The sequence below is a fragment of the Peromyscus maniculatus genome, chromosome 1, assembly GCF_049852395.1.
Source record: "Peromyscus maniculatus bairdii isolate BWxNUB_F1_BW_parent chromosome 1, HU_Pman_BW_mat_3.1, whole genome shotgun sequence".
NCBI classification, from domain to species: domain Eukaryota; kingdom Metazoa; phylum Chordata; class Mammalia; order Rodentia; family Cricetidae; genus Peromyscus; species Peromyscus maniculatus.
In genome coordinates this window covers 55,544,936-56,072,067 of record NC_134852.1, presented here as the reverse complement: position 1 = coordinate 56,072,067, position 527,132 = coordinate 55,544,936, and the positions used below count along the sequence as shown (strand labels likewise).

The following is a 527,132-nucleotide window of genomic DNA, read 5'->3' as shown; positions in this document are numbered from 1 at the left end:
TGAAGCTTGGCCAGTTGACTAACTCGGTTTAGGATGGAAAAGATGCCAAGTGTGACCATGTGAGTAGAGATGGTAAGAAGGACCACCCACTGGGCTCTCCACTTCTCTGTGCAGATCAACATGGGACTGGTTCTGAACTAAAAGTGATACCTTGCTAGATCGTGTCCTTTTCACAACTTTACAGATCTAAGGAAGAAACATATTTACTCTACTTTAAAGAGGAAAATAGCTTCAAACCTTAGTATTGGGGAGAATCTATTGCTTTTATGGTTCTAAAAAGTTCACATGTGATAATAGTGTTAATATTATATTCTATGTCTCGTGTTTGAATGCACACTTCTGCTATAAAAATTAAGAAAAATAACAAATGCATGGGAGTTGCCAAGACCACAAAATGTACCATAGAAACTTTGAACTCAGAAGGTTAGACTGATATCATGTATCATTCTTCTTGAAACAACTGACCCTCTCACTGTGTGGTAGGAGGACTTCACTATCCGTGTTTCCTGTGGTCCCTCCATTGTATTTCTGTTGACAGTGTTTTCTTAGGCTCAGCTTTCCTCACTCTAATCTTCTTCCTCATCTTTAACTCTCACCAATAATGTGCTTTTTTCCAGCCAAGGATTGCACCCCTGCCAATTTGTTTCCTGTATTTACAGAGAGAAATTTTTTTCTGTGATAATGGAGACATTATACATCTGCACTTTGAAAGAGCCACAATTCTAATTTTATTCGTATGTGATTATTTGTTTAAACCATATTGTAAATTGCACATGGAGAGAAAAGTCTTTTGCCTCTGTAGAATATTCTTCTTGTTTTTATACTCAAAACTGCATTTAGTCCCATGTTTTCCAATCAGTTTCTTTGTCTAAATATATTTCCTTATCACACAGGGAGGTGAAATATATCAGTTAAATAGATTGGATTCATTATAGTCTTTTCTATTATAATGTTTAGATCATAATTGTCAGTCTAACATATATCATGCAGTCAAGATTTGCAAAATGACAAGATTTAGAAATTCTTGAAATGTGTACTAGCATCTACAGACTCCATGAACATTCACATTTTCCTGCTATTACAAAACCCAGCCTATAAAGAACCTATAATGCAAATCCTCTGAGAAATAAAGTTGACTTATATTTTTTTTCAATAATCACTCTAAACTTTGTTTTCCTCAGGGAACACTTTTGCTCAAAATACTTGTGCAAAGGCATGAACAGAATCTTGACTCATAATGACATGTGAGTTAGGACCAGAGGCTGGTCAGCCTGCTGAGGGATCATCTTGTGGAACCAATGTGTCTAGTCTTTGTACCAGCTATGGACAGAGTTAGAACCCAGAACATCCTAACCCTTACCTCTTGGAGTGACATCCAGTTTCCCACTGTAGCCTCATTCTCAATGTCTTCCTTGATGAATGCAGAGAAACATATGGAGATTGAATCACAGACTGAAAAATTAACAAGTCAATATTTGCCCATGATGGGTCCCTTATCAAGATGTGTTTGTTACTGTCTTTACTCTAACAAAATCTGACCAAAGAGACTTAGAAAGGAAGCATTTATTTTGCCTTATAGGTACAATGAGGGTGCAGTCCATCATGGTAGGAAAGTCTTGACAGGAACAGGAAGAAGCTAGTTAGTCACAATACATGTAGAGTGAGCATGTGGGAGAGATGAATCCTGGCACTCAGTTTTCTTTGTCTTTTTCATTTATTTCTGTACTTCCGTCAATAGGATGCTCCTCCCAATAGTTAATGTGAGTCTTGTCACATCAAGAAGCCCAATCTAGAAAAGTCCCATAGATGTGCCCAGTTTTTCTTCCCCTAGCTGATTCTAGATCCTGTCAAATTAGCCATGACTGTGACTGCTGGCTTTGCCATATGTGGTAATGAGCCCTGCATGCTGAGGCCCACCTGAAATGGCAGTGCTGCATAGAGTTAGCTAGTCTTTAAAGAACATTTTTACCCGTTCAGCTTTGTCCTTTTCCAGGGGTGCTAATCACGAGTGTGGCTCCAAATTGGTTCCTCAGCCTAAAACATTTTTTTATTATTTCTAATCATGGTTCTAGTTTCTTCTTATATTGATGGAGAAATTGCCTGTCTTTTCCCCAGTGCTTTGAATCTTCTTGTAGAGTATATAACCATGCAACCATTCTGAATATTATCTTGGGGTCTTCTTGGACATCCTGTAGAAACAAAAATAGTCCATGGGCAAAAAAAAAGAGCTTCAAAGCAGCTGCATAAAGGGATAGGAGAGCCAGTGCTACCATCTACAGCAAATTCCTTCACTTGAACACTGGGTACATGTGGTTTTATTCTATTTTAATTATCATTCTTTAATCTTTCTGAAGGACATTTGCAGTAGCATGCAAGGTTATTCATGTATATCTCTTGTTAAAGAGAATTTGAGCCCTGCTTTCATAAAGCTTGAATTCCACAATATGGATCTCCTGTAGAAAAAAATATGTAGAGTTATCTAAATGAGGCATCTAACCCATGATTTTTTATTAGTTGCAGAGCTGTTTAACATTCCTCTCCACCAGTAAAAATAAACCGCACAAATTTCATGATCACCACTAATTGTTCTTCTATAGGACTCAAGTTCAGGGCCCAGTACCCATGTAAGGTAGCTCATGAGCACCAGTTCCAGGGAATCCAATGCCCTCTTCTGTCATCCATGGGCACCTGCATACACATTGCATACACATACACACAAATAAAAATAGATTATTTTAAAAGAGGATTCTTAACCACAATAACAAAACCCTGGCAGTTGGCTTCACATGGTCTGTGTATCATTTTCTGTAGAATGGAATTGTTAGTATAAGAGGTGTGGAAAGGGGAGATCCATGGAATTTACATTTGTCCTGAAATGGTGATTAGACTTCATGTATAATAAATGACTATAAAAGTTTTGCATTTTATCACATATGATATGTGATGGAAACATCTGATACACAATAGGGATTCAGTTTAAGAAACAAGGTGTAAATGGAACTAAGATTAATGCAGTGCACAATTCTGACAGTGGGGGTTCTTCCTTCATGGATATGAACAGGTGAGCTGCATCCCCATTACTGATACAATGCTGTATGTGGTAACTAGCTCCTAAAGGACCAGAAAAAATGTTGGGAAACCTGGATATGGATGATGTTAGAAACCTGGTGTGGATTTGACATGCCTCTTTTTAGTATAATCTTCAACACAACATTTATCCTCATGTTCATATCTATTTCAACAACACATTAATTCTGAGTAATGTTGTTCCATGAATATATTAGATTCCAGAATGAGAAAACACTAGATCATGCAAGCAGTTTTCCAATTTTAACACCAGGTCAGTTTTTAGAAATTGTTATTCAGTGATGCTTAACAAGCACTCCCACTGAGCTGAGCACACCAATTAGTTTCTGAACCTTTTCAGTATTTTACTGAAGTTCTATACCAGAATGAAAAGATTGATTTATTACCAATTTTTCAATAAACAACTCACAAACAATAAAATGAGAATATAATTGAAGAAATTTAACTAAGATTAAGAAGCTGCCAGGTGGGCTGGAGAGAAGGCTCAGAGGTTAAGAGCACTGGCTGCTCTTCCAGAGGTCCTAAGTTCAATCTCCAGCAACCACATGATGGTTCACAACCATCTACAATGATACCTTGTGTCCTCTTTTGGTGTGCAAGCATACATGCAGGCAAAATACTGTATACATAATAAATAAAAAAATCTTTAAAAAACTCACTAGAAGCTCTCTCTATTTTAGACACTAACTTGAAGCTTGCACATATCCCATTGACTAGGATATTGTTATCTACTCAAAAGGATGGTCTAGTAGGGATAAGAAGATATGTCATTTAAAGACAAAAATGGTAACAATGTAAGTATGATGCTGTGGGCTTAGAAATGTTGAAGTGTGGTTTAATCTCTAGAGCAGGAAAGGGTCTATAATATAGAGGGAAGACTATGAGCTGGGTATAAGAAAGTGTTTAATTTCAATGAGTTTACAGAGGACACAATTAAGCTTATATCCCAGAACAGGCTAGATCAAAGCTGAGATCACTTTTCTCAGATTCTTTATTTTTAATGCTGATATAGCTGAAAGTCCAATGAGCTATGAACCTCATCCAAAATCTTATTAGCATGCTGAGAGAGATTGTGAATCCTTACCCAATCCTGTTCATGGATTAATAAACTTTGCATTGCATAATTTTACACCCCTGAGTGTGAGGGAGGAATGCTTATGTTTGTGGCATTCCTTCCTTTTTATTAACTATTTAAAACTCTACATTTATTCTTTTTCTGTTCTCCCCCACTCCGTGTAATCCTGTCAAGAAATGGAAACTCCTTTATTTTTAATAAAAGTTACCATGGGAAGAAACACAAGGTTAATTCTACCCAAGCTAGAGAGAAAGGGCATTTTGTGTGGATGCATTTGGTAAAGTTTTTATTTCTGATGGGAAGATAAATACAATGGATCAAATCAAGTTCAACAAAAGAAAGATGGCAGAACCATAAAAACACACAAGTAAAGGTGTGTTGCAAATGTTTGGATTATACAATTTGAGTTTTCTAGGAAAGTTAAAGGTCTATGGGAAAGATACTCAGAACAGGCATTTGGAGCCCCTGTGTCTGAAGATGAAGCCACTCTCCACAGGTATAATTTACTTCTCTTCAGGGCATCTCCTAACTGTTCCTGAGACCCTCTAGTAATGGTGCAGCCACTCAGACAATCCAATTTATACTCCATAAAGTTAATTGATTGTAGATGTTAGTAACATTAAGAAAACACCTTCACAGAAACATGTACATTTTTGTTTAACTGTTCACCATTTGGCTTACAAAATGGCCCCCACATGTTACAGAAGTCATGCTGATGCAAATTCTCTTGAGCTGTGGGAGGTCAGCTGTCATCCTGCAACCATTGGTTTGATTAAAAAATGGCATAATGAAGATCTAGGGAATAAATATAGGAAGAATTTGTACCTTTGGGGACAGGGTTCAGTCACTGACACATTAATCCTCATCTACTTTATGGGTGTATTTGCATGTTTCTGTGCCCATGAGTGTACTGTATGCGTGCTTGACCAGAGGCAGGAGACTAACCTCAGCTCTTGTTCTTCAGGAACTACAAAAGCACTCAAAAGTATTTGAGTGAGGGTCTCTAAATAGCTGGAGTTCACTAAATTGGCTAGAATGGTCTCCCGAATGAGACACTGTGATCTGTCTGTCCCTGTCTACCAGTGCTGAGTTTAAAATCTTTTACCTTCATGCCTGGCTATTGTTTTTTTAATGTAGGCTCTGGTTGACTGAACTCAGGGTCTCATACTTATCAGAAAAGTTCTTCTCTATAATCCCAGATTCTCTAACCCCTTTTATAGAATAAAAATAATTTCTTTAGTCAAGAGACCCTGGTGCTATTAAAACCTGGTGCTTCATGCAGTGAACAGAGTTCACTTACAACCCATTCTAGGTCACCCAGCACAAGCAATTATAAAAAGTTTTAAACTAGAAACACTTGTAAAATTACTATGATTTCACATTTATTTTTTACCCATGAACATTGCTAAGAGCTATAGCAGGAGAGAAATTGGCATATGTATCATTTAAAAATTTGACTCAACAAAGTACTCTTGTCATAATTGGCTTGATATTAGGAAACAGCATACTTTCCAGCACATTATTCCATTAGTGTTCATTGATTTGAGGTCTCTCATTAAATACAAAACTCTGCCTTGGGAACATCTTAATTAGCTAAGTCCAAAGCACTACTAACAGTATGTGGGCAAAACTTGACATTTAAATGCAGAAGTTGGATCTACAGATGAGAGAAAGGAAGATGTAGTGTTTGTCCTTCTGGGTATGTGTTACCTCACTCAATGACTGTTTGCAGCTCCACCCATTTACCTGCAAATTTTTCATTTTAATTTTCCCTTGTAGCTAAATAAAATTATATTGTGTATATGAATTATGTTTTTATTACTCATTCACCAAATAATGGGCATTTAGGCTACCTCCATTTCCTACATATTGTTAATAGAGCAGCAATGAACATGGATGAGTGTTGCATGAATTTTAAAATGGTCTTTTAATAAAGAACCCCAAACCAGATATTGGGGTACATGCTGAAAGATCAGAGAGACAAAGGAACAAGCCACTGTCACATCTTACCTCTAGGACTCCCTCAGCCTGAAAAGCCTTCAGTTCCTGTCTCTCACCCCTTATATACCTTTTTCTGGCCAGCCATCACTTTTTCTAGTGCTGGGATTAATGGTGGGTATGCTTCCCAAATATTGGGATTAACAATGTGTGCCACCACTGCCTGACTCTGTTTCTCTCCTAGGCTGAGTCAATCTCATGTAGCCCAGGGTGGATTTGAATTCACAGAGATCCAGACAGATCTCTGCCTCCTGAGTGCTAGGATTATAGGCATGTACCATCACTGCCTAACCTCTGTTCTTAATCTAGTGGATTGTTCTGTTCTCTGATTTTAGGCAAATTTATTAGGGTACACAATATAATATCACAGATGAGTAGGTATCTCTACAGTAGGATCGAGTCCCATAAACAGTATATGAAGGTTCTTATTTCCCACATCCTTGTCAGGATTTGTTGTCATTTGTTTTCTTAATCTTAGCTATTCTGATGAGGGTAAATGAAATCCCCAAATATTTTCATTTCTATTGTCTAAGGATATTGACATGGATTGCACTACACCTATAAGTTTCTTTTGATCGGGTGGCCAATTTCACAGTATTTCACTCTACCAATCTATTAGCATGGAGAATTCTTTCAATTTTCAGTATTCCTCTATTTCTTTCTTCAGAGAATTGAAGTTTTCATTGTAGAAGTCTACATTTACTTCATTTAGTTTGTTCTAGTGTTTTTGTTGGTTTAAGACTATTGTGAATGGAAATGTTACTCTGATTTCATTTATCCCATGTTTGTTTTTGGTATATTGAAGAGCTATTGATTTTTGTATGTTAATTTTATATTCAGCCACTTAGCTAAAAATGTGGATCAGTCTTCGATGTTTTATGGCAGAGTTTTGGAATTTCTTATAGACCTCAATTTTAATAGCATCCTCTAGACCAAAGAAGCATGATCCTCTTCTTCCCTGCTTGTCCTTTGTTTCTGTGCACTCTAACAAGAAAAGGAAAACAACAGAACCAAGATCTGGCTTGAATTACAGTGTGGTAAATCAATGAGCTTGCTGGAAATTACAAGCCTGTCTCTGTCTCCTGAGTGCTAGGATTAAAGATATGTGTATCACCATGTTCAATTAAATTCCAACGATTTAATCACAATAGCTATCATTCTAATTTATGTTTATCTGATTTCATTTATCCCATGTTTGTTTTAACATTTAGAATACATTAATTTCTATTATTCTTATATACATAAGAACAGTCATTATTCCAGTGGGTTCATTTTTCTATGTTGTATTTACACTGAAAACATACATTAGTTGAAATTCCCATAAACATATCTGTATTTCAGCCATCAGCCAATAATTTTAGGAGAAAAATAAAATTAATAGTGCTAACACAATTATTTATTTAGTTTTATTTTCTGTGTCAGTCAAGCTGCTGCCTGAATCTACCTGTCTTGCTACGATGTATGAACAGACAAAGTTGTGAGAACTAAGGTCCTGAACCACATGTTGTCAAAGGTAACGCTGTTCCTTTCACTATATCTCATCTTGGATGATCGCTTAGATGAAATCACCACACATCAACCAAAATCATTTAGATTTATGTTTTAAAGTGCAGGTTTACAGGACATCAGCTTCCCAATACTGACTCTATTGTACTATTATTTTATCATGTGGTTTGTGGGGATTATCATTCAATTGAGATGGGATTTATCTACACGTGTGCAGAAGGACACCAGTGTCTATCACTGAGGGATTCTCCAGTGTTTCTATAGATGTTTTCTTGGTTTGCTTGTTTGTTTGTTTTCTCTTTGCTTTTCCTTGATGGGCAGAGTCTACTTCTTGGCAACAGAGAATGATTTGTTTGTTCATTATTTATTTTATTCTTATTTACATTGTGAATTACTGAGCTAAGTGTCAAAGCAAATAAAATATCTCAAGTAGCAAATTATTCGGGGAGTAAAACTAGCATCCAAAAATAACAGAACGTGATAGATAAAATACATATAATAAAAATAGTAGGTGCTTTGGAACCAGAGGGGAAGCCAGTGGGCTGTGTTTGAGATGGCCTGATTCCAGACAGCAGAGCCCAACTTGCTCTTCTGCTGCATGTACAGGGGAGGCCAAAAGCCAACATTTGCTTCATAAGTCCACATTCATGTTCCAAAAATAATTTATTTCTTAGGCACTGTAACAAGTCTCTGATTACTGAGGTCTGGTAGATGAAAGCCAAGTCATCACTGGATAGTGTTCTTAAATAATTTAGCAGATCCTTATCTGACCAATCAAGTTGTGAGCAGCACCTTTCCTCTGATGAGGAAACCAATGAGTCCCTGGTAGCTGGTATAGGGTGGAGTTTCCACAGCAGAGCACATGGTAGGAGACTTCACAGAGAAGGAGATTCAGATAACTAAGCATGGTTATCCTGAGCTGCCAAGTGATAAATGGCCCATGAAGGTGTGAATTCACAGCCTGGAACACTCCCATCTAGTAAAGCAATGCCTATGACCTGACTGTGCCATGTGCCAGGCAGTACTTAGCTCTCAGAGACTCTATTGAAAACCAACAGCAACAACAGACCTCCAAAATGCAGAAAATAAGGAACAGAACGACAGCTTTGGATTTTAGTGGTAAGACTAGGTTGTAAAGGCACCTCTAGTGATGACATGCACTGCTCAGCTTCAAACTTTTAAAGAAGCAGAAATATTGAGAGAAATGTTGAAAGGACTGGGGCAGTCTCTAAACCAATTTAGAAATCACAGGTGACAGAACCTATCCTGATTTATTATGATATCAGGTTTTCTTTGATACCCAAATGAGAGAAAGCTATTAGTCTAACACTGTCAACTAATATTCTATATAAACTTAGATGCAAACACTCTTTCTAAGGGAATCCAGTTATATTTAAATTCAATGGTGTGTTGGGAGTCCCTGCTGGTCAGAGGTTGCAATCTACCATGGCCTGGCAGTTTTCTCCAAGATCAGCCACATGAAGGACTGACTATCTCCCCAGTAAGGCTGCCTGCTCTCTACCTATCCTTATCTGGAGGATATCTGTAGACCCGGATGCCTGATTTATCTCATGGATTACCCTTGACATGTTCTCTGCAAACATTTTTTCCACTGCTGACCACATGGTAATTAAGTAACATGCTCTAACTACTTTTATAGGGTTGTGCTGCCATTAACCCAGCATTATGATAGATAGGATTGTGCCACTTAATGCAAATTGGGGTTTGTTCCCAGGCTTCTCAATATTATATATTTCCTATACTCTGGAATAAAGTTGTGTTGTCTCACTGAAGTCATCTTCTGAAGGGCTATCACAGCTGTCTAAATCTTGTTTCCTGCTTCTTCTCCCTCTACCCTCATGGATACATGGCCAATGATCCCAAGCAAGGAGACCCACAACAGTACATCATGACTAGGGACATTTTATTCAGAGAAAACCAGGTTGAGAGCTGGAGGTGGTGGCCTTTAATCTCAGCACTCAGGAGGCAGAGGCAGGCGGATCTCTGTGAGTTCGAGGCCATCCTGTTCTACAGAGTGAGTTCTAGGAAAGGTGCAAAGCTACACAGAGAAACTGTGTCTCGAAAAACAAAACAAAACAAAACAAACAAACAAACAAAAACCAAGGTTGATTTAACTGATAAAAATCATTATTTCACTATGAGTTTAAACAAGATCTTCCTCATGTGTGCATGCTCATCTAGACATCAGTATTGTACATAATTGAGAAACAATGACTGTGACTATTAAATGAGCAAAGGATCTAAAAATGTAGCTTTCCTGGACTTAGGATGAGCCCATGTTCAGTGACTGGTATTACTAGAGAAAAGAAGAAAAGACGAAAGCGACTTAAACACAGAGATGTACATGGAACATCATCAGTTGTGTCCACACTTCATACACTTCACAAAGCAGTTCATACAGAAGTGTTCTGCACTTGAAAAAGGGGTGCAGACAGGATGGCTTCTATAAGCCTGGTAACACCAGGAACTTCCAGGAGTTAGAGTCTCCCCTCAAATGACTAGAAGGATATATCCCCCTAAATACACTGACTTCAGAACTCCAGACTGCAGGAAAGTGCTCTGATAACACATTGACTTCAGACCTCGGGCTTCCAGATCTACAGGAAAATAAAATGTTTTTGTGTTAAGACACTTGATTGTCCTGGGTACTGCATCAGCTACAAGAACACAATAGAAAACAAAACAATCATTGAAATACATTCAGAAGATTAACAAATGGATCACACATCTACAATAAAAAACACCCAGAAAATAAGAAAACATAAATTTCTCAATATATGATTAGTATCTTTAAACAAACAAAAACCCTAATAGCTTCTATGATATGTATTACTGAAAATAGAAAATGTTCCCCCAATTTCATGGAAATTGTTATACATTTTTTTCAGTGTATCCCATTGCATGCATTAATTTTGAAGAATTAAAATGATTTCCTTACATATTTAACATTTTCTCTGTTAATGTAAAATTGAAATAATCTAGATAGCATACATATCTAAGTGAAGTTATATATTTATTCTAATAAAATCATTTAATTCTTATGAATTCGCAATACAAAAACCATTACACATTTTAAGGAAGCCAGTCAAACACCCACTTCCAAACTCTACACATATCAGTTAAATTCCTTAGGGTTGGAATGGCCATTCTGAAGTCATGGAGCTTCACTTAGGGATTTATACTTTTACAATCAACTATAGTTTTATTCATTCTTTATTTTTATGGTTCTTGTTATTCCAATATTAAAAAAGTTCTATTCGCTTATTCAAAAAAAAAACAGAACAAAAAACTATGGTGGATTTGAAATTAGAAGAATAATAACTTTGTAACCTCTTTCACAACTCATCTTTCATTTGGCCAACATTATTAATATTTGAGATAAGTGAATTTATTTATGTCACAAAAGCACTGCATTACATGCTTTACCATTATTTTGAGGTATCTCCTGTAGCTCCAGGAAGCATTTAAAAACATTTGCATACAGGTTTTCATACTGCTATCACAGGCTTTTTCATTTTATAGATACCCTTAGCAACTCAACATGCACAATATAAAATATTTACACAACATTACTTGTGAGGTACTATATTAAAGTAATTAGCAAGGGGTATTTAACAGCTCTAAAGATTAGCAATTGACAGGACTTTGGAAACTAGTGAGGCACAGACTATAATTACTGTTAGGAATAGGAAATAGTTATGGTCCCTTTGAAGAACAATTTTATAACACATACTAACAGCTATAAGAACTTTTATGGCCTTAGGGCTATGAAATCTAAGCAGAACTATACAGTCTAGAGAAATTATTATGCATATACTTTTATTCTTTCACAAAAAAGGAAATCAGTTATATAATATTATACTGTTTTTTATACTAGAAATAACCTATAGAGAAACTGTAGGTCCCATGTTCTTGTTTACTGATGCATATGATGGTTTTTAAATGCTCAAATATTATATAGTTATAAAATATCAAAACTCTATGGACTCTGTTAATGATCAGAAAAGAATGATGAAGTAATTTGTGAATGGGTATATTAGTAATACTATGAATGCTTTGACTTTAAGGAGGAAGATGAGGGTGGGTTAGGGAGCAATATAAAAAAGTTCACCTACCATGTGCAAGATCATGGGTTCATTCCTGGGTACCTTGTGTAATATGAAAGAGTCCAACAGTTTAGAGCCATTCTTGAACATTTCCAGATTCATGGGCAGAAGACCTTGCAGAATGTGCATTGGAGTAGTCCCTTCTTTAAAATCATGTGCAATCACTTATGGATTCATTAAAATAACAGGAATAACCACAGACTCTTGATACATAAATAAGGGTATAGGTGCTATTATTGATCAACAATATGATACAAGAAGAGGAATGCTTTGTGCTTTAAAAATAAAGAAGTCAGAAGATGATTCTCTCTGCCATTCTAGGGCTTCTGTCAGTAGCCTCCATTTCTTATGCTCCACACCTCAAAAGTTTTATACATGAGGTTTGCCTAAAATATTTTTCTCCATATGGGGAAGTTTTATGGTTAGTGCAAAATGGACAATGGCCCACTGAGTCCTCTGCACAAAAGGTTGAACTTTTAGCTATTATTTTTGTTTTTACTCCGTTAAAAGGACTCCTCTTTAATCTTTACATGGACTCTCAACATGTGGTTAGGTTGTTCCCTCATATTGAAACTGCACCCTTACCCGCTGAAGGTACTACTATTTTTACTTTACTACATAAATTAAGAAACCAAGTTTGTAAAAGAAATCCTCATTTCTTTGTGGGTCATGTCAGAGACCATTCCACCTTGCATGGACCTATTCATGATGGCAATCATATCTCTGATCTTCACACCAAGTAACTTGTTCTTAGGGCTATAGAAATAGCTAAGGCAAGCCATAATCTGCACCATCAAAATGACTCAGCTTTAAGATATCAGTTTAAATTATCTGTAATTAGAGTTTGTGATACTTGTCCTGCTCATCTTTATAGCCTCCCTCTGGAAGTAATTCCTAGGAAGCTAATGCCACAACGACTTTTGGCAAATGGATGCCACCCGTTTTCCTTCATTTGGAAAGATGTCTTCTGTACATGGGTGTGTTGACACTTATTCTCATATCATTGTTGTTTCTGCCCACGTGGGAGAAAGACCTATAAAGACATTAAAGAACATTTTTTTTTTTAGCTTTTCATACCTTGACGTGCCAAGAGCATTAAAGACAGAAAATGCTCCTGCTTATCCATCAAAAACCTTCAAATCTTTTTGCAATACTTCTCACTCTCCTACACCACAGACATTCCTTATAACCCCCAGGGTTAGGCCATTGTAGAAAAGTCCCATCAAACATTAAAAATTCAAATTATAAAATTACAAGAAGGGGAATTCAAATACAGCTCTCACCATCATCTTTTGCAACATGCCATGTTAGTGATTAATCACTTAAATATTGATGTTAAAGGTCAAACTCTGATGCTTTGTCACTGGGGCTCAGAAAATGAAACAAACAAACAAACAACAGGAACAACAACAACAAAAACAAAAACATTGGTTAAGTGGGAAGATCTATTGACAAGAAGAGGGTATGCTTGTGTTTTCCCACAGGATGCTCATTCACCCATTTGGGTTCCAGACCTCTTCATGGTAAACTTCCCCCAGCCAACATTTTAACCTTCCCGGTTCCGGCTTCTGCCACCCTTTTATGAAGAAGCCTCTCTACAAAATAGTACACTGCACACAGCTACTCAGCTGCCCAGCCAGCATGATCCCTCTGTATTACAGCTTGTTCCATAACTCCTACGTCTCAATCTGAGAGGTCGAATTCCTAGGAACCGTCACTCTGCATGGCCTCCAACCTGGGGCCAACTAGAAAATGTCGCTGACCGTGCTCGGGGTATGGTACGACAACAAGCACTTCCTCCACCAGCAGACAGCCTTTTCATCGCTATGCTTGCGATCATCGCTGCTCAGGTACTGTTTTTCCTCTAATGTCTGGCTGCCGATCCTTACTGGGCATTACGTTCCTGACCCTCCTTTTCTTCATCCAACTACATGGGACTTTCAAAAGATAAAAGTTGTTACTAACAATACTAAGCTTATGAGAGGAGAAGGCAGTGTCTTTATTTTGCAAAAAAACTTTCATAATATTTCTTATTATAGATATGCTGATACAGTCCCTTTATGCTTTTCAACAAAGAATGATTACATCCCCCGAAGGCTGCTTTTCACTGCCACCACGAACTCTGGTGGCTGCCTCCCCACGCCCCCCTAAGGGTCGTGATCTTTGGAATCTAACCTTTAACTCTGTGGGAAATAAGATCTCAGATTCACCTCCCACAGATTCACCACCCTGTAAAGATTCAAAAATATTAGAAACCATGTGGGATCATGTAAGCGGGACTTCTGGGTTTACTCCCTGGTTCTTCTGTGGATTTCCCAAAAAGGATATTTATTTCTCACCACAAAAGACAAATTTAAAAATATTTGAATAGTCCTTTTCCAGTCCAGTTTATAATTGTAGATTCTATTTGAACCATAACAAAAATATTTTTAATTGGAATGATTCTTTTATACCTAAATCTATAATCATTGATAAATGGTATTCATCTGGTTGGTCTGCTCCTGTGTTCCTTGCTGGAGGAACTAATAATAATCTTTATTGATTATTGGCAGCAACCAACTTTGTTCTCTTAAAGAGTCCTACCTATAAAGATCCAGAGGTTTATGGTGTACATGCCTGTGTTCTTACTCCTTTTGCTCTTCTGAAAGAGGGCCCTTTGGTAGGATTAATATCACTTTTGCACCTGAGGGTGTTCCTGTTGTTTCTTGTGAAAAATGTATTATTACTAATTGTATTGTTGCACCCAAAAGTCCAATGTCCCCCAAAGACCACCAAGAGACCAATCTGAATGCAAAGTCAGAGTCTTTAATTTGAGAGTTTAAACTTGGGCCCCTTGTCCATCTGTCAGAGCAGTGGAGTGAGGGGGACCCCAAGAAGTAACAGGATAGGATTTTTATAGTGGTTACGGATGGGGGTCTAGGAGAATTCTGACTCTATATAGTTACAAGCTCAGGATTATTGCTTACTTCAGGTTAGAGACTCTTGGTGGGAACTGATTGGAGAGTTGCAGCTGCAAGGAAATTTACATATCCTCTAGTAGTTAATGTCATCACATCTATATCACCAGCAGACCCATTTCCTCTGATAGACATCCCATTTTTACTGCAGGAAACTCATTCCCCCTGACAGTTATGGTATACAATTTATAACATCAGAAAACATCCCACGGGACATACCTGGTGCTTTATTTAGTATGCCAGTTATACTTTATCATATCTTTATGTTATGGCAGGAAATGTCTGGAACTCATTTTTGTGTAGCTCCTAATTGTCTGGGTCTAGGGGCAAAGGGACAGCACATCCTCTGCTTTTTAGAATAATTTGTCCAAGGGCCTCCTGCCCCCTGTCTGACCCTTCTCTAAGATGGCTGCAACCCTGTCATCCTCTCAGTATAAATTCTTATCATCCCAATACTTATATTGTAGCCAGACAGCCTTCATATGTACTTTTGTTAGTTAATCTTAGCTATTAATGATCTTAGTGTTCATGGCATAGAACAACTCACTAACGCTCTTAGTAGGCCTAAACAATTTATTGCTGTTTTAATTTTGGGCATCACTGCACTCATTAGTATTACAGGAGCTGTTGCTGCATCTTCTTTAGTACAACAGGAACATGGTGCTGACCATGTTAGTCAACTATCTAAAAACATATCTCTGTGTTATTTATTAAGCAGTGCTGTTTACTGAGAAGCCATGAGGCATAAAAACAAAACAAAACAAAACCCTGAGATCCAGGATAGGCACCAAAACTACACAGAGAAACCCTGTCTCAAAAAACAAAACAAAGAAACAAAAACAAAAACAAAACAAAACCCACTATAAGAGCTTATTAAGGGAAGGGAAGAGGAAAGGTGTGTATAGGCCTATGGAATGACCATGCAGGAAGAGACAGAAGGAATAAGTGGAAGCCACTTTTATAGGTCCCCCCTCCCCGACGCCCCACACGTGCATATGGGATTATGTAGCTACTCCATACATGTGCATAGATTATGTGATTGTGCAGCACATGGATTGCATAGGTCACAAGGCCCTAGGATGACTAAGCATCTTCCCTGGCTACTGGACAGCGCATGTGCAGTCATGTAGCTGGGGGAGTAGCTAAGAATTCCAGCACTTAGTTACACAGGGACAGATAGATAAAAAGCTTGAAGATAGGGTTAATGCTCTGGAGGAAGCAGTCTTGTTCACAGGAAATCAAATTCAAAACATCAAGGTTAGACTTCCCACCTCTTGCCCTTCATATTTTAAATAGACTTGTGTTACTCCTCTTCCCTATAACGCCTCAGGAATTACAGGGCTTCAAGTCCAGGCTCGTCTTTGGGGCGTACAGAATAATTCTGATTTCTTCATGGATTTACAGCCCGTATGTTGTCAAATGATTGCAATTAGTCAGGCTAAGTTACAATCTCTCTCAGCTTCTCTGGTGGTGGAAAGATTTATAAATTCCTTAAATTCCTTTATGACAGGAGAAACCTTCTGATCATTTATTATCAATCTGGGCATTATCCTAGCCCTTGTGCTCATTCTTGTCTTCCTCCTCTCAGTTATCCTCCAAAGACTGACAAGCTCTATTAGATCTCTTCAATGGGATTCTCAGACTTCTAAATTAAAGAGTAAAAAGGGGGAGATGGCATGGACAGCATGGCGAACATTGCTGCTTGACAAAGTTCCAGCATTTCAATATTGCAGACCACACTTTTCCAGCATCTTTTACTTTTATTTTTAATGATTCTCACTATTAATGCCTTTCCTTTTAAGAAATTTTGTGGGGACTTTTGTAAAGGATAAAAATGTGTACAATGTTAGCTCCTCTAAATTAAATAATTCTTCAGAAAAAAATTCTTGCCACAGCAAAACTAAGAATTCTGTTGTGCCTTCCTAATTACACCAAGAACAGGAATGTTTCAGATTTACTAGACACACCTGATCCCAAGGATGAAGTGCCTACAGTTCAGATCCAGAGCCTGAGTCCATTAAAGGCAAAAGTTCATTTTATAAATACAGAATGGTACAGTATAATGAGAAAATAAGCCTGAAACCCCCTGCTGAAGCAAATCTCCAGCATGCTTCCATTCCCTACCTCTGTGAAATCAGATTTCATCTCTACCTCAGTGAAGTCACAAACATCTGAAGGCAATCCCCCATCTCTGTGAAGTCAGAGACTTCTTCCATTCCCACCTCTGTGAAGTTACAGACCTCTGCTTTCAATTGTCATCTCTGTGAAGTCATAGACATCTCTTTTATCCCCATCTCTATGAAGATGTAGATCTCAACTTTGATTTCCCATCTCTGTGATATCATAAACTTCTGCTTCCATTCCCATAATTCTCTGAAGTCATAGACTTCTGCTTCCATTCCCACATTTCCCTGAAGTCATAGACTTCTGCTACACTCCCCTACCTCCCCCAATCTCTGTGAAATCATTAATTTCTGCTTCCAAATCCCATCTTTGTGAAGTCATAGACTTCTTCCATCGCCACCTCTATGAAGTCACAGACATCTGCTTCCATCCTCCATTTCTGTCAAATCATAGACCTCTGTTCCATCCTAATCTGTGTGAAGTCATAGGCCTCTTCACCCATCCCTCATCTCTGGGAAGTCACAGACACTTGCCTTCATCCCCCATCTCTGTTTCCATCTGCTTCATTTTCAGCTTTAGGGTAAAAAAAAATGCAGAAAATTGCTTTTTGGTGAGACATTCACTCTGTTTTGTAGACATTATCTCACCAATAGATGTTTCAGCAGGTGAAAAAGTCCAGGGAACAATTTATTCCTATCTTTAAAGGGTAAGGAGGTTAAATGACTCATTTATGGAACTGAAAGCAGAGCTTCAGCATCCACAACAGGCTCTGTGCATAAGAGCATCAGCCAAATGTCTTCCAGAAAGACAGTGAGCTAAAGGCTATTGAAATTTTGTCAGACATGAGTTTTCAGAGACGTCATTTATTGTAAAGTAAGAACTTGGAGATGAAGGGCACTGAAGATAGTTTATTCAAGGTACACAACATGTGCTTTCCTTTGAGACATGATTCTGTAACAAGAAACTAAAACTGACTATCAACTTTCAGTTTCAGGGGATTGTCCATACAGGCATGTATAGAAGTGTTTCTTGTGTTTAGCATGATTTATAATAGGCATTTCACAGGCCAGTCTGTGAAAATGGATTGGGACAAGTCAGAGGTATTTTGTGATGGTTTCATAAAGCCCAAAGGTGTCGCCTTTGTTCAAAAGGAATTGACTTTTGAGTCTTTGATCCTGCTTCTGTGAGTAGTGTATAAAAACCAAAAAAATCCATTCCAAGTGAAGTAATCCTTTGTGGGGAAATCACTTCATCCTTGTCAAAGGATAACTTCATCTTTTCTCCAAGTATTCTAATTATTTTCCCCTGTATTTATTAGTTTGTATGTAGGTCTATGTGTTTTTGTATGTCGATGGCATGCGTGTGGTGGCAGAAGAAAAGTGAGGAGAGTAAGCTTTTTCCTTCCACAGTGGGGGATGGAGGGATCAATGGAAGTCACTGGGCTTGGCAACAGGAACCTTGGAATGCTAAGATATCCCAAAGCCTCATCAAAGAATAGTTTATACCTTGTCTCTAGAATCTAGTCATCTGATTTTATTATATTTTGATGGTTAATTGTTGACCTATTCTTCTCCGAGTACAGATGGCATTCCAACTTGTGCTCAGTTCCCCATGATCACCCAGTGTCCTAGGTGAGCTCCCTTACTCCCTGCTAGCTCTCTTGGGCACACACTCTTTTGTCTACACTAGCTCCCTTCCCCCACCAGGCAAAGGCTGTCTTGACATTTGCTTTCTCTTCTGTCTTCCATGGTTTTCAAGAGACAGTCACAATAGTTATTCCCTCAGCACATGTGTATTTTCCTGTCTCTAGAAAGTGCCTTTTTAATCTGTTTTTCACATTTCTACAAACCTACCTTCCTCTTTGGCTTTATTCATCTTATGTGAAATTGTCATTATTTGACACAATGTACATAAATTTAATTTGTTTCATTCATTGTCTGTCTCCCCCCTGTATCATGTCCCTTATTCAATTCCCTGAATATTCAATACAGGTTGAGGCATCATTAAGTGAGTGAAGGTAAACTGCTTTTACTATTAGTAGAATTACTGAAAAATTAAAAAAATACTGATCAGAATTTAGCAACTTATCTTCATGGAAAACTCCCATTATCTTATAAGCCCATAGAACATCTTTCATGTGTTTCATCCATAAGCCAAACTATGTGAAGCTATCTATAACTGATTCACTTTGAAGTATGAAAAGTTTGGTTTAACCTCAGTGCAAAAGTGATCACAGGAAGAAAAATGGACAACTATCTAGAAAATATTTCATGGATAAAAACATTATTTTGTGACTTAGTGTGTGCTGAGTTTTTCCACATGTGAATGTCTGATATTTCAGAGTATGGTTTCCTAATTATGAAATTAAAATCAAAAGTGGGTTTATCCTATCTTCCAGTTAACCAAAACCTCAGTGACACAGCCATGCTTGGCAGATGCAGGCTGAGACCTGGCTCATGGACCTCTCAGCACATCATCCTAGGTTCATCTGTACGTTTAGATAGTTCTGGAAAGAGAACAACTAACATTTTTTTTTGTTTGTTTCCTAGAGAAAAAAAATACCAAATTTACTAATAGTTTTAAAATATTGTGTTGGTTCATCTTTTTTGTTAACATCTCCACACAGATCTTTTCAGTAATCTTCTAGGAAAATTTAACTCTTACATATTATTAAAACTAAATTCCACAATTTTTTAAGGAGTAAAGTGAAGAAAACTAGACAGAAAAACAAACTTTCAGTGTTACCCCTGACTTGATAATAGCACACTTTAAAATGTGGTAAATTTAAACTTACTAAACTCTCTGGTATGTGTTTTCTCACTAAGCACTTGGTTCTCTTTATCTTATTCAGTTGACATCACTCATTATCCTGCCTGTGACAGTCACACACTGATGATGCTTAAGGACACAGAGTGAGATCGCCTGCTCATATAATCACTGGTGAAGATTTTTAAGGCTTCAGTGTTACTTCAAACTTCTGTTTCTTATTTTATTTTTGCTATCCAGCCCACCTCCATCTGCCACAACCTTCTCTGTTCTGGCCTCTAGACTGTCATGAATCCTTGCTCCAGATTCTGTCCCTGGGGATGTTTTCTAAGTTCTGCATATTCTGAGGAGCATATCTCACTGCCTGCTGTAGATGTCCAATGAGTTAGCTCCAGTCACCTTGAATATCAGTTGACACCATAATGTCTGCCATAGTTTAGAATCCATTTCCTGTTTCTCCTTTCTGAAGACAGTTTTATCCCTAGTATACGGTGTCCAGTCAGAATTTAATGGCACATGCACCTGTGGGAGGGGATAGGCTTCTAATTAAGACTCATAGAATGTTTGAATTGCAATATCTTTTTTTTTTTTTTTTTTTTTTTTTGGTTTTTCAAGACAGGGTTTCTCTATATAACTTTGGCGCCTTTCCTGAAACTCCCTCTGTAGCCCAGGCTGGCCTCAAACTCAAGAGATCCGCCTTCCTCTGCCTACCAAGTGCTGTGATAAACGGCGTGTGTCACCACTGCCTGGCGAACTGCAATATCTTAAGGCCACTCTTCAGCTCTGTTTTTATTGAATTAATGGGATTATTTCTGACATTTTCAGGATGCTGGCTTCCATGAATCCGTGTGTTAGTTGACAACTTTCATTTATCTCAATGGCTGTGCTAATAGTTCTCAGAAGAGGAGGAAGTACGAACTCCCACCTGACCGTGCACCTCCAGCTCAGGGGAGACTTAATAAAAACCTGAGCTATGCCTTGGCTGGTTCAGTGTTTCCTCTACTCATCAGTGTGACTTGGCCCCTCCATTTGTATCACACATGTCTCCTGAGACACAGTGGTCCAGGGACCTTTTCTGACCTCTCCACACACTCAGTCTGGTTGATACATTCATCTAAAATTAGTTGTTCAAACAATGGAGGAAAATGCTCTTACTAGATGCAGAAATGACACTATTAATGAGAGCCTACTGTGTGTACTAAGGGATGCACACAGATGTTGTTCCTTTAATCCTTCTAAGAGAGCAAAAGTAAAAATTTCAGCCTATTTTAGATGAAGAACTGGGTTCAGGGGAATTTGAAGTAATTGGACTCTAAAGTGATCATATGTAAGGACTGTATGCAGAACACCAGGTCCCAGTACAGCTCGCCTGGAGGGATTTCACTATTTATTCTCTCCTCTTATAACAAAATTTATTGGTGCATTTTTCCTTTGTTCTTTTTATTAGCATATATTATATTGACTATACAAAGCAATGTTTTCACTATGACATGTGCCTATCTACAGAATGTTCACATTGTTCACACTGACCCTAATTGACCTCTTGATCCCCCAGGCACTTCTGTCTGTCCTCTTCCTCTTCTTCATCTTCCTCATTTTCTTTCTCTTTCCAGAAATGGACTTTTCTACTTTCACAAATTTTAAGAAGAAATCTATATTAAGTATATGAACAAAATCTGGATTATTTGTCTTTTATAAAACATACAGTTTTTATACACAGGCTTTCAGGATTATTTCAGCTATAAGAGAATTGAACATCCCTTACATGTTAGTTCAAATTAAGGAGGATATCTCTCAGAGACCATCGTCACAGGAAAGCTTCTTTAGGCTAAGCTCGTCCCCCATGTCTCATGGACAGCAAGGTGGGGACATGAAGGAGGATCATGCAGACATCCTCAGGCACATCTCCAGGATGTGCCCACATCGTCAGTGTTTTGCAGAAAGGAAAAACCTTTGACAACCCTCACAGGTTTAATTTTTTCCTTTGTGATTAGTTTTGATTTGTTTTTCATGTGAAATTTACCATTTTAAAAAATGTCTGTGTCATAAAAGTTAATGATTACTTTTTTTTCAGCATAAATCATACTTTATTCCATAATACCTTTTAATCATTATTCTGATGTTCTAAACTAAGTCAGGTTTATAATACATATCTTGTTTTATAATAAGCCTTTGTAAGCCTCAGAGCACATTTCAGCCATGTAATAAAAGAGATGTTGCTGTGTGGAAGTCATTTTTTCCTAGCATTAATAAGCTGCATCTTCTCTAAGTAGCAGTCCTGAATAACAAATGCCTCCCAACTTATCTATAATGAGCTTCTGTTATAAATTCCTCATTCTTACTTTTAGAAATCATGTGTCAGTCTCTAGGAGGCTCACAGCTGCCTCATTTGAGAGGAGCTGGCTGGTTCACCTTTCCTGACAGTCATTTACACTGCCTAGCAGCAATCAGCCCATTATCAGAGTTATTGATGCTTTGGGTTTTTTTCAAGGTCAACAGCAACGTCACATGATTCAGGATGGGATGTAGCTTCATGATTTCCATCCATGCCACAGTTTGTGACTTCCAAATGATGTGACAATAACAAGTTTCTCGTGTTATTTTAAGTGATTGTAATTTGTCATAATGGTGAGTATCATTTACCAAGCACATACTATGTGCTGAATGGAATCTTTATCACATTAACAAACTAATGATCGTCACAAGCCATGTGATTGCACTAGGGTCAGGTTCAAGTCACATCCGCGGACAAAAGGAAGCACAGGACAATGAGCTGAGCTGCCCAGGGCTGCATTTCCCTCTGGAATGTATTTAGGGGCCTACACAGAGAGTAGTTCTGCCCTAAATCCCAGGGCCAAGCAATGGAAATCTCCCTTTGAGTTGTGAGCTAATGGTGTCAAAGAGACTCACAAAACACCAACTATTACTGCAGCTGTTTGTTCCCTCCCAGAACTTGACATTAAGACCCTGCTGCTGAGGACAGCATGCACTCTGGACACAAACACAGAGGAATTGAACTTGAAGTGACATGTGTCACACTTTGATTCATGCTTTAACATATATTAGGGTGCAGTGAAGATGGCATGCGTATAAAAAAGTGGAGATGAGCCTAGGTTGCATCAGATGAATTTGTGTAGGGCTGTATAACCCGAGTGCTTTATTGCATAACAACAAGGGTTTCTTCCCTCTGCAACTTTCCGACATCTTTCAAATCTGAAGCCTGAAAGAAGAAAGAAAGAAAGAAAGAAAGAAAGAAAGAAAGAAAGAAAGGAAGGAAGGAAGGAAGGAAGGAAGGAAGGAAGGAAGGAAGGAAGGAAGGAAGAAAGAAAGAAAGAAAGAAAGAAAGAAAGAAAGAAAGAAAGAAAGAAAGAAAGAAAGGAAGAAAGAAAGAAAGAAGGAAAGAGAGAAAGAAAGGAAGGAATAAAGAATGAAGGAAGGAAGGATGAAGGAAAAGAAAAGAAAGAAAAGGACAGTAGGGTATATTTTAGCTTATAGTTCTAGAAGGTATACAGTTAATCATGGCAGGGAAGGAATGGTGGCAGGAACATAAGGCTGTCTGGTGGTCAGGAAGCAGAGTGATCACATTTCATCCATATACAGGAAGTAAAGGGTGAGAATAGGAACTGGGGTCAAGTCAGGTTCTTTGATCTAGAGCTCACCTTTTGCAGGTTCCTTTCCCCCTCCCCTTTTGTTAAAAATAGATTCTTTTATCATACAATATTTCCTGATTACAGTCCCCCCTCTCTCTACTGTTCCCACTTCCTCTCTACCTCCCCTCCCCTCTGGATCCACTCCCTTTCTGTTTCTCATTAGAAAAGAACAGGATTCTAAGAGATAGCAACCAAACATAACAAAATAAAATATAACAAGAAAAAACAAAAGCCATCACACTGAGTTTAGATGAGGCAAACCAACAGAAGGAAAAGAGCCCCAAGGGAAGACACAAGAATCAGAAATCAACTTGTTCACACACCCAGGAGTCCCATAGAAATACTGAACAAAACCCATAATATATAGACAGAGGTCCTGGTACAGTGTCAGCCTTATAACTGCTGCTTCAGTCTTTGAGTTCGTATGAGCCTTGCTCTGTTGATTTAGTTGGTTTTGCTGTCCTGGTGTCCTCCATCCCCTCTGGCTTTTGCATACATTGCCTCCTCTTCTGCGGGGTTCCCTGAACTCTGAGGGGAAGGACTTCATGGAGACATGCAGTTTAGACATATGTGTTCCAAGGACTCTCTCTCTATGTAATGTCTGGCTATGGGTCTCTGTCGTTGTTTCCATCTGCCATAAGGGAAATCTTTCTGATAAGGGCAGAATAAGCCACATAACTATTCATATAGCAAAATATCATTATAAGTCATTTTATTGTTATGTTTTTTTTTTAAGACCAGTAGTGTTTGGTTTTACCCTAGGTTTCTTAGTCGATGGTTTTTGGTCATCCGAATTGTATCCTGTATAGGTACCATCTCATTGAATGGGCCTTAAATCAAATCGGGCATGATACCATTTTTGAGCAGTCTACTTAAAGGTAAAATGCTCCCACACAAATTCAAACAAAATGGTCTCCAAAGGCTCAGTGTGTCTGCGGATCCCTGTATCCAAATTAAACACTCAATAACACATTGTAGACTCAACCCTAATCTGAATCACTTTCATTCTTGAGGAGAGGTTCATGTAACAGCTGTACTGAGACAGGAACATGGAGACACAGCTCCTACATACTTCTGTTTGTTGTGCTCATATTTAGACATATTTATGTCTGCTGGCAGAAAACACAGAGATGGAAAAGATAGAATTTCTGTGGAAAGTTTGTTAAAATTTCTGCTCCAGACAAATTGAGCTCCTTGGAGGAACTATTAGATTAACTAGCAGCTGTATGTTCCTGGCCTTTCTCCAGCCTGGTTTAATGACATTGTTACCAGGCAATAGCATGCCAGAGTCAAATCCTCTTGTCAAATCTTTCCATTTTGGGAAGTAATACAAATCCGTTTCTCTGTTGAGATCATTTTTGTTTGCCCCTAAGTTAACAGAGATAACTATTTTCTAGAACTCAACCCACTTACCATTTTAATAGCCCATCAGTGTCACCGTGAGCAGCCATGAGGATTGATGGGGTGGCATTTCTGAGCCACAGTAAGCTTGTAAAATGAGAAGATTTGTATAAATGAAAGCCAGTAATTCTAACACTGCAAAGGTTCCCATTTGGATTTCCATTTGTGCTCACAGAATGATCCTGCAGGCCTTGCAAAACTCCCATAGCATTGTCTTTTCCTACCTTACTACAATATGCACAGTAGCAATTTGAAACCACAAAGCATCTCAGGGAAACTATGTCAACACCTGAAACAGAGACTTATACATGAACCCTAAAGTGGTAGGTAAGCCATGGCTGTATATGATGCTAGTGAGATGTATGCTTCTATAGGAACATGAAACTAAGAAGTGAAAATACAGTGGCCATTTGCCTGTCAACCTGATTGCGTTGAGAAATACTTGGGAAATTGGTGAGGTACACTGGGTGTTCTTGGGAGGGCTCTGCATATAGATGGTAAATTCAGATGTACTCTGAATGTGGTCAGTGCCATTCAACAGCTTGAGCTCAGATGGACCAAAAGAGGAATAGGAGGAGCCCACTAGCTCGTATCTTCTTCCTGCTGCCATGAGGAGAGATATTCCCTTTCACCACAGGCCTAAGGACAATGATCCAGGCAGCCATGCACCAAATAAATCTTTCTCCATTTAAATGATTTCCTTCATGTACTTGTGAAAGCAACAAAATTGTGAGCTGTACATGGACACTGGATAGGACACACAGCTGCACATTGGGGACATTTTGTTTAGGATCCACATGCCTCATCCCACCAAGCACTACTGAAAATCTTTGTCAATTTTGAACTTAAAGTGTCATATTTCATATGAACTAAAATAAACTGCACAGAGCTGATTTTTCTTCTCATAAATAATACAATATAAACAATATAATATATCATTGACTCTCTATTTGGTGTTTTAATTCCAAGAACCCCTACAAATACCACAACCTAAAGTTGTTTATGGTGTAGAATTTGCATATGTCTTATATACTTCATCCTATAGGCTTTCATTCATTTCTGTTGATATTGAAACCTAATCAATGAACCCGTTTGCAAATGCAGTATTGCTTAGGGCATAAGAACAAGAAAAATAATCTGCAAATGTTTAGCCTCTCTTATTTTAGATATTTTCAATTCATTATTGGCATGTCTCATGGATATAAAACACATGTACACACAGAGCTAAATGTATTCCCAGATAAACTTTAAAATACATTTTTTATGAGTTTTAAGGTTTTTCTCATAAGGAGAGAGTAATGAGTTACATAGATTGAAGTGTGTCTTTCCCAAATCCATGAATCTCTGACTCCAGTGGAATTGCATTGGTAAGAAAGTAATCAGGAATTAGTTAGGGTAAACTGAGGTCAGAAGGGTGGAGCCTTGTTCTCATGAGGCTAATATTGAATTTTTCTCTGCCTCTACTATTTAAAGGCAAAAGTAGAAGTAGGTAATTGCATTCCAGCCAGGAAGGGAGTTCTCATAATAAATAAAACTCTACCAGAATCATAGCATGCAGTTTCCATCCTTTTATATTAAAATTAATTGACTCTGCCAGGCACATCAGTGTGAAGCTTTATTCTTAGAAACGCTGGAGAAGCAGAAACAGTGAGATAACTTAAACACAGGGGATCCAGACTAGTTTGGGAAACAATGTAAGGCAGGCTCAACGAAACCAACTTGTGTAAATCCAAGTTATTGGAACTGTGATCTGTGAGATGTTCTTCATGTGTACTTAAAGTAGTTTCATTTACCTTCATAGCTACAGACAAAACATACCACAGAAAGAGAATACACAGGGGACCCTGAGCAAAACATAAACATCAGAAAACATAATGCAGATGGAGGACTGGTAAACAGTGGATTAAAGGGCTAGGTGTTTTCCTGTGTTTCCAGTTAGTATTTATCAAATGAGTCCCATGCAGAGTATGACAGCTTTGGTTAAGTCACTTCTCCAATGTTGCCATAGTTACCACTGGTGCAATAATTTCTGATGTCTTTGCAGATGGAAAAAACACTGCACAGATTGGAAGAATTGAACTGATTATATATATCTTTAGGTTTTTAAAATAGTCTTCTTGACTAAAGGAAGCTCTGGAAGTCTGGAAGTCTCTGTAGGATCATACTGTCCTCTCTAAAGCTTCTCTGATAAGTGCACCTGCCAGTGATGTTTGGCTCCTGAACTAGTGATGTCTTCAAGCCAACATTAATGGCAATTTTAAATACATGCCATAGCATAGGTTTCTCAAGTATTTGAAATATACTTAGTAAAGACAACTGTTTTAATACAATGATCAAACGCTGAAGGTTTTGCTAGGGCATTCAGCATTAGCCAAGTCTTACAGACCACAGCAACCCACTAGGTAACTTGAGGGATCAAGCCAAATAATTGTTTGACAGAAGCAAAGAAAACTGAGAGTCAGAAAAAGCATATTAGGAAGTAGAACTTTTGGCTTTAAAGTCTTCAATCCCAGTTGTCTCCTATGAAGTCCTTAAACAAAGGGGGACTGTAGACAAATTTTTAAATGGTCTTATTAAAAAAAAAACATGGAGACAGATATAGGAGTGAAAACCTGACCCAGAGATCAGTGGAATAGGAACAGCCACATGCTAACCTCACCTCACCAACTCCACAGCTTCCAAAGGCGAGACTTCCTGTCTACCCACGCCTCTCTCTGTCCAACTACATCACTTCTTCTTCCTGCCCATCTTTGTCACTTCCTGTCTGTTTGTACAGACCTCCAGACCCCCATGGTTAACTAGTATTGGAATTTAAGGTATGTACCACTACACCTGGCTCTGTTCCCTAGTGTGGCCTTGAACTCACAGAGATCCAGACAGATAGATCCCTGCCTGCCAAGTCATAGGATTAAAGATGTGTGCTACCATTGCCTGGCTTCTATATAGTGGCTGACTTTTTCCTCAGATCTCCAGGCAATTTTTATTTTATTGGGAGACACAGTATATTGGGGGACACAATACATCACCATACATCAGCTTGATTTCTCTATATTCAGTGAGAGATATATGTGTTGTCTTCAGCAATAAATCCTTGCTGTAGTTTGTGGAGCGAAACCTGCAGCCTTGGCAACAGCTTGTGTTGTTTGGGGGCTTCCATGGGACCCCTAGGGCCAACAACTCAATTAGATGCAACTCAATCTTGGTGCTGGAAGATTTATTTGGTAATAAGAAAAGGCTGTAGGGGTTCTATCCTCCCCATTATTTAGTGATTTCATTTATCTAACCTACATATACATATACATATACATATACATATACATATACATATACATATACATATACATATACGTGTGTGTGTGTGTGTGTGTGTGTGTGTGTGTGTGTGTGTGTGTATTTATATATAAGCTTATACTGTATTAGGTTTCCATACTACCCCTCAACTGGTCCTTAATTTTAGCTGTGTCTTCCTGTATTCCCTCCTCAGTTACTTCTCTCCCCCTCCAGACTTTATCTTCCCATTCTAGCATCCCATCCATCTATATCTATATATTCTATTTTCATTTCCTAACATGATCTCTCTGTAACCCCCCCAAAACACACATGCACACAGTCCCTTACTCTATGCTTAATCTCAATGGCTTTACAGATTGTAGCTTGGTTATCAGTGACTTAACAGAAAATATCCACATAGAAGTGAATAAAACCATACTTGTATTTCCGAGTCTGAATTACCTCACTTACAATCATTTCTTTTTCTAGTTCCACCTGCTTACCTATGAATTTCATGATTTCATTTTTTAAACAACTGAGTAATATTCCATCCTCTAAATGCACCACATTTTCTTTATCCATTCTTCTGTCGAGGGAAATCTATGTTGTTTCCAATTTCTGGCTATTATGACTAGAGCAGCAATTAACTTGAACCACCACATTGATATCCATTGTGGCTGTAAGGCTTGTATACTCTTACCAGCAAATAAGGAGTGCTCCTCTTGCTTTAAATCCTCCCCAGCATGAGCTGTCACTTCTTCTGTTGATCTTAGCCATTCTGACAGGTTAATCGGACAGGTAAAGATGAAATCACAAAGTAGTTTTGATCACCATTTCATTGGTGGCTAAAAATGTAGCGCATTTCATTAAGTGTTTCTCAGCCAATTGAGATTCATCTATTGAGAATTTTCCCCATTAAAAAAAATTATTTACTTTACATCCTGGCTGCAGTTTACCCTCTCTCCTCTCCTCCCAGTCCTCCCCCCTACCCCTCTACTCCCACCCCCAAATTCACTTCTCCCCTGTTTCTGTTCAGAGAAGGGCAAGTCTCTCATGAATATCAACAAAATATGGCATATCAAGTTGCAGTAAGACTAAGCACCTTCACATGTATTAAGGCTGGGAGAGACTACCCAGTATGAGGAGTAGGGTTCCAAAAGCCAGTAAAAGAGTCAGTACTCTACCTCATTCTAGAATTCATATATCCTGTAAATGCCTTTATTAATTTTAAAATTCAAATTTTAAAATTGTTTTAACAAATAAAACAAATCTTAATCCCAAAGAGACACATTTGGAGATCTGTTAGTGATGATAAAGTGAGAGAAATAATTTCTTTTTCCGCTGGTCTTCGGCTTATATGTCCTGTTTCATTTGTTGCATCCTGTGAGATACTCATCTCACAGGTTAAGAAATAGGAGGACACTTTAGAACAGATACACAATTTTAGAATTATTGACTCCTTCTCTAAACCCAGAAAAATATACAGAACCTAGTGTTTCCTGCATGAATGAACAGTGATAACTTGTGAGAATTAGAGCAGAAAAGATCGCAGTGTGGAGACAAGAGTTGCCCCTGCGGCCTTTCGTAATTGCAAGTCTCACCTGTCATCAATGGGTTTCTTCTACAGCACAAGATTGTTGTCAGAGTTCAGAGAACACGTGACTGTGGGTGCCCATCTTCAAGTGGGTATCTGTAACACAACACACACTGAGGCTCTGAGAGCCCAGGTATATCTTGGACTCTGTAGAATATATGGTGTAAAATTACTTATCGAGGAAGAAGTGAATTTGAAAATGGAGTGTTTTGAGAAGGGGACATTGTGGGGACACAAGAAGAGTTGCAAGGAAGAGAAAATTCATTGGCCTAATGTATAAAAATCCTCAAAAAAATTTAAAAAAGTGCACACTGTGGTGAATGTGTGCTAACTCCTGCTGTGGCCAGCCATCTCTTTTAATATCTGTCGTTGGCAGGGTAACAAAGCTCAGCAGGAAGAGCGTCTTGACACACAAGCCTAATGATCTTTGCTTGATCCTCAGAACTCAAGGTGGAAGAAGAGACCCCACCAAGTTGTCCTTCAGTTTCCACACATGTGCCACCCCCACACACATCATCCACACAGAACAATAATAAATAAAATATTATTTAAATTTGATACCTTTCTCAATCATACTTTCTGAATTTTGCATTATAATTGATACTTTTAAAAAATGTATCTGTAAAACACAGTAACAGTAACCATCAGTGGCCACAAAGGAGCATTTCTGATGTCTCTGCTGTATCAAATGGCGTAAAAATATCTTAAAAAAATTTTTTGGGGCGTGAAAAATACTCATTTTATAAAGAATAAACAGATGGAAATTCACTTAATTTAATTGAAGAGAATTTTTAGACTTAATTATGTGATTCTTGTGAACAAGAGGGTAGATATTTGCAGTTAGTATAAGAAAAGGTATATTTTATTATGCTGAAGGTCATCACATAAATTTCTAACTAGCGTCCTGAGCCTCCCTTCCCAAGGCTGCTCACCTGTGTGACGTATCTTAGTTGAAGGTCAGGTCCGGCCTCTAACAGTGTCTTTGAGGGCCAGGATCCTGGGGGAGACTCTACAGATGCAGGGCAGATCAAGGTGGGATCTCTCCAGATGTGCAGAGCAGAGCGTTGTATGTTGCTTATACATTTTTCAGGGCATCATGGGGTTCTGGGCCTGTGTCTGGTTATCTTGAATGAGTGATGTTGCTGGGTTCTGGTTATCAGGTACAGACTTGGGTATACTAGAGTTCCTGACTAAGCTATTTTTACTTGTCCAAAAGGCATTTTTTTTACTATGCTCACTACAATGATATTATTTAATTTTATTTTATGAGAAAATACTTATTATTCATCATATATCAGAACAATATTTTACTATTTCCCATGTTAAATAAGAATTATGTACTTTAAAATAAAATGTGAAATAATGTTTCCATATCAAAAAATACCTTATAAAGTTCCCTGAGAGTGAGGTGTACACATCATGATTTTCTTTTTTCCTTTTTTCTCCTCCTCCTTTTCCATTATTTTGTATGTCCCTGTGTGTGTGTGTGCGCGTGCACACGCACATGTGCTGAGTAATTAACAGAACACTGATGTAAGTGAGGCTTTGTTTCATTTTCAAGGACAAGGCCCACATACAGCACTAAGCAGTTGAGTGAGTAATGGTGACAAATGCTGGAGACTAGTCACATGACACTTTATGCTCCACCTGATAACTTTCAGTAAGACAGAGACATCCTGGAAAACTGTACAATGTCAGATAAATTATAGCGCTAATGTAAATTTCCCTAACTTTTATAAAAATATTTTTTTATTCCAAGGATTCAGCACTTTTAAAGTCTGATCCATAAAAGATTAAACTAAATAATAAAACCCACAGAATACGACAGTTATCTCTATGGCTATTGATCCTAAAAAATATTGGATTAGAATAATATTCTAAAGGTTGGAGAGACAGTGATTAAGGTTAAGATAAAGGTTTTGAAATATTTTTAGCTATTTTTCTCATAGGTGAAAGAAAAAGAGAGACAGAGATACACACAGAGAGAAAGAGAGCCAGAGAGGGAGAGAGGAGGCAGAGTTAAGACAGAGAATGAGAATGAGATGTGAAGTGACATTTGAATTAACCAAATTGAAGTAATATGAAATGAAAGAAAACAAGATCAGAAATTGAGTATTACTGATGATTTTTTACTCTTATTTTAGAAAAAAAAATCAGTGATGCTTCAAAAAGATATATAGATGGACCCGGCAGACCTAAGGCAGAGTCCATTCTAGTGTCATGTCTTCTGTGTCCGGGACCCATTGAGCATCACCAAAAGTAGGTAATCTTTGTGCATGGTTACCTCAAAGCAAGGAAACAGATATAAAGGAAAAACAAGGGGGCAGACAAAGAAGAGGGACGAGATAATCACGCCCTGGACGTGCACAGGGTGAAGAATCATTGAAAGCTCATGTCGGAGAAGGAACTCGCCTCATTAAACTCACACTCTAAAGCTGTCCTAGCTTCCCATGCAGCTGTGCTACACTTGCTGAGGAGGCAAAGATGTCAGATGCTTTAAAAATCTTTTAAAAACCATCACCCCAGGACTCCCTTTCACCAAGCAAGATATAAAACACTTGACTTATGCCTTGCAAACCTGACTCACATCCAACTGGTGTCTTCAGAGCCCAACTTACTCCATAAGAGAAGAAATAGATGGCCAATACAACACCAGTGTTTGAAGCTGGACAGGGAATGCCAGTGGTGGAAGCAGTTTGCAGTCCATTGCTGTTTTGCCTGCAGCATTCCTGGGGTCAGAGTTTCCAACGGTGCTTGGTGGATATTAACAGAAAAGTCCTCTTTCAAGGGCATTGGTTATGAGCATCTGTTTTGAAAAGGAAAAAATGACTGGGGGCCACAAAACCTGCACAGCACATTCATAATGCACATATATATTAACTCATGTTATTCTCCAACAAAAACGGAAATTAGAGTTAGGAGACTATTAGTGTCAACTCTGTCTACCTGACTGAAGCTCATATGCTCCTTACATATATCCCACTGTTTAGAAGTAGAACTTGTACCTTAGACAGTAAGAACCCACTTCAACACTCCAAGCACATGTAATTATATACTCTTCTAAAATAATGTAATCAGAAGCCTTCAGATGCACTCATTCATACAGGAAATTATTCTATTTTTTGAACTGTTAAAGAGGTGGCTATGGTTCTGCACTCTGAATTTTTTTTTTAATTAGAGGGTAAAGAATTTTGACTTTTCTATATTCCATGTTTATAAATGGTGGTGAGAACATCCATATATATATATATATATATATATATATATATATATATACACACATGTACTATTGGCTTGATAAACTGCAGGTGATAAATGATGCTGAGAGCATATGTATGTGTATATGTACATGTATATATGTGTACTGTGCTGTGGGATGGTCTGTATGTCAAATGCTCTGATTGGTCAATAAATAAAACACTGATTGGCCAGTGGCCAGGCAGGAAGTATAGGTGGGACTAACACAGAGGAGAATTGAGAGAACAGGAATGTGGGAAGAGATACTGCGAGCCGCTGCCATGACAAGCAGCATGTGAAGATGCCGGTAAGCCACGAGCCACGTGGCAAGATATAGATTTATAGAAATGGATTAATTTAAGCTATAAGAACAGTTGGCAAGAATCCTGCCAAGGCCATGCAGTTTGTAAGCAATATAAGTCTCTGTGTTTACTTGGTTGGGTCTGAGCGGCTATGAGACTGGTGGGTGACAAAGATTTGTCCTGACTGTGGGCCAGGCAGGAAAACTCTAGCTACAGTACTGTTGGGTTGATAAGCTGCAGTGATGGGCTCCCATTACACATTCCACCTCTGTCCATAGCATGGTGTGATGTCTAGTCACATGACTGTGCCCTGTGGATCCCCAGCAAACAAAATTGAAACAGAGCTTGCGTAGTGCTTTCAGGTTGGGGTTTACTCCCTTGGAAAGTGTCTGGAATTTAAGAAATCCATGCAGGATTGACCTTGAGTCAAGGAATCTCTGTTAGACAGCACCTACATGAGAGTGAGAGCACTCTGGGTGTTCCCTCATCATACTCTTAGAAACTACAGCTGCAGCTGGACCTGGAACACTGAGAGCAGAGTTACACACTCAGAGAAATGCATGATGGTTCCTTAAACCGTTACATTTCATGGTGGTTTATTGCATGACATGAGTTATTACTCAAATGTGTTGTTTGACTTTTAAAAACAACCTTGTGACTTGTCTTAGTCAGCAACAGTGAACCAGCTTCCCTACAGTCAGAGCCAATAGCCTGACCAATCTTTGTCAGCATGCACATAACATTCTTAATAGATAAATGCCACAAAACCAATAAACTCTCTTCTGTGCATTTATGCAAAAGCTGTATTAGTTTGCTCCCCATAACAAATTGTAGCCCTTGAAAACGGATTTAAAAAAGACTTCTTACAATAAATTGAATAATTTAAATGATAATACATCAAAATTTAATAATAGCTATTTTCAGTTCAAATGCAGAACATCTAAGTGAAAATAGAGCTTTGATGTCTCCCTTCATCAGGTTGATTCTGAGGCAATCCACCTATGGACTCAGTCTGTCTGCCTGTCTATCTGTCTTTCCATCTATCTATCATCTATCTGTCTACTTCTCTCTGTGCCCCCCATCCCTCCCTCAAACTCACACTTGCAGATCTCTTGCAGATTCTATATCACTTATTTGAAGTCATCATTATCTGCTGTGCCTAAAAATTGTAAAGATTTATAGTAAAACCAAGAATAAATTTTATCTGTTGTTGATCTTTTCTAAGCACTATGTTCTTTTCTTGTTTGTCTTTGTTTGCTATTGACATTCCCCTCCCCTCTACTCCACTTCCTTCCCCTCCACTCCTCTCTCCTCCCCTCAACTCTACTCCCCTCCACTCCCCTTTACTCTACTCCCCTCTCCTCCACTCCGCTCTCCTCCCTTCCACTCCACTCCCCCATCTCTTCTCTTCCCTTCCCTCCCTCCCCTCCTCCTTCCCTCCCTTCTCCTCTCTCTTTCCCCCTCTCCCCCTCCTCTTTTTCTGTTTTAGAGACCGACCGGCTTTCCTGTAGTTCAGGCTGGCCTCCAACTCACTATCTATGCAGCCCAAGCTGAGTTTGAACTCCTGGTCCTCCTACCTCCACCTGAACGAATGTCAGTTCGTTTGAGCAGGCTTGGCACACAGGAGAGTTAAAGACAGGATAATGCTATCTTCTCAGTTTGCCTCCTGCACATCTTAGGAAGAAGTAGTTGTAGGGCCCAGATTGAGGTAGGGTACAAAGTGTGAATATATTTAGTCACAGCTCCATCATCACACCAGGTTATATTCACAGTCTTGTACTGGTCTTTTAAATTAAATTTATTTTTAATTTTGTAGATGTGTACTGCAATTACATAATTTACACCTTCATCTCTTTCTTCCAACACTCTCATGTCATCTTCTACCCCAATCCCATGCTCAATCTCAAATGCACTGCCTCTTTTTCCTATACACACACACACACACACACACACACACACACACACACACACACACACACACAAATGAATATATAAATATACCCTGCTGGGTCCACTTAATGTTTCTGTCATAAATGTGTGTGTGTGTGTGTGTGTGTGTGTGTGTGTACAGATACAGACACAGATACAAAATCAATATATCAATATCTCTATCTCTATCCATCTATGTATGTATGTATGTATGTATGTATCTATCTATCTATCTATCTATCTATCTATCTATCTATCTATAAATATGTGTTAGATAACCAATTAGGATGCTCATGCCTGGGGTAGACAGACTAATTCTTCTCTCAGTAGCCATTTACTATCTGTATGATTTCATCTAAAAGTGAGATTCTAAGTGACTTTTAGTTCTGTTAAATTGACATTAAAATTAACCAAAATAACCACCTATCCAAAAACTATTAGAGCTCTCTTTAATGTCCCATAATTCCTTCTGCTCAAATTTAGTGCAAGTAGTTTACAATGCCATCAAACTTGATTTGAGACTTTCAAGACCCCTTCTTTTTTCCTTATAAAATATTTTTTAAAATTTATTCTTCGCTTACATTACATCTTGAATGCAGTTTCTCCCACCCACTTCCCTTCTCCCCCATACCCATCCCTCCTCTGTTTCCCTTCAAAAAGAGCAGGCTACCCAGGGATATCAACTGAACACAGCATAACAAGTTACAGTAAGATTAAGCACAAGCCCGCATATCAAGGCTGGAAGAGGCAACCCAGTAGGAGGAAAAGGGTCCCAAGAACAGGTAAAGGAGTCAGAGACATTCCCACTCCCACTGTTAGGAGTCCCACAGGAACACCAAGCTATACAACTGTAACATATATGCAGAGGACCTAGCTCAGACCCATGCAGGCTCAGTGATTGACACTTCAGTCTCTGTGAGCCCCTATAAGCCCTGCTTAGTTGATTCTGCCTGCCATGGCCTCCTGCTGTCCTTGGCCCCTCTGGCTCCTATAATCCTTACTCCCCCTCTTCTGAGGGCCTCCTCAAGCTCTGCCTACTGTGGGTCTGTGCATCTGCTCCCATCAGTTGCTAGAGGAAGCCTCTCTGATGATGATTGGGCTAGGCCATGGATCTGTGAGTACAGCAGAATATCATTAGGAATCACTTCATTGACTTTTCTTTTTTTCTGGGGGGTGAGGTGGGCAGGCAGTTGTGTTTGGTTCTGGTTCCTGGCCACCCAGGCAATGTCAGGCATGGGCTCTCTCTCATGGTGTGGGCCTCAAGCTGGAGCAGTCATTGGTTGGTCACTCCTACTAGTTCTATGCAACAATTACCCTGGTACATCAAGGTTTCAAAATGAAGTGTGCATATCTAATGGCCAATTTAAACTATTAGAGGGATTTTTACTTTTCACTCAATCTGTAAGAAAAGTTTGTTATGTGTTGTATGATGAACCCTGAAACAAAAGGAAAGGTAGAGCATAGCCACTCATTAAGAAGACACAGCTGGGCACTAAAATGATGCAGCCATACACTAATAGGATTGCTGTCAGTAATATAATCTTCCACAGTTACATGCCTTGGAGCTTTGGGAAATATGGAAGGGTATTTGCTCCATGCACACAGCTCATTCTGCAGTGGGCAATATTGAATGTCACTGCATCCTCAACAGCCGAAGGAGATAGCAAGGGAAAACAAAATACCAGTTTTTAAAATCCTAAAAACAAAATACGTTTGTTGTAATAGAACAATTAAAAAATTAAGTTAATTAAAAGAGAGCCTACAAAGTAAGCTTTATGAAGTTAAGAATCACAGTGTTTTGCCTCTCAGATACCTAACACATTGCTTACACACAGTCAGTGCAATATTTTATATCATAATTCTGATAATTATTATATGAGAGACTATGATGTTTGCTCACCTATGTGGTGGTCAATTAAATAGAACTACTTTCTATTTCTATGCATGCATTTTTTGCATGTGTTTGTGTGTGGGTGTACAGATGTGTATGTTTGTTGGCATGTGTGTGGCACATATGTGTCTGTGCAAGTATATGGGTGCAAATGCTTATGGGAGCCTAGGTTTGATGTCAGCAGTCTTCCTTAGTCATTCATCACCTCATCCACTGAGGTGTAGTCCCCCTGAAGCCAGCGCTCACAGATGTGGGTTCCTCAAAGTAGCCATTCTGCTCTGTTGGTCTTCTGTGTTGCTTGACCTTCACACTGGAATTTTAAGAGGGATTTTTGTCCTTTGACTTTAATTGATTCTAGCATCCAGGCTCCAGTCCTTGCATGATAAGAGCTTTATTTACTGAGCTACTCCCCTACCTCCCAGTCTGCACATCTTTATTAATGGAATTATTCATACCTACTTTTATACAAAACCTACTGTGTCTGAAAAACATATATACTAATGTGAAACATTCTAAAACCTTATTATATACCATATGGTTTAAAGAAAGCACTGTTTCTCATGTAACTTAGTTACATTGACTTATGAGTTATGCTGGTGCTCTTGGATATAAAGCTAGTATCTTGCTATATTCATTGAGGATGCATCCAAATCATCAGTTAGAAATGAGACACACCTGACAAACATCTACAGACAGTGGGATAGCTCCTAGAATATAATGGGGATTGGGAGAGAAAGCTTGTATACAAAGTGTACAATATTATCATAGAAGAAAAACAAGTTGGCACAGAACCCTACATTTATGCACCAAGGCTAAGATTTAATAGACAGTGACTATGAGATTATTGTCTGAGGATGTAAGCTTATTGTTCGGTAGTTGTAGTGACAAGCTCCTCCACTCTCAGCATATGGAAGCAGAGGAAGTACTTCATTGAACATTCCTGGCCACCATAGTGTATGGAGTGTCAGCCTTGCTATACTGTGAGAACTTGTCTCAAAACTAACAGACAAAAAAGAAAAAGAAAGAAAGAAAGAAGAAGAAAGGAAGAATGAGAGAAGGAATGAAGAATGAAGGAAGGAAGGAAAGAAGGAAGGAAGGAAAGAATGAAGGAAGGAAGGAAGAAAGGAAGGAAGGCAGAAAGGAAGGAGGGAAGGAAGGGAGGAAAGGAAAGGAAAAAAGAAGTTCCAGGCACAATCTCTTTTTCTCACATATGAAAATTATAGAAAAGTGTGCTTAAGTAATATTAAGTAGACACTAATATTTTCATATCAGAGAGTCTATGGTCAAGGAAAAGAAAATAATAAACACATTTTACTATTTATGAATTTATTTATTTATTTATATTACATTCTGGCTGCAGTTTCTCCTTCCATCTCTCCACCAGCCCCTACCCCAGCCCCTCTGTTCCCACCCCCAATCCACCTCTCCTCCATTTCTGTTTAGGAAAGGGTAGGTCTCCCATGAGTATCAACAAAATATGGCAAATCAAGTTGCAGTAGTACTAAACACCTCCTCTTGTATTAAGAGTGAGCAAGGTGACCCAGTATGAGCAGTAAGATCTCAAAAGCCAGTAAAAGAGTCAGAGAGGGCCACTGCTCCCATTATTAGGAGTCCCATAAGAAGACCAATGTATATAATGTTAATATATGCAGTGTGCCTAGATCAGACCCATGCAGGCTCCCTGGTTGTCAGTTCAGTCTCTGTGAGCCCCTATGAGCCCAGGTTAGTTGATTCTGTGAGTTTTATTGTGGTGTCCTTGACCCCTCTGGCTCCTACAGTCCTTTCTTCCCTCTTCTGCAGCATTCCCTGAGCTCTAGCTAATGTTTAGCTGTGGATCTGTATCTGTTTCCATCAACTGCTCAATGAAGCCTCTCTGATGACAACTGGGCTAGGCACCAATCTATGAGTATGGCAGAAAATCACTAGATATCATTACATTGACATTTTTCCCTTTAGTCATGTTTGCTTCTATTCTAGGTCTCTGGGTCATCCAGCCTCTGAGTTCCAATGTTCCAGGTGGTCTCAGGGGTGGACTTACTCTCCAGGCATGGGTTTAAGGATAGACCAGACATTGGTTGGCCACTCCATCAATTTCTAGGCCACCCGTACCTCAGCACATCCATAGGCAGGATAGACTGTAGGTTGAAGGTTATGTGACTGGGTTGGTTTCCCACTCCCTTCACTTGAAGTCTTGCCTGGTCACAGGAGATGGCCAGTTCAGGCTATCTGCTATTTCTAGGAGTCATGGTTGGGGCTATCCTTGTAGATTCCTGGAAGATTCCGTTGTGTCAGGTTTTTATTCTGACCCTGAAATGCCCCCCCCATTTCTAGTAGTCTCTTTCAATACTCTTCCCCTTCCTCTCTGCCCCTCCCCACCTGATCACTCATATTCTCATTCCCACCCACCTGCAGTCTACTCACAAAATCCCACAGAGATGCAGATGTCACCCCTTAAACCCTCCTTGTTACCTAGTCTCTGTGTCTGTAGATTGTGGCATATTTATCCTTTATTTTATAGCTAATATCCACTTATGAGTAAGTACATACCTTATTTGTCTTTCTTGATCTGGGTTACCTCACTCAGGATGATCTTTTCTAGTTCATCCATTATAAGGAAAATTCATTTTCCTTTTTAAAGTATTCTCTTTCTCCCTTTTCTGAAGTAGCAAATAGCTCCACAATTTAAAGGCAGAAATCTTAGGTTCTGTTGTTAGAGGTCACAATGGGATCACTGGGATGTGCAAAGAGCTTGGGTCCTGAGCCCTGGGTGTGCACCCTGATGGTTGTGGCATTCAGGTATAAGAGGTTCATTGTCCTTAGCACTAGGACTCAGACTTTTAAAACTAATTCCTATATCAAGTGTCTGGACAACACTTTTGAAAATGTTTAGAAGTGAAGTTAACTTAATGGTCCAGTGACCATATGGAATCTACACACTCCCTGGTACACAATGGCTTACCGTGAGTCTTCTCTTACTTTGTTATTATTGTCTGTATTATTTCTCCAAAGAAGATAGGAACTGAAAGAGGAAAGGAAGGAGGGAGGGGAATCTGTAATCAGGCTGGGGAAAATTAATTAATCAATTAATAAAAGGAAAAAGAAAAAAGAACATCCATGAAGTGTCTAAGGTAATAAAACACACAGAGGAACAACATGCTTCTTTTCTGTCTCCAAAGTCCAATTCTCTTGTTTCTTTTCTATTTATCCAGCTTCTCCTTTGCATTTGATATGAGTTTGGCAGTCAATCCTCCATGCATCCATTTCACTCTGCTCTGATGCCTTCAGTACAACCGCACTGTAATAAGGTCCAATCAGAATTCCAAACTTACACAGGGAATCTGGGATTCACAAGAAGAGATTCTATCCATCGGTAAATTTAGTAAGTTAGTATCTTGTGGGAGTTGACTATTTCCCCAAAGCAAGCCTGTGTGATAGTGAAGCCAAAGGTGACAAATCAGACTGGACACCGGGACTGTTCTCAGAGAGCCAAGAGGAACAAACAACATTAAAAATCATCAAATGCATTTTAACATTCAACTGCTACAATACGAAAAACTTAAAAAAAATAGTAGTTCAACCAAAGACCAGAGCGAAAAGGATATCTGATTTGACGTGGATGGCACTTTTATAGTTAATGTTTTATGCACATAGAGATCCAAACTTTCATTAAATCATCTGTGAGTAATCCTTACTAAAACTATACAGAACAGTACATATTAAAATGTGTGTTTATTTTTCTTTTACTTCAGTTCTCCTCTTCATAATATATAACTTCTTTCTCTGGTACTTCAGGTTGAATCATCTACTTTATTTATTTATTTATTTATTTATTTATTATTTATTTATTTATTTATTTATTTATTAACTGAGCTGATTTCATTATTCAGCTTAGGTATTTTAAAAACAAATTTCATTAGTAATTTGTATTGTCTCAAATTACCCCATTAAGTAAAACTATTTTGTCTCACAGGCAAGATGTCATTTTGTCTCATTGAAGCTGTCAACAGTCATGGCATACAAGGTTGCATTTTCCTTTTATTTTGAGTTTTCTTATTTTTTTATGATTCTTAATTTGTATTCTATACAAGCTTTGACTGGTTATTAATTCTATGCTTTTATTTGAGGATTTCCTTGTGTTTGTTTCTTCATATTGTCTCAGTTGTCATAGTCTATATTTCAGTTGTGGAAAATACACTCATAATTTCTGTGTTGAGTACAAAAAAGGGAAATATGTCATTTTACAGGTGTCCTGGTTATTAGTGATTTATTTATTTTTTCTTGCTGGGTGGATGGACAATCAAAGCCTGGCCCCAAGCTATTATTGACACTAGAAATACAGCTTCCATGTCAGAGGGAATAATAGAACATAAGTGACTATGCCCTGGCAACACAGATTCATGTTATTCTAATTACCATGTTCTGATGTGGTAAAAGCTTCATGACACTTTTTATAATACCAGGGCAAAGGCAATCATAAACCAAGAAACATTCCAGATATATTGGTGGAACCATCAGTTAACCAATTTACAGCAAAAGGAAAATTTCTGGTATCAGTCTTAGCTGGTATCTGATTATATTCTTAGCTTCTGGGTTGCAGGGAGGCAGCAGAGAGTTTGTAAACTCTGGAAGAGTGTCTTTGAAGGGCAAGGATTTTAGGTCATTCACAGAGGTAGTCCATTAATAACTATTTAGGGGAGACTAAAACAGTCCATGATAATTTGGTTCTGGACCTGAAGTAGTCCCTCTCCACAATCATTGAGCTGATCAGCATTGTGGTAAGTTTAGTGTAGGTGTGGCTTCTTTTTTCTGAAAATTCCAGTTCATACTTTGCATCTTTGCTTTATAATTTTGTGTAAATCATTTCCTCACACAACAAAAGAAAGGTAAATTTTAATGTTGTTTAAAAGGATTTTGCAAGCTTCTCATTTCAAATGCTTCAAAACACACAGAAATTTGGAATCCCTGCACTAAGATATCATGGAAGTCTGTCTTTTGTCTAAATTAATTTATGTTATGTCTCTTTGTGGAACCACTGTTGAGATATGTAAACATAGAATACTAAGGGTCCATGAACCAAGTCTGGTCATCTGCCACAGAGTACAGTGGTCTGTGTACATGTGATGATGCAAAAAAGAAACTGAATCATAATCTCCTGCTGTACTGACAAGGACATGAAACAAGGACAGGGCATAAAGTTCCCTGCATGTGACTATGCAGCTCAGCTATATTGGGCTATATCCCACACTAGCATCTGTCTGCAGACAGTTGAAGGCATCCCACAGATCAAAGACAAGATCATGTCAAAACCACAGCTGGTGTTACAGCATCTCAATGAAGTTTCACCTATCTTCACACCTCAGCATTTATAAGATTTCTCTCCAAATTGACAGTCACTTGACAATGAGGCCAAATCATTCAAGTGGAAAATTTCTTAGATTTAATATTCAATACTGGTCCAGAAGGATTAAGATGACAAAGAATGTTGTATTTTTAGTATTTTCCAGTATCAACTTTTTCCTGACATGCCATTCAAAAACTTTAAGAAGACTGAAGTCATTTTTATTTTTATAATATATCCAAACATGGGTTCATTATTAAAATGTGTGTTGTCATAGAGCTCATATGTTTCCTCTTACGAGGCTATGAATTCCTTGTTTTAGTGAATGACAGAAATGTATAGTACATTTAAATGATGTGAATGTTATCTAAGATAATTAATTCCCTATTTATAATCCTATAGAAGAATATTGAATATTCTAATATAACAATAAGGAATATAAACCTGCTAGGACTGTATTTATATCTCTGATGGACGAGCTGTAGGTTTTTCTTAGACATATGAATTTCTATTCAGATCTATACTTAAAAGATACAATTTCTTGTCTCTTCAGAAAACCATAAATAATATTTATTCTGTAGAAAAGTGAAGGTTGTTAACATACCCTGAAGGTTCTAGATGTTTCACTAGAGAGTGTGAAACAAGTACTGCCTGAAATAGCCTATTGGCTAAGTGAATGATTCCCAGATAACCGAGGTTACAGTGAGAATTATTTCAATTAAATTTAGGAAGTCTGAACAGAATGTCAATGAGTGATCTTCAGCACACAGGAATGCTTCACATCAGGGATTCCTAAGTCAGAGTCCTGTGTAAATATCAGGAGACCTGTAAATTTGTATATAACTTCTTTGTTTCAGTAACCTAAATATTTAGTTTTCTCCACAAAGACGCATATAGCAAATGCTGTGACTGAATTACAGTTCTTGGGATTTAGTTCTCAATATAGATCAGAGAAATTTTCCCTTAAAATGTGATGTTTTTGAAGTTTTCTCTAAAGATCTTTTACATGTTAGCAACTTGAAATAACAATAGTGAATATATCTGGTTTATATCTTATTTAAACTGTTTGATGATGAGCTTATCTCAAAAGTTTTAATTTTGTATTTTATGTTGCTTTTTTCTCTGAGAAGAATCATTAGGCTTCATCAAACTGAGAAGAGTGATCTACTTACTGCACAGCACATACTTAAGATGTGTTGTTCTCAAATGTTCTCAAAACTGTCCCTTTGGTCACTCATCACACTGGCAGGCCCTGTCTCCTTGACTTCCAGTGTATGGCTCAATACAGTCTTCTTTTAGGCTCTCTTCTATTGCTTTGGAGCTTTCCCATATATCAGAATACTATGTCAGTCCTGTGCGAGGTTAAGGTTGGAGCTAGTGTCAGTCTGTGTCAGCTGCAGGGACCTGATTTATTAGGAGCCTTGAGCACTGAAGCATTTTAGTATCTTGTCCTGAAAATAGCTATACTTAAAATGTATGTTTATATAAATAAAGAAGATTATGATATTGATAAATGTTATTTCATGTGGGTTTAATAATATAATCAATTATACTGTCCTACTTTACAGGATAAAATTTAAATTTTTTTCAAATAATCATATGATGTTTTAAATATTGCATTTTATTGACAAAAACATGGTAACAAGCTCCTGTTTCTTTCAACTCACTGAGAAAGCTAAGCAACAGTAGACCAGAGAGGTGACTCTGTATTTAAAAACACATCCTGCCCTTGATCCATGTGTTTTTAAATACACATAGACAGCTCCTAACTGTCTATAACTTCAGCTGCCAGGGAATCCTATGCCTGTGGCCTCCTCAAGTACCTGTATATACACATTAACACACACACACACACACACACACACACACACACACACACATACACACACACAAACACACCCTGAAAATTTAAAGAAAAGAAACCAAGAATGCACTTTCCTTAACACATTTACTAAAATTTTTATTGAGTACCTGCTCTGAAAAAAAATCCCTTTTTAGGGTCAAGACATATAGCAGAAAATTAGGCACACAGTGCTTCAGGGAGGAGATGGAATGTATGGACAAGGAAGCATTTTAAAATACAGATAGGTAAAGATGATTGGTTGTAGAAGGTGTCGTTCCAAAAGAAACCTAAATGATTTGCACACTTGACATAGCTGGAGAAATTTTTTGTAGAGCCGAATTTACATTAAATATCTTGAGTTTGGCTATTGCCTCTTTGTATAATATAGTTCTTTTTTTTTTTTTTTTTTTTTTTTTTTGGTTTTTCCGAGACAGGGTTTCTCTGCGTAGCTTTGCGCCTTTCCTGGAGCTCACTTGGTAGCCCAGGCTGGCCTCGAACTCACAGAGATCCGCCTGCCTCTGCCTCCCGAGTGCTGGGATTAAAGGCGTGCGCCACCACCGCCCGGCACAATATAGTTCTTATACAACAAGAGAAAAATGTTTCTAGGTACCTAAATAAATGCATACATCGTCAGAGAACTGCTGAAAGGCTTAGGCGGTTATCTGGAGGGAGTGGAAGTAATGTCAGAAGAGTGAAGGAGCCCGAGCTCATATTAAACTCATCAAACTGCACTCAGGGTGAAATGGAGTTATATAGCATTGGTTAATTTAGGAGATTCTAATGCAAAACAAGTTAAATAATGACACGTGAATTCATTAGGTTTTAAAATTGCTGATATTCCAATTTCATTTTTAATGACACAGAAACTGATTTGAAAGTATTGGTTATTTTTTTTAATTGAAGCTCATTGTTCTGTGAGAAGATAGTACCACAAATTTCTGTAATGACACAAGAATTACTATTTTTTTCTACAACAAAGAAAATATGCCCTTGAAATGCCCTTTAGGTGTGATGTGGTTTAATGAACATACATGATTGTCTATTCTCCACAGGCTAAGTAAACTGAACATGGTGACTCAGGCCTGCAAAGCACACACCTTGCTGGAGGTTGAGAATGAAGGTGGGAATCCAAACAGCTTGGAGGTCATTTGACATCCTGAACCTTGGTGGTTTGGGACAGATTAGTTTAAAGATGAATGATACAGTTTGAGATGTTTGACATCATAGTCTGGGGCATGGGTAAATGCTTCATGATATATTTGAAGGATGCTCAAACCAGAAACATTTGTGGAGACATGATTCTCAAACTTCCTCTAAACGAAGAGCATTCTATGTCAAAAAAAAAAATGAGTAGTTTATACATCAGCTCCGGAACAGAATGACATTTTTATCAGTGTTTAGATTTCTGACCCATGCTACCTGAGGACTGAAGGCTTAAAAAATGTCTCACTTCTTTTCAGTGGAAGTGATTCTTGCAGCTATTATATCTGACAGGAAGAGTAACTCTGAGACTACTAGCTTTAGAACTTCAGACAATGCTTGACAAAAATACTGAGCAGCATCTTCAGCTAGCTTTTGCTCACAGGTTCTGATGCCAATGCTGCTGTAATTGCATTATGATGGGCAAATTCCTTATAGTGAGCTCGAGACCCTGCCTCAAGGAAGACTGCACCACTCTCCCTGCACACAACATCCACAGCCCTCCTTGAAGTGTGTCATCCTGTCCACACAACACAGCATTGCAGCATGTGTTGTCGTCAATACACCATAGGTTTGAATGTTGAATAGCAGATTCAAGATATCCAAGGGGCCAGAACTAGGAGACAGAAAAGTACCCTAGAGAAGAAGACAAATGCTCTGGTCATCCTTTATTAGAATTACCAGGATAGTTTATAAAGTCACAATCAGCATCAGAGTGCAGACCTGAAAATTCTTTACAATTCTTTTTTTTTTTTTAAGAATTATTTATTACATATACAGTGTTCTGCCTGCATGTATCCTTGCAGTCCCGATGAGGGCACCAGATGTCATTACAGATGGTTGTGAGCCACCATGTAATTGCAGGGAATTGAACTCAGGACCTCTGGAACAGCAGCCACTGCTCTTAACCCCTGAGCCATCTCTCCAGCACCTCTTTACAATTCTTGTGTCCTCAACTCTGACACTTCCTTGAAAGTTTTCTTAATTATTTGAACTAAGAAGTAGGCAATTTTTGCTGCTTAGCCCAATTGTCATCAGAGATGGTTTCACCCAGCAACGGATGGAAACAGATGCAGAGACTCACAGACAAACATTAGGCAGACCTCAGGAAATCCTTTGGAAAAAAGGGAGGAAAGATTGTGGGAGCCAGAGGAGTCAAGGACACCACAAGAAAACCCACAGAATCAACTAATATGGGCTCACAGGGGCTCACAGAGACTGAACCACCAACCAGGTAGCTTGCATGGGACTGACCTAGGCCCTGCATATATGTCAGACTTGTCTAGCTTGGTCTTCTTGTGTGACTCCTAACAGCAGGAGCAGGGGCTGTCTCTAACTATGTTACTTGCTTTTGGAACTCTTTCCTCCTACAGGGTTGCCATGTCTATCTTTAATAGGACAGGGAGCATAATGCTGCCTGGGGGACCAGCCTCTAGGAAGCACACAAGGCACGAAGGGAAAATCCACAGTGTTGGCCTGTACTGGACTTTTCTATCTGAGGGAGTTAGGAAAAAGGCACTCACCCATTCTCTTGATAGTTCTCTTCTTTATTCATCAACCTCTTCTGATGGATTGACTGTGCTGGATTTGGCTGCCTTTACTTTGGGTGAACAGCCATACAAAAGTGTATTTACAGATTGTTGCATGAAGAATTTCCTCATACCAAGGTCCCTAACCTTAATTTACATGCCTTACTGAAGGGGACCATCACTTGCTCCCTTGACTCTAATCCTTCATTCAGCATTGTGTGCTGGGATTAAGGGCATGCGCTGCTGCTGCTGCCGCCGCCGACGCCGCCGCCGCCGCTGCCGCCGCCGCCACGCTCTTGCTATGGCTCTAATAGCTCTAACCCCTGGGCAACTTTATTTATTAACATACAATGAAAATCACATTTCAGTACAAATAAAATAACACCATAATAAGCTAATATTATCAACTGGACAGTACAGATTAGGGAGGAAGTCATCTTCATGATAATTCACAGGTAATTGGATGTTTCCATAAGATAAACACATTGTCTTTCAGGCAGTGGAGAATTTCCCCACACCCAATTCAACTATGCCAGATATCAGAGAGAGATAGCACCAGTAAACATGTAAAGGCACAGCAGAAGCAAAAGACATTCTGGGGTCTGTGGTCTCAGGGACCTTGCCTACCCAAGAATTATCCACCAGGGGGTTGCCTCCTGGTAGACCAACACCCTGAACCTCAATTGTCACCTGCTGTCCCCACCCCACCCGACCCCCGACATGGCTACTGGCAGAGTTGCCTAGTCTTACTGCAAATTGATATACCATGGTTGGCTGGTATACATGGGAAGCCTGCTCTTTTCTGGAGAAAGGAGGAGGAGTGTATGGGGGTGGGTGGGAGAGGGGAGGTTGGGAAGATAAAATGGGAGTAGAGGAGAGAGGGAGGGGAAACTGATCAGGCTGGAAAAAAATTAATTAATTAAAAGGTAAGCAATTTGGTCAGTTACATAAGGGGAAAATAAAATAATTAGACTTTGTTTACTATGAAAGTGTCTTTTAAACGAAAGAATTATGTATTTATTGAGCATTCAACATCAGAAAGTACCAAGTCAATGAATTGGCTATTGTCTATGACTTTATCATTTACCTTGAGTATTTATTCTTTCTCAATGTCATTTGGTAGATCTCAATACCATTGTTTTAGATGCACTGGGAAATCTAGTTGACCTGGTCACAGTGAAAAGCAACTAGTGGTAGACTAGCATGCTTTGTTGTTAATTTACATGTTGTATTATGAGTAGGATCTCTCATCTCCCATCAAACCAGTAATTTTTCTACAGTTGAAAGCCTACATCTGTTTGATGTAATTTGTGTTTCTCCACACACTTCTATGTACACATAATAAATAACTATTGAAGATAAAGTACTGGATTACCTAGGGCTGTAAGTCTTCAAGAGATGACTCACATTCTATATTACAAAGGCTTCTCTTCCCCTTTCCATTTAATTTTGGTCTTGAGTAACTATTCCACCTTTGACTGGTACAAAGCAATTCTCCGTTAATGATAATTTATTTTCAGGGATTCTTATTTGTTTTCTTTTTTTAATTTTATGCTATTTCTGTGGAATGATGGGGATCAGGTTTTATTTGAATATTTTATTAAACATAAACTCAGTTGCTACTATCTTGTCAAGAAAAAAAATAAGCCAATTTCTTGTAGTTGATTTTTTTCCCCTCAAATCATCAAACTGTACCTTGTGAGTCTGAAGTGGTGGCTCAGTGGTTAAAAGCAAGTATTTCTGTTTCAGAGGATTCAAATTTGGTTCCCAGAACCCAGGTCAGGGGGCTCATAATTGCTTGTAACTGCAGTTCCAAGGTGTGTGATATCCTTTTCTTTACTTCGCCTGTGTAAAATTTTATATATGTGTATAAACTACCACTTCATTCCCCCATATATATATGAACTAAAATATTGAGTTAAATTAAGAATATGTACCTTGCTATTTATAAATAAAATTTATATAATCCCAGCATTGAAAGAGAATCAACATTGGACTCCAAAGGGCATCATATTTTAAATATCTTATTTTGTATCATAATTTAAAATCTGGCAATGTGAACTTAAGAGGGTACTTAAGTATTCATGGTGCTTACATTTTGTCATCTGTAAAAATTGTCTTTACATCATGAAATTGAGCTAAGGACAAATGTGATGCCACACAAAACACTGCTGCTATTAACCTCTTGCCAGAATAAGGGGGTATGAAGTCCCCTGGGAATTAAAATTAAATCTGCCCAAGGCTTTCTAACCAATGGAAAATAAGTCTCAAAAACAAACGAAGGAAATTTGGTGCAGATCTAGTAAGGAACTAAAGATTCAGGGAAGGCAGTCTTGGCTCTAATCCCAATGTTTGTTCATTCTTCCTTTTCCAAAGTCCCAGCTACATGGGTCCAATTCTGCTTACATTAATGTGTCATGCTTCAACTCTGTTAATGCAACACTAGCTACCAAGAAGCTTCCAGGCACTGTGGAAAATAATGATGTGCATTTCCAGTATAGCATGTGCCTACCTATTTACCAGTTCCAGAATGGAAAAAAAGAGAATATCTTTTCAAAGAAAAAGGGAGTGAGTCACAGTGAACTGGGTATAAAGTACACTGAAGACAAGGGCCCTGTCAGGTCACCCTGCATTTCTCCTCAGCTTTGCATTAAAAAGGAAAAATATGAAAATTACTGAATGGTTGGAAAGCTAATTAACTCATTTTTTTTACAAAAGCCTTTTTATCACATTACTTTTTGTATAATTCTAAAAGTTGAACTGGCAAGATTTCAGCAACTCGTTTCTTTAAAATGCAGATTGGCCCTGCATCCTTTAGACCGTGGACACTGAAAATAGGCCATGGCACCTGCCGTGCAGACAGGAGAGCAGCTCTAGCTCTGGAGAGGTCTGACTGTTGCTGTGTTTGAGTGTTTCCACACATGCTGACTTCCAAAACCAAAAGAAGCAATTTGTTCATTGAGTGCCATTGGCAAAGTGCCCGGTAATTGGTCTTTCTGTTTTTAAAAACATAACTTTTGTGTGGGCACATGTGCCACATGTGCATGTAGATATCAGAGGACAACTAAGTGAAGTCAATTCTCCTTCCACCTTTAAGTGGATTCCAGAGTTTGAACTTGGATGCTCAGGAATGTATGTTGAGTGTCTTTATCCCAGTGAGACATATAAGCTGGCCCTAGTGGCTTTTTTAAAATTTATTAGTATATTCCTTAAAGTAGCATTACTGAAAATTTATAACATGTGTGGAGCAGCTACCCACCAACCCCTAGACTTTTCTTGAGTGAAAGTAGCAGGAAATATTAGATAGAGGGATTTAGATTGTGGAGATAAACAGATAGAACATACAGAATAGCCTCAAGAGGGCCTGGAACTTATTCCAATGGGCCCTGACTGTCTGCCCTTGGGTATTTATAGAAACACCAAGGGGTGGAGCAAAAGACCTACCCCCAGCACAGCCAAGTGCAGACCATCTCAGATACCTGCACTCAGGCCCATGGTCCAATCATCCCCTCTATGCAGACCTGCTGGGTAAAGTGACTAGGAACCTGAAAATGGGCTCCCATAAACATGCCTAAGTCATTCACTTTGAATTCCATTATGTATAAATTTGTCATTGGTTCGTGAATATTCCTGAGATATTAAGTAATAATTAAATATGAATTTCTAGAATGATGTACAAAAATAAAGCTGAATTTAGTTTGAACATGTGTTCAGTGCAAATTTCCATTTTCCTATCTTATGTCTTCAATCTTTAAGAAAGCAGGATTTGTACATTGAATTTCTATATTTTGGACTTTTGAATTGTGAATAAAACAATGGATCAGCAATTCTGCAAAACAGAACTGCACAGATTAAAAACAGCAAAAAAGCAATCACATTCATCTTCTTCTGCTTCATTAATTACCTCACTTGCAGTAACTTCTTCATAATTTTGAACATCAGATACAATACACATTTTAGTCTGTGTATTGTATGATGAAATCTGTGGCAGGGGTCTTAAATAATATAAATTTATTTCTGTTGTTCCTAGTACCTGGGAAAAGCAAGATTAATTCAGTATGCAGAGGGACCTGATCTGTGCTACAAGCTGGCACTTTGAGCCTAAACCCACTGTGCCAGAGGAAGAAGGGCTGTCTTTATATGGAAGGCAGGAAGAAAAGCTTAGATGCTGTGTGAGCTATTTTCTATAAAACATTCATTGTGTCCTAAAAACTTCACTTCCTAATATGACCACATCCTTAAAATTTGGCTTATGAATTTTGAAATGGATACAAACTTTAATCTTTAAATCTTTGAATATATATATATATATTTCAGATTTTTAATGACTGTTGAAGATGTTTTCTTTTTTCCATTGTACACTTTTGGCTTCTTTGTCAAAAATCATATGTTCATAGGTGTGCAGATTAATGTCAGCATCTTCAGTTCGATTCCATTGGTCTGTGAAGAATAGTGTTGGTAATTTGATGGGGATTGCATTGAATCTGTAGATTGCTTTTGGTAAGATTGGCGTTTTTACTATGTTAATGCTGCCTATCTATGAGCATGGGAGATCTTTCCATATTCTGACATCTTCTTCAATTTCTTTTTTCAGGGACTTAAAATTCTTGTCATATAGGTCCTCCACTTGCTTAGTTAGTGTTACCCCAAAGTATTTAATATCATTTGTGTTTATTGGAAAGGGTGATGTATCTCTGATTTCCTTCTCAGACTGTATGTCAATTGTATATAGGAGGGCTACTGATTTTTTTGAATTGATCTTGTATCTTGCTATGTTGGTGAAGGTGTTTATAAGCTGTATCAGTTCCTTGGTTAAATCTCTGGGGTCACTCAAGTATACTATCATGCCATCTACAAATAGGGAAAGCTTGAATTCTTACTTTCCAACTTGTATCCCCTTAATCTCCTTATGTTGTCTTACTGCTCTGGCTAGAACTTCAAGTACTATATTGAATAAGTATGGGGAGAGAGGACAGCCTTGCCTTGTTCCTGATTTTAGTGGAATTGCTTTGAGTTTCTCTCCATTTAATATGATGTTGGCTGTTGACTTGCTGTAAATAGCCTTTATTATGTTTAGGTATTTTCCCTGTATTCCTGATCTCTCCAAGACCTTTATCATGAAGGGATGTTGGATTTTGTCAAATGCCTTTTCTGCATCTAGTGAGATGATCATGTGTTTTTTTCTTTGTGTTTGTTTATATGTTGTATTACATTGACGGACTTTCGTATTTTGAACCACCCTTGCATCCCTGGGATGAAGCCTACTTGATCATGGTGGATAATTGTTTTGATGTGTTCTTGGAGTCTGTTTGCCAGTATTTTATTGAGTATTTTTGCATCAATGTTCATGAGGGAGATTGGTCTGTAGTTCTCTTTCTTTGTTGTATCCTTGTTAGGTTTAGGAATCAGGGTAATTGTAGCCTCATAGAAGGAGTTTGGTAATGTTCCTTCTGTTTCTATTGTATGGAACAATTTAAAGAATATTGGTATTAACTCTTCTTTGAAGATCTGGTAGAATTTTGTGCTGAAACTGTCTGGTGCTGTGCTTTTTTTTTTGTGGTTGGGAGATTTTTAATGACTGATTCTATTTCCTTAGAGGTTATTTGACTATTTAAATAGTTTATCTGGTCTTGATTTAACTTAGATATGTGGTACCTATCCAGAAAATTATCCATTTCTTTTAGCTTTTCCAGTTTTGTGGAGTAGAGGTTTTTGAAGTATGACCTGATGATTCTGTGGATTTCTTCAATGTCTGTTGTTATGTCCCCCTTTTCATTTCTAATTTTGTTAATTTTGATGCTCTCTCTCTGTCTTTCGGTTAGTTTGGATAAGAACTTGCCTATCTTGTTTATTTTCTCAAAGAAACAACTCTTTGTTTCATTAATTTTTTGTATTGTTCTCTTTGTTTCTATTTTATTGATTTCAGTTCTCAATTTGATAATTTCCTGGCGTCTATTCTTCCTGGGAGACTTTGCTTCTTCTTGTTCTAGAGCTTTTAAGTATGCTGTTAAGTCACTAGTGTGAGATTTCTCCAACATCTATATATGGGCCTTTAGTACTGTGAATTTCCCTCTTAGCACTGCTTTCATAGTGTCCCATAAGTTTGGGTATGTGGTGTCTTCATTTTTGTTTATGTCTAGGAAGTCTTAATTTCTTTCTTTATTTCTTCCTTAACCCATTGGTGATTTAGTTGAGCATTATTCAGTTTCCATGAGATTATAGGTTTTCTGTAGTTTTTGTTGTTGTTGAAATCTACCTTTAAACCATGGTAGTCTGATAGAATGCAGGAGGTTATTCCAATTTTTTTGTATCTATTGCGATTTGCTTTGTGGCCAAGTATGTGGTAGATTTTAGAGAAGGTTCCATGGGGTCTTTTTTGTTAGGATGGAATGTTCTGTAGATATTAAGTCCATTTGAGTCATAACATCAATTAAGTTCTTTATTTCTCTGTTAAGTTTTGATTTGGAGGTTTTATATGTGGTTTAAGCTTTAATAATGTTTCTTTTGCATATGTGGGTGCCCTTGTGTTTGGGGCATAAATGTTCAGATTTGAAACTTCATCTTGGTGGATCTTTCCTGTGATGAGGATGTAATGCCCTTCTTGATCTCTTTTGATTGATTTTAGATTAAGGTATATTTTGCTGGATATTAGGATGGCTACACCCACTTGCTTCTTAAGACCATTTGATTGGAAAGTCTTTTCCCAGCCTTTTATTCTTAGGTAGTGTCTGACTTTGAATTTTAGATGTGTTTCTTTTATGCAGCAGAAAGATGGGTCCTGCTTTCATATCCATTTTGTAAGCCTGTATCTTTTTATAAGTGAATTAAGGCCATTGATATTAATGGATATTATTGACCAGTGATTGTTCATTCCTGTTATTTTTTGGTGATAGTGTGTGTGTGTACTTCTCTTCTTTGGGGTTTACTGCTGTGGCTTTATCTATTGCCTGTGTTTTCGAGGGTGTGTCTGACTTCCTTAGGTTGGAATTTTCCTTCTAGTGCTTTCTGTAGGGCTGGGTTTGTGGATCAGTATTGTTTAAATCTGGCTTTGCCTTGGAATGTCTTGTTCACTCCATCTATGATGATTGAACGTTTTGCTGGGTATATTAGTCTAGGCTGGCATCCATGGTCTCTTAGTGTCTGCATTACATCAGTCTAGGTCCTTCTGGCTTTCAAAGTCTCCATTGAGAAATCGGGTGTTATCCTGATGGGTTTGCCTTTATAGGTCACTTGGCCTTTTTCCTTTGCTGCTCTTAATATTCTTTCTTTATTCTGTACGTTTAGTTGTTTAATTATTATGGGACAAGAGGACAGTTTTGGGGGGTCTAATCTGTTTGGTATTCTAAAGGCTTCTTGTATCTTCATAGGCATTTTCTTCTTTCAGTTGGGAAAGTTTTCTTCTATGATCTTGTTGAATATATTTTCTGTGCCTTTGAGTTGGTGTTCTTCTCCTTCCTCTATCCTTATTATTTGTAAGTTTGGTCTTTTCATGGTGTCCCAAATATCTTGGACATTTTGGGTCATGACTTTGTTTGCTTTAGTGTTTTCTTTGACTGATGAATCTATTTCTTCTACCATATCTTCAGCGCCAGAGATCCTCTCTTCCATCTCTTGCATTCTGTTGGTTATACTTGCATCTGAAGTTCCCGATCATTTACTCAGATTTTCTATTTCCAGCATTCCCTCTGTTTGTGTTCTTCATTTTTTTCTATTTCCCTTTTCAGGTCTGGGACTGTTTCCTTCATCTGTTTCATTGCTTTTTTTCATGATTTTTTTCAGGGATTTATTGTTTTCTTCTGCTTTATTTGTCCCTTCCTCTAGTTTTTTTATAGAGTTCTTCCCATTTTTTGTTTGTCTTTTCCTCGATTTCATTTTTGATTTCTTCTATATAAGCCTCTACCCTTTTTATGATGTTATTCATAAGGTTGCTTTCTTCTGCTTCTTCCATTTTGTGATGTTCAGGTCTAGCTGTTGGAGGAGGGCTAGGTTCTGGTGATGCTGTATTGCTCTTTATTTTGTTGTATGTACTTCTGCCTTGATGTCTGCCCATCTCCTTGTGGATTAGTTCATGGTCTTTTCAGTGCTCTTGGTCCAGACAGAGCTGACAGATTCAGGAAGCCTCCCTTCATTCCAGATGGAAGCTCTGGGCCAGATGGGAGCTGGGGACTGGTCTCTTAAGTCTCAGGAAGTGGCTGGGGTCTCAGGAGGATGAGTGTGAGGGCAGGGCATGGAGATTATAGGGTCTGCCTGGGGTTTTGGCAAAGGTGAACCTTCCCTCAGGGCCCACCTGATGGCCAGAACCTGGGGCCAAGTTGGTCAAGTCTTTCCCCGAATGGCTGATGCTCAGGGATGGGACCTAGGGGCAGGCCTCTCTGGGTATGAACCCAGGCACTCATATCTTGTCCAGATGGGAGCTCTGGGGCAGCATCAGAGCTGGAAGCTGGTCTCTGAGTCTCAGAAAGTGGCTGGAGTCTCAGGCAGTTGGGTGTGGTGGCAGAGCATGGAGTTTGCAGGGTCTGCTGGGGGTCTTGGAGAAGGGGAACCTTCCCAGTGTGTGTGTGTGGGTCCCTACCTGGTGGCCAGAACCTGGGGCCAAGTTGGGCAGGTCTTCCCCGGAGTGGCTGGTGCCCAGGGATGGGACCTAGGGGCAGGCCTCTCTGGGTATCTATTTATTTTTTTATTTGCATATTTTTTGTCTCTGTGTACATTTGCACACCAGAAGAGTGTGTCTGATCCCATGGGACTATAGTTACACAAGGTTGTGAGCTTCCATATGGACACTGGGGATTGAATTTATGATCTCTAGAAAAGCAGACAGTGCTCTTAAGCACTGAGACATCTCTCTAGTGTCCTAAAACAAATTTTTAACATTTTTTTGAGCCCCAGGTTCTATGTGGGTTACTAATGTCAAACTTGGATTATTACCCTGATAAATGCTACAAAGGACATCATAGGCCATATTTAAAAATAGAAGGCAGCTCCTCTCATTCTTAACCTCCACTGGAAAAGAACAGATACAGTTTTTGTAGAAAGTTAGCATCCAGTTTAAAAAGAGCCATAGTAACGACATACTGCTCCCAGTGATACTTGCAGCGGGTAGAAGTGTGAGCAGTCATTTCAGCACCAGAGCAATCAGCTCTGGGATAAAACACTTGCTTAAGAACAGCAGAAAATGGGTAGCATGGCCTGTCTGCCATCACGTCTTAAAACACATTCAAGTGGAGTTAAAAGGACTGAAAACTGCACTTTCTCCATCAAATGTTTCTTTAGTTCCTGGAAGACTTGTCTCAAGTAGAATCTCTGTTACATAGTGGTCAAAATAGTCATGAGAGTACCAGTTGATGCAATTTCTAGGTTTTGTGAACAGCATGGTCAATCTCATAACTCCTAACCTTATTCCTTCTGCCCAGTTATTTGCAAATACATGACAAGGGTGGAAAGTCTCTAGCAACACGTCAGCAATGACCAGGAGCTATAACTAGAGAGATACAAATGGCTTTCAGTTTTTCAAAAACAGTAAATGGACTAGAAGTCTTGATGCTAACTACATATATGCTTCACTTTGTGATGGCTGATGAGGTGAGAGGCCTGATTCAAAGCATAATTAGGTATGGGAAAAAACATGGGAAAATAGGAAAATTCTATTTCATGAACTCTATACATTTTGTTACAAGGTGGTAATTTTTTTTTAAGCAAGAGGAAATTGGCTTTTCTTATCTTATCTCAAGATTCATAATCTTCCATCAGTTGGTGTTTTAAAAACACATGATACACTGTTTTGTAGATAGATATTTATTTTTTCAAAGTCACATAATCACTGTTTAGAAGAAAATTGGTTGTGTACATTTTAGTTTAGATGGAGTTGATTAACTTTGCCACATTGTGTTGTACTAATATTTCCCTAAACAATCTGTTCTCTGGGAATCCCAGATACATAGGTTCTCATAGATTTAAATTAAATGTGCACTGGGGTCTTGGGGACTTTGGGATGTTTTTCTTGTTTAATATGTATACAAAGAAAAACTCAGTAAGTCACATTGGTAGATAAAAATGACAAAGTAAGTCACTATGTCTCAAGGTTCATTATGCATTTTGTGCACACAGATACTATGAACTTTTTCCTGAATTTAAGGAATGTGGAGATTTTATTATTTTAAATATTTTAAACAATATTCAATTTTTAAAAGTAGACAGGGTAAGGGAAACTGCAATCATCCAGGCAAGATGCATTCAGGTAAACGTTACTGAAGAATTGAAGTGTCCTTGAGATGAAGAAATATTTTAAGACATTAATAATGAAAACATAATTCATTTTTTCCAAAGCTGAGTTCCCACCTTTTATTAAGTGCTCCCAAAGGTAAACAACAACTCTCTTTGGCATGAATGGACATTTTTGCTCTATTGTGATAGCCTGCATGGAGGTAGCAATGTCCACATTTTTTCTCCTAACACAATTCATTCAGGCTGTCTCACAGGTAGCTCCCATGATATCTTGTGCCCAAATCTTTGTTGAGGGGACACATAACCACATCCCTAGATATGATTGAATTAGCAATTAACATTAGCACTATTCATACCCAGATACTGTCCAAACCATGTTTGGGTTAAAACAATGAAAAAAATCAATGTGAACATTCTAGCTCACTTTAGTTATGTTGGCTTTAAGACTGGCTGTTCTAATTTTTTTCAGTTAGCTTTGTCGGAATTGTACCAAGTTTGTTTACCAAGTTAGAAAAATTTCAATTGAGTGATTTTTATTTTTGCTTAGATGCAGCAGCCAGCCTTAAACTGACTCAAGCCATGATAATGATTTTGCTGCTTCATGTTGGAGGATGAAAGACACACAGTTTCTCATCTCATGTTATTGAATACCAATACATCATGTAATCATAAGTTTGTGTGAACAGAGCAAAAAATCAAACCTTTTCAAATTCTACTCACAGAGTACAATCTTCCTCTATAAACACTAGTTTTATTAAGATTAAGTCATGCTGAGTTTGTAGAATAGTCAAGCCCTTATGTATTTTTAAAATATCCCTTTGCATGGTGCATACTGTCTGACTTGATCACATTTGTATTTTATTTTATTTTATTTTATTTTATTTCTTCTCTTTTGGAAAAGATGTCACTTTTCCTTCAGTTTGAAAAGGCAGCTGGTGGCAGTGTGTTATGAGCACCATCAACATGTTGTAGAACATTTATTTTCCTCTAAATTTACCATCAATATGTTTTAGAACAAATCTGTGAGAATTTATTTTGGAAATAGTTAAGACATAATCATCAAGTAGAATTCTTTTGAATGAGAGTGGGACCTCTAGGAAACAGAAGAGAAGAGATTTTTATATAAGAGCTTGATATTTTCTCATAAATCATATGAAAACATTCTATGCAATTTATAGTTATTTATTTTTTGAGCATATGAGTGTTTTGTCTGCATGTATATTTGTGTACCACATCTGTGTCTGGTTCCAGTAGAGGCCAGAAAAAGGTATTGAATTCCCTGGAACTGGAGTTATATGTTATAGGCCACCATATGACCAGGTCCTTTGTAAGAGCAGAAAGTATTCTTTGCCTCTCAGCCATCTATCTAGCCTCTCTTATAAATTATAAACACCTTATCTCAAATTTACCCCTGTTTGGCTTATGCTTAGAATTGACCAAATGCTATTTATACAAAACTGTGTGATTCAAGTGTAAGATAGTCCTTGTTGCTTTCATAAAATGTTCTTTCTTTGGAAAAAGCAAAGATCAAATCCACCAGCTTCAGGACCAAATCAAGTCTTATTTGTTCATCTACCTCATCTTTGGATGGAGTTCAGAGGAGTTGAAAGTTGAAAGAGGGTAGACACTGATCAGTGAGACCATTAGATATTCACCTATATTTCACTGTGATGGGACTCATGGAGATCCACTTAGTTCAAAGAATGAGACTTGGGTACTGCTTTAGGAATATCGGTCCAGGGCAGCCTTACAGCCAGCCAGTGGGGAGCTCAATAATGTGGTCATTCCAGAATTCTGTGGACTATGTCAGCACCCAGCACCTATTACAGATGTGCTGTCATCCACCAGATAGAAGCCAAGCCTGGATCCCTACAGTAAGGTGGTTAGCCAGACTATCTGAAATAACCATGGAACTCCACATTCAATGAGAGATTCTGCCTCAGTAAATCGAGTGGAGAGCTCAGGAGGAATATATGCAACATCAATATCTGGTCTCTACATGCCCACATGTGCATGCACTCATACTCATGAGAACACACATACACACAGGCATGCAAACCAAACATACGCACACTCACATACACAACTTCACTAGTTTACAAAATTGTTTAAATTCACAAATTGAAAGTAAATGCAAACTCTTATGTTAGTGATGGTGTCACCAGGCAGATTGACATCCAACGAACAGGCTGGCAACCCAACGACTGTCTCTATTTATATTCTATATCTTCAAATGACTTTCATACTATCAGAGGCAATCCTCATATTGACATGGTGTTGTAGAATGTATGGGAACTCATAATTTGCATACACTCTTGAGTTGAGGTGTTCTGACTCTGTATCACCAGTAACTAAGGAGGCCGTGATTATTTTATCACTGCATAATTGAGGAACTGGGGACCTGGGAGGTGAAATGTATTCTGACAGGTAAAATGGAAAGTTCTGAGAAATATATATGAAATAAGAATTTGAAATGAGGGGCATATTCATAAGTACTCCCATTCCCTTCTTAATAATTACACACTGTCAGGAAATTACCTCCCACAGGATCGTTAAGACATATGAATTATATCCTCCATCTCATCTCCAAAGCTTATTTTCAATATAACATTTTAACACAGAGTTGAAGAAGTTTAGAATTTAGTGTGGGATTTAGTCACTAAAATCTGTTCACAGTGACATTTTGACCCCAGGATTCACACAATACTTTTGAGGATAAGAGAAGACAGGATAAGGGTTGAAACTGACACCAACAAAAGAATGTAACTGAAATAATGCTGCACTTCAGTAAGCTTTTAAACAAAGGTTTATATTGTCTTTTTAAAAGTGACCACTTCCATTAAATTCATTAGGGAATTCTGGAGAATTACACAGATATAGACATGACCTTGCAACCTCCAGTAACCAGTCCTGTGTGCTACACACATACAAGAGAACACTGTGCAAAATATTACAGTTGAGGTTAGAGAAAGATGCATTTGAAGATAAATCAAAAATGAAGATATTGTGGTTGTGCTTTTTAATAAGGCATATTCAGGAAACATCCTGGGAAACTTGCTACCTGTATACATTATTATAGAATAGAAATGAACTTACACCTATCCACTCATACACACACAAAGGAGTGGAGATTAAAAGTCTAATAAGATAATTGGTTTAATAAATTTTGATAAAGTAATTATATTTAAAAATCTGGATACATCATAGTACAATTGGTTTAAACTACATTAGTCATAAAATAGAGGCCAATGGTACAGTTTACCAACCGGAAGAATAAACTTTCTCCTTAGCTTATAGATCACAGTTCAATGTATGTATCCACATGCCAAAGGTAAAATGAGATCATGTTGGACAAACTGAAAGATGGGTACAGTGTATGAACAAGAGAAGCACTGGAGGGACCGTGGCAGAAAGTGAAGTAGAAACTGCCCTAAATAGTAAACCAGCTGAGCATACATTATCATTATGTAGAACTTTACATCACAGTAAGAGAGAAAATCCCTTGTTCTTGTTGATCCATGCAACACTCATAGAACAACACACAGAAGTGTCTGGTGAAATATTTAAATACTGGCTATTGCAATGAGGTAGATAGATTAATAGAAAGCATAAAAACTTGGAACTAGAAAGTTAATTCAATGGTTGCAGAGGACCACCCCTGTCCAGTTCCCAGTACTGGAAACTCACAACTTTCTGTAACTCCAGTTCTTGGGGAGTAACACCCTGTCTTTGACTCCTCAGGCACTGTGTGCACATGCACATACCCACAAACAGACACTGAGACAGAAGGCAAACAGACAGACAGACAGACATACACACACACAAATCTAAAGATTTATTAAAACTTATTAAAAAATGGGCCCCTGGTGGAGCACTGGGAGTCTAATTAGTGAGTAAGAAGAGGGTTTATATGAGAGAGAATTGTTGAAGCCAAGGTTGGATAAAGCACCGGGACAAATAACCAAATGAATGGAAGCACAGGATCTATGAACCAAAGGCTGAGGGGCCCCCAAATGGATCAGGCCCCCTGAACGGGTGAGACAGTCATTTGGCTTGATCTGTTTGGGAGGCAGCTGTGCATTGGTGCCAGGTCCTGGGCTCGTTGCATGAGTTGGCTGTTTGAATCCTGGGACTTATGCAGGGACACTTGGCTCGGTCTGGGAGGGGGGAATGGACCTGCCTGGACAGAGTCTACCAGGTCAACCCCGGTCCTCGGGGGAGACCTTGATCTGGAGGAGGTAGGAATGGGGGGGTGGGCTGGGGGGAGGGGTGGGCGAGAGGGGGAGAACAGGGGAATCTGTGGCTATTATGTTGAACTGAATGGTGTTGTAAAATAATAATAATAAAAAAAAGGCCTGCAAAAAAAATGTGAAACCACACATGAGAAATCCAATAAATAATAACATCAAAAGTAATAAGATATCTCTTGTTACATTGCTTCTTTATCTGGATTATTCCAAAATGGATTTAAGTGATTTATGGAGCCCTCAGTTTCTCCTTCTGCTTGATTTTGTGAAACTTGTGCTCAGGTTTCTTGTAAATCGTTGGCTGACATGTGCTCTTCTTGTAGTCACTTAAATAAGTTCATTGTATCCTCCACAATCAAGGCTTGTTTCTGGTGCTTATGTACCTTCTTGACATTTCTCAACACCTCCAAATTTGGCTCAAAACCCTTCTCCTATGAAGCAAAAAAAATGCACTCAGTAAAAGTGTGTTCATCACATAATGAGGGAATCTACCTCCCTTTGTGATGTCCTGAAATAATTTTCATTGTAAAGGCAATAAATGATCTAATCCAATTGGATACAGAAGGGGAAATGTGCTTTTTGGCTTCATATCAAATATTATTTTTTTGCCAGAAAACCTGGCCAATACCAGAGCCCATGTAGCTTTCACTAGATATGTGCTTTTGTCAATGGAAGCAACCTGTCTAATGTCTTACCTCTTTTGTCATTGTTTACTACTGAGTTTCTCAAGCCTGCTGGTGTTTAAGTGTATTTGAAGCCATTCTGTAACAATGCAGAACTCTTCATGGTTTTCATATAATAGGAGAACAAACTCGGGGGAGTTGGTTTCTTTTAAAACAGCAGTCAGTCTTTACAGGATACAGATTAAAGTCCATTTTAATCAGACAAAAATGAAAAGCACACCTTGTTCCTATTGTACTTCACTGGTAGGTAAGTTCAGAATGGATTGTAAACACTTCTGAAAGCCCCTTTTCCTCTCCCTCTCCTAGAGAAATAGACACACAGACACAGACAGACAGACAGACATGGGGCGGGGAGAAAGATTAACATTTTACTCATGATTTCATCATTCACCAGGTAATAACTAAAACATTTGCTAGGACATTTTGCTTACACTTTCTCTGTAAAAACACAGAATGACATCCAGACAAAATTGCCTGCACACTATTGTGGGTAAAGAGACTGTACTCCAATGGACACTCATTAGAATAAGTTCAGCCATCATGTCTTGTAGATGTAACAGTCTTATTAAATAAGAAGCACAGAGCCAAACACAGAGTTAAAAACAGTAGCTAAGAGCTGAGACTTAAAACCGCCTTCTTACCCTTCACTGCGGCTGCTGTCCTTCCTTTGAGAAAGAAACCTACTTCCTGTGTATCTGTCTTTTTATTGACTTTCTGTTTTGCCTTCTCATTGGTTATAAACCCAACCACATGACCTCCTCATCACTGCCTGTCTATACAGACCTGAAAGTCTTCTATGGTTGGTATTGAGATTAAAGGCATATGTCTCTATGCTGGTGGTGTCCTTGAACACACAGAGATCTACCTGTCATGTAATCAGGATTAAGGGCGTGTGCTACCACTGCCAGACTTCTGCTATGGATTATTATTAGCTCTGACCCCCAGGTAACTTTATTTATTAACATACAAATAAAATCACATTTCAGCACAAATAAAATATCACCATATGTCTGTCTGTGTAGGCAATATCATTTGATACATCTTTAAAGCTCAATGCACACTATGCCAAAGTTGACAGCATTCATTAAAACACAGCTTTGAACATATTTTTTCCTGTCTCTAAAATGAACAATTGCATTTTGACACAGTCTATTGGTTATAGTGATTATCATAAATATATGACTAAAAAAAAAAAAAACTCCCAAATGTCAACTGTAGATATGTTTCACAGGCATTACCAATAGCTAAGTGGACAGTTATTCTTTTAAAAATTTAACACTAAGAGTTTTATGGTATCATGCATTGTCAATATACACTGCTGTCAAACAGATTAACATAATTCTGGAGTAATCTCCTAGGGTTAATGAAGAGGAATGCTACTTGATGGTGGATGGACACACAGTATGGCCAGCACAGTCGAGTGCATTCACCAGGAGCTCTTTGTTTATCTGTCAAGCACTCACCAGGGACATTGCAGAACACTAACAATTTTCTAGAATGACCCTTAATGAATTCTGGCAGATGTTTGTTTTTAATTAAACGCTATCACACTCTGGACAGCAGATGCCCAGATGTCTTTAGGGATTACATGGGACAGGAATACATTTTACAATTATTCTGTTACTTTTATTACAGGTGATGTAGCTTCCCTCAGAGCACAGCATGCTCTGTTGATGCTGCTACATCTGACCTCAGTATTCTCAACAGCTGTCAACACTTATATCATGTTCTAAAAATGGAAACAGATCCTGAAAACTTAAGTGATCTGGAACAGCAGCTACTCTTGAGCTACTATGCTTCTTATTAAATTAATGAAAGGGATCAATTAAACAGATGGCAGAGAAGAGATCCTTGCACTTTATTGGATTGAGTTCTATTTTACAATATCCTCTAATTTCAACTCCCTTGAAACAAGAAGATTGAGAGCTCAGTTAGCTCTTGTCCAAGTTCTTGAAAAGCTGAAGGCACAGCCAGACTGAACCAGGGAGTCCCAGGGATCCTTCCTGTTTCCTTTTGAAGACTCATCTCTACCACCAGGAATCACTTGTGGCTTTATTAACAGAGGACTCTGAAGGTAAATTAAAAATCAGATACCTGTGTTTATGATGATATGCAAAGTTGGAGATAATTGAAATTACAGATAGGCAAGTGTTTGATTTACACTGTTTAGTCTACAAAGGCAGCTTGCTTTGGGCATTCTAAGGGCATGTGTGATACCTCTACCATAGTGCATCACAGTCTCCATCCTGAGACTAGAACAGGGTCTTCTTTCCACATCAGATTTGAAGACCTGAATCCCTCAACCTATTTTTTCAAAGGACAAGTGATTAGATAGACACATACCTCTGTGTCTATAAAATTAGAATCTAGACACAGGGTGTCCTCGTTTTGTTTCAGAAGCATATTAGGGGAAGAAATGTGTTTATCTGCCTTACAAGTCCTGATCACAGTCTATCATCAGGAGAAATCAAGGCAGGAACTCAGCAGGAGCAGAGGCAGTTGCCATGATGGAACACTGCTTCCTGGCTTGCTCTCCAAGGCTTTCTGAGCTTGCTGTTATATAGCACGCGGCACCACCTGTCCAGGGATGGTACCACCCACAGTAGGCTGGCTCCTTCCATATTGATCCTTAATCAAGAATATGCTAAGCAGACATGCCCAAGGCACAATCTGATGGAAGTAATTCCTTAATTGAGATTCTCTTTTGTCAGGTATATCTAGGTTCTGGTCAAGTTGACAAAGACGAACCACTACACGGAATTTCTGTTATGGCAGTTCATATAAATCTTCTCCTATAAACCCTGGAGAAGGCTTGCAATCAAAGGTGCAGGACTGTAAGCATTGCTATTCTTCACACCTTTATTGAGAGGGCCCACGGGCAAAGCGAGAGACAATCCACCCATCATTAAAGACATAGATTGTCCTTTTACTTCTATCATATAAATTACTGAGAAAAAAATGATGGAGAAACATGAAAACTTACACACAGCCCCTTACTCTGCAATCAGTCAAAATCTGATCTGCAGATTAGTAATCTTTCACATGTCAGAAAACAAATATTTTTTCCTGAAATAAGTTAGACACACCATTTTCAAATATAATGTCAAATACAACACCAGCAAAATATGAAAAGTTATACCACTTCCAACATTTTGTGGAAAAATATGAATTAGCTAAACTTTCTGTGCTGTTATTATTTACAAGAAATGGAGTAAAATGTTAGGATTTTGTAAAGTAGTTTTTTCCATATACAACTAAGAAAAAATAAACTGAGCTGATAAAAATGGAAACTTAATCTTGGTTCTAATTTTTACCTCTGCAAAATACAAAGCTACAACTTCATAATAAAATGTCAGGTTCATCTTTCAGTCAGTTTAAGCTCACGTTATTGATGGTGCATTTCTTTCCACCTGCACTTTCATTTTAACTACCACTGAAAGTGAAATGAGAAAAATATCCCAATGAAAATCATGCAGACTGCCAGCCCCAGTCACATCTGCATAAACCTACAGGAAATGTATGTTCACACCCTAAAACACGTGAAATGTGGTGTTTTAAATTTTAGCAGGAATCTTGATGAATTTTATATATTCTATAGGTGTCAGAGATACCTGATGTGCTTTTACCAAATTAACACACAGAGAAATGTGAAATTCTGGCTTTAAGTCCGTAGAAATCACCTGTTCAGCGTGAACAGAGGTGAAGGTGGGAAGTGAGGATGTTTTCTATCTCTGACCTTGCATGCAGTGTGGATGGTTGTCTCCCATCTCTGAATATGGCTGTTCATCAACAGGGCAGATGAAGAAATGCTCTGTTTGATGGCAGTGGCTCCAGGGAGTGCTTAGAGAGAAAATATATACACACTTATATGCAAATATATTTACATGAAAAAATATAGCAGATGGCCAGGGCCACTAACACCCTCTTTTGTGTCCTGACATTGGTAACTACATCTTATTCTTTGAGGATATCAATGTCTAATGACAAAACCCAAATATATTTGAAATTTTTAAAAAGTAGCTTCTTCATGGTATAAAATGATTAGAGACATTGAAATAAAATCTAATGTCAGTTTACCAATAAAAATATTAGATTTTTTTCTATTATTTCTGTCCCTCTAGAATAAAGGAAAAAGCAAATCAAAGATTTGTGCAACCAACAGTTTCTGTCACAGAATTTCATCTGCATCAGGTAGCTCAAGAGTGAAAGATACTAAAATAGCCTGAAGTGTTGACATGTATTTTAATTGGGTTCTGTGCGATCATTTGACATATGATTCCCAAGTGAAAACCTAAGCAAACTGAGGTTTCCATTTACATCTCTTACCTTTTTATATAGGGCAGTTGCAGAGTTTAAAAACTTACCAATGCATTATTATAAAGCAAGAACTTAACACGTACTGCAGAAAGGAATTCATCTGTCCTTATTTGCAAAGCACAGTATCTTCCTAATGTAAACCATTCTGGAAATGCAACTTGTTAGAAAATAATATGAAATTATGAAATTAAAATTAGACAGGTCATTAAGAGCTGCATGTCGTTCCAAGGATGTACAATGCTGAATAATGCATTATTTATTTAGCATATCTGCACTCCCTAAGAACCAAGCAAATTGTTGAGCTCTATCTAATTAAATCAACTGAGGAGGTTCAGCAATACTCTACTGTATACTTAGATTAAGCGACTGTCTCATTGAATTAAATAGAATGCATCTATCCCAGATACTTTCTCAGCCAACTTGTTTGAAACACCATCTTGTGTGGAAGGAAAACGAATCTCCCTTGGATAGGCATCAGCAAAGCATTATGGTCTTGCCTTAACTAGCTGATCCATAACACCAACCATAAGTTGTGCTGGACTGTAACAAAACCTGATGCAAGTTTTCGCTCATTGAGCTGACCACCCTTGCACAGCTAGATAGAAGGGCTGTATGAATTGTGCTTCCACACATTAAGAAGTATTCAAGCATCAACATCAGCAGACATGTTATTTCTTACATTATACAAATAGAATAAGATTGAAAGGAATTGGCCTGTCGTGATCCCTTTAACTACTGTAAATATACATCTGCTCAAAAAGTATTATACAAATATGTGAAAATATTTATTTATTAGATCACCAATAGTTTCCTGATTATTATCAAATATCCTGGGAGACAAATGCCACTTGCTTCAGGTCATTTCTGAGAACGTTTAGTATGAACAGAGTAAATGTGAACTTGTAGCTGTAATTTAGAATCTGTTAAGATATACAGAGTTGCTGACTAAAAGAAAAGTGCTGGCAGCTACATAGAGGGCACAGCAGTTAGGAGCTCTTGCTGCTTTTTCAGAGGTCTAGGGTTCAATTCCCGGCACCTGTGTAGCACAGCTCACAACCATCCGCATCTCCAGCTCTTTTCTGGCCTCTATGGGCACTGCTCTCTCTCTCTCTCTCTCTCTCTCTCTCTCTCTCTCTCTCTCTCTCTCTCTCTCTCTCTCTCTCTCTCACACACACACACACACACACACACACACACACACCATTCACATTAATAATTACTAAAGTAATTTTTAAAGAACAAAATTGTACTTTAATGCTAGAGATGAGTAAAGAGGATGACAGGGCACTTCTCTCTCTCTCTTTCTCTCTCTCTCTCTCTCTCTCTCTCTCTCTCTCACACACACACACACACACACACACACCATTCACATAAATAAGTACTAAAGTAATTTTTAAAGAACAAAATTGTACTTTAATGCTAGAGATGAGTAAAGAGGATGACAGGGTTATAATTTCAACACATTTGAAATACCCATCATTGTTTAATGGCATCTTTTAAAAGTGAAACATTAATAAGTGTTTTCTTCATTTTTGAGGAAATCACTGTATGTTGATTTTCTAGCTGCCATACCCCTAAGAGACAAGTAATTTTCCTTTGAGTCTGTTGTCTTCAGTTGGGATATAGGCAGCTAACTTAATTCCAGGTGGTTACTACTTGATCTTTATCATATTTAATAATATATCATGAATTTCATATTAAACAGCTAGAAGGGATCAACACCCATCATTATATATATTTTCAGGAATAGGTGATAGTTATGCAAAGTGATCAAATGAGGAACCTGTATTTGGAAATATTATTTAATTTACAAAATTAAACCTTTTCTTGGGTTATTGTACAAAAATCTGTTTCCATGTTCCCAAATTACAAGGCAGGAAGGAATCAGTCAGCATTGTGGTCTTAGATGTTATTCCTTACCCAAAATACACCTTCTGCTACACCGGTGTTGTGCATCTCACCTATTTTTCACATTCCACAATGGTTTTTGGCAGTTATACTGCAGTTCAGTCAAGTAAAGTAAGCAAGCATGTCGTCAAAACATTCATCAAGTTTCCACTAGGATGGTAAACTAAAATGGAGAGGCTCCTCATCTGTTGTTACAACTGAGCACATGAATAAAGCTTTCTCTATAATCATCCTGTCTGTTGATAGACATGTTTGACGTCCATCAGCCTCACAGAAGGTTGCTCACCGTGTCACTTTCTGTGGGCTCTGTTGTCTGTCTAAGCTTTTCATGTGACCAAGGCTAGACAAATAGCAATGCTCTGGGTTTATGGTCTATAAACTTAGGTTTAAATCCAAACTCTTCTCTTCTTTATGTGTATTCCATATAGGTTTCAGTGGCCTCAAAAGCTGTTCTCCCATTTATATAATTATACAGCTGATTTGTCTATGCTAGTGAGCTGTTCAAAAAGTGTTGTATTTTTTAGCCCCTGTTTGTGAACAAGCCTGCTTAGGTTTTAGATTGCCAGCTATTGATGCTCTATGAGAAGTGTGGGAAAGGGATTTAAGAATGTATATTAATATTGGAAAGTAACTCTGGAGGCAAAACTCCTGGGATCTAGCTTTTTCTTGTATTCTGCAAAGGGAAGGGAACTAGAAGCTGTAATCACAGTGACTATTAAGGAATGTTTACAGAGCACCTCTCAATATAGACTCATAGAAACATCAAAGTCCAAAATCCTCGTTTCACCAGGATGTCACTCTCTGAACCCTGAAATTCTTACTTCCAAATTTTACTTCATGGGTTGAAAACAGAATCACTATTTTAATTACCATGTATTTGGCTCATTCTTTTCAATGGACACCATTAATAATTAATAATAACACACTAATCTAACCCTCCTGGACACAATATTGAATACAATCAGTAGGTAATCTGAAAATCAAGAAAAATAATCTCCATCCACAGAAAGAGTCCATCAATAATTGCTTTAATAAGTGAGGGAATCAAATAATAAAAGGAGATTGAGGATGCAGATGAGTGTTTCCAGGGAATTCAATAGAAATGAACCAAACTGATACTGTTCTACTACTCAGAGGGCCAAGTTTCAAATCTATTCTTTTTCCCTGTGCCCACTATGAAGTGAGATTATACCTGATAAATAACCAAGGCAACCGGCTAACATCACGATAAGGTATGTAAAATTACAAAAGTTCACATCACAGTCCTTGCCTTTGGCCTATTTCATTGTTATTCTGGACAAGCATTGGTTACCTGAACTTTGGGTAGAATTAGTGCAGCTGCTTTGTGAGCACAGATGAGTGTGCGCAGAGGATGCACTGCTTCTAGAGTCTGCTTTGCCAAAACCTGTTCCACATTTTAACACTTGAAATGTCCATGACTGAGCAGGCTTATTTTAACACTTGAGATGTCCATGAGTGAGCAGGCTTATTTTAACACTTGAGATGTCCATGAGTGAGCAGGCCTTCTTAGGTTGGATTGCTAGGAATGTTGCTTTACACAGAGATAGGGGTCTTCTTTCTATAAAGGCAGAATCAATCAGTGATGATAAAATAATAAAAAGGTTTTATTTATAGCTGGCATTCATTTCCTTTCCATGGATGTTTGGCTTTAGGGTCAGCTCCACAGAATCCTGTGAGGCACATAGCTGTGTCCACCATAGCATCTGGCATAGCCTCCACTAACATAAGGTACTTCCTAATATCAGGCCAAATATATCACAGAAACATGATTTGAGTCACTTCCTGCCTCAGAACCTTGCTAACGTGACTTCTCTGTAGTAATATCTTAAAATTGTAATCCAAGATGTTTCTTAGAAATTGAACAATTGTTTTGACTGAATCAATTCACTTGGAGAAAAAACATAGGCATTGCAAGAATTTCAAGAAGCAAGTGAGAAATGTCTTGGCTTGTTTAACTCCAAAGGATTGTTAAGAAAAATATAATTTTTGTTTTGTGATTCTAGGACAACAGAGGCAGAATAAACCAAGGAAGGCATTGCTACAAACATTAACTAATTCCAAAGATAACCCTTGTTTTAAGGGAAATGGAAGCCAATTTTTTTGAACTGTGCTCTGTCATTTTATAGACAGTAGAATTTGTGAAGAATGATATCACATAGGGTGTTTAGCTGAGTAAGTTTCTAAGTATGGGACGTCCACCGTCTTCTGTCCATCACTTCACAGTGAAGCATCACCTTCTTAGAGTCATCTAATGTGGATTACATTCTCAGCTCTCCTCTGACACTCTGGCCTTAACAGTCATACAATGGACTAGACTCAGCTTTCCTGGGTCTTTGTAGAATTTGGACATCCCTAACTCCATAGTATTTAAGTTAGTTCCTTATAAGCAAACCTTGATATATGATTGTATGCATGTCTATATGCATCTGTTTGGAAGTGTGGTACTTGCATGTCTTAGTTCATTCAGGCTATAAGAAATTACCATAGTCAATGACACTCAAAAGCAAAATGAACTTACTTCCCACCACCCTGGAGAGACGGTTACTCATCAAGGTGCTGGCAGATTTGGTGTTTGGTGACATCCTCTGTCCTGTGTCATAGAGGACTGCTTTTTACCTGTGTTCTTGTGTCAAAATGGAGAGGGAGAGTTCTGGCTTCTCTTTTGTAGACACCATTGATGTGAAATATGTATAACACTCCTGAATCTCTGAAGACAATATATATCGTCTTTAAAATCAGGGAAATACTACAGCAGGAAGGGTTTTAACATTTACCTGGGCCCCCTTGTCCTCAGTGTCCTCATGGCATCAGGCCTTCCCTACATGGAAAAATCAGACCTCACCTCCATCTCGATTCATTTAGTAGCATAGTAGAAAGCAGAATATGCCACACTGAACCATGATACAAGAGAAAATATGGCAAGGCACCTAAAGTATGCCAGGTGTCCCTAGTGATTATTTGAAAGAGAAAACAGCAGCAACAAGAACAACAACAACTCAGAGACATTTTCTCTGGCTTACCTTTATCTTCCCAATTGCATGTCCTACAGGAAGGGCACAATTCCCTGAAATTTGCCCTGGAGTTTCATCTTTCAGAAAAAAGAACTTATCAAAGGTGCAGGGAAGAGGGTCCATTCATCCACAATCTGTCTTCTGTCCTGCAACATCCATTCCCTTTTTGCTCTGGGATTAAGAAGACATACAAACTCACAAATCTTCAGACTTTGTGGGCATTGAACCCTTTTCCTATGGTCCACTGGTGCTTTTGATATTGAATCTAACTTGTGTGTATGTGCTTTTTCCTGACAAGTCTGTTGCCAGTGTATTTCTTCGATTAGCCTACAAAACTCAGAAGGGGAAGCAATGTTCTCTCACCAACAATTGCACTTTTGCCCCCAAGATGGCCTGTATATTCAACATCTTTTATTACCTAACCCCTGTTTAAGGTGCCACATCAGCAGCTCATAAGCTACTATTCGGGGCATGATAAAATGTGCTTAGAATTACCACAGCAGACAGGGCTTGAATTTACACTGTGACACAGCAAGGCCATTGTTTGCAGACAGCATTCTCTATAATGAGCTCACGGCTTCTAATTTTTGACTCTCAGATCACAACACAAGGGGTTATATTTCTGAGAAGTATTTTTTTATCTTACTGTTTCTAGGCATAATACAAGAAGCTTAATAAATTTTGAATTTCATGTAAATAATGAGATCTATTCAAGTACACAATATCACAATATGACACAATGGCAGCAATGTATACCATATGAAATTTTTAAATCTGAATGTTCAAGTGTAAGTGTGTAGCTGGAGTTTTTTTTTTTTTTTTTTTTTTTTTTTTTTTTTTTTGGTGGAGACTTGAGCTGTTGGACGCCAATTTTAGCTGGAGATTTTTGGTCCTGCCTGGTCCACCGTCAGGACAAATCTCTCTCACCCGCCAGTCCCACAGCTGCTCAGACCCAACCAAGTAAACATACAGAGACTTATATTGCTTATAAACTGTATGGCTATGGCAGGCTTCTTGTTAACAGTTTTTATATCTTAAATTAACTGATTTTTATTAATCTATACTTTGCCACACAGCTCGTAGCTTACTGGTACCTTACATCTTTCTTGTCATGGTGGCACCTGGCAGTGTCTCTGTCTCAGCCTTCCAGTTCCTAGAATTCTCTTCTCTGCTTGTCCCACCTATACTTCCTGCCTGGCTACTGGCCAATCAGAATTTTATTTATACAGAGCGATTCCACAGCATAAGTGGCTAGCTATCATATATTTTCTTTTGTTAAAACAGGATCTCATCCCCTTCTACATTATCATTATTGGGATCTGCCATCTCTGTAAGGCATATGTCCATCTCCAGTGTGCCAGCCCACAGTAATTGTAATAGCATACACAAGCCCCATGTAAGCTCAAGTAATACTAACTAAGTGCACATTAAGTCCCATGCCTAGCTGAGTATTTCAATTGATAGCTGCTGGGAGAGAGACGAAGTTCTTTAAGATTGTTGTTCTTGGTAAATTGACCACACTTCAGTGAAGGCTGCATCAAGAGGAATATGCAGGCAATTCGAACTGGACTTGATTTGTGAGGGGTAAAAGTAGTTACAATGTTCACTGAGGAATAAATGAGAGTTGGTTCTGGAAGAATTTCGGGGAGTGCTGAATGTAACCAAAACACATTGGACAAAATTCTCCAAGAACTTAAAAGAAAAATATTTAACAATAAATTGCCTATGAGTAAATACATTATAAAAAATATATGTGACTACTTGTGTATGCTGTTACAATTACTGTTAGTTCATATATACAGGTTCCTTGAGTCTGGATGGTAATGTTCTTGTGTATTCATCCATCATCACTGGCTCACAGAGTCTTTCTGCTTGTTTCTTTCACAGTGATCATTGAAATTTGGGCTATAGATGTCCCATTTATGGACTTAGCATTCTACAAATTCTTATGCTCTGAACCTTTGACCATTGTGGGTCTTTGTGTTAAACACCAAAGCAAAGTGAAGCCTTTCTGATGAGAATTGAGACATGCATTAACCTGCCAGTCAATAGCAGTCAGTTTAAAACTATCTCCATTTATCAGAATAGTAGTAGTAAATCTTTCACTAGGGCCTATGATCTGTCTATTCTCAGGTTGGTGACCCAACATTGCTGCCAAATATGAGTTTTATCTTGTGAAGTGTTATATAAATGCAATCATAAGTGGTTGGTTGCTCCCATGATGTTTTTGCCACTATACATCAATGAGCATGTCTTGCAAAGCTGGTAATTGTACTTTACAGGGTTAAGAGGTGGGTAAGATAAGAGACTACTTTTCGCAATTTTTAGTATGCATATCATCTTCAGCACTATGAAAGCTACTCAGCAGGAATGAGGCTTGTAAATCAGCATCAGCTTGAATCTGGAGTATTGGTAATAGATTTAATATTGCAAGCTGATGGGGCTCACTGGCAACATCTCCTAAGATGCAACCCACTCCTGGAACTGGGCATTTTTAATTGTTAGGCTTTGGTGTCTAGTAAGGCACTGTCACCCATTACAGGATAACTCCATTTTAACTCTATCTATCTATCTATATCTATCTATCTATCTATCTATCTATCTATCTATTTATCTATTTCTTCATATATATATGTAGTATATACAGTAGTAAGTAGGCTTCCATGTGTGAATACCTTCCATGTGAAAGGTATTCAGTGTTATTTATATCCTCCTATATTCCTTCCTGTACTCTGTCATATGTGGTCATATGTGTTTGTCCTTAATCAAAGTACTAGGATTTTGTTCTCATCAACATAAATAGTTCAAATTTGAGCTAAAGGGCTAATACCCCAGTTATCAAAATTTTTCTTGATACTTTTTCCTGCTTCTCAGAATAATGTCAAGTATGTTTAATCAATTAATGGTCATATTTTCAACATATTTGTAGCAATTTTCTAAATTGTTTGCCTTCTCTAAGAAAATACAAATATATATATACATACATACATACAAAATACATTCTGAAAGAAGAGATGGGGAAGGCAAGGGAGGATAGTAGCTCAAATAATATCCAAGTTTAAGTTCTCCAGGTTCCCAAGTACACAGAGCAGACTGTTCATGCTGGGAAGCCTAGTTGCAAATAGGAGTTAAGTACTAGACACAGAGCACTGAAGAGGATTTATCACCTGATCAGTGTGCTTAAATCAAGTCTCTAATGTTGCTGAAGCATTAAATACCAGAAGTCTAGGTAGAGGAAAGGGGATTGCTACAAGTAATCTCTATAATTTTAGTTAGCTCTTTCATAATTTTAAATAAATGAAAGTTAAAACAAAAATAAAAGGTTACAATGTGACATGTGATCATATTGAGTGAATAAATGCTAACATGGTCTTTTAGAATTTTACTAATATTTTATATTATTCATATCACCCAACTTGACATAATATTTAATAAAAATATTTGCTATTACCATATTTTCCTTGATCATCCAACTGATATTTGTTTTGTTTGGGCTTAATGTTTTATATGTTGAGTGTACTTGCCTTTTGCAGAGAAGTATGGAAGACTTTTTTACTTTAGTCTTATTGCTCTAATCCATTTGTCATACTTTAAGTTGCTACTCGACTCTCTACAATTTAATCTCAGATATTTTCTAGTGAACAAATTCAGACTGTTTCAACTGCCTAGGCTATCTTAATCCTTTAGCCACTGGGACATCTTGTACAATACTAGTATGGGCTTTGGATGTATAGACTGCCTTAACACTGTCCATTTGATTTTCAGTGCTGTAGATTGTACACATACTTTACTCCTTGTAGAAAACAATCTGCCATTGAGCTACATCCATCACCCTTTGTATTTTTGTTTGTTTTGGGGAACTTTAGCAGTTCTTAACAACCATTTGCTCACTCATTCTTGTACCTATTTCAATTCCAAGCCCAGTACATTTTTGACAGTCATAAAATGAAGATATATCAGAAATCATGTCAATAAAATAGTGGCATGATATATTTGCCAGGTTTTACAAAGAAACACAACAATGGAGTATGTGAAGAAAGAGCCATAAAGGAAATCACTCAGTGAAGGAAGCAGCTGGCACACTGCTGGCAACTGGCTAGAAAACCAGAGAAGCCATTAGTGTCTTTTAAGAGACAGGAAGACAGTAGCGACATCTGAGTACATAATTACACAGGGAGAAGAGCTTGGGCAGTCATTCTAGAGGCCCATATTTGAGACAGAGGCTATAGCTAAGTCATTTGAGTGCTTTCCTAGCATGGAGAATCCATGGGTTCCATCCCCAGTGCTACATAGACCTAATGTGTTAGTACATGCCTATAATATCAGAACTCAGGCAGTGGAAGCAGGAAGATCAGGAGTTGAAAGTTATTGTCAGCTGCATAACCAGAGGCTGTCCTGGGATACATGAGACCATGTTTCCAAATAAACCAAGTAAGAATGTAAGAACCTCTAGTTTCCAGGCTCCCACAGGTCCCAGACCTCAGCCAGGGGGGAAAGTGTATGACAAACTAGCATAGAACCTACGTGAGAACTTTCCCTCCCTCCTGCTAGTCTCTACAATTCCATTTCACCCTCTCTTTAGACATATCCTTCCAATGTCAGCACCATTTCTATAGCAAAGCTACCCACTGAATTTGCTGACTAAACCCTTTTTCTCTTTCTGTAAACTCATTCCATTCTGTTAAGTTTTTAACCTCTGATACAATATCTGAAGCACGTATCCCTGAACAAGTGCATTTCTAACCTTACTCTTCACTCCTGTTTGACTGGTGTCTTGGAACTCGTGCGTGCTAGACTCTACCAACTGAGCTACAACCCAAGCCTCAACCTAAAGAGCTTGAGCAAGACTGGTCAGAATTATACTGTGGCTCACTGTCCAGGTTTATCTCTTCTCTAGTTTTCTGGGTCAGGGCAGCCAGGCAGCCTCTGTCTCTGTCTGTGTGGGCCTCTCTCTTCTCCCTTCCTCCTCTCCTTTTCTTCCCTTCCCCCTCTCTCTCCCTCAGACAATTGTCATGGAAATATATTAAATAGCACAGTCACAGTCGCTGGATTAGGAACAAAGGAAGCCCTCACACACCAATGCCTTTGTTGATCCTGAACTGCCCCCTTCACACAGACCATTGTGTCACCAAGCCAGTAACTCTGTGGTGGAGAGGGCTGGAACTCACACATGTCATTATTATTATTATTATTATTATTACTTTACTTGTTTTCATTCCTTCGCTTTTACATCTGCTGTTTCAATCTGGCTACTTAGCAGCACCAGTTTGGCTGACACTGAAATGGTAATTTAGAACACAGTTTTTAAATGGGAAGAGCACACTGCTCACCATTGGTTAAAGGAATGACAAAGACAGTAGCTTGAAGCTGGCTTGGATGGAAGATCTGGCTCACACAGAAGTAATTACATCTGCTTTAAAAAAAGAACATTTCTTGAACATAAATGCCATTTTCTTGATACTTGAATGAGTTTCTTTAATCTAATATTTTATTTTAACGTGAGAATTTAACAACTTTTGGGAGATAAAAATCCCATTTTGTGTTAGGAACAATGTGCAATAATTGTACAAGTTGATGGGGTTCTTTCAATCCATACACAGTGTGTGCTGACCAGAAATACACTTCTATTAATAGAACTTTGCGTTTATAAAACAAAGACCTCTTCCTCTCTACCTCCCTCCTCTTTTCTCTTTCTTGTTCTTTTCCCTCTCCCTCTCTCTCTCCCCCTCCCTCACCTTTATTTTCTGTTTGTTAGTGATAAAATTCATCTATGTGTTTCTCCTATATCAAGTAGAATTCCTAACTACTGATCTGGTTACACATTCATCTCTCTGGTCCGAATCTGGTAGCACATTTACTTCACTGCAGCAGAGGATTGACCAGGTCACAGGCAGTTGTGTTTCCTGTATAAGAAAGGCAGCTGCATTCATGAATGTGTACTGTAGCAGTGACACTGAGTATGAAAAGAGACACGTCCTTTACATTTGTGGCAGCATTTTCCCATAATTTCCTACACTTGTGTGTTTTCCTGTCCCAGTTTTGGGGCATGAAAATGAGTGAAGCTAAAATGCTGAGATTTCCTGCTAGAGAGCATGCATACAACTAGGAAAATGTGAAACTGATGTTACTTCACAACAGAATGACTTCAGTATCCAAATTCTTTCTCAGTGCATGCTGCAAACTCAGGGTCATTAGCTTTGCAGAGTAAAAAAGATAGGCCTCTCTGCAGGAGTCCCACTTGGTCCATGGCTACACCTTCCCTTCACAGCATCCCAAAGAGCAGAGGGTTCCAAAAAACACGAGAGGTGTCAAGAGGAATGGTTGGATTGACACTGTCAGGCTTGAGTCCAGGCTTGTCACTCTGTTTACACAGAGGGAAATAATTTCTGTTTCATTTCCTGAAGATCAGACTGCTGACTCTACATAATGGTCCATGGTAATTCTCCATTGAAAATCCAAAGAGAAACAGTAACACACACAAGCACACACACACACACACACACACACACACACACACACACACACACACACACACACATTGGAGAAATATCAGTGGGTAGGTTGTCAGCAAGTTTCTGAATTAATAATATTATGGTATAGACTACTGCTGTGGGATGTTCTGTATGTCAAATGTGTTGCTCTGATTGGTTAATAATTAAAACAGTGATTGGCCAATAGCCAGGAAGGAAGTATAGGTGGGACAAGCAGAGAAAAGAATTCTGGGAGGTGGAAGGCTGAGGCAGAGAGACACTGCCAGCTGCCGCCATGACAAGCGGGACGTAAGGTACCTGTAAGCCACGAGCCACGTGGCAACTTATAGACTAATAGATATGGGTTAATTTAAGACAGAAGAACTAGATAACAAGAAGCCTGCTGTGGCCATACAGTTTGTAAGCAATATAAGTCTCTGTGTGTTTGCTTGGTTAGGTTTGAGTGGCTGTGGGACTGGCAGGTGAGAGAGATTTGTCCTGACTGTGGGCCAGGCAGGACTGGAGAAAAACTCTAGCAACAGACTACATAGGTGGAAACGGAGTCTGCAGGTGGATTTCAGATGAGCAGGGACAGAGGCTACGTATGCATAGTCAATTTAAAACAGAGAGGGTCTACCGTTTGTGGACAATATGCAGAAAGAAATCTTCACAAGTTCACATAAAGAGCCAATTTCAGCACAGTTTACTATACATTATGGTAGGGTCATAGTATAAACATTGATTAACTTGAAAGGTTTACATATTGAATGCAGCATAGCACACAGAGAGAAGCCAGGAGCAGAGACAGAGAGAAGACACGACTTGAAAAAGTCTTGCTTATTGATGGATACTTTGCCAAGCTCCAGCAGAGGTTGTCAAGCCTGACAAGAGCCCAGTGGTTTTGCTGAGCTAAGAACAAAGAACAAGTTTCTATGAAAGTCAAGGAGACAAGAGATTTCAGTGACAATACCACACAGAAGGGAGCAGTATGGGAAGACACACAGAGGCCACTGGGGCTCTCCCTATTCACAGAGCTGAGGAATGATGTGGGCGTTAGTGGAGAAAGCTGCCTAAGTCCAAGAAAGATCCTGGTGAACCCTGTCAACATTCAAGTAAATGTATCAGTGCATAAATGACTTCTGGTCCCTTGCTGAGAAAAAGACTCACAATTCATGAAGCCTTACACAGAGGTTTCCGGAGGCCACTGATCAGTGTAGTGGAAAAATTAGTCTTAAACTAGTGGTTCCTTTTATCACATTTAAATGTCAGCCTCCGAGAGATTAAACTATCAATTGAAAAATAACTGTTGTTTTTTATCAAATATTCAAGAACATTTAGAGAGAGAAAAAATTCAGCATCAAAGAACATAAAATTTATGGTTGCTTTTGGCAGACAATTACTGTCTGCTTGCAAAGAAATAAGGAGAGAAAGATTTAATAAACAGAAACAAACTGAGAAAAGGCACAGACGGATGATGGATTTAATTAATGATGCCACATAATTATTATTACTAAACACAGAGATACATTTGTCCAGTGTATTGTTTAAGAAGGCCGATGAGAACCTGGGCATGCTGATTAAAGAATACAGGAAATACCTCAAATAGTCTAACTCAAACTTCTAGAGATGGAAAAACTAGCATTATCTGAAATAGAAAAGAAGATGAGATGGACAAAGTGTCAGCTTTTCTTTAGAAGAGGGTATCATGAGAGGTCTTCCAAGATCTAACAAGGTAACTGATGGAATTTGCTGGAAGCCTGTGACACAAAGGTCTCCATCCTCACCATGCAGTCTCAGCATAGGTACACTGCCACATTTTTTCCTTTGACTAGTCCATTATAAGATTAATTTTTAATTTGTCTGTATACACATGGGTATAGATAACTCTGTTAGGTGAACAAGGAGGTCAGGAGGGATTGTTTGGACCCTTGGAGCAGGAGGTACTGCTGTTGTAACACACCAGACATGGGTGTTGGGAACCAAATTCAAATCCCCTGGAAGAGCAGTTCATGTTCTTAATCACTGATCCATTGCTCAACCCCCTTTTTTTAACATGATAGAATAAATAAATTTTAATCACTATTTAATACTTTTCTTCAGTTAAAATATGTACTCAGTTTCAGGTTCTCTGGTGTAAATATAAATTATTGTTTTCTACAAACGCACATACACAAACATACAGTTTGAGGTTATTATATTTAAGTAGTATTGTGGTTATCATATGCCTAAAAATAATTTGACTGAATATTAAGTGATTGGAATAATGACTTTAAATCAATTATATCAGTTTTAATTCATTTAGAGTTAATTGCATCTATGTAGTAAAATTTCATTATTCAATGCATTAAAGTAAAACATTATTTACCACTAAAAATAAACCATATTTTCACTTAAATAGGGCCTTCCCATAAATCAGCACTCCTTTTTTGTTTTTTAACCCATCAAGTCCAATTTGTACTGCCCATATATTCTTGGCTGTGTGGACTTCCTTCCACTGGAGCAGATGACCCACCAGAGGCTGCAATTGTGAAGAAAACTGACTCCCTCTTTCAGCAGCTATCAGTTGCCAATAATTCCCCAGCCAGAGGTGGAGCATATTGTAAGAGCCAAAGGCCTTGTATGGCTATAAGTAAACAGTGTTTTCCGGACACATCATGGAAGTTGCACATATTTACTCACAGTGATTTTAACAGCATGCACCAGACCTGTGCAAGCTCATGCCAAACAAAACCCCACCATGGAGGGCGTTAAACTCAAAATAGTATTTCCTAATATTGTCATTATAGAAATATTTCATGAAAAATCAAACTTTTTTTTGCAATTTTTCCCTCTTCAGTCAGGAAGATTGACAGATACAATTGCATATTTAATATAATCAGAAATAATTTTAACTTTGATTCTGCCTCCAGAAAATTAAGAAAACATACATTCCAAATTAAAATAATCATGCATATCAAAAAGTTTTGCTTTATTGGACCATTGGTTCCACTTTTTCCTTTGTATGTTGTAGTGAAAGCTTGTGTTCTGATGAAATTAATATCTTGGAAAAATTAATATTTTCAATACTATAAAATAGAAGTAGGATGGAAAGATGGCACAGCAGTTAATATCACTTATAGCTCTCTAAGTGGACCTTAGGTTTTGATCATCAAAACACAAATTCCAGGTTCAGGGAATCTGACACACTCTTCTGGCCTCAGCAGGTACCTATCTACACATGACATACACAAACACATACTATCTATAGGAACTAATGTTTTAACAAATGATAGGAGTGATTTTTCATATGCTTTCTGTAAGCCAGTTGTGATGGCAAATGCCAGGAATCACAACACTCATGAGACTGAGACAGGAGGATTGGTGTGAGTTGAGGCCATGTTGGACAACATAGTAAGTACAAGCCAGCCTGGGTTACATAATGAGATGTTGTGTGGAGGGACACACACGCACACATACATACAGACACACAGAAACACACACATACAGAGAGAGAGAGAGAGAGAGAGAGAGAGGAGTGGGGAGAGAGGAAAAAGGAGAGGTTGGGGGGGGGGTACAGAGAGAAACACAGAGGTCAGCATGTGGGAGTTTGTTCTCTCCCAGCATGTGGGTCCTGTGGACCAAACTAAGGTCATCAGTCTTGGCAACAGATGGATTTACCTGCTGGGTCATCATTGAGTGTTTATATGAAAATAACTCAATACATATGGAAGCTCTAAAAATGTATTTTACAAAGTTGTTTCTAAATTTAATCAAGCTGTCTGAAAACATAGTTCAAATTAAGCAAATTGGTATTTTAATTTTTTTCAGTGCTCTCAAGATTATTAAGGACAATTTTGTATGTGACACAAGAAAGTATTTTTTAAATCAATATATCCAGTATCTATCAACATATCCATATCCTTTTGTTCATTCACTACAAATGTCATTTGTTCCAAAATAATATTTGCATTAAGGACAAATTAAAACAAAGAAATAAAAATCCTTAAATTCCTCTATGGAGAATGAGCGTGGTTTTAAAAGTAGAGAACAGTGAGATGTCTTTGTGGTGACTCATATCTATCCTCATCTCTGTCAGCTCACTAGTCTATATAGTTCCTTCAGACCTGGCACTGATTTATGTTAATGCAGGAAATGACATCACCATGATCGCTCTTTAGACTGGTAGGACTTTTGGACATTTTCTCTAGTAGAGATCAGTGTTCACCAGAAGCATCATATAACAATTTTAGACTCTGAAAAATGGATGCTTCCTGTTTGGCAAAGAAAATGTAAAGACTGTTTTTTTCTCCCCAAGGTCATTTTAACATTCTGAAGTTTCTTTTAAAAGAATGTTAAATCCTAATGTTCTTCATTAAATGAAGATAAATGTTTGTAGTGCATGGGAACATCTGCAGATCTTAACTGTGTTGCACAAACTCAAGAAGAGAAGGACTAGCACACACAAGGTGACATATCCACGGGTGTATAATGGGTTTTTCTCCATTAATGATGCTGACTGAACCCAAGTCAGACAAGATTTCTTGGGAGCAATGGTCCAGGTTTAAATAAATAAATAAATAAATAAATAAATAAATAAATAAATAAATAAATAAATAAATAAATAGAACTGAAGAGAAAAAATTAACCAGGAGATGTTTCCCAGTATGATTATTACATGGATGAGAGAAACACAGTAGGGCGAGCTGAACCCTGACTACAGGTCAGAATGGTGTGGAGGACTGCTAATGTAAAAGCTGAAGATCTAGAAGGAAAAAGAAAGAAGGAGTGAGGAGAACATAGGAGAGAACATTGCTTCTTAGACAGAGCCACCCAGAGTATGATCAAGAGACTCAGAAAACCCTACTGTGAGCCTCCACCACACTCTCCCAGTTTAGTATAACAAGAAAGTTATACTAAAAGTATAACCAGCTAGTTTAGTTAAACCAGAAAGACATTGTATTTTAGAAGTGTTATGTGTTCTGGTATCTAAGACAGGATAGGAACTGAATGTCATCACTTAATACAGATAATTTGTCTTTTTCAAAAAATACGTTTTAAGTATTCATAGCTCTAGAAAATGATCCCCGATGGATATAGTGAATGCTGTATTTTCCTCCTGAGGAAGCCATGCCTAATCTGCAAACTGCTTCTTATTCCAGATGCATAAGGCTTGGTCATAGACACACAGTACTTCATTGGAAGAAGCAAACACACTGGGTGATGTGAAGCAGATGTCTGTTCTGTTTGCTCTGAGACCTCAGAGAGTATAAGGTACGTCTATGCCTTCCTCCATTTCATACTAGCTTTGGAAGAAAACTTGATCCAAGCATTAAATTGCTGTTTTAATCTGTTACAAGATAGAAATGAAAACAATCATATTAAGTATCATGTGCCTTAGGTGAACTTTAATTGCTTCCATTATATTTTAAAATGTGAAAAGTGATTATTTCAACTGATCAAGAAGACAGGTAAAAAGAAAAAGAAAACTACATTCCTAAGAACATCTTGTTATCAAAAGGGACCTTAAGTGATATGTTTGTGTCTCCTGAATATAGGAATAAGTCTTCAAGGCAAGGCTCTGAGAACACTGCAGAATCTATGGGGGAGTGACTAGTGCCCATACATACATGTGAAGCAATGTGCCACAGCCTTACTGTATGATTATAACTGGGGTTAGGAACTCAAATCCCCCTGAGATTATTTCAAAGAGGTTAAATTTGAACAGTTTCTAAAATCTGATTTATTTCTTTGAGAATAAATGTAGACTGAAGTACAAAAAGAAAGAAGAATGGCGCACAACAACGCAGGATTTCCTAGTAATGCAAAACAAGGCCGTGGTGTGGCTGCTTACCATCAAATGTCCCAGGACTAGACTCAGAGATCACTTCTAAAAAATAGCTACAGGTTTCAGCTTGAGCCAAAATTCCCTATTGCTGGCAGAAGTCCATTATTTTCCAAACTTACTAAAAATACAACAATCTGCAGGAGGAGTGGGACCCTCGCTAAAAGAAATCAGGTAGAACATAGTTACACAGAGGAATCTTCAGGTGCACAGCCTCTTCTCGCTCAGACCCATTGGAGAAACCCCCAGGTTGCTTTCTATTGAACTTCCTGACTCATCCATTTGTGAGTTAAGTTCTGGCTGCCAGTAATGACAGTTTGGGAAATGTAGGCTCTCTATGCTGCACAAACAGCCACCTGACCCTGTAGATAAGATGGTGCATGCAATGGCTAGGATATCTGTAACCACAGTTGACACTTGTCATTAAGAAACAGTATTGCCAGTTCCGGCTGTCTCCCGATCATTGCCAGCAGTCTATTGTGTGGGTATCTTTGTGGATTTCTGTGGGCCTCTCTAGCACTTTGTTTCTTCCTTTTCTCATGTGGTCTTCATTTACCATGGTCTCCTATTCCTTGTTCTCCCTCTCTGTTCTGGATCCAGCTGGGATGTCCTGCTCCCACAGGCTCTCTTTCCCTCGACCCTCGCCCTTCATTACTACCACTCATGTCCAGGTTGTTCAGGTAGATCTCAGCCATTTCTTCGTCATTGGGCGATCTCTGTGTCTTTCTTGGTGTCCTGTTTTCTAGATAGCCTTCCTGGTGATGTGAGTAGCAGTCCAGTCATCCTTGTTCCACATCTATTATCCTCTGGTGATGGGATGGCCAAACACCCTAATAGAACATGAAAATAAGTCACATTTACCATATGGACATAAACGACAGAAGAGAAAGCAATCTCTAACAGTCACTTTGAATGACCATCAGTGAGCTGAGCTGAAACTGGCATAGAACAAAAGAATCCAATTTACTGTTACTCAGTAAATCGTCTACAAGAATTCTTTTTAATAAGTAACCCTGTGTGTTATTCATTGCATTAGCCATGGTGAATAAGATTTACAATCAAACAATGCACCAAATGCCTAAGATATTTAGACTGACCATCCTCTATTTCTTCACTGAAAATAAAGTAATTATTTTAAAAGCTATCAATTAAGAAATGTGGATACAATTTCCTCTTTGCTCTGTTTCTGTTTGATAAATATCACAATCCTTATAACAATGTATGTGGTGCACATATCTCTTTTTATAAAGAAGCATAATGTCACAGGAGAATCAAGAGTGTGCTTTGGTTCAAGGTTACAATACTAACAAGTTCAATGTGTAAATATTCCGCTCATGTATATAAAATAAGTTTATGCTCAGTTGAGTTCTTATTCTTCAGTATTTATTACATATTAACACCAGTACAAATTCACTGATAATATACTTGTGACTTAAGGCACATTTTCACTTATGAGTAACTCCATAGCATCTTTTGAATCTCATTTATACCTTCAAGTAAGAAATATAAGGTGACACAAAGTTATTCCTGTAGAGCTACCATTTCAAGGCTGTAGAACACATCACAAAAGACAGATCCAAGCCATAAGCTAACACCCCATAATCAAACCAGCTGCAGAGAGCTCTGCAGGAACCCTTGCTACACATCAAAAGAGGGGGAAGGAAAGGGGGAAGGAAGAAAGAGGGAGGAAAAGAGAGAGAAGGGAGATTTCACTCAACCACAACATATACCATGGTAATCCCATTAGAGGGTAATGGAGCTGAAAACTTCCTAAATTTGACTGAAGTCTTTGTGGTACAGATAGAGAACCATGTGTTATGTTTGTGGTTGTGTTTGCTATGCATGCAAATCTGCTGTGGTCCAGATCTTATAAGTTAGGTATACTACACAGTCCTTGACAATAATAATAAGCAACAATGTTACTTGTGTGGGTCACTGGAAACACCAAAGCCAGCAGAATAATGATCCATATGAGGCAAGAAAGAAATCCTGTTCAACATAACTCAGTTGCCAGTGTTGGCTTAAATTTCAGGAGTCTGACACTGGGCAGTTTAAATTTTAGGCATTAAAGTACAGTACAATTTTGGAAAAAAAGTTTCTTGGTAACAATTTTCTCAATCCCATGTGCACAATAAAGCTTAAGACATGATGACATCAAAACTCTTTTTGCAAAGTACTTGTGACCTCTTCCATACAAATGGCTTCTAGCCTTTAATCCCAGCACCCGGGAGGCAGAGCTAGGTGGATCTTTGTGAGTTCGAGGCCAGCCTGGGCTACCAAGTGAGCTCCAGGAGATGTGCAAAGCTACACAGAGAAACCCTGTCTCGAAAAACCAAAAAAAAAAAAAAAAAAAAAAAAAAAAAAAAAAAAAAAAGAATGGCTTCTATAGCTTAAGGGCCCAGAGGATGATCTGGTGTAGTCTTATGATTGTGTAGGTCACTAAACTACAAAGCACATGTGACTGTTTCCCTAAGTATAGGTTCTATTGACTGAGGAAAAAAAAGCTCAAGAAAAAGGTCTAGAGAGGGAAGAATCTGGGGTAAACATAATAGTCTGGGGGATTTGAGTGTGGCATGGCCACTCAGATAGCACAGATCACCTGGCAATTAACAATATCCACTCTCAGCCTTCTGCATGGAAAACAGATATATAGCTCCTCTATTGAGAGGATAACTCTGAATATTTAAAATCCTGGGTTTTCTAGTACAAACAGTTACTCATGTGCTCTGTATGAATTATTACATTATTAGCTTTTAGTCTTTCTTTAGTTATGATGTTTACTGTAATAATTATAGGTTTATGTGAGGGTCATATGAGCACCAGCCTTATGGATCCTGTCTATAGACTGAAATTTTCACTTGTATTTGGTTTAATTTTATATTATTTCATTTCCTTTATATCTAGAAGCAATTTGTGACAGGATATATATCATATAGTCATGTAAATATATATTTGGTGTTTGGCACGTTGTACCATACAGAACTAAACAGAAAATCTCTATAATGTTTCCACAGTAATCATCTTACATTTAATTTCCTAGGTAATATTCATTATTAAGTGGTAATCACTTGTGTATATAACCTGAGTGTGCAAGCATTTTGTTGAGAATTGAAGAGAACAAGTGAGAAAGAAAGAGAAGCTCCTCTAAATCAAACTGAACCAAAAATAATCATTTTCAGTGTCAGAAATATGCTTCTAGTGTCATTGAAAGAAATGGCAGAATAATATTGTAAAGGAAATTGCTCTTATTAAACATAGTTATACTTTCCTCAGTAAAAAGAAAACTTTAAAAAAGTTATATTGATATTATACAAGATATATAAAAAATGGAAATGGATATTTTTTGTGTGATGCCAACACAGAGGGTTTGATTAGACTATACAACTGAGATTCTATGGATGGTGGCAGGTTGAGAGGCCAATCTCACCAAAAATTGACAATATTAATTTTGTATTGTTTTCCAAACAGTTCAAAATTGTTTCTTTCAGTTATAAGTTTTACTATATCATTTTTTTCATGTATTTTGGTCCTAGTTTTCAAATTCCAGCATTTATTCTAAAAGATGATTTCTATTCTCACACAAGACATGTGGATGCTAATTGGGGTATATAGAGACATGCTTTGTATTTGATTAAAAATGAATAATCTTTTATGCTGAATTTCATTGTGAGATACATTTATACCTCACTACTGCAAATCCTCAGAGGAGAATTCCAATCTTTACAACAGTTCCTTGAGTGAAGTTTGTGGTGCTATTTACTGCTTAGCACTGTCTTCAGAAAAAAGAGAAATAGATACTACTTAATACGAAATTTACTTATTTCATGCACTATAATTTAAATATTACTTGGTGCCAATGTGTATGCAAAGTATGGTAGGAGAGATTTTTATTTCTGACCTATCTTGATGCAAATGCCTTATTGTGTACGTAATTTATATCAAATCAAGGAAGAATACAAATCAAAGTTTGTATTTTCTTGCATTATAGTGATGCTGTGTGTGGTTAATTTGAGTCTGGGAGGCAAATGTTGATAAAACACTTTAAGAATTTACTGCTAGCTGCTTTCAAAGATGGCATGTGTGAATATAGTATGTAACTTAACTAGATTATACATGTACATAAAGTTTAAAATTGAATAAATTTATATTTGCAGAAAGTTAACACAGCATATATTAATAATTAACTTTAAAATGAGAATTGATAAGTAACTACTTTTCCTAATTTGTATACAAAGAAGAGTTATGTACCTTATTGTTAATTTCAAACATTAAATTCTGAATTGTTCAATAAGTTGTATGCATTAAATGTTCCCAAAGAACATCAGTGTAAGATTCTAAAGCCATGAATCTATAATCAGTTTCAAAATAATCAGCTTCCTGGCAGGTGCAATCCTGATGTCATTCTCTCAAAGATAAAAGTGACTCATAAGGAATTCAAAGGTGATTGTATTGGGGTTTAGTCTGTGAAGGTACCTATCCTAGTAATAATCTCTTTTCAAATTTGGCTGTCCGACTATTGAAATAGTAGAATCAAGAAATTGGGATTTCCCTCAACCCTCTAATGGAAACTGAGGGACTATTTCTGGACCTCTTTGTCCCACTTCCCAATGAGGCTCCAGTGGATTAATTTCCTTTTTCAGTGTTTCACTGCTAACTTGGCCTCTTCTTGTCTTATGGAAGAAGGGTGGCTGAGCCCGGCTCATTAGGGTGGTCAGATCCTAGGTACTGACAGGAATGGATCTGGTAACAGCTGCTGGGAGGAAGGACATGGAAGAAGAGGGGGGATTTCCATTTCAGAAATGACTTTCATTGATTGAAGTAAAAATGATGGTCTGTGGAGTACACGATGAGGGATTCTGGAATACAGAGAGGTGGGTCAGGAGCCAAGGGCCTTTCCTCCTGCTAGCTTTTTATTAAGAAAGCCAAAATTGCCATCTTTCTATGGTGACATGGGGCTAGAGTGTAAAATCTGAACTTTGTTCTTGCAGGAAGACCAAGGAAGAATATTAACCTCAGTGCTATTTGCTTTAACCTTGCAGTCAGCAGGAGTTGCTCTGGGGGCTGGGGAGCACAGGATATATATATGGTATTTATTGTCTTCCATTTACCATTTAGTTTTATGTTCAGAGAGGAAAAATGACAGCCTTGACTGCATTTTGACTACTTTTCTGTCCTGCAGGTTTGGATCAGGAAGGCACAGCTCATTGTGTTTGCTGCCATTAGTTTACCCATTCCTGTTTGCAGCCAGTATAAAACTGATGCATTTTAACCTTGTGGTCTTGTTGATACTGAAATGCTACTCTAGGTTTAATTTTATCTATCCATGGAGGCCAGCTTGAAAACAAGTTATGAACATGGTAAAGATTTTTTATTACTTTGCTTAGAAATGGTCTCTGTGATGGGTTGAATGAAAATAGGCCCCTTAAGCTCATAGGAAGTGTCACTACTAAAAGGTGTATCCTTATTGGAGTAGGTGTGGCCTTGTTGAAGGAAATGTGTCACTGGAGGTACACTTTGAGGTTTCACATGCTATAGCTAGACCCAGTGTCTCTATTCCTGCTTCCTGCTGATCCAGATATAGAGCTCTCAGCTACCTCTTCAGGACCATGTCTCCCTGCATGCTGCCATGTCCTGTAATGCTGATAATGAATTAAACCTCTGAACTGTAATACAGCTCCAGTTTTCCTTTATAAGAGTTTGTATGTTTACGGTGTTTCTTATCATGGCAATAGAAACCCTAAGACAGAGTTGCTACCAGAGACTGGGGTATTGTTGAATAGGCCTGACCATGGTATTATTTGGAGGAATGTGAACTTTGGGACTTTGAATTAGGAAAGCAGATGAATGCTTTAAGTGGGACTAAATGAGTCACACTAGTAGGGTCATGGAAGACAGTAGTGCTGGGGTGAGTTGAACTGTGAGACCTGGTTCAAGAGGTCTCAGGGGAGGAGAATATTAATTTGTGGCCTAGACATAATTATTGTGATATTTTGGTGAAGAATGTGACTACTTTCTGCTCTTGTTAAAAAAATCTGCCTGAGGCTAAATTGAAGAGCTATGGATTAAAAGCTTTGTCAGAGGAGATTTCAAGACAGCCTAGTATTGAATGTCTTGCTTGGTTGTTAGTGGCCACGCTTATACAGATCTATAATGAAAAAGAGCAAGCTAAGCAAGGAAAAATACAAAATGTACAGTATGAGGAAAAAAGGAGCACCAGGAAGTATAAACAGATTAAAAAAAAAACCTTATGCTACATCGAGTAAACGGAGTAGTTATTTCAGAGAAAGATCCCAGCTAACTAAGCTTCCAACTTGTGAAAATAAATTTAAGACAAGGTTAGGGAAAGGCATGGTGGTACAGACCTTTAATCCCAGCACTCAGAATTCAGAGGCAGCAGATCTCAGAGTTTGAGGCCAGCCTCATCTACTGAATGAGTTCCAGAGCAGCTAGGCTTAGACAATAAAGGAAAGCATTGAAAACAGAAAGCTGGTGTGCTTGAATTAAGGGATTGTGTTCCAGCCCTATCAAGCAGCAGAACTTAGCAGTTTTGGTCATGTGATTCTGGCTTTAGAGTCCAGGATAGAGGAAAGGGGTTATAGGACCTCTGTCCATGCATAAGGAAAGCAACTGAGGATATGAGTCAAGGGTGTTCTGGATGGAGGCCTAGAAAGGTCATTGTATGAAGCTGTGGAGTTGATGCCTGCATTGTCTTGGAGACCCCAAGACGTTGGGGATGCCAGAGCTGTGGGATAGCTCCCTAGGAAACCTGATAACATGAAGTAGAACCAGCCCAAGAGAAAGAGATGCCTGTTGCAGTTGACAAAACTGAAAGGAGTTGGAGATCATAAGAGAGTTTTGACATCAGACATGGAGATGCAGAGTTTGGAGTTTGCCCAACTTGCTTTTGTCCAGCATTTCCTTGTTATGCTTCCTGTCCTCTCTTTTGGAATGATAATATATATAATCTGTGTCATTATATGTTAGAAGTATGTGATCTGTCTTTTTCATTTTGATTTTTACAAGGGATTACAGTTAGGAAATTACATGAGTCTCGGGAGAGACTTTGAACTTTGGACTTTTAAACAGAGCTGATACTATTATAGACTGTGGGACTTTCAAAGTTGTACTAAATGCGTTTTGCATTATGATATGCTTACATGCCTATGTGGGGCAGGATATGGAATATGGTGGTTTGAATGAAAATGGCCCCCATGAGATCATAGGCAGTGGCACTATTAGGAGGTGTGGCCATGTTGGAGGAAGTGTAGTAATGAGGGTGTGCTTTAAGGTTTCAGATGTTCAAGCTACACCCAGTGTCACTGTCTCTTTTTCTCTTTGTCTGTCTCTGTCTCTCTGCTGACTGCCAATCCAGATGTAGAGTTCTCAGCTCCTTCTCCAGCACCATGTCTGCCTGCATGTTGTCATACTTCCCACCATACTGATAATGGACTAAACATCTGAACTGTAAGTAAGTCCCCAATTAAGTGTTTTCCTTGATAAGAGTTCCCATGGTCATGGTGTCTCTTCACAGCAATAGAAACTCTAGGGAAGTCTGTTTATAATGTTATTATATCTTATTTGCATACTTACCAAGTTATTACAGAAGAGAAGTCATTTAATTTTTTCTCAGGAGTAGACATGTTGATTTTCATGTTTCAAATGGTACCTAGGATGTGAGTAGCTACAGAGGGCCAGAATATTTTTAGTACCCTTCTTTTCTGCCTAGAATTCCATGAAAGGGTAGCAGTGATCACAATATTGTAGCATCAGGAGCTCACAGAGTTTGAGGTGTTTGGGGTGGTTAACATGAAAGTAGAAGTATTCTCTTTGGCACCTCCACAGTGACTGTTTCCTTGGTTGGGCAACTATCTAAGGGAGAGTGATGCATTTTGAGTTCTCTACTTTTCAGAAACTTTATCAAGCTTTGGATTTTGTGACAAGTAGCCAGAGGCCTAGACTATTTGGACAACAATGAGAATTTTTATTTCTATTTATAAAGAAGAAAGATCCAGTGATTTAAAAACTATTGCATTCTCTGTGAATCTGAATGTCAGATCACTGATACAACTAGGGTGCTCTTCATTCCATTCATGGAGTATGGAAGTGTTTTGAATAATTACTTTCTTTAAACAGCTGATACATAATTAGTACCATTCAAGACTCATATATTCCCAGTGATAGTGCTTTATAAAAGATTAGTCTGTGGAATGGAAATTGTAAGTGACATCCTCAGTGCTATGATGTTCAGTTTGGAATGTCTTGAATCTAGGTGCAAGTTACTCACAAATCAGGCTCATTTTTAAACACTGTGTTTTACATTACTGCTAAGTATTTTTTCATTGGGTGCTTGGTCAGGTTACCTGCAGAATGAGATCCTGGAGAGGCTCAGAAAACAAAGCTACAATGCTCACACTATTAAGATGCAGGAGTAATATAAATACCTACAATGCCTCATGAGGAAGATTATGTCAAGTGGTTGTATTAATTGTCAATCACAGACTAAATTTCCTGGACAAACGTCCTCAATGTGGGAAGGAGTTGGTCCAATAACAATTTGAAGGCATGATGGTATATGTTAGTCCACAATGGTAAGAGCTCAGGGCAACAGCTTATTACATGTTGGTGGGTCAGGAAGCAGGTACAGAATCAGAGTGTTCTGCCCCATAACCATGAGGTCCAGGTGAAGATCTCATGTTCCAAAATTTTAAAAGTTTCCACAAACAGTGCCACCAGTTGGAGAGTAGATATTAAAACACAAGAGCCTGCAGTCATGATTTTATATTCACAACACAACTGTGGCCAGCTGCAAGAAGACAGCAATCTCAAAAGGACACTTTAGAGCAGTGTTTTGAGATTTCAATTAGAGAGAAAAAAGAGAGCAGAGTGAATAGTATAGGAAGAGCTGGTTGAATAACTTCCCATGGCTCTATACTCTAGGGATTGTCCCTCATTTAAAGGAATCTGGCCCTTGGAGATCAAAGCTGAAGAACATGCCTTCCAGTGAGTTATCTGCCTGTCAGTGGTGTCTTCCTGGATGAGCTCTTGGCAGTCTCTCCAGCCTAGAGGCACACAGTGTCTTCTAATGGAGAAATGTGCTTTTCATTTAGCTTGTGCCATTTTTATAACCAAAGTATCATTATATATAAGGAATTTCACTCACTCATATGTGATGTGAATATTGATCAAATGTGTATATGCAGGACTTCCAATCAGCTCTCAGCCTTTATTCATCTTCAAGGCAAAAATACAATCAGCTTCCTGCTGCCTTAACTCTTCCCTCACTAATGTTTTCAATGTATATAAAACTATTGGCTTATTTACCTATTTCCCAACATGGATCCATGGTACAGAATCTAGTCACAATGATACAAATGGAGAAGGCAGAGTTTTTTCACCTTCTTAAGCAGAACACACACATACATACAGAGCATGTACACACACACACACACACACACACACACACACACACACACACACTTCCTTCTCCTTATTAATCTTGTTACAAATTTTCTTCCTCAACTATGTCTGAAATTTCTGTCATGAGAGAACTGTTTCCTGCAGAGAATATTTGTGGAGATTGTAGCCACTTAGCAGGGAACATGAGGACAGATATATTAAGCTAATACATTTTTAAAAACTGTGGAGTGAATGGGCCATCAGTTTTCCAAGAGCCTGTGCAGAGTGACAGGATTAGTCCTGACAGCCGTGAGCATCCTTGCTGGATGGGAGGCTCAGAAACCCACTGTGCCTTCAGGACTTAGTCACAGTTGCTGTTTAGGGCAGTCTACACCTGTTTCCAAAGGGTGTACATTATTATGGTCCTTATTATCTCCAGTAGACCCACAGCAGGCTGCCTGCCAAGCATTGGAGTCATAATTTACATGTGCTTTAGACAGCTCTTTATCACGTAACTTCTGAGTTAAAGAAGAAGAGATTTTATAGTAGTTCTGACATTCATTGGATTGCTGAGTTTAATGGAGTAGGTAACAAAAATTTTTTGTCTTGTTTTTAGAAACTTTGTTTTAGATTAATCTTTTTAGTCTCTTACCACTAGGGCTTTTTGCATTGTTTGGTTTTGCAAAGAACTTGCTTGCCAAATGACTTATCATTGAAATAGACCATCTGAAATTGATCTCTATTTAAGACCTCTATGTGAAGTCTCATTGCTTTGTGTTCTTATAGTGGCTCTAAATAGATTAAGACCTTAAACTCACACAGGGGCAATGTGGAAAGAGATGGATAGAGGAACCTCTACTATATATACACAATATAAGTATAAATTTGATGAAGTTGCTGTGTTTTCTATCAATGAGGCAATGAAAGTTCACAACATATTTCATTTATGTCATGAAGTAGTTTAAAGAAATAGTTTAAAATCACTCCCCATATGAGTAACAAGTGGTTTATGAATGGTTATTGTCTCTGTTGTCTTTCTTTCTGTGCCTCTGTCTGGCTCTGTTTCTTTCTCTCCTCTTCCTCTTTTGTTTCTGTTTAGTTTGACATTTCATATACATACATACATACATACATATGAATATGTATATATCCTTTGTCCTCTAACTCTGCCTTGGAGAGCCAGCCTCTAAGGTAGCACTCTTGGCTCCAAGAAAAATACAGAGTGTTGGTGAAGCTGTGACTTTTCTATCTGAGGGTGAGGGAAAAATAACACTCACACATTCTCTTGATGGTTCCTTTATTCTCCTTCGTTCTCTCTTTCTCATTGTTTATATATCCCAACGAAATCTTTCAGGCAATATACGAGCCATAAAAAGGTTACATTCCATAGGTAAAGGCATGAGTTAAAGCAGTCATTCCAAAAACTCTCATGCAATATATCTAAGCAGCCTTTCATGTGTAAGCAAGGAGCATATTTTCTCAGCCAAACCTTTTACTGACAGACTGTAAATTTTAGTTATAAAGAAGGAATCAATTACTTTATTATCTATCTTGAGAGGAAATATTATAAGGACTTATAAAGGAATCGTAAACCTAAATTGCTGAAGAACCCAAGGAAATGAGAAAATTGCATACTTGCAACCTATCTGAGTATATAGCTACTTTCCCCCCTGCATTCTTTCAAGTAGGGACATTAAAGCAACTCATGACCATGTAAACATTTTACACTAAAACTCTACAATCAGAAATCATAAATTCTAAATTCTCTTTAAATCCTAGAGTTGACTTTTGAGTACTGAGTTTCAGAAAAATGATGGTAGGGATGTCATAGATTCTCTAGTTCATGTTTGGGTACCTTATATCTTTTAGTATAAGCTCAGTTGGCACTTTCAACAATGCTTTAAATCTCAAAATATCTTTTCTGTTTGGTGTGTAGCTACTGACTATCAAAGAAAAACCTATAGCCCTGTTTTGGGGGCTATAGAGTCAAATTATTTTCTGTAACCCTTACTAGGCAGAATTATTTGCACAAACTGAGGTCAGGAATGGATATAAAGAATTAATCATTTGCCAGCTAGCAATAATTGTGGCGTTTTGTATTTATGACATAGCTAAGCAGCTCAGTTTGCCCTTGTGGAATAAAGATTGATTTTCTGGGAATGTTTATCTTAAAGACCATTAGCAAGTCCTCTGGTCTAATCTCAAGCTATTTTGAAGCTTAGTTCTACCTAATGGTGCAAAAGAAACCTGTGCCTGGCTTCTGGACTCAAATGTTTTCCTGAATCATAAATCTAAGCTGTGATATAGAGCAGCTCCTTAGTTGGCCTAGCTATAAAACATATCCTAGTATTTATTTTTGTTCACCAAAACTTTGTATCAATTAGACAATGAAGCTGAAGTAGGAATCATCTTCATGACAATCCACAGATAAAAATGCCCAGAATATTGGAATGTATTCATGAGATAAACACACTATAATACAGGCAGTAGGGAACACTCCAGATCCATATACATCATATCGGATACCAGGTAAAGATTGTAACAGCAAACATGTGAAGGTATCACATGTTCTGGACTCTGTAGTCTTGTGGCCTTGCTTAACAAGGTAAATAGACATCAGAGAGCTTTTCTTCTTGTGAACTGACACCTAGAACCTTAATTGCCACTTTCTGTTCCTGTGACAGGGCTATTAGCACTTCCCTAAATTCTGTCAAGGAGAAGAAGGTCAGGAAAGGGCAGTTGTGACTCACAGTAAACATGTATTTCAGTCTACAGTTTCTGCCAGTGTGTGATCCATCACTAACAACCAAGTCTAGTTTAATTTCTCAGAGGAATTCTGGAAGTCTTTTGAGGTTTGAATTCCTGAAATACCTTGGAAGCAGAGATTTGGGAGACTATGGAGAGACAAGATGACAGTTTCAATCAGCCATACCTACTTAGTCCTCTGTGCGCAGTTTCCCTTGCCCACTGAGGACACAACATTCACATACCTGCTGTTTGTGGTGAGCAGCTTGTCGATGGTCAGTATCTCACTTCAGTAACTGTTGAAATGCAGTGAGCAGAGCTTAGCCCCAGAGAATTCTGCTTTATCATGCATTCTGATACTCACCACATAGGCTTTAAATATTTTCTCCAATCTTTAGCAAGTTCACTCAACTTCCTTCTTGTAGAATTTAAAGACATAATCAATACATGTCACTTTCAGACACAAATATTAATGACTTCAAGAGTTTTGGGAAATGCCACACAAACCCAGGGTTATGTGAATTTTCCATTAATAAAATATCAATATTTTCAGAATGTATAAACAATATCAACTTCCTAACTTTGTAAAGCAATTTTAAGTATTACTGTATGCATAGTACTTCTAAATATTAAATTACTTATATATAAGTGAAACATAATTTCCCTTGATTTTTTGGCATGCTATGATGAAAGTCTTCAAACACTTCAAAACCTACAGAATATGGCATTTAATGCATTTAATAACCTGAGACTTTTAATGACAATGAGACATATCTGCTCCTGGCAGCACCAATTTACCAAGAAAACGATGGGCATAGAGAACCTCCATATAGAGTTTTCTTTCTTTATGGCAAAAGTTAACCACTTAGCAAGGAAACTTCCCTTTCCTCAATACCTGACTGAATGCTGTCCAAACTGGACCAGCAAGACACAAAAGAAAACGACTGCTGAACTTTGTCAAGACAACGTAGGACAGTCTTTTAAAATTCCCAGCTTCTCAGGAATGTCTATCAGATATCTTAGACCTGTAGTCCAAAGATAGATGCCCCAACATTACCAAGGAACTTTGTACAGGCAGCCAGATATCCCTGTTATTAGGTGATGAATCTTTGATGAATATAAAGACTAAGTAGTTAAATGTATAGTTTTCTTTAGTTATGGTAAAAGGTAAACTAGATACAAAACTTTAGACACATGAAGATAAGATAAATAATAAAGTATTTTCTCTAACTTTGCCAAATACAAATGGACTGGATATTGTAACTGCAATTCTTACTTGATAACTGTTTTTGTTGTATGTAATTTTACAATGTTAAAATTAAAACCTTTTAATTAGGCAAAAAGGAGGAAATGCTGTGTAATAATCCCTTTCTACACTGTGAAGATGTGTTGCCCTCATTGTTAATAAAGAGCTAACTGGAAAATAGCTATGCAGGAAGAGGTTAGACAGGAGAGGAAAACTGAGAGGATTCTGGGAAGAAGAAGGGCAGAGTCACATGACATGTATATCCAGATGCAGAGGAAGAAGATGAATATGCCATGCAGAAAAAAGGTACTAACACATGGTAGAGCATAGATAAAAATAGGGGTTATTATAAGTTGAAAGAGCTAGTTAGTAACAAGCCTAAGTTATTGGCTGAATATTTATAACTAATAGTAAGTCTCTGTGTGGTTATTTGAAAGTGGTCTGACAGGATGAGAAAATATGCCTACATTTTTCCTTGGCATTCAGAGCACCAACTGAAACTTAAAAGTGACATTGATGAAGACCAAATTAACATGTAATAAGCCTTGAATAAACTAATGGGTTCAATACTTTGTTGGTTTCTTCTTTTTCCACATGTTACAGGGGATGGAGTCCAGTCTTCAAGCATGGACTTTAAGCACACACTCTGCCCCTGAGTCCATTCTAGTCTTTCTTCCTTTATCCTCTCAATAGCTTCTAAAGTACACACTATTAGTATCCCCAGATATCAGGTAAAAGGTGCAGGATGGTCAGCACCCTCAGAGACAGTATATGGCCATTTTGCAAATATGAGAAACTTAATTCCACTGCCCCCTGCTTCCTACATACATGGTTATTATGGATTTCTAGGAAGGGGAGTGATGAGGCTGAATTTCCATGTGGATCAGAAAGGAAGATAAACCTTATCAATTCTATGTCCTAGGTGGGAATATGGCCTCAATTTCTTTTATATAGCTATTTATGCAGAGTAGAGCTAAATCCTGTTTATGGGGAAGGAATACTCTCTGGGGGCAGAACAATACTTTATTTAATCCAAAAGGTGTCAGAGTGAAAATTCCAATTCTGAAATGAGAAAAGGAAGAATCACAGTCATCAGATATCTCCCAAGTCTCCTTCCTCTCTCTATTCTTCATCTTTCTCTCATCTTTTCTCCCTTCTTTGCCTTTCCTTTCCTCCTCTCCTCTGCTTTCCATCTTATTGCTCTCTCACTCTATCTCTTCTCCCATCCTCTCCTCCTGTCTCTCCCCTTCTCTATGCATCCCTTCCTCCCTTATAGGACATATGGACCTCTTCCTCCCATTCTTAGCCATTACTGCTATCATTGTCTGCTGTGGGACGGTCTGTATGTCAAATTGCTCTGATTGGTCAATAAATAAAACACTGGTTGGCCAGTGGCCAGGCAGGAAGTAGGTGGGACAAGGAGAGAGGAGAATTCTGGGAAGCGGAAGGCTGAGGCAGAGAGACACTGCAGCCGCCGCCATGATCAGCAGCATGTGAAGACGCCGGTAAGCCACCAGCCACGTGGCAAGGTATAGATTTATGGAAATGGATTAATTTAAGATATAAGAACAGTTAGCAAGAAGCCTGCCACGGCCATACAGTTTGTAAGCAATATAAGTCTCTGTGTTTGCTTGGTTGGGTCTGAGCGGCTGTGGGACTGGCGGGGGACAGAGATTTGTCCTGACTGTGGGCAAGGCAGGAAAACTCTAGCTACAATTGTCCTCCCCTTAGATCTTGTCTTTTCTTTTCATAGTACCAATCACCTTCCCTTGTCCTCTCTTTCTTCTCTTCCTCTCATCCTCTTCCTCCTCCTCCTTCATCTCCTTCTTCTTACCCTTGTATATGTACCTTCCTCTCTCTCTGTCTCACTCTCTCTGGATATCTTTCTTGAACATTAACCTAATGTCACAAAGGAACCCAATAGTAGAAATGAGAAAGAAGAAGAATCAAGAATAAAACAGATCTGTTCTGATCAATCATTGTGAGTACCAAGTAGGGGATGTGCTAAAACCAGGGTTCACTAATTCCAGTGGAACAATGTCCAGGGTACAAAAATTGTTACAAAACAAGGCAGGATATTTCATTGTTTTTCCAACACTAGCTCTGCTGAGAAATTCAAAATAATATGACATTGGGAATGAAAAGTTATGACACTCATATGCAATGTCTGGTGTAGAATTTCTTCAATATCTGGCTCTTGAGGATTTGTTTTAGGAACCAGCTATGGTGTCAGCACATCTTTTAAGAGAAGATGGTGTTCATTAGAATGTGCACCTAAAAGGAAGGCTTTTATAGCAATCAGTTAAGACAGTCTGAGGATATTATTTACCTTTTAAAGTATCCTGAGCCATAGAGCATTTTGCTCTTGTACCTTTCATACCTGAACCCTTTATACTTACTCTTTATATTTAGGGGAATACACCACTGCAATTGCTTCTAGCAGCATCTTCTGGTAGCAAAAATGTGTGTGTAAATCCACACTTAACAAGAAGGCTGTCTGGGTTGGATGGGTCTGAGAAGACAAAAGAAGCCAAGAATTCCCAGTGAGCTCCATGCCTGATCCACCAGGGAAGGCAGTCCCAAGAAGCTTCATGAACTGGCTCCCACCATGATTTCCCAAATCATGCCAGGAAAACACTCCAGTCTGCTAGGGGGAAAAGGAAAAAGGGACAATTTCTTTTGTCCTTCTGATCCATAAATGTCCAAATAAGCTGAAGTTCTCTCAATCACTTCTTAGCTGGTCCCTCACTGAGGACAGCTCCTTTTATTCACCCATGCCTAGTTATACTTGATATCGAAATAGCAACCATTCCAAGTTTTGTCCTTCAGCTTCTAACTTTTCTCTGCTTCCCTTCTGCCAACAGCAGACTCGGATTCCATCTTCACCAAGAATTCCTACTTCAAACATCAGTTCAACAGTCACTCTGGGCCTTCAGCTCCATGCCTTCAATCCTGCCTCTGAGATCTCCCTATGTGATCTCTCCATATGTGAAGAGGAAATCCTTCTGCCCTTCAGATGTTGTACTGTACACACTACTGTCACATTATCTTACCCCTCTTTCCTTCCCTTCCCTCCACTCTTTCACTGACTCACTAGGTGTAAACACACAACAGATAGCTGTATGTCAGAGTGGGGGCAGAAGCTTGCAGATGTCAAGGGAAGCAAGTCAGATATAAAATTCATGTATCTATGCATTGCATTTCAAGACACATGCAGTGCTGAAGTACTGATACGATGGAGGGGGGCACACTTGGGAGATTAATTCTATAGAAACCAAAGAAGAGATGGTTAGAGCAAGAGGGGGATCAATCTCAGAGAAAGGAATTTGGAAAGCAGGACCAAGCACTTGGCAATTTCCTGTTACCTTCTCTAAGTGCACATAGATGTCTCCTTAAGGAGATATCTGTCCATGTATGTGCACTAGCAAGAAAGTTATATATTTTTTTTTCCTTAGGCACCAGATATTTTATTTAATCCACCTTCCTTTGTTAACATTCTAAACACTATAGACCAAATGAATCTCTTTGTGACCCAGGCTTGTGATAGGAACCATCAATTACAAATAGTGATAGATCTTCGCCTATTGGTTTTTTCTGACCCTTTCAATCTCCAGCTGTCATTTGTCCTTTCTTAATCTATTCTCACCCCTGTGAAATAGGGACCAAAAGTACCAACCTCAGTATCGAGATTGAAGAGGCGGCCCAATGGTGAATAAGCCAAGCTCTGAGGAACCTTCCAACTCCACTGGTTCCTGCCCTTTGGTAGAGCTCCTTCTCAGGTCCCAGGCCCAGAAACCAGGCACATGGATCTAAAGACCACGTGAGGGCTTAGATGGTAAAGTCCAGGGGCTTGTGACCACCACTAGCCACAGCCTCAGGACTTCCAAGACTCGGGAGCTCATGTCCCCTGTGGGTGGCTCCCAGGTACCTCTATCTTGACCGGAGACTCTCATGTCCCCCTCACCACACCCGGAACGGTATGAAGGACACAACAGGGTCCAAAGACAGAGTGACCAGCCCCAGCGGGACGAACACCGGTGAAGCAACAGCAGAGTTGGTGACGTTTGCTCTTGGGAAAGAGAGGGAGGGCCTGGAACAAGGATGGCAGCTGGAAGGCGAAGGGCAGTCCCGGCTCTCAGTAGCGGTAGTGATCAGGCTTGAAGGGGCCGTCAACGGGCATGCCCAGATACTGGGCCTGCTTCTCTGTCAGCCTGGTGAGCTTCACATTCAGCTTGCCCAGGTGGGCTTCGGCCACTGCCTCGTCCAGCTTCTTAGGCAAGAAGTGAACCCCGACGGGGTATTTATCTGGGTGGGTCCACAGCTCGATCTGTGCCATCACCTGGTTCGTGAAGGAGTTGCTCATCACGAAGCTGGGATGGCCCATGGCACAGCCCAGGTTGACCAGCCGGCCTTCAGCCAGCAGGATGATGCGGCGCCCATTCTTCAGCCTGTAGCGGTCCACCTGGGGCTTGATGTTCACCTTCTCCACAGCATTCTCATTGAGCCACTTCACATCGATCTCCACGTCGAAGTGTCCAATGTTACACACAACGGCGTCGTCCTTCATCTGTTCAAAGTGCCGGCCAAGGATGATGTCGACACAGCCTGTGGTGGTGACGAAGATGTTGCCCTCCTTACAGGCCTCGTCCATGGTGGTCACCTCATAGCCCTCCATGGCAGCTTGCAGTGCATTGATGGGGTCAATCTCGGTGATGATGACTCGGGCCCCAAAGCCCCTCAGGGCCTGGGCACAGCCCTTGCCCACGTCACCATAGCCTGCTACCACCGCCACCTTGCCCGCAATCATCACATCTGTGGCCCGTTTGATGCCATCTATGAGGGACTCCCGGCAGCCATAGAGGTTGTCGAACTTGCTCTTGGTGACGGAATCGTTGACATTGATGGCAGGCACCTTCAGTATCCCATTGGCCATCATCTTGTAGAGGTTGTGGACCCCGGTCGTGGTCTCCTCAGAGATGCCTCGGATGCCTGACAGAAGCTGTGGGTATTTGGTGTGGATGAGGTTGGTTAGGTCACCTCCATCGTCCAGGATCATGTTGAGGGGCCCGTCTTTGAAGTACAGCGTCTGCTCGATGCACCACAGGTATTCCTCATCTGTCTCGCCCTTCCAGGCGTACACTGGAATGCCGGCCTTGGCAATGGCAGCCGCTGCGTGGTCCTGAGTAGAGAAGATGTTGCAGCTGGACCAGCGCACCTCAGCACCCAGGGCCACGAGAGTCTCAATGAGGACAGCAGTCTCCACAGTCATGTGCAGGCAGCCGGCAATCCGAGCACCCCTGCCCCGCGCCGTCCGGCCCCCTTCATTGAGTTCATCAGTCCTAGCGGAAGCGCCGCCAGCATGTCTGATAAACTGCCCTACAAAGTCGCGGACATTGGACTGGCGGCCTGGGGACGGAAGGCCCTGGACATAGCTGAGAATGAGATGCCAGGTTTGATGCGCATGCGGGAGCTGTATTCGGCGTCCAAGCCACTGAAAGTTATATTTTGAAATGTCAAGCATTTGTAAAACTAAAGGAAATTGAAGAAAAAAACTAAAATCAAAAAAACAAAATTCAAGTAAACAAAACCATGCTTAAACCACTTCCCAGTTCCTGTACATGTCAGAATTTTGTTAATCAAGTTCTGCAAAGAGCAGCCTTGTCTCTCTCTGTTCCCCTAGGATCTAAGGTCTGGATGTAAGCCTCAATATGACAGTCCTAACAGACTTCACAATAGCCATAAACTTCATTAGATAACTTCTGTTCAAGCCACAGTCTTCTCTCGTAGCACAGATTGTTGCCAAAGTCACCATCCAGCAGGTCCACATTCCTGAAGGCTAGGCTTCCAGGACTGTGCCAGTACACCCACCTTTCCATTGTAGATGTAACCAACTGTCTTATTAAATAAGAAACACAGAACCAATGTAAAAGAGAAAGCCAAGAGGTCAGAGCTCAGAGCTAAAACCTTACCCTTCCTCCTGCGGTGGTCCTACCTCTTCGAAAGAGACCTACTTCTTGTGTGTTTGTTTTTATTATAGTCTTTCTATTCTGCCTTCTCATTGGTTGTAAACCCAAACACGTGACTGCCTCGTCACTGCCTGTAAGTACAGCTCTCCAGGTCTTAAAGGCGTGCGTCTCCAATGCTGGCTGTATCCTTAAACACACAGAGATCTACCTGGCTCTGTCTACCAAGTGCTGGGATTAAAGGCATGTGCCACTACCTCCATGCTCTTGTTATGGCTCTAATAGCTCTGACCCCCGGGCAACTTTATTTATTAACATACAATTAAAATTACATTTCAGTACAAATAAAATACCACCATATTCCATGGCTTCTTTAAACCTTGCAGTCTCTTCCCACCAAGGTCTAAAATTCATTAGCCAACATCCTCCAATGAGCTCCAGCTCCAGCATGAAATCTGAATCCTATTCCTGCCAGAACCTGTCCTTGGGTCACATCTTGAATTCATTTCCCTGCTTTCCCTGTTGTGTGCCTTCTGTGAACCCCATAACCATTTCTCCTATAGCCTTGTGTCTGTCATCCCTCACTATGTTTCTTCTCTCCTCATTACATCTCTTCCTCAGTTCTCATTACTCCCCATTTACCAGATTTTCAAGTCCAGCTCCATGCAGAAGCCTTCCAGATCCCTCTCCTGCCTTCACCTGGCTTCCCAGAACCTCCTTCTAACTGCCAGCAAAGGTTCCAAGATGTGGTATCTCACACTGCTTTCAATTACACAAGGTAGGACTGAACCCCACTTCCAAAATCAGTCTTCCTCTAGATACACTACTAATGCTTATGAGAGGGTCACTGCCATCCCCTTGAGCCCAACTCCAAGCCTGCCCTGTCACAGACTTGACAACCTCTATTCCTCAGCCGCTGGATCTCTGAAATGCCACATTTCTATGCACATGGTCATCACCTTCTCATCATCATTGGAAGTGAGCAGCTCTCAAACATTAACTGACTTCCCCCATTGCACCTAGCCTTACAACTCCTTCATTTTACATTCTGGAGTCTGGTTTGGTCACCTCATCATTCTGCCCAAAATAACCTGAAGAGTTATACATTTATTCAAATCACCACTATTCTTACTGCCCACACTGGACAATTGGAAGCATGGCTCTGAATGGTCATTTCAATACAAATCTGCCATCCTTTTCTGATACCAACCACAAATCCCAAAAAAACATGACACGGACTGATGCAAGACCCCTCCTCCAGGAACTCTCTTTTGGCACCTCTTTACAAGTCATCAAAAGTCACCTCAAGTGGGACCCCTCTTCCTCTGAAACCCACAGTGCCCTGTATTTTCCTCCTGAAGAATAGAATGCACTATGCCTCATGGGAATTGGTGCTCATTTTCTGTGTCATCACCCCTTAGCGTCCAGGCACTGAGGGCCAAATTTCTATCTGCCATGGTATATTATTGTTAGACAATCAATAAGAATTTATGCAAGTGAAGCATGAAGACACAGGAGACTGCCTCATACATCAGTACTTCCCAATTGTGAGTACAAAAGTACTTGCCATCTCTCAAAACCTAGAAATAACCAACTGATTGTGGCTTATACCTGTGCCATTCCAAGAAAAGATGCTTGTTCTGTGAGTTTCACGCCTTGGAAATTAGAGAATTATTCAGAAGAACTCTTGTAAGGAAAGAAATGTATATCCTTGAAGATCACCACAAGCTTGTCCAAATACTTGCAAACCTTTCATGATGGAGCTCTTTAGGTGTGCACAAAGCAAGAGCTTTTTCCTAAAGACAAATATGCAGTTATTAGAATAAACTCTTTTGACTTAGTTAAAATAATTTTAGGTACATAGTCTCTACACTATGTTCTCATACATTCTAGGGAAGCATCCATTCTCCACTCACTCACAAGAATTGGAACTTTGAAGAATTACTTTGAGTAAGAGATAAAATTAGAAGAGCTGGAAATACACCAGAAAATGTGCCTTTGACTCAAGGCTGGAACACTGGTGATTGCTTGTGCTCAGAGACAGATGATCTGGAAAGGATTGACTCTGTACAGAGAAAGAAATAGAAGTGTGTCACAGGGAGATCAGTTTGCTTACATGAATCCAACCTAAGGTGAGAAGCCCCAGCTCTTCTTGAATAAAAAGGAGTTCCTCATCGTTCTCAGCGTAACAATTATCAGGCTCTCCATTCTGCACAGGGATTATAATATGAGTGACATGATATTCTTCCCTTACCTGACAAGAGAAAACAACTTGTTACAATTCTCTGGCACTGTCAATCCCACTCTCTCACAGCACAAGTAAGTGAAGACCCCACCCCAGTGAATGACTCTCATCCTTCTCCCTCACCTCAGTGTTTCTCCACTTTTACTGCCCCAGTGCTTTGCTGTGCCGGAGACAACATATGAAAAGCCTGACGTGTTGCCAGTGGAATCTGTGCTGGAGATACCAGAGAATGAAGACATCAATCCCTCTGGGCCTGCCCCACCAGATATTCTACTAAGCCTGCCTTCTGTGGGCCAGCGAGAAAACAACCCTTGTTTTCACCCATCCAGCTGTTACTGGTTCTTATAATCCTCCTCCTCTACTTGCTCTCTATGGTTTTCTTTCTCTCACCTTCGGTGGTTTCCATGAAATTAGAAATGATACTGAAATTGTGTCAATGGCAGGAGTTAAAGCTCTTTTACAGGTCATGGGAGAAACCCAGAAGGCTGGTGGAGAAAACTGTAGATGGAGTGACATATAGATAGGATAAAAGACAAGAGTTGTCCAGAACTAGTTAGAAGACAACTTGGTGAATTATAGAGAGATGAAGAAGGACTTAAGCTGACAGGAAACTGGCAGTCTGGTACTTGAAACCATTGCTTGTACTTCTGTGCTTTCTGAGAAACTGCAAGTAGATGGCCTCTGGGGTGATTACCTCAGATGGTCTGATAATTATTAATCTGCAAAAGAATAAGCTGGTATGCTTTGGCTTTCTTCCTTGGAACTTCTATGTGCAATCAAAGGGCACGGGGTACACTTTGCTGATTTACAAAAAGAACTTTTGAAACTATCGTGGAGAACTCAATCACCTGTTGACTTTTCTCACCCCCTATTTCCTTGTATTATTACAATAAAAGACTGGGGTTGAGTCAGATCAGGAAAAGGAAGAGAAAACGCACATCTCCAGATCTCACAAGACTTGTCAGCTTGACCAACTCCTGTGTTCCAGTTTTTTCTTGTGCCTGCCAGACATTCCTGCCCTTTGAGACCCTCGAAACTGCTGAGGCTGGTCCCCGGCATTGCTGGGTACTCTATGAAGGCAGAGATGATAAGATGAACCTGATATGATGTCCCTCTTAGCACATCCTGGCCTAGGTTCTTCCCTGCAGCAGCCAGTAGGTCTGCTCTGGGGTCTTGAGGTATTTAATTTATTATTCCAAGGCTTAGCACAGAATACGTGGTCAGACCAGGCCACAGAAGGAATTGAGTCCTCCTCCTTTTAGAATTAGTCAATATGCCTGTCTCCATGTCTCATACCTGACATTCTGCTTGCCAGCCTGCCTGCTTTTACTTCAATATCTCACTCTGTACATGAGCCAGGTTTGAACTTGTAGGAAGCCTCCAGTCCCAGTTTGACAATGACTGGGGTTACAGGCATTAGCCACCACTAGAGTGAAAATTTCTAATTATAGCATTGAAGCAAATTGTTCAATTCAAGGGACTTTGAAAAGCAACCAAATGCAAACTCATCAAATTCAAGGTGGCCAGGCCTTGCCATCCATGGTTCCTTCTGTGGAGTGATATGTATGGACACAGCTCCTAGATATGTTTTCTTGGAGTCATGGAAAGCAAAGGGGGAAGAAACAATCTGACATCAAGAAGGAGTTTTCATATCTTTACCAGGGTACCACATAAGACTCCACATGTTTCTAGTCCTGTCTTGGTATTGTTCTTCCTTGCAGAATGGAGGAACTGATCCCATAAATCCTTTGGAAGGACCACAGGGCAGAGGCCTTAGGAGTTCTGAACTGCAATGGAAAAGAGAGAGAAGTCTGAGGTTACAGGGCCTGGTGTCCCTGAGCAGAACTCAGCCTGGCAGCCTAGAGGAAAAACATGAAGTCATCAGCATTCCCTCCAGCAGCACATTCCTCACTTTCAGGACCCATGATGGAACCACACAGCAGGCAGGGATTTTCTTCTCCAAACTCTGGCCACAGGTGAATGGGAGCTGTGAGAGTGGACTTTACCAGCTTGAGTGGATGGAACAACATATTTCTAGGTGTGACTATGAGTTGGTTGTAAACAAAAATGTCCATGTGAGTTCACAGACTCAGTGGGCAAAGTCCCCTCTCAACTCAGGTAGGTAACATGAAGGCACATGGGAGATAAACAGGACAAACAGGCAGAGAAAAATGTAAACTTCCTCCGCTATGTCTCTCTGGATATAAACAAATCTTCTTTATCTGTGGTACATATGTCCAGGTCTGCTGGCTTCTAGACTCTCAAGTCTGGACTTAGGTTTCCCTGGGTTTGAGACTAAGTCTCTAAAAAGTAGCTCCATTGGTCTGTGCCTTCCAGACATAGACTGACTCAAATTATTAATATTCCAGAGCTTCCATATTGTAGAAAGACTGTTGTGATCATGTTCAGCCATGTAGACCACTGTATTCAAGAGCTCTGAGACCAAGAGAAACCCTATCAAATTTTAATAGGTTGTATACAGGATAGAAATGTACAGAGACTTATCTCAAGATCATAATACCACAGCTTGTCTCCAATAGGGCATGTTGTAAGGATTGGTAAGATCCTTGAGACCCCAGAATTGCCGGGCAATCCATATTAACATACCACCTGGAGAAGCTGCAGCCCAAGACTCGAACTGTGAGTGAAGATGGTACAGAAATCTGTCCTGGGCAGATTTCTTGACTTATCTTGAACCAGTAAGCCCTTTCCTAATTATTTCTCCAAGCCCAATAGGAACTGAACAGCATCCTCCTGCTCCTTCATTATATTATTTGGATGTGTAGATTGCTGAGTTCAGAAGGCTCAAGGCTGGCAAAGGCTGATTCTCTTACTTATATCTGGAAATGTGTAAATTGCTGACTGCACAGGGTCATGGCTGGGAAAGGCCAATTCTCTCACCTGTGCCTACTTGAGACAGAGCACTGCAATTTGGCTTGCAGCTCCTCCTCATTCAAGAAGAGATTTTGACTCTTGCAAGGCAAGACAAGAATCAACCAATGCTTTAGAAACATCAGAAAAGCCAGGCCTTGTGATGTACACTTGGAATTTCAGTATTTACTTGCTGAGATGGCAGGATCTCAAGTCTATTCAGGCTGTAAAAGTAGATGTTACAAATGAAACAAACAACATAAACCAAATGAGATGAGATACTTGAGAACTTTTTTTCAGAAATATTTGTGTATTTTCCCTTTAAAATCCTTTATGTATGAACAGTGAGTGTGTTTGCACATGTCCATGATCTGTATTTATTTTTCAGAATGTACACGCTGCTGTGTGAGCAAGGATGCACAGGTGCTTCAGCACATCTGCAGATGTGACCTGACTGCCTGGAGTGCTGATCTTCCCTGGCCCCTTTGGTCCAACAGAATCTCTTCTGTGCTTCTGTGTCTGCCCAGCTAGCTGTGCTGTGAGAAACCAGGTCTTCTCCTGTCTCCCTGTCCCACCTCACCTGAAGAGAACCTTGAATGTAGAGGTGGCCAACACACCCCATTGTCACATGCTTTCTGGAGATTCCATCTCAGGTTCTGACCCTGTCACTGCCAGTGCTTCACCCAAAGAGTCATCATCTCCCAGGCCCTAATTGAGGATTTCCTGTGAGAGTCTACCAAATGCTGAAAACATAATCTCATGCACCCAGAATTCTGTTGCCCTCACATCTCTCCATTATGTCTTAGATTATCTGAGAGCCGATTTTCATAAAGTAACAATGCACATCACATTCCTTACGATGGGAGGTGATTCAGTATTTTCTTAATGTGATTCTTCAAATCTCTACAGAGCTCAGAAAAGATGAGGATCTGAATTCAAACAAGTTTTGAGGAAACTTGTCTGGGTAAACTAAGTTAAAGGTTATTTTGACAATACAGATGGCAGGAAGGAACGAGACAACATTCATCAATGAGGTTCTGTTACCACAGCAACGTGGATCCGTGGAAGCAAACGGCCGAGGACGTGGACAAGGGGAAGGAACATTCTCTGTGTGGCTCAGTGCTCTAGACCTCAGACACCTGTGCACCAGCACCGCCTTACTTTACTGGAGAGCTGCAGTCTCAGTTTTGTGTGGCTGACCCAGAGGCAATGGGAAACACTTATACACAAGTCATTTCCAAGTCATGGACCTGTGGTGACTCACCTGGGCTTCTCTTCATTTTAGTCTCCCCACAGTGAGTGTCTGCTGAAGTGATGGGTGTTATCTTCTCAAAGGCTTCCTGTGGGCCACACACCACTGGTTGTTTCACAGGTGTGCTTCCTCCTGAAGGTTCTTCAGCCTTTGTAGATGTTGATGTCAGCCTGGGGTTCACCTCTCCACAATACACAAGTGTATGCAGAAGAGAGATGAATTTGGGCAAGTCTGGGGAGTTTTGTCCGAGATTTCTTCTATCCTTCTAGAATGCCTTGTTTCTTGCCTCTTCATCTTTTCTTTTCTTCTACAGAAAGAGAAACAGATTTAGGCTAATTCTTCAAATCCCAGAAGAAAAAGCTTTACCAGAAAAGAGATGAACAATGTGTAAGTCTGTTTAGGTATGACATCTCAGCATAAGGTCCATGTTTACGTTCATAACACTGGTGCTATTGAAAACAGCCACTTAGTCAGTTCCTATATAGCCATCTTCAGTAACCACTAAGACTCAATATTCTCAGCACCATACTGCACTTTGCATGTGTGTGTGTGCGCATGCATGCATGTGTGCGTGCGTGTGTGCACGTGCGTGCGTGTGTGCACGTGCGTGCGTGCGTGCGTGCATGAGCGCGCACATTGGCTTGTCTGGATAAAGTGCACGTGTGTTCAAGTGAGTGTGGAGCCTATCCATTGCATCACAGACTAGTGAGCTCCAGTCTTACACTATGTTGCTGACTCAGATGCAATGTGGACCACTTACGTACAAGTCTTTGCCAAGTCATGGACCTGTGGTAACTCATCTGGGCTTCTCACCATCTTAGTTTCCCTACAATGGGTGTCTGCTGATGATGTGGTGGAGGTTATCTCCTCAAAGGCTTCTTGTGGTCCACACACCACTAGTGGTTTAATAGATGTGCTTCCTCCTGAACATTCTTTAGCCTTTTTCAATGCCAATGTCAGGTTGGGTCCCACCTCTCCACTCCTGTCTTTATCACTGCCACCCACTAGCCTGTTTAAAAGGAAGCACCATTTTCCAAATGCTTTGGAGTTTTAGAGGATATTTCTTATATCCTCCCTGAAGGGCTTGTTCTTTGCCCCTTCCTCTTCTGTCTTATTCTACAGAAAGAGAACCGGATTCAGGCTAATACTTAAAATCTCATAAGAAAAAGCCTTGTCAGCAAAGAGATGAACAAAGCGTAGTTCTGTTCCCGTCTGACATCTTAGCATTGCATTCATGCTCACCTTCATAACCCTGGTACTATAGAAAACAAGGACCACCCCCTTACTCAGTTGCTGTATAGCTGTCTTCCATATGAACTAAATCTCAGTCTTCTTTACATGTGTGTGTGTGTGTGTGTGTGTGTGTGTGTGTGTGTGTGTGTGTGTGTTTGTGTGTGTGTTGGCTTGTATGGGTGCAAGAGCATGTGTGCTTAAGTGAGTGTAGAGCCTGTTCATTGGATCATAGACTCACTGAAACAGCACAACACAGTCCCAGGACATAGGTTGACCAGGTAACACACAATCTTCTGGCCTCCATGCTCACACACTGACTTGATATGCCAGGTAGCCTTCATGCTCCTTGGTATATATACTGCTTTAGGTGTTTGCTCTTCAGGTTCTCAGCTCTTTTGTAAGCCATATTTACAGTCTGCAGTACAAAACCCCAGAATAGGGAATTATAATAATTCTAATGTCAGAAAAGAGTGAAAGAAAACAAGTGGGGAGAGGCAGCAGTATCTCATGCATGACTTGAACCCCACCCCCTGACATCCCTCTACTCTGTACTGCTATGCTGAGGCTACATCAGTTCCCATCTTACCCAGGATTATGATCTGTGGCTTTTCTCTAAGTAGCTCCCTGCTTCTCTGAAGATATTAGGTCAGCCACATAGACAATGAAGACACACCCTGCAGATTTTGGAGCTTTTTTCAGGGGCAAGAGAGTTTCGATATTCTGGGAGATTTCTGAGGTTCTTCACAAGGGGTCTAAAGGAGTAGAGCAGAGTGACTAAGATGTACAGAAAAGTTCCAAATGTCTAATTGAGGTCCTGAGGAAATTTGATCTCTGCATGCAGGGTCTCAGGAATTCCTGTAGTGAGAAGAGGCACACCCTGAAATCCCACAACCCTTTTCCTCCCAGTATTCCGAGAAAGAGAGAAAGACCCTCACTCTTCTATCAGCTGGTACATTCAGCAAACATCAGCTATCCAGAAGTATAGCTAAGCTAACATGGTGCATGATTGTCAACCCAGCACTTATGAGGCAGCAGATAGAGTTTGTGGATCCACAGAAACTTGAGAAAATGGACCATCCTCCTGAACTTCAAAACAGGAAACAGACAGTGGTCTCTCTCTTCCATTCCCAATAACCATATGGATCTTTGCTCATACAGCACCTTAGTGTATTGTTTCACAACATCACCTCAGAGAGCATTAACTAATGACAGGAGAAACTGAGGATGCTCAGAGCTAGAGGAGCTATGCTGTGGAAACTTAGAGAGATGCTGTACCCAGGAAGGCTACAAACCTGCTTCAACCCCTCACATCAGGCCAAGAATCAGGAAAGATTCACAATTGTATCAGAAACTTTTCTTGAGTGGAGGATGTGATCAGAAACTGAGCGTGACAAACTGATGTCTGGGAGAACACATGAGTGCCCGAGTAAGAGTAATTACTCTTTGGAAGGGAGAGGAAATGAGGGGGATATTTACTATGATCTCAGGAGACTGCCTTCATAGTGTAGAATACCAACAGTGGAAAACAAACAAACAAACAAAAACCCCATGTTCTAGGCATTATACAACTTGGGAAATGTAAACTGTGGTACCTGGGCTCATCTCTAAACCTGAGCTTTCTATTCCTCTATGAAACAGGAAGGTGATGTACCTAACCAGCACACACAGTCTTCTGAAGATCAATGGAGGCATGCCCAGAGAACTCCTCTCCAGTGCCTGAGCTACTTTGAGTCACATGCATACATCTCCTTAGGTTCTGCTGAACCAAACTCAGGGCTAGGTATGACTGGTGGGACATTTACCATCATTTTCTTCCTCAAACACACAATGTTCTTGTCATTGAGACTATAGGAGCCATTCCCTGGGGACAGCTCTGCAATCTTATTCTGCTGACCCAAGTATGGTGAACAGCCCAGGGACTGTATTGAGCAACTCCAATTGCAGATGGTCCATAGTCCTCTGGTAACTGTGTAGCTACAGGAAAGGCTAACCTCTTTTCTATACCAACCAACAGACTACAGGATGAAGGGAAGTGGTGTCTGTGTTCTGACACCAACAGCTATACACCTACAACTGGCTGCCTGGGCAGAGATAGTGCAGTTAAAACATCAAGGCAGACACATCCTGTTTACCCTGCCAACTCTTTTGTCTAAAAGCTGGGCCCTGTGGGCACATGCTCAAGAACTCTCCTACTCATGAAATCTCTTATTTGTGATACCACCACCATTTTTCCTCATGTTTTTGAATAGTAAGGAAAAGCACATGTGTGAGCTGCCAGAAGTCTGATTAAAAGATGACTTTGTCAAGTTCCATAAGGTCAACAAGGGTGAGAATCATGAAGAAAAGGACAGGATGAGTGAGGAATCAGTGATGGAAAAGGAGATGGAAAGTGCAGGTTGTCTCTTTAAAATTTTGTAGCTGGAGTTTCTCTCCAGGCCCTGCCAAGCCCCGGCAGTTCAACAGCCCACTTATAAAATAAACACACGGATGCATATATTGCTTACAAACTGTATGACGGTGGCAGGCTTCTTGTTAACTGTTCTTATTTCTTAAATTAACCCATTTCTAGTAATCTGTGAGTTGTCACGTGGCTTGTGACTTACTGGTACCTTACATCTTGCTTGTCGTGGCGGTGGCTGGCAGCTCTCTCTCCCTGCTTTCCTGTTCCCTCAATTCTCCTCTCCGTTAGTCCCACCCATACTTCCTGTCTGGCTACTGGCCAATCAGTATTTTATTTATACAGAGCGATATCCACAGCACTTCCCCTTTTCTTCTTTTTTCAAAAAGGGAGGTTTTAACTTTAACATAGTAAAATTACAAATAACAAAACAATTATCAAGAAATAGAGTTATTCTAATATTAAAAAAGATATCGTATCTATCTTGTATTTGTGAGTTTAAGGTTTTATATCTAATTATTTTTTATCATAACTAAGGAAAATGAACAAGGGAATCGATGGCTGATATGTAAAATTAAATTAAATTATAAAATAAAAAATATGATATATCATAAATGCTTCTGTGAGTCTTCGTTCTTGCAAGGCTGCTTCCATTTTTACCACATTATTCTCCAGTTTGATTTAAGATTCCCAGGAAAGTTTGTTAGTGATGTCAATATTCTGCCCAAGGAGCTTAAAAACAAACTGCTCTTGGGTTGGGGGAATTACATCATTATGTCTGTAGATGGCATTACTGTTTTAAGACAGAAAAGAGAAAATGGGGAACATCAAACCCATGTCCTGCTATCCTGTTATGCTGTCATCCTGCCTTTCCAGCAGTCTAGAACATTGTGTGTATTTGTGTGTGTGTGTGTGTGTGTGTGTGTGTGTGTGTGTGTGAGAGAGAGAGAGAGAGAGAGAGAGAGAAAGAGATCTTTCCCTAAAGAAATCAGAGCAAACAAAACACCATATTGATGATTCAGCTCAACAAATTTAGTGAATAAACCCAGCTTAGCATCCACTTACTATGGTAGTTACATGGCAGAGTAGAGAATAGGAGATGTGTGACCCCTGAAAACCCTGTGAAGTAGCTCTTAGGTAACATTTAACTTAAGGAACAGACCTGACACTTTGAGATTAGCATTAGAAGACTCTACACAGCTATGAGTGGTTTTGCACACATCAGAGGGTTGTGAATAAGCATAAACCCAGCAGTTACCACATAGGCTTCTCTCGATATTACCAGCAGTTAAAAAGCACCCAATTAGACAGCACCCAAGCTTGGAGGAAACTCTACTTATGCCTTCCACAATGCAATCCCAGCTAGAAGCAAAAGGATTTGTGATAGGGTGCCCTCAGTCATTTAATTAGAATCTATGACACTTAAGTCTTCAAGAGCAATTTAGTGACATTGAACAAGGAAAATTCAGTACTGATATTTAAAGATTCCAGGAACTAAGGATGAGAAGCTGCAGAAGGAAATAAACCTTTGAGAACTGTGAACTCCATGGACCACAGCATTGCACAAGCCTTTCTTGAAACTTTTACAGGGAGTCAGGGTGTTTGAGAGCAGTAGTGCAATGCATTCTAGAGATAAACTCTCACAGCATTGACCTGATTTCTGTGATCACAATGCTAATGAAAGACAAAGTGAGACATGAACACTAGGGAGCAAAAAAGTGAGGTTCATTAGTTTAAACACAGAAAAAGGCAGCAGGCCTTTAATTTTGCCACATATGATTGCATACAAATGACCTCTCTTTTCAGCAACAATGAGGCTTACCTCCTTTGGGGCTCCAGCAATGAAAGGTCCTTTAATACCTGGACAGCTCTGTTGATCTGAGAGCCAGGGCTTTACAACATCACCTGTCACCAGATACAAGTAGTTAAGAAAACAGCTACTTTGCTTCTCCAATAATCAATGTTAATTTATGAATTGCTAAAGCAATGACCAATATGGCCATGGAAATACAGGCTTTAATCCTGCAATTTGATGGTTGAGGTAGTAGTCACAACCTGAATTCAATTTTAATTGAAAAACAGACCCGCCCAACTCGGCCCCAGGCTCTGGCCACCAGGCAGGTCCCCTTCTAGCCCCACTGGGAGGGATCCCCTTTCCCAAGGCCCCTGGCAGCCCCTGCAATCTCCGCGCCCTGCCCACATGCCCATCTGCCCCAGACCCCAGTCACTTCCTGAGACTTAGAGACAGGCCCCCAGCTCCCATCCTACCCCTGACTTCCCCTCTGGACCAGAGTTGGACAAGAGAAGTCCCTTTTGGAAAAGAGAGAGAGTCTTCCTGAATCTGTCAGCTCTTTCTGAAACAAGTACACTGATAAGACCAAGAAGGAACCACAAGGAGATGGGCAGACGTCAAGGCAGAAGTACATACAACAAAATGAAGAGCAATACAGCATCACCAGAACCTAGCCCGCCTCCAACATCTAGACCTGAACACCAAAAATTGGAAGAAGCAGAAGAAAGTAGCCTTATGAGTAACTGCATGAAGAAGGTAGAGGCTTGTGTAGAGGAAAAGACAAGAAAATTGGAAGAACGCTGTAAACAACTAGAGGAAAGGGCAAACAAATTAGAAGAAAACAATAAAGCCCTCCAAGAAAACAATAAAGTCCTGGAAGAAAACAATAAAGCACTGAAAAAAAATCATGAAAAAGCAATGAAACAAACAAAGGAAACAGTCCAAGAACTGAAAAGGGAAATTGAAAAAATAAAGAAGACACAAACAGAGGGAATGCTGGAAATAGAAAACCTGAGTAAAAGATCGTGAACTTCAGATGCAAGTATAACCAACAGAATGCAAGAGATGGAAGAGGGGATTTCTGGCATTGAAGATACAGTAGAAGAAATAGTTTCATCAGTCGAAGGAAACACTAAAGCCAACAAAGTCATGAACCAAAATGTCCAAGAAATTTGGGACACCATGAAAAGACCAAACCTACGAATTATAGGGATAGAAGAAGGTGAAGAATACCAACTCAAAGGCACAGAAAATATATTCAACAAAATTATAGAAGAAAACTTTCCCAACTTAATGAAGGAAATGCCTATGAAGATACAAGAAGCCTATAGAACACCAAACAGACTAGACCCCCCAAAAAGTCCCCTCAACACATAATAATTAAACAACTAAATGTGCAGAATAAAGAAAGACTATTAAGAGTAGCCAAGGAAAAAGGCCAAGTGACCTATAAAGGTAAACCCATCAGAATAACACCCAATTTCTCAATGGAGACTTTGAAAGCCAGAAGGACCTGGACAGATGTATTGCAGACACTAAGAGACCATGGATGTCAGCCCAGACTAATATACCCAGCAAAACTTTCAGTCATCATAGATTGAAGGAACAAGACATTCGAAGACAAAGCCAGATTTAAAAAATACCTATCCACAAACCCAGCACTACAGAAAGCACTAGAAGCAAAATTCTAACCGAAGGAAGTCAGATACACACTAGAAAACACAAGCAATAGATAAAACCACAACAGTAAACCCCAAAGAAGGGAAGTACAAACACACTACCACCAAAAATAACAGGGATGAAGAATCACTGGTCATTAATATCCCTTAATATCAACAGACTTAATTCACCTATAAAAAGACATAGACTTAGAGAATGGATACAAAAGCAGGACCCATCTTTCTGCTGCATACAAGAAACACATCTCAAATTCAAAGACAGACACTACCTAAGAATAAAAGGCTGGGAAAAGACTTTCCAATCAAATGGTCTTAAGAAACAAGCAGGGGTAGCCATCCTGATATCCAACAAAATAGACTTCAAACTAAAATCAATCAAAAGAGATCAAGAAGGTCATTACATACTCATCACAGGAAAGATCCACCAAGATGAAGTTTCAATTCTGAACATTTATGCCCCAAACACAAGGGCACCCACATATGTAAAAGAAACATTACTAAAGCTTAAACCACATATAAAACCCCACACATTAATAGTGGGAGATCTCAACACCCCACTTTCACCACTGGACAGATCTCCCAAATCAAAACTTAACAGAGAAATAAAGGACTTAACTGATGTCATGACCCAATTGGACCTAATAGATATCTACAGAACATTCCATCCTAACAAGAAAGAATATACCTTCTTTTCAGCACACCATGGAACTTTCTCTAAAATTGAACACATACTTGGCCACAAAGCAAATCTCAACAGATACAAAACAATTAGAATAACCTCCTGTGTTCTATCAGACCACCATGGTTTAAAGTTAGATTTCAACAACAAAAAAAAAACTACAGAAAACCTACAATCTCATGGAAACTGAATAATGCTCAACTGAATCACCAATGGGTTAAGGAAGAAATAAAGAAAGAAATTGAAGACTTCCTAGAGATCAACGAAAATGAAGACACCACATACCCAAACTTATGGGACACTATGAAAGCAGTGCTAAGAGGGAAATTCATAGCACTAAATGCCCACATAAAGAAGTTGGAGAAATCCCACACTAGTGACTTAACAGCACACCTGAAAGCTCTAGAACAAGAAAAAGCAAAGTCTCCCAGGAAGAATAGATGCCAGGAAATTATCAAAGTGTGAGGTGAAATTAATAAATTAGAAACTAAGAGAATAATACAAAAAATTGAAACAAAGAGTTGGTTCTTTGAGAAAATCAACAAGATAGACAAGACCTTATCCAAACTAACCAAAAGACAGAGAAAGAGAATCCAAATCAACAAAATCAGAAATGAAAAGGGTTTCATAACAACAGACATTGAGGAAATCCAGAGAATTATCAGGTCATATTTCAAAAACCTCTACTCCACAAAACTGGAAAACCTAAAAGAAATGGACATTTTTCTGGATAGGTACCACATACCTAAGTTAAATCAAGACCAAATAAACTATTTAAACAGTCCAATAACCCCTAAGGAAAGAGAAACAGTCATTAAAAGTCTCCCAACCAAAAAAAGCCCAGGTGGCCAAGAGCATGGTTGGCTCTTGCGCAGGACCTGAGTTCATATCCCAGCACCCACATCTGGAGGCTCTCAACCACCTCTAACCTCAGCTCCTGAGAATCCAATGTCCTATTCTGACCACAGACACTGCATTCGTGTGTATGTGTTAACAGATATATAGATATATACATAATTAAAGAAAAAAGGAATCTCAAAGAAGCAAAGGCATTGCAGATCATGATCCATTGTTGTAGTCATAAGAATACAAAAGTCATGGGTCTGATCTTGGCATTTTCATGCATCTGTCCCACTAACTCTCCCATAATTCATTCTTAGTGGGTTTATGTTAATTTTAAAAATTCAAGATAGCATAAAGCATATATTTTTGTGTGTTTTTCAAGAAGTGGTGTGAGCTCCTTCTCAGCACAGCACTCAATCCTTTAATGGATGGTGTCCTCACCAGACTCCTTTGTTGAATGAATTGAGACTGGCCCTGTAACATAGAGATAAAAGGATGGAAAGTTACCAGGAAGAAGAGTCCTACATGTTCAAAGTGCCCTCTGTACAGAGAATGCTCTCAGGCTATCAGGAAACCCTGGTTTCAGATTTAAGGAAATAAACATTAATCACACGTGAGCTGTTGTAGGTGGGGGTTTTGTTGACTTTCATTAGCTATACAGCATATGTCTAAAATATAAGGCAAATATACCACTAAAATATAAACATAAATGCTAAATGTACCTCTGGAGGAATAATTTTTTAGCTAAAGTTTTCAATTTCCATATACTAAAAATATTTCATTTTAAAGAAACAAAATATAGAAGTGAGAAGAAAGGAGAAAAGTCATTATATGTGCAGAAAAAAGGCCTAATGGAAGGGGGTAACAGATAATAATGCTTTTAGTTACACTTACACCCTTGCAACATTTTCTTTGAGACACTCATAAATGCATGAAATGATAACATCTTGTTTTCCTTACTGTTTTGATGTAATGTATTCTTTATGCCATTCTATTCCAAAATACTGTGTCACAGGTCAGAGATATGAGAGCTTTTTTTTCAAGGTGGCTAAATAATAATATTGAAAAATTTATATTGCTCAAACTTTTTTTTTTCTAGAATGCAAAAGCAAGGTTTATCTGTTACAAGTCATGACAGGGAACTCATCTCAAGCCATCTCAAGTGAGGCAGGGAAGAGTTACTCTTTCTTGGGGAAATTAGTTTTTATAGGCAAAACCCATAAAATTTCTTAGAGGGGAGGGGGTTAGTACAGGTCCATCCTTGATTGGTCCAGTTTTTCCTGGGCCTGGACTTTATCTTATTCTAGCTTGTCTGTTTGCCTTGTCAGGAGTTTTACAACTCTTCTCTGGGGTCAGGTCGTGTTATCTCTGGAGAGGGGTATCTCATGGTTAATTGGTTACCATCAGACATCCTGACTCTGTTCTTTTGAGTTCCTGGATTGAAAGCTTCTTGGTCTGCACTCAGATATTATCCTTCTCAGAATTCTGATAGTACTGATGGCTAGGCTAGCTCTAACTTTGTCAGTGTGGCAGCATCAGACAACCAGATCCTTCTGCAAGGATATAGCTAGCTTGTTAGCTCACTTTTAGGAAAAAAAAAAAAAAAAAACTTCTATGCTTTGACGATCTCAAAAAAATGATTTAAGATAAAATATGTTTTAGATTACTCTCCTGTTCTATGGTCCAGAGCTTAACATTTAGGAGCCCTGATGAGCTGGTAGAACTATGACTACTTATTGTTCAGTTATAAGCTCAACATTTTGAATTTGTTTTAGATGTCATCTAAATATATGTAAATATAAACCTAAAAGTGCTTCTCATCAGGCCAAAAATCTCTGTCCAATTTATACCTCGCTTTCTGGACAGAAGGAAAATGCACAAGCTTTTAACCCAAATCTGTAGTTCTTGTTGAGACTCAAAGGTATGAGTCCACTTCTACTGTTTTACAGGTACCCATTACCTGCTTTGTTTACAATAGGGATTTCAGTATGGATTGGTAATACTAATGTATCTAAAACTTTTATGTCATTTTGTAAGTAGGCCTCAAAGGATCAAAAGAGTCATAAAACCTAGACCCACTTCACAGAGGTCAAAAGGACCCCAGATAAGTATTCCTAAAGATGATATTTTCCTCTCTCATGGTTTTGGGACTAGTGCTTTTCCCACTACTAAGGATATGGACCTAAGGGGTTCCAAATAAGTTCATAAATTTTAACTTCTGTTTCTAGTTTAAATTTGTCTCAACAGATCTCCACTTGGCTGGCAGTCACCTCCAAGCTTCAGTTGCTGACTACACTGCTCCAGACGACTGTGAGCTCCGGACTTGCTAAAAGCTGACGCAGACCAGCCCAGCTAAAATGATTCTTCCTTTGTCGCTATGGGGTCAGGCAGCTACTTGCTTCTAACAAATGCCCCTTGCCCAGTCTTTGACCAGCTTTTCAGCTTTCTGCCCTCCGCCCGACAACTGTGCCCCAGTGCCAGCTCGAAGCAGTTCCAGAAGAAAATACATCGTCCATGTTCCCTCTTCAGATAAGGCTAAAATGCTGGGTCAAAAAAGCTCCCTAACATAGATGCAAGTCTATTAGGGCCCACTGTGATCCTCATTATCTTACTCAGGTCCTATATCCTTATCAGACTAGTACAATTTATAAAACAGAGGATAGGCAGCATATAACTCATGGTACAACGGGGTTATACACAAGTCAGGACCACCGAATACTTCTCATGCTGAAACTTTTTAAGGAACTGGAAGATGTTGGGCTTATTTGGAATGAATGGTTGTTGGATGAAATATTCTCAGAAGCTATGGTTTCTTCTGTGACTATATACTACTTATGTCCTGGTGCATGGTGGGAGACCTCCTTAAAATATTCAAGGATGGTACCATTCAATGTGAATTGCAAATGAGGATGCTCAGCTAATGTTGTCTCTTGAGTTGGGATTGGTGTTAATAGCTCCCAAATCATTTCTAGACCCTATAGATAATTTGAAAATATCCCTTCTATCATTTGCCAGAGATCACTTATTTAAATATTTGCAGTCATGTCAGGTTCATGAAATATATTGCCACATTTAAGCTTCCCTTCAATTGGGCTTTATGTGGTTACATATGGTTTATTTTCTGCCTAACAAATTCTATATATTTTATTCTGAACTTATTGATAAAATAAACAGTCTTAAAATGACTTTGGGAACTATCGTATACTTTTCTCATTAAGTTATCAGAACACAGAGATAGAAACAAAGAAGTTTACATTTAAATTCTAAATTTCAATTTTCTGCCATCGAAGATCAGAACAAAAGGCATGCATGTTGGCTCATACACATAATCGTAGCACTTAGGGATCTGAGGCATAAGGATTATCATGAGTCTGAGGCCAATATATGCCATAGAGTGAATTCTAAGCCAACATAACATAGAATGTGACTTTTCTCAAATGTAAATAAACAAATAAATAAAATAAATTACAAATAAAAGTAGAACATTAATGCTTTTTCTTTGAGTTTTTTTTTTTTTATTGTTGCACATTTTGGGCGAAAATCAGTTTTGGAGATAAGGAACTATTTTTTCTAAGTCTTCTACCTCAACAGATTTTAGAATCTACATAGAGTTTTCACTCTTAAAGTCCTATATCCCTTCACATTTAGTTATGTCCTATTCCTGGGGCAGGAGATCAGAGAGGAAGCTGGACCTCCACATGTCAGGCTCTCAATGCACGGAGGAGGAAGATACTAGCAATTCTTGGTTCAATTTTCCTATCCCTTACTCTCGACACACTTTTGAACTCCTCTGGTCTTAAGTCCCAGTACATAGCAGCCTTTGACTCTCTGGACTTTATTTTATATTAATTTAAATCTTTTCTTTATCTTTCTTTTTATTGAAAATAGATTTTATTTTCTCACACAATATGTCCTAATCATAGTTTTCCCTCTCTCCATTCTTCCCATTTCTTCTCTACCTCCCCTCCTATCTGGATCCACCTCTTGTCTCTTATTAGAAAACCAACAGGCATCCAAGGGATAATAATAAAATAAAGTATAATAAGATAAAACAAAACTAACACATTTAAATAGAAAAACATATAAAATAAACAGAAGGAAGAGAGTTCAAGTAAAGGCACAAGAACCAGATGCAGATGTAGATACCCACTTGTTCTCAAACTCAGGAATAACACAAAATACAAAACAGAAGTTGTATGCACCAAGGTCCTGTGGGGAAAAAGAGAGAAAAAAGATTTATAAATAAAATGAAGTTAAAATATGAAGTAAGATAAAGTTTATTTGTTTGTTTTTTTAAGAGGAAAAACACTGACATAACATTATGAGACAAGGAACCTCTAATGATGAGGCTGAACTCTTATTCTTTTGGCTATATATTGACGGGCATGCAGCCTACCCTTAGGAGCAGGGTATTTCCCCAGTGAGAATCTTTTTGATGCTGTGGGATATTGTTTTTGTACACTGATTTAATAAAATGCTGATTGGCCAAGAGCCAGGCAGGAAGTATAGGTGGGGCAAGTAGACGAGGAAAATTCTGGGAAGAAGAAGGGCTGAGTCAGGAGTCACCAGCCAGACACAGAGGAAGCAAGATGACAAGGCAAAACTGAGGAAAGGTACAAAGCCATGTGGCAAAACAAAAATAAGAATTATGGGTTAATTTAAGTGTAAGAGCTTGCCAGTAACAAGTCTGAGCTAACGGCCATACAGTTTGTAATTAATATAGGCCTCTGTGTGTTTACTTGTGTCTAACTGGCTGTGGACTGGGCGGGACACAGGAAAACTTCCAATTACAATTGGTGCCCAACATGGGACAAGATTTTCCACCTAAAACCTGAGAGAACTTAAGAGATTTTAAAATGGAGCTAAAAACAGCTTCATAGTTGTGTCTCAGGCAAGCCATGAGGTACAGCATGGCAGATTCCCACCAAGTTACACAGAGATGTCTCTAAGTCATGTAGTGCACTGTGTGGTAGATTTAGCTTTTGCTAGCACAGACAAAAAGAAGAGGTTTCTGGGCTACATGTTGCTTTGATAGAGGCACAGACCCACTGCTTCCCAGAGTCAGTGGACAGCCTGGTCTCAGAGTTGGTTGTGAATTATCTCCACCATGTTGAAAAGCTGAGATGGGTGGAGTCAGCAGCCAAGGCTGCAGCTTCAGTACTAACCACTGCAGTTTAAAGCAATAGATTCACAATAAGGCAGATTCAGATGTAATAAGACTTTAAATGGTTTACAGTGTATGTAAAAATGTATGTAGTCTTGGAAGAGAGAAGAAAATGAATATAAACAGGTATATAAAGAAAGAAGTGGTTTCACAAAATAAAGTCTTTAAAGAAACAGTAAAAGTAATACAAAAAATAAGCCAGGCAAAGATGGAAATCACAAACAGAGTCTAGATTATATTGTCTTTGGGATTTTTAACTGCAGAGAAACATTTGATTGTAAAAGCTGCTGAGTTAAATCAATGTGTATATTTTAAAGGTATCTTGATTTCAAAATTTATGTCTAATGATGTATTGCTTTGGAAAAGAGGTTCTGCTTTTGTTTCCACAGAAGATGAGAACCTGTGGATTGCTTCCAGGCTAATATGGTTTGATCAAGGAAGACGCCCCTGAGAGGTCTCCAGATGATGATCCAACATCCTGAACAGCTTCAAGGCAACAGGTTCAGAGAATACAGTGTCACAGACTATTCTAGTTAGAACTTGACCATAAATCTTAATTTTCTTAGGATCCTCATAAAACTACTAGCACCTCCTATGAGCAGGAAGTAGCCTAGAAAACTATGCCCACATTCCAAAAAAATGGATATTAGATGTTTGTTATTGTTTAGGTTGTTGATTACAAATGGTTATTGGTCATAGTCAATTTCTTTCTAAAATAAGAAAGGGGGTATGGTATAGAAATATAGGATATATATATGATAGGATGAAAGAGTAGATTGTTGTCTCTACTTTTAAAGAGCAACAACTTGTTTAAAAATGTTTTACATTTCTATGGATTTCAGTTTATTGATACAAATTTAATTTTGTTATACTCTATGCATAAACTAAACTCTTGTTTAAAGTATTTTGTTTGTGCAACTCATTTGAAATTATAGTATATAGTTGAGAAATACAGATTAGTAATTAGTCATCTATGATAATCAAATTTATAGTCATGTTAGTTAAGTTTTCTAGGTATACATAGATATACTTCACTTAGGTAGGTAATCTTCAAACACTTCAAAAACCTACATAATATGTCATTTAAAATATTTTAAGAAGTTTGACTTTCTGGACATTGAGACATGTCTGCTTCTGGCCACACCAATCTACTTCAAAGAAGATAATGGGCATTGAAGAAAATCATTATGGAGTTTGCTTTCTTTGTCACAAAAATTAACTGGGCAAAAAAAATCCTTTTGCATTGACTGACTGAATATATGTTGTATAAACTGGACATGCAGGACCCATAGGAAGATGACCACTGAAATTTACAAGGTGAGATGGTCCTTCAGGTTCCTGCTTTGCAGAAGAAACTGCCAGACACAGAGAGAAACAGGACACAGAGAGAAGCAACTAAGAAACTCTAGGCCTATAGTCTGAAGAAAGATGACCCAACATTGCAGAGGAACTTTGAATGACTGTACAGGCAGGCAGCTGTCTCTGTCATTTCCAGAATTTTTAGAAGTTGCCTACAATGGTACTTCCTATTTACTTAGGTAATATATCTTTCTGAGGTCTTTGATATAGTTGAAGACTAGATATAATTTTCCTTGGCTATGATAAAAGATAAATTGGATATGAAACTTTAGACTCACAAATATAGGATAGATGATAGAATATTTTCTTTAATTTTGCCAAATACAAATAGACTAGATATTGTAACTGTAATTCTTTTTATTTATTTATTTTTATTTTTTATTTTATTTTAAAATACCATTCAGTTCTACATATCAGCCACGGGTTCCCCTGTTCTCCCCCCTCCCACACTTTCCCCTTATCCCCAGCCCACCCCCAATTCCCACCTCCTCCAGGGCAAATCCTCCCCCGAGGACTGCGATCAACCTGGTAGACTCAGTACAGGCAGGTCCAGTCGTAACTGTAATTCTTGCTTGATAACTTTTCTATTATATGTAATTTTACTATGTTAAAATTAAAACTTTTCTTTTTGATTACACAGAGAAGGGGAAATGCGGTGGAATATTGCTCTTGTGCACTGGTTTAATAAAATGCTGATTGGCCAAGAACCAGGCAGAAATTATAGGTGGGGCAAGCAAATGAGGAGAATTCTGGGAGAAGGAAGGGCTGAGTCAGGAGTCACCAACCAGACACAGAGGAAGCAAGATGACATGGCAGAACTGAGAAAAGGTACCAAGCCACATGGCAAAACAAAAATAAGAATTATGGGTTAATTTAAGTGTAAGAGCTTGTCAGTGATAAGTCTGAGCTAATGGCCATAGAGTTCATAATTAATATAAGCCTCTGTGTATTTATTTGGATTTGAGTGGCTGCAGACCAGGTGGGACACAGGGAAGCCCCCAACTACACTTGGAGAAAACCAAATTTTCACTTGCAAGTAGTTATCAATTGGAAATAGCTTCCAGTTTATGGATAGCATTATGTGTCCAAATTTCTTTTCAGGTCTAGGACCCAATTTGGTGTAGACTCATGCAGGCCCTGTGCATGCTGCACAGTCCTTGTGAAATTCAATTGTGCCTCAATATTCTTGATCTAGAGAACCTGTACTCTTGGTTTTCTCCATCTATTCTGGGTCCCACACTCTATCTGCCTCCTCTTTCACAACAACCCCTGAGGTCTGAGGGGAAGGATTTGATAGAGACATCTGTTCTAGGCTAAGCATTCTAAGTTCTCTCATTTTCTGCATAGGGTAGAGCTCTGCACCTAAACCTATTGTCCACTGGGGAAAAGTCTTCTTGATGACTGAGCAGTTATCTATGAGTATGTCATAGATATGCCGTAGATATCTTTGAGTATGCCATACTCTGAGTATGTGAAATATCATTAGGAGGTTTTTCTTCCTATGTTTTGTTTCATTTGGAAAGGTGTTATTGGGTTTCATACTAGATCTCTGACCTTTCTAGTCTCAGGTTCTTGCTTATCTAACCAGTGTCCAGTATGTGTTCTATATCATGGTGTGGGCCTTAAGTCCAATAAGATATTGGTTGTTTACTCCCACAAGATTTGTAGCACCATTGCACTAAGTATATTTTGTAGGCAGGACACCATTGTAGATCAAGGGGTTCATGGCTACGTTACTGTTTACGTTTCTCCTTTGGTGTTACTGTTTATGTTTCTCCTTTGGTAGAGTACCTCCCTGTACAAAAGATGCTAGACTATAGGTGTGAAGGCTGTATGTAGGCACCAGTTTGACTTCTCTATGTTCATGCTCAATGAATTGTTGGTGTTCTTTTTAACAGTTGAGGTCTTGCTGTCAGTTTGTGCATGACAACCTATAGCCCTGGCCATAACCTCAGTTATTTGGAGATTCACAAGAACCCCTTTGGCCAGCAGCTCAACTAGATATAACCCAATCCTGCTAATGAGAGCTTCATTTGGTGACAAGAGATGTCCAGTTGGAGCTCTGTTTCCCCAGTATTTGGTGATTTCATGTAGATCATCTTCACATATGTATATATTTTAGAAATCTTTTTCTCTGTCAGATTTCTATACTACCCATTCAGATGGCTCTTAGTTTTAGCTGTCTCTCTATGTATTTCCTCCCTTGTCCTCTTCCCTCCTCCTCTCCATGATCCTCCACTTCTAGTCCCCCCTTATCTATCCATAACTGTTCTATTTCCCTTTCCTAGAGAGATCTACCTGTGCTCAGTCCTTTACAACAGACCTTTGTGGTTAAATGGATTTTTGCTTGGTTATGATTATGATAGCCTTAACAGCTAATATTTACATATATAAACTAGTATATACCATATTTGTCTTTCTAGGTGTGGTATACTTCACTAAAGATGAGGTTTTTTTAATAAATATTTTTATTTTATAATTTAATTTTATTTATCAGCCATGATTCCTCTGTCCTCCCTCCTTTCACTCCCCAACATTCCCCCCTCCAATCTACCTCCCATCCCCACCTCCTCCAAAGCAAGGTCTCCCATGGTGAGTAAGCTCAGCCTGGTAGATTCAGTTGAGGCAGGTCCAGTCTCCTCCTCCCTGCACCAAGGCTAAGCAAAGTGTCTCAGCATAGGCCCTAGGTTCCAAAAAGCCGGCTGTTGCACTGACGACAGGTCCTGGTCCGACTGCCTGGGGGCTTCCTAAACAGTTCCAAGTTCATCAGCTGTCTCACTTATCCAGAGGGCCTGGTCCAGTTTCATGGGGGCTCCTCACAGTTTATGTGTTTCCACTAGTTTGGCTATTTATCCCTGTGCTTTATCCAATCATAGTCTCGATATCTTTTACTCATATAATCTCTCCTCTCTCTCACCAATTGGACTCCTGGAGCTCCACCTGTAGTAGTCTTGGCTGTGGTGGCTCTTCACAGCAGTAAAACAGTATCTATGATGCTCACCAAGGACATCATCTGTGCATAAAAATACATTTTTATCTGTTGAAATATGAAAATCATGTGTCAATAATAAATGACTTTATTAATGACCACTTGTGCGAAACACGTGACATTCTTCCTGAACTAGGGGTCTAGGACTAGAAATTGTCATGTCTGGGTTGTCTGCTTTCAGCTGCCCAGATTGCAGCCATGTACGGCTGCTCTAGTCTTCCTGCAGGTGTCCAACTGTCACTTTTTAAACATAGCTTCTGGGAATCCTATTGGCTTTCATCAGCTTTATGACATCATTCCTTCCTGAACCAATCAGCACCAGATAGAGTCTTGAGGTTGCCATGCGTGACCAACTGTAACTCAGTGCTGAGCATCTTTGATCCTGCACAGACGTGATTTTTTTACTGCGAAACCTAACAACCCGATCTCTCACATCTTTATCCAGACCCTACTCCTGTTTTTGTCCCCATTCCTTTATCCATATCCTACTCCTGTTTTGTCCCCACCCCTTTACCCAGATCCTACTCCTGTTTTGTCCCCACCCCTTTACCCAGATCCTACTCCTGTTTTGTCCCCATCCCTTTACCCAGATCCTACTCCTGTTTTGTCCCCATTCCTTTATCCATATCCTACTCCTGTTTTGTCCCCATCCCTTTACCCAGATCCTACTCCTGTTTTGTCCCCATCCCTTTACCCAGATCCTACTCCTGTTCTGTTCCTGACTTGAAGATGTCAGGTAGGAAAAGAAACTTTACTGTTTATTTAATTGGGCAGCTCACTAAAATGGGAAGCATCAAAACAATGTGGAATAAAGGGGAAAATGCTGAACAACAGGTTGGTGCCCTATCGTGGTCTTGGCTCTGACATTTCCTAGGGTTGAGATTTGGACAGAGTATTTCCTCATCCTCTCACTGAATGTTCCTTCACCTTCCTTGGTGAGATAACAGGCTGGCAGGGCTCAGGGATCTCTGAGATGTTGAGTCTTTAGGAGCAATACACAGAGAAGAAAGAGTTTCTGGGACTGTTTCAGCTGAAGCAGAGAGAGATCTGGGTATGTAATGAGGAGAACCGAGGGCCAAGATACTTCCCTTTACACAGTTTTCCACAATGATAGTTCATAGTTGGTGCTGGTCAACATTAGTGGTGAAATATGAGGGGACTCGAGAATGTATCTGGCAGTGTTCCATTAGCAGCTGAGATTAGCTGACCTTTTCTGGCTAGGCAGATGTCCCTCCCTCTTCTGTGGCTGCACATGTGTCTTCCCTGAAGCAGTGGGGGAGAGGAAAGTCTGCTTTCCCTGCTAAAGCAGCACTGTTTGTTACAGTGAATGACAGTGTTCTCTATCTCTGTGCTCTCTCTGGCACCTGCACACTGGGACAATGTCAGGCACCTTCCTGATAATAAAGGTCCTCACCCATGTTTGGTACAGTTTACAGATAGCTGTACAACCCTGGCCCACACTCCACACAAACTCCTAAAGTGTTTAGTCAGATCATTGTGCCATACCCCTGTAATCTCAGCCCTTGGAAGACAGAGGCAGGAGAATCAAGGAGACCATGCCAGTCTCTAGCTGCACAGTGACTTGGGTGTTAAAGACCATTCCTGAAGAAATAAAGTAAAACCAATGGAGTTTTAAAAATTAGCATTCCCAATGTTTGGAGTCTTTGATCTAGTTAAAAGTGAACTAGAGATGAGGAAGAATCACAGGGCAGGGAGGCTGAAGCTATTGGAAGAGCACTTTGGGGCTTTTTACAAAAAGAACAGGCCACCTGGACCTGGAGACAGTCAAGAAAATAGAAAAATGCAGTGGTGGGGGAGAAAATAGAATGGAGGAAGGAGCGAGCATGGAACTTGGAGGTGTTAACCATGGTAACAAAGGATTTATGGGACTGAATGCTGAAGGGAGCCAAAAGACTTCATTGAATCATAAATTTCTCTGGTGATTGAGTAATTTGCTTAGCACAGGGCAAACAGAGATGGATTTAGTGAACATGAAGTTTAGTAGACCAGGAAGTCAACTGAGGCTGGGAAAATGTGTGACTAGGAGGGCCAGCATATCAGGAAAGATACCTTTTGTGTTTGTTTTTTCTTGGCTGATTTCTTGAATACTGGTGATGCTCAACAATTATGAAAATGAACTGAGTGGTAGTGCACGCCTTTAATCCCAGCACTTGGGAGGTAGAGGCAGGTGGATCTCTGTGAGTTTGAGTCCAGCCTGCTCTACAGAGCAAGATTCAGGACAGGCTCCAAAACTACACAGAGAAACCCTGTCTTTAAAGAAAAAATATGAAAATGAGCATGCTATAGATACATCGTAACAATTCTGAGCTGAGTGTCTGGGCTCATGAGTGAAATCTCAGCACCTAGGTGGCTGAAGCTGGAGGATTGATGCCGGTTGTTGGCAAATTTAGGATAAATGGTGACTCTCAAGCCAGCTTCAGTCACAAAGAAAATTATTCCTGAAAAAAAAAAGAAAATAGAATTCTTTCTGCACACACTGCTAGCTCGGTTAGAAAGGATTGAGAGACAGTACTGGGTCCTTTATTTCTCTGACCTCTGGAGAACACATGAATTGTCGAATGTGAGGCGGGGCCTATGCACCTTCAGGATCAGCTTTCAAATTGAAGCTGCTTCTCATCTTCACAGTCATTGTCTTCACTACAGGACAGACTTGCAGATCATAAGGAATCATAGAACTACAAAGAAAAGATAGGAACCAACTATCTGCTCCTGTAATTTATTTGCTCTTTTTTTCCAAGAAGTCTTTGACTAGGGTACCAGTGTAGATTTATGACATCACTCTTCCTCTTAGCAAATCAGTATCTGAATGGTCTTACTGTCCTTATGATGCTGACAAACAATTTTCCCCAGTGTCCAGTATCTCTGATCCTGGACATGTGGGTTTTCTGTTTCTGAATCCAGACAGTGTTTTTGTTATCTGATTCTTATAACTGTGTTCCTATTATTTTCCCAACAATGTCTGGTAAGGAAAGAAATTGAAACGTTTCTTTCATTCAATTTTTCTATACATTTTGAGAAGTCCAGACAGTGTGGAATCATGGGTAGAATATTGAACTAGAAGCTGGTGTCCTGACTAGAATCTTACCCCTGATATATGTGGGGTTATGATTTTGGACAGAGCATTTTCTCTCTCACTAAATGGATCTTTACATTCCACAGTGGAATCTGACAGACTGGGCTCTGAACTCACTGAGGTGCAGCTATAGGTTCACTTCTCTCTGGCCCATGTATAGAATCTGCTCTTCTTCTTCTTCTTCTTCTTCTTCTTCTTCTTCTTCTTCTTCTTCTTCTTCTTCTTCTTCTTCTTCTTCTTCTTCTTCTTCTTTTCCTTCAATTTCATGAGACCACTTCTTAAAAGCATCTCCCCATAGGACCTGCAATATTTTAGTTGTTTCTGAGATTCTCTGCTCTCTCAGATTCATCCTCTGCTTCCCTATCTCCAATCTGACCCTCCTTGGGTCTCTCAGACAACTTAGAGCTGCTCCATGGGCCTGTGGATGCCAGAAGCCCCTGCCATCTTGAATTGATCTCCTTTGGAAACTCTTAAAAATTTATTTAATCCTAGTTTTTAAGTTAAAATAGAATTCAGGTTGTGACTACTATGTCAGGTAGGAAATTGCAGGATTAAAGCCTGTATCTCCATGGCCATTGTGGTCAGTGAGTTGGTAATATGTAAATTAACATAAACTAACATTGATTATTGGAGAAGCAAAGTAGCTCCTTTCCTAACTACTTGTATCTGGTAACAGGTGATATTCTCAAACCCTGGCTCACAGACCATCAGAGCTGTCCAGGTATTAAAGGACCTTTCATTGCTGGAGCTCCGAAGGAGGTAAGTCTCATTGCTGCTGAAGAGAGAGGTCAATTGTATGCAATCATATGGAGGAAATGTAAAAGCCTGGTGCCCTTTTCTGTGTTTAAACTAGTGAACCTCACTTTTTTTTCTCCCTGGTGGACATGTCTTACATCAGAAGTGTGATCACAGAAAGCAAGTCAATACTGTGAGCAGTTTGTCTCTAGAATTCATTATACTTCTGCTCTCAAAGACACAGACTCCGTAGAAAAGGTTCAAGAAGGGCTTGTGCAATGCTGTGGTCCCCGGAGCTCACAGTTCCCAAAGGGTTTTTTTCTTCTTCCGTGATTCTGAGCCTTAGTTCTTGAAATCCTTAAATAGCAGGAACTGAGTTTTCCTTGGCCATTGTCTCACAAAGGCTCTTGAAGACTTGAGTATCATAGATACTAATTAAATCACTTTGGGCACCCCATCACAAATCCTTTTGCTTCCAGCTGATATTACATTGTGGAAGGTATGAGTAGAGTTTCCTCCAAGCTTGGGTGCTCTCTATTGCCTTGGTAACATCAGAAGAAGCCCGCGTGGTAACTGCTGGGTTTATGCTTAAGCACAATCCTCTGATGTGTACACAACCACTCACACCTATGTATGTCTTCTAGTGCAAATCTCAACAAAGAGGTGGTAGGTAAGGTCTGTTCCTTAAGTTAAATGCTACCCAAGAGCTCCTTCACATTGTTTTCAAAGGACACAGACATCCCTATTTCCAACTCTTTACTACTGTAGTAAGAGGATCCTAGGCTGGGTTTGTTCATACATTTATTGAGCTGAATCACCAATGTGGTGTTTTATTTTACATTAGGGAGATGTGTGTGTGTGTGTGTGTGTGTGTGTGCGCGCGCGTGCACATGTCTATGTGTTCTAGACTGCTAGAATGGCAGGATGGCAGGAGATGCATTTTAGTGTTCCCCATCTTCTCTTTTTCTTAGGTCAGGAGCACCATCCGCAGACATAAAGATGTCACTCTCCTGACCCAAGAGCAGTTCCAACTTTTAAGCTCTCTTGAGCAGAATATTTACATCAATAATAAAATTCCCTGGAAATCTTACCTTGAGCTGAAGACCTATCAGCTAAAAGCAGAAGACCTGCTAAATGAAGGCCTCACAGAGGAAGCGCTTGTGATGTATCACAAATTTTCAACGTGAGAACCTGCATTTTCCACTTCCTTTCCCATGACTGATCCCTCACTCATCCTGTCATCCTCTTCATGCTTCCTACCCTTGCTGACCTTATGGAACTTGTCAAAGTCATCTTTTAATCAGATTTCTGGAAGATCTCACATGTGCTTTTCCTTACTGTTCAAAGACATGAGGACCAAAGTTGGTGGTATCACATATAAGGGATTTCATGAGTAGGAGAGTTCTTAAGCTTGTGCCCACATGGCCCAGCTTTTAGACAAAAGAGTTGACAGGTGGATAGGATGTGTCTGCATTGGTGAGTGTTTTGACTGCTTTATCTCTACCTAGGCAGCCAGTCGTAGGCTTATTTGCTGTGTGTGGCAGAGCCAGATTCCTCTTCTCTACATCCTGTAGCCTATTGATTGGTATAGGAAAGAGGTTAGCCTTTCCTGTAGCTACACAGCCACCAGAGGACTGGGCTGTGGACCACCTAGTGTTGGAGTGGCTCAGCAGAGTACCTGAGCTGTTCACCATACTTGGGTTGGCAGAATAAGATTGCAGAGCTGTCCCCAGGGAATGACTCCTATAGTCTCAATGACAAGAACATTGTGTGTTTGAGGAAAGGTAAGGGTAAATGTCTCACCAGTCATAACTAGCCCTGAGATCACCAGAGTAGGTCAGCTCAGGCACTCTCTTGACCATTTCCAGTAGTCTATAGTGGAGGAATCTTTGTGGATTTCTGGGATCTCTCTAGCATTCTGCTTCTTCCTATTCCCACAGGGTCTATTTATCATGGTATCTCTTTACTTGTTCTCACACTGTGTTCTTGGTCCAGCTGGGACCTCCTGGTCCCCTAACCTCTCTTTCCCTTGACCCTTGCCCTCCATTACCCCCCCCACTCCAGTTTGTTCATGTAGATCTCATCCATTTCTCTGTTGTTGGGTGATCCCTGTGTCTTTCTTAAGGTCCTCTTTAGTAGGTAGCCTCCCTGGAGTTGTGAGTTGCAGTCTGGTTATCCTTTGCTTTATATCTAGTATCCACTTATGAGTGAATACATACCATGTTTGTCTTTCTGAGTCTGAGTTACCTCACTCAGGATGATGTTTTCTAGTTCTATCCATTTGCCTGCAAGCCTCATGATGTCATTGTTTTTCTCTGTTGAGTAATACTCCATTATGTATATGTACCACATTTTATTTATCCACACTTCAGTTGAAAGGCATCTAGGTTTTTTTCCAGGTTCTGGCTATTACAAATAATTCTGCTATGAACATAGTTGAGTATGTGTCCTTGTGGTATGATTGAGGATTCCTTGGGTATATGCCCAAGAGTGGTATGGCTGGGTCTTGAGGGAGGTTGATTCCCAATTTTCTAAGAAAGCGCCATATTGATTTCCAAAGTGGTTGTACCAGCATTCCCACCAGCAGTGTAGGAGTGTTCCCCTTGCTCTACATCCTCTCCAACATAAGCTGTCTTCAGTGTTTTTGATCATAGCCATTCTGACAGGTGTAAGGTAGTATCTCAGAGTCATTTTGATTTGCATTTCCCTGATGATTAAGAATTTTGAACAATAACTTAAATGTCTTTCAGCCATTTGAGCTTCTTCTTTTGAGAATTCTCTGTTTAGCACTATAGCCCATTTTTTAATTGGACTCTTGGTTATTTTGATGCCTAATTTCTTGAGTTCTTTATTTGTTCTTGATATCAGCCCTCTGTCAGATGTGAGGTTGGTGAAGATCTTTTCCCATTCTGTAGGCTGTTATTTTGTCTTGTTGTCCATGTCCTTTGCCCTACAAAAGCTTCTCAGTTTCAAGAGGTCCCATTGATTGTTTCTCAGTGTCTGTGCTACTGGTGTTGTATTTAGGATGTGACCTCCAGTGCCAATATGTTCAAGACTACTTCCTACTTTCTTCTTTTAGGTTCAGAGTAACTGGATATATGTTGAGGTCTTTGATCCACTTTGACTTAAGTTTTGTGCACGGTTGACAGATATGGATCTATTTGCAGTCTTCTACATGTTGACATTCAGTTATGCCAACACCATTTGTTGAAGATGCTTTCTTTTTTTCCCCATTGTACAGTTTTTGCTTCTTTGTTGAAAATCAAATGTTCATAAGTGTGTGGATTAATGTCAGGGTCTTCAGTTTAGTTCCATGGTCCACATGTCTGTTTTTATGCCACTATCAAGCTGTTTTTATTATTGTAGCTCTATAGTAGATCTTGAAGTCAGGGATTGTGATGCCTCCAGAGGTTGTTTTATACTTCTTGATAGCTGATGTTTGTTGAATGTACCAGTAGATAGAAGAGTGAGGATCTTTCTCTCTCCTGGCACTGGAGGATAAGGGGATGTGGGATTTCAGGGTGTGCTTTTACTCAGTCCAGGAACTTCTCAAACCCTGAATTTCATCAGGGCCTCATTTGATACTTGGAACTTTTTGTACATTTTAGTCACTCTGCTCTATTCCTTTAGACTCTTTGTGGAGAAACTCACAAAAGACCCACAATATCGGAAGTGTCTTTCAGCTCGAATAAGATCCAAAATCAACAAGGTAAGTCTTCATTGTCTATGGGACTGATCTAAAATCTCCATAACAGCAGTGAACTACTTAGAGAAAAGCAACAGATCATGACCCTGGGTAGGAGGGGAGCTGATTCTGCCTCAGCATAGCAGTACAGAGGAGAGGGATGGCAGGAAATGGGGTTCAAGTCATGCATGAGATACTGCTGCCTCTCCCCACTTGTTTTCTTATTCTCTTTTCTGACATTAGAACTGTTCAAATTTTCCATTTCTGTTTTGTATTGCAGACTATAAATAACGTTGTTGATAAAGCTGAGAACCTAAAATTCACATTCCGAAGACGACATCCTAAGGAGGGTGAAGGCTACCTGGCAGATAAGGTCAGTGTGTGAGCATGGAGGAAGGAGGATTGTGTGTCATTTGGTCAGCCTGTGTTCTGGGATTGTGTTGTGTTGTTTCAGTGAGTCTATGATCTAATGGATAGGCCCCATACTCACTTGAACACACATGCACTTTATCCAGACAAGCCAACACACATACATACATACACACACACACACACACACACACACACACACACACACACACACACACACACAAAGTGCAGTAGGGCACTGAGAATATTGAGACTTCATTGTTACTGAAGATGGCTTTACAGGAACTGACTAAGGTGGTGGTAGCTGTTCTCCATAGACCTGGTGCTCCATGGGCCCTATGCTGAGATGTCAGACCTAAACACACCTACCTACACTTTTTTCATCTCTTTGCTGGTAAGGCTTTTTCTTCTGGCATTTGAAGACGTAACTTAAATCTGTTTTTCTTTCTGTAGAAGAAAAGAAGAGCAGAAGATGCAAAAATCAAGGCATTTGGGGAGGATAAAAAAAATCATGAGAAAAACTTCCCAAACTTCCCCAAATTCAGTGCTCTTCTGCACAGATTTGTGCGTCGTGGAAAGGTGGGGCCCAGCCTGAAATCAACAACAAAGGCTGAAGAACATTCAAGAGGAAGCACACCTGGGAAACAAGTGGTGTGTGGCCCACAGGGAGTGTTTGAGGAGATAACACCCATCACTAGAGCAGACACTCCCTGTGGGGAGTCTAAAATGATGAGAAGCCCAGGTGAGTCACCACAGGTCCATGACTTGGAAATGACTTGTGTATAAGTGTTTCCCATTGCCTCTGGGTCAGCCACACAAAACAGACTCCAGCTCTCCAGTAAAGTAAGGCAGTGCTGGTGCACAGGTGTCTGAGGTCTAGAGCACTGAGCGACAGAGAATGTTCCTTCCCCTTGTCCACGTCCTCAGCCGTTTGCTTCCACGGATCCACTTTGCTGTGGTAACAGAACCTCGTGTGATGAGTGTTGTCCCATTCCTTCCTGCCATCTGTCTTGTCAAAATAACCTTTAACGTAGTTTACCCAGTCAAGTTTCCTCAAAACTTGTTTGAATTCAGATCCTCATCTTTTCTGAGCTCTGTAGAGATTTGAAGAAGCACATTAAGAAAATACTGAATCATCTTCCATCATAAGGAATGTGCTGTGCATTGTTACTTTATGAAAGTTGGACTCTTAGATAATCTTAGGACATAATGGAGAGATGTGAGGGCAACAGAATTTTGGGTGCATGAGATTATGTTTTCAGCATTTGGTAGACTCTCACAGGAAATCCTCAATTAGGGCCAGGGAGATGATGACTCTGTGGGTGAAGCACTAGCAGTGACAGGGTCAGAACCTGAGATGGAATCTCCAGAAAGCACGTGACAATGGGGTGTGTTGGCCACCTGTACATTCAAGGTTCTCTTCAGGTGAGGTGGGACAGGGAGACAGGAGAAGACCTGGTTTCTCACAGCACAGCTAGCTGGGCAGACACAGAAGCACAGAAGAGATTCTGTTGGACCAAAGGGGCCAGGGAAGATCAGCACTCCAGGCAGTCAGGTCACATCTGCAGATGTGCTGAAGCACCTGTGCATCCTTGCTCACATATCAGCGTGCACATTCTGACAAACAAACACATATCATGGACTTGTGCAAACACACTCACAATTCATACATAAAGGTTTTTAATGGGAAATTCACAAATATAGCAGAAAAATGTTCTCAAATATTCAGCTAATTTGTTTCATTTTTTATTTTTTAATTTTAATTTTTATAATTTGGCTTAAAACCTGAATAGGCCTGACTTGAGATCCTGCCACCTCAGCAAGCAAATGCTGAAATTCCAAGTGTGCATCACCAAGGCTGGCTTTTCAGATGTTTCTAAAGTATTGGTTGATTCTTGTCTTGCCTTGGAAGAGTCAAAATCTCTTCTTGAATGAGGAGGAGCTGCAAGCCAAATTGCAATGCTCTGTCTCAGTTAAGCACAGGCGAGTCAGCCTTTTCCAGCTGTGAGCCTGTGCAGTCAGCAATTCACACATTTCCAGATGCAAGTGAGAGTCTAACTTTGCAAGCCCTGAGCCTGTGCACTCAGCAATCCACACATTTCTAGATGCAAATAAGAGAGTCTACCTTTGCAAGCCCTGAGCCTGTGTACTCAGCAATCCACACATTTCTAGATGCAAATAAGAGAGTCTACCTTTGCAAGCCCTGAGCCTGTGCACTCAGCAATCCACACATTTCTAGATGCAAATAAGAGAGTCTACCTTTGCAAGCCCTGAGCCTGTGCACTCAGCAATCCACATATTTCCAGATGCAAATAAGAAGCCTTTCCCAGCTGTGAGCTTGTGTACTCAACAATCTACACATCTGTATAATATAATGAAGAAGCAGGGGTAAGCTGCTCAGTTCCTATTGGACTGGAAAAACAACCAGGAGAGGGATGACTGGTTCCAGCTAAGTGGAGCCATCTGTCCTTGGGACTTTGATGGGCTAAGTGTACCATCTTCACTCACATTTGGATTTGAGGCTGCAACTTCTCTAGGTGGTATGTGCCACGGGTGATCCTGTAGTTCCAGGGTCTCAAGGGTTTCCTCCATCCCTACGACATGCCCTATTAGTGACAGTCTGTGATGGTATGACCTTGAGAAAATCTGTGTATGCTTTCATGCAACTGCAACCTCTTGAAATCTGGTGGGGTTTCTTGTGGCCTCACAGCTCTTGGGGGAAATGGTCTACATGACTGAGCATGCTCACAACAGGCTTTCTTCAAGTGGAAATACTGTAAAATACTTGTAGTTTGTCTCAGCCTAAGTCTGAAAGGTACAGACTATGGAAGCCACTTTCATGAGACTCAGTCTCAAGACCCATGAGGACCCAGGGAATCGTTAAGTCCAGACCTGAGAGTCCAGTGGCCAGCAGACCTGGAGATCCAAACCACAGATAAAGAAGACATGTCTGTCCCAGGAGGGACTCAGCAGAAGTTTACATTTCTCTGTCTGTTTGTCCTGTTTAGTCTCCATGTTACCCACCAGAGTTGAGAGGGCCCTTTGCCCACTGAGTCTGTGAACCTACACAGAAATTTCTTTGCAACCAACTCATGGTCACACCCAGAAATATGTTCTTCCATCCACTGACAGTAAAGACCATGCTCACAACTACCACTCAGCTGTGGCCAGAGCTTGGAGAAGAAACTCCCTGCCTATTTTGTGGTTCCATCATGGGGAGGGGGGCTGCTGGAGAGAATACCAATGACTTTGTGTTTTTCCTCCAGGCTACCAGACTGAGTTCTGCTCAGGGACACCAGGCCCTGTAACCTCAGACTTCTTTCTCCTTTCCATTGCAGTTCTGAACTCCAAAGGCCTCCACCCTGTGGTCCTTCCAGAGGATTTATGGGAGCAGTTCCTGCTTTCTGCAAAGAACAATACCCAAAAAGGAATAGAAACATGTGGAGTCTTATGCGGGATACTGGTAAAGATATGAAGACTCCTTGATCTGAGACCGTTTCTTTCCCCTTGGCTTCCCATGACTCCCAGAAAACATATCCAGGGGCTGTGTCCATACATATCACTCCACAGAAGGAACCATGGATGACAAGTCCTGGCCACCTGGAATTTGATGATTTTGCAACTGGTTGCTTTTCAGAGTCCCTTGAAATTGAACAATTTGCTTCAGTGCTATAGTTACAAATTTTCACTCTAGTGGTGGCTAATGCCTGTAACCTCAGTCATTGGCAAACTGAGACTGGAGGCTTCCTATAAGTTTAAACCTGGTTCACACACAGAGTGAGTCACTGAAGTAAAAGCAGGCAAGCTGCCATGTAGAATGTCTGGTGTGAGGCATGGAGACAGGCATATTGACTAATTCTAAAAGGAGGAGGATTCAATTCCTTTTGTAGTCTGGTCTGATCACCTACTCTGTGGTAAGCCTTGGAATATAAATAAAACACTTCAAGACCCTCAGTCAGATCTATTGGCTGCTACAGGGAAGACCCTAGTCCCAGGATGTGCTAGGAGGGACATGTCAGGTTCATCTTATCCTCTGTGCCTTCATACAGTACCCAGCAAAGCACTGGAGCAGTGTTTCAGGTGGAGAAACACTGAGGTGAGGGAGAAGCATGAGAGTCATTCACTGAGGTGGGCTTTACTTACTTGTGTTATGAGAGAGTGGGATTGACAGTGCCAGGGAATTATAACAAGTTGTTTTCTCTTGTCAGGTAAAGGAAGAATATCAAGTTACACACATCATAATTCCTATGCAGAATGGAGAGCCTGACTATTGTTACACTGTGAACGAGGAGGAACTCATTTTTGTTCAAGAGGAGCTGGGGCTTCTCACCTTAGGTTGGATTCATGTAAGCACACTCACCTCCCTGTGGCAGGGTCCTTTTCTAAGCACACTGCCTATTTCTTTCTCATCACAGAATCAATCCTTTCCAGATCATCTTTCTCTGAGCACAAGCAGTCACTAGTGTTCCATCCTTGAGTCAAAGGCACATTTCCTGGTGTATTTCCAGCTCTTCTAATTTTATCTCTTACACAAAGCAGTTCTTCAAAGTTCCAATACCTTGTGAATAGATGAATAATGGTAGCTTCCCTAGGATGTATGAGAACATGGTGTAGAGACCATGTCCCTAAAAGCTGTATATAAAAACTGGACATATTTTAATGTCAAGATAATTCATTCTAATGATTGCATTTTGTCTTTATGGAGAAGAACTTGCTTTGTGCACACCAAAAGAGCACCTGCACACAAGATTTTCAAGTAGTTGGCCATGCTGTGTAGGCTTGTGGTGATCTTGAAGGAAATATAGTTCCTTCCCTAGAGAGTTCTTCCGAATGAATCTCTCATTTTCATGGCTTCATACTCACAGAACATGCAGTTTCTCTTAGAATGGGACAGGTATAAGCCGCAATCAGTTGGCTATTTCTAGGTTTTTCGAGACCACCAGTACTTTTGTACTCATAGCTTGGGAAGTGCTGATATGTGAGGCAGTCTCCTGTATCTTCATGCTTCAGTTGCATAAATTCTTAATGCTTTGCCTAACAATAATATACCATGGGAGATGGAAATTTGTCCTTTGGTGCCTGGAGATCATACAGAAAATGAGCACCAATTTCGATGAGGCAGAGTCCATTCTATTCTTTAGGAGATAAATATAGGGCACTGTGGGTTTCATGGAAAGAGGAGTCTCACTCGAGGTGACTTATAATGACTTACAAAGAAGCCCAAGGAGAGTTCCATGGGGAAGGGTTCTTGCATCGGTGAGCAGTCCTGTCCATTGGGATTTGTGGTTGATATTAGAAAAGGATGTCAGATTTGTGTTGACATGACCCTTCAGAACCATGCACTCCATTGTCGGCTGTGGGAAGAAAGAACAGACCTGCTTTTGAGTAAAGGGAGAACTCCCTGGGTGTTTTGGGCAGAACAATGACACGATCAAAGCCAGGCTCAGAAGGTAAAGTGAAGGAGTTGCAAGGCTGGTAACAGCGGGGAGGTCAGTTAACGTTTGGGGCCTGCTCACTTCCAATGATGATGAGAGGGTGATGACCATGTGCACAGAATGTGGGGTTTCAGAGATCCAGGGGCTGAGGAATAGGGGTTGTCAAGTCTGTGATAGGGCAGGCTTGGAGTTGGACCCATGGGGATGGCATAAGCATGAGTGGGGCATCTAGAGGAAGACAGACTTTGGAAGTGGGGTTCAGTACTACCTTGGGGAATTTATGGCACTTGTGAGATATCACATCTGTGGGACCTTGGCTGGAAGTTGGAAGGAGGTTTTGGGAAGCCAAGTGAAGGCAGGGGAGGAAACTGTGACTTCTGAATGGAGCTGGCCCAGAAAACCTGGTAAATAAGGAGTGTTGACAGCAAGAGAAATGATTGGCTGACAGCTGAGGAGGAGATCTAATGAGGAGAGCAGGAACCCAGTGGGGGATGACAGAGACACAAGGCTGCAGGAGAAATGGTTATGGGGTTCACAGAAGACACACAGCGGGGACAGTGGGGGAATGAGTTCAGCATGTGACCCAGGGACAGACTCCAGCAGAAGAGGATCCAGATCTCATGCTGGAGCTGGAGCTCTTTGAGGATGTTGGCTAATGACTTTTAGGCCTTGGTGGGCAGAGACTGCAAGGTTTAAAGAAGCCATGGAAAGCTTGGTGTACTGGCAGTTCTGGAAGCCTAGCCTTCAGGAAGGTGGGCTTGCTGGATGGTGACTTTGGCACCAACCTGTGCTACACAGCCAGACTGTGACATGAAAACAATGTCATTTGATGAATTTATGGCTATTGTGGAGTTTGTCAGGACTGTCATATTGAGGATCACATCTATCTAGGCCAAGATTCTAGGGGAAAGGGAGAGAGATGAGGCTGCTTTTTGCAGAGTTGGGTTAACAGAGTATGGACATGTACAAGAACTGGGAAATGGTTTCATCATGGTTTTGTCTAGTTGTTTTTTGTTTCCTTCATTTTAGTTTTTTCTTTGACTTTTAGTTTTACAAGTGCTTGATATTTTAAAATATAGCTTACTTGTAGTGTACATGTATGAACACCATAGTTTAATGACTCCTTGAGGAAACAGGAATTTGCAGAGAGCCTGGTCCAGATTTCCAAATTCCTTCCTCTGAGATTGATCTTCCTCTTGCTCTAACCATCTCTATTTTGATCTCTATAGAGTTAATCTAAGTGTGCCCCCTCCATGCTATCAGTACTTCATATCTGCTTATGTCCTGAAATGCAATGGATAGATACGTGACTTTTACATCCGGCTTTCTTGGCCTAACATCTGCAAGGTTCCTCCCCATTCTGGCATGCAGTTGTTTGATGTGTGTTTACACCTGGTGAGCAAGTAAAAGAGGGAAGGGAAGAGAAGGAAAGAGGGGAAAGATAATGTGACAGTAGTGTTTACAGTACCACACCCGAAGGGCAGAAGGGCCTCCTCTTCACATAGGGAGAAATCACATAGGGAGGTCTCAGAGGCAGGATTGAAGGCAGGGAGCTTAAGACCCTGAGAGATTGCTGAACTGATGTTTGAAATGGTCATGGGAACTCTGGGTGAAGATGGAATCAGAGTCTGCTGTTAGCAGGAGGGAAGCAGAGGTAAGTTAGATGCTGAAGGACAAAACTTGGAATGGTTACTCTTTAGGCAGTCAGTATAACTAGGCATGGATGAATAAAGGGATCTTGTCCTCAGGGAGGAACCAGCTTAGAAGTAATTTGGAGAGCTTCAACTTATATGGAACTTTATGGATCAGGAAGACAAAAGAGATAATTCCTTCTTCCTTCTCCACCTAGCAGACTGGAGTGTTTTCCCGGCATGATTTCGGCATTCATGGTGGGAACCAGTTGTTGAAGCTCCTCAGGACTGCTTTCCTTTGTGGATCAGGCATGGGGCTCACTGGGAATTCTTGGCTTCTTTTGTCTTCTCAGACCCATCCAACCCAGACAGCCTTCTTGTCGAGTGTGGATTTACACACTCATTATTGTTACCAGAAGATGTTGCCGGAATCCATTGCAGTGGTGTGTGCACCCAAATATAAACAGTGAGTATGTAGGATTCGGGTCTGGAAGGTACAAGAGCAAAATGCTCCATGGCTCAGAACACTGTGAAAGTGAAGTAATATTCAGAGTGTCTTAAGTGCTTGCTATGAAAGCCTCCCTTTAAGGTGCACATTCTCATTAACATGAGCTGCTCTTAAAAGATGTGCTGACACCACTGCTGGTTCCATCCTCCAGAAGTGACCTCAAGAGCCAGAGGTTAAAGAAATTCCACACTGGACACTGCATACGAGTGTCATCTCTTCTCATTCCCAATGTCATGTTAATCTGAGTTCCTCAGCAGAGCTAATGTTGGGAAAGCAATGAATCATCTTGTTTTCTTTTGTAATAAGTTTTTGTACCCTGGATTTTGTCTCACAGGGGCTATTGGACCCTGGTTTCAGTACACCCCCAACTTGCTCCTCACAATGATTGTCCTAACAGACCTACCTTTTTGTTTGATTCTTATTCTTTCTCATTTCTACTGTTGAGTTCCTTTGCATCATTAGGCCAAGAAAGGGATCCAGAGATAGTGAGACAGAGAGGGCCATACACATACAGGGGTAAGAAGAAGGGAAGGAAGGAGCAGGAGGACAAGAAAAGGATGAAGAGGAGAAGAAAGAGAGGGGAGGGAGGGTGATTGAGACTATGACAAAGACAAGGTCTAACAGGACAAAGACGGTGATGACTAGGATAGGAGGAGGAGTTCCACATGGTCTATGAGGGAGGAAGAATTGTGCAGAGGAGAGACAGGAGGAGAGGAGGGGAGAAGGAGAGAGAGGAGAAGGAGCGAGGTTATATAAAGGAGAGAGGAAGAGGAGGAAAAGAAAGGAAAAGAAGGGGGACAAGAGGAGAGAAAGATGGAGAGGAGAGAGAAGAAGGAGACTTCTTGGGGGGATATTTGCTTGACTGATTTTACTATTTCTCATTTCAGAGTCGGAATTTTTACACTAACATCTTATGGATTAAAAGAAATATCGTTGTGCCCCCAAAGAGGATTCCATCCTCATAAGCAGGACTCAGCTCTCTTCTGTGTATGTATCTGTGTACAAGAAATCAAGGCCATATTCCCAGCCAGGACATAGAGCTGATATGGTTGAACATCCTTTTGATCCTCACGGAAGGTCAACCTCATCACTCTCCTTTGTAGGAATCCATAATAACCGTGTATCTAGGAAGCAGAGGGCTGTGGATATCGGTTTCTCATATTTGCAACCTGGTCATTTACTGTCTTTGAGGGTGCTGGCCATCTGGACCATTTTTCCTGATAACTGGGGATACTAATATTATGTACTTTACAGGCTGTTGATAGGATAAAGGAAGAGGGACTGGGGTGGACTTAGGGATAGAGTGTGTCCTCAGCATACTTGATGCCCTGGATTCCATGCCCAGTAACATGGAGGAAAGAAATAACCAACAAAATATGGAATCCATTAGCTTATTCAAGGTTTATTACTTATTAATTTCTTCTTCATCAATGTCAGTTACTAGGTTTCAGTGGATGATAAGAATGCCAAGGAAAAAGCCATGTAAGATAGATAAATTAAGCACATTTCATTCTGAAGTTTTGTGCTCACCTGCCTACGGAGGTATTTTTTTTTCTCCCAGTTTGTATCTGTGATAACAACACTTAGTTTGATCAGGCCTCAGGGCCTCAGATCAGCCTCAGATCAATGAGATTCTGGCACTTTACTTCACATTAGCCTGGACTTTTTCATCCACTTTGATTCAGAAGAAATGCAGCAACATAGTGAAAAGACCAGAACCCAGTCCTGTAAAATATATGAGTGAGGGATACAGCCACAGAGATTGAAGGAAGGCTAAGATACTGAGATCAGAGTGCTAATTCCAAGTGGTAGAACTCTGTGTGTGCTTTCTATGTATCATAATAAATGCATGTATGTATTTATATATAGTTTGCATTATACTAACAGTAAAATAAGACCTAATGAAACTTCAGCTTTCTTTAAAAAATATATGTAGATATATATTTCATTATTTTTATTTCTTTAACTTCCTTGTGTAGTCTTTTAAAAGTAGACCCTGTTTTGACTTTAATTCTCTTTCCATTTGGATTTGCACATGAGTTTAGTGCCTGTGTGGTTAGAAGAAGTTGGCAGATGCCCTTGATGTGGAGTCAAGTCATTGCTTACTGCCCACTTCCCTGCAAGAGCAGTGGGTGTTGTTAAACAGTGTACCATACTCCAGTCCCTGTTTTCTAGTCTCATGGATCAAGCCAGGTTTTCAGTTGACTGTGGGGAAGATCTTTCTAAAAAAGATCTGTTAAAAAACACATAGCTCTATCTTAGAAGATAAAATGATTAGGTGCTAGGATGTTGAAAGATGTTGCACAATTAAAAAAAAATGTCTAAAACACCAGTTCTCAAGTTCCCAGTTGGCAAGATCTCCTCCAAACCTAACCATGGTGAAGCACATCTGTAGCACCAGCACTTGGGTAGCTGCTGCAGGAGATCACAAGTTTGAGGCCAGCTGAGGCTACATAGCCAGGCTTTCAGATTGATAAATCCTTATGACTTTGTATGCCACCTGTGAGTATCTCCTTGAGGACTATTAGGTCACCTTTACCATCTGATTGACATCATGACTCCAATATTGCACTGAACTTCCTGGTCCCTTTTAATAAAGGAATGTTTCACAAGTGACTCTGGAAAATAGATGCAAAGATACACGGGGAGACACTGACTCCAACCATGTGGAGAACTTGGTGGGAATGTTGGGTGCCAGATCTTTTGACATTGCTTCTATTGACTTCAGGATTTCAGTGCTAGGATGAGAACTATGTAACTTCAGTGAGCTTCTCAAATCAGAGGTTTATTGCTGGGGATGAAGTTCGGTTGGGAGAGTGCTCCTCTTTCAAGCACCAGGCTCTGGACTCATTTCCCAGCACTATTGAAATCTGCCATGGTGGTGTTTGCCTATAATCCAGCACTTTGGAGCTAGTAGCAGGAGGGTAATTTCAGGATCTCTCTGGCATACCTAGGTTATGTGTTCTAGCCTGGGTCACATGAAGCTCTCTTTTGGTATAATATAAAAGGTATATGCTGTTTCAAAACAGGAGTTATTCATGCCTTAACCACATTTCCTTTTCTCCAATTGCAGGACTGCAGTCATGTCACCATCCAAAACAGCCGGGTGACTGTCACAGATTTGCGATGAGTTAAATCCCATACACCTACATCAGTGGGAGTGTGTGTGTGTGTGTATTTTGTGTATATGTGAGTGAATGTAGGATGGTGTATGTGTATATGTATATGTGTTCTACCTATGTTGTGTATGTTACATCTGTTTCATGTATGTTACATCTTTGTCATGTGTGTACAACAGTGTATATGAATGGCACACTGTACTCATTCACAGAGCCCAGAGGAAGACACTGATGTGTGCTCTATTAATGAATTAGAATAGTCATTCATAATGACTAGAAATTGATTTTATTATATCGTTTGCTTGTTATTAGTTTTAGATGATATTTTCTGGCCAGGATCCAGTATAGGTGTAAGGGCCCAATGCACACACTTGCTGGCTTGCCTCACCTGCCTCAGGGAGCCTAGAGGACAGGTTGTAATGCCAACACTCACTAACCAACTGAAGGATGAAGGTCTCCATTGATCCCAGACATCAGTCTACATGTCTCACTTTGCTTGGAGGCTTCTTTGACAGACAAATGACTTTTTGAAGATATAAAGCACAGAACTTGAAACTAACTGATAGACATAATTTAAAGAGAAATTTCTGACTCAGATGAGTCTTATTGCTTTTTGAGTAGTGGCTGTATGCCATGATGAGGCTTAACAACAATGTACAATTTCACATAGAATTTGGAGTTCCTGATGCAGACTACATGGTGTCTCCCTGGGTGAGATGTTGCACTATAGTCTGGCACATGGAAACTGGGAAAAAATGCCAGAGTTTAAAAGAGAATATTCTATTAATGGGGATTCTCTGCTGGGCTACAAGAAGAATCTTTGGGCATCACATGTTAGGCCTAAACTCTTTATTCATTGATCTTTTGACTTTTGGTGATGAGTGATTTTGAAGCTCCAGGGCATCTCGTAAGGAATAAGGACCTCTGGAACAAAGTGGACCACCTCACAAGCCTAGAAAGGCAAGAGAAGATGAGTGCAGCTCTGTGGACTGTGTCATAGTTGTCTAATGTAAAACAGCACCAGGTAGCCCTCCTCCCCTCCTCATAGATGATCCAGTCTGACAACCATGTTGCCCTGAAGACCGTCTTCCTGAGTGACCACTCTGGCTAGGAAACACAGCACAATACAACTCTGAAGGATGTTTGGACAAGAGAGAGAAGTCTACTCACCTAAAAAGCTTGTTTTGAAGTATGTAAAGTTCCCTAGCTGTGATGAACTCACCACTGAGGCTAATGCTTACAGCAAACTGCAAACAAAAATGTTGTCCTGCACAAGGGATGCCTGGACAAATTCACTGCCAGTGACAGACTGGCTAAAGCAGCTCACCATGAACTGTGCTCGGGCGCACATTCTCTGCTCATGTTGGCCCTGTCTAGAAATTCCATAAATTTCACAGAAACTTGCATTTTCTTTATATAAGTGTATTTTGAAACAGATTTGTAGTTTCTTAAAATTGCTATTTAGTTCTATAATTAAAGTTGAGTTTTGTGTCAAGCTCTTGAGTCTTCCTTCTGATCAGGAGTCACATAATCATGTTAAGTGAGAGGTGTGATTGCCAGCTAATAGGATTAGTAGATACTGGCGGGCAACCTTGTCCTAGTTGATTATTTCTCCTTTATTTCCTTTTTCCTTTTTCTTTCTTATTTACTGTGACTGTATCTCAGTGTGAAGCAATCTCTAGTCTGAAATTCACCTTATAGTCCAGGCTGACCTGGAACTTACAAAAACTCACCTACTTCTGCTTCCCGAGGGTTGGGATTAAACATTTCATTGCTGTGGTTTTACATTTTATCATTTGACATTGTCCTGTATGTCTATAATCGATCTTGATCATACTTAGTCCTCCCCTCCCTCAGCCACACTCCTCCAACCCCATCTGAAACCCCTATTGTAAACGTGCCAGGTTTGGGGTCAAGGGTCTTGTTGTATGAAGCCTAGTTGCCTGCCCCATTTCCCATTTGAACAACCCACTGAGTTTAATCAGGGTCTCTTGCATGTGCACGTTTGTGAGGTTCTATTGAATCATGGCCAACTTCCCATTCTTTACACCCCCAAAGAAAAATGACTCCTCCTTCCCCCTAAAGAAGTATGAATCACTCCTCAGCTAGGGTTAGAGCACTAACCCCTACACCATGCATTCTGGAATACTGAAGCACTCCCCCTTGAGAAGCTTTAGTGGAGACAAACACAGCTGCTGGGTTTTCCTGAGTGCAAAGCCCTTGTCTTGTGTAGTAAAGAGGTTTTCACAGTACTCCTCTCCAGCTTCCACCTCTTAAATTGTTTCAGCGTCATTTTACACCATGCCTCTGAATGGTGATGGTGATGGTGATGGTGTGTGTGCATGTGTGCACGCACGCACATCATCTCATTTGGAATCAAACACTCAACACTTTTTCTCAACTATTTGACAAGTAAATGATTCAACGTATTAACCACTCCCCATGCCAAGAAGCTTCTCTGACCAATGGGAAAGCAGTACTAATCTTTCTACATATACATACGTATTTGGGAGGCATTTTGACAACATGTCCATTTAGAAAAATGACAGTAGCATGTTTCTCCATGGGCCTCTTTATGCCACAGTGTGGTCTTAGCACTAGAAATATGGCACCCACATGAATTACATTCTGGGAAGAGGCCAAATACCCAACCAGAATGTGCTTGGTTACTGTCATAGTAATAGTGCCATGATTGTATCTGTGGCCACATCATCTGCAGCATGTCAGCAGTAAAGTATGTAGAATGCATAGTTAATCAGAACACTGATGCCTACTTTCTCCCAGCACTATGTATAACACCACCCTGCACCAAAAAAGCTAGGTAGCACAGAGGAAGTTTGCTCGTCAGTTTCAGCTGATTTCTCTATGTGCTAAGACCAAAAGGTGGTGTCTTCAACAGCAGGGTCTTACCATCTACTATTGGTGTGCAACCAAGAGAATTAGTACTAGCCTGTATTGTTTTAGAAGCCTGGGGCCTCCCTGACTAAAGATGCACAGGAAGTATCTCACAGCGGGGACTTGAATTTTTCTGTGATAACCCACGAATGTGGAAGCAGCATGAGAACACCATACAGGTGTTCTCTAATGTGAGTCTTCCTGTTTGCTGTCTTTTTAAGGCTTGGGATCTTCCTCTTGGGCATTGAAACCTTTCCAGAGTCCCAGATTACATCCAACTTAATGGTTCAGTTACCTAGACACCCACCCTGCTGCATTTGCTTGTTGACTCCTCCAGGACCAGACCTAGGATGGTCTGTGAATCTGCAGCCAATACTGAACATTTCTTTATGAAGTCCAGAAATTAGTGAAACATGACAGGAGTGAATACCTTGTGTAGAGAATAATTCCTGCTGGGATCCTCAAGTGCAGCCAGGGGTGGCAAGCATTGCCCTAGCCATTCCTGCATGAGAATAGTGAGTCCTCACCCATTTCCACAAGTCAACACTCAACAAGTGGATCTTACATGGAAGCCATACTGATGACCATTCCATCACTACAGTGCATGGCTTTTTTTAAAACCACTGGTTCCATGGATATCTGTGGCTAGATGAGTGCAGGAAATTGATCTGTAGGTGTCCTCTTTGTATATGCTTAGATTCCATCCCACCCCTGCTCCAGAAACCCTTTCTTTAAACTTCTCCATTTCTGTTCTTCCCTATTGTACACCCCCTCCCCCGCTGCTTCGCTGCTTGCTGGTCTGGCCTAAGTGAAGACAGGGGTTATATCTTTTCCCATCAGAGCTGGCCCTGAAGACACAGACACCCCCCCAACACCCCACCTTACCCCCCCACAGCCAACATGCTGCAGGCCAGTGCATAGTTTTATAGTTTTAAGAGAGGTTGCTCTATTTGTACAGGACTGGCCTGAGTGTCCCAGACCATCCCTTGTACATTCTCCTAGATAAACAGACCAGGAGGAAAGAAAGCATTCTGATTTCCAGTGTTTCCTAGAGCATCACTCACTTTAATGAGTGTACACAGGGTTTGATAAGGCTCAGCACTGAAGAGAATTGAGCTCAATCATGAGGTTCAGAGTTTGCATCTCAAGCACCCACACGGTAGGTCACAATACTCTGTACCCTAGTTCTAGGGTATCTAACTCCCTCTGGTGACCTCAGCTGTCACCAGAAATGCACATACCTAAATGAAGGACAAACACTCACACTCATAAAATAAAACAAGGAAAATAGAAACCTGTAAGCACAGGACTCTTGAAACTTGTACTGGTGCTTATGGGTCTTGCTAGTTGTGCTCAGTCTTGAGGAAGGTCCATCATTCTGCATTTCCCAGCATGGGGGGACTGGCAGAGCAAGTCCAGGATGACAAACTGTAGAGTTGCAGTTCTAGTTGAAGCTTAAGACAATTGTGGACCACAAGGCAGCAAGAGATTGGGGAACATGGAATTTTTTAATCAAGTGCATATGGACTTTTTCCTCAGCCATCAGCTCTCCCCGATTTTCACCAGACAAACCACAGTGACACTTTTTTTGTATGCATTGCATGAGGCTTCCAGGTAGACCCTGTGGTGGCAAACAGAGGGTCTGATGAAGAAAATGGGAGACAGGAAGTCACTGCCATTCTTGCTATAGTTTATTGTCCTGAAGCACAGCCCTCTCAGGCCTAGCACTTATTAGGCTGAAGATGAATTGTGTTTATAAACACATGACCTTGGCTTAGGTCATTCTTAAATGAAGAATTTAAGCAGTATTTGAAGGCTCTAAGCTCATCATGGGATGAGGGAATTCAGCGATGAGGGAGGAACAAATGTCCAGGTTTTCCTGAAGTTTTAGGACTGAACAGTGGCTAATGTCTTCTCCTTTGTTTTCACTGAGGTCCAAGGCAATTTAGGTAATTCATTCAGAAGACAAAAAGAAAAAGCTTGCTGGGTTTGCTGGTTCACACCTGAGTTCCCTGTACTGGAGAATAGAGGCAGTAATGTACCATGACTTTTAGCCTGTTTGGAATCCATAGTGGGAACTTATCTCAAATAACGTCATTCGAGAGAGGAGGGGGGCACCTCCTGATGCTGTTGCTTGTCCATCAAAAAGTGCAAAGAACCACTCAGGTGCTGTCCTTAATACAGGTGACCATGGGGCTGTTTCTCCTCCCTGCTGCTGCTGCTGCTGTTTTCTTGTTAGCATGGTAAGTGACATTAGTAGTCTCTGAGAGGTGGAGGGTACTGATATTTCTAAATAGACACTTAGTCAACCTTATTTTTGAGGTAGAATCTCTATATAAGGCAGTCTAGCCACAGATATTTGGTGATTCTCCTGCCTCAGCTTCCCTCAGCTTTGAATGACAGTGATATTGACGATCTGTTTAGGTCAGAGCTAGAGATTTAGGTTGCTGACATTCTGGAGTAGCAAGGAGCCACAAACATCACTGTGGCTACCAAAAGCCAAAAGACACTGGCTAAGTCGGGGAAGGTACAGGTGACTATGAACAACTCATTGCAGCTTGCAAGCCAGGGTCAGTGCTCTTATCTCTCTGGCCACTTCTCCTTTAATGGTTGACAGAGCCTTAGAGGGAACAGTGGTATGAAGTTCTCCACAGACTTACTGGACTCACCTGAGGAGACAGAGGTCCTCAGGTAGCTGGGAGAAGTAACATGCCTATCATTAATTCTTGAGTGCCTGGCTGGCCCCCATCTACCCTGAGGTATCTTCATGCATCTGCCTCAATCTGTGATATTGATTGCTAAGCAGCAGTAGCAGGCTGTAACACTGGCCAGGGGTTGTGCTGTTGGCATTCCAGGGTCCCCAAGCCTTCTCATCTAGAGATTTCTGAGAGTGAGAACATGACTGAATAAGTGTTGGGGTCCCACACATTATGATGGGAGCCCAAAACAAGGAAGAAGCCATAGATCCTACAGTTTTCATGAAGTGACAACTGGGCCTATTTTTTCCTGGGGACAAGGTGCAGTTTCTCAAGCATAAGAGAACACAGTGGAGGAATAGCTCATACCCATTACAAAAAAGCCTGTTTAAATGTGTGTATATCTACATGTATGTTCATCCCCAGGGGCGACTTTTACATTTGTGTGTGACACGTGAATGTGTATCTTTATGAGTGTAAGGATATACTTGAAGTTGTGAGCATTATTCATGTGTGCTAGGGCATGTGTGTTCATATTCATGTGTGCTTTTGTGTATGGATATCTATGGGCGTGTGTGTGTGTGTGTGTGTGTGTGTGTGTGTGTGTGTGTGTGTTTGAACATATTAATTTATAGGTGCCTCTTTTCAGGTCAGAGGACGTGTTTGGAGTTGGTTCTCTTCATCCATCTTTACATGGACTCATTTCCTCAGGCTGGGAAAGCAAGTGCCTCTATACTTAACAAATGCCCTGGACTTGAACACCAATGTAGGGATGGGGAGGATTAGCCGATTAAAGAAAATTGTAAAATATTCCATCCTCTGATCAGTCTTCTCATCAATCCTCGATACTCTAATTCAGTGCTACATTTTTTTTTTTTTACCAATTCTTGTATTCATTCCCAGAACCATCAGTCTGTGCCCCTGTACCCTCACCACACCCAATAGATTGACACTCCTATGGAGTCTTCCCAAGAGCCAGTTATCAATGGCTCTACTGCTGCCCTGGGAATCTCTAACCATAGGACAAAAGGGACTAGTGCCAGAGAGAGGAGAGCAGAGTGCAGGCTGCACTCGGGAGGTAGGAAGGCCCTGAGCCCTGCCTCCTGCTTCCTTGTGAACCAGGAAGTCAGAGAATGATCTGGAGTCAATTCTCTCCTACTACCAAGTAGGGTCCAGGGAGGGAATTAGGACTCATCTTCCCAGACTCAGGGGTATAAGGCCCTTGTTTGATTGCAGACTTCCACATGCCAGCTCCACCCTTTCCTGCCCTCACTCAGCCTTGTAGACCATGGTACAACACCTCTTCACCATGGCCTTTCAAGGGTCTCTTCTTCATCTGCTTTGTCCCTGAAGGTCCACCCTGGCCATCTTCCTGTAGCTTAAGGAGATGTGACAGGTGTAAAATCTCTTGACCATAACCTGAACTTGCCACTCCTCCCTCTACCTTGTTCCATTGTTCAGAGTGGTGGTGTGTACATATAGTTCCATGCAGATGGCATCCTCCACTGCCAACATATTGCTAGGAGATCTGTTAGAAGAGTGGTATTTGTGCAAAGCACATGAGTTCCCTGTTTTCTATATGCCATTGAGTCTTATGAAATTACAATTCTTACTGTGAAGCAATATTGCCAGAGAGTTAGCAATCAGTGACTTAGTTTATTTTTCATTATTCAGCAATTGACCTGCTTCACAGTTTTGGAATTTAACTTTACACCCTGTATGCACCTATCCCTGTCTATAATTCAATGGTTTCCAGGCACACCTTGATTTCTGCCTTAAGATACAGGCTTTAAGAAGTCCGTGTGTTAAATTTATAATTCATGAGACAGTGTTTCATAAAAGTAAGATAGTGACATGAATAGAAAATCACACAACAGCATCAAACACTGTTTTTCCAGGTATTCTCTGAACAAAATACATGTTATGGTGTCAGGTTTGGGGGCATTAGGTAAAGTCACCACCTGGATGCACAGTTCAGAGATGAGGCCAATTTGATCTAATGCATTCTCAACACCAGGATAAAGGGATACAGTTCCATCTCATACATCTTTCTGATTGCTTACTTTGGTGTAGTGTGATTCTAAAATTGATCTTTCCATCTGAGAATGTCTTCATAATTATTTTCTGTTATGAAATTCTTCTTACTCTTTAGGGCTAAGGTGATATCCAGGGAAAACACTCTGATATCTTTCACAAATACCTGCTTTTCTTCAGTACTCCGCTGTTCTGAGTCTCCATCTCTACCACACACTTAAGGTGCCCACCTGTGCAGTGCTCAGTTTGGGTACATCTGCCTAAATCCTTGAGGTGACCCACCCTGTGCTATCAGGTCCTCTGTAGACAGACATCAGGAGATGAAGTATTTTAAAGACTCCTCACATGTCTGCCTTCTGTTTGTTCTCTCATTTCCCATTTCTTTTTGACATACTATTACTGAGAGCACTTGAAATTCTTTTGAAGAAAAGTCTACTGCAATGGAAGGTGAAAGCATTTACACAACTGTATCAAGTATGTAATAAGCATCATTATTTTGGAGTCATTTTTATATAGAAGATAAAAGCAAGTAGGAAGAGATATCAGTGATTTTCACTGTCAGTCATTCCCGTTGCTAGAGAGGGTATCCTCCTTGTTAAAGAAATTAAAGTTAGACCAGGTGTGGTCACATGCACCTTTAGTCCCAGCGCTTGGGAGACAGAGACAGGTGGATCTCTGTGAGTTCTGACCAAACTGGTCTACAAAAGGAGTTCCAGGATAACCAAGACTGTTACACAAAGAAACTCTGTCCCCAAAACAAAACAAAACCCAACCAAACAAAGAAATTGAAGCTAAAATCTATTAGTATTAAAATTGAATTAGAAAGCTCACTTGAACTCAGCAATTCAAATATGTACTTTTAGGAGTTCTTTCTACTGAAATGGCTCAGAATTGACATCATTCCAGTAGTCATCAACACCCCAACTCAGCAGCATTCTTTCTTAGTGTCTCCTAAAGTAGAGAACAACATGGAGAAGGGGCCAATTTTAGGTTTACTTCTTCCAGCCATTCTGTGTCAAAGGATCCCAGGTCTGTTTGTTCACTTCTGCTGTCAATTGGTAATTCTTTTTTTTTTTTTTTTTTTTTTTTTGGTTTTTCGAGACAGGGTTTCTCTGTGTAGCTTTGCGCCTTTCCTGGAACTCACTTGGTAGCCCAGGCTGGCCTCGAACTCATAGAGATCCGCCTGGCTCTGCCTCCCGAGTGCTGGGATTAAAGGCGTGCGCCACCACCGCCCGGCCAATTGGTAACTCTTAAGAAGAGAATTTTTGTCATTGACAACTTTTATGCTTTCCACACCTGTATTTCCCTGTTTCCTCTGCTAAGAACTGCTACAGGTGTTGAATTGTTACTTTATCAGACACTATGTTACTCAGATACCAAAGGGAACTTCTCTGATTCAGTTTCCCAGTCCACAGCATAGAGTGGAAAGTATTTCATTACAGCAATCTCACAGCACTGTCACCTAAGCACGCGTGAGGTAGAAGACTGGGACATTTCTCCCTAGACTACACTTAGGTATGGAATCACAGAGTTTATCAGGGAACAACCAAACAACCAAACAGAATCCTTGCAGGGATTTGAGAAATACTGGAAGTTAAACAGAGGATCTGAGGCCTGAAGAAAGCAAATTCACACATTGCTGGTGAAATACACATGCACTGTAGTCCCACTTTTCAGGACAAACTTCTTGAGCCCAGAAGTTCAAGGCCATCCTAGGAAACAGAGAGCTGTTTGCTCATATATCAAGGAAAGGAGAGGACAAGATTGGATGAGTAAGTCAGTGGCAGTTTGGAGAGAGGAGAGAAGGAGAGGAAATAGGATGATGACAAGAAAGGAAAGAAGAAAAGAAAGAAATGTCTCCCCTCTACTGATGTAGATGTAGACCACAGATTTCCTCAAACCTGAAACATGCTTTTTCATATTTATTCTCATTTAACTCCCCTGGCTGTGTAAGAGGCACTTCATATCTTCAATAAACTTTTAAGTTGTTCAACAATTGCACCTATTCATATACTGTCTGTCCCCACTCTCTTTCAAAGTGAAAGAGAGAGAGAGGGGGAGGGAAAGAAAATTTAATATGGCGTTTTAAAGAGTTTTCTAGATACTCTCCTAAGAGATATTTTTTCTTTTTTATAGGAATTCAAGACTGATCTCTGTGTTTTATAAAGGTTCTCTTTCAAAACAAAGGCCATTCCCACACAGGCCTGTGCAAAGGCTTGTAGATTTGCCTGGAAAGATCATTCTGGAGAACAGAAAACAAGTTGCTGTAGATGTTAAGTTAACTTCATGTTCCTCCCTTTGGTGCCTGGCAGGTAGCTACATGGACCACCAAAGACTCAAACAGATAAATCAGTCATGACAAAAGAAATAATCTTAGTTAAAACTAATAGGAAAGAGAATCATAGTCATTTATCTTCATATTAGATCCATTATTACAGCAAAGATCTTCTGTGAGTGAAAATGGTCAAGGTGTGCATGTGAATAAAGAGTTCATGACCCACAGTGTTGCTGAGGTAAAGATGTAGAAACAGACCTTATATTTGCTAAAAAGATTCTGAAGAAAATATCAGATGAAATATACCACTCTCCTTGTTTGCTATAGTAAACTATATGCATATATATGCTCCATTATATATTTAGCTGAGCTCCATGACTTATTTGTCCTTTTGGGGATCATTTCTCTTTAAGTATTATTATTTTTTTATTATTATTTTTTATATTTATTTTATTATTATTATTATTATTATTATTATTATTATTTTACAACACCATTCAGTTCAACATAATAGCCACAGAATCCCCTGTTCTCCCCCTCTCGCCCACCCCTCCCCCCAGCCCACCCCCCATTCCCACCTCCTCCAGATCAAGGTCTCCCCCGAGGACCGGGGTTGACCTGGTAGACTCAGTCCAGGCAGGTCCATTCCCCCCTCCCAGACCGAGCCAAGTGTCCCTGCATAAGTCCCAGGATTCAAACAGCCAACTCATGCAACGAGCCCAGGACCTGGCACCAATGCACAGCTGCCTCCCAAACAGATCAAGCCAACTGACTGTCTCACCCGTTCAGGTGGCCTGATCCAGTTGGGGGCCCCTCAGCCTTTGGTTCATAGATCCTGTGCTTCCATTCATTTGGTTATTTGTCCCGGTGCTTTATCCAACCTTGGCTTCAACAATTCTCGCTCATATAAATCCTCTTCTTACTCACTAATTAGACTCCCAGTGCTCCACCAGGGGCCCAGCCGTGGATGTCTGCCTTCAGATTCCTCAGTCCTTGGATGGGGTTTATGGCACCACTATTTGGGTGTCTGGCCATCCCATCACCAGAGTAGGTCAGTTCCTGCCGTCTCGCGACCATTGCCAGCAGTCTTTTGAGGGGGTATCTTTGTGGATCTCCGTGGGCCTCCCTAGCTCTCTGCTTCCTCCCCTTCTCACCTTCTCATGTGGTCTTCATTTACCATGGTCTCCTATTCCTTGTTCTCCCTCTCTTTTCTTGATCCAGCTAGGATCTCCCACTCTTTCCCTCGACTGTCGCCCTTCATTGTTCCCACTCATGACCAGGCTATTCATGTAGATCTTGTCCATTTCTCCGTGTCTTTTTTTGGGGTCCCGTTTTCCAGGTAGCCTCACTGGTGATGTGAGTAGCAGTCTAGTCATCCTTGTTCCACATCTAGCATCTTCCTATGAGTGAGTACATACCATATTTGTCTTTCTGAGTCTGGGTAACCTCACTCAGGATGATTTTTTCTAGATCCATCCATTTGCCTGCAAACCGTGTGATGTCGTTGTTTTTCTCTGCTGAGTAGTATTCCATTGTGTATATGTGCCACAATTTATTTATCCATTCTTCAGTTGAAGGGCATCTAGGTTGTTTCCAGGTTTTGGCTATTACAAACAATGCTGATATGAACATTTAAGCCAAAGATGTTTTTTGGTAGGATTTAGTGGATATTGCAAAAAATAAAAGTAAACTACATTTCATAGGCTTTGTTTAATGACACTTTCACATAAAATAAAATTTTTTCAATAATTTTTCTTTTTAAAGAATATTTCTTTAAAGATCAAAACACGATACTTTGACAAATAAAATATTTCCCTCCAATTTTTGCCTTGGTTTATTGAATAATAAATAATAAGTGACATCAGAGATTACAGTGTCTGCCATGTCTCATACCTGACACATTACAAAGGTGAGATTTAAAGGAGCCTGGCGATGCCCAATGTCAAGGACCTGGTCTCTATATATGTCAGGAACACAGCACATTCTGGTGTTTTGCAGAGGGCTGAGGCTATATTGGAAAAGCATGTAGGAAAGGGTGTTTAAAGGGAAAACTAATGAAAAATCTAATGATGAAAACAATGATAAAGAATAATGAATAATAGAGGGAAGTTGTTCTGGGCCATGGATTGTGAACATGTAATGATTATCACACCATCCCAGAGTTTTTAGCAGTGAATTTAACTGACTTAGCCTCTTCTATTTACTATGCTTTCTACAAAGTAATATCTAATTTCCATTGGAATTGAAGGCCATGGAAGATGGTCAATTTTAACTTTGATTTTACCCTGAGGTTGCTTACCAATAATTGATCTTTGTTTCACTATGCTAGCTTTGGAAAAGGAAAAGGCATTTTTCATTTCAAAGGAAAAACTAATCTCATTATTTATGGGTCCTTTGAGTTTCATGTTGAGCACTCGAGTGACTCATTTCTAATTCAAGTTAATACTGTACTTGTCTAGAGGCTAAAAAGCTAAGAGAGAGATACTTCCTCTCTGTGGACTGTGTGACAGATATCTCCACATGTTAATTAAAGTAGAACAGAATCACCATACAACTAACCATTTGAGAGTTGGTTCTACTGGTGAAGTGCAAGCCAAGTCTAGTAGATTAACTGTCAACTTTGACACCCTGTCAGTTTGGCATCCAAACTTATTTCTTTTATCCATATGATTTAACTACTGGCTTTTATATGATCATGGCCATGGCAAAATACAAAATGCATCCAAATGGAACTAAGGAGTCATGCAGATAACAACATTTGAAAATGTAGCTGAACGTTTTCCTTTGTCCTCCTGGTCCACAGCTGCTCAGACCCAAGTAAACACACAGAGGCCTATATTAATTAAAACTGCATGGCCATTAGCTCAGGCTTATCATTGACTAGCTCTTACACTTAACTCAGCCCATTTTTGTTAATCTATATGTTGCCATGTGTTCCATGGCTTTACCTGTGTGTCATAACATGCTGCTCCCTGGACAACAGGCTGGTGTCTCCCCATCAGCCTTCCTCTTCCCAGAATTCTCCTTGTCTTCTTATCCTGCCTATAATTCCTGCCTGGCTACTGGCCAATCAGCATTTTATTTATTAACCACTCAGAGCAACACATTCACAGCATACAGAGCAATATCACCCATCATGAAAATTCCATTCTCCTCTAAGACTCAAGGTTGTCTGTTATCCATGGGCCTTGCAAAAGCAAGAAGTTTGAGCCATAGGCCTTGGTCGTGCAATTTGTAATTGATATAAGCCTCTATATATTTACTTGGGTCTGAGCAGCTGCAGGACCACACAGGACAAGGAATTTTATAAGTGGCTGTGGGCCCTTGATGCTGGGCAAGACCAGGAAAACTTCCAACTATAGCCTGGAAACTCAGCGTGTATATTATATAAAGTTAAAAGAAAAGGTGGGATCTGGGCGGTGGTGGCACACACCTTTAATCCTAGCACTTGGGAGGCAAAGGCAGGTGGATCTCTGTGAGTTTGAGGCCAGCCTGGGCTACAGAGTGAGTTCCAGGAAAGGTGCAAAGCTACACAGAGAAACCCTGTCTCAAAAAAACCAAAACACAAACAACAAAAACAACAAAAAACAAGAAAAAGGAGATGGGTTTATTAAATACAGCTGAACAAGGTGGTTTGTCATCTCATCTATGTAGGGGAACAGTCTCAGGATGCAGTCAGTAAAAAGAGGAAGCTACAGTTGGTATTTTGTGCACATTCTATTAGACTCTATACTTGGATCACTGGGAGGTCATTCCATTTTACTTAGCCTGACTTGGAGAAGGCTTTCCCATTTCAATGAGTCTGAGACTCTGATGTCCTTGACATGCCATGCTCATGCCAACAATAGAAAGTTACTCAGGAGCCAGGCGGTGGTGGAGCATGCCTTTAATCCCAGCACTTGGGAGGCAGAGGCAGGCGGATCTCTGTGAGTTCAAGGCCAGCCTGGGCTACCAAGTGAGTTCCAGGAAAGGTGCAAAACTACACAGAGAAACCCTGTCTCGAAAAACAAAAAACAACAACAAAAAAGAAAGTTACTCAGGATCTTATCTATTCTCCTGTTGATTATAAGCAGCATTGATCAGGAGGGATGAACATCAGAAAAATCTGCCTGGGTTTGCATACCTTGGGAAATTTTGAAAAATCACAAGTCTAGAAGCCTAGGGAAGGCTCCCAGTCCTGTTTAGTTTTTTGACATTGCAACACCATGTTATCACTCATACTTGCAAACCATACAGTTGAGTTACAAAGCAAAATCACAAACACAAAATCATAATGTTGTAAGTACGTTTGTAATTTTGTGTTGTGTCATGTTCAGTGCTGTCTTGGGGTAAATGGATGCTGGTGGCTGCCAGGAGGATTCACTTTTAATGTCCTCCCAATTTTCAATATTCTTGCAAGACTTTAATATTTTGCTAAGTTATAAGCATATGTTTTGCAAGACATAGCAACTGTGCCAGAAAATCAAGTAAAAAAATGGTTGGTTTATGATTAAGAGATAAAAAAAATCCCTGAATATTTATAAACTCAAATTATGTAAAGTATATAACTCATCTATGTTACTTTAAATAAAATAATACTATAAAATTAATGACATTTAACAATATTTATATTCCCCTAATGCCTAGGGAATATGTTGGTACCTTTATAGTAATGCTTGTAGACACATCATGTATCATTTTAGGCAAATGTGTGTACATGACATAAGCACATACCATATAATTTGTATTGGACAGTGGGGTGAGAGAAAGATTTCTGCCACTTCAGAGTGTGGAATATAATCAATGAATGCAATCCTCAAAAAAATATTCCCATCCAATTCTTTAAAATTGATCTCTGGGAATGACTTGAGGTTAAGCCTTTACTCTTTTTTGCAGAAGATGCATTTTTGATAACCAACACTCATTATTGGTTGTAGTATTAAGGCAACTCCACGTAGTTAAAAGGGAGTTTTATTTTGTGGGGTAACTTACAAGTAAAGGGATAAGTTACAGGGTTCAGAAAAGGTGTAGCGCTGTCCAGCTGTGTTCTCTGGAAAACTCTGCTCAGTCTACCTCCAGCATCCAGGATCTAGGAACCAAGACAGCTGGCACATCCAAATTTCAGGTCTTAAGGGCTCCTGTCTTGGCTCTGCCTTGTAGGCATGGCAGTTACCAAAGGCTCAATGGGTGTAGTACTTCCAGGTCAAAGCTGGAACAGCTACCCACTACAACCCGTGTCTGGCTGCTCACAATAGCTTTTAACTCCAGCCTTTGACATTTGCCCTGTGTCCCCTTGATATTTTGTGTATTAATTCTTTAGTTTAAAATCGCAAATGTATTTCAGCACTTTGGGACAACATGCCTTAGTTGAGGCTGCACTTTTTTTTGTATGAAATATATCACTAATCCAGTCATTTCCATAGGCTCATTGTTTAAGTATAGAGTTTTAGAAAATGTTGTGTGGTTTGGAAAAACACAAATAGACCAACTTCATGTTTTATTCCTTTATTGTTTTCACTATCATGCTTTCCTTGTTGCAGTATCTTGTTATTTTATATAATTTTTAAATTTTTATTCTTTTATTTTCCATATAGGTTTTACTCACATCCTCTTTCTGGATTCTTCTCATTCCTTCTATATTTTACTAATAATCTGAGCGAAATGCCACATAGGAAGTAGAAAATGTCCCTATTGAGAACTCTCCTGCAGCCAGGGCTTCCTTGCAGGACATACTCTCCTCCTGCACCTTGTTAGGACTTTCTTTTTAATGCAGGGATTGAGAGCTGTGGTGGAGGAGCAACTGCCCAAGGTGCTGATGACCTGATTCATGAGATGACAGTGAAGGAGCACATGCAGCTGGAAAGGTGTAGAACTTCTCTCTAGAGTTCAGAGAGTCCTGAGGGTTTCTACAATGAGTTTGTGAGGAAAGCAAAAGGATTTCTTTCCTCTACCAAGAAATTCGTACTGCTGAGTGATGAGCGAAATCTTTGGTGGCCAGAGGTTCATATAAGAGAGCTGACCCTGAGAGAGACGGGATCCTACAGGCTACAGAAAGCCTTTCTGAGCTCTGTGGTAATTGTAGTCTGGCTTTTTGGTCCTGACAATGCTTGTGCACATGGACTTGCTCTGAATTGTGTCCTCTTAAAGGATTTGGTCCTTTGCTTCACTTCCACATTAATCTGCAAACTTTCTGACATTAGAACTTTTTTCTTAAAAATTTAAAACTATATTATTTATATGCACTGGGTGGTTTTATGTCAGTTTGACACAAGCTACAGTCACCTGACAGGAGGGAACCTTGACTGGAAAACTTCCTTCATAAGATCAGGCTGTGGACAAGCCTTCAGAGCATTTTCCTAACTAGTGATTGATGAGGGAGGGCTCAGCGGATGCCTTCCCTGTTCTGGTGATCCTGGGTTAAGGAAACATGCTGAGCAAGCTGTGTGAGCTAGCCAGTAAGTAGTGTTCCTCCCTGGATTCTGTATCAGCTACTGCCTCCAGGTTCCTGCCCTGTTTGAGTTCCTGCCCTGACTTCCTTCAGTGACGAGCAGAGATGTGGAAGCATAAGCCAAATAAAGCGTTTCCTCTCCTAGTTGTTGTGGTCATAGCATTTCATCACTGCAATATTAAACATAACAACAACAATATGTTTATTTTGTACTAATCTCTGTGTGCACATAAGCATGTGTGTTGACCCATGATATGAGGGTGCAATTCACAGGACAAATGTGGTTCTTTCCATCCACCATGAGGGTCCTGGGGATGGAATTCAGGTAATCAGACTTGGCGGCAGGCACCTTTACTCAGCAAGCCATCGCACCAGGTCCAGACAATTTTTAAACTATGTTTTTTTTTTTTTTGTACTTGGAAGACTTTGTTCCCATCTTCACCTCTTTATTTATGGCTTGCTCAGCTATCTCTTATAGAATCCAGGACCATCAGCATAGGGTGGAACCACCCATAATGAGATGGGCCACCCACAATTAATCACTAATTAAAAAGATGTTTTACAGGTTTGCTTACAGCCCATTCTTATACCAACACTTTCTCAACTGAGGTTCCATCCTTTCCAGGACTATAATTTGTGTAAAGTTGACATAAAACCAGCCAGTCCATACCTCTACCATGGGTGTATGGTCTCTGAGTCTGTTCTGGCTTATTCCAACCAACAATCATGGAAAGAGGACAGAGTGGAAGCTCTTTGAGTGTTGACTCTAGGCTAACCAATGGTAACATGATATAAATGTGAACAGATAGGAAGTGGAAATAACGTACTGTTTTTGATAATTTTACATGATTGCATTACCAAGTTGTGGAAACAAGGAAGGCTGAAAAATAAAACAATTCCATTTCTCTTTGCATTAGGTATGGAAACTGACCTTCAAAGTATAAAGTATTAGAACTTTTTGTATAAGAGTAAACAAAGAATTTAAGGATTATTAAACAATTGAAAGGTGAATGAAGACATATTTTCCACAGCCCACACATGGTCACATGGATGTACATTTTTCCTGAAAGGGCAAACTTGTCAAGATTTTAGACAGAACATTCTGTGACTTAGCATCTGAAAATATGACCTTTACACTGCATTATTAAACATAGAATATATTCCTGAAAACAAAGCTATTATCCTGTTCAATTTCCAAGTTCACATGCTTGGAGATGCCATGCATACGTGTCTTCTGAGGAAATGAGGAGGCTTAAGATATTTCCATAGAGCATGTTTAAAAATCCATATTTGCTAAAAAAAAAAAAAAAAAAACCAGCAATCCAGAAGGCCAGTAAAGGTGATCAAATACACTTGTGCACCTCGGAGTTTCAGGCTTATATATTTAAGCAATTATCAGCTAATTACTACCAGTGTGGACTGCAGAGGTAATATGTCTGCATAACCTTTGACAATACACACACACACACACACACACACACAATATATATATATATATATATATATATATATATATATATATATATATATATATATATATATTTGTTGCATGTTGAAACCATCTGCATTTCTTTTTATACATTTTTATTATTTGTTTTATAAAATGATAATGTATCATTTATCTCTTCCCTTTCTTCCCTCCAAACTCTTTCATTTATCTCCCTTTGCTCTCTTTCAAATTCATGGCCTAGTTTTTCATTAATTGTTATTACAAGTATTTATGTATATGTATATACATATAGATTCCTAAATAAAACTTGTTCAGTCTATGTAACATTACTTCTATGTATATTTTCACACTAACCTTTTGATATTAGATAACCAATTCATAATACTCATCCCAGGAAAGACTATTTCTCCCACTCTTAGCATCTCTTAGTTACCTGTAGTTCTTTGTGTGGAGTTCAGGACTCATAGCTCATTTTTAATGAGCCAAGCTAGTAGAAATCTTTGAAAAAAATCACTTTTTCTGACTAAAATGGTATGTTCATTCATAAATTTGTTTTCATGAAGCAAGAGACATAGCTGCTATAGAAATAAAACATGAGTTCCTAGTTACCAGAAATACATTTTGTATATATGCCTTAAACAGCTTCAGAAATATGGGAGAGAGTTATGTTGTAAACAATGTATACTAGGAGAGACTAGAATTAGCATATGAAAAGTAATTATAGTAAAGGACAGCTGATTAAATTCTAAAAGCAAATTCAAATGGGAACATGGTAGTAAGACTCAAAGGAGGTGACACAGATAGACACATGCCAGGCATTGAGACAGAGGGATGACAGAAAATGAATAACATATGCTAGAAGTGTCATTTACAGATAGAAGGTAGATAGAGATAGATTATAGATATATTATAGATAATAGGTAGGCTGTAGATGAAAGGTAGGTGACTCTAGATAATGTATAGAAGATAAATAACATGCTAGACAGATGGTTCAGCAGTTAAGAGCACTGGCTACCTTTCCAAAAGTCCTGGGTTCAATTCCCAACAACCACATGGTATGGTTCACAACCATCTGTAATGAGATCTGGTGCCTGCTTCTTGTGTGCAGGCATGCATACAGGCAGAACACTGTATACATAATAATAAATTTTAAAAAAGAAGATAGATATTAGTAGATGGTAAATTATAGATGACAGATATAAAATATAGATAAATAGATAGATAAACCATTTAGCTTAATTTTCACGGTAGTTTTTAACAGGAAAAAGCTTTAATAAAACACAGAAGATTGTGATACATCAAGGCAAGTCCTCTAGGACAGATCCAGAGTTTAGTTCTGAGACCACAGGAAATTTGCAAAAAATTGTTGTAAAATGAGGCGACTGTGTTTCTGACATGCCAGTAATATTTTTCTTGAATAATGCAAAATTGTGAAATATAATGCTTAGAACAGCCCGGACAAAGCTCTTAGTTCAATCTCTAGTAATGCAAAAGAAACATAGTCTTCAATGTGTTTTCATTTATGACAATTGTAATTCATGACTGTATATTAAGGTGAAAGGTCATAGCTAGGTTGAGTGAGGACAGAAAATTGATCAAAGATTGTATTCCACATGAATTACAGCTCTAACTTGTGAATGTACTTTTCTGTTTTTTATTTCAGCCTCCTGAGTTTCTGATGAAACCTGTAGCTAGAAAACCTTTGACTAATGACTTTTGCTGGCTAATACTGTTTGTATAGAGGTAATTTCCATGAAAAAGGGATGCATTTTACTTGAGAAAGAAAAGTACAAAACACAACTTTTTTTAGCTTCTGATGTTAGGAATCATTTCCAGATATATACATTGTAGATGAAAGGAGAGAAGACACAAAGGTCACATATTTTATGTCAAAAAGGCTTAATAGTACATCTAGAAACTTGATGGGATTTCAAATATTTAATGAAGATTCTTATCATTGAATTGCAGAATCTCAATGTTAGGATTTGAACATGACTGAGGTCCCCATTTACTTTGAGTACTACATAGAACCCTCTCAGAGACCACCACCTGGCTGATCTACCATTTGTTCTTAAATCCATCATTACCATACCACCTCTAATATAGCAAAGCAAAATTAATTTCCATCACCCAGAGGTATAATCCTTTACACTAATTTTGCTGGTGTGTGCACATGTCCAGTAATTCAATATTTCCCTACAAGAAACCTTACAGTATAATCTTCATCTCCTTAAAAAGGATCATCAGTTATAATATTTATATTTACTTAATTTTATCCTCAATGACATATGTGTAATTGCTCTCTTTCCTTTGTAAATTAGTTAGATGGTTTATGAAAACTTCAGTGAGTTTTTCAGCAGGAAATTCTTTTTTGCATTTTATATTCATATATTATAAAGAACATTCTAAATTTAATTTTCCACATATTAGCCCAGGCATGTTTCCCACTCATCTTATTTACAAATAACTGCATTTAGCTTGTTTGCATTATGTATATATAAGTGTGTTCTCATTTCATTGTGCTTTAATTTAAATTTTAATTGTTTTATTATGGTGCAAGGCTATAACAATTTAGGTATTCCTAACTTACTGTGCTTAAAGCATATCTCCTCTTCTAGAAAAATTTACATAATCAAAGATCATACAGTTCATACTAAGGAATAATAAACTACTAAGGAAATAATAATACTTTATGAATGGTTTCTTCCAATGAGAAGATAATTAAGTAAGAATACCTTAGCTCCAACTCTGCCTGTTGTTTCCTTGAATTCTTATGCATCCATGGGTTGGAAAGACTGATAGCATATTCAGCACTAGGGAGGACAAGTAATGGAGAAAGAAGAACTATTAGTTCTTGATAATGCCAGTTAACATAGTTCAAACTCTACATCATATTTGTAAATTTTTTAAGACAATATTAATTAATGGGTGATCAATAAGAAATGTACTTGGGAACTCATTTTTCTTGTTCTAGCTGGCACACTGTACCATCTACTCAGTCACATACTGCAGGTGGTAATGTCAGTCTGACATTGCTCAGGTCAAATTCAAGTTCATAAAGACCCTTGTTTCAAACAGCCATCTTGTAAACAATGCCATTGTCCTCTTTATATGTTGCCTTATTCATCTCAATAATCATGTTATTTCATCCTACATTACTAATTTTCTCGTTTCACTTGCTTGCCCTCAGTGTTCTTGTTTGTCTATGATTGCATAGATTGAAATGTACAATGTGCACACATATACAAAAACACAGATGCACATGCACACTGTATACTCATGAAGTCATACAGATAAATACATAAGCATATTACTAATGCATAAATATATATACATATATACAGATAAATGTGCAAACATGAATAAATACATATATATGCATGTATATACAGAAGCATACATATGTACACGACTCAGAAAACAGGCAGACAAATAGTCACATACACAAATATAGGTGTCTTCACTGGTATATATACAAAAATGCAATCATATACATATGCTTACACACAAACACATATACACATTCACACAAAAAATAGACACACATGATCTATACTGTACACACACAAGAATGCACGTACACACACATACATGGATAATACATGAATATACACATAATCACACATGCATAAATTTACACAAAACTCATATAGAACAAATTCATATGTACAATTACACACACATACACAGACATGCACACAAATGCACACTTAACACACATACACATGCACACACATATAGATATAAATACACACAAATACATACATATGTACAATGCACACATATACATGAAAATACATAAATGCATACCTAAATACACATACATGTAAATAAACACAGAACACATACATATACTATGCATGCATACACAGGCACACACATACACACACATGGACATGCACACTTGCAAATGTACATATACACCTGCACACACAGAGTGAACTAGCTGCTGAAGCCAGGCTGATGACCCTCCTCACTAACTTTGATGCTTTATCTTTGTAATAGTTTATTTTCCCTCCTCACTCAACTGTGAGTCTGTTAAATACTGCTTTCAGGGATGGTTTCAGAGGAAGATGGGTTCATGGTTGTGTGAAATCACCACTCTGTTTCCTGCTCTTTGGGTCAGTAATGATCTTGCTGGAGACTAGCAGAATGTGCCCTGTCATCTTTAGTGTTTATGGCCTCCTCCACACGAATATTATGTATTTATGCCATTCCATCTTCGAGAGGGACTCACATCCCAATCGCACGTGAAAGGAGGACTTATCCGTTATACACTCAATGGCAGAATTATTAAAGTGAGGTTTCTTTACTTTCTGTTTGATAGAATGTGTGTAAATGCTCATGAGAGATTATCATTACTGGTAAGCCTGGATGTTTTGCAGCTCAGTATTAGCCCACAGACTGTTAAGACTAAACCTCTCTAGGAGTAAAGTGAACAGATGCTACAGCACATTTGCATGAAGATGAGAGGATTCTGAGTGAAGTGAAGTGGTAATTAGGTCCATGGAAAGAAATCAGCAATGCAATGGTGGCTCCCAGTTTATGGTTGAACTTGCTGAGCACCTGGGCGATTGTCGATGCATCTTTTTCTTTTTCATGGGAACTCCTGGGTCTTCACAACCTTTGGGCATCTGGAGAAAATACATAGTATTTTCAGCTCTTGGGGGTGCAGACTGTTTTCTGAGCAGTAAACAGATTATTAATGAATATATTAACTTGATGTTCTTTGCAAATATTTATTTAAAGGCTTAAGGGGATATGAAATACAAAGCCTTTATAAGTTGAAATGAGTCTTGCTACCTATGCAAAAGTCTACTTGAACCCATTGTTTATCTTCTGTGTTGTTTTTCACAGAAGCATGTTGTGAGAAGAAAGGGATTGTTGTGTAATTAATTGAGATATTTAAAAGGGAATTTTCATGTGATAAAAGCCTGGAGTTACATATCAAGTGTTACCTTAGGAAGATCTTCAACTTTCCATCAAAATTATAATTTCAGAGAGATGTTTGAATATTACATTTCCCATAGCACACTGAAGAACAGAGTCAAAGAGTTTCACTTCTACACAAGTAAATCTACAAAATATGTTAAAATTCCAGCATTAGAAATCCACATTGCCCAATATGTGTGAACAATAATTCCACCAGTAACATATGTGCACACCAAATTGTGAACAAAGCACCCCTTCCCTTTACACATTCTAGTCAGAAATGAGGAAAAATATATACCTAAGGAGAATCACCTTGGTAAAGACATCAATTTGGGAATCATTCATGAAGGAGCATGCACACATCCCACCCCATCCCCCACTCTTACCAGTTAGAATTGCAGTTAACAGTCTAACATGGAGACCTGCCCCTGTCAGCAGTGACTGTGTTAAGAAAGTAAGTGTGACAGTTTGGTTTCTCTTATCTCATTAAGAGAGTGTTTGAGATTTACTAAAGAAGATATCTCTACCCTCCAAGATCTCCAATGCTTCAGGGTTGAATTACAAAACTGAGAATAGTTTTACTGGAAAAGGATCAAAGGGTAGCAATTAGATATGTAAGAATACAGAAATGGACCTTGAGAGGGAAGGCTAGACAGCTCTCAACAGACCTCTCTGGAACAGCAAAACTTGACCTGATTTATTAACTTATTTTTCATGGTGGAAATCAAAGCTAAGATCCAGTGCATGTATTTTAAAACATATTTATTTTTTTTGAAAACTTTCTACAAAATATTTTGATCATATTCACTCTCTATTATCTCAAATCCTTCAAGAGCTCCTTCAACCTCCCTACCCTCTCAACTTCATATTCTTTCTTCATTTTGTATAATAATTTTTCTAGGCCATTTAGTAGTCCTGTATACTCATGGTAATGAGGCACTCCAGAGCAGCACCGTAGATTTACCAGAAGCCACACCATTAAAGGAATCTGACTTTCTCCCTCCCATCAGCTATCCATTGTACATTTGAGCAACGCTTGATACTCACAACCCAAACTCATGAACTTTCTTTTCAGACTTCACTATGACTGTACATAAATCATCATTAATTTTATGACTTGTCTATTCTTCAAATTCAGACAGCATTTTCTATTTGTAGGGCACCTACAGCCCAGTCAGTCTTTATTTATTGAATGTAATTCACCAAGTCCAGGATGTCCTACCTTTGTATCAAAACACACATGTCTTCTACTTCATGAAATATCCTTCTTCTGCTCCTTTATTTGTTTTTTTCTGTTGTTGAATTAAATTTATTTCTTAACCAAAGACTTATCAGATATTTTCTGTGGCTGTAATACATATGGAAAGCTTCTTTCCCTTTGCTCAATTTCATACTATCTTTATATTTTGGTTCATCTTTTATATGAATTTCTTTTATTTTGTTATATTTAAGGTCTTTTTTAGAATATAAATAAAAGAGTTTCTGGCATGTAATAATACTGAGTAAATGGATAAATTTTCAGAATTGATATAGTTGCCATAGAAAAATGATGAAAGCAATCTACACATCAGCCCAAACTAAGGTACCCTCTGCCTTTTTTGTCTTAATATTCCTTCCTACTCCTTTTGTTAAAACACCACAAAAAATGACTACATGGAGATATGTCTCCTCTCCATGTCAAACTCTTTCAGTGAACCACAGAAAGAGGAGAGGAAAAGTGCAGGACGATATTTTCAAAGCAAGATGAAACGAGTTACAGCTTCAGAATCACAACCTAGATATTTACTGCTGAGACTGATGAGGCTGTGTAGAATATGCAAGAAGAGGCCTGATTCTTCAGGACTTTAGAATGCTACAAACCTATAGTCAGAAACAAAGTCACTTTGAGAATACTTACACTAGAAATTCTCCTATTCATTGTGCTCAACTATATGAGCAATTATTCTTATTAAATTATGAACTTAATTCAACTTGTGAGCCCTAACTCTGGCAAGACATCCAGCCAGGTAGAGCCACCTTTCTCTTCTTCTTCCTCCTCCTCCTTATCGTCCTCCTCCTCCTTTTGTAGACCAGGCTGGTTTCACACTCACAGAGATCTACCTGTCTCTGAGTGCTGGAATTAAAGGAGTGGCCCATCATACCTGGCTTCAAGTAGAGCCTTCTTATCACTATTCCAGGAGTGTAGTTTTTCTTATAAACATCTAGAATTAAGTAAGCTCTTGAACAAGATAAGCCCCTGTCCAGTATCATGATTGTGAGATTCTTGTGCCAGTCACAACTCTTCACACTTCATTTGACTGAATTTCTAACTATTTGATTATTTTTATCCTTCTCTATCCATATTTCTACTGTCTTTATTTCATATACAACTGGATTTTATTTCCATTTCTTTCTGAATGTTGTGTACATCTTTAGAACAATACCTTTCTACTTAAACTAGATATGTTTGAGGGAAAACTTCAATTTAAGAGAGTTCAAATCTCTTGCAAATCACCATCTCTTTCACCATTCCATTCATTTTCTTGATTTCCCATTTGATTGTATAACTGTGCCAAGATTTCAAGTACTCCTGGTACTATTTTTAAAGATGCCCAGACTTGTTGAGATCCCATGGGAGACATTCTGTTCTCACAGCATGTGTCAATCACATGGACAGCCTGTCTCCAAGAAGACATTGCTTTGCTGTGTGACACAGTTTACCAGACCTTCAGATTGGAGATTATTAGCAAGCAGCAGGCTAGCCACTAAAATTGCCTCTTGGTTCAGCAAGCATTTACTATACATAGAAAATGTTGTTCTTTATAATACTTTATGTTAACCTGATGTCAGGTAGTTATGGATTATTTTCTGTGTATTAGTGATTTCTTACATGTTTATCTGTGTACCACAAGCATGCATGGTGGCCTCTGAGTCCAGAATAGGTTGTCAAATCCCTGGCAACTTGTTGTTACCTTTCATGTGGGTGCTGTGAATCAAACACAAGTAACCTTCAGAAGCAGCGAGTAATTTTAAATTTTGAATCCATCTTTGACTCTCTTGAGTCTTATTTTGAATCCATCTCTTCAGCTCTAATCATTAATTTTTTTATTTATTTTTTCTTATTTTTTATTTTTTATTTTTTTAGTCATTGATTTTTTTAAAAGAACTTATTTTAAACCTAGGCTGTTGCCAAGATAATAAGTTGCCCTCCACAAACTGATAGCAAGGTCCCATTGCTGAAGACAATGCCTACACATGAAGAGGTTGAGCTGGTGGCTACATAGAATCTGCTCACCCTCATGTTCTAGTGTCTTTGACATGGAACCATACTCTGTAGGCTACCAAAAGAGAAACAACCTAACCACCAAATCTTTGATCTACAAGGATATACATATACATGCTGGTAAAATATACTAGGGCAATGGTGGAGCAAACTCTGTGAGAGTAACCAACTGATGTCTGATTTGACTTAAAGCCCACTCTGTGAGAGAGCACCCATACCAGACATTGCTTGTGACCAAGAAACAGACTAGATAGCTCAGAGAACTAAGAAAGAACCAAATGTTATTTCTCTTAAAAAAAAAGTAACAATAAAATGACTAAAATGACACCTAATGATATTTTACTATACTCCTAGATCGGTGCCTTATTCAGTCATCATCAGAGAAGCAGATGGAAACAGATGCAGAGACCCCGCAGTCAGACATTACACACACACACACACACACACACACACACACACACACACACACACACACATATTGGAACACACAGCTTTAAATTAGATGTCTTCATCAACTTTACCCACCTCAGAATTCAGGGAACCCCACAAGAGAGGAATCAGAAGGAACAGGGGTAACAGAGGGTATGGAGAACACCAAGAAAACAAGGCCCTCTAAAACAACTGAGAAAATCTTGTATGAACTCACAGAGTCTGAAGCAAGAAAGCACGGTGTAGATGTAACCAACCATCTTATTAAATAAGAAACACAGAACCAAAGCAAAGTAGAAAGCCAAGAGGTCAGAGCTAAGAGCTAAAACCTTACCCTTCCTCCTGCAGTGGTCCTACCTCTCCGAACCAGAGCTACTTCCTGTGTTAAAGTCTTTATATAGAGTTTTTGTTCTGCCTTCTCATTGGTTGTAAACCCAACCACATGACCTCCTTGTCACGGCCTGTCTGTATAGACCTCCAGGTTTTCTATGATTGGTATTGAGATTAAAGGCATGTGTATCCAATACTGGCTGTATCCCTGAACACACAGAGACTTACCTAGCTCTGCCTACCAAGTGCTGGGATTACAAGCATACGCCACCACTGCCCTGCTTTCCCATGGCTTGCTAATAGCTCTGACCCCCGGGCAACTTTATTTATTAACTAACAAATAACATTTTAATACAAATAAAATGTCACCATAGCACAGGGCCTACATGCACCAGGTCTTCTGTATATACACTATAGCTTTCGTTTTGTACTTTATGGAATTCATGAATGTGAAAATGAATGGGTCTCTGATTCTTGTGCCTTCTCTTTTATTTTCCTGTTGGCTTTGACTATCCAACTTCAGTATGATTTTTTTCATCTTATTATATTTTATTTTGTTATGTTTTTTGATATCTCCTAGAAGCCTGTTCTTTTCTAAAGAGAGACAGAATGGGAATGGATCTAGGTGAGAGAGAAGGCAGGAAGTAACTGGAACACGTAGAGGGAGGAGAAATTGTATTCAGATTATATTGCATGAGAAAAGAATCAGTGTATAAGAAAAGGGAAAACTCAATACATTTTAAAAAGAATATAAAGAAAATGTGGTTATGAATTTGAGTAGGAGCAAGGTAAGTAAACATTGGATGAGTTTGAGGGAGGAGAAGAAAAGAGATGTTTCATTTTTTTGCTTTTTGGCTGTTTTGGGGGGACCTGCCACCCAGCTCCCAAATAAATCACACACAGAGGCTTATTATTACTTATAAATGTTTAGCCTTAGCTTAGCTTGTTTCTTGCCAGCTTCCCTTAACTTAGCCTATCTACTTTTTGCCTCTGGACTTTTCCCATTCTCTTACTTCTGTAAATCTTACTCTTACTCTGTGGCTTGCTGTGTCATCCAGCTGGCTGCTGGAGTCCTCCTCCTTCTCTGGCTACTTCTTTTCTCTCCTTCCCAGATTTCTCCTTCTATATAGTCTCTCTGCCTGCTAGCCCCGCCTATACTTTCTCCCGCCTTGCCTTTGTCTGTTCAGTTCTTTATCAGATCATCAGATATTTTATCTAGTCAAAGTAACACAGCTTCACAGAGTTAAACAAATGCAACATAAACAAAAGTAGCACACCTTAAAATAATATTCCCCAACAGGGATAAAACCTATAAAGATAAATAAGAATAATAAAAGAATTTATTTTAAATCATCTCATTCCCTTCTCAGGGTTCTATGTTGTCTATGAAAGTTTGTACATAGACAGTTGATGTTTGTGAGTTTTACCTTTCAGACATACCAGATATCTATCAGAATTTTACAATTTAGAGTTAATACATTGTACTTTAAAGGTGTTCTGACCACTGAAGAGCTGTAGTTTCTAATAGATGAGCAACAATCAAGCAAGGGAGAGCAAAGCCTTCCCCTTAAAGCATATCAAAATGAGTACTTTCAAGGGGGTGATGGGACTAGAGACAATGTCTCTGCATTTATGGATTTCCTGGAGATGACTGTGTAGATCAAGCTGGCCTCTAGCTACTGAGATCCTCTTGACTCTGCCTTCAGACTGCTAGGGTTAAAGTTGCACATCACTATGCCCTGCTACTGGTTTTGAGACTACAATCTCTAGTTTAATGTTCTATTTCTGTCCTACTGTAACCATGTAAACATGGTTGAATAAGCATGAAATGAGTGCCTTTTTGATGAGAGTGAGGATTGGTTTTGAACAGAAGTTTAGAGTCACTGACATACAGAGTTTGCTCCTATAAACACTTTCTCAAGCAACACTAATGTTTGTTTAGATTACTCTAGACAATGCATGTCTGATTCTAGTCCATCCTTACCACAACTTCCTGTCTCAAATAAATACCACACAAGTATAAAATATTCTGAAAAAACAAGACTCAACATGGTTATTGGACAATAGCTCTGCGGTTGTGCTGTGGATCCAACAGAATGACCTCCCAACTGGAAACAAAGTATTCCAGGGGGAAGAACTGATCAGTGAACATGGGCTCTCATTCTGATCTTAGCCTCAAACCTCACACGAAAACAAAAGCAGTTTTGGTCAGTCAAACATAAAACCCTCCATGAAGCCTGTGGGTTTTTTTTTTTTAATTGATTGCTTTCCAATAAGTCTGATTCATTGTGTGCTGAGCAGAGGAAACTACAACCTCAATTAGCCCAGCTCACCCCTTCAACCCAACAGGCAATTAAAGGAAGACAACAAGCACTTTGGTATACAGTTTGTTGTAAAGGGCAAGACTTTGAATTTTCTCTTAACTCACCAGACAGACATTGGAAGTTTTTAAAAAAAAATAAGAAAAGCTAAAGAATAAAGGAGAGATGCATATATGTATTCATAATAATAATAATCTCAATGTATGTTTTAATGGGAAAGTTTCCATATACTAACAGAAAATGATAACAAATTCATATATAACTTGTCATAAGCAGAAGTTATATATAAATGTGCCACAAAATAAGAATATAAATATAAAACTGAAATTGTCAATTAAGCATCATCAAATTACCAAAGCAGGGATTAGTAAGCATTTAGGAACAAAACAAAAAAATAAGCTTATAAATATGAAAAATAAAACTGAGAGAACATGCATTATGTAATATTTCTCCAATTTGGAAATGCTGAAACAAAGGACAGATGATAATAATTACAAGCTGAGAAGAAAGAAAATTAGAAAAAAATGAACTCAGTAGTATGGAAACCCTACAGACAATCAATGCAGAACATGAAATGAACTTAAACCCAGAATGGGTAGAAGTGCACACAGGGTCTAGTTGATGACTGTTACACATGCAGAAGGTCTGATTTGTATCCCTGACTTTGATGCTGTTTTTGTTCTGCCCACTGCCTTCAGCACTGTTCACCTCTACTGCCTTGCATGCACAGGCTGTGGTGAGAAAAACCCATAGCCTGGGTGACTTGAGAGCAAACACTTATTTCTCCAGGTTTCTGGAGGTTTTTGAAGTCTAAAATCAAGTTACCCGCAGACATAGTGCCCGGCGAGCTATGCAGTTTTCTTTTGCCTTCTCAGAAACAGGGGAACGGGAGGGATTACGATGTTTTCTTATTGGGGTATGACCTTCTCATGAGGGCTCCAGCCTCATGACCAGATTATCTTGACAAAAGCCCCACTTTCTAGTATTTGAGTACTGTGAAAGAGGATTTTATTTGAATTTATCAGGGAGATGTGAACAAAAATGTTTTCTTCCAAAATAAGGCATCGAGGATACATTTAAGAAACAATTCTAGGCAAGTTCAACTTGGTGAAGCAGTGAGTCTGTGGGGGTGCTTTACAGAGGCGTTATTTACAGAGAATGGCTGAGGGGTTTCTTGCAGAGCATGGATGAGGCAATATTCTATTTTTTATTTTTATTTTTTACATATGTCACATCCTGACCTCGGTTTCCCTTTTCTCCACTTCTCCAAGCTCCTTTACCTCCCTCTGCCCAGATCCACTCCTCTTCTGTTTTTCTCAAAAAAAAAAGAAAGAAATACAGGATTCTCAGGGATAGCAACTGAAGATGGCATAACAAATTACAACAAGGGTAGGCACAAACACTCATATCAAGGCTGATTGAGGTGACCCAGCAGGAGGAAAAGGGTCCCAAGAGCAGACAAAAACACCAGAGATAAGCTCCCCGCTTTCACTGTTAGGGGCACGACAAGAACACCAAGCTATAAAACAATAATGTATATGCAAAGGACCTAGTTCAGACCCATATAGGGTCTGTGATTGGTGATTGTCACATCAATCTCTGTCAACCCCTATGAATTCTGCTCAGATGACTCTGGGTTGGTCTCCCCAACTTCTCTAGTTCCTAGAATCTTTCTGGGTGAGGTGTTCTTTACAGGAAAAAATGGTTGAAAAATGGGTGCTTCACCAGAAATCCCACTAGAGTACTTGGCAGCTGCATCATTGGAATGAGTCCCCAGTCAACTGTCAACCTTCTCCATATTCTATTGTCTCTCTCATGACCACTTTCATATAGTAAGATACATGAAAATGGGGTGGAGAAAGGGAGAGGCTGGAAGTTCATGGTATATTCCTTGCTAATAGGTCTGGTCTTTGATGGTGTTGTATGGGTTAACTCAACTGTTGTGATTTCAAGATTCCAATAAGCATGGCATGCCTGAAGGAAAGGGTTCCACAGTAAAATGCTTTAGCATATGTTTTTGGGAGAATATAATTCCATATTATAACATTGTATAATATCAAGTTCTATGAGGAAAACTATTAAAAACCTGTGTATCTATAGTTAATGCTATGTAGTTAGTATGTGTTTAAAAGTAAGTCTTGTTTGTTTAGGTACTGATGAGGTTAAAGTATAAATTCTCTTATAATCTATGGAACACAGAAAAGGGAACTAATAGATGGATAAATAGATGCCTACTAGAAAGACATGATTTGGAAGGGTTTTTTTCTAAGTAAGACAAAAGCTGTGTTTAGCCCCACAGCTTTCCATTTCCTTAACAGCTCAAACAAAGACAGAAGAATAGAGATTGAGGCTGCTATGGAGCAAAGATCAAAGGATGCATTGAAGGAGGCTGTGAGAAAGGAGAGCTTATACAAATGAACTGAAGGACATTCTAAGTCTAGAAATGGTGTAGACGGATTGAAGATGCCCATGAGGCAGTAGTAATGGTGTTTAATGAATTCTGCAGGGGTTTTATGGCCAATAAGAGTGTGAATTACCATGCCAAACAACTGACCAACACAAAGTGAAACTAATTCAGGAGGTTTTTAGCAGATACTCTTTCATGAACATATTTGGTTGCTGGATGTGAAGAAATAGTACCCAATTCTGACAAGGGAAGCAGTTCTGGCACAGGATAATATGAATGAAACCTTCTCAGGGTCTTAAAATCAGTCAGTCATAAAAACAGAATGCATAGAGGGTGAAGTGAAAAGAGCCTCATTTATTTACATAGAAAATAGAACGTTACTCACTCAGACCTGGTGGATAGGGGGTAGAGGAACTGAAATGTAATCTTTGTGGAATTCCAGTGTTATCCTTTATGATATACAGAGTTTTGAAGGGAAATGATGAAGATAACTCTTGATAAGATCATTTTACTGTCAGTGAATTACACTTAGAAAATAGATATGTAAGAGTTGCATTCCTCATCACTGTAAGAAAATATCCAACTAAAAGTAAATTAAAGAAAGTAGAGATTATTTTGGCTCTCAGAGAAAGGTTCCAGCAGGGAAGTCATGGTGACAGGGAGGGTATAAGGTAGAAGTTGGTCACGTTCCTCCATAATCAAGTAGTAGAAAGAGATAAATTTTTCAGCTCAGTGTCCATGTTTTATTTTCCAAGGATCCATGAATGGTGCTGCCCAAGGACACCATCCCATGAATGGTGCTGCCCACATTACAGGTGGGTCTTCCCACCTTTGTTAAGCTAATCAAGATAAGCCCTCCCAAGCATGTTAGAGACTAGTTTACTTTATACAACCCCTCCCAAGAATGCTAGGGACTAACTTACTTTAGACAACCCCTCCCAAGCATGGTGGAGACCAGCCAACTTTAGATAACCTACTTTAGAAATATCAGACCCCTTGAGATTAATGTATTTTTCTAGCACTCAAAAGGAATGCTAGGAAGCAAAACTAAGTCCTCTGCAAGAGTAGTAAATAATCTTGATGATTGAGCCATCTCTGCATTTTATTATATATAAATATAAATATATTTTTACTTCGATTAAATATATTTTAAATAAAACATAATGAGTGTAAGAGCCTGCACTTACTTACTGAGCCAAGATCACTTGGATATAGCCTCAAGGAATGAAATCAGGCCAGGTTGGAGAGACCACAGTAAAGCTGAGGCTGTGACAATTTTTTGAGAGAAACCAGACTTTTTATACCTTTATCAGAAACAGAATGTAATGGCAATTGCCAGGATCAATACAATTGTGGCTGCCAGGATACAGTGAAGTTTGCAAGTCATATAGGGTACAGAAGATTACTGTCTAAGACCAATTGTCCTGTGAAGCCTTAGTGTTTCCTTGACCACTAAGGGAACATACAGAGAAACACCAAGTGAATGCTTCACTGCCTGAGGGAATGCATCAGTCCCACAGGATCTGGAAGTCACATTGTGCCCCAAGAGCCACGGACTCTAACCTGAAAAACCTATGATGGATGCCTCTCAAGGTAGCTAGGCCAAGCCAACTACATGGTTCCCTGAAAATGATGGTATAGGTAGACTATAGAAAATACATGTTCTGCTGGGTGGTGGTGGCACACTCCTTTAATCCCAGCACTTGGGAGGTAGAGCCAGGTGGATATCTGTGAGTATGAGGCCAGCCTGGTCTACAGAGCAAGATCTAGGACAGGCACCAAAACTAAACAGAGAAACCCTGTCTCAAACAAACAAACAAACAAACAAAGCTAGTCAGCTGATGAATGCACTGGGTGGGTGAGTCTTTGGAAAGTATCCAGTAAAGGACCAGAGAGAAACAAGTTGTGAAATCAGCAAACATGATCTATTGAGAAAGTATCTTTATTATAGCTACATTATGCACCAGAATGTTATAATCGGTAAAGCCTTCTGTTGGTCAGTAGTAGACCATTTTATGATTTCTGAGGCTGTAGTGAGGAAGGTGTGAATTACAAATCACAGTTGCTTAGAAACACCAGGCAAAGCCCATACACTCTAGTGAAGATAAATACAATAATTCAGTAATAATGACTGGAGATGGCTATGGCATATTTCATTCCTGTGTAGTTTTTTACAAGACATTATTTGACTATACTTTTGGAATCACACTATTCAACTTATTTCAATGTTTAGCATTTCTTACATTTTAGTGCAATGTAAGAAATGTTCTTTGATTACTTTGTAGACTGACAGTTACTGCTCAGTATGTATTAACTGTAATTAAATCAATGAAATGTTTCATGACAGACATAACATTGCACATTATCTCACTAAAAGACACTCATAAAGACCATGACCTCTCTTGTGGTCTTTACTGGCAGCTTTCAAGACCTATTCTTCTTTATTTACTTTTACTAGACCTCTGGGCTCACTCAAAAGGAACCCAGAGTCAAGGTATCATGTCTTTGGGACTGGTGGGACACAGGAAGGAATCAACTGTTAGGCCTACTTTCGAACCACAGTGAAACCTAGGGTTTCCCAAATGACCTCCAAGTGCCTTCCATCACACTTCTTGTTGTTTTAGTATAAATGTGATCCCATGGGCATCGTGGCAGATGCCAGTAATTCTAGCACTGATAAGGCTGAAGCAGGAGAATTGTGAGTTTAGGCTGTCATGGGCTACAAAGCGAGACACTATCAAAACAAGCAAACAAAGGACAAGAGGACTAATATAGAAAATACTTCCAAGAAAAGAATCTGACATATTATGTATGCTTAGAAAAAAATAGGATCTCCCAACCATGTGTTTTAATCTTTCTATTTTTGTTTCTTGATTTGATTTGAAGTCAGATTTGTGGCTACTCTATACCTAATAGCTTCAATCACACTCTGAGATCTGGATTTCTCTCTGCTGACATGACTCAAGCTCAGGTTTAACTGAGTATACTCTTGCCCCTTGCTTTCTCAAACTGGTAATGCTTTTCATTCCTTCTATTGTGAGTCCTTTATACACACAGCTGGAATGATCTCATTTCCAGATCACTGTCTCCCAGTCTTTATTGGCACTGTCTTCTAGCACCCATGATTCCACCCTCCCCAGTCCTCTCTCAGATTGAGGTAATTTGGCAACCCCGGTGTCTCATCCTCTGCCTTAGACTTATTCTTTCAATACTCCGAGTGTGTGTGTCTCCAGTGCTTGCTTGTTCTACTGTTGAGTGGGAATCAGTTATATGACCAGTTTCTTGTGGATGGGGATCATCTCCAAGTTCTTATGTATATGGTGCAGGCACTGAACCACTGAGCTATATTCTTGGTTTTCTTGTATGTTAATGCTTTAGACAGGCAGTCTAGTTATGCTACCCAGGCTGGCCTTGTAGTTGTGATACTCTGTCTGTAGCCTGGCTAGTGGCTGGAAATACAGACATGGGCTATTGTACACAGTTTACTCAGGAAGGTTTTAATCAAAGATATTTATTATTCTCTCTTAAACAATGTTTGTTATGCATGTTTTTTTAGTCTCATATTAACAGGTCAAATATTATTATCAATAACTGCCCATCCTTTGCTAATTGTTATATAAATTTTGATACCAGAAATAAATGGTCATTAAAATGAAATGTGTTCCAGTGTTTTAGAATTAGCAGGCCATTAAGGTGCAGTAATTATGTATCCACAGAATTAAATTGAATCAAGGTTATTTATAAGTGCATGATAATAGACTTGGAATCAACATAACAATCTGCACACTAAGAAGAGCTGTTCATGCTTGAAAGAAGTAAAAATTATGTTTGAGGACATAAGAGGATACAAAGATTTATTTGGCTGTTGTTTCCAGGCAGACTTGAAGCCACTCAAAATGCTCAGGCGTGGAAACACTTTTCCTACTTAACTATTCTTTCAACTAAGGAAAAAGAAGTGGTTCTTGAGAGACTGAGAAGCTAAGTAGAAATCTTAAGTTACATCAGAGAATAAAACATTCTTTCATTACTCTCTGGAGATAGAATAAAACTTGGAGTTGCACTCCTGGTATTTTAAATAGGATTAGCAATAAATGGTCAAGGCTTTCTATTAGAGCCTAAAATAATCCACACAAGAAGTGAAAGTAGTGGAAATATACCACTGCCATTATTATGTATAATATATGTATATCAACATCTATTAATGTGAAGCTACATTAATAGAAAACACTCCTAATCAGAAAAAAGAATCAGAATTATCATGTGTCTATAAAGGCAGGAAGAAGCCAGATCTAGTTTTTTTTTTAAATCTACAGATTACTACAAACCATAAGCAGAAACTTGAAGTTTTACATAGCAGGAGAAAGTATGCATGAACAACTAGTAAAGTAGGATCAGTTCTAAAGTCTTTTCTCAAAGCAACTGAAGTACCCCAAAAGCCACAAAGCTAAGCTGAGTCAACACAGAAGAATAACTTGTTTGAGGTGCATTGAAGGTGAACAACAGTGCCTGCCCATCACCTGACTAGCACTGATTCTGTGTGGAGAGGAACGGGCTTCTCCAAACAGTCATCTGAGGAGAGGAAGAAAACCCAGCAATGTGTCTAACAACATAGGAAGGTGGTGACGTGCATTTCTATAGCCTCAGGTTCTATAGTTTGAAACTGACTTGTTCACAACACTGAGAAATTAGCTGCAATTGATAAACAGAAGAATTAATTATCATTCTCTCATGGCAAAGGGAAATGTAGAAACACAGGTCAACCATTCAGCCTCAGTCATGAACCAAGAATCTTTACAAATACTTTGGGAAACTGAACAGCTGATTTTGAAGACTTTGAATAAGAGATGCCTGTTATTATAGGGCTAGGGAGAAGGAAAAAAAATATCCAAGTTTGTAAAGATTCTGTGTTAAAGCAGTCAAAATTTAGATGCCTACTAATTTTTTGAAAAATTAAAAAACATACAAGAAGCAAAAGATTACTAATTTTAAAAGGAAAGTGGAGAATATAATATGGCATGTGTGGCAAGTTTATATTGAAGTTCAGAATACAATATTCCAAGAGATAGTTGAGTTATTCCAGCATGTTAATACACATGCAATTGAGGTTTCATAGGAAAAAGAAAAATAAAGGAGAAAAGCTAAGTATAAATCTGAATCTTCCAGTTTTCTAAAATTAATAGAGGGCCTTAATGCAGAGATTCAGAAAGATAAGCAAATGCAGCTGGCCTACAGACAGAACATTTCCATGTAATAGTACAAGTACAAAAGCAGAAAGAAAATAAAAACCTTGAGAGTACACAGAAAAGAAAAAAAACCACACAAACAAGGAACTACCAGTGGATATGTATATTTCAACAGTGACAGAGGCCAGAAATAATACAGAATCATTAAATAAAATGAAATAAGATAATAAATAAATGGACATTATAAAAATCATTGTTCATTTAAATGCAGTTTTCTATATGTAGAATTTTACAAAGAAGTCATGAGATAAAGTAAAAAACTGAATCTTTTTATGTTATTTGAAGGTAATTGCATAAAATCTACTCTCAAAGAAAACCAGATGATGTAATGGAATGATTCTAAAATATTTTAATAAAAATTAATATAAATATTTCACAAAATATTAATTGTGGAAAATTTCCAAAATCTCATGGTATAAGACACTTGACCCCAATACCTGGAGAAGTGAGATTTGAAAATAAATATTCTCAAATATGCATATAACTATAAATTGCTTTATAAAAATTTGAAAAGTGAAACATACTGATATAAAGAATAAATCAACATCATTAGAAAAATTTTCTTTCAAGGACAGAAACACAGCTTGTCCTCACATTAACTCATGCAATTTAGACTGTTGCTTTAAGGAAACATGATCATTTCAGCAGGTTTTTGCAGAGCTAGTGAGTAAACTAAACTTTCTTATGATACACTCTCCTCTCAGCAGAGTTGAACTTAAGGAAAATAACCCTCTTTCAAGCAAATTCAAGAACAAAACCCCCCTATCAAAGTGAAACAAAAGAACACAACACACCTGACTGAAGTCACAGAGACTCTGGCCCATTGTAAAGTGCACATAGGTAAGAAGCAATGTGAAGTGTGAATGCCCCTCAGTACCAGGTCTACTCTGGAAGCAGAGAAAAGGGAAAGAATGCCAGAAATTAAAGTTATGGATGGTGAAGCTGCTTCAAAAACAAAACAATAAAAAATTAGTAAGATGGTTTACACAAGATCTCTTCAGAAGAAATTTATTTGATATGAGCAAAACAATAGCTATGCAAAGTATATTCACAAATTGGTTCATTTATTTTTGTGCACTTGAGAAATGTGTAGAAAATAGAGCGGCTACACCGAAAAGAGAAAAATGAGAAAAAGAATATAGAACAGAGCTGGGCGGTGGTGGTGTACACCTTTAATCCCAGCACTCAGGAGGCAGAGCCAGGCGGATCTCTGTGAGTTCGAGGCCAGCCTGGTCTACAAAGTGAGATCCAGGGCAAGCACCAAAACTGAACAAGAAAACAAGAAACCCTGTCCTGAAAAACAACAAAAAAGAAGAAGAAGAAGAAGAAGAAGAAGAAGAAGAAGAAGAAGAAGAAGAAGAAGAAGAAGAAGAAGAAGAAGAAGAAGAAGAGGTCGATGAATGGAGGGGTGAATTACTTACAGAATGGAAAACCGAATTTTAAAATCAGACCAATAGCCCTCAGGTGAACTTTAAGTAACTTAGAATCTCAAATAGAGATCAGATTTCATAGTTATTAAAGACTGAGACATTTATACATAATATCAAAGGGCAACATGTAGATAATATACCAAAGCTAAAGAGTGTGTTGGTCCCTGACAATCAGTTGTGAAGATCATTGTAAGTGTAGCATATCCATGCCCTTGACACAATGAGTGAGAAATTCAAAATACCAGGAATAATGTCACTCTCAAGGGACGCACCATTCTATTAATATGGGATGTTTTCGTGCAGTGAAGGAAAGATTCTCTTTTTAGGAATGTGGATGAATTAGCTATCGATATAGGACAAATATTCACCAAAACTAATCCAAGAAAAATTATATATTGAAATATCCTACATCAGAAAATTTAAAATCCTCAAATGTGATTTTATAGATCAATGTATAAGATAGAATCATCATAAAAGTGAGATCAACCTCCGCGGCCGCCCCCCGGCCCCCGGCCCTCGCGCCCGCCGCCCCGGCCGCCTCGGAGCCGGAGCCGCCGCCGCCGCCGGAGCTCCGGAAGCGCCGGGAGGGGACCGCGGGGCCGCAGGAGCCGGGGGGCTGCGAGGCGTCGGACGGGCCGGGGCGTCTGAGCGCGCGCGAGTACTCGCGGCAGGTGCACGAATGGCTCTGGCAGTCCTACTGCGGCTACCTCACCTGGCACAGCGGCCTGGCCGCCCTCCCCGCCTACTGCAGCCCGCAGCCCGCCGCCCTGCAGCCCGCCGCCCCGGCCCCGCCCCCGCCGCCGCCGCCCCCGCCGCCGCAGCTCGCCTACTACAATCCCTTCTACTTCCTGAGCGCCCCGGGGCCCGGGCCGGGACCCGGACCCGGACCGGGGGCGGCCACTGGCGCCGCCACCCCGACCGCCGTCGCGGGCCTGACACCCCGGGCCCCGCACGTGCAGGCATCCGGCCGGGCGGCCCCCGTGACCAGGGTCGTCGGCTCTGCGGCCCCCGCCCGGACGGCGAGCGACGCCGGGCGGCAGGCGGGCAGAGAGTATGTCATTCCATCCTTGGCGCACAGATTTATGGCAGAGATGGTGGATTTCTTTATTCTCTTCTTTATAAAAGCAACCATTGTCTTGAGCATCATGCATCTCAGTGGGATAAAGGACATCTCTAAGTTTGCCATGCACTACATAATAGAAGAAATCGATGAAGACACATCCATGGAAGACTTGCAGAAAATGATGATTGTGGCACTTATATACAGGTTGTTAGTTTGTTTCTATGAGATAATTTGCATTTGGGGAGCAGGGGGAGCTACACCAGGAAAGTTCCTGCTAGGTCTTCGAGTTGTGACATGTGATACATCGGTACTCATTGCTCCAAGTCGGGTTTTAGTGATTCCTTCCTCAAATGTTAGCATCACAACGTCCACCATACGAGCTTTGATCAAGAATTTTTCTATTGCTTCTTTTTTCCCTGCTTTCATCACACTGCTGTTTTTTCAGCATAATCGAACAGCCTATGACATTGTAGCAGGAACCATTGTAGTAAAAAGAAATGGGGTCAGATGATGCCCCAGAGCCCTGAATTCCACTTTTTGGAATAATGATGACAAGACTAAATTATGTATCAAGGCCATCAGTATCTCTAGGCTACATTAATTGATGTTTTAAAAATTAGAGCAGTCACTACGGTGTGATGCAGGAGACTGTTCTGAAAGTGTTGACTGTACTTAAATGTCAAGAACCTTTCCAGAAGGAAAACTTATTAAATTCAAGTGTTAAATATTTGTAGGACAACAAAACAAATGATTTCAATCAATATAGAAAAATATATACTTTAACATTTAAGATAAACAAAATTTGCTGGAAGCATTTTCACCTTTAAATTCTCCATTTTGGCTTATCCTAGAGTAATTGAAAAATGTCCAGTTGTGTTTTATAAACACCTAACTCCCACAGCTACTCTTAAGGAAGTTTCTTTATGTGGGCATTGAGAAAGCATCAACTCAACAAACCACTGGCTGGCTCCATGGCAAGTGTTGGAGAAAAGGGCTAGTGAGGAAGGCCTATCAGTCCCCTCACCTCATGCTTGCAGGATGTTCTAGAATTCACTGCAGTAGTGGTGGAATTCTGCAACTTCTTACTACTTATGTATTTGGAGGCAAGAATTTTCATGATGATGAAAATGTATTGAGTCATATCATTGATACTTTAAAAAAAAAAAGGTAAGTTAGTGATTGCCTTCTGTGGGGGTAGGGTGGGGATGGGAATGTTAACTTTCAATGTAAATTCAGCTTAGAATTCATGTGCCCTAAAAATCAACTATAAATATGTGGGGGAAACATCCAAACATTCCCAGTGTGTGCTCTCCAGTGTTATGAATGTACCTGTAGATTCTATTTCTGTACAAGCAAATTCCTAAGGCAGTATATTCTATACAGTTCCGTGACTGTCAAAACATCAAGGTATTAAGTCTTTAGTATTTTGTGAATAACTCTAAATACTAGTAGCCTGTGAAATATTAGCAATTTTCCCATAATGAATTGTTCTCTCTAAAGCAAGGCAGAGTGTCATCTCCGGACATTATTCTAGCTTCTCTAAGCTCATTTTGGGCCTGCTAGAGATGAAATTTGGGAGGAAATGTTAAAGCAAACTTTTGTGTATGGTCATTGTACTTTGCTCTGTTGATGCAACATTATCAGGTTTATGTCTGTGTGCTTTTGTTGTGTCCCAGTTAGCTAGCTGTACTGAAATGTACCCACACTGCTTATAGTTTAAACTTTATTTCTTTCTTACTCATTGTATATGATTTTCCCAAGAAACACTAAATTGTATTGTATAAGAAATCAATCTTTGTTCCTGGGTTTTAAATAGCAAGAATAATCCATGTGTTATTACTGCATCCATTTTCAGTGGACTTTTGACATTTAAAACTGTGAAAATGCATTTAATGTCTATAGACACTTTAAGAATCTAATAGCTTATTGTAAGAGTTCAAAAACCGTTTTTCAAAATAATTTTATTTAAATTAAATCCAACTTCACAGAACCCCTATTACTTGTCAAGAGCAGTATGTAGAGCACTTGCTTGTGGCTCTGGCAAGATTTTACGGCTCTTCAAACTCTTACACTACAAATCAAGAAGTTGGTATGGACACTACTTTTGCCACTGATAAGGGAATTCAAGTTGAAATGTACTTCACCCATGCAGCTCTGGAGTGCTTGATTATTATTTCTACCCAAAGATTACTGTACTTTTCACTGAGGATATTTTTATTTATACAGTAAAATAAACTAGTCCAATTCGTTATAGTTTAAATATTGCAATTTGCTATGGACAAGTCATTTAGATCCAGCTGTGGATTCAAGTTGTGCCATACAGACTGTAATATAAAAGTATTGCTTTGCCTCTACAATAAAAAAAGAAATCTCAAGAGTTGAAATAAGCCAGGCACTGTGGTGCACGCCCTTAATCCCAGCACTTGGGAGGCAGAGGCAGGTGGATCTCGGTGAGTTCAAGGCCAGCCTAGTCTACAAAGTAAGTTCCAGGACTGCCAAGGCAACACAGAGAAACCCTGTCTCGAAAAAAAAAAAACAACAGTTGAAATAAAGAGAAAAGGGAACCTGGCACATTTTTTTTCCTCATAGGGTTGTAAAATGGAGTTTCCTTCACAGAACATGAGTATATTCAACTACAGAAATACTGATTTCCTGTGTCTCATGCTGAAGCTGTACCCTAAAAGGGCAAAATTGAAGTCAGAAATGAAGATGCTCTTAAATGAATGTGCGTACCCTGAGCTGGACTGGAGTCTCATTGCTGCATTCAGTCTTAACAACTGGAAAGAGATTTAGGCAGTGAGAAAGTCTTGGTACCCATCGCTGAAAGTGTTCTGGAGTGGCTAGATCTTGTGAGTAGGATAGTCTACCTTCTATCTACTATCTAGGTAGGTAACAGTGCAATGGCGGGCCTTACTTTACTAAGCATTCTCTAGGACCATAATTTGACAGTATTCTAAAGCATAGCCCAACTCCTTCCCTAGCACTGGCTTAATTCTCCCTACAAAGCATTCACCTTCTAATCTCCAAGAAGACATCCTAGTTGGATCTTAAAAGTTTTACATTTGTTACTTGGAGGATGAGGCAATTAAAGTTTCTCACTGTTTCTTTGAGGACAGTGCCTAAATTAACAGTATTCCTAAACTCTTGACAAGTACTCTTTCAGCTCCTTGCAACCTTCCATTCACATAACCAAAGATCAAAGTTCTTACTCATGCCTGGGTGAAGTTTCTCATTTCAGCTGGTATATGCAGATTTCCTTGTAGTTCACTATAGTAGGGCTTGCCCTGCAAACAGTATCTAATGACCCGCCTATAAATAAAACTCATTCTATTTTTAATATTTGTATGTCACCAGTTTGTATTTTTGTCTCAATAAATGTCAACAGTGTTATCAAAAAACAAAAAAAAAAAGTGAGATCAATCAATAAATAATGATGCTGTGCCCACACACTTAAGGAGTGGGTGTGCACACAGTTTAGTCAACAGATTGCAGATAGGAATGTGGGAAAAGAGTGCTTTTGTAATCTTACAAAGACAGAGGAACATCAGTGTGCACTTGTGCAGGGATGGGGCCCAGTAGGTTCTGTATCTCATTACTTTTCCTTCACTCATTTCTATTTTCCTCTCTCCACAACAGCAGAGATATTCTTGTAACGCCCTTCTCAGAAAGCCCTAGACTTTTAATTCAGCTTGATCTGGCTGGCTTATTTCACCAGTGGAGGAAACCACTTTCAGGGATCCAAAAATACTTACTACACACATCTGAATTCCTTATGCCAAATTCCTGCGAAACATTAGATTCAAATTTTGTCCCCTTTTATTTCAAACTGCTTGTGAATGTGAGAGCTTCTGACCTCTGAGAGCAGCAGTGGGTGAGACAGGCATTGATTCAGGGTAAGGGTTTTTATTTTTATGATTTTTATTAATTCATTGGTTAACTGCTTTATTGAGTTTTGAGACAGGGTCTAATTAGCCCAAGTTATTCTCAAGCTAGCTGTGTGGCTGTTATGCCCAGATCATGACTCCAAAGAGAGCACTGAAGACCGAGGATGTCCAGAATGCAACAGCAAGGTTTATTCTGTAGATACAAGCCTAGGCAGGGAACTCTTTCCTACACCCAATACAGTGAGGCAGAGAGGAGTTGCTCTTTCTTTGTGAGGCTATCTTTTTAAAGGCAAAAACCACAAGCCCTTCAGGGCAGTTGGGCGGGGGGTTGGGGGTTTGGCATGGTTGCAACTCAGATTAGTTTATTTTTATTTTTGAAGGTCTCTGTTCTCTTTTAATTGGTGAGGGTGTGTAACTTTTGAATTTGCTGGTTGGGGGTTACAATTATCATTTTGGGGGCAGTCCAGGACAAGTCCTGGGCTTTGTTCTTGAGCTGCCATAGGGGCAGGCTGGCCTAGCATGTTCACATTGACCCATGCACGTAGGTCTACGTTGGTGAGGGGTCCCAGACAGTAAACAACTAGTTGAACCTTGAACAGTCAGAGTACGTGCAGAAAGGGAGCTACTGCAAGGACTATGTCTTTTGTTCATGGCCCTCCCAGAAACTGCTTGCTTCTCTGAGAGAAGACTGAGCAGCCTGTTATGGCATCTGCTTGGTCCTTTCATAGCCAAGGGTGAACTAGATAGAGCTTTGATCCTCTTTACTCCACATCCTGGGTGCCTGGATGATAGGTGTGCAACACCACAATTGGACTGGGAGTTTGTATGTTGGGTGAGAAACATGTACATGACCCCTGCCATGTAAGGTGTGAAGGACTAAAACCCCACTTCATTTCCTGGTGGGGAGAGGGACAGCCCAAGAAGAAATAACATCTTCCACAGAGAAAGTCAGCATGGACTGGTTCTCCTAGGGCAGGAATTTGTGTTTTTCACAGCAGATCTGAATAGTTGCTGAAGTCAAAGCCCTGAGTCCAAAGGTAAGGAGAGTGAATTTGTGCTTGGGGACAGTTTCTCTTCACTTCTGTTAAGAGAGCTAGTCCTCTACAGTCTTCAGTGGAGGCTGTCAGTTCCTTTAGCTTCTGTCACTTCTGTTGCCATGGTAACCACTCAGATCTCCCACTGTTAAGATCACCTGGGAAAAGGTAACATTTTAAACTTTTCTGACACAACTTGGAGCTCTGGTTGTACCGTCATAGTAGGAAGTCTGGTAAACCAGTAGGAATCCTGTTGTAGGGCAATTAAAAACACCAATGCTTAACTGAAATTTTCTCAAATAAGATTCTGCCTTCAGGGTTGTGTGTTGACAGTCTTCCAGTATGTGAAATGTGGGCATCATTGCAGTTCACTAGCATGGTCTGACTCAATAAGCACTTTGTGTGAATACAGAAAAGTGATATACTGAATTGTTCAATTCATATCCAAAGAACTGACCTGAACACTCACCCAAGGAACTTGTGTGGCAATGGTGCCTGGGAATGTATGCATCCACACAGCCAAACTGAGTTTAATTGGCAGTAAGGGCACCGTCAGCAGCAAGCATGAGTTCCTAGTGAAAGTAAAATCTGTAGTGACTTTTCCCACCATGACTACACTAAGATTCTGAGGGTGCTGGAAAGGGAAGTTGTAAGAGATGATCAAAACCCCCTCTGACTTTCAGAGTAGCTGTGGACAGAGTGGTTGAAGTAAAAACTGGAAAGGTAGGTAGAACTCATTTAATCATATTTCATATCAGCACTCAAGTAATTTAATAATAATAACAACAATAATAACGACAATCATAATAATTGAGCCACTTAGGATGGCTCATACACATAATCTAACACTTGAGGACTGTCTGGTCTACATGGTAAAGCCCTGTCTCAAACAACAGCAGCAGTAAAGCTGAGTGTGATAATTTTAAAAGTTAACTTGTGAAAGCGTACTGAGAAATTGTCTAGAGCAGATTATCCTGTGGACCCGTCAATGGGGATTATCTTGATTATTAGTTGATCTAACTGACTCTGTATTTCACCATTCTCTACAACGGGCCCTGAACTAAGAGTGAAGAAAACAACCAAGAACAACAAGCAGGCAGCATGGGTGCCTGTGTTTCCAGTGCCCTTGATTGTGTGTGTGCTGACACTGACTCCTGAGTTTCTACTGGGCCTTACCTGAAGTGACAGACGAGAACCTGGAACCCCTTTTACCTCTAAAGTTGGTCTTGTCCAGTATTTCATCGCAACAGAAATGAAACTAGAACACAACGAATCCTGTTCTTTGCATAGTATCTATTATCAGAGCTAGATATGAATATCAATAACTATTGCTGATGTTGACACGAGCTACCTATCCTAATATGATTCTTGTTCACAATCCTACATGTGCATATTATACACATTGCACAAGTATACATTACAGATATGCACGCATGCGTTACATATTACTAGCTATGTGTCCTGTGCTCCATCTTTAACTGATTCCTCCTCTAAGCAGTGTGCTGATCCATGAAGTCATACACTGTCTTAAGCACTGCTTTCATGGGTATTTAGCCCATTATTTCTTAGATTTAGCTTGTGTATTCTGATATTTGTCCCATTTTTTTCATCAGTGATCTCCACTTCCCATCGCCTTTTCCTAGTTCATGTCTGGATGGGATTATTCTGTGTGAACTGCTTTATCTGATAGTCATGTATCTACTTCTGATCAGTATTTCATAAGGTCACCTAGGCATTTTACTAAAACTCAAATAGGATTATACTATGTGCCTGTTTAATATTCCATGCTCCTTCATCTCTATTTTTATCAACTTCTAAGCTCCAAAGTCTATGACTTAAATGACACCATACCTAGGAAGACTAAGATGTGTAAACCAAATGAAAAATCTGCGTAAATTTGTAGTGAGGCTGGAGCTTCCTACCTCAGAATGTTGAACTATGACCCACTTCCCTGTTCCTGACCTCAAATGTGAGGTGTCTCTCTGATTTCTAAGAACCTACACAGCTGATTTTGAAACTCTCATTGTTATAAAAAAGACAGAGTGTCCTGTGATGACCTTAGGCTATGAGAGTGGGACATTTGTCCTTTACATCGTGAGAGAATGTCATTGCTGTGCAATTGTTTTTCTCTCTCTGAGACTCAGGGGGCTTTTGTGAGACTCACAAAATGCAAAAGACTTGTGAGGAGCCTGCCTGCAGTTTTACAAATGTTACCACTAAAGGAAGGAAGACTCTTCAGTGGAGTTGTCTGCACGCTGAACAAGGGGAGTGCAGTTGAGTGAAATGAGGATGTGACTGCTCCAAGGTGTGGTTGAGAATGTTTTTATTGTAGATATGAAGGAGAGTACACCCAGAGGCATCTGGAAGAGTCTAGAGCAGGGAGGGAAAGTAATAGACTGAATGTGGTCATGAGAGGAGAGGGAGACTGGGAGAGTGAGAGAGGAAGAGAAGAGCAAGGGAGCAAAGAGAGGGGACCAGGAGCCAAGAACAGGGGCCAAGAGAGAGAGAAGAACCAAGAGAACAAAGAGAAAATGTGGCTGAAATGGGAGGTTTTTTTGTAGGAACCAGAAGCTGGAGGAAGGGAAGCGAAGTTCAGGGCTGGAGAGGTTTAGAGTAGGGACAGAGGACAGGGGTGGGAAATGCTGAGAGGAGCCAGGACTCTGCAACAGGTACTTGTGATTCTCAGAGAGCCTGGCTGCTGGTGTGCATCTTGGTAGATTGATTGGGCACCACAGTTAGCCATTTGTCTTGAATTTCTTTGGGACCTGATAGTAGTAATGCATATTCCATGAGTTGCAACCATACTGGAGTGGCCTTTCCCTAATGTTGCTATCCAGGTCACCAAGGTCCTGCCATATTCTCAGTAAGTACATTGGCTCATCCAGCTTGGCTTGAATTAGATGGTGTCCTAGGCCTGCCATTATCCCTTCCTTCTAGGAATAACAGAATAAATTCCCTAGGAAAATAATCACAGAGCCATTACTTTAAAGAAAGGGTATGAAATAACAGCATAGTTCTGTAAGAACAGCTCTGAATCTATATGCACCAGATTTTCCAAAGCAATGGAAAAATAAAATGTTTCCCACAGAAAATTTGCAAAGAATTAAATTGAATTGCTAATCAATTAAAAATTGATTAGTAATCACAACTTTTTGAGGCTCTGGAAAATGTGATTTTTTCCTGTGAACTATCTTTTCTTCATTTGCCCTTCTGGAAAATTATTTTGTGTTTAAGTACAAGAGATTGAAATTTTCATTCTAGAGACATGTGTTCTCAATCATCTGAATATTATGTGGTAGTTCAAGTTGCTAGAAATATCACTAGGAGCCGGGCGGTGGTGGCGCACGCCTTTAATCCCAGCACTCGGGAGGCAGAGCCAGGCGGATCTCTGTGAGTTCGAGGCCAGCCTGGGCTACCAAGTGAGTTCCAGGAAAGGCGCAAAGCTACACAGAGAAACCCTGTCTCGAAAAAAAAAAAAAAAAAAAAAAAGAAATATCACTAGGAATTCTTTCATTTTAAATAAGATTTGAATTGTATTGAGTCACAGAAACACTTTTAAAAAAATTAGATCAACATAGCATGGTAAAAGGAAGAAGTTCAGAGGAGAGCATCCACTGGCCCTCACAACAGGGAAGCTCACTATTTCAATGTGTCCATCAGGAGCTCAGTTCTCTGCTTCTCTGAGGAAGAGCTCAATCTCTGTTGAAAGACTTTCATGTCAGTACAACTTCTCAGGACAATATCCTTCCTGATTAATCCAAATCATCAGGTTTGTGACCCTGCTAGGAATTTTCAGATATCTTCACTTTTGTCAAATAACATAAAACACAAGAGCAATAATGTCCCATTGTTTTGGTGGGTCCAGGTGGCCATCCAAAGGAGGAAATGTCAAAGGCATTTATCAACAGGACAGGTGTCATAGAAGCCACTCAGAATTCTATCTGTAGAAGGGCCGGGAGGAGCTCCCACTGCTGCTGTGCTCACCAGTACCTGAGGAGACACATGAACCCAAGGGTAGGCTTGGAAAAGTGAGTCCTTGGCCTTATGCATCTGCACATCCTTTACATCTTAGGTAGTGTATTGTTCTGAATGAAAGAAATAGATTCATCAATAAGAGAAGAATACTCTTGTTTCCAGTGGAGAAAAGAAACTAGCTAGCAAACATACATATATTACTAAGTATTTGAAATAAACACCTACGTGGGGACTTACTTGTTTAAAAGCATGAGGGAGCATTGGAATAAAATTTATTAAATCAAAACAAATAGCAAATGACTTACAAAACAAATGGTTTTGTTGGCTGGAAAAACACATTACATTTTGGTGTTATTTATTGTACTGAAGAAAAGAATATGTAAACGATTACCTAGAAATATATGTGGATTACTGAAGATTTCTTACATGCACAAAAGATGGTCAAAATCAACATAAATTTTACTTCATTTTCATATAGCTGGCAGTTTGTGTTAAAGGAGATTGATGTTTTGTTATTATTCCAACTGCAGTATATGTTTTTCATACACCTGTTATTAAGCGATACCAGCAGTATAGACACTAAACACATGAACAACTATAATTTGCTATTTCATGTCATTATTTTTAATGAGATAAGTGAAAAGACTTTGCATGACACATAACAACTGCTAAACAGTAAATGAAACCAAGTGGGTAACTGTCACCTTTACTTACTAACATGAAGTTGTGCAAAATCTTAGCCTTCAAGTAATATTCTCTGATCAGAAATATGGGACACAATTATTTTTACCCTTTATCAATACCAATTCACTATTGCTTATTGGTGTGAAAGGAGAGAGGTGAGGAAAAGGAGAGAGAAAGAGCAGAGACAGAGACAGAGACAGAGGAGGGGGAGAGAGAAGAAAATGTTGGTTCAGGGTATAAAGCGAATCCTATATCATGTATGTGCATAGGAACTCAAACACCTACTGAATAAATCAGGACCTGTGCCTTTCCCTCTGAACCACTGGTGTACATTTATTTATTGTATTAGGTTATAGTTTGATCTATGAGCAAACAACATTAGTGATCAAGTACATGTTTGCTACCCCCATAGTTATCTAAATGCTTGTAGGATAAGTGGTATCTTCCCCTGGAGTGTGAGTTCTGACTAAAGCCTCTTAGACTCCTTCTGGCCATGAGGGTGTTCTTACTGAACAACCTTCTTGCATCACATGTTAGTACTAGCTGTCTTTCTGTTGGTGCAATTAATTTTGAATTTGGGGACTTTCTTAAGGAATCTAATGTTATATCTTTGAAATTTTAAATATTTCCTGGATGTTAAATACTCTGACATGTTTTCATATTGAGGAATTTTTATCTATGAGTATTTCCATTTGCTGGGATTATTTTGTGCTTTTTATCTTCAATAATACTTCATATGAAAATAAATGTAGGGCTGGGCGGTGGTGGCGCACGCCTTTAATCCCAGCACTTGGGAGGCAGAGCCAGGCGGATCTCTGTGAGTTCGAGGCTAGCCTGGGCTACCAAGTGAGCTCCAGGAAAGGCGCAAAGCTACACAGAGAAACCCTGTCTCGAAAAACCAAAAAAAAAAAAGAAAAAGAAAAAGAAAATAAATGTAGGACAAAATTAACAGATTTTGAAAGTGAAAGTAAATATTGGCACTACTTAGATGTCATGAGAGGACCTTTAGTGTTGGATGGATACACTCATAGCAAAGTGTAAGGTTTTATGTGCATGGAATAAAACACATAATCTTGTACTCTACATAAAATAATCATGAATAGCTGGGCGGTGGTGGCGCATGCCTTTAATCCCAGCACTTATGAGGCAGAGCCAGGCAGATCTCTGTGAGTTCGAGGCTAGCCTGGTCTACCAAGTGAGTTCCAGGAAAGGCGCAAAGCTACACAAAGAAACCCTGTCTCGAAAAAACCAAAAAAAAAATAATAATAATCATGAATATAAATGATTATAGGCTCCAGTGGTTACCATTCCAACTATGTCCACACGAGGTGTGCTGGTTCACTAGTGGGTAACTAAGCAGAAACAAAAAGACTTGGAAGTGGGTTGGGAACACACCCTCTGTAGCCATTTCCAGCTCAAATGATAGACATTAAAGGGGTAGAGATGATAATGCAATGGCTTGATGGTTGGGTTTTTATTAACATGAGAGTTTATGGTGTTGCCATGTGACCATCCAGAGCTACTCTGTCAATAAAATAGTCATTCTATTTATTCTATATAATTAAAACTAAACTAAGGTATTGGAAACATTTTAAAAATTTAAGGTGGCTTTTGGTAATCTTAAGTTATTTTCTAAAGCCTATTTTCCATGCCATCTCATTTCCATCATTTCTCCCAAACAGTTCCTTAGGACCTCAGGAATTCTTTGATGTTAATGTGTCTTTATGAGCAATTGTTTTGTTAATTCCGTCTCTGGTTTTAGTTTTAGACTTCTTATTATAACAAATGGATGATGATTTCTTGAATTCCTTTGGCTTGTACTTGTTATAACTTTGTGAATTCCTGACTTGACTTATTTTCTCTATTTTTGAAAAATCTATGTATGTCCTCAACTGCTCCCTGCCCCCCTTTGCTTTCTGTTAGGACAAACCAATACCTGGAGAAGAACTTGCCATCAGACTGTAGTCCTTTAATAGTTTCTTGCACATTTCACCTCCTCATTTGTTAACTATTTGTGATCATCTGACTTATTTTACAGTGCACTGTCTTATTCTTTATAAATATTCTGTTTAAAGATTCATTTTGGTTTCTTTTTTCACTTAACATACTCGGTATATTTTTTTAAGTATGAGTTTACTTATTAAGAAATGACTTCCATTCTCTTTACGAAATTCTAAGTTCTACCATTTATTTTCTTCACATTTTACAATTAGTATTTTAATGTTCATTTCTGAAAACTGCAGAGACTGGTTCATCTGTGGCTAGGTTTCTACTACCTTTTCTCTTGTCATTCAACTTATTCTTGTGTCTGGAAGTTTCTGATTGAAAAGAAAGTAGGATTTGTAAATATGGAAGACTGTGTCTGAGGAGATGGCTCAGTGGATAAAATGCTTGCCATGCCTCATGAGGGCCTGAGTTCAAATCCCTAGAACCCATAGAAAGGCAGTGCATGATGGGAGTCCGAGACAGGAGAATCCCCTGAAGCTTTGGGCCAGTGAGCCTGATGTCCAAAAATAATGACTATATAATTTAGTCAATTCTTACTGCACTGAATGGTTGAACTCTCCCAATAAGTATTCACCTTGAACCGGCATAAAAGTCAAACTTTTATGTTCACATATACACATTTGTGTTTCTATATAAACTTATAAATCATAACTGTATGCATCTATACATTTGACATTAAATTATTTTTCTGACCTATACCTGATCTTCTAAATGAGTTATCTCTAGCCCCAATACATTACAATAAATGAAAAAAAATTTACTTCACTCACCTAGTTACCACAATTGTCACCTAGGACAATTGACTTAATAGCCTTTTTCCATGGTTTGCTACTGTGTCTAGTGAATTAGACTATTGAGTTCAAACTATGAACCTTGAAAAGAGCAGATGATGACTAGAAATTCCTCATTGCCCATAACCATGTAGGGTTTGATGTTCCAGCACATCAAAACTAGAAGTATAATCTTAATGAACAATATTCATTCTACATGGAAATGTATCTCATTAAAATTAGAGCACACTTAAATATTTAAGAGGTGTTTATGAAAATTTACATACATGTTCAAAGCAAATTTTAACAGTATTAAAGCAAATAAGATTATTTTGCCGTTGTTTATCTTGTTCTGTTTTCCCATAAAAAACTCCACTCTGCCAGATATTCAGTTGTTAATTAGGATATCACAGCAATGTGGCTTGTGGCCAGACATTAGGTAACTTTTTCATTTAATTGTAAACGTTCATTACATTGTATAGAGTAAATAAAATTGTACCATGTGGGAAAATAAGTGCCATTAATTAAAATAATCATTTCTGTGTTAATTGGAAAACCTCTTTCTAGGCTATGAAGTAAGGGATTTGCCTACATAATTTTAGTTTGACCTCACAATTACCCTGATCTATGAGGAACTATATTTCCTCAGAGTTGCCACTACAGAAGCAAGGAGATTAACTAATTTGCTCAAAATTAATAGCATTTTGTTTTGTTTTTACTCACTGAGTGGGTTTTCAGGACAGGGTCTCAAGTAGGAGAGGCTGGCCTTGAACTCTGGAATCTCCCTATGTGCTTTTGATTAAACAGGTGTGCCACCTTGCTGGCTGATTATTATTAACATCAGTCAGACTTCCAAATTAAATAAAAAGATCAGCCTTAGCCTCTCCCTTAACTTGAGTATACCTTAGACAACTTCTGGCTGTGGCTGCAGGCTTTCCAAACAGATGGGAAACAGAAAATATAACACTTTCTTTATGAAACTTGTAGGTGTGATTCTGTTCTAAGCTTTTGTGACATGCATGTTCATTTTTTTCTTTCAGGAAGTTTCACACTTAGAGTTGCCTTCCTCAAGGCACAGCATCCTCCTGTGTGGACCAGGCTGTGAAATTGAATCAGACAGAAGATGATGCTTCTGAAAGTCTCAGTGAGAAGTGAGCAGTTGATGGCTACATGCTGTAATTTGTGTTTTGAAGGTAAATGTTGTGTAAAAGAATTAGATTGGGATATGAACTTGTATTTTCCTTTTTCTCTAAGTTATAGACAAACATTTGCTTCTACAAGGTACAAATGTAGAGCAATGTGTGTGTGTGTGTGAGTGTATTCAAAACTCTCAAATACACTGTGTAAGTCTATTGGTTCACATTAACAACACCTCTACTTCCATTCAACCATCTAACTCTACACACAGACACACACACACACACACACACACACACACACACACACACACACTCACATACATCAAATAGCTAGCGGATAATAATATATAATTTTTTCCCTCTGTAAGATGTTATTTTGGATGCTGAAATCATTGTTAGAATTAATGTCTGTGCTTTATGAGGGGGGTAGTAGCTGTATTCTTCATATGAATACCTTTTTCCCTACCACAACTAAATTTGTCTCACAGGAGTTAGTTTTGCCTTTATATACTCACACATTTATTTACTATGACAGGCAACTAATAGGAAAATCTTAAAGAGGTGGTGACTTTACTTTTAGTTCACCATTTGGGGAATGTAAATTTAAGGCATGGTTCTGTGTTTGAGAGACTACATTATGTGATGCATTGTAGCAGAGCTATGTGGCAGGATAAGCTACTCATCTCATGTCAACCAGAAAGATGAGAAAGAGAGAGAGAGAGAGAGAGAGAGAGAGAGAGAGAGAGAGAGAGAGAGAGAGAGAGAGAGAACAATATATACACCTGCAGGACAAATCCCCAGTGACCCACTTCCTCCAACTAGACACTTCTAAAGTTGCAACCCCAGCTACCTGTTCTAATCATGAGCCTATTAGATATCCTTCATATTTAAACTCAGTAAGCTTCTTAGAAAACCTCAAGACATAATAATGAAGAGTAAAGAAAACTGCTACAATTTTTGTAAGCTCAAAATGAAAATTCACTTTGTGTCCAATTAAAGAGATGCAAGGCTATGACTAGAGTCCATGGTAACTTGGAAAATAAAAATTGCATCTACTCAATACAGTATGTTTATTATTATTAATTAAATTAGTATCTGTTCATTTAAATAATAAGATGCCAAATTTTTCATTTCCGTTTAAATTATTGTTTTAAGGAATTCTCATTGTCAAATGTTTCACTGACTACATCTGAGTGAAATAATTCAAATTCGATTTAAATCTAATAGTGAAAATTAATATTACCAGTTCTCCTAAAATATTAAATAAATAAAAAAAATTATTATGTCCTTTATTATATTTCACAGTTGTCATGGTTTTATGAATCACACATGCTAATGATTATGACAACAGAACTCTGAGGGACAGCTTCTAATACTGATATTTGTAATTGGAGCAATGTAAGTTTACTTGTCCCAGTGAGAAAATATTAAATGTGGAGATGCAATATTATTTTTTATTTTCCTCAGACCTACTACTTGCCTTTCTGATCATTCCATGTGAAATATTTCTTCCAAACTCTCATTTCTTGTCCCAAATGTGTACTTCATTTTGAAGGATAGTATGCGTTTTCAGACTGTTTCCAGAAAAGACTGAAAAGTTGCAAAAGGTTCTGTACAGGTATAATGAACCATCCTCTGAGCATAAGAATATCTGTTGTCACCAGAACTGTGACTACTTCAAGATACCCCTGTGGTTGTCTGCGGAAGTTCCCTTATAGGGTAACAGTTGGCCAAGGTCATTGGGCCCTCCCCCTGATATTCTTCCTTCTGCACCTCCTGGTGATTTGTCTTTCTGCCCTGATTGCATGTGGCCTCATGATCTTGGGAAGTGCTACACTATAAAGACTGGAAGAGTTACTGGGGGGCGGGGGGAGTCTTCATCTATGCAGCTATGGGGAAATCATCTTCTATGCTGGGGGTAAGACTTTTTATTGTTATTGCTGCTTTGGTGTCCATGTTATTGAAAGTAAATCCCTTGTCTATAATCTGCAAGTAAACCAATCAACTCATTGTCTACCCAGGTTGGACTTTGCTAGAATTATACCTGGGTTTGTTGCTGGAGCCCTATGAGTAGTGGCTTGCTTATGTCTTCCTACAGATCAAGATCCTTAAACAACTGGACACTGGGGCTGGCTCTCTCTCTCTCTCTCTCTCTCTCTCTCTCTCTCTCTCTCTCTCTCTCTCTCTCTTGGTTTTTTGAGACAGGGTTTCTCTGCGTAGCTTTGTGCCTTTCCTGGAGCTCACTTGTTAGCCCAGGCTTGCCTCGAACTCACAGAGATCCGCCTGGCTCTGCCTCCCGAGTGCTGGGATTGAAGGCGTGCGTGGGGCTCTCTTTTTGTCTTTTAAAATAATTAGATACAAAGCCAGATATTAGTTTCTTATTTCTGGATCTCATTCTTTATATCTGAAATTGATAGTCCACAAGAGTTTCTCCCTGACATTTTGTATATATTTAAAGTACAATGTTCTATTGGGTTGCCATAGCTAGAGGAAATTCTTGCTATTAATCTGTTTATTTTGTAACTCAGAACTTTAGCTGTGCCCAGGTAGAAATCTGAACATTGTATGAGGAATAAATGTCTCAGCCATATGATCTACCCTCAGCCAGAAAGAAATCACACTTATTTTAAGAGAGAATTGCCCTGACTTTAAGGATTTAATATTGGCACATAAAAATAAGTCAGTCATTTGGATTAAGGGAAAACATTTCAAGGCCAGTTTTTACTGGAGAAAGTGGGAGAAGAGGTAAGAGCTGTCAACACTAGGGAAAATCATGTGATAGTGTGGAGGATGGGCGGCGTTCAGTGACTCTTTATATATATATATATATATATATATATATATATATATATATATATATATATATATATATCTTCAACGTGTGATTGTATTACCCTCTGTAATGGTGGTCACATTAACTACAACTTACTAAGACAATAGGAACATAGCAAAGAAAGTCATATATAATCTTAAATACAGCAGAAATTGTGTTAACATAAAAATATGAGACAATCATCATGCTGGTAATAGAGAGATCTCATAGTTTTCCTCTTAGATTTTCTGGTCCCCAAGTCAAAAGTGGAATGCAACATGTTTGGAAGGAAAGCTAACACCATGGACCTCATTTTTTTGATATGTTCTGCTTACACGCCACGAAAGCAATATACCAAGTACTTCTCATTTGATTTCACATCCCCAGATTTACTCTGTAGGTTGAGGACATGGTGTAAAGAAAATAAAGCAATCTTTGGCTCATGAAGTCTCCTTTGCACATTTAATATTAAGACACAAAGCAATTATGGGGAAATACAACATGAAGCTTGGCCAGTTGACTAACTCGGTTTAGGATGGAAAAGATGCCAAGTGTGACCATGTGAGTAGAGATGGTAAGAAGGACCACCCACTGGGCTCTCCACTTCTCTGTGCAGATCAACATGGGACTGGTTCTGAACTAAAAGTGATACCTTGCTAGATCGTGTCCTTTTCACAACTTTACAGATCTAAGGAAGAAACATATTTACTCTACTTTAAAGAGGAAAATAGCTTCAAACCTTAGTATTGAGGAGAATCTATTGCTTTTATGGTTCTAAAAAGTTCACATGTGATAATAGTGTTAATATTATATTCTATGTCTCGTGTTTGAATGCACACTTCTGCTATAAAAATTAAGAAAAATAACAAATGCATGGGAGTTGCCAAGACCACAAAATGTACCATAGAAACTTTGAACTCAGAAGGTTAGACTGATATCATGTATCATTCTTCTTGAAACAACTGACCCTCTCACTGTGTGGTAGGAGGACTTCAGAATTCGTGTTTCCTGTGGTCCCTCCATTGTATTTCTGTTGACAGTGTTTTCTTAGGCTCAGCTTTCCTCACTCTAATCTTCTTCCTCATCTTTAACTCTCACCAATAATGTGCTTTTTTCCAGCCAAGGATTGCACCCCTGCCAATTTGTTTCCTGTATTTACAGAGAGAAATTTTTTTCTGTGATAATGGAGACATTATACATCTGCACTTTGAAAGAGCCACAATTCTAATTTTATTCGTATGTGATTATTTGTTTAAACCATATTGTAAATTGCACATGGAGCCTTTATTTTCTTTTGGTTTTTCGAGACAGGGTTTCTCTCTGTAGCTTTGCGCCTTTCCTGGAACTCACTTGGTAGCCCAGGCTGGCCTCGAACTCACGGAGATCCGCCTGCCTCTGCCTCCCGAGTTCTGGGATTAAAGGCGTGCGCCACCACCGCCCGGCTAAATTGGCTCGGTCTGGGAGGGGGGAATGGACCTGCCTGGACTGAGTCTACCAGGTCAACCCCGGTCCTCGGGGGAGACCTTGATCTGGAGGAGGTGGGAATGGGGGGTGGGCTGGGGGGAGGGGTGGGCGAGAGGGGGAGAAAAAAATGTAAAAAATAATTAATTAATAAAGCAAAAAAAAAAATGCACATGGAGAGAAAAGTCTTTTGCCTCTGTAGAATATTCTTCTTGTTTTTATACTCAAAACAGCATTTAGTCCCATGTTTTCCAATCAGTTTCTTTGTCTAAATATATTTCCTTATCACACAGGGAGGTGAAATATATCAGTTAAATAGATTGGATTCATTATAGTCTTTTCTATTATAATGTTTAGATCATAATTGTCAGTCTAACATATATCATGCAGTCAAGATTTGCAAAATGACAAGATTTAGAAATTCTTGAAATGTGTACTAGCATCTACAGACTCCATGAACATTCACATTTTCCTGCTATTACAAAACCCAGCCTATAAAGAACCTATAATGCAAATCCTCTGAGAAATAAAGTTGACTTATATTTTTTTTCAATAATCACTCTAAACTTTGTTTTCCTCAGGGAACACTTTTGCTCAAAATACTTGTGCAAAGGCATGAACAGAATCTTAACTCATAATGACATGTGAGTTAGGACCAGAGGCTGGTCAGCCTGCTGAGGGATCATCTTGTGGAACCAATGTGTCTAGTCTTTGTACCAGCTATGGACAGAGTTAGAACCCAGAACATCCTAACCCTTACCTCTTGGAGTGACATCCAGTTTCCCACTGTAGCCTCATTCTCAATGTCTTCCTTGATGAATGCAGAGAAACATATGGAGATTGAATCACAGACTGAAAAATTAACAAGTCAATATTTGCCCATGATGGGTCCCTTATCAAGATGTGTTTGTTACTGTCCTTACTCTAACAAAATCTGACCAAAGAGACTTAGAAAGGAAGCATTTATTTTGCCTTATAGGTACAATGAGGGTGCAGTCCATCATGGTAGGAAAGTCTTGACAGGAACAGGAAGAAGCTAGTTAGTCACAATACATGTAGAGTGAGAATGTGGGAGAGATGAATCCTGGCACTCAGTTTTCTTTGTCTTTTTCATTTATTTCTGTACTTCCGTCAATAGGATGCTCCTCCCAATAGTTAATGTGAGTCTTGTCACATCAAGAAGCCCAATCTAGAAAAGTCCCATAGATGTGCCCAGTTTTTCTTCCCCTAGCTGATTCTAGATCCTGTCAAATTAGCCATGACTGTGACTGCTGGCTTTGCCATATGTGGTAATGAGCCCTGCATGCTGAGGCCCACCTGAAATGGCAGTGCTGCATAGAGTTAGCTAGTCTTTAAAGAACATTTTTACCCGTTCAGCTTTGTCCTTTTCCAGGGGTGCTAATCACGAGTGTGGCTCCAAATTGGTTCCTCAGCCTAAAACATTTTTTTATTATTTCTAATCATGGTTCTAGTTTCTTCTTATATTGATGGAGAAATTGCCTGTCTTTTCCCCAGTGCTTTGAATCTTCTTGTAGAGTATATAACCATGCAACCATTCTGAATATTATCTTGGGGTCTTCTTGGACATCCTGTAGAAACAAAAATAGTCCATGGGCAAAAAAAAAGAGCTTCAAAGCAGCTGCATAAAGGGATAGGAGAGCCAGTGCTACCATCTACAGCAAATTCCTTCACTTGAACACTGGGTACATGTGGTTTTATTCTATTTTAATTATCATTCTTTAATCTTTCTGAAGGACATTTGCAGTAGCATGCAAGGTTATTCATGTATATCTCTTGTTAAAGAGAATTTGAGCCCTGCTTTCATAAAGCTTGAATTCCACAATATGGATCTCCTGTAGAAAAAAATATGTAGAGTTATCTAAATGAGGCATCTAACCCATGATTTTTTATTAGTTGCAGAGCTGTTTAACATTCCTCTCCACCAGTAAAAATAAACCGCACAAATTTCATGATCACCACTAATTGTTCTTCTATAGGACTCAAGTTCAGGGCCCAGTACCCATGTAAGGTAGCTCATGAGCACCAGTTCCAGGGAATCCAATGCCCTCTTCTGTCATCCATGGGCACCTGCATACACATTGCATACACATACACACAAATAAAAATAGATTATTTTAAAAGAGGATTCTTAACCACAATAACAAAACCCTGGCAGTTGGCTTCACATGGTCTGTGTATCATTTTCTGTAGAATGGAATTGTTAGTATAAGAGGTGTGGAAAGGGGAGATCCATGGAATTTACATTTGTCCTGAAATGGTGATTAGACTTCATGTATAATAAATGACTATAAAAGTTTTGCATTTTATCACATATGATATGTGATGGAAACATCTGATACACAATAGGGATTCAGTTTAAGAAACAAGGTGTAAATGGAACTAAGATTAATGCAGTGCACAATTCTGACAGTGGGGGTTCTTCCTTCATGGATATGAACAGGTGAGCTGCATCCCCATTACTGAAACAATGCTGTATGTGGTAACTAGCTCCTAAAGGACCAGAAAAAATGTTGGGAAACCTGGATATGGATGATGTTAGAAACCTGGTGTGGATTTGACATGCCTCTTTTTAGTATAATCTTCAACACAACATTTATCCTCATGTTCATATCTATTTCAACAACACATTAATTCTGAGTAATGTTGTTCCATGAATATATTAGATTCCAGAATGAGAAAACACTAGATCATGCAAGCAGTTTTCCAATTTTAACACCAGGTCAGTTTTTAGAAATTGTTATTCAGTGATGCTTAACAAGCACTCCCACTGAGCTGAGCACACCAATTAGTTTCTGAACCTTTTCAGTATTTTACTGAAGTTCTATACCAGAATGAAAAGATTGATTTATTACCAATTTTTCAATAAACAACTCACAAACAATAAAATGAGAATATAATTGAAGAAATTTAACTAAGATTAAGAAGCTGCCAGGTGGGCTGGAGAGAAGGCTCAGAGGTTAAGAGCACTGGCTGCTCTTCCAGAGGTCCTAAGTTCAATCTCCAGCAACCACATGATGGTTCACAACCATCTACAATGATACCTTGTGTCCTCTTTTGGTGTGCAAGCATACATGCAGGCAAAATACTGTATACATAATAAATAAAAAAATCTTTAAAAAACTCACTAGAACCTCTCTCTATTTTAGACACTAACTTGAAGCTTGCACATATCCCATTGACTAGGATATTGTTATCTACTCAAAAGGATGGTCTAGTAGGGATAAGAAGATATGTCATTTAAAGACAAAAATGGTAACAATGTAAGTATGATGCTGTGGGCTTAGAAATGTTGAAGTGTGGTTTAATCTCTAGAGCAGGAAAGGGTCTATAATATAGAGGGAAGACTATGAGCTGGGTATAAGAAAGGGTTTAATTTCAATGAGTTTACAGAGGACACAATTAAGCTTATATCCCAGAACAGGCTAGATCAAAGCTGAGATCACTTTTCTCAGATTCTTTATTTTTAATGCTGATACAGCTGAAAGTCCAATGAGCTATGAACCTCATCCAAAATCTTATTAGCATGCTGAGAGAGATTGTGAATCCTTACCCAATCCTGTTCATGGATTAATAAACTTTGCATTGCATAATTTTACACCCCTGAGTGTGAGGGAGGAATGCTTATGTTTGTGGCATTCCTTCCTTTTTATTAACTATTTAAAACTCTACATTTATTCTTTTTCTGTTCTCCCCCACTCCGTGTAATCCTGTCAAGAAATGGAAACTCCTTTATTTTTAATAAAAGTTACCATGGGAAGAAACACAAGGTTAATTCTACCCAAGCTAGAGAGAAAGGGCATTTTGTGTGGATGCATTTGGTAAAGTTTTTATTTCTGATGGGAAGATAAATACAATGGATCAAATCAAGTTCAACAAAAGAAAGATGGCAGAACCATAAAAACACACAAGTAAAGGTGTGTTGCAAATGTTTGGATTATACAATTTGAGTTTTCTAGGAAAGTTAAAGGTCTATGGGAAAGATACTCAGAACAGGCATTTGGAGCCCCTGTGTCTGAAGATGAAGCCACTCTCCACAGGTATAATTTACTTCTCTTCAGGGCATCTCCTAACTGTTCCTGAGACCCTCTAGTAATGGTGCAGCCACTCAGACAATCCAATTTATACTCCATAAAGTTAATTGATTGTAGATGTTAGTAACATTAAGAAAACACCTTCACAGAAACATGTACATTTTTGTTTAACTGTTCACCATTTGGCTTACAAAATGGCCCCCACATGTTACAGAAGTCATGCTGATGCAAATTCTCTTGAGCTGTGGGAGGTCAGCTGTCATCCTGCAACCATTGGTTTGATTAAAAAATGGCATAATGAAGATCTAGGGAATAAATATAGGAAGAATTTGTACCTTTGGGGACAGGGTTCAGTCACTGACACATTAATCCTCATCTACTTTATGGGTGTATTTGCATGTTTCTGTGCCCATGAGTGTACTGTATGCGTGCTTGACCAGAGGCAGGAGACTAACCTCAGCTCTTGTTCTTCAGGAACTACAAAAGCACTCAAAAGTATTTGAGTGAGGGTCTCTAAATAGCTGGAGTTCACTAAATTGGCTAGAATGGTCTCCCGAATGAGACACTGTGATCTGTCTGTCCCTGTCTACCAGCGCTGAGTTTAAAATCTTTTACCTTCATGCCTGGCTATTGTTTTTTTAATGTAGGCTCTGGTTGACTGAACTCAGGGTCTCATACTTATCAGAAAAGTTCTTCTCTATCATCCCAGATTCTCTAACCCCTTTTATAGAATAAAAATAATTTCTTTAGTCAAGAGACCCTGGTGCTATTAAAACCTGGTGCTTCATGCAGTGAACAGAGTTCACTTACAACCCATTCTAGGTCACCCAGCACAAGCAATTATAAAAAGTTTTAAACTAGAAACACTTGTAAAATTACTATGATTTCACATTTATTTTTTACCCATGAACATTGCTAAGAGCTATAGCAGGAGAGAAATTGGCATATGTATCATTTAAAAATTTGACTCAACAAAGTACTCTTGTCATAATTGGCTTGATATTAGGAAACAGCATACTTTCCAGCACATTATTCCATTAGTGTTCATTGATTTGAGGTCTCTCATTAAATACAAAACTCTGCCTTGGGAACATCTTAATTAGCTAAGTCCAAAGCACTACTAACAGTATGTGGGCAAAACTTGACATTTAAATGCAGAAGTTGGATCTACAGATGAGAGAAAGGAAGATGTAGTGTTTGTCCTTCTGGGTTTGTGTTACCTCACTCAATGACTGTTTGCAGCTCCACCCATTTACCTGCAAATTTTTCATTTTAATTTTCCCTTGTAGCTAAATAAAATTATATTGTGTATATGAATTATGTTTTTATTACTCATTCACCAAATAATGGGCATTTAGGCTACCTCCATTTCCTACATATTGTTAATAGAGCAGCAATGAACATGGATGAGTGTTGCATGAATTTTAAAATGGTCTTTTAATAAAGAACCCCAAACCAGATATTGGGGTACATGCTGAAAGATCAGAGAGACAAAGGAACAAGCCACTGTCACATCTTACCTCTAGGACTCCCTCAGCCTGAAAAGCCTTCAGTTCCTGTCTCTCACCCCTTATATACCTTTTTCTGGCCAGCCATCACTTTTTCTAGTGCTGGGATTAATGGTGGGTATGCTTCCCAAATATTGGGATTAACAATGTGTGCCACCACTGCCTGACTCTGTTTCTCTCCTAGGCTGAGTCAATCTCATGTAGCCCAGGGTGGATTTGAATTCACAGAGATCCAGACAGATCTCTGCCTCCTGAGTGCTAGGATTATAGGCATGTACCATCACTGCCTAACCTCTGTTCTTAATCTAGTGGATTGTTCTGTTCTCTGATCTTTAGGCAAATTTATTAGGGTACACAATATAATATCACAGATGAGTAGGTATCTCTACAGTAGGATCGAGTCCCATAAACAGTATATGAAGGTTCTTATTTCCCACATCCTTGTCAGGATTTGTTGTCATTTGTTTTCTTAATCTTAGCTATTCTGATGAGGGTAAATGAAATCCCCAAATATTTTCATTTCTATTGTCTAAGGATATTGACATGGATTGCACTACACCTATAAGTTTCTTTTGATCGGGTGGCCAATTTCACAGTATTTCACTCTACCAATCTATTAGCATGGAGAATTCTTTCAATTTTCAGTATTCCTCTATTTCTTTCTTCAGAGAATTGAAGTTTTCATTGTAGAAGTCTACATTTACTTCATTTAGTTTGTTCTAGTGTTTTTGTTGGTTTAAGACTATTGTGAATGGAAATGTTACTCTGATTTCATTTATCCCATGTTTGTTTTTGGTATATTGAAGAGCTATTGATTTTTGTATGTTAATTTTATATTCAGCCACTTAGCTAAAAATGTGGATCAGTCTTCGATGTCTTATGGCAGAGTTTTGGATTTTCTTATAGACCTCAATTTTAATAGCATCCTCTAGACCAAAGAAGCATGATCCTCTTCTTCCCTGCTTGTCCTTTGTTTCTGTGCACTCTAACAAGAAAAGGAAAACAACAGAACCAAGATCTGGCTTGAATTACAGTGTGGTAAATCAATGAGCTTGCTGGAAATTACAAGCCTGTCTCTGTCTCCTGAGTGCTAGGATTAAAGATATGTGTATCACCATGTTCAATTAAATTCCAACGATTTAATCACAATAGCTATCATTCTAATTTATGTTTATCTGATTTCATTTATCCCATGTTTGTTTTAACATTTAGAATACATTAATTTCTATTATTCTTATATACATAAGAACAGTCATTATTCCAGTGGGTTCATTTTTCTATGTTGTATTTACACTGAAAACATACATTAGTTGAAATTCCCATAAACATATCTGTATTTCAGCCATCAGCCAATAATTTTAGGAGAAAAATAAAATTAATAGTGCTAACACAATTATTTATTTAGTTTTATTTTCTGTGTCAGCCAAGCTGCTGCCTGAATCTACCTGTCTTGCTACGATGTATGAACAGACAAAGTTGTGAGAACTAAGGTCCTGAACCACATGTTGTCAAAGGTAACGCTGTTCCTTTCACTATATCTCATCTTGGATGATCGCTTAGATGAAATCACCACACATCAACCAAAATCATTTAGATTTATGTTTTAAAGTGCAGGTTTACAGGGCATCAGCTTCCCAATACTGACTCTATTGTACTATTATTTTATCATGTGGTTTGTGGGGATTATCATTCAATTGAGATGGGATTTATCTACACGTGTGCAGAAGGACACCAGTGTCTATCACTGAGGGATTCTCCAGTGTTTCTATAGATGTTTTCTTGGTTTGCTTGTTTGTTTGTTTTCTCTTTGCTTTTCCTTGATGGGCAGAGTCTACTTCTTGGCAACAGAGAATGATTTGTTTGTTCATTATTTATTTTATTCTTATTTACATTGTGAATTACTGAGCTAAGTGTCAAAGCAAATAAAATATCTCAAGTAGCAAATTACTCGGGGAGTAAAACTAGCATCCAAAAATAACAGAACGTGATAGATAAAATACATATAATAAAAATAGTAGGTGCTTTGGAACCAGAGGGGAAGCCAGTGGGCTGTGTTTGAGATGGCCTGATTCCAGACAGCAGAGCCCAACTTGCTCTTCTGCTGCATGTACAGGGGAGGCCAAAAGCCAACATTTGCTTCATAAGTCCACATTCATGTTCCAAAAATAATTTATTTCTTAGGCACTGTAACAAGTCTCTGATTACTGAGGTCTGGTAGATGAAAGCCAAGTCATCACTGGATAGTGTTCTTAAATAATTTAGCAGATCCTTATCTGACCAATCAAGTTGTGAGCAGCACCTTTCCTCTGATGAGGAAACCAATGAGTCCCTGGTAGCTGGTATAGGGTGGAGTTTCCACAGCAGAGCACATGGTAGGAGACTTCACAGAGAAGGAGATTCAGATAACTAAGCATGGTTATCCTGAGCTGCCAAGTGATAAATGGCCCATGAAGGTGTGAATTCACAGCCTGGAACACTCCCATCTAGTAAAGCAATGCCTATGACCTGACTGTGCCATGTGCCAGGCAGTACTTAGCTCTCAGAGACTCTATTGAAAACCAACAGCAACAACAGACCTCCAAAATGCCGAAAATAAGGAACAGAACGACAGCTTTGGATTTTAGTGGTAAGACTAGGTTGTAAAGGCACCTCTAGTGATGACATGCACTGCTCAGCTTCAAACTTTTAAAGAAGCAGAAATATTGAGAGAAATGTTGAAAGGACTGGGGCAGTCTCTAAACCAATTTAGAAATCACAGGTGACAGAACCTATCCTGATTTATTATGATATCAGGTTTCCTTTGATACCCAAATGAGAGAAAGCTATTAGTCTAACACTGTCAACTAATATTCTATATAAACTTAGATGCAAACACTCTTTCTAAGGGAATCCAGTTATATTTAAATTCAATGGTGTGTTGGGAGTCCCTTCTGGTCAGAGGTTGCAATCTACCATGGCCTGGCAGTTTTCTCCAAGATCAGCCACATGAAGGACTGACTATCTCCCCAGTAAGGCTGCCTGCTCTCTACCTATCCTTATCTGGAGGATATCTGTAGACCCGGATGCCTGATTTATCTCATGGATTACCCTTGACATGTTCTCTGCAAACATTTTTTCCACTGCTGACCACATGGTAATTAAGTAACATGCTCTAACTACTTTTATAGGGTTGTGCTGCCATTAACCCAGCATTATGATAGATAGGATTGTGCCACTTAATGCAAATTGGGGTTTGTTCCCAGGCTTCTCAATATTATATATTTCCTATACTCTGGAATAAAGTTGTGTTGTCTCACTGAAGTCATCTTCTGAAGGGCTATCACAGCTGTCTAAATCTTGTTTCCTGCTTCTTCTCCCTCTACCCTCATGGATACATGGCCAATGATCCCAAGCAAGGAGACCCACAACAGTACATCATGACTAGGGACATTTTATTCAGAGAAAACCAGGTTGAGAGCTGGAGGTGGTGGCCTTTAATCTCAGCACTCAGGAGGCAGAGGCAGGCGGATCTCTGTGAGTTCGAGGCCATCCTGTTCTACAGAGTGAGTTCTAGGAAAGGTGCAAAGCTACACAGAGAAACTGTGTCTCGAAAAACAAAACAAACAAACAAACAAAAACCAAGGTTGATTTAACTGATAAAAATCATTATTTCACTATGAGTTTAAACAAGATCTTCCTCATGTGTGCATGCTCATCTAGACATCAGTATTGTACATAATTGAGAAACAATGACTGTGACTATTAAATGAGCAAAGGATCTAAAAATGTAGCTTTCCTGGACTTAGGATGAGCCCATGTTCAGTGACTGGTATTACTAGAGAAGAGAAGAAAAGACGAAAGCGACTTAAACACAGAGATGTACATGGAACATCATCAGTTGTGTCCACACTTCATACACTTCACAAAGCAGTTCATACAGAAGTGTTCTGCACTTGAAAAAGGGGTGCAGACAGGATGGCTTCTATAAGCCTGGTAACACCAGGAACTTCCAGGAGCTAGAGTCTCCCCTCAAATGACTAGAAGGATATATCCCCCTAAATACACTGACTTCAGAACTCCAGACTGCAGGAAAGTGCTCTGATAACACATTGACTTCAGACCTCGGGCTTCCAGATCTACAGGAAAATAAAATTTTTTTGTGTTAAGACACTTGATTGTCCTGGGTACTGCATCAGCTACAAGAACACAATAGAAAACAAAACAATCATTGAAATACATTCAGAAGATTAACAAATGGATCACACATCTACAATAAAAAACACCCAGAAAATAAGAAAACATAAATTTCTCAATATATGATTAGTATCTTTAAACAAACAAAAACCCTAATAGCTTCTATGATATGTATTACTGAAAATAGAAAATGTTCCCCCAATTTCATGGAAATTGTTATACATTTTTTTCAGTGTATCGCATTGCATGCATTAATTTTGAAGAATTAAAATGATTTCCTTACATATTTAACATTTTCTCTGTTAATGTAAAATTGAAATAATCTAGATAGCATACATATCTAAGTGAAGTTATATATTTATTCTAATAAAATCATTTAATTCTTATGAATTCGCAATACAAAAACCATTACACATTTTAAGGAAGCCAGTCAAACACCCACTTCCAAACTCTACACATATCAGTTAAATTCCTTAGGGTTGGAATGGCCATTCTGAAGTCATGGAGCTTCACTTAGGGATTTATACTTTTACAATCAACTATAGTTTTATTCATTCTTTATTTTTATGGTTCTTGTTATTCCAATATTAAAAAAGTTCTATTCGCTTATTCAAAAAAAAACAGAACAAAAAACTATGGTGGATTTGAAATTAGAAGAATAATAACTTTGTAACCTCTTTCACAACTCATCTTTCATTTGGCCAACATTATTAATATTTGAGATAAGTGAATTTATTTATGTCACAAAAGCACTGCATTACATGCTTTACCATTGTTTTGAGGTATCTCCTGTAGCTCCAGGAAGCATTTAAAAACATTTGCATACAGGTTTTCATACTGCTATCACAGGCTTTTTCATTTTATAGATACCCTTAGCAACTCAACATGCACAATATAAAATATTTACACAACATTACTTGTGAGGTACTATATTAAAGTAATTAGCAAGGGGTATTTAACAGCTCTAAAGATTAGCAATTGACAGGACTTTGGAAACTAGTGAGGCACAGACTATAATTACTGTTAGGAATAGGAAATAGTTATGGTCCCTTTGAAGAACAATTTTATAACACATACTAACAGCTATAAGAACTTTTATGGCCTTAGGGCTATGAAATCTAAGCAGAACTATACAGTCTAGAGAAATTATTATGCATATACTTTTATTCTTTCACAAAAAAGGAAATCAGTTATATAATATTATACTGTTTTTTATACTAGAAATAACCTATAGAGAAACTGTAGGTCCCATGTTCTTGTTTACTGATGCATATGATGGTTTTTAAATGCTCAAATATTATATAGTTATAAAATATCAAAACTCTATGGACTCTGTTAATGATCAGAAAAGAATGATGAAGTAATTTGTGAATGGGTATATTAGTAATACTATGAATGCTTTGACTTTAAGGAGGAAGATGAGGGTGGGTTAGGGAGCAATATAAAAAAGTTCACCTACCATGTGCAAGATCATGGGTTCATTCCTGGGTACCTTGTGTAATATGAAAGAGTCCAACAGTTTAGAGCCATTCTTGAACATTTCCAGATTCATGGGCAGAAGACCTTGCAGAATGTGCATTGGAGTAGTCCCTTCTTTAAAATCATGTGCAATCACTTATGGATTCATTAAAATAACAGGAATAACCACAGACTCTTGATACATAAATAAGGGTATAGGTGCTATTATTGATCAACAATATGATACAAGAAGAGGAATGCTTTGTGCTTTAAAAATAAAGAAGTCAGAAGATGATTCTCTCTGCCATTCTAGGGCTTCTGTCAGTAGCCTCCATTTCTTATGCTCCACACCTCAAAAGTTTTATACATGAGGTTTGCCTAAAATATTTTTCTCCATATGGGGAAGTTTTATGGTTAGTGCAAAATGGACAATGGCCCACTGAGTCCTCTGCACAAAAGGTTGAACTTTTAGCTATTATTTTTGTTTTTACTCCGTTAAAAGGACTCCTCTTTAATCTTTACATGGACTCTCAACATGTGGTTAGGTTGTTCCCTCATATTGAAACTGCACCCTTACCCGCTGAAGGTACTACTATTTTTACTTTACTACATAAATTAAGAAACCAAGTTTGTAAAAGAAATCCTCATTTCTTTGTGGGTCATGTCAGAGACCATTCCACCTTGCATGGACCTATTCATGATGGCAATCATATCTCTGATCTTCACACCAAGTAACTTGTTCTTAGGGCTATAGAAATAGCTAAGGCAAGCCATAATCTGCACCATCAAAATGACTCAGCTTTAAGATATCAGTTTAAATTATCTGTAATTAGAGTTTGTGATACTTGTCCTGCTCATCTTTATAGCCTCCCTCTGGAAGTAATTCCTAGGAAGCTAATGCCACAACGACTTTTGGCAAATGGATGCCACCCGTTTTCCTTCATTTGGAAAGATGTCTTCTGTACATGGGTGTGTTGACACTTATTCTCATATCATTGTTGTTTCTGCCCACGTGGGAGAAAGACCTATAAAGACATTAAAGAACATTTTTTTTTTTAGCTTTTCATACCTTGACGTGCCAAGAGCATTAAAGACAGAAAATGCTCCTGCTTATCCATCAAAAACCTTCAAATCTTTTTGCAATACTTCTCACTCTCCTACACCACAGACATTCCTTATAACCCCCAGGGTTAGGCCATTGTAGAAAAGTCCCATCAAACATTAAAAATTCAAATTATAAAATTACAAGAAGGGGAATTCAAATACAGCTCTCACCATCATCTTTTGCAACATGCCATGTTAGTGATTAATCACTTAAATATTGATGTTAAAGGTCAAACTCTGATGCTTTGTCACTGGGGCTCAGAAAATGAAACAAACAAACAAACAACAGCAACAACAACAACAAAAACAAAAACATTGGTTAAGTGGGAAGATCTATTGACAAGAAGAGGGTATGCTTGTGTTTTCCCACAGGATGCTCATTCACCCATTTGGGTTCCAGACCTCTTCATGGTAAACTTCCCCCAGCCAACATTTTAACCTTCCCGGTTCCGGCTTCTGCCACCCTTTTATGAAGAAGCCTCTCTACAAAATAGTACACTGCACACAGCTACTCAGCTGCCCAGCCAGCATGATCCCTCTGTATTACAGCTTGTTCCATAACTCCAACGTCTCAATCTGAGAGGTCGAATTCCTAGGAACCGTCACTCTGCGTGGCCTCCAACCTGGGGCCAACTAGAAAATGTCGCTGACCGTGCTCGGGGTATGGTACGACAACAAGCACTTCCTCCACCAGCAGACAGCCTTTTCATTGCTATGCTTGCGATCATCGCTGCTCAGGTACTGTTTTTCCTCTAAAGTCCGGCTGCCGATCCTTACTGGGCATTACGTTCCTCACCCTCCTTTTCTTCATCCAACTACATGGGACTTTCAAAAGATAAAAGTTGTTACTAACAATACTAAGCTTATGAGAGGAGAAGGCAGTGTCTTTATTTTGCAAAAAAACTTTCATAATATTTCTTATTATAGATATGCTGATACAGTCCCTTTATGCTTTTCAACAAAGAATGATTACATCCCCCGAAGGCTGCTTTTCACTGCCACCACGAACTCTGGTGGCTGCCTCCCCACGCCCCCCTAAGGGTCGTGATCTTTGGAATCTAACCTTTAACTCTGTGGGAAATAAGATCTCAGATTCACCTCCCACAGATTCACCACCCTGTAAAGATTCAAAAATATTAGAAACCATGTGGGATCATGTAAGCGGGACTTCAGGGTTTACTCCCTGGTTCTTCTGTGGATTTCCCAAAAAGGATATTTATTTCTCACCACAAAAGACAAATTTAAAAATATTTGAATAGTCCTTTTCCAGTCCAGTTTATAATTGTAGATTCTATTTGAACCATAACAAAAATATTTTTAATTGGAATGATTCTTTTATACCTAAATCTATAATCATTGATAAATGGTATTCATCTGGTTGGTCTGCTCCTGTGTTCCTTGCTGGAGGAACTAATAATAATCTTTATTGATTATTGGCAGCAACCAACTTTGTTCTCTTAAAGAGTCCTACCTATAAAGATCCAGAGGTTTATGGTGTACATGCCTGTGTTCTTACTCCTTTTGCTCTTCTGAAAGAGGGCCCTTTGGTAGGATTAATATCACTTTTGCACCTGAGGGTGTTCCTGTTGTTTCTTGTGAAAAATGTATTATTACTAATTGTATTGTTGCACCCAAAAGTCCAATGTCCCCCAAAGACCACCAAGAGACCAATCTGAATGCAAAGTCAGAGTCTTTAATTTGAGAGTTTAAACTTGGGCCCCTTGTCCATCTGTCAGAGCAGTGGAGTGAGGGGGACCCCAAGAAGTAACAGGATAGGATTTTTATAGTGGTTACGGATGGGGGTCTAGGAGAATTCTGACTCTATATAGTTACAAGCTCAGGATTATTGCTTACTTCAGGTTAGAGACTCTTGGTGGGAACTGATTGGAGAGTTGCAGCTGCAAGGAAATTTACATATCCTCTAGTAGTTAATGTCATCACATCTATATCACCAGCAGACCCATTTCCTCTGATAGACATCCCATTTTTACTGCAGGAAACTCATTCCCCCTGACAGTTATGGTATACAATTTATAACATCAGAAATCATCCCACGGGACATACCTGGTGCTTTATTTAGTATGCCAGTTATACTTTATCATATCTTTATGTTATGGCAGGAAATGTCTGGAACTCATTTTTGTGTAGCTCCTAATTGTCTGGGTCTAGGGGCAAAGGGACAGCACATCCTCTGCTTTTTAGAATAATTTGTCCAAGGGCCTCCTGCCCCCTGTCTGACCCTTCTCTAAGATGGCTGCAACCCTGTCATCCTCTCAGTATAAATTCTTATCATCCCAATACTTATATTGTAGCCAGACAGCCTTCATATGTACTTTTTTTAGTTAATCTTAGCTATTAATGATCTTAGTGTTCATGGCATAGAACAACTCACTAACGCTCTTAGTAGGCCTAAACAATTTATTGCTGTTTTAATTTTGGGCATCACTGCACTCATTAGTATTACAGGAGCTGTTGCTGCATCTTCTTTAGTACAACAGGAACATGGTGCTGACCATGTTAGTCAACTATCTAAAAACATATCTCTGTGTTATTTATTAAGCAGTGCTGTTTACTGAGAAGCCATGAGGCATAAAAACAAAACAAAACAAAACCCTGAGATCCAGGATAGGCACCAAAACTACACAGAGAAACCCTGTCTCAAAAAACAAAACAAAGAAACAAAAACAAAAACAAAACAAAACCCACTATAAGAGCTTATTAAGGGAAGGGAAGAGGAAAGGTGTGTATAGGCCTATGGAATGACCATGCAGGAAGAGACAGAAGGAATAAGTGGAAGCCACTTTTATAGGTCCCCCCTCCCCGACGCCCCACACGTGCATATGGGATTATGTAGCTACTCCATACATGTGCATAGATTATGTGATTGTGCAGCACATGGATTGCATAGGTCACAAGGCCCTAGGATGACTAAGCATCTTCCCTGGCTACTGGACAGCGCATGTGCAGTCATGTAGCTGGGGGAGTAGCTAAGAATTCCAGCACTTAGTTACACAGGGACAGATAGATAAAAAGCTTGAAGATAGGGTTAATGCTCTGGAGGAAGCAGTCTTGTTCACAGGAAATCAAATTCAAAACATCAAGGTTAGACTTCCCACCTCTTGCCCTTCATATTTTAAATAGACTTGTGTTACTCCTCTTCCCTATAACGCCTCAGGAATTACAGGGCTTCAAGTCCAGGCTCGTCTTTGGGGCATACAGAATAATTCTGATTTCTTCATGGATTTACAGCCCGTATGTTGTCAAATGATTGCAATTAGTCAGGCTAAGTTACAATCTCTCTCAGCTTCTCTGGTGGTGGAAAGATTTATAAATTCCTTAAATTCCTTTATGACAGGAGAAACCTTCTGATCATTTATTATCAATCTGGGCATTATCCTAGCCCTTGTGCTCATTCTTGTCTTCCTCCTCTCAGTTATCCTCCAAAGACTGACAAGCTCTATTAGATCTCTTCAATGGGATTCTCAGACTTCTAAATTAAAGAGTAAAAAGGGGGAGATGGCATGGACAGCATGGCGAACATTGCTGCTTGACAAAGTTCCAGCATTTCAATATTGCAGACCACACTTTTCCAGCATCTTTTACTTTTATTTTTAATGATTCTCACTATTAATGCCTTTCCTTTTAAGAAATTTTGTGGGGACTTTTGTAAAGGATAAAAATGTGTACAATGTTAGCTCCTCTAAATTAAATAATTCTTCAGAAAAAAATTCTTGCCACAGCAAAACTAAGAATTCTGTTGTGCCTTCCTAATTACACCAAGAACAGGAATGTTTCAGATTTACTAGACACACCTGATCCCAAGGATGAAGTGCCTACAGTTCAGATCCAGAGCCTGAGTCCATTAAAGGCAAAAGTTCATTTTATAAATACAGAATGGTACAGTATAATGAGAAAATAAGCCTGAAACCCCCTGCTGAAGCAAATCTCCAGCATGCTTCCATTCCCTACCTCTGTGAAATCAGATTTCATCTCTACCTCAGTGAAGTCACAAACATGTGAAGGCAATCCCCCATCTCTGTGAAGTCAGAGACTTCTTCCATTCCCACCTCTGTGAAGTTACAGACCTCTGCTTTCAATTGTCATCTCTGTGAAGTCATAGACATCTCTTTTATCCCCATCTCTATGAAGATGTAGATCTCAACTTTGATTTCCCATCTCTGTGATATCATAAACTTCTGCTTCCATTCCCATAATTCTCTGAAGTCATAGACTTCTGCTTCCATTCCCACATTTCCCTGAAGTCATAGACTTCTGCTACACTCCCCTACCTCCCCCAATCTCTGTGAAATCATTAATTTCTGCTTCCAAATCCCATCTTTGTGAAGTCATAGACTTCTTCCATCGCCACCTCTATGAAGTCACAGACATCTGCTTCCATCCTCCATTTCTGTCAAATCATAGACCTCTGTTCCATCCTAATCTGTGTGAAGTCATAGGCCTCTTCACCCATCCCTCATCTCTGGGAAGTCACAGACACTTGCCTTCATCCCCCATCTCTGTTTCCATCTGCTTCATTTTCAGCTTTAGGGTAAAAAAAAATGCAGAAAATTGCTTTTTGGTGAGACATTCACTCTGTTTTGTAGACATTATCTCACCAATAGATGTTTCAGCAGGTGAAAAAGTCCAGGGAACAATTTATTCCTATCTTTAAAGGGTAAGGAGGTTAAATGACTCATTTATGGAACTGAAAGCAGAGCTTCAGCATCCACAACAGGCTCTGTGCATAAGAGCATCAGCCAAATGTCTTCCAGAAAGACAGTGAGCTAAAGGCTATTGAAATTTTGTCAGACATGAGTTTTCAGAGACGTCATTTATTGTAAAGTAAGAACTTGGAGATGAAGGGCACTGAAGATAGTTTATTCAAGGTACACAACATGTGCTTTCCTTTGAGACATGATTCTGTAACAAGAAACTAAAACTGACTATCAACTTTCAGTTTCAGGGGATTGTCCATACAGGCATGTATAGAAGTGTTTCTTGTGTTTAGCATGATTTATAATAGGCATTTCACAGGCCAGTCTGTGAAAATGGATTGGGACAAGTCAGAGGTATTTTGTGATGGTTTCATAAAGCCCAACGGTGTCGGCTTTGTTCAAAAGGAATTGACTTTTGAGTCTTTGATCCTGCTTCTGTGAGTAGTTTATAAAAACCAAAAAAATCCATTCCAAGTGAAGTAATCCTTTGTGGGGAAATCACTTCATCCTTGTCAAAGGATAACTTCATCTTTTCTCCAAGTATTCTAATTATTTTCCCCTGTATTTATTAGTTTGTATGTAGGTCTATGTGTTTTTGTATGTCGATGGCATGCGTGTGGTGGCAGAAGAAAAGTGAGGAGAGTAAGCTTTTTCCTTCCACAGTGGGGGATGGAGGGATCAATGGAAGTCACTGGGCTTGGCAACAGGAACCTTGGAATGCTAAGATATCCCAAAGCCTCATCAAAGAATAGTTTATACCTTGTCTTTAGAATCTAGTCATCTGATTTTATTATATTTTGATGGTTAATTGTTGACCTATTCTTCTCCGAGTACAGATGGCATTCCAACTTGTGCTCAGTTCCCCATGATCACCCAGTGTCCTAGGTGAGCTCCCTTACTCCCTGCTAGCTCTCTTGGGCACACACTCATTTGTCTACACTAGCTCCCTTCCCCCACCAGGCAAAGGCTGTCTTGACATTTGCTTTCTCTTCTGTCTTCCATGGTTTTCAAGAGACAGTCACAATAGTTATTCCCTCAGCACATGTGTATTTTCCTGTCTCTAGAAAGTGCCTTTTTAATCTGTTTTTCACATTTCTACAAACCTACCTTCCTCTTTGGCTTTATTCATCTTATGTGAAATTGTCATTATTTGACACAATGTACATAAATTTAATTTGTTTCATTCATTGTCTGTCTCCCCCCTGTATCATGTCCCTTATTCAATTCCCTGAATATTCAATACAGGTTGAGGCATCATTAAGTGAGTGAAGGTAAACTGCTTTTACTATTAGTAGAATTACTGAAAAATTAAAAAAATACTGATCAGAATTTAGCAACTTATCTTCATGGAAAACTCCCATTATCTTATAAGCCCATAGAACATCTTTCATGTGTTTCATCCATAAGCCAAACTATGTGAAGCTATCTATAACTGATTCACTTTGAAGTATGAAAACTTTGGTTTAACCTCAGTGCAAAAGTGATCACAGGAAGAAAAATGGACAACTATCTAGAAAATATTTCATGGATAAAAACATTATTTTGTGACTTAGTGTGTGCTGAGTTTTTCCACATGTGAATGTCTGATATTTCAGAGTATGGTTTCCTAATTATGAAATTAAAATCAAAAGTGGGTTTATCCTATCTTCCAGTTAACCAAAACCTCAGTGACACAGCCATGCTTGGCAGATGCAGGCTGAGACCTGGCTCATGGACCTCTCAGCACATCATCCTAGGTTCATCTGTACGTTTAGATAGTTCTGGAAAGAGAACAACTAACATTTTTTTTGTTTGTTTCCTAGAGAAAAAAAATACCAAATTTACTAATAGTTTTAAAATATTGTGTTGGTTCATCTTTTTTGTTAACATCTCCACACAGATCTTTTCAGTAATCTTCTAGGAAAATTTAACTCTTACATATTATTAAAACTAAATTCCACAATTTTTTAAGGAGTAAAGTGAAGAAAACTAGACAGAAAAACAAACTTTCAGTGTTACCCCTGACTTGATAATAGCACACTTTAAAATGTGGTAAATTTAAACTTACTAAACTCTCTGGTATGTGTTTTCTCACTAAGCACTTGGTTCTCTTTATCTTATTCAGTTGACATCACTCATTATCCTGCCTGTGACAGTCACACACTGATGATGCTTAAGGACACAGAGTGAGATCGCCTGCTCATATAATCACTGGTGAAGATTTTTAAGGCTTCAGTGTTACTTCAAACTTCTGTTTCTTATTTTATTTTTGCTATCCAGCCCACCTCCATCTGCCACAACCTTCTCTGTTCTGGCCTCTAGACTGTCATGAATCCTTGCTCCAGATTCTGTCCCTGGGGATGTTTTCTTTTTTTTTTTTTTTTTTTTTTTTTGGTTTTTTTTGAGACAGGGTTTCTCTGTGTCCTGGGGATGTTTTCTAAGTTCTGCATATTCTGAGGAGCATATCTCACTGCCTGCTGTAGATGTCCAATGAGTTAGCTCCAGTCACCTTGAATATCAGTTGACACCATAATGTCTGCCATAGTTTAGAATCCATTTCCTGTTTCTCCTTTCTGAAGACAGTTTTATCCCTAGTATACGGTGTCCAGTCAGAATTTAATGGCACATGCACCTGTGGGAGGGGATAGGCTTCTAATTAAGACTCATAGAATGTTTGAATTGCAATATCTTTTTTTTTTTTTTTTTTTTTTTTTGGTTTTTCAAGACAGGGTTTCTCTATATAACTTTGGCGCCTTTCCTGAAACTCCCTCTGTAGCCCAGGCTGGCCTCAAACTCAAGAGATCTGCCTTCCTCTGCCTACCAAGTGCTGTGATAAACGGCGTGTGTCACCACTGCCTGGCGAACTGCAATATCTTAAGGCCACTCTTCAGCTCTGTTTTTATTGAATTAATGGGATTATTTCTGACATTTTCAGGATGCTGGCTTCCATGAATCCGTGTGTTAGTTGACAACTTTCATTTATCTCAATGGCTGTGCTAATAGTTCTCAGAAGAGGAGGAAGTACGAACTCCCACCTGACCGTGCACCTCCAGCTCAGGGGAGACTTAATAAAAACCTGAGCTATGCCTTGGCTGGTTCAGTGTTTCCTCTACTCATCAGTGTGACTTGGCCCCTCCATTTGTATCACACATGTCTCCTGAGACACAGTGGTCCAGGGACCTTTTCTGACCTCTCCACACACTCAGTCTGGTTGATACATTCATCTAAAATTAGTTGTTCAAACAATGGAGGAAAATGCTCTTACTAGATGCAGAAATGACACTATTAATGAGAGCCTACTGTGTGTACTAAGGGATGCACACAGATGTTGTTCCTTTAATCCTTCTAAGAGAGCAAAAGTAAAAATTTCAGCCTATTTTAGATGAAGAACTGGGTTCAGGGGAATTTGAAGTAATTGGACTCTAAAGTGATCATATGTAAGGACTGTATGCAGAACACCAGGTCCCAGTACAGCTCGCCTGGAGGGATTTCACTATTTATTCTCTCCTCTTATAACAAAATTTATTGGTGCATTTTTCCTTTGTTCTTTTTATTAGCATGTATTATATTGACTATACAAAGCAATGTTTTCACTATGACATGTGCCTATCTACAGAATGTTCACATTGTTCACATTGACCCTAATTGACCTCTTGATCCCCCAGGCACTTCTGTCTGTCCTCTTCCTCTTCTTCATCTTCCTCATTTTCTTTCTCTTTCCAGAAATGGACTTTTCTACTTTCACAAATTTTAAGAAGAAATCTATATTAAGTATATGAACAAAATCTGGATTATTTGTCTTTTATAAAACATACAGTTTTTATACACAGGCTTTCAGGATTATTTCAGCTATAAGAGAATTGAACATCCCTTACATGTTAGTTCAAATTAAGGAGGATATCTCTCAGAGACCATCGTCACAGGAAAGCTTCTTTAGGCTAAGCTCGTCCCCCATGTCTCATGGACAGCAAGGTGGGGACATGAAGGAGGATCATGCAGACATCCTCAGGCACATCTCCAGGATGTGCCCACATCGTCAGTGTTTTGCAGAAAGGAAAAACCTTTGACAACCCTCACAGGTTTAATTTTTTCCTTTGTGATTAGTTTTGATTTGTTTTTCATGTGAAATTTACCATTTTAAAAAATGTCTGTGTCATAAAAGTTAATGATTACTTTTTTTTCAGCATAAATCATACTTTATTCCATAATACCTTTTAATCATTATTCTGATGTTCTAAACTAAGTCAGGTTTATAATACATATCTTGTTTTATAATAAGCCTTTGTAGGCCTCAGAGCACATTTCAGCCATGTAATAAAAGAGATGTTGCTGTGTGGAAGTCATTTTTTCCTAGCATTAATAAGCTGCATCTTCTCTAAGTAGCAGTCCTGAATAACAAATGCCTCCCAACTTATCTATAATGAGCTTCTGTTATAAATTCCTCATTCTTACTTTTAGAAATCATGTGTCAGTCTCTAGGAGGCTCACAGCTGCCTCATTTGAGAGGAGCTGGCTGGTTCACCTTTCCTGACAGTCATTTATACTGCCTAGCAGCAATCAGCCCATTATCAGAGTTATTGATGCTTTGGGTTTTTTTCAAGGTCAACAGCAACGTCACATGATTCAGGATGGGATGTAGCTTCATGATTTCCATCCATGCCACAGTTTGTGACTTCCAAATGATGTGACAATAACAAGTTTCTCGTGTTATTTTAAGTGATTGTAATTTGTCATAATGGTGAGTATCATTTACCAAGCACATACTATGTGCTGAATGGAATCTTTATCACATTAACAAACTAATGATCGTCACAAGCCATGTGATTGCACTAGGGTCAGGTTCAAGTCACATCCGCGGACAAAAGGAAGCACAGGACAATGAGCTGAGCTGCCCAGGGCTGCATTTCCCTCTGGAATGTATTTAGGGGCCTACACAGAGAGTAGTTCTGCCCTAAATCCCAGGGCCAAGCAATGGAAATCTCCCTTTGAGTTGTGAGCTAATGGTGTCAAAGAGACTCACAAAACACCAACTATTACTGCAGCTGTTTGTTCCCTCCCAGAACTTGACATTAAGACCCTGCTGCTGAGGACAGCATGCACTCTGGACACAAACACAGAGGAATTGAACTTGAAGTGACATGTGTCACACTTTGATTCATGCTTTAACATATATTAGGGTGCAGTGAAGATGGCATGCGTATAAAAAAGTGGAGATGAGCCTAGGTTGCATCAGATGAATTTGTGTAGGGCTGTATAACCCGAGTGCTTTATTGCATAACAACAAGGGTTTCTTCCCTCTGCAACTTTCCGACATCTTTCAAATCTGAAGCCTGAAAGAAGAAAGAAAGAAAGAAAGAAAGAAAGAAAGAAAGAAAGAAAGAAAGAAAGGAAGGAAGGAAGGAAGGAAGGAAGGAAGGAAGGAAGGAAGGAAGGAAGGAAGGAAGAAAGAAAGAAAGAAAGAAAGAAAGAAAGAAAGAAAGAAAGAAAGAAAGAAAGAAAGAAAGAAAGAAAGAAAGAAGGAAAGAGAGAAAGAAAGGAAGGAATAAAGAATGAAGGAAGGAAGGATGAAGGAAAAGAAAAGAAAGAAAAGGACAGTAGGGTATATTTTAGCTTATAGTTCTAGAAGGTATACAGTTAATCATGGCAGGGAAGGAATGGTGGCAGGAACATAAGGCTGTCTGGTGGTCAGGAAGCAGAGTGATCACATTTCATCCATATACAGGAAGTAAAGGGTGAGAATAGGAACTGGGGTCAAGTCAGGTTCTTTGATCTAGAGCTCACCTTTTGCAGGTTCCTTTCCCCCTCCCCTTTTGTTAAAAATAGATTCTTTTATCATACAATATTTCCTGATTACAGTCCCCCCTCTCTCTACTGTTCCCACTTCCTCTCTACCTCCCCTCCCCTCTGGATCCACTCCCTTTCTGTTTCTCATTAGAAAAGAACAGGATTCTAAGAGATAGCAACCAAACATAACAAAATAAAATATAACAAGAAAAAACAAAAGCCATCACACTGAGTTTAGATGAGGCAAACCAACAGAAGGAAAAGAGCCCCAAGGGAAGACACAAGAATCAGAAATCAACTTGTTCACACACCCAGGAGTCCCATAGAAATACTGAACAAAACCCATAATATATAGACAGAGGTCCTGGTACAGTGTCAGCCTTATAACTGCTGCTTCAGTCTTTGAGTTCGTATGAGCCTTGCTCTGTTGATTTAGTTGGTTTTGCTGTCCTGGTGTCCTCCATCCCCTCTGGCTTTTGCATACATTGCCTCCTCTTCTGCGGGGTTCCCTGAACTCTGAGGGGAAGGACTTCATGGAGACATGCAGTTTAGACATATGTGTTCCAAGGACTCTCTCTCTATGTAATGTCTGGCTATGGGTCTCTGTCGTTGTTTCCATCTGCCATAAGGGAAATCTTTCTGATAAGGGCAGAATAAGCCACATAACTATTCATATAGCAAAATATCATTATAAGTCATTTTATTGTTATGTTTTTTTTTTAAGACCAGTAGTGTTTGGTTTTACCCTAGGTTTCTTAGTCGATGGTTTTTGGTCATCCGAATTGTATCCTGTATAGGTACCATCTCATTGAATGGGCCTTAAATCAAATCGGGCATGATACCATTTTTGAGCAGTCTACTTAAAGGTAAAATGCTCCCACACAAATTCAAACAAAATGGTCTCCAAAGGCTCAGTGTGTCTGCGGATCCCTGTATCCAAATTAAACACTCAATAACACATTGTAGACTCAACCCTAATCTGAATCACTTTCATTCTTGAGGAGAGGTTCATGTAACAGCTGTACTGAGACAGGAACATGGAGACACAGCTCCTACATACTTCTGTTTGTTGTGCTCATATTTAGACATATTTATGTCTGCTGGCAGAAAACACAGAGATGGAAAAGATAGAATTTCTGTGGAAAGTTTGTTAAAATTTCTGCTCCAGACAAATTGAGCTCCTTGGAGGAACTATTAGATTAACTAGCAGCTGTATGTTCCTGGCCTTTCTCCAGCCTGGTTTAATGACATTGTTACCAGGCAATAGCATGCCAGAGTCAAATCCTCTTGTCAAATCTTTCCATTTTGGGAAGTAATACAAATCCGTTTCTCTGTTGAGATCATTTTTGTTTGCCCCTAAGTTAACAGAGATAACTATTTTCTAGAACTCAACCCACTTACCATTTTAATAGCCCATCAGTGTCACCGTGAGCAGCCATGAGGATTGATGGGGTGGCATTTCTGAGCCACAGTAAGCTTGTAAAATGAGAAGATTTGTATAAATGAAAGCCAGTAATTCTAACACTGCAAAGGTTCCCATTTGGATTTCCATTTGTGCTCACAGAATGATCCTGCAGGCCTTGCAAAACTCCCATAGCATTGTCTTTTCCTACCTTACTACAATATGCACAGTAGCAATTTGAAACCACAAAGCATCTCAGGGAAACTATGTCAACACCTGAAACAGAGACTTATACATGAACCCTAAAGTGGTAGGTAAGCCATGGCTGTATATGATGCTAGTGAGATGTATGCTTCTATAGGAACATGAAACTAAGAAGTGAAAATACAGTGGCCATTTGCCTGTCAACCTGATTGCGTTGAGAAATACTTGGGAAATTGGTGAGGTACACTGGGTGTTCTTGGGAGGGCTCTGCATATAGATGGTAAATTCAGATGTACTCTGAATGTGGTCAGTGCCATTCAACAGCTTGAGCTCAGATGGACCAAAAGAGGAATAGGAGGAGCCCACTAGCTCGTATCTTCTTCCTGCTGCCATGAGGAGAGATATTCCCTTTCACCACAGGCCTAAGGACAATGATCCAGGCAGCCATGCACCAAATAAATCTTTCTCCATTTAAATGATTTCCTTCATGTACTTGTGAAAGCAACAAAATTGTGAGCTGTACATGGACACTGGATAGGACACACAGCTGCACATTGGGGACATTTTGTTTAGGATCCACATGCCTCATCCCACCAAGCACTACTGAAAATCTTTGTCAATTTTGAACTTAAAGTGTCATATTTCATATGAACTAAAATAAACTGCACAGAGCTGATTTTTCTTCTCATAAATAATACAATATAAACAATATAATATATCATTGACTCTCTATTTGGTGTTTTAATTCCAAGAACCCCTACAAATACCACAACCTAAAGTTGTTTATGGTGTAGAATTTGCATATGTCTTATATACTTCATCCTATAGGCTTTCATTCATTTCTGTTGATATTGAAACCTAATCAATGAACCCGTTTGCAAATGCAGTATTGCTTAGGGCATAAAAACAAGAAAAATAATCTGCAAATGTTTAGCCTCTCTTATTTTAGATATTTTCAATTCATTATTGGCATGTCTCATGGATATAAAACACATGTACACACAGAGCTAAATGTATTCCCAGATAAACTTTAAAATACATTTTTTATGAGTTTTAAGGTTTTTCTCATAAGGAGAGAGTAATGAGTTACATAGATTGAAGTGTGTCTTTCCCAAATCCATGAATCTCTGACTCCAGTGGAATTGCATTGGTAAGAAAGTAATCAGGAATTAGTTAGGGTAAACTGAGGTCAGAAGGGTGGAGCCTTGTTCTCATGAGGCTAATATTGAGTTTTTCTCTGCCTCCACTACTTAAAGGCAAAAGTAGAAGTAGGTAATTGCATTCCAGCCAGGAAGGGAGTTCTCATAATAAATAAAACTCTACCAGAATCATAGCATGCAGTTTCCATCCTTTTATATTAAAATTAATTGACTCTGCCAGGCACATCAGTGTGAAGCTTTATTCTTAGAAACGCTGGAGAAGCAGAAACAGTGAGATAACTTAAACACAGGGGATCCAGACTAGTTTGGGAAACAATGTAAGGCAGGCTCAACGAAACCAACTTGTGTAAATCCAAGTTATTGGAACTGTGATCTGTGAGATGTTCTTCATGTGTACTTAAAGTAGTTTCATTTACCTTCATAGCTACAGACAAAACATACCACAGAAAGAGAATACACAGGGGACCCTGAGCAAAACATAAACATCAGAAAACATAATGCAGATGGAGGACTGGTAAACAGTGGATTAAAGGGCTAGGTGTTTTCCTGTGTTTCCAGTTAGTATTTATCAAATGAGTCCCATGCAGAGTATGACAGCTTTGGTTAAGTCACTTCTCCAATGTTGCCATAGTTACCACTGGTGCAATAATTTCTGATGTCTTTGCAGATGGAAAAAACACTGCACAGATTGGAAGAATTGAACTGATTATATATATCTTTAGGTTTTTAAAATAGTCTTCTTGACTAAAGGAAGCTCTGGAAGTCTGGAAGTCTCTGTAGGATCATACTGTCCTCTCTAAAGCTTCTCTGATAAGTGCACCTGCCAGTGATGTTTGGCTCCTGAACTAGTGATGTCTTCAAGCCAACATTAATGGCAATTTTAAATACATGCCATAGCATAGGTTTCTCAAGTATTTGAAATATACTTAGTAAAGACAACTGTTTTAATACAATGATCAAACGCTGAAGGTTTTGCTAGGGCATTCAGCATTAGCCAAGTCTTACAGACCACAGCAACCCACTAGGTAACTTGAGGGATCAAGCCAAATAATTGTTTGACAGAAGCAAAGAAAACTGAGAGTCAGAAAAAGCATATTAGGAAGTAGAACTTTTGGCTTTAAAGTCTTCAATCCCAGTTGTCTCCTATGAAGTCCTTAAACAAAGGGGGACTGTAGACAAATTTTTAAATGGTCTTATTAAAAAAAAAACATGGAGACAGATATAGGAGTGAAAACCTAACCCAGAGATCAGTGGAATAGGAACAGCCACATGCTAACCTCACCTCACCAACTCCACAGCTTCCAAAGGCGAGACTTCCTGTCTACCCACGCCTCTCTCTGTCCAACTACATCACTTCTTCTTCCTGCCCATCTTTGTCACTTCCTGTCTGTTTGTACAGACCTCCAGACCCCCATGGTTAACTAGTATTGGAATTTAAGGTATGTACCACTACACCTGGCTCTGTTCCCTAGTGTGGCCTTGAACTCACAGAGATCCAGACAGATAGATCCCTGCCTGCCAAGTCATAGGATTAAAGATGTGTGCTACCATTGCCTGGCTTCTATATAGTGGCTGACTTTTTCCTCAGATCTCCAGGCAATTTTTATTTTATTGGGAGACACAGTATATTGGGGGACACAATACATCACCATACATCAGCTTGATTTCTCTATATTCAGTGAGAGATATATGTGTTGTCTTCAGCAATAAATCCTTGCTGTAGTTTGTGGAGTGAAACCTGCAGCCTTGGCAACAGCTTGTGTTGTTTGGGGGCTTCCATGGGACCCCTAGGGCCAACAACTCAATTAGATGCAACTCAATCTTGGTGCTGGAAGATTTATTTGGTAATAAGAAAAGGCTGTAGGGGTTCTATCCTCCCCATTATTTAGTGATTTCATTTATCTAACCTACATATACATATACATATACATATACATATACATATACATATACATATACATATACATATACATATACGTGTGTGTGTGTGTGTGTGTGTGTATGTGTGTGTGTATTTATATATATGCTTATACTGTATTAGGTTTCCATACTACCCCTCAACTGGTCCTTAATTTTAGCTGTGTCTCCCTGTATTCCCTCCTCAGTTACTTCTCTCCCCCTCCAGACTTTATCTTCCCATTCTAGCATCCCATCCATCTATATCTATATATTCTATTTTCATTTCCTAACATGATCTCTCTGTAACCCCCCCAAAACACACATGCACACAGTCCCTTACTCTATGCTTAATCTCAATGGCTTTACAGATTGTAGCTTGGTTATCAGTGACTTAACAGAAAATATCCACATAGAAGTGAATAAAACCATACTTGTATTTCCGAGTCTGAATTACCTCACTTACAATCATTTCTTTTTCTAGTTCCACCTGCTTACCTATGAATTTCATGATTTCATTTTTTAAACAACTGAGTAATATTCCATCCTCTAAATGCACCACATTTTCTTTATCCATTCTTCTGTCGAGGGAAATCTATGTTGTTTCCAATTTCTGGCTATTATGACTAGAGCAGCAATTAACTTGAACCACCACATTGATATCCATTGTGGCTGTAAGGCTTGTATACTCTTACCAGCAAATAAGGAGTGCTCCTCTTGCTTTAAATCCTCCCCAGCATGAGCTGTCACTTCTTCTGTTGATCTTAGCCATTCTGACAGGTTAATCGGACAGGTAAAGATGAAATCACAAAGTAGTTTTGATCACCATTTCATTGGTGGCTAAAAATGTAGCGCATTTCATTAAGTGTTTCTCAGCCAATTGAGATTCATCTATTGAGAATTTTCCCCATTAAAAAAAATTATTTACTTTACATCCTGGCTGCAGTTTACCCTCTCTCCTCTCCTCCCAGTCCTCCCCCCTACCCCTCTACTCCCACCCCCAAATTCACTTCTCCCCTGTTTCTGTTCAGAGAAGGGCAAGTCTCTCATGAATATCAACAAAATATGGCATATCAAGTTGCAGTAAGACTAAGCACCTTCACATGTATTAAGGCTGGGAGAGACTACCCAGTATGAGGAGTAGGGTTCCAAAAGCCAGTAAAAGAGTCAGTACTCTACCTCATTCTAGAATTCATATATCCTGTAAATGCCTTTATTAATTTTAAAATTCAAATTTTAAAATTGTTTTAACAAATAAAACAAATCTTAATCCCAAAGAGACACATTTGGAGATCTGTTAGTGATGATAAAGTGAGAGAAATAATTTCTTTTTCCGCTGGTCTTCGGCTTATATGTCCTGTTTCATTTGTTGCATCCTGTGAGATACTCATCTCACAGGTTAAGAAATAGGAGGACACTTTAGAACAGATACACAATTTTAGAATTATTGACTCCTTCTCTAAACCCAGAAAAATATACAGAACCTAGTGTTTCCTGCATGAATGAACAGTGATAACTTGTGAGAATTAGAGCAGAAAAGATCGCAGTGTGGAGACAAGAGTTGCCCCTGCGGCCTTTCGTAATTGCAAGTCTCACCTGTCATCAATGGGTTTCTTCTACAGCACAAGATTGTTGTCAGAGTTCAGAGAACACGTGACTGTGGGTGCCCATCTTCAAGTGGGTATCTGTAACACAACACACACTGAGGCTCTGAGAGCCCAGGTATATCTTGGACTCTGTAGAATATATGGTGTAAAATTACTTATCGAGGAAGAAGTGAATTTGAAAATGGAGTGTTTTGAGAAGGGGACATTGTGGGGACACAAGAAGAGTTGCAAGGAAGAGAAAATTCATTGGCCTAATGTATAAAAATCCTCAAAAAAATTTAAAAAAGTGCACACTGTGGTGAATGTGTGCTAACTCCTGCTGTGGCCAGCCATCTCTTTTAATATCTGTCGTTGGCAGGGTAACAAAGCTCAGCAGGAAGAGCGTCTTGACACACAAGCCTAATGATCTTTGCTTGATCCTCAGAACTCAAGGTGGAAGAAGAGACCCCACCAAGTTGTCCTTCAGTTTCCACACATGTGCCACCCCCACACACATCATCCACACAGAACAATAATAAATAAAATATTATTTAAATTTGATACCTTTCTCAATCATACTTTCTGAATTTTGCATTATAATTGATACTTTTAAAAAATGTATCTGTAAAACACAGTAACAGTAACCATCAGTGGCCACAAAGGAGCATTTCTGATGTCTCTGCTGTATCAAATGGCGTAAAAATATCTTAAAAAAAATTTTTGGGGCGTGAAAAATACTCATTTTATAAAGAATAAACAGATGGAAATTCACTTAATTTAATTGAAGAGAATTTTTAGACTTAATTATGTGATTCTTGTGAACAAGAGGGTAGATATTTGCAGTTAGTATAAGAAAAGGTATATTTTATTATGCTGAAGGTCATCACATAAATTTCTAACTAGCGTCCTGAGCCTCCCTTCCCAAGGCTGCTCACCTGTGTGACGTATCTTAGTTGAAGGTCAGGTCTGGCCTCTAACAGTGTCTTTGAGGGCCAGGATCCTGGGGGAGACTCTACAGATGCAGGGCAAATCAAGGTGGGATCTCTCCAGATGTGCAGAGCAGAGCGTTGTATGTTGCTTATACATTTTTCAGGGCATCATGGGGTTCTGGGCCTGTGTCTGGTTATCTTGAATGAGTGATGTTGCTGGGTTCTGGTTATCAGGTACAGACTTGGGTATACTAGAGTTCCTGACTAAGCTATTTTTACTTGTCCAAAAGGCATTTTTTTTACTATGCTCACTACAATGATATTATTTAATTTTATTTTATGAGAAAATACTTATTATTCATCATATATCAGAACAATATTTTACTATTTCCCATGTTAAATAAGAATTATGTACTTTAAAATAAAATGTGAAATAATGTTTCCATATCAAAAAATACCTTATAAAGTTCCCTGAGAGTGAGGTGTACACATCATGATTTTCTTTTTTCCTTTTTTCTCCTCCTCCTTTTCCATTATTTTGTATGTCCCTGTGTGTGTGTGTGCGCGTGCACACGCACATGTGCTGAGTAATTAACAGAACACTGATGTAAGTGAGGCTTTGTTTCATTTTCAAGGACAAGGCCCACATACAGCACTAAGCAGTTGAGTGAGTAATGGTGACAAATGCTGGAGACTAGTCACATGACACTTTATGCTCCACCTGATAACTTTCAGTAAGACAGAGACATCCTGGAAAACTGTACAATGTCAGATAAATTATAGCGCTAATGTAAATTTCCCTAACTTTTATAAAAATATTTTTTTATTCCAAGGATTCAGCACTTTTAAAGTCTGATCCATAAAAGATTAAACTAAATAATAAAACCCACAGAATACGACAGTTATCTCTATGGCTATTGATCCTAAAAAATATTGGATTAGAATAATATTCTAAAGGTTGGAGAGACAGTGATTAAGGTTAAGATAAAGGTTTTGAAATATTTTTAGCTATTTTTCTCATAGGTGAAAGAAAAAGAGAGACAGAGATACACACAGAGAGAAAGAGAGCCAGAGAGGGAGAGAGGAGGCAGAGTTAAGACAGAGAATGAGAATGAGATGTGAAGTGACATTTGAATTAACCAAATTGAAGTAATATGAAATGAAAGAAAACAAGATCAGAAATTGAGTATTACTGATGATTTTTTACTCTTATTTTAGAAAAAAAAAATCAGTGATGCTTCAAAAAGATATATAGATGGACCCGGCAGACCTAAGGCAGAGTCCATTCTAGTGTCATGTCTTCTGTGTCCGGGTCCCATTGAGCATCACCAAAAGTAGGTAATCTTTGTGCGTGGTTAACTCAAAGCAAGGAAACAGATATAAAGGAAAAACAAGGGGGCAAAGAAGAGGGACAAGATAATCACGCCCTGGGAGTGCACAGGGTGAAGAGTCATTGAAAGCTCATGTCGGAGAAGGAACTCGCCTCATTAAACTCACACTCTAAAGCTGTCCTAGCTTCCCGTGCAGCTGTGCTACACTTGCTGAGGAGGCAAAGATGTCAGATGCTTTAAAAATCTTTTTAAAAACCATCACCCCAGGACTCCCTTTCACCAAGCAAGATATAAAACCCTTGACTTATGCCTTGCAAACCTGACTCACATCCAACTGGTGTCTTCAGAGCCCAACTTACTCCATAAGAGAAGAAATAGACGGCCAATGCAACACCAGTGTTTGAAGCTGGACAGGGAATGCCAGTGGTGGAAGCAGTTTGCAGTCCATTGCTGTTTTGCCTGCAGCATTCCTGGGGTCAGAGTTTCCAACGGTGCTTGGTGGATATTAACAGAAAAGTCCTCTTTCAAGGGCATTGGTTATGAGCATCTGTTTTGAAAAGGAAAAAATGACTGGGGGCCACAAAACCTGCACAGCACATTCACAATGCACATATATATTAACTCATGTTATCCTCCAACAAAAACAGAAATTAGAATTAGGAGACTATTAGTGTCAACTCTGTCTACCTGACTGAAGTTCATATGCTCCCCACATGTATCCCACAACTCCATCCTCTAGACTGAAACTTATGTGCATGCTCCCACATGTATCCCACTGTTGAGAAGTAAAACTTGTACCTTAGACAATAAGAACCCACTTCAACACTCCAAGCACATGTAATTATATACTCTTGTAAAATAATGTAATCAGAAGCCTTCAGAAGCACTCATTCATACAGGAAATTATTCTATTTTTTGAAGTGTTAAAGAGGTGGCTATGGTTCTGCACTCGGAAATTTTTTTTTTAATTAGAGGGTAAAGAATTTTGACTTTTCTATATTCCATGTTTATAAATGGTGGTGAGAACATATATATACATGTACTATTGGCTTGATAAACTGCAGGTGATAAATGATGCTGAGAACATATGTATGTGTATATGTACATGTATATATGTGTACTGTGCTGTGGGGTGGTCTGTATGTCAAATGCTCTTATTGGTCAATAAATAAAACACTGATTGGCCAGTGGCCAGGCAGGAAGTATAGGTGGGACTAACACAGAGGAGAATTGAGAGAACAGGAATGTGGGAAGAGATACTGCCAGCCGCTGCAATGACAAGCAGCATGTGAAGATGCCAGTAAGCCAAGAGCCAGGTGGCAAGGTATAGATTTATAGAAATGGATTAATTTAAGCTATAAGAACAGTTGGCAAGAAGCCCGCCACGGCCATACAGTTTGTAAGCAATATAAGTCTCTGTGTTTACTTGGTTGGGTCTGAGCGGCTGTGGGACTGGTGGGTGATAAAGATTTGTCCTGACTGTGGGCAAAGTGGGAAAACTCTAGCTACAGTACTGTTGGGTTGACAAGCTGCAGTGATGGGCTCCCATTACACATTCCACCTCTGTCCATAGCATGGTGTGATGTCTAGTCACATGACTGTGCCCTGTGGAACACCAGCAAATAAAATTGAAACAGAGCTTGCATAATGCTTTCAGTTTGGGGTTTACTCCCTTGGAAAGTGTCTGGAATATAAGAAATCCACTCAGGATTGACCTTGAGACAAGGAATCTCTGTTAGGCAGCACCTACATGAGAGTGAGAGCACTCTGGGTGTTCCCTCATCATACTCTTAGAAACTACAGCTGCAGCTGGACCTGGAACACTGAGAGCAGAGTTACACACTCAGAGAAATGCATGACAGTTCCTTAAACCGTTATATTTCAGGGTGGTTTATTGCATGACATGAGTTATTACTCAAATGTGTTGTTTGACTTTTAAAAACAACCTTGTGACTTGTCTCAGTCAGCAACAGTGAACTACCTTCTCTACAGTCAGAGCCATTAGCCTGACCAATCTTTGTCAGCATGCATATAATATTCTTAATAGATAAATGCCATAAAACCAATAAACTCTCTTCTGTGCATTTATGCAAAAGCTGTATTAGTTTGCTCCCCATAACAAATTGTAGCCCTCGAAAATGGATTTAAAAGACTTCTTACAATAAATTGAATAATTTAAATAATACATCAAAATTTAATAATAGCTATTTTCAGTTCAAATGCAGAACATCTAAGTGAAAATAGAGCTTTGATGTCTCCCTTCATCAGGTTGATTCTGAGGCAATCCACCTATGGACTCAGTCTGTCTGCCTGTCTATCTGTCCTTCAATCTATCTATTATCTATCTGTCTACTTCTCTCTGTGCCCCCATCCCTCCCTCAAACTCACACTTGCAGAACTCTTGCAGATTCTATATCACTTATTTGAAGTCATCATTATCTGTTGTGCCTAAAAATTGTAAAGATTTATAGTAAAACCAAGAATAAATTTTATCTGTTGTTTATCTTTTCACTATGTTCTTTTCTTATTTGTCTTTGTTTGCTATTGACATTCCCCTCCCCTCTACTCCACTTCCTTCCCCTCCACTCCTCTCTCCTCCCCTCAACTCTACTCCCCTCCACTCCCCTTTATTCTACTCCCCTCTCCTCCACTCCGCACTCCTCCCTTCCACTCCACTCCCCCATCTCTTCTCTTCCCTTCCCTCCCTCCCCTCCTCCTTCCCTCCCTTCTCCTCTCTATTTCCCTCTCTCCCCCTCCTCTTTTTCTGTTTTAGAGACTGACCTGCTTTCCTGTAGTTCAGGCTGGCCTCCAACTCACTATCTATGCAGCCAAAGCTGGGTTTGAACTCCTGGTCCTCCTACCTCCACCTGAACAAATGTCAGTTTGTTTGAGCAGGCTTGGCACACAGGAGAGTTAAAGACAGGATAATGCTATCTTCTCAGTTTGCCTCCTGCACATCTTAGGAAGAAGTAGTTGTAGGGCCCAGACTGAGGTAGGGTACAATGTGTGAATATATTTAGTCACAGCTCCATCATCACACCAGGTTATATTCACAGTCTTGTACTGGTCTTTTAAATTAAATTTATTTTTAATTTTGTAGATGTGTACTGCATTTACACCTTCATCTCTTTCTTCCAACACTCTCATGTCATCTTCTTCCCCAATCCCATGCTCAATCTCAAATGCACTGCCTCTTTTTCCTACACACACACACACACACACACACACACACACACAAATGAATAGATAAATATACCCTGCTGGGTCCACTTAATGTTTCTGTCATGAATGTGTGTGTCTGTGTGTGCGTGTGCGTGCATGTGTGTGTGTGTGTGTGTGTGTGTGTGTACAGATATACAGATACAGACACAGATACAAAATCAATATATCAATATATCAATATCTCTATCTCTATCTATTTATCTATCTATCTATCTATCTATCTATCTATCTATCTATCTATCTATAAATTTGTGTTAGATAACCAATTAGGATGCTCAAGCCTGGGGTAGACAGACTAATTCTTCTCTCAGTAGCCATTCACTATCTGTATGATTTCTTCTAAAAGTGAGATTCTAAGGGACTCTTAGTTCTGTTAAATTGACATTAAAATTAACCAAAATAACAACCTATCCAACAACTATTAGAGCTACCTCTCTTTAATGTCCCATAATTCCTTCTGCTCAAATTTAGTGAAAGTAGTTTACAATGCCATCAAACTTGATTTGAGACTTTCAAGACCCCTTCTTTTTTTCCTTATAAAATATTTTTTAAAATTTATTCTTTGCTCACACATTACATCTTAAATGCTGTTTCTCCCACCCACTTCCCTTCTCCCCCATACCCATCCCTCCTCTGTTTCCCTTCAAAAAGAGCAGGCTGCCCAGGGATATCAACTGAACACAGCATAACAAGTTACAGTAAGATTAAGCACAAACCCGCATATCAAGGCTGGAAGAGGCAACCCAGTAGGAGGAAAAGGGTCCCAAGAGCAGGTAAAGGAGTCAGAGACACTCCAACTCCCACTGTTAGGAGTCCCACAGGAACACCAAGGTATACAACTGTAACATATATGCAGAGGACCTAGCTCAGACCCATACAGGCTCAGTGATTGACACTTCAGTCTCTGTGACCCCCTATAAGCCCTGCTTAGTTGATTCTGCTTGCCATGGCCTCCTGCTGTCCTTGACCCCTCTGGCTCCTACAATCCTTACTCCCCCCTTCTGAGGGGCTCCTCAAGTTCTGCCTACTCTTTGGCTGTGGGTCTCTGCTTCAGCTCCCATCAGTTGATGGAGGAAGCCTCTCTGATGATGATTGGGCTAGGCCCTGGATCTGTGAGTACAGCAGAATATCATTAGGAATCACTTCATTGACTTTTCTTTTTTCTGGGGGGAGAGGTGGGCAGGAAGTTGTGTTTGGTTCTGGTTCCTGGCCACCCAGGCAATGTCAGGCATGGGCTCTCTCTCATGGCATGGGCCTCAAGCTGGAGCAGTCATTGCTTGGTCACTCCCACTAGTTCTATGCCACAATTACCCTGGTACATCAAGGTTTCAAAATGAAGTGTGCATATCTAATGGCCAATTTAAACTATTAGAGGGATTTTTACTTTTCACTCAATCTGTAAGAAAAATTTGTTATGTGTTGTATGATGAACCCTGAAACAAAAGGAAAGGTAGACCATAGCCACTCATTAAGAAGACACAGCTGGGCACTAAAATGATGCAGCCATTCACTAAAAGGATTGCTGTCAGTAATATAATCTTCCACAGTTACATGCCTTGGAGCTTTGGGAAATATGGAAGGGTATTTGCTTTATGCACACAGCTCATTCTGCAGAGGGCAATATTGAATGTCACTGCATCCTCAACAGCCAAAGGAGATAGCAAGGGAAAACAAAATACCAGTTTTTAAAATCCTAAAAACAAAATACGTTTGTTGTAATAGAACAATTAAAAAATTAAGTTAACTAAAAGAGAGCCTATAAAGTAAGCTTTATGAAGTTAAGAATCACAGTGTTTTGCCTCTCAGATACCTAACACATTGCTCACACACAGTCAGTGCAATATTTTATATCATAATTCTGATAATTATTATATGAGAGACTATGATGTTTGCTCACCTATGTGGTGGTCAATTAAATAGAACTACTTTCTATTTCTATGCATGCATTTTTTGCATGTGTTTGTGTGTGGGTGTACAGATGTGTATGTTTGTTGGCATGTGTGTGGCACATATGTGTCTGTGCAAGTATATGGGTACAAATGCTTATGGGAGCCTAGGTTTGATGTCAGCAGTCTTCCTTAGTCATTCATCACCTCATTCACTGAGGTGTGGTCTCCCCGAAGCCAGCGCTCACAGATGTGGGCTCCTCAAAGTAGCCATTCCGCTCTGTTGGTCTTCTGTGTCGCTTGACCTTCACACTGGAATTTTAAGAGGGATGTTTGTCCTTTGACTTTAATTGATTCTAGCATCCAGGCTACAGTCCTTGCATGATAAGTGCTTTATTTACTGAGCTACTCCCCTACCTCCCAGTCTGCACATCTTTATTAATGGAATTATTCATACCTACTTTTATACAAAACCTACTGTGTCTGAAAAACATATATACTAATGTGAAATATTCTAAAACCTTATTATATACCATATGTTTTAAAGAAAGCACTGTTTCTCATGTAACTTAGTTACATTGACTTATGAGTTATGCTGGTGCTCTTGGATATAAAGCTAGTATCTTGCTCTATTCATTGAGGATGCATACAAATCATCAGTTAGCAATGAGACACACCTGACAAGCATCTACAGATAGTGGGATAGCTCCTAGAATATAATGGGGATTGGGAGAGAAAGCTTTTATACAAAAGTGTACAATATTATCATAGAAAAAAAACAAGTTGGCACAGAATCCTACATTTATGCACCAAGACTGAGATTTAATAGACAGTGACTATGAGATTATTGTATGAGGATGTAAGCTTATTGTTTGGTAGTTGTAGTGACAAGCTCCTCCACTCCCAGAATATGGAAGCAGAGGAAGTACTTCATTGAACATTCCTGGCTACCATAGTGTATGGGGTGTCAGCCTTGCTATACTGTGAGAACTTGTCTCAAAACTAACAGACAAAAAAGAAAAAGAAAGAAAGAAAGGAAAAGAAAGAAAGGAAGAATGAGAGAAGGAATGGAGAATGAAGGAAGGCAGGAAAGAAGGAGGGAAGGAAGGGTGGAAAGGAAAGGAAAAAATAAGTTCCGGGCACAGTTTCTTTTTCTCAGATACGAAAATTATAGAAAAGTGTTCTTAAGTAATATTAAGTAGACACTAATATTTTCATATCAGAGAGTCTATGGTCAAGGAAAAGAAAATAATAAACACATTGTACTATTTATAAATTTATTTATTTATATTACATTCTGGCTGCAGTTTCTCCTTCCTTCTCTCCTCCAGCCCCTCCCCCAGTCCCTCTGTTCCCACCCTCAATCCACCTCTCCTCCATTTCTGTTTAGGAAAGGGTAGGTCTCCCATGAGTATCAACAAAATATGGCAAATCAAGTTGCAGTAGTACTAAACACCTCCTCTTGTATTAAGAGTGAGCAAGGTGACCCAGTATGAGCAGTAAGATCTCAAAAGCCAGTAAAAGAGTCAGAAAGGGCCACTGCTCCCATTGTTAGGAGTCCCATAAGAAGACCAATGTATATAATGTTAATATATGCAGTGTGCCTAGGTCAGACCCATGCAGGCTCCCTGGTTGTCAGTTCAGTCTCTGTGAGCCCATATGAGCCCAGGTTAGTGAGTTTTATTGTGGTGTCCTTGACCCCTCTGGCTCCTACAGTCCTTTCTTCCCCTCTTCTGCAGCATGTCCTGAGCTCTAGCTAATGTTTAGCTGTGGATCTGTATCTGTTTCTATCAGCTGATCAATGAAGCCTCTCTGATGACAACTGGGCTAGGCACCAATCTATGAGTATAGCAGAAAATCACTAGATATCATTACATTGACATTTTTTCCCCTTAGTCGTGTTTGCTTTTATTCTAGGTCTCTGGGTCATCCAGCCTCCGAGTTCTGATGTTCCAGGTGGTCTCAGGGGTGGGCTTACCCTCCAGGCATGGGTTTAAGGATAGACCAGACATTGGTTGGCCACTCCATCAATTTCTAGGCCACCCTTACTTCAGCACATCCATAGGCAGGATAGACTGTAGGTTGAAGGTTATGTGACTGGGTTGGTTTCCCGCTCCCTTCACTTGAAGTCTTGCCTGGTCACAGGAGATGGCCAGTTCAGACTATCTGCTATTTCTAGGAGTCATGGTTGGGGCTATCCTTGTAGATTCCTGGAAGATTCTGTTGTGTCAGGTTTTTATCATGACCCTGAAATGCCCCCCCATTTCCAGTAGTCTCTTTCAGTACTCTTCCCCTTCCTCTCTGCCCCCCCACCTGATCACTCATATTCTCATTCCCACCCACCTGCAGTCTGCTCACAAAATCCCACAGAGATGCAAATGTCACCCCTTGAACCCTCCTTGTTACCTAGTCTCTGTGTCTGTAGATTGTGGCATATTTATCCTTTATTTTACAGCTAATATCCACTTATGAGTAAGTACATACCATATTTTCTTTCTTGATCTGGGTTACCTCACTCAGGATGATCTTTTCTAGTTCATCCACTACAAGAAAAATTCATTTTCCTTTTTAAAGTATTCTCTTTCTCCCTTTCCTGAAGTAGCAAATAGCTCCACAATTTAAAGGCAGAAATCTTAGGTTCTGTTGTTAGAGGTCACAATGGGATCACTGGGATGTGCAAAGAGCTTGGGTCCTGAGCCCTGGGGGTGCACCCTGATGATTGTGGCATTCAGGTAAGAGAGGTTCATTGTCCTTAGCACTAGGACTCAGACTTTTAACACTAATTCCTATATCAAGTGTCTGGACAACACTTTTGAAAATGTTTAGAAGTGAAGTTAACTTAATGGTCCAGTGACCATATGGAATCTACATACTCCCTGGTACACAATGGCTTACCGTGAGTCTTCTCTTACTTTGTTATTATTGTCTGTATTATTTCTCCAAAGAAGATAGGAACTGAAAGAGGAAAGGAAGGAGGGAGGGGAATCTGTAATCAGGCTGGTGAAAATTAATTAATCAATTAATAAAAGGAAAAAAAAGATCATCCATGAAGTGTCTAAGGTAATAAAACACACAGAGGAACAACATGCTTCTTTTCTGTCTCCAAAGTCCAATCCTCTTGTTTCTTTTCTATTTATCCAGCTTCTCATTTGTATTTGATATGAGTTTGGCCGTCAGTCCTCCATGCATCCATTTCACTCTTCTCTGATGCCTTCAGTACAACCGCACTGTAATAAGGTCCAATCAGAATTCCAAACTTACACAGGGAATCTGGGATTCACAAGAAAAGGCTCTATCCATTGGTAAATTTAGTAAGTTAGTATCTTATGGGAGTTGACTATTTCCCCTGAGCAAGCCTGTGTGATAGTGAAGCCAAAGGTGACAAATGAGACTAGACACCGGGACTGTTCTCAGAGAGCCAAGGAGAACAAACAACGTTAAAAATCATCAAATGCATTTTAACATTCAACTGCTACAATACGAAAAACTTAAAAAAGCATAGTAGTTCAACCAAAGACCAGAGTGAAAAGGATATCTCATTTGAAGTGAATGGCACTTTTACAGTTAATGTTTTATGCACATAGAGATCCACACTTTCATTAAATCGCCTGTGAGTAATCCTTACTAAAACTATACAGAATAGTACATATTAAAATGTGTGATTATTTTTCTTTTACTTCAATTCTCCTCTTCATAATATATAACTTCTTTCTCTGGTACTTCAGATTGAATCATCTACCTTATTTATTTATTTATTTGTTAACTGAGCTGATTTCATTATTCAGCTTAGGTATTTTTAAAACAAATTTCATTAGTAATTTGTATTGTCTCAAATTACCCCATTAAGTAAAACTATTTTGTCTCACAGGCAGGATGTCATTTTGTCTCATTCAAGCTGTCAACAGTCATGGCATACAAGGTTGCATTTTCCTTTTATTTTGAGTTTTCTTATTTTTTATGATTCTTAATTTGTATTCTATACAAGCTTTGACTGGTTATTAATTCTATGCTTTTATTTGAGGATTTCTTTGTGTTTGTTTCTTCATATTGTCTCAGTTGGCATAGTCTATATTTCAGTTGTGGAAAATACACTCATAATTTCTGTGTAGAGTACAAAAAGGGAAAATATGTCATTTTACAGGTGTCCTGGTTATTAGTGATTTATTTTTTTTTCTTGCTGGGTGGATGGACAATCAAAGCCTGGCCCCAAGCTATTATTGACACTAGAAATACAGCTTCCATGTCAGAGGGAATAATAGACAGAACGTAAGTGACTATGGCCTGGCAACACAGATTCATGTTACTCCAAATACCATGTTCTGATGTGGTAAAAGCTTCATGACACTTTTCATAATAACAGGGCAAAGGCAATCATAAACCAAGAAACATTCCAGATATATTGGTAGAACCATCAGTTAAACAATTTACAGCAAAGGGAAAATTTATGCTATCAGTCTTAGCTGGTATCTGATTATATTCTTAGCTTTTGGGTTGCAGGGCGATAGCAGAGAGTTTGTAAACTCTGGAAGAGTATCTTTGAAGTGCAAGGATTTTAGGTCATTCACAGAGGTAGTCCATTAATAACTATTTAGGGGAGACTAAAACAGTCCATGATAATTTGGTTCTGGACCTGAAGTAGTCCCTCTCCACAATCATTGAGCTGATCAGCATTGTGGAAAGTTTAGTGTAGGTGTGGCTTCTTTTTTTCTGAAAATTCCAGTTCATACTTTGCATCTTTGCTTTATAATTTTGTGTAAATCATTTCCTCACACAACAAAAGAAAGGTAAATTTTAATGTCGTTTAAAAGGATTTTGCAAGCTTCTCATTTCAAATGCTTCAAAACACAGAAATTTGGAATCCCTGCACTAAGACATCATGGAAGTCTGTCTTTTGTCTAAATTAATTTATGTTACGTCTCCTTGTGCAAGCACTGTTGAGATATGTAAACATAGAATACTAAGGGTCTATGAACCAAGTCTGGTCATCTGCCACAGAGTACAGTGGTCTGTGTACATGTGATGATGCTTCAGCAAAAAAGGAATTGAATCATAACCTCCTGCTGTACTGACATGGACATGAAACAGGAACAGGGCATAAAGTTCCCTGCATGTGACTATGCAGCTCAGCTATATTGGGCTATATCCCACACTAGCATCTGTCTGCATACAGTTGAAGGCATCTCACAGATCAAAGACAAGATCATGTCAAAACCACAGCTGGTGTTGCAACATCTCAATGAAGTTTCACCTATTTTCACACCTCAGCATTTATAAGATTTCTCTCCAAATTGACAGTCACTTGACAATGAGGCCAAATCATTCAAGTGGAAAATTTCTTAGATTTAATATTCAATACTGATCCAGAAGGATTATGATGACAAAGAATGTTGTATTTTTAGTAGTTTCCAGTATCAACTTTTTCCTGACATGCCATTCAAAAAATTTAAGAAGACTGAAGTCATTTTTATTTTTATAATATATCCAAACATGGGTTCATTATTAAAATGTGTGTTGTCATAGAGCTCATATGTTTCCTCTTATGAGGCTATGAATTCCTTGTTCTAATGAATGACAGAAATGTATAGTGCATTTAAATGATGTGAGTGTTATCTAAGATAAATAATTCCCTATTTATAATCCTATAGAAGAATATTGAATATTCTAATATAACAATAAAAAATATAAACCAGCTAGGACCGTATTTATATCTCTGATGGACAAGCTGTAGGTTTTTCTTAGACATATGAATTTCTATTCAGATCTATACTTAAAAGATACAATTTCTTGTCTCTTCAGAAAACCATAAATAATATTTATTCTGTAGAAAAGTGAAGGCTGTTAACATACCCTGAAGGTTCTAGATATTTCACTGGAGAGTGTGAAACAAGTACTGCCTCTTGGCTAAGTGAATGATTCCCAGACAACTGAGGTTACAGTGAGAATTATTTCAATTAAATTTAGGAAGTCTGAACAGAATGTTAATGAGTGATCTTCAGCACACAGGAATGCTTAATATCAGGGATCCCTAAGTCAGAGTCCTGTGTAAATATCAGGAGATCTATAACTTTGTATATAAATTCTTTATTTCAGTAACCTAAATATTTATTTTTTTCCAGAAAGATGCATATAGCAAATGCTGTGACTGAATTACAGTTCTTGGGATTTAGTTCTCAATATAAATCAGAGAAATTTTCACTTAAAATGTGATGTTTTTGAAGTTTTCTCTAAAAATCTTTTACATGTTAGCAACTTGAAATAACAATAGTTAATATACCTGGTTTATATCTTATTTAAACTGTTTGATGATGAGCTTATCTTAAAAGTTTTGATTTTGTATTTTATGTTGCTTTTTTCTCTGAGAAGAATCACTAGGCTTCATCAAACTGAGAAGAGTGATCTACTTACTGCACAGCACATACTTAAGATGTGTTCTCAAAACTGTCCCTTTGGTCACTCATCACACTGGCAGGCCCTGTCTCCTTGACTTTCAGTGTATGGCTCAATACAGTCTTCTTTTAGGCTCTCTTCTACTGCTTTGGAGCTTTCCCATATATCAGAATACTATGTCAGTCCTGTGCGAGGTTAAGGTTGGAGCTAGTGTCAGTCTGTGTCAGCTGCAGGGACCTGATTTATTAGGAGCCTTGAGCACTGAAGCATTTTAGTATCTTGTCCTGAAAATAGCTGTACTTAAAATGTATGTTTATATACATAAAGAAGATTATGATATTGATAAATGTTATTTCATGTGAGTTTAATAATATAATCAATTATATTGTCCTACTTTACAGGATAAAATTTAAATTTTTTTTTCAAATAATCATATGATGTTTTATTTTTATTTATTTTTTTTTTTTTTGGTTTTTCGAGACAAGGTTTCTCTGTGTAGCTTTGAGCCTTTCCTGGATCTTGCTCTGTAGACCAGGCTGGCCTTGAACTCACAAAGATCCACCTGACTCTGCCTCCTGAGTGCTGGGATTAAAGGCAGGCGCCACCACTGCCCGGCTTCATATGATATTTTAAATATTGCATTTTATTGACAAAAACATGGTAACAAGCTCCTGTTTCTTTCAACTCGCTGAGAAAGCTAAATAACAGTAGGCCAGAGAGGTGACTCTGTATTTAAAAAACACATCCTGCCCTCAATTCATGTGTGTCAGCTCCTAACTGTCTATAACTTCAGCTCCCAGGGAATCCTATGCCTGTGGCCTCCTCAAGTACCTGTATATACACATTAACACACACACACACACACACACACACACACACACACACACACTCCCTGAAAATTTAAAGAAAAGAAACAAAGAATGCACTTTCCTTAACACATTTACTAAAATTTTTATTGAGTACCTGCTCTGAAAAAAAAAATCCCTTTTTAGGGTTAAGACATATAGCAGAAAATTAGGCACACAGAGCCTTGTGCTTCAGGGAGGAGATGGAATGTATGGACAAGCAAGCATTTTAAAATACAGATAGATAAAGATGATTGGTTTTAGAAGGTGTCGTTCCAAAAGAAACCTAAATGATTTGCACACTTGACAAAGCTGGAGAAATTTTTTGTAGAGCTGAATTTGCATTAAATATCATGAATTTGGCTATTACCTCTTTGTACAATATACAACAAGAGAAAAATGTTTCTAGGTACCTAAATAAATGCATGCATCATCAGAGAACTGCTGAAAGGCTTAGGCGGTTATCTGGAGGGAGTGGAAGTAATGTCAGAAGAGTGAAGGAGCCCGAGCTCATATTAAACTCATCAAACTGCACTCAGGGTGAAATGGAGTTACATAGCATTGGTTAATTTAGGAGATTCTAATGCAAAACAAGTTAAATAATGACACGTGAATTCATTATGTTTTGAAATTGCTGATATTCCAATTTCATTTTTAATGACACAGAAACTGATTTGAAAGTATTGGTTATTTTTTTTTAATTGAAGCTCATAGTTCTGTGAGAAGATAGTACCACAAATTTCTTTAATGACACAAGAATTCCTAATTTTCTACAACAAAGAAAATATGCCCTTGAAATGCCCTTTAGGTGTGATGTGATTTAATGAACATACATGATTGGCTATTCTCCACAGGCTAAGTAAACTGAACATGGTGACTCAGGCCTGCAAAGCACACACCTTGCTGGAGGTTGAGAATGAAGGTGGGAATCCAAACAGCTTGGAGGTCATTTGACATCCTGAACCTTGGTGGTTTGGGACAGATTAGTTTAAAGATGAATGATACAGTTTGAGATGTTTGACATCATAGTCTGGGGCATGGGTAAATGCTTCATGATATATTTGAAGGATGCTCAAACCAGAAACATTTGTGGAGACATGATTCTCAAACTTCCTCTAAACGAAGAGCATTCTATGTCAAAAAAAAAAAAAAAAATGAGTAGTTTATACATCAGCTCCGGAACAGAATGACATTTTTATCAGTGTTTAGATTTCTGACCCATGCTACCTGAGGACTGAAGGCTTAGAAAAATGTCTCACTCCTTTTCAGTGGAAGTGATTCTTGCAGCTATTATATCTGACAGGAAGAGTAACTCTGAGACTACTAGCTTTAGAACTTCAGACAATGCTTGACAAAAATACCGAGCAGCATCTTCAGCTACCTTTTGCTCACAGGTTCTGATGCCAATGCTGCTGTAATTGCATATGATGGGCAAATTCCTTATAGTGAGCTGGAGACCCTGCCTCCAGGAAGACTGCACCACTCTCCCTGCATACAACATCCACAGCCCTCCTTGAAGTGTGTCATCCTGTCCACACAACACAGCATTGCAGCATGTGTTGTCGTCAATACACCATAGATTTGAATGTTGAATAGCAGATTCAAGACATCCAAGGGGCCAGAACTAGGAGACAGAAAAGTACCCTAGAGAAGAAGACAAATGCTCTGGTCATCCTTTATTAGAATGACCAGTATAGTTTATAAAGTCGCAATCAGCATCGGAGTGCAGACCTGAAAATTCTTTACAATTCTTTTTTTTTTAAGATTTATTTATTACATATACAGTGTTCTGCCTGCATGTATCCTTGCAGTCCCGATGAGGGCACCAGATGTCATTACAGATGGTTGTGAGCCACCATGTGATTGCAGGGAATTGAACTCAGGACCTCTGGAACAGCAGCCACTGCTCTTAACCCCTGAGCCATCTCTCCAGCACCTCTTTACAATTCTTGTGTCCTCAACTCTGACACTTTCTTGAAAGTTTTCTTAATTATTTTAACTAAGAAGTAGGCAATTTTTGCTGCTTAGCCCAATTGTCATCAGAGATGGTTTCACCCAGCAACGGATGGAAACAGATGCAGAGACTCACAGACAAACATTAGGCAGACCTCAGGAAATCCTTTGGAAAAAAGGGAGGAAAGATTGTGGGAGCCAGAGGAGTCAAGGACACCACAAGAAAACCCACAGAATCAACTAATGTGGGCTCATAGGGGCTCACAGAGACTGAACCACCAACCAGGTAGCTTGCATGGGACTGACCTAGGCCCTGCATATATGTCAGACTTGTCTAGCTTGGTCTTCTTGTGTGACTCCTAACAGCAGGAGCAGGGGCTGTCTCTAACGATGTTACTTGCTTTTGGAAATCTTTCCTCCTACAGGGTTGCCATGTCTATCTTTAATAGGACAGGAGGCATAATGCTGCCTGGGGGACCAGCCTCTAGGAAGCACACAAGGCACGAAGGGAAAATCCACAGTGTTGGCCTGTACTGGACTTTTCTATCTGAGGGAGTTAGGAAAAAGGCACTCACCCATTCTCTTGATAGTTCTCTTCTTTATTCATCAACCTCTTCTGATGGATTGACTGGGCTGGATTTGGCTGCCTTTACTTTGGGTGAACAGCCATACAAAAGTGTATTTACAGATTGTTGCATGAAGAATTTACTCATACCAAGGTCCCTAACCTTAATTTACATGCCTTACTGAAGGGGACCATCACTTGCTCCCATGACTCTAGTCCTTCATTCAGCATTGTGTGCAATACACAATAATATAAAAGCCCCAGGTGTGCCTGAGGTGTCTTGTGACCAAGGTAATGGGATGGCCAAAAGGCGCCCTCAGTAAAAACAATCATTGTTTTCTACAAGGAATCTTCAAAGTCAAGGTACTTCTTAAAAACATGTATCCATCCTAATCTCTATACCATACAGTGATTTTGCTAAATTCCCACAGAGTACAGGTGACATGACTTTCATCTCCCTACATGATTTTTTTAAACAAAAAAAAGTCATCCCAATACCCCATATATACATCTAAGTAACTTATTGTGGGTCAGCAGAAAATGAGCAGAAAGAAAGCATCTTTTCATAGCCAACTTCCTTGCTGGCAGGCCACACACCAAGGCTACCAAGAAAAAATTTTACTGTCTATCTTGAAAGTTAATCTTACAAGGAATCCTAAAGGAATCACAAACCTAAACTTTTGTACATAAAAGACAAACAGTCAGCTGTACTTTAGATTCTCAGGGTGCATACTTGTTTATCAATAGCCTCTTATCAGGAGGTCAGGGGGCAGGAATGGGTACAAGCAGTTGTTTATCACCTTTGATCAACAACCAACCTTAACATTAGACACTTTGTATTTTTAACCTTAGTCATCTATCCTTATAGACATTTATAAACAAAATACATTGTTTTCTGTATTTTTTGAAGTTCTTGTCAAAACATCTGATCTAACCTGAAGTTATTACAAGGCTTTGTTTCAGCCAAATGACGTACACTGAGACCTGTAACTGTGTCTTTTTAGCATTAAGAGAATTGGGGCCATCCTGGTTTTCAGAGAATTCAATTGTTCTCCTAATCATTGACCTGAGTTGTGATTTAAATATATATATTTATATCCTTGGTGAAATATATATCCTTGTTTATACTTTTATTCATCAAGGCTTTATATAAGATGTAGATGTAACCAACCGTCTTATTAAAATAAGAAACATAGAACCAATGAAAAAGAGAAAGCCGAGAGGTCAGAGCTCAGAGCTAAAATCTTACCTCCTGCAGTGCTCCTAGCTTCCCCGAAAGAGAGCTACTTCCTGTTTGTCTGTCTTTAAATAGTCTTTCTGTTCTGCCTTCTCATTGGTTGTAAACCCAACCACATGACTGCCTTGTCACTGCCTGTAAGTACCGCCCTCCAGGTCTTAAAGGTGTATGTCTCCATTGCTGGCTGTATCCCTGAACACACAGAGATCTACCTAGCTCTTCTACCAAGTGCTGGGATTAAGGGCGTGTGCCACTGCTGCTGCTGCTGCCGCCGCCGCCGCTGCTGCCGCCGCCGCCGCCACGCTCTTGCTATGGCTCTAATAGCTCTAACCCCTGGGCAACTTTATTTATTAACATACAATGAAAATCACATTTCAGTACAAATAAAATAACACAATAATAAGCTAATATTATCAACTGGACAGTACAGATTAGGGAGGAAGTCATCTTCATGATAATTCACAGGTAATTGGATATTTCCATAAGATAAACACATTGTCTTTCAGGCAGTGGAGAATTTCCCCACACCCAATTCAACTATGCCAGATATCAGAGAGAGATAGCACCAGTAAACATGTAAAGGCACAGCAGAAGCAAAAGACATTCTGGGGTCTGTGGTCTCAGGGACCTTGCCTACCCAAGAATTATCCACCAGGGGGTTGCCTCCTGGTAGACCAACACCCTTAACCTCAATTGTCATCTGCTGTCCCCACCCCACCCCACCCCCGACATGGCTACTGGCAGAGATGCCTGTCTTACTGCAAATTGATATACTATGGTTGGCTGGTATACATGGGAAGCCTGCTCTTTTCTGGAGAAAGGAGGAGGAGTGTATGGGGGTGGGTGGGAGAGGGGAGGTTGGGAAGATAAAATGGGAGTAGAGGAGAGAGGGAGGGGAAACTGATCAGGCTGGAAAAAAATTAATTAATTAAAAGGTAAGCAATTTGGTCAGTTACATAAGGGGAAAATAAAATAATTAGACTTTGTTTACTATGAAAGTGTCTTTTAAACGAAAGAATTATGTATTTATTGAGCATTCAACATCAGAAAGTACCAAGTCAATGAATTGGCTATTGTCTATGACTTTATCATTTACCTTGAGTATTTATTCTTTCTCAATGTCATTTGGTAGATCTCAATACCATTGTTTTAGATGCACTGGGAAATCTAGTTGACCTGGTCACAGTGAAAAGCAACTAGTGGTAGACTAGCATGCTTTGTTGTTAATTTACATGTTGTATTATGAGTAGGATCTCTCATCTCCCATCAAACCAGTAATTTTTCTACAGTTGAAAGCCTACATCTGTTTGATGTAATTTGTGTTTCTCCACACACTTCTATGTACACATAATAAATAACTATTGAAGATAAAGTACTGGATTACCTAGGGTTGTAAGTCTTCAAGAGATGACTCACATTCTATATTACAAAGGCTTCTCTTCCCCTTTCCATTTAATTTTGGTCTTGAGTAACTATTCCACCTTTGACTGGTACAAAGCAATTCTCCGTTAATGATAATTTATTTTCAGGGATTCTTATTTGTTTTTTTTTTAATTTTATGCTATTTCTGTGGAATGATGGGGATCAGGTTTTATTTGAATATTTTATTAAACATAAACTCAGTTGCTACTATCTTGTCAAGAAAAAAAATAAGCCAATTTCTTGTAGTTGATTTTTTTCCCCTCAAATCATCAAACTGTACCTTGTGAGTCTGAAGTGGTGGCTCAGTGGTTAAAAGCAAGTATTTCTGTTTCAGAGGATTCAAATTTGGTTCCCAGAACCCAGGTCAGGGGGCTCATAATTGCTTGTAACTGCAGTTCCAAGGTGTGTGATATCCTTTTCTTTACTTCGCCTGTGTAAAATTTTATATATGTGTATAAACTACCACTTCATTCCCCCATATATATATGAACTAAAATATTGAGTTAAATTAAGAATATGTACCTTGCTATTTATAAATAAAATTTATATAATCCCAGCATTGAAAGAGAATCAACATTGGACTCCAAAGGGCATCATATTTTAAATATCTTATTTTGTATCATAATTTAAAATCTGGCAATGTGAACTTAAGAGGGTACTTAAGTATTCATGGTGCTTACATTTTGTCATCTGTAAAAATTGTCTTTACATCATGAAATTGAGCTAAGGACAAATGTGATGCCACACAAAACACTGCTGCTATTAACCTCTTGCCAGAATAAGGGGGTATGAAGTCCCCTGGGAATTAAAATTAAATCTGCCCAAGGCTTTCTAACCAATGGAAAATAAGTCTCAAAAACAAACGAAGGAAATTTGGTGCAGATCTAGTAAGGAACTAAAGATTCAGGGAAGGCAGTCTTGGCTCTAATCCCAATGTTTGTTCATTCTTCCTTTTCCAAAGTCCCAGCTACATGGGTCCAATTCTGCTTACATTAATGTGTCATGCTTCAACTCTGTTAATGCAACACTAGCTACCAAGAAGCTTCCAGGCACTGTGGAAAATAATGATGTGCATTTCCAGTATAGCATGTGCCTACCTATTTACCAGTTCCAGAATGGAAAAATAGAGAATATCTTTTCAAAGAAAAAGGGAGTGAGTCACAGTGAACTGGGTATAAAGTACACTGAAGACAAGGGCCCTGTCAGGTCACCCTGCATTTCTCCTCAGCTTTGCATTAAAAAGGAAAAATATGAAAATTACTGAATGGTTGGAAAGCTAATTAACTCATTTTTTACAAAAGCCTTCTTATCACATTACTTTTTGTATAATTCTAAAAGTTGAACTGGCAAGATTTCAGCAACTCGTTTCTTTAAAATGCAGATTGGCCCTGCATCCTTTAGACCGTGGACACTGAAAATAGGCCATGGCACCTGCCATGCAGACAGGAGAGCAGCTCTAGCTCTGGAGAGGTCTGACTGTTGCTGTGTTTGAGTGTTTCCACACATGCTGACTTCCAAAACCAAAAGAAGCAATTTGTTCATTGAATGCCATTGGCAAAGTGCCCAGTGATTGGTCTTTCTGTTTTTAAAAACATAACTTTTGTGTGGGCACATGTGCCACATGTGCATGTAGATATCAGAAGACAACTAAGTGAAGTCAATTCTCCTTCCACCTTTAAGTGGATTCCAGAGTTTGAACTTGGATGCTCAGGAATGTATGTTGAGTGTCTTTATCCCAATGAGACATATAAGCTGGCCCTAGTGGCTTTTTTAAAATTTATTAGTATATTCCTTAAAGTAGCATTACTGAAAATTTATAACATGTGTGGAGCAGCTACCCACCAACCCCTAGACTTTTCTTGAGTGAAAGTAGCAGGAAATATTAGATAGAGGGATTTAGATTGTGGAGATAAACAGATAGAACATACAGAATAGCCTCAAGAGGGCCTGGAACTTATTCCAGTGGGCCCTGACTGTCTGCCCTTGGGTATTTATAGAAACACCAAGGGGTGGAGCAAAAGACAGCACAGCCAAGTGCAGACCATCTCAGATACCTGCACTCAGGCCCATGGTCCAATCATCCCCTCTATTCAGACCTGCTGGGTAAAGTGACTAGGAACCTGAAAATGGGCTCCCATAAACATGCCTAAGTCATTCATTTTGAATTCCATTATGTATAAATTTGTCATTGGTTCGTGAATATTCCTGAGATATTAAGTAATTATTAAATATGAATTTCTAGAATGATGTACAAAAATAAAGTTGAATTTAGTTTGAACATGTGTTCAGTGCAAATTTCCATTTTCCTATCTTATGTCTTCAATCTTTAAGAAACCAGGCTTTGTACATTGAATTTCTATATTTTGGACTTTTGAATTGTGAATAAAACAATGGGTCAACAATTCTGCAAAACAGAACTGCACAGATTAAAAACAGCAAAAAAGCAATCACATTCATCTTCTTCTCCTTCATTAATTACCTCACTTGCAGTAACTTCATAATTTTGAACATCAGAAACAATACACATTTTAGTCTGTGTATTGTATGATGAAATCTGTGGCAGGGGACTTAAATAATATAAATTTATTTCTGATGTTCCTAGTACCTGGGAAAAGCAAGATTAATTCAGTATGCAGAGGGACCTGATCTGTGCTACAAGCAGGCACTTTGATCCTAAACCCACTGTGCCAGAGAAAGAAGGACTGTCTTTATATGAAAGGCAGGAAGAAAAGCTTAGATGCTGTGTGAGCTATTTTCTATAAAACATTCATTGTGTCCTAAAAACTTCACTTCCTAATATGACCACATCCTTAAATTTTGGCTTATGAATTTTGAAATGGATACAAACTTTAATCTTTAAATCTTTGAATATATATATATATATATATATATATATATAATGAAGATTATTCTTCATGCTGTTGGGATAAATAAAGGATATTTGATTGTCAGGAACATAGAAAAAGCACAATGTTAGCTTATCACTGAGCTATCACAGTGAAATTAATAAATTATAATTTTATAAAAATCTTGTACCCTTTTTCCCTACTAAGAGTAAAACAAATAGTATAACTAAACATAAAAAATAAAAATTCATAAACACACTGCATTCATTCTTCTGTATTAACTATCTTTACACCACAGTAACAAATTTCCTTGGAGAAGTAAGACTCAAGGAGGGGAAGCATCCTTTGGCTCATGGTTTTAGTGTCTAGTCAATAGTCTTGCATCCCAGTTGCTTTTGGACCTGTCACAGTGCAGTGCATCATTGGAGAAGTGTGTAACAAAAGAAACTATCAAACCTGTTCATACAGGAAGCAAAGAGAATGAGGAAGTAGTCAGTGCCATTGTGTACCCTTTATAAGCATGGCCTAAATGACCTGCAACTGATATGGAAGACTGAACTTAAAACTAACAGGAGCATCCCACCATAAGTGACAAGCTTTATTTGCAGAGCTACAGACTGATCAGAATTCCTGAGGAGTTATGAGAATCAGAAGGCTAAAAACCTCAATTATCAAAATTATGACACTAACTGCTTTCTATTGCCTCCCCTACTGTGTACCCCAATGCCCATGATCAGGTTTACCAGGCAAATTTGAAGCTCATAGTTTTGGAGTTCATGACAAGCACCAACTGTTTATTTCCACAGGGGTCAGGGTGACTGGATTTAGCATTTGTTTTTAAGTGACTTAAAGACAGGAAGAGAGGCAGAGATTGGATGGTAACCAGCTCCATTAGGAGTGAGTTGTTGGGGTTTCCCATTTCTTGTGTGAAATGGTTTGGAGTGATAGTGAGTCTGTGTACATGACTGTGTAGGTTCCTGGAGCTGGTGTCAGGGGATTGGAGGAACAACTGAAAGATATCAACATCAAGGTATAAATAGGTTGATAACAATAAATTGAAATCAGCTAAGGTAAGAGAAAAAAATTGAACAAAATAATAACCAGACTTCAGAGAATATGAACAAATTGATAGCAGCTTAACAAGATGATGAGATATTTAGAGAAAGTCCCATAACTGAAGGTTTGAGTACACAGTAGAAAGCTAGAAAATGCTGACACTCATAGTTCAAGAACCCATCATTAGTGGAGAAAAGACTAATTAAGAATCAGCAGCAAGATTTACAACTCAAATGCTGTCTAATTCATATGCTAGATTTGCAACCTAAAAGATATTGTTAAGATTTATTTATTTATTTATTTATTTATTTATTATTATTTTATTATTTTTTAATTTAATTTAATTTTATATAACAACCATGGATTCCCTTGTCCTTTCCCCTCCCCCCGTTCCTCCCGCCCCACCCCTCATTCCCATCTCCTCCATGGCAAAGACTCCCCTGGGGATTGAATTCAACCTGTTAGATTCAGTCCAGGCAGTTCCAGTCCCCTCCTCCAAGGCGAAGGTAAGTGTCCCTGCATAAGCCCCAGGTTCCAAACAGCCAGCTCATGCACTGAGGACAGGTCCTGGTCCCACTGCCTGGATGCCTCCCAAACAGTTCAAGCAAATCAGCTGTCTCACTTATCCAGAGGGCCTGATCCAGTTGGGGGCTCCTCAGCTATTGGTTCATAGTTCATGTGTTTCCATTCATTTGACTATTTGTCCCCATGCTTTTTCCAACCTTGGTCTCAACAATTCTTAGTCATACAAGCCCTGCTCTTTCTCACCAATTGGACTCCATGAGCTCCACCTGGGGCCTGGCCGTGGATCTCTGCATCCAGTTCCCTCAGTCATTGGATGAGGTTTCTAGTTTGACAATTAGGGTGTTTGGCCATCCTATCACCAGAGTAGGTCAGTTCGGGCTGTCTCTTGACCATTGTCAGTAGTCTATTGTAGAGGTATCTTTGTGGATTTCTGTGGGCCTCTTTAGCACTTTGCTTCTGCCTATTCCCATGTGGTCTTCATTTATTATGGTCTCTTATTCCTTGTTCTCCCTCTCTGTTCTTGATCCAGCTGAGATCTCCTGCTCCCCTAAGCTCTCTTTCCCTTGACCCTTGCCCTTCATTACCCCCACTCATGTCCAGGTTGTTGATATAAATCTCATCAATTTCTCTGTCATTGGGCAATACCTGTGTCTTTCTTGGGGTCCTGTTTACTAGGTAGCCTCCCTGGAGTTGTGAGGAGCAGTCAAGTCATCTTTGTTTTACATCTAGTATCCTTCTATGAGTGATTACATACCATGATTTTCTTTCTGAGTCTGGCCTACCTCACTCAGGATGATTTTTTCTAGATCCATCCATTTGCCTGCAAACCTCATGATGTCACTGTTTTTCTCTGCTGAGTAGTATTCCATTGTGTATATGTATGCTGTGGGATGGTCTGTATGTCAAATTGCTCTGATTGGTCAATAAATAAAACACTGGTTGGCAAGTGGCCAGGCAGGAAGTAGGTGGCACCAGGAGAGAGGAGAATTCTGGGAAGTGGAAGGCTGACACGGAGAGACACTGCAGCCGCCGCCATGACCAGCAGCATGTGAAGACGCCGGTAAGCCACCAGCCACGTGGCAAGGTATAGATTTATGGAAATGGTTAATTTAGGATAAAAGAACAGTTAGCAAGAAGCCTGCCACGGCCATACAGTTTGTAAGCAATATAAGTCTCTGTGTTTACTTGGTTGGGTCTGAGCAGCTATGGGGACTGGCAGGTGACAAAGATTTTTCCTGACTGTGGGCAAAGCAGGAAAACTCTAGCTACATATGTACCACATTTTATTTATCCATTCTTCAGTTGAAGGGCATCTAGGTTGTTTCCAGGTTCTGGCTATTACAAACAATGCTGATATGAACATAGCTGAGCAAGTACTCTTGTGGTATGATTGAGCATTTCTTGGGTATATGCCCAAGAGTGGTATAGCTGGTTCTTGGGGGGAGATTGATTTCCAATTTTCTAAGATAGCACCATATTGATTTCCAAAGTGGTTGTACAAGCTTACATTCCCACCAGCAGTGGAGGAGAGTTCCCCTAGCTCCACATCCTCTCCAGCATAAGCTGTCTTCAGTGTTTTTGATCTTAGCCATTAAGACAGGTATAGGGTGGTATCTCAGAGTCGTTTTGATTTGCATTTCCCTGATGATTAGGGATATTGAGCAATTCCTTAAATGTCTTTCAGCAATTTGAGCTTCTTCTGTTGAGAATTCTATAGCCCATTTCTTTCTTTTTTTTTTTTTAGTTTTTTTCTTTTATTTTACAATACTATAGCCCATTTCTTAATTGGACTGTTGAGCATTTTGATGTCTAATTTCTTGAGTTCTTTATATATTCTGGATATCAGTCCTCTGTCACATGTGGGGTTGGTGAAGATCTTTTCCCATTCTGTAGGCTGTCGCTTTGCCGTGTTGACTGTATCCTTTGCTCTACAAAAGCTTCTCAGTTTCAAGAGGTCCCATTGATTGATTGTTTCTCTCAGTGTCTGTGCTACTGGTGTTATATTTAGGAAGTGATCTCCTATGCCAATGCGTTCAAGACTACTTCCTACATTCTCTTCTATCAGGTTCAGAGTAACTGGATTTATGTTGAGGTCTTTGATCCACTTGGTCTTAAGTTTTGTGCCCGGTGACAGATATGGATCTATTTGCAGCCTTCTACACGTTGATATCCAGTTATGCCAGCATCATTTGTTGAAGATGCTTTCTTTTTTCCATTGTACACTTTTGGCTTCTTTGTCAAAAATCATATGTTCATAGGTGTGCAGATTATTGTCAGCATCTTTAGTTCGATTCTATTGGTCTGTGAAGAATAGTGTTGGTAATTTGATGGGGATTGCATTGAATCTGTAGATTGCTTTTGGTAAGATTGCCATTTTTACTATGTTAACCCTGCCTATCTATGAGCATGGGAGATCTTTCCATTTTCTGACATCTTCTTCAATTTCCTTTTTCAGGGACTTAAAATTCTTGTCATATAGGTCCTCCACTTGCTTAGTTAGTGTTACCCCAAGGTATTTTATATCATTTGTGTTTATTGCAAAGGGTGATGTATCTCTGATTTCCTTCTCAGACTGTTTGTCAATTGTATATAGGAGGGCTACTAATTTTTTTGAATTGATCTTGTATCTTGCTATGTTGGTGAAGGTGTTTATAAGCTGTATCAGTTCCTTGGTTAAATCTTTGGGGTCACTCAAGTACACTATCATGTCATCTACAAATAGGGAAAGCTTGACTTCTTACTTTCCAACTTTTACCCCCTTAATCTCCTTATGTTGTCTTATTGCTCTGGCTAGAACTTCAAGTACTATATTGAATAAGTATGGGGAGAGCCGACAGCCTTGCCTCGTTCCTGATTTTAGTGGAATTGTTTTGAGTTTCTCTCCATTTAATTTGATGTTGGCTGTTGGCTTGCTGTAAATTGCCTTTATTATGTTTAGGTATTTTCCCTGTATTCCTGATCTCTCCAAGACCTTTATCATGAAGGGGTGCTGGATTTTGTCAAATGCCTTTTCTGCATCTAGTGAGATGATCATGTGTTTTTTTTCTTTGTGTTTGTTTATACGTTGTATTACATTGACAGACTTTCGTATGTTGAGCCACCCTTGCATCTCTGGGATGAAGCCTACTTGATCATGGTGGATAATTGTTTTGATGTGTTCTTGGAGTCTGTTTGCCAGTATTTTATTGAGTATTTTTGCATCAATGTTCATGAGGGAGATCGGTCTGTAGTTCTCTTTCTTTGTTGTATCCTTGTTTGGTTTAGGAATCAGGGTAATTGTAGCCTCATAGAAGGAGTTTGGTAATGTTCCTTCTGTTTCTATTATGTGGAACAATTTAAAGAGTATTGGTATTAACTCTTCTTTGAAGATCTGGTAGAATATTGTGCTGAAGCTGTCTGGTGCTGAGCTTTTTTTTTTGGTTGGGAGATTTTTAATGACTGATTCCTTTTCCTTAGGGGTTATTTGACTATTTAAATAGTTTATCTGGTCTTGATTTAACTTAGATATGTGGTACCTATCCAGAAAATTATCCATTTATTTTAGTTTTTCCAGTTTTGTGGAGTAGAGGTTTTTGAAGTATGACCTGATGATTCTGTGGATTTCTTCAATATCTGTTGTTATGTCCCCCTTTTCATTTCTAATTTTGTTAATTTGGATGCTCTCTCTCTGTCTTTTGGTTAGTTTGGATAAGAACTTGCCTATCTTGTTGATTTTCTCAAAGAACCAACTCTTTGTTTCATTAATTTTTTATATTGTTCTCTTTGTTTCTATTTTATTGATTTCAGTTCTCAATTTGATAATTTCCTGGCATCTATTCTTCCTGGGAGACTTTGCTTCTTCTTGTTCTAGAGCTTTCAGGTATGTTGCTAAGTCACTAGTGTGAGATTTCTCCAACATCTATATATAGGCATTTAGTACTATGAATTTCCCTCTTAGCACTGCTTTCATAGTGTCCCATAAGTTTGGGTATGTGGTGTCTTCATTTTTGTTGATGTCTAGGAAGTCTTAATTTCTTTCTTTATTTCTTCCTTCACCCATTGGTGATTTAGTTGAGCATTATTCAGTTTCCATGAGATTATAGGTTTTCTGTAGTTTTTGTTGTTTTTGAAATCTACCTTTAAACCATGGTGGTCTGATAGAATGCAGGAGGTTATTCCAATTTTTTTGTATCTATTGAGATTTGCTTTGTGGCCAAGTATGTGGTAGATTTTAGAGAAGATTCCATGGGGTCTTTTTTGTTAGGATGGAATGTTCTGTAGATATTAAGTCCATTTGAGTCATAGCATCAATTAAGTTCTTTATTTCTCTGTTAAGTTTTGATTTGGCTGATCTGTCCAGTGGTGAAAGGGGGTGTTGAAGTCTCCCACTATTAATGTGTGAGGTTTTATATGTGGTTTAAGCTTTAATAATGTTTCTTTTACATATGTGGGTGCCCTTGTGTTTGGGGCATAAATGTTCAGATTTGAAACTTCATCTTGGTGGATCTTTCCTGTGATAAGGATGTAATGCCCTTCTTGATCTCTTTTGATTGATTTTAGATTAAGGTATATTTTGCTGGATATTAGGATGGCTACACCCACTTGCTTCTTAAGACCATTTGATTGGAAAGTCTTTTCCCAGCCTTTTATTCTTAGGTAGTGTCTGCCTTTGAATTTTAGATATGTTTCTTTTATGCAGAAGAAAGATGGGTCCTGCTTTCATATCCATTTTGTAAGCCTGTGTCTTTTTATAAGTGAATTAAGGCCATTGATATTAATGGATATTATTGACCAGTGATTGTTCATTCCTGTTATTTTTTGGTGGTAGTGTGTGTGTGTACTTCTCTTCTTTGGGGTTTACTGCTGTGGCTTTATATATTGCCTGTGTTTTCGAGGGTGTGTCTGACTTCCTTAGGTTGGAATTTTCCTTCTAGTGCTTTCTGTAGGGCTGGGTTTGTGGATAAGTATTGTTTAAATCTGGGTTTGTCTTCGAATGTCTTGTTCCTTCCATCTATGATGATTGAACATTTTGCTGGGTATATTAGTCTAGGCTGGCATCCATGGTCTCTTAGTGTCTGCATTACATTAGTCTAGGTCCTTCTGGCTTTCAAAGTCTCCATTGAGAAATCGGGTGTTATCCTAATGGGTTTGCCTTTATAGGTCACTTGGCCTTTTTCCTTGGCTGCTCTTAATATTCTTTCTTTATTCTGTATGTTTAGTTGTTTAATTATTATGTGATGAGAGGACAGTTTTGGGGGGGGGGGTCTAATCTGTTTGGTATTCTAAAGGCTTATTGTATCTTCATAGGTATTTTCTTCTTTCAGTTGGGAAAGTTTTCTTCTATGATCTTGTTGAATATATTTTCTGTGCCTTTGAGTTGGTATTCTTCTCGTTCCTCTATCCTTATTATTCGTAAGTTTGGTCTTTTCATGGTGTCCCAAATATCTTGGACATTTTGGGTCATGACTTTGTTGGCTTTAGTGTTTTCTTTGACTGACTAATCTATTTCTTCTACTGTATCTTCAACGCCAGAGATCTGTAGATGTAACCAATCGTCTTATTAAAATAAGAAACACAGAGCCAATGTAAAAGAGAAAGCCGAGAGGTCAGAGCTCAGAGATAAAATCTTACCTCCTGCAGTGCTCCTAGCTTCCCCGAGAGAGGGAGGTACTTCCTGTGTCTCTGTTTAAATAATCTTTCTGTTCTGCCTTCTCATTGGTTGTAAACCCAACCACATGACTGCCTCATCACTGCCTGTAAGTACCGCCCTCCAGGTCTTAAAGGCGTATGTCTCCAATACTGGCTGTATCCCTGAACACACAGAAATCTACCTAGCTCTTCTAACCACCACGCTCTTACTATGGCTCTAATAGCTCTGACCCCAGGGCAACTTTATTTATTAACATAAAATTAAAATAACATTTCAGTACAAATAAAATATCACCACATTTCCCCTTTTCTATTTTAATAAAAAGAAAAAAGGCAAAAGGTTATAACTAACAAAAGAAAAACTATATACAAAAGTACAATAACTATATACAATATATACAAGTAACAAATACCTAAATGATGTCTAGTCCATTTGTATTTGACAAATCAGAGAAAATAATTCCCTTATCTATCCTATTTTAGTAAGTTCAAAATGTATCTAATTCACTTTCTATCCTAATTAATCTTCAATTATAACTAACTAATCTTCAACTCCCTCAGAGACCCAAGAAGGAAATAATATTAGCTAACAAAAATAAAAACAAGAAGTGCACAAAAGCAACTTCCAAAAATTTTGTGAGTTGACAGAAACAGCCAGCTGCCTGGACAGTCACCTGAGGTTTCTCCACAGTGTTGGGGCATCATCTTCAGCCTATAGGCTTATCGTATCTGACAGACTCATTTGTGAAGTAGGTTGCACACAAGGTCAACAGTTCAACCTCACATTGGGTGAGAGCAGTCCATATACCAGAAACACCTGAATTCCACTAGTGTCATGTCATGATTCAGGATTTTAAATTCTGGAAATTGTTGATGGTTTTTGAATTCAGCTGTCCATTCTTCTTGGCTGTGTATATATGGCTTCATCTAAGCATCCCCTTCTCCACATCCCTCTATTAAATGCCAGTCTACTATTGAGAGGCGTGAGCTTTCAGTTGCTGTTCCATTGCACAACAGGAGCCATCGGCCCACTGCCTGTTCAGCTGCCTTCTAAGAAAAGGACACTGTACCTTTTCCAGATTGTGAAGGCCACTTCAGGGATGGTGCCATATTGTCCTGGCCTCAGAAGATGCCGTCTGATAAAGCCATAACCACACTTGTTTTGGCAGGAATCGGTAGTCCTTTGTTTCATGTTCTGTCTGTCCATTTTGTCCTGTTGATACGAGGATACTTTGTTGTCCAGTGGCTAACTTTTGCCACAATGAAAGTTAACTCCATATGCAGTTTCTTCAATGCCCATATTTTCTCTGAAGTAGATTGGTACTGCCAGGAGCTGACATGTCTCAAAAAAGAAAAATTTCTAAGTTATTAAAACATTTTAAATGCCATATTCTGTAGATCTCTGAAGGGTTTGAAGATGACCTGTCTAAAATACATCTGCTCAATTTTTAAAACATATCTAATATGACTACAATTTCTATTGTAATGTCTAACTACTAACTTTCATTTCTTTATATCCTAATAGTTGGTAATAATGTAAAGTATTTAAAATTAGTAATTGTCTTTTTCTTTTCTTTTCTTTCTTTCTTTTTTTTTAAAACAAGAACCTTAAATCTAATCTCCTTTGCTTAGCCTTTTTCCTAACCCTTGACAACTTGTAACGTAACCCCCTAAATAATGAAAATTATCCCAGACCCAAAACCCATTAAAAGAACCAAAAAACCACCCGCCCCACACCACCTCTTTGGGAATGTGGGCGTCATTCTTAAAATTGCTTCCTGCTGGGTATGGGCAAAGTTATCTTTATCCTGAAAGAAAAATTTTAGGTTAATTGTCAAATTCTAGGAAAGGTAACTATATCCTTCATTATTATCCAGTCCGTGTGTATTGCCAAAGTTCAGGGTTTATCTCAAGTCCTTATTCAAGTAGTCTGTGAGACTGGATCATCTCAGCTAGTCATCTCAAAATTGCTCTGAGCACCTTGTAGTTCAAAGCTGATCTGTAGATGATGTTTGTCAGTTTAGTGATATTATTATTGTCCACGTGGAATTGTTGTTGTTGTTGTTGTGGTGGGGCCCCACGCTCTTACTATGGCTCAGTACAAATAAAATATAATATAAATATCACCACAGAGATCCTCTCTTCCATCTCTTGCATTCTGTTGGTTATACTTGCATCTGAAGTTCCCGATCATTTACTCAGATTTTCTATTTCCAGAATTCCCTCTGTTTGGGTTCTTCATTTTTTTCTATTTCCCTTTTCAGGTCTGGGACTGTTTCCTTCATCTGTTTCATTCCTTTTTTCATGATTTTTTTCAGGGATTTATTGTTTTCTTCTGCTTTATTTGTCCCTTCCTCTAGTTTTTTATAGAGTTCTTCCCATTTTTTGTTTGTCTTTTCCTCGATTTCATTTTTGATTTCTTCTATATAAGCCTCTACCCTACTTATGATGTTATTCATAACCTCCACTGGAAAAGAACAGATAGAGTTTTTGTAGAAAGTTAGCATCCAGTTTAAAAAGAGCCATAGTAACGACATACTGCTCCCAGTGATACTTGCAGCGGGTAGAAGTGTGAGCAGTCATTTCAGCACCAGAGCAATGAGCTCTGGGATAAAACACTGGCTTAAGAACAGCAGAAAATGGGTAGCACGGCCTGTCCACCATCACGTCTTAAAACACATTCAAGTGGAGTTAAAGGGACTGAAAACTGCACTTTCTCCATCAAATGTTTCTTCTGTAGTTCCTGGAAGACTTGTCTCAAGTAGAATCTCTGTTACACGTTGGTCAAAATAGTCATGAGAGTACCAGTTGATGCAATTTCTAGGTTTTGTGAACAGCATGGTCAATCTCATAACTCCTAACCTTATTCCTTCTGCCCAGTTATTTGTAAATACATGACAAGGGTGGAAAGTCTCTAGCAACATGACAGCAATGACCAGGAGCTATAACTAGAGAGATACAAATGGCTTTCAGTTTTTCAAAAACAGTAAATGGACTAGAAGTCTTGATGCTAACTACATATATGCTTCACTTTGTGATGGCTGATGAGGTGAGAGGCCTGATTCAAAGTATAATTAGGTATGGGAAAAAACGTGGGAAAATAGGAAAATTCTATTTCATGAACTCTATACATTTTGTTACAATGTGGTAATTTTTTTTAAGCAAGAGGAAATTAGCTTTTCTTATCTTATCTCAAGATTCATAATCTTCCATCAGTTGGTGTTTTAAAAACACATGACACACTGTTTTGTAGATAGATGTTTATTTTTTCAAAGTCACATAATCACTGTTTAGAAGAAAATTGGTTGTGTACATTTTAGTTTAGATGGAGTTGATTAACTTTACCACATTGTGTTGTACTAATATTTCCCTAAACAATCTGTTCTCTGGGAATCCCAGATACATAGGTTCTCATAGATTTAAATTAAATATGCAGTGGGGTCTTGGGGACTTTGGGATGTTTTTCTTGTTTAATATGTATACAAAGAAAAACTCAGTAAGTCACATTGGTAGATAAAAATGACAAAGTAAGTCACTATGTCTCAAGGTTCATTATGCATTTTGTGCACACAGATACTATGAACTTTTTCCTGAATTTAAGGAATGTGGAGATTTTATTATTTTAAATATTTTAAACAATATTCAATTTTTAAAAGTAGACAGGGTAAGGGAAACTGCAATCATCCAGGCAAGATGCATTCAGGTAAACGTTACTGAAGAATTGAAGTGTCCTTGAGATGAAGAAATATTTTAAGACATTAATAATGAGGCCGGGCGTGGTGGCGCACGCCTTTAATCCCAGCACTCGGGAGGCAGAGCCAGGCGGATCTCTGTGAGTTCGAGGCCAGCCTGGGCTACCAAGTGAGCTCCAGGAAAGGCGCAAAGCTACACAGAGAAACCCTGTCTCGAAAAACCAAAAAAAAAAAAAAAAAAAAAAAAAAAAAAAAAAAAAAAAAAGACATTAATAATGAAAACATAATTCAATTTTTCCAAAGCTGAGTTCCCACCTTTTATTAAGTGCTCCCAAAGGTAAACAACAACTCTCTTTGGCATGAATGGACATTTTTGCTCTATTGTGATAGCCTGCATGGAGGTAGCAATGTCCACATTTTTTCTCCTAACACAATTCATTCAGGCTATCTCACAGGTAGCTCCCATGATATCTTGTGCCCAAATCTTTGTTGAGGGGACACATAACCACATCCCTAGATATGATTGAATTATCAATTAACATTAGCACTATTCATACCCAGATACTCTCCAAACCATGTTTGGGTTAAAACAATGAAAAAAATCAATGTGAACATTCTAGCTCACTTTAGTTATGTTGGCTTTAAGACTGGCTATTCTAATTTTTTTCAGTTAGCTTTGTCGGAATTGTACCAAGTTTGTTTACCAAGTTAGAAAAATTTCAATTGAGTGATTTTTATTTTTGCTTAGATGCAGCAGCCAGCCTTAAACTGACTCAAGCCATGATAATGACTTTGCTGCTTCATGTTGGAGGATGAAAGACACACAGTTTCTCATCTCATGTTATTGAATACCAATACATCATGTAATCATAAGTTTGTGTGAACAAAGCAAAAAATCAAACCTTTTCAAATTCTACTCACAGAGTACAATCTTCCTCTATAAACACTAGTTTTATTAAGATTAAGTCATGCTGAGTTTGTAGAATAGTCAAGCCCTTATGTATTTTTAAAATATCCCTTTGCATGGTGCATACTGTCTGACTTGATCACATTTGTATTTTATTTTATTTTATTTTATTTTATTTTATTTTATTTTATTTTATTTCTTCTCTTTTGGAAAAGATGTCACTTTTCCTTCAGTTTGAAAAGGCAGCTGGTGGCAGTGTGTTCTGAGCACCATCAACATGTTGTAAAACATTTATTTTCCTCTAAATTTACCATCAATATGTTTTAGAACAAATCTGTGAGAATTTATTTTGGAAATAGTTAAGACATAATCATCAAGTAGAATTCTTTTGAATGAGAGTGGGACCTCTAGGAAACAGAAGAGAAGAGAATTTTATATAAGAGCTTGATATTTTCTCATAAATCATATCAAACAAAGTTTCATAACAATAGTTGCATTGTCAGTCATTGGAGTGACTTTTATCAAAACTATTTTTCTAATAAGTATGTATGAAAACATTCTATGCAATTTATAGTTATTTATTTTTTGAGCATATGAGTGTTTTGTCTGCACGTATATTTGTGTACCACATCTGTGTCTGGTTCCAGTAGAGGCCAGAAGAAGGTATTGAATTCCCTGGAACTGGAGTTATATGTTATAGGCCACCATATGACCAGGTCCTTTGTAAGAGCAGAAAGTATTCTTTGCCTCTCAGCCATCTATCTAGCCTCTCTTATAAATTATAAACACCTTATCTCAAATTTACCTCCGTTTGGCTTATGCTTAGAATTGACCAAATGCTATTTATACAAAACTGTGTGATTCAAGTGTAAGATAGTCCTTGTTGCTTTCATAAAATGTTCTTTCTTTGGAAAAAGCAAAGATCAAATCCACCAGCTTCAGGACCAAATCGAGTCTTAATTTGTTCATCTACCTCATCTTTGGATGGAGTTCAGAGGAGTTGAAAGTTGAAAGAGGGTAGACACTGATCAGTGAGACCATTAGATGTTTGCCTATATTTCACTGTGATGGGACTCATGGAGTTCCACTTAGTTCAAAGAATGATACTTGGGTACTGCTCTAGGAATATAGGTCCAGGGCAGCTTTACAGCCAGTGGGGAGCTCAATAATGTGGTCATTCCAGAATTCTGTGGACTATGTCAGCACCCAGCACCTATTACAGATGTGCTGTCATCCACCAGATAGAAGCCAAGCCTGGATCCCTACAGTAAGGTGGTTAGCCAGACTATCCGAAATAACCATGGAACTCCACATTCAATGAGAGATTCTGCCTCAGTATATCAAGTGGAGAGCTCATGAGGAATATATGCATCATCAATATCTGGTCTCTACATGCCCACATGTATATGCGCTCACACTCATGAGAACACACATACACACAGGCCTGCAAACCAAACATACGCACACTCACATACACAACTTCACTAGTTTACAAAATTATTTAAATTCACAAATTGAAATTAAATGCAAGCTCTTATGTTAGTGATGGTGTCACCAGGCAGATTGACATCCAACGAACAGGCTGGCAACCCAACGATTGTCTCTATTTATATTCTATATCTTCAAATGACTTTCATACTATCAGAGGCAATCCTCATATTGGCATGGTGTTGTAGAATGTATGGGAACTCATAATTTGCATTCACTCTTGAGTTGAGGTGTTCTGACTCTGTATCGCCAGTAACTAAGGAGGCCGTGATTATTTTATCACTGCATAATTGAGGAACTGGGGACCTGGGAGGTGAAATGTATTCTGACAGGTAAAATGGAAAGTTCTGAGAAATATATATGAAATAAGAATTTAAAATGAGGGGCATATTCATAAGTACTCTCATTCCCTTCTTAATAATTACGCACTGTCAGGAAATTACCTCCCACAGGATCTCTAAGGCATATGAATTATATCCTGCATCTCATCTCCAAAGCTTATTTTCAATATGTCATTTTAATACTGAGTTGAAGAAGTTTAGAATTTAGTGTGGGAATTAGTCACTAAAATCTGTTCACAGTGACATTTTGACCCCAGGATTCACACAATACTTTTGAGGATAAGAGAAGACAGGATAAGGGTTGAAACTGACACCAACAGAAGAATGTAACTGAAATAATGCTGCACTTCAGTAAGCTTTTAAACAAAGGTTTATATTGCCTTTTTAAAAGTGACTACTTCCATTAAATTCATTAGGGAATTCTGGAGAACTACACAGATATAGACATGGCCTTGCAACCCCAAGTAACCAGTCCTGTGTGCTACACACATACAAGAGAACACTGTGGAAAATATTACAGTTGAGGTTAGAGAAAGATGCATTTGAAGATAAATCAAAAATGAAGATATTGTGGTTGTGCTTTTTAATAAGGCATATTCAGGAAACATCCTGGGAAATTTGCTATCTGTATACATTATTATAGAATAGGAATGAACATATACTTATCCACTCATACACACACAAAGGAGTGGAGATTAAAAGTCTAATAAAATAATTGGTTTAATAAATTTTGATAAAGTAATTATATTTAAAAACCTGAATACATCATATTACAATTGGTTTAAACTACATTAGTCAGAAAATAGAGGCCAATGGTACAGTTTACCAACCGGAAGAATAAACTTTCTCCTTAGCTTATAAATCACAGTTCAATGTATGTATCCAAATGCCAAAGGTCAAATGAGATCATGTTGGACAAACTGAAAGATGGGTACAGTGTATGAACAAGAGAAGCACTGGAGGGACCGTGGCAGGAAGTGAAGTAGAAACTGCCCTAAATAGTAAACCAGCTGAGCATACGTTATCATTATGTAGAACTTTACATCGCAGTAAGAGAGAAAATCCCTTGTTCTTGTTGATCCAGGCAACACTCATAGGAACAACACACAGAAGTGTCTGGTGAAATATTTATATACTGGTTATTGCAATGAGGTAGATAGATTAATAGAAAGCATAAAAACTTGGAACTAGAAAGTTAATTCAATAGTTGCAGAGGACCACCCCTGTCCAGTTCCCAGTACTGGGAACTCACAATTTTCTGTAACTCCAGTTCTTGGGGAGTAACACCCTGTTCCTGACTCCTCAGGCACTGTGTGCACATGCACATACCCACAAACAGACACTGAGACAGAAGGCAAACAGACAGACAGACATACACACACACACAAATCTAAAGATTTATTAAAACTTATTAAAAATGTGAAATCACACATGAGAAATACAAACTAATAAATAATAACATCAAAATAATAAGATATCTCTTGTTACATTGCTTCTTTATCTGGATTATTCCAAAATGGATTTAAATGATTTATGGAGCCCTCAGTTTCTCCTTCTGCTTGATTTTGTGGGACTTGTGCTCAGGGTTACTGTAAATTGTTGGCTGACATCTGCTCTTCTTGTGGTCACTTAAATAAGTTCATTGTATCCTCCACAATCAAGGCTTGTTTCTAGTGCTTAAGTACCTTCTTGACATTTCTCACACCTCCAAATTTGGCTCAACACCCTTCTCCTATGAAGCAAAAAAAAATGCACTCAGTAAAAGTGTTTTCATCACATAATGATGGAATCTACCTCACTTTGTGATGTCCTGAAATAATTTTCACTGTAAAGGCAATGAATGGTCTAATCCAATTGGATACAGAAGGGGAAATGCACTATTTGGCTTCATATCAAGTATTATTTCTTGCCAGAAAACCTGGCCAATACCAGAGCCTATGTAACTTTCACTAGATATATGCTTTTGTCAATGGAAGCAACCTGTCTAATGTCTCACCTCTTTTGTCATTGTTTACTACTGAATTTCTCAAGCCTGCTGGGGTTTTAAGTATATTTGAAGCCATTCTATAACTATGTCAGAACTCTTGGTAGTTTTCCTATAATAGGAGAACAAACTCTGGGGAGTTGGTTTCATTTAAAACAGCAGTCAGTCTTTACAGGATACAGATTAAAGTCCATTTTCATCAGACAAAAATGAAGAGCACACATTGTTCCTACTGTACTTCACTGATAGGTAACCTCAGAATGGATTGTAAATACTTCTCCTGAGAGCCCCCTTTCCTCTCCCTCTCCTCTAGACATATAGGACAGACATAATTGGATTTCATCATTCACCAGGTGATAACTAAAACATTTTTTAGGACATTTTGCTTACACTTTCTTTGTAAAAACACAGAATGACATCCAGACAAAATTGTCTGCACACTATTGTGGATAAAGAGACTGTACTCCAATGGACAGTCATTAGAACAAGTTCAGCCATCATGTCTGTGTAGATGTAACGGTCTTATTAAATATGAAACACAGAGCCAAACACAGAGTTAAAAGCCCAAGAGGTCAGAGCAGTAGCTAAGAGCTGAGACTTAAAACTTCCTTCTTACCCTTCACTGCAGCTGCCGTCCTTCCTTTGAGAAAGAGACCTACTTCCTGTGTATCTGTCTTTTTATTGACTTTCTCTTCTGCCTTCTCATTGGTTGTAAAACCAACCACATGACCTCCTGGTCACTGCCTGTCTATACAGACCTGAAGGAAGGTCTTCTATGGTTGGTATTGAGATTAAAGGCATATGTCTCCATGCTGGTGGTGTCCTTGAACACACAGAGATCTGCCTGTCATGTAATCGGGATTAAGGGCGTGTGCTACCACTGCCAGACTTCTGCTATGGCTTGTTATTAGCTCTGACCCCCAGGTAACTTTATTTATTAACATACAACTAAAATCGTATTTCAGCACAAATAAAATATCACCATATGTCTGTCTGTGTAAGCAATATCATTTGATACATCTTTAAAGCTCAATGCACACTATGCCAAAGTTGACAGCATTCATTAAAACACAGCTTTGAACATATTTTCTTCCTGTCTCTAAAATGAACAATTGCATTTTGACACAGTCTATTGCTTATAGTGGGCTTATAGTTATCATAAATATATGACTAAAAAAAATAACTCCCAAATGTCAACTGTAGATATGTTTCACAGGCATTACCAATAGCTAAGTGGACAGTTATTCTGTTAAAATTTAACACTAAGAGTTTTAGTAACCTAAATCTGGAGTAATATTCTAGGGTTAATGAAGAGGAATGCTACTTGTTGACGGTGGATGGACACACAGTATGGCCAGTCCAGTCCAGTGCATCCCCAGGAGCTCTTTGTTTATCTGTCAAGCACTCACCAGGGACATTGCAGAACACTAACAATTTTCTAGAATGACCCTTAATGAATTCTGGCAGATGTTTGTTTTTAATTAAACCCTATCACACTCTGGGTAGCAGATGCCCAGATGTCTTTAGGGATTACATGGGACAGGAATACATTTTACAATTATTCTGTTACTTTTATTACAGGTGATGTTGCTTCCCTCAGAGCACAGCATGCTCTGTTGATGCTGCTACATCTGACCTCAGCATTCTCAACAGCTGTCAACACTTATATCCTGTTTTAAAAATGGAAACAGATCCTGAAAACTTAAGTGATCTTCAACAGCAGCTACTCTTAAGCTACTATGCTTCTTATTAAATTAATGAAAGGGATCAATTAAACAGATGGCAGAGAAGAGATCCTTGCACTTTTAGTGACTTTTGGATTGAGTTCTATTTTACAATATCATCTAATTTCAACTCCCTTGAAACAAGAAGATTGAGAGCTCAGTTAGCCCTTGTCCAAGTTCTTGAAAAGCTGAAGGCACAGCCAGAATGAACCAGGTAGTCCTTCCTGTTTCCTTTTGAAGACTCATCTCTACCACCAGGAATCACTTGTGGCTTTATTAACAGAGGACTCTGAAGGTAAATTAAAAATCAGATACCTGTGTTTGTGATAAGGAAAGTTAGAGATAATTGAAATTACAGATAGGCAAGTGTTTGATTTATACTGTTTAGTCTACAAAGGCAGCTTGCTTTGGGCATTCTAAGGACATGTGTGATACCTCTACCAGAGTGCATCACAGTCTCCATTCTGAGACTAGAACAGGGTCTTCTTTCCACATCAGATTTGAAGACCTGAATCCCTCAACCTATTTTTTCAAAGGACAAGTGATTAGATAGACACATACCTCTGTGTCTATAAAATTAGAATCTAGACACAGGGTGTCCTCGTTTTGTTTCAGAAGCATATTAAGGGAAGAAATGTGTTTATCTGGCTTACAAGTCCTGATCACAGTCTATCATCAGGAGAAATCAAGGCAGGAACTCAGTAGGAGCAGAGGCAGTGGCCATGATGGAACACTGCTTCCTGGCTTGCTCTCCAAGTCTTTCTGAGCTTGCTGTTATATAGCACCCGGCACCACCTGTCCAGGGGTGGTGCCACCCACAGTAGGCTGGCTCCTTCCATTTTGATCCTTAATCAAGAATATGCTAAGCAGACATGCCCAAGGCACAATCTGATGGAAGTAATTCCTTAATTGAGATTCTCTTTTGTCATGTATATCTAGGTTCTGGTCAAGTTGAAAAAGACTAACCACTACACGGAATTTCTGTTATGGCAGTTCATATAAATCTTCTCCTATAAACCCTGGAGAAGGCTTGCTATCAAAGGTGCAGGACTGTAAGCATTGCTATTCTTCACGCCTTTATTGAGAGGGCCCACGGGCAAAGTGAGAGACAATCCACCCATCATTAAAGACGTAGATTGTCTTTTTACTTCTATCATATAAATTACTGAGAAAAAAATGATGGAGAAACATGAAAACTTACACACAGCCCCTTACTCTGCAATCAGTCAAAATCTAATCTGCAGATTAGCAATCTTTCACATGTCAGAAAACAGATATTTTTTCCTAGAAATAAGTTAGACACACCATTTTCAAATATAATGTCAAATACAACACCAGCAAAATATGAAAAGTTATACCACTTCCAACATTTTGTGGGAAAATATGAATTAGCTAAACTTTCTGTGCTGTTATTATTTACAAGAAATGGAATAAAATGTTAGGATTTTGTAAAGTAGTTTTTTCCATATACAACTAAGAAAAAAATAAACTGAGCTGATAAAAATGGAAACTTAGGGCTGGAGAGATGGCTCAGAGGTTAAGAACACTGACTGGTCTTCCAGAGGTCCTGAGTTCAATTCCCAGCACCCAGATGGTGGCTCACAACCATCTGTAATGAGATCTGGCTCCCTCTTCTGGCCTGCAGTGATACATGCAAACAGAACACTGTATACATAATACATAAATAAAAAAAATGGAAACTTAATCTTGGTTCTAATTTCTACCTCTGCAAAATACAAAGCTTCAACTTTATAATAAAATGTCAGGTTCATCTTTCAGTCAGTTTAAGCTCACGTTATTGATGGTGCATTTCTTTCCACCTGCACTTTCATTTTCACTACCACTGAAAGTGAAATGAGAAAAATATCCCAATGAAAATCATGCAGACTGCCAGCCCCAGTCACATCTGCATAAACCTACAGGAAATGTATGTTCACACCCTAAAACACATGAAATGTGGTGTTTTAAATTTTAGCAGGAATCTTGATGAATTTTATATATTCTATAGGTGTCAGAGATACCTGATGTGCTTTTAGCAAATTAACACACAGAGAAATGTGAAATTCTGGCTTTAAGTCCGTAGAAATCACCTGTTCAGCTTGAACAGAGGTGAAGGTGGGAAGTGAAGATGTTTTCTATCTCTGACCTTACATGCAGTGTGGATGGTTGTCTCCCATCTCTGAATATGGCTGTTCATCAACAGGGCAGATGAAGAAATGCTCTGTTTTATGGCAGTGGCTCCAGGGAGTGCTTAGAGAGGAAATATATACACACTTATATGCAAATATATTTACATGAAAAAATATAGCAGGTAGCCAGGGCCACTAACACCCTCTTTTGTGTCCTGACATTGGTAACTACATCTTATTCTTTGAGGATATCAATGTCTAATGACAAAACCCAAATATATTTGAAATTTTTAAAAAGTAGCTTCTTCATGGTATAAAATGATTAGAAACATTGAAATAAAATCTAATGTCAGTTTACCAATAATAGATTTTTTCTATTATTTCTGTCCCTCTAGAATAAAGGAAAAAGCAAATCAAAGATTTGTGCAACCAATAGTTTCTGTCACAGAATTTCATCTGCATCAGGTAGCTCAAGAGTGAAAGATACTAAAATAGCCTGAAGTGTTGACATGTATTTTAATTGGGTTCTGTGCGATCATTTGACATATGATTCCCAAGTGAAAACCTAAGCAAACTGAGGTTTCCATTTACATCTCTTACCTTTTTATATAGGGCAGTTGCAGAGTTTAAAAACTTACCAATGCATTATTATAAAGTAAGAACTTAACACGTACTGCAGAAAGGAATTCATCTGTCCTTATTTGCAAAGCACAGTATCTTCCTAATGTAAACCATTCTGGAAATACAACTTGTTATAAAATAATATGAAATTATAAAATTAAAATTAGACAGGTAATTAAGAGCTGCATGTCATTCCAAGGATGTACAATGCTGAATAATGCATTATTTATTTAGCATATCTGCACTCCCTAAGAACCAAGCAAATTGTTGAGCTCTATCTAATTAAATCAACTGAGGAGGTTCAGCAATACTCTACTGTATACTTAGATTAAGCGACTGTCTCATTGAATTAAATAGAATGCATCTATCCCAGATATTTTCTCAGCCAACTTGTTTGAAACACCATCTTGTGTGGAAGGAAAACGAATCTCCCTTGGATAGGCATCAGCAAAGCATTATGATCTTGCCTTAACTAGCTGATCTAGAAGTCTGTAACACCAACCATAAGTTGTGCTGGACTGTAACAAAGCCTGATTCAAGTTTTCTCTCATTGAGCTGACCACCCTTGCACAGCTAGATAGAAGAGCTGTATGAATTGTGCTTCCACACATTAAGAAGTATTCAAGCATCAACATCAGCAGACATGTTATTTCTTACATTATACAAATATAATAAGATTGAAAGGAATTGGCCTGTCGTGATCCCTTTAGCTACTGTAAATATACATCTGCTCAAAAAGTATTATACAAATATGTGAAAATATTTATTTATTAGATCACCGATAGTTTCCTGATTATTATCAAATATCCTGGGAGACAAATGCCACTTGCTTCAGGTCATTTCTGAGAATGTTTAGTATGAACAGAGTAAATGTGAACTTGTAGCTGTAATTTAGAATCTGTTAAGATATACAGAGTTGCTGACTAAAAGAAAAGTGGTGGCAGCTACATGGAGGGTGAAGCAGTTAGGAGCTCTTGTTGCTTTTTCAGAGGTCTAGGGTTCAGTTCCCGGTACCTGTGCAGCACAGCTCACAACCATCCACAACTCCAGCTCTTTATTGGCCTCTATGGGCACTTCTCTCTCTCTCTCTCTCTCTCTCTCTCTCTCTCTCTCTCTCTCTCTCTCTCTCTCTCTCTCTCTCTCACACACACACACACACACACACACACACACACACACACACAGCATTCACATAAATAAGTACTAAAGTAATTTTTAAAGAACAAAATTGTACTTTAATGCTAGAGATGAGTAAAGAGGATGACAGGGCTGTAAATTTCAACACATTTGAAATACCCATCATTGTTTAATGGCATCTTTTAAAAGTGAAACATTAATAAGTGTTTTCTTCATTTTTGAGGAAATCACTGTATGTTGATTTTCCAGCTGCCATACCCCTAAGAGACAAGTAATTTTCCTTTGAGTCTGTTGTCTTCAGTTGGGATATAGTCAGCTAACTTAATTACAGGTGGTTACTACTTGATCTTTATCATATTTAATAATATATCACGAATTTCATATTAAACAGCTAGAAGGGATCAACACCCATCATTATATATATTTTCAGGAATAGGTGATAGTTATGCAAAGTGATCAAATGATGAACCTGTATTTGGAAATATTATTTAATTTACAAAATTAAACCTTTTCTTGGGTTATTGTACAGAAATCTGTTTCCATGTTCCCAAATTACAAGGCAGGAAGGAATCAGTCAGCATTGTGCTCTTAGATGTTATTCCATACCCCAAATACACCTTCTGCTACACCGGTGTTGTGCATCTCACCTATTTTTAACATTCCACAATGGTTTTTGGCAGTTATACTGCAGTTCAGTCAAGTAAAGTAAGCAAGCATGTCGTCAAAACATTCATCAAGTTTCCACTAGGATGGTAAACTAAAATGGAGAGGCTCCTCATCTGCTGTTACAACTGAGCACATGAATAAAGCTTTCTCTATAATCATCCTGTCTGTGGGTAGACATGTTTGACGTCCATCAGCCTCACAGAAGGTTGCTCACCGTGTCACTTTCTGTGGGCTCTGTTGTCTGTCTGAGCTTTTCATGTGACCAAGGCTAGACAAATAGCAATGCTCTGCGTTTATGGTCTATAAACTTAGGTTTAAATCCAAACTCCTCTCTTCTTTATGTGTATTCCATATAGGTTTCAGTGGCCTCAAAAGCTGTTCTCCCATTTGTATAATTATACAGTTGATTTGTCTATGCTAGTGAGCTGTTCAAAAAGTGTTGTATTTTTTAGCCCCTGTTTGTGAACAAGCCTGCTTAGGTTTTAGATTGCCAGCTATTGATGCTCTATGAGAAGTGTGAGAAAGGGATTTAAGAATGTATATTAATATTGGAAAGTAACTCTGGAGGCAAAACTCCTGGGATCTAGCTTTTTCTTATATTCTGCAAAGGGAAGGGAACTAGAATCTGTAGAAGCTGTAATCACAGTGACTATTAAGGAATGTTTACAGAGCACCTCTCAATATAGACTCATAGAAACATCAAAGTCCAAAATCCTTGTTTCACCAGGATGTCACTCTCTGAACCCTGAAATTCTTTCTTCCAAATTTTACTTCATGTGTTGAAAACAGAATCACTATTTTAATTACCATGTATTTGGCTTATTCTTTCCAGTGGACACCATTAATAATTAATAATAACACACTAAGCTAACCCTACTGGACACAATATTGAATACAATCAGTAGGTAATCTGAAAATTAAGAAAAATAATCTCCATCCACAGAAAGAGTCCATCAATAATTACTTTAATAAGTGAGGGAATCAAATAATAAAAGGCGATCGAGGATGCAGATGAGTGTTTCCAGGGAATTCAATAGAAATGAACCAAACTTATACTGTTCTACTACTCAGGGGGCCAAGTTTCAAATCTATTCTTTTTCCCTGTGCCCACTATGAAGTGAGATTATAGCTGATAAATAACCAAGGCAACCGGCTAACATCACGATAAGGTATGTAAAATTACAAAAGTTCACATCACAGCCCTTGCCTTTGGCCTATTTCATTGTTATTCTGGACAAGCATTGGTTACCTGAACTTTGGGTAGAATTAGTGCAGCTGCTTTGTGGGCACAGATGAGTGTGTGCAGAGGATGCACTGCTTCTAGAGTCTGCTTTGCCAAAACCTGTTCCACATTTTAACACTTGAAATGTCCATGACTGAGCAGGCCTTCTTTGGTTGGATTGCTAGGAATGTTGCTTTACACAGAGATAGGAGTCTTCTTTCTATAAAGGCAGAATCAATCAGTGATGATAAAATAATAAAAAGGTTTTATTTATAGCTGGCATTCATTTCCTTTCCATGGATGTTTGGCTTTAGGGTCAGCTCCACAGAATCCTGTGAGGCACATAGCTGTGTCCACCATAGCATCTGGCATAGCCTCCACTAACATAAGATACTTCCTAATATCAGGCCAAATATATCACAGAAACATGATTTGAGTCACTTCCTGCCTCAGAACCTTGCCAAGGTGACTTCTCTGTACTAATATCTTAAAATTGTACTCCAAGATGTTTCTTAGAAGTTGAACAATTGTTTTGACTGAATCATTTCACCTGGAGAAAAAGCATAGGCATTGAAAGAATTTCAAGAAGCAAGTGAGAAATGTCTTGGCTTGTTTAACTCCAAAGGATTGTTAAGAAAAAATATAAATATTTTTTTGTGATTCTAGAACAACAGAGGCAGAATAAACCAAGGAAGGCATTGCTACAAACATTAACTAATGGCAAAGATAATCCTTGTTTTAAGGGAAATGGAAGCAATTTATTTTGAACTATGCTCTGTCATTTTATAGACAGTAGATTTTGTGAAGAATGATATCACATAGGGTGTTTAGCTGAGTAAGTTTCTAAGTATGAGACATCCACCGTCTTCTGTCCATCACTTCACAGTGAAGCATCACCTTCTTAGAGTCATCTAATGTGGATTACATTCTCAGCTCTCCTCTGATACTCTGGCCTTAACAGTCATACAATGGACTAGACTCAGCTTTCCTGGGTCTTTGTAGAATTTGGACATCCCTAACTCCATAGTATTTAAGTTACTTCCTTATAAGCAAATCTTGATATATGATTGTATGCATGTCCATATGCATCTGTTTGTAAGTGTGGTACTTGCATGTCTTAGCTCATTCAGGCTATAAGAAATTACCATAGTCAATGACACTCAAAAGCAAAATGAACTTACTTCCCACCACCCTGGAGAGGTTACTCATCAAGGTGCTGGCAGATTTGGTATTTGGTGACATCCTCTGTCCTGTGTCATAGAGGACTGCTTTTTACCTGTGTTCTTGTGTCAAAATGGAGAGGGAGAGTTCTGGCTTCTCTTTTGTAGACACCATTGATGTGAAATATGTATAACACTCCTGAATCTCTGAAGATAATATATGTCATCTTTAAAATCAGGTAAATACTACAGCAGGAAGGGTTTTAACAGTTACCTGGGCCCCCTTGTCCTCAGTGTCCTTATGGCATCAGGCCTTTCCTACATGGAAAAATCAGACCTCACCTCCATCTCGATTCATTTAGTAGCATAGTAGAAAGCAGAATATGCCACACTGAACCATGACTACAATAGACAATATGGCAAGGCACCTAAAGTATGCCAGGTGTCCCTAGTGATTATTTGAGGTGCAAGGCATTTAAAAGAGAAAACAGCAGCAACAAGAACAACAACAACTCAGAGACATTTTCTCTGGCCTACCTTTATCTTCCCAATTGCATGTCATATAGGAAGGGCACAATTCCCTGAAATTTGGCCTGGAGTTTCATCTTTCAGAAAAAAAGAACTTATCAAAGGTACAGGGAAGAGGATCCATTCATCCACAATCTGTCTTCTCTCCTGCAACATCCATTCCCTTTTTGCTCTGGGATTAAGACGACATACAAACTCACAAATCTTCAGACTTTGTGGGCATTGAACCCTTTTGCTATGGTCCACTGGTGCTTTTGATATTGAATCTAACTTGTGTATATGTGCTTTTCCCTGACAAGTCTGTTGCCAGTGTATTTCTTCGATTAGCCTACAAAACTCAAAAGGGAAAGCAATGGGCTATCACCAACAATTGCACTTTTGCCCCCGAGATGGCCTGTATATACAATATCTCTTATTACCTAACCCCTGTTTAAGGTGCCATATCAGCAGCTCATAAGCTACTATTCGGGGCATGATAAAATGTACTTAGAAATACCACAGCAGACAGGGCTTGAATTTATACCGTGACACAGCAAGGCCATTGTTTGCAGACAGCATTCTCTATAATGAGCTCACGGCTTCTAATTTTTGACTCTCAGATCACAACACAAGGGGTTATATTTCTGAGAAGTATTTTTTTTATCTTACGGTTTCCAGGCATAATACAAGAAGATTAATAAATTTTGAATTTCATGTAAATGATGAGATCTATTCAAGTATACAATATGACACAATGGCAGCAATGTATACCATATGAAAATTTTAAATCTGAACTTTCAAGTGTAAGTGTTTAGCTGGAGGATTTTTTGGTGGAAACTTGAGCCGTTGGGTGCCAATTTTAGCTGGAGTTTTTTGGTCCTGCCTGGCCCACGGTCAGGACAAATCTCTCTTACCCGCCAGTCTCACAGCTGCTCAGACCCAACCAAGTAAACATACAGAGACTTATATTACTTATAAACTGTATGGCTGGGGCAGGCTTCTTGTTAACTGTTTTTATATCTTAAATTAACTGATTTTTATTAATCTATACTTTGCCACATGGCTCGTGGCTTACTGGTACCTTAAATCTTTCTTGTCATGGTGGCACCTGGCAGTGTCTCTGTCTCAGCCTTTCACTTCCCAGAATTCTCTTCTCTGCTTGTCCCACCTATACTTCCTGCCTGGCTACTGCCCAATCAGAATTTTATTTATACAGAGTGATTCCACAGCATAAGTGGCTAGCTATCATATATTTTCTTTTGTTAAAACAGGATCTCATCCCCTTCTACATTATCATTATTGGGATTTGCCATCTCTGTAAGGCATATGTCCATTTCCAGTGTGCCAGCCCACAGTAATTGTAACAGCATACACAAGCCCCATGTAAGCTCAAGCAATACTAAATAAGTGCACATTAAGTCCCATGCCTAGCTGAGTTTTGCAATTGATAGCTGCTGGGAGAGAGATGATGTTCTTTAAGATTGTTCTTGGTAAATTGACCACACTTCAGTGAAGGCTGCATGAAGAGGAATATGCAGGCAATTCAAACTGGACTTGATTTGTGAGGGGCAAAAGTAGTTACAATGTTCACTGGGCAATAAATGAGAGTTGGTTCTGGAAGAATTTCAGGGAGTGCTGAATGTAACCAAAACATATTGGACAAAATTCTCCAAGAAGTTAAAAGAAAAATATTTAACAATAAATTGCCTACGAGTAAATACATTATAAAAAATATATGTGACTACTTGTGTATGCTGTTACAATTACTGTTAGTTCATATATACAGGTTCCTTGAGTCTGGATGGTAATGTTCTTGTGTATTCATCTATCATCACTGGCTCACAGAGTCTTTCTGCTTGTTTCTTTCACAGTGATCATTGAAATTTGGGATATAGATGTCCCATTTATGGACTTAGTATTCTACAAATTCTTATGCTCTGCACCTTTGACCATTGTGGGTCTTTGTGTTAAACACCAAAGCAAAGTGAAGCCTTTCTGATGAGAATTGAGACATGCATTAACCTGTCAGTCAATAGCAGTCAGTTTAAAACTATCTTCATTTATCAGAATAGTAGTAGTAAATCTTTTACTAGGGCCTATGATCTGTCTATTCTCAGGTTGGTGACCCAACATTGCTGCCAAATATGAGTTTTATCTTGTGAAGTGTTATATAAATGCAATCATAAGTGGTTGGTTGCTCCCATGATGTTTTTGCCACTATACATCAATGAGCATGTCTTGCAAAGCTGGTAATTGTACTTTACACGGTTAAGAGGTGGGTAAGATAAGAGACTACTTTTTGCAATTTTTAGTATGCATATCATCTTCAGCACTATGATAGCTACTCAGTAGGAATGAGGCTTGTAAATCAGCATCAGCTTGAAACTGGAGTATTGGTAATAGATTTAATATTGGAAGCTGATGGGGCTCACTGGCAACATCTCCTAAGATGCAACCCACTCCTGGAACTGGGTATTTTTAATTGTTAGGCTTTGGTGTCTAGTAAGGCACTGTCACCCATCACAGGATAACTCCATTTTAACTATCTATCTATCTATCTATCTATCTATCTATCTATCTATCTATCTATCATCTATTTATTTCTTCATATATGTATATATATATATATATATATATATATATATATATATATATATTATATACAGTAGTAAGTAGGCTTCCATGTGTGAATACCTTCCATGTGAAAGGTATTCAGTGTTATTTATATCCTCCTATATTCCTTCCTGTACTCTGTCATATGTGGTCATATGCATTTGTCCTTAATCAAAGTACTAGGATTTTGTTCTCATCAATATAAATAGTTCATATTTGAGCTAAAGGGCTAATACCCCAGTTGTCAAAATTTTTCTTGATACTTTTTCCTGCTTCTCAGAATAATGTCAAGTATGTTTAATCAATTAATGGTCATATTTTCAACATATTTGTAGCAATTTTCTAAATTGTTTGGCTTCTCTACGAAAATACAAATATATATATACAAAATACTATTCTGAAACAAGAGATGGGAAAAGCAAGGGAGGATAGAAGCTCAAATAATATCCAGGTTAAAGTTCTCCAGGTTCCCAAGTGCACAGAGCAGACTGTTCATGCTGGGAAGCCCAGGTGCAAAGTAGGAGTTAAGTACTAGACACAGAGCACTGAAGAGGATTTATCACCTGATCAGTGTGCTTAAATCAAGTCTCTAATGTTGCTCAAGCATTAAATACCAGAAGTCTAGGTAGAGGAAAGGGGATTGCTACAAGTAATCTCTATAATTTTAGTTAGCTCTTTCATAATTTTAAATAAATGAAAGTTAAAACAAAAATATAAAGGTTTAAAATGTGACATGTGATCATATTGAGTGGATAAATGCTAACATGGTCTTTTAGAATTTTACTAATATTTTATGTTATTCATATCACCCAACTTGACATAATATTTAATAAAAAGTATTTGCTATTATCATATTTTCCTTGATCGTCCAACTGATATTTGTTTTGTTTGGGCTTAATGTTTTATATGTTGAGTGTACTTGCCTTTTGCAGAGAAGTATGGAAAACTTTTTTACTTTAGTCTTATTGCTCTAATCTATTTGTCATACTTTAAGTTGCTACTTGACTCTCTACAATTTAATCTTGGATATTTTCTAGTGAACAAATTGAGACTGTTTCAACTGCCTAGGCTATCTTAATCCTTTAGCCACTGGGACATCTTGTACAATACTGGTATGAGCTTTGGATGTATAGACTGCCTTAACACTGTCCATTTGATTTTCAGTGCTGTAGATTGTACACATACTTTACTCGTTGTAGAAAACAATCTGCCATTGAGCTACATCCATCACCCTTTGTATTTTTGTTTGTTTTTGGGAACTTTAGCAGTTCCTAACAACCATTTGCTCACTCATTCTTGTACCTATTTCAATTCCAAGCCCAGTACATGTTGGACAGTCATAAAATGAAGATATATCAGAAATCATGTCAATAAAATAGTGGCATGATATATTTGCCAGGTTTTACAAAGAAACACAACAATGGAGTATGTGAAGGAAGCAGCTAAGGAATCACACACACTGCTGGCAACTGGTTAGAAAACCAGAGAAGCCATTAGTGTCTTTTAAGAGACAGGGAGACAGTAGCAACATCTGAGTACATAATTACACAGGGAGAAGAGCTTGGGCAGTCATTCTAGAGGCCCATATTTGAGACAGAGGCTATAGCTAAGTCATTTGAGTGCTTTCCTAGCATGGAGAATCCACGGGTTTCATCCCCAGTGCTACATAGACCTAATGGGTTAGTACATGCCTATAATATCAGAACTCAGGCAGTGGAAGCAGGAAGATCAGGAGTTGAAAGTCATAGTCAGCTGCATAACCAGAGGCTGTCCTGGGATACATGAGACCACGTTTCCAAACAAACCAAGTAAGAATGTAAGGACCTTTAGTTTCCAGGCTCCCACAGGTCCCAGACCTCAGCCAGGGAGGAAAGTGTATGACAAACTAGCATAGAACCTAAGTGAGAACTTTCCCTCCCTCCTGCTAGTCTCTACAATTCCATTTTACCCTCTCTTTAGACATATCCTTCCAATGTCAGCACCATTTCTATAGCGAAGCTCCCCACTGAATTTGCTGACTAAACCCTTTTTCTCTTTCTGTAAACTCATTCCATTCTGTTAAGTTTTTATCCTCTGATACAATATCTGAAGCACATATCCCTGAACAAGTGCATTTCTAACCTTACTCTTCACTCCTGTTTGACTAGTGTCTTGGAACTCGTGCGTGCTAGACTCTACCAACTGAGCTACAACCCAAGCCTCAACCTAAAGAGCTTGAGCAAGACTGGTCAGAATTACACTGTGGCTCACTGTCCAGGTTTGTTCCTTCTCTAGTTTTCTGGGTCAGGGCAGCCAGGCAGCCTCTGTCTCTGTCTGTCTGGGCCTCTCTCTTCTCCCTTCCTCCTCTCCTTTTCTTCCCTTCCCCTCTCTCTCCCTCAGACAATTGTCATGGAAATATATTAAATAGCACAGTTGCTGGGTTAGGAACAAAGGAAGCCCTCACACACCAATGCCTTTGTTGATCCTGAACTGTCCCCTCACACAGACCATTGTGTCACCAAGCCAGTAACTCTGTGGTGGAGAGGGCTGGGACTCACACATGTCATTATTATTATTATTATTATTATTATTATTATTATTATTATTAATATTATTATTATTACTTTACTTGTTTTCATTCCTTCGCTTTTACATCTGCTGTTTCAATCTGGCTACTTAGCAGCATCAGTTTGGCTGACACTGAAACTGTAATTTAGAACACAGGTTTTTTTTGTTTTTTTTTTTGTTTTTTTTGTTTTGTTTTGTTTTTTTTGTTTTTCGAGACAGGGTTTCTCTGTGTAGCTTTGCGCCTTTCCTGGAGCTCACTTGGTAGCCCAGGCTGGCCTCGAACTCACAGAGATCCGCCTGGCTCTGCCTCCCGAGTGCTGGGATTAAAGGCGTGCGCCACCAACGCCCGGCTAGAACACAGTTTTTAAATGGGAAGAGCACACTGCTCACCATTGGTTAAAGGAATGACAAAAACAGTAGCTTGAAGCTGGCTTGGATGGAAGATCTGGCTCACACAGAAGTAATAACATCTGCTTTAAAAAAAGAACATTTCTTGATCATAAAATGCCATATTCTTGATACTTGAATGTGTTTTTTTTTAATCTAATACTTTATTTTAACGTGAGAATTTAACAACTTTTGGGAGATAAAAATCTCATTTTGTGTTAGGAACAATGTGCAATAATTGTACAAGTTGATGGGGTTCTTTCAATCCATACACAGTGTGTGCTGACCAGAAATACTCTTCTATTAATAGAACTTTGCATTTATAAAACAAAGACCTCTTCCTCTCTACCCCCTCCTCTTTTCTCTTTCTTGTTCTCTTACCTCTCCCTCTCTTTCTCCCCCTCCATTGCCTTTATTTTTTGTTTGTTAGTGATAAAATTCATCTATGTGTTTCTCCTATATCAAGTAGAATTCCTAACTACTGATCTGGTTACACATTCATCACTCTGGTCAGAATCTGGTAGCACATTTACTTCACTGCAGCAGAGGACTGATCAGGCCACAGGCAGTTGTATTTACTGTATAAGAAAGGAAGCTGCATTCATGCATGAGCACTGTGGCAGTGACACTGAGTATGAAAAGAGACACGTCCTTTACATTTGTGGCAGCGTTTTCCCATAATTTCCCACACTTGTGTGTTTTCCTGTCCCAGTTTTGGGGCATGAAAATGAGTGAAGCTAAAATGCTGAGATTTCCTGCTAGAGAGCATGCATACAACTAGGAAAATGTGAAACTGATGTTACTTCACAACAGAATGACTTCAGTATCCAAATTCTTTCTCAGTGCATGCTGCAAACTCAGGGTTATTAGCTTTGCAGAGTAAAAAAGATGGGCCTCTCTGCAGGAGTCATGGAGTCCCACTTGGTCCATGGCTACACCTTCCATTCACAGTATCCCAAAGAGCAGAGGGTTCCAAAAAACACAAATTATTTGAATTGAATTGGATTTTCACCCAGCTTGCACATTGCTGGGCTATTTGGTGCTTTTCTGGCACTGAATCACATGTAAAGAACTGTAGGAATAGAATGGATGACTCTGTAGGCAATACTGAGCACCTATATCTGGCCTCACACGTGTGCTCTGTAAGCCTGCCAGGAAACTCATGAGTCTGCCTGGTAAGATGCTCATTTTATCACCTGTTCCTAAAGGTATGCATTATAAGATGATTTTCATAGAGATAAGAGGAGTGAACAAGAGAAATTGCTATTGTATCATGGAATCAAAACAAAAGCAAGCAAGATAGCAACAGGTTCTGTTCAAAGTCATAAAAACTGTCACACAGAAAGGTGACATGCAGGAGTTGCTTGTGTGATTGGTTGGATTGACACTGTCAGGCTTGAGTCCAGGCTTGTCACTCTGTTTACACAGAGGGAAATAATTTCTGTTTCATTTCCTGAAGATCAGACTGCTGACTCTACATAATGGTCCATGGTAATTCTCCATTGAAAATCCAAAGAGAAACAGTAACACACACAAGCACACACACACACACACACACACACACACACACACACACACACGCACACACACACATTGGAGAAATATCAGTTTGGGTGGGTTGTCAGCAAGTGTCTGAATTCATAATATTATGGTATGGACTACTGCTGTGGGATGTTCTATATGTCAAATGTGTTGCTCTGATTGGTTAATAAATAAAACAGTGATTGGCCAGTAGCCAGGAAGGAAGTATAGGCGGGACAAGCAGAGAAGAGAATTCTGGGAGGTGGAAGGCTGAGGCAGAGAGACGCTGCCAGCTGCCGCCATGACAAGCGGGATGTAAGGTACCCGTAAGCCACAAGCCACGTGGCAACTTATAGACTAATAGATATGTGTTAATTTAAGACAGAAGAACTAGATAACAAGAAGCCTGCTGCGGCCATACAGTTTGTAAGCAATATAAGTCTCTGTGTGTTTACTTGAATGAGTTAGGTCTGAGCAGCTGTGGGACTGGCAGGTGAGAGAGATTTGTCCTGACTGTGGACCAGGCTGGAATGGAGAAAAACTCTAGCAACAGACTACATAGATGGAAACGGAGTCTGCAGGTGGATTTCAGATGAGCAGGGACAGAGGTTATGTATGCATAGTCAATTTAAAACAGAGAAGGTCTACGGTGTGTGGACAATATGCAGAAAGAAATTTTCACAAGTTTACATAAAGAGCCAATTTCAGCACAGTTTATTATACATTATGGTAGAATCATAGTAAAAACATTGATTAACTTGAAAGCTTTACATATTGAATGCAGCATAGCACAGAGAGAGAAGCCAGGAGCAGAGACAGAGAGAAGACACGACTTGAAACAGACTTGTTTATTTGCTGTGGATATTGCTCTATATAAATAAAACACTGATGGCCAGTGACCAAGCAGGAAGTAGGTTGCCAGGCAGGAAGTAGGTGGGACAAGGAGAGAGGAGAATTCTTGGAAGCGGAAGGCTGAGGGGGGAGACACTGCAGCCACCGCCAGGACATGTAAAGACTCTGGTAAGCCACCAGCCACGTGGCAAGGTATAGATTTATAAAAATGGGTTAATTTAAGATAAAAGAACAGTTAGCAAGAAGCCTGCCATGGTCATACAATTTATAAGTGATATAAGCATCTGAGTGATTATTTTATAAGTGGATTGTGGGACTGCGGGGCTTGGGGAACCTGGAGAGAAGCCCTCCAGCAACATTTATTGCTGGACACTTTGCCAAGCTCCAGCAGAGGTTGTCAAGCCTGATAAGAGCCCAGTGGTTTTGCTGAGCTGAGAACAAAGAACAAGTTTCTATGAAAATCAAGGAGACAGAGATTTCAGTGACAATACCACACAGAAGGAAGCAGCAGGGGAAGAGACACAGAGGCCACTGGGGTTCTCCCTATTCACAGAGCTGAGGAATGATGTGGGCGTTAGTGGAGAAAGCTGCCTAAGCCCAAGAAAGAGATCCTGATGAACCTGTCACCATTCAAGTAAACGTATCAGTGCATAAGTGACTTCTGGTCCCCTGCTGAGAAAAAGACTCACAATTCATGAAGCCTTACACAGAGGTTTCCGGAGGCCACTGATCAGTGTGGTGGAAAAATTAGTCTTAAACTAGTGGTTCCTTTTATCACATTTAAATGTCATCCTCCAACAGATCAAACTATCAATTGAAAAATAACTGTTGTTTTTATCAAATATTCAAGAACATTTAGAAAGAGAAAAAATTCAGCATCAAAGAAGATAAAATTTATGGTTGCTTTTGGCAGACAATTACTGTGTGCTTGCAAAGAAACAAGGAGAAAAAGATATAATAAACAGAAACAAACTGAGAAAAGGCACAGACAGATGATAGATTTAATTAATGATGTCACATAATTGTTATTACTAAACACGGAGATACATTTGTCCAGTGTATTGTTTAAGAAGGCCGATGAGAACCTGGGCATGCTGATTAAAGAATACAGAAAATACCTCAAATAGTCTAACTCAAACTTCTAGAGATGGAAAAACTAGCATTATCTGAAATAGAAAAGAAGATGAGATGGACAAAGTGTCAGCTTTTCTTTAGAAGAGGGTATCATGGGAGGTCTTCCAAAATCTAACAAGTTAACTGATCGAATTTGCTGGAAGCCTGTGACACAAAGATCTCCATCCTCACCATTCAGTCTCACATAGGTAAACTGCCACAATTTTTCCTTTGACTAGTTCATTATAAGATTAATTTTTAATTTGTCTGTATACACATGGGTATAGATAACTCTGTTAGGTGAACAAGGAGGTCAGAAGGGATTGTTTGGACCCCTGGGGCAGGAGGTACTGCGGTTGTAACACACCAGACATGGGTGTTGGGAACCAAATTCAAATCCTCTGGAAGAGCAGTTTATGTTCTTAATCACTGAGCCATTGCTCCACCCCCTTTTCTTAAGATAGAATAAATAAATTTTAATCATTATTTAATACTTTTCTTCAGTTAAAATATGTACTCAGTTTCAGGTTCTCTGGTGTAAATATAAATTATTGTTTTCTACAAAGGCACATACACAAACATATAGTTTGAGGTTATTATATTTAAGTAGTATTGTGGTTATCATATGTCTAAAAATAATTTGACTGAATATTAAGTGATTGGAATAATGACTTTAAATCAATTATATCAGTTTTAATTCATTTAGAGTTAATTGCATCTATGTAGTAAAATTTCATTATTCAATGCATTAAAGTAAAACATTATTTACCACTAAAAATAAACCATATTTTCACTTAAATAGGGCCTTCCCATAAATCAGCGCTCCTTTTTTTATTTTTTAACCCATCAAGTCCAATTTGTACTGCCCATATATTCTTGGCTGTGTGGACTTCCTTCCACTGGAGCAGACGACCCTCCAGAGGCTGCAATTGTGAAGAAAACTGACTCCCTCTTTCAGCAGCTATCAGTTGCCAATAATTCCCCAGCCAGAGGTGGGGCATACTGTAAGAGCCAAAGGCCTTGTATGGCTACAAGTAAACAGTGTTTTCCGGACACATCATGGAAATTGCACATTTTTACTCACAGTGATTTTAACAGCATGCACCAGACCTATGCAAGCTCATGCCAAACAAAACCCCACCATGGAGGGGGTGAAACTCAAAATAGTTTTTCCTAATATTGTCATTATAGAACTATTTCATGAAAAATCAAACATTTTTTGCAATTTTTACCTCTTCAGTCAGGAAGATTGACAGATACAATTGCATATTTAGTATAATCAGAAATAATTTTAACTTTGATTCTGCCTCCAGAAAATTAAGGAAACATACATTCCAAATTAAAATAATCATGTATATAAAAAAGTTTTGCTTTATTGGACCATTGGTTCCACTTTTTCCTTTGTATGTTGTAGTGAAAGCTTGTGTTCTGATGAAATTAATATCTTGGAAAAATTATTATTTTCAATACTATAAAATAGAAGTAGGATGGAAAGATGGCTCAGCAGTTAATATCACTTATAGCTCTCTAAGTGGACCTTAGGTTTTGATCGTCAAAACACAAATTCCAGGTTCAGGGAATCTGACACACTCTTCTGGCCTCAGCAGGTACCTATCTACGCATGACATACACAAACACATACTATCTATTGGAACTAATGTTTTAACAAATGATAGGAGTAATTTTTCATATGCTTTCTGTAAGCCAGTTGTGATGGCAAATGCCAGGAATTACAACACTCATGAGACTGAGACAGGAGGATTGGTGTGAGTTGAGGCCATGTTGGACAACATAGTAAGTACAAGCCAGCCTGGGTTACATAATGAGATGTTGTGAGGAGGGACACACACACAGACACACACACAGACACACACATACAGAGAGAGAGGAGAGAGAGAGAGAGAGAGAGAGAGAGAGAGAGAGAGAGAGAGAGAGAGAGAGGGAGAGAGAGGGAGAGAGAGAGAGAAAATGTGTGTGTCACATTCTGAAGTTTCTTTTAAAAGAATGTTAAATCCTAATATTCTTCATTAAATGAAGATAAATGTTTGTAGTGCATGGGAACATCTGCAGATATTAACTGTGTTGCACAAACTCAAGAAGAGAAGGACAAGCACATACAAGGTGACATATCCACGGGTGTATAATAGGGTTTTTCTCCATTAATGATCCTGACTGAACCCAAGTCAGACAAGATTTCTTGGGAGCAATGTTCCAGGTATAAATAAATAAATAAATAAATAAATAAATAAATAAATAAATAAATAAATAAATAAATAAATAAATAAGGAGTAAGAACTAAAGAGAAAAAATTAACCAGGAGATGTTTCCCAGTATGATTATTACATGGATGAGAGAAACACAGTAGGGCGAGCTAACCCCTGACTATAGGTCAGAATTGTGTGGAGGATTGAAGATCTAGAAGTAAAAAGAAAGAAGGAGTGAGGAGAACATAGGAGAGAACATTGCTTCTTAGACAGAGCCACCCAGAGTATGATCAAGAGACTCAGAAAACCTTTCTGTGAGGATCCACCACACTCGCCCAGTTTAGTATAACAAGAAAGTTATACTAAAAGTATAACCAGCTAGTTTAGTTAAACCAGAAAGACACTGTATTTTAGAAGTGTTGTGTGTTCTGGTATCTAAGACAGGATAGGAACTGAATGTCATCACTTAATACAGATAATTTGTCTTTTTCAAAAATATGTTTTAAGTATTCATAGCTCTAGAAAATGATCCCTGATGGATATAGTGAAGGCTGTATTTTCCTCCTGAGGAAGCCATGCCTAATCTGCAAACTGCTTCTTATTCCAGATGCATAAGGCTTGATCATAGACACACAGTACTTCATTGGAAGATGCAAACACACTGGGTGATGTGAAGCTGATGTCTGTTCTGTTTGCTCTGAGACCTCAGAGAGTATAAGGTAAGTCTATGCCTTCCTCCATTTCACACTAGCTTTGGAAGAAAACTTGATCCAAGCATTAAATTGCTGTTTTAATCTGTTACAAGATAGAAATGAAAACAATCATATTAAGTATCATGTGCCTTAGGTGAACTTTAATTTGCTTCCATTATGTTTTAAATGGTGAAAAGTGATTATTTCAACTGATCAAGAAGACTGATAAAAAGTAAAAGAAAACTACATTCCTAAGAACATCTTGTTATTAAAAGGGACCTTAAGTGATATGTTTGTGTCTCCTGAGTATAGGAATAAGTCTTCATGGCAAGGCTCTGAGAACACTGCAGAATCTATGGGGGAGTGACTAGTGCCCATACATACATGTGAAGCAATGTGCCACAGCCTTACTGTATGATTATAACTGGGATTAGGAACTCAAATCCCCCTGAGATTATTTCAAAGAGGTTAAATTTGAACAGTCTATAAAATTTGATTTATTTCTTTGAGAATAAATGTAGAATGACGTACAAAAAGAAAGAAGAATGGGGCATAACAATGCAGGATTTCCTAATAATGCAAAACAAGGCCATGGTGTGGCTGCTTACCATCAAATGTCCCAGGACTAGACGCAGAGATCACTTCTAAAAAATAGCTACAGGTTTCAGCTTGAGCCAAAATTCCCTATTGCTGGCAGAAGTCCATTATTTTCCAAATTTACTAAAAATACAACAATCTGCAGGAGGAGTGGGACCCTCACTAAAAGAAATCAGGTAGAACATAGTTACACAGAGGAATCTTCAGGTGCACAGCCTCTTCTCACTCAGACCCACTGGAGAAACCCCCAGGTTGCTTTCTACTGAACTTCCTGACTCATCCATTTGTGAGTTAAGTTCTGGCTGCCAGTAATGACAGTTTGGGAAGTGTAGGCGCTCTATGCTGCACAAACAGCCACCTGTTTATTTCCTTCGGCCACAGGTATCTGTGCTTGTGTTGAGTGTTTCTGTCTTAGTGACATGATTTGTACTGTTTTATATGTTCTTTTCTGAGACGAATAACTATGAGTCTAATTTAAATAGCTTGCTTTTTTTCTCTGCTGGGTTCATCAGATTTAAAAATAAAAGGCAAGATGTGGATTTTGCAAAGGACTGAGTATTGACTTTTCATAAGGGACATCTGAAAAGATACTGATAGAAGGTCTAACACTTATCTACCCTGTGAAACACTGTAGACTAGCAAAGGCTATGTAGGTGATCAGTAGGCACCAGAACAGAAGGGGGATTACTAAACTGTGTCCTCCCAAGGCCCTCACCCTGTAGATAAGATGGTGCATGCAATGGCTAGAATATCTGTAACCATAGTTGACACTTGTCATTAAGTAACAGTATTGCCAGTTCCAGCTGTCTCTCAACCATTGCGAGTCTATTGTAGGGGTATCTTTGTGAATTTCTGTGGGCCTCTCTAGCACTTTGTTTCTTCCTTTTCTCATGTGGTCTTCAATTACCATGGTCTCCTATTCCTTGTTCTCCCTCTCTGTTTTTGAACCAGCTGGGATCTCCCGCTCCCACAAGCTCTCTTTCCCTCGACCCTCTCCCTTCATTACTCCCACTCATGTCCAGGTTGTTCATGTAGATCTCAGCCATTTCTCCATCATTGGGTGATCCCCGTGTCTTTCTTGGTGTCCTGTTTTCCAGGTAGCCTCCCTGGTGATGTGAGTCCAGTCATCCTTGTTCCACATCTAGTATCATCTGGTGATGGGATTGCCAAACACCCTAATAGTCGTGCCAGAAACCCCATCCAACGACTGAGGGAACTGGATGCAGAGATCCACGGCTAGGCCCCGGGTGGAGCTCCGGGAGTCTAATTAGCGAGAAAGAGGAGGGTTTATATGAGCGATAATTGTTGAAACCAAGGCTGGACAAAGCACAGGGACAAATAGCCAAATGAATGGAAACACATGAACTATGAATCAAAGGCTGAGGGGCCACCAACTGGAGCAGGCCCTCTGAATAGGTGAGACAGTCGATTGGCTTGATCTGTTTGGGAGGCATCTAGGCAGTAGTACCAGGTCCTGTGCTCACTACATGAGTTGGCTGTTTGAAACCTGGGGCTTATGCAGGGACGCTTGGCTCAATCTGGGAGGAGGGGACTGGACCTGCCTGGACTGAGTCTACCAGGTTGATCTCAGTCCTGGGGGAGGCTTTGCCCTGGAAGAGGTGGGAATAGGGGGTGGGCTTGGGGGAAGGGGAGGGGAGCAGGAGGGGGGGAAACAAGGGAATCTGTGGCTGTTATGTAGAACTGAATGATATTGTAAAATAAAATAAAAGGGAAAAAAAAGAAACAGTATTGCTCTAGCCTACCAAGAAAAAGAAGCAACATAGTGATATTGAAAGTGATATTGTTTAAACTAAGAACCCCAACTCCACATTACTACTAAAATTAAAAGAATTCTGCATTGGATAATCATAGAAACTATCATAAAAAATTTCGTGGAAAAAGCCTAGCTTGTGTCACACTGCTGGTAGTTGGTGTCTGTGGATGAAATTGGCAGTTTTTAACAGCAAGAAAATTAATTTGCCACTGTGTCTCCTACTGTTTTTTATAAACATGTCCTGCTTAGATCCAGATTGAATATGTGGGCTCTTAGTTGGACATAGAAGTATATTCTTACAATCCAAGCATGTGAGAAGCTGAAGCAAGAGGATTGCCATGAGTTAGACACCAGCATAGACCATATAACAAGACTGTCTCAAAGCACAGAGAAGAAAATGGAAGCGCTCTCTGAGGAAAATGATGTGGGACAATGTGAAATTTATTATAGAGATTCCTTAGGTTCTGTGTACTGGCTCATTGGGACTGTCAAAGGCCCATTTCCATCTTTTTATTTTAGTTTATCAAGTGTTTGTGAAATTACATATGTATTGAAAAGGTGTCTTTTTAAAATGAAACCATTGCTCTGACTTTGAGATTATCTGCACTCAATTCCCACTCCCTCCAAGGAGCCAGGTTCCCATAAAAAGGTATCTGCAGCCCTACTGCAACCTCAGCCATTCGTCAAATAGTGAAAAATAATGACCAGGAAATACTCCTCCATGAAAAGAACTATTTGAAAGGATTATGGGTAAAATTAAATACAAATGCCTGGTCCTTGTAACTCTGACACTCTCAAGGTACACAGAACATGAAAATAAGTCACATTTACCATATGGACATAAACCCCAGAAGAGAAAGAAATCTCTAACAGTCACTTTGAATGACCATCAGTGAGCTGAAACTGGCATAGAACAAAAGAATCCTATTTACTGTTACTCAGTAAATCGTCTACAAGAATTCTTTTTATAAGTAACCCTGTGTGTTATTCATTGCATTAGCCATGGTGAATAAGATTTACAATCAAACAATGCACCAAATGCCTCAGATATTTAGACTGACCATCCTCTATTTTTTCACTGAAAATAAAGTAATTATTTTAAAAGCTATCAATTAAGAAATGTGGATACAATTTCCTCTTTGCTCTGTTTCTGTTTGATAAATATCACAATCCTTATAACAATGTATGTGGTGCACATATCTCTTTTTATAAAGGAGCAGAATGTCACAGGAGATTCAAGAGTGTGCTTGGGTTCAAGGTTACAATACTAACAAATTCAATGTGTAAATATTCTGCTCATGTATAGAAAATAAGTTTATGCTCAGTTCAGTTCTTATTCTTCAGTATTTGTTACATATTAACACCAGTACAAATTCACTGATAATACACTTGTGACCTAAGGCACATTTTCACTTATGAGTAACTCCATAGCATCTTTTGAATCTCATTTATTCCTTCAAGTAAGAAATATAAGGTGACACAAAGTTATTCCTGTAGAGCTACCATTTCAAGGCTGTAGAACACATCACAAAAGAGATCCAAGCCATAAGCTAACACCCCATAATCAAACCAGCTGCAGAGAGCTCTGCAGGAACCCTTGGTACACATCAAAAGAGGGGGAAGTAAAGGGGGAAGGAAGAAAGAGGGAGGAAAAGAGAGAGAAGGGAGATTTCAGCCAACCACAACATATACCATGGTAGTCCCATTAGAGGGTAATGGAACTGAAAACTTCCTGAATTTGACTGAAGTCTTTGTGGAACCGATAGAGAACCATGTATTATGTTTGTGGTCGTGTTTGTTGTGCATGCAAATCTGCTGTGGTCCAGTTCTTATAAGTTAGGTATACTACACAGTCCTTGACAATAATAATAAGCAAAAATGTTACTTGTGTGGGTCACTGGAAACACCAAAGCCAGCAGAATAATGATCCACATGAGGCAAGAAAGAAATCCTGTTCAACACAACTCAGTTGCCAGTGTTGGTTTAAATTTCAGGAGTCTGACACTGGGCAGTTTAAATTTTAGGCATTAAAGTACAGTACAATTTTGGAAAAAAAGTTTCTTGGTAACAATTATCTCAATCCCATGTGCACAATAAAGCTTAAGACATGATGACATCAAAACTCTTTTTGCAAAGTACATGTGACCTCTTCCATAAGAATGGCTTCTATAGCTTAAGGGCCCCGAGGATGATCTGGTGTAGTCTTATGATTGTGTAGGTCACTAAACTACAAAGCACGTGTGACTGTTCCCCTAAGTATAGGTTCTATTGACTGACGAAAAAAAGCTCAAGATAAAGGTCTAGAGAGGGAAGAATCTGGGGTAAACATAATAGTCTGGGGAATTTGAGCGTGGCATGGCCACTCAGATAGCACAGATCACCTGGCATTTAACAACATCCACTCTCAGCCTTCTGCATGGAAAACAGATATATAGCTCCTCTATTGAGAGGATAACTCTGAATATTTAACATCCTGGGTTTTCTAGTACAAACAGTTACTCATGTGCTCTGTACGAATTATTACATTATTAGCTTTTAGTCTTTCTTTAGTTATGATGTTTACTGTAATAATTATAGATTTATGTGAGGGTCATATGAGCACCAGCCTTATGGATCCTGTCTATAGATTGAAATTTTCACTTGTATTTTGTTTAATTTTATATTATTTCATTTCCTGTATATCTAGAAGCAATTTGTGACAGGATATATATCACATAGTCATGTAAATATATATTTGGTGTTTGGCATGTTGTACCATACAGGACTAAACAGAAAATCTCTATAATGCTTTCACAGTAATCAACTTACATTTAATTTCCTAGGTAATATTCATAATTAAGTGGTAATCACTTGTGTATATAATCTGAGTGTGCAAGCATTTTGTTGAGAATTGAAGAGAACAAGTAAGAAAGAAAGAGAGGCTCCTCTAAATCAAAGTGAACCAAAAATAATCATTTTCAATGTCAGAAATATGCTTCTAGTGTCATTGAAAGAAATGGCAGAATAGTATTGTAGAGGAAATTGCTCTTATTAAACATAGTTATACTTTCCTCAGTAAAAAGAAAACTTTAAAAAAGTTATATTGATAATATACAAGATATATAAAAATGGAAATGGATATTTTTGTGGTATACCAACACAGAGAGTTTGATTAGACTATACAACTGAGATTCTGTGGATGGTGGCAGGTTGAGAGGCCAATCTCACCAAAAAACTGACAATATTAATTTTGTATTGTTTTCCAAACAGTTCAAAATTGTTTCTTTCAGTTATAAGTTTTACTATATCATTTTTTCATGTATCTTGGTCCTAGTTTTCAAGTTCCAGCATTTATTCTAGAAGATGATTTCTATTCTCACACAAGACATGTAGATGCTAATTGGGGTATATAGAGACATGCTTTGTATTTGTTTAAAATGAATAATCTTTTATGCTGAATTTCATTGTGAGATACATTTATACCTCACTACTGCAAATCCTCATAGGAGAATTCCAATCTTTACAACAGTTCCTTGAGTGAAGTTTGTGGTGCTATTTATTGCTTAGCACTGTCTTCAGAAAAAGGAGAAACAGATACTACTTAACACAAAATTTACTTATTTCATGCACTACAATTTAAATATTACTTCGTGCCAATGTGTATGCAAAGTATGGTAGAAGAGATTTTTATTTCTGATATATCTTGATGCAAATGCCTTATTATGTACGTAATTTATATCTAATCAAGGAAGAATACAAATGAAAGTTTGTATTTCCTTGCATTATAGTGATGCTGTGTGTTGTTAATTTGAGTCTGGGAGGCAACTGTTAATAAAACACTTGAAGAATTTACTGCGACCTGCTTTCAAAGATGGCATGTGTGAATATAGTATGTAACTTAACTAGATTATACATGTACATAAAGTTTAAAATTGAATAAATTTATATTTGCAGAAAGTTAACACAGCATATATTTATAATTAACTTTAAATGAGAATTGATAAATAACTACTTTTCCTAATTTGTATACAAAGAAGAGTTATGTACCTTATTGCTAATTTCAAACATTAAATTCTGAATTGTTCAATAAGTTGTATGCATTAAATTTTCCCAAAGAACATCAGTGTAAGATCCTAAAGCCATGAATGTACAATCAGTTTCAAAATAATCATTTTCCTGGCAGGTACAATCCTGATGTCACTCTCTCAAACATAAAAGGTACTCATAAGGAATTCAAAGGTGATTGTATTGGGGTTTAGTCTGTGAAAGTACTTATCCTAGTAATAATCTCTTTCCACATTTGGCTGTCCAACTATTGAAATAGTAGAATCAAGAAATTGGGATTTCCCTCAACCCTCTAGTGGAAACTGAGGGGCTGTCTCTGGACCTCTTTGTCCCACTTCCCAATGAGGCTTCAGTGGATTAAATCCCTTTTTCGGTGTTTCACTTTGCCTCTTGTCTTATGGAAGAAGGGTGGCTGAGCCTGGCTCATTAGTGTGGTCAGATCCTAGGTACTGACAGGAACTGATCTGGTAACAGCTGCTGGGAGGAAGGACATGGAAGAATAGGGGAGATTTTCCCATTTCAAAAAATGACTTTCATTGATTGAAGTAAAATTGATGGTCTGTGGAGTACACGATGAGGGATCCTGGAATACAGAGAGGTGGGTCAGGAGCCAAGGGCCTTTCCTCCTGCTAGCTTTTTATTAAGAAGGCCAAAATTGCCATCTTTCTAGGGTGACATGGGGCTAGAGTGTAAAATCTGAACTTTGTACTTTCAGGAAGACCAAAGAAGAATATTAACCTCAGTGCTCTTTGCTTTAACCTCACAGTCAGCAGGAGTTATTCTGGGTGCTGTGGAGCACAGTATATATATATGGTATATATATATACGGTATATATATGGTATATATATAAAATATATATATATATATATATATATATATATATGGTATTTATTGTCTTCCATTTACCATTTAGTTTTATGTTCAAAGAGGAAAAATGACAGTCTTGACTGCGTTTTGACTACTTTTCTGTTCTTCAGGTTTGGATCAGGAAGGCACAGCTCATTGTGTTTGTTGCCATTAGTTTACCCATTCCTGTTTGCAGCCAGTATAATACTGATGCATTTTAACCTTGTGGTCTTGTTGATACTGAAATGCTACTCTAGGTTTAATTTTATCTATCCATGGAGGCCAGCTTGAAAACAAGTTATGAACATGGTAAAGATTTTTTATTACTTTGCTTAGAAATGGTCTCTGTGATGGGTTGAATGAAAATAGCCGCTGTAAGCTCATAGGAAGTGTCACTACTAAAAGGTGTATCCTTATTGGAGTAGGTGTGGCCTTGTTGAAGGAAATGTGTCACTGGAGGTACACTTTGAGGTTTCACATGCTCTAGCTAGACCCAGTGTCTCTATTCCTGCTTCCTGCTGATCCAGATATAGATAGAGCTCTCAGCTACCTCTTCAGGACCATGTCTCCCTGCATGCTGCCATGTCCTGTAATGCTGATAATGAATTAAACCTCTGAACTGTAATACAGCTCCAATTAAATGTTTTCCTTTATAAGAGTTTCTATGTTTATGGTGTCTCTTTTCACGGCAATAGAAACCCTAAGACAGAGACTGGGGTATTGTTGAATAGGCCTGACCATGGTATTATTTGGAGGAATGTGAACTTTGGGACTTTGAATTAGGAAAGCAGATGAATGCTTTAAGTGGGACTAAATGGGTCACACTATTAGGGTCATGGAAGACAGTAGTGCTGGGGTGAGTTGAACTGTGAGACCTGGTTCAAGAGGTCTCAGGGGAGGAGAATATTAATTTGTGGCCTAGACATAATTATTGTGATATTTTGGTTAAGAATGTGACTACTTTCTGCTCTTGTTAAAAAAATCTGCCTGAGGCTAAATTGAAGAGCTATGGATTAAAAGCTTTGTCAGAGGAGATTTCAAGACAGCCTAGTATTGAATGTCTTGCTTGGTTGTTAGTGGCCACGCTTATGCAAATCTATAATGAAATAGAGCAAGCTAAGCAAGTAAAAATACAAAATGTACAGTATGAGGAGAAAAGGAGCACCAGGAAGTATAAACAGATTAAAGAAAAACCTTATGCTACATGGAGTAAATGGAGTAGTTATTTCGGAGAAAGATCCCAGCTAACTAAGCTTCCAACTTGTGAAAATAAATTTAAGAAAAGGTTAGGGAAAGGCCTGGTGGTACAGACCTTTAATCCCAGAACTCAGAATTCAGAGGCAGCAGATCTCAGAGTTTGAGGCCAACCTCGTCTACTGAATGAGTTCCAGAGCAGCTAGGCTTAGACAATAAAGGAAACCATTGAAAACAGAAAGCTGGTGTGCTTGAATTAAGGGATTGTGTTCCAGCCCTACCAAGCAGCAGAACTTAGCAGTTTTGGTCATGTGATTCTGGCTTTGGAGTCCAGGATAGAGGAAAGGGGTTATAGGATCTCTGTCCATGCCTAAGGAAAGCAACTGAGGATATGAGTCAAGGGTGTTCTGGATGGAGGCCTAGAAAGGTCATTGTATGAAGCTGTGGAGTTGATGCCTGGATTGTCTTGGAGACCCCAAGACGTTGGGGATGCCAGAGCTGTGGGATACCTCCGTAGGAAACCTGATAACATGAAGTAGAACCAGCCCAAGAGAAAAAGATGCCTGTTGCAGTTGACAAAACTGAAAGGAGTTGGAGATCATAAGAGAGTTTTGACATCAGACATGGAGATGCAGAGTTTGGAGTTTGCCAACCTTGCTTTTGTCCAGCATCTCCTTGTTATGCTTCCTGTCCTCTCTTTTGGAATGATAATATATATAATCTGTGCCTTTATATGTTAGAAGTATGTGATCTGTCTTTTTCATTTTGATTTTTACAAGGGATTACAGTTAGGAAATTACATGAGTCTCGGAAGAGACTTTGAACTTTGGACTTTTAAACAGAGCTGATAGTATTATAGGCTGTTGGGACTTTCAAAGTTGTACTAAATGCGTTTTGCATTATGATATGCTTACATGCCTATGCGGGGCAGGATATGGAATATGGTGATTTGAATGAAAATGGCCCCCATGAGATCATAGGCAGTGGCACTATTAGGAGGTGTGGCCATGTTGGAGGAAGTGTAGTAATGAGGGTGTACTTTAAGGTTTCAGATGTTCAAGCTACACCCAGTGTCACTGTCTCTTTTTCTCTTTGTCTGTCTCTGTCTCTCTGCTGACTGCCAATCCAGATGTAGAGTTCTCAGCTCCTTCTCCAGCACCATGTCTGCCTGCATGTTGTCATACTTCCCACCATGCTGATAATGGACTAAACATCTGAACTGTAAGTAAGTCTCCAATTAAGTGTTTTCCTTTATAAGAGTTACCATGGTCACCGTGTCTCTTCACAGCAATAGAAACTCTAAGAAAGTCTGTTTATAATATTATTATATCTTATTTGCATACTTACCACGTTATTACAGAAGAGAAGACATGTAATTTTTCTCAGGAGTAGACATGTTGATTTTCATGTTTCAAATGGTACCTAGGATGTGAGTAGCTACAGAGGGACAGAATATTTTTCGTACCCTTCTTTTCTGCCTAGAATTCCCTAAAAGGGTAGCAGTGATCACAACATTGTAACATAAGGAGCTCACAGAGTTTGGGGTGTTTGGGGTGGTTAACATGAAAGTAGAAGTATTCTCTTTTGCACCTCCACAGTGACTGTTTCCTTGGTTGGGCAACTATCTAAGGGACAGTGATGCATTTAGAGTTCTCTACTTTTTAGAAACTTTATCAAGCTTTGGATTTTGTGACAAGTAGCCAGAGGCTTAGACTCTTTGGACAACAATGAGAATTTTTATTTCTATTTATAAAGAAGAAAGATCCAGTGATTTTAAAACTATTGCATTCTCTGTGAATCTGAATGTCAGTAGATCACTGATACAGCTAGGGTGCTCTTCATTCCATTCATGGAGTATGGAAGTGTTTTGAATAATTACTTTCTTTAAACAGCTGATACATAATTAGTACCATTCAAGACTCATAGAGGAGATGATTTATACAAAGCAATTGATCTTGGTCCCTCAAGCACAATTTTTCTCCTTGTTGAAAATATGAGGTGTGAACCTGATGTGATGTTCAAATATCTCTTTCCAATCCCCCAAATATTCCCACTGATAGTGCTTTATAAAAGATAAGTCTGTGGAATGGAAATTGTAAGTGACATCCTCAGTGCTATGATGTTCAGGTTTGAATCTCTTGAATCTAGGTGCAAGTTACTCACAAATCAGGCTCATTTTTAAACACTGCATTTTACATTATTGCTCAGATTTTTTTCATTGGATGCTTGGTCAGGTCACCTGCAGAATGAGATTCTGCAGAGGCTCAGAAAACAAAGCTACAATGCTCACACTATTTAGATGCAGGAGTAATATAAATACCTACAATGCCTCATGAGGAAGATTATGTCAAGTGGTTATATTAATTGTCAATAACAGACTAAATTTCCTGGAGAAAGGTCCTCAATGTGGGAAAGAGTTGGTCCAATAAGAATTAGAAGGCATGATGGTATATGTTAGTCCACAATGGTAAGACCTCAGGGCAAGAGCTTATTACATGTTGGTGGGTCAGAGCAGGTACAGAATCAGAGTGTTCTGTCCCGTAACCATGAGGTCCAGGTGAAGATCGCATGTTCTAAAATTTCGAAAGTTTCCGCAAACAGTGCCACCAGTTGGAGATTAGATATTCAAACACAAGAGCCTGCAGTCATGATTTTATATTCACACCACAACTGTGGCCAGTTGCAAGAAGACAGCAATCTCAAAAGGACACTTTAGAGCAGTGTTTTGAGATTTCAATTAGAGAGGAAAAAGAGAGCAGAGAGAATAGTATAAGAAGAGCTGGTTGAATAACTTCCCATGGCTCTATACTCTAGGGATTGTCCCACATTTAAAGGAATCTGGCCCTTGGAGATCAAAGCTGAAGAACATGCCTTCCAGTGAGTTATCTGCCTGTCAGTGGTTTCTTCCTGGATGAGCTCTTGGCAGTCTCTCCAGCCTAGAGGCACACAGTGTCTTCTAAGGGAGAAATGTGCTTTTCATTTAGCTTGTGCCATTTTTATAACCAAAGTATCATTATATATAAGGAATTTCATTCACTCATATGTGATGTGAATATTGATCAAGTGTGTATATGCAGGACTTCCAATCAGCTCTCAGCCTTTATTCATCTTCAGGGCAAAAATACAATCAGCTTCCTACTGCCTTAATTCTTCACTCACTACTGTTTTCAATGTATATAAAACTATTGGCTTATTTACCTATTTCCCAACATGGATCCATGGTGCAGAATCTAGTCACAATGACACAAATGGAGAAGGCAGAGTTTTTTCACCTTCTTAAGCAGAACACACACATATATACAGAGCATGTACACACACACACACACACACACACATACACACACACACACACACACACACACACACACACACTTCCTTCTCCTTATTAATCTTGTTACAGATTTTCTTCCTCAACTATGTCTGAAATTTCTGTCACGAGAGAACTGTTTCCTGCAGAGAATATTTGTGGAGATTGTAGCCACTTAGCAGGGAACATGAGCACAGATATATTAAGCTAATACATTTCTAAAAACTTTACTTTGTGGGGAAAAGGCAGTAGATGAAACTGTGGAGTGAATGGGCCATCAGTTTTCCAAGAGCCTGTGCAGAGTGACAGGATTAATCCTGACAGCCATGAGCATCCTTGCTGGATGGGAGGCTCAGAAACCCACTGTGCCTTCAGGACTTAGTCACAGTTGCTGTTTAGGGCAGTCTACACCTGTTCCCAAAGGGTGTACATTATTATGGTCCTTATTAACTCCAGTGGACCCACAGGCAGGCTGCCTGCCAAGCATTGGAGTCATAATTTACATGTGCTTTAGACAGCTCTTTATCACGTAACTTCTGAGTTTAAGAAGAGATTTTATAGTAGTTCTGACATTTATTGGATTGCTGGGTTTAATGGAGTAGGTAACAAAAAATTTTTGTCTTGTTTTTAGAAACTTTGTTTTAGATTAATCTTTTTAGTCTCTTACCACTAGAGCTTTTTGCATTGTTTGGTTTTCCAAAGAACTTGCTTGCCAAATGACTTATCATTGAAATAGACCATCTGAAATTGATCTCTATTTAAGACCTCTATGTGAAGTCTTATTGCTTTGTGTTCTTAAAGTGGCTCTAAATAGATTAAGACCTTAAACTCACACAGGGGCAATGTGGAGGGAGATGGATAGAGGAACCTCTACTATATATATACAATATAAGTATAAATTTGATGAAGTTGCTGTGTTTCCTATCAATGAAGCAATGAAAGTTCACAACATATTTCATTTATGTCATGAAGTAGTTTAAATAAGTAGTTTAAAATCACTACCCATATGAGTAACAAGTGGTTTATGAATGGTTATTGTCTCTGTCTCTGTTGTCTTTCTGTGCCTCTGTCTGGCTCTTTTTCTTTCTCTCCTCCTCCTCTTTTGTTTCTGTTTAGTTTGACATTTCATATATATATATATATATATATATATATATATATATATATATGTTTGTGTGTGTGTATATATATATACACACACACATATATGTGTGTGTATACATATATATATACATACATACATACATACATACATATGCATATGTATATATCCTTTGTCCTCTAACTCTGCCTTGGAGAGCCAGCCTCCAAGGCAGCACTCTGGGCTCCAAGAAAAATACAGAGTGTTGGTAAAGCTGTGACTTTTCTATCTGAGGGCGAGGGAAAAATGATAACACTCACACATTCTCTTGATGGTTCCTTTATTCTCCTTCATTCTCTCTTTCTCATTGTTTATATATATCCCAACAAAATCAGGCAATATAAGAGCCATAAAAAGGTTACATTCCATAGGTAAAGGCATGAGGTGAAGCAGAGTCATGTCAAAAACTCTCATGCAATATATCTAAGCAGCCTTTCATGTGTAAGCAAGGAGCATATTTTCTCAGCCAAACCTTTTACTGACAGACTGTAAATTTTAGTTATAAAGAAGGAATCAATTACTTTATTATCTATCTTGAGAGGAAATATTATAAGGACTTATAAAGAAATCGTAAACGTAAATTGCTGAAGAGCCCAAGAAGATGAGAAAATTGCATACTTGCAACCTATCTGAGTATATAGCTACTTTCCCCCCTGCATTCTTTCAAGTAGGGACATTAAAGCAACTCATGACCATGTAAACATTTTACACTAAAACTCTACAATCAGAAATCATAAATTCTAAATTCTCTTTAAACCCTAGAGTTGACTGTTGAGTACTGAGTTTCAGAAAAATGATGGTAGTGATGTCATAGATTCTCTAGTTCATGTTTGGGTACCTTATATCTTTTAGTATAAGCTCAGTTGGCACTTTCAACAATGCTTTAAATCTCAAAATATCTTTTCTGTTTGGTGTGTAGCTCCTGACTATCAAAGAAAAACCTATAGCCCTGTTTTGGGGCTATAGAGTCAAATTATTTTCTGTAGCCCTTACTAGGCAGAATTATTTGCACAAACTGAGGTCAGGAATGAATATAAAGAATTAATCATTTGCCAGCTAGCAATAATTGTGGTGTTTTGTATTTATGACATAGCTAAACAGCTCAGTTTGCCCTTGTGGAATAAAGATTGATTTTCTGGGAATGTTTATCTTAAAGACCATTAGCAAGCCCTCTGGTCTAATCTCAAGCTATTTTGAAGTTTAGTTCTACTTAATGGTGCAAAAGAAACCCGTGCCTGGCTTCTGGACTCAAATGTTTTCCTGAATCATAAATCTAAGCTGTGATATAGAGCAGCTCCTTAGTTGGCCTAGCTATAAAACATATCCTAGTATTTATTTTTATTCACCAAAACTTTGTATCAATTAGACAATAAAGCTGAAGCAGGAATCATCTTCATGACAATCCACAGATAAAAATGCCCAGAATATTGGAATGTATTCATGAGATAAACACACTACAATACAGGCAGTGGGGAACTCTCCAGATCCATATACATCATATCGGATACCAGGTAAAGATTGTAACAGCAAACATGTGAAGGTATCACAGAAAAAAAGATGTTCTGGACTCTGTAGCCTTGTGGCATTGCTTAACAAGGTAAATAGACATCAGAGAGTTTTTCTTCTTGTGAACTGACACCTCGAACCTTAATTGCCACTTTCTGTTCCTGTGACAGGGCTATCAGCACTTCCCTAAATTCTGTCAAGGAGAAGAAGGTCAGGAAAGGGCAGCTGTGACTCACAGTAAACATGAATTTCAGTCTACAGTTTCTGCCAGTGTGTGATCCATCACTAACAACCAAGTCCAGTTTAATTTCTGAGAGGAATTCTGGAAGTCTTTTGAGGTTTGAATTCCTGAAATACCTTGGAAGCAGAGATTTGGGAGACTATGGAGAGACAAGATGACAGTTTCAATCAGCCATACCTACTTAGTCCTCTGTGCGCAGTTTCCCTTGCCCACTGAGGACACAACATTCACATACCTGCTGTTTGTGGTGAGCAGCTTGTCGATGGTCAGTATCTCACTTCAGTAACTGTTGAAATGCAGTGAGCAGAGCTTAGCCCCAGAGAATTCTGCTTTATCATGCATTCTGATACTCACCACATAGGCTTTAAATATTTTCTCCAATCTTTAGCAAGTTCACTCAACTTCCTTCTTGTAGAATTTAAAGACATAATCAATACATGTCACTTTCAGACACAAATATTAATGACTTCAAGAGTTTTGGGAAATGCTACACAAACCCAGGGTTATGTGAATTTTCCATTAATAAAATATTAATATTTTCAGAATGTATAAACAATATCAACTTCTTAACTTTGTAAAGCAATTTTAAGTATTACTGTATGCATAGTACTTCTAAATATTAAATTACTTATATATAAGTGAAACATAATTTCCCTTGATTTTTTGGCATGCTATGATGAAAGTCTTCAAACACTTCAAAACCTACAGAATATGGCATTTAATGCATTTAATAACCTGAGACTTTTAATGACAATGAGACATATCTGCTTCTGGCAGCACCAATTTACCAAGAAAACGATGGGCATAGAAGAACCTCCATATAGAGTTTTCTTTCTTTATGGCAAAAGTTAACCACTTAGCAAGGAAACTTCCCTTTCCTTAATACCAGACTGAATGCTGTCCAACCTGGACCAGCAGGACACAAAAGAAAATGACTGCTGAACTTTGTCAAGACAAAGTAGGACAGTCTTTCAAAATTCCCAGCTTCTCAGGAATGTCTATCAGATATGTTAGACCTGTAGGCCAAAGATAGATGCCCCAACATTACCAAGGAACCTTGTACAGGCAGCCAGATATCCTTGTTATTAGGTTATGAATCTTTGATGAATCTAAAGACTAAGTAGTTAAATGTATAGTTTTCTTTAGTTATGGTAAAAGGTAAACTAGATACAAAACTTTAGACACACGAAGATAAGATAAATAATAAAGTATTTTCTCTAACTTTGCCAAATACAAATGGACTGGATATTGTAACTGCAATTCTTACTTGATAACTGTTTTTGTTGTATGTAATTTTACAATGTTAAAATTAAAACCTTCTTTTAATTAGGCAAAAAGGAGGAAATGCTGTGTAATAATTCCTTTCTACACTGTGAAGATGTGTTGCTCTCATTGTTAATAAAGAGCTAACTGGAAAATAGCTATGCCGGAAGAGGTTAGGCAGGAGAGGAAAACTGAGAGTATTCTGGGAAGAAGAAGGGCAGAGTCACATGACGTGGATATCCAGATGCAGAGGAAGAAGATGAATATGCCATGCAGAAAAAAAGGTACTACCACATGGTAGAGCATAGATAAAAATAGGGGTTATTATAAGTTGAAAGTGCTAGTTAGTAACAAGCCTAAGTTATTGGCTGAATATTTATAACTAATAGTAAGTCTCTGTGTGGTTATTTGAAAGTGGTCTGACAGGATGAGAAAATATGCCTACATTTTTTCTTGGCATTCAGAGCACCAACTGAAACTTAAAAGTGACATTGATGAAGACCAAATTAACATGTAATAAGCCTTGAATAAACTAATGGGTTCAATACTTTGTTGGTTTCTTCTTTTTCCACATGTTACAGGGGATGGAGTCCAGTCTTCAAGCATGGACTTTAAGCACACACTCTGTCCCTGAGTCCATTCTAGTCTTTCTTCCTTTATTCTCTCAATAGCTTCTAAAGTACACACTATTAGTATCCTCAGATATCAGGTAAAAGGTGCAGGATGGTCAGCACCCTCAGAGACAGTATATTACCATGTTGCAAATATGAGAAACTTAATTCCACTGCCCCCTGCTTCCTACATACATGGTTATTATGGATTTCTAGGAAGGGGAGTGATGAGGCTGAATTTCCATGTGGATGAGAAAGGAAGATAAACCTTATCAATTCTATGTCCTGGGTGGGAATATGGACTCAATTTCTTGTATATAGCTATTTATACAGAGTAGAGCTAAATCCTGTTTATGGGGAAGGAATACTCTCTGGGGGCAGAACAATACTTTATTTAATCCAAAAGGTGTCAGAGTGAAAATTCCAATTCTGAAATGAGAAAAGGAAGAATCACAGTCATCAGATATCTCCCAAGTCTCCTTCCTCTCTCTATTCTTCATCTTTCTCTCATCTTTTCTCCCTTCTTTGCCTTTCCTTTCCTCCTCTCCTCTGCTTTCCATCTTCTTATTGCTCTCTCACTCTATCTCTTCTCCCATCCTCTCCTCCTGTCTCTCCCCTTCTCTATGCATCCCTTCCTCCCTTATAGGACATATGGACCTCTTCCTCCCATTCTTAGCCATTACTGCTATCATTGTCCTCCCCTTAGATCTTGTCTTTTCTTTTCATAGTACCAATCACCTTCCCTTGTCCTCTCTTTCTTCTCTTCCTCTCATCCTCTTCCTCCTCCTCCTTCATCTCCTTCTTCTTACCCTTGTATATGTACCTTCCTCTCTCTCTGTCTCACTCTCTCTGGATGTCTTTCTTGAACATTAACCTAATGTCACAAAGGAACCCAATAGTAGAAATGAGAAAGAAGAAGAATCAAGAAAAAAACAGATCTGTTCTGATCAATCATTGTGAGTACCAAGTAGGGGATGTGCTAAAACCAGGGTTCACTAATTTCAGTGGAACAATGTCCAGGGTACAAAAATTGTTACAAAACAAGGCAGGATATTTCATTGTTTTTCCAACACTAGCTCTGCTGAGAAATTCAAAATAACATGACATTGGGAATGAAAAGTTATGACACTCATATACAGTGTCTGGTGTAGAATTTCTTCAATATCTGGCTCTTGAGGATTTGTTTTAGGAACCCAGCTGTGGTGTCAGCACATCTTTTAAGAGAAGATGGTGTTCATTAGAATGTGCACCTAAAAGGAAGGCTTTTATAGCAATTTAAGCAAGTTTTATAGCAATCAGTTAAGAGAGTCTGAGGATATTATTTACCTTTTAAAGTATCCTGAGCCATAGAGCATTTTGCTCTTGTACCTTTCATACCTGAACCCTTTATACTCACTCTTTATATTTAGGGGAATACACCACTGCAATTGCTTCTAGCAGCATCTTCTGGTAGCAAAAATGTGTGTGTAAATCCACACTTAACAAGAAGGCTGTCTGGGTTGGATGGGTCTGAGAAGACAAAAGAAGACAAGAATTCCCAGTGAGCTCCATGCCTGATCCACCAGGGAAGGCAGTCCCAAGAAGCTTCATGAACTGGCTCCCACCATGATTTCCCAAATCATGACAGGAAAACACTCCAGTCTGCTAGGGGGAAAAGGAAAAAGGGACAATTTCTTTTGTCCTTCTGATCCATAAATGTCCAAATAAACTGAAGTTCTCTCAAACACTTCTTAGCTGGTCCCTCACTGAGGACAGCTCCTTTTATCCATTCATGCCTAGTTATACTTGATATCGAAATAGCAACCATTCCAAGTTTTGTCCTTCAGCTTCTAACTTTTCTCTGCTTCCCTTCTGCCAACAGCAGACTCGGATTCCATCTTCACCAAGAATTCCTACTTCAAACATTAGTTCAACAGTCACTCTGGGCCTTCAGCTCCATGCCTTCAATCCTGCCTCTGAGATCTCCCTATGTGATCTCTCCATATGTGAAGAGGAAATCCTTCTGCCATTCGGATGTTGTACTGTACAAACTACTGTCACATTATCTTACCCCTCTTTCCTTCCCTTCCCTCCACTCTTTCACTGGCTCACTAGGTGTAATCACACAACAGATAACTGTATGTTAGAGTGGGGGAGGAAGCTTGCAGATGTCAAGGCAAGCAAGTCAGATATAAAAGTCATGTATCTATACATTGCATTTCAAGACACATGCAGTGCTGAAGTACTGATACCATGGAGGGGGCACACTTGGGAGATTAATTCTATAGAAACCAAAGAAGAGATGGTTAGAGCAAGAGGGGGATCAATCTCAGAGGAAGGAATTTGGAAAGCAGGACCAAGCTCTTGGCAATTTCCTGTTACCTTCTCTAAGTGCACATAGATGTCTCCTTAAGGAGATATCGTCCATGTATGTGCACTAGCAAGAAAGTTATATTTTGAAATGTCAAGCATTTGTAAAACTAAAGGAAATTGAAGAAAAAAACTAAAATCAAAAAAACAAAATTCAAGTAAACAAAACCGTGCTTAAACCACTTCCCAGTTCCTGTACATGTCAGAATTTTGTTAATCAAGTTCTGCAAAGAGCAGCCTTGTCTCTCTCTGTTCCCCTAGGATCTAAGGTCTGGATGTAAGCCTCAATATGACAGTCCTAACAGACTTCACAATAGCCATAAACTTCATTAGATAACTTCTTTTCAAGCCACAGTCTTCTCTTGTAGCACAGATTGTTGCCAAAGTCACCATCCAGCAGGTCCACATTCCTGAAGGCTAGGCTTCCAGGACTGTGCCAGTACACCTTTCCATTGTAGATGTAACCAACTGTCTTATTAAATAAGAAACATAGAACCAATGTAAAAGAGAAAGCCAAGAGGTCAGAGCTCAGAGCTAAAACCTTACCCTTCCTTCTGCGGTGGTCCTACCTCTTCGAAAGAGATCTACTTCTTGTGTGTTTGTCTTTAATATAGTCTTTCTATTCTGCCTTCTCATTGATTGTAAACCCAAACACGTGACTGCCTCGTCACTGCCTGTAAGTACAGCCCTCCAGGTCTTAAAGGTGTGTGTCTCCAATGCTGGCTGTATCCTTAAACACACAGAGATCTACCTGGCTCTGTCTACCAAGTGCTGGGATTAAAGGCATGTGCCACAACCGCCATGCTCTTGCTATGGCTTTAATAGCTCTGACCCCTGGGCAACTTTATTTATTAACATACAATTAAAATCACATTTCAGTACAAGTAAAATACCACAATATTCCATGGCTTCTTTAAACCTTGCAGTCTCTTCCCACCAAGGTCTAAAATTCATTAGCCAACATCCTCCAATGAGCTCCAGCTCCAGCATGAGATCTGAATCCTCTTCCTGCCAGAACCTGTCCTTGGGTCACATCTTGAATTATTTCCCTGCTTTCCCTGTTGTGTGGCTTCTGTGAACCCCATAACCATTTCTCCTATAGCCTTGTGTCTGTCATCCCTCACTATGTTTCTTCTCTCCTCATTAGATTTCGTCCTCAGTTCTCATCACTCCCCATTTACCAGATTTTCAAGTCCAGCTCCATGCAGAAGCTTTCCAGATCCCTCTCCTGCCTTCACCTGGCTTCCCAGAACCTCCTTCTAACTGCCAGCAAAGGTTCCAAGATGTGGTATCTCACACTGCTTTCAATTACACAAGGTAGGACTGAACCCCACTTCCAAAATCAGTCTTCCTCTAGATGCCCTACTCATGCTTATGAGAGGGTCACTGCCATCCCCATGAGCCCAACTCCAAGCCTGCCCTGTCACAGCCTTGACAACCTCTATTCCTCACCCCTGGATCTCTGAAACGCCACATTTCTATGCACATGGTCATCACCCTCTCATCATCATTGGAAGTGAGCAGCTCTCAAACATTAACTGACTTCCCCCATTGCACTTAGCCTTACAACTCCTTCATTTTACATTCTGGAGTCTGGTTTGGTCACCTCATCATTCTGCCCAAAATTACCTGAAGAGTTCTCCATTTATTCAAATCACCACTATTCTTACTGCCCACACTGGACAATTGGAAGCATGGCTCTGAATGGTCATTTCAATACAAATCTGCCATCCTTTTCTGATACAAACCACAAATCCCAAAAAAACATGCCACTGACTGATGCAAGACCCCTCCTCCAGGAACTCTCTTTTGGCACCTCTTTACAAGTCATCAAAAGTCACCTCAAGTGGGACCCCTCTTCCTCTGAAACCCACAGTGTCCTGTATTTTCCTCCTGAAGAATAGAATTCACTCTGCCTCATGGGAATTGGTGCTCATTTTCTGTGTCATCACCCACTAGCGTCCAGGTACTGAGGGCCAAATTTCTATCTGCCATGGTATATTATTGTTAGGTAATCAATAAGAATTCATGCAAGTGAAGCATGAAGACACAGAAGACTGCCTCATACATCAGTACTTCCCAATTGTGAGTACAAAAGTACTTGCCATCTCTCAAAACCTAGAAATAACCAACTGATTGTGGCTTATACCTGTGCCATTCCAAGAAAAGATGCTTGTTCTGTGAGTTTCACACCTTGGAAATTAGAGAATTGTTCAGAAGAACTCTTGTAAGGAAAGAAATGTATATCCTTGAAGATCACCACAAGCTTGTCCAAATACTTGAAAACCTTTCATGATGGAGCTCTTTAGGTGTGCACAAAGCAAGAGCTTTTTCCTAAAGACAAATATGCAGTTATTAGAATAAACTCTTTTGACTTAGTTAAAATAATTTTAGGTACATAGTCTCTACACTATGTTCTCATACATTCTGGGGAAGCATCCATTCTCTACTCACTCACAAGAATTGGAACTTTGAAGAATTTCTATGAGTAAGAGATAAAATTAGAAGAGCTGGAAATACACCAGAAAATGTGCCTTTGACTCAAGGCTAGAACACTGGTGACTGCTTGTACTCAGAGACAGATGATCTGGAATGGATTGACTCTGTACAGAGAAAGAAATAGAAGTGTGTCACAGGGAGATCAGTTTGCTTACATGAATCCAACCTAAGGTGAGAAGCCCCAGCTCTTCTTGAATAAGAAGGAGTTCCTCCTCGTTCTCAGCATAACAATAATCAGGCTCTCCATTCTGCACAGGGATTATAATATGAGTGACATGATATTCTTCCCTTACCTGACAAGAGAAAACAACTTGTTACAATTCCCTGGCACTGTCAATCCCACTCTCTCACAGCACAAGTAAGTGAAGCCCCACCCCAGTGAATGACTCTCATCCTTCTCCCTCACCTCAGTGTTTCTCCACTTTTACTGCTCCAGTGCTTTGCTGTGCCGGAGACAGCATGTGAAAAGCCTGACGTGTTGCCAGTGGAATCTGTGCTGGAGATACCAGAGAATGAGGATATCAATCCCTCTGGGCCTGCCCCACCAGATATTCTACTAAGCCTGCCTTCTGTGGGCCAGCGAGAAAACAACCCTTGTTTTCACCCATCCAATTGTTACTGGTTCTTGTAATCCTCCTCTTCTATTTGCTCTCTATGGTTTTCTTTCTCTCTCCTGCGGTGGTTTCCATGAAATTAGAAATGATATTGAAATTGTGTCAATGGCAGGAGTTAAAGCTGTTATACAGGTCATGGGGGAAACCCAGAAGGCTGGTGGAGAAAACTGTAGATGGAGTGACATATAGATAGGATAAAAGACAAGAGTTGTCCAGAACTAGTTAGAAGACAACTTGGTGAATTACAGAGAGATGAAGAAGGACTTAAGCTGACAGGAAACTGGCAGTCTGGTACTTTAAACCATTGCTTGTACTTCTGTGCTTTCTGAGAAACTGCAAGTAGATGGCCTCTGGGGTGATTACCTCAAATGGTCTGATAATTATTAATCTGCAAAAGAATAAGCTGGTATGCTTTGGCTTTCTTCCTTGGAACTTCTATGTGCAATCAAAGGGCATGGGGTACACTTTGCTGATTTACAAAAAGAACTTTTGAAACTATTGTGGAGAACTCAATCACCTGTTGACTTTTCTCACCCCCTATTTCCTTGTATTATTACAATAAAAGACTGGGGTTGAGTCAGATCAGGAAAAGGCAGAGAAAACGCACATCTCCAGATCTGACAAGACTTGTCAGCTTGACCAACTCCTGTGTTCCAGTTTTTTCTTGTGCCTGCCAGACATTCCTGCCCTTTGAGACCCTCGAAACTGCTGAGTCTGGACCCCGGCATTGCTGGGTACTCTATGAAGGCAGAGATGATAAGATGAACCTGATATGATGTCCCTCTTAGCTCATCCTGGCCTAGGTTCTTCCCTGCAGCAGCCATTAGGTCTGCTCAGGGGTCTCGAGGTATTTAATTTATTATTCCAAGGCTTACCACAGAATAGGTGGTCAGACAAGGCCACAGAAGGAATTGAGTCCTCCTCCTTTTAGAATTAGTCAATATGCCTGTCTCCATGTCTCATAGCTGACATTCTGCTTGCCAGCCTGCCTGCTTTTACTTCAATATCTCACTCTGTATATGAGCCAGGTTTGAACTTGTAGGAAGCCTCCCGCCCCAGTTTGCCAATGACTGGAGTTACAGGCATTAGCCACCACTAGAGTGAAAATTTCTAATTATAGCATTGAAGCAAATTGTTCAATTCAAGGGACTTTGAAAAGCAACCAAATGCAAACTCATCAAATTCAAGGTGGCCAGGCCTTGCCATCCATGGTTCCTTCTGTGGAGTGATATGTATGGACACAGCCCCTGGATATGTTTTCTCGGAGTCATGGAAAGCAAAGGGGGAAGAAACAATCTGAGATCAAGAAGGAGTTTTCATATCTTTACCTGGGTACCACATAAGACACCGCATGTTTCTAGTCCTTTTTTGGTATTGTTCTTCCTTGCAGAATGGAGGAACTGATCCCATAAATCCTTTGGAAGGACCACAGGGCAGAGGCCTTAGGAGTTCTGAACTGCAATGGAAAAGAGAGAGAAGTCTGAGGTTACAGGGCCTGGTGTCCCTGAGCAGAACTCAGCCTGGCAGCCTAGAGGAAAAACATGAAGTCATCAGCATTCCCTCCAGCAGCACATTCCTCACTTTCAGGACCCATGATAGAACCACACAGCAGGCAGGGATTTTCTTCTCCAAACTCTGGCCACAGGTGAGTGGGAGCTGTGAGAGTGGACTTTACCAGCTTGAGTGGATGGAACAATATATTTCTAGGTATGACTATGAGTTGGTTGTAAAAAAAAATGTCCATGTGAGTTCACAGACTCAGTGGGCAAAGTCCCCTCTCAACTCAGGTAGGTAACATGAAGGCACATGGGAGATAAACAGGACAAACAGGCAGAGAAAATGTAAACTTCCGCTGTGTCTCTCTGGATATAAACAAATCTTCTTTATCTGTGGTACATATGTCCAGGTCTGCTGGCTTCTAGACTCTCAAGTCTGGACTTACATTTCCCTGGGTTTGAGACTAAGTCTCTAAAAAGTAGCTCCATTGGTCTGTGCCTTTCAGACATAGACTGACTCAAATTATTAATATTCCAGAGCTTCCATATTGAAGAAAGACTGTTGTGATCATGTTCAGCCATGTAGACCACTGTATTCAAGAGCTCTGAGACCAAGAGAAACCCTATCAAATTTTAATAGGTTGCAGACAGGATAGAAATGTACAGAGACTTATCTCAAGGTCATAATACCACAGCTTGTCTCTAATAGGGCATGTTGTAAGGATTGGTAAGATCCTTGAGACCCCAGAATTGCAGGGCAATCCATATAAACATACCACCTGGAGAAGCTGCAGCCCAAGACTCGAACTGTGAGTGAAGATGGTACAGAAATCTGTCCTGGGCAGATTTCTTGACTTATCTTGAACCAGTAAGCCCTTTCCTAATTATTTCTCCAAGCCCAGTAGGAACTGAACAGCATCCTCCTGCTCCTTCATTATATTATTTGGATGTGTAGATTGCTGAGTTCAGAAGGCTCAAAGCTGGCAAAGGCTGACTCTCTTGCTTGTATCTGGAATTGTGTAAATTGTGGACTGCACAGGGTCATGGCTGGGGAAAGCCAATTCTCTCACCTGTGCCTACTTGAGACAGAGCACTGCAATTTGGCTTGCAGCTCCTCCTCATTCAAGAGGAGATTTTGACTCTTGCAAGGCAAGACAAGAATCAACCAATGCTTTAGAAACATCAGAAAAGCCAGGCCTGGTGATGTACACTTGGAATTTCAGTATTTGCTTGCTGAGGTGGCAGGATCTCAAGTCAAGTCTATTCAAGCTGTAAAAGTAGATGTTACAAATGAAACAAACAACATAAACCAAATGAGATGAGATACTTGAGAACCTTTTTTTCAGAAATATTTGTGTATTTTTCCTTTAAAATCCTTTATATATGAATTGTGAGTGTGTTTGCACATGTCCATGATCTGTATTTATTTTTCAGAATGTACACGCTGCTGTGTGAGCAAGGATGCACAGGTGCTTCAGCACATCTGCAGATGTGACCTGACTGCCTGGAGTGCTGATCTTTCCTGGCCCCTTTGGTCCAACAGAATCTCTTCTGTGCTTCTGTGTCTGCCCAGCTAGCTGTGCTGTGAGAAACCAGGTCTTCTCCTGTCTCCCTGTCCCACCTCACCTGAAGAGAACCTTGAATGTAGAGGTGGCCAACACACCCCATTGTCACGTGCTTTCTGGAGATTCCATCTCAGGTTCTGACCCTGTCACTGCTAGTGCTTCACCCACAGAGTCATCATCTCCCTGGCCCTAATTGAGGATTTCCTGTGAGAGTCTACCAAATGCTGAAAACATTATCTCATGTACCCAAAATTCTGTTGCCCTCACATCTCTCCATTATGTCCTAAGATTATCTAAGAGTCCAACTTTCATAAAGTAACAATGCACAGCACATTCCTTACGATGGGAGGTGATTCAGTATTTTCTTAATGTGCTTCTTCAAATCTCTACAGAGCTCAGAAAAGATGAGGATCTGAATTCAAACAAGTTTTGAGGAAACTTGTCTGGGTAAACTAAGTTAAAGTTATTTTGACAAGACAGTCAGATGGCAGGAAGGAACGAGACAACACTCATCACAGGAGGTTCTGTTACCACAGCAAAGTGGATCCGTGGAAGCAAATGGCCGAGGACGTGGACAAGGGGAAGGAACATTCTCTGTCGCTCAGTGCTCTAGACCTCAGACACCTGTGCACCAGCACCACCTTACTTTACTGGAGAGCTGGAGTCTGTTTTGTGTGGCTGACCCAGAGGCAATGGAAAACACTTATACACAGGTCATTTCCAAGTCATGGACCTGTGGTGACTCACCTGGGCTTCTCATCATTTTCGTCTCCCCACAGGGAGTGTCTTCTGAAGTTGTGGAGGTTATTTCCTCAAAGCATCCCTGGGGGCCACACACCACTCGTTTCACAGGTGTGCTTCCTCCTGAATGTTCTTCAGCCTTTGTAGCTGTTGATGTCAGCCTGGGGTTCACCTCTCCACCATACACAAGTCTATGCAGAAGAGAGATGAATTTGGGCAAGTCTGGGGAGTTTTGTCCGAGATTTCTTATATCTTCCTAGAATACCTTGTTTCTTGCCTCTTCCTCTTTTCTTTTCTTCTACAGAAAGAGAAACAGATTTAGGCTAATTCTTCAAATCCCAGAAGAAAAGACTTTACCAGCAAAGAGATGAACAATGTGTAGGTCTGTTTAGGTCTGACATCTCAGCATAAGGTCCATGTTCACCTTCATAACACTGGTGTTATGGAAAACAGCCACTTAGACAATTCCTATATAGCCATCTTCAGTAACCACTAAGACTCAATATTCTCAGCACCATATTGCACTTTGCATGTGTGTGTGTGTGTGTGTGTGTGTGTGTGTGTGTGTGTGTGTGTGTGTGTGTGTGATAAAGTGCTTGTCTGGATAAAGTGCACACGTGTGTTCAAGTGAGTGTGGAGCCTATCCATTGCATCACAGACTAGTGAGCTCCAGTCTTACACCATGTTGCTGACTCAGATGCAATGCAGACCACTTATGTACAAGTCTTTGCCAAGTCATCTACCTGTGGTGACTCATCTGGGCTTCTCACCATCTTAGTCTCACCACAATGAGTGTCTGCTGATGATGTGGTGGGGGTTATTTTTTCAAAGGCTTCCTGTGGGCCACACACCACTAGTGGTTTAATAGATGTGCTTCCTCCTGAACATTCTTTAGCCTTTTTTAATGCCAATGTCAGGTTGGGTCCCACCCCTCCACTCCTGTCTTTATCACTGCCATCCACTTGCCTGTTTAGAAGGGAGCACCATTTTCCAAATGCTGTGGAGTTTTGGAGGATATTTCTTATATCCTCCCTGAAGGGCTTGTTCTTTGCCTCTTCCTCTTCTGTCTTATTCTACAGAAAGAGAACAGGATTCAGGCTAATACTTAAAATCTCATAAGAAAAAGCCTTGTCAGCAAAGAGATGAACAAAGCATAGTTCTGTTCGGGTCTGACATCTTAGCATTGCATTCATTCTCACCTTCATAACCCTGGTACTATAGAAAACAACGACCACCCCCTTACTCAGTTGCTGTATAGCTGTCTTCCATATGAACTATATCTCAGTCTTCTTTACATGTGTATGAGTGTGTGTGTGTATGTGTGTGTTGGCTTGTATGGGTGCAAGAGCATGTGTGCTTAAGTGAGTGTAGAGCCTGTTCATTGGATCATAGACTCACTGAAACAGCACAACACAGTCCCAGGACATTGGCTGACCAGGTGACACACAATCTTCCAGCCTCCATGCTCACACACCGACTTTATCTGCCAGGTAGCCTTCATGCTCCTTGGTATACTGCTTTCGGTGTTTGCTCTTCAGGTTCTCAGCTCTTCTGTAAACCATATTTACAGTCTGCAGTACAAAACCCCAAAATAGAGAATTATAATAATTCTAATGTCAGAAAAGAGGAAAGAAAACAAGTGGGGAGAGGCAGCAGTATCTCATGCATGACTTGAACCCCACTCCCTGACATCCCTCTACTCTGTACTGCTATGCTGAGGCTACATCAGTTCCCATCTTACCCAGGATTATGATCTGTGGCTTTTCTCTAAGTAGCTCCCGGCTTCTCTGAAGATATTAGGTAAGCCACATAGACAATGAAGACACACCCTGCAGATTTTAGAGCTTTTTTCAGGGGCAAGATAGTTTCAATATTCTGGGAGATTTCTGAGGTTCTTCACAAGGGGTCTAAAGGAGTAGAGCAGAGTGACTAAGATGTACAGAAAAGTTCCAAATGTCTAATTGAGGTCCTGAGGAAATTTGATCTCTGCATGCAGGGTCTCAGGAATTCCTGTAGTGAGAAGAGGCACACCCTGAAATCCCACAACCCTTTTCCTCCCAGTATTCAGAGAAAGACCCTCACTCTTCTATCAGCTGGTACATTCAGCAAACATCAGCTATCGAGAAGTATAGCTAAGCTGCCATGGTGCATGATTGTCAACCCAGCACTTTTGAGGCAGCAGATAGAGTTTGTGGATCCACAGAAACTTGAGAAAATGGACAATCCTCCTGAATTTCAAAACAGGAAACAGACAGTGGTCTCTTTCTTCCATTCCCAATAACCATATGGATCTTTGCTCATACAGCACCTTAGTGTATTGTTTCACAACATCACCTCAGAGAGCATTAAATAATGACAGGAGAAACTGAGGATGCTCAGAGCTAGGGGAGCTATGCTGTGGAAACTTAGAGAGATGCTGCACCCAGGAAGTCTACTAACCTGCTTCAACCCTCACATCAGGCAAGAATCAGGAAAGATTCACAATTGTATCAGAAACTTTTCTTGAGTGGAGGGTGTGATCAGAAACTGAGCGTGACAAACTGATGTCTGGGAGGACACATGAGTGCCCTAGTAAGAATAATTTGTCTTTGGAAGGGAGAGGAAATGAGAGGAATATTTACTATGATCTCAGGAGACTGCCTTCATCGTGCAGAATACCAACAGTGGAAAACAAACAAACAAACAAAAACCCCATGTTCTAGGCATTATACAACTTGGGAAATGTAAACTGTGGTACCTGGGCTTATCTCTAAACCTGAGCTTTCTCTTCCTCTATGGAACAGGAAGGTGATGTACCTAACCAGCACACACAGTCTTCTGAAGATCAACGGAGTCATGCCCAGAGAACTCCTCTCCAGTGCCTGAGCTCCTTTGAGTCACATGCATACATCTCCTTAGGTTCTGTTGAACCAAACTCAGGGCTAGGTATGACTGGTGGGACCTTTACTATCTTTCCCTTCATCAAACACACAATGTTCTTGTCATTGAGACTATAGGAGCCATTCCCTGGGGACAGCTCTGCAATCTTGTATTTATTCTGCCTACCCAAGTATGTTGAACAGCCCAGGGACTGTATTGAGCAACTCCAATTGCAGATGGTCCATAGTCCTCTGGTAACTGTGTAGCTACAGGAAAGACTAACCTCTTTTCTATACCAACCAACAGACTACAGGATGAAGGGAAGTGGTGTCTGTGTTCTGACACCAACAGCTATACACCTACAACTGGCTGCCTGGGCAGAGATAGTGCAGTTAAAACATCAAGGCAGACACATCCTGTTTACCCTGCCAACTCTTTTGTCTAAAAGCTGGGCCCTGTGGGCACATGCTCAAGAACTCTCCTACTCATGAAATCTCTTATTTGTGATACCACCACCATTGTTCCTCATGTTTTTGAATAGTAAGGAAAAGCACATGTGTGAGCTGCCAGAAATCTGATTAAAAGATGACTTTGTCAAGTTCCATAAGGTCAACAAGGGTGAGAATCATGAAGAAAAGGACAGGATGAGTGAGGAATCAGTGATGGGAAAGGAGATGGAAAGTGCAGGTTGTCTCTTTAAAATTTTGTAGCTGGAGTTTTCTCTCCAGGCCCTGCCAAGCCCCGGCAGTTCAACAGCCCACTTATAAAATAAACACACAGATGCATATATTGCTTACAAACTGTATGACTGTGGCAGGCTTCTTGTTAGTTGTTCTTATTTCTTAAATTAACCCATTTCTAATAATCTGTGAGTTGTCACGTGGCTTGTGACTTACTGGTACCTTACATCTTGCTTGTCATGGCGGCAGGCAGCTGGCAGCTCTATCTCCCTGCCTTCCTGTTCCCTCAATTCTCCTCTCCGTTAGTCCCACCCATACTCCCTGTCTGGCTACTGGCCAATCAGTGTTTTATTTATACAGAGTGATATCCACAGCACTTCCCCTTTTCTTCTTTTTTTCAAAAAGGGAGGTTTTAACTTTAACATAGTAAAATTACAAATAACAAAACAATTATCAAGAAATAGAGTTATTCTAATATTAAAGAAGATATCGTACCTATCTTGTATTTGTGAGTTTAAGGTTTTATATCTAATTATTTTTTATCATAACTAAGGAAAATGAACAAGGGAATCCATGGCTGATATGTAAAATTAAATTAAATTATAAAATAAAAAATATGATATATCATAAATGCTTCTGTGAGTCTTTGTTCTTGCAAGGCTGCTTGCATTTTTACCACATTGTTCTCCAGTTTGATTTAAGATTCCCAGGAAAGTTTGTTAGTGATGTCAATATTCTGCCCAAGGAGCTTAAAAACTGAAACTGCTCTTGGGTTGGGGGAATTACATCATTATGTCTGTAGATGGCATTACTGTTCTAAGACAGAAAAGAGAAAATGGGGACCATCAAACCCATGTCCTGCTATCCTGTTATGCTGTCATCCTGCCTTTCCAGCAGTCTAGAACATTGTGTGTATTTGTGTGTGTGTGTGTGTCTGTGTGTGTGTGTGTGTGTGAGATAGAGAGAGAGAGAGAGAGAGAGAGAGAGAGAGAGAGAGAGAAAGAGAGAGAGATCTTTCCCTAAAGAAATCAGAGCAAACAAAACACCATATTGATGATTCAGCTCAACAAATTTAGTGAATAAACCCAGCTTAGCATCCACTTACTATGGTAGTTACATGGTAGAGTAGAGATTAGGAGATGTGCAGCGCCTGAAAACCCTGTGAAGGAGCTCTTAGGTAACATTTAACTTAAGGAACAGACCTGACACTTTGAGATTAGCATTAGAAGACTCTACACAGCTATGAGTGGTTGTGCACACATCAGAGGGTTGTAAATAAGCATTAACCCAGCAGTTACCACATAGGCTTCTCTCGATATTACCAGCAGTTAAAAAGCACCCAATTAGACAGCACCCAAGCTTGGAGGAAACTCTACTTATGCCTTCCACAATGCAATCCCAGCTAGAAGCAAAAGGATTTGTGATAGGGTGCCCTCAGTCATTTAATTAGAATCTATGACACTTAAGTCTTCAAGAGCAATTTAGTGACATTGAACAAGTAAAATTCAGTACTGATATTTAAAGATTCCAGGAACTAAGGATGAGAAGCTGCAGAAGGAAATAAACCTTTGAGAACTGTGAACTCCATTGCACAAGCCTTTCTTGAACCTTTTATAGGGAGTCAGGGTGTTTGAGACTTTGAAAGCCAGAAGGACCTGGACAGATGTAATGCAGACAAAGAGACCATGGATGTCAGCCCAGACTAATATACCCATCAAAACTTTCAATCATCATAGACGGAAGGAACAAGACATTCGAAGACAAAGCCAGATTTAAACAATACCTATCCACAAACCCAGCCCTACAGAAAGCACTAGAAGCAAAATTTCAACCAAAGGAAGTCAGATACACACTCGAAAACACAGGCAATAGATAAAACCACAACAGTAAACCCCAAAGAAGGGAAGTACACACACACTACCACCAAAAATAACAGGGATGAAGAATCACTGGTCATTAATATCCCTTAATATCAATGGACTTAATTCACCTATAAAAAGACATAGACTTAGAGAATGAATACAAAAGCAGGACCCATCTTTCTGCTGCATACAAGAAACACATCTCAAATTCAAAGACAGACACTACCTAAGAATAAAAGGCTGGGAAAAGACTTTCTAATCAAATGGTCTTAAGAAACAAGCAGGGGTAGCCATCCTGATATCCAACAAAATAGACTACAAACTAAAATCAATCAAAAGAGATCAAGAAGGTCATTACATACTCATCACAGGAAAGATCCACCAAGATGAAGTTTGAATTCTACCATTTAAGCCCCAAACACAAGGGCACCCACATATGTAAAAGAAACATTACTAAAGCTTAAACCACATATAAAACCCCACACATTAATAGTGGGAGATCTCAACACCCCACTTTCACCACTGGACAGATCTCCCAAATCGAAACTTAACAGAGAAATAAAGGACTTAACTGATGTCATGACCCAATTAGACCTAATAGATATCTACAGAACATTCCATCCTAACAAGAAAGAATATACCTTCTTTTCAGCACCCCATGGAACTTTCTCTAAAATTGAACACATACTTGGCCACAAAGCAAATCTCAACAGATACAAAACAATTAGAATAACCTCCTGTGTTCTATCAGACCACCATGGTTTAAAGTTAGATTTCAACAACAACAAAAACTACAGAAAACATACAATCTCATGGAAACTGAATAATGCTCAACTGAATCACCAATGGGTTAAGGAAGAAATAAAGAAAGAAATTGAAGACTTCCTAGAGATCAACGAAAATGAAGACACCACATACCCAAACTTATGGGACACTATGAAATCAGGGCTAAGAGGGAAATTCATAGCAATAAAAGCCCACATAAAGAAGTTGGAGAAATCCCACACTAGTGACTTAACAGCACACCTGAAAGCTCTAGAACAAGAAGAAGCAAAGTCTCCCAGGAAGAATAGATGCCAGGAAATTATCAAAGTGAGAGGTGAAATTAATAAATTAGAAACTAAGAGAATAATACAAAAAATTGAAACAAAGAGTTGGTTCTTTGAGAAAATCAACAAGATAGACAAGCCCTTATCCAAACTAACCAAAAGACAGAGAAAGAGAATCCAAATCAACAAAATCAGAAATGAAAAGGGGGTCATAACAACAGACATTGAGGAAATCCAGAAAATTATCAGGTCATATTTCAAAAACCTCTACTCCACAAAACTGGAAAACCTAAAAGAAATGGACATTTTTCTGGATAGGTACCACATACCTAAGTTAAATCAAGACCAGATAAACTATTTAAACAGTCCAATAACCCCTAAGGAAATAGAAACAGTCATTAAAATCTCCCAACCAAAAAAAGCCCAGGACCAGATGGTTTCAGCGCAGAATTCTACCAGATCTACAAAGAAGAGTTAATACCAATACTCTCTAAATTGTTCCACATAATAGAAACAGAAGGAACATTACCAAACTCCTTCTATGAGGCTACAATTACCCTGATTCCTAAACCAAACAAGGATGCAACAAAGAAAGAGAACTACAGACCGATCTCCCTCATGAACATTGATGCAAAAATACTCAATAAAATACTGGCAAACAGACTCCAAGAACACATCAGAACAACTATCCACCATAATCAAGTAGGCTTCATCCCAGGGATGCAAGGGTGGTTCAACATACGAAAGTCCATCAATGTAAAACACCATATAAACAAACTCAAAGAAAAAAACCACATGATCATCTCACTAGATGCAGAAAAGGCATTTGACAAAATCCAACACCCCTTCATGATAAAAGTCTTGGAGCGATCAGGCATACAGGGAACATACCTAAACATAATAAAGGCAATATATAGCAAACCAACAGCCAACATCAAATTAAATGGAGAGAAACTCAAAGCAATTCCACTAAAATCAGGAACGAGGCAAGGCTGTCCACTCTCCCCATACTTATTCAATATAGTACTTGAAGTTCTAGCCAGAGCAATAAGACAACATAAGGAGATTAAGGGGATACAAATTGGAAAGGAAGAAGGCAAGCTTTCCCTATTTGCAGATGACATGATAGTATACTTGAGTGACCCCAAAGATTCCACCCAGGAAGTGATAAAGCTTATAAACACCTTCAGCAACATAGCAGGATACAAGATCAACTCAAAAAAATCAGGAGCCCTCCTATATACAATGGACAAAGAAGCTGAGAAGGCAATTAGAGATACATCACCCTTTACAATAGCCAAAAATGACATAAAATACCTTGGGGTAACACTAACCAAGCAAGTGAAGGACCTATATGACAAGAACTTTAAGTCCCTGAAAAAAGAAATTGAAGAAGATGTCAGAAAATGGAAAGATCTCCCATGCTCATGGATAGGCAGGGTTAACATAGTAAAAATGGCAATCTTACCAAAAGCAATTTACAGATTCAATGCAATCCCCATCAAAAATACCAACACAATTCTTCACAGACCTGAAAAGAATAATACTCAACTTCATATGGAAAAACAAAAAACCCAGGATAGCTAAAAGAAACCTGTACAATAAAACAACTTCTGGAGGCATCACAATCCCTGACTTCAAGCTCTACTATAGAGTTACAGTAATAAAAACAGATTGGTATTGGCATAAAAACCGACATGTGGACCAATGGAATCAAATTGAAGACCCTGACATTAACCCACACACCTATGGACATATAATTTTTGACAAAGAAGCCAAAAGTATACAATGGAAAAAAGAAAGCATCTTCAACAAATGGTGCTGGCATAACTGGATATCAGCATGTAGAAGGCTGCAAATAGATCGAAATCTGTCACCGTGCACAAAACTTAAGACCAAGTGGATCAAAGACCTCAACATAAATCCAGCTACTCTGAACCTGCTAGAAGAGAAAGTAGGAAGTAGGCTTCAACGCATTGGCATAGGAGATCACTTCCTAAATATAACACCAGTAGCGCAGACACTGAGAAAAACAATCAATCAATGGGACCTCTTAAAACTGAGAAGCTTTTGTAGAGCAAAGGATATGGTCAACAAGGCAAAGCGACAGCCTACAGAATGGGAAAAGATCTTCACCAACCCCACATGTGACAGAGGACTGATATCCAGAATATATAAGGAACTCAAGAAATTAGACATCAAAACGACCAACAGTCCAATTGAGAAATGGGCTTTAGAACTAAACAGAGAATTCTCAACAGAGGAAACCCAAATGACTGAAAGACATTTAAGGAATTGCTCAACATCCCTAATCATCAGGGAAATGCAAATCAAAACAACACTGAGATACCACCTTACGCCTGTCAGAGTGGCTAAGATCAAAAACACTGAAGACACTTTATGCTGGAGAGGTTGTGGAACTAGGGGAACTCTCCTCCACTGCTGGTGGGAATGCAAGCTTGTACAACCACTTTGGAAATCAGTATGGCACTTTCTTAGAAAATTGGGAATCAATCTCCCCCAAGATCCAGCTATACCACTCCTGGGCATATACCCAAGAAATGCTCAATCATACCACAAGAGCACTTGCTCAGCTATGTTCATATCAGCATTGTTTGCAATAGCCAAAACCTGGAAACAACCTAGATGCCCTTCAACTGAAGAATGGATAAATAAATTGTGGCACATATACACAATGGAATACTACTCAGCAGAGAAAAACAATGACATCATGAGGTTTGCAGGCAAATGGATGGATCTAGAGAAAATCATCCTGAGTGAGGTAACCTAGACTCAGAAAGACAAATATGGTATGTACTCACTCATAGGAAGATGCTAGATGTGGAACAAGGATGACTGGTCTGCTACTCACATCACCAGTGAGGCTACCTGGAAAACGGGACCCCAAAAAAGACACAGAGAAATGGATGAGATCTACATGAACAGCCTGGTCATGAGTGGCAACAATGAAGAGCAACGGTCGAGGGAAACAGAGTGGGAGATCCTTGCTGGATCAAGAAAAGAGAGGGAGACAAGGAATAGGAGACCATGGTAAATGAAGACCACATGAGAAGGGGAGGAAGCAGAGAGCTAGGGAGGCCCACGGAGATCCACAAAGATACCCCTACAAAAGACTGCTGGCAATGGTTGAGAGACGACAGGAACTGACCTACTATGGTGATGGGATGACCAGACACCCTGATAGTTGTGCCATAAACCTCATCCAAGTACTGAGGAATCTGGATGCAGACATCCATGGCTGGGCTCCTGGTGGAGCACTGGGAGTCTAATTAGTGAGAAGGAATAGGGTTTATATGAACGAGAATTGTTGAAGCCAAGGTTGGATAAAGCACAGGGACAAATAACCAAATGAATGGAAGCACAGGATCTATGAACCAAAGGCTGAGGGGCCTCCAACTGGATCAGGCCCCCTGAATGGGTGAGACAGTCATTTGGCTTGATCTGTTTGGGAGGCAGCTATGCGTTGGTGCCGGGTCCTGGGCTCGTTGTATGAGTTGGCTGTTTGAATCCTGGGACTTATGCAGGGACGCTTGGCTTGGTCTGGGAGGGGGGGACTGGACCTGCCTGGACTGAGTCTACCAGGTCAACCCTGGTCCTCGGGGGAGACCTTGATCTGGAGGAGGTGGGAATGGGGGGTGTGCTGGGGGCAGAGGGAGAGGGGCGAGAGGGGGAGAACAGGGGAATCTGTGGCTGTTATGTTGAACTGAATGGTGTTGTAAAATAAATAAAAAAAATAAAATAAATTAGAAACTAAAAAAAAACTGGGATTACATCAATTATTTTCAAGAATTTACAGTGGAGATCAATTCAAGATGGCAATGGCTGTTGGCATCCCCAAGCCCATGGAGCAGCTCCAAGGAGCCTGAGAGACTCAAGGAGGCTCAGAGTAGGGATGATGCAGCAGAGGATGAGTCAGAGAGCGCCAGGTAACGCAGAAACATTTAAAAAAGGTAGGTCTTATGGGACCTTTTAAAAGTGTTCTCCTGAAATTGAAAAAAAGATGGCAGAGCAGAGTTCCATGCATGAGCCAGAGAGATGTGGACCTAGAGCTGTTGAAGCTCACACTAATGGGGATGGAGAATGCTTCATTTTCTAGATTGGGCCACCTCAAAATTCTCCCAGGGACTGTGCTGTAGCTGGGGGCCATGTTGGTGTCCATAGTCCATGCTGCCACCAGAAACCATGTTGAAGTCAATGAGCTCTGCTTCCACTAGCTGTTCTGGGAAAGGAAGCTTCTTTTGCAGTGGTATCTACGACTGCAGACTCAAACTAACAAAAGTCACCTGTACACAGTTGGGCAATAAATTATTTTGTTACCTGAGTTAATATTTGAAAAGAGACCTTGGTGATTGGTGAAAATGTGATTTATTCTTTAATTAAGACCTCTAAACAGCATGTTCTGATTTGAACCATATCAGAATTCATCAATATAAAGAAAAAATGTTACATAATATCTCAGGATTTTTTTGAAAGCCTGGGAATCTATCAAAGAGATTGTCATTTGTGAGGTAAATCTCCACCACTGAGCTATATCCTCCAACATTCTCCATACTCTTATTTTTTTGTTTTTATTTTTTACTTTAAAATTTTCACATTTTATTAAGGTATATTCTTTTCTCATCTAATATACCCTGATTGTAGTTTCCCCTCCCTCTACTCCTCCACATTCCTCCCAACCCCCCCTACTCCTGATCCACTCCTTTTCTGTTCCTTATTAGAAAAGGACAGGTTTCTAAGAGGTAACAAACAATAATAAAATATAAGATACAACAAAAAAAATAACATTGAAACTGGACAAGAAAAACCAACAGAAGTAAAATAGCCCAAGAGAAATTACAAGAACCTGAAACACACCTGTTCACACACTCAGGAATTCCATAAAAATATTAAACTGAAAGTTAGAATATGTTTGCAGAGGACCTGGTGCAGTCCAGAGTAGGTCCTGTGACTGCTGCTTCAGTCTATGTGAGTTCATATGATCTTTGCTCAGTTGACTTAGGTAGCTTTGTTTTCCTGGTGTCCTCTGTCCCCTCTGGATCTTATGCTTCCTTTATCCTCTTCTTTAGGGTTCTCTGAGCTCTGAGGGGAGAGATTTGGTGTAGAAAAACCATTTAGAGCCGTGTGTTTCACAGTCTCTGTGCATAACCGTCTGGCTGTGGGTATCTGTATTTGTTCCCATCTGCTGCAGGAGGAAGCTTCTCTGATGATGGCTGAATTATGCTTATTATCCATTCTTTATTGTCATATAAATATGTAACAATGTACAGCTGATATTTTCATAGTACTCATAGTTCCATTTCACTGGAAAACATCCTTGAATTTCTAAGCCGTCTTGGTTCATGGAAGACTATTTAGCTCATGGCTTATCATTTTTTTTATAATTGAAATGTTACCTTCTATTTTTCTTTCTAGAATAATTTTATATTATTTTTGTTCATCAGAAAGCTTCTCCAATCTTTTTCAGTGCTTTCATTCTGTGAAATCTTTCAAAGTAAATAAGTTCCCTCCTCTATCTTCATGTCAATCATCTGCTGATATCTCAGTGCTAATGAGATGCAATGAGTAGGACTGGGGTTTGGTCTCATCTCCATCATTCTATCTTTTAGAATAATTTGGAATATGATATGTAATGACCACATGGCCTGACTTACCTATCTGGGCAGGGGGTCTCAACATGTGTCACATCATTTTTGTAGTGCTCCATATCTGGGGCATCTGGCCCTTGACTATCTACAGTCTCTTAATATTTCTTGGAGTAGAGATCCTGTGTCCTTCTGATAGTTCTGTGATGTATGTACTTACCCCTCCCCCTGTCCTTTCCCCTGGAAAATTATGCCTGATCTTGCCCCACCTTTCAACACTTTCAGATCTGGTCTGTTAAGATACCTGCTGCAGGATCCCAGTCATAAAACCTCTACATCTTTGTCCTCTCATGTTATTTGAAAACAAACAAACATAATGATCTTGGCTAAAAAGGTATTGTTTCTGTTTTGTCACTTTTCAAATCATTCCTCCTTCTGGTTGCTACCCAGTTCTCTATCATGCATAGTAAATATCCATCAGTGAGATATGTTCATGATAACATGGACTCAGTATGTCAGTTTCACATGCTCTAAAAACTGCAAATTTCATTCCCCCTACTGCAATCTGTTCTCTATATACCCTGTACCAGTGTATACTGTGGGCACTCTCGCTGTCTCAATGCACCAGTTGTTTACTACAGTGTAGCAACACAAAGCCAATGTTCCCTTTTTGTTCTAATAAAGAAGCTTTAGGATTCTGTTTTTATTTTGTTTTGTTGTCATTCTAACAAAACACAGTTAAAACCCTGGCATTTGGATTAAATCACTGACCATCTTGGACCTTGAATCTGCACAGCAGCTTATACTGAATCAAACCAGCACTTTAGTGCATACGTTCCTCAAATGCATTGGCATAGAGATTCTCATTCTTGTCATTTCAGCAATTCTGACTAAGTGGATAGAAGCCCTCCTATTGAGAAACTGTAGAGTGGTTTGCCTTAAGGACACCTGACCATAGATACTAGCTGGATTCAAAAGGTAAGTGAGAATAGAATGATTTTACTGAACATGTGGGAAGAGCTGAGGGAACTGGAGTTATTATCAAAGAGCATGCTGGTTATGGAGATTTTACAGAAGGAGAAAAGTATCAAGATATAAGAGTTCCTATGGAAACAGAGTATTCTCGTCAGCAATGAAACATATTCTTCTCTTAAACTCATAGGACACAAAATAATCTCAGTTTGTGATATTCACACAGAAAATCATTATTTAATTGATAATGTATTAATAAGAAGCAAAGAGGTGGGCTACAGGTGATTCGGTGGCCAAGAGCATGGTTGGCTCTTGCGCAGGACCTGAGTTCATATCCCAGCACCCACATCTGGAGGCTCTCAACCACCTCTAACCTCAGCTCCTGAGAATCCAATGTCCTATTCTGACCACAGACACTGTATTCGTGTGTATGTGTTAACAGATATATAGATATATACATAATTACAGAAAAAAGGAATCTCAAAGAAGCAAAGGCATTGCAGATCATGATCCATTGTTGTTGTAGTCATAAGAATACAAAAGTCATGGGTCTGATCTTGGCATTTTCATGCATCTGTCCCACTAACTCTCCCATAATTCATTCTTAGTGGGTTTATGTTAATTTTAAAAATTCAAGATAGCATAAAGAATATATTTTTGTGTGTTTTTCAAGAAGTGGTGTGAGCTCCTTCTCAGCACAGCACTCAATCCTTTAATGGATGGTGTACTCACCAGACTCCTTTGTTGAATGAATTGAGACTGGCCCTGTAACATAGAGATAAAAGGATGGAAAGTTACCAGGAAGAAGAGTCCTACATGTTCAAAGTGCCCTCTGTACAGAGAATGCTCTCAGGCTATCAGGAAACCCTGGTTTCAGATTTAAGGAAATAAACATTAATTACACGTGAGCTGTTGTAGGTGGGGGTTTTGTTGACTTTCATTAGCTATACAGCATATGTCTAAAATATAAGGCAAATATACCACTAAAATATAAACATAAATGCTAAATGTACCTCTGGAGGAATAATTTTTTAGCTAAAGTTTTCAATTTCCATATACTAAAAATATTTCATCTTAAAGAAACAAAATATAGAAGTGAGAAGAAAGGAGAAAAGTCATTATATGTGCAGAAAAAAGGCCTAATGGAAGGGGGGTAACAGATAATAATGCTTTTAGTTACACTTACACCATTGCAACATTTTCTTTGAGACACTCATAAATGCATGAAATGATAACATCTTGTTTTCCTTACTATTTTGATGTAATGTATTCTTTATGCCATTCTATTCCAAAATACTGTGTCACAGGTCAGAGATATGAGAGCTTTTTTTCAAGGTGGCTAAATAATAATATTGAAAAATTTATATTGCTCAAACTTTTTTTTTCCAGAATGCAAAAGCAAGGTTTATCTGTTACAAGTCATGACAGGGAACTCATCTCAAGCCATCTCAAGTGAGGCAGGGAAGAGTTACTCTTTCTTGGGGAAATTAGTTTTTATAGGCAAAACACATAAAATTTTTTAGAGGGGAGGGGGTTAGTACAGGTCCATCCTTGATTGGTCCAATTTTTCCCGGGCCTGGACTTTATCTTATTCTAGCTTGTCTGTTTGCCTTGTCAGGAGTTTTACAACTCTTCTCTGGGGTCAGGTCGTGTTATCTCTGGAGAGGGGTATCTCATGGTTAATTGGTTACCATCAGACATCCTGACTCTGTTCTTTTGAGTTCCTGGATTGAAAGCTTCTTGGTCTGCACTCAGATATTATCCTTCTCAGAATTCTGATAGTACTGATGGCTAGGCTAGCTCTAACTTTGTCAGTGTGGCAGCATCAGACAACCAGATCCTTCTGCAAGGATATAACTAGCTTGTTAGCTCACTTTTAGGATAATAAAAAAAACTTCTAAGCTTTGACGATCTCAAAAAAATGATTTAAGATAAAATATGTTTCAGATTTCTCTCCTATTCTATGGTCTAGAGCTAAACATTTAGGAGCCCTGATGAGCTGGTAGAGCAATGACTACTTATTGTTCAGTTACAAGCTCAACATTTTGAATTTGTTTTAGATGTCATCTAAATATATGTAAATATAAACTTAAAAGTGCTTCTCATCAGGCCAAAAATCTCTGTCCAATTTATACCTCACTTTCTGGACAGAAGGAAAATGCACAAGCTTTTAACCCAAATCTGTAGTTCTTGTTGAGACTCAAAGGTATGAGTCCACTTCTACTGTTTTACAGGTACCCATTACCTGCTTTGTTTACAATATGGATTTCAGTACGGATTGGTAATACTAATGTATCTAAAACTTTTATGTCATTTTGTAAGTAGGCCTCAAAGTATCAAAAGAGTCATAAAACCTAGACCCACTTCACAGAAGTCAAAAGGACCCCAGATAAGTATTCCTAAAGATGATATTTTCCTCTCTCATGGTTTTGGGACTAGTGCTTTTCCCATTACTAAGGATATAGACCTAAGGGGTTCCAAATAAGTTCATAAATTTTAACTTTTGTTTCTAGTTTAAATTTGTCTCAACAGATCCCCACTTGGCTGGCAGTCACCTCCAAGCTTCAGTTGCTGACTACACTGCTCCAGACTACTGTGAGCTCCGGACTTGCTAAAAGCTGACGCAGACCAGCCCAGCTAAAATGATTCTTCCTTTGTCGCTATGGGGTCAGGCAGCTACTTGCTTCTGACAAATGCCCCTTGCCCAGTCTTTGACCAGCTTTTCCGCTTTCTGCCTTCCGCCCGACAACTGCGCCCCAGTGCCAGCTCGAAGCAGTTCCAGAAGAAAATACATCGTCCATGTTCCCTCTTCAGATAAGGCTAAAATGCTGGGTCAAAAAAGCTCCCTAACATAGAGGCAAGTCTAATAGGGCCCACTGTGATCCTCATTATCTTACTCAGGCCCTATATCCTTATCAGACTAGTACAATTTATAAAACAGAGGATAGGCAGCATATAACTCATGGTACAACGGGGTTATACACAAGTCAGGACCACCGAATACGTCTCATGCTCAAACTTTTTAAGGAACTGGAAGATGTTGGGCTTATTTGGAATGAATGGTTGTTGGATGAAATATTCTCAGAAGCTATGGTTTCTTCTGTGACTATATGCTACTTAGGTCCAGGTGCATGGTGGGAGACCTCCTTAAAATATTCAAGGATGGTACCATTCAATGTGAATTGCAAATGACGATGCTCAGCTAATGTTGTCCCTTGAGTTGGGATTGGTGTTAATAGCTCCCAAATCATTTCTAGACCCTGTAGATAATTTGAAAATACCCCTTCTATCATTTGCCAGAGATCACTTATTTAAACATTTGCAGTCATGTCAGGTTCATGAAATATATTGCCACATTTAAGCTTCCCTTCAATTGGGCTTTATGTGGTTACATATGGTTTATTTTCTGCCTAACAAATTCTATATATTTTATTCTGAACTTATTGATAAAATAAACAGTCTTAAAATGACTTTGGGAACTATCGTATACTTTTCTCATTAAGTTATCAGAACACAGAGATAGAAACTTAAAGAAGTTTACATTTAAATTCTAAATTTCAATTTTCTGCCATCGAAGATCAGAACAAAAGGCATGCATGTTGGCTCATACACATAATCTTAGCACTTAGGAATCTGAGGCATAAGGATTATTATGAGTCTGAGGCCAATATATGCCATAGAGTGAATTCTAAGCCAACATAACATAGAATGTGACTTTTCTCAAATGTAAATAAACAAATAAATAAAATAAATTACAAATAAAAGTAGAACATTAATGCTTTTTCTTTGAGTTTTTTTTATTGTTGCACATTTTGGAGGAAAATCAGTTTTGGAGATAAGGAACTATTTGTTCTAAGACTTCTACCTCAACAGTTTTTAAAATCTACATAGACTTTTCACTCTTAAAGTCCTATATCCCTTCACATTTAGTTATGTCCTATTCCTGGGGCAGGAAATCAGAGAGGAAGCTGGACCTCCACATGTCAGGCTCTCAATGCACGGAGGAGGAAGATACTAGCAATTCTTGGTTCAATTTTCCTATCCCTTACTCTCGACACACATTTGAACTCCTCTGGTCTTAAGTCCCAGTACATGGCAGCCTTTGACTCTCTGGACTTTATTTTATATTAATTTAAATTTTTTCTTTATCTTTCTTTTTATTGAAAATAGATTTTATTTTCTCACACAATATGTCCTAATCATAGTTTTCCCTCTCTCCATTCTTCCCATTTCTTCTCTACCTCCCCTCCTATCTGGATCCACCTCTTGTCTCTTATTAAAAAAACCAACAGGCATCCAAGGGATAATAATAAAATAAAGTATAATAAGATAAAACAAAACTAACACATTTAAATAGAAAAACATACAAAATAAACAGAAGGAAGGTAGATCAAGTAAAGGCACAAGAACCAGATGCAGATGGAGATATCCACTTGTTCTCAAAGTCAGGAATAACACAAAATACAAAACAGAAGTTGTATGCACCAAGGTCCTGTGGGGAAAAAGAGAGAAAAAGATTTATAAATAAAATGAAGTTAAAATATGAAGTAAGATAAAGTTTATTTGTTTGTTTTTTTAAGAGGAAAAACACTGACATAACATTATGGGACAAGGAGCCTCTAATGATGAGGCTGAACTCTTATTCGGTTGGCTATATATTGACAGGCATGCAGCCTACCCTTAGGAGCAGTGTATTTCCCCAGTGAGAATCTTTTGGATGCTGTGGGATATTGTTTTTGTACACTGGTTTAATAAAATGCTGATTGGCCAAGAGCCAGGCAGGAAGTATAGGTGGGGCAAGTAGACGAGGAAAATTCTGGGAAGAAGAAGGGCTGAGTCAGGAGTCACCAGCCAGACACAGAGGAAGCAAGATGACAAGGCAAAACTGAGGAAAGGTACCAAGCCATGTGGCAAAACAAAAATAAGAATTATGGGTTAATTTAAGTGTAAGAGCTTGCCAGTAACAAGTCTGAGCTAACGGCCATACAGTTTGTAATTAATATAGGCCTCTGTGTGTTTACTTGTGTCTAACTGGCTGTGGACTGGGCGGGACACAGGAAAACTTCCAATTACAATTGGTGCCCAACATGGGACAAGATTTTCCACCTAAAACCTGAGAGAACTTAAGAGATTTTAAAATGGAGCTAAAAACAGCTTCATAGTTGTGTCTCAGGCAAGCCATGAGGTACAGCATGGCAGATTCCCATCAAGTTACACAGAGATGTCTCTAAGTCATGTAGTGCACTGTGTGGTAGATTTAGCTTTCGCTAGCACAAACAAAAAAAGAAGAGGTTTCTGGGCTACATGCTGCTTTGATAGAGGCACAGACCCACTGCTTCCCAGAGTCAGTGGACAGCCTGGTCCAAGAGCTGGTTGTGAATTATCTCCACCATGTTGAAAAGCTGAGATGGGTGGAGTCAGCAGCCAAGGCTGCAGCTTCAGTACTAGCCACTGCAGTTTAAAGCAATAGATTCACAATAAGGCAGATTCAGATGTAATAAGACTTTAAATGGTTTACAGTGTATGTAAAAATGTATGTAGTCTTGGAAGAGAGAAGAAAATGAATATAAACAGTTATATAAAGAAAGAAGTGGTTTCACAAAACAAAGTCTTTAAAGAAACAGTAAAAGTAATATAAAAAATAAGCCAGGCAAAGATGGAAATCACAAACAGAGTCTAGATTATATTGTCTTTGGGATTTTTAACTGCAGAGAAACATTTGATTGTAAAAGCTGCTGAGTTAAATCAATGTGTATATTTTAAAGGTATCTTGATTTCAAAATTTATGTCTAATGATATATTGTTTTCGAAAGAGGTTCTGCTTTTGTTTCCACAGAAGATGAGAACCTGTGGATTGCTTCCAGGCTAATATGGTTTGGTCAAGGAAGACGCCCCTGAGAGGTCTCCAGATGATGATCCAACATCCAGAACAGCTTCAAGGCAACAGGTTCAGAGAATACAGTGTCACAGACTATTCTAGTTAGAACTTGACCATAAATCTTAATTTTCTTAGGATCCTCATGAAACTACTAGCACCTCCTATGAGTAGGAAGTAGCCTAGAAAACTATGCCCACATTCCAAAAAAATGGATATTAGATGTTTGTCATTGTTTAGGTTGTTGATTACAAATTGTTATTGGTCATAGTCAATTTCTTTCTAAAATAAGAAAGGGGGTATGATATAGAAATATAGGATATAGATATGATAGGATGAAAGAGTAGATTGTTGACTACTTTTAAAGAGCAACAACTTGTTTAAAAATGTTTTACATTGCTATGGATTTTAGTTTATTGATACAAATTTAATTTTGTTATACTCTATGCATAAACTAAACTCTTGTTTAAAGTATTTTGTTTGTGCAACTCATTTGAAATTATAGTATATAGTTGAGAAATACAGATTAGTAATTAGTCATCTATGATAATCAAATTTATAGTCATGTTAGTTAAGTTTTCTAGGTATACATAGATATACTTCACTTAGGTAGGTAATCTTCAAACACTTCAAAAACCTACATAATATGTCATTTAAAATATTTTAAGAAGTTTGACTTTCTGGACATTGAGACATGTCTGCTTCTGGCCACACCAATCTACTTCAAAGAAGATAATGGGCATTGAAGAAAATCATTATGGAGTTTGCTTTCTTTGTCACAAAAATTAACAACTGGGCAAAAAAAAATCCCTTTGCATTAACTGACTGAATATATGTTGTATAAACTGGACATGCAGGACCCATAGGAAGATGACCACTGAAATTTACAAGGTGAGATGGTCCTTCAGGTTCCTGCTTTGCAGAAGAAACTGCCAGACACAGAGAGAAACAGGACACAGAGAGAAGCAACTAAGAAACTCTAGGCCTATAGTATGAAGAAAGATGCCCCAACATTGCAGAGGAACTTTGAATGACTGTACAGGCAGGCAGCTGTCTCTGTCATTTCCAGAATTTTTAGAAGTTGCTTACAATGGTACTTCCTATTTACTTAGGTAATATATCTTTCTGAGGTCTTTGATATAGTTGAAGTCTAGATATAATTTTCCTTGGCTATGATAAAAGATAAATTGGATATGAAACTTTAGATTCACAAAAATAGGATAGATGATAGAATATTTTCTTTAATTTTGCCAAATACAAATAGACTAGATATTGTAACTGTAATTCTTTTTATTTATTTATTTTTATTTTTTATTTTATTTTATTTTACAATACCATTCAGTTCTACATATAAGCCACGGGTTCCCCTATTCTCCCCCCTCCCACACCTTCCCCTTATCCCCAGCCCACACCCAATTCCCACCTCCTCCAGGGCAAATCCTCCCCTGAGGACTGAGATCAACCTGGTAGACTCAGTACAGGCAGGTCCAGTCATAACTGTAATTCTTGCTTGATAACTTTTCTATTATATGTAATTTTACTATGTTAAAATTAAAACTTTTCTTTTTGATTACACAGAGAAGGGGAAATGCGGTGGAATATTGCTCTCGTGCACTGGTTTAATAAAATGCTGATTGGCCAACAGCCAGGCAGAAATTATAGGTGGGGCAAGCAAATGAGGAGAATTCTGGGAGAAGGAAGGGCTGAGTCAGGAGTCACCAACCAGACACAGAGGAAGCAAGATGACATGGCAGAACTGAGAAAAGGTACCAAGCCACATGGCAAAACAAAAATAAGAATTATGGGTTAATTTAAGTGTAAGAGCTTGTCAGTGATAAGTCTGAGCTAATGGCCATAGAGTTCATAATTAATATAAGCCTCTGTGTATTTATTTGGATTTGAGTGGCTGCAGACCAGGTGGGACCCAGGGAAGCCCCCAACTACACTTGGAGAAAATCAAATTTTCACTTGCAAGTAGTTATCAATTGGAAATAGCTTCCAGTTTATGGATAGGATTATGTGTCCAAATTTCTTTTCAGGTCTAGGACCCAATTTGGTGTAGACTCATGCAGGCCCTGTGCATGCTGCACAGTCCTCGTGAAATTCAATTGTGCCTCAATATTCTTGATCTAGAGAACCTGTACTCTTAGTTTTCTCCATCTATTCTGGGTCCCACACTCTATCTGCCTCCTCTTTCACAACACCCCCTGTGGTCTGAGGGGAAGGATTTGATAGAGACATCTGTTCTAGGCTAAGCATTCTAAGTTCTCTCATTTTCTGCATAGGGTAGAGCTCTGCACCTAAACCTATTGTCCACTGGGGAAAAGTCTTCTTGATGACTGAGCAGTTATCTATGAGTATGTCATAGATATGCCGTAGATATCTTTGAGTATGCCATACTCTGAGTATGTGGAATATCATTAGGAGGTTTTTCTTGCTATGTTTTGTTTCATTTGGAAAGGTGTTATTGGGTTTCATACTAGATCTCTGACCTTTCTAGTCTCAGGTTCTTGCTTATCTAACCAGTGTCCAGTATGTGTTCTATATCATGGTGTGGGCCTTAAGTCCAATAAGATATTGGTTGTTTACTCCCACAAGATTTGTAGCACCATTGCACTAAGTATATTTTGTTGGCAGGACACCATTGTAGATCAAGGGGTTCATGGCTACGTTCCTGTTTACGTTTCTCCTTTGGTGTTACTGTTTATGTTTCCCCTTTGGTAGAGTACCTCCCTGTACAAAAGATGCTAGACTATAGGTGTGAAGGCTGTATGTAGGCACCAGTTTGACTTCTCTATGTTCATGCTCAATGAATTGTTGGTGTTCTTTTTAACAGTTGAGGTCTTGCTGTCAGTTTGTGCATGACAACCTATAGCCCTGGCCATAACCTCAGTTATTTGGAGATTCACAAGAACCCCTTTGGTCAGCAGCTCAACTAGATGTAACCCAATCCTGCTAATGAAAGCTTCATTTGGTGACAAGAGATGTCCAGTTGGAGCTCTGTTTCCCCAGTATTTGGTGATTTCATGTAGATCATCTTCACATATGTATATATTTTAGAAATCTTTTTCTCTGTCAGATTTCTAATCTACCCATTCAGATGGCTCTTAGTTTTAGCTGTCTCTCTATGTATTTCCTCCCTGTCCTCTTCCCTCCTCCTCTCCATGATCCTCCACTTCTAGTCCCCCCTTACCTATCCATAACTGTTCTATTTCCCTTTCCTAGAGAGATCTACCTGTGCTCAGTCCTTTACAACAGACCTTTGTAGTTAAATGGATTTTTGCTTGGTTATGATTATGATAGCCTTAACAGCTAATATTTACATATAAACTAGTATATACCATATTTGTCTTTCTAGGTGTGGTATACTTCACTAAAGATGAGGTTTTTTTAATAAATATTTTTATTTTATAATTTACTTTTATTTATCAGCCATGATTCCCCTGTCCTCCCTCCTTTCACACCCCAACCTTCCCCCCTCCAATCCACCTCCCATCCCCACCTCCTCCAAAGCAAGGTCTCCCATGGTGAGTAAGCTCAGCCTGGTAGATTCAGTTGAGGCAGGTCCAGTCTCTACCTCCCTGCACCGAGGCTAAGCAAAGTGTCTCAGCATAGGCCCTAGGTTCCAAAAAGCTGGCTGCTGCACTGACGACAGGTCCTGGTCCGACTCCCTGGGGGCTTCCTAAACAGTTCCAAGTTCATCAGCTGTCTCACTTATCCAGAGGGCCTGGTCCAGTTTCATGGGGGCTCCTCACAGTTTATGTGTTTCTACTAGTTTGGCTATTTGTCCCTGTGCTTTATCCAATCATAGTCTCGATATCTTTTACTCATATAATCCCTCCTCTCTCTCACCAATTGGACTCCTGGAGCTCTACCTGTAGTAGTCTTGGCTGTGGTGGCTCTTCACAGCAGTAAAACAGTATCTATGATGTTCACCAAGGACATCATCTGTGCATAAAAATACATTTTTATCTGTTGAAATATGAAAATCATGTGTCAATAATAAATGACTTTATTAATGACCACTTGTGCGAAACACGTGACACTCTTCCTGAACTAAGGGTCTAGGACTAGAAATTGTCATGTCTGGGTTGTGTGCTTTAAGCTGCCCAGATTGCAGCCATGTACGGCTGCTCTAGTCTTCCTGCAGGTGTCCAACTGTCACTTTTTAAACATAGCTTCTGGGAAACCTATTGGCTTTCATCTGCTTTATGACATCATTCCTCCCTCAACCAATCAGCACCAGATGGAGTCTTGAGGTTGCCATGCGTGACCAACTGTACCTCAGTGCTGAGCATCTTTGATCCTGCACAGACGTGATTTTTTTTACTGTGAAACCTAACAACCCGATCTCTCACATCTTTATCCATATCCTACTCCTGTTTTGTCCCCATCCCTTTACCCAGATCCTACTCCTGTTTTGTCCCCACCCCTTTACCCAGATCCTACTCCTGTTTTGTCCCCACCCCTTTACCCAGATCCTACTCCTGTTTTGTCCCCACCCCTTTACTCAGATCCTACTCCTGTTTTGTCCCCATCCCTTTACCCAGATCCTACTCCTGTTCTGTTCCTGACTTGAAGATGTCAGGTAGGAAAAGAAACTTTACTGTTTATTTAATTGGGCAGCTCACTAAAATGGGAAGCATCAAAACAATGTGGAATAAAGGGGAAAGTGCTGAACAACAGGTTGGTGCCCTATCGTGGTCTTGGCTCTGACATTTCCTAGGGTTGAGATTTGGACAGAGTATTTCCTCATCCTCTCACTGAATGTTCCTTCACCTTCCTTGGTGAGATAACAGGCTGGCAGGGCTCAGGGATCTCTGAGATGTTGAGTCTTTAGGAGCAAAACACAGAGAAGAAAGTCAGAGTTTCTGGGACTGTTTCAGCTGAAGCAGAGAGAGATCTGGGTATGTAATGAGGAGAACCGAGGGCCAAGATACTTCCCTTTACACAGTTTTCCACAATGATACTTCACAGTTGGTGCTGGTCAACATTAGTGGTGAAATATGAGGGGACTCGAGAATGTATCTGGCAGTGTTCCATTAGCAGCTGAGAATAGCTGACCTTTTCTGGCTAGGCAGATGTCCCTCCCTCTTCTGTGGCTGCACATGTGTCTTCCCTGAAGCAGTTGAGGAGAGGAAAGTCTGCTTTCCCTGCTAAAGCAGGACTGTTTGTTACAGTGAATGACAGTGTTCTCTATTTCTGTGCTCTCTCTGGCACCTGCACACTGGGACAATGTCCTCACCCATGTTTGGTACAGTTTACAGATAGCTGTACAACCCTGGCCCACATTCCACACAAACTCCTAAAGTGTTTAGTCAGATCATGGTGCCATACCCCTGTAATCTCAGCCCTTGGAAGACAGAGGCAGGAGAATCAAGGAGACCATGCCAGTCTCTAGCTGCACAGTGACTTGGGTGTTAAAGACCATTCCTGAAGAAATAAAGTAAAACCAATGGAGTTTTAATAATTAGCATTCCCAATGTTTGGAGTCTTCGGTCTAATTAAAAGAGAACTAGAGAGGAGGAAGAATCACAGGGCAGGGAGGCTGAAGCTATTGGAAGAGCACTTTGGGGCTTTTTACAAAAAGAACAGGCCACCTGGACCTGGAGACAGTCAAGAAAATAGAAAAATGCAGTGGTGGGGGAGAAAATAGAATGGAGGAAGGAGCGAGCATGGAACTTGGAGGTGTTAACCATGGTAACATAGGATTTATGGGACTGAATGCAGAAGGGAGCCAAAAGACTTCATTGAATCATAAATTTCTCTGGTGATTGAGTAATTTGCTTAGCACAGGGCAAACAGTGATGGATTTAGTGAACATGTAGGTTAGTAGACCAGGAAGTCAACTGAGGATGGGAAAATGTGTGACTAGGAGGGCCAGTGTATCAGGAAAGATAACTTTTGTGTTTGTTTTTTCTTGGCTGATTTCTTGAATACTGGTGATGCTCAACAATTATGAAAATGAACTGAGTGGTAGTGCACGCCTTTAATCCCAGCACTTGGGAGGTAGAGGCAGGTGGATCTCTGTGAGTTTGAGTCCAGCCTGCTCTACAGAGCAAGATTCAGGACAGGCTCCAAAACTACACAGAGAAACCCTGTCTTTAAAGAAAAAATATGAAAATGAGCATGCTATAGATACATCGTAACAATTCTGAGCTGAGTGTCTGGGCTCATGAGTGAAATCTCAGCACCTAGGTGGCTGAAGCTGGAGGATTGATGCCGGTTGTTGGCAAAATTAGGATAAATGGTGACTCTCAAGCCAGCTTCAGTCACAAAGAAAATTATTCCTGAAAAAAAAAAAAGAAAATAGAATTCTTTCTGCACACACTGCTAGCTCGGTTAGAAAGGATTGAGAGACAGTACTGGGTCCTTTATTTCTCTGACCTCTGGAGAACACATGAATTGTCGAATGTGTGGCGGAGTCTATGCACCTTCAGGATCAGCTTTCAAATTGAAGCTGCTTCTTCATCTTCACAGTCATTGTCTTCACTACAGGACAGACTTGCAGATCGTAAGGAATCATAGAACTACAAAGAAAAGATAGGAGCCAACTATCTGCTCCTCTAATTTATTTGCTCTTTTTTCCAAGAAGTCTTTGACTAGGGTACCAGTGTAACTTTATGACATCACTCTACCTCTTAGCCATTCAGTATCTGAATGGTCTTACTGTCCTTATGATGCTGACAAACAATTTTCCCCAGTGTCCAGTATCTCTGATCCTGGACATGTGGGTTTTCTGTTTCTGAATCCAGACAGTGTTTTTGTTATCTGATTCTTATAACTGTGTTCCTATTATTTTCCCAACAATGTCTGGTAAGGAAAGAAATTGAAACGTTTCTTTCATTCAATTTTCCCATACATTTTGAGAAGTCCAGACAGTGTGGAATCATGGGTAGAATATTGAACTAGAAGCTGGTGTCCTGACTAGAATCTTACCCCTGATATATGTGGGGTTATGATTTTGGACAGAGCATTTTCTCTCTCACTAAATGGATCTTTACATTCCACAGTGGAATCTGACAGACTGGGCTCTGAACTCACTGAGGTGCTAAGTGTTTATGAGCTCAGTATCGATAAAGTACTCAGATAGTTCCTGAGAGCATTTCCACAGAAGCAGGGAAAGAGCCAGGTGTATAGACGGACACACTCAGAGCCAAGATGCTCCGTTACAGCAGCAGCAACCCTCCATCAGTTTTCCAAATTAGCATTTCCATGTTAGTGCTGTTGAGCAGTAGTGTTGGAATGTGAGGGGAACTGGTGGCTACTCATCCATGAGCAGGGTTGCCTTGGTGAAGCTGGCTGGAAAAGCATCTGTGTCCTACCTAGAGATCAGTGAGCAACCCTTCTAGACCTGAGGAACACAGTTAGGACAGGACCTCCAGGGTAGAGAATTGGGGCTGTGTTTTAAGTCTAGGGCACATTAGCAACTGTGTCTCCTGCTGTGGTCCCCAAAGAAAATCTCTAAAAGTAGTTTCAGGGACAGGACTTGGGAGTTGAGATAGCTGAGTAACTACTAGTTCATGGCTAGCACCCTCTGATGCATAATGAGTTCCTGGAGAGCATTCCCTAAATATAAATCCCTGTAGAGTTTTAGGGGAATATTTTCTATTCATTGTACATGTTTTCTAACATAATATTTTTATTGATTATTTGGCAATTTTATATAATGCACCTGATCAAAATAGCTTCCCATTCCTCCCAGGGGCATTCTCCCACCCTGTGCCTGTCCAAAAGAAGGAAAAAAGTACATAAGTTCTAAATTTTGTTTTTCATATAGTCATTGGATCATGGTGAATGTCTCATTGGCCGGCCCTTTTAAAATAACTGAGTCCTTCCCCACACTCAATAGCCACATCTCCTGCTGGAAGACATCAACTGAAAAGAGCTGTATTTCAGCATCTTTATTACAATTTAAGGACTCCTTCAGTGTCTTACTGTCTAGACTGCTTCCCTTTTTATTTGAAGGTGGGAAAAGGCTTCTGTGATGTGTTTCTCATTCTTAATTATAAGTCTACAGTCATTGTTACCACTGCAAAAAGAAGCTCCCTTGCCTGGAATTGCCAGTGGCAGCAAGGCTCATTGACTTCCACATGGTTTCTGGTGGTAGCATGGACTATGGACACTAACATGGCCCCCAACTACAGCACAGTCCCTGGAGGCCTTTTGAGGAAACCCAATCCAGAAAACGAACCATTTTCCATCTCCATTAGTGTGAACTTCAGCAGCTATAGGTTCACTTCTCTCTGGCCCATGTATAGAATCTGCTCTGCTCTTCTTCTTCTTCTTCTTCTTCTTCTTCTTCTTCTTCTTCTTCTTCTTCTTCTTCTTCTTCTTCTTCTTCTTCTCCTTCAATTTCATGAGACCACTTCTTAAAAGCATCTCCCCATAGGACCTGCAATATTTTAGTTGTTTCTGAGATTCTCTGCTCTCTCAGATTCATCCTCTGCTGCCCTATCTCCAATCTGACCCTCCTTGGGTCTCTCAGACTCCTTAGAGCTGCTCCATGGGCCTGTGGATGCCAGAAGCCCCTGCCATCTTGAATTGATCTCCTTTGGAAACTCTTAAAAAATTTATTTAATCCTAGTTTTTAAGTTAAAATAGAATTCAGGTTGTGACTACTATCTCAGCCAGGAAATTGCAGGATTAAAGCCTGTATCTCCATGGCCATAGTGGTCAGTGAGTTGGTAATATGTAAATTAACATAAACTAACATTGATTATTGGAGAAGCAAAGTAGCTCCTTTCCTAACTACTTGTATCTGGTAACAGGTGATATTCTCAAACCCTGGCTCACAGACCATCAGAGCTGTCCAGGTATTAAAGGACCTTTCATTGCTGGAGCTCCGAAGGAGGTAAGTCTCATTGCTGCTGAAAAGAGAGGTCATTTGTATGCAATCATATGGAGGAAATGTAAAAGCCTGGTGCCCTTTTCTGTGTTTAAACTAGTGAACCTCACTTTTTTTTCTCCCTGGTGGACATGTCTTACATCATAAGTGTGATCACAGAAAGCAAGTCAATACTGTGAGCAGTTTGTCTCTAGAATTCATTATACTTCTGCTCTCAAAGACACAGACTCCCTAGAAAAGGTTCAAGAAGGGCTTGTGCAATGCTGTGGTCCCCGGAGCTCACAGTTCCCAAAGGGTTTTTTTCTTCTTCTGTGATTCTGAGCCTTAGTTCCAGAAATCCTTAAATAGCAGGAACTGAGTTTTCCTTGGCCATTGTCTCACAAAGGCTCTTGAAGACTTGAGTATCATAGATACTAATTAAATCACTTTGGGCACCCCATCACAAATCCTTTTGCTTCTAGCTGAGATTACATTGTGGAAGGTATGAGTAGAGTTTCCTCCAAGCTTGGGTGCTCTCTATTGCCTTGGTAACATCAGAAGAAGCCCGCGTGGTAACTGCTGGGTTTATGCTTAAGCACAATCCTCTGATGTGTACACAACCACTCACACCTATGTATGTCTTCTAGTGCAAATCTCAACAAAGAGGTGGTAGGTAAGGTCTGTTCCTTAAGTTAAATGCTACCCAAGAGCTCCTTCACATTGTTTTCAAAGGACACAGACATCCCTATTTCCAACTCTTTACTGCTGTAGTAAGAGGATCCTAGGCTGGGTTTGTTCATACATTTATTGAGCTGAATCACCAACGTGGTGTTTTATTTTACATTAGGGAGATGTGTGTGTGTGCGCGCGCATGTGCGCGCGGACATGTCTATGTGTTCTAGATTGCTGGAATGGCAGGATGGCAGGAGATGCATTTTGATGTTCCCCATCTTCTCTTTTTCTTAGGTCAGGAGCACCATCCGCAGACATAAAGATGTCACTCTCCTGACCCAAGAGCAGTTCCAACTTTTAAGCTCTCTTGAGCAGAATATTTACATCAATAATAAAATTCCCTGGAAATCTTACCTTGAGCTGAAGACCTATCAGCTAAAAGCAGAAGACCTGCTAAGTGAAGGCCTCACAGAGGAAGCGCTTGTGATGTATCACAAATTTTCAACGTGAGAACCTGCATTTTCCACCTCTTTTCCCATGACTGATCCCTCACTCATCCTGTCATCCTCTTCATGCTTCCTACCCTTGCTGACCTTATGGAACTTGTCAAAGTCATCTTTTAATCAGATTTCTGGCAGATCTCACATGTGCTTTTCCTTACTGTTCAAAGACATGAGGACCAAAGTTGGTGGTATCCCATATAAGGGATTTCATGAGTAGGAGAGTTCTTAAGCTTGTGCCCACATGGCCCAGCTTTTAGACAAAAGAGTTGACAGGTGAATAGGATGTGTCTGCATTGGTGAGTGTTTTCACTGCTTTATCTCTACCCAGGCAGCCAGTCATAGGCTTATTGCTGTGTGTGGCAGAGCCAGATTCCTCTTCTCTACATCCTGTAGCCTATTGATTGGTATAGGAAAGAGGTTAGCCTTTCCTGTAGCTACACAGCCACCAGAGGACTGGGCTGTGGACCACCTAGTGTTGGAGTGGCTCAGCAGAGTCCCTGAGCTGTTCACCATATTGGGTTGGCAGAATAAGATTGCAGAGCTGTCCCCAGGGAATGACTCCTATAGTCTCAACGACAAGAACATTGTGTGTTTGAGGAAAGGTAAGGGTAAATGTCTCACCAGTCATAACTAGCCCTGAGATCACCAGAGTAGGTCAGCTCAGGCACTCTCTTGACCATTTCCAGTAGTCTATAGTGGAGGAATCTTTGTGGATTTCTGGGATCTCTCTAGCATTCTGCTTCTTCCTATTCCCATAGGGTCTATTTATCATGGTATCTCTTTACTTGTTCTCACACTGTGTTCTTGGTCCAGCTGGGACCTCCTGTTCCCCTAACCTCTCTTTCCCTTGACCCTTGCCCTCCATTACCCCCCCACACTCCAGTTTGTTCATGTAGATCTCATCCATTTCTCTGTTGTTGGGTGATCCCTGTGTCTTTCTTAAGGTCCTCTTTAGTAGGTAGCCTCCCTGGAGTTGTGAGTTGCAGTCTGGTTATCCTTTGCTTTATATCTAGTATCCACTTATGAGTGAATACATACCATGTTTGTCTTTCTGAGTCTGAGTTACCTCACTCAGGATGATGTTTTCTAGTTCTATCCATTTGCCTGCAAGCCTCATGATGTCATTGTTTTTCTCTGTTGAGTAATACTCCATTATGTATATGTACCACATTTTATTTATCCACACTTCAGTTGAAAGGCATCTAGGTTTTTTTCCAGGTTCTGGCTATTACAAATAATTCTGCTATGAACATAGTTGAGTATGTGTCCTTGTGGTATGATTGAGGATTCCTTGGGTATATGCCCAAGAGTGGTATGGCTGGGTCTTGAGGGAGGTTGATTCCCAATTTTCTAAGAAAGCGCCATATTGATTTCCAAAGTGGTTGTACCAGCATTCCCACCAGCAGTGTAGGAGTGTTCCCCTTGCTCTACATCCTCTCCAACATAAGCTGTCTTCAGTGTTTTTGATCATAGCCATTCTGACAGGTGTAAGGTGGTATCTCAGAGTCATTTTGATTTGCATTTCCCTGATGATTAAGAATTTTGAACAATTCCTTAAATGTCTTTCAGCCATTTGAGCTTCTTCTTTTGAGAATTCTCTGTTTAGCACTATAGCCCATTTTTTAATTGGACTCTTGGTTGTTTTGATGCCTAATTTCTTGAGTTCTTTATTTGTTCTTGATATCAGCCCTCTGTCAGATGTGAGGTTGGTGAAGATCTTTTCCCATTCTGTAGGCTGTTATTTTGTCTTGTTGACCATGTCCTTTGCCCTACAAAAGCTTCTCAGTTTCAAGAGGTCCCATTGATTGTTTCTCAGTGTCTGTGCTACTGGTGTTGTATTTAGGATGTGACCTCCAGTGCCAATATGTTCAAGACTACTTCCTACTTTCTTCTTTTAGGTTCAGAGTAACTGGATATATGTTGAGGTCTTTGATCCACTTTGACTAAAGTTTTGTGCACGGTTGACAGATATGGATCTATTTGCAGTCTTCTACATGTTGACATTCAGTTATGCCAACACCATTTGTTGAAGATGCTTTCTTTTTTTCCCCATTGTACAGTTTTTGCTTCTTTGTCGAAAATCAAATGTTCATAAGTGTGTGGATTAATGTCAGGGTCTTCAGTTTAGTTCCATAGTCCACATGTCTGTTTTTATGCCAATATCAAGCTGTTTTTATTATTGTAGCTCTATAGTAGATCTTGAAGTCAGGGATTGTGATGCCTCCAGAGGTTGTTTTATACTTCTTGATAGCTGATGTTTGTTGAATGTACCAGTAGATAGAAGAGTGAGGATCTTTCTCTCTCCTGGCACTGGAGGATAAGGGGATGTGGGATTTCAGGGTGTGCTTTTACTCAGTCCAGGAACTTCTCAAACCCTGAATTTCATCAGGGCCTCATTTGATACTTGGAACTTTTTGTACATTTTAGTCACTCTGCTCTATTCCTTTAGACTCTTTGTGGAGAAACTCACAAAAGACCCACAATATCAGAAGTGTCTTTCAGCTCGAATAAGATCCAAAATCAACAAGGTGAGTCTTCATTGTCTATGTGACTGATCTAAAATCTCCATAACAGCAGTGAACTACTTAGAGAAAAGCAACAGATCATGACCCTGGGTAGGAGGGGAGCTGATTCTGCCTCAGCATAGCAGTACAGAGGAGAGGGATGGCAGGAAATGGGGTTCAAGTCATGCATGAGATACTGCTGCCTCTCCCCACTTGTTTTCTTATTCTCTTTTCTGACATTAGAACTGTTCAAATTTTCCATTTCTGTTTTGTATTGCAGACTATAAATAACGTTGTTGATAAAGCTGAGAACCTAAAATTCACATTCCGAAGACGACATCCTAAGGAGGGTGAAGGCTACCTGGCAGATAAGGTCAGTGTGTGAGCATGGAGGAAGGAGGATTGTGTGTCATTTGGTCAGCCTGTGTTCTGGGATTGTGTTGTGTTGTTTCAGTGAGTCTATGATCTAATGGATAGGCCGCATACTCACTTGAACACACATGCACTTTATCCAGACAAGCCAACACACATACATACATACATACATACACACACACACACACACACACACACACACACACACACACACAAAGTGCAGTAGGGCACTGAGAATATTGAGACTTCATTGTTACTGAAGATGGCTTTACAGGAACTGACTAAGGTGGTGGTAGCTGTTCTCCATAGACCTGGTGCTCCATGGGCCCTATGCTGAGATGTCAGACCTAAACAGACCTACCTACACTTTTTTCATCTCTTTGCTGGTAAGGCTTTTTCTTCTGGCATTTGAAGACGTAACTTAAATCTGTTTTTCTTTCTGTAGAAGAAAAGAAGAGCAGAAGATGCAAAAATCAAGGCATTTGGGGAGGATAAAAAAAATCATGGGAAAAACTTCCCAAACTTCCCCAAATTCAGTGCTCTTCTGCATAGATTTGTGCATCGTGGAATGGTGGGGCCCAGCCTGACATCAACAACAAAGGCTGAAGAACCTTCAAGAGGAAGCACACCTGGGAAACAAGTGGTGTGTGGCCCACAGGGATGCTTTGAGGAGATAACACCCATCACTTCATCAGACACTCCCTGTGGGGAGACTAAAATGATGAGAAGCCCAGGTGAGTCACCACAGGTCCATGACTTGGAAATGACTTGTATATAAGTGTTTCCCTGCATCTGGGTCAGCCACACAAAACAGACTCCAGCTTTCCAGTAAAGTAAGGCAGTGCTGGTGCACAGGTGTCTGAGGTCTAGAGCACTGAGCGACAGAGAATGTTCCTTCCCCTTGTCCACGTCCTCGGCCATTTGCTTCCACGGATCCACTTTGCTGTGGTAACAGAACCTCCTATGATGAGTGTTGTCTCATTCCTTCCTGCCATCTGTCTTGTCAAAATAACCTTTAACTTAGTTTACCCAGACAAGTTTCCTCAAAACTTGTTTGAATTCAGATCCTCATCTTTTCTGAGCTCTGTAGAGATTTGAAGAAGCACATTAAGAAAATACTGAATCATCTTCCATCATAAGGAATGTGCTGTGCATTGTTACTTTATGAAAGTTGGACTCTTAGATAATCTTAGGACATAATGGAGAGATGTGAGGGCAACAGAATTTTGGGTGCATGAGATTATGTTTTCAGCATTTGGTAGACTCTCACAGGAAATCCTCAATTAGGGCCAGGGAGATGATGACTCTGTGGGTGAAGCGCTGGCAGTGACAGGGTCAGAACCTGAGATGGAATCTCCAGAAAGCACGTGACAATGGGGTATGTTGGCCACCTATACATTCAAGGTTCTCTTCAGGTGAGGTGGGACAGGGAGAATGGAGAAGACCTGGTTTCTCACAGCACAGCTAGCTGGGCAGACACAGAAGCACAGAAGAGATTCTGTTGGACCAAAGGGGCCAGGGAAGTTCAGAATTCCAGGCAGTCAGGTCACATCTGCAGATGTGCTGAAGCACCTGTGCATCCTTGCTCACACATCAGCGTGCACATTCTGACAAACAAACACATATCATGGACTTGTGCAAACACACTCTCAATTCATACATAAAGGTTTTTAAATGGGAAATTCACAAATATAGCAGAAAAATGTTCTCAAATATTCAGCTAATTTGTTTCATTTTTTATTTTTTAATTTTAATTTTTATAATTTGGCTTAAAACCTGAATAGGCCTGACTTGAGATCCTGCCACCTCAGCAAGCAAATGCTGAAATTCCAAGTGTGCATCACCAAGGCTGGCTTTTCAGATGTTTTTAAAGTATTGGTTGATTCTTGTCTTGCCTTGGAAGAGTCAAAATCTCTTCTTGAATGAGGAGGAGCTGCAAGCCAAATTGCAATGCTCTGTCTCAGTTAAGCACAGGCGAGTCAGCCTTTCCCAGCTGTGAGCCTGTGCAGTCAGCAATTCACACATTTCCAGATGCAAGTGAGAGTCTACCTTTGCAAGCCCTGAGCCTGTGCACTCAGCAATCCACACATTTCTAGATGCAAATAAGAGAGTCTACCTTTGCAAGCCCTGAGCCTGTGTACTCAGCAATCCACACATTTCTAGATGCAAATAAGAGAGTCTACCTTTGCAAGACCTGAGCCTGTGCACTCAGCAATCCACACATTTCCAGATGCAAATAAGAAGCCTTTCCCAGCTGTGAGCTTGTGTACTCAACAATCTACACATCTGTATAATATAATGAAGAAGCAGGGGTAAGCTGCTCAGTTCCTATTGGACTGTAAAAACAACCAGGAGAGGGATGACTGGTTCCAGCTAAGTGGAGCCATCTGTCCTTGGGACTTTGATGGGCTAAGTGTACCATCTTCACTCACATTTGGATTTGAGGCTGCAACTTCTCTAGGTGGTATGTGCCACAGGTGATCCTGTAGTTCCAGGGTCTCAAGGGTTTCCTCCATCCCTACAACATGCCCTATTAGTGACAGTCTGTGATGGTATGACCTTGAGAAAATCTCTGTGTATGCTTTCATGCAACTGCAACCTCTTGAAATCTGGTGGGGTTTGTTGTGGCCTCACAGCTCTTGGGGGAAATGGTCTACATGACTGAGGATGTTCACAACAGGCTTTCTTCAAGTGGAAATTCTGTAAAATACTTGTAGTTTGTCTCAGCCTAAGTCTGAAAGGTACAGACCATGGAAGCCACTTTCATGAGACTCAGTCTCAAGACACATGAGGACCCAGGGAATCGTTAAGTCCAGACCTGAGAGTCCAGTGGCCAGCAGACCTGGAGATCTGAACCACAGATAAAGAAGACATGTCTGTCCCAGGAGGGACTCAGCAGAAGTTTACATTTCTCTGTCTGTTTGTCCTGTTTAGTCTCCATGTTACCCACCAGAGTTGAGAGGGCCCTTTGCCCACTGAGTCTGTGAACCTACACAGAAATTTCTTTGCAACCAACTCATGGTCACACCCAGAAATATGTTGTTCCATCCACTGACAGTAAAGACCATGCTCACAACTACCACTCAGCTGTGGCCAGAGCTTGGAGAAGAAACTCCCTGCCTATTTTGTGGTTCCATCATGGGGAGGGGGGCTGCTAGAGAGAATACCAATGACTTTGTGTTTTTCCTCCAGGCTACCAGACTGAGTTCTGCTCAGGGACACCAGGCCCTGTAACCTCAGACTTCTTTCTCCTTTCCATTGCAGTTCTGAACTCCAAAGGCCTCCACCCTGTGGTCCTTCCAGAGGATTTATGGGAGCAGTTCCTGCTTTCTGCAAAGAACAATACCCAAAAAGGAATAGAAACATGTGGAGTCTTATGCGGGATACTGGTAAAGATATGAAGACTCCTTGATCTGAGACCGTTTCTTCCCCTTTGGCTTCCCATGACTCCCAGAAAACATATCCAGGGGCTGTGTCCATATATACCACTCCACAGAAGGAACCATGGATGACAAGTCCTGGCCACCTGGAATTTGATGATTTTGCAACTGGTTGCTTTTCAGAGTCCCTTGAAATTGAACAATTTGCTTCAGTGCTATAGTTACAAATTTTCACTCTAGTGGTGGCTATGCCTGTAACCCCAGTCATTGGCAAACTGAGACTGGAGGCTTCCTATAAGTTTAAACCTGGTTCACACACAGAGTGAGTCACTGAAGTAAAAGCAGGCAAGCTGCCATGTAGAATGTCTGGTGTGAGGCATGGAGACAGGCATATTGACTAATTCTAAAAGGAGGAGGATTCAATTCCTTTTGTAGTCTGGTCTGATCACCTACTCTGTGGTAAGCCTTGGAATATAAATAAAACACTTCAAGACCCTCAGTCAGATCTATTGGCTGCTACAGGGAAGACCCTAGTCCCAGGATGTGCTAGGAGGGACATGTCAGGTTCATCTTATCCTCTGTGCCTTCATACAGTACCCAGCAAAGCACTGGAGCAGTGTTTCAGGTGGAGAAAAACTGAGGTGAGGGAGAAGCATGAGAGTCATTCACTGGGGTGGGGCTTTACTTACTTGTGTTATGAGAGAGTGGGATTGACAGTGCCAGGGAATTATAACAAGTTGTTTTCTCTTGTCAGGTAGAGGAAGAATATCAAGTTACACACATCATAATTCCTATGCAGAATGGAGAGCCTGACTTTTGTTACACTGAGAACGAGGAGGAACTCATTTTTGTTCAAGAGGAGCTGGGGCTTCTCACCTTAGGTTGGATTCATGTAAGCACACTCACCTCTCTGTGGCAGGGTCCTTTTCTAAGCACACTGCCTATTTCTTTCTCATCACAGAATCAATCCTTTCCAGATCATCTTTCTCTGAGCACAAGCAGTCACTAGTGTTCCATCCTTGAGTCAAAGGCACATTTCCTGGTGTATTTCCAGCTCTTCTAATTTTATCTCTTACACAAAGCAGTTCTTCAAAGTTCCAATACCTTGTGAATAGATGAATAAAGGTAGCTTCCCTAGGATGTATGAGAACATGGTGTAGAGACCACGTCCCTAAAAGCTGTATATAAAAACTGGACATATTTTAATGTCAAGATAATTCATTCTAATGATTGCATTTTGTCTTTATGGAGAAGAACTTGCTTTGTGCACACCAAAAGAGCACCTGCACACAAGATTTTCAAGTAGTTGGCCATGCTGTGTAGGCTTGTGGTGATCTTGAAGGAAATATAGTTCCTTCCCTAGAGAGTTCTTCCGAATGAATCTCTCATTTTCATGGCTTCATACTCACAGAACATGCTGTTCCTCTTAGAATGGGACAGGTATAAGCCGCAATCAGTTGGCTATTCCTAGGTTTTTCGAGATCACAAGTACTTTTGTACTCATAGCTTGGGAAGTGCTGATATGTGAGGCAGTCTCCTGTATCTTCATGCTTCAGTTGCATAAATTCTTAATGCTTTGCCTAACAATAATATACCATGGGAGATGGAAATTTGTCCTTTGGTGCCTGGAGATCATACAGAAAATGAGCACCAGTTTCGATGAGGCAGAGTCCATTCTATTCTTTAGGAGATAAATATAGGGCACTGTGGGTTTCATGGAAAGAGGAGTCTCACTCGAGGTGACTTATAATGACTTACAAAGAAGCCCAAGGAGAGTTCCATGGGGAAGGGTTCTTGCATCAGTGAGCAGTCCTGTCCATTGGGATTTGTGGTTGATATTAGAAAAGGATGTCAGATTTGTGTTGACATGACCCTTCAGAACCATGCACTCCATTGTCTGGTGTGGGAAGAAAGAACAGACCTGCTTTTGAGTAAAGGAAGAACTCCCTGGGTGTTTTGGGCAGAACAATGACACGATCAAAGCCAGGCTCAGAAGGTAAAGTGAAGGAGTTACAAGGCTGGTAACAGCGGGGAGGTCAGTTAATGTTTGGGGCCTGCTCACTTCCAATGATGATGAGAGGGTGATGACCATGTGCACAGGAATGTGGGGTTTCAGAGATCCAGGGGCTGAGGAATAGGGGTTGTCAAGTCTGTTATAGGGCAGGCTTGGAGTTGGACCCATGGGGATGGAATAAGCATGAGTGGGGCATCTAGAGGAAGACAGACTTTGGAAGTGGGGTTCAGTCCTACCTTGGGGAATTTAAGGCACTTGTGAGATATCACATCTGTGGGACCTTGGCTGGCAGTTGGAAGGAGGTTTTGGGAAGCCAAGTGAAGGCAGGGGAGGAAACTGTGACTTCTGAATGGAGCCGGCCCAGAAAACCTGGTAAATAAGGAGTGTTGACAGCAAGAGAAATGATTGGCTGACAGCTGAGGAGGAGATCTAATGAGGAGAGCAGGACCCAGTGGGGGATGACAGAGACACAAGGCTGCAGGAGAAATGGTTATGGGGTTCACAGAAGACACACAGCGGGGACAGTGGGGGAATGAGTTCAGCATGTGACCCAGGGACAGACTCCAGCAGAAGAGGATCCAGATCTCATGCTGGAGCTGGAGCTCTTTGAGGATGTTGGCTAATGACTTTTAGGCCTTGGTGGGCAGAGACTGCAAGGTTTAAAGAAGCCATGGAAAGCTCGGTGTACTGGCAGTTCTGGAAGCCTAGCCTTCAGGAAGGTGGGCCTGCTGGATGGTGACTTTGGCACCAACCTGTGCTACACAGCCAGGCTGTGACTTGAAAACAATGTCATTTGATGAATTTATGGCTATTGTGGAGTTTGTCAGGACTGTCATATTGAGGATCACATCTATCTAGGCTAAGATTCTAGGGGAAAGGGAGAGATGAGGCTGCTTTTTGCAGAGTTGGGTTAACAGAGTATGGACATGTACAAGAATTGGGAAATGGTTTCATCATGGTTTTGTCTAGTTGTTTTTTGTTTCCTTCATTTTAGTTTTTTCTTTGACTTTTAGTTTTACAAGTGCTTGATATTTTAAAATATAGCTTACTTGTAGTGTACATGTATGAACACCATAGTTTAATGACTCCTTGAGGAAACAGGAATTTGCAGAGAGCCTGGTCCAGCTTTCCAAATTCCTTCCTCTGAGATTGATCTTCCTCTTGCTCTAACTATCTCTATTTTGATCTCTATAGAGTTAATCTAAGTGTGCCCCCTCCATGCTATCAGTACTTCATATCTGCTTATGTCCTGAAATGCAATGGATAGATACGTGACTTTTACATCAGGCTTTCTTGGCCTAACATCTGCAAGGTTCCTCCCCACTCTGGCATGCAGTTGTTTGATGTGTGTTTACACCTGGTGAGCAAGTAAAAGAGGGAAGGAAAGGGAAGAGGGGTAAGATAATGTGACAGTAGTGTGTACAGTACCACACCCGAAGGACAGAAGGGCCTCCTCTTCACATAGGGAGAAATCACATAGGGAGGTCTCAGAGGCAGGATTGAAGGCAGGGAGCTTAAGACCCTGAGAGACTGCTGAACTGATGTTTGAAATAGTCATGGGAACTCTGGGTGAAGATAGAATCAGAGTCTGCTGTTAGCAGGAGGGAAGCAGAGGTAAGTTAGATGCTGAAGGACAAAACTTGGAATGGTTACTCTTTAGGCAGTCAGTATAACTAGGCATGGATGAATAAAGGGATCTTGTCCTCAGGGAGGAACCAGCTTAGAAGTAATTTGGAGAGCTTCAACTTATATGGAACTTTATGGATCAGGAAGACAAAAGAGATAATTCCTTCTTCCTTCTCCACCTAGCAGACTGGAGTGTTTTCCCGGCATGATTTCGGCATTCATGGTGGGAACCAGTTGTTGAGCTCCTCAGGACTGCTTTCCTTTGTGGATCAGGCATGGGGCTCACTGGGAATTCTTGGCTTCTTTTGTCTTCTCAGACCCATCCAACCCAGACAGCCTTCTTGTCGAGTGTGGATTTACACACTCATTATTGTTACCAGAAGATGTTGCCGGAATCCATTGCAGTGGTGTGTGCACCCAAATATAAACAGTGAGTATGTAGGATTCAGGTCTGGAAGGTACAAGAGCAAAATGCTCCATGGCTCAGAACACTGTGAAAGTGAAGTAATATCCAGAGTGTCTTAAGTGATTGCTATGAAAGCCTCTCTTTAAGGTGCACATTCTAATTAACACGAGCTGCTCTTAAAAGATGTGCTGACACCACTGCTGGTTCCATCCTCAAGAAGTGACCTCAAGAGCCAGAGGTTAAAGAAATTCCACACTGGACACTGCATAGAGTGTCATCTCTTATCATTCCCAATGTCATGTTAATCTGAGTTCCTCAGCAGAGCTAATGTTGGGAAAGCAATGAATCATCTTGTTTTCTTTTGTAATAAGTTTTTGTACCCTGGATTTTGTCTCACAGGGGCTATTGGACCCTGGTTTCAGTACACCCCCAACTTGCTCCTCACAATGATTGTCCTAACAGACCTACCTTTTTGTTTGATTCTTCTTTCTCATTTCTACTGTTGAGTTCCTTTGCATCATTAGGCCAAGAAAGGGATCCAGAGATAGTGAGACAGAGAGGGCGATACACATACAGGGGTAAGAAGAAGGGGAGGAAGGAGCAGGAGGACAAGAAAAGGATGAAGAGGAGAAGAAAGAGAGGGGAGGGAGGGTGATTGAGACTATGACAAAGACAAGGTCTAACAGGACAAAGACGGTGATGACTAGGATAGGAGGAGGAGTTCCACATGGTCTATGAGGGAGGAAGAATTGTGCAGAGGAGAGACAGGAGGAGAGGAGGGGAGAAGGAGAGAGAGGAGAAGGAGCGAGGTTATAGAAAGGAGAGAGGAAGAGGAGGAAAAGAAAGGAAAAGAAGGGGGACAAGAGGAGAGAAAGATGGAGAGGAGAGTGGAGAAGGAGACTGGGGGGATATTTGCTTGACTGATTTTACTTTTTCTCATTTCAGAGTCGGAATTTTTACACTAACATCTTATGGATTAAAAGAAATATCATTGTGCCCCCAAAGAGGATTCCATCCTCATAAGCAGGACTCAGCTCTCTTCTGTGTATGTATCTGTGTACAAGAAATCAAGGCCATATTCCCAGCCAGGACATAGAGCTGATATGGTTGAACATCCTTTTGATCCTCACGGAAGGTCAACCTCATCACTCTCCTTCATAGGAATCCATAATAACCATGTACCTAGGAAGCAGAGGGCTGTGGATATCAGTTTCTCATATTTGCAACCTGGTCATTTACTGTCTTTGAGGGTGCTGGCCATCTGGACCATTTTTCCTGATAACTGGGGATACTAATACTATGTACTTTACAGGCCGTTGATAGGATAAAGGAAGGGGACTGGGGTGGACTTAGGGATAGAGTGTGTCCTCAGCATACTTGATGCCCTGGATTCCATGCCCAGTAACATGGAGGAAAGAAATAACCAACAAAGTATGGAATCCATTAGCTTATTCAAGGTTTATTACTTATTAATTTCTTCTTCATCAATGTCAGTTACTAGGTTTCAGTGGATGATAAGAATGCCAAGGAAAAAGCCATGTAAGATAGATAAATTAAGCACATTTCATTCTGAAGTTTTGTGCTCACCTGCCTAGGGAGGTATTTTTTTTTCTCCCAGTTTGTATCTGTGATAACAACACATAGTTTGATCAGGCCTCAGGGCCTCAGATAAGCCTCAGATCAATGAGATTCTGGCACTTTACTTCACATTAGCCTGGACTTTTTCATCCACTTTGATTCAGAAGAAATGCAGCAACATAGTGAAAAGACCAGAACCCAGTCCTATAAAATATATGAGTGAGGGATACAGCCACAGAGATTGAAGGAAGGCTAAGATCCTGAGATCAGAGTGCTAATTCCAAGTGGTAGAACTCTGTGTGTGCTTTCTATGTATCATAATAAATGCGTGTGTGTATTTATATATAGCTTGCATTATACTAACAGTAAAATAAGACCTAATGAAACTTCAGCTTTCTTTAAAAAATATATATATAGATATATATTTCATTATTTTTATTTCTTTAACTTCCTTGTGTAGTCTTTTAAAAGTAGACCCTGTTTTGACTTTAATTCTCTCTCCATTTGGATTTGCACATGAGTTTAGTGCCTGTGTGGTTAGAAGAAGTTGGCAGATGCCCTCGATGTGGAGTCAAGTCATTGCTTACTGCCCACTTCCCTGCAAGAGAAGTGGGTGTTGTTAAATAGTGTACCATACTCCAGTCCCTGTTTTCTAGTCTCATGGATCAAGCCAGGTTTTCAGTTGACTGTGGGGAAGATCTTTCTAAAAAAGATCTGTTAAAAAACACATAGCTCTATCTTAGAAGATAAAATGATTAGGTGCTAGGATGTTGAAAGATGTTGCACAATTAAAAAAAATGTCTAAAACACCAGTTCTCAAGTTCCCAGTTGGCAAGATCTCCTCCAAACCTAACCATGGTGAAGCACATCTGTAGCACCAGCACTTGGGTAGCTGCTGCAGGAGATCACAAGTTTGAGGCCAGCTGAGGCTACATAGCCAGGCTTTCAGATTGATAAATCCTTATGACTTTGTATGCCAAGTGTGAGTATCTCCTTGAGGACTATTAGGTCACCTTTACCATCTTATTGACATCATGACTCCAATATTGCACTGAACTTCCTGGTCCCTTTTAATAAAGGAATGTTTCACAAGTGACTCTGGAAAATAGATGCAAAGATACACGGGGAGACACTGACTCCAACCATGTGGAGAACTTGGTGGGAATGTTGGGTGCCAGATCTTTTGACATTGCTTCTATTGACTTCAGGATTTCAGTGCTAGGATGAGAACTATGTAACTTCAGTGAGCTTCTCAAATCAGAGGTTTTTTGCTGGGGATGAAGTTCGGTTGGGAGAGTGCTCCTCTTTCAAGCACCAGGCCCGGGACTCATTTCCCAGCACTATTGAAATCTGCCATGGTGGTGTTTGCCTATAATCTAGCACTTTGGAGCTAGTAGCAGGAGGGTAATTTCAGGATCTCTCTGGCATACCTAGGTTATGTGTTCTAGCCTGGGTCACATGAAGCTCTCTTTTGGTATAATATAAAAGGTATAAGCTGTTTCAAAACAGGAGTTATCCATGCCTTAACCACATTTTCTTTTCTCCAATTGCAGGACTGCAGTCATGTCACCATCCAAAACAGCCGGGTGACTGTCACAGATTTGCGATGAGTTAAATCCCATAGGCCTACATCAGTGGGAGTGTGTGTGTGTGTGTGTGTGTGTGTGTGTGTGTGTGTGTGTGTATTTTGTGTATATGTGAGTGAATGTAGGATGGTGTATGTGTATATGTATATGTGTTCTACGTATGTTGTGTATGTTACATCTGTTTCATGTATGTTACATCTTTGTCACGTGTGTACAACATTGTGTATGAATGGCACACTGTACTCATTCACAGAGCCCAGAGGAAGACACTGATGTGTGCTCTATTAATGAATTAGAATAGTCATTCATAATGACTAGAAATTGGTTTTATTATATAGTTTACTTGTTATTAGTTTTAGATGATATTTTCTGGCCAGGATCCAGTATAGGTGTAAGGGCCCAATGCACACACTTGCTGGCTTGCCTCACCTGCCTCAGGGAGCCTAGAGGACAGGTTGTAATGCCAACACTCACTAACCAACTGAAGGATGAAGGTCTCTATTGATTCCAGACATCAGTCTACATGTCTCACTTTGCTTGAAGGCTTCTTTGACAGACAAACGACTTTTTGAAGATATAAAGCACACAACTTGAAACTAACTGATAATGACATAATTTAAAGAGAAATTTCTGACTCAGATGAGTCATTGCTTTTTGAGTGGCTGTATGCCATGATGAGGCATAACAACAATGTACAATTTCACATAGAATTTGGAGTTCCTGATGCAGACTACATGGTGTCTACCTGGGTGAGATGTTGCACTATAGTCTGGCACATGGAAACTGGGAAAAAATGCCAGAGTTTAAAAAAGAATATTCTATTAATGGGGATTCTCTGCTGGGCTACAAGAAGAATCTTTGGGCATCACATGTTAGGCTTAAACCCTTTATTCATTGATCTTTTGACTTTTGGTGATGAGTGATTTTGAAGCTCCAGGGCATCTCGTAAGGAATAAGGACCTCTGGAACAAAGTGGACCACTTCACAAGCCTAGAAAGGCAAGAGAAGATGAGTGCAGCTCTGTGGACTGTGTCATAGTTGTCTAATGTAAAACAGCACCAGCTAGCCCTCCTCCCCTCCTCATAGATCATCCAGTCTGACAACCATGTTGCTCTGAAGACTGTCTTCCTGAGTGACCACTCTGGCTAGGAAACACGGCACAATACAACTCTGAAGGATGTTTGGACAAGAGAGAGAAGTCTACTCACCTAAAAAGCTTGTTTTGAAGTATGTAAAGTTCCCTAGCTGTGATGAACTCACCACTGAGGCTAATGCTTACAGCAAACTGCAAACAAAAATGTTGTCCTGCACAAGGGATGCCTGGACAAATTCACTGCCAGTGACAGACTGGCTAAAGCAGCTCACCATGAACTGTGCTCGGGCACACATTCTCTGCTCATGTTGGCCCTGTCTAGAAATTCCATAAATTACACAGAAACTTGTATTTTCTTTATATAAGTGTATTTTGAAACAGATTTTGTAGTTTCTTAAAATTGCTATTTAGTTCTATAATTAAAGTTGAGTTTTGTGTCAAGCTCTTGAGTCTTCCTTCTGATCAGGAGTCACATAATCATGTTAAGTGAGAGGTGTGATTGCCAGCTAATAGGATTAGTAGATACTGGTGGGCAACCTTGTCCTAGTTGATTATTTCTCCTTTATTTCCTTTTTCTTTCTTATTTACTGTGACTGTATCTCAGTGTGAAGCAATCTCTAGTCTGAAATTCACCTTATAGTCCAGGCTGACCTGGAACTTACAAAAACTCACCTACTTCTGCTTCCCGAGGGTTGGGATTAAACATTTCATTGCTGTGGTTTTAAATTTTATCATTTGACATTGTCCTGTATGTCTATAATCGATCTTGATCATACTTAGTCCTCCCCTCCCTCAGCCACGCTCCTCCAACCCCATCTGAAACCCCTATTGTAAACGTGCCAGGTTTGGGGTCAAGGGTCTTGTTGTATGAAGCCTAGTTGCCTGCCCCATTTCCCATTTGAACAACCCGCTGAGTTTAATCAGGGTCTCTTGCATGTGCACGTTTGTGAGGTTCTATTGAATCATGGCCAACTTCCCATTCTTTACACCCCCAAAGAAAAACGACTCCTCCTTCCCCCTAAAGAAGTATGAGTCACTCCTCAGCTAGGGTTAGAGCACTAACCCCTACACCATGCATTCTGGAATACTGAAGCACTCCCCCTTGAGAAGCTTTAGTGGAGACAAACACAGCTGCTGGGTTTTCCTGAGTGCAAAGCCCTTGTCTTGTGTAGAAAAGAGGTTTTCACAGTACTCCTCTCCAGCTTCCACCTCTTAAATTGTTTCAATGTCATTTTACAGCATGCCTCTGAATGGTGATGGTGATGGTGATGGTGTGTGTGCATGTGTGCACGCACGCACGTCATCTCATTTGGAACCAAACACTCAACACTTTTTCTCAACCATTTGACAAGTAAATGATTCAACGTATTAACCACTCCCCATGCCAAGAAGCTTCTCTGACCAATGGGAAAGCAGTACTAATCTTTCGACATATACATACGTATTTGGGAGGCAGTTTGACAACATGTCCATTTAGAAAAATGACAGTAGCATGTTTCTCCATGGGCCTCTTTATGCCACAGTGTGGTCTTAGCACTAGAAATATGGCACCCACATGAATTACATTCTGGGAAGAGGCCAAATACCCAACCAGAATGTGCTTGGTTATTGTCATAGCAATAGTGCCATGATTGTATCTGTGGCCACATCATCTGCAGCAGGTCAGCAATAAAGTATGTAGAATGCATAGTTAATCAGAACACTGATGCCTACTTTCTCCCAGCACTATGTATAACACCACCCTGCACCAAAAAAGCTAGGTAGCACAGAGGAAGTTTGCTCGTCAGTTTCAGCTGATCTCTATGTGCTAAGACCAAAAGGTGGTGTCTTCAACAGCAGGGTCTTACCATCTACTATTGGTGTGCAACCAAGAGAATTAGTACTAGCCTGTATTGTTTTAGAAGCCTGGGGCCTCCCTGACTAAAGATGCACAGGAAGTATCTCACAGCGGGGACTTGAATTTTTCTGTGATAACCCACGAATGTGGAAGCAGCATGAGAACACCATACAGGTGTTCTCTAATGTGAGTCTTCCTGTTTGCTGTCTTTTTAAGGCTTGGGATCTTCCTCTTGGGCATTGAAACCTTTCCAGAGTCCCAGATTATATCCAACTTAATGGTTCAGTTACCTAGACACCCACCCTGCTGCATTTGCTTGTTGACTCCTCCAGGACCAGACCTAGGATGGTCTGTGAATCTGCAGCCAATACTGACATTTCTTTATGAAGTCTAGAAATTAGTGAAACATGACTGGAGTGAATACCTTGTGTAGAGAATAATTCCTGCTGGGATCCTCAAGTGCAGCCAGGGGTGGCAAGCATTGCCCTAGCCATTCCTGCATGAGAATAGTGAGTCCTCACCCATTTCCACAAGTCAACACTCAACAAGTGGATCTTACATGGAAGCCATACTGATGACCATTCCATCACTACAGTGCATGGCTTTTTTTTAAACCACTGGTTCCATGGATATCTGTGGCTAGATGAGTGCAGGAAATTGATCTGTAGGTGTCCTCTTTGTATATGCTTAGATTCCATCCCACCCCTGCTCCAGAAACCCTTTCTTTAAACTTCTCCATTTCTGTTCTTCCCTATTGTACACCCCCGCCCCCCCCCCCCCCCCGCTGCTTGCTGGTCTGGCCTAAGTGAAGACAGGGGTTATATCTTTTCCCATCAGAGCTGGCCCTGGAGACACAGACACCCCCCAACACCCCACCTTACCCCCCCCCACAGCCAACATGCTGCAGACCAGTGCATAGTTTTATAGTTTTAAGAGAGGTTGCTCTATTTGTACAGGACTGGCCTGAGTGTCCCAGATCATCCCTTGTACATTCTCCTAGATAAACAGACCAGGAGGAAAGAAAGCATTCTGATTTCCAGTGTTTCCTAGAGCATCACTCACTTTAATGAGTGTACACAGGGCTTGATAAGGCTCAGCGCTGAAGAGAATTGAGCTCAATCATGAGGTTCAGAGTTTGCATCTCAAGCACCCACACGGTAGGTCACAATACTCTGTACCCTAGTTCTAGGGTATCTAACTCCCTCTGGTGACCTCAGCTGTCACCAGAAATGCACATACCTAAATGAAGGACAAACACTCACACTCATAAAATAAAGCAAGGAAAATAGAAACCTGTAAGCACAGGACTCTTGAAACTTGTACTGGTGCTTATGGGTCTTGCTAGGTGTGCTCAGTCTTGAGGAAGGTCCATCATTCTGCATTTTCCAGCATGGGGGACTGGCAGAGCAAGTCCAGGATGACAAACTGTAGAGTTGCAGTTCTAGTTGAAGCTTAAGACAATTGTGGACCACAAGGCAGCAAGAGAGTGGGGAACATGGAATTTTTTAACCAAGTGCATATGGACTTTTTCCTCAGCCATCAGCTCTCCCTGATTTTCACCAGACAAACCACAGTGACACTTTTTTTGTATGCACTGCATGAGGCTTCCAGGTAGACTCTGGGGTGGCAAACAGAGGGTCTGATGAAGAAAATGGGAGACAGGAAGTCACTGCCATTCTTGCTATAGTTTATTGTCCTGAAGCACAGCCCTCTCAGGCCTAGCACTTATTAAGCTGAAGATGAATTGTGTTTATAAACACATGACCTTGGCTTAGGTCATTCTTAAATGAAGAATTTAAGCAGTATTTGAAGGCTCTAAGCTCATCATGGGATGAGGAAATTCAACGATGAGGGAGGAACAAATGTCCTGGGTTTCCTGAAGTTTTAGGACTGAACAGTGGCTAATGTCTTCTCCTTTGTTTTCACTGAGGTCCAAGGCAATTTAGGTAATTCATTCAGAAGACAAAAAGAAAAAGCTTGCTGGGTTTGCTGGTTCACACCTGAGTTCCCTGTACTGGAGAAGAGAGGCAGTAATGTACCATGACTTTTAGCCTGTTTGGAATCCATAGTGGGAACTTATCTCAAATAACGTCATTCGAGAGAGGAGGGGGGCACCTCCTGAGATGCTGTTGCTTGTCCATCAAAAAGTGCAAAGAACCACTCAGGTGCTGTCCTTAATACAGGTGACCATGGGGCTGTTTCTCCTCCCTGCTGCTGCTGTTTTCTTGTTAGCATGGTAAGTGACATTAGTAGTCTCTGAGAGGTGGAGGGTACTGATATTTCTAAATAGACACTTAGTCAACCTTATTTTTGAGGCAGAATCTCTATAAGGCAGTCTAGCCACAGATATTTGGTGATTCTCCTCTCTCAGCTCCCCTCAGCTTTGAATGACAGTGATATTGATGATATGTTTAGGTCAGAGCTAGAGATTTAGGTTGCTGACATTCTGGAGTAGCAAGGAGCCACAAACATCACTGTGGCTACCAAAAGCCAAAAGACACTGGGTAAGTCGGGGAAGGTACAGGTGACTATGAACAACTCATTGCAGCTTGCAAGCCAGGGTCAGTGCTCTTATCTCTCTGGCCACTTCTCCTTTACTGGTTGACAGAGCCTTAGAGGGAACAGTGGTATGAAGTTCTCCACAGACTGACTGGACCCACCTGAGGAGACAGAGGTCCTCAGGTAGCTGGGAGAAGTAACATGCCTATCATTAATTCTTGAGTGCCTGGCCCCCATCTACCCTGAGGTATCTTCATGCATCTGCCTCAATCTGTGATATGGATAGCTAAGCAGCAGTAGCAGGCTGTAACACTGGCCAGGGGTTGTGCTGTTGGCATTCCAGGGTCCCCAAGCCTTCTCATCTAGAGATTTCTGAGAGTGAGAACATGACTGAATAAGTGTTGGGGTCCCACACATTATGATGGGAGCCCAAAACAAGGAAGAAGCCACAGATCCCACAGTTTTCATGAAGTGACAACTGGGCCTATTTTTTTCTGGGGACAAGGGGCAGTTTCTCAGGCACAAGAGAACACAGTGGAGGAATAGCTCATACCCATTACAAAAAAGCCTGTTTAAATGTGTGTATATCTACATGTATCTTCATCCCCAGGGGCGACTTTTACATTTGTGTGTGACACGTGAATGTGTATCTTTATGAGTGTAAGGATATACTTGAAGTTGTGAGCATTATTCATGTGTGCTAGGGCATGTGTGTTCATATTCATGTGTGCTTTTTTGTATGGATGTCTATGGTCTTGTGTGTGTGTGTGTGTGTGTGTGTGTGTGTGTGTGTGTGTGTGTGTGTGTGTGTGAACATATTTCTTTATAGGTGCCTCTTTTCAGGTCAGAGGACATGTGTGGAGTTGGTTCTCTTCATCCATTTTTACATGGGCTCAGGAGTTGATCTCATGTCCTCAGGCTGGGAAAGCAAGTGCCTCTATACTTAACAAATGTCCTGTACTTGAACACCAATGTAGGGATGGGGAAGATTGGCCTATTGGTGGAAAGTGTAAAATATTCCGTCCTCTGACCAGTCTTCTCATCAATCCTCAATACTCTAATTCAGTGCTACATTTTTTTTAAACCAATTCTTGTATTCATTCCCAGGACCAACAGTCTGTGCCCCTGTACCCTCACCACACCCAATAGACTGACACTCCTATGGAGTCTTCCCAAGAGCCAGTTATCAATGGCTCTACTGCTGCCCTGGGAATCTCTAACCAAAGGACAAAAGGTACTAGTGCCAGAGAGAGGAGAGCAGACTGCAGGCTGCACTCGGGAGGTGGGAAGGCCCTGAGCCCTGCCTCCTGCTCCCTTGTGAACCAGGAAGTCAGAGAATGATCTGGAGTCAATTCTCTCCTACTACCAAGTAGGGTCCAGGGAGGGAATTAGGACTCATCTTCCCAGACTCAGGTGTATAAGGCCCTTGTTTGATTGTAGACTTCCACATGCCAGCTCCACCCTTTCCTACCCTCACTCTGCCTTGTGGACCAAGGTGCAACACCTCTTCACCATGGCCTTTCAAGGGTCTCTTCTTTATCCACTTTGTCCCTGAAGGTCCACCCTGGCCATCTTCCTGTAGCTTAAGGAGATGTGACAGGTGTAAAACCTCTTGACCATAACCCGAGCTTGCCACTCCTCCCTCTACCTTGTTCCATTGTTCAGAGTGGTGGTGTGTACATATAGTTCCATGCAGATGGCATCCTCCACTGCCAACATATTGCTAGGAGATCTGTTAGAAGAGTGGTATTTGTGCAAAGCACATGAGTTCCCTGTTTTCTATATGCCATTGAGTCTTATGGAATTACAATTCTTACTGTGAAGCATTATTGCCTGAGAGTTAGCAATCAGTGATTTAGTTTATTTTTCATTATTCAGCAATTGACCTGCTTCATAGTTTTGGAATTTAACTTTACACCCTGTATACACCTATCCCTGTTTATAATTCAATGGTTTCCAGGCACACCTTGATTTCTGCCTTAAGATACAGGCTTTAAGAAGTCTGTGTGTTAAATTTATAATTCATGAGACAGTGTTTAATAAAAGTAAGATGGTGACATGAATAGAAAATCACACAACAGCATCAAACACTGTTTTTCCAAGTATTCTCTGAACAAAATACATGTTATGGTGTCAGGTTTGGGGCATTAGGTAAAGTCACCACCTGGATGTGAAGTTCAGAGATGAGGCCAATTTGATCTAATGCATTCTCAACACCAGGATAAAGGGATACAGTTCCATCTCATACATCTTTCTGATTGCTTACTTTGGTGTAGTGTGATTCTAAAATTGATATTTCCATCTGAGAATGTCTTCATAATTATTTTCTGTTATGAATTTCTTCTCACTCTTCAGGGCTAAGGTGATATCCAGGGAAAACACTCTGATATCTTTCACAAATACCTGCTTTTCTTCAGTACTCTGCTGTTCCGAGTCTCCATCTCTACCACACACTTAAGGTGCCCACCTGTGCAGTGCTCAGTTTGGATACATCTGCCTAAATCCTTGAGGTGACCCACCCTGCACCATCAGGTCCTCTGTAGACAGACATCAGGAGATGAAGTATTTTAAAGACTCCTCACATGTCTGCCTTCTGTTTGTTCTCTCATTTCTCATTTCTTTTTGACATACTATTAGTGAGAGCACTTGAAATTCTTTTGAAGAAAAGTCTTCTGCAATGGAAGGTGAAAGCATTTACACAACTGTATCAAGTATGTAAAAAGCATCATTATTTTGGAGTCATTTTTATATAGAAGATGAAAGCAAGTAGGAAGAGATATCAGTGATTTTCACTGTCAGACATTTCCTTTGCTAGAGAGGGTATCCTCCTTGTTAAAGAAATTAAAGTTAGACCAGGTGTGGTCGCATGCACCTTTAGTCCCAGCACTTGGGAGACAGAGACAGGTGGATCTCTGTGAGTTCTGACCAAACTGGTCTACAAAAGGAGTTCCAGGATAACCAAGACTGTTACACAAAGAAACCTTGTCCCCAAAACAAAACAAACCCAACAAAACAAAGAAATTGAAGCTAAAATCTATTACTATTAAAATTGAATTAGAAAGCTCACTTGAACTCAGCAATTCAAATATGTACTTTTAGGAGTTCTTTCTACTGAAATGGCTCAGAATTGACATCATTCCAGTAGTCATCAACACCCCAACTCAGCAGCATTCTTTCTTAGTGTCTCCTAAAGTAGAGAACAACATGGAGAAGGGGCCAATTTTAGGTTTACTTCTTCCAGCCATTCTATGTCAAAGGATCCCAGGTCTGTATGTTCACTTCTGCTGTCCATTGGTAACTCTTAAGAAGAGAATTTTTGTCATTGACAACTTTTATGCTTTCCACACCCGTATTTCCGTGTTTCCTCTGCTAAGAACTGCTACAGGTGTTGAATTTTTACTTTATCAGACACTATGTTACTCAGATACCAAAGGGAACTTCTCTGATTCAGTTTCCCAGTCCACAGCATAAAGTGGAGAGTATTTCAATATAGCAATCTCACAGCACTGTCACGTGTGAGGTAGAAGACTTGGACATTTCTCCCTAGACCACACTTGAGTATAGAATCACAGAGTTTATCAGGGAACAACCAAACAACCAATCAGAACCCTTGCAGGGATTTGAGAAATACTGGAAGTTAAACAGAGGATTTGAGGCCTGGAGAAAGCAAATTCACACATTGCTGGTGAAATACACATGCACTGTAGTCCCACTTTTCAGGACAAACTTCTTGACCCCAGAAGTTCAAGGCCATCCTAGGAAACAGAGAGGTGATTGCTCATATATCAAGGAAAGGAGAGGACAAGATTGGATGAGTAAGTCAGTGGCAGTTTGGAGAGAGGAGAGAAGAAGGAGAGGAAATAGGATGATGACAAGAAAGGAAAGAAGAAAAGAAAGAAATGTCTCCCCTCTACTGATGTAGGTGTAGACCACAGATTTCCTCAAACCTGAAACATGCTTTTTCATATTTATTCTCATTTAACTCCCCTGGCTGTGTAAGAGGCACTTCATATCTTCAATAAACTTTTAAGTTGTTCAACAATTGCACCTATTCATATACTGTCTGTCCCCACTCTCTTTCAAAGTGAAAGAGAGAGAGAGGGGGAGGGAAAGAAAATTTAATATGGGGTTTTAAAGAGTTTTCTAGATACACTCCTATGAGATATTTTTTCTTTATTATAGGAATTCAAGACTGATTTCTGTGTTTTATAAAGATTCTCTTTCAAAACACAGGCCATTCCGACACAGGCCTGTGCAAGGCTTGTAGATTTGCCTGGAAAGATCATTCTGGAGAACAGAAATCAAGTTGCTGTAGATGTTGAACTTAACTTCATGTTCTTCCCTTTGGTGCCTGGCAGGTAGCTACATGGACCACCAAAGACTCAAACAGATAAATCAGTCATGACAAAAGAAATAATCTTAGTTAAAAATAATAAGAAAGAGAATTATAGTCATTTATCTTTATATTAGATCCATTATTACAGCAAAGATCTTCTGTGAGTGAAAATGGTCAAGGTGTGCATGTGAATAAAGAGTTCATGACCCACGGTGTTGCTGAGGTAAAGATGTAGAAACAGACCTTATAATTGCTAAAAAGATCCTGAAGAAAATATCAGATGAAATATACCACTCTCCTTGTTTGCTATAGTAAAACTATATGCATATATATGCTCCATTATATATTTAGCTGAGCTCCATGATTTATTTGTCCTTTTGGGGACCATTTCTCTTTAAGTATTATTTTTAACATTTAAGTCAAAGATGTTTTTTGGTAGGATTTAGTAGATATTGCAAAAAATAAAAGTAAACTACATTTCATAGGCTTTGTTTAATGACACTTTTACATAAAATAAATTTTTTTCAATAATTTTTCTTTTTAAAGAATATTTCTTTAAAGGTCAAATCATGATACTTTGACAAATAAAATATTGCCCTCCAATTTTTGCCTTGGTTTATTGAATAATAAATAATAAGTGACATCAGAGATTACACTGTCTGCCACGTCTCATACCTGACACATTACAAAGGTCAGATTTAAAGGAGCCTGGCGATGCCCAATGCCAAGGATCTGGTCTCTATATATGTCAGGAACACAGCACATCCGGGTGTTTTGCAGAGGGCTGAGGCTATATTGGAAAAGCATGTGGGAAAGGGTGTTTAAAGGGAAAACTAATGAAAAATCTAATGATGAAAACAATGATAAAGAATAATGAATAATAGAGGGAAGTTGTTCTGGGCCATGGATTGTGAACATGTAATGATTATCACACCATCCCAGAGTTTTTAGCAGTGAATTTAACTGACTTAGCCTCTTTTATTTACTATGCTTTCTACAAAGTAATATCTAATTTCCATTGGAATTGAAGGCCATGGAAGATGGTCCATTTTAACTTTGATTTTACCCTGAGGTTGCTTACCAATAATTGATCTTTGTTTCACTATGCTAGCTTTGGAAAAGGAAAAGGCCTTTCTTCATTTCAAAGGAAAAACTAATCTCATTATTTAAGGGTCCTTTGAGTTTCATGTTGAGCACTCAAGAGTGACTCATTTCTAATTCAAGTTAATACTGTACTTGTTTAGAGGCTAAAAAGCTAAGAGAGAGATACTTCCTCTCTGTGGACTGTGTGACAGATATCTCCACATGTTAATTAAGGTAGAACAGAATTACCATATAACTAACCTATGAGAGTTGGTTCTACTGCTGACTTGCAAGCCAAGTCTAGTAGATTAACTGTCAACTTTGACACCCTGTCAGTTTGGCATCCAAACTCATTTCTTTTATCCATATGATTTAACTACTGGCTTTTATATGATCATGGCCATGGCAAAATACAAAATGCATCCAAATGGAACTAAGGAGTCATGTAGATAACAACATTTGAAAATGTAGCTGAACGTTTTCCTGTGTCCTCCTGGTCCACAGCTGCTCAGACCCAAGTAAACACACAGAGACCTATATTAATTAAAACTGCATGGCCATTAGCTCAGGCTTACCATTGACTAGCTCTTACACTTAACTCAGCCCATTTTTGTTAATCTATATGTTGCCATGTGTTCCATGGCTTTACCTGTGTGTCATAACATGCTGCTCCCTGGACAACAGGCTGGTGTCTCCCCATCAGCCTTCCTCTTCCCAGAATTCTCCTTGTCTGCTTATCCTGCCTATAATTCCTGCCTGGCTACTGGCCAATCAGCATTTTATTTATCAACCACTCAGAGCAACACATTCACAGCATACAGAGCAATATCACCCATCATGAAAATTCCATTCTCCTCTAAGACTCAAGGTTGTCTGTTATCCATGGGCCTTGCAAAAGCAAGAAGTTTGAGCCATAGGCCATGGTCATGCAATTTGTAATTGATATAAGCCTCTATATATTTACTTGGGTCTGAGCAGCTGCAGGACCACACAGGACAAGGAATTTTATAAGTGGCTGTGGGCCCTTGATGCTGGGCAAGACCAGGAAAACTTCCAACTATAGCCTGGGAACTCAGCGTGTATATTATATAAAGTTAAAAGAAAAGGTGGGATCTGGGCGGTGGTGGCACACACCTTTAATCCCAGCACTTGGGAGGCAGAGGCATGTGGATCTCTGTGAGTTTGGGGCCAGCCTGTGCTACAGAGTGAGTTCCAGGAAAGGTGCAAAGCTACACAGGGAAACCCTGTCTCAAAAAAACCAAAAAAAAAAAAAAAAAAAAAACCAACAAAAAAGGAGATGGGTTTATTAAACACAGCTGAACAAGGAGGTTTGTCATCTCATCTCTGTAGGAGAACAGTCTCAGGATGCAGTCAGTAAGAAGAGGAAGCTACACTTGGTATTTTGTGTACATTCTATTAGACTCTGTACTTGGATCACTGGGAGGTCATTCCATTTTACCTAGCCTGACCTGGGGAAGGCTTTCCCATTTCAATGAGTCTGAGACTCTGATGTCCTTGACATGCCACGCTCATGCCAGCAGTAGAAAGTTACTCAGGATCTCATCTACTCTCCTGTTGATTATAAGCAGCATTGATCAGGAGGGATGAACATCAGAAAAATCTGCCTGGGTTTGCATACCTTGGGAAATTTTGAAAAATCACAAGTCTAGAAGCCTAGGGAAGGCTCCCAGTCCTGTTTAGTCTTTTGGCATTGCAATACCATGTTATCACTCATACTTGCAAACCATACAGTTGAGTTATAAAACAAAATCTCAAATACAAAATCATAATGGTTTAAGTATGTTTGTAATTTTGTGTTGTGTCGTGTTCAGTGCTGTCTTGGGGTAAATGGATGCTGCTGGCTGCCAGGAGGATTCACTTTTAATGTCCTTCCAATTTTCAATATTCCTGCAAGACTTTAATATTTTGTTAAGTTGTAAGCATATGTTTTGCAAGACATAGCAACTGTGCCAGAAAACCAAGTTAAAAAAATGGTTGGTTTATGACGAAGAGATAATGAATTGATACCTGCTAGAAAAAAAAAATCCCTGAATATTTATAAACTCAAATTATGTAAAGTATATTACTCATCTATGTTACTTTAAATAAAATAATACTATAAAATTAATGACATTTAACAATATTTAGATTTCCCTAATGGCTAGGGAGTATGTTGGTACCTTTATAATAACGCTTGTACACACGTCATGTATCATTTTAGGCGAATGTGTGTACATGACATAAGCACATATCATGTAATTTGTATTGGACAGTGGGGTGAGAGAAAGATTTCTGCCATTTCAGAGTGTGGAATATAATCAATGAATGCAATCCTCATAAAAATATTCCCATCCAATTCTTTAAAATTGATCTCTGGGAATGACTTGGGGTTAAGACTTTACTCTTTTTTGCAGAAGATGCATATTTGATAGCCAACACTTGTTATTGGTTGTAGTATTAAGGCAACTCCATGTACTTAAAAGGGAAGTTTATTTTGTGGGGTAACTTACAAGTAAAGGGATAAGTTACAGGGTCCAGAAAAGGTGTAGTGCCGTCCAGCTGTGTTCTCTGGAAAACTCTGCTCAGTTTACCTCCAGCATCCAAAATCTAGGAACCAAGAGAGCTGGCACATCCAGATCTCAGGTCTTAAGGGCTCCTGTCTCAGCTCTGCCTTGTAGGCATGACAGTTACCAAAGGCTCAATGGGTGTAGTACTTCCAGGTCAAAGCTGGAACAGCTACCCACTACAACCCGTGTCTGGCTGCTCACAATAGCTTTTAACTCCAGCCTTTGACATTTGCCCTGTGTCCCCTTGGTGTTTTGTGTATTAATTCTTTAGTTTAAAATCTCAAATGTATTGCAGCACTTTGGAGCAGCATGCCTTACTTGAGGCTGCACTTTTTTTTGTATGAAATATATCACTAATCCAGTCATTTCCACAGGCTCATTGTTTAAATATAGAGTTTTAGAAAATGTTGTGTGGTTTGGAAAAACACAAATAGACCAACTTCATGTTTTATTCCTTTATTATTTTCACTATCATGGTTTCCTTGTTGCAGTATCTTGTTATTTTATATAATTTTTAAATTTTTATTCTTTTATTTTCCATATAGGTTTTACTCACATCCTCTTTCTGGATTCTTCTCATTCCTTCTATATTTTACTAATCATCTGAGCAAAATGCCACATAGGAAGTAGAAAATGTCCCTATTGAGAACTCTCCTGCAGTCAGGGCTTCCTTGCAGGACATAGTCTCCTCCTGGACCTTGTTAGGACTTTCTTTTTAATGCAGGGATTGAGAGCTGTGGCGGAGGAGTAACTGCCTAGGGTGTTGATGACAGCGACCGGGCACATGCAGCTGGAAAGGTGTGGGAACTTCTCTCTAGAGTTCAGAGAGTCCTGAGAGTTTTCACAATGAGTTTGTGGAGAAAGCAAAAGGATTTCTTTCCTCTACCAAGAAATTCGTACTGCTGAGTGATGAGAGAAATCTTTGGTGGCCAGAGGTTCATATAAGAGAGCTGACCCTGAGAGAGACAGAGATCCTACAGGCTACAGAAAGCCTTTCTGAGCTCTGTGGTAATTGTAGTCTGGCTTTTTGGTCCTGACAATACTTGTGCACATGGACTTGCTCTGAATTGTGTCCTCTTGAAGGATTTGGTCCTTTGCTTCACTTCCATGTTAATCTGCAAACTTTCTGACATTAGAACTTTTTTCTTAAAAATTTAAAACTATATTATTTATATGTGCTGGGTGGTTTTATGTCAGTTTGACACAAGCTACAGTCACCTGACAGGAGGGAACCTTGACTGGAAAACTTCCTTCATAAGATCAGGCTGTGGACAAGCCTTCAGAGCATTTTCCTAACTAGTGATTGATGAAGGAGGGCTCAGCCGATGCCCTCCCTGTTCTGGTGATCCTGGGTTAAGGAAACATGCTGAGCAAGCCCTGTGAGCTAGCCAGTAAGTAGTGTTCCTCCCTGGATTCTGTATCAGCTACTGCCTCCAGGTTCCTGCCCTGTTTGAGTTTCTGCCCTGACTTCCTTCAGTGATGAACAGAGATGTGGAAGCATAACCCAAATAAAGCGTTTCCTCTCCTAGTTGTTTTGGTTATAGCATTTCATCACTGCAATATTAAAAATAACTGCAACAATATGTTTATTTTGTACTCACCTGTGTGTGCACATAGCATGTGTGTTGTCCCATGATATGAGGGTGCAATTCACAGGACAAATGTGGTTCTTTCCATCCACCATGAGGGTCCTGGGGATTGAATTCAGGTAATCAGACTTGGCGGCAGGCACCTTTACTCAGCAAGCCATCGCACCAGGTCCAGACAATTTTTAAACTATGGTTTTTTTTGTACTTGGAAGACTTTATTCCCATCTTCACCTCTTCATCACAGACTTTTTATATTTTATATCTTGTCTTAGTTAGAGTTAATGTTGTTAAGATGGAACACGATTGCCAAAAGCAAATGGGGTAGGAAAGGACTGATGTGGCTTATACTTCTGCATTACTGTTCATCATCAAAAGAAGTCAGGACAGGGAATCAAGCAGGGTGGGAACCTAGAGATAGAAGCTGATGCAGAGGCCATGGAGAGGTGCTGCTTACTGGTTTGCTCTTTATTATGGCTTGCTCAGCTATCTCTTATAGAACCCAGGACCATCAGCATAGGGTGGAACCACCTACAATGAGATGGGCCACCCACAATTAATCACTAATTAAAAAGATGTTTTACAGGTTTGCTTACAGCCCATTCTCATATCAACACTTTCTCAACTGAGGTCCCATCCTCTCCAGTGACTTTAGTTTGTGTAAAGTTGACATAAAACCAGCCAGCCCATACCTCTACCATGAGTGTATGGTCTCTGAGTCTGTTCTGGCTTATCCCAGCCAACAATCATGGAAAGAGGACAGAGTGGAAGCTCTTTGAGTGTTGACTCTAGGCTAACTAATGGTAACATGATATAAATGTGAACAGATAGGAAGTGGAAATAATGTACTGTTTTTGATAATTTTACATGATTGCATTACCAAGTTGTGGAAACAAGGAAGGCTGAAAAATAAAACAATTCTATTTCTCTTTGCATTAGGTATGGAAACTGACCTTCAAAGTATAAAGTGTTAGAACTTTTTGTATAAGAGTAAACTAAGAATTTAAGGATTATTAAACAATTGAAAGATGAGTGAAGACATATTTTCCACAGCCCACACATGGTCACATGGATGTACATTTTTCCTGAAAGGGCAAACTTGTCAAGATTTTAGACAGAACATTCTGTGACTTAGCATCTGAAAACATGACCTTTACACTGCATTATTAAACATAGAATATATTCCTGAAAACAAAGCTATTATCCTGTTCAATTTCCAAGTTCACATGCTTGGAGATGCCATGCATTCGTGTCTTCTGAGGAAATGAGGAGGCTTAAGATATTTCCATAGAGCATGTTTAAAAATCCATATTTGTTAAAAAAAAAAAAACAGCAATCCAGAAGGCCAGTAAAGGTGATCAAATACACTTGTGCACCTCGGAGGCTTATATATTAAAGCAATTATCAGCTAATTACTACCATTGTGGACTGCAGAGGTAATATGTCTGCATAACCTTTGACAATACACACACACACACACACACACACACACACACACACACACAATATTTGTTGCTTGTTGAAACCATCTGCATTTCTTTTTATACATTTTTATTATTTGTTTTATAAAATGATAATCTATCACTTATCCCTTCCTTTTCCTCCCTCCAAACTCTCTCATCTATCTCCCCTTGCTCTCTTTCAAATTCATGGCCTAGTTTTTCGTTAATTGTTATTACAAGTATTTATGCATATGTATATACATATAGATTCCTAAATAAAACTTGTTCAGTCTGTGTAACATTACTTATACGTATATTTTCACACTAACCTTTTGATATTAGATAACCAATTCATAATACTCATTCCAGGAAAGACTATTTCTCCCACTCTCAGCATCTCTTAGTTACCTGCAGTTCTTTGTGTGGAGTTCAGGACTCACAGCTTATTTTTAATGAGCCAACCTAGTAGAAATCTTTGAAAGAATCACTTTTTCTGACTAAAATGGTATGTTCATTCATAAATTTGTTTTCATGAAGCAAGAGACATAGCTGCTATAGAAATAAAACATGAGTTCCTAATTACCAGAAATACATTTTGTATATATGCCTTAAACAGCTTCAGAAATATGGGAGAGAGTTATGTTGTAAACAGTGTACACTAGGAGAGACTAGAATTAGCATATGAAAAGTAATTATAGTAAAGGACAGCTGATTAAATTCTAAAAGCAAATTCAAATGGGAACATGGTAGTAAGACTCAAAGGAGGTGACACAGAGAGACACATGCCAGGCATCGAGACAGAGGGATGATAGAAAATGAATAACAAATGCTAGAAGTGTCATTTACAGATAGAAGGTAGATAGAGATAGATTATAGATAATAGGTAGGCTGTAGATGAAAGGTAGGTGACTCTAGATCATGTATAGAAGATAAATACCAGGCTAGACAGATGGTTCAACAGTTAAGAGCACTGGCTACCTTTCCAAAAGTCCTGGGTTCAATTCCCAACAACCACATGGTATGGTTCACAACCATCTGTAATGAGATCTGGTGCCTGCTTCTGGTGTGCAGGCATGCATACAGGCAGAACACTGTATACATAATAATAAATTAATAAATTTTAAAAAAGAAGATAGATATTAGTAGATGGTAAATTATAGATGACAGATATAAGATATAGATAAATAGATAGATAAACCATTTAGCTTAATTTTCACGGTAGTTTTTAACAGGAAAAAGCTTTAATAAAACACAAAAGATTGTGATACATCAAGGCAAGTCCTCGAGGACAGATCCTGAGTTTAGTTCTGAGACCACAGGAAATTTGCAAAAAATTGTTGTAAAATGAGGCGACTGTGTTTCTGACATGCCAGTAATATTTTTCTTGAATAATGCAAAATTGTGAAATATAATGCTTAGAACAGCCCAGACAAAGCTCTTAGTTCAATCTCTAGTGATGCAAAAGAAACATAGTCTTCAATGTGTTTTCATTTATGACAATTGTAATTCATGACTGTATGAAGGTGAATTCATGACTGTGTGAAGGTGAATTCATGACTGTATGAAGGTGAATTCATGACTGTATGAAGGTGTATGAAGGTGAAAGGTCATAGCTAGGTTGAGTGAGGACAGCAAATTGATCAAAGATTGTATTCCACATGAATTACAGCTCTAACTTGTGAATGTACTTTTCTGTTTTTCATTTCAGCCTCCTGAGTTTCTGATGAAACCTGTAGCTAGAAACCCTTTGACTAATGACTTTTGCTGGCTAATACTGTTTGTATAGAGGTAATTTCCATGAAAAAGGGATGCATTTTACTTGAGAAAGAAAAGCACAAAACACAACTTTTTTAGCTTCTGATGTTAGGAATCATTTCCAGATATATATGTAGATCAAAGGAGAGAAAACACAGGGTCACATATTTTATGTCAAAACGGTGTAATAGTACATCTAAAAACTTGATGGGATTTCAAATATTTAATGAAGATTCTTATCATTGAATTGCAGAAACTTGATGTTAGGATTTGAACATGACTGAGGTCCCCATTTACCTCGAGTACTACATAGAACCCTCTCAGAGACCACCAGCTGGCTGATCTACCATTTGTTCTTAAATTCATCATTACCATACCACCTCTAATATAGCAAAGCAAAATGAATTTCCATCACCCAGATATGTAATCCTTTCCACTAATTTTGCTGGTGTGTGCACATGTCCAGTAATACAATATTTCCCTACAAGAAACCTTACAGTATAATCTTCATCTCCTTAAAAAGGATCATCAGTTATAATATTTATATTTATTTAATTTTATCCTCACATGACATATGTGTAATTGCTCTCTTTCCTTTGTAAATTAATTATATGGTTTATGAAAACTTCAGCGAGTTTTTCAGCAGGAAATTCTTTTTTGCATTTTATATTCATATATTATAAAGAGCATTCTAAATTTAATTTTCCACATATTAGCCCAGTCATGTTCCCCACTCATCTTATTTACAAATAGCTGCATTTAGCTTGTTTGCATTATGTATATATATAAGTGTGTTCTCATCTCATTGTGCTTTAATTTAAATTTTAATTGTTTTATTATGGTGAAAGGCTATAACAATTTAGGTATTCATAACTTACTGTGCTTAAAGCATATCTCCTCTTCTAGAAAAATTTACATAATCAAAAATCATACAGTTCGTACTAAGGAATAATAAACTACTAAGGAAATAATAATACTTTATGAATGAATGGTTTCTTCCAATGAGAAGATAATTAAGTAAGAATACTTTAGCTCCAACTCTGCCTGTTGTTTACTTGAATTCTTATGCATCCATGGGTTGGAAAGACTGATAGCATATCCAGCACTGGGGAGGACAAGTAATGGAGAAAGAAGAACTATTAGTTCTTGATAATGCCAGTTGACATATTTCAAACTCTAAATCACATTTATAGATTTTTAAGACAATATTAATTAATGGGTGATCAATAATAAATGTACTTGGGAATTCACTTTTCTTATTCCAGCTGGCACACCGTACCATCCACTCAGTCAAATACTGCAGGTGGTAATGTCAGTCTGACATTGCTCAGGTCAAATTCAAGTTCATAAAGACCCTTGTTTCAAACAGCCATCTTGTAAACAATGCCATTGTCCTCTTTATATGTTGCCTTATTCATCTCAATAATCATGTCATTTCATCCTACATTACTAATTGTCTTGTTTCACTTGCTTACCCTCAATGTTCTTGTTTGTCTATGATTGCATAGATTGAAATGTACAATGTGCACACATATACAAAAACACAAATGCACATGCACACTGTATACTCATGAAGTCATACAGATAAATACATAAGCATATTACTAATGCATAAATATTTATACATATATACAGATAAATGTGCAAACATGAATATATACATATATATGCATGTACATACAGAAGCATACATATGTACACGACTCAGAAAATAGGCAAAGTCACATACACAAATATAGGTGTCTTCACTGGTATATATACAAAAATGCAATCATATACATATGCTTACACACAAACACATATACACATTCACACAAAAAATATACATGATCTATACTGTACACACACAAGAATGCATGCACATACACATACATACACAATACACAAATATACACATAAAAACACATGCATAAATTTACAAAAAAACTCATATAGAACAAACTCATATGTACAATTACACACACATACACAAGCACACACAAATGCACACTTAACACACATATACATGCAAACACATACAGATATAAATACACACAAATACATACATATGTACAATGCACACATACACATGAACATACATATATGCATACCTAAATACACATACATGTAAATAAACACAGAACACATACATATACAATGCATGCATACACAGGCACACACATACACACATGCACATGCACACTTGCAAACGTACATATACACCTGCACACACAGATTGAACTAGCTGCTGAAGCCAGGCTGATGACCATGCGCCTGTCCTCACTGACTTTGATGCTTTATCTTTGCAATAGTTTATTTTCCCTCCTCACTCAACTGTGAGTCTGTTAAATACTGCTTTCAGAGGAAGATGGGTTCATGGTTGTGTGAAATCACCACTCCGTTTCCTGATCTTTGGGTCAGTAATGATCTTGCTGGAGACTAGCAGAATGTGTCCTGTCATCTTTAGCGTTTTGGCCTCCTCCACACGAATATTATGTATTTATGCCATTCCATCTTCGAGAGGGACTCACATCCCAATCACATGTGAAAGGAGGACTTATCCCTTATACACTCAATGGCAGAATTATTAAAGTGAGGTTGTCTTTTTTTTTGTTGTTGTTACTTTCTGTTTGATGGAATGTGTGTAAATGCTCATGAGAGATTATCATTACTGGTAAGCCTGGATGTTTAGCAGCTCAGTTTTAGCTCACAGACTGTTAAGACTAAACCTCTCTAGGAGTAAAGTGAACAGATGCCACAGCTCATTTGCATGAAGATGAGAGGATTCTGAGTGAAGTGAAGTGGTAATTAGGTCCATGGAAAGGAATCAGCAAAGTGATGGTGCCTCCCAGTTTATGCTTGAACTTGCTGAGCACCTGACAATTGTCAATGCATCTTTTTCTTTTTCATGGGAACTCCTGGGTCTTCACAGCCTTTGGGCATCTGGAGAAAATACATAGTATTTTCAGTTCTTGGGGGTGCAGACTGTTCTCTGAACAGTAAGCAGATCATTAATGAATATATTAACTTGATGTTCTTTGCAAATATTTATTTAAAGGCTTAAGGGGATATGAAAAACAAAGCCTTTATAAGTTGAAATGAGTCTTGCTACCTATGCAAAAGTCTATTTGAACCCATTGTTTATCTTCTGTGTTATCTTTCACAGAAGCATGGTGTGAGAAGAAAGGGACTGTTGTGTAATTAATTGAGATATTTAAAAGGGAATTTTCATGTGATAAAAGCCTGGAGTTACATATCAAGTGTTACCTTAGGAAGATCTTCAACTTTCCATCAAAATTATAATTTCAGAGAGATGTTTGAATATTACATTTCCCATTGCACACTGAAGAACAGAGTCAAAGAGTTTCACTTCTACACAAGTAAATCTACAAAATATGTTAAAATTCCAGCATTAGAAATCCACATTGCCCAATATGTGTGAACAATAATTCCACCAGTAACATATGTGCACACCAAATTGTGAACAAAGTGCCCCTTTCCTTTACACATTCTAGTCAGAAATGAGGAAAAATATATACCTAAGGAGAATCACCTTGGTAAAGACATCAATTTGGGAATCATTCATGAAGGAGCATGCACACATCCCACCCCATCCCCCACTCTTGCCAGTTAGAAATGCAGTTAACAGTCTACTGCTTGTGACTGTCAGAGTGGAGGGAGAGCTTGTGGGACTGACTCTGTAGTCCAGGTGTAACGTGTCATGTGGGACTGAATTAGAGGACCCCCGTGCTTTGGCAGTGGGGGATTTCTAGCACATGGAGACCTGCCCCTGTCAGCAGTGACTGTGTTAAGAAAGTAAGTGTGACAGTTTGGTTTCTCTTATCTCATTAAGAGAGTGTTTGAGATTTACTAAAGAAGATATTTCTACCATCTAAGATCTCCAATGCTTCAGGGTTGAATTACAAAACTGGGAATAGTGTTACTGGAAAAGGATCAAAGGGTAGCTGTGGTGGTAATCTAATTGTACTGAATTATTATTTTGATTGTATGTTAATAAATAAAGTTGTCTGGGAGTCAGAGCTATTAGAGCCATAGCAAGAGTGTGGCGGTGGTGGCACACGCCTTTAATCCCATAGATATCTGTGTGTTCAGGGTCAGAGCTATTAGAGCCATAGCAAGAGTGTGGCGGTGGTGGCACACGCCTTTAATCCCATAAGATCTCTGTGTGTTCAGGGATACAGCCAGCATTGGAGACATATGCCTTTAAGACCTAGGGGGCTGTACATTCAGACAGTGACGAGGCAGTCATGTGTTTGGGTTTACAACCAATGAGAAGGCAGAACAACATACTTTAAAAAAACGAACCGACAGGAAGTAGGTCTCTTTTCGCGAAGCTGGGACAGCAGGAGGAAGGGTGAGATTTTAGCTCTGAGCTCTGACTTCTCGGCTTTCTCTTTTAAAAAAAAAAAAAAAAGTCTGCAGGAAACCATGACCATGCTTAACAGCAACTTTGAAATCTTCAAAAGGACTATGGTAAAACCATTAAGCTGATTAACACCACGGAAAGATCTGCTTTGGACTACAAACTGGTTAGGACAATTCTGAGATGGCTAGCTGAGATGAACCAGCCTGACAGACTACTCGAACAAGGACTTGAAACAAGCCCTGAACTTTCCTATTATGCAGAGACTGGACAAACGATACAGGACTTGATGATTAACCCCCAAATTTTCTTTTCAAGATTCCCTAAAGATATCTTCACCCCTAGAAAGCAAAAAGAAAAAAAGAATATAGATATGAGATAGATCATCGAATCTACTCTGAGAAAAAAGATAAAGAAATAATAGGATAAATAGGTAGATCACTGAATCTACACTGAAGAAAAAGGGGAAGATATAAAAATGACAAAAGGTAGACTACTGAATCTATTATGAAAAGAAAGAAGAGAAAATATGGATATGATAAGGTAAAAAGGGAGATTATGGAATCTACTTTTAAAAAGGAACTACTTGTTTTAAATAAGATAAGTAATGAAAATTTTTTGGTCTGAGTTTATCAGATGTTACTGGACTGGACATTGTTAATATATATAATGGAGTTTTTTATCTGAAAAATGTTAATGGACTAGACATCATTAATGTAATTTTGGCTGTATATATTGTATATACTTATTAGATAGTTTTTCTTGTATTAGTTATAAGCTTTTTAATTTTAGACAAAAAGAGTGGAGATGTGGTGGTATTGTGTTCACCAAAATATTGTGTACCTTAATAAACTTACCTGGGGTCAGAGAACAGACAAGCCACTAGTTAGTCAGTGATAGCACACGCCTTTAATCCTAGCATTCCAGAGATAGAAATCCCTCTGGATCTCTGTGAGTTCAAGGCCACATTGGAAATAGCCAAGCATGGTGACACACACCTTTAATCCCAGAAAGCCAGCCTTTAATCCCAGGGTGTGGTGGTAGAAAGTAGAAAGATATATAAGGCGTGAGGACCAGAAACTAGAGGCTTTTGGCTGGTTAAGCATTTGGCCTGGTTAAGCTTTCAGGCTATGGAGCAACACAGTTCAGCTGAGATTCATTCTGGATGAGGACTCAGAGGCTTCCAGTCTGAGGAAACAGGACCAGCTGAGGAACTGGTGAGGTGAGATAGCTGTGGCTTATTCTGTCTCTCTGATCTACCAGCATGGACCCCAATAACTCGCCTCGGGTTTGATTTTATTAATAAGAACCTTTAAGAATCCTGCAACAGGTAGCAATTAGATATGTAAGAATACAGAAATGGACCTTGAGAGGGAAGGCTAGACAGCTCTCAACAGACCTCTCTGGAACAGCAGAACTTAACCTGATTTATTAACTTATTTTTCATGGTGGAAATTGAAGCTAAGATCCAGTGCATGTATTTTAAAACATATTTATTTTTTTGAAAACTTACTACAAAATATTTTGATCATATTCACTCTCTATTATCTCAACTCCTTCAAGAGCTCCTTCAACCTCCCTACCCTCTCAACTTCATATTCTTTCTTCATTTTGTATAATAAGTTTTCTAGGCCATTTAGTAGTCCTGCATACTCATGGTAATGAGGCACTCCAGAGCAGCACCGTAGATTTACCAGAAGCCACACCATTAAAGGAATCTGACTTTCTCCCTCCCATTACCTATCCATTGTACACTTGAGCAACGCTTGATACTCACAACCCAAACTCATGAACTTTCTTTTCAGACTTCACTATGACTGTACATAAATCAACATTAATTTTATGACTTGTCTATTCTTCAAATTCAGACAACATTTTCTATTTGTAGGGCACCTACAGCCCAGTCAGTCTTTATTAATTGAATGTAATTCACCAAGTCCAGGATGGCCTACCTTTGTATCAAAACACACATCTCTTCTACTTCATGAAATATCCTTCTACTGTTCCTTTATTTGTTTCTTTTTCCTGTTGTTGAATTAAATTTATTTCTTAACCAAAGACATCAGATATTTTCTGTGGCTCTAATACATATGGAAAGCTTCTTTCCCTTTGCTCAATTTCATACTATCTTTATATTTTGGTTTATATTTTATATGAATTTCTTTTATTTTGTCATGTTTAAGGTCTTTTTTGTATATAAATAAAAGAGTTTCTGGCATGTAATACTACTGAGTAAATGGATAAATTTTCAGAATTGATATAATTGCCATAGAAAAATGATGAAAGCAATCTACATATCAGCCCAAACTAAGGTACTCTCTGCCTTTTTTGTCTTAATATTCCTGCCTACACCTTTTGTTAAAACACCACAAAAAATGACTACATGGAGATATGTCTCCTCTCCATGTCAAACTCTTTCAGTGAACCACAGAAAGAGGAGAGGAAAAGTGCAGGACGATATTTTCAAAGCAAGATGAAATGAGTTACAGCTTCAGAATCACAGCCTAGATATTCACTGCTGAGACTGATGAGACTGTTTAGAATAGGCAAGAAGAGGCCTGATTCTTCAGGACTTTAGAATGCTACAAACCTATAGTCAGAAACAAAGTCACTTTGAGAATGCTTACACTAGAAATTCTCCTATTCATTGTGCTCAACTATGTGAGCAATTATTCTTATTAAATTATGAACTTAATTCAACTTGTGAGCCCTAACTCTGGCAAGACATCCAGCCAGGTAGAGCCACCTTTCCCTTTTTCCCTTCTTCTTCTTCTTCTTCTTCTTCTTCTTCTTCTTCTTCTTCTTCTTCTTCTTCTTCTTCTTCTTCTTCTTCTTCTTCTCCTCCTCCTCCTCCTCCTCCTCCTCCTCCTCCTCCTCCTCCTTCTCCTCCTCCTCCTTCTTCTTCTTCTTCTTCTCCCTCCTCTCCTCCTCCTCCTCCTCCTCCTCCTCCTCCTCCTCCTCCTCCTCCTCCTCCTTTTGTAGATCAGGCTGGTTTCACACTCACAGAGATCTATCTGTCTCTGAGTGCTGGAATTAAAGGAGTGGCCCATCACACCTGGCTTCAAGTAGAGCCTTCTTATCACTATTCCAGGAGTGTAGTTTTTCTTATTAACATCTAGAATTAAGGAAGCTCTTGAACAAGATAAGCCCCATGTCCAGTATCATGATTGTGAGATTCTTGTGCCAGTTGCAACTCTTCACACTTCATTTGACTGAATTTCTAACTCTTTAATTATTTTTATCCTTCTCTATCCATATTTCTACTGTCTTTACTTCATATACAACTGGATTTTATTTCCATTTCTTTCTGAATGTTGTGTATGTCTTTAGAACAATATCTTTCTACTTAAACTAGATATGTTTGAGGGAAAACTCCAATTTAAGAGAGTTCAAATCTCTTGCAAATCACCATCTCTTTCACCATTTCATTCATTTTTTTGATTTCCCATATGATTGTATAACTGTGCCAAGATTTCAAGTACTCCTGATACTATTTCTAAAGATGCCCAAACTTGTTGAGATCCCATGGGAGACATTCTATTCTCACAGAGTGTGTAAATCACATGGACAGCCTGTCTCCAAGAAGACATTACTTTGTTGTATGACACAGTTCACCAGACCTTCAGATTGGAGATTATTAGCAAGTAGCAGGTTAGCCACTAAAATTGTCTCTTGGTTCAGCAAGCATTTACTATACATAGAAAATGTTGTTCTTTATAATACTTTATATTAACCTGATTTCAGGTAGTTATGGACTATTTCCTGTGTATTAGTGATTTCTTACATGTTTATCTGTGTATCACAAGCATGCATGGTGGCCTCTGAGTCCAGAATAGGTTGTCAAATCCCTGGCAACTTATTACCTGTCATGTGTGTGCTGGGAATCAAACACAAGTAACCTTCAGGAGCAGCGAGTAATTTTAAATTTTGAATCCATCTTTGACTCTCTTGAGTCTTATTTTGAATCCATCTCTTCAGCTCTAGTCATTGATTGATTTATTTATTTTTTATTTTCTTATTTTTTTAAGTCATTGATTTTTTTAAAAGAACTTATTTTAAACCTAGGCTGTTGCCAAGATAATAAGTTGCCCTCCACAAACTGATAGCAAGTTCCCATTGCTGAAGACAATACCTATACATGAAGAGGTTGAGCTGGTGGCTACATAGAATCTGCTCACCACCATGTTCTAGTGTCTTTGACATGGAAGCATACTCTGTAGGCTACCAAAAGAGAAACAACCTAACCACCAAATCTTTGATCTACAAGGATATACATATACATGCTGGTAAAATATACTAGGGCAATGGTGGCACAAACTCTGTGAGAATAACCAACTGATGTCTGATTTGACTTAAAGCCCACTCTGTGAGAGAGCACCCATACCAGACATTGCTTGTGACCAAGAAACAGACTAGATAGCTCAGAGAACTAAGAAAGAACCAAATGTTATTTCTCTAAAAAAAAAAAGTAACAATAAAATGACTAAAATGACACCTAATGATATTTTACTATACTCCTAAATCGGTGCCTTATTCAGTCATCATCAGAGAAGCAGATGGAAACAGATGCAGAGACCCCCCAGTCAGACATTACACACACACACACACACACACACACACACACACACACACACACACACACATATTGGAACACACAGCTTTAAATGAGATGTCTCCATCAACTTTCCCCACCTCAGAATTCAGGGAACCCCACAAGAGAGGAATCAGAAGGAACAGGGGTAACAGAAGGTATGGAGAACACCAAGAAAACAAGGCCCTCTAAAACAACTGAGAAAATCTTGTATGAACTCACAGTCTGAAGCAAGAAAGCACAGTGTAGATGTAACCAACCATCTTATTAAATAAGAAACACAGAACCAAAGCAAAGTAGAAAGCCAAGAGGTCAGAGCTAAGAGCTAAAACCTTACCCTTCCTCCGGCGGTGGTCCTACCTCTCCAAACCAGAGCTACTTCCTGTGTTAAAGTCTTTATATAGAGTTTCTGTTCTGCCTTCTCATTGGTTGTAAACCCAACCACATGACCTCCTCGTCACGGCCTGTCTGTATAGACCTCCAGGTTTTCTATGATTGGTATTGAGATTAAAGGCATGTGTATCCAGTACTGGCTGTATCCCTGAACACACAGAGACTTACCTAGCTCTGCCTACCAAGTGCTGGGGTTACAAGCATACGCCACCACTGCCCTGCTTTCCCATGGCTTGCTAATAGCTCTGACCCCCGGGCAACTTTATTTATTAACTAACAAATAACATTTTAATACAAATAAAATGTCACCATAGCACAGGGCCTACATGCACCAGGTCTTCTGTATATACACTATAGCTTTCGTTTCATACTTTATGGAATTCATGAATGTGAAAATGAATGGGTCTCTGATTCTTGTGCCTTCTCTTTTATTTTTCTGTTGGCTTGGACTATCCAACTTCAGTATGATTTTTTTCATCTTATTATATTTTATTTTGTTATGTTTTTTGGTATCTCCTAGAAGCCTGTTCTTTTCTAAAGAGAGACAGAATGGGAATGGATCTAGGTGAGAGAGAAGGCAGGAAGTAACTGGAACACGTAGAGGGAGGAGAAATTGTATTCAGATTATATTGCATGAGAAAAGAATCAGTGTATAAGAAAAGGGAAAACTCAATACATTTTAAAAAGAATATAAAGAAAATGTGGTTATGAATTTGAGTAGGAGCAAGGTAAGTAAACATTGGATGAGTTTGAGGGAGGAGAAGAAAAGAGATGTTTCATTTTTTTGCTTTTTGGCTGTTTTGGGGGGACCTGCCACCCAGCTCCCAAATAAATCACACACAGAGGCTTATTATTACTTATAAATGTCTAGCCTTAGCTTAGCTTGTTTCTTGCCAGCTTCCCTTAACTTAGCCTATCTACTTTTTGCCTCTGGACTTTTCCCATTCTCTTACTCTGTAAATCTTACTCTTACTCTGTGGCTTGCTGTGTCATCATCCAGCTGGCTGCTGGAGTCCTCCTCCTTCTCTGGCTACTTCTTTTTTCTCCTTCCCAGATTTCTCCTTCTATATAGTCTCTCTGCCTGCTAGCCCTGCCTATACTATCTCCTGCCTTGACATTGGCTGTTCAGTTCTTTATCAGATCATCAGATATTTTATCTAGTCAAAGTAACACAGCTTCACAGAGTTAAACAAATGCACCATAAACAAAAGTAGCACACCTTAAAATAATATTCCCCAACAGGGATAAAACCTATAAAGATAAATAAGAATAATAAAATAATTTATTTTAAATCTTCTCATTCCCTTCTCAGGGATCTATGTTGTCTATGAAAGTTTGTACATAGACAGTTGATGTTTGTGAGTTTTACCTTTCAGACATACCAGATATCTATCAGAATTTTACAATTTAGAGCTAATACATTGTACTTTAAAGGTGTTCTGACCACTGAAGAGCTGTAGTTTCTAAAAGATGAGCAACAATCAAGCAAGGGAGAACAAAGCCTTCCCCTTAAAGCATATCAAAATGGGTACTTTCAAGGGGGTGGTGGGACTAGAGACAATGTCTCTGCATTTCTGGATTTCCTGGAGATGACTGTGTAGATCAAGCTGGCCTCTAGCTACTGAGATCTTCTTGACTCTGCCTTCAGACTGCTAGGGTTAAAGTTGCACATCACTATGCCTTGCTACTGGTTTTGAGACTGTACAATCTCTAGTTTAATGTTCTATTTCTGTCCTACTGTAACCATGTAAACATGGTTGAATAAGCATGAAATGAGTGCCTTTTTGATGAGAGTGTGGATTGGTTTTGAACAGAAGTTTAGAGTCACTGACATACAGAGTTTGCTCCTATAAACACTTTCTCAAGCAACACTAATGTTTGTTTAGATTACTCTAGACAGTGCATGTCTGATTCTAGTCCATCCTTACCACAACTTCCTGTCTCAAATAAATACCACACAAGTATAAAATATTCTGAAAAAACAAGACTCAATATGGTTATTCCACAATAGCTCTGCGGTTGTGCTGTGGATCTAACAGAATGACCTCCCAACTGGAAACAAAGTATTTCAGGGGGAGGAACTGATCAGTGAACATGGGCTCTCATTCTGATCTTAGCCTCAAACCTCACAAGAAAACAAAAGCAGTTTTGGTCAGTCAAACATAAAACCCTCCATGAAGCCTGTGGGTTTTTTTTTAATTGATTGCTTTCCAATAAGTCTGATTCATTGTGTGTTGAGATGAGGAAACTACAACCTCAATTAGCCCAGCTCACCCCTTCAACCCAACAGGCAATTAAAGAAAGACAACAAGCACTTTGGTATACAGTTTGTTGTAAAGGGCAAGACTTTGAATTTTCTCTTAACTCACCAGACAGATATTGGAAGTTTTAAAAAAAATAAGAAAAGGTAAAGAATAAAGGAGAGATGCAAATATGCATTCAAAATAATAATCTCAATGTATGTTTTAATGGGAAAGTTTCCATATACTAACAGAAAATGATAACAAATTCATATATAACTTGTCATAAGTAGAAGTTATATATAAATGTGCCACAAAATAAGAATATAAATATAAAACTGAAATTGTCAATTAAACATCATCAAATTACCAAACCAGGGATTAGTAAGCATTTAGGAACAAAACAAAAAATTAAGCTTATAAATATGAAAAATATATCTGAGTGAACATGCATTATGTAATATTTCTCCAATTTGGAAATGCTGAAACAAAGGACAGATGATGATAATTACAAGCTGAGAAGAAAGAAAATTAGAAAAAAATGAACTCAGTAGTATGGAAACCCTACAGACAATCAATGCAGAACATGAAATGAACTTAAACCCAGAACGGGTTTACACATGCAGAAGGTCTGATTTGTATCCCTGACTTTGATGCTGTTTTTGTTCTGCCCACTGCCCTCAGCAGTGTTCACCTCTACTGCCTTGCATGCTCAGGCTGTGGTGAGAAAAACCCATAGCCTGGGTGACTTGAGAGCAAACACTTATTTCTCCAGGTTCTGGAGGTTTTTGAAGTCTAAGATCAAGTTACCCGCAGACATAGTGCCCGGCGAGCTATCCAGGTTTCTTATGCCTTCTCAGAAACAGGCATGGGAGGGATTACGATGTTTTCTTATTGGGGTATGACCTTCTAATGAGGGCTCTAGCCTCATGACCAGATTATCTTGACAAAAGCCCCACTTTCTAGTATTTGAGTACTGTGAAAGAGGATTTTATTTGTATTTATCAGGGAGATGTGAACAAAAACGTTTTCTTCCAAAATAAGGCATCAAGGATACATTTAAGAAACAATTCTAGGCAAGTTCAACTTGGTGAAACAGTGAGTCTGTGGGGGTGCTTTACAGAGGCATTATTTACAGAGAATGGCTGAGGGGTTTCTTGCAGAGCATGGATGAGGCAATATTCTATTTTTTATTTTTATTTTTTACATATGTCACATCCTGACCTCGGTTTCCCTTTTCTCCACTTCTCCAAGCTCCTTTACCTCCCTCTGCCCAGATCCACTCCTCTTCTGTTTTTCTCAAAAAAAAAAGAAAGAAAAACAGGATTCTCAGGGATAGCAACTGAAGATGGCATAACAAATTACAGTAAGGCTAGGCACAAACATATCAAGGCTGATTGAGGTGACCCAGCAGGAGGAAAAGGGTCCCAAGAGCAGACAAAAACACCAGAGATAAGCTCCCCCCTTTCACTGTTAGGGGCACCACAAGAACACCAAGCTATAAAACAATAATGTATATGCAAAGGACCTAGCTCAGACCCATATAGGGTCTGTGATTGGTGATTGTCACATCAATCTCTGTCAACCCCTATGAATTCTGCTCAGATGACTCTGGGTTGGTGTCCCCAACTTCTCTAGTTCCTAGAATCTTTCTGGGTGAGGTGTTCTTTATAGGAAAAATGGTTGAAAAATGGGTGCTTCACCAGAAATCCCACTAGAGTACTTGGCAGCTGCATCATTGGAATGAGTGCCCAGTCAACTGTCAACCTTCTCCATATTCTATTGTCTCTCTCATGACCACTTTCATATAGTAGGATACATGAAAATGGGGTGGAGAAAGGGAGAGGCTGGAAGTTCATGGTATATTCCTTGCTAATAGGTCTGGTCTTTGGTGGTGTTGTGTGGGTTAACTCAACTGTTGTGATTTCAAGATTCCAATAAGCATGGCATGTCTGAAGGAAAGGGTTCCACAATAAAATGCTTTAGCATAGTTTTTGGGAGAATATAATTTCATATCATAACATTGTATAATATCAAGTTCTATGAGGAAAACTATTAAAAACCTGTATATCTAATGTTAATGCTATGTAGTTAGTATGTGTTTAAAAGTAAGTCTTGTTTGTTTAGGTACTGATGAGGTTAAAGCATAAATTCTCTTATAATCTATGGAACACAGAAAAGGGAACTAATAGATGGATAAATAGATGCCTACTAGAAAGACATGATTTGGAAGGGTTTTTTTCTAAGTAAGACAAAAGCTGTGTTTAGCCCCACAGCTTTCCATTTCCTTAACAGCTAAAACAAAGACAGAAGAGGAGAGATTGAGGCTGTTACAGAGCAAAGATCAAAGGATGCATTGAAGGAGGCTGTGAGAAAGGAGAGCTTATACAAAAGAACTGAAGGACATTCTAAGTCTAGAAATGGTATAGATGGATTGAAGATGCCCATGAGGCAGTAGTGCTGGTGTTTAATGAATTCTGCAGAGGTTTTATGGCCAATAAGAGTGTGAATTACCATGCCAAACAACTGACCAAAACAAAGTGAAACTAATTCAGGAGGTTTTTAGCAGATACTCTTTCATGAACATATTTGGTTGCTGGATGTGAAGAGATAGTACCCAATCCTGACAAGGGAAGCAGTTCTGGCACAGGATAATATGAATGAAACCTTCTCAGGGTCTTAAAATCAGTCAGTCATACAAACAGAATGCATAGAGGGTGAAGTGAAAAGAGCCTCATTTATTTACATAGAAAATAGAACGTTACTCACTCAGACCTGGTGGATAGGGGGTAGAGGAACTGAAATGTAATCTTTGTGGAATTCCAGTGTTATCCTTTATGATATACAGAGTTTTGAAGGGAAATGATGATGATAACTCTTGATAAGATCATTTTACTGTCAGTGAATTACACTTAGAAAATAGATATGTAATAGTTGCATTCCTCATCACTGTAAGAAAATATCCAACTAAAAGTAAATTAAAGAAAGTAGAGATTATTTTGGCTCTCAGAGAAAGGTTCCAGCAGGGAAGTCATGGTGACAGGAGGGTATGAGGTAGAAGTTGATCACATTCCTCCATAATCAGGTAGTAGAAAGAGATAAATTGTTCAGCTCAGTGACCATGTTTTATTTTCCAAGGATCCATGAATGGTGCTACCCAAGGACACTATCCCATGAATGGTGCTGCCCACATTACAGGTGGGTCTTCCCACCTTTGTTAAGCTAATCAAGATAAGCCCTCCCAAGCATGTTAGAGACTAGTTTACTTTACACAATCCCTCCCAAGCATGCTAGAGACTAACTTACCTTAGACAACCCCTCCCAAGCATGGTGGAGACCAGCCAACTTTAGATAATCTACTTTATAAATGTCAGATCCCTTGGGATTAGAGTAATGTATCTTTCTAGCACTCAAAAGGAATTCTAGGAAGCAAAACAAAGTCCTCTGCATGAGTAGTAAATAATCTTGATGATTGAGCCATCTCTGCATTTTATTTTATATAAATATAAATATATTTTTTACTGAGATTAAATATATTTTAAATAAAACATAATGAGTGTAAGAGCCTGCACTTACTTACTGAGCCAAGATCACCTGGATATAGCCTCAAGGAATGAAATCAGGCCAGGTTGGAGAGACCACAGTAAAGCTGAGGCTGTGACAATTTTTTGAGAGAAACCAGACTTTTTATACCTTTATCAGAAACAGAATATAATGGCAATTGCCAGGATCAATACAATTGTGGCTGCCAGGACACAGTGAAGTTTGCAAATCATACAGGGTACAGAAGATTACTGTCTAAGACCAATTGTCCTGTGAAGCCTTAGTGTTTCCTTGACCACTAAGGGAACATACAGAGAAACACCAAGTGAATGCTTCACTGCCTGGGGGAATGCATCAGTCCCTCAGGATCTGGAAGTCACATTGTGCCCCAAGATCCACGGACTCTAACCTGAAAAACCTATGATGGATGCCTCTCAAGGTAGCTAGGGCAAGCCAACTACATGATTCCCTGAAAATGATGGTATAGGTAGACTATAGAAAATACATGTTCTGCTGGGTGGTGGTGGCACACACCTTTAATCCCAGCACTTGGGAGGTAGAGCCAGGTGGACCTCTGTGAGTTCAGGGCCAGCCTGGTCTACAGAGCGAGATCTAGGACAGGCACCAAAACTAAACAGAGAAACCCTGTCTCAAACAAACAACAAACAAACAAACAAACAAACAAAGCTAGTCAGCTGATGGATGCACTGGGTGGGTGAGTCTTTGGAAAGTATCCAGTAAAGGACCAGAGAGAAACAAGTTGTGAAATCAGCAAACATGATCTATTGAGTAAGTATCTTTATTATAGCTACATTATGCACCAGAATGTTATAATCAGTAAAGCCTTCTGTTGGTCAGCAGTAGGAGACCATTTTATGATTTCTGAGGCTGTAGTGAGGAAGGTGTGAATTACAAATCACAGTTGCTTAGAAACACCAGGCAAAGCCCATACACTCTAGTGAAGATAAATACAATAATTCAATAATAATGACTGGAGATGGCTATGGCGTATTTCATTCCTGTGTAGTTTTTTACAAGACATAATTTGACTATACTTTTGGAATCACACTGTTCAACTTATTTCAATGTTTAGCATTTCTTACATTTCTAGTGCAATGTAAGAAATGTTCTTTGATTACTTTGCAGATTGACAGTTACTGCTCAGTATGTATTAACTGTAATTAAATCAATAAAATGTTTCATGACAGACATAACATTGCACATTATCTCATTAAAAGACACTCATAAAGACCATGACCTCTCTTGTGGTCTTTACTGGCAGCTTTCAAGACCTATTCTTCTTTATTTACTTTTACTAAACCTCTGGGCTCACTCAAAAGAAACCCAGAGTCAAGGTATCAAGTCTTTGGGACTGGTGGGACACAGGAAGGAATCAACTGTTAGTCCTACTTTCGAACCACAGTGAAACCTAGAGTTTCCCAAATGACCTCCAAGTGCCTTCCATCACACTTCTTGTTGTTTTAGTATAAATGTGATCCCATGGGCATCATGGCAGATGCTAGTAATTCTAGCACTGATAAGGCTGAGGCAGGAGAATTTTGAGTTTAGGCTGTCATGGGCTACAAAGCAAGACACTATCAAAACAAGCAAACAAAAGACAAGAGGACTAATATAGAAAATACTTCCAAGAAAAGAATCTGACATATGATGTATATGCTTAGAAAAAAATAGGATCTCCCAACCATGTGTTTTAACCTTTCTATTTTTGTTCCTTGATTTGATTTGAAGTCAGATTTGTGGCTACTCTAGACCTGATAGCTTCAATCGCACTCTGAGATCTGGATTTCTCTCTGCTGACATGACTCAAGCTCAGGTTTAACTGAGTATGCTCTTGCCCCTTGCTTTCTCAAAGTGGTAATGCTTTTCATTCCTTCTATTGTGAGTCCTTTATACACACAGCTGGAATGATCTCATTCCCAGATCACTGTCTCCCAGTCTTTCTTGGCACTGTCTTCTAGCACCCATGATTCCGCCCTCCCCAGTCCTCTCTCAGATTGAGGTAATTTGGCAACCCCGGTGTCTCATCCTCTGCCTTAGACTTACTCTTTCAATACACTGAGTGTGTCTCTCTCCAGTGCTTGCTTGTTCTACTTTTGAGTGAGAATCAGTTATACGACCAGTTGCTTGTGGATGGGGATCATCTCCATGTTCTTATGCATATGGTGCAGGCACTGAACCACTGAGCTATATTCTTGGTTTTCTTGTATGTTAATGCTTTAGATAGGCAGTCTAGTTATGCTACCCAGACTGGCCTTGTGGTTGTGATACTCTGTCTGTAGCCTAGCTAGTGGCTGGAAATACAGACATGGGCTATTGTACACAGTTCACTCAGGAAGGTTTTAATCAGAGATATTATTATCTCTTAAGCAATGTTTGTTATGCATGTTCTTTTAGTCTCACATTAACAGGTCAAATATGATTATCAATAACTGCCCATCCTTTGCTAATTGTTATATAAATTTTGATACCAGAAATACATGGTCATTAAAATGAAATGTGTTCCAGTCTTTAAGAATTAGCAGGCCATTAAGTTGCAGTAATTATGTATCCACAGAATTAAATTGAACCAAGGTTATTTATAGGTGAATGATAATAGACTTGGAATCAACATAACAATCCACACACTAAGAAGAGCTGTTCATGCTTGAAAGAAGTAAAAATTATGTTTGAGGACATAAGAGGATACAAAGATTTATTTGGCTGTTGTTTCCAGGCAGATTTGAAGCCACTCAAAATGCTCAGGCATGGAAACACTTTTCCTACTTAACTATTCTTCCAACTAAGGAAAAAGAAGTGGTTCTTGAGAGACTGAGAAGCTAAGTAGAAATCTTAAGTTACATCAGAGAATAAAAAATATTCTTTCATTACTCTCTGGAGATAAAATAAAACTTGGAGTTATAGGATTAGCGATAAATGGTTAAGGCTTTCTATTAGAGCCTAAAATAATCCACACAAGAAGTGAAAGTAGTGGAAATATACCACTGCCATTATTATGTATAATATATGTATATTAACATCTATTAATGTGAAGATACATTAATAGAAAACACTCCTAATCTGGTTCTTGACAGAAAAAATAATCAGAATTATCATGTGTCTATAAAGGCAGGAAGAAGCCAGATCTAGTTTTTTTTAAATCTACAGATTACTACAAACCATAAGCAGAAACTTGAAGTTTTACATAGCAGGAGAAAGTATGCATGAACAACTAGTAAAGTAGGATCAGTTCTAAAGTCTTTTCTCAAAGCAACTGAAGTACTCCAAAAGCCACAAAGCTAAGCTGAGTCAACACAGAAGAATAACTTGTTTGAGGTGCATTGAAGGTGAACAACAGTGCCTGCCCATCACCTGACTAGCACTGATTCTGTATGGAGAGGAACGGGCTTCTCCAAGCAGTCCTCTGAGGAGAGGAAGAAAACCCAGCAATGTGTCTAACAACATAGGAAGGGGGAGACATGTGCATTTATTTCTATAGCCTCAGGTTCTATATCAGTTTGAAACTGACTTGTTCACAACACTGAGAAATTAGCTGCAATTGATAAATAGAAGAATTAATTATCATTCTCTCATGGCAAGGGGAAATGTAGAAACACAGGTCAACCATTCAGCCTCAGTCATGAACCAAGAGTCTTTACAAATACTTTGGGAAACTGAACAACTGATTTTGAAGACTTTGAATAAGAGATGCCTGTTATTATAGGGCTAGGGAGAAGGAAAAAAAATATCCAGGTTTGTAAAGATTCTGTGTTAAATCAGTCAAAATTTAGATGCCTACTAATTTTCTGAAAAATTAAAAAACATACAAGAAGCAAAAGATTACTAATTTTAAAAGGAAAGTGGAGAATATAATATGGCATGTGTGGCAAGTTTATATTGAAGTTCAGAATACAATATTCCAAGAGATAGTTGAGTTATTCCAGCATGTTAATGCACATGCAATTGAGGTTTCATAGGAAAAAGACAAATAAAGGAGAAAAGCTAAATATAAATCTGAATCTTCCAGTTTTCTAACATTAATAGAGGGCCTTAATGCAGATATTCAGAAAGATAAGCAAATGCATCTGGTCTACAGACAGAACATTTTCATGTAATAGTACAAGTGCAAAAGCAGAAAGAAAATAAAAACCTTGAGAGTACACAGAAAAGAAAAAAAAACCCACACAAACAAGGAACTACCAGTGGATATGTATATTTCAACAGTGACAGAAGCCAGAAATAATACAGAATCATTAAATAAAATGAAATAAAATAATAAATAAATGGACATTATAAAAATCATTCTGTTCATTTAAATGCAGTTTTCTATATGTAGAATTTTACAAAGAAGTCATCAGATAAAGTAAAAAATCTGAATCTTTTTATGTTATTTGAAGGTAATTGCATAAAATCTACTCTCAAAGAAAACCAGATGATGTAATGGAATGATTCTAAAACATTTTAATAAAAATTAATATAAATATTTCACAAAATATTAATTGTGGAAAGTTTCCAAAATCTCATGGTATAAGACACTTGACCCCAATACTTGGAGAAGTGAGATTTAAAAATAAATATTCTCAAATGCACATATAACTATAAATTCCTTTATAAAAATTTGAAAAGTGAAACACTGATATAAAGAATAAATCAACATCATTAGAAAAATTTTCTTTCAAAGACAGAAACACAGCTTGTCCTCACATTAACTCATGCAATTTAGACTGTTGCTTTAAGGAAACATGATCATTTCAGCAGGTTTTTGCAGAGCTAGTGAGTAAACTAAACTTTCTTATGATACACTCTCAGCAGAGTTGAACTTAAGGAAAATAACCCTCTTTCAAGCAAATTCAAGAACAAAATTCCCCTATCAGAGTGAAACAAAAGAACCCAACACACCCGACTGAAGTCACAGAGACTCTGGCCCATTGTAAAGTGCACATAGGTAAGAAGCAATGAATGTGAAGTGTGAATGCCCCTCAGCACCAGGTCTACTCTGGAAGCAGAGAAAAGGGTAAGAATGCCAGAAATTAAAGTTATGGATGGTGAAGCTGCTTCAAAAACAAAACAATAAAAAATTAGAGAGGTAGTTTACAAACAAGATCGCTTCAGAATAAATTTATTTGGTATGAGCAAAACAATAGCTATGCAAAGTATATTTACAAATTGGTTCATTTATTTTTGTGCACTTGAGAAATGTGTAGAAAATAGAGCGGCTACACCGAAAAGAGAAAAATGAAAAAAAGACTATAGAACAGAGCTGGGCGGTGGTGGTGTACACCTTTAATCCCAGCACTCAGAAGGCAGAGCCAGGTGGATCTCTGTGAGTTCAAGGCCAGACTGGTCTACAAAGTGAGATCCAGGGCAAGCACCAAAACTACACAAAGAAACCCTGTCTTGAAAACAAACAAATAAACAAACAAACAAACAAACAAAAAAAGAAGAACAGGTCGATGAATGGAGGGGTGAATCACTTACAGAATGGAAAACTGAATTTTAAAATCAGGCCAATAGCCCTCAGGTGAACTTTATGTAACTTAGAATCTCAGAGATCAGATTTCATAGTTATTGAAGACTGAGACATTTATACATAATATCAAAGGGCAACATGTAGATAACATACTAAAGCTAAACAGTGTGTTGGTCCCTGACAATCAGTTGTGATGATCACTGTAAGCGTAGCATATCCATGCCCTTGACACAATGAGTGAGAAATTCAAAATACCAGGAATAATGTCACTCTCAAGGGATGCACCATTCTGTTAATATGGGATGTTTTCATGCAGTGAAGGAAGGATTCTCTTTTTAGGAACCTGGATGAATTAGCTATCGATATAGGACAAATATTCACCAAAACTAATCCAAGAAAAAACATATATTGAAATATCCTACATCAGAAAATTTAAAATCCTCAAATGTGATTTTATAGATCAATGTATAAGATAGAATCATCATAAAAGTGAGATCAATCAATAAATAATGATGCTGTGCTCACACACTTAAGGGGTGGGTGTGCACACAGTTTGGTCAACAGATTGCAGATAGGAATGTGGGAGAAGAGTGCTTTTGTAATTTTACAAAGACAGAGGAACATCAGTGTGCACTTGTGCAGGGATGGGGCACAGTAGGTTCTGTATCTCATTACTTTTCCTTCATTCATTCTATCTTCCTCTCTCCACAACAGCAGAGATATTCTTGTAATGCCCTTCTCAGAAAGCCCTAGACTTTTAATTTGGCGTGATCTGGCTGGCTTATTTCACCAGTGGAGGAAACCACTTTCAGGGATCCAAAAATACTTACCACACACATCTGAATTCCTTATACCAAATTCCTGCGACACATTAGATCCAAATTTTGTACCCTTTTAATTCAAACTGCTTGTGAATGCGAGAGCTTCTGACCTCTGAGAGCAGTGGGTGAGACAGGCATTGATTCAGGGTAAGGGTTTTTATTTTTATTATTTTTATTAATTCATTGATTAACTGCTTGATTGAATTTTGAGACAGGGTCTAATTAGCCCAAATTATTCTCAAGCTAGCTGTGTGGCTGTTATGCCCAGACCATGACTCCAAAGAGAGCACTGAAGACCGAGGATGTCCAGAATGCAACAGCAAGGTTTATTCTGTAGCTACAAGCCTAGGCAGGGAACTCTTTCCTACACCCAATACAGTGAGGCAGAGAGGAGTTGCTCTTTCTTTTTAAAGGTAAAAATCACAAGCCCTTCAGGGCAGTTGCGGGGGTTGGGGGTTTGGCACGGTTGCAACTCAGATTGGTTTATTTTTTATTTTTGAAGTTCTCTGTTCTCTTTTAATTGGTGAAGGTATGTAACTTTTGACTTTACTGGTTGGGGGTTATAATTATCATTTTAGGGGCAGTCCAGGACAAGTCCTGGGCTTTGTTCTTGAGCTACCATAGGGGCAGGCTGGCCTAGCATGTTCACATTGACCCATGCACGCAGCTCTAAGTTGGTGAGGGGTCCTAGACAGTAAACAACTGGTTGAACCTTGAACAGTCAGGGTATGTGCAGAAAGGGAGCTACTGCAAGGACTATGTCTTTTGTTCATGGCCTTCCCAGAAACTGCTTGCTTAAGCCTCAGGAAACTGAGGCCTAATCTTGAGAGAAGACTGAGCAGCCTGTTATGGCATCTGCTTGGTCCTTTCATAGCCAAGGGTGAACTAGATAGAGCTTTGATCCTCTTGACTCCACATCCTGGGTGCCTGGATGATAGGTGTGCAACACCACAATTGGACTGAGAGTTTGTATGTTGGGCGAGAAACATGTACATGGCCCCTGCCATGTAAGGTGTGAGGGACTAAAACCCCCGCTTCATTTCCTGGTAGGGAGAGGGACAGCCCAAGAAGAAATAACATCTTCCACAGAGAAAGTCAGCATGGACTGGTTCTGCTAGGGCATGAATTTGTGTTTTTCACAGCAGATCTGAATAGTTGCTGATGTCAGAGCCCTGAATCCAAAGGTAAGGAGAGTGAATTTGTGCTTGGGGACTGTTTCTCATCACCTGTTAGGAGAGCTAGTCCTCTACAGTCTTCAGTGGAGGCTTTCAGTTCCTTTAGCTCCTGTCACTTCTGTTGCCATGGTAACAACTCAGATCTCCCACTGTTAAGTTCACCTGGGAAAAGGTAACATTTTAAACTTTTCTGACACAACTTGGAGCTCTGGTTGTACCGTCATAGTAGGAAGTCTGGTAAACCAGTAGGAATCATGTTGTAGGGCAATTAAAAACACCAATGCTTAACTGAAATTTTCTCATGTAAGATTCTGCCTTCAGGATTGTATGTTGACAGGTTTCCAGTATGTGAAATGTGGGCATCATTGCAGTTCACTAGCATGGTCTGACTCAATAAGCACTTTGTGTGAATATGGAAAAGTGATATACTGAATTGTTCAATTCATATCCAAAGAACTGACCTGAACACTCACCCAAGGAACTTGTGTGGCAATGGTGCCTGGGAATGTATGCATCCACACAGCCAAACTGAGTTTAGTTGGCAGTAAGGGCACCGTCAGCAGCAAGCATGAGTTCCTAGTGAAAGTAAAATCTGCAGTGACTTTTCCCACCATGACTACACTAAGATTCTGAGGGTGCTGGAAAGGGAAGTTGTAGGAGATGATCAAAACCCCCTCTGACTTTCAGAGTAGCTGTGGACAGGGTGATTGAAGTAAAAACTGGAAAGGTAGGTAGAACTCATTTAATCGTATTTTATATCAGCACTCAAGTAATTTAATAATAATAACAACAACAACAATGACAATCATAATAATCGAGCCACTTAGGATGGCTCATACACATAATCTAACACTTGAGGACTGTCTGGTCTACATGGTAAAGCCCTGTCTCAAACAACAGCAGCAGTAAAGCTGAGTGTGATAATTTTAAAAGTTAATTGTGAAAACGTACTGAGAAATTGTCTAGAGCAGATTATCCTGTGGACCCATCAATGGGGATAATCTTGATTATTAGTTGATCTACCTGACTCTGTATTTCACCATTCTCTACAATGGGCCCTGAACTAAGAGTGAAGAAAAACAACCAAGAACAACAAGCAGGCAGCATGGGTGCCTGTGTTTCCAGTGCCCTTGATTGTGTGTGTGCTGACACTGACTCCTGAGTTTCTACTGGGCCTTACCTGAAGTGACAGACGAGAACCTGGAACCCCTTTTACCTCTAAAGTTGGTCTTGTCCAGTGTTTCATCACAACAGAAATGAAACTAGAACAACGAATCGTGTTCTTTGCATAGGATCTATTATCAGAGCTAGATATGAATATCAATAACTATTGCTGATGTTGACACAAGCTACCTATCCTAATATGATTCTTGTTCACAATCCTACATGTGCATATTATACACATTGCACAAGTATACATTACAGATATGCACGCATGCATTACATATTACCAGCTATGCGTCCTGTGCTCCATCTTTAACTGATTTCTCCTCTAAGCAGTGTGTTGACCCATGAAGTCATACACTGTCTTAAGCACTGCTTTCATGGGTACTTAGCCCATTATTTCTTAGATTTAGCTTGTGTATTCTGATATTTGTCCCATTTTTTTTCATCAGTGATCTCTACTTCCCATCTCCTTTTCCTAGTTCATGTCTGGATGGGATTATTCTGTGTGAACTGCTTTATCTGATAGTCATGTAATCTACTTCTTATCAGTATTTCATAAGGTCACCTAGGCATTTTACTATTAATTACATAGGATTTTACTACTATTACATAGGATTATACTATGTGCCTGTTTAATATTCCATGCTCCTTCATCTCTATTTTTACCAACTTCTAAGCTCCAAAGTCTATGACTTAAATGACACCATACCTAGGAAGACTAAGATGTATAACCAAATAAAAATCTGGGTAAATTTTTTTTTTAGGCTGGAGCTTCCTACCTCAGAATGTTGAGCTATGACCCACTTCCCTGTTCCTGACCTCAAATGTGAGGTGTCTCTCTGATTTCTAAGAACCTACACAGCTGATTTTGAAAATCTCATTGTCATAACAAAGACAGAGTGTCCTGGGATGACCTTAGGCTATGAGAGTGGGACCTTTGTCCTTTACATCATGAGAGAATGTCATTGCTGTGTAATTGTTTTTCTCTGTCTGAGACTCAGGGGGGCTTTTGTGAGACTCACAAAATGCAAAAGACTTGTGAGGAGCCTGCCTGCGGTTTTACAAATGTTACCACTATAGGAAGGAAGACTCTTGAGTGGAGTTGTCTGCATGCTGAACAGGAGAGTGCAGTTGAGTGAAATGATGATATGACTGCTCCAAGGTGTGGTTGAGAAGGTTTTTATTGTAGATATGAGGGAGAGTACAGCCAGAGGCATCTGGAAGAGTCTAGAGCAGGGAGGGAAAGTAATAGACTGAACATGGTCATGAGAGGACAGGGAGACTGGGAGAGTGAGAGAGGAAGAGAAAAGCAAGGGAGCAAAGAGAAGGGACCAGGAGCCAAGAACAGGGGCCAAGAGAGAGAGAAGAACCAAGAGAACAAAGAGAATGTGTGGCTGAAATGGGAGGTTTTTTGTAGGAACCAGAAGCTGGAGGAAGGGAAGCGAAGTTCAGGGCTGGAGAGGTTTAGAGTAGGGGCAGAGGACAGGGGTGGGAAATGCTGAGAGGAGCCAGGACTCTGTAACAGGTACTTGTGATGCTCAGAGAGCCTGGCTGCTGGTGTGCATCTTGGTAGATTGATTGGGCACCACAGTTAGCCATTTGTCTTGAATTTCTTTGGGACCTGATAGTAGTAATGCATATTCCATGAGTTGCAACCATACTGGAGTGGCCTTTCCCTAATGCTGCTATCCAGGTCACCAAGGTCCTGCCATATTCTCAGTAAGTACATTGGCTCATCCAGCTTGGCTTGGATTAGATGGTGTCCTAGGCCTGCCATTATCTCTTCCTTCTGGGAATAACAGAATAAATTCCCTAGGAAAATATTCATAGAGCCATTACTTTAAAGAAAGGGCATGAAATAACAGCATAGTTCTGTAAGAACGGCTCTGAATCTATATGTACCAGATTTTCCAAAGCAATGAAAAAATAAAATGTTTCCCACAGACAATTTGCGAAGAATTGAATTGAATTGTTAATAAATTAAAAATTGATTAGTAATCACAACTTTTTGAGGCTCTGGAAAATGTGATTTTTTCCTGTGAACTATCTTTTCTTCATTTGCCCTTCTGGAAAATTATTTTGTGTTTAAGTACAAGAGATTGAAATTTTCATTCTAGAGACATGTGTTCTCAGTCATCTGAATATTATGTGGTAGTTCAAGTTGCTAGAAATATCACTAGGAATTCTTTCATTTTAAATAAGATTTGAATTGTATTGAGTCACAGAAACACTTTTAAAAAAATTAGATCAACATAGCATGGTAGAGCATAGCATTGTTAATTCCGTCTCTGGTTTTAGTTTTAGAGTTCTTATTATAACAGATGGATGATGATTTCTTGAATTCCTTTGGCTTGTACTTGTTATAACTTCGTGAATTCCTGACTTGACTTATTTTCTCTATTTTTGAAAAATCTATGTATGTCCTCAACTGCTCCCTGCCCCCCTTTGCTTTCTGTTAGGACAACCCAATGCCTGGAGAAGACCTTTGCCATCAGACTGTAGTCCTTTAATAGTTTCTTGCACATTTCACCTCCTCATTTGTTAACTATTTGTGATCATCTGACTTATTTTACAGTGCACTCTCTTATTCTTTATAAATATTCTGTTTAAAGATTCGTGTTGGTTTCTTTTTTCACTTAACATACTCGGTATATTTTTTTAAGTATTAGTTTACTTATTAAGAAATGACTTCCATTCTCTTTACGAAATTCTAAGTTCTACCATTTATTTTCTTCACATTTTACAATTCGTATTTTAATGTTCATTTCTGAAAACTGCAGAGACTTGTTCATCTGTGGCTAGGTTCCTACCACCTTTTCTCTTGTCATTCAACTTATTATTGTGTCTGGAAGTTTCTAATTGAAAAGAAAGTAGGATTTGTAAATATGGAAGACTGTGTCTGAGGAGATGGCTCAGTGGATAAAATGCTTGCCATGCCTCATGAGGGCCTGAGTTCAAATCCCTAGAACCCATAGAAAGGCAGTGCATGATGGGAGTCAGAGACAGGAGAATCCCCTGAAGCTTTGGGCCAGTGAGCCTGATGTCCAAAAATAATGACTATATAATTTAGTCAATTCTTACTGCACTGAATGGTTGAACTCTCCCAATAAGTATTCACCTTGAACCAGCATAAAAGTTAAACTTTTATGTTTACATATACACATTTGTGTTTCTATATAAACTTATAAATCATAACTGTATGCATCTATACATTTGACATTAAATTATTTTTCTGACCTATACCTGATCTTCTAAATGAGTTATTTCTAGCCCCAATACATTACAATAAATGAAAAAAAATTTATTTCACTCACCTAGTTACCTCAGAAAACTGGGACAATTGACTTAATAGCCTTTTTCCATGGTTTGCTACTGTGTCTAGTGAATTAGACTATTGAGTTCAAACTATGAACCTTGAAAAGAGCAGATGATGACTAGAAATTCCTCATTGCCCATAACCATGTAGGGTTTGATGTTCCAGCACATCAAAAGCTAGAAGTATAATCTTAATGAAAAATATTCATTCTACATGGAAATGTATCTCATTAAAATTAGAGCACACTTAAATATTTAAGAGGTGTTTATGAAAATTTACATACATGTTCAAAGCAAATTTTAACAGTATTAAAGCAAATAAGATTATTTTGCCGTTGTTTATCTTGTTCTGTTTTCCCATAAAAAACTCCACTCTGCCAGATATTCAGTTGTTAATTAGGATATTACAGCAATGTGGCTTGTGGCCAGACATTAGGTAACTTTTTCATTTAATTGTAAGCATTCATTACATTGTATAGAGTAAAGAAAATTGTACCATGTGGGAAAATAAGTGACATTAATTAAAATAATCATTCTGTGTTAATTGGAAAATCTCTTTCTAGGCTATGAAGTAAGGGATTTGCCTACATAATTTTAGTTTGACCTCACAATTACCCTGATCTATGAGGAACTATTTCCTCAGAGTTGCCACTACAGAAGCAAGGAGATTAACTAATTTGCTCAAAATTAATAGTGTTTTGTTTTGTTTTTACTCACTGAGTGGGTTTTCAGGACAGGGTCTCAAGTAGGAGAGGCTGGCCTTGAACTCTGGAATCTCCTTATGTGCTTTTGATTAAACAGGTGTGCCACCTTGCTGGTTGCTTATTATTAACAGCAGTCAGACTTACAAATTAAATAAAAAGATCAGCCTTAGCCTCTCCCTTAACTTGAGTATACCTTAGACAACTTCTGGTTGTGGCTGCAGGCTTTCCAAACAGATGGGAAGCAGAAAATATCACACTTTCTTTATGAAACTTGTAGGTGTGATTCTGTTCTCTGCTTTTGTGACATGCATGTTCATTTTTTTTTCAGGAAGTTTCACACTTAGAGCTGCCTTCCTCAAGGCACAGCATCCTCCTGTGTGGACCAGGCTGTGAAATTGAATCAGACAGAAGATGATGCTTCTGAAAGTCTCAGTGAGAAGTGAGCAGTTGATGGCTACATGCTGTAATTTGTGTTTTGAAGGTAAATGTTGTGTAAAAGAATTAGATTGGGATATGAACTTGTATTTTCCTTTTTCTCTACGTTATAGACAAACATTTGCTCCTACAAGGTACAGATGTAGAGCAGTGTGTGTGTGTGTGTGTGTGTGTGTGTGTGTGTGTGTGTATGAGTGTATTCAAAACTCTCAAATACACTGTGTAAGTCTATTGCTTCACATTAACAACACCTCTACTTCCACTCAACCATCTAACTCTAAACACACACACACACACACACACACACACACACACACACACACACACACCACACTCACATACATCAAATAGCTAGCGGATAATAATATATAATTTTTTCCTCTGTAAGATGTTATTTTGGATGCTGAAAACATTGGTAGAATTAATGTCCGTGCTTTATGAGGGGGGTAGTAGCTGTATTCTTCATATCAACACCTTCCCTACCACAACTAAATATGTCTCACAGGAGTTAGTTTTGCCTTTATATAGTCAAACATTTATTTACTATGACAGGCAACTAATAGGAAAATCTTAAAGAGGGGGTGACTTTACTTTTAGTTCACCATTTGGGGAATGTAAATTTGAGGCATGGTTCTGTGTTTGAGAGACTACATTATGTAATGTATTGTAGCAGAGCTATGTGGCAGGATAAGCTACTCATCTCATGTCAACCAGAAAGATAAGAGAGAGAGAGAGAGAGAGAGAGAGAGAGAGAGAGAGAGAGAGAGAGAGAGAGAGAGAGAGAGAGAAGATATACACCTGCAGGACAAATCCCCAGTGACCCACTTCCTCCAACTAGACACTTCTAAAGTTGCAACCCCAGCTACCTGTCCTAATCATGAGCCTATTAGATATCCTTCATATTTAAACTCAGTAAGCTTCTTAGAAAACCTCAAGACATAATAATGAAGAGTAAAGAAAACTGCTACAATTTTTGTAAGCTCAAAATGAAAATTCACTTTGTGTCCAATTAAAGAGATCCAAGGCTATGACTAGAGTCCATGGTAACTTGGAAAATAAAAATTGCATCTAATCAATACAGCATGTTTATTATTATTAATTAAATTATTCTCTGTTCATTTAAATAATAAGATGCCAAATTTTTCATTTCCATTTAAATTATTGTTTTAAGGAATTCTCATTGTCAAATGTTTCACTGACTACATCTGAGTGAAATAATTCAAATTCGATTTAAATCTAATAGTGAAAATTAATATTACCAGTTCTCCTAAAATATTAAATAAATAAAAAAATTATTATGTCCTGTATTCTATTTCACAGTTGTCATGGCTTTATGAATCACACATGCTAATGATTATGACAACAGAACTCTGAGGGACAGCTTCTAATACTGATATTTGTAACTGGAGCAATGTAAGTTTACTTGTCCCAGTGGGAAAATATTCAATGTGGAGATGCAATATTATTTTTTATTTTCCTCAGATCTACACCTACTACTTGCCTTTCTGATCATTCCATGCCAAATATTTCTTCCAAACTCTCATTTCTTGTCCCAAATGTGTACTTCATTTTGAAGGATAGTATGCGTTTTCAGACTGTTTCCAGAGAAGACTGAAAAGTTGCAAAAGGTTCTGTACAGGTATAATGAACCATCCTCTGAGCATAAGAACCTCTGTTGTCACCAGAACAGCTGTGACTACTTCAAGATACCCCTGTGGTTGACTGTGGAAGTTCCCTTATAGGGCAACAGTTGGCCAAGGTCATTGGGCCCTCCCCCTGATATTCTTCCTTCTGCACCTCCTGGTCATTTGTCATTCTGCCCTGATTGCATGTGCCTCATGATCTTGGGAGGTGCTACACTGTAAAGACTGGAAGAGTTACTGGGGGGTGGGGGGGAGTCTTCATCTATGCAGCTATGGGGAAGTCATCTTCTATGCTGGGGGTAAGACTTTTTATTGTTATTGCTGCTTTGGTGTCCATGTTATTGAAAGTTGTCCCTTGTCTATGATCTGCAAGTAAACCAATCAACTCATTGTCTACCCAGGTTGGACTTTGCTAGAATTATACTTGGGTTTGTTGCTGGAGCCCTATGAGTAGTGGCTTGCTTATGTCTTCCTACAGATCAAGATCCTTAAACAACTGGACACTGGGGCGCTCTCTCTCTCTCTCTCTCTCTCTCTCTCTCTCTCTCTCTCTCTCTCTCTCTCTCTCTCTCTCTCTCTTTGGTTTTTCGAGACAGGGTTTCTCTGTGTAGCTTTGGGCCTTTCCTGGAGCTCACTTGGTAGCCCAGGCTGGCCTCAAACTCACAGAGATCCACCTGGCTCTGCCTCCCGAGTGCTGGGATTAAAGGCATGCATGGGGCTCTCTTTTTGTCTTTTAAAATAATTAGATACAAAGCCAGATATTAGTTTCTTATTTCTGGATCTCATTCTTTATATCTGAAATTGATAGTCCACAAGAGTTTCTCCCTGACATTTTGTATATATTTAAAGTACAATGTTCTATTGGGTTGCCATAGCTAGAGGAAATTCTTGCTATTAATTTGTTTATTTTGTAACTCAGAACTTTAGCTGTGCCCAGGTAGAAATCTGAACATTGTATAAGGAATAAATTTCTTAGCCATATGATCCACCCTTCATATAGAAAGAAATAACACTTATTTTAAGAGAGAATTGCCCTCACTTTAAGGATTTAATATTGGCACATAAAAATAAGTCAGTCATTTGGATTAAGGGAAAACATTTCAAGGCCAGTTTTTACTGGAGAAAGTGGGAGAAGAGGTAACAGCTGTCAACACTAGGGGAAATCATGTGATAGTGTAGAGGATGGGTGGCGTTCAGTGACACACACACACACACACACACACACACACACACACACACACACACATATATATATATATATATATATATATATATATATATATATATATATATCTTCAATGTGTGATTGTATTACCCTCTGTAATGGTGATCACATTAACTAAAACTTGCTAAGACAATAGGAACATAGCAAAGAAAGTCATATATAATCTTAAATACAGCAGAAATTGTGTTAACATAAAAATATGAGACAATCATCATGCTGGTAATAGAGAGATCTCATAGTTTTCCTCTTAGATTTTCTGGTCCCCAAGTCAAAAGTGGAATGCAACACTTTAACATGTTTGGAAGGAAAGCTAACACCATGGACCTCAATTTTTTGATATGTTCTGCTTACATGCCAGGAAAGCAATATACCAAGGACTTCTCATTTGATTTCACATCCCCAGCTTTACTCTGGAGGTTGAGGACATGGTGTAAAGAAAATAAAGCAATCTTTGGCTCATGAAGTCTACTTTGCACATTTAATATTAAGACACAAAGCAATTATGGGGAAATACAACATGAAGCTTGGCCAGTTGACTAACTTGGTTTAGGATGGAAAAGATGCCAAGAGTGACCATGTAAGTAGAGATGGTAAGAAGGACCACCCACTGGGCTCTCCACTTCTCTGTGCAGATCAACATGAGATTGGTTCTGAACTGAAAGTGACACCTTGCTAGATTGTGTCCTTTTCACAACTTTACAGATCTAAGGGAGAAACATATTTACTCTACTTTAAAGAGGAAAATAGCTTCAAACCTTAGTATTGGGGAGAATCTATTGCTTTTATGGTTCTAAAAAGTTCACATATGATAATAGTGTTAATATTATATTCTATGTCTTGTGTTTGAATGCACACTTCTGCTATAAAAATTAAGAAAAATAACAAATGTATGGGAGTTGCCAAGACCACAAAATGTACCATAGAAACTTTGAACTCAGAAGGTTAGACTGACATCATGTATCATTCTTCTTGAAACAACTGACCCCCTCACTGTGTGGTAGGAGTACTTCAGAATCTGTGTTTCCTGTGGTCCCTCCATTGTATTTCTGTTGATAGTGTTTTCTTAGGCTCAGCTTTCCTCACTCTAATCTTCTTCCTCATCTTTAACTCTCACCAATAATGTGCTTTTTTCCACCCAAGGATTGCACCCCTGCCAATTTGTTTCCTGTATTTCCAGGGAGAAATTTTTTTCTGTGATAATGGAGACATTATACATCTGCTCGTTGAAAGAGCCACAATTCTAATTTTACTTTTGTGTGATTATTTGTTTAAACCATATTGTAAATTGCACATGGAGAGAAAAGTCTTTTGCCTCTGTAGAATATTCTTCTGTGTTTTTATACTCAAAACAGCATTTAATCCCATGTTTTCCAATCACTTTCTTTGTCTAAATATATTTCCTTATCACACAGGGAGGTGAAATATATCAGTTAAATAGATTGGATTCATTATAGTCTTTTCTATTATAAGGTTTAGATCATAATTGTCAGTCTAACAAATATCATGAAGTCAGGATTTGCAAAATGACAAGATTTAGAAATTCTCGAAATGTGTATTAGCATCTACAGACTCCACGAACATTCACATTTCCCTGCTATTACAAAACCCAGCCTATAAAGAACCTATAAATGCAGATCTGCTGAGGAATAAAGTTGACATATCTTTTTTTTTTCAATAATCACTCTAAACTTTGTTTTCCTCAGGGAACACTTTTGCTCAAAATACTTGTGCAAAGGCATGAACAGAATCTTGACTCATAATGACGTGTGAGTTAGGACCAGAGGCTGGTCAGCCTGCTGAGGGATCATCTTGTGGAACCAATGTCTCTAGTCTGTGTACCAGCTAAGGACAGAGTTAGAACCCAGAACACCCTAACCCTTACCTCTTGGAGTGACATCCAGTTTCCCACTGTAGCCTCATTCTCAATGTCTTCCTTGATGAATGCAGAGAAACATATGGAGATTGAATCACAGACTGAAAAATTAACAAGCAAATATTTGCCCATGATGGGTCCCTTATCAAGATGTGTTTGTTACTGTCCTTACTCTAACAAAATCTGACCAAAGAGACTTAGAAAGGAAGCATTTATTTTGCCTTATAGGTACAATGAGGGTGCAGTCCATCATGGTAGGAAAGTCTTGACAGGAACAGGAAGAAGCTAGTTAGTAACAATGCATGTAGAGTGAGAATGTGGGAGAGATGAATCTCGGCACTCAGTTTTCTTTGTCTTTTTCATTTATTTCTGTACTTCCGACAATAGGATGCTCCTACCAATAGTTAATGTGAGTCTTGTCACCTCAAGAAGCCCAATTTAGAAAAGTCCCATAGATGTGCCCAGTGGTTCTTCCCCTAGCTTATTCTAGATCCTGTCAAATTAGCCATGACTGTGACTGCTGGCTTTGCCATATGTGGTAATGAGCCCTGCATGCTGAGGCCCACATGAAATGACAGTGCTGCATAGAGTTAGCTAGTCTTTAAAGAACATTTTTACCCATTCAGCTTTGTCCTTTTCCAGGGGTGGTAATCACAAGTGTGGCTCCAAATTGGTTACTCAGCCTAAAACATTTTTTTTATTATTTTTAATCTTGGTTCCAGTTTCTTCTTATGTTGATGGAGAAGTTGCCTGTCTTTTCTCCAGTGCTTTGAATCTTTGTGTAGAGTATATAGCCATGCAACCATTCTGAATATTATCTTGGGGTCTTCTTGGACATCCTGTAGAAACAAAAAAGTACTCCATGGGCAAAAAAAGAGCCTCAAAGCAGCTGCATAAAGGGATAGGAGAGCCAATGCCTAGAGCTCATAGGAAGCTAGAGAATTCAGGAATGAGTTTTCAAATCATTATCTACCTTTAGTTGACTGAAGAACAGAGGCAGAAGCCTCATTAAGATTGTGAGTAAAATTTGATAATAAGTAAAGCTGCACAAAGAGGAATCATCTTGGGTCTCCACCAGTCATCTGAGTTTCTAAAACTGGATAATCAAACTTGCTTAAGTAACAATTCTTATTTTTGTTTTTATTGTGTTACTGAGTATTTTAGTTTTAATGTAATAAATTTAGTGGGTATTTTGGTCTGCATATCCCCTGACATTAATATATTATAAACTAATAACTAAATTGAGCTGATGATACTGTAGATGCAAGCTTTGGAGTTAGTGTATTTCTCAAAGTGACCAGGAAGATGTACTTTGACGCATTGATCTCATGAGGATCCAACTACATGGAGCTTGCTAGCTTCCAAGTGCTGGGCACATGTTTATGTACAGGAGAAGTTACTAAAATAGAGACTGTGTCTGCATTTGCTCACTTGCCCTTGTTAGACCTGACAATGGGCACTGTAGATATCACATACAGATAAATAATTAGGGATGATTAAGATTAGTAAATGAATGCCAATTCATTTTTTGCTTTAAAGTTTTTGGCAAGACTAACAGTATTTAGGTATTTATTTCACTTTACTGTATTTTTTGAGGCGCCATTATTTGTTTTTCTTTATTGAAAATAGATTTTTATACAATATATTCTGATTATGGTTTCCCTCCCCAACTTCTTCTAGCTTCTCCCCACTTCTCCAACCACCCAAATCCACACTTTTTCTTGCTATCTCTCATTAGGAAATAAACAGGCATTTAGGAGAGAGGGAGGGGGGAGAGAGAGAAAGAGAGAGAGAGAGAGAGAGAGAGAGAGAGAGAGAGAGAGAGAGAGAGAGAGAGAGAGAGAGAAGAAGAAGAAGAAGAAGAAGAAGAAGAAGAAGAAGAAGAAGAAGAAGAAGAAGAAGAAGAAGAAGAAGAAGAAGAAGAAGAAGAAAACAACATAAACAAACAGGAAAAAAGAGCCAAAGGAAAAGCACAAGAAACACATATACATGCAGAAATACACCTATTTGCACACACAGACATCCCATACAAACACAAAACCAGAAACTATAAACAAAAACAGAAAAAACACACATATAAAACATTATGAGACAAAAAATAAAATAAAAAACCCTCCAAATACCACTGAGTTCATTTTCTGTTGGCCATCTACTTCTGGGCATGGGACCTACTCTTTTTTTTTCTTCTTCATTTTTCTTTATTAAGAAATTTTCCACTCACTCTACATACCACCCACAGATTCCCCCCTCCTCCCTCCTCTCACCCTCCCTCCTAAGCCACCCCACATCCCCCAAATCAAGGTCTCCCATGGGGAGTCAGCTGAGCCTGGCATGAGGCTAGGCAGGTCCAAGCCCCTTCCCACTGCTCCAAGGCTGCGCAGGGCCATGGGACCTACTTTTAACTATAGTTTGTATACCCAGTTAGACTCCCTTGGAGAAAACTAATTTTTCTTTTTGAGTAATTATCATCTTCTGGATTGGGGGTGGGGGGCTTGTGTCATTTCCTCTCACAGTGTTCAGAACCTGTGTATGCTGTCACAGCCTCTGTGAGTTTATATGTACATCAGTTCTGTTGTGTCTACAAAGTTTTATTTCCTTAGTGTCCTCCATTCCCATTGGCTCTTACAATCTTCCCACCTCTTCTTCCTCAGTTTATTGAGTCCCAAGGAAAGAGACTTGATGGAGACATCACATTTAGGACTGAGTGTTCCGAAGTCTCTTACTGTCTGCACATTGTTCAACTGTGGATCACTGTATTTATTCCCATCTACTGCAGAGGGAGCTTCTCTAATGATGGCCGAGGATGACAGTGATTTGAGTACAGCAGAATGTCATTAGGAGCCATTTTATTGCTGCACTCTTTTAATAAAAAATGATATTTGGTTTTCTCTTAGATTTATGGCCAATCTGGTCTCAAAGAGCAATAATTTAGAGATGTGTTGAAAAGTGGAAATTTATAAATTCATGAGTAAAAGGTTAGTCTTCTCAAAAAAAATTTAGTGTTCTCTTTGTTGCCTGAGTGACATGAAGCTTTTAAGAAATCACATGGAGCTGCACTCAACTTTCTCTGAGTTGCAATTTTAAGGGTGACAGAATCTGAGGACTGAGTTGAGATATCATTGGATGTTCTGTCAAATCTTATAGGACTTATTTAACTAAGATCTACTGAGCTTAGGATCATACTGTAAAATTTTCATTAGAACAGTAGAAATAATTCCCAGCCCTTACCCGAACATACGCTATTCATTTAAAGATACTATTACTAATCTATCTTACTAGAGAAGATACTATATTAGTACATTGGCAAATTGATTTTCCTGAAAAATTATCTAAAGATTTTTTTCACTGTGATGAACTGTTATTGTCCTTCTATTTCCAGAATCTTTAGGCAATGTTGTTTCTTCCATGAGAAAACTGATTAGAATTGAACTCAGGAATTATAGTCAGTCTGGCATAGCTCTGGAGTGAAGCAGATACAAGTTAACATTTTCCTACGAACACTGCTGCCCCAAGGGAAGAATATTTGTCAGGTCATAACTAACCTAGAATTTGGATGACAGTCTGAACTGAGTCAAAAAATGTTGCTGCTAGGAATGTTTCAGATTGATTTATAGTGAACAAAAATTCAGGTAATTATGTGTTTTAACTTACCACTGTGATGGCATACCGTTTTCTGTTAAAAGTATGTGTTGATTATAAAACAATCCAGTTTAACATTGTAAACATTTGGAATGTCACCCATGTCATTTCAACATTGTATCCACTTGAATGAGAGAGTCAGAATTCTTGTAAACCTATCTCTAACTTGCACATACATCATCACATGTATTAATTTTATTTTAGGGATATATATATATATATATATATGAAACATTTTTAAATTTGATGTCTTTTGTATAATTTTCACGTGTTAAACCATGCAAATCCACTGCAATTATTTTAATTGAATTCTGGTGGATTTGTAAAATCAATTTCTATTAATAAATACTCTGCTTATGGATGTGTCTCCTATGAAGTTATGTCAATCAATAGTTGTATTTCCAAAGCTGATCTAAACCTTGGATTGATAAAATTAAGTCATTTCAGAACAATGGTATGTGAAGATGTATAATTTGTAAGTTAATATTTCCCCATGTGTTTTGTTTGCTCATTTCATATTTGAAATTCATTTCATATGTATAGACAGACAACCATTTCTGGTGGACCATTTACTCATTTTCCTTGGGGAATATTCTAAAGCTGAATCAGCCCTTTGCTATAATTTGATATTTCTGTTATAAATTCTAAAATGATACTTAAGAAATGTAATCATAAATATGAAATCCCTAACAAAATTAGTATTTGCTAATTTTAAGTTTCTTTTTCCAAGGATTGTTTTAAAATGACTAGTTGCTCTTTTAATTTTAAAGACATTTTGTGTCTCTTGGCATGAGATATTATTTATAAAGCATAATGTTATTACTGGTATTTGATAGTTAATATATAATATTAACTATCTCTCTATATATAATAATCTATTGGTTACTGTAACCCCCATGAAGATATATTTCATGCAAACCTTGTCCACGTTGAAATGAAGTGTATGTCTCTCAGAAACTTTTCTAAATCTTTTCTCTTCAAAACATTCTATTCTACAATCACTGGAATATTTTTGTCTAAGTCATGATGATATGCACTTAGGAGTCTACCATTGATTGTGTGTGAATCATGAGACCACACTTAGTATAAACACTTGGAAGAGCACTTCTCAGCTTCAGGTTTCACTTAACTGTACCCTTCAACTCTTATCTCTGACTGTGGTCTAATTGAGCATCCAAAATCAATACCTGGGAAAACTATACAGCAATTTTACATATTGATAGACTTAAGATGTATAATTTTAGGGATTTATTTTGAACTAGGTGAGGTCTTAAAAAATGGAACTCCATGGATAGCATCAGGGTGTTCACACAGGAGGAAGAACCAAAGTTAGCCTGTGTGCTCCATCTCACCCTGACACACCCTACACCATCTAATGACACAGAAAGGCCCTAACTTCAGGTTGACAAGTACTGGCACAATGTGCTTGAATTCACAGGTTCAGAAATAAGTCCAATAAATTTCTGGGCTTCATAAATCCCCTGTTCTCTAGGAATTTGGACTAAGACACTAACACTATTAAATATTGAGATTTCAATAACAATTACTACAGAAATCAAGACTGATAAAAATAAATACAAAGAACCTATATAACAGCACCCATAAAATTTTATTACATATTCGTTACACTTTAATGACCTTCCCACCTAAATTGCATGGGAACATAAGATGCCAACTATTATTCTGTTACATAAACTTTCTACCGGCAACTCTTTATTTACCTATGGTACCATTTATCCTGCAGTTATTAATGAATAATATAGTAAACTTACCTCTTTTATAGGTGTTATGAGAAAGTATCCCTTTATTGTCTATTGATGAGCTCATTATTTTTCAACACCTGGAAGCCTCTTTTCTTCTTCTTCATGGCAATTGTTCCAATTCTATTTTATGCACAGTGCCTTACGACTTTAGCAGAATTTGTTCCCATGGTCCACTTGTATCTTTCACTGGACATTTAAACTTGACCCATAGTAAATTTTTAAATTATCATGCATAATGGCCATACATTGTGCAAGAGTGTGTGCATGTTTGCTTTTGTGTGTTTGTGTGTGTGTGTTTGTGTTTGTGTGTGTGTTGGTGTGTGTGTGTGTGTGTGTGTGTGTGTGTGTGTGTGTGTGTGTGTGTGTGTGTGTGTATTCCATCCCATTCAGGAAATTTAATTCTCATTTTCAGGGCAGAAGTGAGTATATTTAAAATGTGCAAGGAAGCCCTGATACCCTCTAAGGAATGTTCCTCACGACCATGACACTCCTGTGATTAACATGTGACATTTCCCTAGCACCTCCTTGTACATGTGTGCAGGTTACTGGCCTTCTGTGCTGTCTTTTCCCACCTCATTCAGTTACTGGAAAAATGAGCACAGCCTGTGTTCACCATCTTTACTGAGTTAATGAAGAATTTCAGTCCCCTGCCTCCCAGTTCTTGTCTATATTCAGATTTACTAGGTGCTCAGGAGGTACTGTGGTCAGTGGGAAACCAAGGAATACTACCATTTCTGTCTCAGATTCTATGCATGTATCCTAAGAGAAAATCCTATCCAAATCACCATGACATTTATGATCTAGCCTTAATTGTTACCTGCTCTTTATGTAAAAGAGACCCATCCTATTTTAGAAAGAGAAGTAGAATCATTAGATTTGTTGCAGAATGAAATGGAGACAGCCTAGTAATGAATATATGTCCCTGGTAATTTTTGCAATGTCTGATATAACACAATTTATCCTGCAAGTTAAACCATGTCTCTCCCTAGGCAAGCTAAACAAAGTGAAGGACCTCACAGTACTTTATATAAGGATCAGACTTGAGGCCAGCAGCTATAGAAAATATCTGTTTGTAGATAAGACTTGTCCGGGAAAGTCTTCAGGTCAGCTAAGGAATTTAAAGAATGAGCCAAGGAGACAGTCATCTTTCATTCCTTGTGTATGTCCCCCTGACACACAATGGTGGGGACAGACTGAGAATCTGCAGAATATGTTCTTAAATTACTGAACAATTGGAGGTACCAGAAGTCACAGATTTGTTTTATATTTCATAATAAAGCATTCGAAATTCCTTAATTAGACTTCAGTCTCACTGCTGGGGAAGATTTCTGAAGGCTCTTGTCTTCATTTTCAGGATTTCATGTTTTTTGTCCTACACAGTTGTCTAGTTTCTATAATGAAGAATGAGTTTCCAAAGGTGAAGCTGCTTCTGCCAATATTAATCTTGGAATCGAAGACCTTTTAAAAATGTTGGACTTGGCCAGTATCTGTTTTGTTTGATCATACAGCACAAATACAATCTCTTAAAAATCTGGGTTTCATAAATTTCATGGTGCCACAGTCCTGCCAAAGCCTAGGTTCAGGTTCTGAGACTGGGAAGAGGTACTGGCATGAAGAAATGAATTGTCTAATCACCAGATGAGTTTCATACAAGTGGCCAGCCTCGCATAGCTCCAGCTGTCTTTATGCATCAAAACAAGCATGTTTTTTCCATACTAACAAACAAGTTTTTCCCATCCTCCAATGTTAACCTCTGACAAAAACAAATATGTCAAATATGTCTTCTTCCAATTTTCACATCAAAAACATCTTTAAACCCCAAACAACACTTATCATTTTGCTAGCTTGGCCAAATATCAAGCCATGTACATCTTGTCTTTACAAAACTAAAAGGTGGTAAACAGGCATACGCTTTCAAGAATAATAATATTGTTCAAAATTTACAAAAGCATGTTTACAAAAACAGAGGTGAATTACCCCCGATCCTGTTGGCATTGAATCAGGAGAGTTCCCAGGGTCAGGAATAACAGCTGGCAAAGAAGAAAACCCGAGAAGCATCCGTTCCCAAAGTATTTTAGGGGAACATATTCAAGAAAAAAATGGGTTTCCAGTACTGATCACATCTGTCCCATGTGTGATGGACAAAGTGATACTAAAAACCACCAAAAGAACAGTCAACATTACGAGAAAAAGAGGGTGTAGGCCCTGCAGTCCCAGCAAAATTCTGTGCTGGCCCGAAGTCCACGGGTTGTTGCCTAGTAAGACTGTCCCTGTGGGCTTTGCCTCATCTGGAGACCCACTGGACAAGAATTCATATGCTGGTCTGAAACTAGGCTGCATGGCTCCCAACAACATGGTTTTCTCCACTCAGTAAAACACATATTCACAAATCCGAGTATTCGATCAAGGTAATTCAAGATGTCTTTCTTGAAGTTCTCAGTCGTATCATTTAAGAGAGAAGATAACAAGATATAGTATTTATGAGCCTCAGATGGAGTCATTTCCATGTGTGGCACCTATATAAATCTAAGGTTGTACAGGTCATTATGAGGTGGTGTTCTTTTCATACAGTATATTAGACCTGTTTTTCATAATTGCACTCTACTATTATAGTTTACAGGTTATTCAGAAATGTTGACATGAACACAAGATAATTTTTTTTAATTACTAAAGATATGACACATTTTCAATTATCAGTTGTCTTAGTAACTTACTTTTCACTTTTTTATAGACAATTAGAATTTCAGGAGCATTTTCAATAGTTTGCATATCTTGTCTGTTGTTAATAGGGAGGACAGGTATCATTTTGATACCTTTATTTCCTTCCTTTGAACACTTTCAGTACAAGAATTTCTAGAAAAATGGGGCTGGAGAGATCACCATGAAGACCAGAATTTAGATCCTAGCACCTGGGAAATAAGCAAACAGTGTTACTCTAAGGGACAATGAGACAAGAACATCTGAGGCTTGGTCACTTTCCACTAGCCAAGAAAACACAGCTCTAGATTCAGGGAGAGACCCTGCTTGGGAGAAGCAAGAGGAGTGTAGTAGAAGAAAATACCAGAAGCCTGCTTCTGGCTTTCACCTTAACACACAGGCATATAAAACACATGAACACACACTCACACGGACACACACATAAATAAATATGTAAATGATTTGTTAAAAGATAATTACTAAAAAATGTATGAGTAACAATATTTGAGGAAACTCTACATTATTTTATACTAATTAACATTGGCACCGACAGTTTACAATACTTTTTAAGAATCTTCGCCATTTTTTTTTAAATTAAAAAATAAAAATTTTTTAAAAAATTAGTGCTAGTCATTCTTGGAGCATGGTGTTATTTATTGTGGGTTTTATTTACATTTCTCTTTTAGTTAAGGAGAATGAATATGGAAATTTTGGTATCATGAGTTTCCTGTACAAAAATAATTATCAAGTCATTTGTTTTCTGAATGGATTTTAAAGAATTTTTCTGTGGTGATATTTTATTTGTGCTTTAACAATAAAGCTTGCCTGGATATCAGAGGAAAGCCAGCCACTCTATTAGACATGGAGGTCAAGTAATGGTAGCACATACCTTTAATCCTATTACTTGGGAAGAAGGGATCTGTCTGGATCTATGTGAGTTCAAGGCCACACTGGGAACAGAGCCAGGCATGGTGGCACATGCCTTAAATTTCAACACTAGTTAACCATGAAGTCTGGAGGTCTGTACAGACAGACAGGAAGTGACAGCTGGGCAGGAAGAGGAAGTGATGTAGCTGGACAGAGATAGTAAATCAGATGGCAGAATAGCAAGGCATATAGGTATGGGTAGACAGGAAGTAGCTTTTTGGAAACTGCGGAGTTGGTGAGGTGAGGTTGGCTGGTGGCTCTTCCTATTCTTCTGATCTCTCTCAGCCTTTAACCCCAATTTCTGGCTCCGTGTTTTTTACTTAATAAGACCATTTAGAAATTTGTCCACATTTTTGTTAATTTATTACTTCAGTTCTTAAAATTACCCCATATTAACTCATCAGATCTGTAAATTGCAAACGCTTTTATCCGTTTTGTAGGCTGTCTCCTTGCCCATTACTGTCCCCTGAGCTATGCAAGTGTTTTTACTTAATTATAATCATATTTATCAAATTTTGCCTTTTCTTGCCTAGAATTTCTAGGTTTTTTTTTGTTTTTTTTTTTTTCATTTTTTATTTTTTTTTAGTAAATTTATTTTACAACATCATTTAGTTCAACATAATAGCCACAGATTCCCCTGTTCTCCCACTCTCGCCCCCCTCCCCCTCCCCCCACCCCACCCCTCATTCCCACCTCTCCCAGATCAAGGTCTCCCCCAAGGACCGGGATCGACCTGGTAGACTCAGTCCAGCCATTTCTAGTTTTTTTATTACAAATCTTCCTTTTCAATAAAATATGGATCATTTTCTCTAAATTTTTTTTTGCAGTAGATGGGGAGTAGAGGGAGCAGATGGGGAAGGTTTTCTTCAGTGAGCACAAAGTTACAGTTAGAAGGATTAAGTTTGTTCTTTGTAGCATGTTGTAGCTGAGCCATCAAGATGTAACTGTGCACTTCAACATATCTGGAGAGTGCTTCTTTTAAAGATATTTTTGAGTTTTACTTGTGTGTATAGGTGTAGGTATATATGTATGTGAGTGCAGGTACCCTCAGAGTTCAGAAGAGGATATTAAGTCCTGTGGAACTGGAGTTTCAGGCAGCCCTGAGCTACCCAATGTGGATTTGGGGAACCAGGTTGCCTGGAAGAGCACCAAAGCAGCAAACATTTTGATCTATCTGCTTCCATCCCTCTCAAATTGTCATTCATCAAATTTCCCACTGAATTCTTCCAAGAATCACAAAATTCCTCATAGTTACTTGTCATTATATGTCTAACATTCACTTTGAAATGATCCTGTCTTTGTAGCATTTTATAATAAACCAAAATGTTAGGAAGTATGGCTGTTAAGTGGCTTTAAAGGAGACAGACATAAAGGGGTGAAGTAGCCCACTTGTCCACAAGGGTGGGTAGATAGCAGAGCAGAGGTCAAAGTCTAGGTCTGGCAATATAAAGCCATGCTGCAGGAATCTGAAGACTCCTAAAGTGCATTTGGGTAATTGAACTGAAGAGATGGCACATTAACCCTGGGAAATGAACAGGCAGCTTTAATTCTGCAGGTGGCAAATGTCAAGACTTTGACTTTTTGCCATTATTGAGATCTCTTGCCTCGAGGGACTTAAGGGCTCTGCATCTCTCTAGACCAAGGACACTCATGCAAATGGCCCACTTAAAATGAAGCAGGAAACTTCCCCCTGTGTGTTCTCAGAAAATTTGAAGAAATTTAAGTAGCAATGTGTGCATAATCAGAGCTCTGGCTGTCTGAGCAGCTAAGAGTCCTTCACAGCTGTAATGAGTTTTTAATATTCTTCCTCCTTTGTTGTTTGCATGTCTTGTTCCCTATTAGCAGCTCTTTAGCCAACATTATAGAGGCCTGGAAATGGTAGGGTGAAACTTTCATCCATTCTGGTAAAAGTACTCCCAGAATGATTTCAAAGACTCTGTCATCATGCTCCCATGGTGCTATACCTTCCATAATAATCAAAAGGGTTCTAACACCTATTTTCAGGAGAGAAATTAGGCCAAAGTTAAACACTAGTGGAATTACATTTTATCTTGAATCCCTAGAATACAAATGTTTAGTAACGATTTTCTCTTTAGTAAAGACCACATTAATCAATGCATAATTCAAAGAAGGTCATAGGAAAATTAATTGGTTATAGATATCAGGAAGTGTATACAGAGATAAAAGTTATTAGAATTGATTAATTACACAAAGCCACATTTGTTTCATTTTGCCTCAGAATTGTGTTATTCGTTGCTTAAGGCTTACAGATGTGCATTCATCAGGGCAGCTGTGCAGAGCATTGCTAAGTAAATATGTCAGAGCACAATGTCTAAAAGTAGGTTGAAAGCCTGACTCAGTTGTAAGGAAAGTTTCTAAGTACTACTGTTATGGGGGAATTTGTGGTAGCTTGAATAAGAAACATCATCTGTAGCCTCAGATATATGGACACTTAGTCCTCAGTTGGTGGCACAGCTGTTGGGGGTTTAAGTGGTGAAGGGTTGCTGGAGGAAGAATGTCAGTGGAAATGGTCTTTGAGATTAGAAGCCTGGCACCCCTCCCAGTTCACTATATATTTGCAGTCTAAGATGTGAGATTTCAGCTTCCTGTTCTTGCTACAATGCCTGCTGCTTGCTGCCATACTTCCTGGCAAAGATGGACTCACCCTCTGGAACCTTAAGTCAAAATAAATGCTTTCTTTTATACATTGTTTATTTTTGTGGTGTTTTACCACACAAAAGAAAAGTGATGCCAGGCTTGCCTTTAATCCCAGCACTCAGGAGACAGAGCCAGGCAGATCTCTGTGCGTTGGAGGCTAGCCTGGTCTACAGAAGGAGATTCAGAACAGGCATCAAAACTACACAGAGAAACCCTGTCTTGAAAAAAAAGACAAACAAAAAAGAAAGAAAGAAAGAAAGAAAGAAAGAAAGAAAGAAAGAAAGAAAGAAAGAAAGAAAGAAAGAAAGAAAGAAAGAAAGAAAGAAAAGAAAAGTGACAATTACCAGGGGAGGGAATCAGTCTTTTGGGGAGATGTATCAGCTGTCATATTGGCAGGGACACAATATAGCCAGGCAGGAAGGGACTAGATGGTAAAGTGTGGCATAAAGGCTCAGCTGAAATTCATGAAATGAGCTAAAACCCTAAGGGTCAGGATAAAATGGTCAGTTGTACCTTAGACAGAGCAGAACCTTGGGCACAGGATGTCATTCTCAAGTCTTCCTTCCCACTCATTTACTCCCACTCACATTTGACCCTGTACTCATCACCATTGCTGTGTTTTCCATTCTTCATCTTCATCATTGCCATGTGCCAATCACAGCTGAGCTAGACAATACCCAGTACCAGCAGGATTCCTGTCCCATGGGGACTTGGGGAACTTAAAGCATGTAGCTCCATGCTTTGTTTTATAAAACCTTTAAAAATAATAACATTTTCTCTGGTGACTCTGAAAAGAATTAAGAGGCATTTGAATTGTGAATGAGACTTCATTATAAGTAGTCGATTAAAAGAAATGAGCCACTGTAGAATAATGGAGACTTCCTTGAATAATAATCAATGTCCTTTGTTACATAAACTTTACACCACTCAGTTGTTCCCTCAGCTCTCCAGTACACACTGAATGAGGCTGGAAGTACGTTCTATTTCAGAGACAGTGAAGGGCTTCACCCCAACTACCACTTTGACTTTGACCTTAGGAAACCGAATACTCCAGGTATCATGCGTAATAGTTTGGACTTGTTTTGATCTACCAGGACTGTGACAATTACATAGCAGCACTGCACATTAACGTGAGGCTGTGCTGCAGGTTGAAAACCGTGAAGCTGGTTCTCCATGTGGCTGCACCATTCTTCTGATAATGTCTGAGGATCTGGATTGCTGGGTGTCCTCAGCAGGGCTTGGTGGAGGTTTCAGTCAGTTTTTATGTCTGTTGGTTTGTTTGAAAATACTTTTCTTTGTAAGGAGGACACACACAAGACCATATTCTTGAGATTCTTAGTGTGTTTTTTCCTGACAAGATATTACTTATCCCCCTTCCCTATTTAGTCTTGGTCTTTAAGAAATAAACAGTCTCTACTAGGGACATTGGAACAGAGTCAAATTTGGACATTTGGTACAGAGCAACAAAAGGTAACAAGATATCAGTCTGAGGAAAGACTCATGCTCTAGGCCTTCAGCAGGGGTGAGGACAGGAGGAGCTGGGACCATGGAAGGGGTGGACAGTAGCCACAGGGAAAGTGTAACAGATGAGAGCACCTCCTGCAAGCTCATGAGGAACCCAACAGTGACTGTGGGAACAAGTGTCCCCAGGGCGAAGAAAGATGAAAGGATTAAGTTCTGATAATAATATACTATGTTTACAGAAATGTGAACTTCAAGTTAATGAATCCACATTATCAAAAATTGATTCACTTAAGAGTGGAGAATGACTCATTGACATGGTAATTCAAGTGCCAACATGATAGTTTGACAATGAAAACATGAACAAATAACATAAAAACACACAGAATTATCTTCCTACGTTTGAAAATAAAATAAGTACATTAAAATATTCCTCGTTGTCTCTAAAGGAATGTTGTTGAATACAGAAGGCAGTCTTTTACATCAGAGCAGTTTGAGCACATTGTGGAAGTGTTGGGGGAGGCAAGAATTAGATAATTGCAAGAGATACTTAATGCTTGTGTGTGTTTAAAGCTGCTTGGGCAACAGCATTTGCAAAGGCTGGGGACTCTGAGTTATTGTTAGACATATGTATGTAGCTGGTCTGAACATAAGATCCTGAAAGAGTTTCTTACCTAGATTACCTGACAATGACACATTACATATTGTACTGATCTCTCAGTAGCTGCAGGTGTGTGTGTGTGTGTGTGTGTTTGAGTTTCTGTGCATGTGTTTATGCATGTGTATATGTGTATATGTATTTGGGTATGTTTGTATGTATATGTGTGTGTGTGTGTTTGAGTTTCTGTGCATGTGTTTATGCATGTGTATATGTGTATATGTATTTGGGTATGTTTGTATGTATATGTGTGTATGTATGGGTGTGTGTGAGTTTGTGTACACCTGTTGAGGTCAGAAGACTTGGAACACTAACATTGTTCCTCTGGAAAATCAGCACATACTCTTGAATGCTGAGCCATCTCTTCAGCTAAAAATGTTTAAAACTTGAGTGTTCAGTTTGGTGAATTTTGATTCTTTCTAAGAATTGAACCCATAAAATCCAGTCATCAATTTATATGCCATACCCATCACAGCAGAATAACTCCTTCCCAACTCCAGACTGTCTGTGTTCTGATATCCACTCCATACTAGCTCTACATGTTTCAAAGCTTCTTTTTGAATATGCAGTTCATGAATGAAAGCTAGGCAGGTATATCTAATAATCTAAGGATGAGACAGAATAATGGTTAACATATTTTAGATAAGGAATTATAAAATGTAGAGTTAGAAGAGAGCAAAAAGGCAAAAATTGAAAGTAAGCTAAATTACAGGATCCCAAGTATAACATCTCTCTCTAGAAAATAAGTCTGTGCTATCTTAGAATTAGGGACAGATAATTAATTAAGTCTTCAGTTATTGACTATTGTCTAGATTGTCTACAGGAGCTCCAAACTATTGATGTATCTTTGCTACACATTAAGCCAATGAGAATGATATTAGAAGAGAGGAAAATAATGCCCAGCTTAGCAAGTTGTAGTGGGAAGAAGATGTGAGCTGCAGAGGACAAAAGAGAACTCTTTTTCTAAGAACTCATCATATCTGAGGGTTGTAGATATGACTCCATAGTTAAGCACTTGTTGATCTTGTAGAGGACCTGAGTTCATTTCCCAGACCTATGTCATGTAACTCTCAAAAGCCTGTAACTTCAGCTCTGTGGGATCTGATGTCTTCTATGACCTCAATAGGCACCTATACTTACAGGCACATAGACACACAGAGAAGTGCACCTAAATATATACATTTTTAAAACAAGAACTAACCAAACTAATGGTTTTGAGAAAAGAATCTTCATAAATCTGGGAAGTGATAATTTCCCTTGTGAACATGGATGCAAAAATACTCAATAAAATGCTGGCAAGCTCAATTCAGCAATACATAAAAAAGATCACCCACCATGATCAAGTAAGCTTCATCCCAGATATGTGGGGATGGCTCAACATACATAAATCAGTATAATCCACCATATATACAAACTGAAAAAGAGACACATGATCATCTCCTTAGGTGCTGAAAAATGTCTTTGACAAAAATCCAACATCCCTTCATGATAAAAGACTTGGAGAGATTAGGGATATAATGGACATACTTAAAAATAATAAAAGCAATTTACAACAAAACCATAGCCAACATCAAATTAAATGGAAAGAAGTTCAAAGCAATTCCACTAAAATCAGGAACAATATAGGCTCTCCACTCTTTTCATATCTATTCAATAGAGTACTTGAAATTTTAGTTCAAGCAATAAGACAACTGAAGGAGATAAAGAAAGATGTCAAAGTATCATTATTTGTAGATAATATGATAGTATATATAAGTGATCCCAAAAATTCTACCAGGGAATTCCTACACCTAATAAGCACCTTATATAAGGTGTCTGGATACAAGATTATCTCAAAAACTCAATATCTCTCCTATACAGAAGTGACAGTTTGGTTGAGAAATAAATCAGGGAAATGACATTCTTCACAACAGTAACAAATAAAATAAAATATCTTGGTGTTGATGTAACCAACCGTCTTATCAAATAAGAAACACAGAAACAATGTAAAAGAGAAAGCCGAGAGGTCAGAGCTCAGAGCTAAAATCTCACCCTTCTGCCTGCGGTGTCCCAGCTTCCCGAAAGAGAGCTATATCCTGTCTGTTCGTATATTTATAGTATTTTGTTCTGCCTTCTCATTGGTTGTAAACCCAAACACGTGACTGCCTCGTCACTGTCTGAATGTACAGCCCCCTAGGTCTTAAAGGCATATGTCTCCAATGCTGACTGTATCCCTGAACACACAGAGATCAATGGGATTCAAGGCATGTGCCACCACCGCCACACTCTTGCTATGGCTCTAATAGCTCTGACCCCCGGGCAACTTTATTTATTAACATACAATCAAAATCACATTTCAGTACAATTAGAATATCACCACATTTCCCCTTTTCTATTTTAATAAAAAGAAAAAAAAAGCAAAAGGTTATAACTAACAAAAGAAAAACTATATACAAAAGTACAATAACTATATACAATATATACAAATAATAAATACCTAAACAGGTATTTGACAAATCAGAGAAAATAATTCCATTATCTATCCTATTTTGGTAAATCCAAGATGTATCTAATGCACTTTCTATCCTAATTAATTTTCAACTATAACTAATTAATTTTCAACCATAACTAACTAATCTTCAACTCCCTCAGAGACCCAAGAAGGGAATAATATTAGCTAACAAATATAAAAAACAGGAAGTGCATGCAAGCAGCTTCCAAAAAATTTGTGAGTTGACAGAAACAGCCAGCTGCCTGAGCAGTCACCTGAGGTTTCTCTGCAGTGTTGGGGCATCATCTTCAGCCTATAGGCTTAGTGTATCTGACAGACTCATTTGTGAAGTAGGATGTACACAAGGTCAACAGTTCAACCTCACATTGAGTGAGAGCAGTCCATGTACCAGAAACACCTGAATTCCACTAGTATCCTGTCATGATTCAGGATTTTAAATTCTGGAAATTGTTGACGTTTTTTAATTCAGCTGTTCATTCTTCTTGGCTGTGTATATATGGCTTCATCTCAGCATCCCCTTCTTCTCCACATCCCTCTATTAAATGCCAGTCTACTTTTGAGAGGCATGAACTTTCAGCTGCTGTTCCATTGCACAACAGAAGCCATCGGCCCTCTGCCTGTTAAGCTGCCTTCGAAGAAAAGGGCACTGTACCTTTTCCGGATTGCGAAGGCCACTTCAGGGATGGGGCCATATTGTCCTGGCCTCAGAAGATGCCCTTTAATAAAGCCATAACCACACTTGTTTTGGCAAGAATCAGCAGTCCCTTGTTTCGTGTTCTGTATGTCCATTTTGTCTTGTTGATTTGAGGATACTTTGTTGTCCAGTGGCTAACTTTTTGCTGAAGCCAGTCTTTGTAAAAAATCTGTAAAAGACTCTTTTGGGCCTTGCATCACCTTTGTAAATGACTCAGATTTTTTTCCTGGTTCCTCAACTCTGTCCCATGCATTCAAGGCTGCTGTTCGACATAAAATTAGGGTTTGGACATCATATAAACATTGTGTTTGTGCTGAAGCATATTGGCCTTCGCCAATAAGCTGATCCTGGCAAACTTGTATTCCTTTATCCCTCCATTGTTTTTCTATGTTTTTAGCCTCCTCCTTAAACCAAGTCAGAAATTGAAGTCTCTGGCTGGGTTCCAGAACACCTTGTGCAAGGTCCCGCCAGTCCTGTGGTACTATCCTATTATATGTTGACCAAGAGTTTAACATTTGCTTTACATATGGGGAATGCATGCCATAAGATACTATTGCCTCCTTAAACCTTTTTAAATCCAGCATTTCAATTGGAGCCCAAATATTTTGTGTAGCCGTTTGATCAGGCTTTTGCTGTACGGTTACAAGATAAATTAAGGGTGACTGTGTGAAAACAGGCTTTCTTTCTGTAACCTTATGATCCAGACTTGAAACAACTTCACTGTTAATTTCTTCTGTCTGAATTTTTACAGGTTTAACAAGTTCTTCTAAAGCTGTTATCCTGGCACTTAAATTGACTATCTTTTTAAATATTAAAATGAGGATTAGCATAGTGATAAGCTGCATAATTCCACCAATACTAATATTATATAGTTGTTCCATTGCCAGACTGCCTAAAATTTCGAACAAAAACCAATTTTCTTCCAATGTACACATAAAACCCATTTTTTTAATGTGGAAAAAAATTCTCTTTTAGATAGTTTCCTTTAAAATATCTGATATGTTATGACTTACTAAATCTGCGTAGAACAGTAGAAATCCGAGAGGATTTTCAAAACAGCCACCTAGTGTCCCAGGTGTAAATCCAGAGAGAGAGAGAGAGAGAGAGAGAGAGAGAGAGAGAGAGAGAATGCACAAGAAAGCGTAGCTGGCTAAAGCTTAAATCCAGCCACTTGTTCCCTCTTGTGCTGAGTCAGTGCTTAGGTCTGGCTTCCTTAAGCTCAGACCACGTGCGTTGGCTTTACAGGCAGGGCCCTGTTCGGCAGGGCAGGTCTGAGTTGTTTGTAGCACCGGCTTTAAGCAAGCAGCTCACAGACCTAGGCCCAGGCTAAGAAGCCGCCGCTCTGCCACCTGCCGCCACCTGCCGCCGCCTGCCGCCGCCTGCCGCCCTTGCGGGAAAGCAGACCTGCTGCCAAGCCAGGCGGTTTTTAATGGATTCTTGTCACATTGGGCACCAGATGTAGATGTAACCAACCGTCTTATCAAATAAGAAACACAGAAACAATGTAAAAGAGAAAGCCGAGAGGTCAGAGCTCAGAGCTAAAATCTCACCCTTCCACCTGCGGTGTCCCAGCTTTCCGAAAGAGAGCTATATCCTGTCTGTTCATATATTTATAGTATTTTGTTCTGCCTTCTCATTGGTTGTAAACCCAAACACGTGACTGCCTCGTCACTGTCTGAATGTACAGCCCCCTAGGTCTTAAAGGCATATGTCTCCAATGCTGGCTGTATCCCTGAACACACAGAGATCTAAGGCATGTGCCACCACCGCCACACTCTTGCTATGGCTCTAATAGCTCTGACCCCCGGGCAACTTTATTTATTAACATACAATCAAAATCACATTTCAGTACAATTAGAATACCACTACATCTTGGGGTAAACCTAACCAAGCAAGCGAAAGACTTGTATGATAAAAAACTTCAGGCATTTGAAAAAAGAAACTGATGAAGATATCAGAAGATGGAAAAATCTCCCATGCTCATGGATCAGTAGGATTAGCACAGTAAAAATGGCCATCCTACCATAAGTAATCTACAGATTCAATACAATCCCCATAAAAATTCCAATATGATTTTTTACATACCTTGAAAGGACAATTCTCAACTTCATATGGAAAAAAGAAAAAAATCCATGATAGTGAACACAATACTGTACTATAAAAGAACTTCCTGGGGTATCACCATCCCTGATTTCAAGTTGTAATACTGAGCCATAGAAGTACTAACCACATGATATTGGCATAAAACAGACACACTGATCAAGGGAATAGAATTGATGACCAAAACAAATCAATACACCTATGGACACCTGAACTCTGATAAAGAAGCCAGAAATACATACTGGAAGAAAGACACCATCTTCAACAAATAATACTGTTCAAACTGGATGCCAGCATGTAGAATAATGCAAATGTATCCATAATTATCACCTTGCACCAAAGTCAAGTCCAAGTTGAACAACCACTTCAACATAAAACCAGATATGCTGAACTTAATAGGAAAGAAAATGGGAACAGCCTTAAAAACCTCGTTACAGGAGACAACTTCCTGAACAGAACACCAACAGCACAGACGCTAAGATGAACAATAAATAAATGGGACCTCATGAAACTGAAATGCTACTGTAAGGCAAAGGACACCTTGCTATATTTTAGTGTAAATTATAGTTATATTTGAAACACATGTTAAATGTAATATAATGTTAGTTATAGTAGCCATTACAGTGAGTGAAAATGGGAACATAAAAGTCAGGTCAAAGTTATTTATTCTTTTCCTTCTTTTTAATACTCTACTTGTTTGTAAGTTGCTAAATGTTTAAGGTCTAAAGGTCTAATATCAGTCAAGGATTGGAGTCTATCCAAGGCCATAGTGAATATAGTTGTCAAGTTGATCTTCTTTGGAAATAAACAATAATTAGTAAGTGAGTGAATGAAATTGATTGTATAGTGGAAGGTCCTAAGTCTTATGGAAAATAGAAATATTGGAGAGCCTTTGTATGTGTAGGCATGTAATGAAGTAGGGAGGTTATTCTAATTTTTACTCTGTGAAAATGACTGAAGTGGAAATTAATGTTAATGTTATTGATAAGATATATTGAGAAAAATAGTCATAGGCTAGAATAGATAAAACGTCAAGGTAAAATTTTTTTCATTTTGAACAGTTGTGGATCTCTTTGCTAGTCTCCATCTGTTGCAAAATGAAGTTTCTTTGATGAACAATAGGAGCTACAGTTTTCTGTGTGTATAAGGACAAGTATTTAGAAGGCAATTAGGAATTATATTGTATTGGGGAAGTGGAAGTAGCATGTTCTTCATCTTAGTTTTAAGATCTCTGTAGTGATGTAGATTTGGTTGGGTTTACAATAACAGGAACAATTTCCCTTCAATTAAATGGGTATTAAATCCAATTAGACAACTGTTTGTTACTCACAAACTATAAGTACCACTATTTTATCCTTGGCCATGTCTTGCTGGACTGGACATTGTTTTGCTACATAGACATTCTAACTATGTAGGACTATTGATTGCTTTTCTCTCTTGGAAGTTTGCATAGCATGCTTTGATACTATGAAAGAGTACTTAGGGAGGAAGATTCTAGGTCAGTTCCATCTCAATTTCATCAAGTTCTGAGTGTGGTGTCTTTGGAATAGGGTCTTACCTTCAATTTCTAGTAGACAGCAAAGTACAATTGCAATAACCTGTATTGCTTTGGGAGGTTCATAAACTCCCCTGACCCACAAATCAAAAGAGTTTCCCAGGCTTGACATTGTGAATGTTTGTTAGATAGTCTATGGCTCTTGGGGGATACATTAGCAGCATGCTGTGTGGTTTATCTAAAAAAAAGAATGTATATATTTCATATATATATATATATATGACATATATATATATATATATATAATACTGTTATATTTGTGTTTTAAGTAAGTTCATAAAACAGTGTATTTTCCTAACAGTCTTAGTAATATTTATCTCTTCTCTCTCTAATTCTGTATTACTCTTTGTTAAAGTCTTGTCCCCATTTTCCAATGTGCATAGCTCCAATTGATGCATCTGCAATACAACCCCTACAGCCAAAGAGCAGGAAAAAAATCCCAGAGGACAGTACAGAAAGATTTTAAGAGACAGAGGACCAGGATATGATGCTACATAGTGTCTTCTAAACATAGCTATACACATAAAATGTCAATAATATGACTCCTAAACAAGACCTAAGTAATGACAACACCAGTTGTTACACCAATGTGGATGTGGGAAATTTCACAAGGTTTACTTTTAAATGAAGAGCTACAAGCAATTGATTACTTCTAAAAGAGGTAGAATCAGTTTTCTCCAGTGTTGAGCTCCCTAATAGGTAATCAATTTCAAATGGTCATCCCTAGACACAGATACACATGAGAAAAATTAAATAAACTCAAAGGATTTTGGATATATACATACATATATATATATGCATATGTGTGTATACATGTGGTGATATATTGTGCCCCCTAATATATTGTGCACCCTAATAAAGCTTATCTAAGGATCAGAGGAAAAAGCCAGCTGCTATATTAAACATAGAAGTCAGGCAATGGTAGCATACACCTATAATCCTAGCATTCAAGAAGCAGAGATCTATCTGGATCTCTGTAAGTTCAAGGCCACATTGGGGAACAGACCCACGCATGGTGACATACGCCTTTAATCCCAGCACTAACCATAGAGGCCTGAAAGTCTGTACTGACAGACAGGAAGTGATGTAGCTGGGCAGAGAGATGAAGTGAGATGGCAGAACAGAAAGGCATATAGACGTGGGTATACAGGAAGTAACTCTCTTTGGAAGCTGAGGAGTTGGTGAGGTGAGGTTGGCTATGGCTTGTCTTATTCCTCTGATCTCTGTTTTAACCCCAATATCTGGCTCCGGGTTTTTTGTTAATAAGACCATGTAGCAATTCAAGTTACATATACACATAAATGGATACACTTACACATATATGCAACAATAGTTATTAAAGAAGAAAAGGTCATGAATTTGCAAGTGGTGACATGTGGTAGAAATTGAAGGTGGAGTTGGGTAGAAACTATGTAAATATAGTACTCAGGTACAAAATTATAAATAAATAAATAAATAGACAAGTAGCTTCTTGGACTCAACCTTATCCTCAGAGATGCTCCAGAGTATATTCATGTTCTGCCTCAACAAAAGGCAAAAGGGTTCATTGTTAAGGTAGATCTATAAAATTTCAAGTATGAATAGATTTCATAAATGATATTCCCCAAATAAGAGAAATTCCATAATAGAGAACAGTTAAAGCTTGTAATAACTCCCACACATATCATGAAATGTGTCTTTGGTGTGCTCTTTAGTATGGATCAATGCTGGATTCTTCTGGTAAATCAGAAATTCAAGTGAAACATGACACTTGAAAGTAGGTTTCAAGGGTCATCAAGGCTTTTCTGGTCTTTGATCACTCTGGTTTACTCTCTGAGATAAGCCAGTTGTCATCAGACACATCAATGATCCCTATGAAGAAGCGATGCTGTGACCATGTGTCCCACCATCTATATCCTGCAAATGATCATCTTGATATGATATGTAAGACCAATCCAGCCCTTTAGATGACTGAAACCTTGCCAAACATCTTAACTGCAAAGACAAAAGGAATTGAAAGCTAGTACTAAAGCCATTCCAAGGTCTTACACCAAAATTTCTGTATGATATTGTGTGACTTTATCTTGGGAGATGTGAACAAATGCCTATCCATCCAAGATACAGCACCAGTCATAGACCAGAGAAATAATTTGACAGAACTTCAACTTAGTAAGCAGTCTCACAAGTATGCAGTGAACCATTTATGTGGGTAAGGGATTGCTTATAGGTGGCTTTCTGCATGACCCCAAAGCAGCTGTGTCCCTAGAAAGTCCACTCAGCATTGGTGGCCACTCAGAAAACTACATCTCTGGATCTTACTCCTTTACAACCATAGACAGGGGCTTTGAGAATCTTGTAATTTTATGTACTTTCTGAGACTTTAAGTATTAATGGCATCTGGAGTCTTATGAGCCTCTTACACTTTCCATGATGGAATGTGTCAAATGGGAAGAAACAACTACACAATGTATTCTACAAGTATTCTCATTGCTGTTTATAAAAGCAGTGTGCAGAGAAGATGATCAATACAAGTCTTGAAAGGGGAACTATTTAACAAGTTCCAGAAACCACAAAAGAACTACATTAAATTAGTAGATTGCAATGGTTTGAATAGCAATGACCCTTTAGGCTGATATATTTGAATATTTAGTCACCAAAAAGTGGCATTATTTTAAAGGATTAGAAGGATTAGGAGATGTGGCCCTGTAGGAGGAAGCATGTTCCTGGAGATGGGCTTTGAGGTTTCAAAAACCCATGCCAGCCCAGGCTCTCTCTCTCTCAATCTCTCTCTCTCTCTCTCTCTCTCTCTCTCTCTCTCTCTCTCTCTCTCTCTCTCTCTCTCTCTCTCTCTCTCTCTCTCTCTCTCTCTCTCTCCCACCTAAGGATCAGTATGTATCTTTCAGCTACTGCTCCAGCACCTAGCTGCCTGCCACCATGCTCTCTGGCCTGATAATAATGGACTCATCCTCTGAAATTGTAAGCCCCCAATTAAATGCTTTCCATGATAAGAGTTTCCTTGGTCATAGAGTCTCATCATAGCAATAGAACAGTGACTTAGACAATAATAAAGATTAATTATACATGAAGACAGTTATATTGCCGGATTGTCCTCAGTTAAGTATATATAGTTTACAGCAGATTTTAAAAATCTTAGAAACAGCTGCAGAGTTATTTCTCCATATTAGCAACGTGTCAATTTCTGAAAGAGCTGGATACTTTTGGGAGATTTAGAGTCAGCCCTCCATGACTGATAATGCTCATTTACTCAAGGCAGGATTGCATAATTACAGTTTTAGAGAGTTATTTTGTGCAAACGGAAACAGGCTGGACAGTTTTCCCAGGATGCAATTTGAGAGTAGATTCTATCAAGGCTCAGTGGATCAGGTTAGAGAGCACCTGGCATGGTGCTGTTGTTCTTGAAGGAAGGAGAGAAGGGAGAATGATGTTTGATGTCTGAGCTTTGTGGGGCCTCCATTGTTTAGAGTTCCACTGTAATGACTATAATGGTTATATCAAGAACTGCCAATGGGGGTAGCATAGAATGTTAAAAGTCCATCCTTTATTTGTCCTTTCAAAGTGACCATGAGGTTTATTGCTAAAGGAGCACATACGCAAAGCTGGGATGAAGCAGGTTATCATGGACATGAAACCAGGGCCAGAGTGGCTGCTTAAAGTAATGATATAATGACCTGGCACTACCATAGAGATGTTGGGCCTTTATCTCTAGGCTAGCCTCAGATTTTCTAGGAACCTAAAGATGATTTGAACTCCTGACACTCCTGACTTTACCTCTGAATTTTTGCTAAGATTAGGTGTTGTGATTTTAGGATATTATATTATATATTGTCTATCTAAAATGGTCCCTTTTTATTAAAATAAAAATATGAGTACACAGCTCAGAGAAATTCTTATACATTAAAATTAAGGGTTAAAAATGAGAATTATTTCTTTACAGAATATGAATGCTTCATCAAATAATAAATAAGTCATTTTATGGGTATTTTCCTCAGTTGATTTCGTTTTTCCTTTCTCCATACATGAGGGAAACTTACTCTGGAACACTTTAAATCTATCAGAAGTCTCCACAGAGTCTCTTAGACAAGTTCAGTGCAGTATAATGCTATGAAGAAAGAGGAAATGTCAAAAGTTTAATACATTGATACATAATGTATTAAACTTTTGACATTTAACAAATTTCATACAATTTAGGAATAATTGTGCTTGAAATGTGTATCTATGCATAAATGCATTGCAGAGTTGAGAATAAAATTCTTGTTTACTGAAGCTACACAACATGCAACCTGAACATAGCAGAGTTGGAAAGGATATGAAAAGTCATTGTTGCTGTTGTTGTTGTTGTGTGTGTATGCATGTGTGTTCCTGAGTATATGGATTTATGTATTTACACCATGTACACATAGAAGCTTGAGCATGTAAAAAGAGGGTATCAGATCACCTGGAACTGGAGTTGTAGGCAGTTATGGGTGGCAATGTGGGTGCTGTCTCTACAAGAGCAGCAAGAGCAGCCAGAGTTCTTAAACACTGAGTCATTCCTCCATTCCATAGGCCAATATTAATGCAGGATTAGAATAATTATCCAAGGCAGGTTTTACTCTGGTAAAATTTACATTTACAAAATCACTTAGGGACAGGTCTATGGCTTTTGTCACATGTAGATAGATAAATCCTCCCACACAAAAGATGTAAAATTACCCCTGCCCACCATAAGGAGTTAACTTTTAGTCATTTTAAACCAACCTAATCCCTCTTTTTTTCCTAAAAGTCATTGGTCTGGGTTTTTTTTTTTTAAATTTCAGTGCCTCAGCATTTTCTAGAATGTGCTGCATATGATATCACACTGTGTAGCTCTTGGATCTTCTTTCTTTCACTACAACAATAAGTAACTCTTTAGGTGTGCTTTGTATATTACTGTGTGTAGCCCATTTCACTGTGTAGTAGTTCTGTTTAAAGGCAATATCTCAATATATGTACTTGATTACCAGAATTATGAAAAACATTGATACATAATGTATTAAACTTTTGACATTTAACAAATTTCATACAATTTAAGAATAATTATGCTTGAAACATGTATCTATGCATGAATGCATTGCACAGTTGAGAATAAGAATCTGAATGGAACTTTAAATATTTTCCTGCTTCCTTCTGTCTCATGGCATATGGAAGCAATACCCATTTGCATTCTGTCTTTACAAAGAAGATTTATATTAAGAATTTGCATAATAAAATTATCCTTATTATATAAATTATTATAATAATAATTATTATTATTATTATTATTATTGGAAGTCCAGCATCTTCTTTTCAAAGGATTTACTTTTAAATTATCCGTGTTGTTATATATGTATGTACATATGCATATATGTGTCTGGCATAAGTATTCAACATCACTCTTTTCATTGCAACAATCCTTAGTATTGCATTTGCCCATCAGCTTCCTCTAAAACACACAGCTAGTTCATTTTGACAGTTTCACACAACAATGATGTTGAGAATATTGCATGCATGCATAGACATGTGCACTGCATTTCACTTGCTTAAATATGCTTCAAAGTGCATTGTCTCTGCCATACAATAGAATATGACTTTCATTGACCTGACTAATTGTTTCTCAAAGTATTCCGATGATTTTGTATACCCTCATGAATCTTGGAATTATCATAGTTGCATGCCCTTGACAAAGCCAGATGTGATGACAGTTTTTATCTTTATCCATTGTAATAATTGTGTAGAAATACATTGTCATGGCTTGAATTTACATTAAGTTGATGACTGACAGTTTTAACATCTTTTCAACATGCTTTTCTTTTTTGCTATCCATGAAACTTCTTTTGCTAAGTATGTATATAAACCACTGAGTTTAGCATTTCTTAACTGGATTGTTATTTTAATAATGATATATTACAGTTTTATGTTTCCATGTTGACTTATTTCCGCTATACCCAACCAGGCTCATTTAACCATTCTTATAATATAAAAATACTGCTGTGAATTCTTGAAAACAAATATTTACACAAATATTTGTGTAAATACACTGTATTTACACAAATGCTTATTAATTCTATGAGTTTTAGCTTTAGTTTCTGCTATTGTATTAAAACATGTTTTTTAGTTTGCAATATCTCTGATCAGGAACAACTATTTCACTTTATGTAAGTCTGAAAACTTCTAATAAAGTACCTGTGAATGTAGCCTCTTACTTTTGCACTGTTTTGTTTTATGGTTTTCATTATTCATTTGGCTCTTGGGAGTGAATTATCTTTTTTAAAATAATTAAAAGTGTAAAAATATATTACATAGATGCTGCTCAAATTATAGTGGAGTTATGTGCTAATTATATATTGTAAAATGAAAAGCATCCCAAATTGAAAATGCTTTTCTTTCCTATCAAGTTAGAGCTGAGCCTAACCTTACTCATATTTGCTAACAGAATTTACAGCATCCAACAATGGGGCCAAGTGGAACACAGAAAAATAGTTCATAGATATACAGACACTGTCATCTGGGGACATGCTGGGGTCCAGAACACAGAACAAAATATCCAGACTGCCCTGGAAAGACATTCTACTGTGGGATACAGGCTAACTGTTCCTGTGAATACCTGTCATGCCTTGAGCTTGGAGCCACTGCCCTGCCCAGAATCCAGAAGCAATCCCCACTTCCTTCTCCAAACCCAACTGCTCCTCATTGTCCACCAAGAATCCCAGAGCGACACTCACTGCTCCACACTCACATCCAAGTATCCTTTACAGCCTCAACCCCAGACTCTGAATATACACCTCACTGTTTCCTCACATGTATTTCTTATTTCCATAGCACTTGGAAAGAAAATAATCAAAATTTAGTGTTGCTGGAGAGCTTCTCTCCAGGCTCCACCAAGCCCCGCAGTCCCACAATCCACCTATAAAATAATCACTCAGATGCATATATTATTTATAAACTGTATGGCCACGGCAGGCTTCTTGCTAACTGTTCTTTTATCTTAAATTAACCCATTTCTATAAATCTATACCTTGCCACGTAGCTGGTGGCTTACCGGCATCTTTACATGCTGCTTCTCCTGACGGTGGCTGCAGTGTCTCTCCCCCTTCTTCCTGTTTCCCCAATTCTCCTCTCTCTTTGTCCCGCCTATACTTCCTGCCTGGTCACTGGCCATCAGTGTTTTATTTATATAGAGTGATATCCACAGCAATTTAGTATGAAGGCTAATTTTACTGAATGCAACTTGCTTTTAGACTATAACACCAAAAAATATCGGACAGTATTATAATCAGGTACCTTTGCACACATGTTAAACTTGGTCATTCTTGAAGTAATACACTTATTTGTGTGCATCTAATTATCTTGTATCATTAGTCCTTTTCCTGGAATCTCTTTTATACTGTGCATTCTAAAACTCCATGATCTTTGCTAATATTTAGTTACTCAATCAATTAATTAATTTACCCTTTGAAACAGCATCTCATACAGCTCAAGCCCAGGATGGCCTCAAAATCCCATGACTGAAAACAGGCTAGAACTCCCAATCTTCCTGCCTCTATACAAGTCTGGACACCTTGAACTTTCACCCTGATTTATTTGGTCTTTTTAGAAAAGTTCCTTTTTTTATTTGTAAAATATATCTCCTCTTGATATGATATTTTTAATTGACATTAATTTCTGTTATATATCTCATTATTTCAATACTTTCTGGTTAACTATTTTATGGTAAAATAGATATAATATACACTTTCATTTTCTGTTCTTTCTCTCTTTTTGAGCACTTCCTTATGAACACTGAATCTTAATTAATCCCATCTGCACTTGTCCCCATATCCTCCTTTGGGCCTCTCTTCTCCCTTACAAATTCATGACTCCTTTTTCACACACACACACACACACACACACACACACACACACGCACGCACACACACACAATTACACATACAGTCATGCACACATCTACATGTATGTATGTATATACAATCTCCTGAGTTCATTTAGTGTTGTGTTTGTGCATATGAGATTAAAGCAGACCACATGGGATTGGATAATTTAGTAAGGAGACAGTCCCTGAAGAAAACTGATTCTCCCACTCTCAGTAGCATTTAACTTCCTATATCTCTTTCATCATTCACTGTTGTATCTGTCTAAGTTAGTCTTTATGCAGTGATCTCTATACTGGATGTGTTAACTATGTTAGTGTAGAGTTGAAACAGCTATGAAAAGAATCCCTGTGAGACAGAAAGTAATTAAATACAAAGAGAAAAGCACAAATTAAACAGGAAGAAAGAACAACTAATCCAAGTGCTGTGGAAGAATATCAGGTTACTGTGTGGAGTATTTTGGGCTCTGCATCCACTGGTTTTGAATCCTCAGATTCAACTACCTGGATTCAACATATTTGAAATGCTAATTTGCACTGAATGAGAGCAAGGAGTTTTGTTCACCATTCTTAACTGCAGAGCAAAGCATCTGTGTTGTGAAAGGGTGATCTACATGTGAATGACACACACAAGGGGGCATGTACAGGGAAGTGCAGTGTCATCATGTACGGACAATTGAGTGTGTACAGGGTTTGCTGTTCTGGAGACAAACACCCCCAGATTCAGAGTGGCAAGTCAAGAGCACTTATGTTGCATGTATTGTTTGAAACTTTCCATCTTTGCTTTGGTCATATTTAACATTTGGAAGTTTTGTCTAGGGACACATTAAACAGGTTCTCCTCTCTTTTCTCACAGAGCTGTTGCAGCTCCATGCCCATCATGGGACTGGATATCGCTCTAGAGTTTTCTTCTGATGTTTGTGTACTGCATTTACTGGTAGCTTTTCAGTATTTTCTTTTTTCCCCCACTTCTTTAGTTCTGCAGTTTCTATTACTTTCTTATCCCTTCAATCAATTTAATAATTTTGAAAATCCACTGCTCTATAATTTTCTACCTCTCTTCAAACTCATCCTTCTTTTTCAGAAAAAACACTTTTCACTTGATATTTTCAAAAACTAACCATAATTATTTTAAAAGTGTATCTAACAGTTACAGCATCTGAAGTAGCTCCCAATGTCTCTGTTTATTGTTTAATGTCAGACCATGACCCAGTTTTTGACACAAACTGTGTAAGAGTGGCCTGAAACACTGGTTAACACTCTACACACTGAAAAATCTGTGTTAGGTTTTAGTGCCTATATTAATTACTTTTCTTTCTTGTAATAAAATGCCATGAAAAAAAAAGCAGCTTAGGGAAGAAACAGTCTATTCTGGTTTACAATTTCAAAGAGGACACTGTCCACCAAGTAGGGAAGGCCTGGCAGCTGGAGTTCTGAGCATGCCTAGCAATCAGAAAACACACTGATCACATTTCATCCATACATAGGAACCAAGAGACAGAATAAGAAGTGTCAGGTTATAAAACCACAAAGAACAACCCAGTAATGTCCTTCATCAGGACTCTATTTTCCAGTGGTTACAGAATCTTTCCAAACAGCACCACCAGCTAGGGACCAAAGTGTTCAAACAAACCAGCCTGAAGGGGGAATTCCCATTTACACCACGAGAGTGTGTCCTTCTTGGGTGACCAAGAGAACTTAGAGCTAGAAATGAATCAAGACATTCCAATTTGTAATTCTTGAATTCATTCCAATCTCATAATTCAATTCTAAAATTGATTTCAGAATCTTCATATGGCAGAATGATTTGTAATGTTAGTCATGTTCATAGCATTTTCTATTGACTTCTCATGATGGCTCAGTAATTACATCTCCATTAGATGATTATTCCTTTAGAGCTCAAATAATTCCTTTAGAGCTCTCTGAAAATAGTACTACCAATGGAAAAGAAAATAATTAACATTTTTCATTACCTCTTTACCTTTTTGTCTTGTCATAATTATTCATTTTTATAGGCCAAACAATACCAAGAGGCCAGTCATGAATATTTGTAGTTCCAAGGGGGAAATTATCTATGTATATATGTGTATATGTGTGTGTGTACGTACATTTTGTCTGTCTGTCTTCAATTTATCTATCTGTTTATCTATCATCTATCTATCTATCTATCTGTCTATCTATCTACACATTTATATATCTACATATCTATCACTATCTACACATCTATATATCCACATATCTATCTACTTCTAAGTATTTAAAACTTAATAATGAAGCTATGCCCTTATTCTGCTGAGTTTCTATTCACAGTCTTCGAGTTATTTTCTGGAAATCAGTTCATGTTCAAAGGTTTTCTGAGGTAAAACTTATAGCCTGCTAGTTCCCATGCAATTAAGATTTGCTAAGGAATGAATGGTAGAACCTTCCATAAAATGCTAAAATATGAGTGATGAGACTTACTGAAGATAATGTGACTTGGCAATCAGGTTTTCACTATTTTTCATAAAGTTTTAAACTCATCATTTTCTGGAAAATCTAATTACTTCTGAAAAGTATGGAAGATGGCAGTGCATGGCTGATCAAACAGGATTCATCTCAATAGGGCAGTTCTCAGAAGGAGTATATACTTATATGGACTTTCATTTAGTCAAGTGGCTGTAGGTATTCAGCTAGATAGTTTTACAATGCTGTAGATAAAAGATGAAATACATTCAGGGTAAGATATATTAATCATTGTCTTATTATATATTTTTACAATTTTTTAAATATTCCCTCTACAATTGCTTTCTCAAACTGCTCACAGTTACAGAGGATTAGACTGAAAGTAGAATTGTGGCATATATTATATATACTAACTGCCTTGAAATGAATTTTGTGCCAACCATTGTCTCTAAATTTACAATAAACCTTGTGGTTTCATGACAGAAAGGATTTGGAAGAGTCTGGAGAATTATATTGACATTGGGTATGATGACCTCATACCTTGGTCTTCATATTCAAGTTAGCTTTGCTGTCTGTATTTCTGAAATAGACAATAGGACTGCAATAGGCCTCATATGGAGTCATTCTACACCCATGTTTGAAAGACCAAGGATACTGAATATTCATTTATTTTACCATTCATTCAAAGCTTAGGGTCTCAGCTTTGAAATCAGACAATATGTAACTCATAGCTTCACCTAGGCATGAAAAGCTCACCCTTGTGAGTCTCTGTGTTTAGTTTTTGAAATCAGCGAATAAACCCTTGAACATGGTGTCTTCAAAGGACATCAAGTCCAAACTCCTCATTCTAGGAACAAATAAAATCAATACTAGAATTATTTGGATATTTATTGGGGCCATTTAATTAATTAATAGTGAACTAACAAGTTCAATATACTTACTACCAACATAATTATTAAATACAGTCTTATTATGTATCTCTCTCATGTCAGATTCCATCTCCTCCTAAACTGTTTTGTCACAAAGAAGTGACCTGCTGCCAGTAAACAGCACCAGTTTTTGTCAAATTTGAAGAGCAGAATTTTAATACTAAGCACTAACAGGGTACTAGGAATTCATGAGTGCTGTCTTTGTCCAAATTTTTTTCACAGTGAAGAATTGTCATGGTTTGACAGCTGAGGAAATGCTTTTCCTTTAAGTTAAGTTTTGGTACCATGTACACTTTCATGCTGGTAATTCCACAAACTATGCAGAAAATGAGCTATTGCCTTTACTCATAAAACAGTGCTGTAGAGCAAAGGTATTCTGATGCTCATTGACCTTGATATGGATGTCTTCATAAAGTTGCTATAAGTTTGATAAGGAGTGGTTGATTCTTTTCTAATTTCCTTATTTCTTGTATTCTATTCTTGCATGAACCATATATTAACAAAAATCTAAACCCACACAAATATATAAATTAGGTATACAATAGTGACTCATACCTTTAATCTCAGTGCTAGGGGAATAAAGACAGGCAGATCTCTGTGAATTTGAGGCCAGCTCGGACTATAGAGAGAGTTCCAGGACAGGTAGGACTACACAGAGAACACCTGTCTTGAATAACATACAAACAAACAAACAAACAAACCACAAACAAAGCAAAACAACAGAAAAGATATAGCAAGAGCATAAAATAAAATGGCAATCTTGCCATTTTCATCATTTTTATACAGAAAACCCACCATACAGTACAAGAAATGCCCTAGCTATATTTTAAGTGCAATCAAGAGCTGTAAACACAGAAGTAAACACGTTACACCATCTCCAGAGGAGCCACTTGGTTCCTTCTCTCATCATAGGGGCCAATGTGACTCAGAGCCAATTCATGACTGATTGGCAGGCATGAAGTTCACCTCCCATAAGGAGAGCCTGGAGGTCAGCTGTAGGTGGTGGGAAGTAAGCCTGTTATCCACAGTGGAGGATTCTGGATTTTGTAGTCTGATGTGGTGGCCATGATTATCTGCATTCCAGGCTTTATTCATCCACCATCTGAGTCCAGTGAACTGGGACACTCCAGAAATTTTCACAGTGGGAAGGACATCATGGGAGCACACAAGCTGTGCTACTTATAGGAAGGTGTAGTCTCCCAGCCCACCATCACTTGTCCTTCAGAGGTGGACTTTGAGTCTCATGTTTCCAGTGCCTTCAGCCAAAGGCCTACCCACAGCCTACAGGATAAGAGAGTGCCACTGTATTTTACTTCAACACTGTGGGAAATGACTATTTGATGTAAATAAAGTAACAGAACATATAGATGCTGTTGCTGCACATGGCTGGATCCAGAGAAGGCGCTTCTCTAAATGTACATATGAATTTATAATGGGATAATTTCAAACAAAAGCCAAGTTGAAAACAAAACAAAGTAAACAGGTTATAACCATTGCTTTCAACTGAGGAGCTTTGTGCTGAACAGCCTGAGAACAGAAAGGAAGAAATGGTACTTGACCTGATCCTTGAAGAATGTGCACATAAATGTAAGGCCAAAATGTAGGATATGAGATTATTTTATTCTGAACTATTTAGATAAATTGCCACTTCCCACAGAAAATGCTCCCTGTGTACCTACCTAACCATATAAAGGTGAAAAAAAATGCTAACATTTACAGCAAATTCCTTCACTTGAACACTGGGTACATGTGGTTTTATTCTATTTTAATTATCATTCTTTAATCTTTCTGAAGGACATTTGCAGTAGCATGCAAGGTTATTCATGTATATCTCTTGTTAAAGAGAATTTGAGCCCTGCTTTCATAAAGCTTGAATTCCACAATATGGATCTCCTGTAGAAAAAAAAATATGTAGAGTTATCTAAATGAGGCATCTAACCCATGATTTTTTTATTAGTTGCAGAGCTGTTTAACATTCCTCTCCACTAGTAAAAATAAACCGCACAAATTTCATGATCACCACTAATTGTTCTTCTATAGGACTCAAGTTCAGGGCCCAGTACCCATGTAAGGCAGCTCATGAGCACCAGTTCCAGGGAATCCAATGCCCTCTTCTGTCATCCATGGGCACCTGCATACACATTGCATACACATACACACAAATAAAAATAGATTATTTTAAAAGAGGATTCTTAACCACAATAACAAAACCCTGGCAGTTGGCTTCACATGGTCTGTGTATCATTTTCTGTAGAATGGAATTGTTAGTATAAGAGGTGTGGAAAGGGGAGATCCATGGAAGTTACATTTGTCCTGAAATGGTGATTAGACTTCATGTATAATAAATGAATATAAAAGTTTTGCATTTTATCACATATGATATGCGATGGAAATATCTGATACACAATAGGGATTCAGTTTAAGAAACAAGATGTAAATGGAACTAAGATTAATGCAGTGCACAATTCTGACAGTGGGGGGTCTTCCTTCATGGATATGAACAGGTGAGCTGCATCCCCATTATTGAAACAATGCTGTATATGGTAACTAGCTTCTAAAGGACCAGAAGAAATGTTGGGAAACCTGGATATAGATGATGTTAGAAACCTGGTGTGGATTTGACATGCCTCTTTTTAGTATAATCTTCAACACAACATTTATCCTCATGTTCATATCTATTTCAACAACACATTAATTCTGAGTAATGTTGCTCCATGAATATATTAGATTCCAGAATGAGAAAACAGTAGATCACGCAAGCAGTTTTCCAATTTTAACACCAGGTCAGTTTTTAGAGATTGTTATTCAGTGATGCTTAACAAGCACTCCCACTGAGCTGAGCAAGCCAATTAGTTTCTGAACCTTTTCAGTATTTTACTGACGTTCTATACCAGAATGAAAAGATTGATTTATTACCAATTTTTCAATAAACAACTCACAAACAATAAAATGAGAATATAATTGAAGAAATTTAACTAAGATTAAGAAGCTGCCAGGTGGGCTGGAGAGAAGGCTCAGAGTTTAAGAGCACTGGCTGCTCTTCCAGAGGTCCTAAGTTGAATCTCCAGCAACCACATGATGGTTCACAACCATCTACAATGATATCTTGTGTTCTCTTTTGGTGTGCAAGCATACATGCAGGCAAAATACTGTATACATAATAAATAAAAAATCTTTTAAAAACTCACTAGAAGCACACTCTATTATAGACACTAACTTGAGGCTTGCACATATCCCATTGACTATGATATTGTTATCTACTCAAAAGGATGGTCTGGTAGGGATAAGAAGATATGTCATTTAAAGACAAAAATGGTAACAATGTATGATGCTGTGTGCTTAGAAATGTTGAAGTGTGGTTTAATCTCTAGAGCAGGAAAGGGTCTATAATATAGAGGGAAGACTATGAGCTGGGTATAAGAAAGGGTTTAATTTCAATGAGTTTACAGAGGACACAATTAAGCTTATATCACAGAACAGGCTAGATCAAGCTGAGATCACTTTTCTCAGATTCTTTATTTTTAATGCTGATACAGCTGAAGGTCCAATGAGCTATGAACCTCATCCAAAATCTTATTAGCATGCTGAGAGAGATTGTGGATCACTACCCAATCCTGTTCATGGATTAATAAACTTTGCATTGCATAATTTTACACCCCTGAGTGTGAGGGAGGAATGCTTATGTTTGTGGCATTCCTTCCTTTTTATTAACTATTTAAAACTCTACATTTATTCTTTTTCTGTTCTCCCCCACTCCGTGTAATCCTGTCAAGAAATGGAAACTCCTTTATTTTTAATAAAAGTTACCATGGGAAGAGACACATGGTTAATTCTACCCAGGCTAGAAAGAAAGGGAATTTTGTGTGGATGCATTTGGTAAAGTTTTTATTCATGATGGAAAGATAAATACAATGGATCAAATCAAGTTCAACAAAAGAAAGATGGCATAACCATAAAAACACACAAGTAAAGATGTGTTGCAAATGTTTGGATTATACAATTTGAGTTTTCTAGGAAAGTTAAATGTCTATGGGAAAGACACTCAGAACAGGCAATTGGAGCCCCTGTGTCTGAAGATGAAGCCACTCTCCACAGGTATAATTTACTTCTCTTCAGGGCATCTCCTAACTGTTCCTGAGACCCTCTAATAATGGTGCAGCCACTCAGACAATCCAATTTATACTCAATAAAGTTAATTGATTGTAGATGTTAGTAACATTAAGAAAACACCTTCACAGAAACATGTACATTTTGTATAACTGTTCACCATTTGGCTTACAAAATGACCTTCACATGTTACAGAAGTCATGCTGATGCAAATTCTCTTGAGCTGTGGGAGGTCAGCTGTCATCCTGCAACCATTGGGTTGATTAAAAGATGGCATATTGAAGATCTAGGGAATAAATATAGGAAGAATTTGTACCTTTGGGGACAGGGTTCAGTCACTGACACATTAATCCTCATCTACTTTATGGGTGTATTTGCATGTTTCTGTGCCCATGAGTGTACTGTATGTGTGCTTGACCAGAGGCAGGAGACCAACCTCAGCTCTTGTTCTTCAGGAACTACAAAAGCAAACAGTATTTGAGTGAGGGTCTCTAAATAGCTGGAGTTCACTAAATTGGCTAGAATGGTCTCCCGAATGAGACACTGTGATCTGTCTGTCCCTGTCTAACAGTGCTGAGTTTAAAATCTTTTACCTCCATGCCTAGCTATTGTTTTTTTAATGTAGGCTCTGGTTGACTGAACTCAGGGCCTCATACTTATCAGACAAGTTCTTCTCTATCATCCCAGATTCTCTAACCCCTTTTATAGAATAAAAATAATTTCTTTAGTCAAGAGACCCTGGTGCTATTAAAACCTGGTGCTTCATGCAGTGAACAGAGTTCACTTACAACCCCTTCTAGGTCACCCAGCACAAGCAATTATAAAAAGTTTTAAACTAGAAACACTTGTAAAATTACTATGATTTCACATTTATTTTTTTTACCCATGAACATTGCTAAGAGCTATACCAGGAGAGAAATTGGCATGTGTATCATTTAAAAATTTGACTCAACAAAGTACTTTTGTCATAATTGGCTTTATATTAGGAAACAGCATACTTTCCAGCACATTATTTCATTAGTGTTCATTGATTTGAGGTCTCTCATTAAATACAAAACTCTGCCTTGGGAACATCTTAATTAGCTAAGTTCAAAGCACTACTAACAGTATGTGGGCAAAACTTGACATTTAAATGCAGAAGTTGGATCTACAGATGAGAGAAAGGAAGATGTAGTGTTTGTCCTTCTGTGTTTGTGTTACCTCACTCAATGATTGTTTGCAGCTCCACCCATTTACCTGCAAATATTTCATTTTAATTTTCCCTTATAGCTAAATAAAATTATATTGTGTATATGAATTATGTTTTTATTACTCATTCACCAGATAATGGGCATTTAGGCTACCTCCATTTCCTACATATTGTTAATAGAGCAGCAATGAACATGGATGAGTGTTGCGTGGATTTTAAAATGGTCTTTTAATAAAGAACCCCAAACCAGATATTGGGCTACATCCTGAAAGATCAGAGAGACAAAGGAACAAGCCACTGTCACATCTTACCTCTAGGATTCCTCAGCCTGAAAAGCCTTCAGTTCCTGTCTCTCACCCCTTATATACCTTTTTTCTGCCAAGCCATCACTTTTTCTAGTGCTGGGATTAATGGTGGGTATGCTTCCCAAATATTGGGATTAACAATATGTGCCACCACTGCCTGGCTCTGTTTCTCTCCTAGGCTGAGTCAATCTCATGTAGCCCAAGGTGGATTTGAATTCACAGAGATCCAGACAGATCTCTGCCTCCGGAGTGCTAGGATTAAAGGCATGTACCATCACTGCCTAGCTTCTGTTTTTAATCTAGTGGCTTGTTCTGTTCTCTGATCGTTAGGCAAATTTATTAGGGTACACAATATATTACCACAGATGAGTAGGTATCTCTGCACTAGGATAGAGTCCCATAAACAGTACATGAAGGTTCTTATTTCTCACATCCTTGTCAGGATTTGTTGTCATTTGTTTTCTTAATCTTAGCTATTCTGATGAGGGTAAATGAAATCCCAAAATATTTTCATTCCTAATGTCTATGGATATTGACATGGATTGCACTACATCTATAAGTTTCTTTTGATCGGGTGGCCAATTTCACAGTATTTCACTCTACCAAACTATTAGCAAGGAGAATTCTTTCAATTTTCAGTATTCCTCCATTTCTTTCTTCAGAGAATTAAAGTTTTCATTGTAGAAGTCTACATTTACTTCATTTAGTTTGTTCTAGTGTTTTTGTTGGTTTTAGACTATTGCGAGTGGAAATGTTACTCTGATTTCATTTATCCCATGTTTGTTTTTGGTATATTGAAGAGCTATTGATTTTTGTATGTTGATTTTATATTCAGCCACTTAGCTGAAAGTGTGGATCAGTCTTCAATGTTTTATGGCAGAGTTTTGGAATTTCTCATAGACCTTACTTTTAATAGCATCCTCTAGACCAAAGAAGCATGATCCTATTCTTCCCCGCTTGTCCTTTGTTTCTGTGCACTCTAACAAGAAAAGGAAAACAACAGAACCAAGAACTGGCTTGAATTACATTGTGGTAAACCAATGAGCTTGCTGGGAATTACAAGCCTGTCTCCGTCTCCTGAGTGCTAGGATTAAAGATATGTGTATCACCACTCTATCATACACGTTATCATATAATGTATCATACACGTTAAATTCCAATGATTTAATCACAACAGCTATCATTCTAATTTATGTTTATTTGATTTCATTTATCCCATGTTTGTTTTAAGATTTAGAATACATCAATTTCTATTTTTCTTAGATACACAAGAACAGTCATTATTCCTGTGGATTCATTTTTCTATGTTGTATTTACACTGAAAACATATATAAGTTGAAATTCCCATAAACATATCTGTATTTCAGCCATCAGCCAGTAATTTTAGGAGAAAAATAAAGTTAATAGTTCTAATACAATTATTTATTTAGTTTTGTTTTCTGTGTCAGTCAAGCTGCTGCCTGGATCTACCTGTCCTGCTACGATGTATGAATAGACAAAGTTGTGAGAACTAAAGTCCTGAACCACATGCTGTCAAAGGTAATGCTGTTCCTTGCACTATATCTCATCTTAGATGATCTCTAGGGGATAAAATCACCACACATCAACCAAAATCATTTAGATTTATGTTTTAAAGTGCAGGTTTACAGGACATCAGCTTCCCAATACTGACTCTAGTGTACTATTATTTTATCATGTGGTTTGTGGGGATTATGATTCAGTTGAGATGGAATTTATCTACACTTGTGCAGAAGGACACCAGTGTCTATCACTGAGGGATTCTCCAGTGTTTCTATAGATGTTTTCTTGGTTTGCTTGTTTGTTTGTTTTCTCTTTGCTTTTCCTTGATGGGCAGAGTCTACTTCTTGGCAACAGAGAATGATTTGTTTGTTCATTATTTATTTTATTCTTATTTACATTGTGAATCTCTAAGCTAAGTGTCAAAGCAAATAAAATATCTCAAGCAGCAAATTATTCAGGGAGTAAAACTAGCATCCAAAAATAACATAATGTGATAGATAAAATAAATATAATAAAAATAGTAGGTGCTTTGGAAACAGAGGGGAATCCAGTGGGCTGTGTTTGAGATGGCCAGATTCCAGACAGCAGAGCCCAACTTGCCCTTTTGCTACATGTACAGGGGAGGCCAGTTTTCTGGCCCAAAGCCAACATTTGCTTCATAAAGTCCACATTCATGTTCCAAAAATCATTTATTTCCTAGGCACTGTAACAAGTCTCCGATTACTGAGGTCTTGTAGATGAAAGCCAAGTCATCACTGGATTGTGTTCTTAAATAATTTAGCAGATCCTCATCTGACCAATCAAGTTGTGAGCAGCACCTTTCCTCTGATGAGAAAACCAATGAGTCCCTGGTAGCTGGTATAGGGTAGAGTTTCCACAGCAGAGCACATGGTGGGAGACTTCACAGAGAAGGAGATTCAGATAACTAAGCATGGCCATCCTGAGCTGCCAAGTGATAAATGGCCCATGAAGGTGTGAATTCACAGCCTGGAACCCCCATCTAGAAAAGCAATGCCTATGACCTGACTGTGCCGTGTGCCAGACAGTGCTTAGCTCTCAGAGACTCTATTGAAAACCAACAGCAACAATAGACCTCCAAAATGCAGAAAATAAAGAACAGAAAGACAGCTTTGGATTTTAGTGGTAAGCCCAGGTTGTAAAGGCACCTCTACTGATGGCATGCACTGCTCAGCTTCAAACTTTCAAAGAAGCAGAAATATTGAGGGAAATGTTGAAAGGACTGGGGCAGTCTCTAAACCAATTTAGAAATCACAGGTGACAGAACCTATCCTGATTTACTATGATACCAGGTTTCCCTTGATGCCCAAACCAGAGAAAGATAATACTCTAACACTGTCAACTAATATTCTATATATACCTAGATGCGAACACTCTTTCTAAGGGAATCCAGTTATATTTAAATTCAATGGTGTGTTGGGAGTCCCTGCTGGTCAGAGGTTGCAATCTACCATGGCCTGGCAGTTTTCTCCAAGATCAGCCACATGAAGGACTGACTACCTCCCCAGCAAGGCTGCCTGCTCTCTACCTATCCTTATCTGGAAGATATCTGTAGACCAGGATGCCTGATTTATCTCATGGATTACCCTTGACATGTTCTCTGCAAACATTTTTTCTACTGCTGACCACATGGTAATTAAGTAACATGCTCTTAACTACTTTTACAGGCTTGTGCTGCCATTAACCCAGCATTATTATAGATAGGATCCTGCCACTTAATGCAAATTGGGGTTTGTTCCCAGGCTTCTCAATATTATATTTCCTATACTTTGGAATAAATTTGTGTTGTCTCACTGAAGTCATCTTCTGAAGGGCTATCACAGCTGTCTAAATCTTGTTTCCTGCTTCTTCTCCCGCTACCCTCATGGATCCATGGCCAACGATCCCAAGCAAGGAGACCCACAATAGTACATCATGACTAGGGACATTTTATTCAGAGAAAACCAGGTTGAGAGCTGGAGGTGGTGGCCTTTAATCCCAGCACTCAGGAGGCAGAGGCAGGCAGATCTCTGTGAGTTTGAGGCCAGCCTGGTCTACAGAGTGAGTTCTAGGAAAGGCACAAAGCTACACAGAGAAACTGTGTCTTGAGAAACAAAACAAAACAAACAAACAAAAAAAAACAAGGTTGATTTAACTGATAAAAATCATTATTTCACTATGAGTTTAAACAAGCTTTTCCTCATGTGTGCATGCTCATCTAGACATCAGTATTGTACATAATTTAGGAACAATGACTGTGACTATTAAATGAGCAAAGGATCTAAAAATGTAGCTTTCCTGGATTTAGGATGAGCCCATGTTCAGTGACTGGTATTACTAGAGAATAGAAGATGAAAGCGACTTAAACACAGAGATGTACATGGAACATCATCAGTTGTGTCCACACTTCAAACACTTCACAAAGCAGTTCACAGAAGTGTTCTGCACTTGCAAAAGGGATGCAGACAGAATGGCTTCTATAAGCCTGGTGACACCAGGAACTTCCAGGAGCTAGAGTCTCCCCCCAAATGATTAGAAGGATATATCCCCCTAAATACACTGACTTCAGAATTCTGGACTCCAGGAAAGTGCTCTAATAACACATTGACTTCAGACCTCAGGCTTCCAGATCTACAGGAAAATAACATTTTTTTGTGTGTGTGTGTTAAGACACTTGATTGTCCTGGGTACTGCTTCAGCTACAATAACACAATAGAAAACAAAACAATCATTGAAATACATTCAGAAGATTAATAAATGGATCACACATCTATAATAAAAAACACCCAGAAAATAAGAAAAAACAGAAGTTTCTCAATATATGATTAGTATCTTTAAACAAACAAAAACCCTAATAGCTTCTATGAAATTTAATACTGAAAATAGAAAACATTCCCCCAATTTCATGGAAATTGTTATACATCTTTTTTCCCAGTGTATCCCATTGCATGCATTAATTTTGAAGAATTAAAATGTTTTCCTTACATATTTAACATTGTCTCTGTTAATGTAAAATTGAAATTATCTAGATAACATACATATCTAAGTGAAGTTATATATTATTCTAATAAAATCATTTAATTCTAATGAATTCACAATACAAAAACCATTACACATTTTAAGGAAGCCAGTCAAACACTTACCCACTTCCAAACTCTACACATATCAGTTAAATTCCTTAGGGTTGGAATGGCCATTCTGAAGTCATGGAGCTTCACTTAGGGATTTATACTTTCACAATCAACTATAGTTTATTCATTCTTTATTTTTATGGTTTTTGTTATTCCAATATTAAAAAAGCTCTATTCCCTTATTCAAAAAATAACACAACAAAAAACTATGATGGATTTGAAACTAGAAGAATAATAGCTTTGTAACCTCTTTCACAACTCATCTTTCATTTGGCCAACATTATTAATATTTGAGATAAGTGAATTTATTTATGTCACAAAAGCACTGCATTACATGCTTTACCATTGTTTTGAGGTATCTCCTGTAGCTCCAGGAAGCATTTAAAAACATTTGCATACAGGTTTTCATACTGCTATCACAGGCTTTCTCGTTTTATAGATACCCTTAGCAACTCAATATGCACAATATAAAATATTTACACAACATTATTTGTGAGGTACTATATTAAAGTAATTAACAAGGGGTATTTAACAGCTCTAAAGATTAGCAATTGACAGGACTTTGGGAACTAGTGAGGCACAGACTATAATTACTGTTAGGAATAAGAAATAGTTATGGTCCCTTTGGAGAACAATTTTATAACACATACTAACAGCTATAAGAACTTTTATGGCCTTAGGGCTATGAAATCTAAGCAGGACTATACAGTCTAAAGAAATTATTATGCATATACTTTTATTCTTTCACAAAAAGGAAATCAGTTATATAATATTATACTGTTTTTTATACTAGAAATAACCTGGAGAGAAACTGTAGGTCTCATGTTCTTGTTTACTGATGCATATGATGGTTTTTAAATGCTCAAATATTATATAGTTATAAAATATCAAAACTCTATGGACTCTGTTAATGACCAGAAAAGAATGATGAAGTAATTTGTGAATAGGTATATTAGTAATACTAAGAATGCTTTGACTTTAAGGAGGAAGATGAGGGTGTGTTAGGGAGCAATATAAAAAAGTTCACCTACCATGTGCAAGATCATGGGTTCATTCCTGGGTGCCTTGTGTAAAATGAAAGAGTCCAACAGTTTAGAGCCATTCTTGAACATTTCCAGATTCATGGGCAGAAGACCTTGCAGAATGTGCATTGGAGTAGTCCCTTCTTTAAAATCATGTGCAATCACTTATGGATTCATTAAAATAACAGGAATAACCACAGACTCTTGATACATAAATAAGGGTATAGGTGCTATTATTGATCAACAATATGATACAAGAAGATGAATGCTTTGTGCTTTAAAAATAAAGAATTTAGAGGATGATTCTCTCTGCCATTCTAGGGCTTCTGTCAACAGCCTCTATTTCTTATGCTCCACACCTCAAAAGCTTTATGCATGAGGTTTGCCTAAAATATTTTTCTCCATATGGGGAAGTTTTATGGTTAGTGCAAAATGGACAATGGCCCACTGAGTTCTCTGCACAAAAGGTTGAACTTTTAGCTATTATTTTTGTTTTTAATCAGTTAAAAGGACTCCTCTTTAATCTTTACATGGACTCTCAACATGTGGTTAGGTTGTTCCCTCATATTGAAACTGCACCCTTATCCACTGAAGGTACTACTATTTTTACTTTACTACATAAGTTAAGGAACCAAGTTTGTAAAAGAAATTCCCCTTTCTTTGTGGATCATGTCAGAGCCCATTCCACCTTGCATGGACCTATTCATGATGGCAATTATCTCGCTGATCTTCACACCAAGTAACTTGTTCTTAGGGCTATAGAAATAGCTAAGGCAAGCCATAATCTACACCATCAAAATGACTCGGCTTTAAGATATCAGTTTAAATTATCTGTAATTAGAGTTTGTGGTACTTGTCCTGCTCATCTTAATAGCCTCCCTCTGGAAGTAAATCCTAGGGAGCTATGCCACAACGACTTTTGGCAAATGGAGGCCACCCATTTTCCTTCATTTGGTAAGATGTCTTCTGTACATGTGTGTGTTGACACTTATTCTCATGTCATTGTTGTTTCTGCCCACATGGGAGAGAGGCCTATAAAGACATTAGACAACGTTTGTTTTTTTAGCTTTTCATACCTTGACGTGCCAAGAGCATTAAAGACAGAAAATGTTCCTGCTTATCCATCAAAAACATTCAAATATTTTTGCAATACTTCTCACTCTCCTACACCACAGGCATTCCTTATAGCCCCCAGGGTTAGGCCATTGTAGAAAGGTCCCATCAAACAATAAAAATTTAAATTATAAAATTACAAGAAGGGGAATTCAAATACAGCTCTCCCCATCATCTTTTGCAACATGCCATGTTAGTGATTAATCACTTAAATATTGATGTTAAAGGTCAAACTCTGATGCTTTGTCACTGGGGCTTGGAAAATGAAACAAACAAACAACAGCAACAATAACAACAACAAAAACATTGGTTAAGTGGGAAGATCTATTGACAGGAAGAGGGTATGCTTGTGTTTTCCCACAGGATGCTCATTCACCCATTTGGATTCCAGACCTCCTCATGGTAAACTTCCTCCAGCCAACATTTTAACCTTCCCGGTTCCGGCTTCTGCCACCCTCTTATGAAGAAGCCTCTCTACAAAATAGTACACTACACACAGCTACTCAGCTGCCCAGCCAGCATGATCCCTCTGTATCACAGCTTGTTCCATAACTCCAACGTCTCAATCTGAGAGGTCGAATTCCTAGGAACCGTCACTCTGCATGGCCTCCAACCTGGGGCCAACTAAAAAATGTCGCTGACCGTGCTGGGGGTATGGTACAACAACAAACACTTCCTCCACCAGCAGACAGCCTTTTCATTGCTATGCTTGCGATCATCGCTGCTCAGGTACTGTTTTTCCTCTAACGTCCGGCTGCCGATCCTTACTGGGCATTATGTTCCTGACCCTCCTTTTTTTCATCCAACTACAGGGGACTTTCAAAAGATAAAAGTTGTTACTAACAATACTAAGCTTATGAGAGGAGAAGGCAGTGTCTTTATTTTGCAAAAATCCTTTCATAATATTTCTTATTACAGATATGCTGATACAGTCCTTTTATGTTTTTCAACAAAGAATGATTACATCCCCCGAAGGCTGCTTTTCACTGCCACCACGAACTCTGGTGGCTGCCTCCCCACGCTCCCCTAAGGGTCTTGATCTTTGGAATATAACCTTTAACTCCGTGGAAAATAGTTCAGATCCAGTAATCAGGATCTCAGATTCACCTCCCAGAGATTCACCACCCTGAAAAGATTTAAAAATATTTTTGGTTGTGAGGTGGCGCACGCCTTTAATCCCAGCACTCGGGAGGCAGAGGCAGGCGGATCTCTGTGAGTTCGAGGCCAGCCTGGGCTACCAAGTGAGTTCCAGGAAAGGCGCAAAACTACACAGAAAAACCCTGTCTCTAAAAACCAAAAAAAAAAAAAAAAAAAAAAAAAAAAAAAAAAATTCAAAAATATTAGAAAACATGTGGGATCATGTAAGCAAGACTTCTGGGTTTCCTCCCTGTTCTTCTGTGGATTTCCAAAAAAGGATATTTATTTCTCACCACAAAAGACAAATTTAAAAGTATTTGAATATTCCTTTTCCAGTCCAGTTTATAATTATAGATTCTATTTGAACCATAACAAAAATATTTTTAACGTGAATGATTCTTTTATACCTAAATCTATAATCATTGACAAATGGTGTTCATCTGGCTGGGCCTGCTCCTGATTCCTTGCTGGAGGAACTAATAATAATCAGTTTTCATTGATTATTGGTAACAACCAACTTTGTTCGCTTAAAAAGTCCTACCTATAAAGATCCAGAGATTTATGGTGTACATGCCTGTGTTCTTACTTCTTTTGCTCTTCTGAAAGAGGGCCCTTTGGTAGGATTAATATCACTTTTGCCCGAGGGTGTTCCTGTTGTTTCTTGTGAAAAATGTATTATTGCTAATTGTATTGTTGCATCCAAAAGTCCAATGTCCCCCAAAGACCACCAAGAGACCAATCTGAATGCAAAATCAGAGTCTTTAATTTGAGAGTTTTAACTTCGGCCCCTTGTCCATCTGTCAGAGCATTGAAATGAGAGGGACCCCAAGCAGTAGCAGGATAGGATTTTTACAGTGGTTAGGTGTAGATGTATCCAACTGTCTTATTAAATAAGAAACACAGAACCAATGTAAAAGAGAAAGCCAAGAGGTCAGAGCTCAGAGCTAAAATTTTACCCTCCTCATGCGAGCTCCTAGCTTCCTGAAAGAGAGCTACTTCCTGTGTATATGTCTTTTCATAGCCTTTTTTGTTCTGCCTTCTCATTGGTTGTAAACCCAAACACGTGACTGCCTTGTCACTGCCTGTAAGTACAGCCCTCCAGGTCTTAAAGGCATATGTCTCCAATGCTGGCTGTATCCCTGAACACACAGAGATCTACCTAGCTCTTCTACCAAGTGCTGGGATTAAAGGCATGTGCCACCACCGCCACACTCTTGCTATGGCTCTAATAGCTCTGACCCTTGGGCAACTTTATTTATTAACATACAATCAAAATCACATTTCAGTACAATTAGAATACCACCACAGTTAGGGTCGGGGGTCTAGGAGAATTCCAACTCTATATAGTTACTAGCTCAGGATTGGTGTTTACTTCAGGTTAAAGATGCTTGGTTTGAACTGATTGGAGAGTTGCAGCAGCAAGGAAATTGCGATATCCTCTAACAGTTTATGTCCTCGCATCTATATGACCAGTAGACCCATTTCCTCTGGTAGTTAGACATCCCATTTTTATCTGCAGGAAACTCATTCCCTCTGACAGTTATGGTATAGAATCTATAATAGCAGAGAACATCCCACAGGACATTCCTGGTGCTTTGTTTATTATGCCAGTTATACTTTATCATATCCTTTAGGTTATGGCAGGGAATGTCTGGAACTCATTTTTGTATAGTTCTTAATTGTCTGGGTCTAGAGGCAAAGGGGCAACACACCCTCTGGTGGGTTTTTTAGAATAATTTGTCCAAGAGCCTGCTGCCCCCTGTCTGACACTTCTCTAAGATGGCTGCAACCCTGTCATCCTCTCAGTATAAATTCTTGTGATCCCAATACTTATATTGTAACCAGACAGCCTTCATATGTACTTTTGTTAGTTAATCTTAGCTAATAATGATCTTGGTGTTCATGGCATAGAATAACTCACTAACGCTCTTAGTAGGCCTAAACAATTTATTGCTGTTTTAATTTTGGGCATCACTGCACTCATTAGTATTATAGGATCTGTTGCTACATCTACCTTAGTACAACAGGAACATGGTCCTGACCATGTTAATCAACTAGCTAAAAACATATCTCTGTGTTATTTATTAAGCAGCACTGTTTACTGAAAATCCACGAGGCACAAAAACAAAACCAAACAAAACTCTGAGATCCAGGATAGAGGGTTGGGGATTTAGCTCAGTGGTAGAGCATTTGCCTAGCAAGCACAAGGCCCTGGGTTCGGTCCTCAGCTCGAGAAAAACAAAATTAAAAAAAAAAAAGAAAGAAAAGAGATCCAGTATAGGCACCAAAACTACACAGAGAAACCCTGCCTCATAAAACAAAACAAAAGACCAAAACAAAACCCACTATAAGAGCTTATTAAGGGAAGGGAAGAGGAAAGGTGTGTATAGGCCTAAGGAATGACCATGCAGGAAGAGAGAGAAGGAATATTTGGAAGCCACTTTTATAGGTCCCCCTCCCTGCCGCCCCACTCGTGCATATGGGCTTCCACAGCTACGCCATGTATGTGCATAGATTATGTGATCATGCAGCACATGGGTTGCATAGGTCGCAAGGCCCTAGGTTGACTAAGCATCTTGCCTGGCTACTGGACAGCGCATGTGCAGTCATGTAACTGGGAGAGTAGCTAAGAATTCTAGCACTTTGGACTTAGTTACAAAGGAACAGATAGATAAAAAGCTTGAAGATAGGGTTAATTCTCTGGAGGAAGCAGTCTTGTTCACAGGAAATCAAATTCAAAACATCAAGGTTAGACTTCCCACCTCTTGCCCTTCATATTTTAAATAGACTTGTGTCACTCCTCTTCCCTATAACTCCTCAGGAATTACACGGCTTCAAGTCCAGGCTTTGGGGCATACAGAATAATTCTGATTTCTTCATGGATTTACAGCCCGTATGTTGTCAAATGATTGCAATTAGTCAGGCTAAGTTACAATCTCTCTCAGCTTCTCTGGTGGTGGAAAGATTTATAAATTCTTTGAATTCCTTTATGACAGGAGAAACCTTCTGATCATTTATTATCAATCTGGGCATTATCCTAGCCCTTGTGCTCATTCTTGTCTTCCTCCTCCCAATCATCCTCCAAAGACTGACAAACTCTATTAGATCTCTTCAATGGGATTCCCAGACTTCTAAATTAAAGAGTAAAAAGGGGGAGATGGCATGGACAGCATGGCGAACATTGCTGCTTGACAAAGTTCCAGCATTTCAATATTGCAGACCACACTTTTCCAGCATCTTTTTACTTTTATTTTTAATGATTCTCACTATTAATGCCTTTCCTTTTAAGAAATTTTGTGGGGACTTTTGTAAAGGATAAAAATGTGTACAATGTTAGCTCCTCTAAATTAAGTAATTCTTCAGAAAAAAATTCTTGCCACAGCAAAACTAAGAATTCTGTTGTGCCTTCCTAATTACACCAAGAACAGGAATGTTTCAGATTTACTAGACACACCTGATCCCAAGGATGAAATGCCTACAGTTCAGATCCAGAGCCTGAGTCCATTAAAGGCAAAAGTTCAGTTTATAAATACAGAATGGTACAGTATAATGAGAAAATAAGCCTGAAACCCCCTGCTGAAGCAAATCTCCAGCATGCTTCCATTCCCTACCTCTGTGAAATCAGATTTCATCTCTACCTCACTGAAGTCACAAACATCTGAAGGCAATCCCCCATCTCTGTAAAGTCAGAGACTTCTTCCATTCCCACCTCTGTGAAGTTACAGACCTCTGCTTCCCATTGTCATCTCTGTGAAGTCATAGACTTCTCTTCTATCCCCATCTCTATGAAGATGTAGATCTCAGCTTCGATTTCCCATCTCTGTGATATCATAACATTCTGCTTCCATTCCCATAATTCTCTGAAGTCATAGACTTCTGCTTCCATTCCCACATTTCTCTGAAGTCATAGACTTCTGCTACACTCCCCTATCTCCCCCTATCTCTGTGAAATCATTAATTTCTGCTTCCAAATCCCATCTCTGTGAAGTCATAGACTTCTTCCATCCCCACCTCTATGAAGTCACAGACACCTGCTTCCCTCCTCCATTTCTGTCAAATCATAGACCTCTGTTCCATCCTCATCTGTGTGAAGTCATAGACCTCTGCACCCATCCCTCATGTCTGGGAAGTCTCAGACACTTACCTTCATCCCCCATCTCTGTTTCCATCTGCTTCATTTTCAGCTTTAGGGTAAAAAAATGCAGCAAATTGCTTTTTGGTGAGACATTCACTCTGTTTTGTAGACATTATCTCATCAATAGATGTTTCAGTAGGTGAAAAAGTCCAGGGAACAATTTATTCCTATCTTTAAAGGGTGAAGAGGTTAAATGACTCATTTATGGAACTGAAAGCAGAGCTTCAGCATCCACAACAGGCTCTGTGCATAAGAGCATCAGCCAAATGTCTTCCAGAAACACAGCGAGCTAAAGGCTATTGAAATTTTGTCAGACATGAGTTTTCAGAGACGTCATTTATTGCAAAGTAAGAACTTGGAGATGAAGGGCACTGAAGATAGTTTATTCAAGGTACACAACATGTGCTTTCCTTTGAGACATGATTCTGTAACAAGAAACTAAAACTGACTTTCAACTTTCAGTTTCAGGGGATTATCCATACAGGCATGTATAGAAGTGTTTCTTGTGTTTAGCATGATTTATAATAGGCATTTTCACAGGCCAGTCTGTGAAAATGGATTGGGACAAGTCAGAGGTATTTTGTGATGGTTTCATAAAGCCCAACAGTGTCAGCTTTGTTCAAAAGGAATTGACTTTTGAGTCTTTGATCCTGCTTCTGTGAGTAGTGTATAAAAATAAAAAAAAATCCATTCCAAGTGAAGGAATCCTTTGTGGGGAGATCACTTCATCTTTGTCAAATGATAACTTCATCTTTTCTCAAAGTATTCTAATTATTTTCCCCTGTATTTATTAGTTTGTATGTAGGTCTATGTGTTTTTGTATGTCGATGTGTGTGCGTGTTTCCATGTACATACCATGGCATGCATGTGGTGGCAGAAGAAAAGTGAGGAGAGTAAGCTTTCTCCTTCCACAGTGGGGGATCGAGGGATCAATGGAAGTCACTGGGCTTGGCAACAAGAACCTTTGAGTGCTAAGATATCCCAAAGTCTCATCAAAGAATAGTTTATACCTTGTCTTTAGAATCTAGTCATCTGATTTTATTATATTTTGATGGTTAATTGTTGACCTATACATCTCCGAGTACAGATGCCATTCCAACTTGTGCTCAGTTCCCCATGATCACCCAGTGTCCTAGGTGAGCTCCCTTACTCCCAACTAGCTCTCTTGGGCACATTCTCTTTTGTCTACACTAGCTCCCTTCCCCCACCAGGCAAAGGCTGTCTTGACATCTGCTTTCTCTTCTGTCTTCCATGGTTTTCAAGAGACAGTCACAATAGTTATTCCCTCAGCACATGTGTATTTTCCTGTCTCTAGAAAATGCCTTTTTAATCTGTTTTTCACATTTCTACAAACCTACCTTCCTCCTTGGCTTTATTCATCTTATGTGAAATTGTTATTATTTGACACAATGTACATAAATTTAATTTGCTTCATTCATTGTCTGTCTCCCCCCTGTATCATGTCACTTTATACTGCTCTATTCATCAGAAAGAATATTCAATACAGGTCGAGGCATCATTAAGTGAGTGAAGGTAAACTGCTTTTACAATTAGTAGAATTATTGAAAAATTAAAAAAAAAATACTAATCAGAATTTAGCAACTTATCTTCATGGAAAACTCCCATTATCTTATAAGCCCATAGAATATCTTTCATGTGTTTCTTCCATAAGCCAAATTATGTGAAACTATCTATAACTGATTCACTTTGAAGTATGAAAACTTTGGTTTAACCTCAGTGCAAAAGTGATCACAGGAAGAAAAATGGACAACTATCTAGAAAATATTTCATGGATAAAAACATTATTTTGTGACTTATAGTGTGCTGACTTTTTCCACATGTGAATGTCTGATATTTCAGAGTATGGTTACCTAATTATGAAATTAAAATCAAAAGTGGGTTTATCCTGTCCTCCAGTTAACCACAAACCTCAGTGACATAGCCATGCCTGGCAGATGCAGGCTGAGACCTGGCTCATGGACCTCTCAGCACATCATCCTAGGCTCATCTGTGCACTTAGATAGTTCTAGAAAGAGAACAACTAACATTTTTTTTGTTTGTTTCCTAGAGAAAAATACCAAATTTACTAAATGTTTTAAAATATTGTGTTGTTTCATCTTTTTTGATAACATCTCCACACAGATCTTTTGAGTAGTCTTCTAGGAAAATTTAACTCTTACATGTTATTAAAACTAAATCCCACATTTTTTTAAAGGAGTAAAGTGAAGAAAAATAGACAGAAAAACAAACTTTCAGTGTTACCCCTGACTTGATAATAGCACATTTTAAAATGTGGTAAATTTAAACTTACTAAACTATCTGGTACGCATTTTCCTACTAAGCACTCGGTCCTCTTTATCTTATTCAGTTGACATCACTCATTATCCTTTCTGTGACAGTCACACACTGATGATGCTTAAGGACTCAGAGTGAGATCACCTGCTCATATAATCACTGGTGAAGATTTTTAAGGCTTCAGTGTTACTTCAAATTTCTGCTTCTTATTTTATTTTTGATATCCAGCCCACCTCCATCTGCCACGACCTTCTCTGTTCCTGATAATGCTATCACAAGAATCAGTAATTGTAAGATGGGGCTCATCTGTAAGTCCTTATTCCTTTTTACAATTATTATTATTATTATTGGTGCTTGAGAATCGAACCCAGCACCCTGTGAATCTTCAGGAAGCTCTTTAGCACTAAGCTATGCCCCAGTGCCATCAATTCTAACCAAGTTATGATGGCTGAATAGACCTCATCTATATGGTTATGCCACAGACATCAACATTTTGCTTTTGTGACTGCAGTCCTGTGGTAAGTATTTCTATCTAAATCTTTGCACACTGCTTCCATCTTTTCCACAAACGCGCAGAAGAGTATAAACCTTTAAACTTTTTGTATGTACTGCTTGACTTGGCTCTAAGTAAGTATCCTTTCTGTAAACAGGGAGAAGGGACTCAGAAAGAAATCAAATACTGAGCAAGTAGCTACTTCGATCCACAATTCCTCATTCTCTCAAATGACTTTTAAGTGAGATATTTTAAACCAAGAAATACCAGTTTAATGGGAGGGCCAATTAACTTTCTTTGCAAACAAAACACATCAAACTTTCTATCTACTGTCTTTGTTGAAAACTTTTTCATAGAAAACAGGATCACATACATGCAAAATTTATTGTGTATCCATAGGGAAGGAAAACTGAATAAAAACTGATCAGAACTGAGTCAATGAAAAGTTAGCTGGTTAAGCTATGTTGAGTTTCATAATGTTCTGTAAGTGATGGTAATGCCTCTGACATCTTGGTTAAAATCAAAACCAGCCTTAGGAAATAAGCAATATAAATAATTTAGATACCTTATACCCAGAGAAATACAATCCCCAAATGGCCTAACTTGATGCCCATACCCTTTTGACTGCTGGCTGAAAGCAGTCTGCATCTCCAGAATTCCCATCTATGCAGCTGGGCTCACCATTCTGTCCATTTTGTGCTTGTCTTAAAAACAAATGGAAAAATAAGCTCATGTTAAAATTGCTGAACTGAACACCACCACTTCACCTGGTTACCCTGAAAAGGTCAGTAACAGTCTTGACATGTATACTTAACTGTTTCTTGAGACCAGCAGCCAGGACCATGGCACTGTGGTGGTTAAACCTTTTGATGATGGCAGCATTACTATTCTCCTTTATGGATTTGGAATTGGAAGTAGATGGCATGGAGGAAATGCCATAGCCCTGTGAGAGACAATTCAGTAGAATAAACATCAAAATAAAAATTTCATTTATTATGAAATACATGCTTGGGTAGCTAGATATGGAGCACACACTTAGAATGTCAGTATTGGGATACAGAAACAGGCGAAATCCTGGGGCTTGCTTACCATTCAGCACATACCACCTAATGAGAGATCTGGCCTAAACTATCAGGTCAGTGATCTCAACAGCCTGGCACAATTACACTATTGGTGTAATAGTGGCACGAGTATTATAGAGGTAATTAACTGCTTTCTGATTGGATTCCAGACCTGATCCACAGGCAGCAACTCATGCTTGATACAGGCCCAAAGCAGGGAATCCACCACTATTTAAACTGTTTTCTGAATGTCTCATGTCCACATCCATATATTGGTGCTGCCAGATTCACCAAAGAAGCTTAAAAAAAAAAAAAAAAAAAAAGCCAGGTTTGATAGAGCATGTCTTTAATACTAGCATTAAGGAGCCAGAGGCAGGTGAATCTCTTAAGTTCAAGGGCAGCCTGGCCTACAGAGAAATCCTATCTCTAAAAAACCCAAAAACTTAAAAAAGAAAAACATTTTCTTTGAGATTACAATATAATTACACATCATTTCCCCTTCCCTTTTTACTTTCCAAAACCTCCCATATACCCCCTTCTTGCTCTCTTCCAAATTCATGATCTCTTTCTTCAATATTGTTCTTACATACACTGATGTAAAAGCTTCTTACTGTAGTGGGTGGTGGTCATAAAGCTGAAGTGCTGAAATTAAGGGATGGTAGAAAGCTTGCTCTAGGTCATTCATTTCACACCCGCTAAGGCTCAGGGAACATTGTGGAAGGAGGGGCACAAAGAATGGAAGGGCTGGAGGATGGAGAGGCATGCTACAAAAAGGCATCTTCTGGATATGATGCCACCACTGCACTCACTTCAGCTATTGCACAAGACCTGCCTAAGATCAGGCATGACCACTTCATCATGGGAGGGGTACGAGCCCAGGACTATTACAGTTAATTGCCTCTGGGGAAAGGAGTGTCATTTTTTTTCAGTAGTACAATCACTGATAAGCTGCCCATGCTCCAGTAAATAAACTCCTATCATGTTCATAAAAGAAACCTTGACAAAACTCAGTGGGTCGCACACATACAAAAGACATGAAAGGAGGACCTCTTATTGGGAAGGGTTTCAGCAGGAGTGGGGGAACAGCAGGGGTTGCTGTGGGTGAACATGACTAAAATTCATCATACCCATGTACACAGCTGTCTAAAGAAACAGAAAATGAAAAAGGTGGATGGAATCTGAGAAACAGTAACTGAGGTTGTCCCTGTCCCTGTGTACACATGTACATATGTACACGCACGCACGCACGCACGCTCAAAATGAACAAACAAGAAGATACAGATTCAACTTCTGGTTTTATTACATTTTCCAATTGTTAGTCGAGGCACGTGATCAACTTTCTAAGGTATAACTATAACCAACCCCAACCCCGGTAGTTATCTATACCACCCTTTCTGTTTTCTTCAAAATTTCACTTTCAAAAAAGACACTACTTTTTTCATTTGACAACTGGCAATCAATCTGCTTTCAGCAAAGTGTAGATGCCATGAGTCTGCCTACTCTTGTTCACTGGCCTTCCCTAGCACATCATATAAATTCTTTGTAATTATTTGATTAATTGCTAAAAATGTAAACTAGTTAATTAAGGTTAGGAAATAAAGGAACTATGAGGGAACATGATCAACATTACTGGAGGGGAGGTGGTTCAAAGTCACCTAAGCAAATGTTAATGCTTTTAAAATAAAATATGGAAGAGCCAAGAACAGGTTCATGAGGATCATCAACGGTTTGTTTCATTCTGCATGTGAAATATCTAAGCAGATGGACTGGAGAGATTGCTCAGTGGTTAAGAGCACTTGCAAAGGGAACAGGCCTAGTTCCCAGCATTCATGAAGTCTGTAACTTCAGTTCCAAGGTATATCTCTTATGGCATTCATGGGCACCTGCATGTACATGGCACCCATTCAGACAAGCAGGCAGGCAAACTAAAAAAAAAATTTTTTTTCATAAAAAGAAAAAGGAAATATCTAAGTAGTAAATACCAATTTTATAGTTGGGTAAATGATTTGAGACCTTTGGAGTTAGATGAGGGCTATATAGGATTCATCCTTACATAATTAGTATTCAAAGAAATGAACAGGAAGCCTGGAATCATAACCTGTTTAAGGGTTAATTGTACAAGTAGAGGCTAGCAGATAAGCAAATAGATGTATGCTTATTTACTGGAACAATGGAGTGAGTCCAGTTTCTGGAGAACTGCTCATGGGGAAGCTTAAAAATTATTTCTAAAAAGGTTAAGCAACTCACAGAGAACTCAGTTCTCTAAGGCAATTTTAAGTTACTTATAGCATTTGTGTAGTATGATGTATGTGTGTGAGCATGAGTGCTCATGTGGAGGTCACAGGACAACTTTTGGGAGTTGGTTCTCTCCTCCCACTGTGGGTTCTGGGGCTCAAACTCAGGTGGTCAGGCTTGTGAAGCAAGTACTTTCCTCAACTGAGTCAACTCAATGGTATTCTAAGACAATTTTAATGGCAAATAGCAGTGCAAAAAAAAAGGTTTTTTTCTAAATTATGGGACTCAAACCCAGTGCCTGTTGCATACTAAAAAGCACTTCTGACAAGTTAACAGTATTCTTTTTTCTTTTCATTTTTTCTTTAAAAAATATGGAATGCTTCACAAATTTGCGTGTCATCCTTGTGCAGGGGCCATGCTGATATTTGTATTGTTACAATTTTAGTGTATGTGCTGCCGAAGTGAGCACAAGTTAACAGATTCTTAAGTTAGGGCATATTTAAAACATAAACAATACTGAAAACCAAGAAAAGATGATAATTTTGTCTCTTCATCACTTCTTACCTCATCTAATGGTTTATCCTCCAAAGCTGTCAAATCTAGCATTGGGTTTTTCACTCCTAATGAAACCATTGTTTTTAATCCTAGAAAATCAATGAAAAAACTGGTTCAAAGTTCATCTTTCTCAGATATATTTTAAAAATTTTACTAATAGTTCTAACAGTCAAGAATGGCAAGGTGAGTGTCAGGGTGCCAGGGAGAGACACTTACCCTTTTCATCTATTTTGGCACATTCTGCAAAGAGATCCTTTGATCCTGTATTTAGTCGGTCCCTGTGAAAATAATGGGACTGGAAAAAACGTGTCCAGAACTCCTTTTCTGTCATGTTGTGTGGTACAGTTTCTGCATATTTCATTTTTACTGTGGGGAGAAAAAAAAAAAAAAACGCACATAAGATATCTTATATAATATAATTGAGTTCCTATTTCTTAAGAACCTTCCACCTTAGGAACTGGATGAAGACTAAAAGCTCTCTTGACACTCTTGTACTACAGGATTATAAATATGGAATAAAATTTAACAGATTTAGGTAAGGTAGCATCTGTGAATCTTTACAAACTATAGACATCATTTACACACTGGGAAGATTTTTTTCAATAGCAAACCTGGAAATTAGACCTGACTAATACAAGGCAGTGTTAGTTGGTGGGAAAATAAAACTTTTAATACTCATAGCATTACCAGCTGAATTCTCCTGAAAGCTTCCAGTTTAGTGATCAGCATTCAGAAGCACCAGGTCTGCCATTTATTGTTTAGGTGACCCTGGAGCAGACTTTTTTCTTTATACCTTAGTTCCTTATTAGAAATATATTAACAGTACCTACTTCACAGGATATTTATGATGATTAGAGTATATGGAAAGGGCCTTAGAATAGTAAACACTACAGTCTGCGCTGATAGTCTAAAACAGTGGTTCCCAACTTGTGGATCGTGATTTCTTTGGGGGCTGCATATCCGATATTTACATTACAATTCATAACAGTAGCAAAATTACAATTATAAAGTAGCACTGAAATAATTTGATGGTTGGAGGTCACCACACGAGGAACTGTACTTACTAAAGGGCTGCAGCATTAAGAAGGCTGCGAAGCACTCATCTAGAGGTGGCAAGCAGGCATCTCCAGGCAAGTGAGACAAGACAGTATCTGGCTCAAGGAGTACTGTTCAGTGAGTAGAGTAAGCGAGCAAGCAGTGGCTCTCACCTTGGCTGCTACCACAAACCATCAGGGCTGGGGTCAAGGCATGGGTTGGGAAGGTCATTCTGTATACACAATGAGGGATGAGTTGGGAGTGGGGCGGAACAGCTCACTTACTGATATCTGTAGCATTCATTTTATTCTGGCTGTGCTGAGGGCTAAAGAGCCACTGACAGGAAGAATGACAAACATTACATGCATGAACTAATGACTGCACTGAACTTGAATTCATTTACTGAACCCTTAGCATCTACCATGTCAGGAACTGAGAAAAATATTTTTACACGCTATGTTATATTTCATCAGGAATAAGAGAGGATTTTCATTGCTATAAATAGAATTTATCTAAATAATTCCTTTAATGATCTAAAGTTAAAATTCAGTAACTGACTCTTCTTACCTGCTGGATAGGTCCTAAATATAGATTCAATGATATCAGAAGTTAAATTATATCTCAAACCATTACATCCATCTGTTTGGGGCCGGACATCAGCCTAAAACAAAGATCACAAATATATGTACTTACATACCTTTGTTAGATATTTGCAGAGTATGTTTGTCTAATCTCCCAATGGATAATACAGAGGTGAAACAGACTTTCTGAGCAATCTGCCGACAGAGCAAGCCCCATACACCAACTCTATATAGAGAGACAGGGCTCAAAGAAGCCTGGACATGCTTATCATATTCTGGGGAGACTTGTAAGTCTGCTTTTTTGGAAGTCTGAAATGACTAAACATACATATTCAAGAGCAGCCAACATCAGAGATCTACTGCAGTTTTAATACAGAAGTTGTATAGTTTCCAAAACTGCTGTGAACCTTAGCTAATAGTTTAAAGGACACTGGCTAACTGGTTTCCTTAGGAAAGGCTTTATGAATTTGGCTTACTACTAATCACCCAGAAACGTACTTAATATGTGTAATAGCTACTCAGTTTTTAGCTTGTCTGTTGAGACAGAAACCAGCTTAGGCTAGAACTCCTTATGTAGTCCAGGTTGGCCTTGAACTCAACATACTTCTGCATTTGCCTCCCAAGTGCAGGGATTATAGATGCACACTACCATTCCTGGCCTCCTATTCAAATTTTTGTTAATGAGTAAATATTGTTCTTATTCTTTTCCTATAAAAAAAATCCATTTCCTAATTGAAAAGATAGCCCTAATTTTTCTATTAAATGTTTTACAGTCTTATTTTTTCTAAGTGATTACAGTCTCTGTACAGTTTACTCTGTATTATGAGTAAAACAACAATCATTTTACAAAAGTACCAGAGCTGGGTGTGGTGGCACACATCTGTAATCTTACTTCTCTAGAAGAAAAGGCAGGAAGATCACTCCAAGTTTGAGGCCAGTCAGGGCTACACAGCAAGATCTTACCTCGATGTAAAAATTTAAAATTATATTTAAAATTGCATTTAAAAGGTTATTTTAGAAGGCTACCATTGACAACAAAATTTTCTTTCTTTTTGAGACCAGGTTTCACTATGTAGTTGTTCTGGAATTCACTATATAGACCAGGCTTCCTTGAACTCACAGAGATCTACCTGTCCCCTGCCTCTTGAGTGCTGGAATTAAAGGCATGTGCCATTACATCTGGAGGCAACAAAATCTTTACTAATTTACTTCAAAGGAGATGTCAGAATTTTCAAGAGAAATGGCTTTTTTGGCTTGGGAAGACGACTCAGTGGATAAAGCACAGGAAGACTGAGTATCAATGCCTAAAACCTACTTAGATAAACTGGACGCTGTAGACCATGTATGTGTCATCCATGTACTGTTACAGGAAAATAGGAGGTGGGAACAGGGGCAATTCTGAGTGAATGGGCCAGGATGCCTGACATATGTAGCAGAAAACAAACAAAGCCCCAAACCCACAGGAGACTTGGCTCAAACAAAGCAGAAGTCAAGGACCAACATCTAAAACTGTCCTCTGACCTCCACATACACACGATGGCACACATGTGCCTGTGTCTATACACACCTCCAACCCAGAGGTTGGAGCACTCCAACGTTCTTTTTTTTTGTTGTTGTTATTTGAGACATGTTCTCAGATAGCTGGGTGGTCTGAATGAGATGCTCCATAAGTCTCAGACATCTGAATACTTGGTTCCCAGTTAGTGACTGTTTAGAGAAGATTAGGAGGTATGGCCTTGCTAGACCAAGTGTAGCACTGTGGTTGGGTTTTGAGGTTTTCAAAAGTCTCACACCAAACCCAGAGATATTAAGTTTTCTAGTAGCCTGCTGCCACACCTTTGCTCACCCATCATAAACACTAACCCTCTGGAACTAAAAGCTCAATTAACTCTTTTATAAGCTGCCTTGGTCATAGTGTTTTATTACAGCTATAGAAAAATAATTACAATATTGAGACTGGCCTTGAACCACAGACCCTTCTGCCTCTACCTCCTAAGTGTTGATATTACAGATATGCTCCTTCAACCCCTAAATGTCTATTATAAAAATACTAGAGTTTTCCTACTTTTCCCTCAGAAATCTAAAAAGATCACATACCAGAAATGCTGCAGAAATGCCAACATCCTGTTTGTGACTGGATGCAGAACTATCTGTTGCATTCACATTTAAACGATTGGCCCAGAATTCCTCAGCACTGATCACTTGGCTCATAACAAGGTCTTTATAGAGCTGGAATAAAACAGGATCTTCTTGGAGCATTCTGGTGATAGATACAGTAAATGTAATTAAACTTCTGTGATATTCACATGACTACTTTCATTTTGTGATGACTGAGTAGCAGAAGTCATTGGATTAAATCATTTTTAGAGTGATAAATGAAGCACAAATAAAGGGAAGGAAGTTTTAAGAAGCAGACTAAATTTTCTGAGACAAAGAATTGTTCTTATACATCTTTCCATTCTTGCAATACAGTACTGTATTCTCCCACACATAAGGGTGAACAAGAGAAGGGACAGCCACAGAGTTCCCAGTACTTATTCATCATTCTGACAAACGCAAAGAACTGTAAGTACCAACTTGGACAGATACTGTTAATGAAATAATTTCTCTTACCAGAACATTTCAATGCTTTTCTTTTCTTTTTTTTTTTTTTTTTTTTTTTTTTGGTTTTTCGAGACAGGGTTTCTCTGTGTAGCTTTGCGCCTTTTCCTGGAACTCACTTGGTAGCCCAGGCTGGCCTCGAACTCACAGAGATCCGCCTGCCTCTGCCTCCCGAGTGCTGGGATTAAAGGCGTGCGCCACCACCGCCCGGATTCAATGCTTTTCTATCTCAATCTTTCATAGTATGGATTTTTAAGATTATTATTTTTTAAATAATTTAATAAAGGCTTTTATTAGGGGGTAAGGAAACACAGAACAAGGCACATGGGGAGAGAGACCCTCTGCAGAGGTGGGACTCAGAAGTCTAAAACCCCACAGTATGGGTTCTTAGTTTCTTATTCACAAACACACCTCTAATAGTTTAGTATTGTCTCTGTAATTAGAGCTGGAGAAAGAGCAAGGAACCACAGTGTTTTGTAATGTCAGGAATCCTAATCAAATGGTAGGTTTCATGCAGTAATTTTGGGGCTGCATGGTCTTGTTTGCCGGAAGTCACACAACTAACACATGGTAAAAGTGGAGAACTAGAGGCAGTAACAGCATGGATCCTATTTTCCTACAGAAGGGAGACGTGCCAAGCCCCTAGGAAAGTGGGGAAGCAGAATCTCCACTTTCACCTGTTCTTTTCTTCCAGTTCTTTATTGGCTTTCCGCTTGAACTTGGGCAGCAACTGCTGAAGGAGGTCCTTCACTGCATCCCGCTCTTTCACCGCTGTGCTTTCGTTGGAAAAATGGAAGTTTGTTGTGTCCCCTGCATGCAGGACCAGCTGAAGCTGAATTTTAGCTTTTCCTTCTGGACTGATTTTCTGGCCTAAAAGAAGCATGAAGCTAATTAGACAAGGACACTCAGAATTTCAAGGACATCCTGGGCTAAAATTTCAAGCCTGAGCCTAGCTTATGATATAGGAGACACCGCCACAAAAGTGAAAATAACTCAAATACATTATATTCATGTATGACCATGTAAAAAATGTTTTAATATGAAGAAAAAAAAAAGAAACTTAAAGTGAATGATTAAGAAACAACCTGGGAGGTAGTAGCAGTTAGTGGAACTCTTGCTCATCTCCTATTGAGGACCCTACATTTGATTCTTGGCAATGTCAACTTACCTGTCTCTCAACAAACCCCAAGCATACAGGTTCTGAGAATATTTGATATAAGCCTATTGTAGTATATGCTAGATGAGGCCAGAGCGCACAATCAATGGGACTTTTTCTTTGGAGGCAGGGCCTCCTATATAGTCCAGGCTTTTCTCAAACTCTATTTGTAGCCAAAGATGACCTTGATCTTCTGATCTTCTTTCCTCTAGCTACTATGTGCTAGGATATATAATGTGCTGCCACCCTGGGTTTATGTAATGCCAGGGACCAAACTCAGAGCTTTGTATATGTTCCATAAGTACCCTACCTACTGAGCTACATTCCTAGTCCCTGAAGATTTTCTTCCTCATTGTAACCACATGTAGATTGAAAGTGCTTAAATATATGCACATAACAGAACCCGTGGTCTTTCTTTTTCTTATGTATTTTGCCTGCATATATGTATGTGCACCATGTGTGTGGCTTGGTGCCCAAGGAAGCCAGAAGAGGGTGTTGGATCCACCCTAGAACTGGAGTTACAGATGGCTGGGAGCTGGCATGAGGTCTTTTGCAAGAACAGCAAGTACTCTTTTAACATTTGAGTCATCTCTCTATCCCCAGGATCTATGTTCTTAACAAATGGCTGTCATGGCAACAGTGCTTCTCCTTTCTCAAAGAGGAATCAGAGATGGAGGGCTCTGTCCCACTAAATAGGCAACTCATGGCAGTGTGCCATACTGTACAGAGTTCTCACTAATAAACAGATTTCTGATATGTGTGTGTATGGGGTGAGGGGGAAGAAAGACACACACACAGAACGTCTCTCTCTTTGTAGTCCAAACTGGCTTGTAACGTGGAACTTTTACTTAAGTCTACACTGGCCTCAAATTTTTGATAACCCTATTGGCTCTGCTGTCTCCTGAGTGTTGGGATTATGAAATGTGCCACTTTACCCAGCTTGTCTAGACAGATTTTATGAACCTTAAACAGAAATTTGGTCTCAAAGATGACGCTTCTAAACCAATAGTTTAGATGAAATATTTTAGCAAAAATGAACATATTTAACCATCAGCCTTCATGTTGCATTATTCTGTCCCTCCAAAACAATCAATCGCTTTCCCCCAGGCTTTTTGTTTTGTTTTGAGACCGGGTCTCACTACATAGAACTTGTAATTCTTCTTCCTTAGCCCCTTAGGGGCTGAGATTAGAGGCATGTACATTATTCAGAGAAGCTATACTTAGATGTTTAAAGACACCTGTAATTTTCTGAATTCTCACTATATATGCCTCCAGTGCACATTGCCACTGCTTCATCCTTGCTCTGGTTTGGGCTCCTGTTCTGAGAAGTCATGTCCCTCTTAAAAAAAGATTTCACTATTTTAATTACGTGCATGTATCTGTGTATGGCTATGTGCACATGAGTGCAGATATCCGAGGAACCTAGAAGTATCAGATCCCTCTGGAGCTGGAGCTTCAAGTGGTTATGAGCTGCCTGATGTGGGTGCTGGGAACTGAACTCAGTTCTTGAGAAGAGCAATACATGCTCTTAACTGCTGAGCCATCTCTCCAGCCCCATATCCTTTGGTTTAATTAGCCAACTTCTGTTATGATAGGTACATAATGCTCATTTTACTTGAATCATTTATTATTTATAACTTTCAATGGCTTCTTTCAGAATAGGCATTTTCCTGATGCAAACTATTCTGATACAGCTCTAGACTGGGATATATACTCAACAGCTTATATTGTAGAAAAATGGGAGACTGGCATATTCTTTTTGTACACCGTGGGTATAAAAGTATATATATTGTAAAGACATGGAGCTAATTTCCTATTCCCTTTTCTTTCTTCCCTTTTTTTGGGGGTGGGGTGGGTGGGCATGGGGCACAACAAGGTCTCACCACATAACCCTGACTGGCCTGGAATTTGCCATGTAGCTCTACCTGTCTCTGCATCTTGAGTGTTGGACTGAAGGCTTGCACCACCTACCCAGTCTTTCATTTCCTATTTCTAAGTAATACTAACACAAATAGCTCCCAGTTATAAAAGAAATTGTTTTAAATATTATTTCTTTGGGAAATTAAGATTCTAAGTTACTTCAATGGAAAAAGGTAGGTATCTTAGTCATTTCCAACAGTTGCAGGGAGTTGAATCTCTAGGAAAGGGCTGTTACTTACACATAAAGGATGCCTACCTGCGTGCTGAGAGCTTTCTGCCTTTGGAAGTACCATGGTGCTTGAAATCTACACAAGACTTTTACCTATGAAAAAACTCACCCCTCCCCAACCCTGAGAAGGGTTTCTCCATGTTGTTTTGGTGCCTGTCCTGGATCTTGTTCTGTAGACCAGGCTGGCCTCGAACTCAGAGATCCACCTGGCTCTGTCTCCTGAGTGCTGGGATTGAAGGCATGCACCACCACCACCACCTGGTGAAAAAACTCTTATATCCAGGGAAATAAGTGGATCTACACTAATGGTCACAGTTAAGGACTCTCCTGGGTTGTTCTTATTCAAGATCTTAGTTAAGGGCCATGGCTGTGGCTAAGTGGTAGAGTGCTTATTTAACATGTGGGAGACAATAGGTTTCTACCCAGCAGATATATATATATAGTTTAGGAGATTGTAAGAATTGTAGAAATTGCTTTCAAATTAAAGATTCCAAATTTCTAATGCACTTAAACCTACTGTTCAACTCCAAAATACTATACATTCTGAATAAATTCCAAGATAACCTTGCAAATATGGAAAAAGAAGGTATGTTTATTTTAGCCTTTACAGTTGAATGTTCTTGGGCAGAGGATTGTAACTCAGTGGCAGAGTGTGCACCCAGAATGCAAAGAGTCCTTGGGTCTGATCCCCAGTAGTCCCTATTGTGACCTCAAACGCTCTGTATATCTCCCATCTACCTTCGTTATAAAGTTAAATATATTTTTTCAGCAGATAATGGCCATAGAACAAAATTAGGTAACTTGTCTAAATGCAAAATTTTTGTGAAGGGACAATCTGGCATCATCTACCAATCTACCTACAAAACCTCAATGATATTAGCACACAGATTTTTGTTTGTTTGTTTGTTTTGAGACAGGGTTTCTCTGTGTAGCAGTCTTAGCTGTCCTGGGACTCACTTTATAGATCAGGTGGTCACTGAACTCACTGAGGTCCACCTGCCTCTGCCTCCCAAGTGCTGGGATTAAAGGCATGCGCCACCACTGTCCGGCTAAAGATTTATTTATTTACTTATTTATTATATATACATTGTTCTGCCTGCATGTATGCCTGCACACCAGAAGAGGGCATCAGATCTCATTACAGATGGTTGTGAGCCACCATGTAGCTGATGGGAATTGAACTCAGGTCCTCTGGAAGAGCAGCCATGCTCTTAACCTCTGAGCCATCTCTCCAGCCAGCCCCTACCACAGTTTTATACTATGAAATATTTGCAGTAAAAAATTCTGAAATAATCTCTTAATTGTCCTTCAAGAGAGAACAGTTATATACCAGACTGTATATCTACTTAGTGGACTATTATGGGACTTTTTAAAGCACACATAGAAAAAAATTTTTTTTTAATGAAGGCAGGTTTACACTATGTAAATCTGCAATGCACAGTGTATATTTGATGATCCTATTTTATAATTACCACTGTATGTTCTTCTAATATAAAATATAAAACTGTCAGACTACACATCAGATGTTAGTACATGTGACTTACATTTAATATCTGCATACATATGGCTGATTGTAAATCTATCTTTGCCTTCAGGTGCCCAAGCAATTCTTTCTGCCATGAGGTACAGTGCTCCATCCTGCTTCTTCTGACGAACCTTCTTCACTATCAGCAACACTTCTTCAGATGAAGTTGCCATGATGGCTATAAGGTGCTAAGAGGGAGGCAAGAGAGAAAAAGAAATCAACCACATCAATGTAGGTTAAAAATAAGTAAATAAAAATAGATGTACAGGGGCTGGAGACATGGCCCAGTGGTTAAGAGCACATGGTGCTCTTCTAGAGGACCCAAGTTGGATACCTAGCACCCACGTGGTAGTTCACAACCATCTGTAACTCCAGTTTGATCCAACTCCAGGGGATCCAACACCCTCTCTGGCTTCTGCAGGCATAATATGCCCCTGGTACACATACATACATTCAGGTAAAACACCCATACAAATTAAAAATAAACAGATGTACAATTAACAAACCAACAAAAGGCATTCTGACTGTTTTAAAAACTGTATGTGCCTACAAACCACAACCCAAACCACATGGAACACTTTTGGAACATCCCCAAAGCTCCCCCAAGGCTTATTTCTAGTTAATTCTTTCTTTTCTCAAGTAGCTAATTCCTGATTTGTACCACGCCAATTTCATTTAGTACAGGAATGCTGGTAATGGTATGCCTGCAATCCTTGTACCCAGAACTGTGAGGAAGAGGATCAGAGTTCAAGGTTAGTGTGTGCTATAGTAAGACTGTATTTTCAAAGTGGGGTGGGGAGGTCTCGAGAGAGAAGCAATGGCAGATAATACAAGGTGCCATTTAATCTCATTTAGTCCCGACTTAATCTTATGAAGCAGGCTCTATTGTTAGTTAGGTTTTGTAGATAAGGAAACTGGATGTGAGATGTCAAGATGTTTTTCTGAAGCATCCAATAAGTAGGACTAGGTTTCTGTCTTTATCAGGCTGACCTCAGAGTTACACTACATACATGTCATGTATGTTCTACATGTATGACTAGAAGGATAGACAAGTTGATTTCCCCCCCCCATTATCTATTAAAAAATATGTATGTATTTTTGCATTGTGTGAGCTGATGACTTGAATTTAATCTCTGGATCCCACAAGATGACAACAGAGAACTGATTCCTTTGTCAGTTGTCCTCTGACTTCCCAGTTAAGTTGTGTTTTGTGAGTTTGTATGCACATATGCACCCAAGGACTGATTAAAATCACCTGCATTTAGGAGGAGGCGGCAAAATGATGGCTGCAAGATTCAGGCCAGTCTATTCTACATAGCAAGCTCTAGGACAGCCAAGGCTACATACAGGGAAACCCTGGCCCAAAATGATCTTTAAAAAAAAAAAAAAAAAAAAAAAAGTCCCCTCACCACCTCAAAAAAGTCTTCCCAACAGTTGATTCTCTATAAAACCAAATGTAGAATAACATGTGGGTAAGAACTCAAACAGTTTTAGTTACTTGTAATTCTGCAAGAATAAACATTTACATTTACAATAAACATTAATAAACATTTACATTTTAATTTAGAAATGTTAACTTTGTAACATTTATGGAGCTATGAAATATACCCCCCAACCCCCGTTTTCTTCTATGTAGCCAGGCTATCCTGGAACTCACTCTGTAGACCAGGCTGGCCTCAAACTCAGAGATTTGCCTGCCTCTGCCTCCCAAGTGCTAGGATTAAAGGCGTTGCAACACCACAGCCCAGCTTCTGGTAAATGCTTAATATTAACTTTGCATAGATATTATAACAAGTAACTAGGAAAAACTTAAATGCTCATCCTGACGATAGAATGTAAAATGATACTGTGTACTATATAAAACACAATTTAGGAAACATCAATCAAAACTTGTGAAAGATTGGAGAGAAGTTAGGAGGACGTTACCACATAATTACCCCAATAATGTTAATCAGTAGTTTGAAGAAAAGTGCCAGCACAAGCTTCCAATGAACTGGGCTGGGCTTGGAAAATAACAGAAGCACCTGAGTGGGGCAGGTAAAGAAGCAAATGAGTTAAAGACAGAACCTGGAAAGTAAAGAGTTCAGCACATCAATAGAACTGAGTTTCAGTACTTAACAATGGCCTTTCCTACATAACACAGAAACCATTTCCACTAAAATTTATTTAAGGCAGGGCTGAGAGGCAGCTTAGAGGTTGAATGTTGTCTCAGCATTCTTTCTCTAGGCCCTGGGTTAATCCTTCCCATTTAAAAATTTCAGAGATAAGTTATTGAACACTGGGCACAACTGTCAATTGTCTTAGAAAATTTGTTTGCCAAGTTTCTCTGGTCATCTGTAGTATCTTTGTTAAGTGTAAAGAGGACACATTTGGGAGAGCTAATAAATAGACCCACTAGGGTTACCCTACAATGGCTTCTGTGATTTTCAGATTCCTTGGAGGAGTTTCCTTGGGTTCTTCCCAATAGAACTCTATAAGAGCCATAGTGTTTCTTTTGTGAAAAATATTGCTGTAGGCTACTTTAAATCTAATATGATCAATGAAGAGATGTATTATTTTATGGAATTATCTGTTACAAGGCTTGATAGTTAAAACCTTGCCCGAAGCTGCATGTGTATGTCTTTGTTTTCTGATTTGATACATTTTTCTCTCTCCTCTCAACTAGTTTCATTTTTTTCCCAGTGGATTCTAATCTCTGAAGTTGTTACTGTTTTCTAATACTCTCTGCATAGCACTTACTTTGGGGGGTGGGGGTGTGGGTGTTTTGAGACGGGGGTTTCTCTGTGTAACAGCCCTGGCTGTCCTGGAACTTACTCTGTAGACCAGGCTGGCCTGGAACTCACAGAGATCCACCTGCCTCTGCCTCCTGAGTGCACCACCACGCCCTGCTAATGAATTCATTTAAGTAATTCTCCCAAGGTAGCATGCACAGGCAGGCCTTCATGGGTCTGCACCAGGTCCTTTAACTATATTACAGCTTCCAGTTCAGGGTTTTTATGGGGTTACTGAGTGAGTAAACATGTGGGTCTCTGTTTCTTTTGCCTTCTCTTGGGCAATGTCCCTTCTGTTTGTTTTGCCAAATTCTGATGTGTTAGTTTTTGTTTTATCTTACTATATTTTATTTTGTTATTATCCTTTGCAAGAGAATCCCGATGGGAACTGGAAGGAGCAGAGGGAGGAGAAACTATACTCAGGATATATTATGTGATAGGGGGAAAATCTATTTTCAATAAAAGGAAAAAAATAATTTAATGAAAAAAAAATAAACAAAATTGTCTCTAAAATCAAGGTCTTGTAAGTAAATATGCAAAATTAAAGGATACACCAGTTTTCAGGAAAATGTGTTGAATATGTACAAACTATATAACATATTTCCTTAATATTTTACAATGTAAAGGCATGACTAAAAAATTTACAAAAAAATCTGTTTTAAACTATAAGCATTATACTTCAAAATTCCACCACAAACAAACCATCATTTGTTTTAAAGATCATACTGGATAAGTGTTTGAGCTCTTTGTAGTAAATGCAGTTTGGGTTCATAGTACCATGTTTTTCTTACAGATGGAACCCGGGAGTGAAGTTCCACTTAGGTAGCTCTCCTCAGCCCTAATATCCCTGAAGTAGGCATTGTTGCATGAAACATATTTTTTTGTTGTTTTTTTTGTTTTTCGAGACAGGCTTTCTCTGTATAGTTTTGGTGCCTGTCCTGGATCTCGCTCTGTAGACCAGGCTGGCCTCGAACTCACTAGAACTCTGCCTGGCTCTACCTCCTGAGTGCTGGGATTAAAGGCACGTGCCACTGCCTCCCGGCAGCATGAAACATTTGACACTTTCTTGAACCAGCAGCCCAATTTGGGATTTAGGAAATATGCATACTTTAAATAGTTCTCTTGACTTCCAAAGGTTTCTGACACACTGGAAATCATAGCATGAAATCTGTAACAGCTACGGGATCATTGTATTTTACCTTCCAGCATTTGTGTGTGTGTGTGTGTGTGTGTGTGTGTGTGTGTGTGTGTATGAAAAAACATGTATGTCTGTCTCCCTTGGCAGACTGCAAGCTTCACAAAGATCAAGATTCAATGTGTTCCATTCATTATAATACAGCACCCAGCAGCAAAGCGTAATCCTCAGAAGGGTCTAATATGTATTTGTGACACTGAACGAAAATCTTTATTAAAGAATACAGTATTGCCAAGACACAAGAAACCTTTGCACATACATCCTAAACTCAACTACAGGATACTATAGCTTTCTATTCATAGACCAGAGTGTCATTTCTCACAAAGATTCCCAAAATTGGATCTTGCCCTAGAAAGAAATTTTAGGAAAAATTTACAATAGTTAAACAGAAATCTGTAATTACTGTCTTTGAATTTCCATTACCTACCTCTTCTTCTTCCAAAGTATACAGAAAAATAAACTCCTTACCATTCTTGCCTCCTGGAAAGGAGGTTTACAAGAGTGAGCTATATCTACTAGCATAAGACATGGATAGCTGCCCGGATATCAAAGGTAGAGTGAAGAATTGCCATGCTCAAGGGCAGCCTGATATACATGTTAAGATCTTAAAGAAAACAATGAGTGAAAAGAGCTCTAGAATGCTTGCTATTAAGCAATCCAAAAATGTTTTATCAGTACAGCAATATAGAAAATAAAACTTTGGAAGTATGTAAAAAGGAACCAAATGTGGCTGGACAGACAGATGGTTTATCAGTTAAGAGTTGTTCTTGATTAGGACCTGGGTTTGATTGCTAGCTCCCATATAGTGGCTTACAACTGTTTGTAATTTTAGTTCCAGAGGATCTGATGCTCTCCTCTGGCCTCCTCAGGCAGTAGGCACACAGTTGGTGGGTGCACAGACATACATGTAAGTAACCCCCGTCCCCAAAACAAAACCACAAAAATTAAAAGTAAACCAAAGTGGAGTGTTATTGTTATAAGGATGGTTTCACAAGTGAAGTATTAGGGAAATACTAAGTGCATGATAGAAGGAAATAGGTAAATACCCACTAATAAAAACTGCACACTGATAAGAGTATATCACTAAACTTGAGAATGCCAGTGCTAGGATCAAAAGGTGTGTACCACCACACCCACATTTTTTTTTTTGAGTGTAATAATCTTCCAAGTAATTTTAAAGAACTCAGAACTCCTCTGCATTCACTTAATTACCTTTCTTTTTTGCTGTGGAACAATCCTTTCTGTATATTATGTGAATATATGTTATGATTGGTTTAATAAACAAGCTGACTGGCCAATAGCTGAACAGGACAAAGTTAGGCAGGAAAGCCAAACTGAGAATGATGGGATGAGGAAGAGGGAGAGTCAGAGGTTGTCAGCCAGATGGAAGAACAAGTTGGATACACAAAATGGGATAGAGGTAAGTCATGAGTCTCAGGGCAGCACATGGATTAATAGAAATGGGTTAAGTTGTAAGAGCTAGTTAGTAACAAGCTTGAACTATCGGCCTAGGTTTTATAATTTATATTGTCTCCAAGTCAGGTATTTGGGAAGTGGCTGTCAGTCATTTGGGAGCAGGCAGTTGGAACAGAAAAACTCCACCTACAGTTTTCTTTTTCTGAGATAGGGTTTCACTATGTAGCCCTGGCTAGCTTGGGACTTATCCTCAAACCCAAGAGAATCACTTGCCCCTGCCTTGCAATTGCTGGGACTAAAGGTGTGTGCCACCACCAAGCCTAGTTCTTAAAATTGCTTTTTTATATCTGTACTTCTACAGATATAAGAAAGAAATTTATATAAGAGGAATTCAAATTCATCGAACTATTGCACTGCTCAGTTGGCCAAGTAAATACAGCAGATGATCTCTCCCTTTAAGTGCAGATGATATAAACTGGGTGTGTTGCCTCAAGCCTGCAATCCCCTGGCACTTGGGAGGCAGAAGAGGTGTTGCTGAGTTCAAGGCTAGTTTACACTACACTGTGGAGACCCTGCTTCGAAAAAGATTCAAGCCTACTAATAGGCACAAAATTCTTTCCAGAGTTGCCCTCATATGCCATTAGGATGCCACTAGAGGTTATATTTATAGTCCCTTGTATTATTATCTCTTCACGCAACTATTCTGGTTTTGGCTTTTAAGAATCTTAAGGTTGACAAATTTGACTCAGTGTTTTTAGGAGATGTCCTTAGAGACAGGGCACTGATCCACCTAAATTCAGCTTCATTGTAGCTTTTTTATGATTTTTAAAAATCACAAGTCTGGGATAGGGTATGGTGGTGTACACCTTTAATTCTAGCACTTGGGAGACAGAGGCAGGTGGATTGCTGTGAGTTTGAGGCCAGCCTGGTTTACAAAACAAGTTCCAGGATACAGCCAAGGCTACACTGAGAAACCTTTTCTTGAAAAACCAAAAACAAAACAACAAACAAAAAAAATGATGAGTCTAGATATTGAGAACATTGCCTGGAGCCAGACCTTGCTTGGTGTGTTTTTTCATACCATTCAGCTTTCTGTACCTAGGCCTGCATGCTTTCCAATCAGTCTACAATGAGTTGTACCCACAGCCCTGCATTTTTTTTTGCCGGTTCTGGTGATGTAATCTAGCACCTTACACATGTCCAGCAAGCACTCTTAGCTTTGGGCTGCATTCCTGACTCACAAACCTTTGTTTAACCTTAATTTAAACTGTAGTCTTTGAAGGAAAAACAAAACAAAACACAACAAAAACAAGATTAAATTGTGTATATTAGGGTACAACTTCCGGTAACTGGTTCTCTCCTTCCAACACGTGGGTACCAGGGGTGGAACTCTGGCTTAGCAGCAAGCACTTTTACCAGCTGAACCATCTCACCGCCGCCCTGGGCAAAAGTTTTAACATCTCTCTCCCACCCTTGTTTTACAGACGGTAAAATGTGCATGTAAGCGTCAATTTCACCGTAATTTAGCCTTAGAGAACACTGGAGAATTTATAAAAACAATCACATATTTCCATGTATTGATGGTCCGTTTTACATTGCATGGCTGTCAAACTGGTTATAACTAAAACTGGGTGTGTGGCTCACGCTTTAGGAACAGTTTGAAGCGTACGGGATGACAGGTGGAAGCAAAAAGACACGCAGCCACCAAGGTGAGGACTTCTTACAAGAATCGAAAGATTCTCCGGGGCAGACTTTCTAACGGGAAGGGCCTCAGTGTCCCGGAGAGGCCGCACTTCCTTCCTTCTCAGATGAGTGTGACCCGGGAAACCTTCGAGTCCCTTCGGCGGAAGAGCGGAATGCCTTTAGGCAGTAGATTAAGGGTCAGGGCACCTCCTTCCCACTCCGGGGTAAGAAGGGCAAACCAGCCAGCCAGCCTGTGGGGTCGCGGAGACGACGGCAGCGAGGGGCTGAACCCGCAGCGCCCCGCGCCCCCGGGGCCTGTCAGACCCTCACCGCCCACCCACCCCCATTCTTCGGTCTCCACTTACCAGGTGGGGGCCACTGCCTCCGGCCTGGGCTCCGGGAACCACGTCCGGTCAGGTTTAGCTCCGCCGCGCTCCTCACAGCCGCTGCAGGGACGAGGCCGAAACCCAGCAGCCAGAGCCGTCGCCGCCGCCTCTCTGGCCGGGGGGTCTCGCCTCCATCGCTGGCTGCGAGGGCGCTGAGGGCACGTGACCGGAAGTGGCGGGGCGGGGCCTCCGGGGCACGTGACCACCGGTGCGGCCGCCATGACACCTTCCGCTGGCTCCTGCCCTTCCCCCCCACCGGTCCCCGCCTGTTTTGCTTCCCATCTCCGGTCGCGAGTGGCGAAGAGTTTCGGGGATTCAGTTTGGCTCGCCATTCTGCCTAGAGAGCATCCGGTCTGAACGGGCGGCGCGTCCTAGGCCCGCGGCGGCTCTCCCACTGCAGGCCGCGGGGAACGTAATCGCGACCGCGGCCGGAGGGGGCGGGACCACGCGCGGGGAGGGGCGTGACCGTCACGTGACGAGGAAGTGCCGTTAACAGCGCTTTCCCCGGCCCCCGGCGCCCCTGGATGACGTTTCAAGGGCGGGGCGGGGCGACAGGGATGCTGAAGTTGAGGTTCTGCTGTCAGTGCGTGGTGCGTGCGGCGCCTGCCTAAGGGAAGTGGCCGCCTGGCTTTGGGGGCGCCGCGGCTGGCTTGTCAGCCTGCGGTTCTGTGAGCCTAGCTTGGAAAACCTGCTCCGCAGACTCCCCTCCTCCACAGCGACAGATGCAGTTCAAAGTCATGGCGGCTTAAAAAGTAGTTGTGATTTATTAGGAGCTTCTTGTGGTCAGGGGCTGACTGCTCTGTTCATCCTGCATCTCCAGAGACGCCTCCAGGGCCTAGAACACGGTAGGCACTCGCAATATTGAATGGATGAATGAATGCATGAGCGAGTCGTTAATTTTTCTGAGGCAGAGTTTCCTAATCATTATTTCTTGAATAGGAAGATTCTCTTCTGGAAATAAAGTCTATTAATTTCCCTTTGCATAAAATTTCTTTAATTTTTGTTACCCTTGTCGAGTCTTTCCTCCCGTGCACCTAGTGGGACTGGGTACGTTGTGATTTGCATTGGCTGTGTGAGCAGCAATCATTGTCTGCCACTTTTGAATTATCATCAGAATAATCCGGGGAAGTGGAAAAAAAAGTTTTGATCTTTCGTGTGTTCTACTTTCATTTATTATTGGGGGAAGATGTGACATGACACGGCACGCACTTTGTGTGGTTGTTCTGTCTTTCCATTTTCTGTGTATTCTTGGGACCAAAGTCACCAGGCTTGCACAGCAAAAAAAACATCTCTTGGGCCCTCTCTTTTCCCCCTTCTTTTCTCTCGTGTATTCTACTTTCAAACCTACATTTTGTGAGCGTTGTGACCCTTGGGAAAGCCAATCTTTAAAAAAGATGTTAGAAAAACAACAACAACAACAACAACAACACAGTGGTGGCGGCGCACGCCTATAATCTCAGCACTCAGGAGGCAGAGCCAGGAGGATCTTTGTGAGTTCGAGGCCAGCCTGGTCTACAGAGCAAGATCCAGGACAGGCTCCAAAACTACACAGAGAAACCCTGTCTTGAATAACAAAAAAAAAAAAAAAAAAAAAAAAAAAAGAAGAAGAAGAAGAAGTTAGATGTTCACTGATTTTTGGCAAGCATTTGCTGCCATCTTCTATGAGGTTAGCATTTTTTTTTTTTAAGTTTTGTTTTTAAATCTGCCAGCACACAGAAGTAATGTTTAAACTCAGCTTTTTAGAAAAGTAGGGCTTATTGGTCTGAGAATATTCAATGAACAGCATAACTAAAACTACAGTAGTTCACATTTATGGAAGGAAAGAAGAACAGGATATTCAAATAATCGGAGAGAGTAAGATGGGAAATGAAACTAAAAAGGAAGTACAGATGAGATCACATTATATGGAAAAGGAAGCTATTCTTTGCTTTTAGATACTACTAGTTACAAATCAGTTTTAAGTCTTCTCTACTCAGAATGTCAAGAGAGAGGCTTTCTTCTTTCCCGTAGACTTTCTAGGTAATGGGAATGCCTCATCGTAACTTCTTTATAGCTCACTTCTTACTTTTAAACCCGTGTGTTCTAGCGTCTGCCCATAGTACTTTATAGGAATTGTATAAACTCTCCACACTACATCCTTCGGTTACTTTCTGCAGCCTACCAAATTAAGTTTAAGTTCCTTGGCTTAAGGTTGGAAGTGTTTTGTACCTTGAGCCCTATATGACCACAGCTTTATTATTCCATTATTTACATTTTATATTTAACTGAGGACAAAACTTGTATTCTCTGAATACCTTCAGCACTTTTCCACTCCTACTGTTTCAGCTCTGTCTGCTGTCTGTCCCCTTTTCTCATGAGAAAGGCTGACTTGGGAATAGTGTTATTCCTTTTAGGACATTTTGTTTTTCTTTTCTTTTTTTCTTTTTTTTTTTTTTTTTGAGACAGGGTTTCTCTGCGTACCTTTGCGCCTTTCCTGGATCTTGCTCTGTAGACCAGGCTGGCCTCGAACTCACAAAGATCCGCCTGACTCTGCCTCCTGAGTGCTGGGATTAAAGGCATGTGCCACCACCGCCCGGCAAGGACATTTTCTTTGACTTACTGTGATCCCTTATGAGAGCTATATGTATATTTACATATATGTATGGTATTTGTGATTTTTTTTTATTTGACTAGAACTGATTTCTGGAATTCTTTTATTTATCATGTCCTCACAACTGTCCCTGTTATTTTACTAACTACTTAATAAGATAAATGACTTGGGGCTGGAGAAACGCCTTTGTGGTTAAGAGCTCTGTCTGCCCTTCCAGAGGATGCTCTTCCAGACGACTCAAGTTCTTTTCCCAGCACCCACATGGCAGCTCACAACTGTCTATAGCTCTACTTCCAGGGGATCTGACAAAACACCAATGCATATAAAATAAAAACAAATTAATTAAAAAAAGATAAATGATTGAAAATTTTTTCTTGGGTAAGGAATTGTCAAATATTTTGAATATAGTCATGCTAAATTTTGTTTGCCTGTTTTAGAATATAATTCTTATAGAGGTCAAGTTATACTAAGAACATATTACTACTAGCAGACACTAAAGCTATATTACATGTATATAATTTTAAAAAATTTCACAATGGAGGGCAGTGATAGAACACATGCCAAGTATGTAAAGATCTTGAGTTTGGTTCTCTCACATCACAAAAATAAGAGAAACCAGCCTCTACATATTTCTGTATGTTTTACCACTGGAAGGTATGCTCTGAGAAGGTTAGGACTTTTTTTTTCCTTTTTTGTTATTTCCTAGAACAATGTCCAGCATATGAGTGATGCTCAGTACATACTTGCTGATGGAATGAATGTGCTTCTAAAATAGTGTCAAAAATATAAAGCATAGACAAAAACACAAATAGATGCTTCTGAATTTTTTTCATGGTATCTGTTTGCTTTAGGATTTTTAATTCTTTTTTGTGTATGTTGGGGTGTGTGTCTGTGTGTGTGTGTGTGTGTGTGTGTGTGTGTGTGTGTGTGTGTGTGTGTTCAAGCCCATTTGCATGTGGAGGCCAAAGGTAAAAATACCATCATGTGTCTTCCTTGATGTGTTACCATGTCAGGCTTTTATGTGGGTGCTGGAGATCCAATCTGAGGTCCTCATGTCTACGCAGCAAACCCCTTACCTGTAGCACAAATCCTAATTGGTCTTAATAATAAAAACCTGTAGCCAGATATTGGGGGTAAATGCTGAAAGTTCAGTAAAGGAGCCAGCCATTACAGAGACTTGTTTTTTTTAAGCTTTTTCCAGACAGGGTTTCTCTGTGTAGCTTTGGAGCCTATCCTGGAACTCGCTCTGTAGACCAGGCTGGCCTTGAACTTACAGAGATCCACCTGCCTCTGCCTCCCATGTGCTGGGATCAAAGGCGTATGCCACCACTACCCAGCTGGAGAGACTTCTTACCTCTACCAAATCCTCAGCCTGAAAGGGCTTGAGCTCCTGTCTCCTCCCGCCTTATATTCCTCTCTCAGCCCGGCCATATCACTTCCTGTCTCCACCTTCTTAGTGCTGGGATTAAAGGCATGTGCCACCATGGTCTGGCCTCTATGGCTAACTAGTGACTTGGCTCCGTACTCTGATTTTCAAGCAATCTTTGTTAGAGCACAAACAAAATATTACCCCATTTACCCACTGTGCCATATTCTCAGCTGCTGCTGCTGTTCATCCTTCTTCACTAACTTGGTAATGAAGGTTGAGAAGTTAAAAGTAATGAGTAGCAGGTTTTATTTTATGTTATTTTGGCTTTTCGAGACAGGGTTTCTCTGTGTAGCTTTGAGCCTTTTCTGGAATTCACTTGGTAGTCCAGGCTGTCCTTGAACTCACAGAGATCCACCTGCCTCTGCCTCCCGAGTGCTGGGATTAAAGGCGTGCGCCACCACCGCCCGGCTGAGGTAGCTTCTTAATGAAAGCTTCCTATAGACAGGTGATTCAGGACACAAAGAAACACAGTGGGTTTGCTACCTTACTTTTGAGGAGCTTGGCCAGTTTTCAAGTCCTACTTTTTTTTCCTTTCTTAAATTGCTCCATAGTATAGTGGGATAGGACTACAGAGGGACTTGGAAATCCAGGCCTAAAACTCTGAGAGTCAGGGAATGACACTGTGAATAAACTTTTGCATATAACTGGGACCTAGGTGTGGCTCTGTGTGTGTCCCCCCCCCCCCCCAACAGCTGACTTCCAGGGATGGGCCACCTTTTTCTCTGTTGATTGTTATTATATGTTGAATGGGCGGTAATTAATATTTAATATTTTGCAGGTTTTTTTTGTTTGTTTTTTTCAGTGAGAAATCCTGTGTCAATTATAGAACAACCTTCGTCTTTCTGGCTAAATGACTTTTGTGCCAGTGATACCAGAAGCCTACAGCCATGTTCTTGCAGAGTTTGAGTCCTTGGATCCATTACTCACAGCTTTGCGGCTGGACTCCAGTCGTCTAAAGGTGAACTTCTGCTTTGAGACAGTCTCATGTAGCACCCTACTTTCACTTCATATCCACGTGCTCGTGTGCTCTGCCATTCTTGCCCCTGCTCTTTGTTTTGTGGACTCCCGGGGCTTTTGCCTGTTTTACCTTACATAGAAGTAGCTCATTCTTTATTTTTTGAGCTATCACTTGAATTTTTTTCAGTTCTGGAATACACTACTATTGATTTTTTCATCCTTCTTGGTAATCTTGCTGTCTTCTCTCAGGAAGTAATATACATTATTGGTGTTAAAATAGCATAAATGAGCATACCTCATTACATTTTGAACAACATGAACTACAGCAGTTACTTCAAGAGGAGGACTTTGATACAACCCTGTATAGGGAATAAAGCAAAAGCCAGTTAGCTCTGTGGAAAGGACATGGTTCCCTGAAACCTCAGATTCTTGATTAAACACAGGGAAGTCACAGTGAAGAATAAAGTCTTAATCACAAATGATTTCATTCTGAAACTTTGCTGTTGCCTTAAATTCCCCTCTTCTCCTCTCCCCTTTTTCTTTCCTCACCTCCTTTCTTTCTCTTCCCTCCCCTCCCTTCCCCCTTTCTCTTCCCTCCCCTTCCCCTTTCTCTTCCTTCCCCTCCCTTCCTTCCCTTTCTCTTTTCTCCCCTCCTTTCCCTTTCTCTTCCCTCCCCTGTCCTCCTTTCCCTCCCCTTCTCTCCTTTCCCTCCCCTCCCCTCCCCCCTGCCCTCCCCTTACTCTTCCTCTTCTTTCTCTTTTTTTGGAGACAGAATCTCACTTTATCGCCCAGACTTGTTGGAAACTCACTGTGCAGCCCAGGCTGGCCCCACATTCCTGGTGGAATGCCCGCCTCAGCTTCCTCAGTGCTGGGATTGCAGGCCTAAGCCTGATGTGCCAGTGCAGATTTCTGTCTTCTGAGAAAAGGGAGAAGAGGAAACAGCAGTCAGGTTAGTGCAGTCAACAGTGGTGAAGATCAATCAGAATGTTTTCAGCTGCAAGTTATACCATACCTTACTGCTGGACACGGTCTAAGAGGGGACTTGTGTGAGAATTCTGTTTGTGAGAACACGCCAAGAAAACATGACAGTTTTTCAAAGCACAGAATAGTTCTTGGAATGTATTTTTGTGCTCCTCCCAGGTGTAGCAGACAGAAATGAGTTTCCTTCAGCTGTTATTATTCCTGTGCCTCTATGGAAACATATTTTTACATGTGTGGCTTGTCCTTGTGATTGAACGTCTTACTCATATGATTCTTTTCAACCCTCAGAGTAAAAATTGTCTGATACTCTGAATAAAGTTGGCTAATGCATGAGACTTTAAGTCCTCCTCATTTGTAGGTCCAGCTCCTCCAGGTTCGTGCTGCCCACTAGAGTAGTAAACACTTTACAAATAGAAGTTAATGCACGGAGGCAGAGGCAGGTGGATCTCTGAGTTCGAGGCCACTCTGGCCTACAGAGCAAGATCCAGGACAGGCTCCAAGGCTACACAGAGAAACCCTGTCTCAAAAAAATCAAACCAACCAACCAACCAAACAAACAAACAAAACCCTTACTGGACCTCAGCATTACTAGGTTTAGGGTAGTGGCCCATTGAGGGTCCTGAGGACACAGGGTTCTTCATCTTCCTTCTCCCATCATACATGTTGGCTTAATTACAGTAGTAGTAGTATAATATCCTGCCTGATCTTATCAGCTTGTCTACATTAGTAACTGCAGCAGGAATAAGGGGCCAAGAACAAAGTTTTGGACATTTTCTTGTCTCTACTTTTCATTAGGGAAGACAAAGCTTCCAAGAAGTTCCTAGCAGCTGAGTCTGCTGGCTGGAACTGAGTCCCCTCGCCACCCAAGGCAGCAAAGGAACCTACAAAAGCGAATATTTGGGCTCATCAACTTCTGTGTTGGAAAGACACAAAGTTGAAGAGGATTAGGAATGGTTTTTAGTCAACGACAGGCACCAAAACAACAAAGAGAAACCCTGACTCGAAAAGCCAAAAAAAAAAAAAAAAAAAAAAAAAAGAAAGTATTTTTGTTGAAATACTTTTGTCCAGAGAATGGCCCTGGCCAGATGTAAGCTAATGAAGAATAAACACAGCTGGGGAAAGTTATCTATCCAATTACCCCAAAAGTATAGGGGAAGTTGTGCCCAATTAATGATCAACCACACTGTTATAAGTTCTTTGGTTTTTTTTGTTTGTTTGTTTGTTTGTTTTGTTTTTGGTTTTGGTTTTTCGAGACAGGATTTCTCTGTGTAGTTTTGGTGCCTGTCCTGGATCTCATTCTGTAGACCAGGCTGGCCTAGAACTCACAGAGATCCGCCTGGCTCTGCCTCCCGAGTGCTGAGATTAAAGGTGTGTGTGGCCTGGCTCTGTATAGTTCTTGAGGGAAGAGTCGAATGGGGAAATTACAATAGCATATAAGAAATTCGTTGCAGGATACAGCTAATACATTCAAAAGCCAATATCACCAAGACTCTTTAAGTCTTGGTTTTCCTCTGGAAAAGTCCATAACTTTTTCCTTACCAATATCAGCTGAATTCCTACTTCATATCTTTGTGGCTCATAGCAAGCTTTTTGAGATTCCACTAAAAAAGTTTAAAAGCAAAATGTTCTTTGGTATATTTCAGTGTTCTAGAATTATCAATGAGTGCTGTTACATTGTGTCCTTCTAGGCAGGGTAAAGAAGGCAGGCAGGCAGTGAACACAGACTTGCAGTACTTATTCCAGTGGCGAGGTTATTTTTAACAGTGTTGGGAATGCAGCCTAGGTTCTTGACCATGCCAGGCAGGTGTCCTGCAACCAAGCTGCATCCCCAGTGCATAGTGGGTATGGCACAATCATCTCAGACTTGTCTTTTCATGCTCTTAGTGTACCAGCATAGCTGTGTCTCGGAAATGGTTGGCATTAGGCAGCACAGGAGGAGGACTCAATCTTATTCAGAAAGATGGCTGGAAGCAAAGGCTGTTTCTCTCTCACCGGGTAAGAACAAGGACATTTACACGTTGCTTGGAGTATGCTTCATGAATGTGAATTTTTCCAATGTCATCAATCCTGTAGAGTAAAAAAAAAGAATAGAAACAAACTGTTCTTTGTCTGATGTCCTAGGAAGGTGCAATCTCTCAGATTGCCTGCTGTTCTCATGATGATGATTATGTCGCTGTAGCTACCAGGTAAAACACTCTTAGAATGATGATCTTTTCTAAATGCATGTTAAGCTGACAAGTGTGCTTGTTAGGATGACTAACTGTCTCATTTCACCTAGCACTGTACTGGTTTAGTACTGAAAGTTGTGTCCTGGGGAACCAAATCTGCTCAGTGCCCAAGCCATCTGGGAGGGTTAGTTGGTCACTCTAGTGTTTGTGGAAAATGCTGATTCAAGGCAACAACATCTAAAAGGCCTTAAAAGAGAATGGGAACAGGCACTTCTCCTTGAGGAGCCCCTACTCACACCTGGGTCTGTCTTACTTTTCTCTCAGAGCCTCCTTTTACTAATCTTCATGTATAAGCCTATATTAAAAGATTTTTAACAGTATCTCCAATCTTGCACGTGCATACACACACACACACACACACACACACACACACAGAGAGAGAGAGAGAGAGAGAGAGAGAGAGAGAGAGAAAACAGAATCAAAATTTAGAACATTTAGGTTCTCCTAATTTATTGATTTGATGGCTAAAACAAGGAAGGGAATGCTTTGATTTGTACCTTTTCCCCCTTACAAGCAAGAGTTTACATTGTATTTAATATGGTTAATATTATGTTGTAATTCAATTGTATCTTTTTTGTCATTGCTATAACTTTTTTATGGTAATTTGATTTGCCTGAAACTTATCTGCAGTCAAGGTGTTGTAGTTGTTTGGGAGTTAAATCAAGAGCGTCGTGGGAAACCAGAGCGAATTCATGTGTCTTCAGAACACAAAGGCCGAAAAGTTACTGCCCTCTGTTGGGACACAGCTGTTCTGAGAGTCTTTGTAGGTGACTGTGTGGGCAAAGTATCTGCCATCAAACTCAACAGTTTGAAACAAGCAAAGGTAAGGAAACACTCCAGCTCCTTGTCCATGTGCTGTGATGTAAGGTGTTAGCTTGTAGAACTTTGAATGGAAGGATACGGTTTTATTTGCTGTATTTCCTAAGCCTCGGAGAATTTATCTCTTACTGACTGCTTCAGTGTAGAGTCCTGGCAGAAGAAATATAACTTCCATTGTCTAAATGGACATACCAGAATATTCTGGCTTGTCCCTCATGATCCATCAAAGTTATTATTTGTTTCCCGATAAACATTTGATTCAAAATACAACTGAGCCAGGCAGTAGTGGTGCACGCCTTTAATGCTAGCACTCAGGAGGCAGAGAACAGATCTCTGAGTTCAAGGCCAGCTTGGTTTACTGAGCAAGATCCAGGACAGCCAGGGCTACACAGAGAAATCCTATCTTAAAAAAAATCATAAAGAAAAATACAGTTGAAGCCCTACATATAGCATTGACTTAATTTGCTTTTTATTCAAGAGGAGAATACTGTCAATGGGTGAAAAATTCTCTTACATATTTCAAAACTAATACTTTTTTTCCATTCCAAGTTCACAAATAATTACAAACAGAACATTGAGAAATTTCTGTAGTTAGGTATCAAATTATTTCACAGATTTTTATTTATTTATTTTGTTCTTTTGAGGCAGGGTTTCTCTGTGTAGTCTTGGCTGTTTTGGAACTTAATAGGTAGACCAGACTGGACTTGAACTCATGGAGATCCCCCTGCCTCTGCCTCCTGAGTGCTGGGATCACATCTAGCCTCACAAATTTTAAGTGAGGGAAACTTTAATGTCATTGTAGACAAATTAAATTCTGGTTTATTTTATTTATTTTTAAATTTTTTTTAAAGATTTATTTATTTATTTATTAGGTATACAGTGTTCTGCCCACATGTATGACTGCAGGTCAGAAGAGGGCACCAGATCTCATTACAGATGGTTGTGAGCCACCATGTGGTTGCTGGGAATTGAACTCAGGACCTCTGAAGGAACAGTCAGTGCTCTTAACCTCTGAGCCATCTCTCCAGCCCCCTATTTTTAAAATTTTAAGATTTATTTATTTTATTGCACATGTATGAGTATCTTACTCAAATGTCTATGTTTTGTGCATTCTGGGATTGGAGTTATGGACAGTTGTAAAGAACCATGTGGGTTTTGGGAATGAAAACTAGTCTTCCACAAGAACAACAAGTACTCTTAATCGCTGTCTGTCTGTCTGTCTGTCTGTCTATCTATCTATCTATCTATCTATCTATCAACTTATTTGAGACAGGGTCTCTCTACATAGCCTGACTGTCCTGGAACTCATTTGTAGACCAGGCTGGCCTCAAACTCACAGAGATCTGTCTGCCTCTGCCTCCAAAATGCTGGGATTAAAGGTGTAAGTCACCATGCCGGCTTCCTTTTTAAGTGTTTTGAACTTTTTTTTTTTTCTCTTTTCTTGGTTTATCAAGACAGGGTCTTACTTTACAGCATGGGCTGGCCTTGATCTCACAGCAGTCCTCCTGTCTTGGTTTCCTGAGTACTGGGAATACAAGTGTGTGCCACCACTCCTGGAATTTAACAGGTCAGGCAGAAGAGACTGTGTGCATCATTGTGAATGTATTTATTTCCTTCTCACACCCCTTTTAGGCAGCTGCTGCCTTTGTGATGTTTCCTGTTCAGACAATCACAACAGTCGACTCCTGTGTTGTCCAGTTAGATTATCTGGATGGAAGATTACTTGTGTCTTCACTGACTCGATGCTTTTTGTGTGACACTGAGAGGTATACTAACTGACCGCAACCTCAGCTATCTAGAATTTCAGAATTTTCAGGTCAAGTACTGCTAGTCATGGAGCCAGAACCCTTCGAGTAATTTTGTAGATGTTAATAAGGAACCAGTTAAATACAAGCTGACGTTAGAAATAGGAGAAAGAGGAGACAAAGACAGTCTAGTGGGTGACCATGACAAACAATCAGTGAACACTACCCTGTGGCATCACCTATATGCCATGAGAGCGCCAAGCACTTGCTTCAGTGTGTGGAGTCAGAAAGGCTGCCCTGATTTTCTCTATTGCTCTTTTTAAAATTTGTTGTGTATTTAATGGCATTTTACTAATGGGCAAAATTGGCTAAGGAATTACTAGAAGCTTTATGAAGCTGACAAAATCCCATTGAGTCTAAAGGTGGAAACACAGGTGCAGTAAATGACAAAGGAATGTTTCAGAGGCAAAATATCAGAGCAGATTAGGAAGCAGCTTTAACGAGTATTACCTTTCACTGCCAGAGTTCCTTAGCTGTTTTCTATGCTCAGAAGTGTTCAGTGGCCATTCTTTTCATCCTGGCCCTGGTTGGTTTGCTGGCTACCCTATTTCTTAGGATCATTCTTTCTTTAAAAATTTGTATATGCATCCATCTTGATGAGGTCAACAGTCAAGCTGTTGGCCAACCACAGTTACTGAAAATTTTTGAACTGTGACCCAGCTGCCTCCCACAAACACACATGCATACACATACGCATAACACCACACAAACATGCATAGGCACAGGTGTACACAGAGGCACACACAGAGACACACAAATACAATTTGAAATTAAAGTAAATGTACAATAAAGTAACAGAAAAAGAAATTAAGGGCTGGAGAGATGGCTCAGGGGTTAAGAGCACTGCCTGTTCTTCCAGATGGTACTGAGTTCAATTCCCAGCAACCACACGTGGCTCACAACCATCTGTAATGAGATCTGGTGTCCTCTTCTGGCCCACAGGCATACATGCAGGTAGAACACTGTATACATAATAAATAAATCTTAAAAAAAAAAGAAAGAAAAATTAAAAACTGACAGTCAGAAAAACCTTCCTGGAGTTAAAGAAATAAAAGGAAACTGGGTGTGGTCATACATGCCTTTAATCCTATCACTTAGGAGACAGGCGGATGAATTGGAGGCAGGTCTTAATGAATAAATGAATGAATAGAAATAAGTAAATGAATAGAAAAAATTGTTATGGAAAACTTCAAGTATACATAAAAAAGTGAGAATTCTGCAATAAACAAGGTCTGAAATATTCATTTCATGGGGTACAGCTAGAGTTGAGTTGCAGTAATGTAGAACCTGCTGCAGAAGTAGTATGTTGAATTGCCTCCTTTTGTTAGCTAGGATTCAGTTTGGAGAATCATTGATAGTATAATAATTTAAAAGTTCACATAATTTTTTTTTTTTTGGGTTTAACCCACATTCTGTCCAACAAATGGCATTCTCTAAAAATTGGGACTCTGATGGGCACACACCTTTAATCCCAGTACTCAGGAGGCAGAGGCAGATGGATCTCTGTGAGTTTGAGGCCAGCCTGGGCTACAGAGTGAGTTCCAGGACAGGCTCAAAAGCTATACAGAGAAACCCTGTCTCAAAACTGCCCCCCTCCCAAAAAAAAAAGAAGAAAAAAATTGGGACTCCTAAGCTGGGCATGGTGGTACATACTGTAACTCTAGCACTTGAAATAATGGAGGCAGGAGAATTAGGAATTCAAGGTTGCCTTTGGCAACATAACAAATAAGCAGCATAATAAATAAAATTATAACTTCTTATAGTCCTCTGTATATTTCAAAGCATTTTTACATCCATGTTCTTACAGTGAAACAGTTTATTCACAAAGGAAATAAGTGGAAAATATTTATTGATTCATTGAAGGTCTCAGAGTCGATTTCTGCTAAAGAGCATATTAAATCACTTTCCAAGAACAGACAGACATCATGAGCTGAGTGAGCTGGAGCATGCCTGTAATCCTAGTCCTTGAGGACTGAAGTGGGGACTAATGGACTGAGTTTGAAGCTAGCCTGGACTGCATAGTGAGACCCCGCCTTAAACAAAACAAAACTACTGAGTGCTTTCTGTGGGCCAGACACTATTCATAATTCAAGTAGACACAAGTGTCATGTGTAATGTGGTACTTGCTATGAAAGCAGCATATAAGAAGCAGGTAATTGAGCAAACGGAAGCCTAGGGCATTTCTCAAAGGAAGAATGATGCAGCTAAGTCATGAAGAAGACTTATCAGGAAACAAATAGACAAGTGTAGAATCTAGACTTGAATAAAAATATATATGCACACATGCCTATACATGAATGACCTGAAGCAGAAGGGAGACTGTTAGAGGGGAGGAAAGGGACAAACACTGCAGTTTTCACTCATGTAGATTCTAGAATTATATAGAGATGTGTATTAAAGAAGCATATTTATTTGTTTAACTGCATCTGCATCATTGGACCTGATCGGTAGGTAGATGTCAAAGCAGCTGGGGAAGGGAACTAGTAGAAGAGGAAATCAGAGGCTAATGAGGAGGTAATTGCAAGCAAAGTACATGATATGCATGTGTGAAATGTCAGAGTGAAACCCATTATTTTTTTTTTTTGCCAGCTAAAAACAATTGTAAAAAGAAAGTCCATGTTTGTAATCTCAGCATTTGGGAGGCTGGGGCAAGAGAATTGCTGAGAGTTCAAGTCTAACTTGGCCACATAATAAGTTCTAGGTCTGCCTAGGCTACAGAGGGAGGGCCTGTTTCAACAAAGAAAACCAAAACCCAAACAGACAAGAAACAACAAGAGAATAAGTAACAGGGGTTTTTAGGAAGAAGCAAGCTGGTCGTTATCCCTCTGTATCCCATGCAGCTCAACTCTCATTTCTAACTCATGGACTGCTAAGGGAGCAGAATGTTCCAAGACACAGAATTTCAAAAGAACCTGGATTTTAAGAAAATGAAGAAGAGTTCATTGGATGTTTGTAGGGTAGTAGGGTCTTGGAGACAGTTGGAAAGGTAGAGTAAGAGCTTGCATGGAATGTCCAAAGAATTGTGTTAAACATAGTGACTTGGAAAGCTAGTTGGTAAGGTTCACAGGTGAACAGAGTGGTTTTTAGCAGTAATACCTTTTGGATCTGAAACAGGCCCTCCTTGTTCTGTTGATAATAAACAGCACTGATGTGAAGACCTTGGCTTCGTGTCACAGAGTGGTTATGGTAACCGGCCCTGTTTGGACCAATCTGTGCCATTGTTTTCTGGTACAGTACCGACAGACCAGAAAGAGGAAAGGGCATGTGTCAGTGGGGGTGCGGGTGGGGCTGTTATATGGCTGTGCTGATTTGTAGTGACACTTTCAGTTCTTTAATACAATCGTTTTTAACTTGTCGTTTTTGTAAATAAACCTATTTTGTCTTTGTTTCTGAAAATTAGGGAAAAGTTTTGGAAAATTGGAAATAAGGAAAGGGATGGAGAATATGGAGCTTGTTTCTTCCCCGGAAAATTTGCTGGGAGCCAGCAGCCTTTGATCTACTGTGCACGCCCAGGCTCCAGAATGTGGGAAGTGAACTTTGATGGAGAAGTGCTGAGTACACACCAGTTCAAGAAGCTCTTGGCATTGCCACCCCTCCCTGTGATCACTGCAAGGTAGCCACTCTCCGATTGGAACTTCCTGGAGGCATTGGGTTAAAATCTAGAGTACTGTGGGATGTCCGAGATTTGATTAGACTTTCTAAGGATGAGGTGTAATTTTTATCAAAAGATTTAGAGATGCCGGAACAGTCCTTAAGCAGTTGTCTTTCTTGTGATTAAAATGATTGAATAAGGGGGATGCAATGTAGGCTCTTGAAGTTGTTTTCATGTTGAAATTTTCTCTATATTGCAAAAAGTACACTTGTAAGTTGTGATTAAATCGTCAGCAAGTGTGTTTACCTTCTAGCTCAGAGCCTCGGTATGATCCTACAGTTGGATCCTCCCAGTCTTTGTCATTCCCCAGACTCTTGCATCTTAGGTAAGTTTTTCCTTTGCCCTTTTCTCTTTATTCAGAAGCATTTACTTTTATATTTATTTTTCAGTTTTTGTTGCTTTGTTTTTTTCAAGATAGTCTCCCTTGCTGTTCTGGAACTCACTCTGTAGTTCAGGCTGGCCTCGAACTCAGAGATCTGCCTGCCTTTACCTCCCAAATGCTGCAATTAAAGGTGTGTACCACCACTGCCTGGCCTATTTCTCAGTTTTTAAAAATGATATTAGAGTTGGAACACGGCCTTTCACAGCTGAGTGATTCTTCTACCCATGAGCTAAACACCAACCTGTCAGCTTAAAAATTTTTTTGTGTGTTGCTGATAACCAAACTTGGTCTTATGCATGCTAGGCAAGCAGTCTACCCCTGAGCTGAACCCCAGGATAGAATTTGTTATGTTGTTCAGGCTGACCTCAAATTCTTGGACCCAAGTAATCCTCCTTTCTCAGTCTTCCAAGTAACTGGACCTATTGGTGCATGTTACTTCATCCAGGCCTTTCAACTTTAAAGTGTATATGTGTGTGTTCTTTAAAATTTTTATTTTATCTTATTTTACACATATGAGTGTTTTGCCTGCATATATGTCTGTACACCATTTGTGCCAGATCTCCTGGAACTGGAGTTACAGACAGTTATGAGCCATGATGTAGGTGCCAAGAATTGAACCTAGGTCCTCTGGAAGAGCAGCCAATGCTTTTAACCACTGAGCTGTATCTCTAGCCCCACTTCCAGCTTTTAATGTTTTTATGTTAATTTATTTTGGGGAAGTTTGGAGATGACTATGTTGCATACAGTATTCAATAATAAGAGAAATGAAGAGATCCTTTTCATTTTATAATTGTCAGGGAGCTTTCTGGCAGTTTAGTACTCACTGGTGAAGGTACTCATTTTCTTTATAAACTCCCTATTTGGTGGGGCAATGTAATGATCTAGTGTGTCAGTATTAGTACACAGGACATAAACAGTTGTGGAGCCTGCTTTGAAAGCTCAGTGAAACTTCAGCTTTCTGCTTTTAGGACTTCCAGCAAGTAACTTGTATGAAAGATCTGCTCCAGGCCTACTCAGTCCATTCTCACTTAGGATTAGCTCACCTAGTTGCATTTGAGCAGAGTCAAACACTAAGCAGCATGGAGTGCTACTCTGGAGTTTGTCAGCAGCTTGTCCTGCATAGGCAGAGGTGCAGTGTGGGATCTGTGCTTACTTTACAGTGAGAAATTATTCCTAATATCCTTTCTGCCAGTTAATATAACCGAATGAAAACTCAGAGAATGATAGTGATTTTTATAGGCACCCTGCAGTATGGTCTATTAACAGGGGCTTTTCAAAGGTAACTAACTGCTTTTTTAAAATACAGTGAAAATGTTAACTTATTTTCCCCAAAGGTTAAATTAACTCATCACAACATCTACACCAAGATATTTAAAGTGAATTATAGCTATTTTAACACTTCAATTTGCAATTTATTCTGAAAGTTGCTGGAGAACAGCAGCCACTTACTTGCTGATGCTTACTTACATATAGCTTATTAAAAACTCCCTCTGTTAGTGGTCTCCTTGCACAGCATTTATCACTGTTTATAATTTTATGTTCATAAAATATTTATAACTTCCTTACCCATAAACAGTAAGCTCCAAGTGGACTTTGTGGCTACTTTATTCACTGCTCTGTTTGTAGTGCTTGACATAGTACCTGGTAGATGGTTGTCATTTCATAAATATTTTTTTAATATGTGATATGTGACACCATGGCCTAGCTACATTAGAGATTGTATTCTTTCTCGGGGTTTAGCTCAGTGGTAGAGTACTTGCTAGACAAGCAGAAGGTCCTAGGTTTGGTCCTCAGCTCTGGGCGGGGGGAATGTATTCTTTCTTAGGAACATGATTGGTTCTCCAGGTAGACTGTTGCTTTGAATGTAGGAAGCCAGGCCTTTCACGGTCATGCTCTGCTTCCTCAGCTTATACAGTAATTGATGCCGCTTTGCCTTCGTGACTGCTCTGGCATCGAGTAGATACTTGTTTCTGCGTCCTTTCTTCAGACTACATCCATCCCTCACTAATTGCCACTATCAGTATCTATTGGAGCTTCACAGTGCTTAGGTACACATTAGACTGTCAGACAAGTAGTTCATGCAATGAAGACTGCTTTTGAAAAACAAGAGCAGGCAAGCTGCTTCTGTTCTGTTTGTTTATTCCTGCCCCCACATTTGTGTCTGATGGTGTTTTTACGGGTATAGCCTCCCAATCTCACAAGGAAGCATTCTTTAAAAAAATTATTTTTGGATATATTTACTTTATGAATATGAGTGGTTTTCTTGTTTTGTTTTGTTTTTCAAGACAGGGTTTCTCTGTGTAGCTTTGTGCCTTTCCTGGAACTCACTTTGTAGCCCAGGCTGGCCTCAAACTCACAGAGATCCGCCTGCCTCTGCCTCCAGAGTGTAGGGATTAAAGGTGTGCACCACCACCGCCCAGCTGACTGTTCTTTCTATATGGATGTATATGATCCACATGTGTGTCTGGGGCCTGCAGATATCCTGGAACTGGTGTTATGGATGTTGGCCAGCTTCTTATGTGTTATATTTTCAGAAGGTACATTGGTGACACTTTCTTTTCTCTGACTTTGTTGTTGTTAATGTTTAAGATTGTTACATAGCCCTGGTTTGTCTGGTACTTGGTTTTTAGCACAGTCTGGCTTTGAACTTGTGGCATTCCTCTTGCCTTAGTTTCCTTACTGCTGTAATCACAGGCATGTGTTATCATGCCTGGCTTCTTTGACTTTATTTATTTATCTGTTTTTGAGACAGACTTTCTTTATGTAGTCCTGACTGGCCTAGAACTTGCTATGTAGACCAGGCTGGCCTCAAACTCACAGAGATCCACCTGCCTCTGCCTCCCGAGTCTTGGGATTAAAGGTATGAGACACAATACCCAGCCTTCTTTGTTTTTATTTATTTATTTATTTATTTATTTATTTATTCATTCATTCATTCATTCATTCATTCATTCATTTATTTAATTTTTTTGACTTCTTAATTCTTTTAGCTTTAGTGTCCTGGTTCATTATCAGTGAAGGAATAACAGGATAAAGAATGTTATGAATTATAAGTATGGGCTCTTAGGTCTCCTTTATATCCTTCATTTAATCCAGGCTACTATTTCTTTTATATTCATTTCTCTTAGTGGTGTGTGTGTATGTGTGTGTGTGTGTTTACATATCTGCCCTGTGCGTAGAGGTGGAGGAGGTCTGGAGACAGTGTGTTGGATCCCCTGTTGCTAGAGTTGCAGCACTTAGGAGCTGCCGGGCATGGGTTCTGGGAACTGAATTTGGGTCCTCTGGAAGAACAGAATGCTCTTAACCACTGAGCCATCTTTCCAGCCTCTGGGCTTTATTTCTTTTCTTTCTTCCTTCGTTTTTTATCTTATTTATTTATTTTTAGTTTATATGCATTGTTGTTTTGCCTGCATGTATATCTGTGTGAAGGTGTCAGATCCCCTGGAATTGGAGTTACAGAGAGTTGTGAGCTGCCATGTGGGTGCTGGGAATTGCCCCAGGTCCTCTGGAAGAGCAGCCAGTGCTCTTAGCTGCGGAGCCATCTCTTAGCCCCTGCAGGTTGGGTGTCTGACATGGCTCAATGGATAAAGGTCCTTGCCGCCAAGCCAGACTGCCTGAGTTTGATCCTTGGGATCCACATGGTCAAAGGAGAGAACAGATATTTGCACGTGGTTCTCTGACCTTCACAAGTGTTTTATGTCACATGCATTCCCATACACATACAAATACAAAATAAATAAAAATAGAATTTTTAGCCTGGTGTGGTGGCACACTCCTTTAGTCCCCAGGAGGTGGAAGCAGGCAGATCTCTGAGTTCCCGGAGAGCCAGGGCTACGCAGAGAAACTCCATTTTGGAAAAACAAACAAACAAACAAACAAACAAAAAACCAAACAAAATGTAATTAAAAAAATAAATTTTGCAAACTCATGATCATATATCTCTTTACCCAGTGATTGTCTTGTCATTCCCCTCTGGCTCTTAAAGGTATTTTTCCAATTTTACTGATTTTGAATTAGGACTTTTACCATATCCTTCATCTTTGTCACATAGATTACTTTCTTGTAGGGATAGAGATCTTGACTTCCAACTTGACAAAATGTTTAATATTTAATACAAGCACACAAATGCCATTCAATATTGCTGTTACTTTCATAGCTACATGAATCATTTTTAGTACTGTTGGGTTTATATGGAAAAAAGCTCTAAGTTCTCAGGACTATAAACTTCTTGGAGAGATGTTTATTTCTGCAAAAAAGATTGTAGTGTACCATAAAGCAGTGAGTGGGTGGATAAGAAACAGCCAAGTGCAGGCGGAGGTGCTAGACTGTGGGGCAGTAGCAAAGGAAAGTAGATCTGCTAATCCTTTGAGAGTAGCTAGAGTGGGAGATTGCAGCTGGGCAATGCTCTGACCAAGAGAAAGAGGGGATGATGTGTGCTTTGTAAAAACTTGGCGGTCATGAGAAAGCAAGTGACATATATAGATATACTCACACTTGAAAGTCAACTGGAATAGAAAAAGACAAGCAGAAAAAGAGAGGCAGGTAGAGAGCCAGGGATGTGAAGGGAAGTCTGAAAAAGGATCAGTTATCTGCCTGGGAATCACGAAAATGGGGGATGATGACAGGATTGTTGGTGATGATAGTCAGACAATCTGTTAGTTTTTGAGAATTCTGTAAAGTTGCCTAATCAGGACCCCAGGAAAGAGGGAATGAATTTCTGTTGGTAAATGAGGGAGAAAGTTCTGTGAGGTTCAGAGGGAAGCTCCAGCTCTGGAGGCTGCACTCCGCAGTCTAAATGTGAGGCTTTCTACCTTCATGCTGAGTGATCTTGATATGTGATTTCAGCTCTCTGACAAAGTAACACATGGAGCTGATGGGCCTCATTAGATGATCTAGCTGGAGCCCTTCATGATACCTTTGGCATGGAGTTGGCCAGGTCTTCTTAGCCTTTTGTCACCTACATATACTAATGAAGTCAGAATTTGCTTCTGAGGGACTCCTGAGGTGATTGACTATAACTTGCTGATCTGTTTAAATGAGTATCTATTTTATCTGAGAAGTTGAATAAGGGTCACGTAAGTCCTTAATAGGCTTTTCTTTTTCCAAGTATCAGCTTTTTCTTTTTCTGGAAGCTACTTGTGTTTGTGTCTAAATTTTCCCAGTTTGACACTATCTGATGCTATGCTATTATTGGGCTCAGAAAGGAGATGGTAAAGTTTGATCAGCTGGGCCACTGCTGTATTTTCTTTGCACAGTCTGATTTTACTTCAATAGCCAATGAGAGATTGAGTCCAGAGAATTGTAAAGTTCTATGCTCTAGTAAACATGAGGGGTTTTTGTTTTGTTTTTTTTACCTCTTATTTTCTCTTCTAGTGAACACTGTGTGCTGACTTGGACAGAAAAAGGAATTTAGATTTTTATTCCTCAGAATGTTCAAGTTCTTCTTTGGAGTGAAGTCAAGGGTAATTATATTTTTCTTTCTTAGGTAACTTAGTTTCTTAGTTGTGTGTGAAAATTAATTGTATTATGATTATTTTATAATGTGAGAAGTTGAAAATGCAGGGAATAGTCATTGTATGTGACTAACAGAAAATCAGCCCCTGTACTCATGGTTAAAACCAGAAATATGGGGAAGTTTAGCATTCCTGGTAAGACAATGCTTTGGCTTTGACTTTGGGAGTCTTTTCTTCAGAGAGAAGAGGGGGTCATTATTGATCCACATTGATTCTTTTTTATAGGTTTTTCCCCCCCAATTGAGTATGTCCCTCAAAAACTAGTATGTTAAATTCTTTCAAGGTGTTCAGCCGAGACAGATACCTCCTCATGTGTAACTCATTCATTTATATACTTGTTAAAATCTTTGCATGTGAACACCAGGTTGTAATTTTCTCAAATGTTATAGTCTGACTCAAAGCATATTCCCTACTTTTGCACTCCCAATTCCTTTTCGTAGGAAATAGCATTTTAAGCTTAGGATTTTAGATCAGAAAGCTGTGGTTCTTTGTTTTCTAATCTTAGAAAAGTATCTAAATATGATTTATCGAAGTACATGTATAAAAAGAAATAAAATTCCATTGAGCCAAATTTTTTTTTTCCTAGACAGAGTTTATCTGTGTAGCCTTGGCTGTCCTGGAACTTGCTTTGTAGATCAGGCTGGCCTTGAACTCACAGAGATCCACCTGCCTCTGCTTCCTGAGTGCTGGGACTAAAGGCATGTGCCACTACCGCCTGGCAAGGCAAATCTTGTTTAAGATTGTAGCCCATGTAAAGATGATTGGATTTCCCTTCCACTGCTAGAGATCAAGAGAAGGGGTCTTGTACATTCTAGGCAAGAGCCTATCACCAAGCTGCTTCCCTAGTCCAGGCCTTACAAAAAGAGCAAAAGGTGTTTGATTAATGTCTTGTCTGTTCACCCTTGTGGTTTTTTGTAGATATTCAGGATGTAGCTGTCTATAAGAATGAGTTGTTCTGTTTACACTTTAATGGGAAAATCTCACATCTTTCCCTGTTGTCTGTGGAACGCTGTGTGGAACGCCTGTTGAGGAGAGGCCTGTGGGACCTGGCTGCTCGCACATGCTGTCTCTTCCAAAATTCCATCGTCACCAGCAGAGTGAGTTAGAGTTTATCTGAGAATGTTAATTCTGGGTTGGTCAAACCATCCTAGCTTTCAGGATTGTTATAAAGTTGCTTATCTTCATTAACTTTCCTGTCTGACTTATGCATGTAGAGTTAAAGTCTCCAAAGAAAGCATGGCAATTGTATCTGAGGGTGGGTGAGGGGTAATAAATATGGTGTATTTTTTTGGTTTTAAGAAAATATCAGAGCTGGGTGTGGTGGTACATTCCTTTAGTCCCAGCACTTGAGAGTCAGAGGCAGGCAGGTTGGAGGCCAGCCTGGTCAACAAAGTGAGTTCAAGGACAGTAAGGGCTACACAGGATCTCTAAACGCTGTTTTGAAAAACAAACAAACAAGTCAGATTAACTTATAAATATATTTTAATTTCAGAAGTTAATTTTAGGAGGATGGTTGTGCATATGGTAATTCTTAACTCTTAATATATAATATGTTCTGATTAAGTCCCGCTAGGTTACCTAACCTTAAAACACCTGTGAAGGCTTATTCTTGTGCGAGCACCTTTAGCACTTTGGCTGTTGGGATATAGATGCAGTTGCAAACAGTAAGCTGTTCTGTTGGGGTTTTCTTATCCTTTTATTAGGCAAGAAAAACATTGACCACAGATAAATTAGAGCATTTGAAATCTCAGCTGGACCTTACAACCTACAGTGAACTAATTTCTCAACTGGATGAATTGATCTTAAAATTTGAGCCTTTGGATTCAGCTTGCAGCAGTAGAAGAAGCTCCATTTCATCACATGTGAGGGCTTTTCTTTTGAACTTCATTGTTTGGTGTGTGTGTGTTGGGGGAAGGGGACATGCACATGCTACAAATGGAGGTCAGAGAACAGCTTTCAGGAATCAGTTCTTTCCTTCCTCCACATGAGTCCTGAGGATTGAACTCAGGGCATCATATATGGCATCAGGTACCTTTTGCCAGCCCAGTAACTCCTTTAAGAGCTTTTGGATCTTGCAGGGAAATGAGTAAGTCCAAAGATCTGTTTTGCTTCCCATGTAGTTAGTACTTTTTGCTGGATAGTGGCATGGAGATGTCAGCTTTTTTGTTACTTTGTCAGACTACATGAGCTCAACAGTTTGTAAGAAGGGAAAGCTTATTTTGGCCTGTGGTTTGAGAAAGTTTAGTAGATGGTTGGTTGGTATTGTCTGTTAGGCCTTGGGCTAGGAGAACATGGTAGAAGAAAGCTGCTCACCTAATGGCATCCAGGAAGCTGTGAGAGGAACAAGGAGGGGATGGGTCCCAGTATCCCATTCCAGAACATACCTCCAGTAACCTAACTTTCCACTGAGCCTACCTCTGAAGGTTTACCACCTCCCAGTAGCACCATAGATTGGGCATCAATATGTGGACAATTCAGAATCCAAAATGTAGCAGGAGAGCTTTCTTCCATGATGAACAGCTAAGGAAAGTCAGGTGTGTTTTGAAGCTGCCTTTGTTCATGTCACTGTTTACTGCCTGCTGTTCCCAAATGTTCTTCACATAGCTTCCTGTCTAGGTGAGGTGTTTTCAGTCTGAGGTTTGAGATGTTTTGTGTCCCCTGCGGTCTCAGTGCTGCGCAGGACTGTCTCATTTCAGCTCCCTCCCTCCCTGCCTGCTTTCCAAAGACAAGCTGAGGACATGGTGGATGACACCCCATGATGGTGCCCGTACTCTTCACTAGTGTGTGCTGGTGAACTGTAGTTGTTGCTGTTGACCTCCGACCCCAGTGCTACTATTATTCTGAAAAAGATGTGTTGTGTTACACAGGAGAACTTTGATTTTGAGGGGAATTATTATCATTTTTAGGAAAGTTTTAGCATCTTGGACTCGGGTATTTATCGGATCATCAGTAGTAGAAGAGGCAGTCAGTCCGATGAAGACTCTTCCTCCCTTCACAGTCAGACCTTCTCAGAAGATGAAAGGCTTAAAGAATTTGGCTCACACCAGGAAGAAGAGCAGCCAGAGCAGGGCTGTGGTGCAAGCAGAAATGAAGGTGATGAGTATGTCTCTTGTTGGTCACTGATGAGGAACAGTTGCTTTCTGTGAATGACAGGATAATCTTATGCAGAGAGTTTCTGTCAGGTATGAGTTAATTTTAGTACGTTAGAGACTAGTCACCCATAGATAAGCTGGTCACTAGAAACAGTGATGCGTGGGTTGTTTTTAATCTCTTGTTTGCACTAACATGGGTAAAGTGCCTAATTTGGATCATACATCAAAATGCTGGACAGGTTAAAACAGATCATTAGCCAAAATAATTAAGAATTTTTTTTAACCCTCACTAACCACATTATTTTCCACCAGGAATGAAAGATAGCTCCAGTTTTGGGAGCCATTGCCTTCCCTTTTCAATGTTCCAGCATTCCTGTGACTGAACTGTTGAGAAGAGATTAGTAGAAACTCTAAACTACCTTTGTGGCTTGTGGGGATACAGGGTTAGTAAGTTGGATAAAAGTACCTGGCTCAGTGTTTCATGTGGACCATCCATGCATCCCATAAACCTGTCTTCTATGCTCATTTGTATCTGAGTCAGTTATAATTTTGGTATTGAATCCTTCATCTCCTTTGGTTTATTCATTTCTGAATTTGTTTAGCTTTGTAAAAACGTCCATGTGATTAGATGTTTGTTTCTCCCTGATTCTGTTTATTAGACAGTGTTCCCCATGGTCTAGTGACGTCTGAGACAGAGAAGAGTGAAGCTTTTCTGCCCTTCAGCATCCCACTGCCGTTTCGTTCTCCGTCTCCTCGGGTGTCTCTCCAGGCTGTTAAAGACAGGTGAGTGAACCAGTCGTGTCATTAATTCCATTTCTCATTTTGCTTCAGTTGTCACATGACACACTGAGAATGGAAAGATATTTTACATGTTAGAAAAGTCTCAAGTTATTTCTCTAATAACCTGTTAATATAAACTGCTAATTTCTCCTTTTAACCTGGGGGTACTAAGTGTTCCTCTTCATTTGCATAGCTGAGTATTTAAGTTGTAGATGAGCACCTACTCCTACCCTAGACATAGATAGCAAAATTAAATATTTGAGCCTCACCCTGGTGTATGCTATAGTGTGTCCATGTGGAGGTAGAGGACAACTTTATCTCATCAGTTCTTCCCTTCTCCTGTGTGGATTCTAGGGATTTAACTCATCTTGTCAGGTGTGGTGGCAGTGCCTTTAACTGCTCAGCCTCTCTCTGGCTTATTAGTCTTTTTTGTGTATGTTAAGATTTATCTACTTGTATTGATGTATGTGAAGTTGTGTGAGTTTATGTACACCATGTATACAGATGCCTGTGGAGGCTAGACCATATCAGATCCACTGGAACTGGAGTTACAAATGGTTGTGAACCTTCATGTGGGTACTGGGAACTATACCAGGTTCTCTAAAAGAGCATAAAGCACCTATACCTACTGAGGTGTCTTGCTGGCCTACTAGTGATTTCCTGATCCTTTCTCATTTAATGGGTTAATTTGGAGGATTTTCCCCCCCTTCTTGAGACATGTCCTCACTATGTTGCTTTAGCTGGCATGGAACTCTATTTGTAGACTGGGCTGGCCTCAAACTCACAGAGATTCACCTGCCTCTGCCTCCTGAGTACTGGGGTTAAAAGCATGCCATCATACCTGGGAGAACTGGAGATTTTTTAAAAAATTTTTTATTTATGTTTTATGTCTGAGTGCTCTGCATATATACCTGCATGCCAGAAGAGGGCATCAGATATCAGATCCTATTATAGGATGGTTGTGAGCCACCATGTGGTTGCTGGGAATCAAACTCAGAACCTCTGGAAGAGCACCCCGTTCTCTTAACCACTGAGCCATCTCTCCAGCCCCCAAATTAGAGATTTTTGAGAATTCTTTCTAGTTTGTGTATTCAACCAATCTTGGCACTGAGAATGAGAGAGATGTATCTTTTGCCCAGCTACTGGCCCTAGTCCTGCTGGGTACACATTCTTTTTGTAGAAGGTGCTACAAGCTGCAGGAAAATGTAATGGAATTCAGCTACTATCACAAAAGCAACGACTTGGAAAAGTCAAGGACTTTTCTGAAGGTCAAGCCATGGCTTAAGAGGTCTTGGTGATATTTTAGATTTTGTATATATATTTAGCTGGTTCCTACAATGACTCTCTTGTATGCTTCTAAGAACTTCTAACAGTGTATTTATCTAAAATACCTATCAAGCATCCAAGGCCAAATGATCTCCTGAAGTAAGTAAGGTAACAAACACCCTTGTGGAAACAACACCTGTTTCCTAGGTCAGGTGGATAGCTTTATTTCTTGTGCAATCTGAGACCCTCCTTTTCTATTACTAACTTTATAGACCCCTAACTTCTTACCTAACCACTTCTAGGAATGTAGACTGAGCACATAGATCTCCTTCTTGATATACTAACAGATTATTAGCTCTCAATTGACCTCCTCCTTTACCACTTCCAATTTTGGGTTGTAAAAGAAAGCCTGATGTCACTGCCTGAGGAAAATTCTTACCTGCCTTTATGACCCCATAAGAATTCAAGCCTGGTGGCCTGGCTCTGCCAGAGGATTGCTATTGCTTGGGTTTATAACTGGATACCTCAGGGACAGGAGAACTTAGAGTTATAAGGAGACATAAAAGACGAGATGGAAGATGAGGAAGAGCCAGATGGGAAAGTACTAGATGGGTAAGAATGAGATGAGAAGGACTTAGATGAGGTAGAATTAAGATGAGAGAATTAAGATAGAACTTAGAGGGGACAGCAGATAAATGAGAGAAATCAGGCAAGAAAGGAGCTAGGCACAAGAACAGAACTGCAGCTGTGTAGACAGGATTTTATCCCAGAGGAATAAAGTAGATGAACAAAGAGCTTGGTGTACTTAGATTCTTTTCCCGAAAATAATTCTCGCCATTCGTAGTTTCTCTTCTGAGCATCTGGGAAGTGTATTATTAAGGCTGGTCCTTTTAGTATTATATAAGAAGGGTCTGGCCGGGCGGTGGTGGCGCACGCCTTTAATCCCAGCACTTGGGAGGCAGAGGCAGGTGGATCTCTATGAGTTTGAGGCCAGCCTGGGCTACCGAGTGAGTTCCAGAAAGGTGCAAAGCTACATAGAGAAACCCTGTCTCAGAGAAAAAAAAAAAAAGAAGGGTCTGTTCCTTGTTATTCTCTGACCAGGAAGTGGCTGATGATCACATGCTTAACTTACCTGAGTTGAAGGAGACATTGCATTGAAGAGACAGCTGGATGAGAGACCTTCCCTTTAGCATTGACTCACTAGCCTCAGGACAGTTTTATAAACACAATGAATCACCCTACTGTACGTTTTTATGAGCCTCATGTGAAATGTGGTTGATTAGAGAAATTGTTATGAGCAGTCTGTCTTGTTGTTAAGCTCGGGCTGGTTTTGTAGTACTAATAGAAACAGAAACATCAGGAATCAGAGTTTTCACTCTTGACAGTGTTGATATATTTTCATGTTAGGTTTTTGTTATCTGACTTCTAGTGTTTCTAGCTTTGTGCGTAAAACTACTGAGAAGATCGGCACCTTTCACACAAGCCCAGAGCTGAAAGAGACATTTGAATCTAAGGATGTTGACCAAGTACATGAAGAGGAAGTGAGTGCAGTTACCTGCCCTCTGGAGGAAGACACTGAGTAAGCCTTGTGTCTGAGTCTGGAATCCTAGGGGAACTAACTACCAGTGTGAAGAAGTCATAGACTGTACTGTGGGAGATCCTGTATGTATGATACTGCCTACTGAAGATTTTGCATAGCTCAGAAACTGCAAATTCCACAGTTTACAAAGAATTAACTCTGTTGAGACAGACTTTGAGTTTCATATCTCGTTCACCTTTCTCCCTCTCTTATCACATTACTGGACTGTCAGAGGAATGTTAGATTAAGATCCAGGTCTTACTAGCTCTTCTCACTAGCTTGTAACTTTATGTCATTAATGCTGTATGGTCTGTCAGTTCTAGGATGTGCCATTGTGTAATGAATAAGAGTGGAACATTTGATGAAGATAATGGAATGAAAGACTCTTTAAGGCAATGTAACGTATGGCACACTTGCCATTTAACAAGCAGTAGAAGTCTTGGTCCAAGAAAGCTTTGATGGCCCTAACACTTGTGAATAGGATTATTTCTTTTTCATGCTTTTCTAGGGAGGAAGAAATTAGTCAACTTCTTGAAGAAGACAGCCTTCAAGAACTCACAGCAGTGACAGCAGAAGCAATGTGAGTGGGGTGGCCTTTGGACAGCATCAGTAGTGCTCTTGACCGTCTAGGTCAGAAGTAGCCTCATTTGCAATAGATGTTCAATAATCAGTAATGTACTACAGAGTCAGTGTTGTCTGTCTTGTTGGCTTATTGGGATAATTGTCATTTGAAGAACTCAAAAGCAATATTTACTCTAGATGATTATGCTTTATCAGTTAGGTTTGTTTAAGCTGAAATAATCTATTTTTTTTTTAAATGAATGAGACCGTTTTCACATTCATCTGTTTTGTATAGGACCAAGTTACTGGACCCTCTGGTTTTATTTGAACCCAAATCACTAAGAACAGTTTTACGTGAGTGGCTTTCACAGTTAGAAAAAACATTTGCCTCGAAGGACGTCGCTGGTGTTTCCAGTACCAGCAGTCTACCCATGAAATTGAACCTGGATGTGCACGTCCTTACTGAGTCAGAAGAGAGAGTATTAGGTGAAGACAGTGAAGAAGAAAAAGGGAATTCTTTAGGCATTGAAGAACCTGGTGGTCATATAGCCTGTGAGTCTGTAAGCAGCTTTAGTGAGCCCTTGGGCGACCTTTTTCGAGTATGTTCACCGTACACCATAGCAAACAGTCTTCAGAAGGACCTGGTGGAGTTGACAACACTGTGCTTGGAACTGAATGTGTTGACTTCTGTAGTGGAAAGCATAGGTGGACATGTGGACCGTGCTCTACAGCAGCTCTCTCCTGAGATCCTGGCTTGTCATTTCCTAAAGAAGTATTTTTTCCTCCTGGACTTGAAAAGAGCAAGGGAGAGTATCAAGCTAAGTTACACCAACAACCCTTGTGTTTGGGACACTTTTGTTGAAGGACTGAAAGGTAATTATCAAGTGCCAGTACCAAATGTAAGGTGTTTTATAATGGGGCTTGACAAAAGATTTGAGTAGAAAACTTACCTCTGTTTTGGCCAAGCTTTCTATTTTCTATTCATTCCTTTTTTTCTTTTCTTCTTTTCTTTTCCTTTTCCTTCCTTCCTTCCTCCCTCCCTCCTTCCCTCCCTTCCCTCCCTCCCTTCCTCTCTCTTTTGAGACAGGGTTTCTTTTTTCTTTTTTTTTTTTTTAAGATTTATTTATTTATTATGTATACTGTGTTCTGTTTGCATGTATCCCTGCAGGCCAGAAAAGGGAGCCAGATCTCATTACAAATGGTTGTGTGAGCCACCATATGGGTGCTGGGAATTGAACTCAGGACCTATGGAAGAACAGCCAGTGTTCTTAACCTCGAGACAGGGTTTCTTTGTGTAACATCCTTGGCTGCCCTGGAACTTGTTTTGTAGATCAGGCTGGCTTGAACTCACAGAGATCTGCCTGCTTCTGCCTCCCAAGTGATGGGATTAAAGGTGTGCACCACCATGCTCAGCTATTTTTAAAAAAATATTTATTTGTTCTAGGACAGCCAGGGCTACACAGAGAAACCCTGTCTTGAAAAAAACAAACAAACAAAAAACCCCAAAACAATAAAATTATTTGTATTTTTGTGTATGTATGTGTGCTTCTTTGTGTGTATACCATATACATGCAGTGCTTGAAGAAGCCAGAAGAGAGCATCAGATCCCCTGGAGCAGGAGTCATAGGTGGTGGTGTACCTCCTCTTGTAGGTGGATGGAAACCACCATGTCCTCCTCAAGAGCAGCAAGTGCTTTTAACTACTGAGCCATTTCTCCAGCCCCTCCAGTCTTTTTAAATTTTTTTTATTTGTGTGTGTTTGTGTGTGTGTGTGTGTGTGCCTGTATACATGATTGAGTGTATCATGGCATATTTTAGAGATCATAGGATAACTTAGGGTTTATCAGTTCTTTCCTTCCGCCATGTGGGTCCCCAGGTGTGAATTCAGGTGTCAGACTTGGTGGCATGCCATCTTTTTTTTTTCTTTCCTTTTTCTTTATTAAGAAATTTTCTACTCACTCTACATACTATCCACAGATACCCCCCTCCTCCCTCCTCTCACCCCCAAGCCCTCTTTCTCAAGCCACTCTGCATCCCCACATCCCCCAAATCGAGATCTCCCATGGGGAGTCATCAGAGCCCAGCACACTGAGCCTAGGCAGGTCCAAGCCCCTTCCCACTGCACCAAGGCTGTACAAGGTGTCACACCACAGGCACCGGGTTCCAGAAGCCTGCCCATAGACCAGGGACAGATCCCAATCACCCTGCCTGGGTGCCCTCCAAACAGTTCAAGCCAAACAACCATCTTCTGTATCCAGAGGGCCTAGTACAGTCCCATGGGGGCTCCACAGCCACCAGTCCACAGTTCATGGGCTTCCACTAGTGTGACCAGTCATCTTTGCACATCCTCCCATCATGATCTTGATGTCTCCCACCTGCAGAATCTCTCCTCTCTCTCATCAATTGGATTCCCAGAGCTCAGCCTGGTGCCTGTCCATGGATCACTGTATCTGCCTCCATTAGTCACTGGACAAAGGCTCTATGATGACAGCTAGGTTATTTGCTAGGCTGGTCACTAGAGTAGAAGACAGGTCCAGGCACCCTCTGGACCACTGCCAGCAGACCAAGGTGGGGTCAACCTTGTGGATTCCTGAGAGCCTCCCCAGCACCCTGCCTCTTCCTATTCCCATATTCTCATCTATCATGGTATCTTCCTCCCTGCCCTCCCACTCTGTCCCTGTTCCAGCTTGACTGTCCCATTTCCCTATGTTCTCCTCCCCCACTCCTCACCCTCTGCTGACCCCCCACAGCCCACTCATGTGGATCTCATCCACTTTTCCTTCACAGGGTCATCCATGTGTTCCTCCTAGGGTCTTTCCCTGTTAGCTAGCCTCTCTGGAATTGTGGGTTGCAGTTTGGCCATCCCTTCCCTCACATTTAGTATCCACTTATGAGTGAGTACATACTATGTTTGTCCTTCTGAGTCTGGGTTACCTCACTTAAGATGATATTTTCTAGTTCCATCCATTTGCCTGCAAATTTCATGATATTATTGTTTTTTTACTGCTCAGTAGTACTCCATTGTGTATATGTGCCATATTTCTTTTTTATCCATTCTTCAGTTGAGGGACATCTAGGTTGTTGTTTCCATGTTCTTGCTATTATGAATAATGCTGATATGAACATAGTTCAGCATGTGTCCTTGTGGTAAGATTGAGCATTCCTTGGGTATATGCCCAAGAGTGGTATAGCTGGGTCTTGAGAAAGACTTATTCCCAATGTTCTGAGAAACTGCCATACCAATTTCCAGAGTGGTTGTACAAGTTTGCATTTCCACCAACAGTGGAGAAGTGTTCCCCTTGTGGCACGCCATCTTTTTCCACTGAGCCATCTCAGTGGTCCTGTATTCTACTCATTTAAGCTTTAATTGTTTTCAAATATTGACTTATTTTGTTACTCTGTAAGAAATTAGCTTTGTCTTTCTTCCTCCCTCTCTCCCTTTCTCTTTCTCTCATTTGTTTGTTTTGTTTTTTTGAGACAGGGTTTCTCTGTGTAGCCTTAGCTGCCCCAGAGCATATTCTGTAGACCTGGCTGGCCTCAAACTCTGCCTGCCTCTGCCTCCCAAGTGCTCAGGCTTGGTTGCTGCTCATGCTAGCTGCTGTCCATCTTTATATACTTATATTCACATGTGTTGCTCTTTTCTCTGCTATATTACCCTGTTTTCCAAGGTTTTTTTTCCTTCAGAATTCTGTTTGAGTAACAGATGCCACATTGTCTCCAGCAACTGAGACATTAAACGCAATTTTTCTTCATTGCCCAGTCAGTTGCTATAGGTAGTGACATACTTGCATATTATCTAACTTGAGGGTTTTTTGGCTTCCTGGAAAATGCATCTATAGTTACAGTTCTGCTTCAGTTCACATATAAAGCTTAAAAGTAGTTTGTGTTTTATGTGACATAAGCAAGATACTTCTTTTCAAACAGAATGTCTGACAATGTTCCTAGCTTAAATTGTATCTTTTTATTTGTTGTGTGATCATACTCAAACTTTATCCCTAGAAATTGGCAGAAAAGTCTGTGAGTGCTCAGGTGGTTACTCTACCAGTGCAGGCTAGAGCATGCAGGGTGCAGCTGGATTCAGGGGGACCCAGCATGCAGGGTGCAGATGAATTCAGGGGGACCCAGCATGAAGCTTTCCTTGCTTCTCCAGCTCTTTAAGTTTTTGTCTGACACGGTCAAATGGGAAGCAGTGTGGGGGCAAGTGTGTTCTTTTAAGTAGAAGCTGAACATTGGCTTTTGGACAGGTGCCACCTGTCTGATAATATTCCAATTATGGAGGGTGTTTTTGTTGTTTTGTTTTTAATTAATTTGGGGGATCAGAGAGATGTTTCTGAGGGAAAAAGCACTTGCTGTACAAGGCTGGAAGTGTGAGTTCCATCTCCAGAACTCACATTAAGATGGAAGGAGAGAACACTATCCACATGGTTGTCTTCCTACCTCCACAGGCACACGGGGGCATGAATTCCCATCCCATGCATGCAAACAAATCATGCACACACACATTGATAATAAAGTTATTTTCTAGGTTGACATAGAAATAAGGGGTTTCATCAAGGTGTTGTCATGTGTCATCATACTTTTTCTCACTCATTTTCTACTTTCTTTTTCCTCTTTCCAGCTGATGCCTGTTCCCTCTATTTCTCCTCTTTGTTCTATTACCATCTCTCTATCCGTATAAGAGAAAACATAGCATTTGTCTTCTGAGTCTGGCTTATTTTGCTTAATATGATTTCCAGTTGCATCCATTTTCCCACAGATGTCACGATTTCATTTTCCTTTATGACCACATGAATTCCATCTATAGGGCACCACATTTTTTTTTATCCATTCGTCTGCTGATGGACATACAGGCTCGTTTGGTTTCTTAGCTGTTGTGAACACTGAAGCTACAACTTGGATGCATTGGTATCTCTGTAGTGTTGACTTGGAATCCTTGGGGTGAATACCCAGCAGTGGGGTACCTGGGTCATATGGCAGATCCAGTTCCAGCTTTGTGAGAACCCTCCACATTGATTGTGATAGCAACTGTGTCAGTTTGCACTCCTGCCACAGTGTGTGAGCTCTTCTGTCCCCACATCAGAGCAAGCTGATTGTTTTCTTGATGAAAGGCAGGTCTGAAACTATCTGTGGTCATATGTCTTAGGACCATTGAAAACTACTGGAAAAAAAAATCCTCATTTTACATTAGAATCAAACCCTTTTTTCCTTTTCTCTTTTCTCTTTCCCCCTCCCTCCTCCTCCTCTCCCTCTCCCTCTCCTTCTTCTCCTCTTTCTTTTCCTTCTCCTTCTTTCTTCTTTTCTCTTTTCTTTTCTTTATTTTTTTCCCTTGGAGTCAGGATCTCTCTACAGAGCCTCAGCTGTCCTGGATGGAGCTTACTACATAGACCAGGCTGGCCTCAAACTCATGAGATCCACCTGCCTCTGCCTCCTGGGTGCTAGGATCAAAGGTGTGTACTACCACACCTGGCATTTTCTCTTTCTCTCTCTTTTTTTTTTTTTTAACAGAAAAGGTTTTTAACTAGAGTGCCACTGGCTTCATTTGCTAGGTTTGGCTATAAATGATTTCTGGTTGCTCCCCAAAGTCAGTTCTTCCTTCTTAGGATGAGTAATTGCTGGACTACTGCTTTTTTGTTTTGATTTTAATTTTAAAGGTGAACTATTTTTAAATCAATTTTACTGAACTTATTTCTAAGAGGTGATATGGAAATACTGGCCCTGTAAAAACTGAGCAGTTTGGCATCGACAATAGAGATATGTGGCTTGTGATACACACACACACACACACACACATACACACACACACACACACACACACACGTATGGTACACAGCCCTATAAACTTATTTTTCAAGGATAATAGTGACTTATATAGTCACTATTTGTTCTTTTGTCCTCTGAAAATTTCAGTACATGAGTCTGAAGAGGAGGCTTAGAAGCTGAGTGCTAGTGCTTGCTGCTCTTGCAGAGGACCTGAGTTTGATCCTGGCATCGACATCAGATAGCTTACAGCTCCAGCTCCAGGGGATCTGATGTTCCCTTCTGACCTCTAGGTACCCAGCACACACAAACACAAAAATAAATATTCTAGTAAGTTTTGTTTCCCAATTTGACTTAATGGTCTTGAAAAGTTGAGATTATAGCCTGGTAGGTTTTGTTTTGTTTTCTGCAATGCTTAACAAATATTGGGGCCTTGCCCTAGCGGGTGACAGTTGAGACAATGTATCCAAGAATATCTGCGGCAAAGAGGTGAAGGGAAAGACTGTTTTCTGTTTCGTTTCCTTTCAGAAATGGCAAGTTCTAGTCCTGCATACTTGGAGATGGAAGAAGGAGACCTGCCCACAGGGTTGCAGTTACTGGATGGCTCGGTCCCTTCAGATAGTCCCTTGTTGATGGCATTTGCCACCCGGTAGGTTGTCCTGTTTGTTTGTGGGACCCTAAACATCTGTAGTGTTTTTATGGCTTAGTATCTAAAGTGTGACTCACTTTGCATATCGTGCAGCTTATTATTATTTACTTTTCTTTCTAGTGAGTCCATAGTATAACAAATCTTACTATGGCACTGAAGTTGGGGACTGATGTGCTTTGTTTTCAAATGCAGATTGTATGATAGATTTGGGGAGTCTGCCCTTCGAGCCTTCATCAAGTTTTATCCATCCATCTCACCTTCGGACATCGCACAGCTTTGCCGTCATCATCCCGCTCAGTTTTTGGCCTATCTAGACAGTCTGGTGAAGTCAAGGCCTGAAGACCAGTGGTGAGAAGGCCTGTGTAGTCTCTGTTTAGGTGGAGCGTTGTTTCTATTGTGTCCCATTCAGTTGTCACATTTTCACTGCCAGCCATCAGGACGTCCGGGTACCTACTGTGGAAGATGAGGATTTGGGCAGTTTTCTACCGCCCCAGCACACACTTTACCCCACTTCCCCTGCACAGCGTGAATCCCCTTACACCACAGATGCACACATACCACACTTCATCCCCTGTCCGAGATAGTCCCAGGTTCTCCGTGTAAAATTAAATCCTCCATGCTGGAGAGATGGCTAAGCAGATAGGAGGGAGCACTTGCTGCTCTTGCAGGGGTCCCAGGCTCCATTCCCAGCGTTCACATGACAACTCACAACAGTCTGTGACTGTAGCTATGGAGATCTGAGTGGCCTGAGGTACTACATACATATGATGCATATACATGCAGGCAACACACACACACATAAAATAAAAATAAATAATCTTCAAAAAGCAAATAAATTCTTGACTCAGCATGGGTTCAGCCAAAGCTGATTCTCCTTCCCCTGCCAGTGATGCTTTTCCTTGCAGTAGCCCGGCTTTCGGGAGTGGATCTCTATTCCTGCTTCTTTTCTTTCATGCCGGGCCATCATTTGTCCTCCCCATGACAGTAAACTCCCGATTAATGATAAGTCTGGAAGCTCTTCTTCCTTTTCCATGTTTGCCACTCGGGACCCCTCCTTCCCCACTCTGGTGCTCACACCCTCTTTCCTACCTCCCTGTCGCTTTTTCCTCATCGCCTTACAGCTTGCTCACTCACTTAGTGGACTGATGGTCTCACTAGCATCTCTAGCCGTTTGTAGTAGAGGAGCTTCCAAGTTATCCTTTATCGTTTTCTTTACATCCACACACTTTGTTTTCTCTCATGAAGATCAATGTTATTTCTCCCCAACTTGCTCTCAGGCCATCCTTCCTTGAGTTCCTTCTACAACCAGAATCTCTGAGACTTGACTGGCTGCTGTTGGCAGTGTCCCATGATGCTCCACCAAGCACAAGCACAGTAGATGATGAAGGGCATCCCAGGTAAGCGTCCTCCTCTGTGAGCCTTCCCTCAAAGTGGAACTGATAGTTTCCCTTGTAGCATCCAGGCTCACTTTAGGAACAGCAGTAGAAAAACTTAACCAAATACTGGGAGTAACAAGATTGTGTGTCCACGTACATTCTTGTAGTTCTGAATACTGTGAGTGAGGTTACAGACCCTGTAAAAATCTCACAGTTTCTTTCAGAAAAATGCACATTCATGTAAAAATTTGCACATAACTTCAAAGAATTAAACTGGCCTCCCTGCAGTTCTTTTGGAGACCCACAGTGAACCCTGGATTAGCCCATTTTAAAAGAAAAAAAAAAAAAAGCAAAAACAAAAAACTGTGTGTGTGTGTGTGTTTCAAAAATGTGTCAATTAATTTGTAAATGTGCCCTGAGGAACACCAGTACACGACACAGAAACAGTCCTGTATTCTCCTCTAAGGGAAGCCTTTTGAAAGCACTGCCTCTTGCCAAATGCCTGTTTTATTTGATTTACTCCTCAGCAAAACCCTAGGTAGATAGCAGTGGCTGTGGTGATGGAATCAAGGTATTAGGATTAAACAGAATTAAATCGGTACAGTAGTAGGATTAAACTCAGTACCTGCATGCTATGCAGTCACTGAGTTACACCCCAGTCCCTATTTCTGTTTTGTTATTGTTGTTGTTTGTAACACAAATTTTTAAATGGTCTTAATAAATAAAACACATGGAGCCAGAAATTTGGATTAAAGCCCAAGAGAAAGATCTGAGGAACAGGGCAAACCGTGAGCTAACCTCACCTTGCCAAGTCCGCAGCTTTCAAAGAAAGCTTCTTCCTATATACTCATGTTTATGTTTCCATTCTGTTCTCTTATTGGCTCTTTTAGCCCAGCTACATCACTTCCTCTTCTTACAGCTCTGTCACTTTCTGTCTGTCTGTACAGACCTCCAGACCTCTATGGTTAGTACTGGGATTAAAGGCATGTGTCACCACACCTGCCTCCGTTCCCTAGTGTGGCCTTGAACACACCGAGATCCTGCCTGCTAAGTGATAGGATTAGGGCGTGTGCTGCAGCTCCCTGACTTCTTTGTTTACTTATAATGGCTGGCCTTTTCCCTCTGATCTCTAGGCAAGCTTTATTTATTAAAGCACAAATAAAATATCACATTTCAGCCCAAATAAAATGTCACCACAGTTGTTGTTTTTTTTTTCATTTTGAAATGAACAAGTTATAAGAAAAGGAGCTATTTTTAATTTAATTTTTTTAAACAGCAAGATAGAAATATTTGGAAATTATAATAATGGTATATGCTTCAACTGTAGTCTCCCTATTAGATGACTACAAAGTACTTTCTAGAGTTTATTTCCTATCTAATTATCTTTACTTTTTCATTTAATAGGCCACATTCACACTTGCTTTCCTGGGGTTATAGTCAGTTGATCCTTCTTCTGATTAAACTTCCTGCAGACTTTACAATCAAAGAGAAAATGACTGACATCTGTAAGTCCTATGGGTAAGTGAGGATGTTTACATACGCTGGTCTGGAGGTTGAGATCCACAAATAAGCCTCTAGTTAAGGTCCTGCATTGGTGTGCTTTATTATGCAAGGATTCAATATGATACTTAAACATAAATGCACTTTTTTTTAACACTATAGCTTTTACTTTCTGTGTATGGCCGTTTTGCCTACATGAATGTCTGCACTACAGAGGTCAGAAGAGGACATCAGGACTTGCTGGGACTGGAGTTATAGACAGTTGTGAGCCACCATGACAATCGGTTTTTTTTTTGTTTTGTTTTGTTTTTTTGTTTTTTTGAGACAGAGTTTCTCTGTGTAACTTTGCACCTTCCCTGGAACTCACTTTGTAGACCAGGCTGGCCTCGAACTCACAAGAGATTCGCCTGCCTCTGCCTCCCGAGTGCTGGGATTAAAGGTGTGTGCCACCACCGCCTGGCGCAGCCAGTGATCTTAACTCCTGAGCCATCTCTCCAGCCCTATGTTTTAAGTGATAGTAACTATTATCTTTCTTTGAAATTTTATTCCTATATTGTAAGGAGAGAATGGCCCATGTGAGTTCTTTGTATTCCTTCTGCCCAATTGCTAGAGCCAGTTCTCAGGCCATTACATATTGTTTCCACACCAGTTAGAATAGATAAAAGATTTGCAAGAAGGGGGAGATCAGAGTAGGTTTCCTGGTGAAGGGCTCCGGAGGAAGGGAGATTGGGAGTCAGCCCTGAAGGCTGTGGAGTGGGGAGGGTCTGCTGAGGGAGGCAGCAGGAGGATGAAAAACTGACGCCACTGATGAGAGGGTCAGTCACTACTGTCTGGTGATCTTGACTTCTGCTCCACCTGAAGCAGCGTCTTTTAGAGGGACCTTTATCTTTCTTTTCCCTTAGAGGGAATTCATGCAATGGCAACTATGTGGTATTTATTTATTCATTGATAATGAAGGATGAGACTGGTGGCAGGTGGTGAGATCATGAGATACTCTTGTGGACTTAAATAATAAATGGTAGTTTGTTTTATTTTTAATTTAATTTTGAGGAGGGGGCAGGTGCATGCATGTCGTCTGTGTGGAGGTCAGAGAACAGTCTTCTAGAGTTTGTTCTCTACCCTGTGGGTCCCGGGGATAGAACTTGGGTTGTCAAGGTTGGCAGCAATGCCATAACCTGCTGAGCCGTCTCTTGCCCTCTTTTAGACTCTCCTGAGATGATTCCTAGTGTCATCCACGAGAAAGGAAATTCTACAGGGAGAGATTGTGTGAATTATTACAGGTTGAGGGGTTGGTGATTAGGGAGCCCACCAAGGAGAAAGTCCATGGACTAAGATTTGGAGACGCATTCTGTTTTTGTATTGAATGGTAAAACTTAAAAAGGAGGTTCAGGGGGTTAAGAGCACTGGCTTTTCTTCCAGAGGATCCAGGTTTGATTCTCAGTGCAACCATCTGTAGCTCCAATTCCAATGGATCTGACATCCTCTTCCAGCCTCCCCAGGCACCAGACTCACATGTGGTACATATATGTATACATGCAGACAAAGCAGCCATATACATAAAGCAAATAAAATTAAAAAACGAAACTACTTGTAAAGCACATAAAGCTTTATTTCTTAAGTGCACTAGGTCAAGGCTCTGGAGTAGAAGTGTGTGTGATAATGGAAATATTCTACTGCACTGCCCCTAGCCACTAGCCACATGCAATCACCAAGTTTTAACTACAAAACTGATTTTTAGGGACTAGAGAGGTGGCTCAGTGATTAAGAACACTTGTTGCTCTTGCTAAGGATCTAGGTTCAATTCCTAGCATCTACATGAAGATTCACAACTGATGTAATTCTAGTCCAGGGGATCTGATGCCCTCTTCTGGCCTTTGGGGAACACCAGGCTTGTACATTATGCACATATATGTAGACAAACACATATACAAAATATAAAAATAAATCTTGGGCTGGGCTGGGGTGGTGCACACCTTTAATCCCAGTACTTGGGAGGCAGAGGGAGGCGGATCTTTGTGAGTTTGACGCCAGGTCTACACAGTGAGTTCTAGACACCCAGGGCTACACAGAGAAACCCTATCTCAAAACAAAACAAAAAGCCAACAAAGCAGTAACTAAATAAGTAAATAAATAAATACATACATACATAAGTAAATCTTGGGATTGGGAAGATGGCTGAGGGGTGAAGAGTACTTTCCAGAGGACCCAGGTTCAATTCCCAGCACTCACATGGCAGCTCACAACTCTCTATAACTCCAGTTCCAGGGGATCCATTACCTACTTCTGGGCTCGTTGGACAACAGGCATACATTTGATACACAGACATTCATGTAGGCAAAATACCTATATCCATAAAAAATTTAAAGTTCCTTTAAATAAATAAATCTTTTTAAAAAGACTTAACACTAGCTTGTGGTAGTGCATGCCTTTAATCCCAGCACTTAGGAGGCAGAGGCAGGCAGAATTTGAGTTCAAGGCCAAACTGGTCTACAGAGGGAGTTCCAGGATAGCCAGGCCTACACAGTGAAACTGTTTTGAAAAAATCCAAAAAAAAAAAAAGAAAAGAAAAGGATTGTCTTAACAACAACAAATTATCTCTGAGTTTTAATTTTTATTTACTTTTACCTTAAGCTTTAATGAACACATGTGGCTAATATGTTCAGTGCAGTTCATGGACATAGACTGCACTTACTCCTTTTATCAACTTTGTTCCCTTTAAGTTTCTGGCCTGGATATCTGACACTCTGTCTGGAGCTGGAGAGGAGGAGGGAGGCCTTCACCAACATTGTGTATCTGAATGACATAAGCCTGATGGAAGGGGACAATGGTATGTAAATCCCAAATGTAACTCCTCATTGTGGTGTTCTGGAAGTCTCTCCTCACTTTTCAGTAAACAAATCTGAACATTTTAGAGGCTGTCTACATAATTTAGATAACTGTTAAAATTGTGGACACCTTGCCTAGTCTTTGGTATATTATGGCTTCGTTTCTGTTTAACAACTGCTTACTGTTTTAAGCACTATACTCCATGTTTTCATATGCTATTGCAAGTAAGGTAACTCTTGGGATAGATGGTCTCAGAACTGGACATCTGCCTTTCATTCTTGCCCACTTTAAAGCTCTTTCTGTTCAGCAGCTAGAATGAGTCTTAAAAAAAAAAAAAAGAAAAAGAAGGCTGGAAAGATGGCTGAGCAGGGAAGAGCACTTGGTGTTCTTGCAGAAGGCCAGAGTTTGATTCCCTTCACCACATGTTGGGTGGATCATACTTGTCTATAATCCTAGTTCCATGGACCTTAACACCCTTTTCTGGCTTCTGTGGACACTTGCACACATGTTCTCATATACACATGCATACACACACACACAAAACAGTAAATTAAATCTTAGAAACAGCTGAGCGATGTAGCTTCCTCCCTGTAAGCCCTTGCATGAACTCATACACAATTTATACTGTTAAGTGTTCCCGTGGGCCTGACCCATCGTCTTATCCTCACTGCACACTCTTACCTTTGTGCACTGTCAGCTTTTCAGACTACCCTGAACTCAGCAGGTTCTTTGCTGTGTCCCATCATCTTCCATGTCTCCTGGGTCAGAAATGCAGTCCTCTCCCCTTGCCACTTGCCCCTGCTCCGAGTTTGGATGTCATGCAGGCTGCATGCATAAGCCCTTCTGCCTGTCTCATTATTTAGCTTTTGTTTGGATGTTGCTTCCATGTTAGAACCTCTCTCAGATCCTCTGAACCATGCCTGCAGTTCTGTAGTTCCTTATTATTTTCCTTCATATACCTGACATGATTCATAAGTAGTGATTTGTTCATCTATGTAAGCCTTTATAACCTGATTGCTGCAGGAGTGTGGAGTTTGTTCCTTGTTACATCTCCAGGAAGCTTGAGAATGATTTTAATTCTGTGTGTTTGGAAGATTTGTACTGAGGTGAAGAGACTCTGTTCTTGAATGTCTTTGTTTGGTCTTAAGTGTTCTTGTAGTTCTCACGTTTCATGTATGGAGCCTGTATGCTCTGTGTTTCTGTGTGCAGGGTGGATCCCTGAGACCTTGGAGGAATGGAAGCTTCTCCTACATCTACTACAGAACAAGAGCTCGAGGCCAACTCCTCACAAGTCACTAAATGGCAGCCTCAGTGATGGGCCTGTCCCCATCAATGTTGAGAATGTGGCACTCTTGTTAGCTAAGGCCATGGGCCCAGATCGGGCTTGGTCACTGCTACAGGAATGTGGTCTAGCCCTTGAGTTGTCGACAAAGTTTACCAGAACCTGTGACATCCTGAGGATCGCTGAGAGAAGACAGAGGTAAAGCCAGCCTGCCATACACTGTCTGTGGTGCCTGCATATGTAGGCTTGCACAGACTTTCAGCAGTAGGTAGATGGGAGTGCAAAGATCATGTAATCTCAACCCCTCACTAGCACACGAGGAGACTGAGACACATCTGATGATTATGGTGTAAATGAAGAGGCCAAAGTAAAATTTTACTCATTAGCATGATCAAGGTACTCTTCAGCTTAGTGTGAGTGCCCCACTACCATGCATCCTCAGTTCTCTAAGAATGGTATTGATACAGATCTGTGAGCTTGCTGCCTAGTAGGCCAAGGCAGGAGAACCATGAGTTCAAAGACACAGGGGATTTAGTGAAATCCCGGCTCAAATGTGAAAAGAGGCTGGGCATGTGGCTCAGTGGCAGAGCATTTATTTATCATGCATGAAGCTCTGAATTCAATGTCCAGTTTAAAACACAAAGCAAAATTATTTACTTAAATATTACACACACACACACACACACACACACACACGCACACACACATTTATTTTACTCAAGTTTTTCTTTTTTCTATTTGTGTTAAAATAGATATTGTAGAAAAAAACAAAACAACAACAACAAAAAACCATAAGCAAGTGTGATAGCACACACCTGTAATCTCAGCTCTGGGTGTGGCTGAGACAGGAGGATCAGCAGTTCAAGGCCAGCCTGGACTGTATAGCATTAACTACCTGTCTTTAAAAAAAGGAAAAGGAAAGAAAAGAAAAGAAAAGAAAAGAGAAAGCAAATCCATGTGAAGTTTGCTGTCTAGAGCATTTAGTGATTTAGTGTGTGCAGGTTGTTTTGCAGCCAGTTTCTAGTATATTTTCCTCTGAATTGATGTGCCAGAGCTACTAAACAGGCCTTCATTCCCATACCCCTGACAACCATCATTCAACTTTCTGTTGAGTTGGAGCATCCCAGATGCCTCATTAAAGTAGAATGATAACAATATAGGTTGAGTATCCCATAGCTAATATACCTGGGAATGGAAATATTCCAGGTTTCAGAGGTTTTAGATTTGAGAAGAGCTTCTCAACTGGTAGTGATGCTGAATGAACATTTGTGCTTACCAGCTTTGAAATCATCCTTGAAGAAATAGCTAAGTCTATTGCTCATTTTAGAGTCAGGTTGCTAGTTTAGCTGTGGAATTCCACCATATTCTAAATGTCTAGATGCATCTTACCAGGTAGGATTTGCATGTACTTTCTCCCATTCCAGATTGCTTGTTCATTTTGTTGATCGCTTTCTTTTTTCCCCAACACTGGGCATTGAACCTGAGACCTCATCTATGCATGGCCACATTCCAGTTCCCAGATGATGATGTTCCCAGCCCACTCTGCTGGTTTCAGCCTTTTTCTTTTGATCACAGTGTTTTGAGTCCTCTTTAGCCTTTAGAGTTTTTGCTTTGCTATTAAGAATGAACTAGGACAACTGAATTTGCTTGTTTCCTTCTGTGGAATTTCAGAGCGCTGATACAAGGTATGCTTGAGAAGTGTGACCGGTTCCTCTGGTCACAGCAGGCCTAGTGGGAGATCTTTCGGGACATGGTATCATTTTGACCAAGTGGAATCCTGCTCCAGAACCTTCAGAGGACTTTGCCACAGAAGGAAAGGGGACACCCCAAACCATGCCAGGAACAGAACCTGCCATGCTGCTGCAGTTGCTGTTGCCACCATCTCCACCTTGGCACTTGGCTTTTGTGGCTCTATGACCTCAGAGTTTATCAACCAAAGTCGGCTCTTGGAAGAAGTTGGTCATGGTTCAGTGGCACCAGCATGGGACTGCTCACTGCCCTGTGGTGTTCAGTGTGTACACAGTAGTGTTTGCAATGTTAGTGCATCAGGGAATGTTTTCTACTGTGGCACATCTGTTGGGGGCAGATGCTTTGCTACATGAGGACAGATAATATTGTGAACTGGAGTTCAGTACTATATACACTTGTCTGAGGCCATCTAGAAATTACTGAGTTAAGACTTAGAACAATGACATTGTTTAAAGAGTATTACCCAAAAGAGTCATGCACTTTTTTTTTCCTTTCTTTTTTTGGAAACAGGGTCTTACTTTGTAACTCTAGCTAGCCTGGAACATGCTAGACCAGGCCGACCAGGCTGGCCTAGACCTTTGAGATTTGCCTTCCTTTCTCTGCCTTCTGAGTGTTGGGATTAAATGTGTGTGCCAGCCCCCCCCAACACACTTTTAAAAATTATTTTTAAAGAGCTAGGTAAGAGAAAGTCAAGCACTAATATAAGTTATAACAAATGATGGTGTTATTTAAGCCATGTAACTAGATTGTCATTTGTGAGCCTTTACTTTATGTTGTATTGTTAATAAATGATGGTTTTGTTTTAGCAGAACGTGGACATGAGATTGATTTCTGAGCAGTTTGCAGAAACATCTTGGGTAAATCCAGTGTGGAATGGTGTTAGACATACTGAATAAGTGACCTCTTTCTTTTCCCCCCATTTTCACCAAGCCAGAGAAGCACATATTCTGTCGTACCTACCCATGACGTGGATATGACCTCCCTGGTAGACTGAAGTGGTTGTCAGGGAAACAAGGCAGCACCTGGGTTTGGGGTGTGTTGGCTGATGCTGAGTGTGAGACTGTATTGAGGTAATGGGAGAGAGCCCTCCCTTCACTTTCTG

At 39.3% G+C, this 527,132-nt stretch overlaps 4 protein-coding genes, 6 long non-coding RNA genes, 1 other non-coding gene and 2 pseudogenes across 23 annotated transcripts; 8 read left to right on the top strand and 5 right to left on the bottom strand.

Moving 5' to 3' along the window:
- Window positions 1–63,327: 63,327 nt before the first annotated feature.
- On the top strand, window positions 63,328–88,503 carry LOC143266936 (uncharacterized). Its single transcript, XR_013041791.1, has 3 exons — window positions 63,328–64,049; window positions 82,841–82,952; window positions 87,908–88,503. It is a non-coding gene; the product is annotated as an uncharacterized LOC143266936 (long non-coding RNA).
- Window positions 88,504–100,375: 11,872 nt separating this feature from the next.
- LOC143266932 (adenosylhomocysteinase pseudogene) lies at window positions 100,376–102,504 on the bottom strand (annotated as a pseudogene). Its single transcript, XR_013041786.1, has one exon. The product of XR_013041786.1 is annotated as an adenosylhomocysteinase pseudogene (transcript).
- A 19,785-nt stretch (window positions 102,505–122,289) lies between these two features.
- Window positions 122,290–147,448, top strand: LOC143266925 (STAM-binding protein-like). 5 transcript variants are annotated; one of them, XM_076542965.1, is made up of 13 exons: window positions 122,290–123,529; window positions 124,128–124,567; window positions 125,029–125,216; window positions 131,148–131,230; window positions 132,178–132,389; window positions 134,837–134,915; window positions 135,172–135,264; window positions 135,714–136,002; window positions 138,599–138,723; window positions 139,469–139,606; window positions 142,680–142,792; window positions 143,722–143,821; window positions 145,908–147,448. In XM_076542965.1, the coding sequence occupies exons 2-13, from the start codon at window positions 124,458–124,460 to the stop codon at window positions 145,962–145,964; spliced, it is 1,587 nt and encodes a 528-aa protein (XP_076399080.1). In that variant the 5' UTR covers window positions 122,290–123,529; window positions 124,128–124,457; the 3' UTR covers window positions 145,965–147,448. The 5 variants fall into 5 exon arrangements, with proteins under 5 accessions (XP_076399080.1, XP_076399078.1, XP_076399082.1 ...); XM_076542963.1 differs by having other exon boundaries at window positions 122,290–124,567; XM_076542967.1 differs by lacking the exon at window positions 124,128–124,567 and having other exon boundaries at window positions 122,291–123,529.
- A 2,444-nt stretch (window positions 147,449–149,892) lies between these two features.
- On the bottom strand, window positions 149,893–169,049 carry LOC143266931 (uncharacterized). 2 transcript variants are annotated; one of them, XR_013041784.1, is made up of 5 exons: window positions 168,961–169,049; window positions 168,689–168,807; window positions 168,297–168,364; window positions 166,466–166,543; window positions 149,893–150,865 (listed from the first exon to the last, which is right to left on the bottom strand). It is a non-coding gene; the product is annotated as an uncharacterized LOC143266931 (long non-coding RNA). The 2 variants fall into 2 exon arrangements; XR_013041783.1 differs by lacking the exon at window positions 168,297–168,364 and having other exon boundaries at window positions 168,961–169,045.
- On the top strand, window positions 169,050–200,275 carry LOC121829192 (uncharacterized). The gene is made up of 3 exons (XR_013041765.1): window positions 169,050–169,116; window positions 198,542–198,694; window positions 199,946–200,275. It is a non-coding gene; the product is annotated as an uncharacterized LOC121829192 (long non-coding RNA).
- On the top strand, window positions 180,051–188,534 carry LOC143271185 (protein FAM8A1 pseudogene; annotated as a pseudogene). Its single transcript, XR_013048410.1, has 2 exons — window positions 180,051–180,109; window positions 184,548–188,534. The product of XR_013048410.1 is annotated as a protein FAM8A1 pseudogene (transcript).
- Window positions 200,276–256,040: 55,765 nt separating the features above from the next.
- On the top strand, window positions 256,041–331,252 carry LOC143266921 (uncharacterized). Of its 4 annotated transcripts, XR_013041757.1 has the most exons (7): window positions 256,041–256,119; window positions 271,760–272,197; window positions 284,105–284,214; window positions 291,189–291,300; window positions 300,859–300,950; window positions 305,854–307,471; window positions 309,660–311,532. It is a non-coding gene; the product is annotated as an uncharacterized LOC143266921 (long non-coding RNA). The 4 variants fall into 4 exon arrangements; XR_013041759.1 differs by lacking the exons at window positions 305,854–307,471; window positions 309,660–311,532 and adding an exon at window positions 329,997–331,252; XR_013041758.1 differs by lacking the exons at window positions 305,854–307,471; window positions 309,660–311,532 and adding an exon at window positions 314,651–316,145.
- Window positions 331,253–337,535: 6,283 nt separating this feature from the next.
- LOC143266918 (STAM-binding protein-like) lies at window positions 337,536–360,967 on the top strand. Of its 2 annotated transcripts, none has more exons than XM_076542942.1 (11): window positions 337,536–337,728; window positions 344,734–344,816; window positions 345,756–345,967; window positions 348,414–348,492; window positions 348,749–348,841; window positions 349,289–349,577; window positions 352,108–352,232; window positions 352,978–353,115; window positions 356,181–356,293; window positions 357,215–357,314; window positions 359,401–360,967. In XM_076542942.1, exons 1-11 carry the CDS (start codon window positions 337,551–337,553, stop codon window positions 359,455–359,457), a joined length of 1,467 nt encoding a protein of 488 aa, XP_076399057.1. In that variant the 5' UTR covers window positions 337,536–337,550; the 3' UTR covers window positions 359,458–360,967. The 2 variants fall into 2 exon arrangements, with proteins under 2 accessions (XP_076399057.1, XP_076399062.1); XM_076542947.1 differs by lacking the exon at window positions 337,536–337,728 and adding an exon at window positions 340,211–340,550.
- Window positions 360,968–378,591: 17,624 nt separating this feature from the next.
- LOC143266917 (uncharacterized) lies at window positions 378,592–381,250 on the bottom strand. The gene is made up of 3 exons (XR_013041754.1): window positions 381,150–381,250; window positions 380,878–380,996; window positions 378,592–380,553 (listed from the first exon to the last, which is right to left on the bottom strand). It is a non-coding gene; the product is annotated as an uncharacterized LOC143266917 (long non-coding RNA).
- Window positions 381,251–381,278: 28 nt separating this feature from the next.
- LOC143266916 (uncharacterized) lies at window positions 381,279–449,605 on the top strand. Its single transcript, XR_013041753.1, has 3 exons — window positions 381,279–381,426; window positions 405,739–405,891; window positions 449,514–449,605. It is a non-coding gene; the product is annotated as an uncharacterized LOC143266916 (long non-coding RNA).
- LOC102914896 (general transcription factor IIH subunit 1-like) lies at window positions 410,781–483,688 on the bottom strand. Of its 2 annotated transcripts, none has more exons than XM_076542913.1 (10): window positions 483,238–483,409; window positions 475,827–475,995; window positions 471,655–471,847; window positions 470,474–470,636; window positions 468,363–468,456; window positions 466,977–467,126; window positions 466,770–466,849; window positions 463,725–463,852; window positions 463,526–463,613; window positions 410,781–411,425 (listed from the first exon to the last, which is right to left on the bottom strand). In XM_076542913.1, the coding sequence occupies exons 2-10, from the start codon at window positions 475,978–475,980 to the stop codon at window positions 411,270–411,272; spliced, it is 1,206 nt and encodes a 401-aa protein (XP_076399028.1). In that variant the 5' UTR covers window positions 475,981–475,995; window positions 483,238–483,409; the 3' UTR covers window positions 410,781–411,269. The 2 variants fall into 2 exon arrangements, with proteins under 2 accessions (XP_076399028.1, XP_076399026.1); XM_076542911.1 differs by lacking the exon at window positions 410,781–411,425 and adding an exon at window positions 446,333–446,857 and having other exon boundaries at window positions 483,238–483,688.
- LOC121826934 (U6 spliceosomal RNA) lies at window positions 466,571–466,674 on the bottom strand. Its single transcript, XR_006069095.2, has one exon. It is a non-coding gene; the product is annotated as a U6 spliceosomal RNA (small nuclear RNA).
- A 146-nt stretch (window positions 483,689–483,834) lies between the features above and the next one.
- On the top strand, window positions 483,835–526,841 carry LOC102916143 (BLOC-2 complex member HPS5). The gene is given in 23 exon segments (XM_076542908.1): window positions 483,835–484,103; window positions 488,056–488,235; window positions 491,100–491,210; window positions 491,337–491,401; window positions 492,074–492,266; window positions 493,895–494,028; window positions 497,468–497,680; window positions 497,973–498,044; window positions 503,475–503,563; window positions 504,533–504,711; window positions 505,318–505,476; window positions 506,521–506,707; window positions 507,366–507,489; window positions 510,182–510,331; window positions 510,840–510,911; window positions 511,188–511,765; window positions 517,177–517,297; window positions 517,490–517,645; window positions 518,575–518,694; window positions 520,078–520,191; window positions 522,894–523,000; window positions 524,209–524,479; window positions 525,953–526,841. Coding segments are annotated over 22 exon segments (3,384 nt in total). The 5' UTR covers window positions 483,835–484,103; window positions 488,056–488,127; the 3' UTR covers window positions 526,014–526,841.
- The last annotated feature ends 291 nt before the right edge of the window (window positions 526,842–527,132 follow it).

Bases quoted from the DNA above. Each gene is read 5' to 3' on its own strand.
- LOC143266925 (XM_076542965.1), top strand. From the start codon at position 124,458: ATGACCCAACATTGCAGAGGAACTTTGAATGACTGTACAGGCAGGCAG. The intron at 134,916-135,171 runs GTAAGTCTTCAT...TTTGTATTGCAG, and splicing joins TAAGATCCAAAATCAACAAG to ACTATAAATAACGTTGTTGA. The intron at 142,793-143,721 runs GTGAGTATGTAG...TTCTCATTTCAG, and splicing joins TGTGCACCCAAATATAAACA to AGTCGGAATTTTTACACTAA.
- LOC143266918 (XM_076542942.1), top strand. From the start codon at position 337,551: ATGCGGTGGAATATTGCTCTCGTGCACTGGTTTAATAAAATGCTGATT. The intron at 349,578-352,107 runs GTGAGTCACCAC...TTTCCATTGCAG, and splicing joins TAAAATGATGAGAAGCCCAG to TTCTGAACTCCAAAGGCCTC. The intron at 357,315-359,400 runs GTATGTATCTGT...CTCCAATTGCAG, and splicing joins AGGACTCAGCTCTCTTCTGT to GACTGCAGTCATGTCACCAT.
- LOC102914896 (XM_076542911.1), bottom strand. From the start codon at position 475,980: ATGGCAACTTCATCTGAAGAAGTGTTGCTGATAGTGAAGAAGGTTCGT. The intron at 470,637-471,654 runs GTGAAAGTGGAG...ATCTATCACCAG, and splicing joins GAACTGGAAGAAAAGAACAG to AATGCTCCAAGAAGATCCTG. The intron at 463,614-463,724 runs GTTAAGTATACA...TTTGTTTTTAAG, and splicing joins GCTGCTGGTCTCAAGAAACA to ACAAGCACAAAATGGACAGA.